Source organism: Harpegnathos saltator, unplaced genomic scaffold (genome assembly GCF_003227715.2).
Source record: "Harpegnathos saltator strain DR-91 unplaced genomic scaffold, Hsal_v8.6 scaffold0, whole genome shotgun sequence".
Classification (NCBI taxonomy): domain Eukaryota; kingdom Metazoa; phylum Arthropoda; class Insecta; order Hymenoptera; family Formicidae; genus Harpegnathos; species Harpegnathos saltator.
In genome coordinates, this window is record NW_020229871.1 from 189,043 (window position 1) to 624,619 (window position 435,577).

Here is a 435,577-nt window from a genome sequence, read left to right on the forward strand (position 1 = left end):
ACTTCTCCTGACACGGCATGATATGTTGCTGCCCAGTGTATGTGTACGTATACACACACACACACACAAGGTGAACTAAATAAAGTATTACATCTCAATAGCCTCTGAAACGGTTGAATCGATTTTAATATCCTTGGGTTCGACTTTCTCGGCCCAGTGTGCTCTTTCATGTAAGTTTATTTTCATTTTCCGCAATTGCCCTTTGTGGGATAGAGGGTACCAAGCTTCGTTTTTTTTAAATGGACACCTTCAAAGAATTTTAACGTTAGTGGATTCTAGATTCGAAAAGAAATTACTTTTATTCGAAAAATTGTCATACAGGGTGTCCCACTTTAAAGGACCCACTCAAATATCTCAGAAACACTGCGTTATATCAAAAAATGCTTAAGACAAAAGTTGTTTAGCTTGAAGGGGGACATAGGGCAGCGATAGCATTTTGTTTATAGATGGCGCCACTTTCAAAATATTTACTGATTATCAATTTTCTTAAATGGAAATCCAAATTATTTATATCATCTTTTTCTACCAATTAATTTGAACGTCTTTTGTCGGAAACATTTTTTTATTTGCTTAATAGATTAGGTTGGGGAAAAAGAAATCCATTATTTTTCCGCTAGATGACTTTAGTAGTATATATATAACGTGATGTATTAATCGCATAGGTTAATATTTATACTCGTTGGAAAAGTGACATTCCGTACTAAAAAAATTCTTTAACGGTTTTGTGATTTGTCGATTAAGTTGTGAGTTATAGCACGTAAAAAGATGTACGTCAATAAAGAGAAAATTCGGTATATTTTATAATTTTGCTTCGATAAAGGCGAAAATGCAAGCCAGGCGGTTGAAATTGTGAATGGTGTTTATGGTCCCGATATTGTCACAGCCAATCACGCGCAATTTTGGTTTCGTCGATTCCGTCCTGGTAATTTTGATGTTAAAGATGCATCTCGCACAGGTAGGCCCGTTGTCGAAAATGTCAATAAAATTATGGAAATGATCGAAGTAGACTGGCATGTTAGCAGTCGTAGTATCGCCCAAGAGCTGAAGATCGACCACAAAACAGTTTTAAACCATTTGCATAAAGCTGGATTCAAAAAAAAAGCTCGATAATTGAGTGCCACACGAATTGACGCAAAAAAAACATGATGGACCGAATTTCAATCTGCGAAGCCTTGACCAAACGGAACGAAATCGAGCCATTTCTGAAACGGATGGTGACTGGGGATGAGAAATGGAATAGATACGACAATATTGTGCGAAAACGATTGTGGTCAAAGCGCAGCGAAATGGCTCAAACGGTGGCCAAACCAGGATTAAGCCAGGGAGGTTTTGCTGAGTATTTGGTGGGACTATAAAGGAATCATCCACCATGAGCTGCTTTCATATGGCCAAACACAAAATTCGGACCTCTATTGTCAACAATTGGACCGTTTGAAGCTAGCGATCGACCAGAAGCGGCCAGAATTGGTCAATAGGAGAGGAATTGTTTTTCATCAGGACAATGCCAGGCCACATACGTCTATAGTAATTCGTCAGAAACTCCGGGAGCTTGATTGGGAAGTTTTGATGCATCCACCTTATAGTCCGGACCTGGCACCAAGCGATTCTGTTTTTGTCATTGCAAAACTTCCTTGATGGTAAGAAATTGACCTCAAGAAAAGACTGTGAAAATCGCTTAGTCGAGTTTTTTGCAAATAAGGACCAGGGCTTCTATGAAAGAGGGATCATGAAATTACCTTTAAAATGGCGACAAATTGTAGGACAAAACGGTGCTTATTTGACCAAAATCGAACAATCCTAATAACTATGTTAAATAAAGCCTTGAAATAAACGAAAAAATAATGGATTTCTTTTTCCCCAACCTAATATTTTGAGATATTTAAGGAAAACTTGGTAACTTTTCCAACATTTACTTTACGATATCTTGCTAACTATTTGTCGAAAGAAAAAATAGTATTAGACTTTTCTACTTTATTTACCTACTTTATTTATCTACTTTATTTATCATTCTACTTTATTTATCAAGAATATACTACTATAATAGTGCCCTAACTACCCTACTTTGATTAATTTAATAAATTTGAAATTTCTGAAGGTCGATAAGTTAATAAAAGTTAGGGCACTATTATAGTAATATATTCTTGATAGTAAATAAAGTAAAAAAGTCTAATACTATTTTTTCCTTCGACGAATAGTTAATGAGATATCGTAAGGTAAATGTTGGAAAAGTTATCAAGTTTTCCCTAAATATCTCAAAATATATTAAGCAAATAAAAAAATGTTTCAGACAAAAGTTGTTTAAATTAATTGGTAGAAAAAGATGATGTAATAAAAAACTGGGATTTCCATTTAAGAAAATTGATAATCAATGAATATCTCGAATCTCGAAGCCCAATCGATACTTTTTACCCGTTGTTCTTTGATATAACAGTTTTGTTGTTAGTAGTTACTTGGTCAGTAATTACTTGGCGAAACGACTATCACGAAGCAAATGTCGTCTTTCGACAACGTTATGGCAAAAGTCATATGGCTTTTTATCGATTAAAAAGACGCGTCCATATTACTCGATCTGTAATTGTTTACACTTTCATCAGTTTTGGTCTGTAGTACACGGACGCGTTCATTGGGTAGTAAACAGGACGAAAATTGGTGAATGAATCCGTTAGATATGAATGCTTGGATTTCCACACCTCGAACAATTTTAAATAGTTCTAGCACGAAGAGTAATGATTTTAAAAAAACAATTTTTCGAATAAAAGTGACTTCTTTTTCAACCTAGAATTCCCTGTTAAAATTTTTTGGAAGTGCCATTAAAAAAAAAGAAGCTCAGTACCCCCTATCGCCCACAAAGGGTTTATAGATGCGGAAAATGAAAATAAGTCCACATGAAAGAGCACATTGGGTCGAGAAATCGAATTCAAGGACATTATAATCCATTCAGCCGTTTCAGAACTATTGAGCTTTATTTGTTCCACTCTGTATATACAGGGTGTCTTATTTTGTAGACAATTTTTATAGACTTGTGGAGACATAAGGCTCGTCTACATTAGCTGTAAGAGTACAGCTGTAAGGTTGCAAGACACGAAATGAAATATTTTCATTCGCTGACATCTTACGTTACAGCCATACAGCCTTACTCTTACAGCTAATGGAAACGAGCCTTTAGAGTGAATTAAGACAAATATAAGTCCCATACTGTTTTGCGATATTCACAATAATTATGGAGTTATTAATGACAGAAATCTGAGGAGTGGGCACGCGCCGACATGGATAATTGGAGAAGCGTTGTAGCCGCTCGGTCGATTCAGCAACTGTTGGCGGTGCGTGACGAGAGGAAAAACAACGCACCGCTATTGGTGTTTTATGTCGCTGCACCTATGTTTTGCCCCACGCCGTCAACAGCTGCATCGACTGGGCCGCGCTGTGGCCCCAGAGGCTACGACGCTTCTCTAATTGTTCATCTCGGCGCGCGCTCACTCATCGGATTTCTGTAATTAATAACTCGATAATTATCGTGAATATCGCAAAACAGAGGACTTTTATATTTGTCTGACTCGCTTTATATCTCCATGAACTCTGTAACAGTTGTTATGAGACACCTTGTATGTTGTAATAGGATGTGCGCGTGTGCGTGTGCGCGTGTGTGGTGTGTGTGTGTGTGCGTGCGTGTGTGTGTGTGTGTGTGCGTGCGCGCGCGCGCGCGCGCGTGTGTGTGTATGTAGGATGTTTGGTAGCTCATGTAGCCATAGCTAACGGAGACAAAGATCTGATTGAGGTAAAGGAAAAAGTCGTTTTACGATATTTGCGATAAATATCGAAGATATCCAATAAATATTGCAAGAGCATTGGAATCATTCAGGCCATAACGCGGTCCAGTGAATTAAACAATTGTTGTCGGCGCGGCGAGGAGAAAATGTTACTCATGTCATTTCACTATTTATACGTCTCGATCGATTAAACTGCGCTATGGCCCAAACAGCTATATGTCTCTTCTCTCTTAGTTCACGCTCATTCGTCAAATTTCTATAATTAATAATTCAATAGTTGTTACAATTATCACAAAATAGCATAGAATTTAATCCGCTCTATGTTTACACGAATTCCTAAAGGAGAATTATAAGACTCTGTATATAAAGTATTCCATTTTAACTTAGACATCGAAATATCTCAAAAACAATTCATTTTTGAAAAAAAAAATGTTTCAAAGAAAAGTTGTAGAGTTTGATGGTGACGATCAGATGAGCTACTTAGATTTTGGGCTTTATTGGATCTAAAATCTAATTCATCTAATCTAACTCTATAACTTTTATTTTTCGTCGAATATGCATTATATTCGAGATGTTTTAGTCTCCAAGTTAAAATAGGACGCCTTGTATATGTATACTCATCCGCAAAAAGAACGAGCCACTAAATTTTAGCACAGTTTTGTAATATCTTTCAATATCTTTCAATAGTGATAACTCATCGTATTGAGATGAAACAAAGCTCAAATTAAAGTTTGGACATTTCTTGTCAAGAATATTAAAGGTAGACTTTGATTAATGGGAAAAAAAGTTTGTCTTTTAACTGCTGCACTGTTCAGGGGAATCGGTTCTCTGGTACAAAAATATATGACGTTTAAAGTTCATTTGTTTCCTAACAAATCCATATTTTATCATTTTTCTATTATCTCTTTTGATAAAGTTATGCCGTTTTGAAAAAAAATATTACAAAGTGGACAACCTTTTCTTGTAAAGTCCGCGGTTCAGAATAAAAATTATCGTGAAAAACTTTTACAAAAAGGAAATTAACATGTAACTCGATCAGGATGTGTGCATGTGTGTGTTTAAGTTTAATAGTGCGTATTGCCTCCTCTCGTATTTAATAATTCTTCTGTTTGTTGGGGCATACTGTAAATCAAATTTCTGATATCTTCTTTTTCTACATTGTTCCATTCTTCTTGAAAAGCGTTGCGAAGTGGTACTAACGTTTGAGTATTATGTTTGCTTACATTTCGTTTCAACATGCTGTCCATAAATGCTCGATAGGATTCATATCCGGACTTATAACATTTTCTTCAAAACGGTATAACTTTATCAAAAAAGATCATAGAATAATGATTAAGATATGGATTTGTTGAGAAATAAATGAACTTTAAACGTCATATATTTTTATACCAAAGAACCGATTCCCCTGAACAGTGCAACAGTTAAAAGACAAATTTTTGTTCCCATTAATTGAATCTATCTTCCGCTATTTTATAAAATATTTATTACTGATTAATTTATTTTTAGGTTTCTGGTTGTTGACAAGAAATATCCTTAATTTACTTTAATTTGACAAGCCTTAATTTGAGTTTTGTTTCATCTCAATATGATAATTTTCGGCTGACAAGGAGATGTCAAGACATGTAAAATCGATAATTGAATGAGTCATATTTCATTCGAATGGGGGAATTGAGTACATAAAAACCCTAAAAGAGTTTGCGTACATGGGCCTTCGTTTGTGAGAAATTTGCAATTAAAAAAACAGCTATATGTTAAGTGTAACTTGGAATCAATAAGCGTGAAGCGCGGTAAGTGCGGAAGCTAAGGCGCGCGCTAGTATTTTGTCGTCTACGTCCGAGGAGTGTTCGAGTCCTCGCAGTGCCAACTTTTTTTTTTATAATATTATGTATTACTATATTTTATAATATTTCTATAATATTTTAAATATTTTTATTATTTTTTATAGGACAAAAATATAATGCACACATATACAATAATATCTGTCTTATTATATAAAAAATAACAAGAGTGAACGTTTTAATTATTTATTATAAAATTCAGACATTGCCGTACATTTTCCTTTATATATTGCCTCGAACATGGGACACGAATAAAATCGTTCTCTCTTTTTTGCCTCTTCGTAAGAAAAGTTTCTATTGTTATAACAGGTATTCGTTTGCGCACATGCATACTATGATTTCAAGAAAGCGTTAGGGCTACGTGGACCTTTTTCTCGGTTAGTATTCTTTTGAATATTGCAGTAAGGAAGTCACCGTTATAGTGTGTGATCATATATGCTAACAATAAAAATGGAATCAAATGTGGATCCATCATTAATAGAACACATTTAAGTGTTAGCAAAATCTGATATATCAAAAAAAGATTTAACTGACAATATCGCATATTTTCGAGGTAAATATTTTGTATATTTTTGTAAACATTAAAAATACACAAAAGATATGACTTGCCCATAATAAATTTTTTCACTGATACGTTATTACAATTTAATTTGATTTATGCCGACCCACCCAAAAAATTGTTGTAAAGAAGTCGCTGGAAAATTATTTGAAACTTTTATTAAAATGTTGAGTAAATGTACAGTCCCTGACCAAATTAATAAGACGCACCTTATATTCTTTTATTTTTCTAATTAACTATGTTATTTATCCCAATTCTACTTGATTGAGGTAATTGAATTGTGAAAATAATGTTAGACAATTGTTTTTAGTATTCAATTACGCTTTTACCGACGTGTCACGTCACTAGCTATCAAATTTCGCTTTTATCTTTAAACAAGTCATGACACGCGCTAGTAGAACTGTCGCGCGCTCCAGGTACGGACGTGTTTGGAGACAATGTGGCTGAAGTTTTTAGTATTTACTTGTTTCTTTACTTCGAATTTGTTCTTTTTAAAGTAAAATAGGTGTTTTTAAACACAAATTATTGATTTTTACCTTTACAAATATGGGTAGAAAAAGTGACTTATCATCATCACAATTGTGTTTCATTTACTGTCTGTAATCCCACAATGAGTTATCAAAATAAGTTCAAAACATTTTATTCAAAAATAACAACTTGGCGAAGCTCGTATAATTGATTTAGTGAAAAAAATCTATTAATGCATCTATTAATTTGGTCAGGGACTGTATATTGAGCGAAGAAATCGAATATTTTTTGCCAAGAGAAAAAGAAGAAAATGTCGAACAAGAAGCACAGGAAAAAGCCACGACATTAACATGTGAAGATGAATACGTATCACCTGCTAAAATAACTATTCGTGAGAGAGTGTCCTTTGATATGAAATTAAAAATTATTACGACTGCAAACGAACATACGCAATGGAGTTTCAAATATTTGCTAAAACGATTTATTCTTGTTATTTTTTACATAATAAGACAGATATTATTGTATATGTGTGCATTATATTTTTGTCCTATAAAAAATAATAAAAGTATTATATTCTATAATATTATTCTATACTATTAAAAATATTATAGAAATATTATAAAATATAGTAATACATAATATTATAAAAAAAAAAGTTGGCACTGCGAGGACTCGAACACTCCTCGGACGTAAACGACAAAATACTAGCGCGCGCCTTAGCTTCCGCACTTACCGCGCTTCACGCTTATTGATTCCAAGTTACACTTAACATGTAGCTGTTTTTTTAATTGCAAATTTCTCACAAACGAAGGCCCATGCACGCAAACTCTTTTAGGGTTTTCACGTACTCAATCCCCCCATTCGAATGAAATATGACTCATTCAATTGTCGATTTTACATGTCTTGCCATCTCTTTGTGAGTTATCGGTATTGAAAGATGTTAGAAAACTGTGCTAAAACTTAGTGGCTCGTTCTTTGCGAGTGAGTGTATATATATATATATATAGGAGTGTATATATATAGGATGTCTAACATAAGACACGGAATTACCATATAAATATTAAAGCATATCATTCTGAATATAAGGACCCTTGTCATTTTGCAAACAACAACGTGAAATTTTAGATTATTCACAAAAGAAGATTAGCTAATCGGCATGTACAACGCTATGAGACGTGCTTTGTAAACACGAACTTACCGAAAATAGTTATATACATTTATAAAATGATAGGAGTTCTCGTACTCAGAATGACATGTTCTGACGTTCTATATGCTTATTACGTGTCTTGCGTCAGACACTCTGTATAATAGATACGTGTGTATATAAATTTTTGTATAAGTATATTTCTTGACACATGTAAATGTGAGGTTTCGAAATTTCACACAAGAAGATTATAAAACAAAAAATGAATTTATATAGTAACTAGAAGTTACCATATATTATGCCTTATACAGTTGTGCAATTTACATATAATTCTTTCACATATATAACATAGAACTTAGGATAGGAAAATGCCACTTACATTCTTTTATAAAATAAATGAAAGTGTAAAAAGCAGTATAAAATTACAATTAATTATACAATTACTTATGCTAAAATTATAAGAAATGGTACTAAAATTTATATTATACTAAAAACCATTTGATAATTCAAGTGTAATTAATTACAACACTGTGTGTGTGTGTGTTATGTATTCGTTTATCTTATAAGAATATGCAATATATGTAATAAGTTAACTCACCAATGAGCGCCAATGCGATCAGAATACACGAAAGCCGAATCATCGTATAGCAATTGCCGTCCTCTTTGCCTACTGTGCTTGGTAGACTTCAGCAAGTACAGTAACAAGTGATATACAGAATACAATTTATACACTCCTCGAAATATGTACACAGCTGATACTAATACGCAGCTATTCAATTGTTATCTTTGACGACATATCAATTTCAACTTTTAACATCAATCGCACTTGCGTAAACATAATGTACAACAGTGAGAACCATAGATGACTTCAAAATGATATTTGTCTTTTAATTTAATTAACATACGAAGAATATTGCGAGGATATTACATCATTATTGTGAGAAAAACTGTCTTCATGGAAAAGGTCATTCATAATAACCATAAGGAATAAAAATAAACTATTGACTTTTATGTTTTTAGCAGAATTTAATATAATAAGTAAATTTAGTAGGAAAAAAAGAAAGTGGTCACCTTAAATCGAGCATCTTAAATTTTTCACTTGTTTTCGATGTTAAGAAGAAATATTGAAAGAAAAAGTTGCATCTTCCGAAGCGACAATTATGATAACAGAAAAATTTTTCTTTCAAAGTCATTTTTTTTTATTTAAAGATCAAGGTAATTTTTTTAAATAGAGCTACATGTTTTTGTTGATACGCTTTTATAGCTAAGATCGAAAGGAGTTTAAGGATCTAAGGCAATATGACCTTTAAATCATTTTGAATATAGAAAATTATGTATGTTTGAGGGAAATATAAAAATCAAACATTTATGTTTTCTAACACAAAAATTTTTTTTGGGAGGTGAAGATCGATAAATCTTTTTTCAACAGAACATTGTTTACTAATGAATCGTTTACTAATGAATCGGCTTTCACTAATCATGAACAAATAAATATAAGAAACATGTACTATTGGTCCATTGAAAATTCAATTAAAAGGTGGTTTTGACAAAACAACATGATATTCTCTGATTGCGTCATACGCGTGAGTAATTCACGTATATATTTATATAAAGCATTAAATACATCATATAATAAATAAATAAAATATACAAAGTATATATATACACCTGTAATATATATTGATAGATGTCAATACATCTATGATACATATCAATGGATCAATGGATATCAGAGCGTATATACAGGGCGTATATATAGGGTGTCCCATTTTATTTTTGACAGTCAAATATCTCGAAAAATATGGAAGATATGGAAAAATGTTTCAGATAAAAATTGTATGGTTTCAAGGGGGACATAAAATAGCTATATTTTTTACAGATTTGTTTTACAGTTTGTTTACAGATGGCGCCACTTTTAAAATATCCGTTGACCATTACTTTTCTTAAGTAGAAATCCGAACTTTTTATTATGTCATCCTTTTCTGTCATTTAATCTGAACAATTTTTGTCTGAAACATTTTCTTATTTGCCTAATATTTTTGGAGATATTTCAGGAAAACTTGGTAACTTTTTCAATATTTAATTTACGATATCTCGCTAACTGTTTGTTGGAAGAAAAAATAATACTAGACTTTTTTACTCAACTTGGTCTCAAAAATATATTGTTACAATAGCGCCCTGACTTTTGTTAATGTGATGATTTTGAAATTTCCAAAAGTCGATAAGTTAATAAAAGTTAGGGCACTATTGTAACAATATATTCTTGAAACCAAATAGATTAAAAAAATCTAGTACCATTTTCTCTTCCGATAAACGAAAAGTTAGCAAGATATTGTAAGTTAAATATTGAAAAAGTTTTACCAAGTTTTCCTTAAATATCTCAAGAAATATTAGGCAAATAAAAAAAATATTTCAGATAAAAGTTGTTCAAATTAATTGGTGAAAAAAGATGATGTAATAAAAAATTCAGGTTTCCATTTAAGAAAAGTAATGGTCAGTGAATATATCGAAAGTGGCGCCATCTGTAAACAAACTTTTATCGTTGTTTTATGTTCCCTTTGAAACCATACAACTTTTATCTGAAACATTTTTCTATATCTTCCATATTTTTCAAGATATTTGTCTGTCAAAAATAAAATGGACCACCCTGTATATAGTAGTACTTCAGCAGTTAAAAGATTAATGTATCGTGCGGGATTTTACAAAATGAAGTCATTGGTTCTTTCTTTATTGATAGTATATTAAATGCCTAAAAATACGCCGATTTTTTGTCTAAAAAATTACCAAAATTATTGGAAGAAATTCATTTATATTTAATTATTAAACTATATTTTTATTAAACTATATTAAACTATATTTTATTAAACTAAACTAAATTTTTATTAAACTATTGGGGACTTGAATAAGTTCTCGCTGTTTTTTTTGTGAAAATAAATGTTTTATTTAAAAAAATTAGTAAAGAACTTGTCATTGAAAGTATTGTCCATCGCTAGCCACTACTTTCTCCCATCTTTCTGACAACATACGAATACCATGTTGAAAGAATGACTCATCTTTTGAGGTTATCCACGAATCGACCCATTTTTTGGCATCTTCATAAGAATGGAAGTGCTGTTCAGTTAGGCCATGAGTCATCGATCAGAACAAGTGGTAATCGGAAGGAGCAATGTCCGGTGAATACGGCGGATGGAGTAGGACTTCCTATTTGAGCGTTTCCAAGTAGGTTTTGACCGGTTTTGCAACATGTGGCCGAGCGTTGTCATGCTGCAAAATTACTTTGTCGTGTCTCTCCTCGTATTGCGGCCGTTTTTCCTTCAAGGCTCAAACGCATCAATTTTAGTCGATAGCGATCTCCCGTGATGGTTTCGTTGGGTTTGAGGAGCTCATAATATACTACACCCAGCTGATCCCACCAAATACAGAGCATGAGCTTGGAACCATGGATATTCGGCTTTGCCGTCGATGTTGATGCATGGCCCGGCCTACCCCACGATTTTCTACACTTCGGTTTATCGTAATGTATCCACTTTTCATCGCCAGTCACGATACGATGCAAAAAACCTTTCCTTTTCTGCCGTTGGAGCAGCTGTTCACATATGAAAAAACGCCGTTCGACGTCTCTCGGTTTCAATTCGTACGGCACCCAATTTCCTTGCTTTTGAATCATGCCTAATGCTTTTAAACGTTTGGCAACTGTTGTGTGATCAACTCCTAATGATTCTGCAAGTTCATTTTGCGTCTGACATGGATCTTCATCGAGTAATGTTTCCAGTTCTTCGTCTTCAAACTTTTTCGGTGCACCAGAGCGTTCTTTATCTTCAACATCAAAATCATTATTTTTAAAGAGTCTAAACCAATCTCTGCATGTTGTTTCCGACAGAGCATGGTCGCTGTAAGTCTCCACAAGAATTTTATGTACTTCAGCTGCAGATTTTTTTTTGAAAAAAGTAATGCTGTAAAATTCCCCGCAAATACTCTTTTTTTGGCACGAAATTCGACATGTTTAACGCTATGAAAAAATATGTTGTTTACACTTCGGCGGAATAACATATACTATCATTTCGAGCCTAATGGTGGAGCTTCACGATGAAGTTGGCTGTAATATTGCCCGATGCAAAAAAGCTAAGATAACATCATCTGTCGAGAAACAGCGAGAACTTATTCAAGTCCCCAATATATTTTAAAGCGTAACAATTCAGAATATTTTTGGTTCATTAAAAATTCACTTTTTAATCACATGTAATTTCCAGCAGCTAATAATTCCACTGCTATTCCACTGCATTCGGATGTGATACTTGACAGACTAGAAGAATCCACATTACTCCATTACACAATATATTACAGTACCCGCACTTCTTCTATATTGAATATTTAGTATTGACTAAAATACGGCGAATAGAAATCAAATACCTTGTTTTGTTTGTAATCGAGCTTTTCATCCAAATCAGTTAGCTCGATTAAATGGTGACGATAATGCGATAAAGTGTATCAGAGAGACAAGATCTATAACATATCAAATATTCAACCAATTCCACCGAAATCCAATTTACATAAGGAATTGTGCGAGGTCCTTTCAACATGGGATTCGTCACCGACAACTCGCAAAAATCTCTATAAAGGAGATTTCATATAAAATCAAATATTGATGTCAATTTTAATAAATATTCTTAGTTCAATACCTAACTATCAGTTTAATTTTAGGTATAAATTCTACAATTGACTAAGTCTACCATATTATAGCTATAATCAGCTATAAAAGGCTTTCGAAAATATGTGAAACTTTATTTTTATACGTGACACAAGCATTTGACAAAGCGTAGCTGAGCTGAATTACAAGCTTGATAGAATGTTGCCAGGACGAATGAGTGAAATATTAAAATCTTATATGTTTAAAAAACTTTTTCTGAAAGAAAGTACGAAAATGACTACAAACTAAGAAGCATACTAATGTATCACAGGGCAGTATGCTTGGATCGACAATATATTTACTATACTATTAAGATTCCTACTATATTCTAGTAATATTCCTAAAGGTAAAAAAACCGCCAAGTACAAGCGCAACATGTATTATATCATTTTTAGAAATTTCAAATTCAAATTATTTTTATTAAGGTATGTACTAGGTGCACAACTAAGTTTCAGGGTTTAAATTCTATTTGTAAGAATTTATGTTATGGGCATTTTTTGTAATTAGGTTTTTCTTGAATAATAATAACCTTTAAAAGATATCTTTTTTAAATATTGGACACTATTAATGAACGTGTTAACTTTTTATAGCACGATATAATTTTTAACTTATAAAAATTTATGTTATGTACATATATATCTTAAAAGAAAAATAATTTGATAAGTTTTACTTGTAAATATTTATGTTATGTACATAATATATATATTAAAAAAAGGAAATAATTTGAATTTGAGATTTCTAAAAATATTAAGTATACAATAATCATATATAATATGTTCGGTTTCTCAGTTGGCGCTACAATTTTAATATATGATATTATTTCTTTTGTACAGTAGAATAGTGTTGTAGAGTTTTATATAGAGTTTTATATTATAATAGTTATTATATTATATTATAATAGTTATTATATTATAATAGTTATAAGTTTTATTTGTAAAACCTTGTTATATACACATACATACCTTAATAAAAATAATTTGAATTTGAAATTTCTAAAAATAATACAGTACGTGTTATGCTTGTATTTGGCGCCTTTTTTTACCTTTTTGGTTAAAAAGGTACAGGTTGCGTGAAAAGTTCGCGGAGCGAAACTGAAATAAAGAATACCAAAATCTAAAAATGATTTTATTCTTCAATATAGTCTCCATTAACTTCAATACACTTGGCCCAATGGCTCTCCAATAATTTTATTCCATCGCGGAAGTGTGTTTCTGAAAGGTCTGCGAAATATGCCTCTACGGCTGCTACAGCTTCTTCATTCGACAAAAAATGCTTCCCACGGAGGAATCGTTTCAGGTTTCGGAACAGATAGAAGTCGCTGGGTGCCAAATCTGGCGAATATGGTGGATAATCAAGTAATTTGTACTTCAATTTATTAAATTTAGACATTGACAAAACACTTGTGTGAACAGATGCGTTGTCTTGGTGAAAAATGATTTGTTTGTGCTGCAAAACAGGTCTTTTCTCACGAATTTTTGCGTCCAGTTGATCCAAAATGTTACAATAATATTCAGAGTTAATTGTTTTACCTTTTTCCAGATAGTCAATTAACAAAATCCCTTTAGCATCCCAAAAAACTGATGCCAAAACCTTTTTTGCCGATCTTTCATACTTTGTTTACTTTGGAACTGAACATCCAGCTTCAGTCCGCTGTAAACGTTCCAGTTTCAATTTAGGATCATGGTGATAGATCCAAGTCTCATCCATAGTTATAAAACGACGCACAAAATCGGTTTTATTCTTCTTAAAACGATCCAAATGACGCTGAGAAATTTGCTTTCGAGCTTTTGTTGAATTGTTAACGTATGCGGCACCATTTTTCCAAACACCCTTTTTATTCGTAATTCTTTATGCAAAATATGCCATACCCGTTCATCTGAAATGCCTATGGTACGAGTAATTTCACGCGTAGTCACACTTGGATCTTCAGGAACAATAACATACAGGGTTCTCATAAAGTCTTCGAACGATAAAATATCTCGAAAACAATCAGTTTTTGGAAAAAATGTTTCAGGCAAAAGTTGTAAGGTTTAGAACGATCTATTTACTGATCTTATCAGTTTGACCTTAGCTAGCGTCAACAAGGTCAGGGCAAAGTCACCTTGAACTTTTCAAATGGAATGCCCCACTTTTTTTAGCATATTCTTATAAAGTATTTCAAGAGCTTTCCAAAACACTACAACAGTATTTTTTCGTTAAGTACATCTCGAGTTATGAAACTTCAAAGTTACAATACCGTCAGCATTAGTGTTACGTCCTGCAGATTTAACTAACAAAATTGGTAGGCAGCATCAGTGACCCGGGTCTGAAAGTGGCGCCCCAAAAGACGGAGGCGGTTTTTTTTCATGACGACATCTGTAGGGCGCCACCGGATATTCAGGTCCTGGTGGACGGGGTCCGCGTCCGCGTCGGGCCCAAGATTAAATATCTGGGCCTGACGTTGGACAGCCGATGGGATTTCAGGGCCCACTTTAGGGACCTGACCCCCAGGTCTGGAAAACAGGTCTAGCGCTAGCCGGACTCATGCGGACCCAGGGGGCCCTGGATGGCACGCTCGCCGCCTGTACGTGGGAGTGGTGCTCTCGATCGCCCTCTATGGGGCGCCTATATGGGCGCCCCAGTTGATGGCCACCGTAAAGGCAAAAGACTGATGCGCCAGTCGCTGAGGTCGGTGCTCATGAGGGCGATTCGGGGGTTCCGCTCCATATCGTACATGGCGGCGACGACCCTGGCCGGCTCCCCCACTGTGGAGCTTCTGGCGGAAGAATGCAGTATCCTCTATTGGAGGATACGGGAGCGCCGCAAAGAGGGGAAGGAGGAATCGGTCAGGGGCCTGGCGGCCCTGAAATCCCAGGCAGTCGCCCGGATTCTCGAGCGGTGGGTGGATGCAATGTCCACCTCCCAGGAGTTTGAACGGCTGACGACTAAGGCTGTCCGCCCTGGCAGAAATGTCGGGCAGGAGGGGGCGCAGACTCACGTACCATCTGGTGCAGGTGATGACCGGGCATGGAAGCTTCGGTCATTACCTGTACCGGATTAAGAAGGAGCCCATCACCGCATGCCACCACTGCCCGGAGCGGGATGACACCGTGCATCATACGCTGGCCACGTGCGAGGCATGGGGCCAGCAGCACGGTGTCCTCGCCCGGACAGTAGAGTGCAGGGAGGAGGTATGGGGGGCGGCAGCCTCTTTCTGCCGCGATATAATGTCGCGGAAAAAGGCCGCCGAGTGAGAACGTCGCCCTGGCAACCGCCGCAGGGAGCGGCGGGGGCGGCGCTCCCCCGGTAGGGACAGCGGGCCCGAGGTGGCGCCAGCCGAGGAACCGCCACCGGTTCGCCGAAGGTCCCCTCGGGCCCGCCTTCGGACGCGGCGGGGGGGGGCGATGGGTGATTGAAGCCCACCCACCCGCCTCCCCCCTTAGGCATCAGTAAGATATGGTGAAGGGGGAGTGGAGGCCTGGTTGGAGCCGAGCCTCACTCCCCCACACCCCTTGTGAAACAAAGGGGTCGCGGAGGGAAGATCGGTGTCCCCTCTCTCCAGTAAGTGCAACCAGAAGGCCAACCTGGCCGGGCAACAGATCGGGGGACCGCCCCCTGGACTCCCTCTGTGGGACAAGGCGCTGGACTTGGGCGAGGGGCTCTTAGTTAGTATAAGCTCTGGGGCCGGGATGTCGGGAAGAGAATACGGGAGTAGTTCCCCTGACTCCCCTCACCACGGTCCGAGAGGTAGACACCCCGCAGAGGTTTTAGTCAGTAAAAGTTCGACATAACTCCCGACCCCCCAAGGGTCGGGGATATCCATGAGGATTTCCCCTGCGTCACAAAAAAAAGTGGGCCGCGCTGTGGCCTAAGTAGCTGCAACGCTTCTCCAATCATCTATGTCGGCGCGCTCCCATTGCTCAGATTTCTGTCATTAATAACTCGATACTTATTGCGAATCTCGCAAAACAGTATGGGACTTTTATGTTTGTCTTAACCCAATCTACCTTCATACTCCGGGTTGTAAAGTTATAATCCCCCACCCTGTAAAGCAGTACTTCAGCAATTAAAAGATTAATGTATCGTGCGGGAATTTACAAAATCGAGTCATTGGTTCTTTCTTTATTGATAGTATATTAAATACCTAAAAATACGCCGATTTTTTGTCTAAAAAATTACCAAAGTTATTGGAAGAAATGCCGTTAGAAATTCGTTTATATTTAATTTAAACTATATTAAACTATATTAAACTATATTTTATTAAACTAAACTAAATTTTTATTAAATTATATTGGGTGAGTGCAAAAGTTCGTGCGGAGTTTGTGAGTAAAAGTCACACAGTGATTAGGCAAACAAAAATCTTTATTCAATCAATGATATATTCTCCATCGTTTTCTATAATCTTTTCCCAACGTTCTGGCAGCATACGGATGCCTCGATCATAAAAACTGCACGGTTTAGATTCGAAGAATGAAGAGACGCCGTTTTTTAAGGCCTCCAAAGAGTCAAAGTTTTTTCCATTTAAATAATTTTGCAATGACCGGAACAAGTGATAGTCAGATGGTGCGATATCAGGAGAATACGGTGGATGCGTTAAGACATCCCATTTCAGGCTCTTCAGTTTGCGCAGCGTCTTTTTCGAAACGTGTGGTCTGGCGTTGTCGTGATGAAAGACGACTCCCTTGCGATTTGACAAAATCGGACGTTTCTCTTTTATTTCTCGATTCAGATTGGTTAATTGGCGACAGTACTTGTCCGAATCAATCGTTTCGCCAGCGGGGAGAAGCTCGAAATAGATTATGCCCTTGCAATCCCACCAAACAGAGAGCATCACCTTCATCGGGTGCAAACTAGCCTTTGGCATTGCGTCACCATGCTCACCTGATTGTTTCCATGTCCGTTTGCGCTGAACATTGTTGTAGAGGACCCATTTCTCATCGCCCGTCACTAGTCGATCCAAAAACGACTCGTTATTGAGCCGCCCGAGTAAAGAAACGGCTGCAGAAATTCGCTTGATTTTGTTCTTCTCGGTCAGCAAATGGGGCACCCATATATCGAGCTTCAAATCGAATCCCATCTTTTTTAAACGCCGAAAAGCGGTTGATCGGTCAACGTTTAGTGCTTTAGCAACTTCTTCTGTTGAAATTCGCGGATTATTGAGCACTAAAGTACGCAAAACATCGTCATCAATGTCAGAAGGTCGACCAGAGCGTGGCTCGTCTTCAAGGTTAAATTCTCCGCGCCGAAATTTAGCAAACCATTTTTCCACAGTTCGTTTAGCTGGTGCTTCATCCTGATAAACATCCTGAATGTTTTTTACGGCTGCGGCAACGTTTATTCCCTTCCGAAACTCGTAAAGCATAACATGCCGTAAATGCACCTTATCGATACTCATTTTTAAAGTGATATTTCTCGAAACAGTTTGTATGAAAACAAATGATTTTCTTTTTAATAACAGCTGAAGACGTCACCTTTCCAACGTTATATAATATGTAGATGGAAGTATTAATGACAACACTTTACGACACTTATAACTCCATCTATTGAAACTCCGCACGAACTTTTGCACTCACCCAATATTTTAAAATGTAACAATTCAGAATATTTTTTGTTCATTAAAAATCACTTTTTAATCACATGTAATGTCCAGCAGCTAATAATTCCATTGCTATTCCATTGCATTCGGATGTGATACTTGACAGACTAGAAAAATCCACATTACCTCATTACACAATATATTACACAATATCCGCACTTCCTCTATATTGAATATTTAGTATTGACTAAAATGGCGAATAGAAATCAAATACTTTGTTTTGTTTATAATCGAGCTTTCCGTCCAAATCAGTTAGCTTGATTAAATGGTGACGATAATGCGATAAAGTATATCAGAGCGACAAGATCTACAACATATCAAATATTCAACCAATTCCACCGAAATCCAATTTACATAAAGAATTGTGCGGGGTCCTTTCAACCCAAGATTCGTCACCGACAACTAGCAAAAAATCTCTATAAAGGAGATTTCATATAAAATCAAATAATGATATCAATTTTAATAAATATTCTTAGTTCAATACCTAACTATCAGTTTAATTTTAGGTATAAATTCTACAATCGACTAAGTTTATCATATTACAGCTATAATCAGCTATAAAAGGCTCTTGAAAATATGTGGGACCTTATTTTTAGACGTGGCACAAGCATTTGATAAAGTGTAGCTGGGCTGAATCACAAGCTTGTCAGGACGAATGAGTGAAATATTAAAATCTTATATTTTTGAAAAACTTTTTCTGAAAGAAAGTACGAAAATGAACACTCAAAACTATTAGGAGTTTCCGCAGTTTGACAAAAGATGGCTCCACCAGAAAGTTATGTTGGAATTGTCAGATGTAAAACGTAATATCGTAAGTTTGGACATCTGGTAACAACATAACTTTGAAGTATTAGTGACTCCGTATCAGCATCACATAATTTTTTTCGTGCGAAAATGTCAAGCTTTGTGCCGAATAAGCGTCATTTGCGGGAACTTTTGATTTACTTCTTTAATTTGAAGAAATCTGCAGCTGAGGCGCATCAACTGCTTGTAGAAGCATATGGTGAGACTGCTTTAAGTGAGAGAAGTTGTCGTGAGTGGTTTCAAAAGTTTAAAAACGGTAAGTTTGACGTGGAAGATAAAGAACGTAGTGGAAGACCGAAAGTGTACGAAGACACGGAATTGGAAGCATTATTGGAGGAAGATTCGTGTCAAACGCAAGAAGAACTTGCACTTACATTAGAAGTGACTCAACAAGCAATTTCACATCGTTTAAAATCGTTGAGAATTATTCAAAAACAAGGAAATTGGGTTCAATATGAACTGAAGCCGAGAGACGTTGAACGCCGATTTTGCACGTATGAAATGCTGCTTGCCAAGCATAAAAGAAAGGGCTTTTTGCATCGTATAGTCACTGGTGATGAAAAATGGATCCACTTCGATAACCCAAAGAAGAGAAAATCATGGGGACCACCTGGCCATGTTTCAACATCGACAGCCAAACCGAATATTCATGGAAAAAAACTCATGCTGTGTATTTGGTGGGATCAGCTTGGTGTCGTGTATTATATTATTATATTATATTATTATATTATATTATATTACTATATTAAATATATTATTATATTATTATATATTATTATATTATATATTATTATATTATATTATATTATATTATATTATATTATATTATTATATTATTATATTATTATATTATTATATTATATTATTATATTATATTATACACTGACGAGGCAATATTTACGCGTAATGGCATAAATAACACGCGTAACACCCATCGTTGGTCGCAAGATAACCCTAACGCCATTGTTGTACAGAATTTCCAATTTCGTTTCTCCATCAACGTATGGTGTGGCATGATTGATGGAATGCTGATTGGTCCCGTTATTTTACAAAGTCGTATGACAGGGCAAAGTTACCTCGACTTTTTACAAAATACGCTTCCACAACAACTAGAAGATATTTCCCTGGCTACACGAAGAACAATGTATTTTCAGCACAACGGTACACTTCCTCACAACACACATCTTGTGAGAGAACACTTAAATGCAGTGTTTCCACATCGTTGGATCGGTCCCGGTAGAACAGTGCAGTGGCCACCAAGATCACCCGACCTAATGCCCCTGGATTTCTGCTTGTGGGGTTGGTTAAAGTGCGAGGTGTATAAAACTAAAGTGAATACACAGGATGAACTTATTGCACGTATAATAGCCGCTGTTGACCAAATTAGGGGCCGTGAAGATGCCCTCCGGCGTGCAACCCGCCACGTTCTCACAAGATGTGACAAATGTATCGAAGAAGACGGAGCGAAATATTCGAAAATTTATTATGATAGATGTATTACAATGTAATTGCAGTAAACTTCAACTCATAATAGATAATTCCGACGTGTAATTTAACATAGCTGTATCTCAGAAACCCGTAATAAACGACACCATGTTTATATAACATTTTTGCCTTATATTACCTCGTTTTATACCCACACGAAATATTGATCTTTCCTCCCGGGATACCCTGTAGATGATTGAAAAAGTGTTGCAGCTGCTTAGGCTACAGCGCGGCCCAGTCGATCCAAAAACTGTTGCCAGCGCGCGGCGAGAAGAAAAATGCGCCGTTATTCGTTGTTTTATTTCGCCTCACTTACGTCTCGCCGTACGCCGCAACAGTTGCTGGGTCGACTGGACCACGCTGTAACCCGAAAGGCTACGACGCTTCTCCGATCATCCATCTCAGCGCGCGCTCATTCGTCAGATTTCTATTATTAATAATTCGATAATTATTGCAAATTTCGCAAAACGGTATGGGACTTTTATATTTGTCTTAACACAATTTACCTTCACACTTTGGGTTGGCAGCTAATTACCGAACACCCTGTATATACATGAGGTGCCATAATTGTAATACACTATCTCCATAGGGGCGTAGAGCTAAGCGAGAGGAACAAAAAAGTCCTCTTCCATTTAGCGATATCTCGTATATTTTTTAGTAATAACCGCGTAAAATTTGGCATTTGTCACGCCCATCGCGTCCTATAGACGCTCTGAGATTACGTTTTGGCATGTTGATGCTGCGCGACGGTCAGCGTTATCGCTCAACTTCGGCGCACACAGTTCACCGCAGAGCGACTGTAAGCCGTGATGGCGTGACAAACGCCAAACTTTACGCGGTTATTACTAAAAAACTATACGAGATATCGCTAAATGGAACAGGATTTTTCTCGCTTAGCTCTACGTTCCTATAAAGCTGGTGTATTACAATTATGAGACACCCTGTATAGACACACATACATACACACACATATACATATCCCAGGTAGAACAGAAAATCATGACGACATTAAAATGACGTCAAAATGATGAAGAAAACTTATTTTTTCATCATGATTCTATCATTTTTTCATTATTTTGATGTCATTGTGATTTTCTGTTCTACCTGGGATATTGAGCAATAAAAGCATTTTTTCTGCAATTTATTTTTTATTTTCCATTTAAAGTATACAACAAATTCCATTAGCACTGTCTCATTCTCTACAATATTTTAAAATTTCTTTCTGGTTAGATGCATCATTAAAATATTTGTATAGAAGGACTGTAAATTATTTAACGATGTGTTAATTCCAAAAATGTATAATATCACATATCTGACTACAAATTGTAAACTATGCTAGGAAATGGGACAGAATAAGTGGGATTTCTGTACATCAAACACAAATAACACTTTCCGACAGAAATCCTAAAAATATCCTATACGAATATTTTTGGGACGTCCCAAACACCTCCAACGACATCCTGTGACTATTTCGAAGACGTCCTTGTGTTGTCCTGATTATGTCCTCTGAACCACATGAAGGATGTCCGAAGGACATTCTCGGGATCTCCTGAAAACCCGGTGCTCATTTGCTGTACCACAGGACGTCCTGAAGACGTCCCTGGACTGCCATGGGATATCCTCAAAACGTCCTGTCCTGGATGTTCTGAGGATGTCCTGAGGACGTCCTTGTACTGTTTAGGATTTCAACATATTTAATTTATTTCTATGCCACATATACGAAATAATATATATAATCATTTAGTACTGTAAATAGTGATACAGTAAATAAATATACTTAACTAACAAGGGGAGGACGCATCGACCGGGAAACAGTTTGGAACGAAACTTACGGAGTTAATAGTACTTGACTACTAATAACTCATGGTAATAGCATACGACGCAATACCTCTTCGTTTTCGAGAAAAAACAGTCTAAAGAAAAGAGCCAACAAGTGTATGAGTTAGTAAGAAGGATATTCAACGAAGCGGCGTAGTGCAGCAGCGAAGGTAATGAACTACCGAGCTGACGGCTAAGGTTCGATCCCTGCTACATGGTTTTTTTTATTCTGTAAGCATAAAAATGAAATAGAAAACATTAATAAGTAATAAAACTGCGTTTCTTAAATATATTAGTGTTTGTTAAATATACTATTAATAATTTAAATTGCAAAAAAACCGTAAATCTTATCTATAAAATATATAGTGTACGAGAAAATTTTTATATAATAATTGCAATGGAAATAGGAGTAAAAATATATTATATTTGCGCTGGAGGATTTTTCGATAATAATTCATTATTCTCGTAAATAGAATTCGCATATACGAGAGCATTAGTGAATTCACCTTTAAAATCTTTATTTTCAAAAGATCTTTCTTCTAGCGATTCTACATCAACTATTTTGCTTGTTGAAGGATTCTCTGACATTGTTATGATATATGTAATTTAAATATGATCACCGAATTGCTCTGTATCACTAGTAAACACACACTGCTGCTTGTTCTACTGACGACTGTTCCGATGCTCGAATCATTTCGTCATTCTTAACGATCGTTTAGAATGACACAAAGGAAGTTTCTGGAAGGGGATTGCCAGAAGAGATAAAGACACAACACAACTTCAATACAACACGACTTCTACACAACATAGAGAGTTGTAACAGAAATAAATATTTTATATATACGATATAAAATTACGAAAAATTATCTCATACTAGTTTAACCCTTTGCGATCGACCGATTTCGAAGAGATCGATAAACATGGATATCTGTAAGTTGATCTAAACATTTAAATCTAGCATCGGGAGAATAGTTTTCTTTCATTATCACTAGCCTCATTTGCCGTGCCGCACGCCAGGCGATCATGAATGCCAACCTGGCGGCATCGACTTCTACGACGACTTGCGAATGCCGCCACTATGGCGGCATCGACCGCAAAGTTAGTAGCATTCCTATATATTTCATAACAATATTTTTATTCCTATTTCTATTGCAATTATTATATAAAAATTTTCTCATACACTATACATTTTATAGATAAGATTTACGGTCTTTTTGCAATTAAAATCATTAATAATATATTTAACAAACACTAATATATTTAAGAAGTGCAGTTTTATTATTTATTAATGTTTTCTGTTTCAATTTTATGCTTACAGAATAAAAAAAACCATACAGCAGGGATCGAACCTCAGCCGTCAGCTCGGTAGTTCGTTACCTTCGCTGTTGTGCTACGCTGCTTCATTGAATACCTTTCTTACTAACTCGTACACTTTGTTGGCTCTTTTCTTTAGACCGTTTTTTCTCGAAAACGAAGAGGTATTGCGTCGTATGCTATTACCATGAGTTATTAGTAGTCAAGTACTATTAACTCCGTAAGTTTCGTTCCAAACTGTTTCCCGATCGATGCGTCCTCCCCTTGTAAGATATATAATCACAAGTAATAATGTTACATTCGTACCTAAACATTTGTATATCCATTTGTAAACGGCATTCTGATACATATACAGGGTGTTTGAAAGTTTATTATGCAAACGGAAGTTGGAGATAGATTGGGTGTAGCCGAGAAAAAAAGTCATGTACCATAATGTCAAATTGGCAATAGTTACCGAGTTATTAATTAAAACATGTGAGCCAACGAGCGCGTAGAGAGCGGAGGGCGGCCGCAGTAAGTACGTAAACATTTGACATAGGCGGAGTCAGCGAGTAACGGTAGGCGAGCGCGCGCGGCGAGGGGCAACGTAAGCGACAAGAGGCGAGCGCGCGCGGCGAGGGGCAACGTAAGCGACAAGAGACGAGCGAGCGCGACGAGGAGCGGACGAGCGCGAACGACGAAAAGCGAGCAAGCCTTTTCCTTATAGCTTTTTCCTTATAGCTCGCTCGCTCCTTGTCGTTCGCGCTCGCTCGCTCTTCGTCGTGCGCGCTCACCTCTTGTTGTTTACGTTGCCCCTCGCCGCGCGCGCTCGCCTACCGTTACTCGCTGACTCCGCCTGTATCAAATGTCTACGTGCTTACTGCGGTCACCCTCCGCTCTCTACGCGCTTGTTGGCTCACATGTTTTAATTAATAACTCGGTAACTATTGCCAATTTGACATTATGGTACATGACTTTTCTTCTCGGCTACACCCAATCTATCTCCAACTTCCGTCTGCATGATAAGCTTTCAAACACCCTATATGCATACACTTACAGATAATTTTATTTTAGGCTAGAATATACAGAGTGACATATGTTATACAAAAAGCTGAATATTAACACATGTTTCGCAATGATTGTACCAGGTCTGTAAATATGAAACCGGAATTTGCCCATAGATGGCCCTAGCTGTCAATGTAGTTACCGCCAAACCGCGTCATTGGCGCCATTTCCATTTGTTGACATCTGACAAAGATTTTCAACTTACAACAATACAAGTTCCATACAATAGCATAGTTTGTAATAGAGTTGAACATGTCAAATTTTGTGTCTGGAAGCTACGATTTGCGGACAGCATTGATTTTCTGTTACCATTTGAAGAAAACTGCTGCAGAATTGTATCGAATGCTTGTCGAAGCTTACGGTGAGCATGCTCTTGGTAAATCACAGTGCTTTGAGTGATTTAAAAAATTTAAACGTGGCGATTTTGACGTGAGAAACGAAGAACGTGGAAGACCACCGAAAAACTTTGAAGACAGCGAATTGCAAACATTGTTGGATGAGGATGACGCTCAAACGTAACAACAACTCGCGGATCAATTAAATGTGACACAAGAAGCCGTCTCCATACGTTTGAAAGCCATGGGAAAGATCCAGAAGATGGGAAAATGGGTTCCACATGAACTGAATAAAAGGCAGCAGGAAAACCGAAAAACCACTTGCGAAATGCTGCTCGTCAGGTACAAAAGAAAGTCATTTTTCCATCGAATTGTGACTGGCAATGAAAAGTGGATATATTTTGAGAATCCTAAGCGTAAAAGATCATGGGTAACTCCAGGCGAACCATCGACATCGACTGCAAGGCCAAATCGCTATGGACAGAAGACAATGCTCTGTGTTTGGTGGGATCAGAAGAGTGTGATCTATTATGAGCTGCTAAAACCTGGCGAAACCGTTAATACTGAATGCTACCGACAACAAATGATCGATTTGAATCAAGCTTTGCATGAAAAACGGCCAGAATATCAAAAAAGGCAACACAAAGTGATTTTGCTTCATGATAAAGTACCATCACACACAGCAAAACTGGTCAAGGAAACGATTGAGGTGTTTAGTTGGGAAATACTTTCGCATGCAGCTTACTCACCAGACTTGGCTCCGTCCGATTACTACTTATTTGCATCGATGGGACACGTACTTGCTGAGCAGCGCTTCACTTCTTACGAAAATGTACGAAAATGGCTCGATGACTGGTTTGCCTGAAAAGAGCAACAGTTTTTTTGGCGTGGCATCCACAAATTGTCAGACAGGTAGGAAAGTGCATAGCTAGCGATGGGCAATACTTCGAATAAATTATTTTTTATCATTTTCATACAATAAACGTGTATTTTCTATACAAAAATTCCGGTTTCGTATTTACATACCTGGTATATCTGAAATATATAGTGCTAAATTATATAGAAATATGCAGGGTGTTCCATTTTAAGCGTCCATCCCAAATATCTCTCTTATTTTTTATTTTAGAAAAAAATGGTTCAGACACGTTTTGTATGGTTTCGAGGGGGCCATAAGATGGTATCATTGATTTGACATTGAAGAGTCATTTGAAGGTCACGTGAAGGTTACCTCAATTTTTTTAGATGGCACCCCCTATTTTTTATTACATATTCTTATAGCTGACCTTGAGAGCTCCCAAAAACACTGTAATAAAATATTTTTTGGTGAAGTACTTTCGAGTTATAAAGTTACAAATTTACAAAATTTTGATAAAAATACAAAATATTTCGTAAAACATTCACTTTCCGATAGTCTTATCTTACATGATCCAACCAGTCAAAGCAAGATCCGAGCATGATCCAACCAGTCAAGGCAAGATCCGAGCATGAAGGTCCGCCTGGTGGTGGGCCGGTGAAATCTCCGAGCTTAGGCGAACATCCGTCCACCTCAGGCGGATATTTAGGAGAGCCAGCCATGATGGGAAGCCCCCCGAGATGACCAAGGCCGCCTGAATAGAATTTTGCCTAGCTGCACGTGCTTTGCGTAAGGCTATAGGGGCGGCCAAGGGTTAAGGATAGGACAACCTCCTCCGATCATTGGATGTGGATCCATGGGGGCGTCCATATAAAAAAGCAATGCAAAAGCTGAGGCCGTGGACGCCCCCGCTTACGGAGACACTGGACCCCTGGTTTCTGGAGCGGATCATGGGGACCCTTTTCCCGGTTGGGGAGGGAGCTCTCCCGTTGATCCGTACATGGCCCTCCCCCTTGATCAACAGGGGGGGAGGTACCGGGGGTCACAGCGGAAGAGGTGGCCGTGGCTATCAGGAGGGTGAAAAGTCGGAAGGCACCTGGACCTGATGGCATACCCGGTCGCGTACTCACCCTAGCCTCGGGGGTCATCGCGGGCAGGTTGGCTGAGATATTCTCAGCTGCCTTTAAGAAAGGGAAATACCCCCCAGTCTGGGGGAGAGCCAACGTGGTCCTCCGCAAAGAGGGTGAGCCGGAGGATTCCCCTTTGCGCCCCATATGCCTTCTATACGAGGCGGGCAAGGTGTTTGAGCGAGTCATTGCTGCCCGCCTCAATGAGCATATGGCTCGGACAGGCCTGAACCTTGATGACGGCCAATACGGCTTCCGAGAGGGTAGATCCACTATCAATGCGATCTCGCACTTGAGGACCCTCTCGGAGGCTGTTGTGAAGGAGGGCAGGGTGGCGGTGGCTGTGTCTATCGACATAGCCAACGCGTTTAACACCCTGCCCTGGGGTAGCGTGGTGAAGGAGATGAAGGATTACTTCAAGTTCGCACGCTACCTCATAGCCGTCATCGAGGATTATTTCCGGGGTCGGCGTCTAGCCTGGACGGACGCCGACGGCGGGGCGCGAAAGAGGGGGATGAGCTGCGGGGTCCCGTAGGGGTCAGTCTTGGGGCTTTGGAACCTCGACTATGATCAGGTCCTCCGAGTTGTCCTCCCCCACGGCTGCAGTATTATCTGCTACGCAGATGATACGTTGATACTGGCCGGGGGGAAAGACTGAGCGGATGCGATACATATGGCGAACCTCGCGGTACACTGCGTCGTGCGATTTATACGCAGGCTGGGCCTGACGGTGGCTGAAAGGAAGACAGAAGCTATCTTCTTTCACCAGAAGGGCAGGAAGCCACCTCAGGCCCATCTCCGGATTGGTAGGGTCAGGATTCCTGTTGAGGCCCAAATGAGATATTTGGGCCTCATCCTGGACGGCACCTGGTGCTTCAAGGAGCACTTTAGGTGCCTGGTCCCCCGACTAAAGGTCATCTCTAATAACTTGGGCAAATTAATGCCCAATGTCGGGGGACCAGATATGAAGGCGCGTCGCCTCCACGCGGGAATCATAAATTCGGTCGCCCTTTATGGAGCACCCATTTGGGCGGAGACTCTGGCCGCCAGCCATCCGCTGCAAGCGCTATTGCGCACTGCACATAGGACGGTGGCGGTCAGGGTCATCAGGGCGTACCGAACTGTGTCCCACGTAGCGGCGACGGCGCTGGCGGGCATGCCCCCTCTGGAGCTCCTCGCATTGATGTACAAGAATGTGTACAGGAAGAAAGGGGAGCTCCGGAGGAACTTAAGGGCTGGCAAATCGCTCCCCGGGGCCCTGCGGCACCTGAAGCACCAGGGTCGACAGCTCTTTCTTCAGCGTTGGCAGAGGCGTTTGTGCAATGCCAAATAGGGAGAAGGAGCGTCCAGGCCGTCCAGCCCTGCCTGACAGAATGGACAGGTAGGGAATCAGGAACCTTGACATTCAAGACGACACAGGTGCTCACCGGGCATGGCTACTTCGGTGAGTACCTTTGTCGTATAGGAAAGGAGCGCACTACGTAGTGTCACCACTGCGGAGCGGACCACGACTCCGCGCAGCACTCTTCAAGACTGCCCAGCATGGACAGTCGAGCGCGGAGTCGTGGTCAGAGAATTGGGGCCCGATTTCTTACTCCCCGGCGTAGTCAGTTCTATGCTGGAGAGCGAGAGGAAATGGGACTGCTTCACCGCGTTCTGTGAGGACGTGATGAGGCAGAAGGAAGAGGCGGAGGAGATTCGCCGTCAATCGGAAGGAAGAGGCAGGGCGCAGAGTAGGCGGCAGCGCCGTCGAGCCATGCGCCGCTCCCCAAGTAGGGAAAGAGACGCTGACTCCTCTGAGGAGACGGTAAGGGGAATGGTGGGGTTTCCCCCACCACTACCCCTGTCCCTCCATTCCTCCCCCTTCCCCTCCCCATCCCCTTCCACCTCTCCCGTCCTGTCCTCCATCCCAACCCTCTTTTCCTTTACTTCCTGCACCCCATCCCCCACTGGTACCCATTAGGAAGACGCTCCCCACCAGAGTGATGCCCCCACGGAGGGCAAAGCTTAGGAGGGGGGCGATTCAACCGGCAGGAACAGTTGCGGCCGGCGCATCGACGCAGGTTGCCGACAACAGCACAGGAGGCCAAAGACTGAGGGGAGGGCAGCCCCTCCCTAGTCACACTCCGACTCCAAAGACTGGGATCGGATGAGGGCGAGGGGGGGGGGTAAGTTAAGGGACAGTATAGCTGTCTAAGACACCCCCCTCGCCTCCATTGGCCCACCATACAAAAGTGGGCAGGAAGGGAGGGAGGGGTTTTTTGACCCCTCCCCCTGCCTCTTTGAGGCAAGTGTGCCCGGCGGTTAGGAGATTCGATTTTTCCCTCCGCAGCCGCCGGGTGGAGGATGGGACACCGGGCGAGGACTCCCGGTGTCCCAGCTAGCCCTCCAAAGTAGGGTGGCTAGCTGATACGGTGGGTCAGCTAGTCACACAACGGTACCTTGGCAGCGCCCCGCCTGGCTGGGAACGGTTGAAGTGTAGGCCCTTTGGCCGGCTTCTCCCTTCCCAGCCACAGAAGCAGGGCGTGAGGGGTGCAGGGAGAGCGGTGGGTGAAGATGAGCCTAGGCTCGCTTCCCCCCTCCCCTAGCACCTCTCGGGGAATCGACGGTAGTCAGCATCTGGACTCGGGGCCCCGATTGCAGTTACGTAGGCACCGGGGCCCCGATTCAAATCCTTTCGCAGCGCCACTCGAGGAGGTTTTAGCCGGTAGGAGTCCGGCATAATCCTGGCCCTTCCCCGAGGGTCAGGGTATCCATGATGGATTTCCTCCTCGTCAAAAAAAAAAATTCGAGCATGATCCAACCAGTCAAGGCAAGATCCGAACATGATCCAGCCAGTCAAGACGAGATCCTGTATTGCCTGATAATCAATGAACTGTAACAATTGTGAAAGTGCATTTATCAATTCTTCTAATGAAACAAATATCAAGAGACTTATTTCAAATTTCTTATTTGGGCAACTGTCGGTATTTTGACGAAGTCTCAGACAGACGCATATTATTATCCATTGACTTTTTTTTGATAAGACAGGAATTTTTGGTTTTTTGGCACTTTTTTTCTTTATAATTATAGCTGCTTATCCACCAAATGAAATTGTGGACATGATTCGCATTTTGAATGAAGCCAGGAATAATTACTCGGCAGCAGAAAGGCTTTATGCTGTAGGATTTCCAGACAGACGCCATCCTGATGGGAAAATAATAAAAAGACTCTGCGACAGAACTGAACAAGGTTTTCTTAGAGGAAACCGGCGAAATCGGGCCATGATGAAGTCACATCATTGACTGTTATAGGTGCCGTTGCTTTGAATCCTCCAATCTCTACGAGGCAAATTGAGAGGCAATACGGTATATCTAAATCAACAGCCCATCGTGTGCTCAAGCTCAACAAGTTTCACCCATATCACATTCATCTAACTCAGCAATTGGAAGAGAGGGACTACCAACGCCGTGTACGTTTTTGTAACTGGGCTCGAGATCAAATCCAACAAAATCCCCGGTTCATTGCTGATAAGCTTTTTTCTGATAAAGCCACGTTTTGTAATAGAGGAGGCGTTAATAGACATAACTGCCATTATTATTCAGATGCTAATCCACATTGGCAGAGAAGCCAAGAGTTCCAACGGCAGTGGTCCATTAACGTTTGGGCAAGCATCCTGGGAGATGTTAATGTTGGTCCATATTTTTTTGAAGAAAATCTCAATGCGGCAATCTATCAAAGATTTCTTCAAGATGACCTGCCCAACCTCTTGAGACATGTCGACAATGATTTACTCAGACGAATGTGGTTCCAACAAGATGGAGCACCGGCTCATAGATCTCGAGCTGTTACACAATATTTAAACAATAGATTCCCGAATAGGTGGATTGGTATGGGCAGCCGAGTTCAAGAATAGCCCCCAAGATCACCCGACTTGACACCCCTAGATTTTTATTTCTGGGGCTACATTAGAGATATAGTTTATTCGCAAAAGCCTACAACCGTTGAAAATATGAAAAACCGGATCAGACATGCTTGCAGAAATATTAATGTAGCTGTTCTTGAAAAAGTTAGGGACGACTTTCACCATAGACTAGAACTATGCATACAAGTAAATGGCCAAGTTTTTGAACACTTTAAGTAATTGTACACAAAAGAAGATCTTGCCTTGATTGGTTGGATCATGCTCGGATCTTGCCTTGACTGGCTGGATCATGCTCGGATCTTGCCTTGAATGGCTAGATCATGCTCGGATCTTGCCTTGAATGGCTAGATTATGCTCGGATCTTGCCTTGACTGGCTGGATCATGCTCGGATCTTGCCTTGACTGGTTGGATCATGCTCGGATCCTGCCTTGACTGGTTGGATCATGTAAGATAAGACTATCGGAAAGTGAATGTTTTACGAAATATTTTGTATTTTTATCAAAATTTTGTAAGCTTCATAAATCGAAAAGTACTTCACCAAAAAACATTTCATCATAGTGTTTTGAGAAGCTCTCGAGGCCACCTAAAAGAATATGTAATAAAAAGTAGGGGGTGCCATCTAAAAAAATTGAGGTAACTTTCACGTGACCTTCAAATGACTCTTCAAGGTCAAATTAATGGTATCCTCTTATGGCCCCCTCCAAACCATATAAAACGCGTCTGAAGCATTTTTTTCTAAAATGAAAAATAAGAGAGATATTTCGGGTGGACACTTAAAATGGGCCACCCTATATATACTATTATATTTTAGATTCTAGTATTGTATTTATAAACAATTTTATATTATATATTTTTTACATATTCAATTATTGCAAATATTTGTTCACGTTTAGCTTTTTCTTATGTTAAATATTTCCATATGTTCCTGATGTTTATTTATTCAGAAGCAGAAATATTCTTATATACAATATTATTCGATGGTTGCAGTAACATTGCATTATTGCATATTCGTTACAGCATAATATTGCTACGATTTATTGTGGCAATCTTTCTAAAAGTGGACATTTTAACGTTTCTACAACCCACAGCAATGCTGCAGCAACATTTTGCAATGTATTTGCAATATTTCAACATTGCAATGAAACATTTCTGCAATGTATTTGCAACATTTGTGTGCTGTATGGGTATTAACATTTATAACGCATATGTATGTGTATGTGCATAATTGAATACGAAAATCATAAAATTGAATATAAAAATTAAAAAAATAGCCAGTCATTAGCGTCATTTTCCTTGACACCGTACGTGGCAAGCACGTCGCTACAACGTAATGACGTCACAGCGACGTACTTGCCACGTTCTTGCCACGTCTGTGCAGACAGGGTTGTGTGTCTCCCCTCGAGCGTTGGTAGGGACCGGGAAAGGGGAGTGGAGGCCTGGTTAGGGCTGGGCCCCATTTCCCGCCCCTCTTGACGGGCAAGGGGGCTTGGAGGGTGAGTGGGTATCTCCCCTTCAGTAAATATAACCAGAAGGCCAACCCGGCCGGAAAACCGGCCGGGGGGCCACGCCCCCGACTCCCTTTGTAGGAGGAGGCACAGTACTTGGGTGTGGGGCTTTGATAATGAGCCCTGGGGCCGGGGTATCGGGGAGGGAGTTCCCTTGACTCCCCCTACCATGGTCCGAAAGATAGATACCCCGGTGGGGTTTTAACCGGTAGGAGTCCGGCATAACCTCCGTCCTCCCTCAGGAGCGGGGATATCCATAATGGATTTCCCCACTGTTATAAAAAAAAGATAGACAGAGTTGTGTCATTGCTAGATGTTATCTGGACGGTCTCGAAATATTTCTTCCCGAATTGCGGGTAGTGCGTTGCATGAAAGATGAGAAGGTGGGGGGGGGGGCAGACAGGAGAGATTCTAGCTTAGCGATAAGATCTGCCGTTTATTCGTGCCTCTTCTTGTCGTGCGCTTGCTCATCGGTGGTGCGACAAAAATGGAGAGCGATTGATCGTCTTTGCTTTTCCAACTTAAGCCCCTTGCACAATGCCAGGCAACAGGCAATAAGAATAAAAATAGACCAATCACAATAGATTATTCTTGTAATAGTCAATTGTGATTGGTCTATTTTTATTCTTATTGCTTGTTGCCTGGCATTGTGCAAGGGGCCTTACTATCTTTCTTAAGAAAGTAGAATGAACAAGAACCGTGCACGCTTTGCCGTTACCGTTAGGACGGATATAGTGTGCATACATTTTCTCAGGGGGCGCAACGGAACGGGCGGAAAAAGGGTCCTAGCGTAATCGGCACGGTAGCCGCTTATAGGTTTCTCTGTGATATAGATTAACTTACAAAAAAGTTGGATAACTTTTTTTGTCGACAAGTCTAATAATGCATAAGGTTTATATTACCTATATACAGGGTGCACGATTTATCTAAAGACATTGAAATATCTCGAGAACTATGCATTGGATAAAAAAAAGTGGTAAATGAAAGTTATTAATCTCGAAGGGGGACATCCAATGATACCAAACTCGACCTCCCACCCCACCCCCTGGCGGTAGGAGTTGGGGGCAACTTTGAAATCTTAAATGGAAACCCCCATTTTTTATTGCAGATACGGATTCTACGCCACAAAATACGTAAATTTTGTCCGAAACTTTTTTTTTATTCGTGATAGATGGCGTTGTAATCGCAAAAAATTATATTTTCCGCTTGCGCGGAAACTCCCGCAGATATGCTTCTATCCTGTGTAGTCATTTGAAAATAGGATCAATAAGTGTATGGAAGTTGAAGGTAAAAATTTCGAACACTTACTCTAATTAATTGAACAGTGAAAGGCAAGGGGCACACATTAAAAAAGCACCCGAAGGGAACATAAAACTACTAGGTTCTCGTCGTTGTTCCTGTGTAACGCTAAAAGTAGTTTCTCGGAAAAATTCAACGCTATCTATCACGAATGAAAAAAATTGTTTCAATAATAATCCAGCCAGTCAAGGCAAGATCTGAGCATGATCCAGCCAGTCAAGGCAAGATCTGAGCATGATCCAGCCAGTCAAGGCAAGATCTGAGCATGATCCAGCCAGTCAAGGCAAGATCCGAGCATGATCCAGCCAGTCAAGGCAAGATTCGAGCATGATCCAGCCAGTCAAGACAAGATCCGAGCATGATCCAGCCAGTCAAGGCAAGATCTGAGCATGATCTAGCCATTCAAGGCAAGATCCGAGCATGATCCAGCCAATCAACGCAAGATCCGAGCATAATCCAGCCAGTCAAGGCAAGATCCGAGCATGATCCAGCCAGTCAAGGCAAGATCCGAGCATAATCTAGCCATTCAAGGCAAGATCCGAGCATGATCTAGCCATTCAAGGCAAGATCCGAGCATGATCCAGCCAGTCAAGGCAAGATCCGAGCATGATCCAACCAATCAAGGCAAGATCTTCTTTTGTGTACAATTACTTAAAGTGTTCAAAAACTTGGCCATTTACTTGTATGCATAGCTCTAGTCTATGGTGAAAGTCGTCCCTAACTTTTTCAAGAACAGCTACATTAATATTTCTGCAAGCATGTCTGATCCGGTTTTTCATATTTTCAACGGTTGTAGGCTTTTGCGAATAAACTATATCTCTAATGTAGCCCCAGAAATAAAAATCTAGGGGTGTCAAGTCGGGTGATCTTGGGGGCTATTCTTGAACTCGGCTGCCCATACCAATCCACCTATTCGGGAATCTATTGTTTAAATATTGTGTAACAGCTCGAGATCTATGAGCCGGTGCTCCATCTTGTTGGAACCACATTCGTCTGAGTAAATCATTGTCGACATGTCTCAAGAGGTTGGGCAGGTCATCTTGAAGAAATCTTTGATAGATTGCCGCATTGAGATTTTCTTCAAAAAAATATGGACCAACATTAACATCTCCCAGGATGCTTGCCCAAACGTTAATGGACCACTGCCGTTGGAACTCTTGGCTTCTCTGCCAATGTGGATTAGCATCTGAATAATAATGGCAGTTATGTCTATTAACGCCTCCTCTATTACAAAACGTGGCTTTATCAGAAAAAAGCTTATCAGCAATGAACCGGGGATTTTGTTGGATTTGATCTCGAGCCCAGTTACAAAAACGTACACGGCGTTGGTAGTCCCTCTCTTCCAATTGCTGAGTTAGATGAATGTGATATGGGTGAAACTTGTTGAGCTTGAGCACACGATTGGCTGTTGATTTAGATATACCGTATTGCCTCTCAATTTGCCTCGTAGAGATTGGAGGATTCAAAGCAACGGCACCTATAACAGTCAATGATGTGACTTCATCAGGGCCCGATTTCGCCGGTTTCCTCTAAGAAAACCTTGTTCAGCTCTGTCGCAGAGTCTTTTTATTATTTTCCCATCAGGATGGCGTCTGTCTGGAAATCCTACAGCATAAAGCCTTTCTGCTGCCGAGTAATTATTCCTGGCTTCATCCAAAATGCGAATCATGTCCACAATTTCATTTGGTGGATAAGCAGCTATAATTATAAAGAAAAAAAGTGCCAAAAAACCAAAAATTCCTGTCTTATCAAAAAAAAGTCAATGGATAATAATATGCGTCTGTCTGAGACTTCGTCAAAATACCGACAGTTACCCAAGTAAGAAATTTAAAACAAGCCTCTTGATATTTGTTTCATTAAAAGAATTGACAATTGCACTTTCACAATTGTTACAGTTCATTGATTATCAGGCAATACAGGATCTCGTCTTGACTGGCTGGATCATGCTCGGATCTTGCCTTGACTGGTTGGATCATGCTCGGATCTTGCCTTGACTGGTTGGATCATGTAAGATAAGACTATCAGAAAGTGAATGTTTTACGAAATATTTTGTATTTTTATCAAACTTTTGTAAATTTGGAACTTTATAACTCGAAAAGTACTTCACCAAAAAACATTTTTATTATAGTGTTTTGGGAAGCTCTCGAGGTCAGCTAGAAGAATATGTAATAAAAAGTAGGGGGTGCCATCTAAAAAAATTGAGGTAACCTTCATGTGACCTTCAAATGACTCTTCAAGGTCAAATCAGTGGTACCATCTTATGGCCCCCTCGAAAACATATAAAACGTGTCTGAACCATTTTTTTCTAAAATCAAAAATAAGAGAGATATTTGGGGTAGACATTTAAAATGGCACATCCTGTATATCGTACACATGTATATATATATCGTAAATATCGTATATATATCGTATGTACGTATATATATCGTATATATATGTATCGTATATATATGTTAATAATCAAAATCCTGCTTTATAGCGACGTTAGAAATAATACAAGGAATACGACCGAACAATTTGATGATGATATATTACATTAACGAGGTACTATTTCTCATGTTCCAAAATTGTATTGTGCGTGACATGCTGCAATGCCTAGTACAGTCTTTTATATACGATAAATGTTAGGTGGCCTGATTGCGAAATCTGGTTTTGTAAAGACCTCAGGGATAGATCGAGGAGTATGTTACAACAATTTGGTGCTGTTATATGACAGCAACGAGGCAAAATATTTTTTTTTGTAACATGATATTTCGCGGAGCTCGCTACAATGTTTCGTACGACACACGCTTTATTAATATGTGATAAATTTTTGACGGCCGGATTGCAAAATCTGACTCTGTAGGGATCTCGATAATAGTTCAAGGAATATTCCATATCAATTCGGCGGTTACATATATCGCCAACGAGATGGAATATCTCTTTTTGTGAAATTGTATGCGCGTGATCCGCCTTAACGCTTGATGCATCTTTGTTTATTTATAATAAAAGTTAGACGGCCTGATTGCAAAATCTGGCTTTGTGAGGATCTTGGGAATAGTTTTAGAGATATGCTGTAACAATATGTTGATGACATATTACATCAATGAAGTAATATATCTCATTTTGTAAAATGCTATTGTACGTGATCCGCTCCGACGCTTCATACATCTTTATTTATTTATGATATATTTTTCACAGCCTGACTACAAAATCTGGTTCTGTAGGTTTCTTGGGGATAATTCAAAGAAGATGCTATAACAATTTAAGAGTCTATAGGAGCCTACTAGAGACCTCTTGCGGAGACCCGCGAACTAGGCAATATTATATTGCAAATTATGAATAAAATACGAAGAGAATCACCTTATATGTATGATATTTGCAATCAGGAGAAACGTCCGCAGGGTCGTACAGAGCGCTTTTTTGGAAAAAAAGTTGAAATAAAAATCGATTAAATAATTTGAATGAACGTTCATCCCGCGGTGCAGCATGATTTAAAAATATTGAACAGGTATTTTTTATTTCTCAATCCAATGATTATATCTGGAGAATTGCGGAAAATATAATTTTTTGCGATTACAGCGCCATCTATCATGAATAAAAAAAAAGTTTCGGACAAAATTTACGTATTTTGTGGCGTAGAATCCGTATCTGCAATAAAAAATGGGGGTTTCCATTTAAGATTTCAAAATTGCCTCCAACCCCCACCCGCAGGGGGTGGGTTGGGAGGTCGAGTTTGGTATCATTAGATGTCTCCCTTCGAGACTAACAACTTTCATTAACCACTTTTTTTTATCCAATGCATAGTTCTCGAAATATTTCAATGTCTTCAGATAAATCCTGCACCCTGTATATGTAACCGCCGAATTGATATGGAATATTTCTTGAACTATTATCGAGGTCTCTACAGAGCCATATTTTGCATTCCGGCCGTCAACAATTTATCATATATTAATAAAGCGTGTGTCGTACGAAACATCGCAGCGAATCCCGCAAAATACCATGTTACAAGAAAAAATATTTTACCTCTTTGCTATCATATAACAACACCAAATTGTTATAACATATTCCTCGATCTATCCCCGAAGTCTTTACAAAGCTAGATTTCGCAATCAGGCCGTCTAACATTTATCATATATAAAAGACTGTACCAGACATTGCAGCATGTCACATACAATACAATTTTGGAACTATATCTAACGTCGCTATAAAGCAGGATTTTTATTATTAACACATATATATATATATATATATTATAAGCGACTGTACGGGACAATAACAGGTAACTGTTATTTGTTAACTCCTATAAGTAACTGTAGGAACCATTAAAGTTGTTGTAATATTAAAAGTTTATTAATGAATTTATTTTTATATTTTATATTTCAGGACCGATTTTGTAAATATATATGTGGGGGGCAGGATACCAAATTTCAAACGTATCAGGTAAAAAATCTTGAAAACTATGAAAGATATTAAAAAACGTTAAAATACGTGTCCCATATTTTCGAAGGGGAAACAGAATGGCATTATCAGCTTTTTATATGGAAGGCATTTTCAAGGTGAGTTGAAGATCAACTTAATTTTTTAAATAGAAAACCCAATTTTTTATTACATTTTCTTTTTTTACCAATTAATTTTAACAACTTTTGTCTGAAACATTTTTTTTCTAATATTTTTTGAAATATTTAACATTTAAGGAAAACTTGGTAATTTTTCCAACATTTAACTTACGATATCTCGCTAATTATTCGTCGACAGAAAAAATAGTATTAGACTTTTTTACTTTATTTACTATCAAGAATATATTATTATAATAGTGCCCTAACTTTTGTTAACTTATAGACCTTTGGAAATTTCAAAATTATTACATTAACAAAAGTTAGGACACTATTATAGTAATATATTCTTGATTATAGTAATATATTCTTGATAGTAAATAAAGTAAAAAAGTCTAATACTATTTTTTCTGTCGACGAATAGTTAGCGAGATATCGTAAGTTAAATGTTGAAAAAGTTACCAAGTTTCCCTTACATATTTCTAAAAAATATATGGCAAATAAAAAAATGTTTCAGACAAAAGTTGTTCAAATTAATTGGTAGAAAAAGAAGATATAATAAAAAATTAGGCTTCCAACTTAAAAAAATTAAGTTGACCTTCAACCAACTTTGAAAATGCCTTCCAAATAAAAAACTGATAATGCCATTCTCTTTCCCCTTCGAAATCATGGAACACGTGTTTTAGCTTTTTTTAATATCTTTCACAGTTTTCTAGATTTCTTACCTGTTACGTTTGAAATTTAGCACCCTATATATATATTTACAAAATCGGTCCTGAAATATAAAAAATAAAAATAAATTCATTAATAAACTTCTAATATTACAATAACTTTAATGGTTCCTACAGTTACTTGTAGGAGTTAACAGTTAACAGTTACCTGTTGTTGTCCCGTACAGTCGCTTATAATATATATACGTATGTGCTAATAATCAAAACCCTGCTTTATAGTGACGTTAGAAATAATACAAGGAATATAGCCGAACAATTTGATGGTGATATATTACATTAACGAGACAATATTTCTCATGTTCCAAAATTGTATTGTACGTGACATGCTCCAATGCCTGGTACAGTCTTTTATATACGATAAATGTTCCAAAATTGTATTGTACGTGACATGCTGCAATGCCTGGTACAGTTTTTTTATATACTAAATGCTAGACAGCCTGATTGCGAAATCTGGCTTTGTAGAGACCTCGGGGATAGATCGAGGAATATGTTATAACAATTTGGTGGTAATATATGAGTGCAACGAGGCAAAATATTTTTTCTTGTAACATGGTATTTCGCGGGACTCGATGCGATGTTTCGTACAACACACGCTTTATTAATATATGATAAATTATTAACGGCCGGAATGCAAAATCTGGCTCTGTAGGGACCTCGATAATAGTTCAAGAAATATTCCATATCAATTCGGCGGTTACATATATCGCCAACGAGATGGAATATCTCTTTTTGTGAAATTGTATGCGCGTGATCTGCCTTAACGCTTGATGCATCTTTGTTTATTTATAATAAAAGTTAGACGGCCTGATTGCAAAATCTGGCTTTGTGAGGATCTTGGGAATAGTTTTAGAGATATGCTATAACAATATGATGATGATATATTACATCAGTGAAGGAATATATCTCATTTTGTACAATGCTATTATACGTGATCCGCTCCGACGCTTCATAAATCTTAATTTATTTATGATACATTTCTCACAGCCTCACTGCAAAATCTGGCTCTGTAGGTTTCTCGGGGATAGTTAAAAAAAGATGCTATAACAATTTGGCGGTGAAACATATCGTCAAGGAGGTGAAATTTTGCATCTTCTATAATGATTTTTCAACTGATTCGCTCCAACGCCTGGTACGACGGGCGCTTTATTTATATATTATACATTTTTGACGACCGGATTGCAAAATCCGGCTTTGTACCGATCTCGGGTATAGTACGAAGAAGATGCTGTAACAATTTGGTAATAATACGTATCGTCAAAGAGACGAAATATTGCATCTCGTAAAATGATATTTCGAGTGACTCTCAACGACGCTTGGTTAATGCAGCGAACGCTTTATTAATGTATGATAAATTTTTGACGGCCGGATTGCAAAATCTGGCTTCGTAGGGTTCTCGAGGATAGTTCAAGGAAAATACCATAATAATTTGGCGATTATATATATTGTCAACGAAGCAATATATCTGTTCTTGTAAAATTCCACCTGACTCGCTGCGATTTGGTACAGCTGACGTTTTATTTATATATAATAAATTGTTGATAGCTTATTTGTAAAATCTAACTCTGTACAGATCTCGGAAATAGTTGTAGGAAGATGCTATAACAAGTTCATGGTCATATATTACGTCAATAAGGCAAAATATTGCTTCTTGTAAAATGGTATTCCACCTGACTCGCTGCAACTCCTGGTACGGCTGATACTTTATTTATATATTATAAATTTTGGATGGCCGGATTGTAAAATCTGGCTGTGTAAGGTCCTCAGGGATAGTTCAAGGAAGATGCTGTAACAGTTTAGCAATTATACGTATCGTCAACGAGGCGAAATTTTGGATCTTGTAAAATAATTTTTGGAATGATTCGCTGCGATGCTTGGTACGGCGGACGCTTCATTTATTTTTCATAAATTTTAGACGGCCGGATTGCAAAATCTGGCTTTGTGAGGATCTCAGGAATAATATAAGGAACATGCTATAATAATTTGGCGGTAATATATAATGTCGGCTAGACAAAATACGTCAATTTGTAAAATGGTATTGCACGTGAATCGCTGCGACACTTAGCTCACTCACCCAAAAGCCTGGAAAGCATTTTCTCGCCGTGTATCGGCCGGCGAAATGCCCGAGTGAGTAAGACAAGGACAGCGCGATCGATCGTTCATCCTTGTCAAACTGACCTGACCCAACCTTCCTGCTCTTGCGCTCGCGCGCACGGCATTGGTTCGCAGTTTCGCCACACGAGGCCTCCAAAGTCAACGCTGGATTTGTCTCTGGCTCCTGTAGACCCTTAACGGTGAAACATATCGTCAACGAGGTGAAATTTTGCATCTCCTACAATGATTTTTCCACTGATTCGCTTCAACGCCTGGTACGATGGACGCTTCCTTTATATATTACGGACTTTATATATTATAAATTTTTGACGACCAAATTGCAAAATCCGGCTTTGTACCGATCTCGGAAATAGTACGAAGAAAATGCTGCAACAATTTTGTAATAATACGTATCGTCAAAGAGACGAAATATTGCATCTCGTAAAATGATATTTCGAGTGACTTGCAGCGACGCTTGGTACGGCGGGCGCTTTATTAATGTATGATAAATTTTTGACGGCCAGATTGCATAATCTGGCTCTGTAGAGTTCTTGGGGATAGTTCAAGGAAGATAGCATAATAATTTGGTGGTTATATATATTGTCGACGAGGTAAAATTTGTTCTTGTAAAATTGTATTCCGCCTGACTCGCTGCGATATTTGATACAGCTGACGCTTTATTTATGTATAATAAATTGTTGACGGCCTGTTTGTAAAATCTAACTCTGTAGAGATCTCGGGAATAGTAATAGGAAGATGCTATAACAAGTTCATGGTCATATATTACGTCACCAAGGCAAAATATTGTTTCTTGTAAAATGGTATTCTACCTGACTCGCTGCAACTCCTGGTACGGCTGATGTTTTATTTATATATTATAAATTTTTGACAGCCGGATTGCAAAATCTGGCTATGTAACGTCCTCAGGGATAGTTCAAGGAAGATGCTGTAACAGTTTAGTAATTATACGTTTCGTCAACGAGGCGAAATTTTGCATCTCGTAAAATAATTTTTGGAGTGATTCGCTGCGATACTTGGTACGGCGGACGCTTCATTTATTTTTCATAAATTTTGGACGGCCGGATTGCAAAATCTGGCTTTGTGGGGATCTAGGGAATAATATAAGGAATATATAATAATTTGGCGGTGATATATAATGTCGGCTAGACAAAATAGGTCGATTTGTAAAATGGTATTGCATGTAAATCGCTACGACACTTGCTCACTCGCCCAAAAGCTTGGAAAGCATTTTCTTGCGGTGTATCGGCCGGCGAAATGCCCGAGTGAGTAAGACAAGGACAGCGCGATCGATTGTTCGTCCTTGTCAAACTGACTTGACCCAACTTTCCTGCTCTTGCGCTCGCATGCAAGGTTATTAGATATACAGGTTGCCTCATCCCCACTCTTTCGTGACGTCAATGTGAATCCTGTGCAAGAGAGAAAGCTATATATATATCTATCTCACTCAGTCGGCGCATGCGCAAAACGTAATAGTGGCTAAACGCTATTAACCATGAATAAATGTTATTGTTAATAGGAAAATTAATACAAATTATTGCATGTATAATATATGCAAGTGTATATATGATGTAAACAATATTTAATTATATATATATAGTAGTAAATGCAACAAATATTCTATTATAATTGAAGTGCCACAAAATTTATATTTGCATCAGAGAATATGTGCATGCAAACAAGATTTATTAATATATAGCAGTAACAGTATGTCTTGTTATTATTAATATCAACAGTTAATATTAACTGTTAATTAAACAATTATTATTAATATTAACAGTTTGTTGTTGGCATTAATTAGTTCAAAGAAAGATAAATGAACTTCCAAAAAGCACGTACATATTATTGTTATAAAAATTAATGAATAACACATCTTTTGATTTATAAGTTAATATTTATTATGAAAAATAATACATATGAGTAGCACATTTAAATTTGTGTTTAATGAATTATTTTTTTGTATTTTGCGACTACTTTTCGTTAAGAGTTCTCGAGCTTTCGTTTCATACCAATTATTTTATGTTTGGATTTTAATTTTGTGTTCTGAAACTTTATGCAAATAAAAGTACGCTGCAGTACAAAAGATTGAATAAGATCTATTGGTATTTTAATGCTATATTGTTTAGAGGTCCTTTTAACCACTATTTTTGTTACATTTTTCCTTGATTTAAATACTCCGTATTTATGATATTTTATGAACACTTTATTCATTAGATGTACATTATTAACCCATTCTTTCGTCGGTTCCATTAATCCTCCAAACGACAAATGTTGAATCCATGATGGTAAAGAGCATTTATGTACGGTTTCATTTTTATTCGAGAAAGATCCCAAATTTGAATATTTACTGTTGAATTTTCGTGCTATCCATCCAGCTAAATAAATGAGGCCATCTTCCTCTGTATCACACTTCATTGTTTTGTTTGATGCTGAACTTAAGGATGATGATGATGTTTCGTTGTCTGATTCCTCTACAAATGGTTGCAGTATAAACTTTGCAATGAGTGAAATACTAGCATTTTCAAGTACTTTGCATATAATAAATTCGTCTTTGGATAAATCTTCCACATTGACATGACTTTGAACAATCTTTGAATTTTTCTCAAGTACAATCATCCTAATACGATATAAACCATTTAATGGTGAAGGGTGATCATGTAAGCCCCCTTTTGTTCTGATTTGAGAAAAGAAATTTTCTAAACTCTTGATTCAATCGATGCGTTAAGATATATTGTATAGAAAACTTCAATTTCATGCCATCAAACAACAATTTTAATGATGTTATTGACATTAGAATTCCTGTTTGAAACACTTGAAATATGGGATCTTTAATTTTTCTTGATATCATAATGTGCTCATGTAAACAGTTTGTTATTTTTGTAACAGACTGAGACTAAATTAGTTCTAAAATTCACCTGTTGCTTTCAATCTTCGCTTCGATGGTATATTTAGTAATTCAGCTTTTAAATCTCTTTCATAGTCTTCGGGCTTGAAATGTTTGGAGCAAATAAAACCTGTGTGTGGATTCCAATTTTCATTTCGCTTGCACATGTTAATCCAAGCTTTTTTTATTTTTTCATTTTTTGGAAAGTGATGATATTTTATACTTGTGTCTGTTGTTTTTGTCCTTTTCAACATATTGTAAGATTTAAAAAAGAGAGATCCTCTATTTCCCTATTCTGTTTCTTCTTCTGTCTCTCTTCTTCTTGGTCCTCTTCCTTTGTAAAAGAGGAATGTTCAGGATGTTTAGGTTCCGAGCGATTAATGTAAACTCTTCTTATTATGAACAAGAATATAAGTATGTATATTTTAAATAAATAACAATACAATAGTATCCGACACCGCAATTTATATCAAATATATCGCTTTACGAAGTTTAACGATCTACGACTTGTCTTTCGACTCGACTCGATTATTCTTATTCGTCTCGACGTTCAATAGCAAAAAGCTAAAGGCAAAAAGCCCCGTCTTTCCCCGTGCGCCTCCTCTTATCCTCTTCTCCATCCGTCGAGTCTGATCTCTCTCAGGACCGGTCTTTCTCCCGTGGCTCCGCCCGGAATAGACTGGTGCTGTCCTCCCTCGTCTGTATCTTACAACTCGGCCATCCTGCTTCAGCTGCGTCTCGCGGCTGGTGCTGACCAAGCTTATATAAGGGCGGCAGACTTTGCGTCGGCCCTTCTTCGCCTACGTCGTTCGCGAGTTCCTTAATCTACGAGTTATCCTACGTTTACTTCGCTCGCTCGTTCATTCGGTAACAGTGAATTTTCATCCGAAATTTTTATCCACGGTTTAATCTTGTCTACAGATAGAATAGTATCTAAAGGTCGTGCTCGGTGATTGAAACCAGGTATATCTCGTACGACATAACGGTTGTATCCTAATACTTTAGCTATTCGATAAGGTCCTTTATAACTTGCGTGCAGCTTGGAACTTTGTCCGATTTTCCTACGACTGTCTCTAATTACGACTAAATCTCCTATCTTGTATCGCGACGGCTTTCTGTGTCGTTTATCATAGTATCTCTTATTGTACGCTTTTACGACTTCGTTGGCTTGTTGTGCCAGCATTCGCGCTTCGTTTCGCTCGTCATTGACGTCGGTCATTTCTTTCGCCCATTCACGTGTAAATTGTACGAGCGCCGCGTCCACGTGACTACGTTTGTCGTAACCTAACAGTGACTTGGATGGGGAACACTTAATGGACGCATGGTACGTGTTGTTGATGACGTATTGCGCGTGTCTTAGTTCTTCTTCCCATTCTTCGGATATACTACTGCTTTTTGTTAACACGGCTTTCAGGAAACGGTTCGTGCGCTCAACCATGCCATTCGCCCATGGCGATGCTACTGCTACTTTGCGATGCTTAATACGCTGTTCGTCAATAAATTCTTTAAACTCGGTTGATGTAAAAGCCGTACCTCGATCGCTGACTACTTCTATTGGATTCCCGAATGTACAAAAAATAGAACGTAGCCGTTCGATCACTTCTTTCGATCCGGTGGATCGAGTGGGAAAGAGCCACGTGAACCTTGTGAACGCATCTACTACTACTAAAATATGTTTATTACCCTGCTTTGTCGACGCTAACGGCCCGAAGTGGTCAATGTGCAGGACTTCTATTGGATTCCGCGATATTGTTTCTACATGCAGTTCCCCTTCTTTATTACGTGGTGAGTTATTCGTCATTAGACAAGTGATACAATTCTCTATATGATCTTTTACTGTCTTTCTTAGCGATGGGAACCAATAATTCTGAGTAATTCCCTGCACTGTCTTTTCGATCCCGCAGTGTCCCATTTGATCATGATAGATCCTAATCACATTTACCGTCATCGCCTGTGGCATCACGAATTTTAGTCTTTCATCCTGTTTCCTATACAACAATCCGTCTACCAACGCGAACTTGGGATCATCCTCGAACTCTAACCGTCTACAAATCGTTTGAAGCTGGGGATCGGCCAGCTGTCTAAACTCTAGCTCTCTTTCTAATGGCATTTCATCTACATACCCTGCATTTCGACTCAAGGCATCTACGTGTGCCATCTTTTTACCCGACCGGTGAGTCAATTTAAAATTATAATTTTGTAAAGCTAATGTCCACCGTGCTATTCGTGGATTTAAGTTGGCTTTGTTTACAGCATATACCAAGGCATTACAATCGGTGACTACGGTGAAACTTTTTCCGTATACGTAAACGTGGAACCGTTCAACCGCTCTAACCACCGCTAACATTTCAAGCTCGAAGCTATGATACTTGGCCTCAGCCTGATTCGTCGTCTTGCTGTAAAAAGCAATGGGTGCCCACACCCCGTCTTTTTGTCGCTGTAATAATATCGCGCCCAGCCCTTGGATGCAAGCATCGGTATGGATCTCCGTTTCCGCCGCTGGATCATACAAACGCAAAGTGGGAAACGATGTAAGCTCTGTTCTTAAAGTATTAAAGGCTTCTCGACAATGCGGACTGAAGTCAAATACTGCGCCTTTCTTTAGTAGGTCTTGTAGAGGCCTAGCCTTTAACGCGAAATCTTTTATAAACCGTCGGAAGTACCCGGTCAATCCTAAAAACTGTTGTACCTGATGCGTTGATCGCGGTTCTCTAAACTTTGTGATTGCCTCGACATGTCGTTGATTCAAGGTAATACCGTTCGCTTTCACGATATAACCCAAGAATTCGATTTCTTTTCGCAAAAATAAGCACTTATCGTAGTTAAGCTCGAATTTATATTGTTTTAAAATAATTAACACTTCTCCAATTACTTCCAAGTGTTCGGCTATGTTATCGGATGCGATCAAAATATCGTCTATATATACAATAATCTTTCCGTCATTAATTAACGGTCTCAGGATCTGCAATAACCTTTTTTGAAATTCGGCCGGTGCTTCGCTATAGCCAAAGGGTAATCTTTTATATTTATACTGGCCATCTGGTGTGCCAAAAGCAAAGTATTTTGTGTCGCGCTCATCGATTTTTATATGATGGAAACCGTCTTTTATATCTAACAATGTAAATATGGATTTATTCGCCAATTTTGCTAAGCAATCTTCGATCAGCGGGAAAGTGTATTTTTGTTTTTCTACACGACTATTTAAAGGTCGTAGATCGACACATAACCGCATGCTACCGTTTCTCTTTTTCACCGGTACAATTCTAGCACAATAAGGCGATATGCTTGGTTTTATAATGTCCCGTGCTAATAGATCGTTAATAATATTTTTGACCTCGTCGCGCTCAGCGAACGCAAACCGACGCGGGGCATACGCGTATATCGACTTATCTTTCAAGGGTACACGTATCGCGTGCCCGTCTTCGATTGCTTCGATCTCTTTATTGTTCATCGACACCAATAGATCTAGCAACATTTCTTTTGTCTGTTTATTATAATCTATTTTGATATCGTCTAGCTTATCGTTAACGGTTTTATTTATGCCTTCCTCGATACACAAAGGCAATTGTTCGAACAGACAAACTCGCTCTACTTTTTCACTTCGTGGTCTAAAGACAAAAGAGATTCTTTCTTTGTATAGAAAATCGCGTCCTAATATTATCTCTCCTTGGAACGATTGTTTCGATAACACAAAGAGATCGACATCATATTCTAAGTTTTTTGTTGGCTCGAGTTTTAGCTGTACTTGCGTTGATCCTAAAATAGCTAACGGCTGCGCGTTTAAATTATATAATTTTGTTCCGACCGGTTTTAACGTCGGTATCGTCGGCTGTATGTACATTTTGTATAATTTTTCGTTAATAAACGATACTGGACTGCCTGTATCTATCAGGGCTTTAATCTGGCATCGCTTACCCATTATAGTGGCGACCGATATAAAGGGCTCGCTGACTCGCAGTTCCTGCTCCTGCTCCGGCGCTACCTCCTGCTCCTGCACCACGGCAACCGGATGTCTCGGGGCCTCATCTCCTGCCGCTCGACGTCCTCCTGCATAGGCTGGCGCCCTTGCTGGAACAACAGCCCCTTCTCTTCGCTTCAAGACTGGACACTCGAACTGCCGGTGCCCTTTTTCTTTACAGTAGAAGCACGTCGGCTCACTCCGGCATTCCTTGTGGGGATGTCCTTTTCTACTACAGTTTCGGCATTTTATTTCTCTAGAACGTGCAATATTCGACCCGATCGGCGCTTTCCTTTCTGACTCGATCACGCCCTCCGCGATTCGTCTCATCTTGGTCAAAAAGTCTTCAATCGTCTCCGCCGATAATGACAAAGCTGTAGCTCTCAGCGCGCTCATCGCTATTCCGTTTATCAATAATTGTATTTTATTTTGGACAGATAATTCTGTTCGCTGCATCAGCGCTAATTTGTCCAGAGCGTACTGGTCAAAGGTTTCTTTTACCGCGTTCCATTTTCGACTCTCTATTTTATTTATAATTTTGTAGAAGGGAATCTCTCGATCGAAAATTTTAAGCAATTCTTCTCTTACCCTTCTCCATGTTTGCAGCATCAGTCCGTATTGTGCGTCATACCATTTCCTGGCTGCTCCCGTCAGCCTCGCCGTTGCTGCAAGCAGCGTCACACCATCTGTCGCTCCATGTATAGCCGCTACACAATCGACTCGTTGTATCCAGATTTTAGCGTTCTCCTCTTCGGTTCCACCGAACTCCGGAATCTGCGACGCTAAGGTAGAAACCGAGATTTGCGATTGTTGCATTTCTATGGGGTTTTGACCCGTCACCCCGCCGTCACTTCCCGATGGTGTAGAATTTTGCGTCGATCTTCCTCCGCCTTGGTTCTCAATCGGAAGACCGGCTTCTGGTCTCCTGTTGGATAGCACTAGAAGCAACCGTTCAAACTGATTTTGCTGTTGCAGCATAAATTGTTGTTGCTGTTCTTGCATTAAGCGCTGCATCTTGGCCAAACTGTCCGTGACTTGACCGATTATATTCTGTGAGGACCCTTCCGTCTGCTGCTCCATTCTTTGTTCCTCGGCTGTGGTCACCGCCGCCTGTCGGTCTTTTACCATTCGTGAGCTCTCCTCTGGTGCAAGAAGGTCTCTCATCGGCCCGTGTCGCTCTAGATGGGACATCACTTGTTCTATCATCCGTTCACGGTCGTTCGATACCGGCAATCGGAATTTTACTGCTTCCTCCTGCAGCTGCTTCAGCGTCATTCCATCCAGCACATTCCTGTTCATTTTTCCGACTCTTAATTGCTGTTCTTTAAACTGTAATCGCGTAATTGGCATGAGCTGTATCCCACTTCTGAAAGAAAGTTGCGGCTGTAAGATTTAAAAAAGAGAGATCCTCTATTTCCCTATTCTGTTTCTTCTTCTGTCTCTCTTCTTCTTGGTCCTCTTCCTTTGTAAAAGAGGAATGTTCAGGATGTTTAGGTTCCGAGCGATTAATGTAAACTCTTCTTATTATGAACAAGAATATAAGTATGTATATTTTAAATAAATAACAATACAATAGTATCCGACACCGCAATTTATATCAAATATATCGCTTTACGAAGTTTAACGATCTACGACTTGTCTTTCGACTCGACTCGATTATTCTTATTCGTCTCGACGTTCAATAGCAAAAAGCTAAAGGCAAAAAGCCCCGTCTTTCCCCGTGCGCCTCCTCTTATCCTCTTCTCCATCCGTCGAGTCTGATCTCTCTCAGGACCGGTCTTTCTCCCGTGGCTCCGCCCGGAATAGACTGGTGCTGTCCTCCCTCGTCTGTATCTTACAATATTGTTGCAGCCAGCTACATTGCATCTAGTCCCAGGCATTTTGGCAAGCTTTTTTACTACAATGAGAAGATGGAAACAGTAACATTTTGTTGCTATTCACCAAATGGTTTCACAAAATTTATATCCAGTAAACATGAAGTCAAAGTTATATAACTGTTAGTTATAAGTTCTCACTCGATAATGTAAATGTAATATAACATGTAGGTTATGTTACAGTTATATTGTCGAGTGAGAAATTATAAGATTGTACCTAATAGTTATGTTTTAGAAAAACTATATTTTATGCAGTTTATCTTTTTATACGGACCTAGGTACTTGGTATTTATAATCACACTTGGTATTTATCATCACATATGCTAAAGTTCCATAGAGAACCACTGGGAAGCCGCCGAATGAGTTGCACTGGGATTCACAATGACGTCAGTAGCCCCTCTTCCCGATGTACTCTGCCACAAGCTCATCAATGAGGCAACCTCTGTATCTAATAACCTTGCTGCAGACCCTTAGGTCACGAGCACAGACTTCTTCATAACACATAATACATAACACATAAGAGAATAAACCAAAGTTTTCTTCATTTCCCTCCTCAGGACAGAAATAGAGAATTCTGATTAGTTGATTCTCTTATGCGTTGTATATTATGCGTTATGCAGAAGTCTGTGCTCTGGCCCTTAACGTTTGAATCAGTCATTATATTTACTTACATTATATTATTATACTACATTACAACTATAAATTTTAGCTGCATAATGTTTATTAGTACGTTATACTTTACATTTTGTATACTATAATTACATATGTTAATTATCTGTATTACAGAAGTATTATTTTTCACTTTTTTACAATTCACTTTTCATGTGAAATTACTTACAGTGACAAGTAAAAAGAGAAATGAAAAAGAAGTTCACGTGAAAGATTCATGATCGCTGCCCAGTTGAAAAGAACAAACCCTATAAAGAACAGACTCTCAATTATGGCTATGTTCCGAATTTTGGTCTGTTCTTTGTAGCTGCATTGCTGAACTGGTGCAATAAACTAGAGAAAACTTATATTTATTAGTGAAAAAACTTATTTATCTCACTTTAACTTATTGCACCAGTTCAACAGAAATATTATTGCAGCTACAAAGAACAGACTAATTCACTGCCAGTACTAAAAATATATAGTTTATATCACGTATACTATAGATTTTCAATGCTGGCAGTGAATATTGGCCGCATTTGGCTGCGTTCCGAAATTCACTGCCAGTACTGCGACCATGATGTCATCACAGCACGCTGACATAAGTGTTCCGTAATTAATGGCTGCGTTCAGAAAACACAATGGTTGAGTAATTCGTCAACGTTATTGGTCTAAATGTAAGGATCTAACAGTAAGGACCAATAGTTACTAAGCGCTCAATGAGCGCTTTGTTTTCTGAACACAACCTATGATAATGTTTTCAGTGATTTGTTCTTTTTAGCTGCACTCCTGAACTGGTGCAATAAATTAAAATAAGAAAAAATATATTTGTTTCTAACTTATGCATTGGTTAGCAGTACAGATGAAAAGAACGGAGTACAATATATTGTAGTAATAACAAAACGGTATCCGCAGTATTTTATTAAAATAAAATTTAAAATATTGAAATAAATATGAATGCAATGCAGGCTGTATTAGAATTAACAAAGTGTTTAATAGAATCTTCGGATAGTGATTCTTCGGACAGTGAAGACGATATATTATTAAGTTTAATAAATGAAAAATGCTTAACTAAACGTGCGCGGTGTCAAAATTATCTTGAAGATGTGGTTCCATTATACACAGACAAAGAATTTCAAATGCATTTTAGTAAGTAAATAAAGAATATTAAGATATTTTTTGAAAATAAACTTCTCTCTTTTCTGATTTCTAATTATTAACTTTTGGCACCGTCCCGCGATTGAGCAACAAATTCCACGACAAATCGATACTTTCTATGTTCAATTTTCATAGATTCAGAGAATATCTTATTATACTCTCAATATCTTACATAGCACAACAAATTTAAACAACATTACTAAAACGTTGCAATGTTAAAAGTTAAAGTATAAATATTTTTCCAATGTTGATTCGTCTACATTGATTCTTTATATTGTTACAACATTGAAGAAATTATTGTTTTGAAATTAATTCTATCATTAATATGCAAGAAATATTTAAGTATTATTTGTCCATATAGGATGAAACGAAATACTTTTACATATTTGCTGGAATTAATAAAACCAGATTTATGTAGAAAAAATGATTTGGGTAGAAATACCATAACTCCTGAAAAACAATTATTAATTGCTATTTGGATGATGGCCACATCAAACTCTTATAGGTAATAAAATGCATAAATAATATACAAATGAATTGTACATTTATAATTGTCACTTTTATTTGATATTTAATAAACAGATTAACAAGCAGATACTTCAGATGTGTTCCAGACAGATTCAATGTAGGAAAAGCCACAGCATGGAGAAGTGTACATAAAGTTGTTAATTGTTTATATGCAAGAGTAGCAACATTTATTTCTTGGCCAACTATGGAAGAAACAGAAAAACAATGAATACAATAGAACAGAAGTATGGGTTTCCAGGAATGATTGGTGCAATTGACGGAACATATGTCAAAATTATTGCACCAAGAGATAATAGTGAATCGTATGTGAACCGAAAAGGATTTCATTCGATACAACTGCAAGTAAGTCATTAATATAATTTATAGCAGTTAAATATTGATTCCTTTTTGAAATCATAAACTCTATTGTAAACAATTAAATATTATTGATTCGATTTTGGAATTGTAAACCCTATTGTAAACAAATGTTATAAACATATATGTATACATAACTTTGTTTTAGATGGTTTGTGATGAAAATCTTATATATTCCTCTACTAGCATACTTAATTTCCTCTTTTTTTGTACCTATAAATAAATATATTTAGAATGTATATCTACAAATTATCATTTTACATCTACATAAATTTTATTTTACTTACATCTTTCTAATATATTTTCTTTTTCTTCTTTTACATCGTCTTCAATGTGTGATCCAGCTATATTAAGAAGTTGTACCCATGGTTTATTTGAAAATAATTCCTCCATATTCTGAAATGAAATACATATTTTCTGTACTATAAATTATGTATATCAATGCATATTTATATATTTATACATGTACATACATATTTATACATATATTTATATAAATGTTTATATATGTGTTTATATAAAATAAGATTATATATTATACCTTTTGATATTCCCATTCTTTTCGATTGTTCCCACTTTTTTTATTGTGATCTATCACAGTTTTGAACGTCCTTTTCAAGGATTGGAATTTTGTAGAACATTTCAAGCCTGACACATTGTATTTCTCTTTTTGCATACTTTGTGCTATTTTATTCCAGTACTGCTTGACAGTACCTTTTCCGCTATTGAATTTATCTTTATACTTGCTGTATAGATGTAATAGTAACAGGGTTTTATCCATATATGCATACCTATAATAATTTAAAAAAATATAATATTTAAATTATTCAGTAATTCATTAAAGTCCACACTAAAAATATTTATAATTACCTTCTGTAGGTTCACAACTGTTACTTTCATTGCTACTTGCTAAAATAGATAAATTCATTTCATATGAACTGATCATGTATTTTTATAATAAATTTATAATTTATTATTTATATTTTTATATAAATTTATATAATTAATATAATATTTATATAATTTATATAAATTATATTTTATATAAATTTAGAAGTCATATTGATAAATATAGTAATATTACCATAATGTATAAGTGACGATGTATTGGACAATTCCATGTTATTGCTGCTTGTTTGCTTGTTATCTTGTTGCTTCTTTGCTTCTTGTAATAATATTGTCGCAAAATTCATGTCTATAAATAAATCAGAGCAATTTCCATCAAAGTATTATTAAAGAAATATTATTGATGTAGCTTATTAGGGTTTGTAGTTTTATTAGGTGTTTACTAGGGGTGTGCTTAAATAATAAATTTAATCACATTATTATCAATTGTATTCATACCGTTTCGTGCTTTTTCTGCGTCTTTTAAACTTATTATAATTGTATATTCTTCATTATCTTCTGCGTCCAGAAGATGCAAATGTTCCACGGATGCCGCCATGTTTCTACTGCGAATGCCTCACCTCGCGAGCTGCAGTAACGAAAGCAGGAAGTGACGAAAAAGGCTGTTATAAAATTTACCGCCAGTATTGAAATGCTATAATATACGTAACGTGAACTATAGAGCTTCAGTATTGGCAATGAATTTCAGAACGTAGCTGAAAAATCTATGACGTCATATGAACATGAAAGTGTGTTGGAAGTTAACTACCGCGCATTTTGGAACGGCATTCGCAGTACTGCCAGTACTGGCAGTGAATTTCGGAACGCGGCCTTTAACAGACAAATTACAGACAATAACTGCTTATTAAGCGCTTAGAGATTATTAACTATGATTGGAGTATTCTTTTAGATCTTTAACGAATCCAAGGGAATGAATCAATCAGAAGCGATAATCACTAAAGCTTGATTCAGACAGAACGCGTCAAGCGTCAAGCAGCGAGCAGTGAGCGCTAAATGCTAGCCTATGAGCACCGTCACTATTCACACCGAAAGCGACAGCATAAAGCGTTAGCGTCTATATAACCTAAAAACTTTTGACAACAATTGACATTGACAACATTAGACATTGGCGGACAAAATGAATGATTACGAGTACTTAGAGCGTTTACATCAACGACGAAAATTACTGTTATTAGCGTCACTATGTTTACTATATATGTTTATCGTAAACAGCGTGCTAGAAGAAATAGACGTTATTGGGTGAGGCCTATAATCCGTGAACGAATTAATCAAAGTGATGGCCACTATCTTATAAATGAAATGCGTCTTGGTGATCAAGATGCACATTTTCAATATTGCCGTATGAGTGTGGAAAAGTTTGATGCTCTACTACAACGAGTGCAACCGGTAATTGAAAAGCGACTAATTATAGGGAACCAATTTCTGCGAGGGATCGATTATATTTAACTCTTCGGTAAGTCAGTGCTACGTTAGGGTAACTTTATGTTAATAAATCATACTGACCCGCTCAATTTTTCATTGATAGGTTCTTAGCATCAGGAGATTCAATGAGCTCCATGGCTTATGCATATAGAGTGGGACGGAGTACCGATGATTGTAAGGGAAATCTATGAAGCACTATGGGACGTGTTACAAGATGAATTATTTCAACCTTCTAGCGTCAACTGGAAAAAAATTACTGCTGAGTTTGAAGAACAGTGGAACTTTCCACATTGTATTGGCGCAATCGATGGTAAACACGTTGCAATCAAGGTAAATTGTGGACCGAGACACATCATAGATTTGACATGCTATTTTATCTTCAATAATTAAAATTCTTTTCAGTGCCCAAATCATGCTGGCTCAACATACTACAATTATAAAGGATTTCACAGTATTGTGCTCATAGCTATCGTTTCGGCCTCCTGTAGATTCATGCTTGTTGATGTTGGTGCGCAAGATCGGCATAGTGACGGCGGAATTTTTCTGAATTCTGTAATGGGCCAAATATTTCATCGGGATGCATTGGATATACCAATGCCATCAGCATGTTCCTTTGACAGACCACCTTTGCCATATATGCTTGTGGCTGATGAAGCATTTCAGCTGAATAAAGAACCTCGGCAAGCCCCATGCAAAAAAATGCCCGTTTTCGGTACCTCGATTTTTGAAACTTTTTTTATGCCAAATGGTTATTTATGATGACCCAAAAATCCCTGCAAAATTTCAAGATGAGCATATGCCCCGTTTAAGAAATATAGGGGGTCAAAGTTGACCATGTCCAATTAAAAAATATAGCAGCTTCACATTTATATTCCAATAATAATGTTCAAAAAATTCAGCCGAAATGGTTCTTTTAAGATTTTTGGCTGCTGATTACGAATCTGAAGTCAGATTTTAAAAACTCAAAATAGCGAATCCAATATGGCGGACGAATTTTTCTTAAATTCATCAGATTCACTTGAAACTCGTTACTCGGGAGTTTTTGTCGTGTGTAAACAATTGCTGGCGACAAACGCTGGCGTATCTCTCGCACGTTGCGTAGGAAATACACACGATTTTCTTTTCATTTTCAACTTTTTGTTTTCTAACGTACATGGATACATTGGAGCATTTTTAAGACAGTAGCGACCTTGCAGAATTGGTTATTATTTGTCTCTCATACTTTTAAGAGTGAATCAGTGTTACATATCATATAAAAACCTCTCTGGATGACAGCGGATACATCGATCGATCGAAGCAGCAGCCGTTCCATAGTGACGAGGATTAATAGGTTTCTTGTTCTTTTATTAATTTCCAGAATGGACAAAAAGAGATATGTTCAAATTTTTGATGAATCTTGGGAAGTTAATTTCTTCTTCAGTAATATTTCAGGTCGAACAATTTGTTTACTTTGCGGTTTTTAACCGGTGGTAGTTAAAAAATTTGCAGTTAAAAGGCATTTCATACGTTATCATTCGGTGCAATATTCAAATTATTCTAATGCTGAAAAATTACAAATTATCGACGGATTGAAATTAGTTCAACAGGAAGGTTTAATACCTTCTATTTGTTCTTCATCTTCGCAAAAATCCCTACAAGCCTCTTACGCTATTTCTTTGCTTATAGCACAACATTCAAAACCATTTATCGAAGGTTCTTTCGTAAAAAGCTGTATTATCGAAGCGGTAAAGGCTTTCGGCAATTCCATGACTCTTGACGAACCAGCGAGCATTTCTCTTAGTGCAAAAACTATAACGTCACGAATTATCGATATCAGTGATTCTATAAAGGACACATTAAAGGATCTTCTGAAGTCATGTAGATATTTTTCTTTATGTATCGATGAGAGCACCGATATTCGACATATGAGCCAATTGAGTATTTTTACTCGAATCATGCAAGACGATTTTTCATATACCGAGGAGCTTCTAGATTTCGTCTCATTACATGACACAACAACGGGTCTTGATATCTTTTTAGCAGTTGAAAAATCGCTTAAAAATTTTGACGTCGATTTCAGTAAATGTTCTTCGACTACGACTGATGGCGCGAAAGCGATGACGGGTATAAAGATAGGATTCACCGAGCAATTAAAGCAGCGAAATATCAATATCCCCGTTATACATTGCATCATTCATCAGGAGGCATTGTGTGGTAAAGTAGTAAAATTATCCACAGCTATGGAGACTGTGACAAAAATAATTAACGTTATTAGAGATGGAAATAAGTTCTTTACTCATCGCAAATTTCAATTATTTTTTCATGAACATGATGCTGTTCACAAAGATGTTCCACTTCATTGCCCGGTTTGTTAGCTTAGTGCTGCTAAATGTTTAGAAACATTTTTTTCCATAAGAAAAGAGATCCTCCTTTTCTTGCAAGAAATAAACAACTCGAAATTTCAGGAGTATATATCCCTTTTACAAGATGTCACATTTCTTGCCGAACTTGCCTTCATTGCCGACATCACGAATCAACTTAGGCTTCTCAATTTAAAGCTGCAAAGAACGGGTCAAAATATTTGTCAATTAGTGAGTCACATTGATTCCTTCCGAACAAAATTACAGTTATTAAAATTTCATTTAAATAATGATATTTTTCGATTCTTTCCTTCTTGCCAAGTTCTTCTCGAAGAATACGGCAATAGCTGTAATTTTAAGGAGTATAATCATTTTATACAATCTGTCATAGACGAATTCGATACGCGTTTTACTTGCTTCGAAAACCTTCGAAAGGAATTAATTCTTTTCGCGAATCCCCTTACAGCGGCAATCGACGAACAGCCTCTCGAGTTGCAGGAGGAATTATGCGATTTGCAAAACGATATTTCGTTCAAAACGGTTAAAGAAACCGCTGTCGATCTTTACAAAATATTGGAAAAGTCATTATACCCCAAGCTTCGGGATTTCGGACTTCGCATTCATTCTATGTTTGGATCCACGTATCTGTGTGAAACTTCATTTTCAAAAATGAAGTTTATAAAAAATGAGAAGCGTTCTTCTTTAAACGACGATTCCTTACCACGTCTTATGCGGCTCGCTACATGCAATATGCAAATTGACGTTTCCGCTCTTACTAATAAAAGACGCCGAAAATCGAATTAAATATTCTTCATTTAACATATTTTATTTCGTTTCTGTTCAATTAGTTACGAGTTGTTACAGTCATCAGTGGATTAGGCCTACTGGGGATACCACTTAAAAAAAAACGCGTCAACAATAGTATCTCATGGGTGACGTAGAAAACTGTTGGAAACACGCTCCTGAGGCTCGAGCGGCTTGTAGGCAGCATGCGGAGTGGCGAGGTAAAGGGAACAGCGGTGGGCGGAGATAGTCGAAAATCGGCCGTCGCGTGCATTTTTTGCCGAGCTGTGTTATAGATTGTCAGTGCTAGCAGTAAATATCGAAACGCAGCCTTATAATGGGTGCATTTAGTACTACAACCGCTCACTGAGCGCTAAGTGAGCTCTTGCATCTGATTGGTGTATATTTTTAAATCTAAAAGAATATATCAATTAAATGTAAAAGCTCATTGAGCGCTCAGTGAACGGGTATAGTACTGAATGCATCCAATGATTGCGTTCAGAAAACAAAGCGCTCACTGAGGGCTTAGTAACTATTGGTCCTTACTGTTAGATCCTTACATTCAGACCAATAACGTTGACGAATTACTCAACCGTTGTGTAACCGTTGTGTTTTCTGAACATAGCCATTGTTGACATACTTATGTCATAACACGTATATTTCATTTCTCGCCTTTCGTTGTGAGTTACTGCGTAGGCATGCTCCACAGGCGGAGCAACAGCTCCAGCCCTATCCGACTCTTCTATTTTACTTATACGATACGTGTGCAGTTATTGACCAAAAAGTTGTAGGTGGCGTTACTATTTAGTTGGCCTCTTAGTATATATAGGTCATTAGGTCATCATAAAAGTGCATTAATTGGTGTTGTGTACAATACATATTACAATTATAATTAATTGTGATATTGAAAGATCATTGCAGCTAAAATATAACATTCCATGTGATGTGTATATATACATAAGTAGATATTTTCCTCGTTCTATTCTTATATACCGTTATATATACGTTAAGGTTAGATTTTTTCCTTTCGTGTTGATTGTTAAAGAAAATTGTATTTTGTATTGCATAGACTAAAGCGCTAAAACAATGAGATGCATATCTGTCGGTTGCACATCAGGGTACAAGAGTAACTTCGAAAAGGTAAATTTTTTTCATGTACCTAAAAATAATGATGAAGCCAAGAAATGGCAAATAGCATCGCGAAGGAGGGATATCATTTTAAATGCTTCACATTGTTTTTGTCATAAACATTTTGCAGAACATGATATTGTCCGTAAAAAAATTTTTTACAATAACAATGGTGACATTATTCAAGAGGTATGTTATCAAAAATAATATATTGTGTGCTATTACTAAGAAATATAATATTTGTATATTGCATGAAATATTAAGTGATCATTCAATGTAATTGAGGAATAATTAATATTGATATTGTAGATTACATTAAAGAGACCATATCTTAAGCAAGGTGCGATACCTACACTATTTCCTTGGACAGAATTTCTAAATGAAAATAATATGACAGACAATACAGAAAGTTTATTATCAAGAAAAAGTAATAACACCGACAAAAATAAAAGCTCAAATAATACTAAAGAACAAAAAAGCTTAGATAATACCAGAGAAATAGAAAAATTAGATAATACTGACGACAAAGAAAGCTTAGATAATATGAAAGAAAATGAAAGCTTTGTAACATTTAATGAGTTGAAATGTAATGATAAACATTATGTTCCAATTGGTTGGACGAGAAATGTATTACTAGACAATACCTCAGTTATAATATTTAATATGATGATATGTAAAACCATTGAAAAAGAAAATTAGCTAATTTGTTTAAAAGAAATATGGATAACTGAAGACATGAGAATACAAGTAAAAGCTTTAGGAAAACCATTAAATTTAAACATATTTGGTGTAAATAGCGAAATTTTGTCATCCCTAAATATATTAGAAGACTTGATAAAGACAGTTGAAAAATTAAACATATGCGAAGGTTACAAAAATATGTATCAAATAGAATATACTAGTGTTGCAATAAAAGAAAGTAAAAATACATTAAGACATGAAAAATGTCCTGTAGTATTGAAAAATGCAACTCAATGCAACTTTTGTAAAAGTATTAGTTACATTTTAGACAGAAAGAGAAAGCGTGCGAACAATAAAGACAGTGATGCAAAACGAATTAGAATGGATAACTTATCACCAACAAAGAAAAAAATAATTGATGATATGCGTAAAGAAAAACATGCTATAGTGCAATGTAAATCCCGTCAAATATTAACTATTAAAAAACTAGAAGAGATACAAAAAAGTTAACTATTAAAAAACTAGAAGAGATACAAAAAGTTAACTATTAAAAAACTAGAAGAGATACAAAAGATATAAAAATATTAGAACATACAATTGCGGGAAAAAATATTCCGCTTAATGAACAAGAAGCTCTCCGAGAAATATTATCTGCTTCATTGAAAAAGAATACTAAAGGTAGACGTTATTCGGATAAATGGATTTTACTATGTTTGTTGTTTCATATGAAATCTCCGAAGGGATACCATTTTATTTTAAATAATAACATATTGCCACTGCCATCTCCAAGTACTATATGCAGGTATAATTTAAAAAAAATACACTGTTTCTAAATATATACTCTTACAAATGTATTTATTAGTATTTTGTTATAATATAAATGTAGATGTAAACATAATTATAAGTATATTTTAATATGTACAAATATTTTTCAGTTAAAATATTATTTTTATTGCAGATATCTATCTTGCATAAAGTCATGTTGTGGGTTTGATCCAAATTTTTTCGAACTTTTCCGAGCTAAAATATAAGAAAGAAATGAACAAGAAAGGCATGGCATATTATTAATAGATGAAATGGCCACGCGCGAAAGTGTACACGTAAAATCAAATAATTTAACTTTAACTGGTCTAGTCGATTTTGGAAATAATAATAATGTAAAGGCTGAAAGTTTTGATGACAAAGCAAACCATGCACTTGTATTCATGTATCAGCCATTGCATGTGTTACATGCGGCACAACCTATATGTGTGTTTGCTTCGAGAGGGCCACCTTCAGGAACAGTATTAGCAGAACTTATCATCAAAGCCATAATTCTATTAGAAAATACTGGTGTTAAAATTCATGGTATTGTCACTGATGGTGCAGCAACAAATAGAAAATTTTGAAGTAAAATGGGCATATCAGGAAAAAAAAGTGAACTGAAAAGTTGGTTTATACATGTACTTGACAAATGGAGAAAAATTTTTGTATTCTCTGATACACCACATATTGTAAAAACAATTCGAAACCGATTATATGCTCACAATTTAAAGGTACGCTAATACATGCATATTACCATAAAATAATTATTTCAAACTTATATTTCTAGAATATATTAATATTTATAAAAATATTTTATAATTGTAATACTAGTTAACATTTTCTTATAATTAATTGTATTGGAAGTATTATTCTACTGTATCTATAAATATATCATACAGATGAAATCAGAAGGACCTGCAATTTCATGGAAACATTTCGAAAAATTATATGAAATTGATCGTGGTATGCCAATGCCCATCTGTCCTAGGATAACAAAACATCATTTGGAATTACAAAATTCTTAAAAAATGCGAGTCCGTTTAGCTGTACAGGTAAATGATATGACTGTGTTATACAATTCTAATTAAAGAAATTCTACTATAAGTACAACATTCATCATTCCAGGTTCTCAGCAAGTCCGTTGCAAAAGGGCTACGTTTTTACAGTGCATACCATCATGAATTAGAAGATAGTACTGCTACTGCTGAGTTCTGCGAGTGGATAAATTCCATGCTTGATTCCTTGAATAGAAAAGAATATCAAAATTGGTTGAAACCAGGAAATAAAGATTATTTAGTATGTAGTATTTATCGTTATGTTCCTTTTGCACTATGTTCTGAGAAACAAACCTCAACTTAGTATGGATATAACGCATTTATTAAATGTTATTATTTTCCAATATTACAGCTCCTACAAGAATCTCTACAAAAGTTGGACCAATGGGAAGATCTAATGGAAGAAGGAACCATTACGAATAATGAGTTTCTTACTCGACAGACTGCGGAAGGACTTCGCGTCACTTTACAGTCCATGATAGAAATTACTTCTTATTTAACAAGCAAGTTTAATTTTCAATGTATATTGTCAGGGAATATAAATCAAGATGCTCTCAAGGTTTATTTTATATGAGAAATTTATTGCATTAGTCCGAGTCTTCAATAGGTGTAATAAGCTTCAAGCGTTCAGAAACTGACTAATCTCGTTGGACGATTCTTCTTATATTCGACTGTGATTGGTAAATTTATTAATGCATAATCCTTAAAATATTTATTGTGGATCCGGACTCTTATGCAAAACAGTATGAGTGGGTTTCACCAAGGCAAGTTAATTTAATCGGTGCATGAAATTCAGTTTCTCCATTGGAACAAATCAATTATATTATTATTATTTGTCTAAGAACGATGCAACTGATCAGTTCCAATGGAAAAGCTAAATTTAATCAACTAATTAAATTAACTTAACTTGGTGAAACCCACCCTATTTCTCAGACTTGAAAATCGGTTTTGATAATCAGCTATAATTTGTAGTTGTCTCAGTAATTATAATTATTTTATATATTTCTACTAGTTTCAATAATTAATCTTATTTCCTCTCTTTCATTTATATTTTTATATTTATTTTGAATGGTACACACACATAAAAACATTGTGTCTGTTATGCACTGTATATATTTATAATACTTGCAGCGGTTTTTTGGATGTGTTCGCCAAGCAGGAGGATCTAATGATCATCCTGCAACTCCGACATTTTTACAAATTTATAAAATTCTATGTTCCTATTCCATCCTCTCTCCACCAAAATGTGGAAATTGCATGATCGAAAAAGAAATAAAGTCACCCTTGATTTCTTTAAACGACATTAAATCTCTGTATCAAAATTCTAAGACAGAATCAGGATTATTGATTGCTGATATAAAGTCACAATTAAATTATGCTATTAGAAATGATGAGTGGGATATTTATGATGTTTTTGAATATGAACATGATTATGCTACACTTGCTACTTTTGATTGCATTGTATATTATATTACTGGACGCTTTGTCAGCAATTGTTGAAGTTTAAAACATGTTCTTTATGTATATGAGCACTTACTAAAACTCCTGAAGCATCTAACAGAAAAGCAAAATTAAATGATATGCTTCTTAAACCTTTTGTTCATCCCAATGTAGGTTTTCATAATTTTTTAAAACAATTGGAACATGTGTTTACGAAACATTGCAATCAATTAAATGTTGCAGATGCTGTGTTAAGCAATATTATTGAATCTAATATGTTAACTTTTCCTTGCGAGGAGCATAAAATAGATATAATTTCTTATATTGTACATTACTACTTGCAAATAAGATTGTCACAATATTGCCGCGAATTAAATAATACTAAAAAAGATAACCAGCATATAAAAAAACTATCCAAACATTATAAAACGTAAATTAATTTTGAGAATAAAAATATAATTTATAATATTTTGTTACGTTTATTATTTCTTATATGTTAGATAAGACTTCTTTTAAACACGTATGATTGAAAATATACAAAAAATTATTATACTTATAACAATTAGTATCACACAACATACTATATATTCCTTTTTATTATACTATATATACATCTTTTTATATTTTATATACAAAAGTACAGTGCAAAATATTTAGAACACGACACAATAATGAAGACGTTGTTTACGTACTCTGCCAATTTTACGGATTTTACATCGGACAACTAGATTGAGGCGCCACCTACAACTTTTTGGTCATTAACTGCACAAGCAAAAGCTTGAGTCGGAGGGGGCTGAGCAGCTCTCATCTTTCTCGAGTCGGGATGCGTCCCGAAAGTCATTAAAAAAAAAGTGACAACCTTTATGTCCGCGACCGTACACTGAATGCGAGTAAGGCTTGTTCATAGTCTATTTTTTCATTTAAGAACGTCTTAAATACATCTTCAAATACTTCTTGGCTAGTAGAATACTTTATATAACATCCGTACAAATTATTTGTTGACTAAGAAGTTTATGAAAATGTATTTGAAACAATTTTAAATATAAGAACGGACTATGAACAAGCCTTAATCGCACTCAGTGTGCACCAGTGCAAGCGACCAAATTCGCTATTAAGCCAGCGGCACACGGTGCTTGTTTTCGTGCTGGATTGCTTGCTGAATGAAAATATTGCGTTCTGATTGGTGCATTTCCATCCATCTTCGGAAATGCACCAATCAGAATGCAATATTTTCATCCAGCAGCAATCCAGCACGAAAACAAGCACCGTGTGCCGCTGGCTTAAACAGTTATTTCTGCTGAACGTAGCCATTGAAACGCAGCCGTTGAATCAATAACGATCATTGACGCCACGACGATTTACATGGTCGCCATTCGCATACAGAACCTGAAAAGTACAGGGTGTTAATAATAGTAATACGATTTTTTATAGTAGACTTTATCTAGCTACGTTTTAAATCTCTCTAATACGGTATTTTATTGCTCGTTAGTGAATTTGTTAAATTATTTTTCTTCAAATATTCCATATTCTTGTATTAGATACAATATTTTCCGAGCCATGTGTGAAGTATATAGAACGTAGTCTTTATTCTGGATATATATTTCTCATTGCTTTTGTTTTATTGCAAATTCCACTTTTTTATTTTAACGTTATGTGAATATTACTTTAACTTCATAATCATAAAAATATATTTAGCATTTTATTTGCTCTCAAAATAAAGCTTTATATTTGAAACCGATATTGTTATATATAGTTCTTGAAACCAGAAGTAACTTTTTATTGTATGAATTTTGTTTCTGATATATTTTTTATGTATTGATGAATTTTATTTCTTATATTCCAATGAAACTTGTAATTATTAACAAACTTCAATTATTTTTTACCTGTGTGTCAGATATAAATATCTAATTCCTTATAAAGATGGCAGACTCCGATGATGAATATGATAGGAAAAGACGTGACAAGTTCAGAGGCGAAAGGACAGAATCATATTCACGAGAAGGACGCAGAGATGATCGTAGACGTGATGATTGGGTTGACAGGTACAACTTATTTTAAATTATATGTACTAATTTGTATATAACAAATAAAATTGTGTTCTGCATTTGATAGTAATGATCTGTTTAAAAAATTATATTTCTTAGAGAATTAAGATTGAGTTTTGTCTTGCATTGTTATTATAGTTATACTGATAATGATTCTTATAGAGATTGGTCCAGTCGTCCTAGACAATGTCCTGATTATCGTGATTCTTATAGAGATTGGTCCAGTCGTCCTAGACAACGTCCTGATTATCGTGATTACCGAGGTGGAGGCAGTGGAGGACGTGATCGTTATAGTCCTGCAAGATCTCAAGAAATGGCCCCACCCATGAAGAGAATGCGATTTGATTGGGATGACAGACCACGATATGGACATGATTATTATGGTAGCCGAGGTGATGGTAGTAGTGGTGGAGGTGGGACAAGTTCCTGGAGTCCAGATCATTATACACCTCCTCACCATAGTAACCATCACTATGGCAACCATAGTAACAGTAGCAGGTTTGTTTGTTTTACTTTATCTAAATATTTCTGCTTCTTTGAGTTTTACTGGATCATAAAAAACAATGAAGAGGACAGGATTTATAAAAATTCCACCAAAGCGGAGTCGTTTAACTCCAAAATTGCTAGCTAAATTAAGGTAGTTTTACATTCATATGATACAAAACTTCATTAAAAAATGCAGTTACAATTTGCTTTTAGAAATCTATGAGTAAACATAAATAAAGTTATTCTTTAATAGCTGAAATTTAAGAGAAATATACTAATAAATAAAATATGAATTAAAATATATTAGTATTAAATACATAATTTATTAAATAACTATATATAGTTTATATTATATTCTGTATATTGAATTAATATCTTGAGTGCTACAGATACATATATATATTTTTTACATATATATTTTATAAATATCTTCAACTTGTAATTTTATTCCAAGAAATTACTAACTATTGTGATAATATACACTTATAATTGTTCTTTTTTTATATATTTTGACATTAACAAATAAAATTTTATTCAGTCTGATATTTTTAAGAACTTTTTTTTTCATTGATTGATATATAATAATTAAAAGTATTCTATTCTCAGTAACCATATAGCTCTGAGCTCTAAACTAGTAAAATTAATAGTACTACAGAAATTATTTAAGAGGAATAAATATAGTGTGTTTATAATTTGTTTCCAGTCGGGAAGTAGCTGGAAATTTTAGTAATTCAAATGTTGAGACCCAACCACAAATGATGTCATTCAAAGCATTTCTTGGCACCCAAGAAGACACTATTACTGATGAAGAGGCCATTAAACGATACAACGAATACAAATCGGAATTCAGGAGACAGCAGATGAATGAATTTTTTGTTGCCCACAAAGATGAAGAATGGTATATTAATTTTAATATTCTTTCATATTCCTTTTTTCTCATATATTTTTCATATGGACTTCTTGAGGGCTGCTTACACTATATAGGATTCAACGATTTTATCATAGTATTTTCAAGAAAAAACAAATTAAATTAATATCTACAGTGACTAAATTCTTTTTTAAGTAAATAAATAGCATTATTTTTCATATTTATAACTAAATAAAAATTGGTTTTTCTGATCTTATTTGATTTGTCACCTCTAATAAAAGGATCGATACAGTAAAAATCAAAATAGTTACTGTAAGATTTGTCAGTCATGCAGAATTCTGTCCATGCATGTACCTGTGTAACTACATGTCTGGAAAAGATAAAGGACGATTGATAATTTTTGATAAATTGCAGACACAATGTTGTAGTTAATTCCAAACAATATGACCAGCTCTGTCTATTCCTACAGCATATCGCCGCCATCATCTTATACCTTGGGCACTGGTCATCTCGCTCGTTTATTTTTTCGTGCGATATTTTATACATTTCGCGTTTCGCGCATCGCTGAAGACATGAGGTGCCTGTTAGGTAGCTAAATAAATTGTGAGCTGGGCGCGCAAAGCCCAAATATGCTCGCGTATAGGCCGCGTTCTAAACCCGTTATTTATTTTCACATTTGAGTACTATACTGTCTTTATAATAAGACTCTGTGTCGACAAGAAAACCAAATGCGAGTAGAAATATAACTACAGGTGAGGCTTCATACTGTAACTGTAACTGGCAATGTTGATACAATCGAACATATTTAAGACATTCGCTATTATAACGGATATATAAATTGTAAATATTAATTCGTGTTTAACTAAAAGATGTATAATGTTCTAATTTTGAACTTACAGCTGAAATTAATGGCGATAACTACGTAATAATTTGAAATTTATAACTAATAATTCATTCTGTCGTTTGACTATTTCCTTCGACTTATGCTCTACTAAGATTACTCTTTTTTTATCCTGAAATTATTCTTCAGATTACTACTTTTTTAACATTATACAAAGTTGTATTACATGTGTATTCCCGTATACACGGAGTTATAATTAATTTAAAATAGGATTTTTCAGTTTATATGGATATACATGCACATTTACACGTAATGAAAGTAAATTATTAGATATTTGATTTCGATTTTATGATTTATTAAAATACTTCTATTAGTTTACATACCTCATCTACATACATAACGCATATGCGTATTATTTAGAAAAGAAAAGACTAATTTTATCCGCATTACCTTTATTAAATTACAGAATTAGCAGCATCACTGAGCTCTATGTATATGCATTTTAATTCAAGATTTATGTAATATGTCGACGAAATTATTAATTCTGTTGTGAGCATTTATTTATTGCATTTTTTTTGTTATCACTAGGTTCAAAATAAAATATCATCCTGAAGAATCAGTGAAGAGGAAAGATGAACAAGTGTCAGCTCTTAAGGTATAGATGTGATGTTAATATTTATAACATTTATCTTCATCTTTTATCATTAACAAATATGCTTAACATTGATTATTAACGAATCTCGGTTTTTTCCTATTTTAGAAACGGGTGGAGGTTTTTCTGGAGATGCTAAAATTGGGTGAAATAGACAAAGTATCTGTTGATGCTGATCAAGCGGATGCTTTGCTTCGTCTCTTGGATGCAGTAGTTATTAAACTGGAAGGAGGTACAGAGGAAGATTTGCAAATCTTGGATGTTAAACCACCCAAGCTTACAATAACTAAAGATATTTCGAAGGAGAAAGGAGAAAATAAGAGTAAATCTGTTGTTGAAAAGAAATACGAGAAAAGGTATTATAAAATGTTATACAATAAGTCATTAAATAAATAATACCCATTTTAATAATATATTTAGTAATTATTTTTGTTTCGTTTATTTCAGTAACGAAAATAAAATGGATGATATACAAGTTGAAAAAGCCTTTAAAAATTGTGAGAATATCAACATGGAAGTCCCTAATTCGGAAATAAACAAAAATGCAATACTTGATTCTGCCAAAATAAAGGAAAACGACGAATATAAAGACGTTGAAGAGATTGCTAATGACAAGTCACGTATGTACCTCTAAATATTTTATACAATTTTTCACTCATTAAGCAGCTCAGTAGTGTCGCGACGTAAGTACATACAAAACTGTTACGGCCCATCTATATAGATCGCAACACGCAAAATGCTGATCGCAGGACGCAGAAATTAATCAATCATAGTTGATCATTTTCCTTACATTCGACTATAATTGGTCAATTTTTGCATCGTGCTATCTGCGTTTTGCATGTTGCGACCTATGTAGATGGGCCATTAGATTGATGACAGATTATATACAATTACTCGCAATATGTCGCAATATTCTTATCTGAAGTTTTTATGTCTATCAAATTTTGGAATAAAATATTTCATAAACTAAAATCATTATAAAAAAATTTAATAATATTTTTATCATGTAATATTGGCGCAAGCTTTTCATTGCGGTCAATTGTATTAAGAGGTAAATCTTGAAATCTCTTAGTGTTATCCTCAGAATCTGCAGAGAAAAGTTGATTTTCCAATTTTTAGTACTCACGCATGTAAAGTAAATTTGTTTCTCAGGCTGCACTCGCAGCTTTGATGTGTTTGAATGTATATGATGTGCATAAACGTATATATATTTATGAATGTATGATACATATGTATATGGTACATAGTTTTTAACAAACTGACATCTATTACATTAGCGTAACCAATTTAGTATAAGGTGGGTACAAAAATTTTTTTATGGATTTAGCAAAAAATTAACTAAGAAATTTCTCTCTTCTCTCTCCCTCCCTTTCACTCACTTCCCCTATATTTTCTCATTTTATCAAATAATTGCTATTGTTTTCTATCATCCAATGGCATATTAACATGCATACATGCGCGTATATGCATACGCACTTGTATTTATAAATGTTGTCATAAAACTGGATTAATCGTATTTTTTAGAGACTAATTTTTGAGACCATGTATTTTTAGAGACTAATTAAAACTTTTGCATTTACCTAATATTGGATGAGTGCAAAAGTTTGCTCATATTTTCGATAAGTTATTTGGTAATTTAGTATACAGGATGTCTCAGAACTTTGGGACACGGGCTCCGTAGGGACATAGAGCTAAGTGAGAAGAATAAAAAAGTCCTCTACCATAATGTGAAAATCGTAATAATTTTTTAATTATAACAGCGCAAAGTTAGGTGTTTTCCACGCCCAGCGCGACCTATAAACGCTCCACGGCAAGCTGTGCGTGGGAGCTGAGCGGTAACGCAACTCGCGCTGACCGTCGCGCGGGCGTCAAAGCGCCACGACGCCATTGCGACAGTCAGCGCGAGACACGTTATCGCTCAGCTCCCACGCACACAGCTTGCCGTGGAGCGTCTATAGGCCGCGCTGGGCGTAGAAAACGCCTAACTTTGCGCTGTTATAATTAAAAAACTGTTACGATTTTCATATTTAATGCTCTTCAATTTTCGTCCTTGCAAAAATATAAAAATTTGTAAAAGTAACGAGGGAAAGAGAGGGGACTGTTAAAAATATTCCTTTTTTTTTCTAATTTGTGTAGACCGTTTCAAAGAATATAAATTACTTTATAACTTTTGTATGAAACATTTTTCATATATCTCGTAATTTAAGAAATAATGGAAATGTCGTTTTTTCGAGAAGATTTTCTACTCTTACGTTAAAATATGCAGTTAAAAAAATATATGGTTCTAATATTTTTTAATGCTCGATATATCCAAAGCCTATCAAGGTCGGTGAGAAACAATTTCCTTATAAGTGCATATATCAAGTGCTACTTAATATTGATGTATAAATTTTAAAATCTTGTAAAAATTTTACTAAATGTTAAGTTCTTATGTTTGCATTTCCAGAATTTATTTAGAACCATTCTACTAATTTATATATAATACATATACTAATTACATAAACAGTTTTTTATTTAAAAATTTCATAGTTCATACTTTGATTATTCATCAGATTATTTATTATGAAAGATTACAGCTCATCCGAAATAATTGACATGACAAAAATAGCTTGTACAATGATAACTTGGTGGTAAAGATATGTGCCGTTAGGTTTTTCAACAGACAACACTCAATATGCAAGATTATTAAGTCCTGTTTTTAACTAGTATCTAAATAAACTTTGAAGCCTTATATTTCTGGAACAGCTTATGCAAAAAACAATTTTTAAAGAATGTTATTTTAAAAAAATTATTTTAGATATTTAAAAAATGCTTTGATGAGATCTACTTTTTTCTTTTTTCTTCTTCTCTTGAGGAGGAAATCCATCTTGGATACCGCAGACTCCCGGGGAAAAGTCTGGGGTTATATCAAACTCCTACCTAAAACCTTCCCGAGTAGCATAACGAAGGGATTTTTTAGAGGTCCGGATGCCCTTAAATAGCAGGCCCCTTGTTCTGGCATTAGGACGCCGTCTGTCCCTAAAAGAAAAGAGGGGGAAAGCTCTGAGTCTTTGACCGCCGCTTTTTCTTCTTGCGCCCTGCCTATGATGGTTGGGAAAGAGGGAAGTCGAAGCCTCAACCACCATTTCACGACCAGGCCGTCTTTGTTTGTGTGACAGGATGGGCCACCACCATCCCGGCCTAGGAGGAAAAGAGGGAGGGGGAAAGAGATAGAAAGGAGGGAGAGAGGGAAAAAGGAGAAGAGAGGAAAGAGAGAGAATTTTCAAGCCTGTCGCCATTCTACACTTATAGTGTTTCATAATTATGAACTTCGTACTCAGCGGAAATTTTTGCGACAGCACAATTGGTTTGTTCCTTTTGGAAGAACTTCTGCATTAAGGCAACAAGTTAGAGTGAGAAAAAATCTAACTCATCTTCGTTTCCATTTTAACTTGTTGTACTAGTTGCACTAATTCAGAAGTTCTTCGGAGGAAAAACAGATTTAATACGCACTGTTCAAAAAATTCAGATTATCTCACATTTGCAGCGATAACATTGAATTTTTATACCAGCGCTCGGATGATAAATAATTCTTACAATGTGTCATGATTTACTGCAATCCAAAATACTAATATCCAACATAATCCAAAATACTAAGACTATCATTTTTATTCTTATCGTTTGTTCCTATATCAAGTATATGAGAGTCCGGATCATGGATCTGCCGAAATATTATTCAGACAACTTTAGAAGAAGTAAATTCAGAAACAAAATTGACCAATGTATTGATATCCAATATCATCCTTTTGAACACAGAAGATGGACCGTTCAACTAAGACAGATTTTAAATGACTTTCATTAATCATAAATAATTTTGCAGGATTCATACGTCATAAATCAATGAACTCATTTTGGAATTGATTATAAGACTAAAGTTAAAAAGAGACATATAGTTCTTTTAAAAGGATAAAAGTTATTTTGAGATTTTAGAGACTCTTGCATCAAAAAAAGAAAAAGAATCTCATTATAAGATTTTCCATAAGATTTTTTCGAATAGCAAGTAGTTTAGGAGATAATTATGTAAAAAAATTAAAATGGGATTTATACAAGGTAAACGAAATAAAGTGTTACAAATTTTCATTTCCAAAAATATTGTTTCTAGAGAAAACTTTTAAACAAAAGTGCAGTATCTTAATCTCATAAATTAATAAGTTATAGAAATATTTATAAACCGCGGTTTTCAAAGTCATTTCAAGATTAACTGAATTTTTTTCAATAGAAATGGACATTGTTTATACTAGATTCTGAAGGACTTTAATTTTATGTAAAAATGTATCTGTGGAAACGTTCGATAATCAATAGTTTAAAAGTTATCTGTATTTTGTAATCGATCTGAACAAAACTGGAAAATACTAATTACTTAAAACTTTAACTTATCTAATCTACTTACTTTACCTAAATTCAAGAGCACTTATCAAGTGATTATTATCTTTCATGCATGTACATATGTTCCTTTCTTAGTCAAATCAATCAAGAACAACGAATAAGAGACATAAAAAAAAGATAATCCTATATGCAGGTTCACATTTATGTATTAGTAGAGATAAGAATCTCATAGTGCATCACTTCCATAATATTTAATAACTCCAAATTCTGTCTGCTGTGTTTTCACATGTGTTTATTTCTAAAAAAGGAATAAATTATTATTTTAAATATAAAATTCTATATAAAAGTATATAAATTTTATAAAAATTTTATATAAAATAAGATTCATTAGTATTTATTTAGTAAAATAAGTTAGTTTAGTAAAATAAGATTCATTAGTATTTATTTAGTAAATTAAGATAGAAGTATATATATTTCTTTTTTTAAATTAATAAATGTTCAAAATAACGATCTTCTTCAATACACATAGTGATTCTAGCATGGAAAGGTTTTAGGATCCTTTATAATATCTGTGATGTAACTTAGGCATAAATGTGTAAAATAATTGCTTGATTGGCACTCTCAAATTAAGTAAAATAAATAAATTAGGTTAAGTAAGTTAGGTTTTTGAGTAGTTAGCAGCTTTCAGTTTTGTCTAATTTGATTAAAAATTATGGATATCTTCTAAACTATTGGTTTTGGGACATTTTCATCAACATCTTTTTATGCAAAATTAAACAGTCTTTCAGAACTCGGTATAAAAAAAATATCCATTTTCATTGAAAAAATTCAAATAATCTTGAAATGCTTTGAAAACCATTGCCTACAAAAATTTCTATAACTTATCAATTTATGGCCACCTTAAGATACTGCACTTTGTTTAAAACAATTTTTTCTAGACACAATATTTTTAGAAATAAAAATTTGTAACACTATTTTGTTCATCCTGTGTACGTGCGTCCATGCGTGTGCATGTACGCATACATCCACAGAATTGAAAATTATGTTTTAAAAATAATCAGATAAACCGTTACTCGTTACCGAAAAAAGTAACTTATTCCCGTCATCGTTATTCAAAAAGTAACGAATCGTTACTTTTTTGTTCCTTTATTTAATATAAATTTAACCATATGTGTGCATGCATGCGTGCATGCATACGTGTTATGGAAAATTACTAAATTTAAGAGAATTATGCGTGCGTGTACGCGTAAGCACATAGAAAATGTGGTTAATAAATTAAAAGAAAGCATGATAAAAATAATATTGTACTAAACGTTCACCGTAGCTTCTGATATGATATAAAATCGTACCAATGAGAATTTTCTGTTCAATATCGTGAATTATACTGATTTATATATGGTTTACTATCTACATTCGTAAAGATTGTTTTGTCAAAAAACAACAAAAATTAATATCTCCTTCCTCTCCCTTTCTATTTCCCGCCCCCACATTATATATTGCGCCCACTAGATTTGCAATCTGTTTGCAAAATTGTTTAACACGTTCGCGACGTTCGTTGAATCAATAAATCCATTGGTTCACTCTAAAGGACGCACAATTTTTTTTATTTTGCTATAATTGTCTGATCGACAAACCATGTTGCTAGTACATAGATACATTTCTCATGTAGCCGTAATTATGATATATAGAGATATATCGATACACACAGAGACTTTTAGAAGCATTGCAATGTTTCATAGTGTGTGACCCACCGGTGGGTCACTATGTCGCGAACGTGGTAATTTTAACGTTAATTTAAATGTTTAATTTTAATGTCTAGAGTAAATTGATGTGATCAGGATAAAATTTAAATTTTCTTAATATCTGCAAAACAGTTGATTGTGGAGTATCGTGCATGTTATTCATTTTGCTTATTATATATATTATATATATAGGCTCTAAAACACTTATAAAGATACATAAAATTGTATTTTACCGATTACCGATTGAATGCATCAATAAACAAAGATTAATATTATTAATACAAAAATATTAAAGTATTATCGAGATGTGGATATTTTATGAGATTTTTTATATTTTACATTAAAAACGTATTAGGGTAAAATAAAGTATGTTTTTACATGTAGAATGACTGGAGGAATTAATAAAACATTAACAAAAAAACTGTATTATTAGTTTTATTAATAAAAAAACTGTTGATCTAGGAATAATCATGAATGTAACATTTATATAGAGCGTTCCATTTTAATTTAGACACCGAATGTCTCGAAAATAATGCATTTTTGACAAAAATGTTTCAAATAATATTGGGTCTGGGAAAAAGTTTGTGGCGTTTTTTAGTAAAATTCAACTGGTTTTCTTATAGTATGAAAATGAATATATTTAAACCAAATATGCTCCATTATTATCGACAATGTTTCGCCATTTTTCGGGTAGAGCCATGTTGCCATCGGTGAAGAACTGTGATTTCTGGTTGAAAAACTGAATCAAGTGGTTTTCACAGGCTTCTTTTGAAACCAGCTTAATTCCATTGAGAGAGTTCTGCAGAGATCGGAACAAGTGATAGTCAGAGGGTGCTATGTCTGGACTATACGGTGGATGCATCAAAACTTCCCAACCAAGCTCTCGCAATTTTTGACGGGTCATAAAAAAAGTGTGTGATGGGTAGTCATGATGGAAGACAACACTTTTCCTATTATTCAATTCTGGCAGTTTTCTTTCAATTGCCTGGCGTAATCTCTCTAGTTGTCTACAGTAGAGTTGAGAATCAATCGTCTGACCAACTGGAAGTAGTTCATGATGGACGATTCCCTTCCAGTCCCACCACACACACAGCATCACCTTTTTCGGCGTCAATCCTGGCTTCGCGAACGCTTGTGACGGCTCACCATCCTTTGTCCACGATCTTTGACGCTTCCGATTGTCGTACGTGATTCATTTTTCATCACCGGTTATGACATGTTTCAGAAATGGCTCGATTTCATTGCGTTTCAGCAGCGCATCGCAGATGTTAATTCGGTCTATCATGTTTCTCGCGCTCAACTCATAAGGAACCCATACATCGAGCTTCTTTTTGTAGCCAGCTTTGTGTAAATGGTTCAAAACAGTTTTGTGGTCAATGCCTAGCTCCACACCAATATCGACACTGCTGATATGCTTATCTTGCTGGACTTTTTCAAGAATTTCATCAGCTTTTTCAGTGATTGGACAACCAGAGCGTGACTTATCTTTCACATCAAAATTATCAGAACGAAAGCGAGCAAACCATTTCCGCGCAGCAGATTTTGATAAAGTACCTTCACCGTACACAGCACAAATTTTTTCACAAGCCTGCGCAGCGTTCTTCTCTTTGTCGTAATAATATTGCAAAATATATATATAGCGCAATTTTTCATTACTTTTCTCCATTTTCAAACGCAAACAACTTTCCAACCACTGCACCAATTCTGATGTTTATACACTCAAAATAACGCCTGAAGTGTCACCTTTCCAACGAGCGTTTAGTGGTGTCGCTACAATCTGTGTTTCCTGAGTTATTTGCAATTGACGCCATCTATCGGGAAAAACGTCACGAACTTTTTCCCAGACCCAATAGTTGTAAAGTTTAACCCTTTAACGCCCAACTTTTTTATAAGTGTTTTAAGAATAAAATTTGAGTTTTCTTGAACTGAGACTATAAGTAGTGATAACCAAAAAAAATATCAGAATTTTATATCTACGAAAAACTACCTTTCCAATGTAAAGTAATGTAAAGTAAAATGTAAAGTAATAGTCTATTTCTGAACGAATAAATTAGTATTTTTTTTTTGTAAATATAACGGTAAAAATGATAAACATGGACACACTCAGAGATGGTTAATCAGATGATAAAACCGTGAAACAGTTACACGGAAAATCAGCATCAATCGTTTACTTCTGAATAAATGAGTACATGAAGTTTCCGCTTTCTGTTTGTTGGTTTCGTTAGTTTGGTTTTTTTTATCGTTCGTTTTTTGTTTGTTGGTAAATATGACTTGAATCCTAAAAGCATATACGAAATGAGCAACCTACACAGAGAAAAATGAAGGGTAATCAATACGACATAACTCTGATAGTCAGCTTGACATTCTTGAGCTGAAACTTTACTACATTTGTGAGTGAAGTTTATCATTCAGAGCGTCAAGCTTACTATTTCAGAAGAATATCTTATAAATCACCATTTAGATAGTCAATCGTCCCTTTATTTTTCGCCGCATAAAAAGCTGTAAGTCACCAGGTTTCACGAAAATAAGTTGATTTCTTGATTTTCGTGTCTACCATATTGGATTCGTTATTTTGAATTTCTATATTCTTTTAATTTCACATTTTGCAACCATACCAAATGTATAAAATTATAACAGATACCAATCTATTCATTTATAGCGCACTTCTAGATGTCAGTAACAATGTTAACTATGCCCACTTGGATTTGACAAAACATGTTATCATTAAAACTGACTAAAAACAGACTAAACCGAATCTGAGTGTGGAGCGTCAGGTAGCTCAGTGGTTTAGAGCAGTCGCCCGGCAAGCGAAAGACCCGGGTTCGATTCCCGGGCTAGCGAACTACCGCGCTCTCGATATTTTTCTCTCTTCGGAACGAAAATAAGATGCATGTCCCGAACGCACGGCGTTCCCGTCGCCACCTAGTACGCCCTCCTTTTTTCATGGTTCATAGCTTCAAAGTTTACGCAAAGGCTTCCCGGGCCATTCGATTATTGCATGATAAATTCTCGGATTTGAACATATTCCCCGCGATTTAGAGGAAAACTCGACGGCATCTTGTTCAGAAAGTCAAAATCCTATAGAAATTATATGTTTTGTTCATTCCCCACGATGGGCCAAAATCCGTACTTTTTACACATTGTTCTGTTTCTTGTAATTTTTCGTTAAACGTTCAACAGGCGTTATATAATGCCAAAAGTTCTTATTTTGAGATATATTCCGGCTAATGAAGGCAAGATCTGCGGACGATCCGGCTAATGAAGGCAAGAAGAAGACTGTCTTAAAGCATATTTTTTGTCTTTGATAATGTAGTGATTTTATTCGAGATTTTCTTTTGATATTTATTATTTATGAACATTTGAATGCCAACGATTAGAATATCGCTTAGCATAAAAACGAGAAGTACTTCTGTAATTCCTGTAGCATTCACCAGAAACCAAAATAATCAGAATACTGTATCATTTGGGTTATAATCCACTATTTTTCATGTAGACTATTTTTCAAATAGAATGATGATTTAAACTAGATTTCACAATATTAAATTATGATCAAGTGTTTATTAAAAATTGGTGCTATGATTAATTTACCCAAAGAAAATTTGGTAATTGAGTGATACTATCCTCTTTCCTTAACTAATTCACTGATAATGACTCACATATGAACCGAAAAGAAAGTACCGCTCTTGATAATGACTTATATGACAGGGTAATTAGCTGTCAACGCGAAGTGTGAAGGTAGATTGAGTTGCTGAGGAAGGAATGCTGGCGCGATTCCCCTAGCTCCCCCACTTCGGCTCGCCTGGAAGGCACCCCAGAGGGTTTTTAGGCCCGGTTTCACAACTTACTGTAAACGAAGTTTAACTCGTTAACCCTAGTTTAGACGAAAAATTGCGTTCCACAACTGCCTTAAACCATGGTTAACGTTGATTTCTCACAGTTAAAGTTAAACTCAAAACTTTGGGCGTTTAATGAATTTAAACTAAATTTAACACTGCAGTACCATCAATTTGAGAAAAAAATTTATGACTATCTCGGTTTTGGAGTTCAGTTGACAAATATTTTGAACGTTTGAACACCAAAGAGATATGGCTTTAGAATACATATTATCTTCATCTAAAGATGAAGATTTTGAAAACCTAATTTATTGACGGACAAGAAATATAAGAATAAGACGACCATCATATTTGGAAGAATTTGATAATGTCGATTTTCATGCACGATTTAGATTATCAAAAGAATCTGTTATTCCAGTTCTAGCAGAAATCGAGCATGAAATTTCTCATAAAACAGAACAGTAAGTATATAAATTTAATTTAAAATATTGGGTTTTTTGCTTCGATAGATTATATTCTAAAACAGAATATAAAACTATATATAAAAGTCAATTATTATATGATAAATGCAATCAAATCAATAATATAAACTAATTGATTATTATTAACACTGGACTTCCACTTTTTAATAAATTAATACTTATATAATAAGTACAAATACAGCAAATATTAATGTTGGTTAGTGTTTACTTCATACGAAACAGATATATTGTTCTCTACTAGATGTCATAGCATCCAACTTATTTCAATTTTCTCTCTTTTCACTATTAGCAACAACCAATCATATTCTACATTTGAAAAGAAAGAGAAGTCTTTGACTGTTTCTTCATACAGACTATAGGTTTAAGTAAACTACAATTAAAAACATGATGTGGAACGCGATATAAGTTTAACCATGCCGTTAAATGTAACGTCAGTTCAGATAATCACGGTTTAAACTTGATTTTGTGGAACTGGGCCTTAGCCAGTAAGAGTCCGGCATAACCTCCGCTCTTCCCCAAAAGGGACGGAAGTATCCATGAGGATTCCCCCCCTCCCGTGAACAAAAAAAGGTAGATTGGGTTAAGGCAAACATAAAAGTCCCACACCGTTTTGCGAGTTTAGCAATAATTATCGAGTTATTAATGACAGAAATCTGAGGAGTGGACACACGCCGACATAGATGATTGGAGAAGCGTTGCAGCTGCTCAGGCCACAGCGCGGCCCAGTTGATTCAGAAACTGTTGCCGGTGCGCAGCGAGAAGGACAACACGCCGCCATTGGTGTTTTATCTCACCGCACTTACATCTCGCCGCACGCTACCAACAGTTGCTAGGTCAACTGGGCCGCGCTGTGATCCGAGACACTGCGATGCTTCTCCAATTATCTATCTCAGCGTGCGCTCATTCGTCAAATTTCTATAATTAATAACTCGATAATTATTGTAAATCTCGCAAAACGGTATGGGACTTTTATGTTTGTCTTAATCCAATCTACCTTCACACTTCAGGTTGGCAGCTAATTACCGGACATCCTGTATACAAGTTGTCTCATAATTGTAACACACCAACTCCATAGGGGCGTAGAGCTAAACGAGAGGAACAAAAATGTCTTCTTCGATTTAGCGATATCTCGTACAGTTTTTTTAATAATAAATATTAAATAACCGCGGAAAGTTTGACGTTTATCACGCCCATCGCGGCATATACAGAGTGTTCCATAATTGTAAGACACGAACTCCATAGCGGCGTAGAGCTAAGCGAGAGGAACAAAAAGTCCTGTTCCATTTAGCGGTATCTTGCATAGTTTTTTAGTAACAACCACGTAAAGTTTGGCGTTTGTTACGCCCATCGTGGCCTATAGGCACTCCGCGGCGAGCTGTGTGCGTTGAGGCTGAGCGGTAACGCGGCGTTAAAACACCAAGACGCCATCGCGACGGTCAGTGTGAGCCGCGTTACCGCTCAGCCTCAACGCACACAGCTCATTGCGGAGCATCTATAGGTCGCGATGGGTGTGACAAACATCAAACTTTACTCGGTTATTACTAAAAACTATGCAAGATGTCGCTAAATTGGAGAGAACTTTTTCGTTTCTCTCGCTTAGCTTTACGCCCCTATGGAGTTGGTGTGTTACAATTATGGGACATTCTGTAGAGTGTCCTGGAGTAATTTTTACAAAACTCATGAAGACATAGAACAGGTTAAAACAAGTATAAAAATCCCATACTGTTTTGCGATATTCACGATAATTACCAAATTATTAATCAGAAATCTGAGAAATGAGTAGGCGCCGACATGGATGATTGAAGAAACGTTGCAGCCGCTCGGACCACAACACGACTCAGTCAATCTAGTTGCTGGTACGCGGCGAGGAGGAAGACAACGCATCGCTATTCGTGTTTTATCTTGCCGCACCTACGTCTCGCCGCACGCCAACAGTTGCTAAATCGACTGAACCGCGCTGTGACCTGAAAGGCTGCGGCGCTTCTCTAATCATCCATGTCAGCGCGCGCACACTCATCAGATTAGTCATTAATAACTCGATAATTATCGTGAATATCGCAAAACGGTATTAGACTTTTATGTTTGTCTTAACTCGCTCTATGTCTCCACGAGCTCTATAAAAATTGTTCTAGGACATCCTGCATGAGCACCTTAAATAGCTCTGCCAATTTTCAACAGATATGTATCAAATTTGTTCATATTTATAGTTTTTGGATCGCTGCCTATGAATCCGGAATCAAACTTGAGAAACTCATGATGGCGGATCCAATATGGCAACACTTAAATATTCAATTTTGTCCATTTTTGTCGAATATTTATTAAGATTGATAGTCCCGTTTGATTTTATATAAATTCTTCATAAAAAGTCTTTCAGGTTGCTGGTGACAAAACCAGAGTTGAAATTCTAAAATTCAAAATGGATCCAATGGAAAATCCAATATGATGGTTCCAAGTGATTAATTTCGTTATATTTCATTATGGAGGAAATCATATTCTAGAGATATGTCCATGTTTCTTAGGTTACTGATGATGAAATCAATCGAAATTGCAAAATCTAAAATTCTGAATTAAATTCTATATGACCATTGGGAGAGGGAGAGAGGGAGAGAGGGAGGGAGAGAGAGGGAGAGAAAGGGATAGAGAGAAGGGAAAGAGAGAGAAGGAGAGAAAGAGAGAGTATGTGTAATAAAATTTTTATTTAATTTTTGTAAAAAGTTATGGAATCTTTACAGAAAAACTTTACAAATACGCCATCAACATAAAAAAAGTACATATTTATATCCAACAAAATATTATTAAAAATTCATTGAAATGTATTTAACCTAACAGAAAACATACAAAAGCGTATAAAAAAAATTTATAAATTGTACGTAAGATTATAAAAACTTATTTTGTTATTGTGAAAAATAGATTTAAACAATACTAAGATATTTAAGCACATGAGAAATTGTTTAAAATCGCCAAGTAATTATATTATTCCTGCACTTTCTCTTTTTTTTTTTTTTTAATAAACAGTTTTACTTTAATTATTTTCCAATTAAAAAGTAATGGCGAATAAGTAATATTCTTATAAAGTAAATGATTAAAAAATTTGCTTTTTGAATTAAGATATCTAGAAGGACTAGAAAAAGGAATTTAAACAGTACAATAATTAATTTATTTTTTCCTTTTATTTAAAAGCAGTGATTCATATTATTGATTTTTCATATATTATTGGTTTCATATTAATTTTATCAATGTTATTAATAATAGTTATTGAAACTGAAATATGCAGATAAAAAGTTGAGAGCCAATTTAACACTGACAAGGAACATCTGCAAAGTGTCTTCGATACACTTCGACCAATCTTGGTATATTTATAGGGTGGCCAAAAATAAGACACCCATATTTTTTTATCGGCAATAGCTCAGATTTAAGGGGTGAAACTGCCACTCAAAATTTCATCCCCTTTAAATTATCTTGATAATTATTGCAGAGAGGAAAAAACTTTTTAGCCCTTTGACTGTTGTGGGCGCATATATGCGTCCAGCAAAGACTATCAGTGTCGCCAATGGACGCATATATGCGTCCGGCGAAAGCTATCGGTTTAGACTATGGACGCAAATGCGCGCTCGGCGAAGGCTTTGGTGGTTTACTTTGTCCAACACTGCAATATATACAGGGTGTCTTATAACTAATCTGGCAGAGCTCGTGGAGACATAGAGCGGGTTAAGACAAATATAAAAGTCCCATACCGTTTTGTGAGATTCGCAATAATTATCGAGTTATTAATGACAGAAATCTGAGGAATGAGTGCACGCCGAGACGTTATGGGAGGAGCATCTAGCCGCTCAGGCTAGAGAGTACTGCCCAGTCGACAAAGGAACTGTTGCCGGCGCGCGGCGAGAGGAAGGACGACGCGCCAATGTTTATGTCCTTACCTCGCCGCTCCTACATCCCGCCGCACTGCGTCTAAGCTCGCGCCGATATGGCCGCTGAATATTCGCGATTACAATTACGAGATTATTTTATGAGGTACCACAGATAGCTCATATTGAATTGTAAAGTCCAAGATTCAAAAGTTCTTTGATCAAGGAAAACATCGAAAAGGAGAAAGCGATAGAGAGCGATGAGATCTACAGAGATTCTCATTGTTTTCTATCGCAATCTATCGTTTTGCTGCATCGGATCCGAATGAAATGATATCGCGTAAAGATAGAGTACGATGCACACTTTTCATCGTACTCTATTGTACTCTATCGTTAGGAGAATATTTAATTGTTAGAGTATGATAGAATTCGCGTAGAGACTCATCGTGTCCTATCGTTTTATTCAAGTCTACACAGAAAATATGTTTGGTTGAATGAACCAATTTTCTGACGAAATGAGAGAGAGAAAGAGAGAGAGAGAGAGAGAGAACGATTAAGAAATTTTGATTACCAGAGAATACCATAATTTTGTTTAAGTTAACCATAAACCTTGATGAATTAGACTCAGTGTTAATATTTTCAGTTAATATTTCTCTGTATCGTTCATATTTCATTTACAAGCTGTATCATGGACCAAACATTTTTACCGCTCGATAATTATTGCGAATCTCATAAAACGGTATGGGACTTTTATATTTGTCTTAACCCGCTCTATGTCTCCACGAGCTCTGCCAGATTAGTTATAAGACACCCTGTATATAATATATAATATATAATGGGATAGTTGGGTGTAGAAGGAAAAATAAACGGCCAAGATTACTTAGTATTTCTACAGATGAAGAGGATTAAATTCAAATTCAATATGTGAGATGTGTGGCGAAAAAGTATTCAGTTCCCAGCGATCGCATTTGCGGGCCGCATGCCGCTCACGCGAAGCGCTTCGACTTAAAACAGATCGCAGTCAAAGGGTTAAACAAAAATTGTACAGGTTTTTTCATGAAAGATAAAATAGGCTTGATTAAGAGAGAAAGATATTCTTAACAATTAAAATGACAATTTCAGGTTTAATTATTAATTTATCAAATTCATTATATGAAGGAAAAATTAACATTTTTCATTCTGAATCCATCTGTACAGAGTGTCTCTGAACTTTGGCACACGGGCTTCGTAGGGATATAGAGCTAAGTGAGAGGAACAAAAAAGTCCTGTGTCATAATGTGAAAATCGTAATAGTTTTTTAATTATAACAGCGCAAAGTTAGGCGTTTTCCACGCCCAGCGCGGCCTATAGACATTCCGCGGCAAGCTGTGTGCGTAGGGGTTAAGCGATAACGCGTCTCGCGCTGACTGTCGCGATGGCGTCTTGGCGCTTTGACGCCACGCAACGGTCAGCGCGAGCCGCGTTACCGCTGAGCCCCCACGCACAGCTTGCCGCGCACAGCTTGCCGCGGAACGTCTACAGGGTGTCTCAGAACTTTGGGACACGGGCTCCGTAGAGCTAAATGAGAAGAACAAAAAAGTCTTGTACCATAATGTGAAAATCGTAATAGTTTTTTAACTATAACAGCGCAAAGGCGTTTTCCACGCCCAGCGCGGCATACAGGGTGGTTAATTATAAGTTGCCAACCCGAAATGTGAAGGTAGATTGGGTTAAGATAAACATTGAAGTCCCATACCGTTTTGCGAGATTCGCAATAATTATCGAGTTATTAATGACAGAAATCTGAGGAATGGGAGCGCGTCGACATAGATAATTGGAGAAGCGTTGCAGCTGCTTAGGCCGCAGCGCGGCCCAGTTGATCTAGCAACTGATGCCGGTGCGCGGCGAGGGGAAAGACAATGCGCTGCTATTCGTTGTTTTATCTCGCCGGACTTACGTCTCGCCGCACGCCGCCAACAGTTGCTAGGTCGAGTGGGTCGCGCTGTGGCCTGAGTAGCTGCAATGCTTCTCCAATCATTTATGTCGGCGCGCTCCCATACCTCAGATTTCTGTCATTAATAACTCGATAATTATTGCGAATCTCGCAAAACGGTATGGGACTTTCATGTTTATCTTAACCCAATCTACCTTCACATTTCAGGTTGGCAACTAATCAACCACCTTGTATAAACGCTCCGCGGCAAGCTATGCGCGTGGGGGCTGAGCGGTAACGCAGCTCGCGCTGACCGTCGCGCGGCGTCAAAGCGCCATTGCGACAGCCATTGCGACAGCCATTGCGACAGTCAGCGCGAGACGCGTTATCGCTCAGCCTCCACGCTCACAGCCACGGAGCGTCTATAGGCCGCGCTGGGCGTGGAAAACGCCTAACTTTGCGCTGTTATAATTGAAAAACTATTACGATTTTCACATTATGGTAGAGGAGTTTTTTGTTCCTCTCAATTAGCTCTATGTCCCTATGGAGCCTGTGTGCCAAAGTTCTGAGACACCCTATATATTGATTTATATTTAAATTATAATCTGTGCGAACATTTAACCGCTATATTGCTATGCGCAAATGTCAAACATCTATTTATATCATTTGAATGCATTTAATTAATAAATAAATTAATAAATAAATAAATTTTAATTAATAAATAATGTAAAATATTACATGTATAAAAATAATTCAGTGCTCTTAACATATAAACGCGGGTCGCCAAACATCTTTTTTTTTATTTGTAATATTTTGAAACCTGGTTAAAAGAACTCTATTTTCCATATACTAACTGTAACCATATATTTTCCCATGTACAACTATTTTACTATTAGATTCTTGGAGCAGTCATTGTAAACGAACAATGCACGAGCAGTGCACGAGATAACATCGAAAGAAAAACAATTGAAATTATTCAGCATACCAAAAGAAACCAAATATATGCAACCATTAGACGCTTATGGATTTCGTACGTGAAAAAATTTTGTTAGACATTTTTGGGATATAGTTATTTTTTTAGATTATAATATAAATTTAATAGATTATAATATAAACTGTTAGATTATAATATATAAACTTACATACCAGAGACAACATATTAAAATTGCAGTTACTCGTACATAATCAGTTTTCTTTTCCAAGGTTTCAAAATTTTATTAAATATTTGTGGTATCAGAGCGGATATATTGAACATAGATCAAATATATTTTAAAACCCGATAGAATATTGTTACTCAGTTGAGAATGAGACAAAATGTAGTATTTGCAGTGATATTGCGATGATTAAATATGCTTTGTGTATAAAGTTTTTATATTTTAATCCTTTGAGTGCTAAATATTTTCGGCCTAAGCTCTCCGTATGGACGGCGCGCGCCTAGCGATTGCAATCGCTGAAAACAGACTCTTACAGAAATTTATTATTGACTGTAATAAATTGACTAATGACAATAAATAATTTTATTATTTATATGAATAATTATTTATATGAAAATTATTTGTATAAATAATAAAATTAATTATTATTACTAGCTAGTTTATCACAGTTAGTAATAAACTTCTATAAGTGAATGTGTTGCAGAATGTCACAAATAAAAAAAAAATATTCGACAATTTGCGTTTATGTGTTAAGTTTATATTTATGTTAAGATTATATTTATGTTTATGTATTATATATTAAGTTCATGTAAAATGTTCTGAATTATTTTTATACCTACATTCAAAACGTGTAAGTAAATGTTCATTATTTGCGTAGCAAAGTAACGATTAAGCCGCACACGTTACTAAACACTTTACTTATGATATCGCTTCCAATTATAAATTGTAATTGTCCGTATAATATAAATGTAAAACAATATATGGTGGATTCAAAATAAAAAATGCTAACTTTTTCTTCCATACAGGGTGATCTATTTTAATCGACAATCGGAAATATTTCATCGGGTAAGCCAGATCGCGAAAAATGTTTCAAATAAAAATTGTAGGGTTTAGAGAGGAGCATCTGGCGGTAACCTTGGCTTGATCTTGGATTGTCGTTTGAAAACCACGTAAAGGTCAACTTTAAAATCCTAAATGGAATCCCCTATTTTTTATTGCATATTCTTGTAGCCCTTGTCGAGACGTTTTCAAAACACTACCTACTTTTATCTTTTGCGTAAGCCATTCCCAAGATATGAAGCTTCAAAGTTGACATACTGCCGGCATTCGCATTATCCGATGTACACCGTGGGGAGGTTGCTCGGTCGGATTTATACATCATAGTTTACTTTCCTTCGGGAATCACCTCGATGCCACTTTCTCTCATCGACGGATAAGTCGAGATGGTCCAATTTGGTGGGCACTAAGATCACCCGACCTTACTCCTCCGGATTTTTATCTGTAGGGATTTTTTAAAGACGCAGTGTTGCGCAGTCGTCAACGACGTGGCAGGATATGAATCGCATCAGAAATGCGTGCTAAACGATTCCAGCAAACTTTTCGAAACTCGTCGAATGTTTCGAAAAGCGAGTTCGAATGTGCTGAGCTGTCGATGGCGGCGTTTTCGAACATCTATAATGAATGAGCCCCCCCCCCACACACACACACACATACACACAAAATCGACCCTTTTTAGAGCCAGTGATGTATAAATCTGACCAAGCAACCTCCCCGCGGTGTACATCGGGTAATGCGAATGCCGGAGGTACGTCAACTTTGAAGTTTCATATCTTGGGAATGGCTTACGCAAAAGACAAAAATATTAGGTTGGCAAATAAGTTCGTTCGGTTTTTTAGAGTAAAATAAAACACAATTTTTTTATACACAAGATAAATTTTAATCAATTATATATTGGCCATCTTTATCGATGACCTATAGCCATCTTTCCATCAACTTCATTATGCCGCATTCGTAAAACGTCTGGGGCTTATCGGCAAAAAACCAATCCAGGTGATTTTTAACGGCCTCTTCATCCTTAAAGGTTTTCCCGTTCATAGAATTTTGCAGTGACCGGAATAAATGATAATCGGAAGGGGCAAGATCCGGTGAATACGGAAGATGAGACAAAACATCCCAGCCAAGCTGAAGCAATTTGTTCCGAGTGGTCAATGACGTATGAAGTCTGGCGTTGTCGTGGTGGAAGACGACATCCTTGCGATTTGCCAATTCTGAACGTTTTGTGCGGATTACTTGGTTCAATTTCGTCAATTACAGTTGAACAGTATACAGTTGAATCAATCGTTTTGCCTGACGGTAACAGTTCATAATAGATGACACCCTTGAAATCCTACCATACGGAGAGCATTATTTTCTTCGGATGCAATCCCGCCTTCGAAGTTGTTTGCGATGGCTCGCTGCTGTGCCCCCATGATCTTTTACGCTTTACATTATCGTAGACGACCCATTTTTCATCATCCGTCACCATTCGTTTAAAAAATGGGTCGTTTTCTTGGCGTTTCCGTAGCGAATCGTAGATGGATATGCGTGTGGTCAAGTTAGCCTCGGTTAATTGATGCAGCACCCAAACATTAAGCCGAGAAACGTATCCCAACTGGCGCAAATGCTTTTCTACGCTTGTGTGGGATATATTCAATGTCGTAGCAATCTCTCGTACCGATTGGGATGGATTTGCTTCGATTATAGCCTTAATGTCACTTGAATTAATCTCGGTCGGGCGACCGGAGCGGGGCGCATCATTGACGTCAAAATCTCCAGAATGGAAATTGGCATACCACTTTTGGCATACGCGTTCTGTTAAGGCATCATCTCCATACACACGGCATATATTTTTATGAGCATCCGCAGCTCGTTCGCCTTTTTTTAAAATAATAGAGCAAAATGTGACGATAATGCACGTTATTTATTTCTATGTTCACAGCTACGCAGCACACACAATACTGATGTTAGCCAAACCAAACACAACACAACATAAACAGTGAAACATAACCTTTCAAATGTGTATTCGATTTGTACGATAGTGCTGAGAAAAGAAAAGCGAATCCGCATGAAACTTACACTGAAACAAAAACCGAACGAACTTATTTGCCAACCCAATAGGTAGTGTTTTGAAAACATCTCGACAAGGGCTACAAAAATATGTAATAAAAAATAGGAGGCTCTGTTCAGGATTTTAAAGTTGGCTTTTACATGACTTTCAAACGACAATCCAAAGTCAAGCCAAGGTCAGATGCCCCCTCTGAACCCTACAACTTTTATTTGAAACATTTTTCGCGATCTGGCTTACCTGACGAGATATTTCCGATTGTCGATTAAAATAAACCATCCTATATAATGAATTTCGATATAATGAATTTAATAAATTAATATTTAGACCTGACATGATTATTTTGTTAATTGTTAAAAATATCTTTTTATCTTAATTAAGCTTATTTTATTTTTCATAAAAAACCGTATAATTTTTGTTCAGAAAGTTTTTTTCCTATCTGCAATAGTTATCAAGATAATATAAAGGGGATGAAATTTTAAGGGGCAGTTTCACTCCTTAAACCTAAGCTTTTGCCGATAAAAAAGTATCGGTCTCTTATTTTTGGTTGCTCTAAAAATATATCAAGTTTGGTTAAAATCGGAGACACACACTTCGCGGATGTTCCTTATGAGATTCGAACGTAAATCGAATTTGATGTACCCAGCTCACATTAGAACGTATTCACTTATAAACTGTACATGTTGCAGTTGATTTATATTAATCTTTTGAGTGTAGCGTAACGCAACGAACGTTTCTCTTACAACAAAAGTTTCTCTTACAATGGATTACATTTGGATTTGGACATTCAAATTGATTCCAGAAAGAACTATATTGAATAATGTTAATCAATTTTGCTCTTAATAGCATTAAGAAGTGCACCAATTAAACTGTTATTACACAATGCGTTCCTTAATAAATTAATATAATCGGTAGAGAAAATTTCATAAGTTATAACGATCATGGAGGACATGTTTTAGACGCTTTAATGACTTATATCATTCGACTTGAATTGAAATTATACAGGGTGTTTGGTAATTAGCTGCCAATCCGAAGTGTGAAAGTAGATTGGGGGGAAGACAAACATAAAAGTCCCATTTTGTTTTGCGAGATTCGCAATAATTATCGAGTTATTAATGACAGAAATTTGAGGAATGGGAGCGCGCCAACATAGATGATTGAAGAAACGTTGCAGCAGGCTACAGCGCGGCGAAGAGAAGGACAACTATTTGTTGTTTTATCTTGCTGCACCTACGTCTCGCCGCATGCCGTCAACAACTGCTGGGTCAACTGGGCCACATTATGGCCCGAGAGGCTACGATGCTCTTCCAATCATCATTTCGGCGCGCGCTCACTCGTCAGATTTCTGTCATTAATGACTCGATAATTATTGCGATTCTTGCAAAATTGTACTTTTTTTTTCAGCTTAACCTTTTCACTGCTGAATTTACTTTCCTTGAGAAAATTATTAACATATTTAGTAGTCCTACGTTTTTTGAATCGCTGATTACAAATTTAAAGTCAGATTTGCAAAATTCAAAATGGCGGACTTAATATGGCGATCATAATATACAAAATTAATGAAAATTCCAATTATTAATGATAGTGTGTGGGTTTTTTGGGTCGTTGATTATTATAAAAGGCAGTGCAATGCCTACAGCTTATTATAAAAGGCAGTGCAATTGAGATTTGAACGTTACCACCCACCCTACCCCGAGAGGATAGGGGGGAATAACTTTTATTATGTTCTTTAAAATTATTGAACAGGTATTTTTTATTTCTCAATCCAATGATCATTTCTGGAGAATTGCGGAAAATATAATTTTTTGCGATTACAGCGCCATCTATCACGAATAAAAAAAAAAGTTTCGGACAAAATTTACGTATTTTGTGGCGTAGAATCCGTATCTGCAATAAAAAATGGGGGTTTCCATTTAAGATTTCAAAGTTGCCCCCAACCCCCACCCCCAGGGGGTGGGGTGAGAGGTCGAGTTTGATATAATTGGATGTCCCCCTTCGAGACTAACAACTTTCATTAACCACTTTTTTTTATCCAATGCATAGTTCTCGAGATATTTCAATGTCTTCAGATAAATCGTGCACCCTGTATACTGTTTAACATTGTTTAATGTACATTATGTCTAAAGAAAATGGGTTCTATCTATATAATTTCATTTGTTCATAACTTTTTAATAAACAATGAGCGACGGGTAAAATCTTTTGATTGTTACTCAGGAGGGTTAGTTCTATAATGTATATCCAGAGCTGGAGACGATCTGGGATATGTGAAGTTAGCAACCCAACTTTAGTTCTCGATAGTCCTGATTAGAGTTCTAGCTTCCTTTTGAAGAGTATAAGGATTCTTTTATATTAATAAAAAGAGTTCCGGCGGTTAACAGTATTAAAAAAGCAATTAAAAAATGGGGTGCTAACTTCAAGATTGAATAGTTCTGAATAGTTCATTCGATGTCTTTGACGAGTACTAGAGTTCCTGATAGATAAAAAGATATTCTGATTTTTTTCCAAAAGATTAAAAATTTCGAAAAATTGAACATCAAGCTTGAATAGTTCTGAATGGTCTATCTGATTTCTTCCGATGAGTTCTAGAGATCCTGACACAAAAAAAATTAAATTCACAGAATTGTTTAAAAAATAATTACTAACAGTATTACCGTAACAGACCTTTGACGTCAAATAATTTTTTAATTACTGGTCGGATCGCTTTCAACCATTATAATTTTTTTTAGAATTTTTAGAATGCTATCCAAAACTGCTTTCAGAACCGTCAGAACTGCCCTCCTGAGAACTCACAAAAAATTTCGCTCAAGACAACCCAAATTTCGCTCGCAGGATCTTTAAGATGGAATAAGTTCTAAACGGTTGGTCGGATCGCTTTCGACCGTTATAATTTCTTTTAGAACTCTTAGAATACTATCCAAAACTGCCCTCAGAATTCCTGAAACTCTGAAATAAATTTCGCTCAGGACAGCCATTTTCGCTCGCCAGATTTTTAAGCTGGAATAAGTTCTAAACAGTTGGTTGGATTGCTTTCGACCGTTATAATTTCTTTTAGAACTCTTAACATGTTATCCAAAACTGCCCTCAGAACTCCTGAAAACTTTCAAAAAAAATTTCGCTCAGGACTTAGCCAAATTTTGCTCGCTGACCTTTCAGGATTGAATAAGTTTTAAGTGGTTGGTTAAATCGCTTTCGATCATTAGAATTTCTTTTAGAACTTTTAGTATATTATCTAAAACTGTCATGAGAACTCTTGGAACTATATAAAAAAATCTCGTCGGCAAGCGAAATTTGGCTAAGTCCTGAAAGAAACTTTTTTGCGAGTTGTCAGGAGTTCTGAGGGCAGTTTTGGATAGCATTCTAAGAGTTCTAAAAGAAATTATAACGGTCGAAAGCGATCTGACCAACCATTTAGAACTTATTCCACCTTAAAGATCCGGCGAGCAAAATTTGGTTAAGTCCTGAGTGAAATTTTTTTTGAGATTTTTCAGCAGTTCTGAGAGCAGTTTTGGATAGCATTTTAAGAGTTCTAAAAGAAATTATAATGATCGAAAATTAGAATGATCGATCCGAACAGTAATTAAAAAGTTATTTGACGTCAAAGACCTATTACGGTAATACTGTTAGTAATAATATTTTAAACAATTCTGTGAATTTAATTTTTTTCTTGTATTAGGAACTCTATAACTCATCGAAAGAAATCAGATAGACCATTCAGAAGTATTCGAGCTTGATGTTCAATTTTTCAAAATTTCTAATCTTTTGGAAAAAATCAGGATATCTTTTTATCTATCAAGAGCTCTACTACTCATCAAAAGATATCGAATGAGCTACTCAGAACTATTCGATCTTGAAGTTGGGTGACGATGAAGTTAGCATCTCATTTTTTAATTGCTACTTTAATACTGTTAATCGCCGAAACTCTTTTTATTAATATAAAAGAACTCTTATACTCTTCAAAAAGAAGTTAGAACTCTAATCAGAACTATCGAGAACTAAAGTTGGGTTGCTAACTTTACATACCCGACGATCTGCACATTTCGAGCGAAATTTAAGAGGTGACACCCACTGTCCCCTTGCCACTGCTCCGCGCTCAGCGGTCGAGGCGACGATCGCGGCACGTTTAGGTCCGTCACTATATAAGAAATCAGCTGAAGCGCATCCTCGCGTCATATTATCATTAAAATTTTTTCCTTGTTTCATAATCACTTTAAAATATATATGTTTGTGTTATACAGGGTGAAGAAAAAACCCCGGGATCCCTGAAAATTTCGAAAAATATACATTTTATAAACTTTATAAAAAAATGTTTCAGACAAAAGTTGTAGCGTTGAAAAAGATCTATTTACCGATCTTAACAATTTGATCTTGGATGGCGTCATCAAGGTCAGGGCAAAGCCATCTCGGATTTTTTAAATGGAACCCCCAATTTTTTATTGCATATTCTTATAGCCCTTCTTCAGCCCTTTTCAAAGCACTATGGTTTTATCCAATTTGAATGAGCTGTTCCGAAATTATCGAGTTTTTTAAAGTAAGTATCTAGCCAACTAAGGCAAGATATATTTTAAAGTAAGTAAAGTATCTAGCCAACTAAGGCAAGATCGGAGGATGATCTGGCCAACTAAGGCAAGGTCGTAGGATAATCCGGCTAACTAAGACAAGATCGGAGGATGATCCGGCCAACTAAGGCAAGATCGGAGGATGATCCAGCCAACTCGTAAAAATAATTGTGCGACTAACTTCCAGGCGTTGGCTCCTATTGGCTTGTCTTAATTTCGTTGGTTGATTTATTTCAGTTATTTATTTGAACTATTCTGCTGTTCGATGTTTGTTTCTTCCATTTACTCATTTAATACTCATTACAGTTTAGTGAATCGCAAACTCGACTGAAATTCCTCTATTTTTTTGAAAATTATTAAGAAACAGTTTGAAACTAGTTGTAAGCTGACTTAATTGCACTTCATTCCGTGCTCATTATTATTCTTCAGCACTGTCTTTAGAATAACTTTGAATTGATCCAAATATTAATTTAGTCGATTAGACTAAATCTTACCACTTCTGCTTGTCAATATAGCAAGTCTTTCAGAATGAGAACGCATATCTCTTTTGATGATGAGAGGATGGGATGATCGACTAAGGTCGTACAATGATATGAGGCGGCTTTTTAATGAAACTTTTCGTAATCAGGGTAATGCCATTTCAAAATCTACCGTTGAAAGAACGATAAGGCATTTTCAGGAAACTGGAAGTGTGAAAAATCGTGCAATACCAGGTAGGCCAGTATCAGCAACAAGTGTAGAAAAATCATTAGATGTTCTACAATCCTTTATCGAAAATCCGCATGATTCGACCCGCAAAGTAGGACAGCAACATGAAATAGATCAAATGTCTGTGCTTAAAATATTGAAAATGAATAAATTTCCTTCCTTATAAGATCCTTATAAGATCCATCTTGTACAAGAGCTAAATGAAGATTATTTTGATAGGCGCATTGAATTTTGTGATTTGATGATGGAAAAAATAGCTGAAGATCCTAACTATCTATCAAATGTAGTGTTTTCAGATGAGGTAACATTTCAGTTAAATGGCCATGATAATCGAGACAGTTGTAGATTTTGGTCAGATACAAATCCTCACTGAATTGAAGAAACACACACACACAGTATCCACAAAAAGTGAATGTTTGGGTAGGCATTTTGTATAATGTTCTCATAGGTCCACTCTTTATCGACGGAAATCTAACAGCGATAAAATATGAGAATATGCTAAGAAACGAAATAGTTCCAGCGATACAAGCAATCATGGATGACAACTTCGAGCATACATGGTTCCAACAAGATGGTGCCCCCCCACATTACGGAAGGGACATCCGTAATTATCTAGACACAGTGTTTCCTCATTGATTGGTCAGCTCAAGCAGGGTGAAAAGGAAACGTCAATATTAGGTCAATGATAGGTAGAAGAGGACCTACAGAATGACCTCTTCGATCACCCGATTTATCACCTAACGATTACTTCCTGTGGGGGCCATTTAATAGATAGAGTTTACAAAACGAAACCACAAAATTTGGATGACTTACGAAATCGAATTCTTGATGAAGCTGCTCTCATTCCTGCTGATTACATTCAAAAAGCCGTTTCATCTTTTTACGATAGATTAGCTTATTGTCAAACTGTTGGTGGCGGACATTTTGAATAATTACTTTAAAGCTTTCCAGTATTGCCTTAGTTGGCCAGACAACTCCCGACCTTGCCTTAGTTGGCCGGATCATCCTATGATCTTGCCTTAGTTGGCTGGATCATCCTCCGATCTTGCCTTAGTTGGCTGGTTCATCCTCCGATCTTGCCTTAGTTGGCTAGATATCTTACTTTAAAAAACTCGATAACTTCGGAACAGCTTATTCAAATTGGATAAAACCATAGTGCTTTGAAAAGGTCTGAAGAAGGGCTATAAGAATATGCAATAAAAAATTGGGGGTTCTATTTAAAAAATCCGAGGTGACTTTGTTCTGACTGATGACGCTACTCAAGGTCAAATTGTTAAGATCGGTAAATAGATCTTTTTCAACGCTACAACTTTTGTTTGAAACATTTTTTTATAAAATGTATATTTTTCGAAATTTTCAGGGATCCCGGGGTATTTTCTTCACCCTGTATATATATTGGGTGAAGTAAAAGTTCTTAGCGTTTTTTCTCTTTATTTCGACGATGAAATTAACAAAGTTAGGATTATCGGATTTAGATCAAATATACGCCGTTTTGTTCGATAACTTTTGTCCATTTTGAAGGCAATTTCATAATTCCGCGATTGAAGAAGTCCTCGTCCCTATTGGTAAAAAACTTGACCACCTCATTTTCACAAGCCTCTCTTGAGGCCAGTTTTGTACCACCAAGAAAATTTTGCAAATGCTTGAAAAAGTGATAATCGCTTGGAGCCAGGTCTGGGCTATACGGCGAGTGCGATATAACCTCCCATCCAAGCTCTCGGAACTTCTGGCGCGTCGTCAAAGATGTGTGCGGCCTGGAATTGTCTTGATGGAACACAACACCCTTCCTATTGGCCAATTCTGGCCGCATCTCGTCGATCGCCTACTTCAATCTGGTCAGTTGTTGACAGTGTAGGTCCGAATTGAGTGATTGGCCCGATGGGAGCAGCTCATAGTGGATGATTCCCTTCCAATGCCACCAAACACACAGTAAAACTTTCTTGGCTGTTAATCCGGGCTTGGCGATCGTTTGGACCGGCTCACCGCGCTTGGACCACGATCTTTTTCGCCTGTTGTTCTCGTATGTGACCCATTTTTCATCGCCAGTCACCATCCGCTTCAAAAATGGGTCAAAATTTCGTTACACTTCAGCAAAGAATCGCAGACATGAATTGGGTCCAAAAAGTTCTTTTGCGTCAATTCGTGTGGCACCCATACATCGAGCTTCTTCTTGAGACCAGTCTTATTCAAATGGTTCCAAACGGTTTTCTGGCTAATCTTCAGTTCCTGGGCAATTGAATAAGTGCTCGCATGCCGGTCCGACTCGACGATTTCCATGATTTTATCGACATTTTCGACGATTGGCCTACCAGAGCGTGACTCATCTTCGACGTCCATATTACCAGAACGGAATCGTTGGAACCACCGCTTTGCTGTTGCATTCGATACTGTATTGGGTCCATAAACAGCACAAATTTTTTTGGCCGCCTGCTCCGCTTTTTCCCTTTGGTCGTAGTGGTACTGAAGAATGTATCTAATTTTCTCTTTTTTTTACCTCCATTTTGGAACGCTCTAACACACAACTGGCTTCAGCAAACACAAAACTGTCAAAGAACTTTTTTTAAAGCGTTAAATCACCTTTAAGTCGCAGTATAGAATGACCAGATGCGACGTATACATCGTGAGATATGACCTCGCTAAAGCCATCTAGCAGAAAACGCTCAATATTTTTTACTTAACCCAATATATATAATAGGTGTACAAATGAATAATCCAATTTTTTTAGCTACACTCAAGGTTTATTAAAAAAAAAATAAATTAAATTCTTCAATCAAAGTATTCGCCGTTGCTTTCTATAACTTTAAGCCATCTTTCAGGCAGCTGATGAATTCCATCTCGGAAAAATGTTACGTCTTTGGACACGATAAAGTCGTCAAGCCATTTTCGGATCTCATCCATCAGATTGGAAGTGCATATCGGACAAGGCGTGTTGCATCGACCGGAACAAGTGATAATCGGATGGAGTAATGTCTGGTGAATATGCCAGGTGTTGCAAGACGTCCCAGCCAAGACTCATTATGGTGTCTTTTGTATTGGAAGCAATGTGTGGCCTGGCGTTATTATGCAACAATTTCAATGGACGTTCTCCTTTGCCAGTATACGGGCGTTTTTGTTCCAATTCTTGACTCAAGCAGATTAATTGACGTTGGTAGCAGTCCGCAATAACTGTTTCACTCGGTTCCAAGAACTCATAATAAAGCACGCCCTTGATATCCCACCAAAAGCAGAGAACCTTCTTTCTGAAGCGGTTCGGTTTTGCGACCGATTTTGATGATTCGCCGGGATTTACCCATGACTTTCTGCATTTCGGATTGTCATAGAGTATACATTTCTTATCGGTCGTAACGATTTTCCATAAGAAAGACATTCGACGCTGCTTATTGAGAAGAGAAAGACACGCTGCCACTCGTTGATTTTTGTTGGTTTCAGTGAGTTCATGCAGAATCCATTTTCCTTCTTTCTGGATCTTTTCCAGCTCATGTAGGCGTTTGAAAATCGTTTGCTGCGTTACTCCCAACTGTTCTGCAAGCTCTTTTTGTGTTTGTGTCGAATTCTCAGCGAGTAGTTGTTCCAAATCATCATTATTGCACTTCGGAGGGCCTCCAGGGCGTTGTTTGTCGCGCGCGATCGTTTCTTGTCGGTTACGTTGCCCCTCGCCGCGCGCGCTTGCCTACCTTCACTCGCTGACTCCGCCTGTATCAAATGTCTACGTGCTTACTGCGGCCGCCCTCCGCTCTCTACGCGCTCGTTGGCTCACATGTTTTAATTAATAACTCGGTAACTATTGCCAATTTGACATTATGGTACATGACTTTTCTTCTCGGCTACACCCAATCTATCTCCATCTTTCGTCTGCATGATCAGCTATCAAACACCCTGTATATATATGCAGGGTGTCTCAGAACTTTGGGACACGGGCTCCGTAGGAACATAGAGTTAAGTGAGAGGAACAAAAAAGTCCTGTACCATAATGTGAAAATCGTAATAGTTTTTTAGTAATAACCGTGTAAAGTTTGGCGTTTTCCACGCCCAGTGCGGCCTATAGACGCTCCGCGGCAAGCTGTATGCGTAGGGGCTGAGCGATAACGCGGCTCGCGCTGCCCGTCGCGCGGCGTCAAAGCGCCAAGAGGCCATCGCGACAGTCAGCGCGAGCCGCATTATCGCTCAGCTCCTACGCACACAGCTTGCCGCGGAGCGTCTGTAGGTCACGATGGACGTGGAAAACGTCAAACTTTACATGGTTATTACTAAAAAACTATTACGATTTTCACATTATGGTAGAGGACTTTTTTGTTCTTCACTTAGCTCTATGTCCCTACGGAGCCCATGTCCCAAAGTTCTGAGACACCCTGTATATATTAGATATATGTATTAGGTGTACAAATGAATAATCCAAATTATTTTAAGCAGTTATGAAATCAATTTTAAATTGAATAGATTTTCCCGCTCTTTTGTGATTATGCAATGTTGACATATAATTATTAAAAAGAACATATAGTTTTACGAAAGGCCCGACATAATCTTCAAAAGTATTCAGTTCAGTACAGTCGAAAATGGCAACAGATAAGGTGCATATCCGACACTGCATTGCTTACGAATTCCAACAAAGAAAAAATGTTGCAAAAGCGTGCGAATCGATTTGTTCCTTTCTCGACGAAGGTGTTGTATCGTACGATGTGTGCGCAATTTGGTTTAAGCGATTTAAAAGCGGTAATTTCAGTCTAATCGACAAACAACGCCCTGGAGGCCCTCCGAAGTGCAATAATGATGATTTGGAACAACTACTCGCTGAGAATTCGGCACAAACACAAAAAGAGCTTGCAGAACAGTTGGGAGTAACGCAGCAAACGATTTCCAAACGCCTACATGAGTTGGAAAAGATCCAGAAAGAAGGAAAATGGATTCTGCATGAACTCACTGAAACCAACAAAAATCAACGAGTGGCAGCGTGTCTTTCTCTTCTCAATAAGCAGCATCGAATGTCTTTCTTGTGGAAAATCGTTACGGCCGATAAGAAATGGATACTCTATGACAATCCGAAATGCAGAAAGTCATGGGTAAATTCCAGCGAATCATCAAACTCGGTCGCGAAACCGAACCGCTTCGGAAAGAAGGTTCTCTGCTTTTGGTGGGATATCAAGGGCGTGCTTTATTATGAGTTCTTGGAACCGAGTGAAACAGTTATTGCGGACTACTACCAACGTCAATTAATCTATTTGAGTCAAGAAATGGAACGAAAACGCCCGTATACTGACAAAGGAGAATGTTCAGTGAAATTGTTGCATGACAACGCCAGGCCACACATTGCTTCCAATACAAAAGACTCCATAATGGGTCTTGGCTGGGTCGTCTTGCAGCACCCGGCGTATTCACCAGACATTGCTCCATCCCATTATCACTTGTTCCGGTCGATGCAACACGCCTTGTCCGATATGCACTTCCAATCAGATGGATAAGATCTGAAAATGGCTTGATGACTTTGTCGTGTCCAAAGACGTAACATTTTCCGAGATGGAATTCATTAGCTGCCTGAAAGATGGCTTAAAGTTATAGAAAGCAACGGCGAATACTTTGATTGAACAATTTAATTTACTTTTTTTTTTAAAATAAACCTTGAATGTAGCTAGAAAAATTGGATTATTCATTTGTACACCTGATATATATATATATATATCAGGTGTAGTAAAAAGAAATCCATTATTTTTCTAATAGATGGCTTTAGTTATCTGTATCTCGCGTTGTATAAGTCCGATCGGGTTCCACTAGATGGCGTTAGAAAGATGAGATTTCGTACTAAAAAAACTTTTGTGACAGTTTTGTGATTAGTTGACTCAGTTTTGTTTGAGCGCGCGTCAAAGATGGACACTAGCAAAGAGAAAATACGCTATATTTTACAGTTTTTCTTCGATAAAGGCGAAAACGCAAACCAGGCGGCTGAAAATGTGAATAGTGTTTATGGTCCTGATACTGTAACAGCCAATCACGCGCAATTTTGGTTTCGTCGATTCCGTTCCGGTAATTTCGATGTCAAAGATGCACCACGCACTGGAAGGCCAATTGTCGAAAATATCGATAAAATCATGGACATTGTCGAGTCCGACCGTCATGTAAGCACTGTTTCGATTGCCCAAGAGCTAAAGATTGCACAAAAACCGTTTGGAACCATTTGAATAAGGCGGGATACAAAAAGCAGCTCGATGTATGGGTGCCACACGAGTTAACGAAAAAAAAACCTCATGGACCGAATTTCCATCTGCGAATCGCTGCTGAATCGCAACAAAATCGACCCATTTCTGAAGCGGTTGGTCACTGGTGATGAAAAGTGGATCACTTACGACAACGTCAAGCGAAAATGGTCGTGGTCGAATCGCGGTGAGCCAGCGGAAACGGTGGCCAAGCCAGGATTGACGGCCAGGAAGGTTTTGCTGTGTGTTTGGTGGGATTGGCAGGGAATTATCTACTATGAGCTGCTCCCCTACGGCAAAACTCTTAACTCGGAACTGTACTGTCAACAATTGGACCGTCTGAAGGAAGCAATCGCCTAGAAGCGGCCAGCTTTGGCCAATAGGAGAGGAATTGTGTTCCATCAGGACAACGCCAGGCCATACACATCGATAGTGACTCGCCAGAAGCTCCGGGAGCTTGGTTGGGAGGTTCTTATGCATCCACCTTATAGTCCGGACCTGGCACCAAGTGATTACCATCTGTTCCTGTCCATGGCGAACAATTTTGCTGGTGAAAAATTCGCTTCAAGAGATGCTTGTGAAAATCGACTGTCTCAATTTTTTGCCAATAGGGACGAGGGCTTCTATGAGAGAGGCATAATGAAATTACCTTCAAAATGGCAACAAGTTATCGAACAAAACGGCGCATATTTGACCTAAATCGGATCATTCTAACTATGGTAATAAAAGCTTTCAATTTCATGCAAAAATAATGGATTTCTTTTTACTATACCTGATATATATATATTTTTTTTAAGTGATTATTAAACGAGGAAAAAATTTTAATGATAATATGATGCGAGTGTGCACTCCAGCTGATTTCTTATACAGCGATGGACTTGAATGCATCGCGATCGTCGCCTCGGTCGCTGAGCGCGGAGCGGTGGCAGGGGGACAGTGGGTGTGACCTCTTGAATCTCGCCTGAAATGTGCAGATCGTCTCCAGCTCTGATGTATATCAACATCAAGACTATGGGAGGATGGTCCATTATTGTAAATATATTGTTATGAATATATCTTCTAAATCGCCTTACTATTAGGTGTGTGAATTATTTCTGTCCATCTGGCGGTCAATTGCTGTACTATGTAATTTTCTAACTTCTAATGTCTGCAAAAGACTTTATTTTTCAGTTTTGATATCTGGCAATAATGTTCAGTTGATAAACGTTTGGGTTTGTAACAATAACATCGTATTTATCTGATTCGAAAATGTCGAAATTCGATCCAAAAAGCATTTTCGGGAAGTTCTCATTTTCTGTTTTCATTTAAAGAAAACAGCCGCTGAAGTTCATCGAATGCTCGTAGAAGCTTATGGTGAAAGTGCTCCCACCGATAAATCGTGCAGAGAATGGTTTCGACGTTTCAAAAGTGATGATTTCAGTGTCGATGACAAACCTCGTCCAAGTGTCAGCCGAAGAAGTTCGAGGACGAGGAATTGCAGGCGCTAATCGATGAAGATCCGTGTCAAACGCAATATGAACTCGCGCAATTGTTGAATGTTGATCGATCAACAATTCCTGTGTGCTTAGCAGCCATGGAAAAGATTTACAAAGAAGGAAGATAGGTGCCATACAAAAGAACTGAAAGAAAGAGACATCGAGAGGCGAAAAGCCATGTCTGAAATCTTGCTTGCCAGGCAAAAAACCAAAGGTTTTTTGCATCGTGTTGTGACTGGAGACGAAAAGTGGATATATTTCGATAATCCCAAACGAAGGAAATCCATTAACGACCCAAACCATCCACATCGATACCAAAGCAGAATATTCACGGCAAGAAAGTAATGCTCTGTATATGGTGGGACCAGAAGGGTGTAATGTATCATGAACTATTAAAACAAAGCCAAACCATCACTGCCGAACTTTACCAACAACAATTGATCCGTTTAAACAACGCATTGAAGAATAAGCGGCCAGAATATGCAAAGAGACACGACAAAGTGATCTTCCAGCACGGCAACGCTCGGCCACATGTTGGAAGAATTGTGAAGGCCACTTTGGAAGCACTTAGCTGGAATATTTTACCTCACCCGCCGTATTCACCAGACATTGCTCCATCCGATTATCACTTCAGATCGATGGCACACGGACTTTCGGATCAGCACTTCAACAATTATGAAGAAATAGAGAAATGGCTCAATGAATGGATCGCTTCGAAGGACGAGTCGTTTTTCCGTCACGGAATGCAACAGATGGCATACATGGATAGCAGGTCTTAAAGGATAGAGCAACCTTTGACTTTGAGAGACCACCAGCTTGTACCACTAGGTACAAGGAACAATGCCTCTCTCTGTAGTCGCCGTGCGCTCGGAATAGCACTAGAGATGTCGCTTCCGAACGATATCTCTTAACGTTATCTACGGAGAGTAGAATGTCGTGAGCATGGAGCGTCAGGTAGCTCAGTGGTTTAGAGCAGTCGCCCGGCAAGCGAAAGACCCGGGTTCGATTCCCCGTCTAGCGACTACCGCGCTCTCGATATTTTTCTCTCTTCGGAACGAAAATAAGATGCAGGACTCGTACGCACGGCGTCCCGTCGCCACCTAATACGCCCTCCTTCTTTCATGGTCTTTCATGGTTTCTGCCAGACAGATGACAAAAAATAATAGCAAGCGATGGCAAATACTTTGATTAGTGTACTTTTGTATGTTTCTTCATACTAAAGTCTTTTTTTGGAAGAAAAAGACGGAACGAATTAATTCACACATCTAATAAATTGATTAGTCAATTGTTTATCACTGTTGGAGTCACTTTTTTTTACCAAAGATCTGCAAAAAAATATAAAATTTCGAAAGAAGTTCTATTCTAAACAATTACCGCTATTTTTCAACATAACAAAAAAGTATTACATTTATGTTAATAATACATAGAGGGTCTGCCAAAAGTTCCGGAACGGCTAAATATTTAAAAAAGTAATGATTGTTTAAAACAATGTTTGAAACAAAAGTTGTAGGGCTTAAAAAAGCTATCAGATATTGATCATTGTTTGACCTTGGAATAACCGTGAGAAACGTTATCAAGGTCGACATAAAAATCTTAAATGGAAACTCCTATTTTTTATTACACCGTCTTTTTCCACCGATTACGAGGGTAGTCCCAGAAGTACCCGACCTAACAAAGAAAATACAAAAAATTTGGGAAAAAATATCTTTATTTCTCTATATTGTCTCCTTTTAGCTCAGTACACTTTTCCCAGCGATGTTCAATAATTTTGATACCCTGTTTATAGTGGGAATCGTCGAGCTCCTCAAAATAGTCATCAACCGCAGACTCCACCTCTTCATTGTTGGCAAATTTTTTACCACCGAGCCATTTTTTCAAGTTTGAAAACAGAAAATAATTCAAGGGGGCTAAATCTGGCGAATAGGGTGCGTGAGGAAGCAATTCGAACTAACTCATTGATTTTGGCCATCGCGATAACGGATGTGTGAACTGGTGCATTGTCTTGATGAAACAAAACTTTCTTTTTCGCTAAATGCGGTCGTTTTTTCTTGATTTCATCACTCAAGTGCTGCAATAAGTTCGCATAATACTCGCCGTTGAATGTTTTTCCTTTCTGAAGATAATCAATGAAAATTATCCCACGCGCATCCCAAAAAACTGACGCCATGACCTTGCCTACAGATGGAACTGTCTTCGCCTTTGGAGCCGATTCTCCCCTTTAAGTCCATTGTTTTGACTGTTCCTTCGTCTCAGGTGTGAAGTGATGGACCCATATTTCATCCATGGTTATGAATCGACGCAAAAACTCTGCTTCATTGCTGTGAAACTTCGTCAAACACTCGATTGAAACATCCTCACAACGCTGTTTTTGTTCCATTGTGAGTAATCGCGGCACCCATCTTGCGCACAGCTTTTTCATGTCCAAATTTTCCGTCAATATGCGATGTACAGCACTTTTTGAAATGCCTACCATGTCTGCTAACTCGCGCACATTCAGTCGATGGTCATCCAATACCATTTTGTAGATTTTCTTCACCATTTCTGGCATGGTCACCTCATTTGGTCGACCACGGCGATGTCCGTCTTGGCACCTCGTACGGCCTCGTTTAAACTCTGCCACCCAATATTTTACTGTGGTAAACGAAGGAACAGACTCTCCCAGAGTAGAATCTAGCTCCGCTTTGATATTGGTTGGACTGAGACCTTTCAAATAAAAGTATTGTATCACATAACGATGACCAATTTTTTTCATGTTTACAAATTCACTGAGAGCGTTCACTATTGATGGCTGCCAAACAAATACTAAACAACGTAGCGTCGTCAAACTTCAAACTTAAGCTTTATAAGGTTGGTACTTTCTACCATAGTCATTCTTTTCAAATAACAACCGCCATCTATACCTCAGGTCGGGTACTTCTGGGACTATTCTCGTAATTTGAACAACTTTTGTCTGAAACATTTTTTCATTTGCCTAATATTTTTTGAGTTATTTAAGGATAACTTGGTAACTTTTTCAATATTTAACTTACAATATCTCGCTAACTATTTGTCAGGATCAAAAATGGTACTAGACTTTTCTATTCTATTTAATCTCAAGAATATATTGGTACAATAATGTCGTATTTTTTGTTAATTTATCGATCTTTCGAAATTTCAAAATCATCAAATTAACAAAAGTCAGAGCGCTATTGTAACAATATATTCTTGAGACCAAGTAGAATAGAAAAGTCTAGTACCATTTTTTTATCCCGACAAACAGTTAGCGAGATATCGTAAGTTAAATGAGCCGTTTATTTTGAAAGTGGCCTAAGTCCATTTATACTTAAATTGAGATATTTAAGGGTTTGTGTTTCAATGCAATTAAAAATATACGTACAGGATACTAATGAGTCATACTGCTTAAGTGTATCTAAAGGTGTTAAATTTATAGTTCCTATTAAAATAATGGCAATTATTAAGTGAATAATATGCGTTTTCTTACCAAGAATGGAGTGAGGCCACTTTCAAAATTAACAACCAGATTCGTTATAAAATTTGAAGGAGCTCAAGTCCATTCAACATAATTTAAGATGCTTCAAATTGAAAAAAACAATACTCATTTTATTTTACATATCTTTACAACACTTCAAAAACATAATTTATGCGATTCAAAACATTTTTTAACTACATAACGTACAAAATTACAAACATAAATTACAACGTACAAACATAAATTACAAAACAATTTACTACTCATCTACATTTTGTGTATGTGAAAGGGATTTGAAGAAATCATGATGTTCCGGTGATATATATCGTAATAGGTCAATTATGTCCTTGAATTTTGCTGTTGTAATTTGTCTGATATTTTTATACAGTAGTGTCAATACAATACTTTCGAACTTTCTTGGTCTACCCCGACGTGGTAATAAATTCAGGACTTTAAAATTTTCGTTCTCATTCATTGATGTCTTATAGAAAATTTTATACGGTTCATTTCTGACAAAACGCATCCAACATATTTTTAACCAGTTTATTGATTCTCCGTTAGAATTCTTTACCCTTTTAAAAATTGCGTCTTCTAATAATTTTGTTGATACAAAATCTTCTTGTCTCATTTCATGTACAATAAAGTTATTACCTTTCCGACACTTTTTGATAATATTGTAATAATCTCGGGGGACAAACAGTAAATTATTTTTTTTTAATGCCATTTCTACCACGCCAAAATCTCTATCATTTGGTAAAAACGAATGTCCTGATATTAAAAATTTGTGATCTATGATTTCCACATTATTTTCAACAGTTTGGACAATTTTTAGCCACATTAAAGCTACTTTAATGTTCCTATTTTGGCCTGCACACATGTCACTGTAAGCTATAATGTGTCTTTCACTTCTTAAATTTTGAACATGTTTTAGGATGCATGAAGCTATTTCTTGAGCACCTTGATGCAATAGTTTCATCCCAAACGTACATGTGAACATTATCGTTATGAAAATTGTGAATACCCAAATTTAGAACGTACATATTGCGTTTATAATATGCTACTGAAGTAGTCAATTTTGGATAAGGTAATGCTTTTTGCAAGTCGAACGAAAAAGCGAAATAATAATCTGAATTGCGTGATACTTGTTCCTGATCTTGTTTTAGTGACTTCCTAGCTGATTCTGCTAGTCTTAAATGGACATCGTGTTCTTCTGTATGTTTATTCTTTTCTTCATCATCATTCATGCTTTAATTTTGATGTTTAATAAGTCGCATTTTTGACATGTATCTTTGCGCGGTTGGTGGAAATGTAAATCAAAATCTTTTTTAAATATTTTTCTGTAAGTCCACTCATTAACGGCTTTTATTTTATTTTCCTTGCAATGAAGCTCGTATAAATTAAACATTTTCCTAAGAGTTAGATCAGGATGTAGATATCTTCTATTAGGATTATGAGATCTGGTATAATGGGATTCAAATTTAGGAAAACTTTTAATATGATTTTGAACGTGCTTTTTCTCTTCCTCAGAAATTTTTCTTGATGATCCAACCATACGCCCACGTAAATCATTTCCTACATTTGCAGAGTTTAATACACGTTTTAAGCGTCCTTCACTTACTTTAAAGGTATCCAAAAAGAATTTTTTACAGACGGGAACTTTTCCGTTTTTAGAATTTAACAAATACCTAAAACTCCAATTTCTTGGCGAACCTTTTCCATTTTTTTGACGTCTTCGTTTCACAGTTTTGCGCTCGATAGTTTCGTAAAGCAATATATTTTGTTTATTAAAATCTCCCAAATACCAAAACTTCTCAAAAATATTTTTTCTTTCGTCTTCTTCGTAATTTTTTATGCAAGCTTTTCGACAACGGCAATTTTTGTTTTGGAAAACTTTTGAAGGTACAATATTTCCGGTTTGAGTACAATATCTTTTCCTGAATCCCGTTTAATCTTTCGCACTTTTTGGATGTATGTTTCATCAATCTTTTCTCCATTGTTATCTGTATCTTCATCCCCTGAAGATGAATATTGTTCTATAATTCTCTTTCTTTTTCGATTTTCTTTGAAATCATTAGTTACTAATTCTTCTTCACTATCTGAACTAAATGGTCTTGTTTTGTTCTTCCCCATGGGTGAAATAATTTCTAAAATTTAATATTAAATTTTAAGTTTTATATTTAATTGTAAGTACGTAATATGTATATTGTATTATGTATATTGCGTAAATTTTGTTTAACTGCATTAATTAAACGTACTGATTATTCAACTAATGCAATTGTCCAAAAACTGAGGTTAACTTGTTAAATACTAATTAATTAAAATTACCTTCATTACTTCGGATTATCAATCCGACATTATCAATAATAAATATTTTAATTTAAGTATAAATGGACTTAGGCCACTTTCAAAATAAACGGCTCAATTATTGAACTAACTCTGAAAACTTATGTGTCCAGAATTATCGTATTTACTCGGAACATAAGTAACCTTAAATGCTTTATTGATAGATAACTTGAAGTTGTACATGTAACCACGGGCAACCGGAAATAATTGACAAATGGACTTAGGCCACTTTCAAAATAAACGGCTCAAATATTTAAAAAGTTACCAAGTTATCCTTAAATATCTCAAAAAATATTAGGCAAATAAAAAAATGTTTCAGACAAAAGTTGTTCAAATTAATTGGTGGAAAAAGACGGTGTAATAAAAATAGGAGTTTCCATTTAAGATTTTTATGTCGACCTTGATAACGTTTCTCATGGTTATTCCAAGGTCAAACAATTATCAATATCTGGTAGTTTTTTTTAAGCCCTACAACTTTTGTTTCAAACATTGTTTTAAACAATCATTATTTTTTGAAATAATTAGCTGTTTCGGAACTTTTGGCAGACCCTGTATAACCTTTTTTGTAGAGCTTTTCAAAAGCTTCATTTATTGTCCAAAACATTTTTCTCTAAAATTAATATTCTCGAAGATATAGTAGAAAAATAATTAAAGTTTGGGAGAGGGTGGGAGGTGAATGGTACTTCGTCGCTAAAATCCTTCAAGAGTTTTCATTTTTGAGCTAAGGAAAAGCTTTGCTCAAAAATTGAGTTCAATCAGAGGAATGCACTTTTCGGAATTTTACCCAAAAAATCTATCAAACATTGATATTTAGTTGATTTTGAGATAACTTTGTGAGAAACGTTATCAAAATTAACATATAAATATTGTTGCGCTCACGCCAACACACACTTGCACACGGGTAAATGAAAACACTCGTGAAAGAATAAGGAACTTTCTATTAACAGAACAGCTCACTCAAGCTTTAACCCCTTGACATACAAATAAAACGAAACATGATGCGTCCGAAAAATACTATTTAATTTCGCTCAACTGAACAGTGATGTAGAAGGTGAGAATGAGTACATTTTATTTTGAAATTTGGATTTTTATAAAACATTTAATCAGGTTGATACATAATGCTAATGAAGAACAACTAAATAATATTAAAAAATAATAATTTATGAACACTTTGATGACCTTTTGTGACACTTTGGTGTTAATCTCATTATTATCACTAAAATAGCTTATTGTACTATCATCGTCACTTTCATATAATATATCCGACTTATACATGATACAGGGATTATTTATAATCTTTACTAAACTCAAATATTGTCTGGTATGACATTCACCGTGCGAGATCCCTGCTATACTGAATACTACTTTCAATGTGCTTCTTCTGATATGTCGACGCTTTTTTGTTATTGGAATTGTTGAGAAGGTGGGAGGGTGGGGCATCTCGAACTATATAAACAAACGAGAATCGACGCACGAGTGAAGCAACATAGTTTATTTATATACTGCACGGCATCCGCTGAAAACAGCTTTTGACGAGTTAGACTCGTCAAAGTCTACAATAGCACATGAAATGAATAGACGACCCTAACTTGTCATTGTATGTCAAGGGGTTAAACAAGAATAATTTTCTGATCTACAATTCTTGCGTCTGTCTACGATGACAGCTTGCCAAAGACTCTCTGTCAGCTGTTGTTTTCTTATCGATTTTCCGTCGTCCAGACAATCTTCGTTCAGTTATCAAAATCAGCATCAGATGCCTAAGGCTCACGGACAACGGACGCTGCCACAAACCTTATGGCTCGGACACAACAATATGAAATGAATACATCTATTTTTTATAGCATATCTTTATAATTGGCGTTGAAATGTTTCCGAAACAATAAATACATACCACTTTTTTATAAAAACTTTCTGAATTATGAGACTTCAAAGTTCAAGTATTGCGGATATTAACATTACCCAAGATGTACTATGTAGAAATAGATTTACACTTTGTGTATTGCGTGCGTGCACGTACTTGATAGAAGGTTGTAGATGTGTTTATTTTATTATTTTATTAAATGTGTAAACTGGTATCATTTTGTTATTTGACAGTGTTCCAAACAAACATAAAATATGTTTAAAACATTTCTTAAAAATTCTAGTATAACAAAATCTAAAACATTTAGTATTTTTTCTAATACTAATGCTTACGGCACTTAAACTTTGAAGATAATTCAGAAAGCTCTTATCGAAAAAAAGAAAAAAGATTTGTAATCAGTATTTCGGAAACGTATCAATATCAGCTATATTATGAAAATGACAATATGTTATGAAAAATAAAAGTTTCTATTTAAGATTTTTATGTTGACTTTGATAACGCTTCTCAAGATCATTCCATGATCAAATAAATATTAGTGTTTAATAGATTTTTTTAAACTACCACTTTTATTTGAAACATATAAATAAATACATTTTTTCTGAAATAATTTACTGTCTTAGAACTTTTACTACACTGAATATTCGTATATTATTCGTTATATTTATGTAAGAAAGTATTATTTTATGTGAAAATAAAGATATATAATATTAATATTATATAAATATATAATAGCATTATACTTATTAGCATAATAATTATGAATTATTAAGAGACCGTGCAATTGAACTCGGAAACGATGTCATTTATCAGACGCTATAACTGTAGTGCTATGTTCTACTATTGAAAATGATTGTTTTCTTTCGATTTATACAGGGATTATACCAACTCCAGGGGCGTAGAGATAAGCGAGAGGAACGAAATAATTCTCTTCCATTTAACGATATCTCGCATAGTTTTTCAGTAATAACCACGTAACCTTTGGGCATTTATCATGCCCATCGCGGCCTATAGACGCTCTGTGGCGAGTTGTGTGCATCGGGCTGAGCTAAGCGCTCGATGCCGACTGCGTCGCCTGACGTCGATGCTTTGGCGTTTTGACGCTACGCGACAGTCAGCGCGAGCCGCGTTACCGCTCACCCTTGACGCACACATCTCGCCGCGGAGCGTCTATAGACTGCGATGGGCGTGGCAAACGCCAAACTTCACGCGGTTATTACTGAAAAACTATGCGAGATATCGTTAAATGGAAAAGGATGGTATTTATGCATAAAAGGGGCCCTCTCCCCGATTTAATTTATTTTTAGATATGTTGTTGGGGGAGTCTTTCTGAGTCGTTTCATATACATATATAATGGTCGGAAATAACTTCGGAAATACAAGCTGAGAAACGATAAAAATATAGTATAGTACGATAGTAAATATGAAAATTCACTTAAAGTAATGAATCACCGAAGCATATATACACATACACCGAAGGGGAGGTGTGGGGGAGCCTTCGGCCCTCCCACCCGCACCCTCCTCGTTTGGTCGAACTTGCGTTACGTGGAAAATCGCAAACTTATGTGACACAGAACAATACGACTTTTCATATGAAGCGAGTTTCATCCGTCAAGGGGAAGTGCAAGTGGGGGAGCCTGTTTGTTTATGTTTTCAAAATGACTCTATTGGTTTGTTTATGATTGAATTTCTTCATATATTTTTGACAAAGAACATTCAGCATTCACTTACAAGGAGGTGACGCAACCTGTTTCATCGATTTCAATACGAGTCATAGCACACTCGATAGCTATGATGCTGTATATAAACGCCCTAACATAATATGCGTGAATGCGTCTTTGTTTACGAGTAATTTGCAGTTAAAGTTTGGCTCGCGGATCCGTGCCACACATAGGGCGCAAGTTACGACACTCTTTCACGAAACGGCGTGGCTGAGCAGATAGAGGCTCCCGCGCCGCGAACACTTTTGCGTCGACAACGGCGTTCGAGTCCTGCCGACGACTGGTTCGTTTTTTTTTTTCGTATGTAAAGACATGTAAAATATTTTTATATTGTTCTTATGTATAATTCCTTTTTTTGTTTCTACGCTATTAATCAGGGCTAATTAGGAGAGTCAGGTCTTTCAAATATGAACACAACTTTTTTATTAATTACAATAAAATGTTTTTTTCGTGTAAATCTATTTCGCATAAATATTTCGTATGGTATGGGAAAGAAATGGCCAGACAGTGATTATTTTGTGTGAGAGAAATCCGAGAGCCGTTAGAACCGTTACAAGTGGAAAGGAACCCTCTTCCCTTTCCCCTTCTCGCAGAGGGATTCTCATGTTTTGTGACGTACTCGCTTCATTCTCTGGGCAGTCTTCGTAACGTGAACAGTGAAAAACTCGTGTTAAAAATGGAAACCACGTTTGTAGATGAAGCAACGATCAGCTATGTGCAAAATCTAGCAAAATGTGATATTACAAAAGAAGAGTTGACGGACGCAATAGAATATCTTCGAGGTAAATATGTTGAATGTGTGAGCAATGGAAAGATATATTTGTACGTATTGTTATTGGCCTTGTATACAATATCAATTATATTGAATTCATATTTGCAGATGTCCTGATACAATTTAATTTAATTAATAATGAAGCGCCAAGAAAATTATCAAAAAATTCCAAATTAATTGGCGGAAAATCGTTTGAAAAATTAATTAAACTGTTGGGAAAACATAAAATATCAGATGAGGTGGAATATTATATAGCAGAAGGAGAAGACGTGATTGAAGAAGACGCGATGGAAGATGTTCAATCGTCTTCTTCGGACGGGCCTCATACGAGTCAAAGAACGGAAGAGTCTTCTCCGGACAAGCCTCATACGAATCAAAGAACGGAAGACTACGAACCTCCGCAAAAAGTTGCAGCGATGGATCTAGTGTCGTATAACGTAAAATTGAAAATAGTTATGACCGCAAACGAACATCCGAATTGGAGCTTCCGTACGTTACAAAGCAAGTTTAAACAGCATTTGCATTATCACAGTGAAGTTGCACGCTTCCGCAAATACATTTTATCTGGTGGAAATTATTGGGATAAGCTGCAATTAATAAAACGGAATGTGTGTGATCGGTTTACGGAAGCAAGAGAGCAAAGGCAACTTGTTACACGACGTCTCCTTCAACAGTGGGCGATGGCTGCAGCCGTTCAATATAACAAACAAGGAGAAGAAAGCGAAGAACATGACAAAGCTTTCCGCTTTGTAGCATCGAACACATGGTTAACGTCATTTCTATGTGAATACAAAATTTCTAACCGTCGAGTTGTTCGGTATTTATCAAAAAGAGAAATAATATCACCGCAAGCTGTGATGGAATCCGCTGTACACTTTCAAGAATTAATTAGAAGTATATCACCGGATTACGACCTGGATTTCATAATAAATTCTGACCAAACGGGCTGCGAATATCGCGTAAATGTTGCACGAACGTACACGCATACTGACGAAAAATTCGTACAATTATATATCGGCGATCTAAACAAAGTGACTCACTCTTATACTGCACAATATTCTGTCACACAATCGGGCAAGCTATTAAATAAAGTGTTTGTTTGCTTACAAGAGACTTCCGACACATTTGGAGTCCGGGTACAGAAAGAGGTAGATGCGTTATTGCTATTATGTAAAAATGTTGTTCCAGTCTGCTCCAAATCAGGGAAATTAACAACGTCTCTCTACCAGCAATATTTGAAACTGGTTCTCAAGCTGTACGTTGGTAATCATCAGTTTTTATCTCTTGTTGATTCTTGGGGAGGACAAAAGAATATCCATATGTATAAAGAAATATTTCGCGATAATAACAATAGGCCAACGTGTAACCTACAAATAATACCACCAAAATGTACGCCAATTTGTCAACCGTGCGATGTTTATTTCTATAGACAGGTCAAAATCATTATAAAGCGTATATACAGAACTGTCCTTTATATACCGGCGACGAAAGTATAAATTTGAACACTCGCGCTGATGCGATTCGTATACAATCGCTCACACACTATCTGTTATCAGCACCAGTTTTCAATTTTATGCTCCAATATGCGTGGTATGCATCCAGTCTTGTTGACAGTCGCGAGGTATTTTACAACGTCAATCAAATATGTTTTCCACCAACTATACATAGTCAAAAGTGTATTTGTGCAAAAAATGATGCGTTCATTACGTGCAGTTGGTGCAAAAAACTATTATGTTTTACATACTTTTATACGGCATTCCATCCGCAGAATTGCGACTGCATGACCACATTTTATAATACGTAACTTTCATTTGTGTGCCTTATATTTGTCTTGTGTGTGTGTGTGTGTGTGTGTTTTGATACGGACAAAAACATTTTATTATAATTAATAAAAAAGTTGTGTTCATATTTGAAAGACCTAACTCTCCTAATTAGCCTTGATTAATAGCGTAGAAACAAAAAAAGGAATTATACATAAGAACAATATAAAAATATTTTACATGTCTTTACATACGAAAAAAAAACGAACCAGTCGTCGGCGGGACTCGAACGCCGTCGTCGGCGCAGTGTTCGCGGCGCGGGAGCCTCTGTCTGCTCAGCCACGCCGCTTCGTGAAAGAGTGTCGTAACTTGCGTCCTATGTGTGGCACGGCTCCGCGAGCCAAACTTTAACTGCAAATTACTCGTAAACAAAGACGCATTCACGCATATTATGTTAGGGCGTTTATACACGGCATCATAGCTATCGAGTATGCTATGACTCGTGTTGAAATCGATGGTTGCGTCATCTCCTTGTTAGAGACCGTCTCATCATACAGTTTTCGGAACGTGAAGAATAATGAAACTACACGAATTTCTATCCTTTCTCAACTTGTATCTCCGAAGCTATTTGCGTCCGACCCTTATACTAGGTGCGCAACTAAGTTTCCGGGTTTTTTTGATCAATGAAAAATTGAAAATTTCAAGAGAAATACAAAAAATGGTTTATCAAAGTATCGTCCCTCGCTAGCTACACATTTTTGCCATCTCTCTGGCAATACATGAATACCGAGACGATAAAACAACGCGTCTTTGGACCAAAACAATTCATCCAACCAATTTTGCACTTCTTCGAAATTGGCCAAGTGTTGCCCAGCCAAGCCATGCGCCATCGACCGGAACAAGTGATAATCGAAAGGGGCCAGGTCTGGTGAATACGGCGGGTGCGGTAGCAGATCCCATTTCAGCGTTTTGGTGGTGTCCTGGACGATGGAAGTGCGATGGCACAGAGCGTTGTCGTGTTGCAATATCACTCGTTCGTGTCTCGTGTCCCATTCTGGCCGTTTTTTGAGCAATGCATGGTTCAAATTGATCAGTTGTTGTCGGTAGCGATGCCTATTGACAGTTTCGCCCGGCTTTTTTTCAGCAGCTCATAATATACGATTCCTTTCTGGTCCCACCAAACGCAGAACATTGTCTTCTTTCCGAAGCGATTTGGCCGTGCCGTCGATGTTGATGCTTCGCCAGGAGAAAACCACGATTTTTTGCGTTTGGGATTCTCGAAATATATCCACTTCTCATCGCCAGTAACAATTCGATGCAGGAAACTCTTTCTTTCATGTCGCAAAAGCAAAATTTCGAAAGTGGCTCTTCGATTTTCCATCTGTCTCTCAGTCAACTCATGCGGCACCCATTTTCCTTCCTTTTGAATTTTTCCCATGGTATGTAAACATTTGGAAATACCTTGGCGAGTCATGTTTAATGCCTCCGCAAGTTGATCTCGTGTTTGCGTATCATCTTCATCCAATAACGCTTGCAGATTGGCGTCCTCAATTGTTTTTGGTCTTCCGGAGTGCTCCTTGTCCTCAGTGTCGAAATCGCCACTTCTGAAACGTTTAAACCAATCTTCACAGGTAGTTTTCGATGGTGCATGTTCGCTGTAGGCCTCTTCCAGTAAACGACGTACTTCAGCTGCACTTTTCTTTCAAGTTAAAGCAGAAAAATAAAGCTTCCCGCAAATGCTGTTTATTTGGCACAAAACTCGACATCTTCGTTGTTAGAAAAAATATTTTTACGTTGCGGTATGTGTTGGTATTACGACTGGTTATTGTTAACAGATGTCCAAGCTATAAAAAAACACAACTTCAGACATGTATGTCGACTATATGTGTCGTTAGCGCCATCCATGTGTGAAACCCGGAAACTTAGTTGCGCACCTAGTATATGTATATGAAACGACTCAGAAAGATTCCGCCAACAACATATTTAAAAATAAATTAAATCGGGGAAGGGGCCCCTTTTATGTATAAATACTTTCAATTTTTCAGTTTTTTAAGAATATTTATTCAAATTCATAGCCCCTTTTGATTTTGTATGAAATCTTTTGTATCTAAAGAATTTCTTTAAATGGTTTTTTGGTTTGCTGATAAACCCAGAGTCAAAATTTCAAAATCAGATCCAGTATGACAGTTTCAAGAGTGACTTCTTCTTGCAGTGCCTTATGAGGTCCTCCCGACGTTGGCAATCACTTTGGCGAATAGTGCACGGTCTTCGGCTAGTCTGAACAGTTGTTCAGCACTGTGTATTCTAGTCCACCTCCGTATACTCCTTAGTCAAGGTATCTGTTTACTGCTAACACCTCTGCGGCCCTCAATCTTGCCCTTCATTATAAGTTTAAGAATTCGGTATCTCTCTCTTCTAAGTACATGGCAAAGATACGACAGCTTTCTGCGTTTGATTGTTATCAATAATTTACGGATGACTTTAGCCTTGCTTAAGATTCGTTCATTAGTCTGCATAGCAGTCCACAGTATTCTGAGCATGCTCCTATGAAGCCACATTTCAAAAGCCTCTAAAGGATTAATCATTGCGGTCTTTAGTATCCAGGTCTCAGTATAATACAGTAATATCGCCCAGATGTAGCACTTGACCATTCTTTGGCGAATTTTTAGGTTCAGGTCATTATTACAGAAAAGTGACTTCATCTTTTGGAATATTATTTGGACGATTTCTATCTTACACTTAATTTCTTTATCTGGGTCTAGGTGTTCGGTGATATAACATCCTAAATATTTAAAGTAGGGGACTCTCTCCATACTCTATCTACGTATTTAGGTCTTAAAGGATAGCAACCTTTGACTTTGAGAGACCTCCAGCTTGTACCACTAGGTACAAGTAACAATGCCTCTCTCTGTAGTCGCCGTACGCTCGAGATAGCACCAGAGATGTCGCTTCCGAACGACATCTCTTAACGTTATCTAGGGAGAGGAGAGTGTCGTGAGCGTGGAGCGTCAGGTAGCTCAGTAGTTTAGAGCAGTCGTCCGGCAAGTGAAAGACCCGAGTTTGATTCCCCGTCTAGCGACTACCGCGCTCTCGAAATTTTTCTCTCTTCAGAACGAAAATAAAGATGCAGGTTGCGTCGCCACTTAATACGCTCTCCTTTCATGATTTAGGTCACACTCTATCTTACATATTATCTACGTATCTATCTACGTATCTCGTATTTATTCTAGCGTAGCGTCAATATAGGTTGACGGCTGAAAACCATGTATTTTGTTTTCGCGACATTTATGTTTAAGTCCATGTCTCGTCCTACATGATCGATAGAGTTCAGCTGTTGCTGTAGACCTTGCAGACACATAAAATCGCAGTGTCATCAGCGTAACGAATGGTGGTGACCAGTTCTCCATTTATTTTAACACCGATCTTCTAGTTGTGCAGCGTTTCTTTAAATGTTTTGTCCGAGTATAAGTTAAACAGTAGCGACGATAGTATACATCCTTGTCTGACGCCTCATTGGATCCGACATTCATCGGTTGATCCGCCATCGACTCTGACCATTGTGTTCTGTTGCCAGTACAGGTTCTTAATGATGTCTTTGTCTCTGTCGTTTATTCCAGCACTTCTTAATATTTAGATAAGTTTTTCATGTTTTACTCTGTCGAATGGTTTCTCATAGTCTATGAAGTATACAAAACTGTCTTTACGTTTATTGCAACACTTCTGAAGAAGTATGCTTAGAGCAAAAGTTGCCTCTCTGGTGCCTAGGGCGTTTCTGAAACCAAATTGAGTTTCATCCAGGTCATTTTCGCATTTGTTGCGTATTCTGTTATGTATGTATATAATAGTATGCTACATAACAAAAAATCTTTAAAGTATGGCTCATGAGGCTTATCAGTCTATAATTTCTGCACTTTTGAGATCGTTGTTTTTTGGATATTGTTATGAAGATCGACTTCAGCCACCCCTCCGGTATTACGCCACTAATGTATATGTTGTTGAAAAGCTTAATTAGGATATCAATGTTGTGTATCATTTGTAGGATCTCTGCTGGTATGCCATCGGATCCGGTTACTTTCCTAGTTTTTGCAGAACGAACAGTCTTAAATACTTCATCTTTCAGAATGTCTGGGCCCTCATTCGCATGTAATCAACCTCGCTTTCCTCTGGTCTGTTGTCTTCGAAGAGCTGTGTAATATATCTTCTCCTTGCTCCAAGTATTTCCTGTTCTTCTATGATCATCCTGCCTGTGTAATCCGTTAATTTGTTGGGTATTTTCTTATTATATAAGCCAGCAACTTCTCTAGCATTTTTGTGTATATTGAACATGTGTTTTGTCTCGAACCACTCAAGCTCTCCGCAACGGCCCGCCATCCATTTCTCCTTAGCCTCCCGGATTTTCTCTTTGATATCTCTCTGTATGTTTGTGTTTTTCGTTATATTGTTTTTGTTTTCTTCTTTTTTCCATAAGAGTTAATATTTCATCGGTCATCCACTGCTTCTTTCTTCGTCTAGTAGGTCTTGTATATTTGTCTATCACTTCCTGAATTTTTCCTCTAAATGAATTCCGCATGACATTGATGTTATCTGCGGCGGTGTCCTTCGTTTTAAGTTGTTATTCAAGTCCTTGTCTACTGCTTCCCTTTCTGTTTCTATTATATCAAATCTAGTCTGCCGTGTTTTTTTTCCAATTTTTTTAATTTAATGTTGGTGTTTGCGACTAAAGGGTTGTAATCTGTACCAATATAATACCATATTATCAGGTTGTCTAAAAAGTATTGAACCTTTTGCGTACGAGATAGCGTTAGTGTCTCAAATCTCAGAGAATATGAGTTGCAGCAGGTCAGGCCTAACGTCATTTGACAGCTGACAGTTGAAGCTAGTAGACATATAAAAAGTGTTGGAATTCTTATAATCAGATGTAAGGAATTATGCCGTGAAAATGAGTGAACTTTCCGCAAAACTGCGCTAAATTTTACAATTTTATTTCGATAAAGGCGCAAATGCTGCGCAGGCCCCTGAAGAAATTTGTGCTGTTAATGGGCAAGATACGTTATCAAAAGCAACAGCTAAAAGATGATGGTTCAGTCGCTTTCGTTCTGGAAATTTCGATGTCCAAGATGCTCCTCGCGGTGGGCGACCAATCACAGAAAAAGTGGATGATATTCTGGCAAAAGTCGAGCAAGACCGACATGTAAGCAGTCATGACATTGCCAATGACCTAAACATCCATCGCCAAACAGTGTTAAACCATTTGGAGAAAGCTGGCTACAAAAAGAAGCTCGATGTTTGGGTGCCACATGATCTGACTCAAAAAAATTTACTCGATCGAATTTCTATCTGCGAATCTCTATTGAAACGTAACGAAATCGAACCATTTCTGAAGCGGTTTATCACGAGTGATGAAAAGTGGAGTGATGAAAGAGTGATGAAAAATAATCTACGACAACATTGTGCGAAAAAGATCGTAGTCGAAGCGAGGAGAAGCTCCACAGTCTGTGGCAAAGCTCACACTGACGCCCAGCAAGGTTATGCTGTGTATTTGGTGGGATTTGAAAGGAATCGTGCATCATGAGTTGCTGCCGCCAAGCAGAACGATATATTCGAACCTGTACTGTCGATAATTAGCGCGATTACACCTAGCAATTTAAAAGAAACGACTGGAACTGGTCAATAGAAAGAGTGTTGTATACCACGCTGACAACGTCAGACCGCATACATCTTTAACGACCCGTCAGAAATTGAGAGAACTTGGCTGGGAGGTTTTAATGCATCCACCGTATAGCCCGGACCTGGCATCGTCAGACTATCATTTGTTTCGGTTTCTGCAGAACTCCTTGAAAGATGTTAAGTTAGTTTCTAAAGAGGTCTATGAAAACCACGTGTCACAATTTTTTGACCAAAAACCACAGAAGTTCTATAGCGACGGGATTATGGTGATGCCGGAAAAATGACAGAAGATCATCGAACAAAATGATGCATATGTGGTTTCATGATGTTATTTTCAAATAACAATAAGTATATTCTCAATTTTGACCTCGAAAGGGTCAATACTTTTTAGACAACCTAATATATTGGTTAACGCCGGGGTATGTCGTTACTTTGTCAATGTAATTCCTAAATCTTCTGTTGATTAAAATATTGTTGTGTCCGAGCCACAAGGTTTGTGGCAGCGTCCGTTGTCCACGAGCCTTAGGCATCTGGTACCGATTTTAACAACTGAAGGATGATTGTCTGAATGACGGAAAATCGATAGAAGAAAACAACAACAGCTGAGAGAGAGTCACGAGCCCGTCGCACAGTGGGGCGAATGTGTTATTTTTCGGTCATTTGCTTATAACTTCTACATTTTTCAATGGAATTACTTGAAATTTAATATAAATAATGTACAATTGATATATTTTTAGTGTATGAAATAAAAATCATCTATATTATGTGGCACAATAACTCTTATCGCGACGTCAAATATATAGAAAAATGCGGCTGTCTTCAATAAGTCTATGTTCATATATGTTCGTGCCTTTTACTTACCGATAGAAAATATAGATAATTTTCTATAATAGTATGAAGTAAATTTCGTTACCGATAGAAAGTATAGATAATTTTCCATAACAGTATGAAGTAAATTTCGTAACGTCACGAATAATATTGCATTAACAGCATGTTAATTTTGCAAAAATGAAGGTACTTAGTGCAATTTTTAATAATCAAATCTGTTCTACTTTCGATTTTTTCATAAAATTATTTCATTTTTTTCACATGTTCTGGATCTTTCTGAACAACATTGTCATAAAAACATCATAAGATTTAAACTTTTTTTGAACGATAAAATCGATCTTTTCCGGTGTATTTCGTATTTAAGTTGTGATTCTTTTACATCGTTCGGAGAAATTTGCAAAATTTTTAGATTTATTAAGAAACACACGTGAAGAAGTAAGAATTAAAATTCGTTCGAAAAAAAAATTCTATTCAATGTAACCAATGTTTATTTATAATATTTATCTTAAGCATTGCATAGTACGGCAAGTACTATTTAGGCAAAATATGAAAAGAGAGTTATAAAAAGACCTTTATTGAAAAAACGTATGAAAATGAAAAAAGTTAAGTACAAAGAAATGAAATATACAAAGTAAAATATAAGACTTTCTTACTGAAAAAAACAATACAAATCGACTAGGTTTATTCAAGAAGTTAGCCGTTGCTCATTATTTAATATTGTTAAAAAATTATTAGCAAAGCAAGTTTCGAAAATAGAATATCCTACCTTATATACGATTCTTGCTAAACCTTTCTGTATGTATTATTTTTACTTTAACAAGACCAATATACGAGATGGAATGCTCTATTAAATCTTTATATAATAATATGGATATGATAGCGACATTAGATATCTTATATTGGTATTATACTAAAATTTTTGTCATACCGTTCTTATAAAATAACGATATACAGAGTATCCGGAATGTGATCATTAATATTTTGTGTACTAGTAGATTGGGTGTAGCCGAGAAGAAAAGTCATGTACCATAATATCAAATTGGCAATAGTTATCGAGTTATTAATTGAACATGTGAGCCAATGAGCGCGTAGAGAGCGCTGGGCGGCCTCTTGTCACTTGCGCTCGCTCGCTCGTCGTTCGCGCTCGCTCGCTCGCTCTTCGTCGCGCGCGCACGCCTCTTGTCGCTTACGGTTGCCTCTCGCGGCGTGAGGTAAGCCATCTTCTTATACCCAGAGCTTCTTATATCCTGTCGCCTTCTCGTGCGCTCATTCGTTTACACATTTTAATTAATTACGGAATAAATATTGAAAAAATTGTAAAATGGCACAGGACTTTTTTAATTGTTTTAACGAGTTTAACCAGTACACAAAGTATTAATGATCACATTTCGGACACCCTGTATACAATGCTGCAAACGAAATAACCTCGATATTTAGTTCCTATTTGGAATATTGCTGAGAGAATGGTACAGTGAAGGACCAAATCGAATGAATTTTGATTATACATTTTTTTACAAAATGGGGACGAAGGGGAATACATATCAGGCATATTAAGAAATTAGATACTATAACAAATGATAAAAACTTCATCTCATTCCATCCCATTCCAAGAACTTTCTTCATCTTTGAATATTGGAGTAAGAATTTTTTTTATCTGTCGAATATGTCATATACTTATTAATATATTGCAATTACAATATAATAATACTCAAATGATATAAGTCTAAAATAAATATATTTTTTAAAACCTAATAAACAAATTCTTATAAACATTTATGGTATATTTGCAGTTTTGTTTTCTACAGAAAATTTAGAAAGTAAGCTATTTCATTATCGAAATTTCTATATTTGCGAAAATGCCACACATCATCGGATCATTCTGAGGAAAGAAGGAAGCATGTAATCAGTTATAAACAGATTTATTTATAGTTCATGATATATATTAAAAGAAAAACTCATCACAAAGTCGAATTATGCATTTTTAATTGTTTGTCCAATATCCGATTTCTGATGCGTTCGCACCATTGTGCATCGCCGCGAGTTGATGTGACAAAAACGCTTTTCTTAATTATTGTTAGAACGAGAGAATTCATAAAATAGTGAGAGTTTGTACTTTATCGAAGTAAAGGAGAGTTCTTTCTTTTCCCAAAGTCTCGTCCAAGTTCATTTCACGAACTTGGAACGCACGAAGCGGTCGCGTGTAACATTATAATCAATTTAGTTCCTTACAATTTGCGTCGGATTATCACTTTGGTTCCTCCATGTATATAATCTCCTCTTATGTAATTTGTACCAGGTGTTTGTTATGACCATGTTATGCTTTTGGCAAAAGTCGAACAATCTGTCATCACGCTCATTACCCTTACCCAGTTCGTACTCGCCAACCAGGTCGGCTCTACGACTTTCACCAATCTTTACATTAAAGTCGCCTATGATGTAAGTGATTTCATTACTTTTCAGTCTTTTTAGTATTTCTTCTATTTTTTCGGAAAACATTTGGCATCCCGTGTCATATATCGAATTTTTCATTTGCCGTAGCAGCATAGATCTGAATAATGTGCAAAATCCACGATAACGCACCGTCGCACAATGCCATCGTTATCCGCAACTTTTTGACCAAGAACAAAACGAATACCATCTAACAGCCACCGAATTCGCCTGATTTGGCTCCCTGGCTTCTTCCTGTTCGGTCGACTCAAAAAACCGCTCCGGGGAACGCGTTTTAGCAGCTAAGAGGAGATAATGGAAAAATCGAAGACGGCTCTGATGGCCATAAACCGAGTATCAAAAACGTTTCGAGGATTGGATCAAGCGCTGGCATAAGTGCGTTGCAGTCGATGGAGAGTACTTTGAAGGGGACAATATCGATTTTGATGAATATTTTGATGAAACTTGTATTTTTAATTTTTTGAATAAATTCCTGAAACTTTTTGATCAAGGTGGTATAAACCTTCAGTTACGCAAAGCCGTGATTAATTTTTCTTAACAAGGAAAAGTTTCTCGCGAAATTGCTAATTGCTTATTAATTGATAAAAGTACTGTAAATAGGATTATTGCTAAATACAAGTTGACGAACTCTCTACTGATAAACCACGAAACGGTAGACTTTGCAAAACTACAAAGCGCGTCGATAAAATAAAAAAAAATCGATAACAGATGCTAGAAAAACTGCTAGAAAAATGGGTATTTCTCGAGAACTACGAGAAGAAAATCTTATTGATATTAGTCGAAACACAATATCTCGACGTCTAAAAGAAGTAGACCTTTTAGGACGTTCTAGTGTAAAAAAACCATTAATTAGTGCAAAAAATAAGAAAGCTCGATTAGATTTTGTAAGGAAATTTGAACATTAGACTGAAGTTGATTGGCGAAAAGTACTTTTTTTTGACGAGTCAAAGTTTCAGTTATTCGGAAGTGACGGTAGAAAGTATATACAACGTCCAACAGGTACAAGATATAACTCAAGATACCAAATTACTACCGTAAAACATGGTGAAGGTAACGTGATGGTTTGGGGATCATTTTCTTATGATGAAGTTGGTCCATTGATTGAGATCACGGGTACTATGGACGCTATAATGTATCGAGATATATTGACACAGCATATGTTGCCATATGCAACTCGAAACATGCCACGTGGTTGAATTTTCCAACAAGATAATCCCAAACATTCATCAAAACTAATAAAAGGATTTTTCATCGTGAAAAAAAATGCGAGTTCTTGATTGGCCCTCGCAATCGCCAGACTTGAATTCTATTGAGCATTTGTGGCAAGAACTCAAACTACGTACAGGAAATAAGAAACACTCCAATGAAGCTGAATTGTGGCAAGATTTGCAAACTCAATGGCAAAATTTATCTCAAGATCGCATTTCTAATTTAATAGCATCAATGCCTCGCCGTGCTGCAGTGATTGTTTCTAAAGGCATGACAACAAAGTATTAAGTTTAAAAAAACGTTGACAACATTTTCTGTTATTATTTTTCAATAATATATTTTTCTTATACATAAGAAAACTTTGGCGCAATACTTTTGCACTGTTTGTAATAAGACATTGTGTAAAAATAAAGTATTTAGAATTATTAAGAGTTTGTAAAGTTTATATAATTGTAGGACAAATGAATACATTTTGTTTATATATATAAAGTTTTTAGCGCTCATTATGAAATGAATATTTAATAATAATTAAGTGGCTCAAAAGTTTTGTACGCCACTGTGTATATATATATATATGGGAGGGGGAAGAGAGAGAGAGAGAGCGAGAGAGAGAGAGAGAGAGAGAGAGAGAGAGAGAGAGAGAGAGAGAGAGAGAGAGAGAGAGAGAGAGAGAGAGAGAGAGAGAGGAAGGGAGAGAGAGAGAGAGATTTATATATTTGTTTCGTGAAAAAGCATGTTACAACTGTAGGTTTTCATTGAGAGGTTGCTACTTTCTGCACGGAAAATTATTGAATTTAGAGAGTCGTGCCTATTGAGACTTTCGTTCGAGATGTCGAGGACCATAACATACTTCAATTCCATGTAATTTAACCGAAGGCACATTCCCATAAAATCTGTACGGTGTCCTTTGCCGGCCGCATAGAGGCTTCTAACGTTTCATGTGGCTATCTCTAGTTTGGACTTTGCTATTTTGAGTCGAGAAATTTTTAGCATCTCTGGCCCATCTAAGGGCCGCCCGGGACTCGGAGCCGTATTATTTCTGTTTCTCGCCATAGCAATGTCCTGGGGAAAAGATGCATAGCAGTGTGGTATCTCGTTGCTTTCACTGCACTATTTTCAGCCGCCCTTGACCTGGGAAACCAACGCTGTTTTTGCAGCCGCACACTATGAATCAGACGCTGCGGATATTATTCACCATATCTGGTTATCTTCACTTCGTTTAACCTGCAGGCCGATGTAGTAGTTATAGTAGTTACCCGGGGTGTGGCACGGAGAGCCATAAGTGAAAATTGGGTGCTCTATGAAGACCAGACATCTTGACCACTCTCCGCTAGCGTTGAGTGCGACCGTCTTTGATGCAAGGTGCTACTTCTATAGCGCAACCCCTACACCCCAAGAGTGACTAATTTTGTTAATTATTTTTGTTATGGAGAATATCATATTTGAAATATTCATGTTTTTCAGGTTGCTGATAAAACCAGTTGAAATTGCAAAATATAAAATGGCGGATTCCATATGACAGTTTCTAGTGACTAACGGTATTTCATTATTGATACTTTTATCTCCATTATTAGCCAGTGAAATATGTTAGAGATAATTACTTTGCCAAATGGTTTTGGTGGAAATCTCGGATGTATGATAATTGTTATTTGCGACCAAAAAGGCACTGAGTTTGATACATATCCATAATAGAATATTAAAGTTAGCCACTTAAAGTCACTATATTGGATCCACTATTTCGAATTTTGAAATTTCAACTCTAGATACGTTATCAGCAACCAAAAAAACCCTTATAGATAAGCTTCCACGTAAAACATGAAATGAAATTATTCCTTCTCACCAGTTTTGGTACAAAACATTAATTTCGCGTTCACCAAGGAACTGGTAAATATAACATAATATTTCATAATAATTGCATTTTACAGTAATAAAAGTAAAATCCAAACTGTAAATCAGGAGCACTGAAAGGCTTAAGAATGATCGTTTGAATGAAGTTTCGATAAAAGTTGCTTTGTTTAATATCAAGAATCTTCTTACATACTTCATATGCGACAATTTTGAGATATTTTATATATCCATATCATTTAAGGGATTGAATGTGTAATAATAATAAGTAAAATTATATTAAACTTAATACACAGAACTGGTATAGAACACATCAGAACTGATATTGAAATCCAATTAGGAAAAGATTGCCTATATCGGACTAGTTCTCAATTTTCTTTTTATAATGTGCAAATATTTAATAAAAATGGAATAAAGATTAAATTGAAATTATTCTTGATTTTTTTGTGACATTCTATAATTTTTTGACATTTTTGGTACAACATCTGGCGATACGTCTTCTTTAAAACTTTTTTTGCAAGTCATAATTTTGACAATTATTTATTTAAATTGTACCATCGACTTTTCTAAATTATACCTTTCCTTTATTGTACCGATATGATTAATTTAAAAACTGGGAAAGGATAAAAATAAAATACAAACAATTTAAATATAGTATTAGGTGTACAACTTTGCTTCCGCCGTTTTCCTATAGATGGCTTTAGCGGTAAGTAGTAGTCGAAATAAATAGATCATAGACGTCATGCAATAAACTTGGGCATCTGTCAACATAACCCCATAGAAACATTAGTCGATTTGTGTCTACATCATAAAGTTATTCTCGATTGAAAATGTCAGTTTACGAGCCAAATTCTCGTCATTTGCGGGAGGTTTTAATTTTTTGCTTCAATATGAAGAAATCTGCGGCTGAGACTTATCGAATGCTCTCAAATACTTATGGTGAGGCCGCTATTAGTGAAAGAACGTGTCGTGAGTGGTTTCAACGCTTCAAGAACGGTGATTTTCACGTCGAAGTCCGGCATAGCGGTGGAAGAGAGAAGGTTTTCGAAGATGCAGAATTGGAGGCATTACTTAATGAAGACTCGTGTCAAAGTCAAGAAGAATTGGCACGATCATTGGGAGTGACTCAACAAGCAATTTCAAAACGCCTCAAATACATGGGAATGATTCAGAAGCAAGGAAATTGGGTGCCGTACGAGTTGAAACCGAGAGATGTTGAACGGCGTTTGTTTGCTTGTGAACAGTTGCTTGAAAGGTAAAGACGGAAGGGATTTCTGCATCGCATTGTGACTGGGGACGAAAAACGGGTTCATTACGATAACCCCAAGCGCAGAAAATCATGGGCATATCCTGGCCATGCTTCCACGTCGACGGCCAAATCGAATATTCCCGGCTCCAAAGTCATGCTCTATATTTGGTGGGACCAGTTCGGCGTAGTGTATTATGAGCTGTTAAAACCGACTGAAACAATCACAGGAGATCGTTATCGCAATTAATGCGTTTGAGCCGAGCATTGAAAGACAAACGGCCGCAATACAACGAGAGACACGATAAAGTGATTTTGCAGCATGACAATGCTCGACTCCATGTTGTGAAAGTGGTCAAGACATACTTGGAAACGTTGAAATGGGAAGTCCTACTCCACTGTATTCTCCAGACGTTGCTCCCTCTGACTATCACTTGTTTCGATGGCACACGGCCTGGTTGACCAGCACTTCCGGTCTTATGAAGAAGTAAGAAATTGGATCGATTCGTGGATCGCTTCAAAAGATGACCAGTTTTTTCAACGCGGGATTCGTACGCTGCCCGAAAGATGGGAGAAAGTAGTGGCCAGCGATGGACAATACTTTGAATCATAAATATATAACCATTTTTTACAATAAAGCCTCGAATTTCGGAAAAAAAACGGCGGAAGCAAAGTTGTACACCTAATAAATACGAGTTTTATTGAAATTATCGTTTGTATAAAAAGTAAAAAAATATATTTTAATTCAAAAAATAAACATTAAAATTACAAAATGAAAATATTTTTATTTTTAAATATTGAACTAAGAAATTGATTAATTTTTTGAGTGCTAAATACTTCCAGCCGAAACGCTCCGTGTGGACGGCCGCGGCTTACAGTTGCGATTGCTGAAGACGGAATATTTTTTCGCATAATGTGAACTTCGTTGATTGATTATACAGGATGTTCCATTTTAAAAAACGCACCTCGATAATTCTTCAACGAAGCATTTTCAGAAAAAATGTTTCGGATAAAAGTATGAGGTAACTATGCACATTAAGTCAACCCCCTCAAAAGTTCATGACCTTGATATACAGGGTGTCCCATTTTAAAGGACCCACTCAAATATCTCAGAAACACTACGTTAAATCGAAAAATGTTTCAGACAAAAGTTGTTTGATTTGAAGATGGACAACTATTCGTCAAAAGAAAAAATACTATTAGACTTTTATTTTATTTACAATCAAGAATATATTACTATAATAATACCCTAACTTTTGTTAACTTATCGACCTTTGGAAATCTTAAAATTATTAAATTAACAAAAGTTAGAGCACTATTATAGTAATATATTCTTGATAGTAAATAAAGTAAAAAAATCTAATATTATTTTTTCTTTCGACGAATAGTTAGCGAGATATTGTAAGTTAAATGTTGAAAAAGTTACCAAGTTTTACTTAAATATCTCAAAATATATTAAGCAAATAAAAAAATGTTTCAGACAAAAGTTGTTGAAATTAATTGGTAGAAAAAGATGATATAATAAAAAATTCATATTTCCATTTAAGAAAATTGATGATCAGTGAATATCTCGAAAGTCGCGCCATCTATAAACAAAATGCTATCGCTTTCTTATGTTCCTCTTTAAGCCAAATAACTTTTATCTTAAACATTTTTCGATTTAATACAGTGTTTCTGAGATATTAGAGTGGATCCTTTAAAATGGGACACCCTGTATGTTCTTAAGGACATGTTCCTGAGTGTTATGCGAAAAGTTGTAGCCGTCGCTTATTGTTTATTAAAAAGTTCTTAAGGGACTTACCTAGTGTGACCACATGAAAATGGGGGCGATTTTCGAGGATTTAAAAAAAAAACTTCTACCATATATTTTAAAAGTTTGAGGCTATATTAAGTAACATTTGAAGAAGTTATAAAAATTTTATTGCGAAAAAATATTGACATGTATTGGAAATATTAGTAATTTCTCGGAGGAAAAAAAAAGTAGCCCAACTGCTGCAGCGATAAGTGATGTCAGAGTGCCTGAAATAAAAAAAGACGAAAAAGGCGTTAAACTAGATAAGTTTTCCTATACAGTGAACTAGGATTATGAAAAAATATTGAAAATTAAAAAAATTACGGTGTTGTAAAAGAAAAAGTTCGAATTTAGTAAAAAAAAAGTACCCGTTTTTTGCGTGGCAAATTGACATTTGTTGACGGATTGAAAAAATCCTAGTTTACTGTATGACAAAACATGTACTGAGTATGCCTATCAAATTTGAAGTTGATTCATTAATTTGTTCGCGAGTTATGACTGCAGCAAATTTCGAAAACATTGTTTCGAGAAAAACGCGTTTCAAGTTTTAACTATTGATTTTTTGTTATAAAAGAAAATTTATCATACTTACAGCTATTCAGTTATTCCAGGCCTATATAATTCGCCTTCCTCTTGTTCGAAAAATTGTTGCTGGGCCGCTGCAGCTGTCCTGCGAGCCTCCTTTGAAGCCTCGCGGTGCCGTTTTTCTGCTACCTTCATTCGTCTCATGTCTCGTTTTTCTGCATAATCTTTGGCAGAGGGCCTAATAATCACTCCCATTGTTTCAAATGTTTTCAAAATAGCTTGGAAACCTTCATTAAAAATTGCAACAGCAAAGAAATTTGCCAGTTCTATTGTTTTTAAACCACTGTGAAGGTGTTTAGGAGCAAAGTGCCACAACAAACCATTATAACTTTCGTTATTATTTTGTGTATTACTACCCTTGCACCTGTTTAATAATTCAGGCCTATTTAAATCACTATAAATTGGCTCTAGAACTTCTTGAATCTGTAGGTCCAGAGGAAGATAGTCATGTTTAAATTTCGTCATGTCGTACTGGTGTACTCGGTCGACTGCTCCAGCGTGTGTCGATTTCCCTGGAACTTTCTTTTCTTATTGGTACTTCTACGCGTTGGAGTATCGTGTGTGCCTTTTTGTACACTAGATTGATTTTTCCCATTCATTTTGAATGAAATTCGCGCTGCGATGTGCTCTGCACAGTGGCTAAAAATGAACTAAACGGGTCGCTTACGTATACCTGCGTCGAGCGGCTTCGAAACCTTTTGAGCTGGCAATAACGCTTTCGTACGAACATAAAGGGATTATTGTGAGTCCTTCGAACTACCAGGCTCTCTTTTCTATCTTTGAAGTATAAACGATTACGTCAGAGCCTAAGAACTACCGCAACTGCCCGGCGTCCCGCTTCGCCGGCGAGAATCGAGTTTATGGCCCCCGACCAGCTGCGCTGTCGTTTCATACCTGCCGTTTCTAAAATATTTCAGATACGACCATAACACTTCAGGATATTATTCTACAGATGTTAAACTGTCAAAAAATGTGAAAAAATTCGATTTTTTCAAACCGTCACACTAGGTAAGCCCCTTAAAAGAATTTTCAAAAATAGAAAATTTTCCGACACCATATATATATTGGGTTAAGTAAAAAATGTTGAGCGTTTTCCGCTAGATGGCTTTAGCGAGGTCATATCTCACGATGTATACGTCGCATCTGGTCATTCTATACTGCGACTTAAAGGTGACATAACGCTTTAAAAAAAGTTCTTTGACAGTTTTGTGTTTGGTGAAGCCAGTTGTGTGTTAGAGCGTTCCAAAATGGAGGTAAAAAAAGAGAAAATTAAATACATTCTTCAGTACCACTACGACCAAAGGGAAAAAGTGGAGCAAGCGGCCAAAAAAATTTGTGCTGTTTATGGACCCAATACAGTATCGAATGCAACAGCAAAGCGGTGGTTCCAACGATTCCGTTCTGGTAATATGGACGTCGAAGATGAGACACGCTCTGGTAGGCCAATCGTCGAAAATGTCGATAAAATCATGGAAATCGTCGAGTCGGACCGGCATGCGAGCACTTATTCCATTGCCCAGGAACTGAAGATTAGCCAGAAAACCGTTTGGAACCATTTGAATAAGACTGGTCTCAAGAAGAAGCTCGATGTATGGGTGCCACACGAATTGACGCAAAAGAACTTTTTGGACCCAATTCATGCCTGCGATTCTTTGCTGAAGTGTAACGAAATCGACCCATTTTTGAAGCGGATGGTGACTGGCGATGAAAAATGGGTCACATACGAGAACAACAGGCGAAAAAGATCGTGGTCCAAGCGCGGTGAGCCGGTCCAAACGATCGCCAAGCCCGGATTAACGGCCAAGAAGGTTTTACTGTGTGTTTGGTGGGATTGGAAGGGAATCATCCACTATGAGCTGCTCCCATCGGGCCAATCATTCAATTCGGACCTACCTACACTGTCAACAACTGACCAGATTGAAGTAGGCGATCGACGAGAAGCGGCCAGAATTGGCCAATAGGAAGGGTGTTGTGTTCCATCAAGACAATTCCAGGCCGCACACATCTTTGACGACGCGCCAGAAGTTCCGAGAGCTTGGATGGGAGGTTATATCGCACTCGCCGTATAGCCCAGACCTGGCTCCAAGCGATTATCACTTTTTCAAGCATTTGCAAAATTTTCTTGGTGGTACAAAACTGGCCTCAAGAGAGGCTTGTGAAAATGAGGTGGTCAAGTTTTTTACCAATAAGGACGAGGACTTCTTCAATCGCGGAATTATGAAATTGCCTTCAAAATGGACAAAAGTTATCGAACAAAACGGCGTATATTTGATCTAAATCCGATAATCCTAACTTTGTTAATTTCATCGTCGAAATAAAGAGAAAAAACGCTCAGAACTTTTTACTTCACCCAATATTTAAGAAATGAAGGTAAATATTTACCTATGGGGACCACCACCTCCCGATCTCAAAAATTTTAGTTGTATGTTATGTAGATCATCACTCTGAGTAATGCTGCAAGGTTTTAGCCGGCGGTCACTATTTATTAAAAAGTTATTAACAAAAAAGTTTGGTATATACGTAAGTTGCAAGTGCGTTTAGCACGGGGCGCTACACGCGCCCCACCCCCATTCCTCACCCCACCTCCGTCCCACCCCCATTTCACCTGCTTCTCTTTATCTCCTTCCCATTATTTGTTTTCTATCACTTTCGTCTTAAAAGATAGCAACTTTTGACTTTGAGAGATCTCCAGCTTGTACCACTAGGTACAAGTAACAATGCCTCTCTCTGTAGTCGCCGTGCGCTCGGGATAGCAATAAAGATGTCGCTTCCGAACGACATCTCTTAACGTTATCTAGGGAGGGGAGAGTGTCGTGAGCGTGGAGCGTCAGGTAGCTCAGTGGTTTGGAGCAGTCGCCCAGCAAGCGAAAGACCCGGGTTCGATTCACGGTCTTGCGACTACCGCGCTCTTGATATTTTGCTCTCTTCGGAACGAAAATAAGATGCAGGTCCCGAACGCACGGCGTCCCGTCGCCACCTAGTACGTCCTCCTTCTTTCATGGTAAATATCGGGAAGTGAGGATGGGCGCGTGTAGCGCGCCATGCTAAACTCACTTGCAACTTACATATATTCCAAACTTTTTTTGTTAATAACTTTTTAATACTTTTTAATAAACAGTGACCGCCAGCTAAAACCTTGCAGCATTACTCAAAATAATGATCTACTTAACATACAACTAAAATTTTTGAGATCGGGAGGTGGTCCTCATAGGTAAATATTTACCTTCATTTCTTAAATATATATATGGTGTCAGAACATTTTTTATTTTTGAGATTTCTTTTAAGAACTGTTTAATAAACAATGAGTGACAGCTGCAACTTTTTGCATAACACTTAAGTACATGTCCTTAACAACATATATTAAAGTCATGAACTTTTGAGAGGGTTGACTTAATGTGCATATTTACCAAATATTGATTTTTAAATCACATAAATACTTTATATCTACGTAGATTTGTTTCGCAAAAAAATAAAACTTTCATATATATTGATATAATTAAAATTATTTAATTATTTTGTAAAAAAATTAAAATTGTTTCAAATCTACTAGAATTAATAATTCAGTTGGGTGTGCTAAGTCTCAAATAATTATCAATACACAAATCGACATCACATTTTCTGCATTTATATCTCGTATCACTTCTTTTTTATGTTTTTATGAACACATTTCCTTCTTGTTAATCGTGCATTACTCGATTTGATCCGAACATTTTGATACGAAATACCTACCTGTTAAACGAAACAGACAGAAAATAACTGATACAAATGGATTTATTTTTTACTTGTTAAGGAACGCATGTATTCATCTCATATTTATAATATAAAAACATAAAAATGACAAACAGTTAAATTAATATCTTAGTTAAATTATATAATAATATATAATTTTAAAACTTTCTAAATGCCTTATGTAAAAGGTACTAAAAAACTCACTTCTAAAACTAAAAGAATCTTTACTTGCTTTTTCTAACTAGATGTTTTCGTGCATAAACACTCATTTTCTTCTTTTAACTATACGGCAATACATGAACTTCGCACAATATGTAAATTGTGCTAGACTTTCGAATTCTATGAAATATAAAGATGGTACAATTTAGGAGCCAATAAAACAATCAGCGACTTTACTTGCATTAAATATAAGAATATAAATTATAACGTCATGTTGTATATTGTTGAGAACGCCAAAATAATTTTAGTTCTACTAAATAATTACTTTCTTTAATTTTTCATTCGAGTACTTTAGAGTGTATTTATTATTATATTAATAAAATTATTGTCAAACTAGTAACACACGAAACATCAATAAATTTTCAAATCGAAGAAAATCTCAAACTTATTACTTAGCAATTTTGATAAATATTACTCAAATATCTTCCCTTTCTAAATATTCTGCATCAAAAAATAGGTTTGTAACCGTTTATTTTATAATATTTTACTTATTATTCATTATATCTTAATTGAGGAGAAATTAAAATATAATTACTTAGTGATAATGATTTTCTCTCTGTTTTTGAAGAAATTCTGTTTAATTACCTGTATATCTTCTATAATATATTTTTTGACAAAGTGAATTTTTGAAATCTCACGTGATTTATTATTTTTCATTTATATTACGACTTATTACAGCAGAAAAATCAGAAACAACAAGGAAACGGAAACGTACTGATAGTAACAGTAGCTGTAGTAGCAGTAGCAGCAGTAGTTCTTCTGGCAGTGACAGCAATAAGCCAGATACACCAAAACCAGAAACTCGTAAGTACCACTTACTGGTACTGGTAGAAGTAAATTGACACTTTTTTGTATGTGTATATTAACATTATATTATTCTTTTATCAAGTAAATTAATATTTTTAGCTATTAATGAGAAAATGGAAGTTGATAATGAAGAAGCCAACAAAAGAAATATTAAAGAAGAGAATCGGGAAAGAAAATTGGAATCAGAAACTGCAGATAGCAAAAAGTCAACGATTGAACCGGAAGCGGTGATTGATTTAGCTAGTGAAGATAAAGAGAAGGAGCCCAGAGCTTTGCATAAAACTAGCAGCATTTTTCTTCGTAATTTAGCACCTACTATTACTAAAGCGGAAGTTGAAGCGGTTAGTTAAAATATCTATCAACTAAATTTTTCAATAATTTCCTCTGATTGGATAATTCACATATGTTTCTTCTATTATAATATTTTTATATTTTACTATAATATTTTAAATTAAATATTTTATTAAATATTAACAATTTATTAGTATATCATATTTATCGTTATAGATGTGCAAACGATTCCCCGGTTTCTTACGCGTAGCTATAGCAGATCCACAACCAGAAAGGCGATGGTTCCGCCGTGGTTGGGTTTCATTCGAGAGACAAGTGAACATTAAGGAAATTTGTTGGAGTTTAAATAATATACGAGTAAGAGATAGTTCATTCATATGTTGTTTCTAAAGAAATATTATCAAAATTAAATATATTTTATCTCTATATTTTTCTTATCCGTGAGCAGCTCCGTGATTGTGAACTTGGTGCTATAGTCAACAGAGATTTGTCTCGACGTATTCGAGCAGTAAATGGTTTAACCTCGCACAAACAGATTGTTAGACATGATATTAAGCTTAGTGCTAAGATCGTTCATAATTTAGATAATAGAGTGGGTTTATGGAATGGAGAGAAGAAAGATGAAGTGAAGCAAGAAGACGATAAAGAAAATAAGACCACTGAAAGTAATCACGAGGTCGAACAAGCTGTAAGCAAAAGTTGCATATTACTATATATTCTGAGTGATCAAATTATATCAAATTGTACATGTTATTTTAGGCTTTTGGATTGTCGTCTAAAAATCCAGTATTAAAAAATATAACGGATTATTTAATAGAAGAAGCTTCAGCTGAAGAGGAAGAATTATTGGGTATGTCAGGAGACCAAGAAGAAGGTCAACTAGGTGACGGAGATAGTCAAATCGAAAGAGATCCTGCCTTAATAAAGGTAAATTAAACTAATTTACAACGTGGATTGTGCATGTACTGGAGTATCATTTTAATAAATTTTTTACACGATGATATAAAACCTGCTTCTTTACGTAGGTGTTGGACAGACTAATATTATATTTGCGAATTGTCCATTCCGTTGATTATTATAATCATTGCGAATATCCAAATGAAGATGAAATGCCAAATAGATGTGGCATAATGCATGTTAGAGGATCTCCACCTACAGCCAAAATTGCTAGTGCCGAATTATCGGAATATTGTCGTAACTTTGAAAGTAAAATGTCTGCTTTCTTACAACCTGTTGCAACTTTATCTGCCGAAGAGTTTGACAAACTAGGTGCGAAGAATGCTGAAGCGTATCCTTTTTTCTCTGTGTGCTTTGAATATAAAATTTATAACAGTAATTTATTGAAAAATTTATATTTCAAATTGCTTGAATTATAAAATAATATAATAAATTTTAATTTTGAACTTTCGAATTTATTCTTATTTATAGCTATATTTATTAGTAATAACCATCTCAAAAATGCTTTCCATACAATATAATGTGTGTTATAAACAATATGTCCTTAATATACAAACAGTGAAGTTGAAAAGTTTGTACAAGCTAATACTCAAGAATTATCAAAAGATAAGTGGTTATGTCCTCTTAGTGGAAAGAAATTTAAAGGACCCGATTTCATTCGAAAACATATTTTTAACAAACATTCTGAGAAAGTTGCTGAAGTTAAAGCCGAAGCCGAATATTTTAATAATTATTTGAAAGATCCGAAGAGACCTCAACTTCCTGAACACCCTGGTAACAAAACTCCACTGAGAGATGGACCACGCCACAGTTTTCCACCATATGGCTGTAGTTCGTAAGTAATGATTATAAATAAATTTTTGATATGTTCATAGAATAGAATAAGAATAAGATAAATAATTTTAATAGAAATGGCTAGAAATCAATTTTTGACAAGCAACGGTTGAGACAAGTACATATGCATCATGATCATTGTCATGTATAAAATTATTATTTTTTATTTCTACCTATATAATAAGAACAATTCTTTATGTAACATGCGTAAAATATAAGAATTATATAACAGAAATATGTATTTATGTATTAATAGATTTGGAAGTTACGGTGGTGAATATGGTGGTAGCAGAGGTGGTTATGGTTCTGGCTACAGTGGTGGATTTGGCGGAGGCTTCGGCAATCCACGTCCTAATCGTGGCGGTTTCAACCGAGGACGGTAAGCTTTTTTCTATGTCCCATTGTGTAATATTAATTAAGATAAATAATGCGTTTAGATAATTGCATAGTCGATGAATTTATATGGAAGATTTATATACCTGATATACAGTTTTTATTTGACAAATCATATGTTGATAAATTTTGCACACATTGAAATGAAAATAGATTTTAAAAGACATTTATGCTGCAAGTACATTTATGGTCCATTAGAGTTAATAGACTGAATCTGGTAATACAATGTTTTACAGGGCAGCTGCGGATACTTCGACTTATTATTAGTTACAATGACTTGGACCAGTTGAACATAAATATGTTCTAATTTTTATTGAAATGTATAAAACTAATTGGCAACTAATCAGACTCAATAATAATATAAACTAGTGCTAGGGGATAAGTGCCTACTTCGGCCAGATTTCGGAGGCGACGTCTACTTTCTTCCTACTGCCACTCTTGGTTTGACGGCTAAGCTGCCGATCGCTTTGCGCGACAGCTTTGTTTTCAGGAGCGTTCACATATGAAAAATATGCTGAGATCGTACTTTCCGCCAAACCGTCATTAGAATAAAACCATATGTTTTATCTTTATAAATTCTTAATGGAATAAACCCACTGGAAAAACTACTTTAAAAGAAGAAAAGAAGAAGAAAACAGTAGTACCATCAATAATAGTACCTTACGGGTGATGAGGAAATCTATTGTCAAAATTCTAATGACAGTTTGGCGGAAAGTACGATTCCAATATATTTTTTATATGTGAACGCTTCTGAAAATAAAGCTATTACACACGATCGGCGGCTCGGCCGTCAAGCCAGAAGCGATAGTAGGAGGAAAGTAAGCATCGTCTCCGAAATCTGGCCGAAGTGAGCACTTTTATCCCCCAGCACTAATATAAACAAGAATGCTATTGCAGATTTTGTGCCAACAGATTTATATCTGGATTATGTAACACGTTATTACTAAAAGAAATAAAATGAAATTAATATGGTTCAAGATAGTGTTACAAAATCAGCACAATTTTTAATCATAAATAAGAGAAATTTATTTATAATAGAAAAAGAAAAGGGTATCTGCATATCAATTTTTTTTTTAATAAACCTTACAATTAAATAGAAAAAAATTATTGCTATGATATGCTATTTCCAATATTATATCATTACAAATTAGGATAACTTGTATTTTCTTACAAATTAATATTTTTTTCTGGTGTATATTTACAAAAATTTTTCTAAAAAATATAGCATAAATATTCCTTTACTCACACTATGCATCAAGATCTAGATTTCCAGCTATTTGTAAAAACAAACAAAAAATTGTCTATATATTAATGTTTATCTTATTGAATAATAATTATAGAATATCATAGTAACATTTTAAAATAATGCTAATAAAATGAGTTTTAGGATCCTTCGATCTTCCGCTGTAAATTTATAACATGAATAACAAATAAACCTATTTGTTTTATTAATGATATTTTATTTTATTCCATTTCTCTAATTAAACCCTATGTCCGGTTGGTCATCGTATAACATAGCATTATGAAGTTACATTAATTCTTAATGACTAAATTACGTATATAATATATAACGTAATAATAATAAAGTATATTAAAGTAACAATAATAAAATAGTTACTACTATTTGTAAAAAATGTAGTTTCAATAAGCTTTGTTAAATATGTATTTAGTGAAATTTTATGATTTTTACTGTCTTCGATATAAATAATAGAAAACATATTTTATTTAAATATGAAAGTTTTATATGTATAAGAATATATATTAATATAACAAATTATTTTAACAATAATATCCATGTTATAATAATTTTAATATTTAACATTCTAGTGGCGGTAGTAGTGACTTCCGACCAGTCATACATTATCGAGATCTCGATGCACCACGAGAACCGGACGAATTCCTATAAGATGATCAAGTTTACCAGATGGACTATCAATATAAAGATATGGTTATGTTGCTTAAAACCGTTTGCTCTATTTTAACATCATCGATGTTAAAATAATTATAAACACATGAATACAAATTATGTACAGGATATGAGATGTTATATGTTTTACATATCAAATCGACTTCATATATTTCTCAACAATAATTATATTTAAACAAAATATGCACTATAAATTAGTAAACTATTATGTGCTTTTTTGTTTGTTAGAATATATAATGCAATGCTATATACTTACTATATTTTATGTGTGGATAAAGGTAAATTGCAAACAAATGTAAACCAGATTTCATAATTTTAATTATTATAATCGTTTGTAATATGTATTCCATGAAAATATAGATTTAGCATAATAATAAAAACTCACGAAAAAAAACAAAGTTGTGTATTATTTCTACAAGATTATAGAAAAGAATACAAAATATAGGATATAAAAGAAAAAAAATACTTGGTACAGGATGTAATACAAGTAAAGCCATTTAACACATTTATATTTTACATTTTTTTATTTTTCTATATTTCTGTTCATACAACACGCTATATATATTACTTACATTTACTTGTTAGGTTACACACTATACTTATTTCATATTTCATATTTCACATTTGTATTTTTACGTCTAATTAAAATACTGCAATTCATTTCCGATTGTCAATATCTTCTCATGTGCTTAAATTAGGTAAATATATCTTTACAATGTCTCTCGTCTGTGCCATCTCCACAGTCATCAACTCCATTACATCTCATGCCTTTTGTAATACACCTACCGTTTCTATATATAACAAAAATAAATGTATAAAATATTAATTTTATTATACAAATTTGTGAATTTTTCCTAGTTTAATTGGAGAGGGACTATCGAAAAATATGAAAAGAGGAGATTAAAAGCTATCGGAAGCGGGGAAAGAAGAGAATGGGAAAAGGAATAGTGAAGGGAAAAGAAACGTAAGAGGAATAAAGATAGAAGAGGGAGAAATAAAATATGTTAAATTTGACATATAGTCTGTCTAATAAGACTGCGACTGGCAGAACTTTTGTTTGGAAACAGATCAAAAATTTCAAAGAATGCGAATAGTACTACTCGTTTCCTCTATGACACATTATAGAAAAAAGATCAATTCTTGATCGATTTTTGCAGAAGAATAATACTTTTACACGAATGTCATATATGCATAATAGTTTAATGGCATATTTTTATGTTTGCATCAAAAACAACCAAAGATATCGCGTGAAGCAACTACAAAAAATACAAAAAATCTAAAACGTTAATTAACAAATGGTTTAAACGATTCGGGAAAATAAAAAATTTGGATGATGGATTATTTAAAATTAGCGCGAAAAATATCAAAACAAAATAATCAGATTATATAGAAATATTTCAAAGGATCTTAGTTTATCATGATATCAAAGAATTTTAGTTTTGTATAATAGGCACCAGTATTAAAGAAAAAGAGATAAATATATGCTACAATACTTTGAAACCGTTTATGTGTTCATAATTTTAAATATCGGAATATAATAAACGGTTTTTAATAAAAGAACACGGTTGTTATTGAGAAAAGAAACGTTTGAAGAGCTTGAGAAAACAAAATTCACGAAAAAATATCGATCGTAATTAATATATAATGAAAATTTTCTTTAACAAAACTTCATATATGTATATATTATTCAATTGTCTCCATTTTCAATAATTGCCTGACATCTGCAGCATAATTTTCATCAAATTGATAAAAATCAGTTGATAAAAGTTAAGATAAAGATTTTTATATCAGATAAATCTACTAAATTATACAGGGTGAGTATTTTTAATCTTAACAGGTAACTATTTCGAAAATATGCAATTTTACAAAGAAAACTTTTTAAATAAAAGTTGTATGATGTTGAAGGAGACGTACAATAGTGACCTTGATTGGACCTTGGGATTTCTCCTTAAGATCAGAGGATGGTCAACCTAATTTTCTCAAATGGAACCCTGTATTTTTCACATCATATTCTTATAGTTGACTTCAAGACCTTTCCAAAATGTTATGATAAAGTATTTTTTTATTGAGTACTTTCCGAATTATGAAACTAGAGATGAGCTAGAGATTCAAGACGCTGCTACATAGCTATCACTATAGAAGGGATGTGGTGGGGATGTCTTCTGTCCCAACAAGAGGTGTCTGCGCGGAAGGAGAAAACTATTGAGAAACGACGAACGACAGACAATTAAGAGACGGACTAGTTAAGAGTTGATATGTAGATGTAGCGCCCTGGATTGCTCGTTAATGAAACGCGCCTTAGAAAGTATATAAGTGACGGTCTATGGACTAGCCACTTTAGGTACATAATTGAGTACAAAAGTATTAAAATTAAAACTTTGTTTCCTTGATCATTTTTGACATGACCGATTATTCACCTAATGAAATTGACATGATAATTGAATATGGAAGAAGCAATGAAAATTCCCGAGAATGTGCGCGTCAGTATGCATTACGGTATCCAGATCATCGATATCCCAGTTATGTAACAATAATCAGTCTTATAAATAGGGCCTATGAAGGTAACTTACATCGTAAACGTAAAAAAATATCTTTAATTGATGATAATAATTTGACTATAGCTATTTTAGAGATGACAACCATAAATCCTCAAATTAGTCAACCTACAATCAGTCGAGAACTCAATATTTGTCAAAAATCTGTTTAACAAATTTTAAAAGCGAATCATTTTCACGCTTATCATATTCAACGACATCAGGCACTTATTGAAAATCGGAAACGAAAACGCGTTGAATTTTGTCATTAGGGTTTGAGAAAATTACAGGAAGATCCGATTTTGACAAGGTTTTATTTACCGATGAATCTAGTTTTCAGAATACCGGTGATTTAAATCACCATTATTATATAGTTTTTTGCCATTATTATTAATGCCATTACTTTTCAAATGTAGATCCATTTTGGGTTCGTCATGTAGATCATCAGCATCAGTGAAAAGTAAATGTTTGGTGTGGCATATTAGATGGCCAAATTATTGAGCCCCATTTTTTTTTAAGGTAATCTTAATCGAGAAATGTATTTACAATTTTTATAAAGTAATCTACCTTAATTTTTAGAGGATATTAATTTAGAAACTAGAGGACTCATATAGTTTCAACACGATGATGCGCCTTCGCACAGAGCTAACATTATGCGAGACTATTTACACCAAAGTATCCTGAACATTGGATAGAATTTAACGGGTATGTCCAATGGTCTCCAAATTCCTCTGATTTGACTTGTGATTTTTTTCTATGGGGATTCATTAAACGGATTGTTTTTGCTACGGAGCCAATGAATCCGATCGATATGAGAAATTGCATCACCAGAGCTCTGGCAGCTATTCCCGAAGAAGTCTTTCAAAGGACTATTATTGCGTTACGTGATAGGTTCCAATCTGTATTGAAGTGAATGGTGATACATTTGAACAAATGTTATAAATTCATGTAAATCGTGAGAGGTAAGAGGATTCACGGAAATCAAGCACTCCAAAAGGAACAGAAAACTATTACGTCTACGTCGTTGTTTCTGGGTAACGCTAAAAATAAAATTAGAATAAAAAGTATATTTAAGAAATTCAAGATAACCTCGACCTGAGCTTGAAGACAGTATATCGAAGTCAACAAAGGTCATCATTCTTTCTTTGTCTCAAACCTAATCGTTTTAAGATAATGGTTTGATTTAACATTCACCTGTTAACTTTTGAGTCTCATAACTCGGAAAGTACTCAATAAAAAAATACTTTATCATAGCGTTTTGAAAAGGTTTTGAAGTCAATTATAAGAATATGATATGAAAAATAGGGGGTTCCATTTGAGAAAATTAGATTGACCATCCTCTGACTTTAAGTAGATGTTCCAAGGTCAAACCAAGGTCACTATTGTACGTCTCCCTCAACATCATATAACTTTTATTTAAAGAGTTTTTTGTAAAATTGCATATTTTTGAAATATTTGCCTGTTAAGATTAAAAATACTCACCCTGTATATACAACATGTCCTATTGTAAACAGTCGGTCTGAATATCTCAAAAATTGAGCCCATTAGACAAAAATGTTTCAAACAAAAGTTGTATGATTTCAAAGGGGACATAAAACAGCTATATCGGTTTGATTATAGATAGCGCCACTTTCGAGATATTTATTCATGATTATTTTTCTTAAATGTAAACCTGATTGTTTTTATTATACCACCTTTTTCTATCAATTAATTTGAACAATTTTTGTCTGAAACATTTATTTATCTGCCTAATATTTTTTGAGATATTTAAAGAAAACTTTATAATTTTTTCAATATTTAACTTACGATATCTTGCTAACTATTTGTCGGAAGAAAAAGTGGTACTAGACTTTTTTGCTCTACTTGGTCTCAAGATTATATTGTTACAACAGCGCCCTATCTTTTCGCGCTCTGAAATTTCAAAATCATCAAATTAACAGAAGTTAGGGCACTATTGTAACAATATATTCTTGAGACCAAGTAGAGTAAAAAAATCTAATACCACTTTTTCTTCCGACATATGGTAAGCGAGATATCTTAAGTTAAATATTGAAAAAGTTACCAAGTTTTCTTTAAATATCTAAAAATATATTAGTCAAATAAAAAAATGTTCCAGATAAAAGTTGTTTAAATTTACTGGTAAAAAAAGACGGTGTAATAAAAAATTGGGGTTTCTATTTAAGAAAAATAATGATCAGTGATTATCTCGAAAGTGATGCCATTTATAAACAAAATAGTATAGTAGTTATATGTCCCCCTTGAAACTATACAACTTTTGTCTGAAACATTTTTCTCTAAAATGTCGTTTTTATAAAAATATCGAGTAGTAGTACGTGTAGTCTGTGACACCCTGTATATCATGACTAAATATGTATGTGCACGCACACGCGTATATGTGTGTACGTATATATGTATATATGTATATTCATTTCTATATATTAGAATTTTTTTTAATTATGCTTATCACAGTTATTAGACAGACTATATGATAACATTATTATTAGATTGTCGGAAAAGTCATGACGCACTTTTGCAACAGATGATGCTAGTTCATTTTTGGAAGTACTAGAGTCATTTGTATCTATGTTATTGTTGTCATTTAATAGCTGACAGTTCTAGCTTCTTTTAAAAAAAAAATTGAGCAATTTGGTTGAGTTTTGGAGATTTTACAACGAGTTAAAGATGGAAGACCAAACTGTGTATTTTCGCCATATTTTACTGTTTTACTTCCGTAAATAGAAGAACGTGTGTCAAGCTTGTGAAAAATTGTGTAAAGTTTACGGTGATAATGCTCTACAAGAACGTCTGTGCCAACGATGATTCACGAAATTCCGTGTTGGTGATTTTGATCTTAACGACGCTCCTCGGTCAGGGAGGCCCACCGGGGTTGATGACGACATAAAGGCATTAATCGATTCAAACCCACGTTACAAGACATGAGAGAAACGACATTACAGAAACATTAAACATCCATCATTCAAGCATTCACGACCACCTGAAGAAGCTGGAATACGTAAGCAAGCTCAATATTTGGATTCCTCATAACCTCACAGAAGTTCATTTGACAGCGTTTATAAACATCTGCAATATGTTCATTAAACGTGAGGAAAACAATCCTTTTTTGAAGCGAATGATAACTGCCCTGTATAAAATGTCTAATTGAAACATATTAAAAAGTATTGATATTTTGAATACGTCTGAATTCTGCTTTCTGATCCGAAGAAAGGGATTGAAAAATATTAGTTCCCATTAAATTTCACCGCGTTAAATGCGAGACGGCAGTGGTAAATGCTTCGCATTAAAAAGGATTCAATTCATTTCAAATATGTCTTGCATTCAATCGCAATCGATAATTTTCAAATGCGAACTTTCGCATTGAAAAGTATTCACTTCTTCTCCTAATTGTTTTCGGATTTAGAGGCATAGAAGATTTTCACGTTCTATTCCCCGTCGCATTGAAAAGTATTAGCTGGAGATCCAATCCGAGATTTCCGCAAACCAGAATTCACGATGAAATCTCGTGAATGCGAAACAATACTTTTAAATACGACATTTTATACAGGGTGGTGATGAGAAGTGAATTGTTTACAACCATGTGGAACATAAAATCTTGGTCCCGATATGATGATTTGTCTCAAACGACATCGAAAACAGACATTCATTAGGAAAGGTTATGCTCTCAGTATGGTGGAATTTTAAAAATGTAATTTTCGAGCTCCTACCAAGGACCAAACAGTCAATTCGAATGTGTACTATCGGCAATTGGACAATTTGAACGAATCCATCATCCAGAAACATCCAGAGCTCGTTAATTATAAAGGAATTGTGTTCCATCACGACAACGCGAGACCACATACAAGTTTGATCACCCGTCAAAAATTATTGGAGCTTGAATGGGATGTGTCGCCATATCCACCATGCTCGCCTGACCTTGCGCCGTCAGACTTCTACTTGTTTCGCTCTCTTCAAAACTCCTTACATGGTATAACGTTAAATTCAAATGAGGCTGTAAATCAGTACCTTGTTCAATTTTTTGCCGATAAAAATAGGTCCTTTTAAGAACGAGGAATTATGAAGCTCAGTGGAAGATGGCAAAAGGTTGTCGAACAAAACGGGCAATATATCATTGATTGATCTTTGTTCTTTATAAATATAAATAAATGACCTTTGAAAAACAGAAAGAATACGTCATGACTTTTCCGACAACCTAATATAATCGTTCACAGAAGCATTATCTCACAAAAATATTTCAAATAATTTATAATCCCTAAAAGAACGAAATGAAAGTATTAATTAATTTATTTTACTAATATGTTTCCTCTAAGGATTTCTTGAAGTTTATTGCTTGGAGTATTAACTTATATGGAGTAACATACTTACTGGCATGTAAATTCATGTTTGTTGCATTTTCCTTGGCATCCATGAGGTTCATCTGATCGATCGCTACAATCTGCTAGCCCATCGCAGAAGCGAACTTTTAATATACATTCGCCATTGTTACAAGTAAATTCACTCTCCAGAGGGCAAGCTGAATTAAAAAAGAAAATTGGGTTTATATATATCAACCTTGACAATACATGACTATATTAATTTATTATTTCATCAAATATTCAACAACTCAAATTTGATATTTACTTTTGTCAAATATTCGGCGAACTAATCATGTCAGTTCTTAAACTATGAATCACTCAACGTGACTATCGCTATATGCCCATAAATCAAGCACTAGTCATTATATAATATTTTCTTTTTGCACATTACGATACTAACAAATAAAGACGCCTAAAACCTGTTCTATAATAGTTGTTCCGAAATCGAGTGCTACTACATACATCATATATTGTATGTTGGAGAAAGAAATGTAAATACGACAAACTATTCTACAATTGAGCTATAACAAGTTGCAAGTCAAAACAAGAGTAATATTAAACGAATATGAATACTATATATTCGTAGCTATGAATATTATATATTGTATAATATATCAAAATTAAATTTGTCTCTAATATTTATTCATGCTTCAATGCAAACATATAATTTGTTAGTTAAAAATATGATAGATCTCTATAAAAGGGGATTCACTTCCTATAACTTCGACTTTAATATATATTATAAAAGTCATTCTTCTGTATCAAAAGCGTTCAGAAAATTCTAATTCCCTTCTTTATCAATCATTGTTTATTAAAAAATTATTAACAAAAGAAATTTCATAAATAGGATATTCATTTCTGACGCTATATATTTTTTTCGAATGAATTTACATACAATATATGTATATGCGTATAGATTTCTCGAATGATTCTACGAATAATGTAGTCATGCGCATTCTCAACAAACACAATATTACATATAACACACCTGTTGGTTGTAATTTCCTATTCAACAATATAACTGTTATATAACGCATGTATTATATAACAGTTACATTGTTGAGAATTATATCTAATAGGTGTGTTATATGTTACATCATGTTTGCTGAGTTAATTCGCGCCGCGAGAGGAGAGGCGTTGTTGCCCCCATCCGGCCGTCACTCTTCGCCAGTTGCCGGAGGTCGGCCGGATTTAACGCAAAATATAAACAAATGCCTCAACATGTTAACTCATGTGCTGGTCTATTAATAAAAACTTCTTTACAATATTCTGAAAACATACATCGGCCTTCATAGGCGTTCATAGACACAAAATATGACCTCTTTCTACGATATAAACTTTCTTATACAAAATTAATAATTTCATCAATTATTGATTCAATGATTCGATCACATAACATACAGGGTCTGCCAAAAGTTCTGGAACGGCTAATTATTTCAAAAAATAATGATTGTTTGAACAATGTTTGAAACAAAAGTTGTAGGGCTTAAAAAAAGCTATCAGATATTGATAATTGTTTGACCTTGGAATGACCTTGAGAAATGTTATCAAGGTCGACATAAAAATCTTAAATGGAAATTCCAATTTTTTATTACACCGTCTTTTTCCACCAATTAATTTGAACAACTTTTGTTCTGAAATATTTTTTCATTTGCCTAATATTTTTTGAGATATTTAAGAATAACTTAGTAACTTTTTTAATATTTAACTTACGATATTTCGCTGTATGTTGGGATAAAAAATGGTAGACTTTTCTATTCTACTTGGTCTCAAGAATATATTGTTACAATAGCGCTCTGACTTTTGTTAATTTGATGATTTTGAAATTTCGAAAGATCGATAAATTAACAAAAAATAGAGCATTATTCAATATATTCAATATATTCTTGAGATCAAATAGAATAGAAAAATCTAGTACCATTTTTTTATCCCGACAAACAGTTGGCGAGATATCGTAAGTTAAATATTGAAAAAATTGCTAAGATATCCTTAACCTTTTAACTGCTGAGATATTAAATGACCAGTATGAGTTATTTTTGCTGAGTTATTTTTACAATTATAAAATATTTTATAATTTACTGATGATCCAGATTTTCACAAATTCATATTTTTAAATTTTAAGAAAATACCACACACAATACCACACACATTGAAAGTCCAAATCGAGTAAACTCGATAGCAAGGCCGCCATTTTTTCCACACTCGAATTATCTCGATTGTAGCAGTTAAAGGGTTAAATATCTCAAAAAATATTAGGCAAATAAAAAAATGTTTCAGACAAAAGTTGTTCAAACTAATTGGTGGAAAAAGACGGTATGATAAAAAGTTTTAGTTTCCATTTAAGATTTTTATGTCTACCTTGATAACGTTTGTCAAGGTCATTCCAAGGTCAAACAATTATCAATATCAGATAGCTTTTTTAAGCCCTATAACTTTTGTTTCAAACATTGTTTTAAGCAATCATTATTTTTTGAAATAATTAGCCGTTCCGGAACTTTTGACAGACCCTATATGTGTATTTAGTCATAGTCGTGAGTCAGAAAGGATAGGACATTTCTCAGTTCGACACTAACTTATAACCACTTTATACAATAGCCGACAAAATCCATTGTACATGTGTCCAATATCCGACTCTGACGTACAATGTATTGTAGACTAAGTCTTAGTTGCTGTTCAATGTTCAATCAAGAGTTTCACCGGACATATATTCAAAATTTTTATATAGTCTAAGAAGGGAAAGATGCATTGACCGGAAAACGGTTTGGAACGAAACTTACGGAGTTAATAGTACTTGACTACTAATAACTCATGGTAATAGCATACGACGCAATACCTCTTCGTTTTCGAGAAAAAACGGTCTAAACAAAAGAGCCAACAAAGTGTACGAGTTAGTAAGAAAGGTATTCAACGAAGCGGCGTAGCGCAGCAGCGAAGGTAACGAACTACGAGCTGACGGCTGAGGTTCGATCCCTGCTGTATGGTTTTTCTTATTCTGTAAGCATAAAAATGAAAAAGAAAACATTAATAAATAATAAAACTGCGTTTCTTAAATATATAAGTGTTTGTTAAATATATTATTAATGATTTAAATTGCAAAAAGACCGTAAATCTTATCTATAAAAATCTTATCTATAAAATACATAGTGTATGAGAAAATTTTTATATAATAATTGCAATGGAAATAGGAATAAAAATATTGTTATGAAATATACAGGGTGTTATAAAAGTCTCGGAAGAGCAGAATAACTCGAAAAATATGAGTCCTAGAAAAAATGCGAAGTACTGGGTTTTTATGATTTTTTCCTGGCTATCTGATGGTGACCTTGGATTTGACCTTGACAATGACCTTGAAGGTCACTTCAAGGTCAGGTCAATTTTTTAAATGGGAACCCATACTCTTGACCCCAGAAAAGAAAAGAGCGGAAAATTTTACGTTCGGATATGACCTTAAACACTGCCAAATTTGACCTCTGAAGGTCACATAAAGGTCTAAGCTTGTTTTAGGCTGAAAACGCGAATATCTTCGAAAATGCATCTGCTAGGGAGCAATGTTACGCATAAGAATAAGAATATAGAGGTCAACGAGGGACATTCAGCCGTGATCTTATTTTATTCTCAAGGTCATGAGTTAAGATTATTATTAAGGTCAAACCGGACTTTTTTAGGACTAAAAATCCATACTTTTGACCTAAAAGTGTCAAGATTGAAAAATTTTACGTTCGGATATGATGTTTTCAACCTTGACCTTGTTCTCAAAATTATGCGTTCTACGTTACTACACTGATCGTGAAGTCTACTGAAAGTAAAGCGTCTCAAACCCGACCACTGAAGGCAAGGTGTCTCAAACCCGACCACTGAAGGCAAGGTGTCTCAAATCCGGCCACTTAAGGCAAGGTGTCTTAAACCCGACCACTGAAGGCAAGGTGTCTCAAACTCGACCACTGAAAGCAAGGTTCAGTTAGTCCCGGCCACCGAAGACAAAGTACCTTGTAACTCGGCCTGAGATTACAAGAGATGTCCAAAATATTCCCCATTGACCGTTTGACAGTGTGCTAAGCGGACGTACAAATTATCAGTCGCACTCCTTATCATTTCTGAAGATATTGCAGCACATTCGTCTATGATCCGTTGTTGAAGCTCATCCAGGTTACGAGGTTCAGTGAAATAAACTTTATTTTTTATGTAGCTCCAAAAAAAGAAATCAAGTGGTGCAATGTCGGGCGATCTCGGTGGCCATTCGATTGTTCCTCTTCTACCTATCCATCGATTAGGGAAAGTATCGTTTAAATAGTTCCGAACAATGCGTCCATAATGTGGCGGTGCCCCATCTTGCTGGAATCAAATATCATCAAAATTACCACCAACAATCTCCTGTATTGATGGAACAATTTGGTCTGTTAGAAGCTGCAGATAGGTTTCTGAGTTCAAATTCCCATTTATAAAAAAAGACCCAATCACTTAATTATCATAAAGACCTGCCTAAACATTCAATTTTTGAGGTCGCTGCGTATGTGCTTCAAGCATCCAATGAGGATTTTCGTTGTCCCAATATCTAAAATTATGACGGTTTACCTTATCAGTAATTTTAAAAGACGCTTCGTCTGAAAAAACGATATTATGCAAAAAGTTCGGTTGCTGATCAATTCTTTGCGTCATAACTTCTGAAAATTGCACCGTACGGTCGAAATCATCCTCATTCAACTCATGGTGGAAATGAATTTTGTAGGGGTGGAACTTAATGATCTTTAGATTTTTGGAAATTGACAATACATTCATTTGAAGCTGTTGAGATGCTTTTCTAATTGACAATCTGGGATTTTCAACAAATGATTGGGCTACTTCAAATTGCCGCTCTTCTGTCGTTTGTGACCTTAGCCTCCCAGATTTTTGGCGGTTTTTATCGCTCCAAGTTTCTACAAATCGTCTGATGGTGAGAGATACAGTCGATATTGAAATACCTTCGCCTTCATTACGAAAGTTTTCATTGAACAGCAATCTCATTTCACTGTATGACCTTTGTCTATCCCCCCATCCTCTCATCATCAATAGCGAAACACTCCCATGCTCTGTAAGAGAAGCCATTTGGAATTGAAAACATAAAATTTGCAAAAAATTTGGTATAAAAAATTCGGTTTCTTTACCTTTAAATAGAAATAATAAGTAATGTACCATTGATCGTTAATAATAATATGATAATCATTCAAAACAGACTAGAATGACATCAAAACTTTTTAAATCGATGAAAACTCAAAACAATCTATTATCTGTTTGACACTGATAGAATCGAGACAAATAAAAACCTTGAAGCATACACTTTATCGATGGCGAATAAATTTTTCGGATACCGATCCTGGGATTTTTGAGCTCGCTAAAACCGAATCCGACGTCGGATTTTGCAAATTCAAGATGGTCAATTCAAGATAGCGGCCGATATTTAAGAATAACAAAAATTGGATCTCGTTTAAGGAGTTTTTGAAGTCGTTTCTGAAATCGAATCCGACGTAGGATTTTACAAATTCAAGATAACCGATCCAAAATGGCGCCCGATATTGAGGAATTATCAACAATCGGAGCGTGACCTCGTACGTAACGTAAAATCTCACTCTTCACATTATGGGGAGTGGGGTAAAAGTATGTGTTTCTAGCCTAAAAAAATTAATTGACTTAGATATGACTGATATATAACCTTAAGAACAAGATCAAGGTTGAAAACGTCATTTCCGAACGTAAAATTTTTCAATCTTGACACTTAGGTCAAAAGTATGGATTTTCAGTCCCAAAAAAAGTCCGGTTTGACCTTAATAATAATCTTAACTCATGACCTTGAGAATAAGGTAAGGTCACGGCTGAATGTCCCTCGTTGACCTCTACATTCTTATTCTTATGCGTAACATTGCTCCCTAGCAGATGCATTTTCGAAGATATTCGCGTTTTCAGCCTAAAACAAGTTTAGACCTTTATGTGACCTTCAGAGGTCAAATTTGGCAGTGTTTAAGATCATATCCGAACGTAAAATTTTCCGCTCTTTTCATTTCTGGGGTCAAAAGTATTGGGTCCTATTTAAAAAATTGATCTGACCTTGAAATGACCTTCAAGGTCAAATCCAAGGTCACCGTCAGATAGTCAGAAAAAATCATAAAAACTCAGTACTTCGTATTTTTTCTAGGACTCATATTTTTCGAGTTATTCTGCTCTTCCGGGATTTTTATAACACCCTGTATAGGAATGCTATTAACCCTTTGCAGTCGATGCCGCCACAGTGGCGACATTCGCAAGTCGTCGTAGAAGTCGATGCCGCCAGGTTGGCATTCATGATCGCCTGGCATGTGGCATGGCAAATGAGGCTAGCGATAATGAAAGAAAACTATCCTCCCGATGCTAGATTCAAATGTTTAGATCAATTTACAGATATCAATATTTATCGATCTCTTCGAAATCGGCCGATCGCAAAGGGTTAAACTAGTATGAGATAGTTTTTCGTAATCTTATATCGTATATATAAAATATTTATTTCTGTTACAACTTTCGATGTTGTGTAGAAGTCGTGTTGTGTTGAAGTTGTGTTGTGTCTTTATCTCTTCTGGCAATCCCCTTCCAGAAACTTCCTTTGTGTCATTCTAAACGATCGTTAAGAATGACGAAATGATTCGAGCATCGGAACAGTCGTCAGTAGAGCAAGCAGCAGTGTGCGTTTACTAATGATACAGAGCAATTCGGTGATCATATTTAAATTACATATATCATAATAATGTCAGAGAATCCTTCAACAAGCAAAATAGATGATGTAGAATCGCTAGAAGAAAGATCTCTTGAAAATAAAGATTTTAAAGGTGAATTCACTAATGCTCTCGTATATGCGAATTCTATTTACGAGAATAATGAATTATTATCGAAAAATCCTTCAGCGAAAATATAATATACTTTTACTCCTATTTCCATTGCAATTATTATATAAACATTTTCTCATACACTATATATTTTATAGATAAGATTTACGGTTTTTTTGCAATTTAAATTATTAATAGTATATTTAACAAACATTAATATATTTAAGAAACGCAGTTTTATTACTTATTAATGTTTTCTGTTTCATTTTTATGCTTATAGAATAAAAAAAACCATACAGCAGGGATCGAACCTCAGCCGTCAGCTCGGTAGTTCGTTACCTTCGCTGCTGCGCTACGCCGCTTCGTTGAATACCTTTCTTACTAACTCGTACACTTTGTTGACTCTTTTGTTTAGACCGTTTTTTCTCGAAAACGAAGAGGTATTGCGGCGTATGCTATTACCATGAGTTATTAATAGTCAAGTACTATTAACTCCATAAGTTTCGTTCCAAACCGTTTCCCGATCGATGCGTCCTCCCCTTGTAAGAGTTCCAATATCTGATTTTCATTGTATTGTAATATACACAGAATATATTTAATAAAGCTCTCTCTAGTATTCTTAGATGTAAATATCTAACTATCTGAATATTCGAGATTAGTTCTGATAACAATTCAAGATTACACTATCTGGATAATCCGGGTAAATTGAATTATTCGGATTCAAGTTTTGGTTGTAATAAGAGATGCAAATTTAGAATCAAATTTGGATTTGAATTAAACAGAAACAAGTAAATTAAAAAGTGGATAGAAATTTAATAACAAAATTTTTATTATTAATCGAAATAATCGAATTAATCGAAATTATTAATCGATATATTATTTAAATATACAAATATTATTATTTAAATATACAAATAAATATAATCATCTCAAGCCTTTAAATTGCAATTACAAAATATTGAGTAATTGATTGTGAAATTTTCGAGAGAAAGTTAGATTGCTACGAACGAATGATTTTTTTTAAGCATATTTTTTTAATGATGTTTAAAAACTTTTCAAACACATTACAATTTCCAATATACCCTCACTACTTATTAGGTATACAAATGAATAATCCAATTTTTTCAGCTACATTCAAGGTTTATTTTAAAAAAAGCAAATTAAATTGTTCAAAATAACTTCTATAACTTTCTATAACTTTAAGCCATCTTTCAAGCAGCTGATGAATTCCATTTCGAAAAAATGTTACGTCTTTGGACACGATAAAGTCGTCAAGCCATTTTCGGATCTCATCCACTGATTGGAAGTGCATATCGGACAAGGCATGTTGCATCGACCGGAACAAGTGGTAATCGGATGGAGCAATGTCTGGTGAATACGCCGGGTGCTGTAAGACGTCCCAGCCAAGACTCATTATAGTGTCTTTTTTATTGGAAGCAATGTGTGGCCTGGCGTTGTCATGCAACAATTTCACTGGATGTTCTCTTTTGCTGGTATACGGGCGTTTTCGTTCCAATTCTTGACTCAAGCAGATTAATTGACGTTGATAGCAGTCCGCAGTAACTGTTTCACCCGGTTCCAACAACTCATAATAAAGCACGCCCTTGATATCCCACTAAATGCAGAGAAGAACCTTCTTTCCGAAGCGATTGGGTTTTGCGACCGATTTTGATGATTCGCCGGAATTTACCCATGACTTTCTGCGTTTCGGATTGTCATAGAGTATCCATTTCTCATCGCCCGTAATGATTTTCCACAAGAAAGACATTTGACGCTGCTTATTGAGAAGAGAAAGACACGCTGCCACTCGTTGATTTTTGTCGGTTTCAGTGAGTTCATGCGGAACCCATTTCCCTTCTTTCTGGATCTTTCCCATCTCATGTAGGAAATCGTTTGCTGCGTTACTCCCAACTGTTTTGCAAGCTTTTTTGTGTTTGTACCGAATTCTCAGCGAGCAGTTGTTCCAAATCATCATTATCGCACTTCAGAGGGCCTTCAGGGCGTTATTTGTCGATTAGACTGAAATTACCGCTTTTAAATCGCTTAAACCAAAATGCGCACACATCGTACGATACATCTTCGCCGAGAAAGGAACAAATCGATTCGCACGCTCTTGTAGCATTTTTTCCTTGTTGGAATTCGTAAAGAATGCAATGTCGGATATGCACCTTATCTGTTGCCATTTTCGACTGTACTGAACTGAATACTTTTGAATGTTATGTTGGGCCTTTCGCCAAACTATTAGGTGCGCAACTAAGTTCCCGCTGTTTTTCAAGAGATGGCTCCAGTAGTAAGTGCTGGTCGATTGTGACATAACCAAAACGTCATGAACCAAGCTTAGACATATGGTAAACAAACCGCTTTGACACATTAGTGATTTTGTTTTTGCGTCATATACTTTTGGTTGTTTGAAAATGTCTTATTTTGTGCCAAATAATCGTCATTTGCGGGAAGTGTTGCTTTTCTTCTTTCATTCGAAGAAAACGGCGGCTGAAGCGCATCGAGAACTCCAAAAAGTTTACGGAGATGCTGCTCTAAGTGAAACAACATGCCGTGATTGGTTCCGTCGTTTCAAAGACGGTGATTTCGATGTTGACGATCGTTCGCGTGAAGGAAGGCCAAAAACCTTCGAAGACGCTGAATTGGAGGCATTGCTCGATGAGGATCCGTGCCAAACGCAAAAAGAGCTTGCTTCAGCATTAGGAGTTACCCGCCAAGCCATTTCCAAGCGATTGCATGCGTTGGGAATGATTCAAAAACAAGGAACTTGGGTTCCTTATAATTTGAAGCCAAGAGACGTTGAGCGTCGTTTTTTCGCCTGTGAACAACTGCTCCAGCGGCAAAAAAGGAAGGGTTTCTTCATCGCATCGTTACGGGTGATGAGAAATGGATTCATTACAGCAACCCAAAAAGAACAAAATCATGGGGACTGCCCGGTCATGCTTCTACGTCGGCTCGGCCGAATATTCACGCTGCGAAGGTTTTGCTGTGTATTTGGTGGGACCAGGGCGGTGTTATTTATTATGAGCTGTTGAAACCGAACGAAACCATCACTGGGGAACGGTATCGAACTCAATTGATGCGATTGAGCCGAGCACTGCGCGAAAAGCGGCCACAATACGAGCAGAGGCACGAAAAAGTGATTCTACAGCATGACAACGCTCGGCCTCACGTTGCCAAACCCGTTAAAACCTACTTAGAAACGCTCAAATGGGAAGTCCTACCCCACCCGCCATATTCCCCAGATATTGCGTCGTCCGATTATTACTTGTTCCGTTCGATGGCACATGGTCTGGCTAATCAGCAGTTCCGCTCATATGAAGACATCTCAAATGGCTTGATTCGTGGATAGCCTCAAAAGACGAACACTTCTACCGTGACGGTATTCGAGCTCTGCCAGAAAGATGAGAAAAAGTTGTCGCTAGCGATGGGCAATATTTTGAATGATTCATTTGTAACCATTTTTTCACAATAAAGTTGCATTTTCATCAAAAAAACAGCGAGAACTTAGTTGCGCACCTAATATATGTTCTTTTTAATAGCTATATGTCAACATTGCATAATCACAAAATAGCGGAAAAATTCAATTTAAAATTGATTTCATAATTGCTTAAAATTATTTGGATTATTCATTTGTACACCTAATAAAAATTTTTTCCGAGGATATTAAAATCTTATATGATCTGTTAAATAACTATATGAAATATTATTTTATGCTAAATCTAACCATATATAACTAAAGCATATTACAAAAAATCATTTTTCAAAGGTTAAGTGGAAAGGTGTTTGCTTGACTGATTCTGCTACGAATTTAGATTCAGAATTTAGATTTAATTCTAGATTTGGATTCGATGCTTTTTAACTGTATCTCAGAAAATTCGAATGTTTGAAGCATCATATTTATTCCCTATCCGAATAATCAGATAATATCCAGATAATATCAGACTAGAACAAATATTGAAACTTTAATATTTAATAAGATACCCTTAATTTATTATTTATTTGTTTTGTATCTACAATAAAAATGATAATATATACAATAATTACAAGCGAACTATTATAAAAATAAATCATGCAACATTTTTCTAAAGAAAACAATGATTTTTCTAAAGAAAACAATGACTTTTCTAAAACGAAATATGTTAATGTCGTCTGCTAATAAAATTCCGTCTAAAATTTTACCGTCAAGAATTTCGTTCTTAGATTATTACTAGAGTTAGATTACTAGAGTTAGATTATTACTAGAGAGTTCGTGTATTATTAGTAATGCAATAAAACATGATTGTGCAATAGAGTATTATCATGCAAAGCAAATACGGTTATATACTCACACCAACTGAGATTACGACCTACAAAAGAGAAAGAAAAGAATATAAAGATTTTATTAAGTCCACAGTAACGTGCATTAATCCCTTAACTGTTAATAATGGAAATAACTGTAAAAAAAAAGTACTAAATCGTCAATGTTCGAAATATCTGCACATTCCAAAAAAATACTTACAACGAAGTAAATGGAATAAGATACTATACTTTTATGTTTTTGTAGCCACTGAATTCAAATTTTAAGTAAAAATTCAAAATAGCTGATCTAAAATTTGAGAAATCGTACGATTTACATAAAAGTTAGAATTTAAAGATTTTTAAAGCCGCACATTCCAAATTTAAAATAAAAATTCACGAATTTAAAATAAAACCCTTAAGGAACTCTTAATAAAAATGTTTACTCGCGTAAGTCTTTGGATATTTGGTTCGCTATATTAAATTCTCCATTTTGAATTTTGAAATTTTGACCTTAAATTCAATTTAACGACCCAATAAACCTATAGAAAATATTTTGTTTATAATTAATTTATTCTATTGTGAAGATTACTGAGGACACATAAACATTTTATCATCTAACAGCTAAGGGGTTAATATCTGAATATTATAAAACTTGATATAAATATTCCATACATTTTGTATCTGAATATTAGTGCGAATTACAGTAACTAAAAGTAAAATTATAAGTGTTACGTCCTGCGGACTCCGCGTTTTCTAGATTCTTTTATAAATAGAGCGATTTGATTTTATGTTGCTCGCTATAGTTCAAATGTTATATTCAACGAACATGTTCCGCAAACCTTCAAGCACGATGACGCCACATACCGATTTCTCTTTTTTTAACTCCCCCTAGACCAAAGTCCTCTAGTTGTTTGTCAGAAAGATCCGTTGAATCACTTCCCGGACTGACCAGTCGATATCTGATTTTGTTAATCCTCAAGAACTCACAGCTTTTCCACGTCCCTTCATAAGGTATGTTACCCAATAATTCTCACTAAACCTAACGAAATGATGAAATCCCTTATCGCCATAGATACCCCATCTTTTACAATAATTATCTTAGAGATACTGCAACGCAACTCTTGACCCCCACCTCTAAAAAACATTTGAAGCATAGTCCTATGACCATATTTGGGCATAAAAATTAGATTTCCAAAACATTTCCCTAAAACTCCACTTTCTCAACCGAGCTGACGTTTTGAGAAAAGCCAAAAGGCCAAGAGACTTCTCGACCGACCCGCAGCCAGAACAGAAGCTTCTCTTCAGCACCCCTTCAGGATCTCCTAACAATCTAGCCTACTAGTGACTTAGATAGATCAGTGTTTCTCCAGTTGTTAATTATTCTGTGCAACGACCTCGTGCACATTTTTGGACCATTGTGAGCAATCCAGCTGAAACCAGCCTTCTATTCTTGGCGCAGAATTTGGGTCATCCGCCCTTACCGACACGCAGCAATTACACTCTTCATTTTCGACAAATAGCATAGAACCAGCAGTAAATTATTTATACTTTCTTTTGCCTGAGTGACCCCTTTCTTTTTATTTTTCTTCTTTTCTTCTCTCTCTTTTCTTTTTCTTTCCTTTTTCTTCCTTTTTTCTATCCCCCTTGGCATTCCTCCTTAATTGTGAAATCCGGTGTGAGTGGCCCAATCTTGTCGACTTCAATCGGACATAACGAACACGGAATTTTGCTCAAACCGCGATTGTTATACATATATGTATACGTACACATTATAAAATCACAAATTTTATTTACAAATTTTATTTCATTATGAACTTTCATCTAATCATCAATAAAACAAGTTATTTGTAATTGTAAGCCAATCACGTTTTCCAACTAATTATTCTCAACAAAAAATTATCCCTTCCCTCAACTGTCGCTCACGGTCCTATCCCAGGTAAAAGGACTCAGTTCCTTGATCTAAATAAAGGACCACCGACGTCATCCACGCCAGATAAAGGGGTCATTCTGATCCTTGATCTGCACCGCAGACTTGCGAGTACGTCGGAGCTTGTGAAAGCAAGCGTCAAGTAGCGTTCCTCCTCCAGGACGTAACATAAGTATCTCCTAAATTTATTTATAGTAGTAGGTAAAATATGTAACTTTTTTGCACACATCAATATCTTCCAAACAGAAAATGTAAAATAAATATAAGATATGCTAAAATAAGATTTAGAAATTGTCAAAAATAATTAAAAAATATATTTATTAATAATTCTTATAAAAGTTAATAATAAGTGAATTTAAAGCATTTTCATGATGATTATCTTATTTGTATCTTAGTAAATTATCGAGTAATATATTAACAAGAAAATTCACAATAATCCCTCTATTGATTTTAACAATCTTGTAGTATGTTGGGATCTAGACTAAAATGAGAACATATAGGATGTCCTATAATTTAGCACGAGAAATTCGTGGAGACATAGAGCGGATTAAAACAAATATAAAAATCCCATACCGTTTTGCGATATTATAATTGTTATTGTATATAATAGTATTGTATATAATAATTATTGAGTTATTAATCACAGAAATCTGACAATTAAGCGCACGTCGAGATGAACGGTTGGAGAAGCGTAGGCCGCCACAACGCGGCCCAGTCGATTCAGTAATTATTGGCAGCGTGCGGCGAAACGTAAGAGCAGCGAGATAAAATATAAATAGCGACATGTTATCCTTCCCCTCGTCGCGTGTCAGCATTTGCTGAATCGACTGGGCCGCACTGTGACCCAAACGGCTACGATGCTACTCCAATTATCCATCTCGGCGAGCGCTCACTCATCAGATTTCTGTCATTAATAATTCGATAACTATATGTGTCCACGAATTCCTCGTATTGAATTATGGGACACCCTGTATATTCTTTTTACATACAGATTTAAAGAATGAAATACTCCTTTAAAATAAATATTTTTTTTCTGTATGCATAGCAACCACAAACAATAAAAGATACATAGAAAAAAAGGATTTTAAATACAAATTTTTTAATTTTTAAAATTATTTTATAACAATATTTAAAAACTGTTCAGCAATATAATAGTTTTCAACATATTCCCATTACTTAAAAAATTTATTTGAGGAAGTTTAAATTATGAACTAATATGGCGAATATGAAATATGACTATATGAAATATTATTTTATGTCGAATTCAACCACATATAGAGTGTATCGAAAAATAAGGTCAACTAACTAGGAAATGAAAGAAGAGCATAAGTAGAATATGTAATGTGTATAAACTGTTTTTGTATTGTTTGTACTAAATATAATGCTTTATGCGAATGTATAGAAAATATTAATATCTCTTTTTATTTCTTAATATTTAAGTTTTTAGTTCTTAATATTCTTTTAGTTCTTTATATTTTGGAAAAAAGATATATATTTTCGAAAAAAATATTTTATATAAATGTTATAGGAATTTAAGTGATGTATTAGACCATAAAAGTAGTATGACCTTGAATAGCATTATCAAGATCACTTAAAGATTTAAAATTAAAAAATTTTCAAATAATCTTTACGTAACCTTAACAATGTTATTCAGGAACATATTATTGTTTAGATTATAAATAAAATATATTGTAAATAACGCTGAATAATGTGCATTAGTTGTTTGGGAGAGGCCGTGTTGGAGTGGGGAGCGGCGTTAGATCTTCACCTTATGAATAGGGGAGATACCAGCACCTGCGTACGGTCGCGGGGGGAGTCGGTCATTGACTTGATCTGGGCCTCTCCTGCGGCCGCAAGACTTTTCAGCAGCTGGGTGATGGAGACGGAGATGGAGATCACATGGTCCGACAAGGTCTCCATCTATGTGGTCTGGTCCCTCCGCCTCCCCACCCCATCGCTGGGCCGCTGCCCGAGTGGGGGGCGACAGCTACGCACCAAAGGGAGATGGGCAAATGGACCCGGACAGGTTCAAGACGGCTGTCCTCGTGCCACCTGGCACTTGAGTCAGCCGGATGGCGAGTGGAACCCCAGCCCCCAGGAGGAGGCGGAGGAGTTGGTGGCCATCGTGATGTCGGCCTGCGACGTTGTGATACCCAGGTCCCACCCCCGTCGGCGCCGGGCTGCATATTGGTGGACAAAGTACCTCGCCACTCTGCGGCGAGCCTCCGTCCACGCGAGACGCGTATACACGCGGGCCCGGCACACCGGAAACGGCGGGGAGATCATGAGGGCGAAAAAGGGCTACTGTGAAACACGGGAAGCCTTCAAAGCCGCCATCCGTGAGGCGAAGATAAGCGCCTGGACGAGACTGGTGGACTCGCTGGACGAGGACCCGTGGAGGCGCCCATACAAATGGACGGTTGGAAAGATCCGTCCGTGGGTGTCCCCGCCGACGGAGTTCCTCGAACCCCAGGTTCTGGAGAGGTGCTCGACGTGCTCTTCTCGAGCACGGGAGACGGGCGCCCCCACATCCCCGTTCCCGAGCTAGGGGACGGACATTAGACGGAGGACTTGGAGGTTGATCCGGGCGAGTTCGCCAGGACCAGGAAGAGGCTCGGAGCCAAGGGGAAAGCCCCTGGCTCTGATAATATTTTTGAGTGCGCCTGGGCGCTGGCTCTCACGGATGATAACCTATTCGAGTTCCTGAGATATTTGTTCACCAAGTGCCTCAGAGAAGGCGTGTTTTCCCCAGAGTGGAGGAAGACGACTCTCGTCGTCCTCCCGAAGGAAGACAAAGCACCCGGAGACCCTTCGGCCTACGGGACGATATGCCTGCTGGACGAGGCGGGCAAGATGCTCGAGCGCATCATTGCCGACCGCCTCGTCCAACAATTGTTCTTGGAGGGTCCGGTCCTCCACGGCGACCAGTACGGTTTCAGTCCCCGACGGGCCGGTCCATCCTGATCCAATGCGTTAGGGAGCTGGCCCGTCACGCCGTGGAAGAGGATGGCGGTGTCGCTTGACATCTCGAACGCCTTCAACACCCTGCTCTGACCAGAGGTGGGACGGGCTTTCGAGTATCACGGGGTGCCCGTCCACCTCCGGCGAATCCTATCGGATTACTTCAGGGACAAGGACCTTTCCTTCATCTCGAAGGGCGGGGTCCCGGGCCGAAGTGTAATATACTATGATGTCCCACAGAGGTCCGTACTGGGCCCGTTACTGTGGGACATCACGTACGACCAGATGCTTCGCACCGCTCTCCCCCCTGACTGCCACGCCGTTTGCTACGCAGACTACACACTCGTGGTGGCCGGGGGGCAGAGCTGGGGCGATGCGCGTCTTCGCGGCGAAGCTGCGGTGGCATCCGTAATAGGCATCATCCAAAGTCTGGGACTGAAGGTGGTTCCCCGTAAGACGCAAGCCGTCTACTTCCATGATAGAAGTCGCGGGGCGTCGCCGCAGTTCTGGGTGAGGGTGGGTGGAGTCCGCGTCCGCACCGGGCCACAAATAGAGTATCTGGGTCTGATGCTGGACGGCCGCTAGGACTTCGGTCTCCACTTCCGGCGGACGGCCCTCCGGGTCCGCAAAATCGGGCTGCCACTACCCGGCCTGATGCGGAACCAGAGAGGCTCGAGCTGGCATGCTTGCCGCCTCTACGTAGGCGTGGTCGTCTCGGTCGCTCTGTACGGGGCGCCCATATGGGCGCCTCGATTAATGGGCGCTGACCGCTACAAACGCCTGCTCCAGCAGGCATTGCGGCCGGTGCTCATCAGGGCGATTCGAGCATATAGGACCACGTCCTACATGGCGGCGACGGCCCTGGCCGGCCTCCCCTCCGTGGAGCTCCTGGCCTGCGAACGTCACCAGGCGGGTTCTGGCGGGTCAAGGAGCTCCGTGGTGAGGGAGAGGTGATTACGGTCAGGGAGGTCAGGGAGGGCGGCCCTGAGGTCCTAGGCCCGGGATCGGGTGCTCGAGCAGTGGCAGCAGATGCTACAGGACCCTCGGGTGCCTGGTCTTCGAACGGCCGAGGTCGTCCTTCTGTTTCGCGGACTTCGCAGACAAAAGGGGACGCGGACTCTCCTTTCGCATGGTGCAGGTGCTGACGGGGGACGAGTGCTTCGGCAGGTACTTGCACATAATCCGGAAGGAACCTACGGAACGGTGCCACCATTGCCTGGCAATGGAGGACACGGTGCAGCACACGCTGGAGTCATGTGGGACCAGCAGCGCCGTGTCCTCAGCCGAGCAATAAGTCGGCGGAATCCGGACCTCTCACTCCCGGCCCTAGTAAGGTTGGAATGGTTGGGAGTGAGCAGGTCTGGACGGCGGCGATCTCCTTCGCTGAGGACGTGATGTCCCGGAAGGAGACCGCCGAGCAGCAGCGCCGTCCTCGCCGTATTCCACGGCGGAGACGGCCGCGCACGCCAAGGGGGATCGACGGCAACTCTAGGGGTACATTGGACGGGTATCAGCATCCTCCAAAGAGGAGGAGGCTGCCCCGTCCCCCCCGAGCCTCCGCGCGCGGACGGGGGGCACTAAGCCGCTGGGGAGGAGAGGAGGCTTTCTTCCCTTCCTGGTGGAGTTGCCCGCTCCCCGCGCGTCGATCAGGGGTGGACAAGGGGAGTGGGTAACCCGGCTCCCTGTCCCCTTCCTATGAGGGAAGGCGGGTGTCCCCTCTCTCCGTAACGAGACCAGAAGGCCAACCTGACCGGGAAACCGGTCGGGGCGCCGCCCCCCTTGAAGGAGGGGCGCGGCACTTGAGCGAGGGGCTCTCCACAGAGGCCTAGGGCCGGAGTGTCGAGAAGGAAATACTGACGTAGTTCCCCAGATTCCCCTCACTCCGGCCCGATTGGTAGGCACCCCGAGGGGTTTTTAGTCGGTAAAAGTCCGGCATAACCCCACCCTCTCCCAAGGGGGGTGGGGTGTCCATGAGGATTTCCCCCCGTTAATAAAAAAATTTTTTGGGACATTGCCCGGCATTGCAATGCAGGATACGGCGCAGCACACGCTGGAGTCATGTCCAGCGTGGAACCTGCAGCGCCATGACCTCTGCCGGGCAATCGGTCGACAGAACCCGGACCTTTCCCTCCCGGCTCTTGTAGGGGCCATGATTGGGAGGGAGCAGATTTGGGAGGCGGCGGTCTCCTTTGCCGAGTACGTAATGTCCCGGAAGAAGATCGCTGAGCTGCAACGTCATCCCTGCAACGTCGGGCGAGGATCAGCCTCCTCCTCCGAAGAAGAGGAGGCTGCCCCCTCCAGAGCTCGCTTCCGTACGCAATCGAGAGGACGCAAAGCCACTGAGGAGGAGGAGAGCTCCTCTCTTGTCCCCGACGGGGTTGTCCTCCCGGAGCATCAGTAAGGGCTCGATAAGGGGAGTGAGTATCCCGGTTGGGCAGACTCCCACTCCCCGCCCCCCTCCTAAAATGGGGTAGGAGAGAGAGTGAGTGTGTCATCTCTCCATGATTGAGACCAGGAGGCCAACCCGACCGAGAAATAGGTCGGGGCGTCGCGCCCATCTCTAAAGGAGGGGCAAGGGACTTCCGGAGAACTCCAGGGCCGGTGTGTCAGGGAGGGAATGTCGACGTAGTTCCCCCTACTCCCCCACTCCGGCCCAACTGATAAACACCCCGATGGGGTTTTAGTCAGCAGGAATCTGACATAATCCCCTGCCCTTCCAAGGGGCGGGAGGTATCCATGATGGATTTCCCTACTGTTAACGAAAAAAAATTGGTTGTTTGGGAATTTTTTAATTCCTTTACATTGAAATTCCTACGATTTTCATAATATTAGCTGTTCCGCTTAGTTTTGAGGGATTTTTTACCAAAAAATATATTTATTTTAAACAGACGTTAAATTATATTTTATTTAAAATATTTTCCATTGCTAGCTATAACGTTTTCCCACTTTTCTAACAATAAGCGAATTCTACGACAAAGAAGTTCACCTTTTAAAGTAATCTATTTATCGAACCATTTTTTTTATTTTTTCATGTCATCGATCAAAATAAATTATAATCTGAAGAAGTACTGTCTATTGCAGAGCTCAATAAAATATGTACACTTCGCCCAATTTGCAAGTCGCTCCGCCCACCGCTATTCTTCTTATATTTTTTCCCGCACACATGAACTTGTTTCTAATAGCTTTCCACGTCACATATGAGATTTCATTCTTAATGCGTCTTTTTACGCATCATATTTATTAAGCCTCACGCAATTCGTGGACCGCGCGCGGGGGAAGAGGAATAGCGGGACAGGCAGGACAGCTGAAAATCGGGCGAACTTTGATCTAATAAATACGCGGTGTGTGGTAAAATGTCCAAGTACTAATAATGCATCTTTAACTACTTTTACAATGTGGTCAAACAATGTTGTCGTGCAACAAAATCATTTAGCGTTTTCTTTGAGCTATTATTGAGTGTTTCTATTAAGAATGTGATTTAGTTTTAAGGATTTAGAAGAAATGACACTAGTGTCAGTTTTATTGAAAACATTTCAATCACAGCTATTGTTTCTTAATTCTTTAATATTACTCCATGATATTTAGTCATTTACTAATAATAGAAGCAGTAAAAATCATGTTATCAGTTAAAAAATGGAGCTTCCTAAAATGCATTTTCAACATGGATTGCTTTTGTTCTTTAATCAGAAGAAAACAACGGCTGAAGGTCATAGAATTCTGATAGAAACTTATGATGCTGTTGCTCTATCAATTAAGACATGTGAATATTGGTTTCAAAAGTGATGATTTCAATGTTAACGACAAACATCATTCGGGACGAAAAAGTTTAAAAGTGCAGATTTACAAGCATTATTGGACGAAAATCTAACATGATCTACTTCAGAATTTGCCAAAACATTAATGTTAATGTTAATCGCACAACAGTTACTAAACGTTTACATGATACGGGAAAGATTCACAAAGGGTGGAAAATGGGTTTTTCCACATCAATTATCGGGAAATGTCATTGCGAACAGGTTAAACATTTACATTTCGTTGATCACCAGAAAAAAAATGAAAAGTTTTTTGTATCGAATTATTACTGGAGATGAAAAATAAATCTATTTCGATAATCCTAAACAAAAAAGTCATGGGTTGATTCCGGCCCACCAGTAATATCCATTTCGAGACGCGATAATCACGGTTTTTGCTGTGTATTTGATGGAATCAAGGAGGTATTGTATAATATGAATTTAAATCCGAAATCCGAATGAAACTGTCATCGCTGATAGTTATCGACAACAATTATACAAATGGAAGCGAGTATTGGACCAAAAACGATCACCAATTGTGAATAAATGACACAATATAATCCTTCACGACGATGCTCGACCTCATATTGCATTATCAGGAGAAAACGCTATTAGAGCTGGAATGGGAAGTCTTATCGCACACCATGTATTCTCCAGACATTGCTCCATCCGATTATCACTTGTTCCGGTTCATGCAACATGCTTTAGAGCAGTGATTTTCAACCGGTGCGCCGCGGCACACTGGTGTGCTGTGAGAGAATTTAAGGTGTGCCGCGAAAATTTTTAAGAATTTTAATTGTTATCTTTTTATTACAAATTATAATAAATTGTTTTGTTTTATTTTTTGGCCGTGATGGTGCATTTTGTTTATGTTAATAAATAAATTTAAAAAATTACATTTTTTTTATATTCTTTTTTTGATCATCATAATTTAAGTGTGCCGCAGAAGTTTAACTATAGGTTCAAGTATGCCGTGAGATAAAAGAGGTTAAGAAACACTGCTCTGGAGGATACACATTTTCATAACATTGAACAAGTGCAAAAATTTATTGAAAATTGAATCAACTCCAAAGAAGAATATTTTTATTGTTGCGAAATTCATCTCTTGCTAGAAAGATGGGAAAAAGTTATAAGAAACGAAAAAAATATTTTGATATTAATATAAACTATTCATTCATTATCTTGTTTAAATTTTTGAGAAAAACTTTATTTTTATAGATGATATTAAAAAGTAACATTTTTTGTACAATATAAAGTAATAATTTTCATTAAACATTCTTTTCCATGCAAAGTAACATTTTTTATATTAGGTACTTGAATTAATTATCGCAGTTTTTTGTAACAAAAACTCATGTTTATTTAAAAAAACTACATTATATTTTATTCAAAGTATTGTCCTTCAGAAGCTATTATAAATTTCTTATATAGTGCTGGCAAAAAGTTTCGCAACGGTTGAAATCTTGGAAAATATTGATTTCTTGGAAAAATGTTTCAAACAAAAGGAATAGGGCTTCAAAAATCTATTACATGATGATATCTATCTGACCTTGGTATGACCTTGAAAAGCTTGGTTATGGTCATAAAAATCTTAAACGGAAACCCGTTTATTTTTTATTACACTTTTTTTCTACCAATTAATTTGAACAACTTTTTCTTTTATTTAAAACATTTTTTTATTTGCCTAGTATTTTTTGAGATATTTGAGAAAAACTTGATAACTTTTCAATATTTAACTTACGATCTCACTAACTATTTGTCGGAAAAAAAGTGATACTAGACTTTTTTGCTCTATTTAGTCTCAAGAATATATTGTTACAATAGCGCCCTGATTTTTATTAATTTGATGATTTTGAAATTTTCAAAAGTCAGTAAGTTCACAAGAACAAAAGTCAGAGTGCTATTGTAACAGTATATTCTTGAGACTAAATAAAGCAAAAAAATCTAGTACCACTTTTTCTTCTGACAAATAGCGAGATATCATAAGTTAAATATTGAAAAAGTTATTCTCGTTAGTCAAGTTTTCCTTAAATATCTCAAAAACTACTAAGCAAATAAAGAAATGTTTTAGACAAAAGTTGTTCAAATTAATTGGTAGAGAAAGAAGGTGTAAAAAAAAATAGGGATTTCCGTTTAAGATTTTTATGTTGATCATGACCGAGCATTTCAAGATCATACCAAGGTCAGATAGATATTATCTAATAGATTTTTTAAGCCCTATTCCTTTTGTTTAAAACATTTTTCCAAGGAATCAATATTTTCCAAGATTTTCAACCGTTGCAGAATATTTTGCCAGCACTATATATGTGTTCAATATATTAAACATACAACTAAAGCCATCTATCGGAAATAAACGCAATGACTTTTTGAACAACCCATTTACAGTTCCTACCAAAAGTTCCGGGCCAGCTAAATAATTTTTGGATGGTTTAAAATGTAGGATTGAAATTTATAGGGATACAATAGGATCACAAAGTCTATTATTTAACCACAAAAACACCCACTTTCACACCCCCAGTGGACGAGAGGAGGGGAGAGCCAACAAATCTTAAATGGCATGTGGGGAACGCGCGTGCTCGCGTGAAGCCTTATCTTTCTTCTGTTGTCGCCGTGGGCTCTCGCTATCGCAAAATCTCAATAGAAATGTTCAAATGATTATAACTGCGAAAAAAAATCGTAGAGACCTCGGCAACCTCGCGTTGTTTTCGTCTCGGAAAACCCTTTCGAACGAGCCCTCACTTAACCCCACATGCCATTTAAGATTTTTTAGCTCCCTCCTCCCCTTGTCCATCGGGGGTGTGTAGGTGAGTGTTTTTATGGGTAAATAATAGACTTTGCGATCCCATTGTATCCCTATAAATTTCAATCCTACATTTCAAATCATTCAAAAATTATTTATGTGGCCCGGAACTTTTAGTAGGCACTGTATATATACTCCTGGGCCATATTACCAATATAACATAACATTTGTTAATTAAACACATCAAATAATACGGGTGTTGTTCTATCGTTATTATAGGATGTTGGGAAGAATGCTTACCTAATGTGCAATTAATTTCGTCTGTTGCATCCCAGCAATCTATTTTTCCATCACATCTCCTTTCCAACGGAAGGCAGGAAGTCTCATTACCGCATTGAAAATGCGTCTTCAAGTTACAGACTGAAAAATATATGTAATACTATGTGATAGGATCATATTCTACTGGTTTTATATATTTTGTATCTACATACTTCGAAGTATTTAAGTTAACAAGTTCTTGGTAAACTTAAGTTAACATGTTCTTGGTAAAAGTAGCAAATAATTTTCGTCATAAACTCCAGTGAATAATTACGCACGATTAATATTTTATTGTTCACTGGAAAGCAAAACGGTTTCGACAGTATTTTTTCTAATAACATGGGTAATCCATGTAGTTATGTATTTGAGAATATACAACAGAGTGGCGGTCCGTAAAAATTTCTTCCAACGGTGGGATCGATATCTCTGACATAGTTCATCTGAAAAAAACTCAAAGATTTTCTTAATCTGTATAAATATAGTTTTCGTTAAGCGTAGTCATTTCTTTAATTAATTTCTTTAATTAATTTTTCTTAAAATAGCGGTATGTTAAAGAAAACCTCGATTTTTCCAACCTTTTTTTCTTCATTCAAGGAGCGTTAAAAATAGTAATTTTCCAAATAAAAATGGTTACGCTTAACGAAAATTACATTTATGCAAATTAAGAAAATATTTGAATTTTTTTCAGATGAACTATGCCAGAGATATTGATCCCACCGTTGGAAGAATTTTTTACGGACCGCCACTCTGTTGTATATATCTTTGTTGATTTTTATTATTTTTTTAATAAAAACTTAATATCTTAATTTTATCTATTGGGTTGGCAAATAAGTTCGTCCAGTTTTTTAGAATAGAATAAAACACAATTTTTTGATACACAAGATAAATTTTAATCAATTATATATTGGCCACCTTTATCGATGACCTCTAGCCATCTTTCCACCAACTTCATTATGCCGTGTTCGTAAAACATCTGGGGCTTATCGGCAAAAAACCAATCCAGGTGGTTTTTAATGGCCTCTTTATTCTTGAAGGTTTTCCCGTTCATAAAGTTCTGCAGCGACCGAAATAAATGATAATCGGAAGGGGCAAGATCCGGCGAATACGGAGAATGAGGCAAAACATCCCAGCCAAGCTAAAGCAATTTGTTCCAAGTGGTCAATGACATATGAGGTCTGGCGTTGTCGTGGTGGAAGACGACACCCTTGCGATTTGCCAATTCTATATGTTTTGTGCGGATTGCTTGGTTCAACAGTATACAGTTGAATCAATCGTTTTGCCTGGCGGTAACAGTTCGTAATAGATGACACCCTTGAAATCCCACCATACGGAGATCATTATTTTCTTCGGATGCAATCCCGCCTTTGAGGTTGTTTGCGGCGGCTCGCTGCTGTGCCCCCATGATTTTTTACGCGTTACATTATTGTAGACGACCCATTTTTCGTCACCCGTCACCATTCGTTTAAAAAACGGGTCGTTTTCTTGATGTTTCCGTAACGAATCGCAGATGGATATGTGTGTAGTCAAGTTAGCCTCGGTTAATTGATGCGGCACCCAAACATTAAGCCGAGAAATGTATCCCAGCTGGCGCAAATGCTTTTCTACGTTTGTGTGGGATATATTCAATGTCGTAGCAATCTCTCGTATCGATTGGGATGGATTTACTTCGATTATAACCTTAATGTCACATAGGGCAAGCAACCCGTTATACTGACCTGCATGTTGCTATTACACCTGTACGTGTGCATATAGGTGTGGGTACTAACCGTAACAAACATCTGATAATTCAGGCTATGCATTCAATAGTTCTAAAGACGATGCAGTGCTACCGCACCTTTTCATATACGGTGACAATCCTAATCGACAAGTCTTCGATAGAGCTCTTTGTTTTCCAGTATATTAAGATGCATTGACATATGAAAGAACTGCAGCTGGTGTTAACATCACGATCAGTATACAGGCAGCTCTGAAGTTCCAGACCAGAGGCCAGGTGATGGTCCAGTAGGCCAAGATGCTCTTGATCTGCCACGATACTCCGGAAAGAAGATAGTACAGTCTATTGAGGGCGGACAGACACAGATGCGGACTGATTTTCTGTTTAGTACAGGTTCTCATAAGACACAGTTGCTTAGATGAGTTCTTGTACCAGATTGGGAAGAAGTCCATGGCACAGTGCTACCACTGCCCGATTTGGGACATGACGCAACACGCACTGGAGATCTATTTAGTGTGAGATACAAAGAGTCATGCCTTCGTCGAAGAAGTTGGAATAGACCTGTTATTCTCCAGCATAGTGCGTACCGTGTTGAGGGATGACGACGGATGAAAAAAGCGTTTTTTACAAAAAAGACTGCGGAGTAGGTCACCTGTCGTAACCACGTGCTGAAAAACGAACTCGTTCCAAGCTATGGCGAGTTACAAGCGAGGAAGGGAGACAATGCAACGAAACGATAAATTGCGATAGAAAACAATGAGATTCTCTGTCGATCTCATTGGTTTCTATGGCTTTCTGTTCTCTGTTTTCTTTATCACAAAACTTTTTACAATTTTAACCCTTTCGTGCCTTACTTTCTTCTAGGAATAATTTGCATCTAATTCACATTTTACTAAAGGTTTATAGCGTCGCTGATTATGAATCTGTAGCCAAAATTTCAAAGTTCAAAATAGCAAATCCAATATGGCGAACCAAAATGTAAAATTTTTTTTGAATTTGAATAAAATTCATATTCCAGAGATTTTTTGGGTCGTTAATTATGAATATGTAGTCAAAATTTCAAATTAAAAAATGACGAATTCAATATGCATAGCATGTAAAGTTCTACTCTGTCCCATTCCGTGCTTCAAAAAATTCCACGAAATATCAGCTATATTAGATATGACTATATTGAATTTGAAAATTTTAACTTTAGATTCGTTACTAGCGACTCAGAAAACCCCTGAAAAATGAGTTTCACTCAAATCCGAAAAAATTTCACATTTTGATCTGCCATATTTAATCCGCCATTTTGAAATTAAGTAGCAATATTGTTTCATATAGCCCTTACGTTGACCTTCAAAATGAGCCCAGAAAGAACTTGCTATCTTAATTTCTGTAGAATATACAGGGTGCTAAATTTCAAACGTAACAGGTAAAATACCTCGAAAACTAAATGATATTGAGGTCCGCCTTTTTTTTATATTGTATTGTTTCGAAGGGGACACATTTTGCTTAAAACAAAATTTAATTTTGGATGGAGGCACCAAGGTAGAAAGAAGGTCAAACTTTTTTTTAAATGGAACTCTAATTTTTTGAACACCTACGTTTGTAGCTCTTGTCATGACGAATTCAACAACCACATATTTAAGGTGATTAGATAATAATGGAAAGTCAAGTAATGGAAAAGAGACTCATTAACTTTATTAATACATCTTAATAAAATCAAAGTTTATCTTATTTATATTAGCAAAATTCTATTATGATCTTTCTGCGTTAAAGCTTAGTAGAAGTAGATATGGAATGGATGTTGGCGCTGACGATGCAAAAACTGTAAACGTTCTTCAGAAAATAAACATATAACAGATAGACTAGGCGTACGTACGTATGGGGATGAGTACTATTTCAACCGAGTCAGTTATTGATATTGAATACGAGTGTGACTAGTGTAATCATTAGAATAAATTGTGTTTTCACTTTCTCTTCTTTCGTCATTTGCGTTATGGTGCATTATACTAATGAGGAATATCGTAACATGGTCTTAATTTATGGTGAATGTCAACAAAATGTTAGAGAAGCTGCTAGAATTTACCGTTAAATATATCCTAATAGACTCCATTATCCATTTCCTATGGTCTTCATTTGTTTATATCATTGTTTGGGAGAACATGTAACTTTTGCAGTTCATCGCAATATGGCCTCGTCCAGTTTGTAATCAGGACATAACAATAAATGTTTTAGCAGCAATAAATCCTCATTACAGTACACGACAATTGTCACGAGAACTTGGAATATTCCACGTAAATATTTGGAATATCTTGCATCGTGAGCGCCAACATCCGTTCCATAGCAACTTGCACCAAGCCTTAACACAGAAGGATCATGGTAGGAGAATGGAATTTTATCGATGGGCTTTACAACGCTATGAAGAGGATGAAACGTTCTTTCCTAGAGTATTATGGAGCGATGAAGCTACGTTTCATAGTAATAGACGTGTAAATCGTCATAATTTTCATTATTGGAGCGACCAAAATCCTAGATGGTTAAGACAAATTGATAATCAACATGTATGGTCGTTGAATCATGTGATGTGCCATTATTGGTGTCACAATTATCGGTCCATTTTTCTTCGATTGTAAGTGGACAAGTTTTTTTTGAATTTCTTAGTTAAGAAATTACCTATTCTTCTGGAAGATTTGTCTTTAAACCTTCGGTAAAACATGTGGATGCATCTGGACGGAGCACTTTAGTTTGGCTGTCAGACTACACATGAATGTTATTTTTCCTAATCGATAGATATAGGTCGAGGAGGTCCAGTGTCTTGGCCACCCAGATCAATTGATTTGGCCTGCCTAGATTATTATTTTTGGGGTAGAAGACGGGAAATTATTTATGTTAATCCTCCAACTACAAGAGAAAATATGATGTAAGGAATATGTGAAGCGAGTCAAATAATTTCGACGAGCGAATTACAAAGAGTGCTTAATGATTTTCAAAGAAGATTGCAGGCTTGCATAGATGCAAGGGGACATTTCGAACACTTAAATTAATGAAATTTTCCATTTCGAAGAGAAAGACGTTTCTTTTTTCTAAGATATTTTGTTCTTATTGAAAATTTATTAACAAAGTTTATTCCTTCTTTGCTTTATTCAAGCATTATTTTTTCTTTCCTGAGTCTTTTTTTCCATTATTTGACCTCTAATCACCTTGAGTATGTGGTTGTTGAATTCGTCATGACAAGGGCTACAAACGTAAGTGTTCAAAAAATTAGAGTTCCATTTAAAAAAAGTTTGACCTTCTTTTCACCTTGGCGCCTCCACCCAAAATTAAATTTTGTTTTAATCAAAATGTGTCCTCTTCGAAACAATACAATATGAAAAAAGGCGGACCTCAATATCATTTAATTCTCAAGATATTTTACCTGTTACGTTTGAAATTTAGCACCCTGTATATACACTTATCGATCTTTGGAAATTTTAAAATTATTAAATGAATAAAAGATGCGGCACTATTATAATAATATATTCTTGATAGTAAATAAAGTAAAAAAATCTAATACTATTTTTTCTTTCGACGAATAGTTAGCGAGATATCGTAAGTTAAATATTGGAAAAGTTACCAAGATATTTAAAAGAAATATTAGGCAAATAAAAAAATGTTTCAGACAAAAGTTGTTAAAATTAATTGATAGAAAAAGAAGATATAATAAAAAATTGGGCTTTCTATTTTAAAAAATTAAGTTGACCTTCAACTAACCTTGAAAATGCCCTCCAAATAAAAAACTGATGCCATTCTTTTTCCCTTTCGAAATCATGGAACACGTGTTTTAGCGTTTTTTAATATCTTTCATAGTTTTCGACATTTTTTACCTGTTACGTTTGAAATTTAGCACCCTCTATATGTATTTTTCACTTTTACCCTATTTTACGAGTATTTGACGAAATATACAGATTGGAGGATGAAATTTATAAGGATGTTGATTTTTGTGTGAAAAGTCCTATCTTTTAAAAATCAGCTCAAGAAGAAGTTGCTATTTTTATTTTTGTGGGAGATATGAATTTTTAAAGTTCTAGGACATATATGTCCCACCAGGCACGGAAGAGTTAATATGAACTATTTTTGTTATTTTATAAAATAATCTCATAATTGTAATTGCGAATATTTAGCAGTCGTATCGACATGAGCTTAAACGCGATGTGGCGTAGGAACTGTGAGGTAAGGATATGAAACCTAGGTGGACCAGGCTGGAGGGTACTAAATATTAAATTCTTCTTTTCTCTCCTGCTGCTCTGAGGTCCTATATTTTCTCTCCTTCAATTTCGTCATTTTCGAACTCTCTCTAAGTTACCGGCAACACGCTTTGCGCGCGTGACACCTTGCTTGCACATGAACAACTCTGCATATATATGATAGAATGTTTGGTAACTTATGCCATAGCTAATGAAGATATATAGGGTGTCAACATTTTAAAAAATGCATCTCAATAATTCTTTAACGACTTTAACGATTTTCAGCAAAAATGTTTCGGACAAAAGTCGTATGATTTCAAGAGGGACATAAAACAACTATACTATTTTGTTTACAAATGGTACCACTTTTGAGATATGATCATTACTTTTCTTAAATGAAACCCCAAAATTTTTTATTACCCCGTTCTTTTCTACCAATTAATTTAAATAACTTTTGTCTGAAACATTTTTTTTTGCCTAATATTTTTTTAGATATTTAAGAAAAACTTGATAACTTTCTTAATATTTAACTCACGATATCTCGCTGTAACGAGGCGCGGAATGCACCTCGTTACAGCGAGATTACTACCGTTACTACCGGCCCGATCGACTATCTGTCGGGCCGAAGAACGGCGCAAAGCGCCCGACAGGAACCCCTAAACGATCGCAATTATCCCGCGCCGCCGCTATCGCGCGCCGCTGCGATCACGCGCCGCCGCTAGCGCGCGCGGCCGCTATCATGCGCCGTCGCCGTGCCTCGCGCCGATTGGCGCGCCGCTCGATTGATGCCGTATCAATCGTAGAGAATACGACTATTCGCCATTTTGAAATTAAGTAGCAATATTGTTTCATATAGCCTTTACGTTGACCTTCAAAATGAGCCTAGAAAGAACTTGCTATCTTAATTTCTGTAGAATATACAGGGTGCTAAATTTCAAACGTAACAGGTAAAATACCTCGAAAACTAAATGATATTGAGGTCCGCCTTTTTTTTATGTTGTATTGTTTCATATTTTGCTTAAAACAAAATTTAATTTTGGATGAAGGCACTAAGGTAAAAAGAAGGTCAAACTTTTTTTTAAATGGAACTCTAATTTTTTTAACACCTACGTTTGTAATCCTTGTCATGACGAATTCAACAACCACATACTTAAGGTGATTAGATAATAATGGAAAGTCAAATAATGGAAAAAAGATTCGTTGACTCTCCCGGAAGGGGTACCCTCGAATGGGGAACATCCCTGGTGCGCGGGGCCTGTGATGGTCGGCTGCATACGAGCAAGCGGGAAGCGAGTTCGCGCAGCCGTTAGGCGCGGGTGTACGTGCGCCGGGGGCCCCACTCCGGGGCTGAACCGCGGGGAGGGTGGACTTACGAGTCGGACCCTGGGTGCCCGGTGAGGTTGACTGCGACCGAGGAGGGGGGAGGTTAGCCCCTAGTTGGCGGCCTGCAGACGACTAAACCCTCCGTGAACAATTACGGGGGGGAGGGGAACGGGATAGCCCGGTGGAGGCTGGGGTCCTGTTTCCCTAAATCCTACCTTCGAAGGGAGGTGGGATGGGAGGAAAGGGTTTAAGTACCGCTCTACCTCCTAAGGGCAGCCGATTCCGTGTTGGATCGACTGACAGTGGTATTGACCGGGCTTGGCCTGGTTGAGTGCTGCACCGAGTAGGCGCGGCGATAAGAGTTAGATCTCCGGGTCTCAGGGTCGGGGGCGGGCGAGAAGCAGTTGTGGCCCATTCCTCAAGCGCCCCCATTTAAAGACTTTAGAAGGCACTTCGATGGAGGGGTTTTAGCCGGTAAGAGTCCGACATAACTACCGACTTCCTCCAGGGTCGGTGGTATCCATGGTGGATTTCTCCACCGTTACCAAAGAAAAAAAGGTCAGATCAAGATCCAGGATGGCAGGCTCGCCGCCTGTATGTCGGTGCGGTTCTCTCGATCGCCCTGTACGGGGCGCCTATATGGGCCCCTCAGCTGCTGGCCTCCGCGGTGGCTAAGAGGCAGCTGAGGCAGGCCCTTATGCCCCTAATGATCAGGGCGATTCGGGGGTTCCGCACAGTGTCATACATGGCGGCGATCACCCTGGCCGGCTCCCCCCCTGTGGAGCTCCTCGCCGAGGAGAGAAGGATCCTCTATTGGCGAGTGAAAGAGCTCCGCGAGGGGGGAGAGCTGACGGCCAGGGGCCTGAAGGGCCTGATGACCCAGGCCAGAGACCGGACCCGGGAGTGGTGGGAAGGCTTGTTAGCCGACCCCCGTGGGTCCGGTCTCGTAACGGCCGAGGCTGTCCGCCCCTGTTTGTCGGAAATGACAGACAGGAGGGGGCGTGGAATGTCCTTCCACCTGGTGCAGGTATTGACCGGGCACGGATGCTTCGGGAGATACCTGCACCGGATAAGGAAGGAGCCCATCGCTCGGTGCCACCACTGCCCCGAGCAAGAGGACACGGCGCTGCACACCCTAGCCGCCTGCACGGCATGGGAGGAGCAGCGCCGGGTCCTGCTCGGGGCGGTGGACTGCCAAGGCGGGGAGCTCTCGCTCCCGCACCTGGTGCGAGCCATGTGCGGGAGCGAGAGAGCGTGGGATGCCGTGGCCTCCTTCTGTGGGGAGGTAATCTCTCGCGGGAAGGAGGCCGCCGAGTGGAGGCGCCGGCCTGGCAAACGCCGTCGGAGAGGACGGCGGGGCCGGCGCTCCCCCGGGGGAGGGGGAGTCGGAAGCAGCCCCGAGGTGGCATCAGACGATGAGAGGGCGCCGGCCTACACGGGTCGGCGCCTTCCTCGGCCACCTCGGGCCAGGCTCCGTCATTCAGAGGGGAGCGGGGAGGGCAACTCCCGCTCCTCTGAATGATTGGATAGGGGGAAAGGGGGAGGTAGGGAACCCGATTGGGGTCGGGCCCACCTCCCCAAAATCCCTCCCTCTCCCTTAAGGAAGAGGGGGGATAAGGAGGAAGGGTGGATGTCCCCTTTCTCCAAGGTGACACCAGAAGGCCAACCGGCGGGGATACCCGCCGGGGACTGCACCTCTCTCACTAATTCCCCGAAAGGGGAAGGGGGGGTGCGGTACAAGAAGGCGAGGGGCTGTTGGAATAGAGCCCTGGGGCCGGGGGGTTGGGAGGGAATGCGGGAGCAGTTCCCCTAACTCCCCTCTTCACGGTCCGACAGGTAGACATCCCGCAGAGGTTTTAGTCGGTAAGAGTCCGACACAACCCCCGCCCCTCCCCAATGGGGTGGGAGTATCCATGATGGATTTCCCCTGCGTGAACAAAAAAACGATCAAATCAACTTATTTTTTTTAAATAGAAACCCCCATTTTTATTATATTATCTTTCTCTACCAATTAATTAATTGAACAACTCTTGTCTGAAACATTTTTTTTATTTACCTAATATGTTTTGAGATATTTAAGGGAAACTTGATGACTTTTTCAATATATACTTAACTTACGATATCTCGCTAACTACTTGTCAGAAGAAAAAATGGTATTAGACTTTTTTACTTTATTTGGTCTCGAAAATATATTGTTACAATAGTTCCCTAACTTTTGTTAACTTATTAATTTTTGAAATTTCCAAAAGCCAGTAAGTTAACAAAAGTCAGGACACTATTGTAACAATACATTCTTGAGACTAAATAGAGCAAAAAAGGTTAGTATCATTCAAAGGTTAGTATTTTTCTTCCGACAAATAGTTAGCGGGATATTGTAAATTAAATATTGGAAAAGTTAAATATTGGAAAAGTTTCCTAGTTTTCCTTAAATATCTAAAAAAATATTAGTCAAATAAAAAAATGTTTCAGACAAAAATTGTTCAAATTAATAAGTAGAAAAAGATGATATAATAAAAAATGGGGTTTTTATTAAAAAAAAATAAATTGTCCTTAACCTGACCTTGGCAACGTCACTCAGGGTCAAACTGATAATGGGACGTGGACTCTCTTTTCGGCTGATGCAGATGCTGACCGGGCATGGGTGCTTCGGTCGGTGCCTGCACCGGATAGGAAAAGAACTCACCACGAGATGCCACCACTGCCCGGAGGGCGAGGACACGGTGCAGCATACGTTGGGAACATGCCGAGCATGGGCCCAACAGCGCCGTGTCCTCGCCCGGGCAGTGGGGTGCCGAACGGGGGACCTCTCGCTCTCACGCATGGTGAAAGCCATGTGCGGGAGCGAGGAGGTGTGGGGGATGGCGGCCTCCTTCCATGAGGATGTTATGTCCTGAAAGGAGGCCGCCGAGTGGAAGCGTCGACCTGGCAACCGCCACAGGGAGCGGCAAGGCCGGAGGCGCTCCCCGGGGATGGGTAGCAGGTGACGCCAGCTGAGGAGGAACCGCTCCCGACTCGTCGGGGCCTCCTCTGTCGCCTCGGGCCCGCCTCCGTACGCGCGGGGGAGGGCGACGGGTGTAAACCTGCCTCCCCCGCGTATCGGAAAGGGTTGATAAAGGGGGAGTGGAAGCTTGTTTTGGCGGCCCCACTCCCCCACCTCCCTCAGGTAGGGAGGGGGGCAGGAGAGAGGGTGGGTATTCCCCCTCTCCTTAATCATAACCGGAAGGCCAACCCGACCGGGCAACCGGCCGTGGTACCGGGAGGTACTATGTGGGAGGGGCGCGGTAATAGAGCGTGGAGCTCTCGGTCAGAGCCCTGGGGCCGTGGTGTTTGGGAAGGAACGCAGGAGTAGTTCCTTTGACTCCCCTCATCACGGCTCGATCGGTAGATATCCTGGTGGGGTTTAGCCGGTAAGAGTCCAGCATAACTCCCTCCCTCCCAAAAGGGAGGGGGTATCCATGAGGATTTCCTCACCGTTATAAAAAAAAGGTCAAACTGATAAGATCAGTAAATACATCGTTTTGAGTTTTATAACTTTTGTCTGGAACACTTTTCTACAAAACTCACATCTTTCGAGATTTTTAAATGTTTGCGTCTTTGGTGTCGTGTATATACTCGCAAGGTTTGTATGATTTCGTTTTTTTTTCCAGTTAACCATATTATATTGGGGACTTGAATAAGTTCTCGTTGTTTCCCGACAGATGGTGTTATCTTAGCCTTTTTGCATCGGGCAATACTACAGCCAACTTCATCGTAAGCTCCACCATTAGGCTCGAAGTGATAGTATATGTTATTCCGCCGAAGCGTAAACAACATATCTTTTCATAGCGTTAAACATGTCGAATTTCGTGTCAAAATAAGAGTATTTGTGGGGAATTTTACTGCATTACTTTTTTCAAAAAAAGAATCTGCAGCTGAAGCACATAGAATTCTTGTGGAGACTTACGGAGACCATGCTCTGCCGGAAACCACATGCAGAGATTGGTTTAGACGCTTTGAAAATAAAGATTTTGATGTTGAAGATAAAGAACGCTTTGGCGCACCGAAAAAGTTTAAAGACGAAGAATTGGAAGCATTACTCGATGATGACCCATGTCAGACGCAAAATGAACTTGCAGAATCATTAGGAGTTGATCACACAACAGTTGCCAAACGTTTAAAAGCATTAGGAATGATTCAAATGCAAGGAAATTGGGTGCCGTACGAATTGAAGCCGAGAGACGTCGAACGGCATTTTTGCACGTGTGAACAGCTGCTCCAACGCAGAAAAGGAAAGGTTTTTTGCATCGTATCGTGACTGGCGATGAAAAGTGGATACACTATGATAACCCGAAACGCAGAAAATCATAAGGTAAGCCCGGCCATGCATCAACATCGACGGCAAAGCCGAATATCCATGGTTCCAAGCTCATGCTCTGTATTTGGTGGGATCAGCTGGGTGTAGTATATTATGAGCTCCTCAAACCCAACGGAACCATTACGGGAAATCCCTATCGACTACAATTAACGTGTTTGAGCCGAGCCTTGAAGGAAAAACGACCGCAATACGAGGAGAGACACAACAAAGTAATTTTGCAGCATGACAACACTCGGCCACATGTTGCAAAACTGGTCAAAACCTACTTGGAAACGCTCAAATGGGAAGTCCTACCCCATCCGCCGTATTCACCGGACATTGCTCCTTCCGATTACCACTTGTTCCGATCGATGACTCATGGCCTGGCTGAGCAGCACTTCCATTCTTATGAAGATGCCAAAAAATGGATCGATTCGTGGATAACCTCAAAAAATTAGTCGTTCTTTGGACATGATATTTGTATGCTGCCAGAAAGATAGGAGAAAGTAATGGCTAGCGATGGACAATACTTTCAATGACATGTTCTTTACTGATTTTTTTAAATAAAGCATTCATTTTCACGAAGAAACAGCGAGAACTTATTCAAGTCCTCAATATAATAATTTAGTTATCTCAGGATTGAAATTATTATTAAATGAAACTATGAATTTGGACACAAAAATTAATACGGAAAGTTCTTACATTTACTTCTATACAGAACAAGCAAGATAATCTCGTTTCTCATAGACAAATTTGCAACTCCGTATATCGCTTCTGTCCTAGTAGTTACGTCACGCAGTGCCAAAATAGACACAAACTTTTTATAAATAAAATTTCACTTTCAGAAAGCGTATATATAAATACTTTCATAAAGACAAAGTGTGGAAATATATAACTATTGTTGTATAAAATAATTAGTATTATTATTATTGTTATTATTGAAATGTTATATATATATTCAATATATATTGAAATGTTTTATGACTATATATTCTGAATATCAATACTAATCATCTCTTATTATGAGGAAGTTTAAAGGGAACATGTTACATATATGTATGTATCGAACGGAGTAGGCGACTACATACAGCGTTACGAGTATAGGTTCCTATATATTTTTCAAAAAGTCCGTATGTCGGAAAATAGTCGGGGAATTAATATACATAGTTGGATTCGGCATAAAATATCCTTCCGTTTAATAGAAACAAATTTTCTGGGTTAATATAATAAAAGTAATTGGTAAGTGGCGAGGGTAAATTTAAAATAACATAAAAGAATGAAAACACCGTTATAAAGTATTCTTCAAACCATTAAATTTTTATTCTGAAATTTTCTTTCTATCCCTTATACTTTTGATAGTATTGGGTCTATATATAATTGCGTAGTGAAATTCCGACAGATGTCGTTCGCAGTTGTTTTTTTTGCTCGCACATGTGTCAAACAAATGAAGTATCGTACATTAAGTGAAAGCTGAAATTTGTGTCGACATTTTAAGAAAGTATTCATCGAGATCCGTGACGTATACGAAATTTAATTATATTTTAAATATGGAAGGAAAAAACGTGTATTTTCGGTGCATTTCGCTTTTTTATTTTCAAAAAGACAAAAACGCGTCGCAAACTCACAAAAAGATACGCACCATGTACAGAGAGAATGCCGTAAGCGAAAGTATGTGTCGGAAGTGATTTGCGAGATTTCGTTGCGGAGATTTTTATCTCCAAGATGCTTCTCGCTGTGGTCGGCCAGTCGCTACTGATATCGACCAAATCAAGGCTTTAATCGACCGGCATTTGACGACTACAGAGATCGGGTATAACTTCAACATTGACCAATCAACTGTTTCGAAACATTTACGGAAGCTTGGGATGGTAAACAAACTTGATGTTTGGCACAAACTGAGCGAAAAGAATTTAACGGACCAAATTTCAGCTTGCGATTTGCTGTTCAAACCCATCAAGCGCCATCAAAACGAACCATTTTTAAAACGGATGATTACTGGCGATGAAAAGTGGATTGTCTACAACAATGTCAGTTGAAAAAGATCATGGTCGAAGCGCTGGGAGGCTGCTCAGACGGTCGCAAAGGCTGGATTACATCCGAAGAAAGCCATGCTCTGTATCTGATGGGATTGGAAAGGAATCGTCTATTATGAGCTGCGGCCACCCAACAAAACGATTCGACCAAGTACTGCTCACAACTGGCTAAATTAAAGCGAGCAATCGATCAGAAGCGGCCCGAATTGGCGAACAGAAGGGACGTTGTGTTCCACCAGGACAACGCTAGACACCACGTTTCTCTGATGACCCGATAAAAGTTATTGCAGCTTGGGTGGGATGTTTTGGTGTACCCACCGTATAGTCCGGACCTTGTACCTTTAGACTATCACTTGTTCCGGGCGCTACAGAACAATTGGAATAATAAAACCTTCAGTTCCCTGGACGTCTTCAAAAACCACTTGGATGACTTCTTTGCCCAAAGATCTCAGGATTTCTATGAAAAAGGGATAATGAAACTCGTGGAGAGATGACAGAAAGTCTTTGAACAGAATGGAACATATTTAGTTGATTAAAATCGCTGTTTTTGCTAAATATTTTGCGTTTGAAATTTATTCGATTTTTGCTACGGAGTTATGCATAGACCCAATACATGCTCCGAAAGAAAGAAATCGTTTTCTTTCCAAAGCGGTCTTTTACTCCCTAAGAGTCCGATTGGACAAAATACATGTCTCTTATTTTGGTTACAATTTACATTTCAATCCCATCTAAATCGAAGAGAGACACTTATTTGTGTTTCCTTGTTTGTAATTTCCAGTAATTTTTAGTTTTAAATTTCTATATGAGTATACACAAGATTTTAATATAAAATGAGTCACACATCAAAGAAACATAATATATTTATAACACTCTACGACATTTCTCAAACACAGTCATATGATTCTAATTTATTTAGTGTTGAGATATTAAAGTTGTGTTGGGATTATAACTATTTATTAATATAGCATTAAATATTCAAATAACAGTCTGGTAATATTCGCTGTAACAGCAAAAATATGGCTGGAATAACGTCCTACTAACCTTAATTACAGCTATCTGGCAACAAAAGCTATTTCGCTGGATTTTTAATTGTAAAAACCTTGCGACGACTAATGAAAAAGTCCAAATGCAGCCCCAGCTATTTTAGCTGTATCAATAGCTGTAAAATAGCTGTGACAGTTAATAAAAAAGTCAAAATACTGCCGCAACTATTGTAGTTATATTAATAGCTGTAAAGTAGTTGTACCAGTTTCTAGAAAAACCAAAACTTTCTTTAAGCATTTCGCTACTTACTTTTGCTCGTCTTCAGTATCATCAAACTGACTCAAATATTTTTCAGCTTTAATAGCAGCTTAAAATGTAAAATTCCTCCTCTTCATAGTACATTTTTGTTTAGACTAATTATTAAAGTCTGGCAAAATTTTATCATTTTTGCGAAGGTTCAATCCCTTTCTTCCTGGTGGCCAAAATGAAACGCCGTTTTTCTCCCAACTCTCGGGCACAACATATGAATTAATTTCGCCATCCTCAATCGTTTCTACTATTATAGACATTAAAAATTTTTTTCCTTCACTACACAGCATTTGTCAGTTCTGTTTCTTAGGTTATATCATAATCGGAATATATACCGGGTGTTTCAGACCACACGGGTCACCGATTTTTTCGTTAACGCGACATTTTAAAGAAAAATATTTCAGATAAAAATTGTAGGGCTTCAAAGGATTTATTTATAGATACTATGAATTTTACCTTCGAATAACCTTGAAAAGTCCAGTCAAGATTAACATAAAAATCTTAAATGGATATCCCAATTTTTTATTACATCATGTTTTTCTAGCAATTAATTTGAATAACTTTTACCTAAAACATTTTTTATTCACCTAATATTTTTTGAGATATTTAAGGAAAACTTGATAACTTTTTCAATATTTAATTCACGATATCTTGCTAACTATTTGTCAGAAGAAAAAATGGTACTAGACATTTTGCTCTATTTAGTCTCAAGAATATATTTTTACAATAGCGCCCTGACTTTTGTTAACTTGCTGACTTTTGGAAATTTCAAAATCATCAAATTAACCAAATTCAGTGCGCTATTGGAACAATATATTCTTGAGACTAAACAGAGCAAAAAAGTCTAGTACCACTTCTTCTGACAAATAGTTAGCGAGATGTCGTGAATTAAATATTGAAAAAGTTATCAAGTTTTCCTTAAATATACCAAGCAACATTAAGTAAATAAAAAAATGTTTTAAACAAAAGTTATTCAAATTAATTACTAGAAAGAGATGATGTAATAAAATATTGGGATATCCGTTTAAGATTTTTATGTTGATCTTGACTGGACTTTTCAAGGTTATCCCAAGGTCAAATTCATAGCGTCAGTAAATAGATCCTTTGAAGCCCTACAACTTTAGTCTGAAATATTTTTCTCTAAAATATGATGTTAACGAAAAAATCGGGTGACTCGGGTGGTCTGAAACACTCGGTCTATGTGCACCATGTGGAAAATTATCATGCACGTGCATCATGAGTCGTAACCGCGCATATCCATCGAATGAAGCTAGAAACAGCCAAAATAGCTGTAATCTTGCTGTAATTTGTATATCACAGCTACAACGAAGTAACATGACTATAAATTTTACATTAAGCTTAGCATATATCAGCATTGGTCAAGCGGACCTAAGCGTTAGCCTATGCGGCTCTAAAATTTATTACTAAAAGATCTGCGTGTAGTTCTACAGGGTGTTCCGCAGCAACATATACAAAATTCGTGGAGGCCTAGCACGGCTTGAGATGAGCATAAAAGTCCCATACCGTTTTGCGATAATCGTAATAGTTTTCGAGAAATTAATTAAAAACGTCCAGCAATAGCGTCCGCCGAGATGTGTAAGAGTCGAGCCGCCTGAGTTTCAGACCGGCCCAGTCTACCCATAAGTAGACACCGGCGCGCGGCGAGGGGAGAAACAACAGACCACTGCCCGCGCTTGCGAGGCTTCTCCTCCTACGTCTTGCCGCACCGCTCCGCACCGCACCGAAACTCGCAATGGTGTCGCCGAGCCGCGAACGTTCGTGATTACAATTACGATTACTTAATAAGAGAGCAAAAATAGCTCCAATTATTGAAACAGTTATAAGCAATGTGTGATAAAAAAGAATGGAAAGAGTGAAAGCGATGGAAACCGATAGAGTGTGCAGACAATCTAATTATTTTCTGTCGTAATCTATCGTTCGCTATTAGAAGAGTATTCAATCGTTCGTTCGCATCGAAATATGGCAAAATTCATAAAAAGACTCAAGCCGTGCTAGGCCTCCACGAATTTTGTATATGTTGCTGCGGAACACCCTGTATAATCAGTATACTTATAAGTTTGCATCCGCGCTAGTATACTTGTATGTCATAAAGCATAACAATTTGCAATGATTAGTTAATCTCGAAATTTAATCTTAGTTTATTGTAGCAAAGGTTCTAAACGGTTACAGGTTCGATTCTAGTTGAATACAATTTTTTTTTCTGTTTTTAATATTTCAAAATTTAAACAAATTTAAAAATTTAAATTTATTAGATATTAATTTACGTATAAATAAACCGTTCTCCGTTTATTAATTATTTTTATCTTTCTTTTGATTATCATTGCTATAATGTGGCTCCTACAACGTTGTCAAAACATCATAATGACGTTGTGGCAATAAATGTTTTAGACAAAAATGCTGCCATTTAAGCTACGACAATGTTATCGCAGTCGTTTTAAAGCTTTATATGCTAGTTGAAATGGCTATGACAACCTCTTTACTGCAAGATAGCTGCGCAGCCATATACACTCAAACGCAAAAAACCCGGTACACTAAAAATTTGGGAAAAATTACAAAATTTCAAAATTTCAAATGATCATAACTTGGTAAATAATGAAGATACAAATATGCGCAGAAATGCAAAATGAAGCTTGAAACGTCCTCTTTAAGAATATCTGAATGGCAATTATGCTCGGCCATTTTTTTCAAAATGGCGGATGATAAAGTGAGAGGATGCAAAATTGATAATCAAAGGTCCGCGTTTGCGATGGTGCATGGTGTGCATCAGGTATCGCAGCGTAATGAGACCAAATGCACATGAAAGTATAGAGTGTTATCTTTAAAATGCTACTTTACCGAGCTCGATGTGATCATTTTTCACTGAGTTGTTCCAAATTTTGCTAAAAATGCGGTTTTCTTGTTAAATTAGCATAATTCAGTGAATAAGTATTGCATCAAACTCTATAACGAAGTATTTTAAAGAAAACATTCTATACTTTTAGGTACTTTTCGTCCCATTGAGCTGCGACACTTACTTTGCTCCATGCGCCGTCGCACGCTCGAACCTTTTTTTAGCAACTTTTCATGTTCTCCTTTTTATCACCCGCCATATTGAAAAAATATCGTTGCGCACAATTTCGATAGATCTTTCGAAAAGTACGGTTTCAAAGCTTTCAAACCGTTTTTGAAATTTGCTGCTAGGATATTTAGGTGTCGAGATATTCAATTTCGAATTTACAACAAATGTCGATTCAGCGAGGCTTAAGGGGCTAAGAGGCTCTGCGGTTCGTTTGGCTCTTTCATAATTTCAATAGCCGCGTTCATTATTCTCTATACAATTATTTACACAATTTTGCGAATTGGAAATTTAATTTTTATCAAAAGTTATCATTCTTTACCCTTCAGTTACGCATGATCACTGGTGGTATACACTTTAGTTCGCGAAGCTGTCCCTAGCTCTCTACCTTCTCCGTACGATTGGCCATTATGGTACACAGCTTGAATATGCTGTTCAGGATTGCGCCTGAGTTCGCGGTGACCCGGCGCGCGGGATGCCGAGTCGCTGGACGCCACCTGAACGTCGAAATTCCCTGGCGCTCCTAGTCCACGGAGCCGCCGCGACGCGGCGATCTGGGTTGTTGCGCGCGCGAGCCCCTCGGCTCGCACGCGAGTTCGAGCTGCCCAGGGCATATAAGAGTGCCCGCGGAGACGATCAGAGATTGCCTTCGTACAGCTTTTGGCCTTCGTACGGTCCACCGCCGATAGTGGCACTATCTCTTGTACGCTGGACTTCGCGAGTTTGTCAGTACGCCGGGCTTACGTTCTGGCTTGACTGAGATTCTGTCGGTGCGCCGGGCTTTAACGCCTGGCTTGACTGGATTTTTCTTAAATGTATGTGCCAAGACAATAAACAAAGACAAACAATTTTCCTTTTCCGAACGTGTTCACTCCGATAAGCGCTACCTCGTGCGACTTTTCTTTTTCCATGATCTTTTCCTTTCGAGGCGCGTTGCTTCGTGCAACTTCATCAATTTAAATCATAATTGATTGTTTCGCATCGAAATTATTGCGTCGATTATGGCGATGATAAATCCTGAAAAGGCTGTTCAAGTTATTGCTTTAATTGAAGATGGCAGAAGTCGAAGGTACGTTGCTCAGGCACTTGATTTGTCAGTGTCAACTGTGCAACGTGCTTATGCCAGGTACTTACAAACCAATTCTTTCCATAGAAGGCCTGGTTCGGGACATCCTCGATGTACCAATCACAACGATGACCGATTTATTGTTTCAAATTCGTTAAGAGACAGACATCGAACATCTATTCAAATTAGAAACAATTTAAGGGATGTCCGCAACATTAATGTATCCGTTAACACTCTTCGGAGAAGATTAAAGGAACAAAATCTGCTTTCGCGCAGGCCAGCAGCTGTACCTTTGCTTAAATGTCACCATCGCGTAGCTCGACTCAATTTTGCAGTTGAGCATAGAGACTGGACTTACGCAGACTGGAGTAAAGTATTCTTTAGCGATGAATCTCGTTTTTGTGTCTATTCTCCAGATGGACGAAAACGAGTTTATCGTCGCGATGGAGAACGATTTGCAGACTGTACGGTAAGTGAGAGGCATAGCTACAATGGAGGCTCTGTAATGATTTGGGCAGGAATTTCAGCTAATGCTCATACAGATCTGCACTTTTTTGACAAGAATATGAACGCAGATGTATACGTGGAAGACATACTCATTCCGTATGTTGTTCCGTACGCACCCTTCATCGGAGAGAACTTCTTGTTTATGGAAGACAATGCTCGACCACACACTGCGAGAAGAGTGCTTGATTTCTTCGATGAAGTTGGCATAAATCGACTCGATTGGCCAGCAAATAGTCCAGATTTAAATCCAATCGAACACTTATGGGACAACCTTGGCAGGAAAGTACGAAATCACGTACCTGCTCCTCAGTCACTGCGAGAACTGCGAATAATTCTCGAAAACGAATGGAATACAATTACGCAGGATGAAATTAAAAGACTAATAAGGAGTATGCCTGATCGTATGAATGAGGTAATACGCGCACGAGGCAGTCATACCCACTATTAGTACACACACACCACACACACAGCAGAGAGGGTTTGGAGTCATTAATTACTGCAGGAGTGACTGCGGGGTCCTTATCTCTGCTGTAACACCACACACACACACACACCACAAGGAGGGTGTGAAATCTTGAAATACTGTGGAACTGACGAACCACGGAGTCCTTATCCTTGTGGTATACAAACACACACACACACACACACACACACACTACATACAATGGGACTTTTCCTACCAGTAAAACTCCATGCGGTTTATATTGGGAAGACTTACAACCATAATTTCAGCTAATAACAGCGGTATCTTAAAACGCAATTCATCTTTATTACGTAATATCGATTACGTAAAATGAAGAACCTAAATTGAATTTTACTTTCATTTCCCTGGCTTTCAAAATAATAAATGCAAATCATTGAATATATTGTGCAGGTTATGTAAATTATTATATAGAGAAACATGAACACAGCTATTGAAATTATGAAAGAGCCAAACGAACCGCAGAGCCTCTTAGCCCCTCAAGCCTCGCTGAATCGACATTTGTTGTAAATTCGAAATTGAATATCTCGACACCTAAATATCCTAGCAGCAAATTTCAAAAACGGTTTGAAAGCTTTGAAACCGTACTTTTCGAAAGATCTATCGAAATTGTGCGCAACGATATTTTTTCAATATGGCGGGTGATAAAAAGGAGAACATGAAAAGTTGCTAAAAAAAGGTTCGAGCGTGCGACGGCGCATGGAGCAAAGTAAGTGTCGCAGCTCAATGGGACGAAAAGTATCTAAAAGTATAGAATGTTTTCTTTAAAATACTTCGTTATAGAGCTTGATGCGATACTTATTCACTGAATTATGCTAATTTAACAAGAAAACCGCATTTTTAGCAAAATTTGGAACAACTCAGTGAAAAATGATCACATCGAGCTCGGTAAAGTAGCATTTTAAAGATAACACTCTATACTTTCATGTGCATTTGGTCTCATTACGCTGCGATACCTGATGCACACCATGCACCATCGCAAACGCGGACCTTTGATTATCAATTTTGCATCCTCTCACTTTATCATCCGCCATTTTGAAAAAAATGGCCGAGCATAATTGCCATTCAGATATTCTTAAAGGGGACGTTTCAAGCTTCATTTTGCATTTCTGCGCATATTTATATCTTCATTATTTACCAAGTTATGATCATTTGAAATTTTTAATTTTTCGCAAATTTTTAGTGTACTGGGTTTTTTGCGTTTGAGTGTATATATTAATATAAAATTCTTAAAAACTAGTTATTAAATATTTTATTCCACTCTTGTTTTGACATCATTCATACTTTTTTATTGTAAGTAAATATTTCTTTTGATGTTTCAAATCCAAAGCTTTCCCTTTACTTTTAGGAACAATGTGAAATCGCGGGGAGCCAAGTTTGGAAAATAGGTAGGATGAAGTAGGACCCGAATTTAATTTTCCCGTAAAAACTTTAAAGTTCTCGCCGCTGTATGAGGCCGTGCGTTGTCGTGATGGAGATAGAAATGGTGAAGTGTCGACCTTGGATGTATAGAAGTCCACGTGTTAAAAACTTTCGGAAGGCAATGCGTAACATACCATTCTGTTGTCATAGTGCGTTGATCTTGGAATGGAACAGTCGCTACATGGCTTGCCTTTGTGAAGAAAGATACAATCATAATCTTCTTTACGCTTCTTGTACTTTTGACGGCTTATTTTAAAAACACCATACTGGCAATTGCAGCTTTGTTTCTGAATCATATTTATATGTCCAGGCTTATAGTTATATTCCGTCCGTGTTTAATGTCGCTACAGGTAATGATAAAAACGTCCTTACTTTGCTCTTCTTTAAACTTTTACAGCATATAACGACACCAATTGACCCGCACCTCCTTTTGCTCAGACATAAACAGATGCGGCACCCAACAACTGTATTGTTTTGTGAGATCCTTAATTATCGTTTGCGCTGCGGTTGATCCGATTTTCAAGGTCGCTTCTATTTCCCCATAGGTGATATACTGATTTTCTTTCATTACGTTTTTCACAGCAGTAATATTTTCATCCGTTACTGCGATGTGAGGATTCCCAAAGCGTGGTTCATTTTTAAGACTTTGCCTTTCGACAAAGTTTAAATTCGACAAATCAATTAAACATTGTAGCAGTGATGAAGCCGAGTTCTCAAAATATTTCACCAAATTCTCATGACATTGGTCTTGATTTAAACCAAATTCATAAACAATTATGGCGAAAATCGCGATCTTTCGAGCTCTATCGTGGTCGACTGACGGATTCAAATTAACCGACATTCTTTCCTAAACCAGTAGATCTAAGTTTTCCATACTAACTATTATTTAGTAAAAGGGATGCTCTTTCAAACATATTGGGTTTCATTGTCGTAAGGCTTCCTGATTTCTGATATCTAAAAGCTTTCGGCATGACCGTCATATAATGACATTTTATAAGTAATAATTAAAAAATTTTCGAATGTAAAATTTCTCACATTAAAACTTGTTATTTTTATCTTTTAAGTAGACTTTCTATTTTTATGACTTTACTTTTCCTCGGAAAAGCTGAAGAATTGAAATAAAAAATATTAGGAGTACAAGTAAGTCTCCGCCGTTTGACAAAAGATAGCCCCACCAGAAGGTTATGTTGAAATTGTTAAATGTAAAACGTAATATAAGTTTGGACATTTGGTAACAACATAACCTTGAAGTATTAGTGACTCCGTATCAGCATCACAATTTTTTTCGTGCGAAAATGTCAAGTTTTGTGCCGAATAAGCGTCATTTGCGGGAACTTTTGATTTACTTCTGTAATTTGAAGAAATCTGCAGCTGAGGCGCATCGATTGCTTGTAGAAGCATATGGTGAGACTGCTTTAAGTGAGAGAAGTTGTCGTGAGTGGTTTCAAAAGTTTAAAAAGTTTAAAAAGTGAATTTGACGTGGAAGACAAAGAACGTAGTGGAAGGCCGAAAGTGTACGAAGACACGGAATTGGAAGCATTATTGGAGGAAGATTCGTGCCAAACACAAGATCTTGCACTTACATTAGAAGTGACTCAACAAGCAATTTCACATCGTTTAAAATCGTTGGGAGTGATTAAATAACAAGGAAATTGGATTCCATATGAACTGAAGCCGAGAGACGTTGAACGCCGATTTTGCACGTGTGAAATGCTGCTTGCCAGGCATAAAAGAAAGGGTTTTTCGCATCGTATAGTCACTGGTGATGAAAAATGGATCCACTACGATAACTCAAAGAGGAGAAAATCATGGAGACCACCTGGTCATGCTTCAACATCGACAGCCAAATCGAATATTCATGGAAAGAAACTCATGTTGTATATTTGGTGGGATCAGCTTGGTGTCGTGTATTACGAGTTGCTCAAACCGAGCGAAACCATTACTGGAGTTCTCTACCGAACACAATTAATGAGATTGAGCCGAGCACTCAAGGAAAAACGCGCCCATTACTCCAGACACGACAAAATTATTCTCCTACATGACAACGCTCGGCCACATGTTGCAAAACCGGTCAACACCTATTTGGAAACACTTAATTGGGAAGTTCTACCCCACCCGCCGTATTCACCAAACATTGCCCCTTCCGATTATCACTTGTTCCGGTCGATGGCACATGGCCAGTAGCGCTTTACATCATATGAAGATACTAAAAATTGGGTCGAATCGTGGATAGTCTCAAAAGATGAAGAGTTCTTCCGACGTGGTATTCGAATGCTGCCAGAAAGATGGGAAAAAATAGTGGCTAGTGATGGACAATACTTTGAATAAAATGTAATGTACCGTTCTTTCACAACAAATTCCTAATTTCTGATAGAAAACGGCGGAAACTTATTTGTACTCCTAATAATTCAAGAAATATTATTTATAATATACAGGGTGTTATAAAAGTTCTGGAAGAACAGAGTAACTCGAAAAATATGAGTCCTAGAAAAAAATGCGAAGCACTGGCTTTTTATGATTTTTTTCTGGCTATCTGATGGTGACCTTGGATTTGACCTTGATAATGACCTTGAAGGTCATTTCAAGGTCAGATCAATTTTTTAAATAGGATCCTATACTTTTGACCCCAGAAATGAAAAGAGCGGAAAATTTTACGTTCGGATATGACCTTGACTACTGCCAAATTTGACCTCTGAAAGTCACATAAAGGTCTAAGCTTGTTTTAGGCTGAAAACGCGAATACCTTCGAAAATGCACCTGCCAAGGAGCAATGTTACGCATAAGAATAAGAATATAGAGGTCAACGAGGGACATTCAGCCGTGACTTTGCCCTTATTCTCGAGGTCATGAGTTAAGATTATTATTAATAAGGTAATTATTATTAAGGTCAAACCGGACTCTTTTAGGACTGAAAATCCATACTTTTGACCTAAAAATGTCAAAATTGAAAAATTTTACGTTCGGATATGACGTTTTCAATCTTGACCTTGTTCTCAAAATTATGCGTTTTACGTTACTTCACTGATCGTGAAGTCTACTGAAAGTAAAGCGTCTCGGAACCCGACCACTGAAGGCAAGGTGTCTCAAACCCGACCACTGAAGGCAAGGTGTCTCAAACCCGACCACTGAAGGCAAGGTTCAGTTAGTCCCGGCCACCGAAGGCAAAGCATCTTGTAACTCGGCCTGAGATTACAAGAGATGTTCAAAATGTTCCCCATTGACCGTTTGACAGTGTGCTAAGCGGACGTACAAATTGTCAGTCGCATTCCTTATCATTTCTGGAGGTATTGCAGCACATTCGTCTATGATCCGTTGTTGAAGCTCATCTAGGTTACGAGGTTTAGTGAAATGAACTTTATTTTTTATGTAGCTCCAAAGAAAGAAATCAAGTGGTGCAATGTCGGGCGATCTCGGTGGCCATTCGATTGTTCCTCTTCTACCTATCCATCGATTAGGGAAAGTATCGTTTAAATAGTTCCGAACAATGCGTCTATAATGTGGCGGTGCCCCATCTTGCTGGAATCAAATATCATCAAAATTATCACCAACAATCTCCTGTATTGATGGAACAATTTGGTCTGTTAGAAGCTGCAGATAGGTTTCTGAGTTCAAATTCCCATTTATAAAAAAAGGCCCAATCACTTAATTATCATAAAGACCTGCCCAAACATTCAATTTTTGAGGTCGCTGCGTATGTGCTTCAAGCATCCAATGAGGATTTTCGTTGTCCCAATATCTAAAATTATGACGGTTTACCTTATCAGTAATTTTAAAAGATGCTTCGTCTGAAAAAACGATATTATGCAAAAAGTTCGGTTGCTGATCAATTCTTTGCGTCATAACTTCTGAAAATTGCACCGTACGGTCAAAATCATCCTCATTCAACTCATGGTGGAGATGAATTTTGTAGGGGTGGAACTTAATGATCTTTAGATTTTTGGAAATTGACAATACATTCATTTGAAGCTGTTGAGATGCTTTTCTAATTGACAATCTGGGATTTTCAACAAATGATTGGGCTACTTCAAATTGCCGCTCTTCTGTCGTTTGTGACCTTAGCCTCCCAGATTTTTGGCGGTTTTTATCGCTCCAAGTTTCTACAAATCGTCTGATGGTGAAAGATATAGTCGATATTGAAATACCTTCGCCTTCATTACGAAAGTTTTCATTGAACAGCAATCTCACTTCACTGTATGACCTTTGTCTATCCCCCCATCCTCTCATCATCAATAGCGAAACACTCCCATGCTCTGTAAGAGAAGCCATTTGGAATTGAAAACATAAAATTTGCAAAAATTTGGTATAAAAAATTCGGTTTCTTTACCTTTAAATAGAAATAATAAGTAATGTACCATTGATCGTTAATAATAATATGATAATCATTCAAAACGGACTAGAATGACATCAAAACTTTTTAAATCGATGAAAACTCAAAAACAATCTATTATCTGTTTGACACTGATAGAATCGAGACAAATAAAAACCTTGAAGCATACACTTTATCGATGGCGAATAAATTTTTCGGATACCGATCCTGGGATTTTTGAGCTCGCTAAAACCGAATCCGACGTCGGATTTTGCAAATTCAAGATGGTCAATTCAAGATAGCGGCCGATATTTAAGAATAACAAAAATTGGATCTCGTTTAAGGAGTTTTTGAAGTCGTTTCTGAAATCGAATCCGACGTAGGATTTTACAAATTCAAGATAACCGATCCAAAATGGCGCCCGATATTGAGGAATTATCAACAATCGGAGCGTGACCTCGTACGTAACGTAAAATCTCACTCTTCACATTATGGGGAGTGGGGTAAAAGTATGTGTTTCTAGCCTAAAAAAATTAATTGACTTAGATATGACTGATATATAACCTTAAGAACAAGATCAAGGTTGAAAACGTCATATCCGAACGTAAAATTTTTCAATCTTGACACTTTTAGGTCAAAAGTATGGATTTTCAGTCCTAAAAAAGTCCGGTTTGACCTTAATAATAATTACCTTATTAATAATAATCATAACTCATGACCTTGAGAATAAGGGCAAGGTCACGTCTGAATGTCCCTCGTTGACCTTTACATTCTTATTCTTATGCGTAACATTGCTCCCTAGGAGGTGCATTTTCGAAGACATTCGCGTTTTCAGCCTAAAACAAGCTTAGACCTTTATGTGACCATCAGAGGTCAAAGAGCCTCGGTAAGCCCTATGCAAAAAATGCCCGTTTTCGGTACCTCGATTTTTGAAACTTTTTTTATGCCCAATGGTTACTTATGATGACCCAAAAATCCCTGCAAAGTTTCAAGATGAGCATATGCCCCGTTTAAGAAATATAGGGGGTCAAAGTTGACCATGTCCAATTAAAAAATATAGCAGCTTCACATTTATACTCCAATAATAATGTCTAAAAAATTCAGCCGAAATGGTTCTTTTAAGGTTTTTGGCTGCTGATTACGAATCTGAAGTCAGATTTTAAAAATTGGCGGATCCAATATGGCGGACGAATTTTTCTTAAATTCGTCAGATTCACTTAAAACTCGTTACTCGGGGGTTTTTGGGGTCGCTGATTACGAATCTAACGGTTAACTAACTTTTAACCAACACTAAATCTTCTTTGTCACTACATTAAACCTACTTTGACCCTACATAGAAAGACACCTATATGTACTGGATTACTTTTATCGGTGTAAGTGCAGATTTGTTTAAACTGTACTTTATTGTACGCAAACCAAGCTTTAAATGTACTATCATCAATCGAATCGATGTTATTCATATCAAAAGCTATTTGATTACTTGATTTTAGCTCTTGATAATATTCAAACATTAAATCAAATTGAAGCTTGATCTTTAGAAGGTACTTCTTCAGATTGTTTGACTAAAGGCCAATATTCGTAATACCTACATGTTCAGAACACATTCGAGCACCAGATGGAACAAAGAATTTATAAGTCATAAGAAGATCACGACAATTCAACGGTGGGACTACAATAAGGTTATCAAAACTTTGACATGAAAATGTGCATCGATTGTGAGAACTAAGACCTTTTCGGTAAATCGATAAATCTGGTTCATCAAGATCAGTTGAAAGATTTGAACTTTTCCATAATACATTGCAACCTCTGCAGAGTTTAGCATCTGATGAAATATCACTTATTTCACTTAGCTTATGTTTTTTTGAGTTGCCCAATTGTCTCATATTATTAATAACTGTTAATGGGTCTTGAATATTGTTAATAGGAAAAAACTTGTCATCTTTACTTCTTTTTTGCTTATCACAGCTAATGCATTTAACGAAAGGCATTTTTACTAGAAAATCGAACTTTTTGCAGTAGCGCATATAAAAACTTTGTAAACAACAAAAAAGCATAGATTTAAGTCATTAGCATGCAAAAACAAAGAGTACAAAAAAATCTTACCATTTATCTTTAATAATATTTTTCAAACAACAATATTTCTAGATTTTCGAAACTGAAACTTTTATTTTATTACATTCGCAAGCGTACGATACAAATAAGATGTAGGATGGAATGGAATGTTAATGAAATGATGATCTGCTGATCGTCTTTTGTTTTCAGGGTTTCGTAACTCTAGGCCGAACTCTTTAAAACGAGACTCAGTCGCTCGACGCTCACCGCTCCTAGGTAGAATGTAAGTCCAATGTGAGGAAAAATAGGTCCATTGTAGGACAAAATAGATTCTATGTAGGGTCAAAGTAGGTTTAATGTAGTGACAAAGAAGATTTAGTGTTGGTTAAAAGTTAGTTAACCGTTAAATTCGTAATCAGCGACCCCAAAAACCCCCGAGTAACGAGTTTCAAGTGAATCTGATGAATTTAAGAAAAATTCGTCCGCCATATTGGATCCGCCATTTTGAATTTTTAAAATCTGACTTCAGATTCGTAATTAGCAACCAAAAATCTTAAAAGAACCATTTCGGCTGAATTTTTTGGATATTATTATTGGAATATAAATGTGAAGCTGCTATATTTTTTAATTGGACATGGTCAACTTTGACCCCCTATATTTTTTAAACGGGGTATATACTCATCTTGAAATTTTGCAGGGATTTTTGGGTCATCATAAGTAATCATTTGGCATAAAAAAAGTTTTAAAAATCGAGGTACCGAAAACGGGCATTTTTTGCCGATGCTCTTTGGCAGTGTTTAATGTCATATCCGAACGTAAAATTTTCCGCTCTTTTCATTTCTGGAGTCAAAAGTATGGAGTCCCATTTAAAAAAAATTGACCTGACCTTGAAATGACCTTCAAGGTCATTGTCAAGGTCAGGTCAAATCCAGGGTCACCGTCAGATAGCCAGGAAAAAATCATAAAAACTAAGTGCTTCGCATTTTTTCTAGGACTCATATTTTTCGAGTTATTCTTCTTCCGGGACTTTTATAACACCCTGTATAATAGTATTATAAAATCGTACTATATCTTTGCTTTTAAACTGTACTCTTTAAAATAAATAAAAAATAATTTCATTCTTTAACTTTTTAACATACCATTAGTACAACTTAATTTAAACTTATATAAGCTATACAAGAAACAGAATATTTACATTGCTAAATATCATAAAACAATGTTAATAAACAATAATAAAATAAATACAATAATCAGCGTATAATTCTTGGTGTCTGGAAGACGTCAATGTCTAAAATGACATACGAAACAAATGACATTTCCCAAACATTTTTGTATGTCAAAAGGTTAATTTAAGGTTAATTTCATTCACACTTACCACAATCGTACTCGTCCGAATGATCGTAGCAGTTCATATGACCGTCGCAATGTTTTTCCATAGGGATACACAAAGTATTAGAGCAGGTCCATTCGTTTTCCAGACAATAATGTTCCACCTTCACGCATCTTTATCGAACAATAAACAATAAAACAAAATAAAATGAAATAAATAATTCAACACTGTCTCTTTAATCATTAACATGTTCCATGTCGAGCCGTTTTTATGCGATTTTTCATTCAAATCATTTGATAGTTCAAATAAAAGTAGATAAGTTATTATAAAATATTTCATTATATTTATTAATATATTGTTCATTGATTATATTTATTGATTTATATGTTATAAAATATTTCATTGATTCATTGACCGATAAGTAACTTGTATAAAATAATTATATCGTATACTAACAGTATATGCAACTTGGATGGATAAAAAGGAGTGGGAAAGGGTGAGAGAAAGATTGCCTAAGAGATACATATGGGTGGCGTAGTGGGCGGGGAGGAAGAATAGAAAAGGGAAAGCAATGGGAGGTATGTTAGTAGGTGTAAAAATAGGTATGAAAGTGGAAAGGGAAGGGAGGAGGCTAGAGAGAGAGGAGATTATGATGGTCAAGATCAGATTGGAAGAGAAGTGGTGGAGAATAATAGGAGTATATGTGAATAAGGAGGAGGAGAAGATAAGATAGAGAAATTAAGAGAATGGATGGAGGAAAAGGAAGAGGGAGTAAGAATTTTGATAGGAGGAGACTTAATGCAAGGCTAGGAAGAGAAGGAGAAGGTTTAGGAGGAGAGAATGAGAGAGGGGAAAGGGTAGAGAAAGAGTAGGAAGTCGAAGGACAATAAAGTTAATGGAGAAAGCAAAAGATTGTGGGAATTATTAGAAGGGTAAGGGTGGATGATTCTGAATGGAAATCATAAGGGGGACGAGGAAGGAGAGTATACTTATATAGGGGCGCCAGGGGAATCGGTAATTGACTATGTAATAGGAGATGAAGAGTCGAAAGATGGAATACAGAGATTGGAAGTAGAAGAAAAAATTGACTCGAACCATCAGCCGGTAACGGTATGGATAGAGGAGAAGGGAAAGGAAGAAGAAAGGAGATAGGGATTAGGAGGAAAAAAGGTGGGTAGGAGATGGTGGAACGAGGAGGGAAGAGAGGAGTTCAAGAGGGAGTTTGGGAGGAGAGAGGGAGGAAAAGGGGTGGTGGAAGAGGATTGGAAAGTTTTGAGGGAAAAAATAGGAGGGGTATTGGAAAAGACGGGAAAAAGGGAGAAGGAGGGGGGAAAAGGATGGTGGGATGAAGAATGCAGACAGGGGAAGAAGAAGGGAGCTGAGAAGAGGGAGAAAGGAAGGAGGAAATAAGGAAAAATATAGAGAGGAGAAGAGAAGGTACAGAAAATTATGTGAAGAAAAGAAAGAGAGGAAAAGAGTGGAATGGATGAGGGAGATAGGGGTAGCAAGGACGGAAAATCAAGTATGGAAGGTGATAAATAGGGATAGGAAGAAGAAGATGAGGATAAACGAAGGAATTGAAATGGAGGAATGAGATAGGCACTTTAGGAGGTTATTAGAGGGAGTGGAAAGGAAGGTGGTCAGAGGGAGGGGAAGAAATGAGGAAAGGAGACAGAAGAGGGGAGTAGAAAGAAAGGAGGTGAGAAGGGTAATAAGGAGGTTAAAAGATGGGAAAGCGATGGGGGGGGATGGAATTCCAAACGAAGTATGGAAGTATGGGGAGGAAGAAATGGAAGAGTGGATATGAGAGATTTGTGATAGAGTGTGGGAGAGTGAGGAATGGCTGGAGGATTGGAAAGAGAGAGTTATTGTGTCAATATTAAAGAAGAAGGGAAGAGAGAGAGCGAAGTATTACAGGCGAGTGACGTTGACGCAAACGGCATATAAGATATACGTTACAATTTGGGTAGAAAGGCTGAAGGAGGGGATAGAGGAAAAAGGGTTGTTGCCTCCGAGTCAGACAGGCTTCAGAAAAGGGGTGGGTGCCATAGATAACATATATGTACTGAATTATTTAGTGAACAGACAAATAGATAAGCAAGGGAAGATGATGGTGCTATTTATGGATTTGAAGGCGGCGTTTGATTCGGTGGACAGAGGAGTGCTGATGGAAGCGATAAAGAGAAGGGAAATAAGCGAAGGTATAATCAGAAGATGCGAAGAGTTGCTAAGAGAAACAGTCAGTAGAATGAGGGTAGGGAAAAGGAGGAGAAAGGTTCTGGACGATGAGGGGAGTAAGGCAGGGCTGTCCAATAAGCCCAAATTTATTTACCTTGTTGGTGACGGATATGGATGAAGAGTTGGAGAGAGGAGGATAGAGGGGAGTGAGGTTGAAGAATGGGAAGGTGTACTCATTGGCTCCACGCAGGGGGGGGGGGCGACGGGCATAAATCCCGCCTCCCCCTGCGCGTCGATGAAGACAGGTAAGGAGGAAGTGGAGGCCCGTTTGGGGACGGGCCCCACTCCCCCGGTCCCCCCAGCTAAATAGGGGGGCTAAAAGAGAGGGTGGGTGTCCCCTCTCTCCAATTAGAAACCAGGAGGCCAACCTGGCCGGGCAACCGGCCGGGGCGCTGCGTCTCCGACTCCCTTTGTGGGAAGGGGTGCGGTACTTGGGCGAGTGGCTCCATTAGAGCCCCAGGGCTGGGGTGTCGGGGAGTGAGTGCCTGCGCAGTTCCCCCGACTCCCCACACTCCGGCCCGACTGGTAGACACTCCGGTAGGGTTTTAGTCGGTAAGAGTCCGGCATAACCCTCGACCCCCCAAGGGTCGAGGGTATCCATAAGGATTTCCCCACCTGGAAGGTGGGAACCCCACTGTGATAAAAAAAAGGTGTATTCATTGGCTAATACGGATGATGTTGCGATGTTGGCATAGGATGAGGAGGGGTTAAAGGGAATGATGGTAAGGATGGAGAGATATTTAGATGGGAAAGGATTGGAAGTAAACGTGGAGAAAACAAAGGTAATGAGATGTAGGAAGGGGAAGAGGAGATGGAGAAAGGTGAGCTGGAGGTGGAAGGAAAAGAAAATAGAGGAGGTAAGGGAATTTAAGTATTTAGGATACACAATAAAGAATAATGGATCACAGGAGGCACAAGTGAAGGAGAGGATAAAAAGAGGGGCAATACTGCTGGTACAGGTGTGGGGGATAGGAAAGAGGAGATTTGGAGGGGACTGGGAAAGAAGAATTTGGTTGTTCGATAGGCTGATATGGTCGGTGATGAGTTATGGGGTAGAAATTTGGGGATGGGAAGAGAGAGAGAGGGAATGGAAAGGGTGCATGAGAGGTATTTAAGATGGGTGTTAGGAGTGGAAAGGTGCACGCCAGGGTACATAGTTAGAGAGGAGATGCAGAGAGAGAAAATAAGTGCAAAGGCAGGTATGAAGGCATGGTGATATGAAAGGAAATTGGAGAAAGGTAGGGAAGGGGAGTTAGCAAGGAGGTGTTGGAAAGAAATGAGGGAAGGAGGGAAGAAGGGAAGGGCAAGGAAAGGATGGGAGGAAAAGAGGAAGACGTACGTAGAGGCAAAAGGGTGGAGGATAGAGGAGGTAGAGGAATTGAGGGAGAGGGGAGATATGAGAGGGGAACAAATAGTGGAGAGAGAGAGAGAGGAAGCAACAAAGAGAAGAAAGGTGGAAAAAATTGAGGAGTCAAGATATAATGGATGGTATAAGGGGGATAAAGGGGGTGGGGGTGCCAGGGTATTTAAAGGAAGGTTGGGGAGAAAGTAGGTGGCAAAGAGTTGCAAGATATAGATTAGGAAATGGAATGAAAGGAGGAAAATACTGGGTGGGGGAGGAAGAAAGGAAGTGTAGGATATGTGGGGTAGAAAAGGAAGTATGGGAGCATGTGTGGGAATGTGCAGGGTGGGGGGAAGAAAGGAGATGGCAGGGGAGGTTTTGGGGGAGGAGGGAGTGGTTAAGGAAGCTGGATGGGGTGAGAGGGGAAGGAAAGAGTAAGTGGAAATATGAGTGTGAGGAGGATGAGATTAGGGAAGATAAATTGTAAACGGGAACGGAAGTCCAAAATAGGAGAGGGAGTTGCGTAGAGTGTGCGTGTGTATGTATAGGTAGTAAGAAGGATAGGATAGGATAGGATAAGTAAATAGGTTAAGATAGAGAGTAAGAGAAATGTATGAGAATTGTAACCCTAAGGGGAATCAATAAATTAATATATAATATTAACAATATGTGCAGCCTGAATGGAAAGTTTAATATATATTACCGGTAATACACGTGACACGGAACGTATTAACTAGTCTTTTTATAAATAATGCCTCATAAACGTGCACCTCGTTAAAAAAAATTTTCGTCAGTTATACTAAACTATATCAAATTCGCCTTCTAATAAGTTACTTTTTATAGATTTTTGGCTATTAAACACGAATTTGGGTACAAAATGTTTATTATGTTAAAATTTTAAAAAGCATACTGTAAAAAATTCTAGAAATCCATTATTTGCACTTTTCAATAATTTATGTTTCTGAACTGAAATGTGTTGGAGATTTTTGTAAGATCTCAAATTAAAGCTATTACTCTATAATAATATAAAAAAGATAAGCAAAGACAAGCAGTTTAAAAGTCTTGCACCAAATTATATTAACCAATAAAGGAATTAACAGTCCTACATTTTTCTATGTATCTCCCAATCTTTTTTTCTATTAATTTCAACATGATTAGTTTTGTGGAAGCTTTCAGCGTGTAAATCTCAGATTAAATTAAAACTAAAATTAACTTAATTAAATAATTTATTTAAATAATTTTCTATCACATCCTATTTTTACTACAAAATTATAATCTCATATTTAAAAAAATACGTTTTTAGCATTTTTAGTGTTTTTAGCATATTTTACAGTACATTTCTCGAAATTTTACTATAACATTTTGCGCCCAAATTCGTATTTAACCAAAAATTTACAGGAAATGACTTATCGGATCTTAAAGCAAATAAATTTATTTTTATTATGCAATATTATCACTGAATAATCCATCAATGACAAGTAGTACTAATGGCATCGGTCATAACATTGACCAACCTGAAGGCATCTAGGTCAAGACGATGGCATTTTTGTTGATTGATGGCACATAAACCGGCACATCCAGTAGGATCTTCGAGGTCCTGGGGGCTTTTGCATGTTGGCACTTCTTCATCAACGAGGGCAACGCACACTTCTCCTTCAAAGCAGTCGTCGCAATATCTAGTCACATTAGTGTTGTGACTCATATCTTCTATTTCCATGTCTGTCGACGGTGAAGAAGTCTCTAGAAATGATGGGTCGCTGTTTGAAAGGGCACTTGTGGTAACTGCGTTGATACTTGTTTTCATCATTATAGTCGTCGAAATACTTGTCATGTCTGTAAAATTCGGCTCATCGTTCGAGATTGCAGCCGTGAATGATTCGCTAGATGTAATGTTCTGTCCCATTAATTTATCTGTAGACGACTTCAGGTATTGCTGAATGATTTGGAGTTTTTCTGGTTCTGTAAAGAAGAAGCATGACGCGATTAGTTATCCCGCCAAAACGTAGTTGCATAATTGAAATATTACATTTCTTTTCAGATATTTTAACTGTTTACATGTCTCGCGGCACGATAGCGTTTCTCGCTATTTTTCGCAAGTATTCTGCAACTATATATGACACTTAAACGATTAATCCTTTGCATTCGGAGCCATTTCGCACGTTACCTACCAACAGCTCGGCGGCATCTTTGTAGGAAAATGTACAAACAGAAATCGCATCATATTAAAGTGTAGTTTTGAAATCAAGTTTATTGTAATAATATTTGGTTTATATCTTTAGACATTGAGGAACATATTTATGACAAAAAATCAAAATTTTATATCTTATATTTTTCTAACGTGTGGAAACGTCACCGATATGCATTGCAGATTCCTTAAGGGGATCCTGGAATCGTCTGTTTTACCGACACATTGATTCAATCTTCTCAAACACTATTCTTTTTATTAGCCGTACAGATTGAAAAATCCTTTTGTACAGTGAAAATACTTATAATAACGAAGTCTGGAAAGCAGAATTTTATGTAAAATTCAATGAAAAATTAAAAAATTACAGTTTCGTTATCATGTTCTGCATCAGCTCGTAACTTTACTTATTAATTATAACAGTTCTGCAGTTTGTCCGTGCAAAAGCTTTTGCTTTCATACTAGCCATAATATGAAAGAATAATACTAAAGTAGTAATACTAAAACAGAAATGAGTTCAGAAGTCAGTGTAAAAAGAATAGTATTTGAGAAAAAATGGCTTGGATGTGTGTGTGCAGAATATTCTTGCTACACTTTGGGGTAAAACAGAACAGTAGATTAATTCCGCATAATCGTAATCGATGGAGCTGCAGGCAGACACAGTCGTACTATCCTTGTCTGTTTCATGCGTAGAGTAATATTATGACAATGAAACTATAGTTGTTAAATTTTTTGTCGAATTTTACATAAAACTCTGCTTTCCAGACTTCGTTAAGTACTTTCATTGTGCAAAAGGATTTTTCAATCTGTGTAGCTAATAAAAAGATTAGTGGTTGAAACTCTCTCGTATTTGTTCCCTCGATCGCACGCTTATTAGTCTGCGTTCACAATCAGTTGGAAGACGTGTCGTATGTCGCACATATGTTGTATGTACCAATCACAACCTTACATGTGGTGTCTACATTAAATTATTGTACATTAAAATTAAATTAGCTATATATACAGGGTGTTTGATAGCTGGTCATGCAGACGAAAGTTGGAGATAGATTGAGTGTAGCCGAGAAGTAAAGTCATGTACCATAATGTCAAATTGCCAATAGTTATCGAGTTATTAATTAAAACATGTGAGCCAACGAGCGCGTAGAGAGCGGAGGGCGACCGCAGTAAGCACGTAGACATTTGATACAGGCGGAGTGAGTGAGTGACGGTAGGCGAGCGCGCGCGGCGAGGAGCAATGTAAACAACAAGAGGCGAGCGCGCGCGATGAGGAGCGAACGAGCGCAAGCGACAAAAGACGAGCGAGCGCGACGAAGAGCGAGCGAGCTATAAGGAAAAAGCTATAAAGAAAAAGCTCGCTCGCTCCTCGTCGCGCGCGATTGCCTCTTGTCGCTTACGTTGCCCCTCGCCGCGCGCGCTTGCCTACCGCCACTCACTGACTCTGCCTGTATCTATGTAATCTACGTAATGTCTACGTGCTTACTGCGGCCGCCCTCCGCTCTCTACGCGCTCGTTGGCTCACATATTTTAATTAATAACTCGGTAACTATTGTCAATTTGACATTATGGTACATGACTTTTCTTCTCGGCTACACCTAATCTATCTCCAACTTTCGTCTGTATGATCAGCTATCAAACACCCTGTATACATCAGCGAATCGAAGAATCCGAGAAGCAGCAGCAAAATGCACATTTCGGAGAGAAAGCAAATATCAGCAGCGTCGCATTCACATTCATATAAGATCTGTGTGTAGAAAAGTCGAAATGATAATGCAGCACACACATTTGTCTGAAGTCTGTGAGAAAAGATATACTGGGTGTCCGAAATTTCCGCATTCGGAGTACAGGACATGATACTTTATGCTAAAATAAACAACTTTTTCCTTTAGCAAAATTGCGTTCGACAAGTAGTTTTTGCAGGAGAGCGTGTTAAATTTAACGAATAAGCGCTCTTGTTTACATAGCGCTCAGAGCGGCGCGCGCGCCTCACTCGCGTGTACTTAGTCCGTGATTAGTAATCATATGTAGTATCTTTGAAGACGCTCATACGGTTCTGTTGTGATTAGTTTACGACATTTTAAGACTGTGCTTAAGACAATTTTAAATAATAAGAATCAATTATGAACAATATCGGGATTTGACCTGCTTTCGTATTTATATTGCTTAAATAATGAAAAGTTAATAAAATAAGTATTGCCTTTATTTCTTACGTAATAAATGAATAAAATATTGTCTGGTTGCACAATATTATTTGAAAATATAGACAAATATAAATAGTAATATGTTTTGCGAGCTATGAGCGTTCTATTATTTCAAATTGCACAATTACGTGATAATTAAGTAGTATCATTAAACTTAAAGATTAATTTACTGATCAAGCGTATACATTGGAATATACATATTTGTAACACTGATTAAAAGTAAAATATTTGAATTAACGTCTTTTAAGAGCTCTTTTTTTATTTTTTTATAATGTAATAGAAAATACAAAGAACTTATTTAAAATTCAAATTGTGTGATATATTTACGTCACGGTCTACATTTATTTATTATTGCTTATGCACGTTAGCCTTTCAATACGTACTTTCCTTACATGTTTCGATTATTGCGAGTAATATTGCTATAGCCTCAATGATTTATTTTCTTAACAAACTTGACCACTGAGGCTATAGCAATATTCCTTACAATAATAAAAACATGTAAGGAAAGTATGCATTGAAAGGCTAACGTGCATAAGCAATAATAAATAAATGTAAACCGTGACGAGAATATATCACACAATTTGAATTTTAAATAAGTTCTTTGTATTTTCTATTATATTATAAAAAAATAAAAAGAGAGCTCTTAAAAGACGTTAATTCAGATATTTTACTTTTAATCACTGTTACAAATATGTATATTCCAATGTATACGCTTGATCAGTAAATTAATCTTTAAGTTTAATGATACTACTTAATTATCACGTAATTGTGCAATTTGAAATAATAGAAATCTCACAGCTCGCAAAACATATTACTATTTATATTTGTCTATATTTTCAAATAATATTGTGCAACCAGACAATATTTTATTCATTTATTACGTAAGAAATAAAGGCAATACTTATTTTATTAACTTTTCATTATTTAAGCAATATAAATACGAAAGCAGGTCAAATCCCGATATTGTTCATAATTGATTCTTATTATTTAAAATTGTCTTAAGCACAGTCTTAAAATGTCGTAAACTAATCACAACAGAACCGCATGAGCGTCTTCAAAGATACTACATATGATTACTAATCACGGACTAGGTACACGCGAGTGAGGCGCGCGCGCCGCTCTGAGCGCTATGTAAACAAGAGCGCTTATTCGTTAAATTTAACACGCTCTCTTGCAAAAACTACTTGTCGGACGCAATTTTGCTAAAGGAAAAAGTTGTTTGTTTTAACATAAAGTATCATGTTCTGTACTCCAAATGCGGGAATTTCGGATCACCTAGTATATGGAAAAATGCGATGAAAGGATAGCGTAATCGCATCAGCGCTTATCCGGCAATTGTCTTTATTATATAAATACTATGTAAATATTGGGTTGGCAATTAAGTGATTGCGGATTTTAAATAAGAATGAAAGTTCAAAATTTTAAATTTGCTTTTTTAAATTTTTTTCAATGCGATACATTGAGCTTCTCTGCAATATCACGTGCTATGATGATCTGAATCGATAATGGCCTTGATATTGGTCTCATCGACTTCAACTGGACGGCCAGATCGTTGAGCATTTTTCAATGAAAAGTCACCAGAACGAAATCTGGCAAACCAATTTTGACACTGCCTTTCTTTCAAGGCTTCATTCCCGTATACGACACATAACTTCTTGTGTGCTTGCGATGCGTTCTTGCCTTTTCGGAAATAATACAATAAAATATGTCTGAAGTGCACGTCTTGCTCTTCCATTTTTAAATTGGGGTAAAAACAAAACTAAACAACTAATCGATATAATTTTTGTACTAAATGAAAGGTAGAAGTCCAAACAATAAGAAAAAAATATAAGTTAGGTACTTTGAACACGTTAACGAAACAAAAGAAAGTGTAAAATCCATCTGTCGACAAAATCCGCAATCACTTAGTTGCCAACCCAATATATATCCACAGATGTGTACCAATATTCATTAACGTCGATAATAGATGATAACATTCCCTACTTTTTGACGATCGTCTCTACGTTATCGATGCTTTGCACGTTCGTTGACGACTTCAGCATCCCCTTAATACATGTTGTACGAAATGTATTCACACACTTATCTTTCTTATAAACTAGGTGCGCAACTAAGTTTCCGGGTTTCACACATGGATGGCGCCAACGATACATGTAGTCGACATACATGTCTGAAGCAGTGATGCCAGTTTCAAGACCCAAACAGCATAGCTACAGTGCGTGCAGCGGCGCGCACACAAGCAAACTACCGTGTACGTGCCTATCACGAACTACAGCACTCGGCGCTTCGGCTAAGTTCGAGCGGTGGAAGATGCAGATGACGCTGCTCTCTTTCTCTCACGATCTATTAGCTATAGCTAACGCGCCAGCCGTGAAAATGATACCTAGGCGTCTTTAATGTATTTCGCCGGTCGCTTGTCCTTTCTCGCGCATGCGTTCTCTACCTACCCAATTAATGGTCCTAATTCATTGTCGCATTAAATTGAAAGTTTTTTACATATAAAAAATATAAAAAATGAAGAAATGAAAAACAGAAAGAATGTAAAAAATAAAGAATAGAAATCCACTCTTGGCCAATGTATGTATGTATGTATGTATGTATGTACGCATTTTCCTTAAAAAAGCATGGTCATTAATTTGTAAAAATTATTTATTATGCAAAAAAATAGATTGCCAAATTAAATTATATATTTTCTGTTTAGTAAAAAGTACTCCGTTAATATACTTTTTACTTTACTAATAGCAAAATCATTATAATAAGCAACAGAAAAAGATGTTCTTGCAGTAATAGTTTTCTGCTGTTTCAATTTTATAAATGGACTAAGTTAATTTTATTTGGGATATCCCAAGTTCGCCAAGTCCTGGCCGGGGCGATGGAGTGCCCAATGAGGGACATCTCGCTCCCGCGCATGGTTCAATTCATGTGCGGGAGAGAGGAGAGATGGGAAGCGGCGGCCTCTTTCTGTAGGGACGTAATGTCCAAAAAGGAAGCCGCCGAGAGAGAGCGCCGACCGCACGAACCCCGTCGCAGGAGGCGACGGGGTTTACTTTTTGGTCGGCGACGACTCAGGGAGGGGGGAGGATTTAGGAAGCGGACCGGAAGTGACACCGGCCGAGGAAGAGGAAGAACCTCTGAATAGCAGGAGTCCAGGCCCTCCTCGGCCGCCTCAGGCCCGCCTCCGTCGTCAGGGGGGATCCGGCTCTTCTTCATAAAAGATGGATCCCCCTGCCGCGGACAAGTAGGGACAGGGGGGAGTGGTGCACCGTTTGGGGACGGGCCCACTCCCCCAGAAACCCACCCTCCCTGACTAACGGGGAGGGGGGATAAAGGGTGAGGGCGGATGCCCCCTCACCCTATAGCTGAAATCAGAAGGCCAACCGGTCGGCCTTAGACCGACCGGGACCGACCGGGACCGCGCCCTGGATTCCCTTTGCGGAACAGGGCGCGGTAGCAGATGGCGAGGGGCTCCCGAAAGGGAGTCCTGGGACCGGGATGTCGGGGAGGGAATACGGGAGTAGTTCCCCTGACTCCCCACATTTCCGGTCCGACAGGTAAGCATCCCGCAGGGGTTTTAGTCGATAGGAGTCTGACATAATCCTCGACCCCCCAAGGGTCGGAGGTATCCATAATGGATTTCCCCTGCGTTACCAAAAAAAAAAAGGATATCCCAAGTTGAAACTTTTGATTCTACATATTGCCTATATATTACAGAATTGTATTTCTTTAATGTATGGCACTCTGTTTTACTTTTTAATGGCATAAAAGACACTCAGCATAATGTAAAAGTTCCAAATAAAAATGGCTCCATAAAAATTATGTTTCAGTCTTTTGAAATATTATTATGTCACGACATAATAATAATTCGGCAAATTATAATTATGTGTCCACATAAGAAAAATACCGTATTTCTATTATGTCCCGACATAATTATAATTCGGCAAATTATAATTATGTGTCCACATAAGAAAAATACCGTATTTCTATTATGTCCCAACATAATTATAATTCATCGAATTACTATTACGAGAAGGCATAAATGTAATACGTTGAATTATAATTATATAAGTACATGATAAGAATGTACAAAAATAATTATTATTATGTCATGAATATTAATTCCGGTATTCTTATTATGTCGGGACAATAATAATTCCGAATTTGAAGACTTCCGTTTCCGGTGACAAAGGTTTGTGAGTTAGGAGTGGCAGGGCAGAAAGTGAACGAGGATTTCGGTGGGAAATAGTGGGGGTGGGGGAGAGGAGAAGAGCGGGGGGTGTATGGAAAGGGAGTAGGGACAAGGGAGAATAAGGGCTGGGAGGGGTGGAGGGAAAGTGATAGGGGGGATAGGAGGGTCGGAGGAGTGAGCGAATAGATAAGGTTAGGAAACAGAGAGAGTGTGGAAGACAGAGAGAGACAGCTGAGTGAAAGAGATGGCGCGGGCTGGCGGCAAAAAAAGGAACTAAAAGAGAAAAGCGGTGAATTTAAAGGAAAGTAAGGTAATGGTTAGGGCGGGAAGGGAGAGGAGAGAGGATGGAGGAGGGAAGGAGGGAGAGGAAGAGGATGGGGAGGAACGGTGGGGGGAAGGCAAGATGGAAAAGAGGAGGGGAAAACCGATAAATGCGGAAAGGTTAAGAAGGAACAGTACAAGTAGCATGGGAAGTGTAGGCAGCTGTATAGAAATATTGTGGGAGGGGAAAAGGAAGACAAGGGAAGAAGGAGAGGAGGGGGAAGAGGAAAGAGCCATGAAAAAGAATACAATGAACCTAGGAGATCGACAGGAACGGGAGGTAGAGGGGGGAAGAGAAGGATGGAGGAAGAGGAAGAAGGGAAGGAAAGATGGATAAAAGACGGAGAGGTGAAAATAATGGTGTGAAAGTTAATGGAGGAAGTACGAAGTTTTAAGAAGGAAGTGAAGAGGGAGGGGGAGATGAGAGAAAGAGAGATCAGGGAACTAAGAGAGGAGCTGAGAAAGGAGAGAGAAGAAAGAAGGAGAGAATGGGAAGAATGGAAAAGGGAGAGGGGGGAGGGAGAAGAAAAGATAAAGAAAATAGAGGAAAGGTTGAAGAGTTTGGAGGAACGAGAGGGGGAAAGGGGCAAGGTAGGAGGATTAGGGGAAAAGGAGAGAGAAAAGATAAGGGAGTTGGAGATAAGGATAGATAAAAAGGAAAGGATAGAGAGGAGAAGGAATGTAGTGGTAAGGGGGATGGAGATAGGGGAGAAGGGAGTGGAGGAGGGAATGAAGGAGATATGGCAGAAATTGAAGTTGGAAGTAGAAGTGAGAAAAGCGAAGAGGATAAGAAAGGGAGAGAAAAAGGGGGAAGGAATGGTACTAGTAAAACTAGGTAGTGTAGAGCAGAAGAGGAAAGTGATGGAGGCAAAGAAGAAACTGAGAGGAAGAAGGGAGAGGATAGAAGATGATTTAACAGAAGAAGAAAGGAAGGCAAAATGGAGGATAGAGAGAGAGAGGCAGAAATAGAGAGAAGGAAGGGCAAGAATGTGCAAGTAGGGTATATGAAGATGTGGGTGAATGGGAGAATGAAGAGATGGGATGAAGTAAGAAGTGGTGGGAGATGAAGGGAAACTAGGGGGGTGAGACGAGAGGAGAGGGGAGATAGGGGGAGAAAAGGGAGGGGTGCGGAGGGGGAGAGGAGGGGAGGGAAGAGGAAAGGGTGAGAAAGATATATAAGGTGGCGTTTTGGAACGTGGCGGAGTTAGAGAACAAAGACAGGGAATTTTGGGAGGACCTGGGAGGATGAGATGTGATGATGTTATATGTGAAATATAGATAGAGGACGGCATGGGAAAGGCTGAGGAGGAAGTTGCCGAAGGGGTATAGGTGGAAATGTCAGGAAATGAAGAGAAGAAATAGGAACCCAGATAGCACCGGACCTCCAATGGATGTACGTCTCACGTCCAATTTATGTCCGTATGTCCGATTTACGTTTGCGGTCATAAATTGGACGTAACAAGGATGTCCTTATTTGGGCATCGGACCTGTAGGACGTCCGATGTACATCCATCGGACGTTCATGTCCGATGGACGTCCGAAGTTGTGACAAACGTACGGCCTATGGACGTCTTTTGTAAAAAAATGGACATGTAACGGACGTTCAGTGGACGTCCGTGTGCTATCTGGGAAGGGGAGAGCGATGGGGGGACTGGTGGTAGGAGTGAGAGAAGGAATAGAGATGAGGAGGGAAGAGGAGGAGAAGGAAGAAGGAGGGATAATAGTGGGAAAGGTGAGGTTAGGGAGGGAATGGTGGAGAGTAGTGGGGGTATATGTGAATGGAGATATAGAAGAAAAGCTGGAGAGGATGAAGAAGTGGATGGAGGAGGGAGAGGGGGGAGGAAAGACGATAATAGAAGGAGATTGGAACGTGAGAACAGGAAGAGAGGGAGGGGAAGCAGTAGGAGGGGAGGAAGAGGAGGGAAGAGAGGAAGGGAATAGGAACTCAAAGGATAAAGAAGTATGTAAGAAAGGAAGAAAGTTATGCGAGTTTCTGGGAGAGAGGGGATGGTGGATTTTAAACGGAAATATGAAGGGAGATGAAAGAGGGGAATGGACATATGCGGGGGAAAAAGGGACGTCAGGAAAGGGAGAGGAGGAGGAAAAAGTAGGTGGACGAGGGAGGAAGTAGAAGGGTTTGGAGAAAAGTTTAAGAGAAAAGGGGGAAGGGAGGAGAGGGTACAGGAGGAATGGAGGAGTCTAGAGGGAGAGATAAGGGAGACAATGAGGGGTTTGAGTGGGAAAAAAGAGATAAATAAGGGCGGAAGAGGATGGTGGGACGAAGAATGTAGGGAGGCGAAAAAGAGAGTGAAGGGGGAGCTGAAGGAATGGAGAAAAAAAGGGGGAGGGAGAAGATACAAGGAAGAGAGATTGAAATATAAGAAGGTATGTGAGGAGAAGAAGAGGGAGCAAAGAGAGAGGTGGGAGAAGGAATTAGGAGAGGTGAGGACAGAACAACAGATATGGAAGGTGAATAATAGGGAAAGGAGGAGGATGAGGGGACTGAATGAGGAGATAAAAATGGAAGAATGGGAGGAATACTTCAGGAGAATATTGAGGGGAGTGGAGGGAAGGATAAGGAGGGAAATAAGTAGAGAAGAGGAGGATGATGGGGAAGAAGGGCTGGAACAAAAGAAGATAAGGAGGATGATAAAGGGATTGAAGGATGGAAAAGCGGTAGGAGGAGACGGAATACCAAGTGAGGTGTGGACATACGGGGGGCAGGAGGTACAAGAATGGTTAGAGGAAGTATGTGAGAGGGTGTGGAAGGGAGAGGGCTGGCCAGAGGAATGGAGCGAGGGAATGGTGGTGCCGATAGTGAAGAAGGGGGAGGGAAAAAGGGTGGAGGAGTACAGAGGGGTGACGTTGATGCAAACAGCGTACAAAGTATATACGGCGGCGTTAGTAGAGAGATTGAAGGAGGAGTTGGAGAAGAAGGGGATGTTACCAGAGAGTCAGGCGGGATTTAAAAGGGGAAGGGGGACAATAGACAATGTTTACGCATTTATTTATCAAATAGTTCAACAGGTTAGACAGGTGGAGAGGAAGGAGAAGAAAATGGTAATACTGTTTTTGGACCTCAAGGCGGCATTTGATACAGTGAATAGGGAGATATTAGGGAGAGCAATGAGGGAAAGGGGAGTAAGAGAGGGGTTCATAAGAAGATGTGAGGAGGTGTTGGGGGAGACGAGGAGTAGAGTGAGAGTAGGGGGGAGGGAAGGAGAAAATTTTTGGACAGGGAGAGGGGTGAGGCAAGGGTGTCCGCTGAGTCTGATGCTATTTACGCTGTTAATAGCGGATATAGATGAGGAATTGAAGAAAGGAGGATGGGGGGGTAATGTTAGGGGAAGGAAATGTATATACGTTGGCGTATGCAGACGATTTGGCGGTACTGGCAGAAGACGAGGAGGGGATGGAGGGGATGATAGGGAGGCTGGAGAGGTATGTATAAAGGAAGGGTTTGGAAGTGAACATAGAGAAAACAAAAGTAATGAGATGTAGAAGGAGTGGAGGGAGATGAAGGAAGGTGGATTGGAGATGGAAAGGGAAGAGAATAGAGGAAGTAAAGGAGTATCAATACTTAGGATATGTGGTGATGAGGAATGGGGAACAGGAGGCGCAGGTGAGAGACAGGGTAAGGAAAGGAGCAAAGGTGATGGGGCAAGTATGGTAGATAGGAAAAAGGAGGTTTGGAAAAGATTGGGGAAGGAGAATATGGTTGTTTGACAAGCTGGTATGGCCGGTGATAAGTTATGGGATAGAAGTGTGGGAATGGAGAGAGAGGACGAAAATAGAAGAGCTGCAAGAAAGATATTTAAGATGGATACTGGGGGTAGAAAGGTGGACGCCAGAGTATATGGTGAGAGAGGAGGTGCAGAGGGAGTTATTCAGGAACAGAGCAGGAATGAGAGCGTGGGGGGGGGGTATGAGAAGAGATTAGGAGAGGGGAAGGGGGGAGATATAACAAGAAGGTGCTGGAGGGAAATGAGAAATAGAGCGGGGAGAGGAAAAGAAGTGGGGAAATGGGAAGAGAAGAGGAGAAGGTTCTTTAGGGATAGGGGGTGGAAAATAGACGAGATAGAGGAAAAGAGGGAAATGGGAGAGGAGATAAAGGGAGAGGAAATAAAGAGTAGAGAAAGGAGAAGGCAGGAGTAGGAGAGATGGGAAAGGATAAGAGAATCAAGATACAATGAGGGATACGGAAAGGTGAAAGGAAGGGGAGTACCAGGATATCTGAAAATGGGGTGGGGAGAGAAAAGATGGAGGAGGATAGCGAGATTTAGGCTAGGGTGCGAGTTGAGAGGAAGAAAATACTGGAAGGACGAGGTGTAGGATGTGTGGGAGGAGAGAGGAAACTTGGAAACATATATGGGAGGAGTGCACAGGATGGGGGAGGAAAGAGGATGGCAGGAGGTGGAGGGGGAGGTGCTAGGAGAGGAGGGAAAAGAGGGAGGGGTGGATGAGGGAAGTGAAAAAATGTGGGGAAGGGAGGGGGAGGAAGGGGAGGGAGAGGGAAATAGAAGGAGCGGCGGAAACGGAGGTCATGGTATGAGAGGAAAGGAATGGAGAGTGAGAGAGAGGGAGAGAATGGAAGAGTGAAAAAGTGTGGTGTGGATGACGAGCGCTCTCTCTCTATCATGTGTAGTGTAAGAGGCAAAAAAGTAGAATAATATGTAAATGGCAGATCAAAGAATTGTAACCCCAAGGGGAGTCAATAAAATATCTATCTATCTAATAATTCCGAATTTTTATTATGCCACTACATAATAATAATTCTGAATTTCCATTATGTACATAATAGAAATTGGGATTTATTATTATGTATATAATAGAAATTCAGAATTATTATTATGTCCCGACATAATCAGAATATCGAAATTATTATTATGTCGTGACATAATATTAATTCGGGTATTTTTATTATGTCGGGACATAATAATAATTCTGAATTTTTATTATGCCATCACTTAATAATAATTCTGAATTTCCATTATGTATATAATGCTAATTCCGAATTTTCATTATGTACATAATGGAAATACGGAATTATTATTATGTCGTGACATAATATTAATTCCGATATTCTTATTATGTCGGGACATAATAATAAATCCGTATTTCTATTATGTACATAATGGAAATTCAGAATTATCATTATGTACATAATAATGGAAATTCGGAATTATTATTATGTCCCGACATAATAAAAACACCCGAATTAATATTATGTCACGAGATAATAATAATTCCGTATTTTTATTATGTACATAATTATAAATCTGAATTTCTATTATATACATAATCAAAATTAAGAACTAGCATTACACAGGGTGTCCCATTTTAAGTGTCCACCCCAAATATCTCTCTTATTTTTTATTTTAGAGAAAAATGGTTCAGACACGTTTTGTATGGTTTCGAGCGGGCCATAAGACGGTACCATTGATTTGACACTGAAGAGTCATTTGAAGGTCACGTGAAGGTTAACTCAATATTTTCAGACAGCACCCCTTACTTTTTATTACATATTCTTATAGCTAACCTCGAGAGCTTCCCAAAACACTATAATCAAATGTTGTTTGGTGAAGTACTTTTCGAGTTATAAAGCTCCAAATTTACAAAATTTTTATAAAAATACAAAATATTTCGTAAAACATTTACTTTCCGATAGTCTTATCTTACATGATCCAACCAGCCAAAGCAAGATCCGAGTATGATCCAATCAGTCAAGGCAAAATCCGAGCATGATCCAGCAAGTCAAAGCAAGATCCGAGCATGTTCCAACCAATCAAGGCAAAATCCGAGCATGATCCAGTCAGTTCAGGCAAGATCCGAACATGATCCAGTCAGTCCAGGCAAGATCCGAGCTTGATCCAGCCAGTCAAGGCAAGATCCGAGCATGATCCAGCCAGTCAAGGCAAGATCCGAGCATGATCCAATCAGTCAAGGCAAGATCTTCTTTTGTGTACAATTACTTAAAGTGTTCAAAAACTTGGTCATTTACTTGTATGCATAGCTCTAGTCTATGATGAAAGTCGTCCGTAACTTTTTCAAGAATACCTACATTAATATTTCTGCAGGCCTGTCTGATCCGATTTTTCATATTTTCAACGGTTGTAGGCTTTTGCGAATAAACTATATCTCTAATGTAGCCCCAGAAATAAAAATCTAGGGGTGTCAAGTCGAGTGATCTTGGGGACCATTCTTGAACTCGGCTGCCCATACCAATCCACCTATTCGGGGATCTATTGTTAAAATATTGGGTAACAGCTCGAGATCTATGAGCCGGTGCTCCATCTTGTTGGAGCCACATTCGTCTGAGTAAATCATTGTCGACATGTCTCAAGAGGTTGGGTAGGTCATCTTGAAGAAATCTTAGATAGATTGCCGCATTGAGATTTTCTGCAAAAAAATATGGACCAACAATAACATCTCCCAGGATGCTTGCCCAAACGTTAATGGACCACTGCCGTTGGAACTCTTGGCTTCTCTGCCAATGTGGATTAGCATCTGAATAATAATGGCAGTTATGTCTATTAATGCCTCCTCTATTACAAAACGTGGCTTCATCAGAAAAAAGCGTATCAGCAATGAACCGGGGATTTTGTTGGATTTGATCTCGAGCTCAGTTACAAAAACGTACACGGCATTGGTAGTCCCTCTCTTCCAATTGCTGAGTTAGATGAATGTGACATGGGTGAAACTTGTTGAGCTTGAGCACACGATTGGCTGTTGATTTAGATATACCGTATTGCCTTTCAATTTGTCTCATAGATATTTGATGATTCAAAGCAACGGTACCTATAACAGTCAATGATGTAACTTCATCAGGGCCCGATTTTCGCCGGTTTCTTCTAAGAAAACCCTGTTCAGCTCTGTCGCAGAGTCTTTTTATTACTTTTCTATCAGGATGGTGTCTGTCTGGAAATCTTTCAGCATATAGCCTTTCTGCTGCCGAGTAATTATTCCTGGCCTCATCCAAAATGCGAATCACGTCCACAATTTCATTTGGTGGATAAGCAGCCATAATTATAAAGAAAAAAGCGCCAAAAAACCAAAAATTCCTGTCTTATCAAGAAAAAGTCAATGGATAATAATATGCGTTTGTCTGAAACTTCGCCAAAATACCGACAGTTGCCCAAATAAGAAATTTGAAACAAGCCTCTTGATATTTGTTTCATTAAAAGAATTGACAATTGCACTTTCACAATTGTTACAGTTCATTGATTACACAGGTCTACAAAAAATGGGATCATGATTGTTGTTGGGCAGCTGGGGGTCGTTCTTCAAGTAATTTTCTGCGTAGAATCCGAATCCGAGGTCAGAATTGACCCATCACGTCAGGATTTTGAGATATTTGAAGTTATATACTCGAAAAATGGCTTTTTTGGGCTACTTTTGAGGTTATGTGTAGGACGCACAAAAATTTTTAGCTCTTTTCTTCTAATTGCATCATTTAGTACTACTCTTTCCCTTCAAAATAAGCTGTCGAATGGTCATCTACGATATTTCCTTGCAAAGTTACGGCCATTTTAAGATAACATGATGAATTCCAAACTCTGCGCCGTTATGAACCCGAAAACCTGGATTGAAAACTATATATATGGGTTTTTAGGATCGCTGATTTCGAATCTGATCTCAGATCGACCCCAAACCTATAATAGGTTTGGGGTCCCCAGAGCAACCCCAAAAACCCATATATACAGTTTTCAGTCCAGGTTTTCGTGTTTATAATTCAAAGTTTACAGGTTTGATGTGAATGCTCATGAGGTTGTTGGGCTATAACGGTGCAAGGTTTGGAATTCATCACGTTATCTTAAAATGGCCGTAACTTTGCAAGGAAAAACCGTAGATGACCATTCGACAGCTCATTTTGAAGGGAAAGAGTAGTACTAAATGATGCAATTAGAAGAAAAGAGAGAAGAAAAAATTTTGTGCGTCTTATACATAACCTCAAAAGTAGCCCAAAAAGCTATTTTTCGAGTATAGCCTCAAATATCTCAAAATCCTGACATGAGGGGCCAATTCTGACCTCGGATTCGGATTCTACGCAGAAAATTACTTGGGAAACGCCCCCAGCTGCCCAACAACAAAACCTTGTAGACCTGTGTTATCAGGCAACACAGGATCTCGTCTTGACTGGTTGGATCATGCTCGGATCTTGCCTTGATTAGTTGGATCATGCTCGGATTTTGCCTTGACTGGTTGGATCATGTAAGATAAGATTATCGGAAAGTGAATGTTTTACGAAATATTTTGTATTTTTATAAAAATTTTGTAAATTTGGAGCTTTATAACTCGAGAAGTACTTCACCAAAAAACATTTAATAATAGTGTTTTGGGAAGCTCTCGAGGTCAACTATTAGAATATGTAATAAAAAATAGGAGGTGCCATCTAAAAAAATTGAGTTAACCTTCACGTGACCTTCAAATGACTCTTCAATGTCAAATCAATGGTACCATCTTATGGACCCCTCGAAACCATACGAAACGTGTCTGAACCATTTTTCTCTATAATAAAAAATAAGAGAGATATTTGGGGTGGACACTTAAAATGGGACACCCTGTATAACGAAAAGACAGTGTGTGCTGACTGTGAGTATTAGATTGCTACATGAAAAAATTTATACTGTTAACATATCTGGAACACGTACACATAATCTTATCTTAATTTTTTAACAATATAAATTGTTTATGCCAACTAATGCGATATGTATATTTTCAAGATTCAATTGTAAAATAATTTTATTATAAGTAGGTAATTGACTTCCGTTTCCGGCGACGAAATAAGTGATAGCAGTGAGTGACAGGGCGAAAATAAGACGAGGGTTCAGTGGGAAGTGGTGAGAGTGTTGGGGAAGAGAAGGGTGTGGGAGGTAGTGGAAGGGATTAGGGTCATGGGTGAGAAAGGGCAGGAGGGGGGGTGGTGAAAGAAAGGGGCAGAAGAGTGAGAAGAGCGAGCAGGTGGTTGATGTTAGAAAGCGGGAAGAGGATGGACAAAGGAGAGAGACGGATGTTCGAGAGAGGTGGTGCGGTCTGGTGGCGTAGCTGGGAACTAGGAGAGAGACGAGGGAAATTTGAAGGGAGGTAAGGTAAAGGTGGAGAAAGAAGGGTGGAATAAGAGGATGGAGGAAGGAGGAAAGGGAGGGAAGGGGGTGAAGAGAAGGGGAAGAGAGGGGTGAACAGAGGGGAGAAGAGGAGAGGGAGGTTGACGAACGTAGAAAGGTTGAGGAGAGACAGCGCGAGCAGCACAGGAAGTATAGAAAGTTGTATAGAGATGATGTGGGAGGGGAAAAAATGACAAGGGGGCGAGAGGAAGAGGAGGATGAAGAGGAAAGAGGAAGTAAAAAGAATGTGAAGGTAGGAAGGCACAAGGAGGAAGATGAAGAGGGAGAAAGAGGGAAATTAGAGGGAGAGGAGAGGGAAGGGGGGAAAGGAGGGTGGATAAGAGAGGAGGAAATGAAAGAAATGGTATGGAAATTAATAGAAGAAGTGAGGGGGTATAAAGAGGAAGTGAAGAGGGAGGGGGAGAAAAGAGATAGAGAAAACAGGGAACTAAGAGAGGAATTGAGAAGGGAGAGAGAAGAGAGAAAGAAAGAATGGGAAGAATGGAAGAGAGAAAGGAGGGAGGGGGAGGAAAAAATAAAAAGGATGGAGGAAAGGTTGGGGAGATGGGAGAAATGGAAAGGGGAAAGGATGAAGAAGGGAAGAATGGGGGAGGAGGGAGAAAGAAGGATAAGGGAGTTGGAGATACAGATAGATAAAAAGGAGAGGGAGGAAAGGAGGAAAATATAGTGGTGAGGGGGGTAGAGATAGGAGTGAAAGGAGTGGAGGAGGGTGTTAAGGAGGTACGGCGGAGAATGGATTTGGTGGTAGAGATGAAGGAGGCGAAGAAGATAGGAAAAGGGCAAAAAGAAGGGGAGGGGATGGTATTGGTGAAGTTAGGAAGTTTGGAGGAAAAAAGGAAAATGATGGAGGCGAAGAAGAAACTGAGAGGGAGGGGAGAAAGGATAGAGGACGATCTAACAGTGGAGGAGAGGAAGACGAAGTGGAGGATAGAGAGAGAGGCAGAGGCGGAAAAAAGAAGGGCTAGGAGGGTGCAGGTGGGATATATGAAGATGTGGGTAGACGGGAAGATGAAGAGATGGGATGAAGTAGGGGAAAGGTAGTGGGAGATGAAGGGAAACTAAAATGGGGTGAGGTAAAGAGAATGAAGAGAACAGGGGAGGGGCAGGGGGAGGAGAGGGGAGAGGGGGAGGAGAGGGGGGATGAGGTATACAAGATGGCATTTTGGAACGTGGCGGTTTGGGGAATAAAGATAAGGAATTCTGGGAGGATCTCAAAGGATGGGATATAATGGTGTTGTCAGAGACGTGGATGGAGGAGAGGGGTTGGGGAAGAGTGAAAAAAGGGTTACCGAAAGGATTCAGGTGGGAATGTCAGGGAGCGAAGAGAAGGAATAGGAAGGGAAGGGCAATAGGGGGAATGGTGATGAGAGTGAGGGAAGGGATGGAGGGAAGAGGAGGAAGAAGTTGAGGGAATGATGGTGAGGAAGGTGAGAATGGCGGGGGAGTGGTAGGGAGTGGTGGAGAGTAATAGGGGTTTACGTGAATGGGGATATGGAGGAAAAGTTAGAGCGAATGAAGAAGTGGGTAGATGAGTGAGGGGGGAGGGGAGGACGATAGTAGGGGGGATTGGAACTCGAGAACAGGGAGAGGGAGGAGAAGCGGTAGGAGGAGGGGAAGAAGAGAGAGGAGAGGAGGGTAGCAGGATGTCCAAGGATGAGAAGGTGTGTAAGAATGAAAGGAAGCTATGTGAATTTCTGGGAGAGAGAGAGGATGGTGGATATTGAATGGGAATACGAAGGGGGATGAGAAAGGGGAATGGACGTACATGGGGGGAGGGGGGGCATCGGTGATAGATTATGTAATGGGAAATGAAGAGACGATGGAAAGGGTAGAGAGGATGGAGTCAGACCATCAGCCGGTAGTTGTATGGATAAAAGGGGGAAGGGGAAGAAGGGGAAAGAGAAGAGAAAGGTAAGTAAGGAGGGGTGAGGGAGGAAAGAGTAGGTGGTCAAAGAAGGAACTAGAAGGATTTGGGGAGGAGTTCAGGAGGAGGGGGAAAAGGGAGGAGAGAGTGCAAGAAGAATGGAGGAGGTTAGAGGAAGGGATAAGAGAAACGTTGAGAGGGAGGGAGGGGAGAGAGAAAAAGAAGGACATGAGGTGTGGGATGAAGAGTGTAGGGAGGCAAAGAAGAGACTGAGGGGGGAGTTGAAGGAATGGAGGAAAGGGGAAGGAGGTGGAGAAAAATATAGAGAAGAGGTTAAGGTATAAGAAGGTATGCGAGGAGAAGAAGAGGGAATAAGGAGAGAGATGGGTGAAAGAATTAGAGGAAGTGAGGACGGAACAACAGATATGGGAAATGCTAAATAGGGAAAGGAGGAGGAGAGGGGGAGTGAATGAGGAGATAGAAATGAAGGAGTGGGAAGAATACTTCAGGAGAATATTAGGGGGAGTAGAGGGATGGGTAAGGAGGGAAGTAAATAGGGGATGGGAAGATGATGGGGAGGAAGGGATATAGGAGGAGATATGGAGGGCGATAAAAGGATTAAGAAATGGGAAAGCAGCAGGAGGAGATGGAATTCCAAACGAGGTATGGAAGTACGAGGGATAGGAGGTGCAGAGATGGTTAGGGGAAATATGTGAAAAAGTATGGGCAGGGGAGGGGTGGCCAGAGGAATGAAGTGAGGGAGTGGTAGTGCCGATAAAGAAGAAGGGGGAAGGGGAGAGAGTGGAGGAGTATAGAGGGGTGACGCTGACTCAGATGGCATATAAACTATACGCCGCGATACTGACGGAGAGGCTGAGGGAGGAGGTGGAGGGGAAGAAGATATTGCCGGAGAGTCAGGCGGGGTTTAGGAGGGGAAGGGGGGCAGTGGGCAACATATATGTATTGAATTATTTAATAAACAGGCAAGTGGAGAGGAGGGACAGGAGATTGATAGTACTGTTCGTGGTTCTAAAGGCAGCGTTTGACTCGGTGAATAGGGAGGTGTTGGGTAAAATGATGAGAGAAAGGGGAGTAAGGGAAGGACTAGTCAGAAGGTGCGAGGAAGTATTAGGGGAGACGAGGAGCAGAGTGAGAATAGGTGGGAGAGAAGGAAAAAGGTTCTGGACGGGAAGGGGGGTAAGACAAGGGTGTCCATTGAGTCCGCTATTATTTATATTACTAATAGCGCACATAGGTGAAGAGTTAAAGAGAGGGGGATGGGGGGTGTAAGGCTGTGGGAGGGGAGAGTGTACACGTTGGCATACGCAGATGACGTAGCGATATTGGCGGAAGATGAGGAGGGGATGAAGGAAATGATGGCAAAGCTGGAAAAGTATTTTGAAGGGAAGGGGTTGGAAGTTAACATAGAAAAGACGAAGGTAATGAGGTGTAGGAAGAATGGAGGGAGATGGAAGAAGATGGATTGGAGATGGAAAGGGAAGAGAGTGGAGGAGGTGAAGGAATATAAATATTTAGGATATGTGGTGAGGAGGAGTGGAGGGCAGGAGGCACAGGTGAGGGATAGGGTGCGAAGAAGGCAGCAAAGGTGATGGGGCAGGTATGGGGAATGGGGAAAAGGAGATTTGGGAAGGACCGAGGGAAGAGGATGTTGCTGTTTGATAAACTGGTGTGGCCGGTGGTAAGTTATGGGGTGGAGATTTGGGGATGGAGAGAGAGAAGAAAAATAGAGGAATTGCATGAGAGATATCTGAGATGGGTACTGGGGGTGGAGAGGTGGACGTCGGGATATATGGTGAGAGAGGAGATGTAGAGGGATCAAATGAGGTGCAGAGCGGGAATGAGAGCGTGGGGGTATAAGAAGAGGTTGGGAGAGGGAGGGGGCGGGGAGATAGCATGAATGTGTTGGTGGGAGATGAGGAGAAGGGCGAGAAGAGGAAAAGAAGTAGGAAGATGGGAGGAGGAGAGGAAAAGGTTTTTTGAGGACAGAGAGTGGAAAATAGATAGGATAGAAGAAATAAGGGAGGAAGGGGGGAGATAAGGACAGGAGGAGGAAAGATGGGAAAGGATAAAGGAGTCAAGGTTTAATGAGGGATATGGAAGGGTAAAGAGAAGGGGAATACCAGAGTATCTAAAGAAGGGTTGAGGGAGAGTAGATGGAGGAGAATAGCGAGGTTCAGGCTGGGGTGTGAATTGAAGGGAAATAGATATTGGGAGGAAGAGGAAAAAAGGAGATGCAGGATGTGTGTGGGAGAGGAGAGGAGACGTGGAAGCACATATGGGAGGAGTGTAAGAGGTGGGGGGAAGAGAAGAGATGGCAGGAAATGGAGAGGGAGGTCCTGGAAGAGGAGAGAAGGAGGGAAGGGTGGATGAGGGAGGTAGAGAAATGGTGGAGAGGGGAAGGGGCATGGGGGAGGAAGGAGGAGATAGAAAGAGCGGCGGAAACGGAGGTCAGGGTGTGAAAGGAGAAGAATGGAGAGTGAGAGAGAGGGAGAGAATGGAAGAATGGAAGAATGAGAGTGGGTATGAGGAGCGCTCTCTCTCTTGCGCGTGCGGGTCGTTTGCGAATAGTTTGTAAGGTAGAATAGGAGAATAGAGTATAAAAGGAGGAAGGGAAAATTGTAACCCCAAGGGGAACAATAAAGCTATATATATATATATAAGTAGGTAATTTTAGAATAAAATTGTTTTTAATTTTTATAGAAGAAATTAAATGTTGAAGAAATAATAAGTGAGCTGGGGATATATTTAAAAAATTCTTATTAATTTAAATTTTTTAAAATTATTAAAAAATTTTTTTACAATTCTAAATATACACAATATGCAGTTATAAATACATAGAAAACATAGATAAAAATTTTACATAAACATTTTTCATATATCTTATTGTTCCAGCTATAATGACTTACACACATAGTACGGATAAGCATATATATAGAAGTTTATAATTAATTTTCGAGAATGATATCTCATAATAACTTTATCATATATGGTTGAATTTGGAAAAAAATAAGCTTTAAATTAGGTAAAAAAAATTTTTTTGTTTTGCGAAAAAAAATTAAGTGGTGGGGGTTCTTAAAAAAAAATAAAAATAAAAAGTGTTAGTTCATATAACTTTAAAGTATTCTTCAAGCGATTAAATTTTCATTACATGTTTCTTTTCTATCGCTTATAGTTTAGCAGATATTCGATTCTAAAGAAAAATACCGTTTTTCTTTAAGGGTGTTTCACCCTTTAAAACTCAATATTCGTTCATATAAAAAAATACGTGTCTTTTAGATTTGTGTATTTAACAACATATTTGAAGGAGAATCAAATCGGTTCCGGACAGTTGTGACATGTCCCTTGTTAGCCGAAGCGCCGAGTGCTATAGTTCGTGACGGGCAGACGCACGTACACGGTAGTTTGCTTGTGTGCGCGCCGCTGCACGCACTGTAGCTATGCTGTTTGAGTCCTGAAACTGGCATCACTGGTCTGAAGTTGTGTTTTTCTTATAGCTTGAACATCTGTTAACAATAACCAGTCGTAATACCAACACATATCGCAACGCAAAAATATTTTTTCTAACATTTTTTCTAACGAAGATGTCGAGTTTTGTGCCAAATAAACAGCATTTGCGAGAAGCTTTGCTTTTCCTCTTTAACTTGAAAAAAAAGTGCAGCTGAAGCACGTCGTTTGCTTGAAAAGGCCTACGGCGAACATGCACCATCGAAAACTACTTGTGAAGATTGGTTTAAACGCTTCAGAAGTGGCGATTTCGACACTGAGGACAAGGAGCGCTCCAGAAGACCAAAAACAATTGAGGACGCCACACAGTGGTGCCTAGGCCTTATTTTGCGGACACAACCTCATATCTTTAAAAATATAGAAGATACGAAAAAGCGTTTCAGAAAAAAGTTGTATCATACGAGGGTTGTCCCAAAAGTAATGCACAGTTGGTTCTAACTCAAAAAATATTTATTGAAGAAGATACAAGTGATTACAGGCCTTCAATATAATCTCCTCCTTTATCAATGCACGCTTGCCAGCGGTGCGAAAATACTTGAATTCCGTTCAGCATCCCGTTCTTATTGATATATTTTTCTCCATTCAGCAATTTAGAAGCAAAAAATACATTTCTTTGATTTCGTTACATTTAATTTCTAATATCTATTGCGGATGGATTCGGATGGACGTGAAACTTTGAGGAATGTTGAAAGAAATTATTATTTTAACTATATGTAAAAACTGTTCCGTCCAGCATCGTACAGATAAAAAGTTCTGATATATTAATGCAACCCAGTTTGGGGTTATATGAAGTGAAAAAATTCTAACAATATTCCTGAATCCTTACCAACTTTTACATGTTTACTTTTGAACAGTAGATACTATCATTAAACTGTCCTTTATAAATTACATGCTGCTTATTTGTTATTTGACTGCAATCGTAACCGCGGTGTTCTATCTATGTTAAATTCAAAGCTTCATATTTCGGAAATGGCTTATGCAAATGACACAAGTAGGTAGTGTTTTAAAAACGTCACGACGTTAGCTACAAAAAAATGTAATAAAAATACCGATTGCCACTCAAAAATTTAAAGTTAACCTTGGCAGTGGATTTCGAGGTCATTGCAAAGTCAAACAAATGTCAGCATCATATGTCTCCCTTAATATGATACAACTTTTGTCTGAAACGTTTTTCCGTATCTTCTATATTTTTAAAAATATTAGGTTTTGTCCGCAAAATAAGGCCTAGGCACCACTGTGCGCCGATCTGTAAGTGTTATTGGATGAAGATGATACGCAAACACAAGATCAACTTACGGAGGCATTCAACATGACTCGCCAAGGTATTTCCAAACGTTTATATGCCATGGGAAAAATTCAAAAGAAAGGAAAATGGGTGCCGCATGATTTAACTGAGAGACAAATGGAAAATCGAAGAGCCACTTCCGAAATTTTGCTTTTGCGGCATGAAAGAAGAGTTTCCTGCATCGAATTGTTACTGGCGACGAGAAGTGGATATATTTCGAGAATCCCAAACGCAAAAAATCGTGGCTTTCACTTGGCATCAACATTGACGGCATGGCCAAATCGCTTCGGCCGCGACACGAACGAGTGATATTGCAGCACGACAACACTCCGTACCATCGCACTTCCATCGTCCACGACACCATCAAAACGCTGAAATGGGATCTGCTATCGCACCCGCCGTATTCGCCAGACCTGGCCTCTCCCAATTATCACTTGTTCCGGTCGATGGTGCATGGCTTGGCTGGGCAACACTTGGCCAATTTCGAAAAAGTGCAAAATTGGTTAGATGAATGGTTTCGGTCCAAAGACGCGTCGTTTTATCATTGCGATATTCATGTATTGCCAGAGAGATGGCAAAAATGCATAGCTAGCGAGGGACGATACTTTGAATAAACCATTTTTTGTATTTCTCTTGAAATTTTCCATTTTTCATTGATCAAAAAACCCGGAAACTTAGTTGCGCACCTAGTAAATACTCGTTTTCTTTACGTGTTGACATTAGAGAAGTGTTGATACTACTGTGAATGCACTTCACACGTTCTCTTTTCACATAACATCGGCTGATATTTGTTTACATATATCTCAATATATATATGTACCATATTTGATTTGAATTTTCATGACATTTGAATGAAAACTTCAAGAAAACATGCATTTCTGAAAAATTTGCACTTGCATAAGTTTATGTATAGTTACTAATAAAGTCTTTATGTCCCCTGAAAGAGGACATCCCAGTAGTTTGCTAGACTTACGATGTCCACTCAAAGGAGACATCCGAGAGCAAAGGGTTAATATATGAATTTCATTCACATTGTTTTAATTTATCGAGAAATATAGGAAAACAAAAGAAGTAGGAAAAACAAAACACACGAAGCAAAATATAAATGCCAAATATTATTATTAGGTGTACAATTTTGCTTCTGCCGTTTTTTCCGAAATTCGAGGCTTTATTGTAAAAAACTGGTTATACATTTATGATTCAAAGTATTGTCCATCGCTGGCCACCACTTTCTCCTATCTTTCGAGCAGCGTACGAATCCCGCATTGAAAAAACTAGTCATCTTTTGAAGCGATCCACGAATCGATCCAATTTCTTACTTCTTCATAAGACCGGAAGTGCTGGTCAACCGGGCCGTGTGCCATTGATCGAAACGAGTGATAGTCAGAGGGAACAACGTCTGGAGAATACAGTGAGTGGGGTAGGACTTCCCATTTCAACGTTTCCAAGTATGTCTTGACCACTTTCGCAACATGGGATCGAGCATTGTCATGCTGCAAAATCACTTTATCGTGTCTCTCGTTGTACTGCGGCCGTTTGTCTTTCAATACTCGGCTCAAACGCATTAATTGCGTTCGATAACGATCGACTGTGATTGTTTCAGTCGGTTTTAACAGCTCATAATACACTACGCCGAGCTGGTTCCACCAAATACAAAGCATGACCTTGGAGCCGTGAATATTCGATTTGGCCGTCTACGTGGAAGCATGGCTGGGATATGCCCATGATTTTCTGCGCTTGGGGTTATCGTAATGAACCCATTTTTCGTCCGCAGCCACAATGCGATGCAGAAATCCCTTCCGTCTTTGCCTTTCAAGTAACTGTTCACAAGCAAACAAACGCCGTTCAACATTTCTCGGTTTCAACTCGTACGGCACCCAATTTCCTTGCTTCTGAATCATTTCCATTGAGGCGTTTTGAAATTGCTGTTGAGTCACTCCCAATGATCGTGCCAATTCTTTTTGACTTTGACACGAGTCTTCATTAAGTAATGCCTCCAATTCTGTATCTTCGAAAACCTTCTCTTTTCCACCGCTATGCCGGTCTTCGACGTGAAAATCACCGTTCTTGAAGTGTTGAAACCACTCACGACACGTTCTTTCACTAATAGCGGCCTCACTATAAATATTTGAGAGCATTCGATGAGCCTCAGCCGCAGATTTCTTCATACTGAAGCAGAAAATTAAAACCTCCCGCAAATGACGAGAATTTGGCTCGTAAACTGACATTTTCAATCGAGAATAACTTTATGATGCTGTTACGTCCTGCGGACTCCGCGTACTTTGAATTCGTTGTCAAGTAGGGCGGATTGCATTTTATATTATACAACCAAATGTTCATGTTCCGCGAACAGTGACGTCACATACACAGATTTCTCTTTTCATTTCTCTCTGCTTTAACCACCGGAGTTTTCCTCTTTCCGTCAGAAAGATACGCCGAGTTATTGTTACGCCCTGGAGGAGGAACGCAACTTGATGTTTGTTTTCGCAAGCTTCGACGTACTCGCAAGTCTGTGGTGCAGATGAAGGATCGGAATGACTCCTTTATCTGGCGCGGACGTACGTCGGTGGTCCTTTATTTAGGTCAAGGAACTGAATCCTTTTACCTGGGATAGGACCGTGAGCGACGGTTGAGGGAAGGCAGAATTTTTTGGTTGAAAATAATTATTTGGAAAACGTGATTGGCTTACAATTACAAACAACTTGTTTTATTAGTAATTAGACATATGTTCACAATGAAATAAAATTTATAGGCTTTTATAATGTGTACGTATACATATATGTATAAACAATCGCGGTCTGAGCAAAATTCCGTGTTCGTTATGTCCGACTGTGATCGAAAAGATTGGCCACTGGCACCTGATTTAACAATTAAGACGGAATGCCAAGGGACTAGAAAAAGGGAAGCAAAGGAAAGGAAAAGAAAAGAGAGGGAAGAAAAGAAGAAAATGGAAAGACAGGGGTCACTCAGGCAAAAGAAAGTATAAATAACTTACTGCTGGTTCTATGATGTTAGTCGATAATGAAAAGTGTAATTGTCACATGTCTGTGAGGATGGACCCAAGTTTTGCGCCAAGAACAGGAAACTGGTTTCAGCAGGACCGCTCACAATGCCCCAAGAACGCACGAGATCCTTGCACAAAATAATTAACAACTGAAAAACTCTGATCTGCCTCACTAGTAGGCTTGGTTATCAAGAGACTCTGAAGGGGTGTTGGGGAGGAGACTCTGTCCTGGCTGCGGGTCGGTCGAGAGGAGAAGTAGAAGTGGCATAGCTTTTTCATTTTACTAAAAACGTCACCTCAGTCGAGAGGTTGGGGTTTTGGAAGTTGCGTCAGGCTCCAAAGTTTATGTCCAAATATGGGTATAGGATTTTGTTGCAAAACTTTTCGGAAGTGGGGTTTTAGGGAAGCCTAAGATAAATATGGTAAAAGATCGGATATCTATGGCGGTAAAAGACTTTAAGGTTCCGCTAGGGTTAGTCAGAGATTACACGCAATAAAAATTTATGAATAACGTTGGAAACGCATGAGTTTCCGAAGATCAAAGGCTAGTAATACCATATAACAGCATGAAAGATTGTCTGGTCGGTCCGTGTTCAAAGAAAATTGTTGCTCTAAACAGGAAGTTATTCAAGGTTATTTGGAGAGGAGATATATGGCTAAAATAATGTTACGTCCTGCGGACTCCGCGTACTTTGAATTCGTTGTCATGTAGGGCGGACTGCATTTTATTGAGTCTGGGAAAAAGTTCGTGGCGTTTTTCCCGATAGATGGCATCAATTGCAAATAACTCAGGAAACACAGATCGCAGTGACACCACTAAACGCTCGTTGGAAAGGTGACACTTTGAGCGTTGCTTTGAGTGTATAAACATCGAAATTGGTGCAGTGGTTGGAAAATTGTTTGCGTTTGAAAATGAAAAAAAGTAATGAAAAATTGCACTGTATTTTGCAATATTATTACGATAAAGGGAAGAACGCTGCGCAGGCTTGTGAAAAAATTTGTGCTGTGTACGGTGAAGGTACTTTATCAAAATCTGCTGCGCGGAAATGGTTCGCTCGCTTTCGTTCTGGTAATTTTGATGTGAAAGATGAAGTCACGCTCTGGTCGTCCAATCACTGAAAAAGCTGATGAAATTCTTGAAAAAGTCCAGCAAGATAAGCATATCAGCAGTGTCGATATTGGTATGGAGCTAGGCACTGACCACAAAACTGTTTTGAACCATTTACACAAAGCTGGCTACAAAAAGAAGCTCGATGTATGGGTTCCTCATGAGTTGAGCGCGAAAAACATGATAGACCGAATTAACATCTGCGATGCGCTGCTGAAACGCAATGAAATCGAGCCATTTTTGAAACGTGTCATAACCGGTGATGAAAAATGGATAACGTACGACAATCGAAAGCGTAAAAGATCGTGGACAAGGGATGGTGAGCCGTCACGTTCGCGTTCGCGAAGCCAAGATTGACGCCGAGAAAGATGATACTGTGTGTGTGTGGTGGGACTGGAAGGGAATCGTCCACCATGAGCTACTTTCAGTTGGTCAGACGATTGATTCTCAACTCTACTGTGGACAACTAGAGAGATTATGCCAGGCAATTGAAAGAAAACGGCCCGAATTGAATAATAGGAAAGGTGTTGTCTCCATTATGACAACGCCCGACCATACACTTCTTTGATGATCCGTCAAAAATTGCGAGAGCTTGGTTAGGAAGTTTTGATGCATCCACCGTATAGTCCAGATATAGCACCCTCTGATTATCACTTGTTCCGATCTCTGCAGAACTCTCTCAATGGAATTAAGCTGGTTTCCAAAGAAGCCTGTGAAAACCACTTGATTCAGTTTTTCAACCAGAAACCACAGAAGTTCTTCACCAATGGCATCATGGCTCTACCCAAAAAATGGCGAAACATTATCGGTAATAAAGGAGCATATTTGGTTTAAATAAATTCATTTTCACACTATAAGAAAACCAGTTGAATTTTACTAAAAAAGCGCCACGAACTCTTTCCCAGACCCAATATATTATACGACCAAATGTTCATGTCCGCGACCCTCCGAGAACAGGGACGACACACACACAGATTTCTGTTTTTTTTCTCTCTGCTTTAATCACCGGAGTTTCCTCTATTTCTGTCGGAAAAGATCAGCTGAGTTATTTTATCCATATATCTCCTCTCCAAATAACCTTAAATAACTTCCTGTTCGGAGCAACAATTTTCTTTGAACACGGACCGACCAGACAATCTTTCATGCTGTTATATGATATTACTAGCCTTTGATCTTCGGAAACTCATGCGTTTCCCACGTTATTCATAAATTTTTATTGCGCGCAATCTCTGACTAACCCTAGCGGAACCTTAAAGTCTTCTACCGCCATAGATATCCGATCTTTTACCATATTTATCTTAGGCTTCCCTAAAACCCCACTTCCGAAAAGTTTTGCAACAAAATCCTATACCCATATTTGGACATAAACTTTGGAGCCTGACGCAACTTCCAAAACCCCAACCTCTCGACTGAGGTGACGTTTTTAGTAAAATGAAAAAGCTATGCCACTTCTACTTCTCCTCTCGACCGACCCGCAGCCAGGACAGAGTCTCCTCCCGAACACCCCTTCAGAGTCTCTTGATAACCAAGCCTACTAGTGAGGCAGATCAGAGTTTTTCAGTTGTTAATTATTTTGTGCAAGGATCTCGTGCGTTCTTGGGGCATTGTGAGCGGTCCTGCTGAAACCAGTTTCCTGTTCTTGGCGCAAAACTTGGGTCCATCCTCACAGACATGTGACAATTACACTTTTCATTATCGACTAACATCATAGAACCAGCAGTAAGTTATTTATACTTTCTTTTGCCTGAGTGACCCCTGTCTTTTCATTTTCTTCTTTTCTTCTCTCTCTTTACTTTTCCTTTCCTTTGCTTCCCTATTTCTAGTCCCTTGGCATTCCGTCTTAATTGTTAAATCAGGGGCCAGTGGCCAATCTTTTCGATCACAGTCGGACATAACGGACACGGAATTTTGCTCAGACCGCGATTGTTTATACATATATGTATACGTACACATTATAAAAGCCTATAAATTTTATTTCATTGTGAACATACGTCTAATTACTAATAAAACAAGTTGTTTGTAATTGTAAGCCAATCGCGTTTTCCAAATAATTATTCTCAACCAAAAAATTCTCCCTTCCTTCAACCGTCGCTCACCTATCCCAAGTAAAAGAATTCAGTTCCTTGACCCAAATAAAGGACCACTGACGTACGTTCGCACCAAATAAAGGGGTCATTCCGATCCTTGATCTGTACCGCAGACTTGCGAGTACGTCGGAGCTTGCGAAAACAAGCGTCAAGTTGCGTTCCTCCTCCAGGACGTAACAATGCAGACACAAATCGACTAATGTTGCTATGGGATTATGTTGACAGATGCCCAAGTTTATTGCATGACGTCTATGATCTATTTATTTCGACCACTACTTACTGCTAAAACCATCTATTGGAATACGGCGGAAGCAAAGTTGTATTCCTAATATAATTAAAAAACCATTACGATTTTCACATTATGGCGCACATTATGACTTTTTTACTCCTCTTACTTAGCTCTATATCCCTACGGAGCCCGTGTGCCAAAGTTCTGAAACACCCTGTATACAGGGTATCTCATTTTAATATCCCACCCCAAATAACTTTCTTATTTTTAGAAAACAATGTTTTTATTTTTTATTGTAGAAAACAATGTTTCAGACCAAAGATGTATGGTTTTGAGGAGGGCATAAGATGATGCCATTAGTTTGACATTGAATAGTTTCTTGAAGGTCACATGAAGGTCATCTTGAATTTATTAAATAGAACTACCTACTTTTCATTACATAATCTTCTAGCTTACATCGAGAGCTTTCCAAAACCCTATAATTAAGTACCTTTTCGTTAAGTATGTTTTAAGTTATAAGGTAAGATCGAAAGCACGATCCGACCGCTCAAGGCAAGATCGGGGCATGTACAATTATTGTAGGAAAAGACCGCCATTTACTTAAATACAAATGTCCAACCTACGGCGAAAATCATCCCGCACTTTTTGAAGGACGTCTACATTTATGTTTGTACATGTCACTCGAATACGTTCCTTCATGTTTTCCGCTGTTGTAGGCTCTTCCGCATAAACTTTTTCTTTTACGTATCCCCAAATATAAAAATCGAGAGGGGTTAAATCAGGTGATCTTGGTGGTCATTCATGAGTCCGACTATCCATTCCAATTCATTTATTATTAAATCTATTATTTAAATAATTTGTAACATTTCGGGATCTGTGAGCTGGTGCTCCATCCTGCTGAAACCATATTCGGTTGAGCAAGTCATTATTGACATGTCGCAAAAGGTTGAGCAGATCATTCTGAAGAAATGCTAAATAGTATTGCGCGTTTAGATTCTGTTCAAAAAAGTATGGACCTATGATGTCATTTCTAAGAATACCTACCCAAACGTTAATAGACCATTGTCTTTGAAATTGTTGGCTCCTTTGCCAATGATGATTTTGATCAGGGTAATAATGATAATTATGTCTATTAACGCTCCTTCTGTTACCGAACGTGGCTTCATCAGAAAAGAGCATCTCTGTGATAAAATGTGGGTTTCTTCGAATTTGATTTAAAGCCCAGTTATAAAATTGCAAGCATCGCTCGAAATCCCTCTGTTCTAATTTCAGGGTAAGATGGATATGGTAAGGGTGGAATCCATTTATTTTAAGTATATGATTTGCTGTTGACTTCGATATGCCGTGTTGTCTCTCGATTTGTCTGGTGGAAATTTGGGGATTCAATACAGCGGCACTCAAGACAACCAATGAATTTACCTCACTTGACCCAGATTTTTATAGTATCCTTTTTAAACTGCCCTGCCCTCTCGGTGAGTTTTCTTATTGTCTTTCTACACGGATGACGTCTGTTAGGACACCTTTCAGCATACAGCTTTTCCGCTGCACTATAATTATTTCCAACCTCACCCAAAATACGAATCATGTCGACTATTTCGTTTGGCGGATAATCAGCCATAATTACAAGACTACCAAAAAATTTCGTAACAATACTCAAAATATTACATTCGCCAAGAAAATATCGTTGCTTTTTAACGTACGTATGGGGTATACTTGAGTAGTGGATATACTTGGGTAATGGGGTATACTTCGGGTCGAAACGTGGTTGTCATAGTCAAAATTGGACCGAAAGTTCAAAAATCCAAGAAATTGATTATTTGAATTGTAGGCTGAAAATGACACGTGCTTTCGATCTTGCCTTGACCGGCCGGATCGTGCTTTCAATCTTGCCTTATAACTTAAAAAGTACTTAACGAAAAGATCCTTAATTATAGGGTTCTCAATGTAAGCTAGAAAAATATGTAATAAAAAGTAGGTAGTTCCATTTAAGAAATTCAAGATGACCTTCACGTGACCTTCAAGCAACTATTCAGTGTCAAACTAATGGCATCATCTTATGCCCTCCTTAAAACCATACAACTTTTGTCTGAAACATTGTTTTCTATAATCAAAAATAAAAAAGTTATTTGGGGTGGGACATTAAAATGGGACACCCTGTATACAGAGTATACCAAAAGTCTGGAGAAGGTCGAATATTTCATAAACTATGCATTTTAAAAAGAAATGTTTCAGACAAAAGTTATTTGGTTTGAGGGGGGACATAAGGTGGTGTCATTGAATTGACATTAAGCGAACGTTCCAAGATCATACAGAGTTCAACTTTGTTTTTTTAAATGGCACCTCCCATTTTTTATTACATATTCTTATAACTCATCTCGAGAGCTTTCCAAAACACTCTAAATAAGTTATGTTTTATTGAGCATTTTTCGAGTTATGGGGCTTGAAAGTTACAATATCGCCGGCTTTAGCCAAGATATACCGCGTTGCACGATCGGATTTACACCTCTTGTGTGTGTGTGTGTGTATGTGTGTGTGTATATGTGGGTATGTGTCATAGCAGAGATAAGCAGCTACTTGTTGAAAGGATCTAAAGTGGTCACCATATTCTCGCATCATTCGCAGTAATTCTTCCTGAAAAGAATTGACAGAAGATTTAATGAATGCGGACCGTAGACTAGGGAAAGATTCAAATATCGAAATTGTTATACTTTTCATAGTTATTTTCCAATAAAAGTCTTGCTACATTAATCGTTCTGATTTGACCTGTAGTCGAACGTTTTCCTATCCTGGATACATTCAGCTCTTCGTATTACGACACACTATCAAGCAACTGAGTGAAATTACAATGGCATTCAGAATGGCATTGTCTGAAAGAGAAAGAATTACTTTACTGATGATATGAGAATATGATGACCGCGTTAGATCCTATGAACTAGTAGCTGCTTTATTTAACAATACTTACCCAGATCGTGAGCCGATTCCAATGTCTACACACTGTAAAACTAGGCATCGGAACATGTGTGTTAAAATTGAGTGTTAGTGTGTTATTTTGACACATTAGCTGGCGTTAAGGCACTAACAAGAGAACGGTCGGGGGCGTCCCTCCGATTTGAATGGGCATTGGATATGTTGTAGAGGATCAAAAAATATCAGGTAGTATAGTAAAAAGAAATCCATTATTTTTCCAATAGATGGCTTTAGTTATCTGTATCTCGCGTTGTATAAGTCCGATCGGGTTCCACTAGATGGCGTTAGAAAGATGAGATTTCGTACTAAAAAAACTTTTCTGACAGTTTTGTAATTAGTTGACTCAGTTTTGTTTGAGCGCGCGTCAAAGATGGACACTAGCAAAGAGAAAATACGCTATATTTTACAGTTTTTCTTCGATAAAGGCGAAAACGCAAGCCAGGCGGCTGAAAATGTGAATAGTATTTATGGTCCTGATACTGTAACAGCCAATCACGCGCAATTTTGGTTTCGTCGATTCCGTTCCGGTAATTTCGATGTCAAAGATGCACCACGCACTGGAAGGCCAATTGTCGAAAATATCGATAAAATCATGGACATTGTCGAGTCCGACCGTCATGTAAGCACTGTTTCGATTGCCCAAGAGCTAAAGATTGCACAAAAAACCGTTTGGAACCATTTGAATAAGGCTGGATATAAAAAGAAGCTCGATGTATGGGTGCCACACGAGTTAACGCAAAAAACCTCATGGACCGAATTTCCATCTGCCAATAGCTGCTGAATCGCAACAAAATCGACCTATTTCTGAAGCGGTTGGTCACTGGTGATGAAAAGTGGATCACTTACGACAACGTCAAGCGAAAACGGTCGTGGTCGAATCGCGGTGAGCCGGCGGAAACGGTGGCCAAGCCAGGATTGACGGCCAGGAAGGTTTTGCTGTGTGTTTGATGGGATTGGCAGGGAATTATCTACTATGAGCTGCTCCCCTACGACAAAACTCTTAACTCGGAACTGTACTGTCAACAATTGGACCGTCTGAAGGAAGCAATCGCCCAGAAGCGGCCAGCTTTGGCCAATAGGAGAGGAATTGTGTTCCATCAGGACAACGCCAGGCCACACACATCGATAGTGACTCGCCAGAAGCTCCGAGAACTTGGTTGGGAAGTTCTTATGCATCCACCTTATAGTCCGGACCTGGCACCAAGTGATTACCATCTGTTCCTGTCCATGACGAACAATTTTGCTGGTGAAAAATTCGCTTCAAGAGAGGCTTGTGAAAATCGACTGTCTCAATTTTTTGCCAATAGGGACGAGGGCTTCTATGAGAGACGCATAATGAAATTACCTTCAAAATGGCAACAAGTTATCGAACAAAACGGTGCATATTTGATCTAAATCGGATCATTCTAACTATAGTAATTAAAGCCTTCAATTTCATGCAAAAATAATGGATTTCTTTTTACTACACCTGATATTAGACATGTATTTTTTTATATGTACTTATCTCGAGGTTTAAGGGTTGAAATCACCTCTTGAAAAAAACGGATTTTTTCGTTTTTATCAAATATCTTCTAAAATATGAGAGATATGAAAACAGTAAATGTAAGAGGTTTACAGTATTTGATGCTCTTTGCACCTGTCAATTCAAATTTTTCAAAATATCAAATTTACACTCCCCGCTCCCCCTCCACTCATTATTTTCGCAAATTTCAAAAATTTTGTAAGAACAAAAATTAAAGAGCATTGAATTCCGAATCCATCCATATATAATAATAGTATGATTCCTCGATTCAATTTTAGAAAAACAGTATGATGTCATCGTGATAGGTACTGCACTATGCGAGTAGGTATGTACTTACGTGGCGTTCTTTCTTTTCAGTTGCGCTATGCTTAATAACTATCTGTGCATAATTTATCCTACTGCAAGATGAAAACGAATTAATTGCAATATACCATGTATTATACAAAAAATAAACAGTGAGTACAGATAAATGTGCATATGTGGCAACAGTAGCAAATGCGTGTGCAGCGTCGCTATTTGTACAGAAATTTCCAATGTATATTTGTATATTTCTTGAAATAAGTATGTTTATTGTAATGGCAAGTCGACATACGATCAAGACGAATTAAAATAAAGTCGTAATGCATGAAATAAGGAAACACAGATTCTATTACCTCTGCAAGAAAGAGCAAGCGTGCGATATGAAAATATAACGCAGCATTAACAATTGCTAAACAATATATAACGAAGAGCTTAATACTAATTACAGAATAATAATGTAGAAGAACAGGATAGAGAGGAATAATATAATAAATTGTGGAAGAATAATACTGGCAATAATATATATTTAACAATATATGTGATACAAAAACAGTACACAATTTGCATATGAACACGCGCGCGAATGATGAATTTGTATTATTTTTATGGTACATATTCGTTGCAAAAGTGATGATTATGGAAAAAATGTGTCATACACAATGATTTTTTACACCAAGAACAAGTAATTACAGCAGTTTGGCCACAAATATCGCATTTTATGTTTAAATCACTTTGGAAGCAAAATTCAACCGGTGTTTGAAATTCTGTTGGTCTAGTCTGTATATATCCACTTTTAAACCAGGCATATTTAAATCAATTTTGAAATCTGGGCGACGAGAATTGATAATGCGTTAATGATTGCAATTTCAATATATTATTTCTAGCATGAAGATCAATTGCAAGATTTAATAACATAATAGTATCAGAAAAATGCCTAATAAAATTTTTCCATAATCGGAAGCCGTATACATCTAACGGTTATATTTTTCCTGTTGCACCGACTGGAATTGTTGTGGAAGGAAAACAATATCTGTTGCAAAATCTGTTCTCGTCTCCTCAATTATGTTAGGACAAGGTCCACTCCAAGAATTTAATAATAATACAGATTGTGGGCCAACATTCGGAAAAAATACTTCTTTCAAGTTTTTATATGACTCGATGTTAATTTGCCTGATTTAGAAGCCGTAACAAAAATATTAGGTGCTTTGAACATAGTTTCTTTTACTCTAGGACCGAATGTTCCTGTTACTTCCTTTAAATTAATAAAAAGAGGCGATAATAGTCTACCATCTGCAGAAATAGTCAGCTGTATAGTATAACTGTGTGCGGTTGCTGATGTAGATTGTATTACAGCTTCTATATTTTTTAGACTTTTTTGGGATAAAGTACGACCAGAGTGAAATTCAAGTTGAAATCCACTCTGATCCGAATTATAAATATTGTCTACGCCGTATCGTTCAATATAATATTTTACATTTTCAATAAATGTATTACACTTATCTTCTAAATCTGTTTTCGATAACAATGATTTTTTTGTTACAAATTTTGTTATTTTTCGAGAGACGATATCATATGAAGTTTTGAATCTTTTTACACACGTTTCGGAAGCTTTGAATCCTACCACATTTTCCTCTTCTTGTGCTCGAGAAGCCCATCGAGCAATGGCAATGTCATGAATAATTATTCTATTTTCAAGTGCTTCATTAAAACAGTTTATTGTATATTCAGAAATTCTTTTTAATTTTTCATCTCTGCTGCCACCTGCACTGATTTGGTCCTCCCATCGTCGTAACTGTCGCATCGATGTTACTTTTCTGTATCTTCTTTTAACTCCTTCAAGCCATCTTAGTCCTGTTTTACCGCTCTTCCAGTATCCCACAGTTTACCTTTTATAATCATTTGATATTCCTGCTTCAACGAAGCTACAAATAACTTCTTCCGGGAGATATTCTTTTCTTTCATTTTCCTCTAATAAATCAATATTTTCCGCTTCTGGAACTTCATATGTATTGTAAAAATCTAAAGTTTCTTCCTCTTCTATTTCAAATTCGTCTTCATTTTCTATTTCTTTTAACAAATATTCAATATTCTCCTTCACTTCTACTTCTTTTGGAGTTATCGGACTTTGTGGAAAGTTAAGAGTAATGAAAGTTGTATAGAGTAACATTATAACATTCAAGAGATTAAATTGCATCATTCTGAAAAATATTAAAATGAAATATTTTTCTCGAACCATGATATATAAAATAATATATAAAATAAAATACACTTTATAATTAATGCAGTGATTTTCTTATGTTAATCCTGATGCCGCTTCTTCTATCTGTCAAATGTAGTGAATCCAGAATAAATTAATGTCGTGAAAACGGAAAGATAGCTCTACATTTACGTATGTAGATATTCTGAAATTGAAATAACTACACATATTTTTTCTTCAAATTAGTAAAAATTTTCTTTGATTATTAATCATTATTATATATAATTTATAATTTAACTCTTGCTCAATTTCGCTCCATTTTTCCATATATTATCACATTACTGATAACTCGATAAACTATTGCAATTCCAATAATATAAAATAGAGAGTGACAAGATATGTATTAATAAATATAAAATAATAATATCAGTTAGTAATAAATACTTATGTATTTAACAAAGAATGTATTAAAAGAAGTTTTAAACACACACATGGAGAGAAAGCAATATGTACTTATAAACTTGCGCTCACAAATGATACGTCGTGAAACGATGGATACTTACTGCGACACTAGCTTGACTAGCTGCGACTACTGCTTATATATGAAATGTATCTGTACATATTATGCTTACTCATGATTTGCGTCGCACAAAGTGGCTGCTTTCCAGCACTTTAAATAGCTCACATAACTGTAACGTCTACGATACTTGATATTCATCTATTATTAGAACTATGACAAAATCGAAAGTAAACAGGATGGAAAGAAGATATGACAATAATACGACGGCACAACACTTTCACGATTGTAGATGTGTATGTGTATATGTGGTGCGTGTGCGTGAAAATAATTATGTTATCAATATCATTAGATATAAATATGCAATCACGTATGATTTCATGAATGCGGCGTTTTTCACGTGTCATAGATTCGATGGAAACGCCGCGTTAATAAACATGATTGATTTTGCAATTCATGTATCACTTGCGTCGTAGTACTTACGTCAACCACCACAAAAGTAGACACACAAACTTATCATACATAAAATCTAACTTTCATAGAGCGTATACGTATATCTTTTTATAAAGACACAGCATAGAAATATTGCTGTGTATAAATCTATGATTGTTATTAATAACGTTATTATATATTGAAATGTTTTATGATTATATATTCTCCGTATCGGTATTAATCGCCTATTATTCGAAAGAAATTCGAAGAGGACGTGTTCCGTATATTATCCGTATAGTGAAGTAGGCGCTGTGCATAGCGTGTTACGGGTATACACGGACATTTCCATCTATTTCTCGAAAAATCCGTATCTCGGAAAGTAACATTATTACCATATATATGTTGGATTCGGAATTCAATGCTCTTTAATTTTTGTTCTTACAAAATTTTTGAAATTTGCGAAAATAATGAGTGGAGGGGGGAGCGGGGAGGGTAAATTTGATATTTTGAAAAATTTGAATTGACATGTGCAAAGAGCATGAAATATTGTAAAATTCTTACATTTACTATGTTTTCATATCTTTCATATTTTAGAAGATATTTGATAAAAACGAAAAAATTCGTTTTTTTCAAGATTTCAATCCTTAAACCTCGAGATAAGCACATATAAAAAAATACATGTCTAATATTTTTTGATCCTCTACAACATATCCAATGCCCATTCAAATCGGTGAGGGATGCCCCCAACCGTTCCCTTGTAAATCAAAATAATTCGTTTTCTGTGACAAAAGTGTGTTTTAATAACACACTTGTCTTTAACACACCATGTAACACACTACAGGAACGTGTTATTTTTCCTCAACAATTCCATGATGCACGTAGAGCGTGTTATTTAGATACAGAATGATAATCGAAATACACTGATTGTGAGAACACACTTGGATGATATATTGGATAACACACCAAGTCACGTAGCATACTAGTAATGTGTTCATGATAACATACTAATTTTGTTAACACACGTTTAAATGGACACACATATGTGTATTAAAAAAAATACATGTGAGAAAAACAAATCGACAAAATCGGCGATTACTCGCCTTCAAAAAAGTATTGTATCTATTGAACAAATTAATGCAATAATATTGACTTGCTTTCATATTTTTACAGACTAAATTATTAATTAAATGTTATTCATTATTATATGTTTAAACGTAATATGTTAAATAACGCGTGACTTAAAACGGAAGAAATATGTAAAAAAAGATTAATTCATTTACATGCTTGTGCATTTCAAAATAACACACTTGGATTTGCAATGCTGCTCAATTCACCTTCATATTAGGTGCGCAACTAAGTTCCCGCTGTTTTTCAAAAGATGGCTCCAGTAGTAAGTGTTGGTCAATTGTGACATAACCAAAACGTCATGAACCAAGCTTAGACATATGGTAAACAAACCGCTTTGACACATTAGTGATTTTGTTTTTGCGTCATATACTTTTGGTTGTTTGAAAATGTCTTATTTTGTGCCAAATAATCGTCATTTGCGGGAAGTGTTGTTTTTCTTCTTTCATTCGAAGAAAACGGCGGCTGAAGCGCATCGAGAACTCCAAAAAGTTTACGGAGATGCTGCTCTAAGTGAAACAACGTGCCGTGATTGGTTCCGTCGCTTCAAAGACGGTGATTTCGATGTTGACGACCGTTCGCGTGAAGGAAGGCCAAAAACCTTCGAAGACGCTGAATTGGAGGCATTGCTCGATGAGGATCCGTGCCAAACGCAAAAAGAGCTTGCTTCAGCATTAGGAGTTACCTGCCAAGCCATTTCCAAGCGATTGCATGCGTTGGGAATGATTCAAAAACAAGGAATTTGGGTTCCTTATGATTTGAAGCCAAGAGACGTTGAGCGTCGTTTTTCGCCTGTGAACAACTGCTCCAGCGGCAAAAAAGGAAGGGTTTCTTCATCGCATCGTTACGGGTGATGAGAAATGGATTCATTACAGCAACCCAAAGAGAACAAAATCATGGGGACTGCCCGGTCATGCTTCTACGTCGTCGGCTCGGCCGAATATTCACGCTGCGAAGGTTTTGCTGTGTATTTGGTGGGACCAGGGCGGTGTTATTTATTATGAGCTGTTGAAACCGAACGAAACCATCACTGGGGAACGGTATCGAACTCAATTGATGCGATTGAGCCGAGCACTGCGCGAAAAGCGGCCACAATACGAGCAGAGGCACGAAAAAGTGATTCTACAGCATGACAACGCTCGGCCTCACGTTGCCAAACCCGTTAAAACCTACTTAGAAATGCTCAAATAGGAAGTCCTTCCCCACCCGCCATATTCCCCAGATATTGCGCCGTCCGATTATTACTTGTTCCGTTCGATGGCACATGGTCTGGCTAATCAGCAGTTCCGCTCATATGAAGACATCTCAAAATGGCTTGATTCATGGATAGCCTCAAAAGACGAACACTTCTACCGTGACGGTATTCGAGCTCTGCCAGAAAGATGGGAAAAAGTTGTCGCTAGCGATGGGCAATATTTTGAATGATTCATTTGTAACCATTTTTTCACAATAAAGTTGCATTTTCATCAAAAAAACAGCGAGAACTTAGTTGCGCACCTAATAACTTGAGGTGTGTTTTTTTATATACCTTTATAACATATTTGAAATATGTTATTTTAATATACTTTCATAACACATTGAAAGTGTGTTATTTTAATATACCTAACCATTAACACACATACAAACGATTATATTTAACACATACATAAATATGTTCTTTTAACATACATATACATGTATGTGTTAATTTAATTTGCTGATTTTGTATGTCTAAAGTGGAGACTTTAACACGCTTCAAACATGTTATTGTAACACACTTCAGTTTACAATGTACAGTCCAGAAAACGGTCAGATGATTTGATAAAACAGGATCCGTTAAGTACCGACAACGCACTGGCAGACCAAAATTAGCGACAAACTTGGATAAGAGTTTTGAAGTGATGCAAACATTCGTCGAAAATCCTCATTCTACTTTGAGGAAGGCAGTACAAGCGCATGAGATTAATACAATGTCCAGTCATCGTACGTATTTTAGTGAAAGAGAAATAGCAACCTTTCAAAATTAAAATCACTCAGGAGCTATCGGAAGATGATTTTGATCGAAGAAATGAATTCTGCGACGAAATGATGTGTCAATACGATGATAATAATAACTTTTTCGATTACATAATTTTTTCCTACGAAGCATCTTTTGAATTGAATGGAATGGTAAATCGGCATAATTGCCGATATTAGAGTGATGAAAATCCTCACTGAATGCATGATATCTCCATGCAGTATCTCAAAAACTTAATGTTTGGGCGGGTTTTTGCGAACATGGTATTGTCGAACCATTCTTCATTAATAGGAATTTGAACGCGGCGATCTATTAGGAGCTATTGCAAAATGAAGTCATACCCGCTCTTGAAAATATGTTTGATGAGAACATAGAAAATATTTGGTTTCAACAAGATGGTGCAGGCTTACATTATGTAGTAGCAGTACGACGATTTTTGGATAATATTGTCTATGCATAATTCCGTAGCGAAATTCCGACAGATGTCGTTCACAGTTGTTTTTCCGCTCGCACATGTGTCAAGCATATGAAGTGTTGTACATTAAGTGAAAGCTGAAATTTGTGCCGACATTTTAAGAAAGTATTCATCGAGATTCGTGACGTATACGAAGTTTAATTATATTTTAAACATGGAAGGAAAAAACGTGTATTTTCGGTGCATTTCGCTTTTTTATTTCCGAAAAGACAAAAACGCGCCGCAAACTCACAAAAAGATATGCACTGTGTACGGAGAGAATGCCGTAAGTGAAAGTATGTGTCGGAAGTGATTTGCGAAATTTTGTTGCGGAGATTTTGATCTCCAAGATGCTCCTCACTCTGGTCGGCCAGTCACTACTGATGTCGATCAAATCAAGGCTTTAATCGACTCTGACCCGCATTTGACGACTACAGAGATCGGACATAGGGCAAGAGTACAGGCTTTTGCATAACACATAATACATAACGCATAAGAGAATAAACCAATTAGTTCTTTTCATTTCCCTCCTCAAGATAGAAATGAAGAACTTTGATTGGTTGATTCTCTTATGCGTTGTGTATTATGCATTATGCAGAAGTCTGTGCTCTGGCCCATAACCTCAACATTGACCAATCAACTGTTTCGAGACATTTGGAAGCTTGGGATGGTAAATAAGCTTGATGTTTGGCACAAACTGAGCGAAAAGAATTTAACGGACCAAATTTCAGCTTGAGATTTGCTGTTCAAACGCCATCAAAATGAACCATTTTTAAAGCGGATGATCACTGGCAATGAAAAGTGGATTGTCTACAGCAATATCAATTGAAAAAGATCATGGTCGAAACGCTGGGAGGCTACTCAGACAGTCGCAAAGGCTGGATTACACCCGAAGAAAGTCATGCTCCGTATCTGGTGAGATTGGAAAGGAATCGTCTATTATGAGCTGCGGCCACCCAACAAAACGATTGATTCGACCAAGTACTGCTCACAACTGGCCAAATTGAAGCGAGCAATCGATTAGAAGCGGCCCGAATTGGCGAACAGAAAGGGCGTTGTGTTCCACCAGGACAACGCTAGACGCCACGTTCCTCTGATGACCCGACAAAAGTTATTGCGGCTTGGGTGGGATGTTTTGGTGTACCCACCGTATAGTCCGGATTTTGCAGACTATCACTTGTTCCGGGCGTTACAGAACAATTGGAATAATAAAACCTTCAGTTCCTTGGATGTCCTAAAAAACCACTTGGATGACTTCTTTGCCCAAAGATCTCAGGACTTCTATGAAAGAGGGATAATGAAACTCGTGAAGAGATGACAGAAAGTCATTGAACAGAATGGGACATATTTAATTGATCAAAATCGCATTTTTTGCTAAATATTTTGCGTTTGAAATTTATTCGATTTTCGCTACGGAGTTATGCATATACCCAATACATTTCCAAATCGATGGATAGGAAGACGTGGTAAAAGAGAGTGGCCTGCTAGATCACCAGACCTTTCTCCTGTCGATTATTTTTTTGAGGATATCTTAAAAACAATGTATACGAAACAAAACCTGCCAACCTGCGGACCTTAGGGAACGTATAATAAACACCAAGTCGATCTTATCTTGGCAGAAATGAGACAAAACGTTTTAAATAATTTTTATCTACGGCTAGGCCATTGTCAAGCAGCAGACGGAGGAATTTGAACACTTATTCAACTAAATGACACACTCCTACACACACACATACACACACACACGCACGCGTGCACACACATACGCACACATACAGCGGAAAGGGTTTGGAGTCATTATACGGGAGTCACTCCCGTAGTATATACTACGGGAGTGACGAACTGTAAGGTCCTTATCTCTGCTGTGACACACACACACACATACACAAGAGGTAAATCTGATCATGCAACCTCCACGCGGTATACCTTGGCTAATGCCGGAGGTATTGTAACTCACTAGTCTTTCAAGCCCCATAACTCGCAAAATACTCAATAAAACATAACTTATTTATAGTGTTTTAGAAAGCTCTTGAGATGAGCTACAAGAATATGTAATGAAAAATAGGAGGTGCCATTTAAGAAAACAATGTTGAACTCCGTATGACCTTCGACTGTTCATTTAAGGTCAATCCAATGACACTATCTTATGTCCCCCTCAAACCAAATAACTTTTGTCTGAAACATTTCTTTCTAAAATGCATAGTTTATGAAATATTCTACCGTTTCCAGACTTTTGCTACACCCTGTATATAAAGATGATAAATTTTTGGTAATGTTTTTTAAAGAGCTGTGTGATTGAAATCATATTGTTTGTTCTTGTCTATTCTCCATATGAGAACAGTAAAATCATAAACGTAATCTTCCCTCAGAAAAAATCGTCATTCATACAAAAGGCTCCCTCTATGATGCATTTTCACTAGTTTCGTCGATTTTACTACACATATCTACGTGCTTATACATGTCAGGAGGCGGAAGAGGAGAGGGAAAGCACCACAGTGTGTCCATATATGTATTTATATCCTTTGAATCTGACACTGAAATCTTTTCATCCTTTATATTAAGTATATTATACAGAGTGTTTCAGAACTTTGGCACACGGGCTCCGTAGGGATATAGAGCTAAGTAAGAGGAACAAAAAAGTCCTGTGCCGTAATGTGAAAATTGTAATAGTTTTTTAATTATAACAGTGCAAAGTTAAGCGTTTTCCATGGCCAGCGCGGCCTATAGACGCTCCGCAGCAAGCTGTGTGCGTAGGAACGAAGGCCAGGATTACGACGAACTTAATGTAACGGGACGCGACGGGACGTGAAGTGACATAAAACCTAAAACACATTGTTTTATATGCAGCTAGTTACGATCGACTTTACGTAACGTGACGTGAAATATCGGAACTTAACGCGACGTGAAGCTTGCCAATGTTCAGTTTAGATCAAGTTTAGATGTTGCGTTCCGTCAAGTCGGACTGTTCACGTGACACTTTCAGCCAATCAACGTTATGCCAGGTTATGCCCGTCCGTCACCAAACTGAATTCTTCTTCGAAAAATATCTCTCACACCAATGGTTCGTATTCGTTTCCTCTTCCACACAATTGAAGATACAAATACCCGGTCAAAATTAAATTTACAAATTGATAATGCCTCACAGCAGAATTCATTATTACGGCACGTTACGGTGATCGTAATATCAAATATAACCTCAAACGTCAAATTCACGTCACGTCACTTCACGTCCCGTCGCGCCCCGGAACGTAAAGTTCATCGTAATCGCGCCCTTACGTCTCGCCGCACGCCGCTAACAGTTCTGGGTCGAGTGGGCCGCGCCGTATCCTGAGCAGCTGCAACGCTTCTCCAATCATCTATGTCGACGCGCTCCCATTCCTCAGATTTCTGTCATTAATAACTCGATAATTATTGCGAATCTCGCAAAACGGTATGGGACTTTTATGTTTGTCTTAATCTAATCTACCTGTACACTTCAGGTTGTAAACTTATAACCCCCCACCCTGTATATGCCGGTAGAGCTTTACATTTAGGCCTCGTTTAGGATAGAATCAACTAAATATTACTTCCAAGGGTCTAAGAAAGTGATTCCATTCATTTTGGTCCAATTTTAGAGGGGGCTGAAAACAGGCCTTATTGACTCTCCTCCTTTCTATCACTTAAATTGTACGGAACTCAAATGTTATACCTGAAAATCATACCATGTTGATGCAAATAGTGCTCAACGATAAATTTCAATATCCCTAATATTTCAGTAATCTCTCATATAACGTATAGTATAACTTGTCTCGTATAGTATAACCTGGATTATTTTCAATTAGACTGGTCCAAGGAGAAGTAGGAAATTAAATAGACATCGATTCGATGTCTTTTAGATATCATCGACGACTAATTGATGTCGATTCGACGTCTATTCGACACTTATTTCTCTCTGGGAGATATTTAATCGTTAACAATCTCGATAGGTCTGCCAGAATATTTATTATCGCTAAAACTAAAATCTCCATTACTTACTAAACTTTTTGAACAATCTTTGTACTATTTTTTTATTCACAATACTATCACCATGCACATCAAAAGTTTTTTTTACTATTAATATTGCATTTTTATTTTTGCGAAAATAAAAAAAGGGTAATGTACGAAAATACATTTTCTTGTTATTCATTTTCAAATAAAAATAGGCACTAAAATTTTAACCAAATACAATGAACTTTTTTTAAATTACGCGTTTAAATTTCAAATTTTAGATTATACATGCGTTTTATGCGAGGATGGTCCGATAAGTACTTAGCCTACAAAAGAAAAACGAAAATTTTGGAAAAGTGGCGATTTACTTCTCAACATAGTCTCCTTTTAGCTCGATACACTTGACCCAGCGATGCTCCAACTTCTTTAACCCGTCTGAAAAATACGTTTTCTCGAGGTAGGCCTCCGTGGCGGCGATGACCTCCTCATTCGACTCAAATTTCTGCCCGGCGAGTGACTTTTTCAAGTTTGGAAACAAAAAGAAGTCGCACAGGGCCAAATCTGGAGAATACGGTGGATGGGGTAGCAGTTTGTAGCCCAATTCGACCAATTTGACCGTGGCGAGGGCGGAGGTGTGAGCCGGTGCGTTGTCATGGTGCAAGAGCACTTTTTTCTTCGCCAAATGGGGCCGTTTTTTCTGCAATTCGGCGTCGAATCGGCCGAATAATTCGGCATAGTACAGCCCTGTGACCGTTTTGCCCTTCTCCAGGTAGTCGATGTAGATCACACCTTGTGAATCCTAGAAAACGGTGGCCATCACCTTTTCGGCCGATAGGACAGTCTTCGCCTTCTTCGGAGCACGTTCGCCGGGTGAAGTCCACTGTTTCGACTGTTCCTTGGTTTCTGGTGTGTACCAGTGGATCCACGTTTCGTCGACGGTCACGAAACGACGCAGAAACTCCTTCGGATTGCGCTTAAACAGCGTCAAACACTGCTCTGAAGTGGTCTCACGGTTGCGCTTGTTGTCCGGAGTGAGCAAACACGGCACCCATCGCGCCGACAGCTTTCTCATGCCCAAAATTTCATGCAGAATATGACCCACGCGGTCTTTTGAGATGCCTACTGTCTCAGCTATCTCCTCAGCGCACCTTCAATCGGCGGTCTGCCAATACGAGATCGTGGATTTTTGTCATGTTATCCTCCGTGGTAGCCGTTTTCGGGACACCTGGGCGTGGCTCATCAAAAACCGACGTGCCACCACGTTGAAACTCGTTAAACCAATTTTTAACGGTCGCCATCGAAGGAGAAGAGTCACCGTACACAGCATCCAAGCGCTCTTTGATTTCGCTGCGCGATTTCCCTTCCAAAAACAAGAATCGAATCACCGACCAATATTGCTCTTTTCCCATTTTTCTAAAATCCGCGGACACGCCCGCTTCCATACGCGGTCAAAACAAAACTACGAGTCCGATTCGAAATTTCGACAGTAGCCGTCTACGAGAATGTACTACACGATAGTAAATTTCTCTCGCGATAGTGATGCCATCGGGCGGTGAGGCTAAGTACTTATCGGACCGCCCTGGTAGGTTAGAATAGTCTTGTTTTAAACACAACAGAAACGATCTTTTACAGAAAAATTTGACAATACTTATTGGCCAATCCAATACTTCACGTGGTATTGCGAAATGAAAAAGAAGATGCGACACATCCTGATATTCAATCAGTTTAATTAAATGATGTTGCACATAATTATGTATTAGAGTATATGCGAGCGCAGTAACATACTTATTCTTATGGAATAAAAACATATTTATATTTCTTTATAAAAACATTCTTTTAACATGTATCGCCTTGCGTTCAAAGCTCGTCTCGAACAAATCGCGGCAGCAATATTGATCAAACGCATGTACACAGAAAAAGTATTACAAAAATCATGAGAAAGTCTCAATACAAAGAAACCAAAAATTCTTAAACAACTAACGTACTTTATCATTTACCGTTATTTACATAAGTTTTGCTTACAATATGTACAAAATTACTTATAACTCAAATTATTTATAAACATGTATTAGGGACTTGAATAAGTTCTCGCTGTTTTTTCGTGAAAATGAATGTTTTATTTAAAAAAATTAGTAAAGAACATGTTATTAAAAATTATTGTCCATCGGTAGCCACTATTTTCTCCCATCTTTCTGGCAGCATTCGAATACCATGTCGAAAGACTTATCTTTTGAGGTTATCCATAAATCGACCCATTTTTTGGCATCTTCATAAGAATGGAAGTGCTGCTCAGCCAGGCCATGAGTCATCGATCGGAACAAGTGGTAATCGGAAGGAGCAATGTCCGGTGAATACGGCGGGTGGGGTAGGACTTCCCATTTGAGCGTTTCCAAGTAGGTTTTGACCGGTTTTGCAACATTTGGCCGAGCGTTGTCATGCTGCAAAATTACTTTGTCGTGTCTCTCCTCATATTGCAGCCGTTTTTCCTTCAATGCTCGACTCAAACGCATCAATTGTAGTCGATAGCGATCTCCCGTAATGGTTTCGTTGAGTTTAAGGAGCTCATAATATAATACCCAGCTGATCCCACCAAATACAGAGTATGAACTTGGAATCATGGATATTCGGCTTTGCCGTCGATGCGATGCATGGCCGAGCTTACCCAACGATTTTCTACGCTTCGAGTTATCATAGTGCATCCACTTTTCATCGCCAGTCACGATATGATGAAAAATCCTTTCCTTTTCTGTCGTTGGAGCAGTTCTGTATTTACACGTGAAAAAACGCCATTCGACGTCTCTCGACTTCAATTCGTACGGCACCCAATTTCCTTGCTTTTGAATCATTCATAATGCTTTTAAACGTTTGGCGACTGTTGTGTGATCAACTCCTAATGATTCCGCAAGTTCATTTTGCGTCTGACATGGGTCTTCATCGAGTAATGCTTCCAATTCTTCGTCTTCAAACTTTTTCGGTGCGCCAAAGCGTTCTTTATCTTCAACATCAAAATCATTATTTTTAAAGCATCTGAACCAATCTCTACATGTTGCTTGCGACAGAGCATGGTCGTCGTAAGTCCCCACAAGAATTCTATGTGCTTCAGCTGCAGATTTTTTTTGTAAAAAGTAATGCAGTAAAATTCCCTGCAAATACTCTTTTTTTGGCACGAAATTCGACATGTTTAACGCTATGAAAAAATATGTTGCTTACGCTTCTGCAGAATAACATAATGTCACTTCGAGCCTAATGGTGGAGCTCACGATGAAGTTGGCTGTAGTATTGACCGATGCAAAAGGCTAAGATAACACCATCTGTCCGGAAACAGCGAGAACTTATTCAAGTCCCCAATATAACCATCTATACTATCTGTACTTTATTTGTGAATGGTATTGTTTTGTAAAGAAAATATTGTAGAATTGAAAAATAACTCTGCAATACAAGTCTATAGTATTAAAATTTTTCTTGCAAAAAATGTATTTTTTTTAGATGAATTTCCGAACGATAGAATATATATACAGAGTGTCTCAGAACTTTGGCACACGGGCTCCATAGGAACATAGAGCTAAATGAGAGGAACAAAAAAGTCCTGTACCATAATGTGAAAATCGTAATAGTTTTTTAGTTATAACAGCGCAAAGTTAGGCGTTTTCCACACCCATCGCGGCCTATAGACGCTCCGCGGCAAGCTCCGTGTAGGGGCTGAGCGATAACGTGTATCGTGCTGACCGTCGCGTGGCATCAAAGCGCCAAGACGCCATCGCGACAGTCAGTGTGAGACGCGTTATCGTTCAGCTCCTACGCACACAGCTTGCCGCGGAACGTCTACCAGGTCTGTAAATATGAAACCGGAATTTGCCCATAGATGGCCCTAGCTGTCAATGTAGTAACCGTTAAACTGCGTCATTAGCGCCATTTCCATTTGTTGACATCTGACAAAGATTTTCAACTCACAACAATACAAGTTTCATACAACAGCATAGTTTGTAATAGCGTTGAGCATGTCGAATGTTTGTGCCTGGAAGCTACGATTTGCGGACAGCATTGATTTTCTGTTACCATTTGAAAAAAACTGCAGAATCGCATCGAATGCTTGTCGAAGCTTGCTGTGAGCATGCTCTTGGTAAATCACAGTGCTTTAAGTGGATTAAAAAATTCAAACGTGGCGATTTTGATGTGAGAAACGAAGAATGTGCAAGACTACCGAAAAAGTTTGAAGACAGCGAATTGCAAGCATTGTTGGATGAAGATGACGCTAAAACGCAACAACTCGCGGATCAATTAAATGTGACACGAGAAGCCGTCTCCATACGTTTGAAAGCCATGGGAAAGATCCAGAAGATGGGAAAATGGGTTTCACATGAACTGAATGAAAGACAGCAGGAAAACCGAAAAACCACTTGCGAAATGCTGCTCGCCAGGTACAAAAGAAAGTCATTTCTCCATCGAATTGTGACTGGCAATGGAAAGTAGATATATTTTGAGAATCCTAAGCGTAAAAGATCATGGGTAACTCCAGGCGAACCATCGACATCGACTGCAAGGCTAAATCGCTATGGAAGACAATGCTCTGTGTTTGGTGGGATCAGAAGGGTGTGATCTATTATGAGTTGTTAAAATCTGGCGAAACCGTTCATACTGAACACTACCGACAACAAATGATCGATTTGAATCAAGCTTTGCGTGAAAACGACTATAATATCAAAAAGGGCAACACAAAGTGATTTTGCTTCATGATAATGCACCATCACACACAGCGAAACTGGTCAAGGAAACGATTGAGGCGTTGGGAAATACTTTCGCATGCGGCTTACTCACCAGACTTGGCTCCGTCCGATTATTACTTATTTGCATCGATGGGATATGCACTTGCTGAACAGCGCTTCACTTCTTACGAAAATGTACGAAAATGGCTCGATGACTAGTTTGCCTCAAAAGAGCAGCAGTTTTTTTGGCGTGGCATCCACAAATTGTCAGACAGGTGAGGAAAATGTATAGCTAGCGATGGGCAATATTTCCAATAAAATATTTTTTATCATTTTCATACAATAAATGTATATTTTCTATACAAAAATTTCGGTTTCATATTTACATACCTGGTATAGGCCGCGCTGGGCGTGGAAAACGCCTAACTTTGCGCTGTTATAATTAAAAAGCTATTATGATTTTCACATTATGTTACAGGCCTTTTTTGTTCCTCTCACTTAGCTGTATGTCCCTACGGAGTCCGTGTGCCAAAGTTCTGAGACACTCCGTGTATATATACAGGGTGTTTGATAGCTGATCATGCAGACGAAAGTTGGAGATAAATTGGGTGTAGCCGAGAAGAAAAGTCATGTACCATAATGTCAAATTGGCAATAGTTACCGAGTTATTAATTAAAACATGTGAGCCAACGAGCGCATAGAGAGCGGAGGGCGGCCGTAGTAAGCACGTAGACATTTGATACAGGCGGAGTCAGTGAGTGACGGTAGGCAAGCGCGCGCGGCGAGGGGCAACGTAAGCGACAAGCTATATGCGTAGGGGCTGAACGATAACGCAGCTCGTGCTGACCGTCGCGCGGCGTCAAAGCGCTAAGACGCCATCGCGACAGTCAGCGTGAGACGCGTTATTGCTCAGCCCCTACGCACACAGTTTGCCGCGGAGCGCCTATAGGCCGCGATGGGCGTGGAAAACGCCAAACTTTACGCGATTATTACTAAAAAACTATTACGATTTTCACATTATGATACAGGACTTTTTTGTTCTTCTCACTTACAAGTAACACTACCCAACTGATACTCACCGATTTGAATGAAACTTAACATACTTATTAAGATACTTATTAAATACCGAAAAATATTAAATACGTGTTTTTTTGTTTCGGCTAAATACGCTTTTTAGGGGTAAAAAGCACCCCTCAACTCCTGGAGGTGGAAACAGTTATGGCTAATTATTTCTGAAACGATGCATTTTCTGAAAAATGTGCTTAGGGCCAAAGTTGTAGAGTTCAAAGTGATGTACTTGATGGAGACTTTGAAGTCGATCTTGAGGTCGATTTTCAAGGTCATTTGAAAATCATTTCATGTTTTTCAAAGGGAGAATTTTACTTTTCCCGAGAATCCCGAGAATCCCGAGAATCGATTGAGCGTAAAATTTTACATTCAGAACGTTGGTGGTTTGTAAATAAAACAAGCCTCTGCAATTTAAAATTGTTCATTGATCCAACCAATTAAGGCAAGATCAGTCAATAATTCGATCAATGAAGGAATTGAAAGTTAATTATTCATTCAAATAAGGCAAGATGTGATCGAGATCCAGCCAGTAAAGGCAAGATATGGTCGAGATCCAGCCAGTGAAGGCAAGATGTGGTCGAGATCCAGCCAGTGAAGGCAAGATGTGAGCGAAATCCAACCAGTGAAGGCAAGATATGGTCGAGATCCAGCCAGTGAAGGCAAGATATGGTCGAGATCCAGCCAATGAAGGCAAGATGTGAGCGAAATCCAGCCAATGAAGGCAAGATATGGTCGAGATTCAGCCAGTGAAGACAAGATATGGTCGAGATCCAACCAGTGAAGGCAAGATGTAAGCGAAATCCAGCCAGTGAAGGCAAGATATGGTCAAGATCCAGCAAGTGGAGGCAAGATATGGTCGAGATCCAGCCAGTGAAGGCAAGATGTGAGCGAAACCCAGCCAGTGAGGGCAAGATATGGTCGAGATCCAGCCAGTGAAGGCAAAATGTGAGCGAAATCCAGTCAGTGAAGGTAAGATTTCATAATTTCTTTTCATAGTCTATGAGTATAAATTCCATGATAATTGGCATTATTCTTTATATTCATGGCAATAATGAGGAATAGCTTTATGTTCTTTCGCAAAAAAATGCTCCATATATAGAGAGTTAGTACATCACGCATCACATTTCATTAATCTGCAATGTTGTTGCAGATTTTGCAGACTGTCCCGCAATTCTTTAAACAGAAATCAACAGGCATTTCACATCATTCTGGTTTTTCTTCAATATATCCACTTTTCCACCAGGCATATTTAATCATGTTTTGGAATCGGAGTGATGAGAATTGATTGTGGATTAATGATTGAATTTTGAGAATGTTATTCCTCAAATGTAGGTTAATATCATAGTTGTATAAGAGAATTAAGTCCGAAAATTGTTTCAGGAAGTTTTTCCACGGTCTGAATATGTAGACATCCAATGGTTGAATGAAGTCAGTTGTTCCCGCAGGAATTGTAAGGATTTTTACTTCTTTATTACCCTTGTCTATATTTTCAAATTTCTTTTCTATTTGTCCTGACCAAGAGTTCAAACACAAAATAGACTTCTTGCCAGAATTAGGCAAGAAGACATCTTCAAACCATTTAATAACAATGTCGGATGTCAATTTTCCAGATTTTGTGGCGAAAACGAGGATATTATCTGCTTTGTACATTGACTTCTGTATTATCGGTCCGAAACGGCCATTTGTTTCTTGCAGAACTATTAATAAGGGTGATTTCAAGATACCATCGGCAGATATTAAAGGTTGTATTGTGTAACTGTGAGTCAAGGAATTCAAAGATTGAGCAATACACTTCACTTTCAAAGAACCCTTTGAAGCTAATATACGACCAGCATGTGTTTCCAAATTGAACCCTGATTGATCTGAATTGTAAACGTTTGTTGTTCCTAGCAAACCTATCTCTAGTTTAACTTGACTCAAATAATTGGAAGATTGTTCCAATAGTTCTGCTTTATTTAAAATATACGCTTGTGTCACAAATTTATTTATTTTTCTTGAAACAATACCATGTTGTATTTTAAAGTTGTGTATGCATTTTGATGAAGCCGTAAATAATTGAGAAGGCAAATTAACTATCTCTTTTGCTTTCAAGGCCCATCTCTGTAGATCTAAATCGTGAATGAGTAGATTTCGATCAGATGCACTGTTAAATTGTTCTAGAACGTATTGAGAACGTATATAACAATTTATCAGTCCTTGACCCATTCTCAGCAACTTGTGCTTCCCATCGGTACAATTGTGTTACATTTATAACTTTCTTAAATCGGTTTTTAACTGATTCTATATTCCTTCTTTTCTTTTGTCCAGATCGCCAAAATTCAATTACTCTCTTCTTATAATCAATGTCTACAATTTCTCTAAATTTTGTATCGCCTTACACAACTTCCGAAACATCTTCTGAATTGTCTTCAACTAAAACAGCATCAGGAATCACACTAGCATCAGTACAATTCAAAGTATCATAAGTCTCTTTAAATATATCAAAATTGATAGCGTCTTTTATCAAATCTGCAAGTTGCGATTGATCTTTCTTCATCTGTTATTCTAGATTCTATATTATACTGGGTCCTCGAAAGTGAGGCATAATAACTTTAAAATATTTTTTGGGTTTAATGACATTATGAAATTTTACAGATTAACAATGCTTTAATAATATTATAACAGAGATTCAAAGTAAATTCATAGAAAGCAGAGTTTATGATTGTATAAGCCTAAATGAAATTAACACAAAAAATAGTCGTAGGGACAAATGATGGAAAAGTACTTGCAGTAAATACTTTCCGAAAGAATTTTGAAAACATTCACAAGAAACAGCAGTCGTAAGAACAATTGACGTAAAACTATAAACAATAAACACTCGCCCAAGTACAGATGTGAAAATGATGGTTGATGGTAAATATATTCGAACGAAATTCACGAGCAAGATAGCTCATAGCAAATAAGTGATCAAGAAGTAATTTTGGAAAATGCTTGTTCAACGACAGTCGAGAAAATAATAATTGATCATGTCCGAATGAAATCCTAATACAAAATAAAGAGTACAAGGTATTGTGGATAACTCCAGAGTAGCAATAAAAATTTTTTAAAATTTGAAAATTTCTAATATAGCATGAAGGTATATTTAACTTACAATTAGACTGACACTTTATGTTTTCTTATCTTCTACTTCTATTCTGAAGTTACTTACAAAACTTTTTTCCCCTTCTTATTTTTTCTATAAATTTGCGCCTATTTTCCCATTACATCAGGTTTCTTTCTTCTTTTAGGAAAATAACGCAACAAATCAATTCTGAAGACAGATTTAGTCAATGCAAAAAGTTACTGATTATAGATACAGGATGTGGTCAAAGTCCGACAACGGCTAATTATTTCCAAACTTAATTAACCTTGAAAATTGACCTCAAGGTCTATTTTAAGGCCATCAAGTACATCACTTTGAACTCTACAACTTTGGTCCTAAGCACTTTTTTCAAAAAATGTATCGTTTCAGAAATAATTAGCCATAACTGTTTCCATCTCCAGGAATTGAGGGGTGCTTTCTACCCCTAAAAAGCGTATTTAGCCGAAACAAAAAAACACGTATTTAATATTTTTCGGTGTTTAATAAGTATCTTAATAAGTATGTTAAGTTTCATTCAAATCGGTGAGTACAGTTGGGTAGTGTTACTTGTTAGCTGTATGTTCCTACGGAGCCCGTGTCCCAAAGTTCTGAGACATCCTGTATATATATATATACAGGGTGTTTGATAGCTGATCATGCAGACGAAAGTTGGAGATAGATTGAGTGTAGCCGAGAAGAAAAGTCATGTACCATAATGTCAAATTGCCAATAGTTATCGAGTTATTAATTAAAACATGTGAGCCAACGAGCGCATAGAGAGCGGAGGGCGACCGCAGTAAGCACATAGACATTTGATACAGGCGGAGTGACGGTAGGCGAGCGCGCGCGACGAGGGGTAACGTATGCGACAAAAGGCGATCGCGCGCGACGAGGAGCGAACAAGCGCGAACGACGAGGAGCGAGTGAGCGCAAGCGACAAAAGACGAGCGAGCGCGACGAAGAGCGAGCGAGCTATAAGGAAAAACCTATAAAGAAAAAGCTCGCTCGCTCCTCGTCGCGCGCGATCGCCTCTTGTCGCTTACGTTGCCCCTCGCCGCGCGCACTTGCCTACCGTCACTCACTGACTCCGCCTGTATCAAATATCTACGTGCTTACTGCGGCCGCCCTCCGCTCTCTACGCACTCGTTGGCTCACATGTTTTAATTAATAACTCGGTAACTATTGCCAATTTGATATTATGGTACATGACTTTTTTTCTCGGCTGCACCCAATCTATCCCCAACTTTCGCATGATCAGCTATCAAACACCCTGTATACAGGGTGGTTGATTATAAGTTGCCAACCCGAAATGTGAAGGTAGATTGGGTTAAGATAAATATAAAAGTCCCATACCGTTTCGCGAGATTCGCAATAATTATCGAGTTATTAATGACAGAAGTCTGAGGAATGGGAGCGCGCCGACATAGATAATTGGAGAAGCGTTGCAGCTGCTTAGGCCGCAGCGCGGCCCAGTTGATCCAGAAACTGTTGCCAGTGCGCGGCGACGGGAAATACAATGCGCTGCTATTCGTTGTTCTATCTCGCCGGACCTACGTCTCGCCGCACGCCGCCAACAGTTGCTAGGTCGAGTGGGCCGCGCTGTGGCCTGAGTAGCTGCAACGCTTCTCCAATCATCTATGTCGACGCGCTCCCATTCCTCAGATTTCTGTCATTAATAACTCGATAATTATTGCGAATCTCGCAAAACGGTATGGGACTTTTATGTTTATCTTAACCCAATCTACCTTCACATTTCGGGTTGGCAACTTATAATCAACTACCCTGTATACACTACTCCAAAGAATTATGGCATAGATAATTTATTGCCGAAAATTGGTCAACTTTCACTAGCGATTACTTTGCGAAAAATTATTGTAGACTATTGATTATTTTTTACAAAATGAAGCTAGAAGTCTCTACTTGAAGAATGTATCTCCATTTTTAGCATGCGATGCACCCCTACCCCTGTAACCCCTGACATCTGAGGGCATGTTTGATATACTGAAAATTGCAAAGTTTGACGGACATGGGCAAGGACATGGGCAACTTTTTTTTTGGGGACGTTTGCATCGTCATAAAGTTCAAATCTTTCCCTTCAATTTAAAAGAAAAATAGAGTCGCTACAATTTTTTTTCGCAAAGTTACAGCCCTTCAAAAATATTGTTGTTTTTGGCCTTCGGGCCAAGTGTGCATGTATGTATGTGTGTATCCGTGACAGAAGAGATAAGGACCTCGAAGTTCGTCATTTGCACAGTAATTATTGACTGTGAATATTATGTCGGTGAAATAGACATCGGCGAATCTAGTAACGAGATTATGCAAATGTTAAATTTCAAGCGTTTTTATCTGTAAAAATCTCATTATTTATCTGAGAATATAAAAAGTCATCGTGTCGGTATTTGTCACGAGTATGACGGAGTGTAAAGCCTTTGCGTATAGGTTATCAATTGATTATCCGCAACTATCATAATTGCGGTGTTTGCGCGCATTTTCCTTTTCTTTTGGTAATAGACATCTGTACCTTGACTTAAGTTTCAGCCATAAATGTTCTTTTAAATAGTCTTGCGCCGGCGGATCACTGTTTTCGAGAACATAATTACCTTCTTTGTTCATTTCAAGCATCGAAGTGTGTATATCCGTTCTCTTTGGCGTTATTGTCGTCTTTGACTTCGTCTGAAGCGCCAATATTTCAATTTATAGGTTTTACGTAATAAGCAACAAAAGCAATTACGTTTCTAAAAAGCCTGGTTCATGTAATGTACCATCTTCAGTGGACTGCACAATTTTAAACAGAAACGAGATCCTTCGAGATTATGTATATGGCAACTTAGCAGGTCTCGCAAATATCTCTTTTTCTCAAGTCTTCTGGTGTAAATAATGTAAGCATATCTCACAACTTCATGCAGCAATGTGGAAATATTTCGAATTAGTTTCTCCTTTCTTCCGTGCGATTCTGTAATAATTTTGCGAGAATCAATTACTTCCCTGCCTCAATTTCTAGCTCAGCTTTTCAAACAATTACGTTAGTCACGAAATTGTTGTTATCCCAAAAATCTTATATATATTGTATAACATCATGTAAATGATTTTATATTAACAATCATTCGCATGATGTTATCATATGGCTGCAATGTTCCGGTTCCAGCGAGATCCCCACATTTGTTTCCAAATAGACTGACCAGACTTTTTTCTTCGACCCGTTCCAGTATCGAGTCCTCGTTAATCTTTCACAACAAAAAACGATGTTGACGCAGAGGGTGCCACGAGAAGAAATACGTTTTTAGCTGAAGTCAACAATAACTTAGGATAAGAGGAATCGATTTCTAAAAACATTATTAATCTTGGCATAAACAATCCAGTTGATTGTCGCAGTAGTGCTTTTTCAAATCGCACCTCCAATCGCACATAACCGTGCCTGGCAAGATTCTAATAGTCCGCACAATTCGCCGATAGATCGAAGATGAAATCAAGAGCGAAGAGAATATAGTCCGCCATATATTTCTTTCTAATTATGGAATTAATCTTGTTTACACAATAGAACAATAGAACAATAGAACAATAGAAACCTGTTCTTGTGCGTGTACGTGTGCGTGTGCGTGTGCGTGTACGTGTGCGTGTGCGTGTGCGTGTGCGTGTGTGTATGTATGTGTGTGAAGAAAGTGTGTAATAAACTTTAACATGTTTGATATAGAGTGGGTTGTTAATAGAAAAGTTGGGCTGCAACGTAAACTTGAGCATCGTCGATATACAAAAATTTATTCTGTAATTTTTTTAATTAAACAAGTTTGTTTCCTTGTCTCCGTTAAATGTTTTGTTATTGACAAAGCCAACAATTATATGCTTCAATAATTGCCCGAGATATGATATTATATGTATAGCGATTCTCTTACGACTCTGCTGTGAATGAATAAACCTCTTAACCTCAATTCTCATGAGAGGATATTTGACTGTAGTATCGATTAACATTCTTGTATGTGCGAATAATGCGCCGGAGTAATCTCATTTCAGATTTTCGAGCTACGTCTAGAATGCATATTTTTATATGAAATTTAGTCTGCCATGAGACAGAAAGAATCTTTTGAATGGACGAATCTTATTCGCATTTCGATCCCATTAATCAGAATTTATCTTGATTGAAAACGTTGCAAAGAAAATGTCTGGAATGTTAACTGGGATCGTCCCCCGTTGCGTCCATACACCCTGTAGTATCAATACCCTGCATAAAGCACGAGGGTAGTCCCAGAAGTACCTGATCTAACAAAGAAAACACAAAAAATTTGGGAAAAATATTTTTATTTCTCTACATAGTCTCCTTTTAGCTCAATACACTTTTCCCAGCGATGTTCAATAGCTTCGATACCCTGTTTATAGTGGGAATCGTCGAGCTCCTCAAAATAGCCATCAACTGCAGACTCCACCTCTTTATTGTTGGCAAATCTTTTGCTACCGAGCCATTTTTTCAAGTTTGGAAACAGAAAATAATTCGAGGGGGCTAAATCTGGCGAATAGGGTGCGTGAGGAAGCAATTCGAACTTTAACTCATTGATTTTGACCATCGCGATAACGGATGTGTGTACTGGTGCATTGTCTTGATGAAACAAAACTTCCTTTTTCGCCAAATGCGGCCATTTTTTCTTGATTTCATCACTCAAATGCTGCAATAAGTTCGCATAATACTCGCCGTTGGTTGTTTTTCCTTTCTGAAGATAATCAATGAAAATTATTCCACGCGCATCTCAAAAAACTGACGCCATGACCTTGCCTGCAGATGGAACTGTCTTCGCCTTCTTTGGAGCTGATTCTCCCCTTTCAGTCCATTATTTTGACTGTTCCTTCGTCTCAGATATGAAGTGATGGACCCATGTTTCATCGATGGTTATGAATCGACGCAAAAACTCGGCTTTATTGCTGTGAAACTTCGCCAAACACTCGAACATCCTCACGACACTGTTTTTGTTCCATTGTGAGTAATCACGGCACCCATCTTGTGCACAGCTTCTCATGTCCAAATTTTCAGTCAATATGCGATGTACAGCACTTTTTGACATGCATACCATGTCTGTTAACTTGTCATCCAATACCATTTTATAGATTTTCTTCACCATTTCTGGCGTGGTCACCTCATTCGATCGACCACTGCGATGTTCGTCTTGGCAGCTCGTACGGCCTCGTTTACCACCCAATATTTTACTGTTGTAAATGAAGGAGCAGACTCCCCCAGAGTAGAATCTAGCTCCGCTTTGATATTGGTTGGACTGAGGCCTTTCAAATGAAAGTATTGTATCACATAACGATAACCAATTTTTTCCATGTTTATAAATTCACTGAGAGCGTTCACTATTGATGGCTGCCAAACAAATACTAAACAACGTAGCGTCGTCAAACGTCAAACTTAAGCTTTATAAGGTTGGTACTTTCTACCATAGTCATTCTTTTCAAACAACAACCGCCATCTATACGTCAGGTCGGGTACTTTTGGGACTATCTTCGTACCACAAGCATAAGATGTAACCAGCGATACTTTTGACCGAGACTTTTAAACAACTTCTATCTGAAATATTTTTTATTTGCCTAATATTTTTAGTAAAAATATTTAAACTAAACTTGGTAAGTTTTTCAATATTTAACTTACGATATCTCACTAACTATTTGTTGGAAGAAAAAATAGTTCTAAACTTTTTTACTCTATTTGGTTTCAAGAATATATTGTTACAATAGCATCCTGACTTTTGTTAATTTGATGATTTTGAAATTTCCAAAAGTCGATAAGTTAACGAAAGTTAAGGCACTATTATAACAATATATTCTTGAAATCAAATAGAGTAAAAAGATCTAGTACTATTTTTTCTTCCGACAAATAGTTAGCGAGATATCGTGAGTTAAATATTGGAAAAGTTATCAACTTTTCCTTAAATATCTCAAAAAATATTAGACAAATAAAAGAATATTTCAGATAAAAGTTGTTCATATTAATTGGTAAAAAAAGGTGATGTAATAAAAAATTTAGATTTCCATTTAAGAAAAGTAATGGTCAATGAATATCTTGAAAATTACGCCATCTTTAAACAAACCGGTATAGTTATTTTATGCCCTTTTTGAGACCATACAATTTTTGTATAAAACATTTTTCTCTGAAATATTTAGTTTTTAAAAGAAAAGGGAAGTGTACTTGAAAGGAACTGAGGACTTGAAAGGAAAGTGTACTATACGAGTAGTCTCAGACACTCATAAGTAAAGATACCCAACTGTCACTCACCGATCTTGATGAAACTTTGCTCACTTATAGAGCTGTGGAAAATAATCGACACGTATTTTTTTATCTGCGGAGAAACAGTTTTAAGGGTGGAAACTACCCCTTATTTATATAGAGTGTTTTCGCATTAGAAGTGCTATCTTGTTGTTTATTCGAAAGGCTGAAAGGTTTCATGGGATTTTTGGGGTCGCTAAGTTCGAATCTGACGTGAAAATTCAACAATACAAAATGGTGTCTATATGTCTCGTGAGTGGGACCATTTTTTCTATGTAAATTAAAATGATGTCGACGAAAATTACGATTTTTTACATATATAGGGGAAATCACATTGTTTTCACTATTTTTAGTATTACTGTTTGTCATTTGTTTTTATGCGTACATATGAAATGTCTTCAGGCAACTTATATGGAATTTGCTGTTATTTCACCTAACATTAAATAAATCTATTGAGAATAAATGTTCCATATATTTCAGTATTTCATTATTCAGTGTTCTCCCATTGCTTCATCCCCTCTTTGTAGCATTGTGAGGCATTTCTTTTGGCGGTTGTCATTTATAGTTTATGATTGTCATTTTGAGATTAGGATTACTATGTCTGACTGAATAATATCATTACTACAACTATAGTTTTGTAAGGTGTTTCTTCATATATTGTAAGTACCTTTCTAGTAAAGATCGCGTTGTTTTTACTATTACGTAGTGTTATCGTTCGGCGTTTTTTTAATTCGTATATATAGTATACTTATTCAGAATTGAAATTCATTCTTATTTAACTTAACAATATATTAATGTACAGTAAATAAATGCTAGTATAATCTAGTATTTTATTCATTCATTGTGCTTCCGTTGTTTTATTCCTTCTGTTTGTGATATCGTGAATCATTCGTTTTCTTCATTCGTTTCTTTTCTGTTTGTCGAGTTTCGAGATATTTTATTTAAATTCCGTTTTTATTTCGTTTTAATTTTATCGCTACATAATCTATAGTGAATAAAAATTAGATTTGTATGATATTTTATTATTAGTTGTAATTTAATCGTAATTTAGTTGTAGTTATTTAATTATACATCACAAAATTCGATTACCAGTACCACATTTTAAAATAATTTGCTTTCTTTTCTGACAAGTTGTTTTTACTTTCTGAACATGATTATGAACCCTAGAAATATCAGGTGTAGTAAAAAGAAATCGATTATTTTTCCAATAGATGGCTTTAGTTATCTGTATCTCGCGTTGTATAAGTCCGATCGGGTTCCACTAGATGGCGTTAGAAAGATGAGATTTCGTACTAAAAAAACTTTTGTGACAGTTTTGTGATTAGTTGACTCAGTTTTGTTTGAGCGCGCGTCAAAGATGGACACTAGCAAAGAGAAAATACGCTATATTTTACAGTTTTTCTTCGATAAAGGCGAAAACGCAAGCCAGGCGGCTGAAAATGTGAATAGTGTTTATGGTCCTGATACTGTAACAGCCAATCACGCGCAATTTTGGTTTCGTCGATTCCGTTCCGGTAATTTCGATGTCAAAGATGCACCACGCACTGGAAGGCCAATTGTCGAAAATATCGATAAAATCATGGACATTGTCGAGCGTCATGTAAGCACTGTTTCGATTGCCCAAGAGCTAAAGATTGCACAAAAAACCGTTTGGAACCATTTGAATAAGGCTGGATACAAAAAGAAGCTCGATGTATGGGTGCCATATGAGTTAACGCAAAAAAACCTCATGGACCGAATTTCCATCGCGAATCGCTGCTGAATCGCAACAAAATCGACCCATTTCTGAAGCGGTTGGTCACTGGTGATGAAAAGTGGATCACTTACGACAAGCGAAAACGGTTGTGGTCGAATCGCGGTGAGCCAGCGGAAACGGTGGCCAAGCCAGGATTGACGGCCAGGAAGGTTTTGCTGTGTGTTTGGTGGGATTGGCAGGGAATTATCTACTATGAGCTGCTCCCCTACGGCAAAACTCTTAACTCGGAACTGTACTGTCAACAATTGGACCGTCTGAAGGAAGCAATCGCCCAGAAGCGGCCAGCTTTGGCCAATAGGAGAGGAATTGTGTTCCATCAGGACAACGCCAGGCCACACACATCGATAGTGACTCGCCAGAAGCTCCGGGAGCTTGGTTGGGAGGTTCTTATGCATCCACCTTATAGTCCGGACCTGGCACCAAGTGATTACCATCTGTTCCTGTCCATGGCGAACAATTTTGCTGGTGAAAAATTCGCTTCAAGAGAGGCTTGTGAAAATCGACTGTCTCAATTTTTTGCCAATAGGGACGAAGGCTTCTATGAGAGAGGCATAATGAAATTACCTTCAAAATGGCAACAAGTTATCGAACAAAACGGTGCATATTTGACCTAAATCGGATCATTCTAACTATGGTAATTAAAGCCTTCAATTTCATGCAAAAATAATGAATTTCTTTTTACTACACCTGATATTTTGAAACTATTGAAAATAGCTTTCGATCAACTACAATATGGTATACAGGATGCGTATGGTATTTGAGGACACTCATATATGTGAATATAATTTCTGGAGAACAATTTTGTTTGTTTTTTTTCTTGTCAGATCATCAATGGAGGACTATAAAATAACATAAGAAATGAAGAGACATGCAGTTATCATCGCTATATGCGCGAAACACACCGATTCAGAAATCTTCAATTTTCTCAATTGCGCCCGATCATTCGTACATAAGGTTCGTCGTGAATTGGAAGCATCAGCTGGCGATGTAGAAACTGTTGCAAAACACAAAAAACATGAGGAACGTTCGGACACTACTAGAAATATACAATTTGTCCAACAAGTGTAAGAGATCGTTGACGAAAGCCTTTCAAAGTCCATGAGGGCCATTGCGACCTGAATGTCTCTGAGAGCCTAATCCGTCGAGTTGTCCACAAAGACCTCCGCTATACGTCCTACGTTATGCACAGAGGACAGTTTATGTCGGCACAAACTCGGGAACAGAGACTTATCTGAAGAAAACGTCTTTTGAACAAGCTGAAGCACCCTGAAGTTCCTAACATGTTGTGGTTTTTTTCTGACGAAAACAATTTCGACCAAGACCAAAAAATCAATCGGAGAAATGACAGATGGTTATGCTCACATCCTACAAAGGTTCCCCGTGTTATGCACACGAAGTTTCCAGCAACTGTCATGGTTTTAGGAGTTGTGAGCAACGAAGGACATGTTATGCCACTCCACTTCTTTCGTCAGGGGCTTCGGGTGAATGCTGCCGCCTACATCGAGGTTTTAGAAACAGTTGTGAAACCCTGGATTGATAGTGTACGTGGGGACAGACCATATACGAGGGTGGTCCGATAAGTACTTAGCCTACAAAAGAAAAACGAAAATTTTGGAAAAGTGGCGATTTATTTCTCAACACAGTCTCCTTTTAGCTCGATACACTTGACTCAGCGATGCTCCAACTTCTTTAACCCGTCTGAAAAATACGTTTTCTCGAGGTCTGCAAAGTAGGCCTCCGTGGCGGCGATGACCTCCTCATTCGACTCAAATTTCTGCCCGGCGAGTGACCTTTTCAAGTTTGGAAACAAAAAGAAGTCGCACGGGGCCAAATCTGGAGAATACGGTGGATGGGGTAGCAGTTCGTAGCCCAATTCGACCAATTTGACCGTGGCGAGGACGAAGGTGTGAGCCGGTGCGTTGTCATGGTAGAAGAGCACTTTTTTCTTCGCCAAATGGGGCCGTTTTTTCTGCAATTCGGTGTCGAATCGGCCCAATAATTCGGCATAGTACAGCCCTGTGACCATTTTGTCCTTCTCCAGGTAGTCGATGTAGATCACACCTTGTGAATCCCAGAAAACGGTGGCCATCACCTTTCCGGCCGATAGGACAGTCTTCGCCTTCTTCGAAGCACGTTCGCCGGGTGAAGTCCACTGTTTCGACTGTTCCTTGGTCTCTGGTGTGTACCAGTGGATTCACGTTTCGTCGACGGTCACGAAACAGCGCAGAAACTCCTTCGGATTGCGCTTAAACAGCGTCAAACACTGCTCTGAAGTGGTCTCACGGTTGCGCTTGTTGTTCGGAGTGAGCAAACGCGGCACCCATCGCGCCGACAGCTTTCTCATGCCCAAAATTTCATGCAGGATATGACCCACGCGGTCTTTTGAGATGCCTACTGTCTCAGCTATCTCGCGCACCTTCAATCGGCGGTCTGCCAATACGAGGTCGTAGATTTTTGTCATGTTATCCTTCGTGGTAGCCGTTTTCGGGGCAACTGGGCGTGGCTCATCAAAAACCGACGTGCGACCACGTTGAAACCTCGTTAAACCAATTTTTGACGGTCGCCATCGAAGGAGAAGAGTCACCGTACACAGCATCCAAGCGCTTTTTGATTTCGCTGCGCGATTTCCCTTCCAAAAACAAGAATCGAATCACCGACCGATATTGCTCTTTTTCCATTTTTCTAAGATCCGCGGACACGCCCGCTTCCACACGCGGTCAAAACAAAACTACGAGTCCGATTCGGCTCAAATTTCGACAGTAGCCGTCTACGAAAATGTACTACACGATAGTAAATTTCTCTTGCGATAGTGGTGCCATCGGGCGGTGAGGCTAAGTACTTATCGGACCGCCCTCGTATATTCCAGCAAGACTCTGCTCCTTCACACAAAGCCATGACGACACAAGATTGGATGACCGAAAATTTCTATGACCACAATACCTCAAACTTATGGCCACCTAGCTCCCCAGACCTTAATCCCCTGGATTATTACGTATGGGACGTAGTTGAGCGGGAGACCAATAAACATCCTCATAATAATATTTCATCACTGAAAGATGCTATAACAACAACGATGATCAAAATGAACAAAGAGCATTTGATTCGGGGAAGCAATCGTTTCCGACCCCGGATTGAGTCCGTTATTGCCATTAATGGGGATTTTATTGAGTAATTGTATAGTCTAGGAGTCAATTAACGTCGTGTAAAAATTTCATCTAATTATAATAAATTTTGCAAAAAAATGAACAAATTAGTTTTAATGTCAATTTGTTCTCAAATACCGTACACCCTGTAGAATCTGCTATATCTGAAAATGAGAAAGCTTTTAGTCTACAATTAGAAACCTTGATAAAGGACGCAATAGACGAATCTCTGTTTGTAGAAGTTCATGAAGAACTACACTTTGAGGACTCAAATTTCATGTCACATCCACTTGCAATCGAAGACGAAGAGACCATAAAGATGTGTTAAACATGGAAACAAATTTAGATTCGAGCTCTTCCGAAGATAAAGATATCACTATGGAATATAAACAAAAAGCTGTAAATGATTGGAAGTCGGGACTGAAACACAAATTAAAATTTGAGTCAGTTCAGACAAAATTTAGACGTTTAAAATCAAAGCGACAGTTATATCGTTGGGAAATACAAATCGAATGACGGAACTCGATGCGAAAAATTAAGGAAAATTTCTCAATATATATTGAATCGATTCAAAGAAGCGGTGGATAAGTCAGTAACAGTTCATGATTTGGATCTTCGTAGATGGGCTTCAAAAGCTCGAGATGAAGTTACCTTATCGACAAATTTATTCAAAGCTTCTAAAAAATAGGTTTACAGGTTTACAGGTTTAAACAAAAACATGGAATCGTTTCCAGAAAAATAAACAAATTTATCACGCAGAAGTCAATAATTGAGAAAGATAAGATAGAAAAACAAACTAACGACTTTGTAAACGAAGTAATAAATGCTATATCTTAAGTTGGAGAGGAAAATATTTTTAATTCTGACTAATTTGGTTTTAATTTAGAGATGCATACCGGACGTACACTAACATTTAGAGTCCAACAAAAAGTTGAAGCATTGACACAGTCTGTGCATTCTATGACTCACAGCTACATTATTCAGCCTTTAATTATGGCAAACGGTATTTTATTGTCACCCCTCCTGATTGTCTTGCAAGAAAAAGAAGGGCAATTCGGGCCTCGAGTGCAAGAAAATCTGTTCAAAGCAGAAAACGTCCTCGTATTAGCTTCAAAGTTCGGCAAGTTGACCTCAGATCTTGTAAGAACATAGTTCCGAGAAGTGTTTCTCCCATCATCTACCAAAAAAACGGTATTGTTGCTTGATTCCTGGAGCGGTCAAAATTCTGAAACATTTGGAGCAGTCGCACAAACAAACAAAATTCCCAAAATTTTGACTATCCCCGCAGGTACGACCGGCAAGATTCAATCACTTGATGTGTTTTTTTTCAGGCCATGAAAAAATTTCATCCGACATTTCTCTGACATAGTCATTCTCCACAATCACGATGTCAATTTACATCTGCGAAACAATATTATTCAGTTCTAATCCCTTATCCATAATCAGTTTTCTTCCCCTAGATTTCTAAATCTCATAAAGTATTCATGGTACAAGAGTGGTTATCTTCAGAAAAGACCACCTGAATTCGAAAATCCTGTAGATTACTGCTTTAAAAGCTGTGCACCAGAGTGTGACTTCTGCAGTGACATAACTGTGATGAGATGTGCCTGGTGTACAAAATCTTTATGCATGACACATTTCTTCCAGAATTATCACTATTGCAAAAATTATTGTAATTGAGCGACATTAACCCATTGTTTATAGACTTATTTTTTCCACCTTCTGTTTAAGACTGGGTCTTTGTTAATTTTTGAACGTGTCCCCAGCTTTGAAAAGATTGGGATTAAAGATTGAGATTAAAGTGAAAATTGCTTCTGCAAGTGTTAAGTTACACGATCCAACTGTGGTTGGCGTCCAATGTTAAAAATTTCTCAAAAAAATTTATTTTTTTAACAAATAAGAATAAATTCAGAATTTGTTTGTACCTTAAAATCCGTAGTCTGTAAACGAAAGATAAATACTTTTTAAGAAATTTCTCTAAGAAAGTGCAATTTGGATATAGTGAAACACTATATTGCATCTATTACATTAAATTCAAAATTTTTGACAAAAACATTAAATTCAGCGACCTCGAAACCCTAAAAAAATCGTAATTTTCGTCATCATTTTATTTTACATGGAAAAAATGGTCCCACTCGTAAGACATAGACGCCATATTTGATCCGCTATTTTGTATTTTTGAATTTTCACGTCAGATTCGAATTTAGCGACCCCAAAAATCCCATGAAACCTTTCAGCCTTTCGAATAAACAACAAGATAGCACTTCTAATGCGAAAACACTCTATATAAATAAGGGGTAGTTTCCACCCTTAAAACTGTTTCTCCGCAGATAAAAAAATACGTGTCGATTATTTTCCATAGCTTTATAAGTGGGCAAAGTTTCATCAAAATCGGTGAGTGACAGTTGGGTATCTTTACTTGTCAGTATAGTAACGCTTATAAGGTGTTTCGTACTAAATATGGAACACATTAAATTACGAGTGAAAACACACTGAAAAGGCTAGAATTCAGTAATTATTTAAACTTAGACGTCACGTCTATTCCATTTCTTAGCAATAAATCTACATTAAAATAATTTTTGTGTTGTTTTTAACAGAATTATCGATAATTTTATGCAATATAGAACTATCCAAGACCATAGACACGATTTAACTTAACCAGGTTCCCCTGTATTTGTAGCTGTAAAAAAATATATTGTAGAAATTAAGAATTATTTTGAACAAAATCCAAATGCTTGCATTCAGAAAGTTGCCCAAACCCTTCAAATATCAAAAACAAAAATACACAGGATTTTAAAACATTTTCTAAAGATGCATCCGTATAAACTAACATCTCATCAATTGCTAACTGAACGTGCTACGGCAAAACAATTCATAAAGTTTATGACATCCGAGTCATCGGTTTGGGATATTCCACATTTACTCAAGGAGAACTAGAATAGCCATTGTATGCACTAGATTTAAATCCATATGACTTCTTTCTTTAGGAGTATATTAAAAATAATTATTATGCCGGAAATCCAAAAATAGTACAAGATTTAGTAGCATTAAAAAGGTCGTCAGTAATATTAAAGACGATATGGTAAAAAAATTTTTACGAGTTTTCGTAAAAAAATTTTTGTACAAATTCAGATGATGCGCCTTTTGAAAATATTTATCATTAGCTTATTTAATCATTAATATATTTTTCATCATTCTTTGTCAACACATTGAATTGATACACTAACACTTTTTAAAATTTTATTTATACTCATCAAAAATTGCAGACTTTCTTCTTTCCAACGCAATTTTTGTTTTTACAATAACTGAATACATTCGAAAATGATAGCTTATTATTTCTTGCAATTTCTCATGGGATACCCTCTATAAATATTAAGTGTACAAATGAATAATCCAAATTACTTTAAGCAGTTATGAAATCAATTTTAAATTGAATAGATTTTCCTGCTCTTTTGTGATTATGCAATGTTGACATATAGCTATTAAAAAGAACATATAGTTTGGTGAAAGGCCCAACATAACCTTCAAAAGTATTCAGTTCGGTACAGTCGAAAATGGCAACAAATAAGGTGCATATCTGACACTGCATTCTTTACGAATTCCAACAAGGAAAAAATGCTGCAAGAGCGTGCGAATCGATTTGTTCCTTTCTCGACGAAGGTGTTGTATCGTACGATGTGTGCGCATTTTGGTTTAAGCAGTTTAAAAGGGGTAATTTCAGTCTAATCGACAAACAACGCCCTACAGGCCCTCCGAAGTGCGATAATGATGACTTGGAACAACTGCTCGCTGAGAATTCGGCATAAATACAAAAAGAGCTTGCAGAACAGTTGGGAGTAACGCAGCAAACGATTTCCAAACACCTACATGAGATAGGAAAGATCTAGAAAGAAGGAAAATGGGTTCCGCATGAACTCACTGAAACCAACAAAAATCAACGAATGTCTTTCTCTTCTCAATAAGCAGTGTCGAAAGTCTTTCTTGTGGAAAATCGTTACGGGCGATGAGAAATGGATACTCTATGATAATCCGAAACGCAGAAAGTCATGGGTAAATCCCGGCGAATCATCAAAATCAATCGCAAAACCCAATCGCTTCGGAAAGAAGGTTCTTCTCTGCATTTAGTGGGTGTATCAAGGGCGTGCTTTATTATGAGTTGTTGGAACCGGGTGAAACAGTTATTGCGGATTGCTACCAACGTCAATTAATCTGCTTGAGTCAAGAATTGGAACGAAAACGCCCGTATACTGGCAAAGGAGAACGTCCAGTGAAATTGTTGCATGACAACACCAGGCCACACGTTGCTTCCAATACAAAAGACACCATAATGAGTCTTGGCTAGGACGCCTTGCAGCACTCGGCGTATTCACTAGACATTGCTCCATCCGATTATCACTTGTTCCGGTCGATGCAATATGCCTTGTCCGATATGCACTTCCAATCAGATGGATGAGATCCGAAAATGGCTTGATAACTTTATCATGTTCAAGACGTAACATTTTTCCGAGATGGAATTCATCAGCTGCCTGAAAGATGGCTTAAAGTTATAGAAAGCAACGGCGAATACTTTGATTGAACAATTTAATTTACTTTCTTTTAAAATAAACCTTGAATGTAGCTGAAAAAATTTGATTATTCATTTGTACACGTAATATTAGATATACAGGGTGTTAGAAAAGTCTGGAAACGGTTGAATATCTTGAAAACGAAACGTTTCTGAGAAAAATGTTTCCAACCAAAGTTGTAGGGTTTTAAAAGTTCTATTGAATCAGCATATCCATTTGTGGATATGATTCACCTTGAGTGAAGGAGTAAAGGCGAAATCAAGGCCAACATGATTTTTTTAAACGGAATATCCCATTTTTTATCACACAGTGTTAAAGATGACTGCGAGACGTTTCCAAAATACAACTTGATGACTTAGTTTTGTTGAGAATTGTCTGAATTATGAGCTTTAGAATTTATGGTACCGCCAGCATTAGTATTATCCAGGATGTACCGCGTGGAGGTTGCATGGTCGGACTTTGCACCCCTGTGTGTGTATGTGTGTGTGCGCGCGCGTGCGTGTGTATGTAGGAGGGTTTTTACTGAATTAAGTGTTCAAATTGTCTTCCGTCTGCTGCTTGACAATGACTTAATCGTAGATGAAATTCATTTAAAACGTTTCGTCTCATTTCTGATGAGATAAGATTTACTTGGTGCAGTATGCGTTCCTTAAGGTCTACCAAGTTAACAGGTTTCGTCGCGTACACATGGTAATAAATTATTTCTAAATTGTCATTGGACTTACAAATCATTTGTATGAGCTCATCCTTATTCTTCGATAAGTAAGGTAGCACAGACGTGATATCTACATGTAGTATCCCCAAAAAAACATGTTGACGGGTTTTTAGTTATCGGATCCTTCTTTATCGAAGAAAATTTATTAGATGCTAGATACTAAATGCAGATCGTATTCGTCATACAAGTAACAAATTACTTGTTCGTATATCAAGTCAAAGTAATTTCTTTTGCAAAGTAAGAAATTACCTTCGGTAGTCGCCAAAATGGTATTGACTAAAAGGGAAAGAATTACAATATTGATGATGCGAGGATATGGTGACCGCGTTAGGTTCTTGGAATAAGTAGCGACTTTGTTTAACGATACTTATGCAGATCATGAACCAATTTTAAAGTCTACGGCTCAAAAAACTGTCAGATGATTCGAAGAAACGAGATCTGTCAAGGATCGCCCGCGGAGTGGTAGACCAAAATTAGAGATACATTTCGATAAAAGTTTGGATGTGATGCAATCATTTGTAGAAAATCCTAATTCTTCGATAAGAAAGGTAGCACAGGCGACTGAAGTTCATTTTCCATTCATAAAATTATAATGAGAGAAAAATGGAATTCTTTCAAAATAAAGTTTACTCAGGGACTAGCGGAATGTGATTTTGATAGAAGAAATGAGTTTTGCGATGAAATGACGCGTCAATGCGATAATGATAACACTTTTCTTAATAATATCATTTTTTCCGATGAAGTTCCTTTCGAATTAAATGGAACGGTAAATCGTCAGAATTGCCGCTATTGGAGTGACGAGAACCCTCACTGGATGCGTGATCTCCACACACAATATCCCCAAAAACTGAACATGTGAGCGGGTTTTTGCGAACATGGTATTATCGGGTCCTTCTTTATCGAAGGAAATTTAAATGCGAACACTTATCTAGATTTATTGCGAAATCAAATAGTTCCTGCTATTGACAATTTGTTTGACGGAAATATACAAAATATTGGGTCTGGGAAAAAGTTCGTGGCATTTTTTTAGTAAAATTCAACTGGTTTTCTTATAGTAGGTTTTCTTATAGTGAATAAATGAATTTATTTAAACCAAATATGCTCCATTATTATCGACAATGTTTCGCCATTTTTCGGGTAGAGCCATGATGCCATCGGTGAAGAACTTCTGTGGTTTCTAGTTGAAAAACTGAATCAAGTGATTTTCACAGGCTTCTTTTAAAACTAGCTTAATTCCATTGAGAGAGTTCTGCAGAGATCGGAACAAGTGATAGTCAGAGGGTGCTATATCTGGACTATACGGTGGATGCATCAGAACTTTCTAACCAAGCTTTCACAATTTTTGACGGGTCATCAAAGAAGTGTGTGGTCGGGCGTTGTCATGATGGAAGACAACACCTTTGCTATTATTCAATTCGGGCCGTTTTCTTTCAATTGCCTGGCGTAATCTCTCTAGTTGTCCACAGTAGAGTTGAGAATCAATCGTCTGACCAACTGGAAGTACCTCATGGTGGACGATTCCCTTCCAGTCCCACCACACACACACAGTATCATCTTTTTCGGCGTCAATCCTGGCTTCGCGATCGCTTGTGACGGCTCACCATCCCTTATCCACGATCTTTTACGCTTCCGATTGTCGTACGTTATCCATTTTTCATTACCGGTTATGACACATTTTAGAAATGGCTCGATTTCATTGCGTTTTAGCAGCGCATCGCAGATGTTAATTCGGTCTATCATGTTTGTCGCGCTCAACTCATGAGGAACCCATACATCGAGCTTCTTTTTGTAGCCAGCTTTATGTAAATGGTTCAAAACAGTTTTGTGGTCAGTGCCTAGCTCCATACCAATATCGACACTGCTGATATGCTTATCTTGCTGGACTTTTTCAAGAATTTCATCAGCTTTTTCGGTGATTGGACGACCAGAGCGTGACTCATCTTTCACATCAAAATTAGAACGAAAGCGAACGAACCATTTCCGCGTAGCAGATTTTGATAAAGTACCTTCACCGTACACAGCACAAATTTTTTCACAAGCCTGCGCAGCGTTCTTCCCTTTGTCGTAATAATATTGCAAAATATAGCGCAATTTTTCATTACTTTTTTTCATTTTCAAACGCAAACAACTTTCCAACCACTGCACCAATTGCGATGTTTATACACTCAAAGTAACGCTCGAAGTGTCACCTTTTCAACGAACGTTTAGTGGTGTCGCTGCGATCTGTGTTTCCTTAGAGTGCCTCTAATCAAAGTGGCGACAAGTTGGGTGGTCCGCCATGTTTGATCGAAATCGGGTGTGTTCAGACATACGCCGTCAGTACTGAAAATCTATGAAATGTACAATTTATGAACTGACCGTAAATATCGGAACATAGTGCAAAAAGTAACACAAACATTCGTATAACCTGTAAGCGTTTGACAACTGTTTATATTTTCGTTTTTATAGTTTTTATAGTTTCGTTAATTATTGCAAAATGGTTGGATGTACCATACCATTTTGCAACAATTCCTCAGAAAAGGGATATATTCTGAAAATAATCCCGAGAGATGATGAATGTCGACGACAATGAATAGAACGTATAAATACAAAGTATAATTGGACGCCAGCAAAACATTCATGTGTATGCGAGGTAAAATTATTTATTATGTACAAATATAGAATATGTTTACTATTCAATTAAATGTTACGGTAATATAGGTACACTTTCAACCTGAAATGTGGGAACAGAGGAGCGATAAGAAAAGGAAATTGAAACATAACGCAGTACCTACAATTTTTGAATATTTTGTAAAAAAACAAATTCCTGTTACAATACCTAATAGCACTGAGGAAACACAGCAGCCCATTTATGAAGAACATATAGCAGTAAATGAGAAACAGGTAAAATAGAAATGAGAGAATATATACATACTACTGAAAGAAAGTATTTTTGAAGATTGCATTATATTGTTGTAGACGGTTATAAATGACATAGTTGAACCTGTTCTTGCTCCTATTACATCATTGTTAAATGATACAGAACACATTGAAGTAAATGAGAAACAGGTAAAATAGAAATAAGAGAATGTATATGTACTACTGAAAGAAACTATGTGTAAATATTGTATTATATTGTTGTAGATGGTTATAAATGACACTGTTGAACCTGCTCCTGTTCTAACTATATCATCGTTAAAGGATAAAGTGTGTACTTCACCTGCTAGCGATACAAAAGAGAAAATTGCTAATAAGAAGCTGGAAGAAAGAAATGAAAAACTGCAACAACGTATAATGCTCTTAAGTAAACAAAATAAGGTATTGCGTTCACAAATACAATCACTCCAAAAGAGTGATACAAATAATAAATACAAACAAGTATTAAAAAAGGTATTCCACGAAGATCAAATAAAAGCGTTATTAACAAAACACCGAAGTACAAAATGTTGGTCTAATATAACTGTTCAACGTGCACTTAAGTTAAGGTTTGCGTGTGGTATAACTGGATATGAAGAACTTCTGCAACAAAAAATACCTCTTCCAAGTTTACACACTTTACAACGACGAATAGAAAATTCAAAATTTGAAAGTGGTATTTCAAATGACATGTTTCACTTTTTACAAATGAAAGTGAGTACATTTCAAAATGATACCGACAGAGAATGTGGACTCGTTCTTGATGAGACGAGTATAACATCTAAACATGTGTATGATTCATCAACAAAGACATTACTTGGAAATATAACGCTGCCACATGAACAAGGTACAGCAACGCATGCTTTGATATTTATGCTAACTGGTACAGCTAGTCGATGGAAGCATATCGTAGGTTACTATTATACAGGTGACTCCTTTAATGGGGAAATTATGAAAGACATAATATTTCAGATAATTAAAAAAGCTGAGGACATTGGTCTTCATGTCAATTAAGTAACTTCTGACATGGGTCCAGGAAATGGTAAGATATAGAAATGTTGTGGAATAAATGTGGGACGGTATTCTAGTGTTAAAAATTATATACCTCATCCTTCTAATCCCGATAGAGTCCTATATTTTATTGCAGATGTGCCACATCTTTTGAAAAATTTAAAAGAATCATTGTTTTCAAATCAATCTTTTCTGTTGCCGGAACAAATCGTTACCAAATATAACTTACCATCAAATAGAGTTGAAAGTGCACATTTTAATGACTTAATTGAATCTCAAAAAGACTTAGAATTTTACCTAACACCTAAATTACGTCACGATGATATTCATTGTACTAACACTTATAATAAAATGCGTGTCAATAAAGCACGATCTGTTCTCTCAACCCATGTCAGTAGTTCTTTAGAATTTTTAGTCAAAGAGAATCAGAAACCAGAGTTATATACTACCGCGTGGTTTGTGAAACAAATGTCCAGGTGGTTCTCATTGATGACTTCTAGGCCATGTTGTTTAGCTTTAGGTTTAAAAAACGTTGACATATACAATGAGAGTATTTCTTTCTTACGTGAAGTAATTGAGCTATTTACCAACATAAAAATAGGTAATAAAGGAGTATTTAAACCTGTACAAAGAGGAATTATACTTTCCACTATATCAGTTATTGACTTACAAGGGACATTCGGCAACGCGGAAATTCAAAAAAATCTGAAACTCTGCATAATTGTAGAGCAGATATACCTAATAACAAAACAATTTTTCGTTGGTGCCCAAAAACGGTTTTAAGGGTGGAAACAACCCCTTGAACAAAGTTGATTTTTGTCTTTCTAAGCGAATATTATCGAAACTATTAAAGATATGAAAAAATGTTTTAGACAAAAGTTTTATGGTTTTAAAAGTACTTTATTATGCTATATTTAGATTTTTTTAAAATGTAAAATTGTGTATAAAATACCCCCCCTCCTTCTCTTTTTTCAAATTGTTAAAATCAATTGTCCAACCAAAATAAAGCTTATTTTATGACAAATTCAACCATATATAATAACATTATGTTTGGAAAAGGCAATATTGAAAAAAAATTAAACATGCTCTTATATGTATGCTACGCGTTCCAAACTTAAGGATTCGCTACTTGACGATGGCATTTCTTTCTTCCTCAAATCTTCCTCATAATTACTGACTGTAAAAGGTAAGGAAGGAATAAAAACAGGTAATCTAAGAAAAGAATAAAGTTGATGTTAAGAAGTAAGTTGAAGAAGAACAGCATGATAAGGAGGACGCAGAGAGAGTGTATATAACCCTAATATAGGTAATCTTTTAAATTCAATTGTAAAGAACAAATAAGGAAATGAATGATATGAAGAAAAAAGGAGAACACACACGGATTTAATAATGAAAAATATAATTTATAAATTTATTCAGTGTACATTTGTGTGTATGTGTTTTGCTTCATTCAGTATATAGGTTTTATTAATTAAGTAGTCGATATAGATATTCGAGTGAAAGATATCTTATATTTTGGTATGGATTATAATATATACAAATTTTACAGGAATTGAGGACAGTAAAATATTATTTATTCTATATAATTATTACAATAATGATATTGCTCAAAGAAATGTTCAAAACAAAAATATTGCTTGCACCATGCACAACGTATAAAAGCCATTTTACCACAAATGCTGCATTTTGGTATACGTTTTTCTTCTTTAAAATAACAATAATCGATTGGATTATGAAATTTTTCAGGCCGTGTTGATAAATAACCACTTTTATACCAGCTATATCTAAATAAATTTCGAAATCTTGGAGAAGACAGTTGATTGTGTGTTAAAGATTGCAATTTTATTATGTTATTACGTAAATGTAAATTTATGTCATAATTATTTATAATAACACTATCAGAAAAGCTTCGAACAAAATTTTTCCAGATTCTGAAACCAAAAACATCTAATGGCTGTGTAAAAGCAGTTGTTTTTTTTGGTATTGTTAGAATATTTACATGTTTGTCTTTTGGTACAAGTTCTTCCAATTGGTTCGGGCAATGTCCTGTCCATGAATCAAGCAGTAGTATACTTTTCTCTCCAGTGTTTGGTAGATACACTTCTTGGAACCAATTTTTGAAATGTTCAGTTGTCAATTTCCCTGATTTTGAAGCCGCAATGTAAATATTCACTGGTCTAAAAAGAGTTTGTTCTACTTGTGGTCCAAAAACACCAGTAGATTCTTTTAATACTATATACAAAGGCGAAAGGAGATGTCCATCTGCAGATATAATAGGCATAATGGTGTAGCTATGAGTCATAGCAGATAAAGATTGGATAGTAGCTCCAACTGTCTTCACTCCTACATTAGCTAATGTTCTTCCTGCATGTATTTCTAAATTAAAGCCACTTTCATCCGCATTATAAGTTGATTCAGCACCGATTACATTAATATGTGGCTTTACTGTATTTCCTCAGTAAATTCCTCAGCGTTTTGACGTATAGTTAGATCAGTTAAATGAGAAGACCGCGTTTTAAATGCAGTTATTTTACGTGATGTAATACGATGTGCCTTTTTAAAATTCCATATCCACCAATTTCCTGCTTTAAATGAAGAAAAATCCACTTGTTCCTTTGCTTCTAGTGCCCATTTTCGCAGATTTATATCATGAATAATAAGTCCTCTATTAACAGCTTCTTGGAATTTTATAAGAACATATTCAGCAATAACTACAAGTTTGTCTGTATTTGAACCCCCACGCATTACATGTTCTTGCCATCTGTGCAATTGTTGAATAGATTTTACCTAGAAGAAAACAAATCTCAATATTAAACAATTCGAATTCAAAAATAAAAGAAGTTATATACGAATTAAATGTTCACGAAACATCAAATTGTAAAACTTAAAATAAAAAACAACGCGACTCTAACTATATAATTTACAGCTTTGGTCATAAGTATAAAGCATCTCTAACTCATTGTATTTTCCTAGAAATCAATGCATATACTCATAGTAAATATATAATCTCTTTACAATAAATATTATATTAATATTTTGTAATATAATGTGTATATTATATTTATGTATATTATATTTATATTATAATTTATATTATATTAATATTATATTATATTACAATAAATATTGTAAAATAAATATTATTTTCCACATATTCTTATATTATATTTTTTTATTATATTATTTTTCCATATACTCGTATACTATATTATGTTCTCCATATATTCATATAGTATGTTTTTGTTACACAATTTAAATAAATTTTTTGAGATGCTTTATACTTATAGTCAAAGCTGTATGTACAATGACCGACAATGATGCGTTCCGCGAGAGGGGAAATAGAGTTCTCTCTGTCGCGGAACGAATCACTGCCGGTCACTGTACACCGTAAAAGCCTCAAGTATTTTACTATATATTATTCTTCTTATTATTTAATTAAACTTTACTTTTCTAAAACGATGTTGTACAGACGTAAGAGATAAATGTCCTTTCTTTCCACTCTTCCAAAATTCGATTGCCTTTTTCTTATAATTTAAGTTTACATTTCCACCTTCATCATCCACAGTGCAAACTTCATTTCCATAATTATCTTCTTCAGCATCAATATCGTACACATCTACAAATTGTACGTCATGCGGTTCTGATGGATCGTCAAAATCAAGTCTCCACTCATGTTCGATCGTAATATCGTGATGTATAGCACTCTTTATTAAATCAGTAATTCTATCATGGAGTTCCACCTCTTGATGATTAACAGGAGTTATTGCAATATTTGTGAAATGAAATGTCGCAATTAACAAATTAATAACATTAGCTGGATTTATTACTGACATTGTGATACAAATCTTAAGGATATTTTAATTAAACATTTCTCACAGCAATAATAATATACGTACTGCTTCAATAACTGCTTCAATAACACTGAAATGTATTCCAAAATGGACAGCTTTTATATGCAAATGAATGAAGATAACATATGTTAATATAATGAACCTTGATTGCACTGTACTTGATAAAGAGTGCTATTTTGGTCGCACAGTCATAAAACTTGTGACAAGTGTTTTGCATGTTGCCATGATGTACACACACGTGCGCACGTACAAAAACACACATACACACACACACATATTTATTTATATTTACGCGTCGTTTAAATTAATAAAAAAGGTAGCCGCAATGTTGGCAAAATAAACGTCTATTACGTGAAATTTTATAATTTATAACATTTTTAAATATTAGTGACTGTATCCTTATCATGCTATTTTTCTCCTTCTTACTTCTTAACATCAACTTTATTGCTTTTTTAGATTTTCTATTTTCTTCCTTCCTTATCTTTTACAGTTTGCAATTATGAGGAAGATTTGAGGAAGAAAGAAATGCCATCGTCAAGTAGCGAATCCTTAAGTTTGGTACGCGTAGCATACATATAAGAGCATGTTTAATTTTTTTTTCAATATTGCCTTTTCCAAACATAATGTTATTATATATGGTTGAATTTGTCATAAAATAAGCTTTATTTTGGTTGGACAATTGATTTTAACAATTTGAAAAAAGAGAAGGAGGGGGGGTATTTTATACACAATTTTACATTTTAAAAAAATCTAAATATAGCATAATAAAGTACTTTTAAAACCATAAAACTTTTGTCTAAAACATTTTTTCATATCTTTAATAGTTTCGATAATATTCGCTTAGAAAGACAAAAATCAACTTTGTTCAAGGGGTTGTTTCCACCCTTAAAACCGTTTTTGGGCACCAACGAAAAATTGTTTTGTTATTAGGTATATCTGCTCTACAATTATGCAGAGTTTCAGATTTTTTTGAATTTCCGCGTTGCCGAATGTCCCTTGTTAGTTGAATTTTTGTTAAACGAGCGCAACTTTAAATTTGTTTTGACGGGTCGTTTTAGGCAGGACTGCGTTGAAAATGTATTCTCAGTTTTGCGACAAAGACATGTGATTTCAGATGCTTTACAATTTAAAAATAATTTAAAACTGGTTGCCATATCCATGTTTACAAAAGCAATATTGACAGGAAACTATGAGATTGATGATAGCGAATATCTTCCTGGTTTTATAGATTATTTAACATCTAAAAAAAATAATGTATCTCAGCCGTTTATATCTGATGCATCTATAATTGTAGAGAACATTCCTCCTTTTGACATAAGTGTAGTGACAGAATATAATAATATACAGATGAATTGTTCATACAACGTTGCAGGATATTGTTTGTCATCTATAATAAAAATATGTAGAACATGCAATACTTGTGTGCGATCTGTCGGTTCAAAAAAACCACAAACTTTTCAATACTCGGAATTTGTGAGAATTAGATGTTATAATACTAATATTTTGTTAATAAGCCAACATTTCAGGTTTTTTTACGAGTGAAAAATATTTATAGACATTATAGTCCGTATTTTACTAATATGCGTAATGTAGATCTACATAAGTTTTTAGTTAGCTTATTTGACTCCGTTCCCACAGATCACATTCCAGATTGCCATAACATGCGTTTGAAATTATTCCACAAATACGCTACGTTGCGTTTACAATTTAAAAATAAACGTAAAATTGTATTACCGAATCGTAAATTCTATGACAGCAAGTCCATGGCGATGTATCATTCGTTCAAATAACTGCAAATCTATATACGTCTATTAATTAAATTATAGTTCTAAGTTTATTTAAAGTTTATTGCAAGTGTGTTGCAAGTTTATTTAAAGTTTATTTCAAGTTTGTTTCAAGTTTATTTCAAGTTTATTTTCAGTTTATTTAAATGTACTTACAATAATTGTTGTGCAACATGATTACAATGTTTTGTGCAATAAAACACTATTTTGGCATTAAATAATACTTTGTTTACGCACCATTTGTTTATTTTCATTTATGTATTTGTTAACAATAAGTATCATTGTTTTATATGTTACTGTGATAATATGTTTTCCGAAAATGCGAAAAAACTCGTTTAATAACTGGCGGGAACGGATAAAACATGGCGGACCAATGAAAAGATATACTCAGGTGTCATCACTCTGATTAGAGGCACTCTATGTTTCCTGAGTTATTTGCAATTGACGCCATCTATCGGGAAAAACGCCACGAACTTTTTCCCAGACCCAATATTTGGTTTCAACAAGATGGTGCGCCGCCACACTATGCAGTAGTAGTGCGTCAATTTTTAACTGATACTTTCCCAAACCGATGGATAGGAAGGCGTGAAGAAATAGAGTGGTCCTCTAGATCACCAGATCTTTCTCCATTGGACTACCTTTTATGGGGGTACGTTAAAAACAATATGTACGTAACGAAACCTGCTAACTTGGCAGACCTTAGGGAACGCATACTGCACCAAGTAAACCTTATCTCACCAGAAATGAAACGAAACATTTTAAATAAATTTCATCTACGATTAGATCATTGTCAAGCAGCAAACGGAAGACAATTTGAACACTTAATTCAGTAAAAACCCATCTACATATACACGCGCGCGCACACACACACACACACACATACAGGGGTGTAAAGTCCGACCATGTAACGTCCACGCGGTACATCCTATAATACTAATGCTGGCGGCACCGTAAATTCTAAAGCTCATAACTCAGACAATTCTCAACAAAAATAGGTCATCAAGTAATGCTTTGGAAACGTCTCGTAGTCATCTTTAACATTGTATTATAAAAAAATAGAGTGTTCCATTTAAAAAAATCATGTTGGCCTTGACCTCGTCTTTACTCCTCCACTCAAGATGGATAATATCCACAAACGGATATGATCATTCAATAGAACTTTTAAAACCCTACGACTTTGGTTGGGAAATATTTTTCTCAGAAACGTTTCGTTTTCGAGATATTTAACCGTTTCCAGACATTTCTAACATCCTGTATAAATAAGTTCGGTGTCTCTATATTTGACATCTTGTAACTCTAGTCCAAATTTAAAATTGTTCCCTGCTCTATAATGATTTGAAAATGCCAACCTAATAAACTTTAAGAAGCGCTATAATAGCTAGCGCTGTCAACATAATCTCGGAAAACAGCAATGAACACAATGTCGTCCAAAATAGAGCATGCATGAGGTACTGCATTCTTCTTGCTTTTCAATTAAAGAAATATACTGTTCAGGCTACTAAAATGATTTGTTCCGCTTTAGGTGAGGTTACCTTGACCCATAAAACTTGTCAAAAGAGATTCCGGGAAAGTAATTTTGATCTTACTGACCAACGTAATGAAATGCCAAATAAAAGTTGAAGATGAAGAATTGGAGCAACTACTGAATGAAAATCTTTGTCACAACAGGACACAACAGGAACTTGCTAAGAAAACTTAATATAATTTAACCAGCTATTTCTATATTTTCAAACAATCTTGGAAGAATTGCAAAGGCAGGCCGTTAAGTTTTACATGTGCTCACTTCGGAAAACAAAATGAGATGGCAATGTCCCTGCTGTCAAGATTCAAATAAAAGTACTTTTTTCATAAAATTGTGAGTGTGTAGATTTGAGGATGAAAAGTGTATATTATCACGCTAATCCCAAACAGTGAAAAGAGTAGGTTTATCCGGGTAAGTCATCAACGAGTACTGCGAGACCGAATATTCACGCTGAAAAGTGTTCTTGTATATTTAGTGGAATTTTACAATTTTATTATTTATTATGAGCTATTTATTTATTTATTTATTTATTATTATTATATGAGCTATTGTTATATGAGCTATTTATTTATTATTGTTATATAAGCTATTTATTATGAACGTTATTTATTATGAGCTGCTCAAACTCAGTGAAACCGTTATTTCTGAGCGTTATCAACAGCATCTCATTAATTTAAGTGACGAAATCGAGCGTAAAAGGCCGCGGTAGAACCCGGCAAGTAATTCTGCTGCATGATAATATGTAGCCACATACGGCAAAAGTGACTTTGGAACTTATCTGTTCTTTAAGCTGGGAAATTTTCCTCTATGCTTATTCTTCAAATCTTATCTCTAAATCTTAACCTACAGATTATCACCTGTTCCGGTCGACTTCAGAATCATTTGATTCCCATTTTCAATTTCCACTTTCAATCTCCCGAGAAAACAAAAAAAAGATGATTTCATTGAGTCAAAACCACCATCTTTTTACCGAAATAGAATTCGCCAGCTGCCTGAAAGATGACAGAAGTGTGTCGAAAATAATGGGGACTGTTTATTAAATTAAACTAGATTAACAGAACATTCGTTTTCTTGTAGGAATAAACATTAAAATTGAAGAATTGAACGAATTTACAGTGAAATTCGATTGTAATTGTAATTACGCTATTTTTGTATGAATGGATATAATTGTGTAATCACGCTCAGTCGCGGTTCTTCCACTTTAATTTCTCCAAAACCAAAGAGGTGGCGGGTTCGTAGCGGTCCCGCCGCCGCGAGCACCGGGAACTTCATTATTTCAACGCAGCTAAATCTGATTTCGGGGATGGATGGATGGGAGTATCCATTCAGACGAAACAGCATAATTGAGAGGTCGAACGAGCCCGCTGAAGGCGGGCGAAGTTCGACCACAATTATACGAAGCGTCTCGTTCGAAGATGATAAATATGTAGTTGTCTCATTTCTGTCGACATCTCACAACATTTAGCGCATTTAAGCATCACAGATGGCGCGCCTGCTGGCCCTTTCCCCAGGCCCACGCTCCCCACGTCCTCTGCAACCATATTTTTTAGAGATAGGAAGAGTTGTCGTCCTCTCTTCCTTTTTTTTTTTTTTGATGATCAAGGGTGGTAAACATATGGGGAATATCAATAGAGTGGGTAAAGGATCATCTTCGAACGAGACGCTTCGTATAATTGTGGTCGAACGAGCCCGCCTTCGGCGGCTCTCGACCTCTCAATTATACTACCGTTCTTTCGATGATATTTATTTTAGGTTACACAACTCTAGTTTCTCCTATTTTCCAGTATTTATTGTCATTCGCACAGTCGAGCTAATTACCTGAATAACTCCAAGAGAAGAAACAAAATCAAACTACATTTCCCGTCCAATTAATAAAGAGCAAAACTACTCTAAAATTGCATGCATACACTTATCATTAGAAGTTTGCATCGGCTTATTATAAAACTTAAAAAATGTCTGCGATTGGCCAGACCAGCCTGCCGTCCGTCTTATTGTGTCTATATCGACGCCTTTCCTAAAGACGGTTGACACAGCAGCATGTCGTGTACTATATGTTGAAAACTGATTCGTATCTATGCCAGCTTTATTCAACACAGATTTGATCCAATGTCTAATGGTCTGTGCGCTTATCGCATCGTATGGTTTTACGGTGGATATTAACAATCTCTTATTATTGTCCTTTCTTAAACTCTTTGTGTATTTTAGGTATGCTAAAATAGTCGTTGCTGTACACAAACTTGGTTTGTGTTTAAAATATGGAAAACTTAGCTCTGGCTGAAAAAATCCAGGTTTGGAAGTTTTAACCGAATCAGATATTTTTATGGTTATTCCCTCTGCCAAAACATGAATATTGTCAATATGTATCAGTGCTAAAGTCTGTAATCGGTGCGCAAACGTTAGTGCTAATAATGTTGCTGTTTTTTCTGCTATATCCTTAGCTTTTAACTAAAGGGTAAAGCTTTTTAAGATACTCGAGAACTGGAGAGATATCCCACGTTGTAGCGTATTTGGGTCTTGCAGGATTCTTTTTATAAATGCTTTTCAAAAATCGCGTGATGAGTCCGTCTTTAGAAATATTATGATTAGCTGCAATAAGTAAAATCGCTGATCTAGTCGTATTTAGGGTACTATAACCTGCACCTTTCTCAAATCTTTGAGTTAGAAACATTAAAATGGCTGTAGTATCAGCATTGAACGCATTTAGATCATTCTTTTCCGCAAAGCTCATCCATAGTTTAAAAACACTTTCATATTGCTTGAGGGTCGCAGACGCTATAGATGCAATCATAATGTCTATTGACTCTTCCTTAACTCCTCTTCTAAGAAACGCTTCCCTGATAATCGCCCTGCCACCAATGAAAGCTTTGCTGCTAACGGATGTATCTTTCGTCTACAAGGTGATAACAAAAGCCTTTTATTAGGTAAAAATATAAGAGGCTCTGCAGATAAGAGTGACTTAAAAATAGGGTACCAAGGTTGACTTGTCCACAAAGGCACTACAACTGTGCCTTCTGCCTTATCTATAATTATCTTTCTTAATGTTTGCAAAATTAGGGCGAAGGGAGGAGACGCATAGTTCTTTTCATCACCCCACGATATTGTAAATGCATCTACAACCGTTGCTTCTGGATCAGGAAACCTCGAGCAAAATTTTTCACATTTTCTATTCAACCTTGATGCAAAAAGATCTATCGTAAACGGACCGAAACTTTTCCTAATTTTCTGAAAGACCTTCTCAGACAATTCCCACTCTGTATCTATATTACTAACTCTTGACGCTGCGTCGGCCTCTATATTCTTACTTGATGGTATATATGACGCAGTAATCCATATCCTCCTCCCTTCGCACCATTGCCAGATTTCTCGTGCTAAGTCACTTAGATGGGGGAATTTGACTCCGCCTGCTTTATTTATATAAGCAATCGCCGTTGTGTTGTCTAATCTTAGCAGAATTTCGCAATTAGACAGTTTTGACGCAAAGCTTTTTAAAGCTAGAAAAGCCGTCAAAAGTTCTAAATAATTTATATGACGTTTTCTTTCCTCCTTATTCCAAAACCCATGAATACTAGTATCTTCACATTGAGCTCCCCAACCAGTTAATGAAGCATCCGAATAAATTTCTAACTTAAATTTTTGTTTCCTAATAGGACTAAGACCGCAAGATATGTTGTTTTTCCACCAGTTTAAGTCTTTCATCACCTATCGTTTTATACACATCCGTCCCTCAAAATCATTATTATTAAGTGTTAACACTAGAAATTTTCCTTTCTCTAATCTCTTCGTATATACTCTACCATATGCTATTGCAGGGCATGCAGCTGTTAAGACCCCAAGCAATTTTGCTATATCTCGAATTCTGTATCTCTTCTCCTCGTTATATTGATTCAGAAAACTCATAATCTGACTCTTTTTTCTCTTCGTTAATTCTAAACTAAATTTTTTCGAGTTAATGTTAAAACCTAAATAATTGCATTCTTGGCTAGGTGCCACCGCACTCTTTCGATAATTTATTACAAAACCTAGATGTTCTAGGAAACTTATAGCATAGTTAATATTTTTTGACAGATTTCTTTAGATCTGTGTATAAAAAAATATTGTCTAGGTATATCACTGACAATATTCCTTGTAATCTTAGTTGGTTAATGATTGGTTTCATCAGTTTTGTGAAGACATACGGACTGGTACACAAACCGAACGGTAGACATGTAAATTGATACAGCTTATCTGAGAATTTAAATCTTAGGAATTTTCTATGCTCCTCCTGCACAGGCACCAAGTGATACGCGTCTTTAAGATCTAGTGAGCCCATGTATGCTCCTCTTGTCAACATATTTTTTGCCGACCGAATATCTTCCATCTTAAAATGTACGGGGTCAATGAATTGATTTAAATTCTTTAAATTAAATATAAACCTGTTTGTACCATCCGCTTTCTTAATTAGAAAATATGCTGATATAAACTGCCCACTAGTCTCCTTATATTTTTCTATGATCTTTTTTAGTAGCATTTTATCAATTTCTAATTTGATCATCTTTAACTGATCTTTTGGAACGTCTGTGCGTTTTCAAATCCTCCAAAATGTTTTTGGAGGATTGCTTTGATTTGGAAATTCCCGAAACGGGATCCGATATCCTTTTAAACAGCACCAAATAAATCTGTCGGATGTAATATCTTTCCAGTTCTCCCTATATCTAGAAAGGCGCCCTGCTATATCGATTACCCTCGTTATTTCTTCAACGATGATCGGTTCGTCGTCCGACTGCTGGACCTCCCTGATTGATTCATTTTCTGAATCCTGGGTTTGAACCTGACTACATTTCTCCTCTGGTATGCATTCTGCTGATATCTCTGATAACCCATCTGCCAATATTTTCCAGGTGGGTATTTTGCGTTTACCTGGTTCCAACCTGTTAAAGCCTTTTGAGTACTTGTCTTTCTTTCCTGGGCCTTAATATTAGCACACGCTTTTTCTAGAGATTTTGCTTCTTTGACTTGTTCCGCAAATCTTTCTCCATATAACCACTGATCTGATCTTGCTGCTTCTAAAGTTGGTTTAACGACTTTGTTCATCAACGGTGTGATGAACGCTTTCCTCGCTATCGACTGTTGATAAAATACTTCGGTTAATAGCTGCCCGGCATCACAAAGATATTTTGTGAATTGTTCTTGGTCTATGTCTTCTTCGGGACCTTCCAGTAATACGGAAACTGCGGCCCCTAGTGCCGAAATAGCCGATCCAACGCAATTTTGCGTTTCAGCGAAGTGTTGATCCCTCTTAACAGCAATTTCTGTCAAGACGGGTACCACTTCTAGATTCACTTTCGGTGTTTCTGTAAAGAAGTCACCATTCCTTGGATATATATCTAATATCAACTTTTTATTTTCCTTCGGTAGACCATCTTTCATCCATTTTTGCCATCTATCTTTTAATTCTGGATGAATTTTCAATTCTAGCAGCTTTGATGCGTCCTGATCTTCTCCCAAGATCTTAGACATTTCTTCGCTAACACTCTTTCTCTCAAAAGTTTCTGGCTGATCCCTGTCAGTACTCGTTGTCTGTGTTACTTTTCCATTATTAGGTATTGCAACGCTATTTGCTGGTACATTACCTTCTTTATTCCCCTCATATATGGTTAAGTCTGAAAATTATACATATATATGTGTATACTCACCAATCCTAATTATCGAGGGGAAGGGGGGGTTACACTTATTGTGTTTTACGTAAATATTCTGTTCTTATCGAACTTATTTACGTTTTTTAACCCTTGTCGAACTCGTATGGATTTCGACTCTCGAAATTCGTATGGAATTGTCGAGCAGTATTTCCCCCAATGTGTTATCAGCTTATAACCATCCTACGTACCAGCATCAACCACTAATGGTATTTGTCGATCTGAGTGGCTCGAAGCCGTTTGGGCTTCTCGCTCTTTCACTAGTGTCGTGATAGTGTTAGTGAGGTTATCCAGTTGATCCTGCATTCTTTGCAGCTTCTCGCTAGAATTCTCTCGTTTCCTTTTACCATTCCTCAACCCTTCTCTTGATCTCGATCTAGAATGCCCTCTCTTCTTTGACTTAGACATCATATAACCTTTGTCTATTGATAGTTTTAATTAGCTACGTGAACGTACGAGATCCCGAGCACAAAGAAACAATATGATTGCAGAGGACGCGGGGAGCGTGGGCCTGGGGAAAGGGCCAGCAGGCACGCCATCTGTGTTAAATGCGCTAAACGTTGTGAGATGTCGACAGAAATGAGACAACTACATATTGATCATCGAGAACGAGACGTGTAGTATAATTACAATCGAACTTCACTGTAAGTTTGTTCAATTCTTCAATTATGCTAGTTATCGTCTGAATGGATATAATTGTGTAGCTGTTTAAAGCTAAGATTTGGCCATAGAGCGGATAAAAGTAGAAACTGAACTTTTATCCAAGTCATGAGCATCATTAGGATACAACTAGAGTCTTTAGAAATCTTCACAATATATAGAAGGAAAAATTACATGTAAAAAATGGTAGTTTGAAAGGTTGGGTTGTGTACTATCGATCGATTATAAACTCGCGCGAAAGAGGGGCTTGCATTTACATATGTTCAATAAGCGATAAAGTATTATGATAAATCCTTTTTTGCGTAAGTGCAAATAGGAAATACGCTTTTGTAATCCCGGCACGTTTTGATGATTTTGAAACTTCTAAAAGTCAGTAAGTTAACAAAAGTCAGGGCGCTATTATAACAATATATTTTTAAAATGAAATACAGCAGAAAAGTCTAGTACTACTTTTTCTCCCGACAAATAGTTAGCGAGATATCGTGAGTTAAATATTGAAAAAGTGATCAAGTTTTTCTTAAATATCTCAAAAAATATTAGGCAAATAAAAGAATGTTTCAGACAAAAGTTGTTTAAATTAATTGAAATAGAAAAAGACAGTGTAATAAAAAATTGCGGTTTCCATTTAAGAAAAGTAATGATCAGCGAATATCTCGAAAGTGGTGCCATTTGTAAACAAAATAGTATAACTGTTTTATATCTCCCTTGAAATTATACAACTTTTGTTCGAAATTTTTACTGAAAATGCTTCGTTGGAGAATTATCAGGTGTGTTTTTTTTAAAGGACACCCTGTATAATGAAAAACATAGTGATACTTTATAGAAACTAATATATAGGGTGTTCGGAATCTTTTAGAAACAAAATTATAAAGATGATCAAATCAAATTGAGAAGAAAAGTCAAATACCATTTTACAAAAATCGCGATAGTTATTAAGTTACTAATGATTAAAACTGATCACATCTAGAAGCTTTTTTAATTGATAACTTGAAAATTTGCGTACTTATTTGCAAAATAGTAGAGGATTTTTCTTTTCAGAATAACCTAATCTAGAATTATTGCTATTGGTTATTATGCTTAGCAACAGATTCAAGATTCATCTCCCCGTGGGCGCCACCTTGTCGTGGTGGGGCGACTTGAAGGTGCCGATGATGTACAGAGCTGTGCCGGCGGAGGCTTTGGTCCTTGGCAGGTTCTACCATGCCGGAGTAGTCTGTACGGAGGGACTGGACTAAGAGCGCCCAGGGATGTTATGGCGGTATGGCCAGATGGCCACACTCGACCAATTTTTGGGAAGTTAAGGGTGGGGACCCCACCTCTCTGACATTGCATGCTGGTTTCCGGCAGTCGGAGGAGCAGGACCTCACCCTTGTGGGAGGTCCCTGAAGGCATTGCGTCCCTGAAGGTATTGCGTTCCTGAAGGCATTGCACGTCGGTGTTCCAGCCTGAAGGGACGGGCCACACTCGGGTCTGCACATCGTGAGGATTTGGGACCCCTCACGGTACCCGGGGTGGCGGGGGGGCTCCGGGCAGCTCGGACGTATTCCGAGGTCGGGGCCGGAGCTCCCCGGGGTGAACCCGGGGGATGGGAATCGCATCATCCCTAAACCCATCCCCTGGGCAGCGTGTCCAGGCTGGCTGCCGTGGAGGAGCGGTCCCGGTGGATTGCGACACCGGTGACCTAACTCCTTTCGCGGGGCCCTCCGCATGGCGGCGCTCCTGGCGGTACCCCGGGTGTCGGAGACCGGGGGCCCTTGAAACCGGCCCGGTCCCCGTAATGGGGCTGGGACGGGAGTAGGGGGCTGGAGCCCAGTACCCGGGATACCTCTCCCCGGGTCCGAGGTATAGACCGGTTCCTCGGGGGAACTCGGGGACACCACGGGGTCATGTTTTCCGTGGTGCGGGCATGCCCGGCCGGTCGAGCCGCCAGGAGTGGAGGAAATCAAACCCAATGGTAGATCAAGAAATTAATAAGGAAAGGAAAAAGAAGAGGAGGAGGAAGAAGGAGGAGGAGGGTTTATTCGGAGCTTCGGTGTCCTCAATGGACACGTCGGCATGCTCCACGGTGCTGTTGGAGGAAGACCCGGTAGCCCCGAATGATACACCTTATTCCAGGGCTCGCGGGATGATTGAGATATGAGATTGGAAGGGATAAAAAAGGTTTGGGACCTGACATTGCAAAACGGAGAGATAAGTGAAGATCAGGACAAGGAACTGAGGGATTTCTTTAAAAACACGTGTCACTATGTTTGGTGTGCAGCTGCAGAGGGGAGAAGATTGCACGAGGAGAGAGCAGGCCTCAGAAGGGATCTGAGGTTTAGTCAGGAAACCAGGCGGGATATGGCAGAATGCATGGATGCAAGGGCCCGCGAGCTAGATACACTAAAAAAGGGAAAAGAGAAGGGGGTGGCCGCAGTGAGAGAGCACTGAGAGAGGAGCTCCGGCTAATTAAAGGTCAGCTGGCCGTGAGTCGGGAGAAATTGGAGGAAGCTGCACAGAGGCCTGTCCTTGTGACAGCCTTTGTGCAGGCACAAAGAGAGGCACGGACAGAGAAAGAGGTCCAGACAGAAGAGAATGAACGGAGGTTGCTCGCAGCAACCTCCGTTCAAATAGATGAAGAATGGGGAAGATTGAAGTGAGGGATATGGGAAGTGGAGGAGGCGAGGATGCCTCCACACAGTAGTTGCCTCCACACAGACTGACAGGTCCCCCTCTCCGGTCCTGGGGAGAAAGGTAGTGGTCCTGGTCGCCCCCCGAGAGGAAGGAGTTTGGGCGACCGTAAACCATAGGAAGAGGAAGAGGAAGAAAGGAGAAGAAGAGGCTGACGTGGGGGGTGCATCTAAGACCGTAAAGGCCATGCACCCCCAGCAGTCTCAGGTAGGGAAACGGGGGAGAGGTGGGGTGGGAGATACAAAACCTCCAAACCACCCTCCCACGTTACAAGGGATGAGGGAAGAATGGGAGATGAGGGCCGTAGGGCACGAGGTCCCAACAAGCCCCTTCCCGATAAAGGAAGGAAATGGCCGCGGCTGCCGCAGTTACGGTGCGGCTGCCGCAGAGGACTTTCTACGCGGAGGCCCTTAGGCGGGCAATAAATAAGATCCCCTTCGGGGACTTGCACATCCGGGGCGTGGACGTTGGGAGGAGCGCTGATGGCGCATTATTAGTCCGCGTCCCGGATTCGGGCCCTGGGGGATAAAGGCGGACAAACTGGCCGAAAGGTTACAGGGAATACTGCCTGAGATGATTGTTAATCGCCCAGAGCAGAAAGGGGAGGTTCGCCTTGTAGGTTTCAATGAGGCGGCCTCCCCTGAAGATGTACGGACAACCCTAACTGGATGCGCTGGATGTGTACCCGGGGCTGTCTAACTCGGCACTCTCCGTTGGGGGGTAAGGGGCCGAGGAGTGGCATGGGCGAGTCTTCCCCTGGCGGCGGCTGTCAGGGCCGCCAGGGGGGACAGCCTAACACTGGAGTGATCTACAGTCAGTGTGACACTGCTGGCTGTTAGGCTGCCCCAGTGTTATCGATGTTGGGCTCCTGGCCATACCAGGGCGAATTGCTCCGCCACAGAAGACCGGAGCGGCCTCTGTTTCAGGTGTGGCCAGGGCGAGCACACTGCGCAAGGGTGTCTTTTGACACCCGTCTGCGTGATGTGCCGATATGGCTGGAAGGGAGGCTAGCCACAGGATAGCAGGACCGTCCTGTTGGCTGGCCTTCCACTCGAAAGGAGGCGGCAGGCGCAGGGAGCGCCGTCGCGATCGCCCTCCGCTGTCCCTTAAGGACAGCGGCTGAAGGTGTGTTAGCACACCTACCGGGGGGGGGAGTTGCCGTTGGTTAAACGGCGTAGGCTGGCTCGTAAAGCCCACAGGAAGGGAGTCGACCCCGGGACATGTGGGAAGGGGCACGGCCTCTCTCCGTTAGTGGGGGGCTGTCCCCCTCCGCAGCGGTCACGGGGCCTGCTATACGAAAGGCGGGGTAAACGTCCTCCCCTCGCGTTAGCAGCGCGGGAAGATTCTCTCCTGCCACAATATCGGGGGGAGTCTTTCTCCTCCCGGCGGCGGCTTAAGCCGCGTTGAGGGGATGAGTTTTCTCCCCTTGTGAGTGGCGGGAGAGATTATTGAGAGAGCAGGATAACCTAGTGGGGGCCGGGCCCTGCTCTCTCCCCCCCTCAGACCATCGAGGTGGGGTGAGGGAAGGGGGTTGGACCCTCCTCCCTCGCCGGCCCAGTGCAGTACCGGTCGGCAAGCCGGGCGAAACGTTTTCGCTCGGCCGGCGTCGCGCGTCGCATTGAGGGACGGCGCTCCCTCACCTGAATGAAGGTCAAGGAGATACAAGGCCCACGGGCCCTCTGGACTGCACCTTCCCCTTCAGGTGTGGTAGACCACCCAGGAGAGGAGGAACGGTGATCGAAGACCCACCGACTTAGCCATGGGTGCCTCTCTCTTCCTCTCCCGACCGGCCTCCCGACCGACCATACAAGTTCCGCGGCGCGCGGCGCCATGGGAGGGGCCTGCAATAGGCCACAAGGCGCTGCAGGTGCGGAAGGAGAGGCCGAAAGCCTTCCTGTGTCCTGCGCGGAGTGCCCCCCCCGGTGGCGTCCTGCGGAGGTTTTAGTGGGTGCGAGTCCCACATAACCACCGGACCTCCCCAGGGTCCGATGGTACCTATAAAGGGTTTTCCCTGCGTGACGAAAAAAAAAGAAAGTTTCAAGATTCAGGATTTAAAGTTCAATATATTCATATCTATCGCTAGATATAATAGCCATTATATAATTGTAGATTAGGTCATTCTGAACCAAAAGTCCTTTACCATTTTGCAAGTCAATGCAAATTTTTAAGATATCAATTAACAAAGTTTCTAGATGTGGATGGTGTTTCTGGATGGTCATTTTCAATGATTAATATGAGGGTAGTCCCAAAAGACCTGACCTAACAAAGAAAACACATAAAATTTAGAAAAAAATATCTTTATTTCTCTACATAGTCTCCTTTTAGCTCAATACACTTTTCTCAGCGATGTTCAATAGCTTCGATACCCTGTTTATAGTGGGAATCGTCGAGCTCCTCAAAATAGCCATCAAGCCACCTTGGTCCATTGTTTTACCTGTTCCTTCGTTACAGGTGTGAAGTGATGGGTCCATATTTCATCCATGGTTATGAATCGACGCAAAAACTCGGCTTTATTGCTGCAAAACTTCGCCAAACACTCGATTGAAACATCCTCACGACGGTGTTTTTGTTCCAATCGCGGCACCCATCTTGCGCACAGTTTTCTCATGTCCAAATTTTCAGTCAATATGCGATGTACAGCACTTTTTGAAATGCCTACTATGTCTGCTAATTCGCGCACTTTCAGTCGACGGTCATCCAATACCATTTTGTGGATTTTCTTCACCATTTCTGACGTGGTCACCTCATTTGGTCGACCATTGCGATGTTCGTCTTGACAGTTCGTCTCGGCCTCGTTTAAACTCTGCCACCCAATATTTTACTGTTGTAAACGAAGGAACAGACTTCCCCAAAGTATAATCTAACTCCGCTTTGATATTGGTTGGACTGAGGCCTTTCAAATGAAAATATTGTATCACATAACGATGACCAATTTTTTCCATGTTTATAAATTCACTGAGAGCGTTTACTATTGATGGCTGCCAAACAAATATTAAACAACCTAGCGTCGTCAAACTTCAAACTTAAGTTTTATAAGGTTGGTACTTTCTACCATAGTCATTCTTTTCAAACAACAACCGCTATCTATATGTCAGGTCAGGTACTTCTAGGACTACCCTCGTAACTTAATAACTATTATGATTTTTGCAAAATGGTATTTGACTTTTCTTCTTACAAGGAAGCATATGGAATCGTCCCTCTCCGATTCAGATGAGCTTGAAATATGTTGTAATGTAGACTAAAATAGGGACATGTATTTTTTTATACGCGCCCAATCGCATATTTAGGGGAAACACCCCTTTGAAACATCCCTTTGAAGGAAAATTGGTTTTTTTCTTTCAGAGCATACATCGTCAAAAGTATAAGAGATTAAAAAAACTCTTTTAACAAAAATTGAATTGTTTGAAGAGTACTTTGGCGTATAATGGCGTTTTCAGTTAAAAAAAAATGCTAAAATGTTAAACATACCCCTACCACTCTCCAATATTTTTTATAATTGAAAAATTTCATTTCGACGAAATGAAAGGATTTTTTATTCCGAATTCATCCATGTATGATAAAGCCATTTTCCGACATATGGACTTTTCAAAAAATACGTGGGAACACGTCTACATACCCGTAACGCCATATGTAGTCGCCTGTTCCACGCGATACATGTATGTAATACATCTCTTCGAACTTCCGCATAAGTAAGAGACTAGAAGATAGTACTGATATGCAAATACGAGGTGTGTGAGAAAAGTAATGAGACTGACAACACTGCGAGCGATCTGGCAACGCTGTGTTGTTCTACTTATGTAGACCGGTGTGTTCATCCCTTCCAGATGCTCAGTCCGAGTTTCAGCTCCGTACAGCCATCACGTGATTTTTGAGAGCGCCATCAGTGAAGTTGTGTTTTTGTTGAGTGTTACGAAAATGGAACAGCGGAATTTAGAGCAACGTTATGCCATCAAGTTTTGTGTTAAACTTGGGGAATCCGCGAGTGTGACTTTTGAAAAGTTGAAACAGGCCTATGGGGAACATTCCTTATCAAGAGCACAAGTTTTTCGCTGGCATAAATCATTTTTGGAAGGCCGAGAACACGTTGAAGATGAACCTCACTCAGGGAGACCTTCAACTTCAAAAACCGACGAAGCATTCCTCTTGTTCCACAGCCCCCCTATTCACCTGATCTGAGTCCTTGTGACTTTTTTCTTTTCCCGAAATTGAAAAATGTCTTGAAAGGACGTCATTTTGGGACTCTGGAGAACATTCAAAAGAATGTGACCGACATGTTAAAGGCCCTACCAGTTGAAGCCTTTCAGCGCTGCTACCAAGACTGGAAACTACGACTTCGCCAGTGTATAGCTGCCGAAGGGAACTACTTTGAAGGGGACAATATTGTTGTTTGAAAAAATAAAAACTTTGGTAGATAAAAAATCAGTCTCATTATTTTTCTCACACACCTCGTATATAATCATAAACATTTCAATATATGACAACAACAATAAAATTAATTATTTTATGCACGACATAGTCATATATTCCCACACTTTGTTTTTATGAAAAGATATATATATATATACATATTTTGAAACTGAAATCTAATTTATGAGAAGTTTGCCTATTTTTGCAGTGCATGATTATAATTACTGTTGATATAATTGCTACGGCGGTAGTGATACACATAGTTGCAAGATCAGAGTTCTAAGATCACGTTTATTAAATATTCCACAGATGACATATACTAAAAATATCGCATTGATGAAATTATGCGATGCAAAACTGTACGTATGATGTCGGTCTTAACTGTAAACATGTTATATAAGTATATACGCATATCATAGACCATGTGTAAAGTGTCCAAAGTGCAGAAAAACATATTGTCAGCCGTTTATGCAATAATGAATAAGCATGATGTGGGGTGGACATATATGTTATATTTGATAATATAAAAGCTAATAGACATCACAGCGAACGTTAGTAGTTTTATACGATCCATCGTTTCGTTACATATTATTTGCGACTGCAATTTTGTAAGTATATATCGCTATGTTTAAAATTTCTCTCAATATATTGTAATATTTGAGGAATATTAATATTTCTCACATATCTCTGCTTATTTGCTTTTTGTTTAATCATTTTTTTTGTACAGAGTTGTACAACAAAATTTCTTGCTCCTTTTCATCATTTTTGTGGGAAAGCTGTGTAATACAGATCTCAAAAGATTTGAACGTAAAGCCTTATCTTTTTTCTATTGTCGCCGTCGGCCCTCACTATCGCAAAATCTCAATAGAAATGTTCAAATGATCATAACTTTGCGAAAAGAAATCATAGAGACCTCGGCGATTGTTTTCGTCTCGGAAAGCCCTTTCGAATGATCCCTCACTCAACCCCACATGCCGTTTAAGATTTTTTGGCTCTCCCCTTCCCCCCCGGGGGTGTAGGTGTTTTTGTCGTTAAATAATAGACTTTGTGATCCCATTGTATCCCTATAAATTTTAATCCTACATTTCAAACTATTCAAAAATTATTTAGATGGCCTGAAACTTTTGGTAGGTCCTGTATGTAAACAAATATCAGCTGATGTTATGTAGAAAGAGAACATGTGAAGTGCATTTATAGTAGTATCAACACTTCTCTAATGTCAACACGTAAGGAAAACGAGCATTTGTATAAGAAAGATAAGTGTGTGACTACATTTCGTACAACATGTATCAAGAAACCTGCAATGCATATCGGTAACTGTTTCAGACGTTTCCACATGTTAGAAAAATATAAGATATAAAATTTTAACATCTTGTTATAAATATGTTCCTCAATGTCTAAAGATTCATATAAACCAAATATCATTACAATAAATTACTCGGTTTCAAAACTACATTGTGTAATATGACGCGATTCCTGTTTGTACATTTTTCTATGAAAGTGCCGTCGATTTGTTTGTAGGTAACGCGCGAGATGGCTCCAAGTAAAAAAGGTTAATTTATCTTAAAATGACATTTGTATGATCTTATTTCCAGATTCTACTTTTTAATCACCTTTTCAGATTTGCTGACCCACTGTGTGATTAATAAAATATAAAGAATAAACATTTTATAATAGATACAACAGTTTTGTCTTTTTTCATATATTTTATCCAGAAGTACATAAACACAGTATGCTATTATATAATTGGGAGAATCCTCTATGATAACGTTTTGAAAAAAATGAAAAAAATGATAATATTAGGTGCGCAACTAAGTTCCCGCTGTTTTTCAAGAGATGGCTCCAGTAGTAAGTGCTGGTCGATTGTGACATAACCAAAACGTCATGAACCAAGCTTAGACATATGGTAAACAAACCGCTTTGACACATTAGTGATTTTGTTTTTGCGTCATATATTTTTGGTTGTGTGAAAATGTCTTATTTTGTGCCAAATAATCGTCATTTGCGGGAAGTGTTGCTTTTCTTCTTTCATTCGAAGAAAACGGCGGCTGAAGCGCATCGAGAACTCCAAAAAGTTTACGGAGATGCTGCTCTAAGTGAAACAACGTGCCGTGATTGGTTCCGTCGCTTCAAAGACGGTGATTTCGATGTTGACGACCGTTCGCGTGAAGGAAGGCCAAAAACCTTCGAAGACGCTGAATTGGAGGCATTGCTCGATAAGGATCCGTGCCAAACGCAAAAACAGCTTGCTTCAGCATTAGGAGTTACCCGCCAAGCTATTTCCAAGCGATTGCATGCGTTTGGAATGATTCAAAAACAAGGAACTTGGGTTCCTTATGATTTGAAGCCAAGAGACGTTGAGCGTCGTTTTTTCGCCTGTGAACAACTGCTCCAGCGGCAAAAAAGGAAGGGTTTTCTTCATCACATCGTTACGGGTGATGAGAAATGGATTCATTACAGCAACCCAAAGAGAACAAAATCATGGGGACTGCCCGGTCATGCTTCTACGTCGTCGACTCGGCCGAATATTCACGCTGCGAAGGTTTTGCTGTATATTTGGTGGGACCAGGGCGGTGTTATTTATTATGAGCTGTTGAAACCGAACGAAACCATCACTGGGGAACGGTATCGAACTCAATTGATGCGATTGAGCCGAGCACTGCGCGAAAAGCGGCCACAATACGAGCAGAGACACGAAAAAGTGATTCTACAGCATGACAACGCTCGGCCTCACGTTGCCAAACCCGTTAAAACCTACGCTCAAATGGGAAGTCCTACCCCACCCGCCATATTTCCCAGATATTGCGCCGTCCGATTATTACTTGTTCCGTTCGATGGCACATGGTCTGGCTAATCAGCAGTTTCGCTCATATGAAGACATCTCAAAATGGCTTGATTCGTGGATAGCCTCAAAAGACGAACACTTCTACCGTGACGGTATTCGAGCTCTGCCAGAAAGATGGGAAAAAGTTGTCGCTAGCGATGGGCAATATTTTGAATGATTCATTTGTAACCATTTTTTCACAATAAAGTTGCATTTTCATCAAAAAAACAGCGAGAACTTAGTTGCGCACCTAATAATAAAATAATTAATAAATTAATTAACTAATTAATAAAAATTTTAATCTCATTCTCCAATTTAACCATAGTCCAGAGCATAACTGATTTGTTACTTCATGAAAATCCAGAAGAAGCTGATTTAGAGTTAGTTTAATAAGATACTATAATTTGCGACGCGATAACATATTTAAGAATTTCGCATTTATCGTTCAACAAATAAGAACTTGATATTGCAAAAATGTTAATTAACGGCAAAGAATATAAAATGACACGATTGAAAAATGCACATACCGAATTGAAACATAATCAATTGAATATAACCTACCAAAAACGATGTATAATGTGATTCCTGCGACTCCCAGTAGGACCAATACAATAATCAGCAATGGTACGAGTGAACAGGAACATTTAGATGCCTTCAGGGGACGAGCTAAATGCAATGTCCAACCACGGCGATGCTTATCCAGACGTGCAGGATGCGGTGGCGGATCGTTTCTGACACTTCGACGTAAATTAACACGATTCTGCGAAGTTGGAGTATGTGTTCGTACAGGCAAGGAATAAGCTTTCTAAAAAAAAACGCAATAAATCTGTTACTAATATAGAACGTAAATTCATAAATAGAATATACTTCATATCCAATAAGAAATTATCTCATGAAAAAATATAAAAGAAAAGAAAAATCTTCTATATAAAAATACCCGAAATAATTTAACATAACTTAATATTTAAATATTAATGGATAGTATTTTAAAATATGTTAATATTTCAATATTAATAGTTACTTGAAAGGATACTTTGAAAGGATGTATTAAAAGATATCTTAAAAAGATATTTTAAGTGTTCAGTCGAAAATACTATAGTTAGTAGGAGAAAAATTGGATACCGTATCCATTTCTTCCACTAACCGCATATTTAATTAGAAAAACTTGGTCGAAAATATAAAAAAAGAGGGTAAGAAGCTTTAAAATTCAGCTTTTATAAGATCTTTGCATCTATATACATTTTATATATATCTTACATAAATTTTATTATCAAAGATAGAATTGGAGAAGTTATTTTTGATAAATAATTTGTTATTCGTTATCCGTTACAAAATTAACTTGTTACTTTTCCCGTTATTTATTTAAAAAGTAACCTATTATGAAAAATGGAAAAGTAATAAGAAAATTTGAAAAAAGTTAATAAAGAAATAACGATTATAGTTACTGAGAAAAAAAATAAATTGTTAATTTCCGTTAATTTTGTTTTACTACGTTTTGAAAAACTTTTTTTTCACTTCTTCCTATTCTATAATAACCTATTCTATAACGAAAAGCAATGATTATATACTATTAACTAAAAAATGTAATTGCATTGATATTACCTTTACTAATGAAAATAAATAATGTGTCAACTTGTTAGTGAAGAAAGTAATTTGTAATTTGTAACGATAACACGCGTTACAAGCAATGCATTACTTGCAAACTGCTTATCCTGATTGAGGGTAATATTTATAATGTGTAAAAGCGCACGTCACTCAGTTCTAAAATAGGTTTATTTTTTCAAATTTTGTTAATGTTATTTTTATAAAAAGGTAATACTTTTATAAAGGTATTCAACATATTTTATCTTGCTAGTCTATTATAGCGTGCTTCTGTAACTTTTACTATTCTCAATATATCGTTCATTTACGATGAAACGTCTCGCCACGAGCCTCCATGTTTACGCTGGGCTATAGATAGTATTCCACTTCCGTTCTGTTTTGTTTTTTTACGTCGGTGCAACGCCAGACGGAGACCGTTTCTTCTTCTCTCGTGACTGTCAGCTCTGATGAGTGCTGGGAAGTCGCCGACGACCAATCGGCCGCCCTAGCGAATAGCTGACTACAGTGTCGACGCATAAATTTAAGGTACGAAAACGCACTCGGTATAATTTCACCCGCGACTCGCTCGTTTTTGGTACTTTATTTAACGTCAGCTTTAATCCCTCGTTCGCTCGAGTTATATTTAATCTCTCCGTTAACCGGAGTTTCTAATATCAACCATCTACAAAACACGGATATCCGGTGATTATTTCTGGATATACATTGAATGCTCAAATATACTATTTTAAGTAATATAAATCTAAAAAATGTCCGGAAACATTCGTTAAAATTTCGAAAACGTCTTAGAAGGTTATTAGAAAGATATATTTATGATAACTTTAAAACAATTCTTATTTTGATTTAAAATATTTTTGAAACATTTTAAAATATCTTAATTCCACAATGAAATTTCCAGTTATATTGCATAAATATTGCAATATTGCAAATTGTAATACAATAATATTGCAAAGATTTTACAGAAATATGCAATTGCAATATTTTTGTCGAAATAATCCAGCAACAAGAAATAAAATAAAATATGTAAAAATAAAACATTACATCTAAAATAAACGCACGTTAGAAACAATTTATATACAGTCTATTTGATAAAAGTGTGTTCGGCAGAACTTGATAAATAATTTATTGTAATGACTTGGAATAAAATACACACATATTACTTGATTAGAGCAGTGATACTTCATTATTAATAACTTGTCCAATCTCCTACATTATCAATAATTACATGGTAACTTTTACTAATTGTCTGGCATATTCTGGAAGTAAATTTCCAGATCAATCGATAAGACAAGAATTGAAGCAGTGATCGAGGCACAGAAAAACTACATTGAATAAGAAGACTCAGGATGAATCTCTTAAGTTGAATATAAAAGCATTTCTTTGTATCTTTAATATTTTCTCTAATAAACGACTTTTCCGATAAAACATTCTTTTTTTATTTAGATTCTAGTGGTGCATCTCTATACAGAAGTTACTATAAATTAACAGTAAACGTAAAGCAGATCTGCATTCAGAAACAGACAGATCGCTGACTAATCTACCAAATATGAAGTGATTCTACCTGAAAAATCAGTTTGAACTATTTAGGCTTTAGCCGGCTTTTATACTGAAGTAATATATATATGATATTGAATTAGTTACATACTGAAATAATTACATGCAACACTTCCATTAATTGAAGTAAGAAATAATGACTGCTTCTTAGCATATAAAAGTACCGGAGTAAAATGATCGAAAAGTGAATACTTTCCGGGATATTTTATATTACATCTTGATACTTTTCAATACAAAATACGAAATATCTCAACAATTCGTTACTCAATAGGTTAATATCTTTTATGCTTAAAATACTGAGAGAAATCGATTACCATTAAAAAACAAACAAGCTTTAAACAAAATTCTATTACATTTTGCAGATTCATTAATGCACCAATATACAAAGATTATTATCGCCAAATAATTTCATTTGCTATTTTACGTATAAAAATATTAAAATAAATTATCGAAAAGTGAATTTGCTAGATATTTAATATCTTGTATTGAAAAATATCAAAATATAAAACAATTTATTAAAAATAAATGTACAATTCTTAAAAAAATTAATTTTCATATAGTTTTAGCAAAATAAAGTGAATAGCATCATCACTCGTCTTCCTTGACAAATTATATCTTTTATTGAAAACATTATTAACTATTAGATCTGTGCATGAGTTTCTAGAGTTATGTTCGAATGGCGTTGTAATCTGAATGCACAAACAAATAGACATAGCGGCCGTTTTCCAGCTATGACACGCTAAATTACACTGTGCTATACTGTGTAAAATATTTGTTGGAACGCAGTTTAGTTTCTTTGTGTAATACCAGAATGCATTACGGTTTGTCATTCTTATTTTTATGAATATCTTACGGATCTATATAATAAGAATATAATTTTAAAACAATTAAAGGAATAAGAATTTTTCAAAAAATCCATCATGCAATTATAAAAATGCAATTAATGCATTTTAAAATACCAAAAATGCAATTACATTATTGCATTGTTTACATACAAATAGTTCTGAAAGGAAGTAGAAAGAGGATGATATATGAAGAAATTTATTTAAACAAGATATGTAAATAAAAAAAGTCCTAATTATTTTTTTTATATTTATCTTCAACTTTCGTTATAAGTTCCATTATGTTTCTTGGTATAAATCAGTATAATATAAAAATATATATAACAATATATATATTGTAGTTTACGTTCACACTAATTAAATATATTTATTATTGTAAATTATATTCGTATTAAAGGAATAAAAACAGTTACCATCTGTTATATAAAATATTTCGAAATACTGGTGGCATTGATATGATTTACGTGCTGCAACTCAGACTTTTGCTGTGTAGAGCAGTGTAATACTGTGTCATTGTTGGAACATTCTGTGTTAGACACAGTGTTACACTGTGGCCTTTGTGACCCTTGCTAGAAAACGGCCAGTATATCCAGACTGCGTGTTCAAGAAGTGGGGATAGAGCTCACGTAGAAAAGGATATTCTGTTTATATACAGACATTCTGTTTTGTCTGTGCGTTCCCTCTCGTATACTCTCAATAAAAAGGGAATAGGAGAGGCTAACCTGTACAGCCGCAGCTTTTTTATTTTTTTCCGATATATTTCGATATGATCAATCTAGGTCACTGTGTACTTTAGTACACGAGGTATATATAAGTACAGCCGCTGTGCTGTCGTACAGGTTAGCAGCTGCCTCCCCTATTCCCTTTCCATCGAGAGTGTGTGAGAGAGAACGTACAGACAAAACAGAGTGCATCCTTTCTTACATGAGGTCTAACTCCATCCTTAAAATTTGGAAGAACACACAGTTTAGATATATTATGTCTATATGACGCAAACTTTTCAACTAGGTTATGTTTTACATTAGTATTGTTGGTTAACCTGAATTCGAGCTTACATAGAACAGTTCATATTTGTTTACTTAAACATATTTTTAATTTAATTGAAAATGGAGATTGAAAAAGTGCATATTTGACATTGCATGTTATATTATTTTCATCGCGGAAATATGCCACTGAAACAAGCAGAATTATTTGCGAGATTGTTATGGTGAACATATTATATTTGAAAGTACGTGCCAATCCTGGTTCTAAAGGTTTCGAAATGGAAATTTCGATGTTAGTAACAAACCTCGCTCTAGACGACCTCAAGAAATGAAAGACGAGAATTTGGAAGTTCGAAGATGCCGAAGATGCAACTCAATCGTCTATGGAACTTGCGAAATAGCTTGCCGTTAATCACATAACAATACTTCGACGCTTACATGCATTGAGAAAGATCCAGAAGGAAAAGAAGTGGACCTCACATCAACTATCGGAACCAGCAACCAACTCAACATTTGCATCTCACTGCTTACTCAACAAAAAAGAAAGAGTTTTTTTTATAGAAAATAGTAACTGGAAATGAAAAATGGATTTGTTATAATAATCTTAAACGTAAAATAGAGTGATTAGATCTATGAAAACCTTCTATTTCGACACCAAAGCATAATATTCAGGCACATAAGATTCTTCTTTGCATTTGGTAGGATCAGAAAGACGTGTTTTATTATGAACTGCTTAAACCTGATGAAGCGGTTACTACAGAGCGCTACAGGCGTCAACTGTTCCAGTTAAATGAAAAAATTCAGAAAAACGTTGTAGACAGAGAAAGAAAATCGAAAAGTGATCTTGCTCTATGAAAACGCTCGGTCACAGCTTCCGCGTTCCAGGATATCTTACTGAAACTTGAAGTTGGGAAGTTCTACCACACCCGACGTATAGTCCAGATCCCAAATCTCCCAGATTGCCTTTTCAAATTTTTACCTATCTCAGTCAATGCAAAATCATATCTTCGGTGTGCTATTTAGAAATAAGATTGAAAAATGGGCCGACGAATTCATCTCATCAAAAAATGCGTCATTCTTCAGTCGAAGAATCCATTTGTTGAAAAAGTCTAAAATTGTAATAAGCGAGAGAAAATATTTTGACTAAACAAGTATGTATTATTTCACATTATTATTATTACACATAAACTAAGTCGCCAAAAAGACTTCAAGAACTTATGCACAAACCTAATAAAATTTTTAGTTGTTGAGAAAAACGTAACATACTTTTATTAAACTCATTCTATGTAATATTGATGGCAATTATACGTAGGTTGCTGCGAAAGTTTAAAAAAAAATATGAAAAAACATAAATTAATGGGTATAAATGGCTTCATTGTTTTTCAAAATAGTCGCCTTTAAGATCTACACACTTTTACATGCAGTCGAACCAATTCTGGAAACATTTTTTCCACTCAGAAATGGGTATTTCAGAAACGTGCTGCATAAACGCGTCAGCTGCCTCTTCAGATGTTGAAAAACGCTCTCTACGCATTTTATTTTTGACAAACGGGAACAAAAAGAAATCACAAGATGATAAATCAGGACTATATGGGCAATGAGATAATAATAATAATTCCACGTTTTTCGCCCTCAAATATTTAATTGTTTGACCGGCTGTGTGAGAGCTCGCATTGTCATGATGAAAGATGATGTGACAATTTCGGTTTGTTTTACGCAATTCATCGATGACTTCTAGCAAACAAATTGTTGTATACCAATCAGCATTAATAGTCTTTCAATCCTCTAAAGTCTAAAGCAACAGTAGCCACATGACCAGTAATTGAGAAAAATGCAGTGATAATTTTTTTGAAGCACTGCGAGAATGAACAACTTTTGTTGATTTAGGCTCATCATGGAACACCAAAACAGCTGATTGATGTTTAGTTTTGGTTCGTAAGAGTAAATCCAAATTTCATCACCAGTTACGATGATGTAAACAGAATTTGAAGCACCTCGGTTAGATTTCTTAAGTATTTCTTTGCTTCATTTGACACGAGCCTTTTTTTGAACTTCGGTCAAATTGTGCGAAATCTAACGAGCACAAAGCTTTTTCACAGCTAAATGTTCATGTAAGATCTCATGTATTTGTTTCATGTCAATGCCTATGGATACCTGAATCTCACGGTATGTCACATGCCGGTCCATCTGTATAATTTCTCTTACAGCATCGATGTTTGTTGCAACGACAGAGGTTAATGGACGACTTTTACGAAATTCATCATTAACAAGGAAAGGGTCAGAACTGTTCCTTACTGATTTTGACCGACCTTGGATATATTCTACAGCAACAAAAACTATTAGATACGTATCTTTTTATCGGCGTATCTCAAGGTTTAGAGGATAAAACAACCTCTAAAAAAGCCTTTTCATTTTTTGCGAATATCTTCTAAAGTACCAGGTAAATGAAAAAATGTTTCCTACAAAAGTTTTAAAGTACTTTATAATATTTGCAACGGTATATTCAGATTTTTCAAAAGTGTCAAAATTTTCAATCTCTCCCCCCCTATCCCTTTAATTTTGCAAAATTAAAAAATTTTATAAGGACAAAAATTAAAGAGCATTTAATACCGAATCCATCCATATATAATAATACAATATGATCATGATTAATTTTTAGAAAAACGAGATGATATCGTGCTATAGGCGCCGCGCTGTAGATAAGTGTTGTGTTATTTCTTTTCAATTGCGCTGCATTGAATAACTGTCTTTTATGCATATTTTTTCATACTATAAAATGCAAGGGAAATAATCTTAATGATACATTATGCAACTTATTACACGAAATAAAGATGTTAGATAGATAAACGTGCATATAAGAGCGGGCCATTTAAGTTGATAATGTGAAATATCAGGTGTAGTAAAAACAAATCCATTATTTTTCCAATAGATGGCTTTAGTTATCTGTATCTCGCGTTGTATAAGTCCGATCGGGTTCCACTAGATGGCGTTAGAAAGATGAGATTTCGTACTAAAAAACTTTTCTGACAGTTTTGTGATTAGTTGACTCAGTTTTGTTTGAGCACGCATCAAAGATGGACACTAGCAAAGAGAAAATACGCTATATTTTACAGTTTTTCTTCGATAAAGGCGAAAACGCAAGCCAGGCGGCTGAAAATGTGAATAGTGTTTATGGTCCTGATACTGTAACAGCCAATCACGCGCAATTTTGGTTTCGTCGATTCCGTTCCGGTAATTTCGATGTCAAAGATGCACCACGCACTGGAAGGCCAATTGTCGAAAATATCGATAAAATCATGGACATTGTCGAGTCCGACCGTCATGTAAGCACTGTTTCGATTGCCCAAGAGCTAAAGATTGCACAAAAAACCGTTTGGAACCATTTGAATAAGGCTGGATACAAAAAAAAGCTCGATGTATGGGTGCCACACGAGTTAACGCAAAAAAATCTCATGGACCGAATTTCCATCTGCGAATCGCTGCTGAATCGCAACAAAATCGACCCATTTCTGAAGCGGTTCGTCACTGGTGATGAAAAGTGGATCACTTACGACAACGTCAAGCGAAAACGGTTGTGTCGAATCGCGGTGAGCCGGCGGAAACGGTGGCCAAGCCAGGATTGACGGCCAGGAAGGTTTTGCTGTGTGTTTGGTGGGATTGGCAGGTAATTATCTACTATGAGCTGCTCCCCTATGACAAAACTCTTAACTCGGAACTGTACTGTCAACAATTGGACTGTCTGAAGGAAGCAATCGCCCAGAAGCGGCCAGCTTTGGCCAATAGGAGAGGAATTGTGTTCCATCAGGACAACGCCAGGCCACACACATCGATAGTGACTCGCCAGAAGCTCCGGGAGCTTGGTTGGGAGGTTCTTATGCATCCACCTTATAGTCCGAACCTGGCACCAAGTGATTACCATCTGTTCCTGTCCATGGCGAACAGTTTTGCTGGTGAAAAATTCGCTTCAAGAGAAGCTTGTGAAAATCGAGTGTCTCAATTTTTTGCCAATAGGGACGAGGGCTTCTATGAGAGAGGCATAATGAAATTACCTTCAAAATGGCAACAAGTTATCGAACAAAACGGCGCATATTTGATCTAAATCGGATCATTCTAACTATGGTAATTAAAGCCTTCAATTTCATGCAAAAATAATGGATTTCTTTTTACTACATCTGATATCTCAAAGCGAAAGCGTTGAAGAAAGAAATGTTTTAAATAACGATTGTATGGCTTAAAAAGTGACGTATAATGGTGCCCTTAGTTTGACCTTGAAACGTGTATTTAAGGTCAGATGAAGGTTAACTTAATTTTTTAAAATTGAAAGCCCAATTTTTTATATATTCTTTTTCTACCAATTAATTTTAACAACTTTTGTCTGGAACATTTTTTTTATTCGCCTAATATTTTTTGAGATATTTAAGGAAAACTTGGTAACTTTCAATATTTAACTTATGATATCTTGCTAACTATTTGTCGGAAGAAAAAGTGATGCTAGACATTTTTATTCTACTTGGTTTCGAGAATATATTGTTACAATAGCGCTCTGACTTTTGTTAATTTGTTGATTTTGAAATTTTCAAAGATCGATAAGTTAACAAAAGTTAAATAGCATTATTATAGCAATATATTTTTGAGACTAAATAGAATAAAAATTTTAATACTATTTTTTTTCGGCGAATAATTAGCGAGATACGACGTTGAAGTTTGGAGCGATCTTCGAGCGAAAATTGAAAGTAGCCTTTATTTAAAAAAAAATCACTTAATATAAATGTAAATACATATAAAAGATAAATTTGTGTTAAATATGACATGACATTATAAGAAAGTTGTTCTCCCCGAAAATTACGCACATATAATCATACAGATGATAATTTCCACAGGACGTCCAAACGCTTTGTGCGTTTGGAAAAACTGACAGTGCATTTTCACTCTTTGGCATGTGGGAAAATAGGAAAAAAATAGTTTAATAACAATCGCGTCCCGGAACACTTTCGTTCTCCCTGAAAATTGTGCGTATACTACCACACTCCGACAGATTATGACTGCTTCCGGCAGTCACAGTGCTTTGTGCCAAAAACTGACAGTGCATTTTCACTCTCTGGCATGTGGGAAAATAGAGAAAAATAGTTTAATAGCAACCGCATCCCGGAACACTTTCATTCTTCCCGAAAATTGTGTGTATATCACCACACTCAGACAGATTATAATTGTTAGATTGAACGAACTTACCAGTGAAGTTCGATCCTAATTATGCCCTCTTGTCTCGTCCGGATGGAGAACTATGTAGTCGTGCTCCTGCACGCGCCTTGGCAACAGAATTCAAAAAACCCCCACTCAGAAGAAAACGCCGCTCTGCACCGTGGTGCTCCTAGCCGTGGCGCCCCGTGCTTCCGTGCGCTGCGCACGCCGTCGATCTTCATGAGTTTAAAGCTTTGAGGCAAATCGTCCACATAGGGGTGAGAAAATTAGGAGAGAGACAGAATAAACAGGAGGGCGTCCATCCGGACGAGACAAGAGGGCATAATTAGGATCGAACTTCACTGGTAAGTTCGTTCAATCTAACAATTATGCCACCTACTATCTCGTCCGGATGGAGAACTATGTAGCTGTTTAAATCCTGGCGATTTGCCTTGAAAATATCAATCAAATGTATTAAATAAAATTAAAATGACATAGCCTCGTCAGAGGTAGCGGTTACATGAAAGAAGAGATAACTAAAATTAAGATTATCCGGGTCCTGTGTTCCTGTGGCGTGGGTTTACTTCAAAATCGCAAAGCAAGGCAGTGGATTGCGAAAATACCGGCTGCGAGAGAGAGGCCCTCGGCGAAGGTGGGTGCATGAATGGAATGCGGTACCCCTGGATTGTATTTAAAACTAGGGGGTCTGAGGTAATATGTGACCACTGCTCAGCAAAAAGACTTAGGCGACCGGTGAATCTTACATTACTTAATGTAGATAACAAGACCGGGTCCGTGACTAAGGTCGTTGACGGCGGCTCCTGCTGTAAGAGGCTCCTGTTTGCCGAGTCGGCGGAAGGCGAACAGGGGCCCTGCGGTTTCCCAGAAGTTGTGGTCTGGATGTCTGAGTTTTCAGACGACAAGGCATCTGCTGGCGACCAGGTTGCAGCATCTTCCCTCCTGTAAGAGATGCCGATTTGGCAACTTCGCGACTCGTCCTCTCACAGGCCTGAGCTGCCTTTAATGTTTCGGCAAAGTTGTGGCCGAAAAGGAATTCATCCAAAGGCGCCGTGTTTGCAGCATCCTTGCCGATAATATTGAGCAAAGGTTTAACAAAGGCTCTTTTTGTCAAAGAGAGACGATAATAGTAGTCCGAGAGTAAGCGTATGCACTCTGACAGGTTTGTCAGGGCAGGTTTTGTCTCATCGTTGAGTTTCTGTAAAGACTACGGTTTCAACAAAAACAACATGCCTGAACACAAGGCACTGAGGCAGGCACCTACTTGTGCTTGTAAGAGTGAGTGATACTTGTCTTTCTTGAGGGTAAAAGGATTTAAGGCCGCTACGATCTCCTTATTGAGTTTCGGTAGGGCTAACACTGCAAGGTCCTCTTTGACTTCGTATTTGGCCAGAAGACAATTACAGGTTTCCTCATTTAAACCTATTCGAGATTCTGCTTTGATTGATTCCAGAATGATGGGATCCCAAGATGATATTGTTGAGGGAACCTATGATCTGCCAAACAATTCTCTGGTCAAAGCCTGAGACGTTGAAACAGCCAGCGGATCTTTCGAATCCGGAAGGATAGTGACAAGAGTCAGCAAAATGCACTGTGCTGGGAGCCAGAGGCTCTATGTTGTAGACTTGCGAAAAAACCGTAGCTGAGTAGAACAGATAGAAGAGACAATTGGTCATGTCCTCTCTTTGCCAGGATTTATTACACATTAACAATGCTGGGTCGACAAGAGGACATATCTGGTACAGCGCTCCGGTACGCTTGTGCGACCGACTGCTCTTCTACAATTTGGACTGGCCCCTGTGGCATGAGCGAAGGGAGTGGTGCTGGAATCTCCCTGGGGGCAAAATCCACTATGCCGGGAGCCTGAGGCTCTATGTTATTGATTTGCGAAAAAACCGGCGTAGCTAAATAAAACAGACAGAAGAGACAATCGGTTATGTCCTCTCTTTGCCAGGATTTATTAAACAATGCTGGGTCGACAAGAGGACATACCTGGTACAGCGCCCCAGTACGCTTGTACGACCGGCTGCTCTTCTATAATCTGGTCTGGGCCCTGTGGCGTGAAGGACAACCTAACCTCCTGAGATTGCTCGTTAGAATGGAGATTATGTCCGACTTCTCTGCAAGTGATGAACTCATTTGATCAAGAATTTCCACAAGAGAATGACAAAACCGTCCTTCTGGCGTTCGAGAGATACGCGAGTGACGTGCACTTCTCGATCTGCTTCGTGAACGGTCCCGCAATCGTCTGTCCCAAGAATAATCTTTTGGACGGTGCCTATGTGTGAGCCTTTCCTTCCTCGAGTGTCTCGAGGAGGAATCCCTTTTTGACTTTTTATGCTTAGGCATTGCTGAAAGGAGAATAACACAGATTACTAAAAAAAACTGCTAAAGCTAACCAGCGCACGTGTTACCAAGGCTAACGAACAGAATACAATAAAGATCGACGGCGCGCGCAGCGCACGGAAGCACGGGTCGCCACGGCACAGAGCGGCGTTTTCTTCTGAGTGGGTTTTTTGAATTCTGTTGCCAAGGCGCGTGCAGAGGCACGACTACATAGTTCTCCATCCGGACGAGACAGTAGGGGGCATAATTACTTCCGGCAGTCACAGCGCTTTGTGCCAAAAACTGACAGTGCATTTTCATTCTCTGGCATGTGGGAAAATAGAAAAAAAATAGTTTAATAACAATCGCGTCCCGAGACACTTTTGTTCTCCCCGAAAATTGTGCGCATACCACTACACTCAGACAGATTATAATTGCTTCCGTCAATCTCAGCGCACAATTTTCGGGAAGAACGAAAGTGTTCCAGGACGCGATTGCTATTAAACTATTTTTTTTTATTTCCCCACACACCGGAGAATGAAAATGCACTGTCAGTTTTTGGCACAAAGTGTTTGTGCTGTGGGAATTATTATCTGTATGAATGATTATATGTGCGTAATTTTCAAGGAAAACAACTTTCTTATAATGTCATGTCATATTTAACACAAATTTATCTTTTATATGTAATTACATTTATATTAAATGGTTTTTTTTTAAATAAAGGCTATTTTCAATTTTCACTCGAAGAACGCTCCAAATTTCAACGTCATTAGCGAGATATCGTAAGTTAACTGTTGAAAAAGTTACCAAGTTTTACTTGAATATCTTAAATCATTGGACAAATAAAAAATGTTCCAGACAAAACTTGTTAAAATTTATTGGTAGGAAAAAAGGATATAATAAAAAACTGGGCTTTCTATTTTAAAAAATTAAGTTGATCTTCATCTGATCTTAAATATATGTTTCAAGGTGAAACTAAAAGTACCATACGTCACTCTTTAAACTATACAACTTTTATTTAAAACATTTCTTTGTCTAACGCTTCGTTTTCGAGATATTTCGCATTATCAATTTAAATGGTCCACCCTATATATGCACGTTCATCTACCTAATATCTTTATTTCGTATAATAAGTTGCATACTGTGTCATTAAGATTAATTCTCTTGCAATTTATAGTATGAAGAAATATGCAAAAAAGACAGTTATTCAATACAGCGCAACTGAAAATAAATAACACAATACCTATCTGCAGAGCGGCGTCTATAGCACGATATTATCTGGTTTTTCTAAAAATTAATTATGACCATATTATATTATTATATACGGATGGATTCGGCATCAAATGCTCTTTAATTTTTGTCCTCATAAAATTTTTTAATTTTGCAAAATTAAAGGGATAGAGGGGGGAAGATTGCAAATTTTGACACTTTTGGAAAATCTGAATATACTGTTGCAAACAATATAAAGTACTATAAAACTTTCGTAGGAAATATTTTTTCATATACCTCGTACTTTAGAAGATATTCACAAAAATGATATGATTAGTTTTTTTTAGGAGTTATTTTACCCTCTAAACTTTCAGACACGCCGATAAAAAAAATACGTATCCAAGGCCCATCAAAATTGGTGAGGGACAGTTCTGATCCTTTCCTTGTAAGATTTCTACATCCACGTTTGAATTTTGCAAACCGGTTGTAAACAGTGCCATTTGAAGATGTTTTCTTTCCAACAGCCAGATGAAGTCAGTTGATGCATTGTTGTTGAGTTAATCTACAGGAAATCATTCAAAATCATCGTCCAAATTGTTCACGAAAAAATTTCATTTTTTCACAAGACTAACTTTTTTAAAGCAATGCGCAAATGAAACTAGTTGACTTCTTTTTAATTTGTCAATGCTGTTTAACCTACAAAATATTAAATTTTACGAAAATCATACTCTCAAGTTCAGTTATGCCACCTAATACTGGTTTCTAAAAACTTTTGCAGCAACCCATGTACTCTTTGTTTCATGTACAAAATATTATTATATTAATATCCTATGCGAGGTAGCTAATTGCTCATGTAGAGGAGAACAAGTTAAATTAAGTAGAAACTACTTTCCTATTTTTGAAACAATCATATGAAAAGAGTTATGAACAAAAAAAAATTGATGGATCATTATACACGATACGGTGGAACGATGAGATTACATGGAAAATTGCTGATTATGCGATTGTCTCTTAATAGCGATTAATATCGAATGACAACGAAAGGCGGAGAGAAAATGCGAGCAGCACATAGACAATTGTTTGTCATAATATTATAATATACTGATCGTTGCTAAGAGATAACCGTGTGATTAGTCAGTTTTTATGAGATCGCACCATTCCATCGCATCGTATATACTCTAGTATAGTATTATTATAAGATTTACTTTTGATAGTGTTATTTTTAATAATAAGTATTATCATTAGTCTCATTTTTAGGTATGAATAAAAGAAAAGCAATTTAATAAGAAATAGGAACACTTTGCCTAAGATGCTTTGTAGATGAAATTTCAATTATTGATCGACCTACGTGACAAAAAGACATATTTCATGTATATTGCATACGCATCGCGATTTAAAACTTTTTCTCGATACATATCCAAACGAACTAAAAATGTTACGTCAAGCGGCTGCTAAGTATATGAGAAAGTTTGAGGCATTAGCAAATAAATGAATCTTACTAGAAACTACTATTACTTACAAGAAACATTCACGAAGTGTGTGTCTCCGATTTCAACAAAACTTGGCATATTTATAGAGTAGCCAAAAATAAAAGACTGGTATTTTTTTATCGGCAATAGCTCAGGTCAAGAATTGAAACTACCTCTCAAAGTCCCCTTTATGCCATCTCGATGATTATTACAGATAAGAAAAAATTTTGTAAACATTTATATAATTTTTACGAAAAATAAAATAAACTTGATTAAGATAAAAAGTATTTTTAACAATTAACAAAATAACCATGTTAGATTTAATTATTAATTTATCAAATTCATTATATGGAGAAAAAGCTAACATTTTTCATTCTGAATCCGTCTATCTATGTATTTAAATATATTTAAATTATACGGACATTATAATTTATACAACAGGTAAAAGTGATACCATGAGCAAAGTGCGCGAGCGCTTAACCGCTATATAGGGTGTCCGGTAATTAGCTACCAACCCGAAGTGTGAAGGTAAATTGGGTTAAGCAAAGAAAAGAAAAGTAAAACACGAATAGCGACGTGTCTTTCCCTTCGCCGTGCGACAACAGTTCCTGGATCGACTGGGCCGCTTTGTGGCCCAAGCGGCTGCAACGTTTCTCCAATCATCTATGTCGGCGTACTTCCACTCCTCAGATTTTTGTCATTAATAACTCGATAATTATTGAGATTCTTAAAAAATTTTATTAGGTTAATCAGAAAGTTCTGTCCGTTTTTTTGCAAAACGTATGGCTTTATTTAAGAAACAAAATGAAAAAGTATATCAATCAAAATATTGTCCATCGTTAGCGATGACTTTTTTCTATCTTTCCGTCAGCAAACGAATTTCGCGGCGAAAGAATGACTCATCTTTGGAGGCTATTCAGTCAGAGACCCATTTTTCGACATCATAAGAATTGAAGCATTCGTCAACAAGTGCGTGTGCCATCGACCGAAACAAGTGGTAGTTGGAAGAGACACATTCTGGTGAATAAGCCACATGGGGTAATACTTCCCAGCGAAGTGCTTCTAACGTTTCCTTGACAGATTTTGTGACGTGAGGCCGAGCGTTGTCATGAAGCAAAATCACTTTATGCTGTCTCGTTTCATATTCTAGCTGTTTTTCGTGCAATACTCAGCTCAAACGGATCATTTGTTCTCTGTAGAGATCCCCTGTGACTGTTTGACCACTTTTCAACAGCTCACGGTACAGTACACCCTTCTGATCTCACCAGATACAGAGCATTGCCTTCTTTCCGTGGATATTCCGCTTTGACGTCGATGTTGAGGATTGGCCAGAATTGCAAATAGTTTTTCGATGTTTGGGGTTGACAAAATAAATCCATTTTTCATCCCCAATGATGATACGATGTAAAAATCTCTTTCTTTGTTGCCTAGCAAGTAGAATTTCGCAGATGGTTTTTCGTCTTTCAATGTCTCTTGGCTTCGATTCATATGGGACCCATTTTCCTTCCTTGTAAACCTTTCCTAAGGCTTTCAAACGACCGGAAATGACAGATTGAACATAATTTAATACTTCTGCAAGTTGCTTTTGCATTTGACATGGGTTTTCGTCCACCAATGCCTGCAATTCTTCGTCTTCGAATATTCTTAGCCGTCCAGAACGCTTTTTGTCCTCTACATCAGAATCACCACTTTTAAAGCGTCGAAACCATTCTCTGCATGTTTTATCGGAAGGAGTATTATCATCATAAACTTCTACAAGCATTCGATGAGCTTCAGCTGCAGTTTTCTTCCAATTGAAGCAAAAGATTAATACTTCGCGCAAATGACGCTTATTTGGCTCAAATTTCGACATTTTCGATGCAATAAAAAACAATCTTATTGATGCAAACATATATATTTATGTACTGAATGTTATTGACAGATGTCAAAACAAACCATTAAGCTTCGTTTAGACATTAGAGGTTAACGGCAGTTCTAGCTATAGTTACTTGCTGCTAGATGTGGACGGAATTTTCCGATTTATCTAATATCTTTTTTTTTTTCAGCTTAACCCTAGCTTACATACTCTACCTTCACATTTCGGGTTGGCAGCTAATTACCGGACACCCTGTATTGCTACGCAAATGACGAACATTTATTTACATCTTTTGAACGCATTTTTATTAATACAACAATATAAAATATTGCAGATATAAAAATAATTTAGAACTATTAATATATAAACGCGGGCCGCCGAAAATTTTTTATCTGTAACATATATTCCACATCACATTGTTTTTAAGTATGTTTAATACAATAGATGAGAAAGATATGTATGTGTGTTTGTACCGACATATTATATATATATATATATATAGAGACATTAGAATTCTAAATATTTATCAATATCCAGATATATCCAGATATATTCAGATATATCTCTTGCCCTACAATAAGTACGGTTTCTTCCATATATTATTATATAATATTCAATAAATTATCTTTCAATTCTTCTTCATAAATATTCACCGGTGTATCTTGCCGTAAAATACAAGTATTTAACAAAAAGCGTCTCATTTCAGAGTATTTATACCGTTATATATATACAGTGTTATCGCATAGATGTTTCAAAATAAGTATTAATAGGAAAATAATATTATGTAATTAAACTAAAAGATCAAAAATATTAAACATCACCATCATAAAAAAAATTTTTTTGCACAGTAATTAATGTTGTCCATGCCATAATTCTACAAATCAATAAGTCGAAATTATTTTCATTAAATCGTACTTAGAGATGACTTTTCATCGTATTATCATATCTTCTTTCACTAATACCTCAGAATTTCATAGAAGTGTTAGCAAAAGTTTATATTTATGTTTATATATTATGTATTAAGTTTATGTATTACGTTCTGCATTATTTTTATAACTACGTCCAAAACATATAAGTAGATACTCATTATGTACATAGCGATGTAGCGATTAAGTATTCACATACGTTACCGAACACCTTGCTTATGATATCACTTCCATTTGTAAATTATAATGTCCATATGATTTAAATATAAAACAATATACAGGGTGTCTTATAACTAATCTGGCAGAGCTCGTGGAGACATAGAGCGGGTTGAGACAAATATAAAAGTCCCATACCGTTTTGTGAGATTCGCAATAATTATCGAGTTATTAATGACAGAAATCTGAGGAATGAGTGCACGTCGAGACGTTATGGGAGGAGCATCTAGACGCTCAGGCTAAAGAGCACTGCCCAGTCGACAAAGGAACTGTTGCCGGCGCGCGGCGAGAGGAAGGACGACGCGCCAATGTTTATGTCCTTACCTCGCCGCTCCTACATTCCGCCGCACCGCGTCTAAGCTCGCGCCGATATGGCCGCTGAATATTCGCGATTACAATTATGAGATTATTTTATGAGGTACCACAGATAGCTCATATTGAATTGTAAAGTTCAAGATTCAAAAGTTCTTTGATCAAGGAAAACATCGAAAAGGAGGAAGCGATAGAGAGTGATGAGATCTACAGAGATTCTCATTGTTTTCTATCGCAATCTATCGTTTTGCTGCATCGGATCCGAATGAAATGATATCGCGTAAAGATAGAGTACGATGCACACTTTTCATCGTATTCTATTGTACTCTATCGTTAGGAGAATATTTAATTGTTAGAGTATGATAGAATTCGCGTAGAGACTCATCGTGTCCTATCGTTTTATTCAAGTCTACACGGAAAATATGTTTGGTTGAATGAACCAATTTTCTGACGAAATGAGAGAGAGAGAAAGAGAGAGAGAGAGAGAGAGAGAGAGAGAGAGAGAGAACGATTAAGAAATTTTGATTGAAAGAAGCACAATTTTGTTTAAGTTAACCATAAACCTTGATGAATTAGATTCAGTGTTAATATTTTCAATTAATATTTCTCTGTATCGTTCATATTTCATTTGCAAGCTGTATCACGGACCAATCATTTTTACTATATATTATGCATAAATTGTTGTCTTATATCGTAATTCTTGTCAGTGGTATATTAACGACAGAAGGAACTGAAAGTTCTGTATCGTACAATTGCGGAAAGAGGACCATCGTTGTCAATGGTGCACCAACGATACTCGGCATAAAATTGATTCCTAGGTATAATCGCGATACAACGCAAATCCAAGTGTGTTATTTTGACACGTTATTTTTATGCGTGTCAAAATAACACTCGGATTTACGTTGTATCGCGATTATACCTAGGAATCAATTTTATGCCGAGTATCGTTGGTGCACCATTGACAACGATGGTCCTCTTTTCGCAATTGTACGATACAGAACTTTCAGTGCTTCTTTCAATCAAAATTTCTTAATCGTTCTCTCTCTCTCTCTCTCTCTCTCTCTCTCTCTTTCTCTCTCTCATTTCAGAAAATTGGTTCATTCAACCAAACATATTTTCCGTGTAGACTTGAATAAAACGATAGGACACGATGAGTCTCTACGCGAATTCTATCATACTCTAACAATTAAATATTCTCCTAACGATAGAGTACAATAGAGTACCATGAAAAGTGTCCATCGTACTCTATCTTTACGCGATATCATTTCTTTCGGATCCGATGCAGCAAAACGATAGATTGCGATAGAAAACGATGAGAATCTCTGTAGATCTCATCGCTCTCTATCGCTTCCTCCTTTTCGATGTTTTCCTTGATCAAAGAACTTTTGAATCTTGAACTTTACAATTCAATATGAGCTATCTGTGGTACCTCATAAAATAATCTCATAATTGTAATCGCGAATATTCAGCAGCCATATCGGCGCGAGCTTAGACGCGGTGCGGCGAAATGTAGGAGCGGCGAGGTAAGGACATAAACATTGGCGCGTCGTCCTTCCTCTCGCCGCGCGCCGGCAACAGTTCTTTTGTCGACTGGGCAGTGCTCTTTAGCCTGAGCGGCTAGATGCTCCTCCCATAACGTCTCGACGTGCACTCATTCCTCAGATTTCTATCATTAATAACTCGATAATTATTGCGAATCTCGCAAAACAGTATGGAACTTTTATATTTGTCTTAACCCGCTCTGTCTCCACGAGCTCTGCCAGATTAGTTATAAGACACCCTGTATAGATAGATGAGTTCAGAATGAAAAATGTTAACTTTTTCCTCCATATAATGAATTTGATAAATTAATAATTAAGTCTGACATGGTTATTTTATTAATTGTTAAAAATATTTTTTATCTTAATCAAGCCTATTTTATTTTTCACAAGAAAACTATACAATTTTTATTTAAAAAGGTTTTTTCTGTCTGCAATAATTATCGAGACAGCGTAAAGGGGTAAAACTTTGAGGAGCAATTTCACTTAAATCTAAGCCATTGCTGATAAAAGAATATGAGTCTCTTATTTTTGGCTACTCTACAAATATGCCAAGTTTCATTGGCATATACATTGACATATTCGGAGACATATACTTTGCGGATGTTCCTTGTTAGAGGTAAAAAACTTCGACAACTTACCGTGGCTCTATGCAGAAAACGACGAACAAAAAGAACAAACTGATTTTACGGTTTGTAAACAATATTCGTTCTATCGTTGCGAGGCGGACAAATAACATTGAAGAAAAGAGGTCCAAATATATCATGTATATCATGTGACACAATAAGAAGACAACCAACATGCTCAACATAATATGAAATATCGAAGCATGGAGAAAAAGCCTCTACTGCCCGAAAATACGTTGAAAAAAGAATTGCTTGGGCATAAAATATGAATCGCGATTGAGGCAATATCATTTTTTCCGATAAAGCTTCCTTTTGGACAGACACTTCTATGACTCGAACCTAATGTATTCCCACTAAAGACCCAGCGGACCGTTAAACACCCAGTAAAAGTGTACATTTAGGACTGCTTCTTAACAAGGATTTGGCACTTTGCATATTCTCACAGACAATTTACAAGCTATCAAAATGGTTAAAATTTATGAGAAAGCTTTATTATCATCTGCCAAAGAGTAGATTGTAAGGAAAAACGAAAAATTGATGCTACAATAACCCTCTATACAATATTGAAGTCGTCTTTGTACCGCATAGAAACAAGAAAATGACGTTGAATTACTGGAATGGCCGTCAGTTATTGAATGCAAATCCTATAAAAGATGTTTGATCCTGGATAAAACTTAAGCTTTAAGGAAAAAAAATTTAGAAGGTCAAGGAGATTAATTCTACAAATTAAATTAATCTGGAGATTTTTACCACAAGAATATGCCATAAAATTAGTTGAAAATATGTCTCAGAGATACCAAGTTATTATTGACAATGAAAACGACTAAACAAGTTATTAATAATAAAGCATTACTGTTCTAATCAAATAATATGTGTGCATTTTGTTCGAAGTCATTATAATAAATTGTTTATCGAGTTCTGCCGGACATACTCTTATCGAACAGATTGTATTTCTAAGTAAAAGCGCCAAAAATACATGATATGTATGAAAGTGTATGAAAAAAATACATGATGTATATAAAAGTCACCTCTATTTTTTTATGGAACTGTTCATTTTCAAATACCTATGATTATAGCCTACCTTAAGATTATAGATACTCAAGGTCAGGGACATACAAAATTTGAAAAACAAAAATTTATCGCTTGATATCGCGGCTACAGGCATTAATATACAGAGTCATTGAAAAGTATCGGATCCCCCTAATATCTTCAGTTAGAATGCATTTTGGAGAAAATGTCCAATAGCAAAGTTGTATGGTTTCAAGCGGAAAGTAAGACGATGACTTTGACTTTGACCTTGACCATGTCCTTCAAGGTTATTTCAAGGTCAAACTTATTTTTTTAAATGGAACCTCCAACATTTTATTGCATATTCTTATAGCTTATCTCGAGAGCTTTCCAAAACACTATAATAAAATATTTTTCATTAAATATTTTTTGAGTTATAAAGGTTTGAAGTTAACAATTTGTTAAGTGGTGTGTGATTCCGGCCAGTTAAGGCAAGAGTGGTATGTGATTCCGACCAGTTAAGGCAAGAGTGGTGTGTGATTCCGACCAGTTAAGGCAACAGTGGTGTGTGATTCCGACCAGTTAAGGCAAGAGTGATGTGTGATTCCAGCCAGTTAAGGCAAGAGTGGTGTGTGATTCCGACCAGTTAAGGCAACAGTGATGTGTGATTCCGGCCAGTTAAGGCAAGAGTGGTGTGTGATTCCGACCAGTTAAGGCAAGAATGGTGTGTGATTCCGACCAGTTAAGGCAAGAGTGGTGTATGATTCCGGCCAGTTAAGGCAAGAGTGGTGTGTGATTCCGAACAGTTAAGGCGAATTTTATCCCAATTGGTCAGTTTGGGCAAAATATTCAATTGTATCAAACAATTCACAACAAATGTTCAAATTGTTGCCCTTCAACAGTCTAGCAATGTGCCAGTCTGTTATAAACAGCTGAAACCGCATTCCGGAACGTTTCCGGCGGTATTAGTTTTATCTCTCGAGTTATTCTCCCTCTTAAATCATCTAAATCTTGAGGCTTGGTGGCATAAACTTTATTTTTCAAGTAACCTCACAAAAAAGTCAAGTGGGGTCAAGTCCGGAGACCGAGATGGCCACTCAATATGACCCCTTCGCCCTATTCACCTGTCCTGAAAGACCTCATTCAAATATTGACGGACAATGACATCATAATGAGGTGGAGTTCCATCCTGTTGGAAATAAATTTCATCCATATTTCCACCAGCTATGTCTCGAATAGCTGGAACAATTTGTTCGCGAAGCATGACTGTGTATACTTGTGCTGTCAAATGGCCTTCAATGAAGAAAGGGCTAACTGATCTACCATTAAGAATACCAGCCCATACGTTAACTTTTTGTGGATATTGGGTATGATTGTCTCTTTTCCAGTGAGGATTAACGTCACTCCAGTATTTACAATTGTGTCTATTTACATTTCCAGTCAGTTCAAATGTTGTCTTATTAGAGAAAACAATATTATTAAGTAATAGAGGATCGTCGACAATCATCTCCATCATAAGATCACAAAATTCGATGCGTCTATCAAAATCGTCTTCCAACAACTCTTGGACCAAATGGAATTTGTATGGATGCCATTTATTCAATTTCAGAATTTTACTGACAGATGCATGACCGATTTCGTGTTCTTGTACAACGCGATTGATGGAAATGTGGGGACTTTCAACGAAAGACTGTAAAACATCTAATGCCTTATCATTATTTGTTGCTGTTTTACGTCTACCAGATCTTGGGCAGCTTTTAAAGCTACCAATATCCTCGAAACATTGAATAGTACAGATTACTAGTACAGATTAATAGTACGGACAGTACTTTTGGAGATCCTATTATTTTCATTCCGTAAATTTTCATTAAGTAATCGCGTTACTGTTTTATACCCTCTTTGTTGATCTCCCCATCCTCGCATCATTAACAATGTTATTCGATCTCTTTCAGAAAGCTCCGCCATTCTTAATTAGAGCAAAGAAGAATTAATCAGGTAAGTGATAGGAAATTGATCTAAATAATTAAGTAGAGAAAAATACTAATTATTAAGTGTTGGTCCAACTTTCGATTTGTTTATTTCAACCAGCACTAGCAAAAAGCTCGTTGAGCAACTGAAAATCTAATAGATCAATTAATAATATTTACGAAAAAATTCTGGGCTATTGGAAACAAAATGAAAATGTTTGGAACAATCAATTGAAGCGCAATGGTTTCTTTTGTTACAGAAACAATTTTTGGGGCTGTTCGTTTTCATCCACGAGGTGACTGCTGCTCGCTAAGAAGAAGACAGCACTGCATCAAAGATTCAAATCAGTGATCCGCATTGTTTGCTCAAGAGCTTGTATTACTATTGGTGCCTGCGAGAGTGAGACAATAAAGATCGGCCCTGCCAACGCTTTCGGGCAGATTCCCACTAACGCCTTCGGACATCACGTATTCGAGCAGCTTCTCGCGATCACCGTCGGGCAGTTTTTCGCCATAGCCTACTAGCATAACCGCTTGAAGCCGTACAACTTTGCTATTGGACATTTTTTCAAAATGCATTCTTACTGAAAATATTAGGGGGAGCCGATACTTTTCGATTAACGTATTTTCTTTAAACCAATTAATTGGTCTCATTATTTCGCGCACAAAAGTATTAAGGTTATGATTACTGAAAACTAAATAATATTTTACAAGATATTTTACATTTCGTGTCAAAAAATTGTTAACTTCAAACCTTTATAACTCAAAAAGTACTTAATGAAAAAATTTTGTATTATAGTGTTTTGGGAAGCTCTCGAGATAGGCTATAAGAATATGCAATAAAATGTTGGGGGTTCTATTTAAAAAAATAAGGTTGACCTTGAAATGACTTTGAAGTACATGGTCAAGGTCAAAATCAAGGTCATCTTACTCCCCGCTTGAAACCATACAACTTTGCTATTGGACATTTTCTCCAAAATGCATTCTAACTGAAGGTATTAGGGAGTCCGATACTTTTCGATGATCCTGTATATCATAAATCGCTCTCTGAAAAACCTTAGGCCTTTGATAGAATATTTGATTGTATGTTATGATACAAAGTGTAAGAAATTCATTTTGAATGAAGTTGTCATATATATATGGCTCCTGTTAATGTCTCATCATAAAAATAAAACCCAATAATGTGTCCAACGTATCAAGAAATAATTGTTCGTATGCCGTGGCGTCATTACTTAGCTTAGCTATACATAGCTGATAACTACTGTCGCTATCTCAACCATTTTCGGTAAGCTCGCGTCCCATAACATCGTGCATGCTAATTCGCTAATCTTCTTTTATGAATATCTCAAAATTTCACGTGGTTGTTTACAAAATGATAGAGTCCTCATATTCTACTTTCGTAGAACACTCTGTTGTACACTATTATACAGGATACCTGATGCAAGACGTAACAATCCCTTACGTGAGATTTGAAAACAGGTGAGTCGTACTTCAATGAAGAGTATATCATTATGGAATTTTCAAACAGTGAAAAAGTAGATATGTTCAGCGTCTTTATGCTTTGCGATAAGAATGTTATGAATGCTGCAATTATGTATCATCGTACATCCATAATATCATTCTAGACACTCGATGTGATAGTGGAATGTTCAAACATTTACTTTAATAAATCTGAAATATCTCACTAACTACACATGTTTTTATAATCTTATGCTATTAAGAGGTTGAATTAGTTTTGGTTCCTAGCAATAGATGGTATTTTTTAAAAACAAGTTAATGGTTAGTACGAATGTTAAAATCTGGCAACACTGAAAGATTTGACATTTCTCTATAACATATGATAGTTTGCACGCTATTATTAGGAGTACAAATAAGTTTCCGCCGTTTAACCAAAGATGGCCCCACTAGAAGGTTATATTGAAATTGTAAGATGTAAAACGTAATATCGTAAGTTTGGACATCTGGTAACAATATAACCTTGAAGTATTAGTGACTCCGTATCAGCATCACATAATTTTTTTCGTGCGAAAATGTCAAGTTTTGTGCCGAATAAGCGTCATTTGCGGGAACTTTCAATTTACTTCTTTAATTTGAAGAAATCTGCAGCTGAGGCGCATCGATTGCTTGTAGAAACATATGGTGAGACTGCTTTAAGTGAGAGAAGTTGTCGTAAGTGGTTTCAAAAGTTTAAAAACAGTGAATTTGACGTGGAAGACAAAGAAAAGTAGTGGAAGGCCGAAAGTGTACGAAGACACGGAATTGGAAGCATTATTGAAGGAAGATTCGTGCCAAACGCAAGAAGATCTTGCACTTACATTAGAAGTGACTCAACAAGCAATTTCACATCGTTTAAAATCGTTGAGAATGATTCAAAAACAAGGAAATTGGGTTCCATATGAACTGAAGCCGAGAGATGTTGAACGCCGATTTTGCACGTGTGAAATGCTGCTTGCCAGGCATAAAAGAAAGGGTTTTTTGCATCGTATAGTCACTGGCGATGAAAAATGGATCCAAACCGAGCGAAACCATTACTGGAGCTCTCTACCGAACACAATTAATGAGATTGAGCCGAGCACTCAAGGAAAAACGCGCCCATTACTACTCCAGACATAACAAAATTATTCTCCTACATGACAACGCTCGGCCACATGTTGCAAAACCGGTCAACACCTATTTGGAAACACTTAATTGGGAAGTTCTACCCCACCCGCCGTATTCACCAAACATTGCCCCTTCCGATTATCACTTGTTCCAGTCGATGGCACATGGCCTATCTAAGCAGCGCTTTACATCATATGAAGATACTAAAAATTGGGTCGATTCGTGGATAGCCTCAAAAGATGAAGAGTTCTTCCGACGTGGTATCCGAATGCTGCCAGAAAGATGGGAAAAAGTAATGGCTAGTGATGGACAATACTTTGAATAAAACGTAATGTACCGTTCTTTGACAATAAATTCCTAATTTTTGATAGAAAACAGCGGAAACTTATTTGTACTGCTGGTAGTTATATTACTGGTAGTTTCATTGTTTATACGCGTCCAAAATGAATCGTACAAAAGTGCATTTTTGATATTCATTATTTTTTTGTTTGATTTGAAAACATCGGCAACTAGAGTTCATGAAATGCTTGTTATAACTTATGCTGAATAAGTTCCATCGTGTTCCATCTGTAAATTTTGATTTCAACGATTCAAAAGTGTTAATCTCGATTTGAATGACAAAGAACGTACTGGTCAACTAAAAAATTTCGAAGATTCTGAATTGTAAGTATTATTGAATGAAAACACCGCTCAAACGGAAAAACAATTGACTGAACAACTCAACGTCGATAAATCAATAATTTCTAAACGCCTACACGCCATAGGAAAAATTCAAAAGAAAGACAAATGGGTTTCACATGAATTGAATGAAAATGCCATTGCGAATTGTTTGAATATCGCCATGTGTTTGCTAACTAGACAGAGAAAAAGTTATTTGTGGCGAATTGTAACTGGAGATGAAAAATGAATTTATTTTGATAATCAAAATGATAATCAAAATCCAAAGCGTAAAAGTCGGGTTGATCCAGGACAATCATTAACATCGACACCAAAACGGAACATTTATGGTCATAGAGCAATGATCTATATTTGGTGGGATATGGAAGATGTGATGTACGAGGGTAGTTTGATAAGTCAGTGACTTTTTTAATAAAAGATATTTTTTTCGGCAAATAAGCGTTTTATTTCTCAACGTAGTCTCCTTTTAGCTCGATACATTTAGTCCACCGTTTTTCCAATTTTTTTATTCCTTCCAAATAATAGGTTTTCTCAAGGCCCTCAAAATAGGCGTTTGTTTCAGTGATGACCTCTTCATTCGACCCAAATCTCTTACCGCCCAGCCATTTCTTCAGATTTGGAAACAGGAAATAGTCGCAGGGGGCTAAATCTGGTGAATATGCTGCATGGGGTAGCAGTTCGTAGCCCAATTTATGGACTTTTGCCATAGTGACTACACACGTGTGCACCCGTGCATTGTCCTGATGGAACAGCACTTTTTTTTTCGCCAAATGCGGTCGTTTTTGCTTCAAATCAATATCGAATCTGTCCAAAAGCTCTGAATAATATTCGCCGGTGATCGTTTTACCCTTTTCAAGGTAATCGATGTGAATGATACCGCGTGCATCCCAAAAAACTGTGGCCATGACCTTGTTAGTCGACAGACCCACCTTGGCCTTCTTTGGTGCACGTTCACCCGAAGAAACCCACTGTCTTGATTGTTCCTTGGTCTCTGGTGTGGTGTGATGGATCCATGTTTCGTCTACGGTAACGAAACGGCGCAAAAACTCGTTCGGATTACGGCTGAACATCGCCAAACACTCCTTTGAAATAGTCACACGGTTGCGCTTATGGTCGAGTGTGAGCAATCGCGGCACCCATCGCGCGGATAGCTTTTTCATGTCCAAATATTCATGTAAAATGTGATGTACCCGCTCAGTTGAGATGCCTACAGACTCAGCCACTTCACGCACTTTCATTCTCCGATCGTCCAATATCATTCCATGGATTTTATCGACGATTTCTGGCGTGACGACCTCTTTTGGGCGACCTGAACGTTCGGCGTCACTTGTGCTGGTACGACCACAACGGAACTCAGTAAACCACTTCTTAACCATTGAAATTGATGGTGAGGGAGTCCCCATAGTATTTATCAAGCTTTGCTTTGGTTTCGGTGATGGTTTTTTTACGCAAAAAATAATGCTTAATCACACACTGCTTAAGCACACGAAATTCACTTTTTTCCATTTTCGTTAAAATTCACGAGGTTGTCTGCTTTCAATGGCTGTCAAACACTAACTAAATGGCGCAGCTTGCCCAAACTTGTACAGTAGTCTATTAATAGATGGCAGTTGACGGGAGCAGTGCTGCATTTAAAGTTACTGCGCGGAAAATTCAAAAAGTCACTGACTTATCAAACTGCCCTCGTACTATGAGCTTCTAAAACCGAATGAAACAGTTACGGGGAAACAATATCAGCAACAATTGAACAAACTGAATAATGAACTGATGTAAAATAGGCGATAGCTAACAATAAACGCAAAGTGATTTTTTGCACCATAATGCCCGTACACATGTTGCTTCAATCATTAAACAAACATTGTTAGAATTCAAATGGGAAATCCTTCCGTACCCAGTGTATTCCCCAGATTTACCACCATCTGATTACTATCTATCCGATAGATGCAACACGCTTTGGCAGATACATACTTCAATAATTACGAGAATGTGCAAAAATAAGTGTCTAATTGGATTGCTTCGAAAGACAAAGCGTTCTATCGTCGCAGAATCGCTATGTTGCCAAAAAGACGGGAAAAAGTCGCAGCTAACGACAGAAAATATTTTGTTTAATGTAAATTTAACCATTCCTTTAAAATAAAGATAAATAAAAAATATTAACAAAATAAAATCAGAATTAATTCAACCTCCTAATATTATTTTTTTACGCAGAATATTTTAAGGAATAAACTTATATATAAATCATATAAAAAATCAAGGGGCTCTATTTAAAATAAAAATACAATTGCATTTTTTTGAGATACATGCACCATCATCATTATACCAACAAAAAAATTGACTTTATAAGAAAATACTGCTCATTAAGCCATTCAACTTTCATCATTTTCCAACTTTCACTATTTTTTTCTACTGTCCAAAGTGCAATAGGTATTAACTGTTCCGTAATGCATCCTATGCAGGGTGTCTTATTTAAAAAAACGCACCTCGATAATTCTTCAACGAAGCATTTTCAACAAAAATGTTTCGGACAAAAGTTGTATGATTTCAAAAGGGACATAAAACAATTATACTATTTTGTTTACAAATGACATGACTTTTGAGATATTCACTGATTATTACTTTTCTCAAATGGAAACCCCAACCTTTTATTATACTGTCTTTTTCTACCAATTAATTCAAACAACTTTTGCCTGAAACATTTTTTATTTGCCTAATATTTTTTGAGATATTTGAGGAAAACTTGATAACTTTTCCAATATTTAACTCACGATATCTCGCTAACTATTTGTCGGAAGAAAAAGTGTACTAGACATTTCTGCTCTATTTAATCTCAATAATATATTGTTATAATAGCGCCCTGACTTTTGTTAACTTACTGACTTTTGGAAATTTCAAAATCATCAAATTAATAAAAGCCAGAGCGCTATTGTAACAACATATTGAAACCAAATAGAGCAAAAAAGTTTCGTATCACTTTTTCTTCCGACAAATAGTTAAGATAGCGTGAGTTAAATATTGGAAAAGTTATCAAGTTTTTCTTAAATTTCTCAAAAAATATTAGGCAAATAAAAAAATGTTTCAGACAAAAGTTGTTTAAATTAATTGGTAGAAAAAGACGGTGTAATAAAAAATTGGTGCTTCCATTTTAAAAAAGTAATGATCAGTTAATATCTCGAAAGTGTCATTTGTAAACAAAATAATATAGTTGTTTTATGTCCACCTTGAAATTATATAACTTTTGTCCGAAACATTTTTGCTGAAAATGCTTCGTTGAAGAATTATCAAGGTGCGCTTTTTAAAATGGACCCTGTATATTAGATAAGTGCAAAAGTTTGTGTCCAATTCCAATAGATGTCATTAGAAGAGTTGTATGGTAGCACTATTGATTGTTATGTGTACGTATTGTACATGTATTTACATCGTTGAAAATATGATATATTCAGTTGTTATTTAAGCGAAAGATTTGTGTATTTTAATTAAATTTACGTTACGTAAAAAAATTTTGAAAATGAGCGAAGAAAAGCTATACTTACAGTAGCTATACTTACAGTATATTATACTTTATATGTTTCGGAAAGATGTAGCAGTTGGAACCGCCATAAAAATCATTCGAGATATCTCAGGACGTGCTATTAAGTTCGAACTGTTAAAAAATGGTTTGCGAAATTTAGACATGATGATTTCCAGCTTAATGTCTAGCCACGCATTAATCGGCCTTCTGGCATAGTTGTTATCATTGTTCGCAATTTAGTGCAAAATAATTCATGAATTTCAACAGAAAAAGTTGCTGAGAGACTCAACATTGATGGATTTCGGCATTTCGGCATTTAAAAATGTTTCTGCAAGAAACATAAAAAAAAATAATGAAATGGACAAAACTAGTGGTAAAAGATAATTCGTATCCTGAGAAGGTGGTGTTTTTTCTGTTTGATAGAATTGTAAAGGAATAATTTATTTTAAAAAATTCCCTATTGGCCCTAAACAATTAATTTTTACAAGTACTGTCAACAATTAGACAATTTAAAAGCAGCATTCCAAAAGAAGTGTCCAATTGTAGTCAGTCGTAAGGGAGTCATCTTTCACCACAATAACGCAAAAGCACACACTGCAAAACAGATCTCGCGCAAACTGAAATAAGATGATATATCGCACTCACCATATTCTCTTGATATTGCACCATCAGACTATATACTTGTTTCGATCATTGTAAAGTGATTTGAATAAAAAAGAATATCTTTGGAAACTGTCAAACACCACTTTCCTACCTTTTTGAACGCTATATCGAGGTCGTTTTATGATCAAAGTATCTGTATGCTACCAGAATATTGAGAAAAGATTGTAGAAAATGATTACACCTGATATTGATTAAATATAATAAAAAAAATGTTACATACTAAATTATTGCTTGAATTTTAATGAGAAACCGGGCACAAACTTATGCATTCATCTAATACTATGTATGCATGTGCTGCGTACATTCATATATATTATACATTCATATCATATAATTGAATACATACACATAATTACATAAGAAAAATGAAAAATTTATATATTTAAGGTAGATTTAAATACCAAAGAGATTGTTGCCATAGAATTCGACCATGAAACGGGTTTTACCTTCATTTAGTTGTCTTAATCTTGCTTACTATTAATCAAATACGATCACATTTAATGATACACAATGAAACCGCGAATGGTCACGATAACCTGATGTACTCCACAGAATATCGAAGATACTAATCGACTCACCTCTGTCGCGAAGCTCTGAAAAGACAAGCTTCTTTTTTCTCTCTTTCTCTTTCTTTCACTCTCTCACTCACTCATGCGTATACTCAGCGCGCGCGACATACATATATGCACCAATGACGTAACACCGTCACATTCGCTTATCGTGCTTCGCGTTTGTATGTATTTCTCCCGATGTAAATCCATTACCATCACAATGGAACATGTAAAATTAAAACAATGAGAAAATTCGAAAATTCCAGAATCGGATGCAATTATTGCCTATAAAAGTGATCTTATGCAAATATTACCGAAAAAATAAAAATAGACATATTCGCCATCGATTTTGTTAATGATGGGCTTTGGATATGTAAAATATTAAACACATGGTTTTTATATGTTTATCTCAATGTTTAAAGATTGGAAAAACTCAGGATGGCGGGCTAGCCGCCTGTATATAGGTATCGTGCTCTCGATCGCCCTCTATGGGGCGCTGATACGGGCGTCCCGTAGAGGTGTATGGTTCGTGCCATGTGCGAGAGCGAGGAGGTGTAGGAGGCGGCAGCCTCCTTCTGCAAGGACGTTATGTCCAAGAAGGAGGCCGCTAAGTGGGAGCGCCGCTCTGGCAACCGTCGCAGGGAGCGGCGGCGAAGGCGGAGCTTTCCCGGGACGGGTAGCGGGCCCGAGGTGGCGCCGGCCGAGGAGCCGCTATCGATTCGTCGGAGGCCTCCTCGGCCGCCCCGGGCCCGCCTTCAAACGCGCGGAGGGGGGGGGGGGATAAAACTCACCCGCCTCCCCCCGAGTGTCCCCCCGAGTAAGGATCGGTAAAAGGAGAGTGAAGACCCGTTTTGGGATGGGCCCCATTCCCCCGCCCCCCTTGACAAACAAAAGGGCTAGAAGGGAGGATGGGTGTCCCCTCCCTCCAGTAAGTAGAACCAGAAGATTAACCCGGCCGGGCAACCGGCCGGGGGACCGCATCCCCGACTCCCTTTGTGGAAAGGAGCACGGTACTCAGGCGTGGGGTTCTTTGCCCTGGGGCATGAGCCCTGGGGCCGGGGTCTCGAGGAGGGAATACGGGAGTAGTTCCCCTGACTCCCCCCACACCGGTCCGAAGGATAGACATCCCGGTGGGGTTTTAGCCGCTAAGAGTCCGGCATAATCTCCGCCCTCCCCCAAGGGGCAGGAGTATTCATGAGGACTTCCCCACCGTTATCAAAAAAAAAGGAAAAGGTTGGAAAAACTTTAAAATATAAGAAAATTTATTTTCCAGCGGCTATTATAAAAATTATGAGATGTATAAACAAATTTTTCTATACAAAAGTTATATGCTATTTTCTATTCTTCACAATATATTCAGATCGTCCGAAGATATCCTTTCTTTTATTTATCCCTTTCTCCTTCCCCTCGATCTCGTCCTATTATTTATCCCAATTTTATTATTCTTACAAAAATTAAAATTAAAGAAAATATTTATACATTGAATTCGACCATATATACGACCATATAGTTTTCCAAAAGTAACGAACTCCCCCCCCCCTATCTCAAAATCTATAAATTATAGAGAACAATGACTCAAACAAAAGTTTTAGGGTTCATAAAGTTCTGTTTCTTGTGATCTCAAATTTGACCTTGATTTTGACCTTGAAGGTTATTTGAAGGTCAACCTGCGTTTTCTAAATGGGAACTACTTTTTATTACACTGTTTTTTCTACCAATTAATTTGAACAACTGTTGTCTAAAACATTTTTTATTTGCCTAATATTTTTTGGGATATTTGAGGAAAACTTGAAACTTTTTCAATATTTAACTTACGATATCTCGCTCTAACTATTTATCGGAAGAAAAAGTGGTACTATACTTTTCTGCTCTATTTAATCTCAAGAATATATTATTATAGTAGCGCCCTGACTTTTGCTAACTTACCGACTTTTGGAAATTTCAAAATCATCAAATTAACAAAAATCAGAGCACTATTATAACAATATATTCTTGAGACTAAATAAAGCAAGAAAGTCTAGTACCACTTTTTCTTCCGACAAATAGTTAGCGAGATATCGTAAGTTAAATATTGGAAGTTATCAAGTTTTCCTTAGATATCTCAAAAAATATTAGGCAAGTAAAAAATGTTTTAGACAAAAGTTCTTCAAATTAATTGGTAGAAAAAAACAATGTAATAAAAAATAGGGGTTCCCATTTAAGAAACAAGTTGACCTTCAAATGACCTTCAAGGTCGACCTTCGAGGTCAATGTCAAATTTGAGATAAAAAACAGAACTTTATGAACCCTAACACTTTTGTTCAAACACTTCTGTAGTGGTCTATAGTGGTCTGTAATAATATTTATATAAATATCATGTTATATGCACCATACTATAATTACGTTAACAGTTATATTTATTAGACCCTGCTATTTTATATGTGACGACATGAGTAATTAATTATTTTCATATATTTTCACGTATATCCATACTTTGAAGTGAAAATTAAAAATTTGAAATTTGTAATTATGTACGATTACCGAAAAAAACAAACGATTGAAAAAAAGAGAAAAGACGAGATAAATTAGTAATTAAATTATTAGAAGATTAAATTAATTCTGGTTTTATTTTGTCAATTTTTTATCTTTATTTTAAAGAAATGGTTAAGTTTACTTCAATCAAAATATTTTTCGTTATTATCTGTGACTTTTTCTCATCTTTCTGGCAACATAGCGATTCCGTGATAATAGAACGATCTGCCTTTCGAAGCAATTTAATCAGACACCCATTTTTGGAAATCTTCGTAATTATTGAAGTATGTATCTGCCAAAGCATGTTGTGCCGATCAGAATATATGGTAATCAGATGGTGCTAGGTCTGGAGAGTACGCTGGGTGCGGAAAGATTTCCCATTCGAGCTCTAATAATGTTGTTTAACAATTGAAGCAATATATGGACGAACATTATGGTACAAAAGAATCATTTTGCGCCTATTGCTGACTATCGCTGGCCTTTCTTGCATCAATTCATCATTCCATTTGTTTAACTGTTGCTAGTATCGCTCCACCGTAACTGTTTCATTCGGTTTTAGAAGCTCATAGTATACCATACTTTCCATATCTCAGCAAATACAGAGCATTGTTTTGTGACCGTGAATCTTCCGTTTTGGTATCGATGTTGATGATTGTCTTAGATCAACCCCTGACTTTCCTCGCTTTGGATTATCAAAATAAATCCACTTTTCATCTCCAATTACAATTCGCTACAAAAAATTTTTTTCTATCTGGCAAGCAAAGACATGGCGATATTCAAACGATTTGCAATAGCACTTTCACTCAATTCATGTGAAATCTATTTGCTTCCCTTTTGACTTTTTCTCATGGTATAAGACGTTTAGAAATTGATTTATCGTGTTGATTTATCGACGTTGAGTTATTCAGTCGATTACCTTTTCCGTTTAAGCGATGTTTTCATTTAATAATGCTTGCAATTCAGAATGTTCGAATTTTTTTGGTTGACCATTACGTCTTTTGTCACTCAAATCGAAATCAGTTGAATCGTTGAGACCAAAATTTACAGTTGGAATATGATAGAACTGGATCAGCATAAGTTGTAACAAACATTTTATGAACTTCAATTGCCGATTTTTTCAAATCAAACGAAAATCAAATCAAATCAAACAAAAAAAGTAATGAATGTCGAAAATGCAATTTTGTATTTTGATTCATTTTGGACGCGTATAAACAATGAAATTATCAATAACAATAGTGCGCAAACTATCATGTATCATAAAGAAATGTCAAATCTTTCAATGTTGCCAGATTTTACATTCATATACTAACCATTAACTTGTTATTAAAGCGATATTGCTAGTGACAAGAACTAATTCAACCTCCTAATAATAACAATATAAATTTAATAAATAAATGAACAAATAAAAATTGAAATAGAGAAATATGTTTACTTTTAATCGTGTACATAAGAGAAAAGATAGAAAGAAGTAGATAAGAAATAAAATATGATTTAAAATTTGTGCACAAGATATGTATCTTACCTGGAAAGGATTTTGATCCTTGAAGTCGGTGTAAAAGATTGACGTATCCTTGTCATACCAGCGATCCTGCGAGTAGATAGAATTAATCCTCATATCAGAGAGAGCGCTGTTCCTCGGCGCTTCCAACAATTTATTCTGTTTACTTTCCGTCATCTTATGTAGCATTTTGTCGTTTTGCGCGTTTGCTAGAAAGTTGGACGCATCTTCCATCAAACGTGATCCATTCTCAGACGTATGAAATGCAGTCGAATAACTTTTCTTGGTACCAAGATCCTGGAAACTCGTCTTATTCAACATCGGATAAATTTTGATATTTTGCGACTTCAGGATCGAATCACGAAACAGGAAATTGGATACGTCTGGATTCTTCTCTCGATGATCATTCCCAGTCTCCTTCAGGATCGTATCTTTGTTATTGACCAATTCATCTAGCTTTTCGCAAGTATTCGCACTGCTTAATTTATTTCTACAATGCTTGCAATCTTTCTTCTTACGTCTGCGATTTGGTCTGCGATCGGATTGCACAATTGTATCTCGTGAAAAATTTTCACTTTGCCGAGGTATCGAGGATATATTCTCTTTAACATTTCTATGAAAGCTACAAGGATTTTTGTTGAATCCCTCGGTGTCATCTTCACTCGTTCTAGATACCGCTCGCGGCGAGGAACTTACTCTATTATAGTTCGCGCTGATTTCAACCAAGGAGGACAATGTCGAGTTCTGTTGATTGGACTTCTCAATCACGAGAGACGTGTTTGACGACGTTCCGTTGACCCAAGCTTGTTTTGTGAAATCTATCGGTTGCTGGTCTTGAATTTCGTGGTTGTCTGTTTCATTGTTGTCCTGAGTCTCGCTAAGGGAGGACGTTTGCTCAAGAAATTGAGTAGAAATCTCCGTGTTGATGGAGATATCTTCATATAAATGACTCTCAGGATATGTCGTGGCTCTCGCAACGGAAGGGTCACCGTCGATCGTATCCACGTACAGCTGTTGATCGCGATGGCAAGATTTGGGTACGGATTGTTCTTCTATACGCGATTGCTCTTCCTCGTAACCTTGATTCTCCATCTGAAACTGGAAATGAAATAAATTCAGATTAAAACGAATACCTTAGTTTCTTTACATGGTGATTATGATAATAATGAAACGAATAAAATGCTATGTTTAATTATTTAATCAATTAATGTCTTTTGAAAAAAATTATACTTCTAATAAAAACTATTATCTCTCTTATATATCTTTTATTATAACTACAATTTATTACAGCTATAATTCTTTTCTACGAGACACGTGTTTAATATACAGAGACATTGAATAAAATGAGGAAAAGACAAAAAGAGTGACAAAATCGTGCGAGGAGAAAGGGCGATTTGTACGTCTTCTCGTTAAGAAGCATGTTCACGATTGCCGCAATTAGCGCGACTTGACTTCTCCATTGATCCCATCTAGTCTGTGACGTCAGTGAGAGGACGCGTCTGTGAAACCATCTGTTTATTCTTGATCCGACTATAATATGTACATGTTAGTAATATGATTGGATTCCTGCAATATAATTTCCTCTATGGCTTATAGTGCTTGGGATGAAAATCATGTGGAACGTTTATACAGGGTGTCCCATTTTAAAAAATGCATCTCGATAATTTTTCAACGAACTTACTGACTTTTGAAATTTCAAAATCATCAAATTAACAAAAATCAGGGCGCTATTGTAACAATATATTCTTGAGACTAAGTAGATCAAAAAAGTCTAGTACCACTTTGTTTCCGACAAATAATTAGCGAGATATCGTGAGTTAAATATTAAAAAAGTTATCAAGTTTTCCTTAAATAACTCAAAAAATATTAGGCAAATAAAAAAATATTTCAGACAAAAGTTGTTTAAATTAATTGGTAGAAGAAGACGATGTAATAAAAAGTTGGAGTTTCCATTTAAGAAAAGTAATGATTAGTGAATATCTCGAAAATGATGCCATTTGTAAACAAATATAATTTGTAAACAATAGTATAGTTGTTTTATGTCTTCCTTGAAATTATACAACTTTCGTTCGAAGTATTTTTGTTAAAAATGCTTCGTTGAAGAATTATCGAGGTGCGTTTTTTAAAATGGAACACCCTGTATAGTATTAAACACTCTTATATAAGACAGCATTTCTGCTGCAATATTATTTACTCTGATTTCATTGAAGAGATTAAGATTTACAAGATATTTCGCTACCTTTTGTAAAAGCGAATCATATGATATATTATCAAATATGCATTCATTTATAGAAAACGTTCACATGTAACAATAAACAATATATGAATTTATCGAAATCAATTTTTAATTATAGTTTTTACACACATACACACCCACAGATGTCATGCATACACACATGTATACATGCATACATATACAGGGTGTTTGATAACTGATCATGCAGACGAAAGTTGGAGATAGATTGGGTGTAGTCGAGAAGAAAAGTCATGTACCATAATGTCAAATTGGCAATAGTTATCGAGTTATTAATTAAAACATGTGAGCCAACGAGCACGTAGAGAGCGGAGGGCGGCCGCAGTAAGCACGTAGACTTTTGATACAGGCGGAGTCAGAGAGTGTCGGTAGGCAAGCGCGCGCGGCGAGGGGCAACGTAAGCGACAAAAGGTGATCGCGCGCGACGAGGAGCGAGCGAGCTTTTTCTTTATAGGTTTTTCCTTATAGCTCGCTCGCTCCTCGTCGTTCGCGCTCGCTCGCTCTTCGTCGCGCTCGCTCGCCTCTTGTCGCTTGTGCTCGCTCGCCCCTCGCCGTGCGCGCTCGCCTATCGACACTCGCTGACTCCGCTTGTATCAAATGTCTACGTGCTTACTGCGGTCGCCCTTCGCTCTCTACGCGCTCGTTGGCTCACATGTTTTAATTAATAACTCGATAACTATTGCCAATTTGACATTATAGTACATGACTTTTCTTCTCGGCTACATCCAATCTATCTCCAACTTTCGTCTGCATGATGAGCTATCAAACACCCTGTATACAGGGTGTCACAGACCACCCGTACCATTCGATCTTTTTGTAAACGCGACATTTTAAGGAAAAATATTTCAGACAAAAGTTGTATGATTTTAAAAAGGACATATAACAACTATATTATTTTGTTTGCAGATGGCAACACTTTCAAGATATTCGTTGATCATTACTTTTCTTGAACGGAAACCCTAATTTTTTATTATATCATCCTTTTTTACCAATTAATTTGAACAATTTTTGTCTGAAATACTTTTCTGTTTACCTAATATTTTTTGAAATATTTAAGGAAAACTTGGTAATTGTTTTAATATTTAACTTACGATATTTCGTTAACTATTTGTTGGAAGAAAAAGTAGTATTAGACTTTTTACTCTCCTTGGTAAATTTACAAAAGTCAAGGCACTATTGTAACAATTTTTGAGACCAAGTAGAATAAAAAAGTCTAGTACCATTTTTTCTTCCGACAAATAATTAGCGATATATCGTAAGTTAAATATTGAAAAAGTTACCCAGTTTCGGTAAATATGCACATTAGGTCAACCCCCTCAAAAGTTCATGACCTTGATATATGTTTTTAAGGACATGTTCCTGAGTGTTATGCAAAAAGTTGCAGCCGTCACTTATTGTTTATTAAAAAGTTATTAACAAAAGAAGTTATACGAATGTAACATAATTTTTCGAAACAGTTTAATAAGGAGATAATTTTTCATCATCAGATATACATTGAAGGAGCATATAATACTCTGGTAGCAGACTGACGTCAAATGACGTACTTATGACGTCTTAATGACGTTAGCTAACGTCATTAAGACGTCATTAGTACGTCATTTAACGTCAGTCTGCTACCTGAGTATATATGTGATGTGGCAGCCATGAGGGCATCCGTCACTAATATGCGGGGCCTCGGTCACGACGCGGGGGGGAGAAATCTTCGTGCGATTTAGGGGGAGTCAGGATTGACTCTCCGAAAATCTCCTTAATTAGCGTAACATCATTTAGTGTTAAGAGCGTGCAAATGAGGAGAGGTCTCGCGTCCCCCGATTTTGTGCCCCTGGACCTCCAGAGCCGACCAGCAGGACAGGAGGGACCGGAGGGATTAAAAGGACTTCACGCATCGCCAGGCACGTATCGCTCAGGTGATTGCTCTCGATTACCGTTTTTTGTTAGAAAAATGTATGTCGTCCCGAAAATAGACTACCGGCTGTTTGTTGTTAGACGAGCCTGGACGACAACACGGAAGGAGACGGAACGAGCGAGGCGGGATACCGTCGAGCACGATCACGACACGTGGCCCGGTCGAAGAAAAACAACGGCTAGACGGACCCGGGACAATGCTCGTGGAACAAAAGAGCTAGACAGAGAGCGAGAGCGAGAGAGAGAGAGAGAGAGAGAGAGAAAGAGAGAGAGAGAGAGAGAGAGAGAGACTCCGTGACGCGATCGACAACCGCGATTCGCGGAAGGATTTCCGCCGAGTTGGACGAGAGGGGAACGGAGAGAGAGAGGAACCCCTTCCGAGAAACGGAGAAAAAGAAGAATCAAAAAGAAGAGATTAAGATTCGGTGTGGTCGTTGTCGAAAGATAAGAGTTTTGTATCCCGCGCGCACCAAAAAGATTTTTGTGTTCCGCTTGCTCCAGAGGGATTGTCGTACCGCTCGCAAAAGAGCAAAATTGTGCTCCGATCGCTATCGGCCCAGAGAGCGAAGTGTCCCGTGCGTTGCCAAGGGCTGCGCAAAGGAAAGAGAAAGGACGAACGAACCGACGACCGCCGGCTGCGACCGACCCGGTGCAGGGAGCGACCCGACCGACCACTGTCCAGGACCACGTCGCCGGGAGGTTCCCGCAGATTGTAAGGCCGTCCACCTGCTTATTGTTTTTCGGTGTTCCGTTTGCGTGTCTTGTCGAAAAGTGAGTTTTGTTGCGAAGAGCGGTACCGATCTCGCGAGTACGCGCGTGGGGAAAAATTGTACCGTCCCGCTGAGATTCGGAGCATACCGTCTCCCGAAAAGGAATAAAGAGAATTATCGTAGAAGCCGCGCTGCTCTATTTCTTCTCGGTCTTTACGCTTTCCCGATTTCCGGCCGAACTCATCCCGTATACCGACTTTAAACCGCTACGAGCTACCGGTCCCGTCGGAATCCCGCGTCGCAGTCACACTTTTTTTGGCGATTAGCATTGGTGAACGATGCGGCTGTCCGCACCTAGCGCCCAATCCAAGTTGTCGTGTGAGAGACCGTGACGCATGGGCTGACGACAATTTGTCGGCGTTTAGAAAAGCGTCGCAATACATACGTGTTATATACGTAGTGTAATGTTTTGATTTCTTATATCCCTTTGTAAGGCATTCTTACTTCGTAAGTTGACTACAATTTTAGTCAGTGTATCACAGTTCTGCTATGTGGTAAAATCATTCACATTATAAGTATAATATGCAATTTTTCAAGGATTACTTTTCTTCGTATGTCACTCATTATTTATTAAAAAATTAGGTAAAACTCCTATTTAGGAGATCCATTTTAGAAAGCTATAAATAAATGAAATTTTATAGATAGAGCCCATTATCTTTAGACACAATATACATTAAACAATATTAAACAGTACATATAAGCGAGAGGGGCTTTGCCTCTCCCCCGCATCCCCTCTCCAAACAAACCCTAACCTAACCTAATTTATTGCATCCTTATATATTTTTGGACATTGTTGAACAAGTTCTCTTAAGATCTATTACCTAACCCAATTTAACTTATTATATCTGCATACAATTAGGTGTTATGGGTTTTAAGGAAATCTTTCTATATAAAGATGCAATAAGTTAAATTAGATTAGGATTTATTCGGGGAGAGCGTGCGGGAGAGGGGCGAAGCCTCTCTCCCGCTTATATGTACTGTTTCCTACATTTCTATACATACACTGTGTTTGGATTAACTGTATGGAAAAATTTATGAAATTTCATTTGTTCATAACTTTGTTATAAACAATGAGCGTGGGTTAAAACTTTCAGAACATTATTTATTACAAAACAGAATTTCTTTGCGAATGACTTTTCTCTCGCACAGGTAATTTAATAATTTGGTAATAATCAAATTCGTAAGTTAAATGAATAAATTCGTGTAGTAACATATTGACCGATTCTTAGCATACAGACAACTAAATTAAACTGTGATTAAACGCAACAAGAAGTGAGGTAAATATATTAAAACAAATATTTACGTTTTTGTATACACGACAGCAGTCTAACCTAGGCACTAGTCTAGGCACGATTTATTTACATCTCTCTCTCATCAATTTCAACAATGTTGACATATATTACTAAGGACATGAAGCAAGCTATAATAATGTAACATTTAAGGTTGAGTTAAATTAATTTTCGCGGGCGGGGGGCACAGCCCCCTGCCTCCTATACAAGAATTAATACGTATTCATTTCTTAAATATATACATGGTGTCAGAAAATTTTCTATTTTTGAAAATTCTTTTGTTAATAATTTTTTAATAAACAATGAGCGACGGTTGCAACTTTTTGCATAACACTCAGGAATATTTATCCTTAACAACATATATCAAGATCATGAACTTTTGAAGGGGTTGACCTAATGTGCGTATTTACCGTAAACAAATTGATATAGTTATTTTATGTCCCTCTTGAAACCATACAACTTTTGTCTGAAACATTTTTCTCTAAAATGTCGCGTTTATAAAAACATCGGATGATACGGGTTGTCTGTGACATCCTGTACAATACATATCGCACTGCGTGCACTAGTTTGTTAATCTTTTTTTGTTAATAACTCAAATTTAAACTCAAAATTTTACGTGATTGTTTGTACAATGGTAATAGTCCTATTACTCAATTTCATGTAATCTATGTAGTACAAGCGTTAATACGAGCTTTATTTACATCGGACATCTTATATTTATATAATTATTTTCTACGTTGTTAAGTATCCGCTTTCAATTGTTCTTATATATCTATAAAAAGTTTTTCGATTACACACATATACACGCGCGCGTTTCAATAACAGTAAGTATTTAGTTACGAAGGATGTGCATTGCAAAGTAGATACGACAGAAAAAATTATTCACTAATAAATACAATTAACATGTTGCTGCGCGCATATCGAAGTTATTTAATTGTGCGAGCGCAATATACATTGTTGCGTACATGCGTGGGTAGTGCATGTGTGCCTGCATATGTGTGTGCAATGCGCTATCATCGCAATTCCCGACATTCCTGTTAGATTAATTCTGACTGCATTAGGAACGGCTGTTGCATTAGGAACCGATTGCGATGATCCGAATAATACAGCGTTGATTCAGTCACGCACGTTCTTACGTTCACGATGACGCATCGTTCTGAACCGACGAATTGCGGAATCGCTAGAACGTTTTTTATCCAATACCATAACACGCACTTCTCGCAAGAAACGTCATCATTAAACGACGCGATGAAAATTTTAATAAGCAGTCCATACATCGCACGGACATACATTATTCACGATTGTTGCGCTCTTATGAATACTCAATGTCGATAACTGCGGACTACGCGTCATTTCCATGAAAGAAACCTTGATTTCATTATAAGATCGATAAAATATTACTGATTAGCTTCAATTTTTCTTTAATAAATAGACAGATGTTCTAGGATGTACACTAAAAAATTCAGTAAATTGTGGATAGGATTGAACGGTTATTCATATTAGAATTAATTCTTAAATAATATATAGCTCAAGCTGTTGTAAATATTAAGTTGTAATAAATGATATCTATCATTATCGTTAATAATAATTAACGATAACGATAAATTAATTATTATTAACGATAACGATAGATATCATTTGTTTTCTAATATTTTTTTTCTTCTTTCAACTATGGGCCCGAGATTTCTCCCTGTCCACTTCAAGTTTGTTTTCTAATATGAAAATATTGTTTCGTATCATCAAATTTCAAAATAAAAATAAAAGTCGTACGAAATGTAAAATTACAGTTAATACTTTTCATTTTATTTAATAAGTATCTACTTTCATAAATCTTCTCCAATTTAGCCAAAGTATCTCTATTCATAGATGTGTACAGCAATAAGTTATTACAAGTAAAATACAAGCAATTTGTTCGTTTTTGCGTAACTCATATAACTGTAATCGATATAGGGTACGTACAAATGTTAAATGTTAAAATTCTCTAATTTTTAAATTCTCGTGAACTAATCTAGTTACATATTACATATTTCGAGCTACGTCAAAGCACCGTCATTTTCCTCGTAGCGTCAACTGGCATACAGTTATTTTCAATTCTATTCTATTTAAAAACATTTCGGACACAAGTTTGTTTGCCTCCCGATGTTTACTTGATTCTTCGTGTGATTTAACGTCAAAACTAAATTTAAGAAAAGTACTTTCTGCTCGAAAACTAACGGGACTTTCTCATTTAAATTATACGCGCTTGTAGAATCTCATGTTGCAATCTCTCAATTTTATTTTAAGTTGGTATAACTGTCAGTGATATTTGTATAAAATTTCATGACGCTAGACTCATTAGTAAATAATTTATAATAGTTTTTGTCAGACGGTGATTGTTGTTTACAACGAACTTTACGATGTCGAAATTAGTTGATCAAAGAATTTGCATTAAATTTTATGTTGAGAACCAAATAGACTTTACGCAAACATTGGAAATGTTAAGAAAAGCATAGCCTGAGGATTGTCTATCGTAGACAAGAGTTTTTGAGTGGCACAAGACGTTCAAAGAAAGCTGTGATGAAGTCGTCGATGATGAATCACGATTTGGATATCTATCGACATCAACTGACGATAAACACGTCGCCCAAGTTAAGGCATTGGTGCTCAAAAATCGTCGTATGTCTGTTAGAGAATTAGCAGCTAAGATAGGAATCTCAAAAACACAATATCATGTCATTTTGACCACCACGATACTGTACCAGCTCACACATCGTTGATTGTTCGTAAGTTTTTGGCCAAAAACTCAACCAATATCGTTCCACAAACTCCGTATTCGCCTGATATAGCTCTGTGCGACTTTCCTAATCTCGAAACTCAAGTTGCTGTTCAAAGGACATCGTTTTGAGTCGATTAAAGTCATAAAAGAAAATTCGCTGCATGAACTGAAGACTATACCACAAAACGCGATCGCGGGAGCGTTCGAGGAAGAAGCGTTGGCATATAATTGTATGTGTATTGCTTCCAACGGGGAGTACTTTGAAGGCGACAAAATAAATATTGATGAATAAATAATTTCTTATGTGTTTTATTTCAAAAGTTCCGTTAGTTTTCGGACAGAAGGTATATCTAGACTTATTATATTGTGTTTAAGGTTTTATTTTTCTTTCCACCAAGAATATTTTCGATTTCATATAATACAACATTGGAATTCGTAAGTTTCTGTTCCGCGATTTTTAAAAAATGTCAAGATATGTGAAGCATGTGACACGCAAGGGTATCATGTTTTATTACATTTTCCAGATCAATATAAACGATATGATAGAATTGCTGCTTCTTATTCAATATACCCAAGAAAAACAGGACGGAATGCTTCTATCTATTTATCTATATTTCCTGCGATAGACATTCAATGAGTTATCATTAAAATTATTACATCCGATTGCAGTCTCGTTCGTAATGAATCTTTTTTACAAATCGCGAACAAATGTTTTGTGAAATCTTCAATTTGAGGATTTTTTTTACATAAGAGATTAAAAAGAAACATACCATATGAATGTTACTACAATCACGAATATATGCATAAAAGCAAATATATGCAAAACTACTGAGATGCCTTGATATCTCGAATAGAATAAGATGAAAGAAATTTTATTACCTATTCTTTAAAATAACACCCCTTCATGCACATATATACATACATATTAGGTGTGCAACTAAGTTCTCGCTGTTTTTTTGATGAAAATGCAACTTTATTGTGAAAAAATGGTTACAAATGAATCATTCGAAATATTGCCCATCGCTAGCGACAACTTTTTCCCATCTTTCTGGCAGAGCTCGAATACCGTCATGGTAGAAGTGTTCGTCTTTTGAGGCTATCTACGAATCAAGCCATTTTGAGATATCTTCATATGAGCAGAACTGCTGATTAGCCAGACCATGTGCCATCGAACGGAACAAATAATAATCGGACGGCGTAATATCTGGGGAATATGGCGGGTGGGGTAGGACTTCCCATTTGAGCGTTTCTAGGTTTTAACGGGTTTGGCAACGTGAGGCCGAGCGTTGTCATGCTGTAGAATCACTTTTTCGTGTCTCTGCTCGTATTGTGGCCGCTTTTCGCGTAGTGTTCGGCTTAATCGCATCGATTGAGTTCGATACCGTTCCCCAGTGATGGTTTCGTTCGGTTTCAACAGCTCATAATAAATAACACCGCCCTGGTCCCACCAAATACACAGCAAAACCTTCGCAGCGTGAATATTCGGCCGAGCCGACAACGTAGAAGCATGACCGGGCAGTCCCCATGATTTTGTTCTCTTTGGGTTGCTGTAATGAATCCATTTTTCATCACCCGTAACGATGCGATGAAGAAAACCCTTCCTTTTTTGCCGCTGGAGCAGTTGTTCACAGGCGAAAAAACGACGCTCAACGTCTCTTGGCTTCAAATCATAAGGAACCCAAGTTCCTTGTTTTTGAATCATTCCCAACGCATGCAATCGCTTGGAAATGGCTTGGCAGGTAACTCCTAATGCTGAAGCAAGCTCTTTTTGCGTTTGGCACGGATCCTCATCGAGCAATACCTCCAATTCAGCGTCTTCGAAGGTTTTTGGCCTTCCTTCACGCGAACGGTCGTCAACATCGAAATCACCGTCTTTGAAGCGACGGAACCAATCACGGTACGTTGTTTCACTTAGAGCAGCATCTCCGTAAACTTTTTGGAGTTCTCGATGCGCTTCAGCCGCCGTTTTCTTCGAATGAAAGAAGAAAAGCAACACTTCCCGCAAATGACGATTATTTGGCACAAAATAAGACATTTTCACACAACCAAAAGTATATGATGCAAAAACAAAATCACTAATGTGTCAAAGCGGTTTGTTTACCATATGTCTAAGCTTGGTTCATGACGTTTTGGTTATGTCACAATCGACCAGCACTTACTACTGGAGCCATCTCTTGAAAAACAGCGGGAACTTAGTTGCGCACCTAATATATACATACACAATGGAACACGAAAATATATACGAAAATATAATACAAAAAATATTAAATATAAAGTGTCGTTACTTAACCCTTTCAGGTATATATTATAAATGCTTCGTGTAAAGATACCGGGCCGGTTTCGCGGCCTGTGCGCGTCGCGTCGCTTTCGCGTGCACTTGGCGCAAGACACTGCCGTGTCTCTTAATTTTTTACATTAAAAAGATTTAATATCTGATCTAAGAATTTTCCAAGTCACTGAATACAAAGGAGGGTGCAAAAAGAGACCGATTTTCGCCCAAAAGGAAAAAGTGAATAAACATCAGATAATAGATTTTAAGGTCGTCAGATGATAGGAAATGACAGTTATATACGCAGAAATTGATGGGAACAAAGTTAAAATGGTTATGGTTCATGGTAAAATAAGATGAAAAATGTGACGTCTGACGATATACGGTGATTCTATATTCATCGTAGTGCACATGTAATTATACAGGGTGTTATAAAAGTCCGGGAAGAGCAGAATAACTCGAAAAATCTGAGTCCTAGAAAAAATGCGAAGTACTGGGTTTTTATGATTCTTTTCTGGCTATCTTATGGTGACCATGGATTTGACCTTGACAATGACCTTGAAGATCATTTCAAGGTCAGGTTGATTTTTTTTAATGGGACCCCATACTTTTGACCCCAGAAATGAAAAGAGCGGAAAATTTTACGTTCAGATATGACCTTGAACACTGCCAAATTTGACCTCTGAAGGTCATATAAAAGTCTAAGCTGGTTTTAGGCTAAAAACGCGAATATCTTCGAAAATATACCTGCCAGGGAGCAATGTTACGTATAAGAATAAGAATGTAGAGGTCAACGAGGGACATTCAGCCGTGACCTTGCCCTTATTCTCAAGGTCATGAGTTAAGATTATTATTAAAGTCAAACCGGACTTTTTTAGGACTGAAAATCCATATTTTTGACCTAAAAGTGTCAAGATTGAAAAATGTTACGTTCGGATATGACGTTTTGAAACTTGACCTTGTTCTTAAGGTTATGTGTCAGTCATATTAAGGTCAATTAATTTTTTTAGGCTAGAAACACATACTTTTACCCCCCCCCCATGATATGAAGAGTGAGAATTTACGTTACGTATGAGGTCATACTCCGATTGTTGGTAATTCCTTAATATCGGGCGCCATTTTGGATCGGTCATCTTGAATTTGTAAAATCCTACGTCGGATTCGATTTCAGAAACGACTTCAAAAACTTAAACGAGATCCAATTTTTGTTATTCTTTAATATCGGCCACTATCTTGAATCGGCCGTCTTGAATTTGCAAAGTCCGACATCGGATTCGGTTTTAGCGAGCTCAAAAATCCCAGGATCGGTATCCGAAAAATTTATTCGCCATCGATAAAGTGTATGCTTCAAGGTTTTTATTTGTTTCGATTCTATCAATGTCAAACAGATAATAGATTGTTTTTGAGTTTTCATCGATTTAACAAGTTTTGATGCCATTCTAGTCCATTTTGAATTATTATCATATTATTATTAACGATCAATGGTACATTACTTATTATTTTTATTTAAAGGTAAAGAAATCGAATTTTTTATACCAAATTTTTGCAAATTTTTTGTTTTCAATTCCAAATGGCTTTTCTTACAGAATATGAGAGAGTTTCGCTATTGATGATGAGAGGATGGGAGGATAGACAAAGGTCATACAGTGAAGTGAGATTGCTGTTCAATGAAAACTTTCGTAATGAAGGCGAAGGTATTTCAATATCGACTGTATCTCGCACCATCAGACGATTTGTAGAAACTGGGAGTAATAAAAACCGCCAAAAATCTGGGAGGCCAAGGTCACAAACGACAGAAGAGCGACAATTTGAAGCCCAATCATTTGTTGAAAATCCCAGATTGTCAATTAGAAAAGTATCTCAACAGCTTCAAATGAGTGTATTGTCAATTTCCAAAAATCTAAAGACCATTAAGTTCCACCCCTACAAAATTCATCTCCACCATGAGTTGAATGAGGATGATTTTGACAGCAGGGTGCAATTTTCAGAAGTTATGATACAATGAATTGATCAGCAACCGAACTTTTTGTATAATATCGTTTTTTCAGACGAAGCGTCTTTTGAAATTACTGATAAGGTAAACCGTCATAATTTTAGATATTGGGACAACGAAAATCCTCATTGGATGCTTGAAGCACATACGCAGCGACCTCAAAAATTGAATGTTTGGGCAGGTTTTTATGATAATCAAGTGGTTGAGCCTTTTTTTATAAATAGGAATTTGAACTCAGAAACCTATCTGCAGCTTCTAACAGACCAAATTGTTCCATCAATACAGCAGATTGTTGGTGATAATTTTGATGTTTGGTTCCAGCAAGATGGGGCACCGTCACATTATGGACGCATTGTTCGGAACTATTTAAACGATACTTCCCCTAATCGATGAATAGGTAGAAGAGGAACAATCGAATGGCCACCGAGATCGCCCGACATTGCACCACTTGATTTCTTTCTTTGGGGTTACATAAAAAATAAAGTTTATTTCACTAAACATCGTAACCTGGATGAGTTTCAATAACGGATCATAGACGAATGTGCTGCAATACCTCCAGAAATGATAAGGAGTGCGACTGAAAATTTGTACGTCCGCTTAGCACACTGTCAAACGATCAATGGGGAACATTTTGAACATCTCTTGTAATCTCAGGCCGAGTTACAAGATGCTTTGCCTTCGGTGGCCGGGACTAACTGAACCTTGCCTTCAGTGGTCGGGTTTGAGGCACTTTGCCTTAAGTGGCCGGGTTTGAGACACCTTGCCTTAAGTAGCCGGGTTTGAAACACCTTGCCTTCAGTGGTCGGGTTTGAGACACCTTGCCTTCAGTGGTCGGGTTTAAGACACCTTGCCTTCAGTGGTCGGGCTTGAGACACCTTGCCTTCAGTGGTCGGGTTTGAGACACCTTGCCTTCAGTGGTCGGGTTCCGATACGCTTTACTTTTAGTAGACTTCACGATCAGTGAGGTAACGTAAAATGCATAATTTTGAGAACAAGGTCAAGGTTGAAAACGTCATATCCGAACGTAAAATTTTTCAATTTTGACACTTTTAGGTCAAAAATATGGATTTTCAGTCCTAAAAGAGTCCGGTTTGACCTTAATAATAATTTTAACTCATGACCTTGAGAATAAGGGCAAGGTCACGGCTGAATGTCCCTCGTTGACCTCTACATTCTTATTCTTATGCGTAACATTGCTCCCTAGCAGGTACATTTTCGAAGATATTCGCGTTTTTAGCTTAAAACAAGCTTAGACCTTTATGTGACCTTCGGAGGTCAAATTTGGCAGTGTTCAAGGTCATATCTGAACGTAAAATTTTCCGCTCTTTTCATTTCTGGGGTCAAAAGTATGGAGTCCTATTTTAAAAAATCGACCTGACCTTGAAATGACCTTCAAGGTCATTGTCAAAGTCAAATCCATGGTCACCATCAGATAGCCAGAAAAAAATAAAAAAAAACCCAGTACTTCGCATTTTTCTAGGACTCATATTTTTCGAGTTATTCTGCTCTTCCCGGACTTTTATAACACCCTGTATGTGCAATTATGTGTCTGTGTGCGTGTCGTGTGCGTGTGAGTATGCGTATGCGTGTGTGTGTGTGTATGCAGTGTATATACCTTTTTATATACGTTTTTGCATTGCAACTGAAACAGGTGTTTCTACATTTCTTTTTTTTGGGAATCTGATGCTCTTTGTTATGCTTATTCTTCTAAAGATCTGTGAAGGAGTTCCGCAAGGATTGTTAGTTCATCTTTCATCGTCATTTTCATTCGAGGACATCAATTATTAATCTTTTTCGAAATAGTTATCTAGAGATTAAGCAGAAATTCTAATATTTTCTTCAAATCGATCTCTTTCAAAGAACTATATCAATGTGGCAACGTGAGAACAGCATCCCACATCACATTGCCATACTGATATGGTTCTTTGGAAGAGGTCGATTTGAAGAGAATATTCCTGCTCAATCTTTAAATAACTATTTCGAAAAAGATTAACAATTGTCCTCAGATTCTGATGAAAATGACGATGAAAGATGAACTAACAATTCTTACGAAACTCCTTCACAGATCTTTAGGAGAATAAGCATAACAAGGAGCATCAGACTCTCAAAAAAAGAAATGTAGATACACATGCTTCAATTACAATGCAAATATGTATACAAAAATGTATATACACTGTACGAACACACACACATATGCATACACGTGCACGCACGCGCAAAAGCAGCAGAGAGGGTTTGGAGTCAGACTACTACAGTGACGAACCGTGGGGTCCTTATCTCTGCTGCGTCATACACACACACACACACACACACACACACGCACACGCACACGCACACGCACACGCACACGCACACGCACGCACGCACGCACGCACGCACGCACGCACGCACGCACGCACGCACGCACGCACACATAATTATTCACATATAATTACATGTGCGCTGCGATGAATACAGAATCACCATATATCGTCAGACGTCACATTTTTCATCTTATTTTACCATGTACTATAACCATTTTAACTATGTTTCCATTCATTTTCGCGTATATAACTGTCATTTCTTATTATCTGAAGACCCTAAAATCTACTATTTGATGTTTATTCACTTTTTCCTTTTGGATGAAAATCGGTCCCTTTTTTACACCCTCCTTTATGAGCAAAATTTGTAAATTTTGAAAATTTAAAATAACGATCTCAATATGCCGACTAAAAATATAAAAATATAGATCTATCTTATCTCGAACTTATGTTTATAGGGGTTTTTCGGGTCGCAGAATTTAAACCTATAGTCCAAATTTTCAAAGTCTGTTTTCAAAGCCCGGATTTTCAAAATTGGCAGACTTAATATGGTGGCAGAAGGTAACAAAAAAATTCTATCATAAATTTAATTCAGTGACTTAAAAAATTCTTGCCAATTTTTTTCTCTCAACAATAGAACTATTTTTTTACATTTTCAGCCACTATATTGTATTCGCCATTTTGAATTCTTTTAATAAAAAATTTATACCAAAAATTCGTATTCTGTAACTTGAAATGTCTTTTGGGAAAAAGTTTTGAAGAAATCAATAGTTTGTTCGGATTTTTTACAGGAAGGATTGCATGTTTTACATTCTTTAATGAAAAGAATGTTAATAATAAAGAAAAAATGGCTGAAAATCCTGCTAAAGTAATGGAAAGATAAATAATAGTGAGAAAAGATAAAAACGCTGGTCAAAAGACGCTCAGCACTCCATCATATTCTGAAGGATTAAGAAAGTGAAAAGAGAACAAATTAAAACTTGTTTATTTCACAACAAATGTTTCTCGAAGGACAATATCTCCAAGAAAAAAAAATAATTTAATGCAACATAATACCATTCGTTTATCTTAAATATTTCGTTGCCAAAGAACATTAGCTTCTTCTACCTGACAAAAGACCAAAATATACAACAATTTGTATATAAAATCTTATACAGAAAAATTAGCCCAGCTAATTGGTGTTTGAGTCAATATATTAAATATCAAATATATTTTTACATATTAAGAGAATATAATATTATAATAGTAAAGATGTGCGAACTACTGGTGAGGTGCCGTCGTATGACGACAACCTGCCGGAGGTGGCCCCTCCTCCGGCATGAAGACCCCCAATTAAGGGGGTTTCCAAAGCATTGGATGACTCTCTGGTTGCCCTGGGGCTTCTGTCACGGGAGGAGGAGGAGTACAAGGAAATCTCGAAAGAGATTGACTGCCTCCTGGGCGCGAGGGAGAAGCTCCGGGGCGCCGGGGGGTCTAGGGCCACTCCACCGGTCCAGCTGCCATTTCGGCCCCCCTAGCTGAAAAGGCGAAAACCGGCTGGGGGCGGGATCATGGGGGGGGGGGACGGCGGCCGGAGAAAAGCGGAAGAAAAAGAAGAAAAGAAGGAAGGAAGGGCAGCAGTCCGTCGCAGGAGCAGCACCCAAGCCAGGCCCAACAACAGGGCAACGGGGACCCAGGACGGGTCCTCTCGCTGCTGTCAAGGCCACCGCTTCCCGCGGTCCCCAGCTCTCGGCCGCTTCGGTAACGAAGATGTGGTCGAGGGTTGTGAGGAGGCGGGAGAAGAGGAAAGAGAAGGAAAAGGCGAGGAAGAGGAACACCCCCCCGCCCCACCCGTCACCAAGCTGAAGAAAGGGGGATCGGCGGCGACACAGACGCGACTGAGGCCGCCTAGATCAACGGCCGTTACCTGCCCCCGGGACTCCTACAAGGAGTTCATGTTGGAGGCCAGGCGCCGAATCGCATCGGCGGACCTCGGGATCAGTGGATCCCTGAAAGTCCGCCAGGCCCTCACGAGGGTTTTGCTGATAAAGGTGCCAGGTGCTACAACGCGGGGACGGGCGCCGGCCGGCTGGCGGAGCAACTCCGCCGATCGGCGGAGAAAGCCTTGGTTATCGGGTCCAAAGACCGATGAAAGTCACCGCTTTGCGGTTTACCGGCCTGGACCTGACGACAGTGACCGAAGAGGTGACGGCCGCTGTGGCCTGAGCTTGGGGATGCTCGCCCGCGGAAGTGTCCGTGGGCGAGCTAAAACTCTCCTAGCAAGGGGTCCCAGCGACTGTGGTGCAGTGTCCGCAGGCGGCGGCCGCTAGGGTCACTACAGCGGAGCGGGTCCAGGTAGGCTGAACCCGCACTGGAGTGGCGGCGTTACCTGCTCGCGCGACCGTATGTTTCAAATGTTTGGAACGCAGTCATGTGCTAGCGCCGTCGACCGCAGTGGTTAATGCTACCGCTGCGGTAACCCCGGACACCGCGTCAAGGAGTGCAAGGCGGCCTTGGCGCACTGCAGCGTGTGCGCCGACGCTGGCAGGCCGGCTGACCATCAAGTAGGAGGGCCGGCATGCAAACCCCTTGGCAACAACGAGAAGAGAAAGGAGGAAGAAAAGACGCAACGCAATCGGCAACTGGGGGGAGGCTGGGAGTGCTTCCCCACCTACGAGGGACACTGGACCAGAGGGGGGGCAGGACGAACCCCCCTTCCGGCGAGGGTAGCCAAAGGAAAGGGGGACAGAGCGAGCCTCCCCACCAAAGAGGGACCCGAGCGTGGAAGGGGTGAAGATGGCTGCTTCGCCAATCCCCCTGCCAAGGAGGTCGTCAAGGCTGAGGGGGGAGGCAGGAAGCGGTTCACTTCCCGCCCCAACGAGGAGGCCAAAGAAGGGGACGGAGCGAGTAGAGGCTCACGCTCCACCCTCACTGAGGGAGACGGACGGGGGCAAGGAGGACTCCGGACTGCAAAGAGGGGGGACTGGGCGAGTCTCCCCCTGACGAGGAAGTAGGAGAGGAAAGTGGAGAAGAGAGCCCAGACCTCCACCCAGGGAACACCGGCGAAGCCTGAACTACGCCGGAGCCAATGCCCCAAAGGTCGGAAAGGTCGAGGAAGAGGGGAGAGCAAGGCAAGAAGAGGGAAGGGCTCCCACCTCAACGAGGGAAGAGGAAGAGACAGGACGCGCTCCCCCTCTAACGGAGGAAATCGCCGAGAAGGTGAGGCGGATGAAGCCCAGTGCTCCACCCCTAACAGCTGTAAATCTGGAGGGAGGATCGGAGAGTGCGCCCTCTCCGACTTCCTCCCTCCCAACGGACGGCCTTCCCTCATACTCCCCAGGGAAGGAGGCTGTCGAGATAGGAACCCTCCAAGCCTCCGCACAGACACCTGCGAGTAAGGCCACCGCGGCAGGAGTCTCCTCGGGTGAGATCAGTACGGCGCTATCGCCGCCTGATGTCTCTCTCCAGGAGATGGAGATAGACCGCCCGGAGGAGACAATGGAGGCTTAGCCTTCACGCCCCTCCGAGTTCTACAGGCCAACCTCGGCCGCGGCGCCCCGACCCAAGACCTCTTTGTGCAGAGGCTTGCGAAACTGGGCGCCGGGCTGGGGGTGGCCGCCGAGCCGCTCCGGGTGCCGACCAGTAACAAAAACTGGTCAGGCAGCCCGGACGGCTCGGTAGCCGTGGTGGCCCATCCCACGACGGGGTCCCCTTCCCTGTATACTCAGGGCGAGGGGGACTTCGTACGTGGCAGTTGACTGGGGGCCTGTCACTGTGGTGGGGGTTTATCTTCCCCCCGCAAGAATCGAATTCTAGGCCTACGGCCTTGCCCGTATACAGGGGATTCTCGACGAGGTCGGAGGAGTGGTGCATCTGTGTCACCCTCGGCCCGTCATTGTTGCCGGGTACTTTAACGCCCACGTCATTGAATGGGGGCGCAGTCCCCGAGAAGTGGATCCCCAGGGCAGGACCGTGGTCGATTGGATGGCGGGACTCGTGTCTCCTGTTAATGAACAGGAGGCTGGCCAACACCTGCGTGCGACCGAAGAGGGAGTCAATCATTAATTTGACATGAGCGTCCCCTTCGGCCGCCCTGGCACCTCAAGGAGCCAGGTGGAGAGTGGGGTCCTGGCCCCAGAGAGGGGGCTGAGGAGTTAGTGGGCATCGTGATGACGGCGTGCGACATTACAATGTCCCGATTCCACCCCCGTCTGCGCCGGGCAGCATACTGGTGGACGGAGGAAATCGCTGCGCTGCGGCGAGCCTCCGTCCGCGCCAAGGGGGTTTATACCCGTGCCCGGCAACGAGACAATGACGGGGAAATTGCAAGGACGAAAGAGGGCTACCTCCAAGCAAGGGAAACCCTCCCTCAAAACCGCCATTGCCGAGGCTAAGAAAAGAGCCTGGCAAGAACTGGTGAACTCCCTGTACGAGAATCTGTGGGGGCGTCCTTATAAGAGAACGGTCAGCAAAATCCGATCGTGGGCGCCCCCACCGACGGAGGCTCTCGAACCCCAGATTCTCGGGGGAGTGCTGGACACACTCTTCCCAAGAGTGGGTGAGGCACCCCCCCGGATCCCCGTCCCTGAATTACAGGACGGGGATTGGGAGGAGGATCTGGAGGTGACTCCAGAGGAGTTTGCCAGGGCCAGGAAGAAGCTCGAGGCTAGGGGTAAAGCCCCGGGCCTCGACGGTATTCTTGGCCAAGCCTGGGCTCTCGCCCTCAGCGAGGCGAACTTGTCCGCGGCCTTAAGGACGATTTTCACTAGGTATCTCAAGGAGAGGGTATTCCCTTCAGAGTGGACGAGGGCCAAACTGGTCCTCCTCCCGAAGGAGGACAGGGCACCCGGCAGTCCCTCGGCCTATTTGCCGATTTGCCTGCTGCATGAAGCGAACAAAATTTTGGAGCGGATCATCGCTGACCGCCTCGACCAGCATTTGTCCCTGAAGGAGCCGGATCTTCACGACCAATACGGATTCAGGCCCGGACGCTCCACGCTGGACGCAGTCCAGCGGGTCCGGGACTTGGCTGTGATCGTGGAGGAAGGGGGCGGGATATTGCTAGTGATGTCATTAGATATCACTAATGTTTTAAACACCCTGCCTTGGCCGGAGGTTGGATGGGCCCTTGAATATCACGGGGTGCTCGTCGGCGAATCCTGGCCTATTATTTCAGGGACAGGGACCTCGCTTACTCGATGAGAAGCGGGGTCCAAGGCTGGCAGACTATGCAATGCGGTGTCCCGCAGGGGAAGGTACTCGGCCTCCCGCTGTGGGACATCGTATTCGACCGGGTGCTTCGCTCCGCCCTTCCCCCCGGCTGCCACGTCATCTGTTATGCAGATGACACTTCACATTATTGTTGATGACTTAATCAAAGAGAGAGTATACTCAAATTTTGAAAAAACTATCCATAAAAATTGCCCATATATTAAAATTTTGCTAGTAGCTAGTTTTCATCAAGAACTTTCCAAAAATGTATAACATTTGGTTTAAAATATGATTGTCATGAGATACTTAAAATGAATCTAAGAAGTCCTAAAATCTAGAAATTGCATTTCGTGATTCTGGGCTAAAAATGACCCAATTTGAAAATATTTTAAAGAACAATGGATAAAAAGTGCCGATTTTGGCCCATCATGGGGAACGAACAAAACACATCATTTCTATACGATTATGACTTGCTGAACACGATACCGTCGTTAGTTTTTGTTTAAAACCCAGGGAACATATTCAAATCCGAGATTTATCATTCAATAATCGGATGACCGGGAAGCCTTTCCGTAAACTCTGAAGCTGTTGCAAACTAGTGTATTAGCTAAATTAGCTGAAGACAGTTTAGATTTTTAATTTAATAGAATTATTTTTCATTTAATAGTTGAAGGTGTTCTCTTTTTATACAAAATTTGCTGTAACAAATAATATACATAGTATTACAGACCACCTGTACTACTCGATTTTTTTGTAAACGCGACATTTTAGGGAAAAATGTTTTAGACAAAAACTATATGATTTCAAAGGAGATATAAAACAATTATATCATTTTGTTTGTAAATGGCGCTACTTTTGAGATATTCACTGATCATTACTTTTCTTGAATAGAAACTCCAATTTTTCATTATATCATCTTTTTCTACCAATTAATTTGAACAACTTTTGTCTGAAATATGTTTTTATTTGCCTGATATTTTTTGAGATACTTAAGGAAAACTTGGTAACTGTTTTACTATTTAACTTACGATATTTCGCTAACTATTTGTTGGAAGAAAAAGTAGTATTAGACATTTTACTCTCCTTGGTCTTAAGAATATAATGTTACAATAATGTTTTACCTTTTGTTAACTTATTTGTTAACCTTTGGAAATTTTAAAATCATCAAATTAACAAATGTCAGGGCGCTGTTGAAATAATATATTCTTAAAACCAAATAAAGTAGAAAAGTCTAGTATTATTTTTTCTTCGGATAAATAGTTAGCGAGATATCGTGAGTTAAATATTGAATAAATTATCAAGTTTTCCTTAAATATCTCAAAAAATATTAGGCAAATAAAAAAATGTTTCAGACAAAAGTTGTTCAAAATAATTGATAGGAAATGATGATATAAGGTGTATGAAGTTAGCCCCCATTTTTTATTTTAAATATTTTTTAGTTGTTCTCTGCTTGTTTTATATTGTTCCTGAGTTACAAGTCTGAAAATCGAAAAACACGATGGGAAAAGCAAAAAAACGGTTTGAGTTTTTTTGTGTTGCCCCTGTTTTTTGGAAATTCCAAGTTTTTTTGTTGTTCTCGATTGTTCTTGTTGTCCTAAACATTGTTCCTAAGTATTAATTCCCCAAAAGCTGTATTTATAAAGATATAGCAAAAATACCATAAAGCGCTCAAATTCAATATTTCTATGTTTATTGCTATCAGTATTACTTTCTGACCATCAAATTACGTATTCAAGATAAAAACAGAGAGAACAGTCAGGAACAATTTCGCCGGAGCAAACGTATAAAGGGCACTTTACTCTTGGAGATAAAGAAATTTTTTCGTCTTCTTCGACCGATAACGTTGCGCCAGCCGTACCAAAACTGCAGAACAATGGAACCTAGGCCTAGAACAACCAGGAACAAATCTCTTCTTCGAATGGCATTATCGTTTAACGGTCTCTGATTGTTCTCTTTGTTTTTATCTTGAATACGTAATTTGATGGTCAGAAAGTAATATTGATATCTATAAACATAGAAATATTGAATTTGAGCGCTTTATGCTATTTTTGCTATATCTTTGTAAATACAGCTTTTGGGGGATTAATACTTAGGAACAATGTTTAGAACAACAAGAACAATCGAGAACACAAACAAATTTGGACTTTTCAAATAATGGGAGGCGATTAAAAAAAAACCGTTTTTTGTTTTTCCCATCTTGTTTTTCGGTTTTCGGACTTGTAACTCAGGAACAATATAGAACAAACAGAGAACAACTGGGAACAACTAAAAAAATATTTAAAATCAAAAAATAGGGGGCTAACTTCATACATCTGATGATATAATAAAAAATTGAGGTTTCCATTTAAGAAAACTAATAATCAGTGAATGTTTCGAAAGTAACACCATTTGTAAACAAAATAGTATAGTTATTTTATTTCCCCCTTGAAATCATATAACTTTTGCCCGATTTTTACTTGAAAATGCTTCGTTGAAGAATGATTGAGGTGCGTTTTTTAAAATGGAACACTCTATATAATGAAAGACGTGGTGATACTTTCCAAAAACTAATATACAAGATGTTCCGGGTCTTTTGGAAACGAAAAATTATGAAGATAATAAGATCAAATTGAGAAGACAAGTCAAATACCATTTTGCAAAAATCGCAATAGTTATTAAGTTATTAATGATTGAAAATGACTATATCTAGAAGCTTTTTTAATTGATAACTTGAAAATTTGCGTACTTATTTACAAAATGGTAAAGGGTTTTTCTGTTCAGAATCTAACCTAATTACAATTATTGCAATAAAAAATTGTACGAACCTAATTTACAATTATTGCTATTGGCTACTGTGCTTAGCAACAGCAAAATTGAAGAAAAAGTTACCGAGTTTTCTTAAATATTTTAAAAAATATTAGGCAATTAAAAAAATATCTTAGACAAAAGTTGTTGAAATTAATTCGTAGAAAAAGATAATATAATAAAAAATTTGGGTTACCATTTAATAAAAATAATGATCAATGAATATCTCGAAAGTGGCGCCATCTATAAACAAAATAATATAGTTGTTATATGCCCCTTTGAAACCATACAATTTTTGTCTAAAACATTTTTCCTAACATGTGTTTACAAAAATATCGAATGATATGGGTGATCTGTAACACCGTGTATATTATTTGTTAGCAAAATTTGTATAAAAAGAGAACACTTTCAACTGTTAAATCGAAAATATTTCTAAATTGAAAATCTAAACTGTCTTCAGCTAATTTAGCTAATACACGAGTTTACAATAGCTTCAAAGTTTACGCAAAGGCTTCCCGGCCATTTGATTATTGAATGATAAAACCTCGGATTTGAATATGTTCCCTGGGTTTTAAACAAAAACTAACGACGGCATCGTGTTCAGCAGGTCAAAATCCTACACAAATGGTGTATTTTGTTCGTTCCCCACGATGGGCCAAAATCAGCACTTTTTACCCATTGTTCTTTATATTGTATATTTAGATTGCTTAAATATTTAGTCTTTTCAATGATATTTCGATCCATAGGTGCGATCATGTGATCTATATTATTAATGCATTACTTTGAATGCAACTAATGCTTTGATGTAAAAACTTGAAATCAAATATATATTTTGGTGCTTAAAAATAGCTTTATTTATTTATTAAATTATTACTTTATAAAAATTATATTTATTTAATAAATTATTACATTGTGTAATACAACATCGACATCGAATTGAATCTATTTCAATCACGTCTTAAGTCTAGCATCATTGAACACAGCATGTGCTGACCATGTTAATTACATTTTAAACTCCAAGTGTTATATTGGGGAATAAGTTCTCGCTGTTTTATCGTGCAAATGAATGCTTTATTTAAAAAAATTAGTAAAGAACATGTCATTGAAAGTATTGTCCATCGCTAGCCGCTACTTTCTCCCATCTTTCTGGCAGCATACGAATACCATGTCGAAAGAACGACTCATCTTTTGAGGTTATCCACGAATCGACCCATTTTTTGGTATCTTCATAAGAATGGAAGTGCTGCTCAGCCAGGCCATGAGTCATCGATCGGAACAAGTGGTAATCGGAAGGAGCAATGTCCGGTGAATATGGCGGGTGGGGTAAGACTTCCCATTTAAGCGTTTCCAAGTAGGTTTTGACCGGTTTTGCAACATGTGGCCAAGCTTCGTCATGCTACAAAATTACTTTGTCGTGTCTCTCCTCGTATTGCGGCCGTTTTTCCTTCAATGCTCGGCTCAAACGCATCAATTGTAGTCGATAGTGATCTCCCGTGATGGTTTCGTTGGGTTTGAGGAGCTCATAATATAGTACATCCCACCAAATATAGAGCATGAGCTTGGGACCATGGATATTCGGCTTTGCCGTCGATGTTGATGCATGGCCGGGCCTACCCCACGATTTTCTACGCTTCGGTTTATCGTAGTGTATCCACTTTTCATCACCAGTCACGATACGATGCAAAAAACCTTTCCTTTTCTGCCGTTGGAGCAGCTGTTCATACGTGAAAAACGCCATTCGACGTCTCTCGGCTTCAATTCGTACGGCACTCAATTTCCTTGCTTTTAAATCATTCCTAATGCTTTTAAACGTTTGGCAACTGTTGTGTGATCAACTCCTAATGATTCTGCAAGTTCATTTTGCGTCTGACATGGGTCTTCATCGAGTAATGCTTCCAATTCTTCGTCTTCAAACTTTTTCGGTGCACCAGAGCGTTCTTTATCTTCAACATCAAAATCATTATTTTTAAAGCGTCTAAACCAATCTCTGCATATTGTTTCCGACAGAGCATGGTCGTCGTAAGTCTCCATAAGAATTCTATGTGCTTCAGCTGCAGATTCTGTTTTTAAAGTAATGCAGTAAAATTCCCCGCAAATACTCTTTTTTGGCATGAAATTCGACATGTTTAACGCTATGAAAAAATGAAAAAATATGTTGTTTATACTTCGGCGGAATAACATATACTGTCACTTCGAGCCTAATGGTGGAGCTTCACAATGAAGTTGGCTGTAGTATTGCCCGATGCAAAAAGGCTAAGATAACACCATCTGTCGGGAAACAGCGAGAACTTATTCAAGTCCCCAATACCTTTTTGGAAAACTCTTGATGAGAGCTAACTATTGAGAAAATTTTTATGTGTGAACATCTTTTATCAAATTCAAATATATTTTTTTCAGTATAATTCCTTCACTTAAAAAGAAGCACGCACAGCCATCTTCTCGTCAAGAAATATTTTCTATGCGGTATATATATATATATATATATTTACTCGTATACCATATATTCACAACACTCAATTTCGGAAACATCCGCTCGGCACGCACAAGGATTCGCAACATAACAAATTTCCACATGTATGTATAATATTTGTCTGAAGTATCGCATCTATATAAATAACGGCGCATAAAAGTGCCCTTAGCTCCGCAATAGCCAAGGCTCCAGACAAAACGCAAAATAAGCAATAAGTAAAATTAATAAACATACAGAGCTTTAAAATGTTGTAATTCTAGGGACAAAAACGACCATGACGGTCATTATCGCCCTCGCATCAGTCAAATACTTTAAACATAAAAAATAATTAAATAAATAAATATAATACGATATAAGATATGTGAATAAGATCTAAAATGTTGAATCGTAAGGACAAGGCGACTGTCGTCATCGCGATAGTTAAATATTTTAAACATGCAAGAAAAAATATAAAATAAAAAATAAATAAATAAATAAGAAAAATTTTTAATGTTGCAGCTACGAAGGCAATGAAAAAAATTATACTCAAACTAAATGAGAAGTGAGAGAGAGAAAGAGAGAGGGAGAGAGAGAGAGAGAGGAAGAGAAAGAGAGGGAGAGGGAAAAAGTGAGGGAGGGAGAGAGGGAGAGGGAGAAAGACATAAAAAGAAAGATATCAATGAGTAAATAAAAATAAAAAATAAATAAATAACAAGTATATACTTTTTAAATTTCTGTGAGTGAATTTGGATTTAAAAAATGTACTTAAACTTGCCGATTTACTTGAATAAAGTAATTTTTCATTATTATAATCTATTTCATTCCACACTTTGGATTGAATTTTCTTATTCTATATCTTAGAGTCAATATTTTCACTAATAATTGAAGAGTAAATTAAAAGATATGATAATGTCTCACACCAAATGAATACGCAAAGAGAAAAACAGATGTGAAAGTATTAGGTGCGCAACTAAGTTCCCGCTGTTTTTCAAGAGATGGCTCCAGTAGTAAGTGCTGGTCGATTGTGACAACCAAAACGTCATGAACCAAGCTTAGACATATGGTAAACAAACCGCTTTGACACATTAGTGATTTTGTTTTTGCGTCATATACTTTTGGTTGTGTGAAAATGTCTTATTTTGTGCCAAATAATCGTCATTTACGGGAAGTGTTGCTTTTCTTCTTTCATTCGAAGAAAACGGCGGCTGAAGCGCATCGAGAACTCCAAAAAGTTTACGGAGATGCTGCTCTAAGTGAAACAACGTACCGTGATTGGTTCCGTCGCTTCAAAGACGGTGATTTCGATGTTGACGACCGTTCGCGTGAAGGAAGGCCAAAAACCTTCGAAGACGCTGAATTGGAGGCATTGCTCGATAAGGATCCGTGCCAAACGCAAAAACAGCTTGCTTCAGCATTAGGAGTTACCCGCCAAGCCATTTCCAAGCGATTGCATGCGTTGGGAATGATTCAAAAACAAGGAACTTGGGTTCCTTATGATTTGAAGCCAAGAGACGTTGAGCGTCGTTTTTTCGCCTGTGAACAACTGCTCCAGCGGCAAAAAAGAAAGGGTTTTCTTCATCGCATCGTTACGGGTGATGAAAAATGGATTCATTACAGCAACCCAAAGAGAACAAAATCATGGGGACTGCCCGGTCATGCTTCTACGTCGTCGGCTCGGCCGAATATTCACGCTGCGAAGGTTTTGCTGTGTATTTGGTGGGACCAGGGCGGTGTTATTTATTATGAGCTGTTGAAACCGAACGAAACCATCACTGGGGAACGGTATCGAACTCAATTGATGCGATTGAGCCGAGCACTGCGCGAAAAGCGGCCACAATACGAGCAGAGACACGAAAAAGTGATTCTACAGCATGACAACGCTCGGCCTCACGTTGCCAAACCCGTTAAAACCTACTTAGAAACGCTCAAATGGGAAATCCTACCCCACCCGCCATATTTCCCAGATATTACGCCGTCCGATTATTACTTGTTCCGTTCGATGGCACATGGTCTGGCTAATCAGCAGTTCCGCTGATATGAAGACATCTCAAAATGGCTTGATTCGTGGATAGCCTCAAAAGACGAACATTTCTACCGTGACGGTGTTCGAGCTCTGCCAGAAAGATGGGAAAAAGTTGTCGCTAGTGATGGGCAATAATTTGAATGATTCATTTGTAACCATTTTTTCACAATAAAGTTGCATTTTCATCAAAAAAACAGCGAGAACTTAGTTGCGTACCTTATAGCTATATATAAGTAAGTATATTCTCTCCTCCCCCTCCCCCTCTCTCTTTATACGAATTCTAGACTATTTTTCAAGTTGCCAACTGTGATGTCACTGACATTATAGGAAGGAAAAAGAGAAGTATTATTAATTAAACCTATTATCAACGTCCAACCATTATCGAACTAGTATCGAATCATTATCAACGTTAAGCGAACGTCTATCGAACCATTATCAATATCAGTCGAACGTTTATTAAAAGGGAATACCACTGTGACGGGCCCAAAAAGGCCCTTTTTCATGAATTCTTTTTACTACTTAATGAATTATTTAAGGATTGAGGGAAGAGTATGTTAATAACATACTCTTCCCCCAATCCTTAAATAATTCAATTAATTTTTACAACATTAATAATTCAATAATAAAAAAAATTCGTGAAAAAGGCCTTTTTTGGGACCGTAAGTGGTGTTCCCACTTAAATCACTATCGAATTAATTAATATTATCAACGTTAATTGAACTACTATCGAACCACTATCGAACTATTATTAATGCTGATAGACATTTATTGTCGTTTAACAGTGACTCAATAGTGGTTCGATAGTCGTTCATTGACATTGATAATAGTTTAATAATTATTTAATTGACATTGACAATGAATTTATTTAATGATATTCCTTAATGATGTTATATCTAACTGCGATAGCCGCTATCTTGAAAAGTGGTCTCGAACTGGTATAAAACATCTATGCTTTGTTATTGTTATAATAAATCTGCTTACGTGATGTTCCCAGCAGATTATATAATAATAATAATAGAGCTGATGATATAATAATAATAATATAATAACTGTTAATATATCGTTCTGCTAACGGTTGATCCGATTGAGTTTTAAGTGTGTGTGATAGAGTTACATAAGAAAACTATATACAGGGTGTCCCATTTAACCTGACAAATCGTAATATCTGGAAAACTACATGTCGGATCAGAAAAAGTGAGTAATGAAATTTGGGACTCTCGTCTCGAAGGGGGATATCTAATGATATCAAACTCGACCTCCCACCCCACTCCCGGGGGGTGGGGGTGGGGGGAAACTTTGAAATCTTAAGTGGGAACCCCCATTTTTTATTACAGATTTGGATTCTACGCCACAAAATACGTAAGTTTCGTCCGAAACTTTTTTTTTGATTCGTGATAGATGGCGCTGTAATCGCAAAAAATTAGATTTTCTGCAATTCTCCAGAAATGATCATTGGATTGAAAAATAAAAAAATAGCTGTTCAATATTTTTTAAAACATTTTTAAAAAACATAATAACAGTTATTCCCCCCCATCCCCTCGGGGTAGGGTGGGTGGTAACGTTCAAATCTCAAATGAGAACCCACATTTTTCATTGCAGAATTAGATTTTACGTGAAGTTTTTATGGAAACAATTTTTTTCATTCGTGATAGATAGCTTTGAATTTTTCCGAGAAACTACTTTTAGCATTACCCAGAAACAACGACGAGGACGTAGTAGCTTCTGTTCCCTTCGGGGTGCTTGTTTTAGGTGAGTCCCCTCGCCTCTCACCATCGGGGTGCTTGTTTTAGGTGAGTCCCCTCGCCTGTCACCATCGGGGTGCTTGTTTTAGGTGAGTCCCCTCGCCTCTCACCATCGGGGTGCTTGTTTTAGGTGAGTTCCCTCGCCTCTCACCATCAGGATGCTTGATTCAGGTGAGCCCCTTCACCTTCCATCATTTAATTAAATTAAATGCTCAAAATGATGACCTTGAGCTTCAATGCACTTGTTGATTCGTGCTTCAAATGGCTGTACGCATTTTATAAGTATATCTGATGTAATTGCGGCGCAAGCATCCCTTATTCGTTGCATTATGTTTTCGCGAGTAGTAGGTGTTTCTTTATAAACGGCATCTTTTAAGTAACCCCAAAAGAAAAAATCTGGGGAGGTAAGGTCTGGCGATCTGGCTGGCCAGTTCATCGGTTCTCTTCTACCGATCCAGCGATTATTGTAATCCCGATCTAATCGATCTCACGTGCTACTAACGAATAATGTGCTGGACAACCATCATGTTGAAACCACATGTTTTGTCGCACTTGTAAGCTTAAGTCTTCGAGCAACTTTGGTAGTTCTACTTCAAGAATGTTTCGGTATTCGTTACCATTCAAATTGCCGTCAATAAAACATGGTCCGATAAGTTTATCGCCAATTATTCCACATCAAACATTAACCGACAAAGGACGCTGATGATTTACTTCACGAATCCAGTGTGGGTTTTCTACACTCCAATAATGCATGTTATGGCGGTTAACTTGACCATGGTTTGTAAAAGTTGATTCATCAGAGAATAGCACACGAGCAAAAAAGTTCGGGCTCATTTGTATTCTCTCGACTGCCCATTGACAAAACGTTAGTCTGTTTTGAAAGTCATCGCCAGTTAATTCCTGATGCAAGGACACATGATACGGATGAAATTTATGGAACTTCGTAATTCTCCAAACACTCCCAGGTAGCAAACAGGCCTCATTATGACGTCGAAAATGAGTCATTTTCTGACTAAATGACGTCAGGGATTGACGTCGTTATGACGTCTAAAAGACGGTCGAATGTCCCAAAATATTGACATCATGGAAGGATCGTTTTTTGACGTCATAGAAGGACTTTATTTGGACGTATTTATCAGCATACAGACAGCAAGATGATATATTTAGGATATAATGAAGACGCAAATATAGTACAAACATAGACATATACATCAGATCATTAATTTTTTTATTGAAACATAAAAGCTCTTATTTACATAATATTATATAATATATTATTATAGAATCAAATAGAAATAGAATATATATGTAATCTTTGGCAGCATAACTAAAATCACAATTTCTTCAATTATCACACTTTCGTAAATTAAATGGAATATAACAAAAAAAACTCATATTAGAGGATATTTGAACTAATACATTAGTCCAAACTATGTACAATTGGTAAGCATACGTAACAATTGTTATCGTTAGTATAAGGCAGTAGAATACATTTACTGTCAATGAGATTAACATGCTTTTAATTCATTCAAAGTGCGAGCAACACATATATTAAGCAATGACGCTTCTTTACCTTTTTCTGCAACCTGCTTCGTATAATTTTACTATTGTTATGTTTGTTGTACTGTTATATATTGTTATGTTGTATTGTTATGTTTGTTGTACTGTTATATATTGTTATGTTGTATTGTTATGTTTGTTGTACTGTTGTTTTCATTTTTATTTATAAGCGTAGAATTAGTAACTTTTGTTCTAGTGTTAATAGTTGGAGCAATTATAGATGCATCGTTACTTGTGTAACTTGCAGAAGAATTAGTAGGTATTTCTTGTAATATACAATCCCTGTAAACAAACAAAAATTTCACAAAAAAATCAGAATCAAGAGATTCTTAAAATAAATACGTAATTGATAACAATACATTTATTTCCTATTTTCATAATTTTTATCTGCAACGTATCTGCGTTGTGTTTTCCAAGGTCCATTTTTCAATTGTACTTAAAAAAGGATATGTTTTTATAAACATATGTAACATGAAACGTGCATAACATTTTATCATATTATAACATAGTACAAGAATAAATGAAGGGAAAAACAATGATAATATTCTTATCCTTATAAATGTAAATTATGTTTTTCTCACCTGGTTTATCAAGTTTTGCTGGTGGCTGTAGAGAATCACAGTTTTCATCCTATTCGTCTTCACTATTTATGATATATTTTAAATTTGGTTTGCGTTTTCTTTTCTTACTTTGTACATCATCTTCTACTTCAGTAGATTGTAAATCAGATACTTCTTCACATTCTTTTAGTTTTTAAAGGCCTTATCAAATTCATCTGTATATAAATAACAATACTTTGAAATATATTTATATTACTGTACAAATAACAAACGAGTATAATGTTATACATAAAATACATACCACAAGTAAAAAATATACGTTTCACGTTATACAATGCCCATGTATTTTCGTTTACTTGTTCTTCAGTAAACAGTGCTTTTTTAAATTGAACACTTGTCTTGTATGGAGGCCACCAGACTTGACTTTTCAGAGGCGTAAACCATAATCGATGAATCAATGCAATTATACCTTCTTCATGAGTATTACTGACAAATTGAATACCCACAAGACATTGTGAAACTATATTAACAAAGTTGCAAATAAGTTATTTCAGATTAATTTTATTTTAACTTGCATTGAACGTATTTAACCTAAATAAACTATTAACGTAAATCTACCTAGATTTCACGTCCCCTTCTCATTGGGCATGACCAGTGATGGAAATCTTCCCCACGAAAACAAGAACGTTGTGTCTACGTGAAATCTATGTGATTTTGTGGATTTCACGTGAATACAACGTGCATTCCATATGGAATCCACGTATGTTTTTGTGGGGCTTGGCCTTTTGGCACACCTACGCTACAGAGACTTTTCTATCTGTGTGCTCAACCTACAATCAGTTTATCGTGCGATATAAATAGCAATATTTTTACGATAAACTGAATGTAATCGAGCTTCTCCCTCCCCACAGATTGAAAAGTATCTGTGCATAGATGTGTCAAAAGGCTATGATTCCCATCACTGTCCATGACGTGATTTTCAAGATTAATGATAAAATACATTTAATAGGTACTTACATTCAGTACTCAGCCTTTACATTAACCGTATTGAGCTGTATAAGCACAAGCTACATGTACATATGCACTAACACAGTAACTAATTTGCGAATGAGCGAACGAGAGAGATATTTCACTGATCGCCATTTGCACTTTTCCACGTCGAGTGCTTAAAGTCGACGTCCCATGGAGAACGGAACACGCGAAGCCAGCACGACTAATGGGTGCATTCAGTACTACAAGCACTTACTGAACGCTAAGTGAGTTCTTGCATTTGATTGACGTACATTTTTCGTTCTAAGGAATATGCCAAATATATTTATATATAAAATATATAAATATATTTATATATATATTATATATATTATATATATTATATATTTATATATTAATATATTTACATATATACAAACCTCTTTTAATACTTATTGAAAGTCTGATACGAAATTTTAAAGAATTGTTATTACGGAATCAACGTTATAAATAATTATATTAGTACGCAATTATCGTCAGTTCATGACTGAAATATGACGTCAAAGTGGTATAGCATTTTGACGTCAATTAGAAGTCATGTAAATGACCGTATATAAATTGGTCATTTTAACGACATTTTGACGACATATGACTAAAAGTGACCAATTTTTAACATCAAAATGACGTCTGCTTGCTACCTGGGCTCATACGAGGAATTCCTGATTGGTGCGAAATTTCTCGGACGCTCACATGTGGATTATGAGCCACTGCAGCTAGAACTGATATTTGATTATTTTCTTCACAAACAGTAGCTCTACGCGTTCTTTTCTTCAGTTGTACACTTCCATCAGTACAAAACTGTGTAACAACTCTAACGAAAGAAGAACGTGATCGTACTCTTTCAGGAAAACGCTCAGCATACAAATTGACAGCATCGTCAAAATTTCTCCTTAATTCGCCATAAATGAAAATCATTTCAATTTTTTCTTGCACAGTTACATAATCCATGATGCAAAGTCAGAAGAGAATGATAGTGGCATGGAACACTCTTCAAAAATTGATTAAGCACCTCTCCTGATTAGAAAGGTAAGTGTCTAATAATGATCGTCTCTTAAGTTCTATGAACGCGGACGATGGAGAGATGCCACTAACAAATTAATTATGCAAAATCACCCCGATGGTGAGAGGCGAGCGGACTCATCTAAAACAAGCACCCCGAAGGGAAGAGAAAGCTACTACGTCCTCGTCGTTGTTTCTGGGTAACGCTAAAAGTAGTTTCTCGGAAAAATTCAACGCTATCTATCACGAATGAAAAAAATTATTTCTATAAAAACTTCGCGTACAATCTAATTCTGCAATGAAAAATGTGGGTTCTCATTTGAGATTTAAACGTTACCACCCACCCTACCCCGAGGGGATGGGGGGAATAACTGTTTTTATGTTATTATGTTTTTTAAAAATGTTTTAAAAAATATTGAACAGCTATTTTTTTATTTTCCAATCCAATGATCATTTCTAGAGAACTGCAGAAAATCTAATTTTTTGCGATTACAGCGCCATCTATCACGAATAAAAAAAAAGTTTTGGACGAAACTTACGTATTTTGTGGCGTAGAATCCGAATCTGCAATGAAAAATGGGGGTTCCCATTTAAGATTTCAAAGTTTCCCCCCACCCCCACCCCCCGGGAGTGGGGTGGGAGGTCGAGTTTGATATCATTGGATGTCCCCCTTCGAGACGAGAGTCCCAAACTTCATTACCCACTTTTTTTGATCCGACATGTAGTTTTCCAGATATTACGATTTGTCAGGTTAAATGGGACATCCTGTATACATTCAAATTTGAGTGTATATATTCACATTTGAAAGTAAATTCAAATAATTGAATGTAGATATTCAATATTTGAATGTTTTTTCTGTAAGGGGTCACTTTCATACATTTTTAAAGATATTTTCTTTAAGTTTATAAAAACGTTTTTGAATTTTTAAACTAAATTAACTCACATACACGTGAAGTCGGCCGACAACCGCTGGCTCAATGAACTCACGTATACGTGAATTCGGCCGTCAAAGTGTTAAGACATGTGGATATTGGTTTAGACCAGAGCTGGAGACTAAGTGCCCTTTTCGGCCGGATTTCAAGCGGCGACACCTACCGTTCCCCTTCCACCGCTCCGCGCTCAGCGGCCGAGGCGAGGATCGCGGATCGCTCAGGCCCGTTGCTACGTAAGATGTCAGCTGGAGCGTACCCTCGTGTTTTATTATAATTATAAATTTTTCCTCCCTTAATAATCGCTTTAAAATATATATGTTTATGTGTTTTATACACACACACACACATATATATATATGTATATAATTACAACATAATGAAAAGAATGACATAAAAAAAATATAATTAAAGGATTATTGCAATAGATTTCCACATCACCTGTGAGGTACTATTGCTGATGCGTTTTTTAGAGTGCTTTCCCCAGTAGGCCTACTCCACTAAAAAATGAAGAATTACGATAGAAAGTATAGCTCGGCAGGAAAACTAGATGAAAAGAAGTAAATGATCATTTGGGAACAAGTAAATTAGGATTTCCTGGGTCGTTTAGATTGTACTATGGATGATATATCCAAAGACATTTTAGAATAACTAGCTCGCATCAAGGAAGAAAGGGAAGTATTATTTAAAGAAGAATGTTTATTAAAAAATGCGTTATTGCAGCGGTCCAATCATTTGGAGATTCGATGACTTTCGAAAAAGCTACAAGCATTCCATTAAATCTGTAAAATTACGGATAGATGATACAGCTTCATCTTTAGAAGAGAAATTAAAATGTTCATTTACGTCTTATTCGTATTATTCATTATATTAGGTGCGCAACTAAGTTCTCGCCGTTTTTTTGATGAAAATGCAACTTTATTGTGAAAAAATGGTTACAAATGAATCATTCAAAATATTGCCCATCACTAGCGACAACTTTTTCCCATCTTTCTGGCAGAGCTCGAATACCATCACAGTAGAAGTGTTCGTCTTTTGAGGCTATCCACGAATCAAGCCATTTTAAGATGTCTTCATATCAGCGGAACTGCTGATTAGCCAGACCATGTGCCATCGAACGGAACAAATAATAATCGGACGACGCAATATCTGGGGAATATGGCGGGTGGGGTAGGACTTCCCATTTGAGCGTTTCTAAGTAGGTTTTAACGGGTTTGGCAACGTGAAGCCGAGCGTTGTCATGCTGTAGAATCACTTTTTCGTGCCTCTGCTAGTATTGTGGCCGCTTTTCGCGCAGTGCTCGGCTCAATCGCATCAATTGAGTTCGATACCGTTCCCCAGTGATGGTTTCGTTCGATTTCAACAGCTCATAATAAATAACACCGCCCTGGTCCCACCAAATACACAGCAAAACCTTCGCAGCGTGAATATTCGGCCGAGCCGACGACGTAGAAGCATGACCGGGCAGTCCCCATGATTTTGTTCTCTTTGGGTTGCTGTAATGAATCCATTTTTCATCACCCGTAACGATGCGATGAAGAAAACCCTTCCTTTTTTGCCGCTGGAGCAGTTGTTCACAGGCGAAAAAACGACGCTCAACGTCTCTTGGCTTCAAATCATAAGGAACCCAAGTTCCTTGTTTTTGAATCATTCCCAACGCATGCAATCGCTTGGAAATGGCTTGGCGGGTAACTCCTAATGCTGAAGCAAGCTCTTTTTGCGTTTGGCACGGATCCTCATCGAGCAATGCCTCCAATTTAGCGTCTTCGAAGGTTGTTGGCCTTCCTTCACGCGAACGGTCGTCAACATCGAAATCACCGTCTTTGAAGCGACGGAACCAATCACGGCACGTTGTTTCACTTAGAGCAGCATCTCCGTAAACTTTTTGGAGTTCTCGATGCGCTTCAGCCGCCGTTTTCTTTGAATGAAAGAAGAAAAGCAACACTTCCCGCAAATGACGATTATTTGGCACAAAATAAGACATTTTCATACAACCAAAAATATATGATGCAAAAACAAAATCACTAATGTGTCAAAGCGGTTTGTTTACCATATGTCTAAGCTTGGTTCATGACGTTTTGGTTATGTCACAATCGACCAGCACTTACTACTGGAGCCATCTCTTGAAAAACAGTGGGAACTTAGTTGCGCACCTAATATATTTATGAGAGCACCGATAATCGGCATATGGCTCAACTATGTATTTTTGCTCGAATCGTACGTAAAACGATTTTTCACATGTCAAAGACCTCTCAGACTTTGTATCGTTGCAAGGGAGAATAACAGGTATTGAAATCTTTAAGGCTGTTAGCCAAACGCTGCAAAAGTTTGACATTGATTTCTATAAATGTTCGGCTGCAGTCACTGATAGCGCAAAAGCAATGATAGGTTTGAAAAAACAGCTTCTTTGAACAAATAAGACAGCAAGGTTTTAAAATCTCTGTTACTCATTGCATCATTCATCAAGAAGCGTTGTCTTATAAGCTTAACCCCTTGACTGTGAATGACGTAAATATACGCATGAAAATTTTGCCTCTCCGGCGTACTCTCTGCTCTAAAATTTTGTTTCCTTACCGAGCCATACATTTTATCGTATTTGTTCTTTATTATTTAGTGGAGTAGGCCTACTGGGGAAAGCACTTTAAAAAAACGCATCAGCAGTAGTACCTCACAGGTGATGTGGAAATCTATTGCAATAATCCCTTAATTATATTTTTTTTATGTTATTCTTTTCATTATGTTGTAATTATATATATATATATATGTGTGTGTATAAAACACATAAATATATATATTTTAAAGCGATTATTAAGGGAGGAAAAAATGATAATTATAATAAAACACGAGGGTACGCTCCAGCTGACATCTTACGTAGCAACGGGCCTGAGCGATCCGCGATCGTCGCCTCGGCCGCTGAGCGCGGAGCGGTGGAAGGGGAACGGTGGGTGTCACCGCTTGAAATCCGGCCGAAAAGGGCACTTAGCCTCCAGCTCTGGTTTAGACGATTGTAAAGTTATATTGTGATTTCAATATTAACGACAAAAATCGCTCGGAACAACCAAAAAAACTTGAAAATGCAGATTTACAAGCATTATTGGACAAAAATCCAGCATAATTCACTTCGGAACTTGCCAGAATATTAAATGTTGGTCGTACAACAGTTACTAAACGTTTTTACATGATATGGGGAAGATGTACAAAGAAGGAAAATAGGTTCTACATCAATCATATCGGAAAATGCCATTGCAAACCGGTTGAATATTTGCATTTCGTTGATCGCCAGATAAAAAATGAAGAGTTTTTTGTATCGAATTGTTATTGGGGATGAAAAAGGGAACTATTTCGATAATTCCAAACGAAAGAAATCATGAGTTGATCCAGGCCAACCAGCAACATCCACTTTGAAGCGCAATATTTACGGTTCAAAGATATTGCTGTGTATTTGATAGGATCAAGAAAATGTTGTGTACTATGAACTATTAAATATAAATGAAACTGTCACCGCTGATCGATAACAATTATATAAATTAAAGCGAACATTGGACCAAAAACGATCACCAATTATTGTACAAGTAAACGACGCGAAGTGATCCTTTTTGACGATAATGCTCCACCTCATGTTGCTTTATCAGTGAAGCAAACACTATTAAAATTGAAATGGGAAGTCTTACCGCACTCCTGTATTCTTTAGACATTGCTCCATCCGATTATCATATGTTCCCATCGATGCAACATGTTTTAAAGCAGAGCTCGGCAAAATGTGCACGCGACGGCCGATTTTCGACTATCTCCGCCCACCGCTATTCCTTTTACCTCGCCGCTCCGCGCGCTGCCTATAAGCCGCTCGAGCCTCAGGAGCGTGTTTCCAATAGTTTTCCACGTCACCCATGAAGTACTATTGTTGACGCGTTTTTTTTTAGTGGTATCCCCAGTAAGCCTAATCCACTGATGACTGTAACAACCCGTAACTAATTGAACAGAAGCGAAATAAAGTATGTTAAATGAAGAATATTCAATTCGATTTTCGGCGTCTTTCATTGGTAACAGTGGAAACGTCAATTTGGATATTGAATGTAGCGAGCCGCATAAGATGTGGTAAGGAATCGTCGCTTAAAGAAGAACACTTCTCATTTTTTATAAACTTCATTTTTGAAAAATGAAGAAGCCTACTGGGGATACCACTTAAAAAAAAAACGCGTCAATAATAGTACCTCATGGGTGACGTGGGAAACTATTGGAAACATGCTCCTGAGGTTCGAACGGCTTGTAGGCAGCGCGCGGAGCGGCGAGGTAAAGGGAATAGCGGTGGGCGGAGATAGTCGAAAATCGGCCGTCGCGTGCACATTTTGCCGAGCTCTGTTTTAAAGGATACACACTTTCATAGCTTCAAAAAAGTGCGAAAATTTGTTGAAAATTGGATCAACTCCAAAGAAGAATCTTTTTATCGTCGCAGAATCCATCTCTTGCTAACAATATGGGAAAAAGTTGTAGAAAACAAAGGAAAATGTTTTGATTAAGATATTCGTTCATTATTTTATTTAAATAAATCAGTTTTTGAGAAAAAACTCTCAAAACTAAATCATACTCCTAATATGTAAATTAAATATGTAAATTAAATAGGATGTTAGAGTTTCTGATTTTACCGGTCAATTTATCGACAGTGTAAAAGTTTTGTGTACTATACAATTATGGATTTAGTTTCTGAAAAATATATATTTTTATTACATTAAATTATGTCATAATATGTTATATTATACAGCTATATTATATTCCATTTTAATTAATTCAGACAATTTTTCTGGAATTATTAACTCTTACTGTACACACCACTGAATAATTTAATATGATACACAGGGAGACCTCAATTAAAACTGCCACCGCACTTATTCTATTGAATATTTTGATTCGAAAAAAATTGAGGATGTTTTTAAAACCTTCTAAAATAAGAAGTAACAGCTTTTTTTGAATAATTTTAATACGAACATTATTTTGATATATGAAGCAGGGAATTTTTTGAAAAAATCGAACTCCAAGAAATTTCAAATATTCATGATTATTATTGATATAAAAAAATATTTTTGACGTTTAACAATTTGTTGGGATCCACTGGACCCCAAGTGTACAGTAAGGATTAATGATTCCGAAAAATATTTTAGATAAAAATAAAACGGTTTCGAACAAGACGTATTTTGGTCATATTGCTTTTTTTCTAGATAGAAATGCCAGAAAGATATGAATGTTACTTTCATTTTTTTAAATTGAATTGCCCATTTTCAAACACCTGCGATTGTAGCCCATCTAACAAATATAATGACCACAGATACTAAAAATCACAGACATAAAAAAATTGAATAACAAAAGTTTATCATTTATACTCGAATGCACACCCGTAAGGTATTAATACACATAATTTTCTAAATGATCTTTCTGATAGGATATTCCGCATACTGAATGTTACGACACTTATTATTCTTTTATTTTATCTCATCTGGTGTCGTGGATTTAATTTGAGAAATTTTTCAATCTTATGTGACCCTATAAGAAAAAGTCTAACGAAATTATATCTGGCAAGAGTGCTGATCAGATCTGTATTGTCTGAACTGTATTGTGTTCAACACTTTAGAAGCATTGCTTGTAGATTATCGCGAACACGATTTGCATTATAATAAAAAATACTATCTATCGTGCTCATCGGGATCATATACATGCTTTAGTCGCACGATCTATAATCTTCAAAAGTACAGGAAGTTCATTTTGAACGAAGTTATCGTAAACGGCTCTCTCTCTCTCTCTCTCTCTCTCTTTCCTGTTAGTGTTCTATTATAAAAATAGGGCTCAATAATATATTTGTTCATAATATTGGGTGTACAAATTAGTTCGGTCCGTTTTCAAAAGATGGCTCCGGCTATTATGAATGGTTCATAGTGACTGCCGATTTTAGCGGTTTCAGAGAGGTTAGACATCTGCCAATAATATTATAGTTTATATCGCTTTGAGTTTCATACAAAAAGCTTGCTTTTTACAGTGTTGAAAATGTCGAATTTTGTGTTAACCAAGCAGAATTTGCGGGAGGTTTTAATTTTCTGCTTTAATTGGAAGAAAAGTGCAACTGAAGCCCATCGAATGCTTGTTGAAGTTTATGGTGACGCTGCTCCAACTGATAAATCATGTAGGGAATGGTTTCGACGTTTCAAGAATGGAGATTTCAGCGTCAAAGACAAGCCTCGCTCTGGATAGCCAAAAAAATTCGAGGACAAAGAATTAGAGGCATTACTCGAAGAAGATCAGAGTCAAACGCAAGAAGAGCTTGCAGAATCGGTATCGGCGGTATCGGCGATCGGTATCGGCTACAATTGATTCGTTTGAGCTGTGCATTGCGAGAAAAACGGCCAGAATACGAGCAAAGACATGATAAAATTACTCTTCTTCATGACAACGCTTGGCCTCTTGTCGCAAAAGTCGTAAAAAAATATTTGGAAACGCTCAAATGGGATGTTTTACCGCACCCGCCGTATTCTCCGGATATTGCTCCTTCTGGTTACTAGTTGTTCCGAAGGATGCAGCACGATTTGGCAGGTCACCGGTTCACTTCTTTCGCAGATACCGAAAATTGGCTCCAAACTTGGATCGCCTTAAAAGACGAGTCATTTTTTCGAGATGGAATTCGAAAATTGCCTGAGAAATGGGAGAAAGTAGTAGCCAGCGATGGAAAATATTTTAATTGATTTTCATTAATTTTGTTTTGAAATAAATACATTTTTTAACACAGAAAACGGACCGAACTAATTTGTACTCCCAATACTTTTATAATACTTTAAGAAGTTGAAATGTTATTCAGGCGCGCATTCGAGGATGAACGATAATCTTTTGTTTTTTAATTTTTTTATATCCGTAATCTTGAATGTCTATCATCGTATTTATCTTGAGGTTGACTACAATCGTAGGTATTTAAAAATAGGCAGTTCCATTTGAAAAAATAGAGGTGACCTTTATATCTTTTTGGCGCCTTCATCTAGAAATAAACAACATGACTAAAATATGCCCATTTCTCAAAACCGTTCCACTTAAGCGGAAATTTTATCTGAAATTTTTTTTGCATCATCAATAATTTGGAAAAAAATTTACTGGATTATTTAAAATGAGCTCCCTGTATATAACTTATATTATAACCTACTAAATCATACTGTAACCTTGTATTATAGGCCGCTGGAGAGCAAAATAATTGCCATATGCGAAGCTACCACTAGTCGTCACGATATATTACGTCGATAATAGATGAGAAGTGGAAGATTTATGATATACCAGAAACAAATCCACAATGAATACGGCATCAACTCGGAAGCCAAATTAAGCAACAGAAATATATTTATTGAGCGAAATAACATAATAACATAAAATACGATGTATTTAAAATCTAGATGTTCTAAATTTGAGTCCAGTTAAATAAATATATTTTTCAAGTACAATATAAATGAAGTCAATTAAATGACATATAATCGAAAATATTTCAGGTAAAATCGTAGATAACATTATAAAGACAACGAAATAAAAAGGAAAATCTATTTTGTATATTAAAGAAAATTAATTCTTGTCAAGTGAATAATTTACTCAAATAAAATAAGAATTATGGTTAGAATGCAACTTACAAATTCACTTTTGTGGAAATTGAAAAATGTCATTCCGAAATAGCAATATTATCATTATCGCTTAAAATGAATTTTTATTCGTTTACAGTGGCAAGAGTTTTTACTCGCAGAGCACCTCTCCCTAAAAAATTTAGAAAATAAAATAAATAAGCCAAAATAAACAAGAACGAAATGAAAAATAAATGCACCTTACGAAATACAATAATGTATGTACAATGAAAATATTGTGTATAAAAAAATCTGCAATATTAAAGTAATAAAATGCTATTAAGATGTCGTAAATTTAAAGAGCGTAAGCGAAAAAAATTTATACATTACTGAAAATGACAATTGAGAAAATATGTAAGTTTTGATTTACAATGAATATAACCAGCTTTTAACCTTTTAGTTTAAGCTAAAAATATTCCATGATGTAGTTTTTTCCTAAAAGCGTTTTGGAACTATCTGAGATCATAAACCTCAAACTTTAAGCAAATTGACAAGCAGTTGACCAGATTCCAATTGTTCAAGCAAAGCAAAAAAACATTTGTTATTAGAAATTATAGAAAAATGATTTGATAGATAAAAGTTAAAGGCTTATTATATTCATTGTGTGAATTAGGAGTAATAGCAATGATATATGGAAACAAAAATCGACACTCTTATAGATAACAAAATGAAAATAAAATATTAGGTATGTGAATTAATTCGGTCTATCTGACGGTCAATTGCTGTACTATGTAATTTTCTAACCTCTAATATCTACAAAAGGCTTTATTTTTTAGTTTTGATATCTGACAATAACATTCAGTTGATAAACGTTTGGGTTTGTAACAATAACATCGTGTTTATCTGATTCGAAAATGTCGAAATTCGAGCCAAAAAAAGCATCATTTCCGGGAAGTTCTCATTTTCTGTTTTTATTTGAAGAAAACAGCCGCTGAAACTCATCGAATGCTCATAGAAGCTTATAGTAAAAGTGTTCCCACCGATAAATCATGCAGAGAATAATTTCGATGTTTCAAAAGTGATGATTTCAGTGTCGATGACAAACCTCGTCCAGATCAGCTGAAGAAGTTCGAGGACGAGGAATTGCAGGCGCTAATCGATGAAGATCCGTGTCAACTGCAACATGAGCTCGCGCAATTGTTGAATGTTGATCGATCAACAATTTCTGTGCGGATAGCAGCCATGGGAAAGATTTACAAAGAAGGAAGATGGGTGCCATACAAAAGAACTGAAAGAAAGAGACATCGAGAGGCAAAAAGCCATGTCTGAAATCTTGCTTGCCAGGCAAAAAAGGAAAGGTTTTTTGCATCGTATTGTGACTGGAGACGAAAAGTAGATATATTTCGATAATCCCAAACGAAGGAAATTTATTAGCGACCTAGGGAAACCATCCACATCGATACCAAAGCGGAATATTCATGGCAAGAAAGTAATGCTCTATATATGGTGGGACCAGAAGGGTGTAGTGTATCATGAACTATTAAAACAGAGTCAAACCATCACTGCCGAACTTTACTAACAACAACTGATCCGTTTAAACAACGCATTGAAGAATAAACGACTGGAATATGCAAAGAGACACGACAAAGTGATCTTCCAACACGATAACGCTCGGCCATATGTTGGAAAGTTGTAAAGGCCACCTTGGAACCACTTGGCTGGGACGTTTTACCTCACCCGCCGTATTCACCAGACATTGCTCCATCCGATTATCACTTGTTCAGATCGATGGCACACGGGCTTTCGGACCAGCATTTCAACAATTATGAAAAAATAAAGAAATGGCTCAATGAATGGATCGCTTCGAAGGACGAGTTGTTTTTCCGTCATGGAATGCAACAACTGCCAGACTGATGGGAAAAAATAATAGCAAGCGATGTCAAATACTTTGATTAGTGTACGTTTTCATGTTTTTTCATACTAAAGTCTTTTTTGGAAGAAAAAACGGACCGAATTAATTCACACACCTAATACAAAAGGGAATCTAAGGTAAGGAATATACAGGGTGTTTGATAGCTAATCATGCAGACGAAAGTTGGAGATAGATTGGGTGTAGCCGAGAAGAAAAGTCATGTACCATAATGTCAAATTGCCAATAGTTATCGAGTTATTAATTAAAACATGTGAGCCAACGAGCGCGTAGAGAGCGGAGGGTGACCGCAGTAAGCACGTAGACATTTGATACAGGCGGAGTCAGCGAGTAACGATAGGCGAGCGCGCGCGGCGAGGGGCAACGTAAACGACAAGAGGCGAGCGAGCACGACGAGGAGCGAGCGAGCTATAAGAAAAAAGCTATAAAGAAAAAGCTCGCTCGCTCCTCGTCGCGCGCGATCGCCTATCGACACTCACTGACTCCGCCTGTATCAAATGTCTACGTGCTTACTGCGGCCGCCCTCCGCTCTCTACGCGCTCGTTGGCTCACATGTTTTAATTAATAACTCGGTAACTATTGCCAATTTGACATTATAGTACATGACTTTTCTTCTCGGCTACACCCAATCTATCTCCAACTTTCGTCTGCATGATCAGCTATCAAACACCCTGTATATGCACTAAAAATTTTTTTATAAATAATTTGATAATTGTGATTTTTTTCTATTTTTATATAAACTAGTCTTTAGTTTTCTATTTATCGTTACAAGAGTTATTAAATTATACGAAAGAGTATGATATTAAAGGCTAGAAGAAATTACTTATTTTTTGAAAGAAAATTATGAATAATTTAATTCTCTTTTACTTTCTCTTTCTTCTCTTTTCCTGTCATACTTGATGTCTATATTCATATACATACAAATTATATGCCAGCTATAATTATTTTAAAGATACTCGATTTTAATTTCTATGCTTATAAAATGGCAATGCCACATGATGCAGCCAACATAGCTTTCACAAAAAATTCTTTTAATGTTCAGTGTGAAGACGTGACATATCTAATTCCGCTGACCGAACTAATTATGTTAAACGCTTAAAGAAAAATATTGGAAATTACTAAGAAATTTGTAGCTGAGCATTAAATGCTATTAATATTTCAGTAATTACTTGATAAGTATTTAAGTATGAATTATTGTAAACTTATTACGTTATTATTGTAAAATACTGTTTGTATTAAATTAAACAAAAAGAAATAAGGTGTAAAGAGCAGTGCTTGATGTTTTCGTCTAAATAATAAAAAGAATATATCGTCTCATGATTTCAATCGTACAATCATCATTTTTCTCTGTGACCAGTGTTGCTTTATCTTAATGATCGAACGGAATTGGTAACGTTACTTACAAGCAAACCTACCTTTGTGTCAATCGCCGATTTTATTATTATTTTATTTTATTAAACATTTTTTTTATCTCTCATGGTTTTGAAGATATTCGCTCAAAACCAAATATGTCAAATTACCTTTCAGAGAGTGTTTTCACCCTTAAAATTGCACCATTGCCGGTATAAAAAAATACGTGTCTATTATTTTTTACTACTCTACAAGTGTACTGATAAGGAGATGCCACGAACTGCTAATTCTACTTTTGAATGAGCTATAGTGCATTCGAAAGGGGAGGTCGAGACTATAAACCGTGTCAGAGCTTTTGGGTGCATGGGCTTTAGTTTCGGAGAAAATTTATTGTAAAATGATGTATTTTTCAGCTGTACGGTAAGTACAATGGATAGCCATGATTTTGTATGAAGCGCACTGGCTGTGCAGGTTAGGTGTGCGGCTACTATTTTGCGTCCGTGCGAGCAGAGTTCAATTCCCCGTAGTGACAATTTTTTTTGTTTTTTTTAGAATAAATGATTGTTTATGAATTAATTGTAAATTCATTTATTTATTATTCGTTATAGTAAGAGGACGTATACATAATGAAAAATATCAATAAATTTTGTGTTTTTATTGTACTGTATCTTTATTCATTATAAAATTCCGACATCACTGTACAATGTTGCGGGTGATAATTTATATAAAAACATTCGAAGCATAAATGGATCGTACACCATGAACATTTTATAAACGAAAACTGCGTATTGCAGATACATTTTTTCTTATGTACATCCGGTGGGAAACACAATTGATTAACATTATAAAATATGTCACGTTTATCTGCTAATTTTGACGCGTACCAAGCGAATTCAATCATTTTTACATATCGCGGAGCATATAATAAATAATGAGTTAATGATTGAATTGCATCATATCGCGAATTTAATTCTTTCTTTTCTTCGCTAACCATAATATCCGGACAATTTTGAATACGTTTTATAATAATTTTCACTTGCCTATAAAAATAAACGTCGCAAGGTTGGCGGATTGGATTACATTTTGGCGGTATTATTTGCAAATTGCATGTTGGTTTGTTTTCATCATTTACAAAAATTTCATTGTACATATGAATATTTTTTTGACCTCCCCAAGAGTCGACAATCATCAAGAAGGAATTGTTTCCAACATACGGTTTTACAACTGTTTTTAAATATTCTTTATACAATTGAAAGGTCAGTTTACCCGACTTTGAACAAACGACAATAACATTTTTACATAATTTTACAAGTTCGTCAACTTCTGCTTTGACACGGACTCCAAATGTGTCTCCAGGTTCTTGTAAACATACAAAAACTTTATTTAATAATATTCCGGATTTTGTCATGGAATATTGAGTAGTATACGAATGAGTTATCTTATTTAAGTCGCCTATAAAAAGTTCTACTGTTTTTTCACCCTTATGTGTGTACGTTCTTGAAACATTAGCTCGATACTCACAACCTGTTTGATCTGTATTGATAATATAATCAGAATCGTCATCCGTAGGAATTGATTGTATCAAGTTTTGAAATTGTATTGTAGATTTGGAAACTTCTTCTGGCGATTTCATTTCTCTTTTGGATACATAGCGAACGACGCGACGATTAGAAATGCCATAATTTTTAATAAAATTTGTTACCCAAGATGCCGATGCTGTAAATTGAAAAACATTTCCTTCTGTTTCGTTGTCTGCATCTCGAAATTGCATTGCAGTAGCCATAGCCCACTGCTGTAATTGTCGCTTTGTTACTAATTGTTTATGGTCACGTGCTTCAGAAAATCGATCATAGACACATTTTTTTACATTATCCAGTTTTTCCGCATAAGTGCCACCATTTACTACATCTTTTCTAAATCGTGCAATATCAGTTTTGTGACGTAAATGTTGTTTAAATCGCTTTTGTAGACCATGAAAACTCCACGTTGGATGCTCGTTTGCGGTCATAACAATCTTTAATTTTGTATCAAAAGGCACTCTCTCAAAAGGCACTCTATCCTGATATGAAACTTTCTCAGGTGGCACATATTCTTCCTCCGATGTTGATGATGTCGATTCTTGCAGTTCCTCTTCTTGAATATTCTCTACTTCTTTTTCGTTTGGTGGAAAATATTCCACATCTTCTACCATCATACATTTTCCTAACATTGAAACGAAGCTTTCGAATAATTTTCCAGCAACCTCTTTAGCCGAATGCGTAAATTTTTTGGGTGCTTCAGCATAAATCAAATCAAATTTTATTAGCATATCTGCAAAAAAGGAAATGTCTTTGTATATTTCTGCATATGTTCAGAAATGTGAGTGTTTATAAAAATATACACACAAATTATTTAATTATTGTTATTTGATTATTAAATTATTTAATTATTTATTACCTTTAAAATATGCAATGCTGTCAGTTAAATCTTCTTTTGTAATATCACACTTTGCCAATGCTTGGATATGTTCTTTCAAAAACAAATCCACACTTGACCCTTCCATTTTTATTATATAAAATCAATTTAACACAAAGGATGCTCGCAGACTTGCTTACTGATCGACACACGTGAGAACAATGAGGGAAATCCAACGTACTTTAAGGTCACAGTCCTAACGGTTGTTGCCTGTGCGCATGTGCCACAGACAAATACTAGAAACTTCTTAAAAAGTCCGTTATATGATGCAATTCGAATTCAATCATTAACTCATTATTTATTATGTGCTCCGCGATATGTAAAAATGATTGAATTCGCTTGGTACGCGTCAAAATTAGCAGATAAACGTGACATATTTTATAATGTTAATCAATTGTGTTTTCCACCGGATGTACATAAGAAAAAATGTATCTGCAATACGCAGTTTTCGTTTATAAAATGTTCATGGTGTACGATCCATTTATGCTTCGAATGTTTTTACATAAATTATCACCCGCAACATTGTACAGTGATGTCGGAATTTTATAATGAATAAAGACACAGTACAATAAACATATAAAATTTATTGATATTTTTCATTATGTATACGTTCTCTTACTATAACGAATAATAAATAAATAAATTTACAATTAATTCATAAACAATCATTTATTCTAAAAAAAACAAAAAAAATTGTCACTACGGGGAATTGAACTCTGCTCGCACGGACGCAAAATAGTAGCCGCACACCTAACCTGCACAGCCAGTGCGCTTCATACAAAATTATGGCTATCCATTGTACTTACCGTACAGCTGAAAAATACATCATTTTACAATAAATTTTCTCCGAAACTAAAGCCCATGCACCCAAAAGCTCTGACACGGTTTATAGTCTCGACCTCCCCTTTCGAATGCACTATAGCTCATTCAAAAGTAGAATTAGCAGTTCGTGGCATCTCCTTGTGAGTTTAAATAAAATCGGCGATTGACACAAAGGTAGGTTTGCTTGTTAGTCATGATGATATCTTGATGAAGCACTCGTAGAATATCCTTGTATTCTTCAAAAAACTTAGTAATGCCAAGGGTGATGGTATATGTTAAAAATAACGTAACAATAATTAATCTCTTATAATAAAATATTTCTTACCATCTTTTATAATATCTTTTAAAGTAAATTAAAAGTATAAATGTATCTGTTATAATAAATTAAAAATAATGTACGTGACATCGTCGACCCAATGATCTAAATGATCTAATAATCTAATGATTCAATGATCGCAAATATCAAAACTGACACTACGACTCTGTGATCGTTGAACCGAAAGAGTAACCGATGGGAAAATGGGCTTCTCCTCGTGCGACTTGGCAGAAGAGCTTCTTTGCTGGTCATTTAACTCGTTCTGTGCGATAAATTGGACACCACTTGGCGCGTAAGAAGAGACGGCATCCTTATAAGCGTATATAAGAAGTAATTAATCATTAACCGGTAGAAGTGACCGATCGGCGCCTATAGCCCTTAACGCAACAAGGCTACGCCACAGTTTTGGCTTTGTGATACTCGTTTATTGATAATATCATTATAGCTTGTAAATTATAATGTATGTCTTTCTTCTCTTTTAATGGTCGGCTCTTTTATACTCGGTTGTCAGATCCACTTGAATTTATCTTATATTAAATAGCGGTGCTATTTCTAACATCTGCTGTGCCCATTAATACATACCTACTGTATTTTACAATCGGCATATTAAGTATACGAGACATTCTCTTGCTATTGTTGATATTGTCTTATTTCGAGATATACGTGCCTCGTATATAAAAGCATATATACGGCAAGAAAATAAAAATCAGACATAAAGCGTATGTGTCTTCGTTTTAAAGATATCAAATGATAAGATCGGCTTTTTATAGGAAATCTCATTAATATACTGCATTCTTTTTTAAGATTTCCGAATGCCTTGACATCTAGGCAAACATCCTTTATATTTTCTTTTTATACGAAAAGTACGGGAGACAATTAGTCAAGAGCGGTGCGTTTTAATTATCAACGTTCTGGCAATAACATGTTTTTTTACAGCGCGGAGTGCATCCGGTCGCTTCCCGAGTTGCGATCAGAGAAAAAGGGAACGAGAAGTGTGACCCTACTTCCGGTTTGTTCTTCACATGCATTGTAAATAACAATGGAATACGTAAACGAGTGATGTTTATTCGATTTCCTTGCGAGAGGTGAACGCGCTTCTCATCTTACTGTAATTATTTTTAATATCCCGTAATTATACAGGATGTTTGATAGCTGATCATGCAGACGAAAGTTGGAGATAGATTGGGTGTAGCCGAGAAGAAAAGTCATGTACCATAATGTCAAATTGGCAATAGTTACCGAGTTATTAATTAAAACATGTGAGCCAACGAGCGCGTAGAGAGCGGAGGGCGACCGCAGTAAGCACGTAGACATTTGATACAGGCGGAGTCAGCGAGTGTCGATAGGCGAGCGCGCGCGGCGAGGGGCAACGTAAGCGACAAGAAGCGAGCACGCGCAACGAGGAGCGAGCGAGCGCGAACGACGAGGAGCGAGCGAGCGCGAACGACGAGGAGCGAGCGAGCGCAAGCGACAAGAGGCGAGCGAGCGCGAACGACGAGAAGCGAGCGAGCGCAAGCGACAAGAGGCGAGCGAGCGCGAACGACGAGGAGCGAGCGAGCTATAAGGAAAAAGCTACAAAGAAAAAGCTCGCTCGCTCCTCGTCGCGCGCGATCGCCTCTTGTCGCTTACGTTGCACCTCGCCGCGCGCGCTCGCCTATCGACACTCGCTGACTCCGCCTGTATCAAATGTCTACGTGCTTACTGCGGCCGCCCTCCGCTCTCTACGCGCTCGTTGGCTCACATGTTTTAATTAATAACTCGGTAACTATTGCCAATTTGACATTATGGTACATGACTTTTCTTCTCGGCTACACCCAATCTATCTCCAACTTTCGTCTGCATGATCAGCTATCAAACACCCTGTATATAATATTAAATTTTAGAATATTCAATCAAATGTTTATCCTTAGCAGACATCTAATGATATTAAATTACCATAAAAATATAAAATTGCTCTGTTAAATTATCATGACAATAGAATAAAATTTATCGGAAATGTTCTTAGTTATGCTTTTTAAGACATATAAATTTTACATATCATTAATATCAATCTATAAAACTTATAGTTTTTATCTCAAAATTAATTACAGTTATATATTTTTGAAGTCGAAAAGAAATATATACTTTACGCGGTTCTTAAGGAAATTTTTGCTGGTGAAACATATCGTGCCATATGCAACTATATTTAATATTCTTACTTGATATTATATGATCGTATTGACAATACTTAAATATCGTTACCAATTATTGGTATTATGCGTGTACGTGTTTTCATGGAGTTCTCCCGAACATATCGTATTTTATTCAAGAAGAGTGGAGACAAATAAAAACGTTGTGTAGGAAGGAGGAAAAGGGCAACGTAAAAAAGCAGGCTACTTAACGGTCACCGGAACAAATCTCGAAAGCCTTCTGGGTTCGACATGTGGCTTATTATACCCGCTAATAAGCACAGTATATCGCGTCGATTATACGCTAAGTATAGGGTCCAAGGCAAAAGGCTATCGGCATCGGCTATTAGGCCGATGACTGGCACGTCACTGGCATGCACACAGTCGTAATTCATGCAGTTGGCTATAATGGCCAGTCATACTACCCGTCTATGTATATATTTCTGTTCACCCTCTCCACACACTAACAAAAAACGATAAATCACAAAATTCATGACTACGCATAATCATACGCGTTCCTGAAAAATATAACACGTTACTGAAAAAATATCACAATACACCGAGACCGGATAATTAGATAAAATATAACTACTGAGTTTTTACGCAACTACCAAGATATCAAATTCTTAAAATGTTATTTTTTCACGGAAAGAAAAAAACATGAATGGAAGAAAGGGAGAGAGATAGAGAATCGAATTGCCCCGAAATCACAAATTACCAATTTTTTATTTATAGAATTACTGCAAAAATCCTTAAGAACGTCCTGCAAGCAATTTTTTTATTACTATTTGATGAATTGTCTAATTGGACAAGGATTTTAAATTTAGTCATATCAACAATTCTAGTTAAATAAATCAGTATTTATTGGTATTAATGAATTAGGTGATCAATCAATCAATTAGGTAATCAATGTTTGTAAACAAAATATTATCAAAATATAAGTTGTACGTACATTTCAGAGTTGAATAAAGCAAAAGATATAATGTCTCATTAATGCCTATATATAATTATATTCCAGATATTTAGTTAAATGTGTTCTGAAATGCATGAAAGAATTTTAACACACCCATACGTTACTGAGCAATGCTAAAATAAGACCAATGCATCACCATCAAATATAAATCGCGAAGATTATTGGAGGATTATATGAGGATTTAAACAAAAATAGGTGTCGTACTTTGACTCTCTGTAGTGCAAAGCATTTTAAAGCTAAACAATGTCAAGAACGGAATATTTTAAACCATCGTACATATGGCTTTATTAATGCCCTAACATTTATTAGATCGAGCGTTACTAGACATTTTCGGCCAGATCCATTTGTTTCTATATATTCATTCATCAGAACTTGTTGATCACCTAAGGAATTAGCAACAATGTTCCAAAGTAGTCGCGACTGCTTGATAGTTTGAGATTTAGTTAAATATAAAATAACGTTTCGTCTGTTTTGATGTTATGCATAATCAGCAAGAAAATTTTAGTTTAGATAATCAGTTAGTTTAGATAATCAGTTTTATAGTTTAGATAAACAGTTATAATGAATGCGTATGTAGAAACGAATACATCTGACCGAAAACGTCTAATAACTCTCGATCCAATAAATTATATATTCAAATATTAATATATGTATGTTTATGTGTGAGGCCACAAATTTAATTAATTTAATTAATTAGAAAGAAAATAATTTCTTGAAGTAATTAAAAGCAAGTAGATTGAGATAAATGAATTATTATTTATTATCGTTGTTAAAATGTTGAAAAAACGTGAGTGTAAATATATACCACAACAGTTGGTAACTATTATTTATAACGAGAATATAAACCAAAAAAATTCATACAACACATATACATCTCCATAGTTCATGTCAATATTATTTGTCGAACAGATATATAGGTCCATAACATACATGCAGTTAAACCTTAGAGTATGAACAACGCCTCAACGACAGGTGTCTGATAAAAATCTTTACCGTGTACGAATAACATCTAAAACATTCCTCATTTTTTAATAACGTAGCGTACAGAAGTGTTTCGTATATTTCGAGACGACTAAGCTAGCTCTATGCCGCACATGGCGATCGTCTTGCTTCCCAGCCGCTCACAGTCTAAGAATTAACATTTCCGATTAACATGCTCAATATCATCTCTTATCAGTTACATGTTGCACAAGGACACTTGATACGTTACTCATTTACGTTATTAATACGTTACTAATTTTAACATTCAGCTCGTTACGTTGAGCATTGCACTCGAATTAAATATAGAGGGTGCGGAGTGTATAAATAAATGTATTCCAAAACTCTTGAATATCTAAAAAATAACGCATTTTATGAAAAAAAATGTTTCTTACAAAAATTGTAAGATTTCAAGAAATCCATTCGATTATATTATTTCAGCGTACCTTTTCATCTCTGTAAAGAAAATTTTGGGGATTGTTAAATATTTTTAAATAGAAAAAGAATCGATCGACATTTTGAAAGGTATATAAAAGAACAACTTTATTTAAAATATTGTTTTCCTTGTGACAATTATTTTTGCAAATATATGTACGCATATAAATTCAAGACAACTAACATAACTAACATAACTAACTAACTTTGATATCCACTCGAAATCAAATCAATATCACTATTAAATTAAATATTTTATATCGTTCTACTTTTTGCAGAAAACATGAAAGAATACACTGTTTACGAGATGTATCCAGTCAACTTGTAATTGTTCATACATCTCTGCTGAATTAATTAAATTACTTTGAATATCTTTAGAAATATTTATACCGAAAAAAATTTTAACTTTAAATAGAAATTGTTTGTTTTTTTATTTTTTTTGAAAATACCAAAAATTTTATCCTAATCTTTTACATTTTGATTATAAAGATAACGAGATCAAGATTAGAATAATACCATCAAATATATTTTTTAAAGCTTTATATTTCTATTTTAAATTTTTATTTTAAATTTATTTTAAGCTTTTAATTTTTATTAAAAGAATATTATTTTCTAAAATGTATTATTTTCGATATTTCGGGATTCCACACGTTATCCAATATTCCGGAACATTTCCGCACTCTATTTTTAAAAGATGCCTAATACATTTGATGTTTCAAGATGTTAAATTTTACTCTGCCTGATATATACACATTACTATCTTTATGATCAAAAAAATCAAATAAATGTAAAAGCACGATAAAGATATTTTCAATATTTGATAATATTCAAGTAACGTGTCCAGCATTACTATTTTTTTCCTTCTTTTGAACTTCTTCTAAACACTTTTTCGTTATTCATTAATTATTGGTATAAATCATAAACATTATCTATTTTTTCTCTTTTTCTTAATAAATTTATCTTCGTATAAAAATTTTTGCAATTGAACCTAATCTGATATGTATTCGCTATTATTAATAATATGTGCGTATATGTTGTAACTCGTGTTTCTCCTAAAATACACCTCATACATTGTTTTTCCCCATAAATATTCAAGAGAAAAATTAATGTCTACTGTCTTCGTAAAAAGTCTCTTAATTATCATTAGTTAGACCTATGTTACCAGAATAATAGACTTCTAATCAATTTGATTCACGTTCAAGTTCGTCTCGAAAAACTGGAGCGCAAGCAAGAAGAAGGAAAAATAGATACTTCTGACACATCAGTCAAGCCTTTCCCATTATCGGGTCGAACATTGCCGGTGACGCAGAATTCTTATGCAAATAGGAAGGCATCACATTCGAGAAAGTAACCGTAGCCGCAGTGACGCACAAAGGGATTCAACAAACGTGCCAGCCAGCTGACAATGCCACGAGAGAAAAGAACGGGTAGTCGTTACGCTCGGGCGCGCTTATGCGCAAAAGCGGTGACGGCGACGTTACGCTTGGTTTTATTTACACCTGGCGCATATGCCTGCACTTTACCATCGGTGGCGCCCACGCATCTATCAAGATATATTTCTGACAATACCTTAATATTTTCGATCCCGATATTTCTGTGCACAGAACGCCTTTTCTACTTGGTCAAAATACGAATCAGAGATCGTAATCGTTACCTTGGTGTCTTATAAATACGTTCTAATAATTGAAACAAATTAGCTTCATAAAAATGAAATTGAATTCATTCTATATAGACATCACACGTTATCTAGATGCATACGGTACTCCAAGAAAAACTCCAAGAAATCAGCAGTTGAGAACACAAAAATGGTTTAAATAGATGAAATTATTCTCGAAGATCGACAGTAACAAATTCATCATACATAGCTGCATTAATTTAACGGTAATATATAAACATACAATCACGTTATTAATAAATTTGGAAATAATCGTTGAATCGACTAAATGCGTATTTGTTATAGTAATTGTGCAATCAGTTCAATTAATTATTTGCTTAAACAGTTTAAATAAATAATAAATAAATTAGATTATAATTGAAATTAATATTTTTAATTAATATTGTTATTATTATTACTGTTAATCTAATAGTACAGTACATTATAATCAAACTTTATTATAAGGATCCGATCAGTCAGCTAGATCAATTCTGCCATGATTACGGAGAATATGCTCCTTTTAATTTGATGATTCTGCTGACCGAAGTTTGTAGCTAAAATTACCGGCTATAATCCAAACAAATTAACGAGCGTGATATAAATAGACACTGCTATTCAGTTGAATCCAGGGAAAGTGGTGGAAGCCGCACGGAAACGAAGTAGAATATTATTCCTGCGTTAATTTTTTTAACTAAGCACGTTCTGTTTTATTGTGACCTCAAATTTGACCTTGACCTCAACCTTGAAAGTCATTTGAAGGTCAACTTGCGTTTTTTAGATGGGAACCTCTATTTTTTATTACACTATTTTCTTCTACCAATTAATTCGAACAACTGTTCTCTAAAATATTTTTTTATTTGCCAAATATTTTTTGAGATATTTGAGGAAAATTTGATAACTTTTACAATATCTAACTTACGATATCTCGCTAACTATTTATTGAAAGAAAAAGTGGTACTAGACTTTTTTGCTTTATTTAGTCTCAAGAATATACTGTTATAATAGTGCCCTGATTTTTGTTAATTTGATGATTTTGAAATTTCCAGAAATCAGTAAGTTAACAAAAGTCAAGGCGCTATTGTAACAATATATTCTTGAGACTAAATAAAGCAAGAAAGTCTAGTACAATTTTTTCTTCCGACAAATAGTTAGCGAGATATCGTAAGTTAAATATTGAAAAAGTTATCAAATTTTCTTCAAATATCTCAAAAAATATTAGGTAAATAAAAAAATGATTTAGACAAAAGTTGTTCAAAGTAATTGGGAGAAAAAACAGTGTAATAAAAAATAGAGTTTCCCATTTAAAAAACGCAAGTTGACCTTCAAATGACCTTCAAGGCTGAGTCAAATTTAAGGTCACAAAAAAACAGAACTTTATGAACCCTAAAACTTTTCGGGTCATTTTCCCTATAGTACATAGATTCTGAGATAGAGGGGGAGGGGTGCGTTACTTTTGGAAAATTTTGTATATTAATAAGCCTTTTAATGGATCGAACAAATAAATTTGACATATTTTTATTAGCTTTTAATCAGTTATATCTTGAATGATTTATAAAAGTTCTTTCTCTAATAATTTTTACACACGACGTACATTCGGAAACCATTATGTCATTTCAAACGTTTCGTATACAACATGAATGAGACGACTATCTTATACATAAAAAAGATATTAATATTAAATTTTGGAAAAAGTGAGTCTATCTCATTGAAATATATCAATAATAGGAGTACATAAAAGTAATAAGATTTTTAGTTTTATATATATTTTTTATTAATATTTTATTAATATTTTTTAAATATTTATATTAATATTTTATTAATTATTTTTATTAATATTTTATTAATATTTTTGTCATCTTTCAGATGAATGTTAAATTTTGCCTCTAAGAAAAATGATTAACATTTCGAGTTAATAAACTAATTGGCAATCCAATAGACTTTTGCAAACTTCAATGTATAAAGTGACATTTTTCTCATTTTCTTTTTCTCTTAATATACAAGTTTTACTTTAAAAGGTTTTCTTTTTTTTTTCAAATGACGGTAATATTAATGTGATACCTATGTTGACAGTGTTTATGATAAATGACATTTTTTAAATTATAGTTTTATTTTACATAGTGAACATGAAACTATGTACAGACATTTTTTCTTTTTACTGTATAATTGTAACTACATTATACTTTTAATGTATAATGTGGATCTATTATATTTTAAAAATATTAGAAATTATAGGAAAATAGTAGATATTTTCATAATTAAACTTCCTATGAAAGATATCAATGAGGAAACGATTATGCGAAATAGTATTAGAATCTCTTTTATCGATTTATCGTAAATTATTGTTCACATATCATTATAATTATGGTAAATGATTATTTGAATTCTCGTAAATACAATTTACATAACAAATGATAGGATAAAATAGAACTAGTAAATTGAATGTAACTAAAGAGAAGTTTCTCTACCGGGGTATAGAATATAACATGGATACAATTATGTACCTATGTCACGATATCGATTATGCTACTCAAGAGTTTATATGCGTTGCCTTGCATCCAACTTCCAATTGCATTAAACGTTAGAATTATATATACCGCTTTTATAAGATAAAAGAGGCCTTCATGTACTTGCTACCAATGCGCTCTATAGAATCAAAGATAATTAAATAGGATTCTGTGAAATATTATATCTTCTATTATATCTTCTCCTCTATTAAATTTTGAAAATGAACTTTATAAACAATCCTTTATATATATAACACGTCAAATATTGTAAGTATTGAAATATATAAATCTTAAGTTTATAATCGTAATATTAATGTATTATTACTTTAAACTTCGTAATTAAAGCATTTACAATAAAATATGTAATTATTTTAAATTTTATAACCTCTTTGACTAATTAAAATTCACCAGTTTAGATTTTTAAGAAATTCTATATTTTTCTTATTAATTACAAAATAAAATCTATATAAAATGCAAATAAACATTGTAATAATTAAATCAAATTAAATTAATTAAATCAAATTAAATCTAACGTTAAATAATACTAATCTTATTTATAGTCTTTGTGAAAAATTTCTTTATAAAGAATATATGGAGAATTATATTTTGTAAAAAATATATACTCGATTTATTTCTTGACATGTCGGGCAAAAATATAAAAACATATAAGAAGAATTATAAATAATATATCGGGAATATATTTTGTAAGAAATGTATCCTCAATATATTCTCTGACATGTTGTTGCATAAAACTATGATACATTGCGACAGTTACGAACAGTAATAGTTATTAAAGTTTTCATATTTCATAGCAAATTGATGTCATTCAAGATACTTCATAGAGATATCGAACGATATTTCAACCTTGACTGCATAATTGTTTGAAATGTACCTATTATTCGAAGTAACTTCGTTTGCAATAAAATATTTAATATGTACATGATATTTTAAGTTTCCGAACAAACTTTTCGTACAAATACCGAGAACCTTGTCCAAAGTGAGAAGTTATATTTTGTTATCGGTATATACCTATGTAATTAAAATTGGATTCAGTTTTCGAGAAAATATTATTCTTAAATATAATTATCTTATATTAATATTTCATACGGTTAAAATTTATATCAATTAATATTATAAACAAACCGGTTTAAATTAACTGTTTATGTTACATAATAATAGATGCTATAAATATTAGGTAGGACGCTATAAATATTACTTACAAAGGTTTGTCAGATTGCAAATAAGTGAAGGTTATTGCGAGTTGATAGTTTTGATTTTTTATAGAACTTTATATAACTTTTTATGTAGCTTCATAAATTTAAGAAGGTGCTTACTCACAATCTTAAAATTTATTTTTTTTTGTTTTAACCAAAACAAGGCTGCTGCGAAAACAAATCTCTTTTTTACCAGACATTAGCCCATCTGATTTTCATTTATTCAAATAAATGCAACACGGTTTGTCCGATGCACGATTTGCTAATGCCGAAGAAGTTTAAAAATAGGTCAACAATTTCATTACCTCATAAGATGCTCACATATCGTTTTTTAGAAACGGAATCCGACAATTCTGAAAGGCAGAAGATAGCAGAAGATTATAAAAAGTGACGGCAGATATTTTGATTAAAATGAATATATAATGAATGTGTAAATGAATATGTACGGTTTTTTTTATTGTTAATTAAATAAATATATTTAAAAGTCTGACGAACTTTTGCAAGTATCTAATATTTTATTACGTTTATCTAATATTTTATTATAACTATTATATTGATCTATAATAAAACAAAATATTTGCACAGACATTATTAATAATTTGAAAACCGCCAGATATATGAAAAAGCGTGATACTAATAACATAAAATAAATGATATAAAAAAATATAGAAATAATATAAAATAAATGTATATAATTATAAAAATCGTTTATACTATTGATACTAGTAATACTATTATTATATTAAATATTAATGTCTTTCAGAAGATATGTATGTAACAATACAAACTAGAAAAACAAATTATTTTCAACAATTTGCCAAGTAAAATTAATTTTTAATTAACAATTCAATACTAAATTCTTCGCGAATATATATATTTTCCTTGATTTTTTACTTAGTTGATAATAAATTTGATGCATCGAAGAAAACTTTTGTACGTAAGAGACAAATTCGTGTATTTCAAAATCATAAGTCTCTTATAATCTCCTATCCACGGTATGGCAATTGATTCAAGATCACATTATCATATACATTATACGAAAATATGTTGTTAAGTCTTTCAAATTCTCTGTTTTATATTTTGCAGCCAGTATCTTATGACAACAACAAGACTTTAGATAAACAGAAAAACGAAATCCGTTATACAGATTTATTAATGTTTTAATAAAAGTTGAAAGTGGTTTATATTAATCACGTTGTAAACTATTACATACAGGACAAAATGTCTCCTTGAACGCGTCTCATCGATATGCTATACTCGATCATGAATTTCTAACATAGGCTCTTTGAAAAAAGTAGTCCATTGCACGGATGTACGCGTGGTACATGTGCGTTATACAAAGTAGGTTTCGTACTATAAAGTTAAACTATGTTATTGAGCTTTGCGAGTAATCGGTCTGTCATACATATCATTGAAGCGAACAAAATCTTATTATTTTAAAATCTATATACACTGAACCAATTGTTTAAATATTTAAATAATTTGATATCTAATAAGACGAAAATCTTATGTTCGTATTATTTCTACAATGCAGGTCAACGATTATCCGATAAACGTATATAAAAAATAACGGCAAAACAAATCCTTTTAATTGAACCCGATCCAGAGTAGAAGATAATATACATATTACAACAAATGATTTATTCATTATCTGATATATAACTTATTTATTACTTTTTTTCTATCTCTTATATATTTATTTTTTTTATACAATTTTATACATATATTATACATATTATACAATATATATTTATTTTATACAAATATTAATTTTTTTATCTTCTTATTCGATTTGTGGCACTTTCGTACAGAATGCTCTTCGAGCACATCTTACACGTTTGACAGATAATTTGTCAGGACGCTGGAATCAACATACGATATATTGAATCGAATCATAAGTATTTTCCAGTGAAAATAACAAATAATTATTTTTGCTGAAAATTTGCAAAAAATGTCGATAAGCTGTCCGTTATTTGTGTGTATTTAAGTTATTATTAAAATTACTAATTCTCTCTTAGGTTCTCAATCATCATTAAAAAGAAATTATTATTAATAACGATGAATATATGTTGAACTAAGCATATTATGAAATTATTCTACACAAAGATAAATTTATAAACAAGAAAAAAGAAAAAGAGAGAGAGAGAGAAGACGGACGTTGTTTTCAATGCAATCCAACAATATGTTATGTTGCATTCATTGATAGTGAAACAATATCAAAATTAAATAAAAAAGAATTGCTAAATATTATAAATATTATTCTGATTTTAAAATTAAAAAAATGCGATAAATTAATTTTTTTTTCAATAATCACACGGACAATATCAAAACAATCGAAACGCTTTGCTGATTGGAGCGGACAAAAATTTCACACCGTTTCTCAACGAGCATGGTAGCAACAAGTTTGCAACACAGTCGCAATCCAGGCTATCTCCCGGAAGGACGGTGAGATTAACGTTACGAAGGGAAAAACATACTCTTTCATGATGAATTGCAACAATATAAAGAACCGTGAAAACCATATTTACATTCTTCGCGAACGTGCAGCCACGCTAAAGAACTTTCTCTACTCAAGAACGATAAAGATTTAACGACTTTTATATCACGAAAATGCACAATTATTCCCTTTATAGGACTGTTCGTGACTTGTTACAATGCACAGAAACACATAATTCGCAAGAAAATGATAGGTCGAAATTATAAACTGGATACCTTTCATTCAGACGATGACATTAATCTGCAAGATGTTAAGGATATATATATATTTTTTTTATTATTATTCTCCCTTAATTTACATATATTTTTTATTTCTTTGGATGAATTCTTTTTTTATTTTTATATAGTTGTTGCTAATATCTTTTTTTAAGCTGAAGCTAATGTTCGCCCCAATGTCATTTTTTAATTTCTTCCCTTTATTTTATATTTATTTTTTACATTTCATGAATTAAAAATGAAGTAATATTCCATTTGGATAAAATATGAAAAAAGCAGAAAAAAGTGTAAAAGATACATACAAAGATGCATGCTGAGTTACCACAGTGAAAAGAATTGCAACATGAAATTATGACGTCAACCGACACGCGGCGATTTAAATCTCGCATATGCATCTTAATAGGTTAAAAAGTTGTGTCCAATTGTTTTTCGTATATAAATATTTATATGATGTAGCGCATATGAAAACAATTATTTGTTTTTATTAATTCAAAAGAATTTACTTTCGTGAAATCGAATACTTACAATATTTAAAACCAGAAACTGATTTCAACATTTTTTAATTTTGCTCTCCTCCTTGCTGAACATATTAATACAATATTTAGCAACATAACGAAATGTCAAATATAAAATTCGTTGCTTATATGTATATTCTTAACACTAATTATTCATATATCTTCCTTCTATAAGAATGAAAAAAAATCAAGTTGAAATGAAAAAACAATTCTAAAACCATGACCAATTTATCTAAATTTCAAAAAACAAAAATTATAATCGTAATATATAATATATATCATATTCCTAATAAACACACTTTTCTTTCATTCACATATTTCTTGCCCTACCATGCATGCTAAATAAAAATAACGTAACTTACGTTATTAGCTGCTCACGGTAATATCATATTCGCTATTAGCATATAATCCTCATGAAGTGCGAAACCTCCTTGGACCTCTTCACTTTTTGCCTCCAACAGAGCGTCGCAAAGAAACGAAGAAAGATATGTCGCGAAATCAAAACTGGAAGAATCGTTCGATCACATTTTAACAAAACACACGCGCACTCGTAAATGACAACTTGGATGCTAACGAGTGTTCACACTCGCGCGAATAACTAACACGCTTCGCTCTCACGCAATCGACGTCGTATCCAGTGCGAATATCGCGCGACTCTACGCGCTGCAGTGCGAGCAGGCACGGCAACTCACGTCGTCCCGGCGCCACCGGTTGTCACGTACACAAGTCCCAGCAACCAATCCAGTGCGCCAACTGACGCGTTGAATGACCAATCCTGTGTCTTCTAGGTACTCTCATATGGGCTGCGTTCCAATATTCACTGCCAGCACTGAAATTCTATAGTATACGTGACACAAACTATGTATTTTCAGTATTGGCAGTGAATTTCGGAACGCGACCATGTATTTCTTTTCACCTTACTATATGTTCTTTTATTAATAAACCTCGAAATCGTATAATAACGTGAAATACAAATATCGGCGGCAACGATGAAAAATATTATTTAATTTGCTTTTTGCACTTTGCTTTTTAATATTATATACCTCTTATAAAAATTTAATATTGGTAAATTAATGATTAATTACTTATTTTGTATATTAAAAGTATTAATATTAGTAATTCCTGGTAATTCAATAACTGAACTCATAATAATCACAAATATTTAAATATTCGAAATGGCAATGATTAGACATTGTTACAGCAAAGTATTATTAGTTAGTCAGTAATAAATTAATGCTACTCAGTAATTATATCATTAATTATTAATAATTTTATATGCGGAAATAACGGTTATTAAAATATTATATAAAAATGATTATATATAGTATTTCAGAGTAATTTAATAGCGCATTATATCAGTCATTAGTACTTAAGAAGAATAATTACTAGGATTTCTTATAATATTTTCATATAATATATTTTGTACATAGTTTCCTGTATAGTCTCAGGATGTACTGAGAAGTTATTTCAACATATTTATTTATTTATCAAATATTATAAGTAATATTCTGAAAATAAGTATTTATAAAAATAATGTAAAGTTTTGGTAACAATAAAAATAAGTATAAATTTTCTCGTCATTATTATAAATTGTTCCATATCATATTTTTTAGTCTAACACTTATTGCGTAATTTAATATATATTCATTATATCGTTCAATTAAAAATTTAAAAACATTGGCTAGGATTGGATAAATTAATTTTTTTAATTAAGATAATTTGAAAATTAATGACTTATAAATTAACTAAGTTATTTATGTAACTAAGTTTATATTAAAAGTTACTTAAACAATTAACTCGTTTAAAAGTTAAATTAACTTATTAAAGTTAAAAGCTCATTCTGCGAAATAAGCGTTATATTTTTTTGTATAATTAACTTTTTAATTGTACATTAAATTTAAATGAAATCATAAAAAGTAGTATTTTATAAAAAATATGTATTTTTCTTTTCTTAATAATAAACATTATTTAAAAAATACAACAATTGTAATAGAGAGATTAAAGTGTTTAAAAATAAAACGCTCAATTAAAAACAAATAAAAACAAAAAAAATGAAAGGCAAAATGTGGCATGTAAATAAAGCGAATCAAACTGAACAGGAAAATCTTATATCATTTTACAAATTATAGAATAGTTATCAAAGAATTAATTAAACAATATTAGCAAACAAGTACGCGGAAACAGGAAGATAATTTCTGTAGGCAAAATTTCATCCAAAATGGCTCAAATTTGTTGATGATCTGTTGGCAACAGCAAACGGTGCATAATACTAACTACATAATTCCAATATTTACTGTCATGAAACATTCACCTTTGCCAGAATATCATTAACAAATTTTGAGTCATTTGTCATTTTGAATGAGATTTCGTTTGTAGAGACTATCCCATTACATCATGCATACGTGTTCACTAATAAGATTTAATTTATTTCTTAATAACTGTTATGAACCATTTTCGTACAACTTTAATATTAATGAATTATTCTAACTTGTGACTTGAAAAAAGCTAATAAGTTAACTTTAATGCATTTAAAAATAATTAACTTAAATTAAAATGTTTAAAAATAATTAATTAAAGTACATAATGCGTTTAAAATTAACTAAATTTAGTTAAAAGTTATTAATTTTTTAACTTAATCTTATAAATTTTTTAATAATCCTCATAACATTTCTAAAAGGTGTCCCAAAATTCACGCAAGAAGTAATTTTGATAGAAAACAGGTTTATAATTAAAAATTGTAAATTTTTTATTGATTCATATAGTATACAGTATAGGGTTATGTATGGAATAGCATATCGGGTAAATGGCCTCTACGGCTTTGCTGGCACATATGCACTCTTTTGTTGAAATTTTCCATGACCGTTTTGCATAAATATGACTGAATTTCGTTGATACAGCGCTCAATTTCCTCCTTCAAGGTCGTGGGCTTGTTGGCATAAACCTTAGACTTCAAAAAACCCCAAAGAAAAAAATCCAACGGCGTTAAATCGCATGATCTGGACGGCCAAATCTGATCACCAAAACGAGAAATTATGCGACCAGGAAATAACTCATGCAGTGAATTGTTTCTCGGGTTATGTGGCCCGTCTTGTTGAAACCACATATCGTCCACATCCATGTCTTGCAATTTAGGTACAAAAAACTGGATTATCATCGCGATAGCGAGCACCATTAACTGTTATTGCCTGTTATTGCCTGACCAGCCGCATTTTCGAAGAAAAATGGTCCGATGATGCCTCCTGCCCAAAATCCGCACCAAACAGTGACACGTTGTGGATGCATTTGTTTCTCAACAATCACTCGTGGATTTTCTGAACCCCAAATGCGACAATTTTGTCGATTAACCAAGCCATCAAGATGAAAATGAGCCTCATCGCTGAAAATGATTTTGTTCGAAAAATCAGCATCCACTTATTGTTGTTCCATAATCCATTCAACGAACTCTCTTCGCTGTGCATGGTCAGTAGGCTTCAGTTCATGAGTCAATTGAACTTTAAGCATGAAGATGCAAATTTTTCGTGAGAATATGCTGTAGAGAGCTTCTCGAAATGTCCAATTCTTGACCACGGTGTCAAATTGATGTTCCTGGACTCTCAACAACACTCTCATGAACTGCTTCGATGTTTTGTGTTGAATGACTTGTTGAAGGACGGCCAGAGTGTTTAAGATCACTAATTGATCCAGTCTCCCTAAATTTTTAAATTAATCTCTTCACAGTTGATGAAGCTAAATCACTATTCCGACCATATTTTGTACGAAAATTGCGAACTGTAGCTGCCAAACATTCATTATTTTTAAAATATTGCTCAATAATGAAAACGCGTTGTTCTTTCGTGTAGCATTCCATTTTAAAAATCCTGAACTGTCAGCTATCACGCTGACTTTTTTTCGTTGACAACACTTTACCACGCAAATGGCGCAAAATTCAAATCTTACGTGAATTTTGGGACACCCTTTATAAGGGTTCTTGATATTTTCATAGTTTATCACTTTCCTACTTTATTTTCATGACGTGCGTACGCATGCACGCATGTGTATATATAGGGTATTCAAAATCACCCGTCCACCCCTTCTAAAACCTAGAAAATTAATTTTTTTGGGGATCTGACAAATTTTTATAGCTATGGTCGGGTACGCTCTTTTGATTGGTGATATTATGAACTTCGGCTCCGACCGGAAGTGGGTTATCCAGATCGGAAAATCGTTTTTTAAAATGGAACATGCATATTTTTATTGCGGTTTCCAATTCTACGCATAAGAAACGTTTGAAAAAATTTTTTTCGTAAACGTCATTTTTTACCTCTAAATGACTTTTACATTTGAGTTTAAATCCGGTCCGCACGAAACCCGTTTCAAATTTCAGGGATTGAATTGTCGAGAAAATAACAATACTATCTTTGCTGTTTGTCAACATTCATCGTTATGTCGTATTATTTTATCGACAATTCAGTCCCTGAAGTTTGAAAAGGGTTTCGTGCGGAGTTGACCCAAGCTCAAATGTAAAGGTCATTTAGAGGTCAAAAATGAGGTTTTCGAAACAAATTTTTCAAACCAAAATTACGTTTTTTTTGTGTAGAATTGGAATCCGCAATAAAAATATTCATGTTCCATTTAAAAAAACGATCTTCCGATCTGAATAACCCACTTCCGGTCGGAGCCGGAAGTTGATATTATAAATCAAAAGAGCGTATCCGACATAGCTATAAAAATTTTTCAGATCCCCAAAAAAATTAATTTTCTAGATTTTAGAAAGAGTGGACGGGTGATTTCGGACACCCTATATATGGCAGGTGTCTCGAAACAAATACTGTGTGAATCTAAAAATATTGTATGTAAGATATTATCTCTCTTGAACTATTTTTTATATTCCTACTTGAAAATAGATAAAAACTTTTAAGATGCAGGTAGAAATATAAAATTTCCTGGAAAACTTGAGCTCTAAACTTATATTTATTAGTCATGTATCATCTATCTGATATACAGGGTGTTAAATTTCAAACATAACAGGTAAAAAATTTCGAAAACTATGAAAGATATTAAAAAAAACTAAAACACGTGTTACATCATTTCGAAGGGAAAAGAGAATGACATTATTAGTTTTTTATTCGAAGGGCATTTTCAAAGTCAGTCAAAGGTCAACTAAATTTTTTTAAATAGAAAGCCTAATTTCTTATTATATCTTCTTTTTCTACCAATTAATTTTAACAACTTTTATATGAAATATTTTTTTATTCGCCTAATATTTTTTGAAATATTTAAGGGAAACTTGGTAACTTTTTCAACATTTAACTTACGATATCTCGCTAACTATTTGTCGAAAGAGAAAATAATATTAAACTTTTTTACTTTATTTACTATTACGAATATATTACTATAATAGTGCCCTAACTTTTGTTAACTTATCGACCTTTGGAAATTTCAAAATTATTAAATTAACAAAAGTTAAGGCACAATTGTAGTAATATATTCTTGATAGTAAATAAAATAAAGTCTAATACTATTTTTTCTTTCGACGAATAGTTAGTGAGATATTGTAAGTTAAATGTTGAAAAAGTTATCAAGTTTCCCTTAAATATTTCAAAAAATATTAGACAAATAAACAAATATTTCAGACAAAAGATATTCAAATTAATTGGTAGAAAAAGAAGATGTAATAAAAAATTGGGCTTTCTATTTTATAAAATTAAGTTGACCTTCAACTGACCTTGAAAATGTCCTCCAAATAAAAAACTGACAATGCCATTCTCTTTCCCCTTCGAAATCATGGAACACGTGTTTCAGCTTTTTTTAATATCTTTCATAGTTTTCAAGATTTTTTACCTGTTACGTTTGAAATTTAGCCCTATAATATAAGCCTATTTAGCCTGTAATATAATTAGCCTGTAATATAATTCATCATTTTTATATCTTTAAAATAAAAGAAATAAAAATAAAAATGGTCATATATATTTATAATAACAATTGTATTATTGTATTGTTGTATTGTTCATAATAATAAATAATACTAATAATAATACTAATAATTATGATATATATTCAAAAAATACATGAGTATGTCCATTACTTACTTTTTGCTTACTTTATATGGTTCATACGTTAATCACTATATAAAATATACTGATTTAACTAACAAGAAACGTCCGCAAAGTGTATGTCTCCAATTTCGACGAATTTGGCATATTTGTAGAATAGCAAAAATTAAAAATCCGTATTTTTTTATTGGCAATGGCGCAGATTTATGCTGTGAATCTACCCCTCAAAGTTTCATCCCTTTTATGCTATCTCGATAATTATTGCAGATAGAAACAAATTTTTTTAACAAAAATTGTACAGTTTTTATGAAAAAAATAGGCTCAGCTAAAATAAAAAAATATTTTTAATAATTAACAAAACATATTTTTTTAATAATTAACAAAGTAATAAAAAAATATTTTTAATAATTAACAAAACATATCAGGCTTAAGTAATTAATTTTTCAAATTCCTTTCATAGAAACAAAAATTAGCATTTTTCATTCTGAATTAATGCATATATAATGTTTTATAATTGTAAGATTAAACGAACTTACCAAGTGAAGTTCGATTTCAATTATGCCTAGTGTCTCGTCCGGATGGATAAACTATATACATATATGTAGTTATGCCCCTTTCCTGCATTATCAACAGCGTTCACAGTATATAAAAAATATATAACAGTATATAAAAAATAAAAATTGCCACACGGCCAGCGGCGGCATTCAGCATTTTGTTGTCGTTTCGCATCCCGCGGCGCCCCGCGCCTGTTCCCCTCATTAAGTTTAAATCTAAAGAAGGCAAATCGTTGACCGAAGGCGAGAAGTCGGGAAGGGAAAAACAAGACATGCAAGTCTTGAGGGTGAGGAAAGTCCATCCGGACGGGACACGAGACATAATTAAGATCGAACTTCACTTGGTAAGTTCGTTTAATCTTACAATTATGCCAAAGTGTCTCGTCCGGATGGATAAACTATGTAGATGTTCAAAGAATGGAGAAAGGGCATAATTTGCCGTATAATCAACTTTATAAAATAAAGAAAAAAGCACAATAATACGTTAAATAATACTTAAGGCAGGATACCACCTTTGCACTTTAAAAAAATTGAAAATTTTTTTTGTTCTTAAAGTACTCTTTCAAGTGTATAGAATCGAAATTCATTCATTAGAAAGGTGACCGAAACCTTTTTCTTGTGTAAAAACCGGTTTGGAGCAAAGCGCTCTCGGCGCGTTTCTCGGGCTGCCGAGCGCGCGCACACTATCTGTCTCATATACAATTTACCAACCACATTACGGGCCCTTTTAGTTCCAAATAGTGAAATAGTGATAGTAGTAGATGTCGCTAGTTAGGATGTTCACTATAATATAACATAGATACTTCTATATTTTATATAGTTCATAACGAATTGGTCGTGTAAACATCATTCACGTGTTGTTTGGTTGTGTAACGTCTTTCACGTGTTTCTTTCGAATGTTTATGCATTGTTCATCATAGGGAAGACAAAAGTAGAGGAGAGAAAAGGGACAAAAGCAAGAAATAAGCGTGCCTCGAAACCGAGAAACAGCAAAAAGAAGCCGCAGAATCGATACGTGTTAGAAGGAGAAAGTGAGAGTGTCAGTACATCGGCAAAGAAAATTTACACGTTAAGAAAAAAGAATGTATCGACCACGTTCAAAAAAAGATGGGAACGCGACTTCGGAATTAAAAAAAAAATGTACAAGGTATTGGTGGCAGAGGCAAGCTAACTGGAAAATTAATTGACGATCTATCACTATATTTTGGTCTAGCAATACGCAGGAATCATGATTCAATTGTAAACATGAAGAAAAAAATATGGGCCACGCTTTATTATAAGATTTCTACGGACGACAACCTGCAGCACGATAGATGTCCAGATGGCGAAAATTCCTGGTGCTCATGGAAACAGGCTAAAGCTCGCAACGAACTCGACAATTATCAACACAAACCAGCAATGAAAGATGAAGTTTTCAATGCTGTTAAACCCATTTATGAAGAATTGAGCGATGAACTATTATCTCGGTGCTTGGGTGGGTTTACGCAGAACAGCAACGAGTGCTTCAATTCTGTTCTGTGGACTCTCGCTCCTAAATCTATGTCCAGTGGCAAAAAATCGTTGACATTGCTGCTGATATTGCAGTATGTAATTTTAACGATGGGTTACACAGCATTATGGACATTATGCAAACTTTGAACCTGCCTATAAGTCAAAGTTGCTATACATTTTGTGTACAAGCCGATAATTATCGCATTCAGAGAGCGGAAGATTCGATGATTGAAGCTGTTCGAGAGGCTAGAAAAAGTGGTATTTCTGCTCGCAAGCTTACCAATGAAGATTATATAGATGCTGAAGGAGTAGGGGAGACTGGGGACAAAAGTAACAGGGTACGGTTGTAACATCGTGAATATTTCTGAAACTAAAATATATATGTGGTTATGGTTGCGAGGTGAAATTCGTTAGACCAATCGACATTTGTTCGTTTGTTCCTTACCGGCCTTCGCGGAACGTGCACGTGTGCAGGAGCAAATGTTACTTTTTCATATCTCAAGTAAGTTTTATTGCGTGCACAAAATCTGAAATATTGTTCTTCCTTTATTGCGAAGGTATAACGTATAGTCCTAATATGATTTAGTGATTATCTATGTTGATGATTCACATATTGCAATTGACCTCCGTCTAGATATTTATGTATAAAATTGACTATGAATCATAAAATACCAGTAGGGGACAATAGTAACATCAATGCCTGGGGACAGATGTAACATTACAATTGTCCCCGTACAGTACGAGTCGTACTACCTAACCTAACCTAATCTGGTTGTGTTCCAATATTCTCATTCGTACACCGTCAAGAATTAGGGCCCTTTTTTTTTATAACGCAGGGGAAACCCATCATGGGTACCCACCGCCCCCTGGGAGGGGTTATGTGAAACTCTTACTCACTAAAACCCCTGCGGGATGTCTACCTGTCGGACCGAGAGTGGGGGAGTCAGGGGAACTGCGCCAGTATTCCCTCCCCGACACCTCGGCCCCAGGGCTCGAACGGAGCCCCACGCCCAAGTACCGCGCCCTCGTGGTCCTTGTCCAGAGGGAAGGTCCGGACGCGGTGCCCCGATCAGCGTACCGATCGGGTTGGCCTTCCGGTGCATTACGGGAGAGAGGGCACCCACCCTCCTTCCCCGCCCCCTCCTTAAGAGTGGTTTCCACTCCGGAAGGGGCGGGGGAGCGAGACCCTTTCCCAGAGGGCCTCGCTCCCCCTACCCTACCTCGCCGACGCCCGGGGGAAGGCGAGGGAGGGGCTTATGCCCCTCCCCTCGACACTCCTCCCCCGCGCGTCCGCAGTCGGGCCCAAGGCGGCCGAGGGAGCGACCTTCGGTTGCCCGGTGGTCGTTGTTCCCCCTCGGCCGGCGCCACCTCGGGCCCGCTTCCCTGACCTGGGGAGCCCCGCCTCCTTCGCCGTCTCACTGGACGGTCTTCGGGGCGGCGCTCCCACTCGGCGGCCTCCTTCTGGGACATGATGTCCTTGCAGAAGGAGACCGCCTCTCCCCACACCTCCTCGCTCTCGCACATGGCGCGAACCATGCGCGGGAGCGAGAGGGCCTCCACCCTGCACCCCACCGCCCGGGCCAGGATTCGGAGCCGCTGGTCCCATGCGGGGCACGAGACCAGCGTATGTTGCGCCGAGTCCATTCGCTTCGGGCAGTAGTGGCACTCGGTGGTGGGTTCTTTTCTTATCCTGTGCAGGTACTTCCCGAAACATCCGTGTCCGGTCAGCACCTGCACCAGGTGAAAGGATAGTCCGCGTCCCCTCCTGCCCGCCGTTTCTGGCAGGCAGGGGCGGACAGCCTCGGCCGTCCAGCGCCTGAACCCTCTTGGATCCGCCAACTCGGCGGACCACTTGTCGAGAGTCCGGGCACAGGCCTGAGCCTTCAGGGCCCTCAGGTCTCTGGCCGATGGTTCCTCCCCCCGTTCGCGGAACTCCTTTATTCACCAATAAAGCAGACATCTTTCCTCCGTGAGGAGCTCCACTGGGGGGAAGCCGGCCAGGGTGGTCGCCGCCATATACGACACTGTGGCGTACCCCCGGATCGCCCTCATGACCACCGGCCGCATCGCCTGACGAATCAGGCGCCCATATGGGCGCCCCGTAGAGGGTGACCGAGTGCACGATACGACGTAGAGGCGGCGAGCCCGCCATCCCGGGCCGCCCTGAGTTCGCATCAAGCCGGCCAAAGCCGTGCTCATCTTGCGAACCCGGGGAGCCAGGCGCCTGAAATGGGCCCCGAAGTCCCATTGGCTGTCCAGCGTCAGGCCCAGATATTTTATCGTGGGCCCGACGCGGACACCATCCACCAGGACCCGAGCTTTTCGTGGCCTCCCCTTACCCCGGCCATGGAATAGCATAGCCTGGGTTTTCTGGGGGGCCACTTTCAGCCCGAGGTCACTGATGGTGCCCACCACCGAGTTCAACGCCGTCTCTGCTCGGAGGCGAGCCTCCCCCCAATCCTCCCCCTCGGCGAGCACCAACGTATCGTCTGCGTAGCAGACGACATGAGCGCCGAGGGAGAGGGGAGAGCGCAACACCCGATCGAACGCGATGTTCCATAGCAGGGGGCCCATTACGGATCCCTGCGGAACACTGCGCTCCATTCGGCGCCAGCCCTGGACCCCGCCTCTCCCGGAGTAGACGAGGTCCCTGTCCCTAAAGTAGGCCACCAGGATGCGCCGGAGATAGACGGGCACCCCGTGGTACTCGAGAGCCCGTCCAATCTCCGGCCAAGGCAGGGTGTTGAACGCGTTGGTAATATCTAACGAAACTGCGACCAACATCCTGCCCCCATCCTCCACAGCGGTACGGGCCAGGTCCCGGACGCGCTGGATTGCGTCCAGCGTCGAGCGTCGGGCCTGAACCCGTACTGGTTGCTGTGGAGGTCCGGCCCCTCTAGGGACATATGCTGGACGAGGCGGTCGGCAATAATGCGCTTGAGCATCTTGCCCGCCTCGTCCAGCAGGCAGATGGGCCTGTAGGCTGGCGGCCCACTGGGCGTCTTGCTCTCCTTCGGGAGGAGGGCCAACTTGGCCCTCCTCCACTCGTGGGGGAAGACTCCCTCCTTGAGGCATCTCTCGAGAACATCCCGCGTGGCTGAAGAATTAGGGCCCTGACAGTGAATATCGGAACATAACCCTAACGTTACATAACCTATACTTGCTTGGTTTTTTTGTGTTGTTTTCTATAATGTTATTAGTATTTTTCTTCGTAGAATGCCGCGAACAAGAGTATGCAAGACTCAACGAGGTACAAAAGAAGTGTCGTTATACGAGCAAGCTCTTGAAGAGGTTATGAAGGGCCAATTATCCATTCGTGCAGCGGCAAAGAAATATCAGGAGTAGTGAAAAGAAATCCATTATTTTTACATGAAATTGAAGGCTTTAATTACCATAGTTAGAATGATCCGATTTAGGTCAAATATGCGCCGTTTTGTTCGATAACTTGTTGCCATTTTGAAGGTAATTTCATTATGCCTCTCTCATAGAAGCCCTCGTCCCTATTGGCAAAAATTGAGACAGTCGATTTTCACAAGCCTCTCTTGAAGCGAATTTTTCACCAGCAAAATTGTTCGCCATGGACAGGAACAGATGGTAATCACTTGGTGCCAGGTCCGGACTATAAGGTGGATGCATAAGAACCTCTCAACCAAGCTCCCGGAGCTTCTGGCGAGTCACTATCGATGTGTGTGGCCTGGCGTTGTCCTGATGGAATACAATTCCTCTTCTATTGGCCAAAGCTGGCCGCTTCTGGGCGATTGCTTCCTTCAGACGGTCCAATTGTTGACAGTACAGTTCCGAGTTAAGAGTTTTGCCGTAGGGGAGCAGCTCATAGTAGATAATTCCCTGCCAATCCCACCAAACACACAGCAAAACCTTCCTGGCCGTCAATCCTGGCTTGGCCACCGTTTCGCTTGACGTTGTCGTAAGTGATCCACTTTTCATCACCAATGACCAACCGCTTCAGAAATGGGTCGATTTTGTTGCGATTCAGCAGCGATTCGCAGATGGAAATTCGGTCCATGAGGTTTTTTTTCGTTAACTCGTGTGGCACCATACATCGAGCTTCTTTTTGTATCCAGCCTTATTCAAATGGTTCCAAACGGTTTTTGTGCAATCTTTAGCTCTTGGGCAGTCGAAACAGTGCTTACATGACGGTCGGACTCGACAATGTCCATGATTTTATCGATGTTTTCGACAATTGGCCTTCCAGTGCGTGGTGCATCTTTGACATCGAAATTACCGGAACGGAATCGACGAAACCAAAATTGCACGTGATTGGCTGTTACAGTATCAGGACCATAAACACTATTCACATTTTCAGCCGCCTGGCTTGCGTTTTCGTCTTTATCGAAGAAAAACTGTAAAATATAGCGTATTTTCTCTTTGCTAGTGTCCATCTTTGACGCGCGCTCAAACAAAACTGAGTCAACTAATCACAAAACTGCCACAAAAGATTTTTTAGTACGAAATCTCATCTTTCTAACGCCATCTAGCGGAACCCGGTCGGACTTATACAACGCGAGATACAGATAACTAAAGCCATCTATTGGAAAAATAATGGATTTCTTTTTACTACACCTTATATGACTTGTGTCATGTATCTCTGATGAGGTATAAAAGTAAGAAAGATTCTGCAAATGAGGAAGGTCACATAAAATCCTCTGTTACCATGGAATATAAAAGGTGCAGTAAAATTTTCACCGCGGACCAGGAAAAACTCATGGTGGAATATATTATAAGAGCTGCCGAAATATGCTATGGTTTATCGTCTAAAGAAATTTGGCGATTAGCCTATGAGTTAGTCAATAAATATAATTTTAAAAGGCCTTCTCAATGGGACGAAAATTGTCAAGCCGGCGTGGATTGGTTCTATTTTTTTATGAAGAAACATCCAGAATTATCAATAAGATGTGCACAACCGCCTAGCCTTTCTAGAGCAACGAGTTTTTATACTATTAATGTAAACTTGTTTTTCGACAATCTGGAGGAAGTATTGGATAGAGATCATTTCGAAGCTAAAGACATATATAATGTCGACGAAACTGGTGTGACTACCGTCCAACGACCTGACAGAATCATAGCAAAGAAAGGAACGAAACAAGTCGCAGCTCTGACATCAGTGGAACGTGGAACACTAGTTACAGTGACTGTGGCTGTTAATGCCATTGGAAATTCTATTCCTCCGATGTTCATTTTCCCGCGGCTAAGATATCAAGAACATTTTGTGAGAGATGGTCCTATAGGATGTATCGGAGCTGCTAATGCCAGTGGATGGATGCAGGAAGAACAGTTCCTCATATTTCTAAGACACTTCCAAACATACGCTAATGCATCAATCAATCATCAAGTGTTACTTTTGCTCGATAATCACTCTTCCCATATTTGTATACAAGCCTTGGATTTCTGCAAAGAGAATAGTATTGTAATTCTTTCGTTTCCGCCATTGTTCGCATAAATTACAGCCCTTGGATCGCTCAGTATATGGGCCTTTTAAAATAACTTTTAATTCTGCATGTGATAGTTGAATGAGAAGCAATCCGGGTAAAACGATGACTATTTACCATATTCCAGGAATTGTAAAAACAGCTTTGCCTGTAGCACTTACCCAAAGTAATATTCAGTCAGGATTTAATTGTACTAGGATATTTCCATTTAACAGGCATAAATTTACTGATTTAGATTTTGCTCCATCATATGTTACGGATAGACTAATACCTCCATCAAATATTCTCAATTCCAATGCAAGTTCACAATTCACAAATACTGATACTGAACCTCAAACATCCATCAGAAATGAGAATGCACTTCAGATATCCACAAACAGTGACAATGAAAGTCAAAGAATGTCGATTACAATTGATTCTGCTATTTCATCTAATTCTGAAACAACCAAGACCAATGTAGAACTCCAACAAGGATCAGACAATGTTACTCTTACTGTATTTTCACCAGAAAATATTCGACCTTTTGCCAAAACTCCTGCTAGAAAAATAACAACAAGAGGGAGGAAAAAAAGAAAATCAGCCATCTACACAGATACGCCAGAAAAAGAAAATATACAGATTGAATATGAAGAAAAGGAAAAGAGAAAAGTTAAAAAGAATCTAAGGAATCTAGGAAGTAAACAAAACAAGACTAGTAGTAACGTTAAAAAACAAAAAACATAGATTTTTGTTTTATTTTAATTTTATATATTAATTATTAGATGAAAAAAGTTATCTTCTGTTTTTATTTGATTTTGTTCCTTTATTTTAATTTCATATATTAATTAGAAGGGGGAAAGAGCTATTTTCCGTTTTTATTTGATTTACTTCCCTTATTTTAATTTTATGCATTAATTATTAGAAGGAAAGAGCTATTTTCTGTTTTTATCTAATATTATTATGATTGATTTGTTTAAATATATATGATAAAAAAGTTTTTAAGTTGAACACAGTATTCTGTACTTTTATTTGTTAATATGTGAAGATATGCTGAGATATTGTCATGTAAACAAATTATTTTAGCATTAGAGTTGCATTTGTTATAGAAAGTTCGTAAGCCTATTTAATCAAACCTAATAAATAACCATTATTTTGCTTATAAATGGTGTGGTACAATTGTCCCCATTTACTGTTACAATCGTCCCAGGGGTTGGGACGGTTGTAACAGTTTTCCTCATATACTTTAGACAGTAATAACTTTTTTCCTAGTTACCTTACAGAATTCACGATAATATATTTTTGTAGTCAAATAAATGCTACATCTAAAGGTACAGGTCATTTTTACGTAGATATTATATTTTAACAGTTATACGATCTTAAATTAAAAATGTTACTTTTGTCCCCAGTCTCCCCTATTGTATGGCGCAGGCATTGCAGATTGACGGTTAGTTGAAAATATTTACTAGTTATATCTATATAAAACTTTAAACGCGTTTTTCTCGAAACGATGTTTTTCAAATCGGCGTGTCAGATTACTCTTACAATTTTCAACGGATTGACTTGAAACTTTGCACAATTCTTCCCCGTGATATAATCTAATGATGTACGTAGGACTTTTGCTGTAACGTTGTTATTTTTTTTTTGTGCACAATTTTATAAACTTTTTTACCCTAAGAAATTGACCTTCTTGTTAAAATGACCGCCATTTTCTTAAAAATCGAAATTTCGTAAAATCCCTATGTACAGCATTAAAAAATATTGTTGTTAATAGGAACATTCTTTGGTTTTTTCTCTAGGAGCGTACAGAGCGGAATTTGACACGCCGTCTAACGGTGTTCCTCCAAAGGAATGTATTTTGGCGCCACCTACAAGAGATTATTTTTAACTTTTACAGTTTCAAAAAATGTGTAATTACAGATTAAAGTTACATTAATGAATGACTAAAACTGATTTTATTTCTGCGCATTCTTTGTATGCAAAAAAATTCATGAAAAACGTCCAAAATCTCAGTCAAAGGTGATATCCTGCCTTAAGATAAGAGAATGGAAGTACAAAAATCTGTCGGATTAAGAATCGGTCATTGATAAAAATTAGCGAAAACCCGGGAGTCACCCGACCAGCCCGCAGCGCGTTTAATTAAATCAAGAGACACGCCATTCTTAGCCGCAAGAGAAGTGGAAGCATGGCGAGTACTATGGGCCGAGAAAAGAGTTATTTGTACGCCACAGAGCTCCAGACCTTATCTAATCCAACGACTGACTGTCTGCACGCTAACAGGCTGGTGAGGTTTCTTACAGGATATAAGTAAAGCATCGCAAAGCGATGAACGCAGATCCGAAGTAATATTTAAATAATGTTTTAAGAGAAGGGTAATACACAGAGATGGGCGATTGGAGAAACGAGAAAACATCAGTAATGACAGCAACCGTCCCGGGGCCAATGTTTTAATACGGTCCGGGATGCTAATGAAAAATTTGTCCTGTGAAAACTGAATTTGTAAAATCTTAATAGAGGCTATCGTTTGAGTGCGCTGACCCGAACCAAGGGCTAAAAGAAGAATTAGTTTCATGGTAACCTTGTTGAGCGGAACTGAATCATAAGGAAAAATAGTCGCTAAATGAGAAATTACCGGTGCCGGATCCCAAATAAAATCATAATGGGGTCGTTGAAGTTTTACGAAACTGGCTCCTTTACAAAATCTTTTAACTAAAGGGTGGTCCTCAATCTTTTTGGTAGAAATGAGAGAGATCGCCGAGCGAGTCGTATTCAGAATGGAATACAAACCGACATGAAGCAACTCCAAAAATAAAAATTTTAGAAAAAGGGAAATGTCTGGAGAAAATGGAGAAATCTCATGTTGGCGACAAAAATCCCACCAAGAGCGAAGCGAACGAGTGTATTGCTTCAACGTAGCAAGAGTCAAAGAAACGAGAATAGCGAGTCTAAGGCGGAGAATGGGACCGACTGGGACTGGAAGGCCTCCCGGATAACTTCCCTACCGCCAGGGAAAGGTTTCGCCACTCCGGATGATGATCTCTAAAAGAATAAGATAAAAGGGAATAGGACGATGGCAGAAAGATTGGTTTAGAAATTAGCAGGCGGCGGAAAGTGGAGAACCATGGTTGTGAAGGTCACCAAGGCACAACGAGAACGACGATAGCCTTATCATCAATCAATTTCCGTAATACATGAGAGAGCAAGATAAAACGGAGAGCAAGATAAATGGAGGAAAACATAAAAATAAAAATGATGCCAATCAAGAGTAAAGGCATCGATCGTCCATGATCCAGGATTGGGAAACCAAGAGACATAGAGATCATTTTTAGTGTTAAGGGCGGATGCAAAGAGATCGATAACAAAAGGACCAAAATGTCGATCAATTAATTGAAAAGCACAGTCAGTAAGAGACCATTCAGTATCGGTGTCAGAAATACGCAATTCGTTGTCTGCGATAACATTGTCTATGGAGGCAATGTAGGACGCATAGAGGAAGATATCAGGTGATATTATCATATCATGTTTCTCGCACCATTGCCAAATATCGCGAGCTATCGCCGAAAGAACAGGGTACTGAATCTGTTAATATAAGAGAGAGCAATGGTGTTATCAATCCGCAAAAGAATATTACAATGACGGAGATGAAAAGCAAAGCAACTCGTAGGACATTAAAGACCGCTTTCAATTCTAAAACATTGATATGAAGAAGGCGATCCTGAGTCGACCACCAGCTATGCGTACGTTGATTATCATAAGCTGATTATCATAAACTGATTATCATAAGCACCCCAGCCTATGAGCGAGGCATCAGAAAAAATTTCGCAGACGGAGGAATCGGACCGGATAATATTATATTGAAATGAATCAGAAAATATTTTATGCCACCAAGTAAAATCGTCGAGAAGAAAAGAAGAAATGGACATTTGCTTGGAATAATTGTTTGAAGAAGCTTTGAGAGCAAGAAACTTGACGCGTTCAAATTGCTTAATATACAGAAGGCCATAACGGATCGCCGGATACACCGCAACTAAAGAGCCGATGAAACTCGCGAAGTCTCGGATGGAGCAATGGGACGTATGTGCCATGCAATGAATAAGCGACAGTAGCTTACGTCTTTTCCAGGTGGAATAGTAAGGCATTGTTGAGTAGAGTCAAACAGGAAATCCAGATAAGTACACCGAGACGAGGGCACGAGGTGAGATTTAGAGTAATTAATGAAAAAGCCCAGGGAAGTGAAAAGCTTCAGCGATGCTTTAACATTTTCTCGGCACTCTTGAGCCGACGCCCCTAAACATAATAAATCATCAAGGTAAACCATCGATTGGAAGCTTTGCTCTCGCAAAATTCGAACTACAGGCCGTACAATTTTAGCAAAAATAAAAGACGCCGTTGAAAGACCAAATGGTAAAGACATAAATTCATAACATCTACCCCGCTACTGGAAACAAAGAAAACGGCGATATAAAGGATAAATAGGAACAAGTAAATAAGCGTCCTCAAGGTCCAAAATAACCATTTGAGAGTTCGGTAGCATGAGTCGGCACAACGGTACGCCAATCTTCCATTTTAAAGTGTGGCGGGGAAAGAAACGAATTCAGGTCCCGTAAATTTAAAATAAAACGCTTTTCACCGGAAGCTTTATCGATGAGGAGAAAGGAGGAGAGAAATTGGTTTTCCGAAGGTTTAACAATAATTATGACACCTTTCTGTAGAAGGCGAATAATTTCCGCATCGTAAAATTCAGCTTTCGACTTGGAAAAGTACGGTTCTCTTAAGAAAGGACGAGAAGGTGGAGTTATAATAAAGGGAATCTGACAACCTTCCACCGCCTGTAAAATTTGTGGATCGGAGGTGATCTGCCTCCATTTTTCTATAAAGCAGGCTAACCGACCTGTTGACCTTACCACATTTAACGGCGGGTCCGTGATCTGGAGCGGAACCCGGGTTGCTTGGGGCGACTCAGTTGCGGAGAGCCCTCCCTCGGTGGCGAATCGATAACTCCTGACGAGGTGGACCCTTCGGATTTTTTGGACACTGACGAACGAAAGAAGGCGGATGGGGTTGAGACAACTGGAACTGAGATTTCCGAGCTACCTTAAGAGCAATGTTTTCGATAGTTTGGGCAGTGCTAATCTCATCGGCGAAGTTAACACCAAACAGGCAGTCATCCACAACTGCTGTACCAGAAACGGTATTAGCCAGGAAATTCAGAGAAGAGATAATAAAAGCTTGCCTCAGCAGGGATAATCGGTAGTGGTGATCTGCCAGTAAGCGAATGCTGTCAGCAAGTTTAGGAAAAGCTGCTTTTCCCTCGTCGGATTCTCGAAGAGAATCAAGCGATGACAGCTTGGAGAAGGCAGAACCGAGAGCATGCAGCGAAACACCTAACTGGGATTGAGACTGTACATGGTGTTTATCGCGAGCAAGGACTGTACTACTCAGGGTAGGGGGAATATCGCGATTAACTTTTAGGGGCTAGAGAAAAACCAGATCCTCCTTGGACTCGTACTAGACGAGGAGAGAATCTCCCAACTCATTGCGGAAACCCGTACGTACATCCGATTTTGTCGAATTGAGGAGGATGGGCAGCCACGCCGTCGCTGAAGGTGGAGGAGCCTGGTCGGCCAAAAGGCTCGACAGGAAAGGGGACGGGGCTTCCACAGGGTTAGGATCTCCAAGAAACGTGACTTCTAGGTAGTAGTAAAACAAGGCGGGTTCTAACCCACTTTTTAAAATGAATTTTAAAAAACCGGACCTTTTTTAATGACATTTTTTTAAACCTAACCTTATTAATGAAATCTTTTTGAACCTGACCTTTTTAATGAAATCTTTTTGAACCTGACCTTTTTAATGAAATCTTTTTGAACCTGACCTTTTTAATGAAATCTTTTCGGACCTGACCTTTTTAATGAAATATTATAATTAATACCCCCCTTTATTGATGCTCCACCCCCATATTGATACTCCCTCTTTATTGATACCCTCCCTCCTCCCCAGAATTGTTTGGTTTTATGGGCAAGATGGCGGGCGGCCGTGACGTCACGCACATGTCCGGAGAAAAACATGCCGGGATGTAGGTAGGCTCGAACCTGGGCCCCGCGATTGCCATCGAACGCTCGAACCTCGTAGACCACTGCTGCTTCCTATTGCTAGTAAAACGTCACGTTTACGGGTAAGAGATTGCGGCTGTGACGTCACGCACATGTCCGGAGAAAAACGTGCCGGAATGTAGGTAAGGCTCGAACCTGGGTCCTGCGGCTATTATCGAACGCTCCAACCTCCTAGACCACCGTCGCCTATTGCTAGTAGACGTCACGTTTACGGGTAAGATGGCGACCGTGACGTCACGCACATGTCCAGAGAGAGAAACGTAACGTAGGTAACGGAAACGGAATGTAGGTAGGGTCGAACCTTGGCCCCGCGATTACTATCGAAACTGGACCCCGCGATTACTATCGAACGTATATCGGACGTCTCTCGAACGTCTCTCAAACGTCTATCGAACGTCTATCGAACATCTCTCGAACGTCTCTCGAACGTCTAATAAGCATCACACCGCAAATAAAGAACTGTATTTTTTATCAAACACAATTATCATATAAAATCCTAGAGGTGAAAGGGGATAAGCGTGTTGGAAGAAACATCTGTACATTTAAAACAATGTTTTTATTAAGCGTCATACAATTTTTGACACGTCCGGGAGAGAAATGCCGTTTATAGCACTTTGTTTCGTGTATTATTCTTTTCTCGTACATACTTTCTGATGTTAGTTGCGTTTGCGCACTATGTCGGTTAGCGGGCTGTATTTAACTACATGATCATATAGGATGAGACAGTACGCGGTAGTATTCGCCGGTATATTCTCCTTACACTCAAATTTTATCCGCACATCCACAGTGGTGCTCTTGAAGGACTCATATTGACACGAACAATCGATAACCTAGCCGCAAGGACCTAGCCGCAGAAAGTCGGTAGTTGTTAACCATACCTCAGCACTGTTGCATCCATAATACGATTTATGAAAACGTCTATACATATCGTAAAGTATTGCGTATTTATTTTTTGTAAAGTCTAAATTCATGTCATCGTACGGATAACACTCTGAATTCAAATAGAGCTTCACGTTGATCAATTTGCAGTCATCGAAATGAGTTATATTTTCCGACATGACATTTTTCCGGCCAGTCTGCAACGCAAAGATAACATATCGAGGTTTCTCCAAATTAGTAGCAGTTTTGACGGTTCACAGGTGTTTGATCGTGCTTTGCAGTAGAGGAAATTCATACCGATCCCACGAGCGGAAACTCATACTCAAGTATCGTCCGTTCTCCAAAGTTTTCAGCATGGAAAATTTATTGATATCGTTCAAGATTACGTGAGGCATTCGCCATTGTATCTTGAATAGTTCAATCTTAGGATCCAGCGCTGAAGATCCTAGTAGATTTTTGTTGTCGCTGCGCGATCGTAATATTGGGTTAGAAACTAAGTGATTGCGGATTTTGTCGACAGATGGATTTTGCACTTTCTTTTGTTTCGTTAACGTGTTCAAAGTACCTAACCTATATTTTTTTCTTATTGTTTGGACTTCTATCTTCCATTTAGTATAAAAATTATATCGATTAGTTCTTTAGTTTTGTTTTTATCCCAATTTAAAAATGGAAGAGCAAGACGTGCACTTCAGACGTATTTTATTGTATTATTTCCGAAAAGGCAAGAACGTATCGCAAGCACACAAGAAGTTATGTGCCATATATGGGAATGAAGCCTTGAAAGAAAGGCAATGTCAAAATTGGTTTGCCAGATTTCATTCTGGTGATTTTTCATTTAAAAATACTCAACGATCTGGCCGTCCAGTTGAAGTCGATGAGACTCATATCAAGGCCATTATCGATTCAGATCGTCATAGCGCAACACGTGATATTGCAGAGAAGCTCAATGAATCGCATACATGCATTGAAAAAAATTTTAAAAAGCAAATTTCAAATTTTGAATTTTCATTCTTATTTAAAATCCGCAATCACTTAGTTGCCAACCCAATAGAACCAATTCGTGACGCGCGTTAATCACTATACGCTTGTAGTCTTCACAGAATCCTAGCAACACGCTGAGTGGTACGAAAAGTTGAAGTATCCGTCCGGCGAAATAGTGTCAGTCGTATCCTACGTGGCATTTTTCATGATAGTATTTTGATCTGAAGATACCAATACATAGTTTTTGAGCGTTGAAGTTATTCCCACGTTTCTGTTACGATCAATCTCCACACCATCCAGTTCATAACGGATCTCATCAAACATGAATTCAATGCAATTATGCCACGGTTGTCTCTCCGGATGGACAATGTAGTAGTGCTTCCACGCACGCTTGCACCAACAGTTTAGATTCACGCCCAAGCGATTCGCGCGCGGTGGGGGCGTTCTGTGCTCGTCCCGAGCCCCGCTCGCCGCGCCGCGCGCCGCTCCTGTCATTGTGTTTCTGTTGCGCGTTGCATCATCAGTTCTCTCGGGCTTTTTTTGTTTGGAAAGTTTTGTTTAGGTCTTGTATGCACTCTAGTACTTTCTCTAGTGCTTGTATGCACTCTAATGCTAGAAGGATATCCATTGTAGCCTGTTTGAAAATGGGCCTTACAAGAAACGTCACCGATCGCAGGATGCATCGCGGGATCATTCTAGAGAGATTAGGTCTCACATGTTCGACGTCTGCGGGCGAGTTTAATGCCTCTCGGAAAGCGGACGTTAGCGTCTAAATCCATCGCCGATCAAACCGAGGTTTGTTGCCACTTCTCAGATTATAGTCTCGGGGCGGCGTTCATCCGATAGCACCAATGCCGATTGTAGCACTTTCTACAGGTGTTCAGAACGGGTGTTCCGAATATCTTGTCGCGGTCTTTTTTACCGACATGTTCTAGGATTCCTAGGGCGGTACTTGTGAGAGTCCGGATTCGAAAGCACCGCGGAATTTCCAAGGGGGCATAGTCCGAGGAGGCTCGCTGCCCCCCCCCCCCGAAACGAGACCGTGTCAGTCCGGGGGAGGCTTATCCGACAGACGAGCAGACAGTTCTTTCAGAACCGAGGCAGCGAACCAGGTATGTTCTCTCGAGTAGGCACAGAGAGAACATAACCGATTGCTCGTCTGCAAACTCTTCTAGTAATCTTCGAGGAGTCACGCGTTTCTCTCTCGAAACGAGATCTTGTCAGTCTGGAGGAAGCTCATTCGACAGACGAGCAGACGGTTCTTCAGAACCGGAGCGTCGAACCAGGAATGTTCTCTCGAACTGGCACAGAAAGAACATTACCGATTGCTCGCCTGCAAACTTCTTTAGAGATCTACGAGAAAAAGACCGTGCTTGAGCCCAAGCGCGTCTCTGACCACCATATAAAAGAAGACGAGAGGGACTGTACCCGAATAGCAATCTCATCGACACGCTCTGAGACCAGTTAGGACTCAAAGCTGAGGAGCATCAGAGTTGACTCACCGAATAGAAGGCTCGTGGTCCTGAGTTGGCTGGTCAAAACTCTTTAAAGCTTAAAAAACAGCGGCTCGCTGGCCCTTTCCAAGAGTACCAGCGTCCTGAAAGGGGAAAAATACCGATCGAAATCGCAGGCCAAGGTGACCACATGGCTAAGCGCTCTCGGATCGGGAATCACGAGGTTATTGCGATGGCAGCAAGCTCCTCCACCGGATACTGGGCTCTCCTAAAGCCAGGTCTCACGTTCGTGGGAAAATTGGCGGCAAACGGTTGCTCAGAGGAGACTCTTCGGCAAGGGTGTTGACGAAGACCGAAAATCGGCTTAAACCCGAGAAAAGGGGGGTCGCAGACTATCAAGACAGCTGGTAACGTTGACACCCGTCCTCGACCTAAAACTCGCCAACCTCCGTAATCCTCCACCATCGATCGAGAAACTCCCGAGTTCCGGGGCGGCGATAATCGACGGCGACTTAGTGCCAACTGGGGGCAAAGGATGAGCCGACATTATGAGTTCTCAATCCCGGTCTCGGACACGCCGCTAGAGGTTGTAAGCTCAGCGGTCTGTCAGGCTCTATTTTTCAAATTCATTATTCAAATTAAAGGAAGCTCGCGACTAATTGGGAGTTGCTTAATACGAGGGAGGGCTATTGCCCTAAATACGGCAGAAGCCAGCGATTGGGAGATCGACCGTCTACTTTTCAAAGGCGCATAGTCGCTAGGCCCCTCTCAGAAGACCAATTTTGTAGTCACTATTCCTTACGTTCTGATAGTGAAACGTCACTCATGGATCATGGCATTAAAATATGACCTTTCTCGGTACATATTGGAAAGAGCGGGCTGCCAAGTTAACCGCATCTCTCAACTCTGAGACTCAGCTTCCTTATCAAATCATCCAAGTCCCAGCTTACGCCCGACCCAGCAATGCACCTATCTGGGTTTCATATTTGATTCGGTGCATCAATACATCGCAACTCCTCCGGCACGGCAAAGCAAACTCCTCCACACGATTTCTTCTTTCGCAGGAGGATCGGGTGTCGCGAACTCGAGCGAGTCATTGCATCTCCTATCTCTGTTGGCCTGACAGGGGAGGACGGCCTATTATATATGAAGAATTTGGAGCATAGGAGGTTTCTTGCTCTCAAGCGATATTCACTTACAATCATTCGGCCCATATGGATCTTTCGCAGCAACTCGCTTGAGACTTTTGCTAATGAATGACAACTTTCTCAAATCCCAATCGAGCCAGAATACTTCAAACCCCGTATCTCGCACGTTTTATCCGGACGCTTTGCTCTCAGACGGGAGCGAATTCTGTGGGGACCGTAGCACCCACGGTTGAGGATCGCGTGATGACCAAGCACATCATATCTATTACCTTGAACTCAAAGCTGTTCATTTCGACTTACAATGTTTAGTGTCCGGCCTGCACATTTTGCTTCGCATTGACAACACGTCAGCCATAGCTTATGTGAATAGTTTTTGGCCCAGTCCAATACACTCACTTTGATCTTATAGCCAAGTGAATTGGGGGCTGATACGAAGAACTTAAGTTACATATTGGTATTATATATAGCTGCCATCAATAAGGCGAGCGCTGACCGTGAGTCTCGGAATATTAGTGCGGATACGGAATGGCCTTTAGCCTAGGACGTGTTCTCGCGCTTTTTCGCTCGCATTAGGTCAACCAAAAATTAACCTTTTCGCGTCCGTTTGTAAGGTAAAAGGCTACGCCGATGTTTCATAGATCCCAGATTCGGGCTTTATTGCGGCAGATGTCTTCTCTCTAGATTGGGCTGAAATTCACAGTTCCGCCATCCCTCCAGTTATTCTTTTACCACGTGTTCTCCGGAAAATGGTTAACGAAAAAGCGAGAGAGATCCTTCACAATCTTGGTTCCCCTTGTTTGGAAGTCTCATGATCGAAGAGCCGGTAATCTTTTCCCCTTCTCGCAACTTATTATCTTCTCCTTTCAGGAGTTGCCATCCGAAATGGAAATCTTTTCACCTGGCGGCAAAGCGTTTATCCGGCAGGCACTTCTGGAACGTGGAGTCCCTTCAGAAGCATTGGAGGCAAGGCGAGCCTCGATAGCAACTTCGAGTGTGGCGCAATATTTAAAACCGCTTCATCACTAGGAGATTCGTCGGCGCACTTAGGCAGTTCTCCTATGTTCACCGAGTACTGCTCAGTTCCTCAGCCCTCTCGCTCAGCAGTTAGCGGTCACACATTCATATTCCGGGATACCTTGATAGCAGGTTTCGATCTGCAGTATCACGCCTCGCGTAACGAGGTAGGAATCCACCCGTTCATCCGCCGTTTCTATTGGAGCGTCGAAGTTTTATTTCAAACCTCTTCGCCCAAGATAAGGTTTCATTTGAGATCCCGGTTTGAGACCGTAATTGCGCGTCTTGCGCAATTATATTCACAAAAAAAAAAAGAAACTACACTTCGGTTAACTCTCAGTAGGGGCCAGAGATTCAAAATGCTTGCAACTAAGCAGCTTGTCGAATAGCGCTTAATGAAAAGCTGCTGATTTGAATACCGGAAAATTAAAAACGTCGACATCAAGGCGCTCCACTCCGTTTTCTCTTTCTCTCCGTTCGAAGGTGACGACAACTTGAGTATATGCAATCTCACGCGACATTATTTAATCCTTACTGAAAAATTGCTATGCCTGCGTGCGTCGCCTTTCTATATACCTTTTGCTCGCCCTCATAAAGCAGTGGGTTATCAAACAATCAGTTGTTGGTTGTGAACCAGATTAGAAGAACACAGGGTTCGATCAGACACTTTCGCTCCGCATAGTATCGGTTGTGAATCGAATGAACGAGTAACGAAGAAAAAAAGATGGTGTCTCAGTTGATATTATAATTTCCTCAGCCCGCCAAACCCCCAGGAGGGAGGTGATGGTGCCGCGGCCGCCTAGATCTGCGGCCGTCACAGTTACCTGCCCCAAAGATTCTTATAAAGAATTTATGGTTGAGGCCAGGCGCCGGATTAAGCCAAAAGATGTCGCCATACCGGGTGCCCTGAAAATTAGGATGGCCCGTACAGGGGCCTTACTAATCGAGGTGCCTGGCCTCAACGCGGGGTCCTCCGCCGATCAGCTCGCCGAGGAACTCGGCAAGTTGGCGGCGGAGAAGGGCCCAAGCTACAGCATCCAAAAGCCGGTGAAGACCGCAGCACTGCGGCTCACTGGCCTGGACGGAACAATCGGGGCCGAGGACGTGACGGCCGCTGTGGCTCTCGCTGGGGGCTGCCCACCCACGGACGTGTCCGGGAGTGAGTTACAGTTTTCCCAGCGAGGAACAGCCACAGCTGTGATGCGGTGCCCGCTGGCGGCGGCCTCCAAGGTCTCCGCCGCGGGGCGAGTCCTGGTGAGATGGACCCAAGCCGGGGTGACGGCGCTGCCTGCTCGCGCGGCGCTCTGTTTCAGATACATGGAACAGGGCCACGTGCGCGAGCAGTGCAAAAGCGCCGTCGACCGCAGCAATAACTGTTATCGCTGCGGTATCCCCGGCCACCGCGCCAAATACTATAGGGCGACTGCGGCACACTGCCCAGTGTGCGCAGAAGCCGAGAAATCTGCCGGCCACAAGGCCGGCGTGTAAGCCGCTGACCGGCAGACAGAAGAGGAAGAGGAAGGCCCAGAGGAAACGTCAGCTCGGACCCAGAACGACGAACACTTCCTCCACTCCGGACGAGACTGGAGGCGAGGAAAGGGAGGAGGCCAGGCCGGCTTCCTCCCCTACGCGGGAAGAAATGATGGTAGAGGCGGCCGCCAGCCGTGCCCTGGACCCCACCACCCCGATGGAGGAGGAGCCGCAGCCGCAGAGGGGGAAGAGGAGGACCGCGATGGAAGCGGCCCCACCGGCGGCGTCATCGGTGGAGCAGGAGACAGAGAACGAGGAGAAGGAGACTGCGTCACCGAAGAGGATCGACAAGGTGAGGAGGGTGGAGGTCGTCGAGACCCCACCCCTAACAACTCTAGACGGAGAGTCGGAGGACGCGCCATCCCCGGCTCTCCTTGACAGCCTCCCCCCTCGTACTCCCGAGAGGAGGGGGAGGCGGAGGTAGGAACCCCCTTGGTAGGGACCTCCGAAGCACCTATGGAGGAAGTGGCAGACACCACTAAGACACCCGACGAAGAAGCCACCACCACGGCCAAGGACCCCTCAGAGGAGACAGGGACAGCGTCGCCGCCACCCGAAGTCTCTCTGAGGGGTGCCGATGAGGATCGCCCGGAGGAGGCGTGAAGGCCTGGCTTTCACGCTCCTCCGGGTATTTCAGGCCAACCTGGGTCGCGGCGCCCGTGCGCAAGATCTCTGGTGTCAGAGACTTGCCAAAATGGGCGCTGGCCTAGGTCTGGTCACGGAGCCGTACTATGTTCCGGCCGGTAATAAAAACTGGCTGGACAGTAAGTGCGGCTCCGTGGCCGTGGTGGTCAGACCCGCAACGGGCGTCCCCCCTGCAAAGTCAGGAAGAGGGGATGCTCGTACGTGACGGTTGACCTTGGGCCCATCACTGTTGTGGGGGTATATTTACCCCCAGTTACCAACAGGTCGAGCCTCGGCAAACTCGTCCGCGTTGTGAGGGTTCTGGACAGGATCGGGGATGTGGCGCGCCAGTGCCACCCCCGACCCGTGATTGTCGCCGGGGACTTTAACGCCGGGGACTGCAGCCCCACTCCGAGGAGTGGGGCTGCAGTCCCCGGCAAAAGGACCTTCGGGGCGACGCCGTGGCCGACTGGGCGGCGGGCTTGGGCCTCGTGTTGCTCAACACGGGGTCCACCAGCACCTTTGTGCGGCCGGGCGGGAGAGGCGAGTCGGTCATTGACCTGACGTGGGCCTCCTCCTCGGCCGCCAGGTTATTTCGAAGGTGAGTGGTGGAGAAGGAGAGGGAAACGCTATCGGATCACAGATACGTGGCGTGGATTCTCCGACTCCCCACCCCCCTCCGGAGGCTGGACCCCAGGGGAGGGGGACTGTCCCCTCCCCAAAAGATGGGCCCTGGGTCAACTTGATCCGGACAGGTTTCAGGCGGCCGTCCCCGCGGCGACCTGGCACCTGGAACAGGAGCCAGGTGAAAGGGACCCCCGCCCCCTCTCGAGGGGGCCAAGAAGGTGGTGGGCATCATGACGTCGGCCTGCGACGTCGCGATGCCCCGGTTCCACCTCCGCCGGCGCCGGGCTGCGTACTGGTGGACGCGGGAGCTCGCGGAACTCCGCGACTCCTGCGTCCAGGCCAGACGGGCGCACACCCGGGCCCGGCGAAACGGCGGGGACGCCGCGGGGACACGAGAGGGCTACCGCAGTGCGCGGAAAGCCCTTAAGGTCGCTATTGACGACGCCAAGGCGAGAGCGTGGGAGCGCCTGGTGGACTCTTTGGACGAGGACCCGGTGGGCGCCCCCACCTACCGAATCCATGGATCCCCGGGACCTCAGGGACCTCCTCGACATCCTCTTCCCGAGGGCCGAGGGGGGACCGCCCAGGATCCCCGTTCCTGAAGCTCAGGACGGGGACTGGGACGAGGACCTGGGGATCTCGTCCGAGGAGTTCACCAGGGCCAGGAAGAAACTCGGGGCCAGGGGCAAAGCCCCGGGCCCCGACGGGATTCCTGGCCGAGCGTGGGCTCTCGCCCTTGGCGACGGAAACCTGTCCGCCGCCACGCGGGAGGCGATGGAAGGATATCTTAGAGAGGGTGTCTTCCTCCAAGAGTGGAGGAGGGCTAAACTGGTCCTCCTCCCCAAGGAGGGCAAGGTATCCGGTGGGCCGCCGGCCTACAGGCCGATCTGCCTGCTGGACGAGGCGGGTAAGATGCTGGAACGCATCATCACGGACCGCCTCGTCCAGTATCTGTCTCTGGAGGGGCCGGACATCCATGACAACCAGTACGGGTTCAGGCCAGGACGATCAACGCTGGACGCGCTCCAGCACGTCCGGGACCTGTCCCGTACCGTAGTGGAGGTCGAGGGCGGGGTGTTGTTGGCAGTCTCGTTGGATATAACGAACGCCTTCAACATCCTGCCCTGGCCGGAGATAGGACGGGCGTTGGAACACCACCGTGTTCCCGCCTCTCTCCGGCGCATATTGGCCGATTACTTCGGGGACAGGGAACTCACCTACTCGGGAAGAGGCGGGGTCCATGGCCGGCGGAAAATGGAACGCGGTGTTCCGCAGGGGTCCGTACTGGGCTTCCTGCTCTGGAACATCGCGTTCGACCGGGTAGTGCGCACTCCCCTCCTCCCCGGCTGCCATGTCGTCTGTTACGCAGACGACACTCTGGTCCTGGCTGAGGGGGAGGATTGGGGGGAGGCTCACCTCAGGGTGGAAGCCGCTTTGCACTCGGTGGTGAACACCATCAAGGACCTCGGGCTCAGAGTGGCCCCCCAGAAGACCCAGTCCATGTTATTCCATGGACGGGGTCGGGGTGGGCTGCGAAGAGCCCGGGTCCTGGTGGACGGAGTCCGCGTTCGCGTCAAGCCCACGATGAAATATCTGGGCTTGACGTTGGACAGCCAATGGAACTTTGGGCCCCACTTCAGGAGCCTAGCCCCCCGGGTCCGCAAGATAGGCATGGCGCAGGCCGGCCTTATGCGGACCCAGGGGGGCCCCGGATGGCGGGCAGGCCGCCTTTACGTGGGAGTGGTACACTCGGTCGCCCTATACGGGGCACCCATATGGGCGTCCCGACTATTGGCTACAGCCCGCAACAAGGCCCTGCTCAGGCAGGCCACGCGAGCGGTGCTAATAAGGGCGGTCCGGGGGTATCGAACCATCTCCCACATGGCGGCGGCCTCTCTGGCCGGCTCCCTCCCCCCGGTGGAGCTCCTCGCCGAGGAGAGAAGTCTCCTTTACTGGCGAATAAAGGAGCTCCGCTAAAGGGGGGAGGGCCCATCGGCCAGGGACCTGAGGGCCCTTAGGAACCAGGCCAGCGACCGGGTCCTCGACAAGTGGTCGGCCGAACTGGCCGACCCGCGAGGATTCGGTCGCCAGACGGCCGAGGCTGTCCGCCCCTGCCTGCCGGAAATGGTGGGCAGGAGGGGGCGCAGACTCTCGTTCCATCTGGTGCAGGTACTGACCGGGCACGGCTGCTTCGGGAGGTACCTGCACCGAATAGGCAAGGAGAACACCACCGATTTTCTTTATAGCTTTTTCCTTATTAGCTCGCTCGCTCCTCGTCGCGCGCGATCGCCTCTTGTCGCTTACATTGCCCCTCGCCGCGCGCGCTTGCCTACCGTCACTCACTGACTCCGCCTGTATCAAATGTCTACGTGCTTACTGCGGCCGCCCTCCGCTCTCTACGCGTTCATTGGCTCATATGTTTTAATTAATAACTCGGTAACTATTGCCAATTTGATATTATGGTACATGACTTTTCTTTTCGGCTACACCCAATCTATCTCCAACTTTCGTCTGCATGATCAGCTATCAAACACCCTGTATACATGTGGTCTCAATTGTGATCTTCTTAATGCATATCAATATATTACAAAAAGTTGTTTATTTACAGACTAAAAGTTTTTGTTTTTTCTTATTTTTTATGTTTTTTTCTAATAAATTATACTTTCATTTTAATATGTATGAAGTATTATATTATTATGTTGTTTTGTTTAAAAAAAGAGTAAAGTTGTTTAAAATTATTAGGTATCTTAACTCGAAAACATTTTGAATTGTAACTACATGTGTAATAATTTAATTTCAAAATATATTTTGCATTCAATCTAGATATTAAACAGTTGTATTATTTTCCTGACTACATGTATCTTATTGATCGGAAAAATAAAATGTACTACTTACAGTTATAATATTTTGTATATTTGCTTCATTGGTTGGCCATTTTATATATGTGCTTAATAATGAAGCCAATGTTCTTATTACGTTTTTAAAACAATAGTGTGCTGTACTAGGAGCCATATTAAATCTATCTCCAACAGCTAAAAATGATTCTGCTTTGGCTAATATCCAAATAGATAATGCTACTTGTTTCTGTAATGGAACTACATAATATCAGGTATAGTAAAAAGAAATCCATTATTTTTCCAATAGATGGCTTTAGTTATCTGTATCTCGCGTTGTATAAGTCCGATCGGGTTCCATAAATGGCGTTAGAAAGATGAGATTTCGTACTAAAAAAACTTTTCTGACAGTTTTGTGATTAGTTGACTCAGTTTTGTTTGAGCGCGCGTCAAAGATGGACACTAGCGAAGAGAAAATACGCTATATTTTACAGTTTTTCTTTGATAAAGGCGAAAACGCAAGCCAGGCGGCTGAAAATATGAATAGTGTTTATGGTCCTGATACTGTAACAGCTGTTAAGTTCTAGAGGAGGAACGCAACCTTTTCGTTCGCGAGTAAGGCGAACCTCGTTCGTACACGCGTGTCAGTGGACGGGTCAAGGACCCGACGGGTCCCTTTACTCGGGCACCGACGTACGACGAGCGGTCCGTTTTTCGGTCAGGGACGCGAATCGATTTACCGGGGATAGGACCATAAGTTGACTGTTGGAAGGGTGGGGTGATTTTGAAATTAACTGATGGAAATAAATTAATACCAAATTTATTAAAATAAGAGTGACAACAGAAAGTTATGCGGCGCGGTTTATTACAATTTACTTGAATGATATTGTGTGTATGTGTGTGTGTATGAGAAGTGAAAGAAGGAGGAAATAATAAAAAAAAAAGGAAGGAATATGAGTAAAGAGTTAGTAAGCAAAGAAAATGTAACTTACTGGTGATTCCTGGGATGCGAGAAATGAACAAGATATAACGGTTGATAGGCGGCTCCTGCTCTGTAGGTTGGGATAGGTTGTGCGACTCCCTTCCAATTGTCCAATTATGGCACAATAGCACTGATTCTAAATTTTTATTTTTGTCCCCAAAAAAAAAAATAAGACAGAGGACGTAAGAGTATGTGTAGTGCCGAAACAAAACCGAAGACGAATTTGAGTCTAAGGACGCGTTTTTACAGGTCTGACTTTTGAATCTAGAATCTAAGTGAATGTGAATCTGCTCTTTTTCCTGTCTCTCAGAATAGAAGTAGAAGTAGTAGAAGTAGTCGCGGAGGCGGATTACCGCGGTTTTTATAGTGATAATCGGAGGTAGAAGCTATCAGGGTGGGTAGAGAGATGGCCTTTGAGGAAGGGGTGAATAGGTCTTAGTGGGAAAAAGTCTCAGCCATTAGCGAAGTTAAAAGACATCGTGGGAGGAGACAGTTAGTTTTTGAAGATATGAATATGGAAGGGCTAAAGGGTGGAGCGTGGGTGTCTCATAGTTTTAGGTGGATATGATGTGATTGGCTGAATGAATTAGGCGCGACAAGCGTGGAGGTGGTGGATTCTTGAGATAGAAAAATGTATACAAGTGGCCGGCTGGAAAAATCAAAATGCCGTAAATCAAAGGCTGAGATCAGATTTTACGACTATCAGTGAAGTAAGCTTTGTTGGTTGACTGATAGGGCACATATGGTTTTGGATTGGGAAGATGTAAGTTTCAAGTTTTAAAGCAGGAATGCTCTGTGTTGCTTTGTTTCACTGAAGGTTTCTTAGCGCGGAGTTTCAAATTTTTATAGCTGGGACGACGGACACACTTGGCGAACACTATCCAGATATAAACTTTAGATTTTTACAACAGGGCACTGTTTCCTGTTATGGAATTTTCCCGAATCGCCTTTCATTTGGCGCGACGACTGTTCGCCAGATGGGTCTGTTCCCTAATTTATATTTATATATATATATATATTCCTATTATAATTATATTAGGAGAATATAAATCCGCGAGAGGGAAAGACAATTTTTACTAATTAAATCTATAGGACGTAACACAGCCAATTACGCGCAATTTTGGTTTCGTCGATTCCGTTCCGGTAATTTCGATGTCAAAGATGCACCACGCACTGGAAGGCCAATTGTCGTGTAAGCACTGTTTCGACTGCCCAAGAGCTAAAGATTGCACAAAAACCGTTTGGAACCATTTGAATAAGGCTGGATACAAAAAGAAGCTCGATGTATGGGTGCCACACGAGTTAACGAAAAAAAACTTCATGGACCGAATTTCCATCTGCGAATCGCTGCTGAATCGCAACAAAATCGACCCATTTCTGAAGCGGTTGGTCACTGGTGATGAAAAGTGGATCACTTACGACAACGTCAAGCGAAAACGGTCGTGGTCGAATCGCGGTGAGCCAGCGGAAACGGTGGCCAAGCCAGGATTGACGGCCAGGAAGGTTTTGCTGTGTGTTTGGTGGGATTGGCAGGGAATTATCTACTATGAGCTGCTCCCCTACGGCAAAACTCTTAACTCGGAACTGTACTGTCAACAATTGGACCGTCTGAAGGAAGCAATCGCCCAGAAGCGGCCAGCTTTGGCCAATAGAAGAGGAATTGTGTTCCATCAGGACAACGCCAGGCCATACACATCGATAGTGACTCGCCAGAAGCTCCGGGAGCTTGGTTGGGAGGTTCTTATGCATCCACCTTATAGTCCGGACCTGGCACCAAGTGATTACCATCTGTTCCTGTCCATGGCGAACAATTTTGCTGGTGAAAAATTCGCTTCAAGAGAGGCTTATGAAAATCGACTGTCTCAATTTTTTGCCAATAGGGACGAGGGCTTCTATGAGAGAGGCATAATGAAATTACCTTCAAAATGGCAACAAGTTATCGAACAAAACGGCGCATATTTGACCTAAATCGGATCATTCTAACTATGGTAATTAAAGCCTTCAATTTCATGCAAAAATAATGGATTTCTTTTTACTACACCTGATATTCTCTATTATCCATATGCTGCCCAATGATATTGACAAGCTGCTATAAATTATGAATAAACATTTCAATATGAGTAATTTTATTGTGATTTGTACATTATAAAATATTTCTTACATATAGAGATTTTTAATATATATAGATAATAACTATAGAGGATTATATTTTTGCTTTTATACTTTCAAATAAATGTTAAAAATATATTTGGAACATATTCATTTTTTTGCAATACTGACCTCCATTGTGGCGCATTGCATCCGAAAATGTGCATGGAAGTCATTTAAATTATATTGAGGAATTGTTACCTCAAAATAATCTTCATTTCGAATGTGTACTCCTCTATTATTCCTTAATATACCATTTTCAAATAAATTGTGTGCGATTATTTGTAATATGTCTTCATAATTTTCATCTTAAATATAAACATAATATGTTCCATATTCATTACTTTTTCCTAATATACAAAATAAAAATTAACAGCGAATAAAAAATATAAGAGAATTTCTGGCTCTTCTACTGTTAAGCGTCAAATAAAATATAGAAGACATGTAGTATAGATTGTGAGCATACAATCTAGTACATGATAACCGCTCATTGAGCGCTCACGAATAGCTGCTCAGTGAGCTCTCAGTGAGCTATTGTAGTATTGAATGCACCCAATGCAGCGAATCTGGCAGCTCTGGATACATATTGCTAACTCCGCCAGCCGCGGGAATCTCGCGCTATAGACTTCTCTTTCGCCGTTCGTAGTATTTAGAAACATTATAAAATAATTCTTATGTTATTCAGAGTATGCATTGTTAAAGTTGTAGACATAAGAATATCGTATGAGTAGTAAATAAATGAGTTTTGAGAAATCGGTGAGTTTTCGTGTATTTGAAATATGTTTGCTATATTTCTGAGTACCATATTCAAAGATATTGTGAAAAATGCGGGCATTATTAATGTAATATAATTATGCAATCCGTTACACAATAGTAGTAATGTCCGGCACTCTGCAGAATATCCGTAAACATCAGAAATACACCAAAAACGTTTTGGAATAACGAATACTTTCAGATTTCGGCCAGCATCTGTTACTTTTCTATTGAAAAACACGGTGCTCGAGAATATTAATTTATTTAACAATCACGATACAAGAGCGGTAGTGCTTCCTAGCATAGTCTAGTGATTATATTACTTGATTATATCTCCACACTTCCCTTCGGGGTGCTTGTTTTAGGTGAGTCTCCTCGCTTCTCATCATCGGGGTGCTTGTTTTAGGTGAGTCCCCTCGCTTCTCACCATCGAGGTGCCTGTTTTAGGTGAGTCCCCTCGTCTCTCACCAACGGGGTGCTTGTTTTAGGTGAGTCCCCTTGCCTCTCACCATCGAGGTGCTTGTTTTAGGTTAGGTTACGAAGGGAACAGAAAGCTACTACGTCCTCGTCGTTGTTCCTGGGGTAACGCTAAAAGTAGTTTCTCGGGAAAATTCAACGCTATCTATCACGAATGAAAAAAAATTGTTTCCATAAAAATTGCACGTAAAATCTAATTCTGCAATGAAAAATGTGGGTTCTCGTTTGAGATTTGAACGTTACCACCCATCCTACCCCGAGGGGTTGGGGGAGAATAACTGTTATTATGTTTTTTAAAAATATTTTAAAAAATATTGAACAGGTATTTTTTTATTTTTCAATCCAATGATCATTTCTGGAGAATTGCAGAAAATCTAATTTTTTGCGATTACAGCGCCATCTATCACGAATCAAAAAAAAAGTTTCGAACGAAACTTACGTATTTTGTGGCGTAGAATCCGAATCTGCAATAAAAAAATGGGGGTTCCCATTTAAGATTTCAAAGTTGCTTCCCATCCCCACCCCCCGGGAGTGGGGTGGGAAGTCGAGTTTGATATCATTGGATGTCCCCCTTCGAGGCGAACAAATTTCATCACCCACTTTTTTTTGATGCGACATTTAGTTTTTCCAGATATTACGATTTATCAGATTAAATGGGACACCCTGTATAATAATATATTATATATAATTATTTATAATTATGAAAAATTTATATTAGGTTCTTTATTAGTATTTAATAGCCTAGATGATATTTTTAGAAACATGAAACGATATAAAATAAGATATTAGATCTTACAAGCTTTCGGTCAGAAAGAAAAACGTCATTCGGCAGATTGCGATCTTGGATCGTATAAAAAATGTTACTGCGGGTGACGTATTTCTTTCTCGCCGAAAATTTGTAAGATCCGATATTTTATTTAATGTCGATCGACTTTTCTATCGCTTTTTCGGCGTGAATCCTAAGTCTCCGAACGGCTTAGGCCGAGCTGCGTCGTCTAAACAAATCTTGTTAAATATCCTCATATGTATTGATCTAAGTTTGTCTGTGAAGTATTTGCGCTCCAATTCTACACAGTTTTGGATTTTGTTATTATTCACACATGCATGTACAAGCAACTTTAGCAGGGAAGGAGTGATGTACGCATTACATCTTGCTTTCCACTACGTGCTACATATTTCATAAGAACAAGTTGCATATGCATGCTTTCTGGCAACTGTAAATACGACAGTAATTGCTTTGTTTACATCTTTATAGATTATTGTTCTCGTAGTTATTTTAATATTAGTTGTTACTGTTTGCTAAATGCTTGCATGCTATTGCTTTCGCATCTTTTCCCTCACTCCTTCCCTAATTCCTTAGGAAATGTAGAACATTATCTAATGTTTTTCTATCAAAAGAGTCTTATTAGATAATTGTTTTACATTTCCTTTGTTCGGGACGAAACCGAACATAGAATAGCTCCGGAGAGCTGCTAGTGATTTGGATCGCAGAGCGACGTCCGCCTGCGTCCAGGTCGCTCGAGTAAGCTCGACAACCGACCGGTCTCCTGGTTGACGTCTGGGTCTCGTAAGGTGGCCACAGGCCCCGCAGAAAACGCGCAACACCGTGCGCCGACGCACCGCGCCCAGAGACGGCGGCGAAAATAAGAGAGAGGAGTGACGCGCACGTGATGACGCAAAAGTGACACGCACTGTAAACGCAATGGACGCAATAGACGCAGTAGTAACGCAAGTGGAATAACGCAGAAGAACGACGAAACGGAACGCAGTAGAAACGCAGAAGAGAATAAGCGCTATTTACAAGGTGAAAACCGTTCGCCAACGCAAAGTCTCGCAGGACACACACGCCTGTGACGTCAATGGTGCGCGGCACCCGGAGCACGTCAAGTACGTTTAACGAAACGACCTCCGTCGCTTCGGAAGGCCTGCCCTTCCGGACGTAACGGCCTACAGCCAGCCACGGTCCCGAGAACGCGTGGAAATGAGCTCTGAACTCTAGCTCGCAGGGCGACCAAGCCACTCCTGCGAGAAAACCAAGTTCCCCTACGGACACTTGGAAGAAAGAGCTTGAAGCTCTAGAGACAGCGACCGAGCCGCTTCTAAATCGCCAAGGTCCTCGACGGACGCTTGGGAAACAAGGAAGCTCGAAGCTCCGAGGAGACGGTCGAGTCGCTCCTAAATCACTGGCAACGCTGTAAGCACGAGATCACAAGACGAGATTCGAACCATTAGCCTCAACCCAGCAGGGGTATATCGGCGCCGCCTTCCAACTCAGCAGAGTGTGTAGAGCGGTGGTTCGAATCCGAACGTAAGAACAAATCAGGGCCACCAAACTCTCATATATTATGAGGGGACAGTGTTTGCGCGTCCTCGCAAATTGGGTACCCTCGTAATCGGAACTAAATATCGATTCTGTACTATACTCAGTCGATAAATATGTTTAATAATACAGAACAAATTTTAACTTTTGTTTCTGTTAAATGGAAATAAGAAGATGACTTTTGTGTATTTATTTGCGTTGATTTTAAATTTTTTTACCATTTTTTATATCGAATATAATTTTTTGTAACACATTTTTTGTTAACAAAATAACAATGATTTTATTAAGTGAATACTTTTTAGTGTTTATTATGTGTTGATATGCTGATTCTGAATATGAAGTCCGAATTAAAATTAAAATAAAAGTTTTACATAGAGAATTTAACAAGAATTCAGGCGTGTATCATTAATTATGAGTTCATTTTCAGATGCAAAAATAATTTATTTTTGACAGCTCTCAGAAAAGAATTATCTTATTTGAATTCCCTGTGCTATGTATTTTACATATTTTACAATATCATTCTATATTATTTGTAGAAATCAAAATAATAATATGAAATGATATTTCTTAATGCATTGATAAGATAATATTGGGCTACAAGTGGAACTTAATGCAGAATGAGGTAGATCTGTTACTGTCTTAATTTCACACTCACAATCAGTAATATAAAAAATTTAAGAAATAGTAAAAAGATATTATATTAAAATATAATCGTTGTTGACCAGTGTTACGTCCTGTAGATTTAATTAGCAAAAATTCTTTCCTCTCGCGGATTATATTCTCCTAATAACTATAATAGGAATAGTATACTACATATAAATATAAATTAGGAAACAGACCCATCTGGCGAACAGCCGTCGCGCCAAATGAAAGGCGATTCGGGAAAATTCCATAACAGGAAACAGTGCCCTG

The 435,577-nt window shown here is 37.8% G+C and overlaps 9 protein-coding genes, 2 long non-coding RNA genes and 1 pseudogene across 32 annotated transcripts; 9 read left to right on the plus strand and 3 right to left on the minus strand.

Moving 5' to 3' along the window:
• Positions 1–27,029: 27,029 nt before the first annotated feature.
• Positions 27,030–28,151, plus strand: LOC112588137 (uncharacterized). The gene is made up of 2 exons (XM_025296882.1): positions 27,030–27,238; positions 27,536–28,151. The coding sequence occupies exons 1-2, from the start codon at positions 27,030–27,032 to the stop codon at positions 28,149–28,151; spliced, it is 825 nt and encodes a 274-aa protein (XP_025152667.1).
• A 16,773-nt stretch (positions 28,152–44,924) lies between these two features.
• LOC112589255 (uncharacterized) lies at positions 44,925–47,672 on the plus strand. The gene is made up of 4 exons (XM_025301973.1): positions 44,925–45,110; positions 45,201–45,571; positions 45,691–45,959; positions 46,040–47,672. Exons 1-3 carry the CDS (start codon positions 45,100–45,102, stop codon positions 45,756–45,758), a joined length of 450 nt encoding a protein of 149 aa, XP_025157758.1. The 5' UTR covers positions 44,925–45,099; the 3' UTR covers positions 45,759–45,959; positions 46,040–47,672.
• A 3,527-nt stretch (positions 47,673–51,199) lies between these two features.
• LOC112589696 (uncharacterized) lies at positions 51,200–52,193 on the plus strand. The gene is made up of 3 exons (XR_003113753.1): positions 51,200–51,415; positions 51,786–51,929; positions 52,028–52,193. It is a non-coding gene; the product is annotated as an uncharacterized LOC112589696 (long non-coding RNA).
• LOC112588078 (uncharacterized) lies at positions 51,962–53,796 on the minus strand. 2 transcript variants are annotated; one of them, XM_025303331.1, is made up of 5 exons: positions 53,391–53,501; positions 53,177–53,215; positions 52,848–53,097; positions 52,594–52,702; positions 51,962–52,519 (listed from the first exon to the last, which is right to left on the minus strand). In XM_025303331.1, exons 3-5 carry the CDS (start codon positions 53,085–53,087, stop codon positions 52,404–52,406), a joined length of 465 nt encoding a protein of 154 aa, XP_025159116.1. In that variant the 5' UTR covers positions 53,088–53,097; positions 53,177–53,215; positions 53,391–53,501; the 3' UTR covers positions 51,962–52,403. The 2 variants fall into 2 exon arrangements, with proteins under 2 accessions (XP_025159116.1, XP_025159469.1); XM_025303684.1 differs by lacking the exon at positions 51,962–52,519 and adding an exon at positions 53,651–53,796 and having other exon boundaries at positions 52,615–52,702.
• Positions 53,797–53,929: 133 nt separating this feature from the next.
• On the plus strand, positions 53,930–55,449 carry LOC105185879 (uncharacterized). Of its 2 annotated transcripts, none has more exons than XM_025302809.1 (3): positions 53,930–54,598; positions 54,738–54,964; positions 55,037–55,449. In XM_025302809.1, the coding sequence occupies exons 2-3, from the start codon at positions 54,776–54,778 to the stop codon at positions 55,391–55,393; spliced, it is 546 nt and encodes a 181-aa protein (XP_025158594.1). In that variant the 5' UTR covers positions 53,930–54,598; positions 54,738–54,775; the 3' UTR covers positions 55,394–55,449. The 2 variants fall into 2 exon arrangements, with proteins under 2 accessions (XP_025158594.1, XP_011144019.3); XM_011145717.3 differs by having other exon boundaries at positions 53,933–54,665.
• A 3,106-nt stretch (positions 55,450–58,555) lies between these two features.
• Positions 58,556–59,323, plus strand: LOC105185954 (uncharacterized). 2 transcript variants are annotated; one of them, XR_003113905.1, is made up of 4 exons: positions 58,556–58,696; positions 58,826–58,896; positions 59,015–59,073; positions 59,194–59,323. It is a non-coding gene; the product is annotated as an uncharacterized LOC105185954 (long non-coding RNA). The 2 variants fall into 2 exon arrangements; XR_003113876.1 differs by lacking the exon at positions 58,556–58,696 and having other exon boundaries at positions 58,714–58,896.
• A 255-nt stretch (positions 59,324–59,578) lies between these two features.
• LOC112589795 (uncharacterized) lies at positions 59,579–63,318 on the plus strand. Its single transcript, XM_025304532.1, has 5 exons — positions 59,579–60,367; positions 60,524–61,100; positions 61,269–61,421; positions 61,495–61,665; positions 61,777–63,318. Exons 3-5 carry the CDS (start codon positions 61,398–61,400, stop codon positions 61,996–61,998), a joined length of 417 nt encoding a protein of 138 aa, XP_025160317.1. The 5' UTR covers positions 59,579–60,367; positions 60,524–61,100; positions 61,269–61,397; the 3' UTR covers positions 61,999–63,318.
• Positions 63,319–64,136: 818 nt separating this feature from the next.
• Ars2 (arsenic resistance protein 2) lies at positions 64,137–137,914 on the plus strand. Of its 13 annotated transcripts, none has more exons than XM_025307217.1 (17): positions 64,137–64,257; positions 64,785–64,906; positions 65,072–65,407; positions 66,099–66,293; positions 67,693–67,759; positions 67,865–68,112; positions 68,204–68,376; positions 115,036–115,158; positions 133,070–133,195; positions 133,298–133,539; positions 133,706–133,846; positions 133,938–134,177; positions 134,249–134,416; positions 134,515–134,777; positions 135,006–135,281; positions 135,537–135,659; positions 137,501–137,914. In XM_025307217.1, the coding sequence occupies exons 2-17, from the start codon at positions 64,785–64,787 to the stop codon at positions 137,577–137,579; spliced, it is 2,922 nt and encodes a 973-aa protein (XP_025163002.1). In that variant the 5' UTR covers positions 64,137–64,257; the 3' UTR covers positions 137,580–137,914. The 13 variants fall into 13 exon arrangements, with proteins under 13 accessions (XP_025163002.1, XP_025161302.1, XP_025163619.1 ...); XM_025305517.1 differs by having other exon boundaries at positions 64,148–64,276; positions 64,759–64,906; XM_025307834.1 differs by having other exon boundaries at positions 64,149–64,276; positions 64,759–64,906; positions 65,123–65,407.
• LOC112590698 (uncharacterized) lies at positions 127,754–129,255 on the minus strand. Its single transcript, XM_025308061.1, has 2 exons — positions 128,451–129,255; positions 127,754–128,085 (listed from the first exon to the last, which is right to left on the minus strand). Exon 1 carries the CDS (start codon positions 128,906–128,908, stop codon positions 128,453–128,455), a length of 456 nt encoding a protein of 151 aa, XP_025163846.1. The 5' UTR covers positions 128,909–129,255; the 3' UTR covers positions 127,754–128,085; positions 128,451–128,452.
• Positions 137,915–138,144: 230 nt separating the features above from the next.
• On the minus strand, positions 138,145–397,952 carry LOC105181089 (uncharacterized). Of its 7 annotated transcripts, none has more exons than XM_025296603.1 (10): positions 397,647–397,951; positions 334,910–335,983; positions 299,812–300,055; positions 201,895–202,029; positions 201,585–201,810; positions 196,536–196,663; positions 167,329–167,448; positions 155,663–155,680; positions 144,515–144,662; positions 138,145–138,391 (listed from the first exon to the last, which is right to left on the minus strand). In XM_025296603.1, exons 2-10 carry the CDS (start codon positions 335,975–335,977, stop codon positions 138,295–138,297), a joined length of 2,184 nt encoding a protein of 727 aa, XP_025152388.1. In that variant the 5' UTR covers positions 335,978–335,983; positions 397,647–397,951; the 3' UTR covers positions 138,145–138,294. The 7 variants fall into 7 exon arrangements, with proteins under 7 accessions (XP_025152388.1, XP_025164016.1, XP_025163989.1 ...); XM_025308231.1 differs by adding an exon at positions 394,363–394,410 and having other exon boundaries at positions 201,585–202,029; XM_025308204.1 differs by having other exon boundaries at positions 201,585–202,029.
• On the plus strand, positions 274,168–276,226 carry LOC112588109 (uncharacterized). Its single transcript, XM_025296711.1, has 5 exons — positions 274,168–274,586; positions 274,655–274,837; positions 274,913–275,002; positions 275,078–275,696; positions 275,822–276,226. The coding sequence occupies exons 2-5, from the start codon at positions 274,673–274,675 to the stop codon at positions 275,827–275,829; spliced, it is 882 nt and encodes a 293-aa protein (XP_025152496.1). The 5' UTR covers positions 274,168–274,586; positions 274,655–274,672; the 3' UTR covers positions 275,830–276,226.
• Positions 397,953–405,021: 7,069 nt separating the features above from the next.
• Positions 405,022–405,606, plus strand: LOC112588132 (uncharacterized; annotated as a pseudogene).
• Positions 405,607–435,577: the final 29,971 nt, after the last annotated feature.

What these genes read in the sequence shown, in the direction of transcription:
- LOC112589255 (XM_025301973.1), top strand. An exon ending in TTCCCCTTCTTTATTACGTG is followed by an intron (nt 45,572 to 45,690) that starts GTGAGTTATTCG and finishes TCGATCCCGCAG; the next exon opens with TGTCCCATTTGATCATGATA.
- LOC112588078 (XM_025303331.1), bottom strand. Translation starts at nt 53,087, where the DNA reads ATGGATAAAACCCTGTTACTATTACATCTATACAGCAAGTATAAAGAT. An exon ending in AAGAATGGGAATATCAAAAG is followed by an intron (nt 52,703 to 52,847) that starts GTATAATATATA and finishes ATTTCATTTCAG; the next exon opens with AATATGGAGGAATTATTTTC. An exon ending in AGAAAATATATTAGAAAGAT is followed by an intron (nt 52,520 to 52,593) that starts GTAAGTAAAATA and finishes ATTTATTTATAG; the next exon opens with GTACAAAAAAAGAGGAAATT.
- LOC112590698 (XM_025308061.1), bottom strand. Translation starts at nt 128,908, where the DNA reads ATGACGAAATTTAAACATGACTATCTTCCTCTGGACCTACAGATTCAA.
- LOC105185879 (XM_025302809.1), top strand. Translation starts at nt 54,776, where the DNA reads ATGCATATAGAGTGGGACGGAGTACCGATGATTGTAAGGGAAATCTAT. An exon ending in GTAAACACGTTGCAATCAAG is followed by an intron (nt 54,965 to 55,036) that starts GTAAATTGTGGA and finishes AATTCTTTTCAG; the next exon opens with TGCCCAAATCATGCTGGCTC.
- LOC112589795 (XM_025304532.1), top strand. Translation starts at nt 61,398, where the DNA reads ATGCGAGTCCGTTTAGCTGTACAG. An exon ending in GAGTCCGTTTAGCTGTACAG is followed by an intron (nt 61,422 to 61,494) that starts GTAAATGATATG and finishes TCATCATTCCAG; the next exon opens with GTTCTCAGCAAGTCCGTTGC. An exon ending in CAGGAAATAAAGATTATTTA is followed by an intron (nt 61,666 to 61,776) that starts GTATGTAGTATT and finishes CCAATATTACAG; the next exon opens with CTCCTACAAGAATCTCTACA.
- Ars2 (XM_025307217.1), top strand. Translation starts at nt 64,785, where the DNA reads ATGGCAGACTCCGATGATGAATATGATAGGAAAAGACGTGACAAGTTC. An exon ending in AACCATAGTAACAGTAGCAG is followed by an intron (nt 65,408 to 66,098) that starts GTTTGTTTGTTT and finishes ATTTGTTTCCAG; the next exon opens with TCGGGAAGTAGCTGGAAATT. An exon ending in GATTGCTAATGACAAGTCAC is followed by an intron (nt 68,377 to 115,035) that starts GTATGTACCTCT and finishes TTCTTCTTGCAG; the next exon opens with TGCCTTATGAGGTCCTCCCG.
- LOC105181089 (XM_025308204.1), bottom strand. Translation starts at nt 335,977, where the DNA reads ATGGAGAATCAAGGTTACGAGGAAGAGCAATCGCGTATAGAAGAACAA. An exon ending in AGGATCAAAATCCTTTCCAG is followed by an intron (nt 300,056 to 334,909) that starts GTAAGATACATA and finishes GTTTTTTTTTAG; the next exon opens with AAAGCTTATTCCTTGCCTGT. An exon ending in CACATTATACATCGTTTTTG is followed by an intron (nt 202,030 to 299,811) that starts GTAGGTTATATT and finishes TCTTCTTTACAG; the next exon opens with AACCAGAAAAACTCCAAATC.
- LOC112588109 (XM_025296711.1), top strand. Translation starts at nt 274,673, where the DNA reads ATGTGGGAACAGAGGAGCGATAAGAAAAGGAAATTGAAACATAACGCA. An exon ending in TAGCAGTAAATGAGAAACAG is followed by an intron (nt 274,838 to 274,912) that starts GTAAAATAGAAA and finishes ATATTGTTGTAG; the next exon opens with ACGGTTATAAATGACATAGT. An exon ending in TTGAAGTAAATGAGAAACAG is followed by an intron (nt 275,003 to 275,077) that starts GTAAAATAGAAA and finishes ATATTGTTGTAG; the next exon opens with ATGGTTATAAATGACACTGT.
- LOC112588137 (XM_025296882.1), top strand. Translation starts at nt 27,030, where the DNA reads ATGGCTCGGACAGGCCTGAACCTTGATGACGGCCAATACGGCTTCCGA. An exon ending in GAGATGAAGGATTACTTCAA is followed by an intron (nt 27,239 to 27,535) that starts GTTCGCACGCTA and finishes ATTTATACGCAG; the next exon opens with GCTGGGCCTGACGGTGGCTG.